This window comes from Equus asinus, chromosome 22 (genome assembly GCF_041296235.1).
Source record: "Equus asinus isolate D_3611 breed Donkey chromosome 22, EquAss-T2T_v2, whole genome shotgun sequence".
Classification (NCBI taxonomy): Eukaryota; Metazoa; Chordata; class Mammalia; order Perissodactyla; family Equidae; genus Equus; species Equus asinus.
The window spans coordinates 14,685,508-15,111,630 of record NC_091811.1 but is presented as its reverse complement, the minus strand read 5'-3'; the positions used below and the strand labels follow the sequence as shown (position 1 = coordinate 15,111,630).

Genomic DNA, 426,123 nt, shown 5'->3' with positions numbered 1-426,123 from the left:
AAATCCCAGCTTCCACTTCCTGACTGCCTAACCTTGAGCAAGTCACTTAAAAGCAATCTCTCCTTCACTTGCTGTTAGGAAGGTGCAAACCCTTAATCAGCTTAAAATTTGTATATCCCCAACAATCTCAAAATGGTATTTGGCATATACCCGCCACAAAGTGTCTATATCTGGATCAGTGGGGATTTAGAGAAAGAAATTGGAAAGAAGTCAGCAAAGTAGTTACTGAAGAGGAAAAGCAGAAGGAGAGCTTTGTGCCAAACTTCGAAAGTTCTCAGCTTGGCCTCTGAGGAGGGGAGACTGCACAGAGAAGCAGATCCCTTTGATACGGAGAGCGTTTACGCAGTCACGGACGCTCAGCAGACTCGGTCTGAACCTCTGATTGCTACCCGATTACTTCCAAGACGGGATTGCTAGCATGCCAGCTGGCAAACACGTCTTCCCTCCAATGTGGGTGGTTGTCTAATTTTCACTCCCTTTATTCTCCACTATCTCTTGTACCCACATTATCCCTATAGAAATAGAAGCATTTTCCTGAAAAGATGAGAAAGCTTTTCTTGCTGTACGAAAAAATGCTTTCTCCTTAATGCCAGCACTCTCCAGGAATTTGGGGGCCAGCTCCCAACTATCTCGCCCAGCATCGGGCAAACTCCGGGGAGCCTCCTGCACAGTCATCACCTACTCCCCACCCATCCGAGAGCCCTGGGTGAGGAGCCGGCGGACCCAGGTGCAGGATGAGAGCTGCAACTGAGTAACAGGTGACATGAGTTAGGGATGTTTCTGAGCCTCCGTTTTCATCTATGAAGAGAATGTCTACAGTGCAGTGCAAACCTCAAGCAAGACGGTGGATTTGAACGTGCTTCGTAAACTAAAAAGTGCCATAACGAGTCAGGGGTGGCAGTATTGTTGTTGTTATAGATGTTCATGCTTCAACCGCTGTGCCTCTATGCTTGATTCCAGATCCAACCATGTATCAGTTAGAATTAAGTTTGGCTGCTAATTACAAAAAAACTAGAAATAAAAGTGACTTAAAGAAGATAGTTTATTTCTCTGTCATATAAAATCTGTCCAGAGCTGTTATGGTGCTCCAAAGACTCAAAATCCTTTTATCTTGTCGCTTTACCATGGGTAACTCCCATTCCTAAGGTCATCTCACGGTCCAAAATGGCTGTAGAAAATCCAGCCATTACACCACAATCCAGTCAACTGAAAAGAAGGGGTGAAGACGAGCATGCCGCCTCCCTTTTAGCGCACTTCTGGAGATTGTAGTTCTGCTTACCTCCACTGGCCATACCTAGCCACATGGCCACATCTAGCTGCAAGGGAAACAAGGAAATATAGTTTCTCTTCTGACTGACCATATGCCCAGCTAAAAATGGAGGGGTACTATTACTCAAGAAGAAGCGGAAGCTAGGGAGTGTCCACCACAAATGGTCATTTCTCCATCCTCATCTTAACCCACCCGCCAGTAACCTTTCACCGCTCCCCATGGAAACTTCTTCTCTGTAAGAAATACTTTATTCTCTGAGAATAAAACCACACTCTCTTGGCTTTCCTCCTCCCCTCTTCTAGCCTTAAATGCTGGAATGACTCAGGGCAGTCCTGAGGACACGTCTCTCTTCTCCATCCATACTTTTTTCCTAAGTAATTCATCTAGTCCCAAGAACCTAAATGCCAACCCAGGGGCCAATGCATCCCAATCCAGCCCTGGCCTCTCGCCTTCATTCCAGAATCATATTTGCAGCTGCTACTTGACATCTCCACTTGGATGTCTAATAGCTATCTCAACCTTGACTCTTGATCTCCACCCACAAACTTGCTCGTTCCCAAGTTTTTCCCATCACAGTAAATGGCACCAGTGACTTAAACCAGGAAATTTGGAGTTAATCTTAATTCCTCACTTTCCCATATGCCTTACACCCAAGCCATCAGGAAGCCACAGTGACTATCTTCAAAATGTATCTCAAGGTCCTCCACGTTCTTTCATCTCCACCACTGCACCCTCGTCCAGAGCACCACCTCTCACCCGGGCCTTTGCAGTAACCTCTTACTAGGGCCTCCCTGCCTCCACTCCTGCCTCAAATTACCCATCTTCACACACCTGTCAGAGCAACAGTTTAAATAAGGCACAGGACAAAGGTGGAGGATGCAACATATACAGGTACTTTGTTCCCTCTAGAAACCCTTCTAAGATGGCCACAAAGGGATTTTTTAAGGTGTAAATCCTAAAGGACAAAGAGAATAGGACAGGAGACAATAGTAAAAAAATTCAGAAGCTGAGAAACAGAAGGATGGGTGCCAACTGACCTAGCAGATCCAAGAAAGCTGAACCCGAACCCAGAGAAAGTTAAAAACGAACGTGATTTCTACCATCCAACTCCCCAAAAGTCAAGAATTGATGGCACAGGAATCTCTGGAAATGGAGGTAAACAGGAGGACTGCTCAAATTCAGTTCAAGAAGAGACAGACCCCCAAATCCTCTCCTTGACCCCCTGTGTCTCCTGGGGACCGCCCCTCCTCCTCAGACAGAAGCACAGAGTTCTCTCCCTGGGAGAGGGTAACGTCATGTTTCTGGGCTGGGGCAGCTGGTCCAGTGGAACACAAGATCACCACGCAGGGATGGATGGAAGCGTCCATACCAAATGCTGAGATGTCCCTGGCACCTTTCTCCGACTTGGTTCCCAGAATACTGGACAGTTCTCTCCAGCAAGAAATTGGAGGAACCCTTCCCATAGAACCTGATTGGGCCAGAAGAAATAACCTACAGAAATCCACTTCCTAACATCAGACCCCCCAGACGGCCACCGAGTGCGGCCGAGCCTCCCACGGGCTTTCCCCGCCCCTCTTAAGTAGAAGCCGACAGTCGAGGATTACCGGGCTTCTGAGAAAGGCTCCAACAGGAGCATCAAAGACCAAAACAAACCAAGAGAAGAGCAACCGGGAGGAAACAGATCAGGTTGGGAGGGGAACCTCGCTCCTGAAACCATCACTGTCAACAGGAAAATCAATGCAGATCCGGCCCCCAGGAAACAGGGACAGGATGTTACTGCAGCTGCACTCGGTCCCTCCCGCCACCTGAACACGTCCAGCTCTTTCCCGCTGGAAACAGCGCTTCCCTTCCCTGGGTCGTCAGGTGGTTGGCTCCTGTTGTCGCCTCAGAGAGGCCTTCGATGACCGCCCACTCGGAAGAAGGCCCTCCCCAGCCACTCCGGAACACGGGAGTTGGCACTGTCTCTGAGATGAGCCAGAGAGTATTTCAGCACTGAGAGCCACGTGTGGTCTCTGTCGCCACCACTCCACTCTGCACTGCAGCGCGAAAGCAGCCAGCGACAACACATAAACCAGCGGCTGCGGCTGTGATCTGATAACCCCCATTTACGGACACTGACACTTGGAGAGCATTCTCACAGGGCACAAGGGTTATCCTCTTTTCAATATTTTTTCAATCATTTAAAATGTAAAAACCATTCTTAGCTCCTGGGCTATCCAAAAACAGGCAATGGGCCGACACGGCCAAACCCTGGTCTAATACATCATCCTGTTTTATTTTCGTCAAAGCACTAACCGCTTCCTGCTACTTTCTCGGTCATTGACCCTTTTCTCGTTGCTTGTTTATTACCAGTCTCTCTATAGGCTGGAAGTTCCACGAGGGCAAGGACCTTTCATCCTCCCCTGGTGCCCCCAGCACCTAGAAGAGTGCTTGGCATATAGTAGGTGCTCCGCAGATGTCCACTATAACCAGAATGCCTGCTGTGACACACCAGGCGCCCTGCGCCTCTGATCACTGCTGGCAGTGCCTGAAAGGACAGCCCTGGGGGACAGTGATGGCACCCCAACCTGCTCTTCCCTCTCCCTTTCTCTCATTTTCCAGTTCCTTTTCCCTTTCCTTCCTCCCCTCCACCCCAAGCTGTAAGCCCGTCTGTGATGCCCAGGGCTACCCACACACCTGGGAGCCCAGGAAAACTCAGTCTGAAGCCACCTGCCCTCTGTGTTCCCAGACCTAAGGTGAGGGCGTGTCAGGTGGCTGGTCCCGGCCCAGATGGAGACTGACCAGCAGGTGCTGTCATCCAGGCAAGGCTCCTGCTCACCACTCAGGGGAGAAGTGGGGGGGGGGGGGAATGGGGCTTCAGAACTATCCCCCTCAGCAACCAAAACCAGTAGGAAGGAGTGTAGTCCAGCAGCTACAGATGCTCAGTTGTGTTTGAGGAATGCAGGCCAACCAAATATCGTACCCTGTTCAGAAGCATTGTAACTTTTCAGCGTGATGTCATGGGACTCGTGGTGACAAAAAAGGAGCCATCTGTACCCAATGTCCAGGAAAAAGGATTCTTTGATTCTTGGATGGGAGAACTCAGGTCCCAAGGTGGGTGGGGACACCAGGCTCTGCACATTGCCGGCACACAGCCCCCCCCCAGCTCGCCCAGCTCCCTCCTTGAACATATGCACAAGCTGCCATGGGCAGGGCCCTGGGTTCCTGGCAGAGGAGACAGGCCAAGCAGCCCAAGTATTCCTGCCTCCGGCAGGGTGCTGCTCCCTATGCATTAACGGAGGGGCCCTTGGACTTATCAATCACACTGTTCTGATTTCGGTTAGCAGGCCCATCATGTGGGCCTGCTTGCTCCTGGCTCAAAGGCTAGAATCAAATTCCTAGGAAGCCAGGCCAAGGACCACGTCCTCCCAGCCCTTGCCTGCCCCTATCACTTGGACCACCCTTCACATCCATTGTTGTTTAGTGGTACCTAACGCTATGCTTCTAGAACTGCAGTGCTCACGGAAGCCGGGGCCAGGACTCCCTCACTGAGGAGCTGGTAAGGCTTTACGTAACCCGATGGCAGCCACGGCACTGTTCTCTGACAGTCCAGTGACCCTGGCTGAACTTTACCCGTGTATGCAGGCAGCCCGGTGCTTTCCACTCTCCTAGGGAGGACCTGGGCTGGCGGGGCGGGCAGCTCACGGCTCTGAGTCCTGCTTCCCCCCAGCTTTTTCAGTTCAGGGTGGCTCCATGGCTCTGCTCTGCTCTGCTGCTGCTTTTGGGCTCCGTTGACAGATGTGGGACTCTCATTTCCATAGAAAGAAAGCACTCACACAAAGGCGTCTGTGTGTGGCAGACTTTACTGAAGGTCAGGAGAGAAAGAGGGGGTTTTACATAGCAAAATTACAAAAACTTAAATTGAATATTAGACATCCATGAGCTTAGAAAGACCCTTAGCCGTCTCCACCAAACAGGCTCCAGCCTTCCGCGAAGGCACCTGGCCCCCTTCCCACCCGCCGTCCTCTCTCAGGAAGTAAACAAAAACCGAATTCTGCACAGCTTCTTATTCAGAGCAGCTTAGCCCTCCATTTGTTCTGTTCTTCCTTTCGAGACCCTTCCCTGGGGCCTCTTTCTCACCCTAATGAGCCACAAAGTTATTTCCCTGTTCCCGACACGAGCGCGAGGGTGGAAGTCCGCAGGCGCCGTCTCTGTGCCGGAGGTTCTGGCCACAGTGAGAGCCTGCATGCCTCCTCCTCGCCGGCCCCCAGGGACGTTAGGGTAGAGCTTTCTTTCCTCTAAAAACAAGAGCCGGGGGAAGCGTCTACACACCTCACTAGGAACAGTCTCTGGGTACTCACTGCAGGGGCGGCGCGAGCTGCTGCTTCATACAGACACACACAGCAGCTTCTCCCTCCCAACAGCGACCTGCAGTCAGCGCCACTTGATGCCCGTTTCACAAATGGGCTTACAAAGGTTCCACGAGGGTAAGGCATTTGCTCAAGATCACACGACTTGTAAGCAGCCACTTTGGCCCTAGATCAGCCTGGCTCTAGGTTTAAGTTCTTAACAACAGCTTACAGAGGTCAAACTCTTTGGGGAAAGCTTCTCGTTGTCATTCTTGGAGCTGCCATAACAGATAATGTAAGAAGGGGTCACACACAGTGGCCCCTGGGTACACCTCCCCTGAGGTGGAATCACACACATTACTGCTCTCCCTCACATTCCTCCTCTGGGCAGGAGTGGCACAGGTGACACTGGTGGCCCCACAGCTCCCTGCACCAGGCACAGCCCTGCCAGTTGTCAGGAGCTCCCTGCTGTCACTACCCCTGCTTACCAGGAGCGCCTACCCTATCTCCAGCCCCTCACCACCCTGCCTGCTGTCCACTGAGCCCCACAGCCAGGGAGAGGGAGCAGTGGCAGACCAAGCGCACACAATGTGAAGGAGGCCTGGGCAAGGCCACGCCAGGGCAGCCCCTACTCCTCACTCCCCAGGCTTCAGTCCTGAAAGCCTGCGTCCACACACATGCATACATGCACGCACACCCCAGACTCCTTCTGTGTGGGCTTCTCTCCTGTTAGGATGACCATCCCTCTCACGGACGTACACTGGTGCCCACTGGGCACAGTCTGCTGGGTCACCATAAGACCCCATGAGACGGGGGTCTGTTTCCACGTCCCTGTCTCAATGACGCCACCTGCTGGCCCTGGATGGGGTCGTGAGGGGGAGGGCTCCATCCCCTTCCTCACCCCCCAGGCCCGAACAGCAGGGATCACACGGCCTCATACACGTGCACTCATTTATCAGACGTTTACCCAGCACCTGCTCTGTTCCTGACATGGTGTTCAGTTGCCAGAAAGTAACAGACCAGGAAATCTAGTCTCCACCCACAGAACTGGAGTCTAGGAGAAAAGACCGACTCAGAGGCAGACGGTTACACATGCTTCTCTGTGGCCCACGGCAGCCTGGGGTTACCTTCTGAGAATCAGATCAAAAAGACTGGCTTCCTGACTCAGGAGACTGCCAGGAGCTCCCTCCACACGGGGTCACATCGCAGCCCTTGCCCAGCACGGCCAGCCCAGGGCCAGCCCAGCGGCTGCTCCACACCTCAGCCCTGCTCCTCCCACTCGCATTCCTGACACACCCGCCTCTCTGTACTGGGACACACTGCCGCCTTCTCCCTCTACTCAGGCCTTCGTTCCCCTCCTGGGCCTCTGCGAGGCTCAGTGACCCGGCCCTCTCCTCCCCTCTCCTCTCCTTGCGACACTCACCCCAGGCTGCACGTCCCGCTGACCTGCCCACTCAGTTTTCTCCCTCAGTGACACGTAAGCTCCTCAAGGACCTCATCTGCTTGGTCACCCACACACTCCCAGTGCCTGGCACAAAGCAGAAGTTAAATAACTATGTGCACATGAACGAATAAATGCACTAACACTCCAAGCTGACCTTCCATCCCCCCATCCTCATCTTTGGAACGGAGGCAGCATGGTACCTATGGGGTGAGGACTGGAAGTGACGGTGGAGGCCGGTGTTCTGGGACCAGTGACAGGGACTGAAACGGGTGATGAGCGGAAGGGCAGGAGTGACCAACCCTTCTGCACGTGAAGCGGTGACTCCACACTGGCTCCTGAAGAGGAGAGGGGATGGGCACTCCTGGCCAGAAACATGCAGTGGCAGGGCGGAAGGCAGGGAGGCCATGCTGCGAGGGGTGAGCGACTCAGAGGGTGCGGAGGGTGTCAGACGAGGCTGCAGGAGAGGGACCAGGTCAGGTCTCTCGTTTGCCCCAAGGCTTGTGGTCTGCACGACCCTGGGGGAGAGGAGCCTACATCTGCATTCTCCATGGCTGACTGGTTGGGAAGTGACACCTCTAAGCAGATGACTCCCCATTAGGCCACTGAGATCAGTTCACAGACGGAAGGGAAACTCACAGACAACACCCGGCCCCACCAACATCCGCACTGCCTGCTTCCACCCATGACACAAAAGACCACCTCCTCCACATGTGCATTTGCCCCACAGCCAAGAGGCTGCTCACACGTCCTCCATGAGCACTTCTCTGAAGGTTCATAGTCAGGCTGGAAGGGCAGGCATCATGAGCTCCCGATTCAAACAGCCCCAGGAATCAGGGTGGAGGGGGGAGAGGGCAGAGGGCTGTGACGCTGACTGTGGGCAGGGGCGGGGGGCTGCAGAGCCTCACAGAACAGAAACCCACACAAGGAACGAGAGCACATGCCACCTGCTGGGGCCTGGGACCCCATGCCATATCACATCACCTTTCGACGGAGCCGGGCCCCCACACAGGAGTTCTGCCTCTGGCATGAGGCCTAGTGGCGGCCCAGACGTGTTTGCTGAAGTTGCTTTCTAATGAAGACGGGGAGTTGCCGGCCTGCAGAGGACAGAGGGAGGGTGCCGGCCGGCTTCTCCTCCCACCTGGAATGCTGGCCAGCCCTGCTCCTCCCGCCTGCTTTTATCTAAACATTGCCCATCCTTAAGGGGCAGCCCCTCTCAATTGTGACTTCTTCCCTGAATCTTGCACACCCTGCTCTCTCCCATCTCTGAACTCCAGTCGCTCTGAGGATCAGCCCATCCCACTCAAGAATTTTCCAATCTGACTCCTTAGCCTGCAAGCTCCTCCTCCTACTAATAATGTATATTTATCGAACACATTTATGTGCTCGGCACTATGCTAGGCACTCTACATATACGAGGTAGGTACTGTTATTATACCCATTTTACAGATGGGGAAACTGAGGCACAGTGAAATTAAGTAACTTGCCCCAAGGTCACACAGCTGGTGAGTAGCTATGCACCAGGACTCCAATCCTAGCTGTCTGACCCCAGGGCCCGCACTCCCAGCCACTCGGTAAGCCCTCTGAGATGCTGTCTTACTCACACTCATATGCCCACACATCTCCCTGAGCGCTGGGCACACAGAAAACCCCTGTAGGTAGAATCTTTGTTCCCCTTCTGCTCCAGGCTCCTGGAGCTGGGGTTCCCTATCAGGGAAGATGATACCAAAGAGCCACTGGACGGCAGCAAAGAGCCAGCCCCAGGCTTCCCTGGGGGAGGGGAGCAACAAGCTAATCAGAAGTGTGTTCGGTGCCTCTGCACCAGGCACTTTGCTGGCCTTCCCTCTCCTCACCACTCAGGCCTTCTAAGGTGGGCGCTACTGCCTTCCCCCTTTAGACAGGAAAGGGACAGGCTCAAGACAGGTGGAGAACTTTGCCCGAGCTCAGGCAGCTAGGAATACCAGGCCTGAAGCCAGGACTGTGGAACCAAGCCTGTGTCAATTCGCAGGAGAAATAAATAAACCAGCGAACCCCTAGGCCCAGAGTGGGTTCCACTCCCCTCCTCCATCTCCGGGGAGCACAGAAGCTACTGTTTGGGGAGGGAGCGGATGGCCTAGCTCTGAGATAGTCACCACCCAAGAGGCATCCTGGCTGGGAGCGAGTTGAGGTAAGACTCAGAATGTCAGAACTAGATGGTCTCAGAGACCACTGGTCCACCACAGACCTCTGACCAACTTTCTTGGTCTTCACCACCAAAAAGGATGCTGCATGAGCCCCGCCTCACCACCTAGACCCTGCAGGCTGGCTCCCACACTGCCACTCCTGCCCTCCCTGTCTCGGGCTCCTCTGATCTGGGGCCAGTCCCCCCACGCAGCCAGCACGGCCACGGAATCCACGTCCACCAGAGACAGATGAAAACTATCTAAAGACTTCTGACTGTGTCCCCTCCCAACCATTCCAATAATCCAACCCCGGGCCGGCCCAGGCCTCCCTGTGACTGTCCTGGGGCCGTGGCAGCAGAGGTGGCAGGGAGCGCAGGGGTGTCACGCACATGTGGCTGCGAGTGCACACATGGGCACTCATGGAACAGAGAACCCACACGCCTATCCTCAGGCCTCCCAGTGCGGCCAGCAGCAGAGTGCAGGGGCTCAAGTGGCAGCAGAGGGACAATCCCATCTTGAGCTTCAGCATCTGGTGACGTTCCTGGCTGAGTCCCTTGGGGCGATGGCTTCAGAACTGCCCGAGCTGCATCCCTGGGGCTGCTTCCAGCCTGCCCCCCTTCTCCCACAGTCCCTCCCGAGGCTTATACAGCCAGAGTCGGTCCTCTGCAAATATGTATCTGGGGTTTATTTTGGGTTGTATTGCAGGGTCAGGCACAGTTTGTTCCTGGGTAGGAAGAGTCATGACCTCTCAGCTCTTGGCACTTCAGGGAGCTGCCCCTGCAGGTCCCCTCCCCATGTCCCTGCACACACGATGTTGTCTCTTCCCCCCTCCCTGCTCCCCAAGTCTCTTATTCTTTCACCAGTCGGTAGATATGGTGTTGAGCCCCGTGCTCGCTTGCTGACACCTCAAAGACATATGCAATGCACAGCAAGGTCTCCTGCGTGTCTCTGTTGGTGACCACCTGCAGGGGAGAGAAGATGAGGGTTAAGGCCCCAGAAGAGGGCATGCCAGTTGCTCTCCCCACCGAGCCACTCCCGTCCCACACCTGCAGGATGGTGAAGTTCTCCAGCACGCTGTTCATCATGTACTTCTCGGGCAGGTGCTTCAGCTTGTGGATGAAGTTGATCATGTACTCACAGAGCGGGGACCGGTGGATGCGGTATGAGTAGTGGCCATTCTCATAGCGGGCATACTCTGTCTGCAGGACCCAGGGACAGCAGGGGCTTAGAATTTCTTTGGACCACCTCCAGCCCAGGCCCAACTCCAAGAGGGAGCTCCACAACCCACTCACTCTTAAGAGGGAAGAAAAGACAGGAGGCCTGGAGGCCCTTGAGAACAGAGCCTCCCCCCTCCCTCAGGGGCAGGCAGAAGCTGGGCGATGGAGGAAGGAGCTCAGACCTAAGAGTAGTGGTAACAGGTGAGAAGAGATAGAGGGACCACTCAATCTTGGCTGCACACTAGAATAACATAGCGGAAGGCGCACAGGGATCCTTGTGTTCATAGAACCATCATGTATTTGTACCTGCAGATACAGACACACACACACACACACACACACACACCCACACACGAGTGCATGGAAAGCACTGGAACCTGAATCGGATTGGCGGGTTGCATCAATTTCCTGGTTGCCAACATTATACTCCAGATACGCAAGATGTTGCCATTAGGGGAAGTGGGTGAGGGGTACATGGGATTACAATTGCATGTGGAACCACAATTATCTCAAGATAGAAAATTAATCAAAAATAACTTGAGCAGCTTTTCAAAAACTGCTATTGTCCGGACTCCACCCGAGGGTCCCGGGTGAAGTGCTGTGGAGCGGAGCACAGGCGCTGGTGTGTTTCAAACCCCAGGGTGAGGTCAGGTGCAGCCAGGTTTGAGAACCCCAGGGATGGGGAGGGCCTCTTCCCTGGTCCCAGCCTGGCATCAGTTATGTTTGACATGAGGTGGGTTATCAATAACTGAGAGACTGTGAGGATGACAAATTCAGACAAATTTGGGGAAAGAGAAGAGGTTAGGGATGAAGACCAGCCTGAAACAGTGAAAAGGTCTGTTTACCAAGTGTGCTGGGCAGTCTCCTACCTCCACTTTCTCTACCACCTGCTTGCCAAAAGAGCAGACCTTGGTGGAACAGGTGATTATCATGTTCTCGGGACTCTCGTACTGGCTGGAGACCCCGTAGAAGGAGCTGCCTTCATCCTCGATGTTGGTGTTGAGGTCTGCCTGGAGGGAGACATGGGAAGCCAAGAAGCGGACAGGTAAGTCAGCAGGGCCCTCTCGGGGGCAGAGTCATGGAGTCCTCGTCCAGCTCTAGGACCAGGAAGCACTCAGCAGGCTTAAAAAGAACTCGGGCAGTGGGAGCTTGGAAAGCTCCCACTTTTCTCCATATCCAAGCCAGGTACACAATCAGGTCAAGTTGCCTACATGACGGGAGAGAGAACACTGCGACCTGAGTTAGTTTCAGGCCAGGGCTGCCCACTCAGGTACCGACACATCCAGTGGGGGGGGGAGGGGGCACAAATTTGCCTTTAGGACTTCAAGACCCTGACAATGCTCTTTCCGAAATGGCTCTAGGGGCTGGCCTCCCACCCATCTGTACGGCACGGCTGAGTCCAGACACCCTTGACCTTGTCACATCTGGGTCAGCCTCCAGACCAGACTGCCCAACACCAGTCTTCTCCCCCTTGGTTCACTCTCCGGCTGCCTGCGAGCTCTTAAAAACACAAGTCTGACTGCATCACTCTAGTTAAAACCCTCTCACGGAGCCCCTCTGCCACAGGGAACGTGGTCTCACTCCCAGCCCGGCTTACGAGCCCCTGTTCCCCTGCATCAGCTTCTCGCCAGTCCACAAATTGGCCTCTCGTCCTTGCCCTGCAGAAAAGTAGAGCTTTAACTGCCTCCTGCTGGATGCTGTGTTGATTCGAAACTTTCCTCCTAGAAAGGTGGAGTGAGCCTCAATCTCACACACACTCCCGGCCCCGAGGAACAGGCAGGATCTCTCTCAGTTTGATCAGCAGGCTCCCTGACTAGGCCTTGCCCCAGGCCCCAGAGCTGATAAGTGAGAAGCCTGGGGGCTCCAACTCCAGTGCTCGTCCCAACCCAGCAGGGGGCCACAGGAAAGGGAGGGAGGGGCTGGATGAGACAATTCGGTGTCTTGGTGACTCTGAGGAAGGAGCCGTATTTCTGAAGCCCTAAGCCCCTTAGGAGTCCCCATCCCCAGAAGAGAGGCCCCACATCAAATCACCCCATCTGAGTCAGGCATGCTAAAAGAGCAACTGAGGACTCAGAAGAAATGTAGACAGATTACAAAAGGCTTATTCTTAAGGCAAAGCCTCTCCCCCCACGTGGCCCCACGAATGCAGTGGGAGCTCCAGGCCTTGACAAAGATTCCGACACCAGGGACTCTTCTGCACCGTGATGGGAGGGTCCCCCCAACCCCAGGAAGTTTCCGGCGTGATTCAGAGCCTGGCACAGGCAGTTCTGGTACTGGCCGTTAGGGGGTGCTCAGTCATTATTTTTCTCTCCTCTGGGGCAAGACGTTTTCCAAGAGCAAGTCCGCTCCCCAGACCGGCAAGGCGGTGCTAAATGTCTTATGGCACAATAGAAATATTATGTAGCTACAAAAAATGTTGAGAAGGACCTATATTTACTATTGTGAATTGACTACAACTCTTAACTACATTACAACTAATTGGACTACATTACTGAGAGGGAAAAAAACCCAAGTTATGGAACAGAATGAGTATGTGTTACTTCTACGATGAGGAAAAAAAGGCTGTTTTCATGCTGAAACAGAATGGCATATGTTTTAGTGTGCTCTGTGATGCCTTAATGAGGGCATTAGGAAAAAGAAAAAAGAAGAATTGGAGCTGCATTCAAGACAGTGTTCAGTCTCTGACATAAGAGCAATGCTGCAAACACCCTCCGCTTCCTCCGCCCCGGCCTGTCTCCCCACTCTGCTGGGAGCGGAGCCCGGCGGGCAGGGCGCCCAGGAGTCCCGGCAGAGGTGGACCAGGCCTTCAGTGGGCTGGGAATTAATGGCAGCTGAGACTGGGGCAAGGCCTTACAGTGAAATATAAGGCGAACTGGGACCAAAACCTGGCTCGCGTCTCCTCTTTTCTCTCCCGGTAAGTCACACGCTCCTGCTCGGAGACCAAGTTTGTCAGACCTCCCTAAAAGGGGCTGAGGGACAGTTTGTGTGCTCAAGATACACTACAGCTAGAAGCACATGGGGCAAACGGGGACCACGACTGAAAAAAGGCTGGCAGGAAGGCCAGCTGCCGAGAAGGGCAGGCACCTGAACGTGGGGGGACATGGCGGGTCGAGGGGGATGGCCAAGGGGCCAGGCCGGAGCATAAAATGATGTCTTTCAGACTTTAGCCACTGCCGGCCTCCTTCTGATTAATGCCACACTCATGTGCCACCTTCCACAAGTCCTACTATGCCCCTACTGGTTTCTTTTAAATCGACTTACTCTTATTCCTTAACTCCATTCTAAGCAATATATCCAGGAAATCAGGGGTTCTATTTTTCTAACATATATGAAAGTAATTACATAACTATTAAAGGAGAAATATTTATGCATGTGCCACCTAAAAGAACACTATGCTCCACCCCAGCACCTCGCAGCCATCTGGACGTGCCCTTCCTTGCCCTGTGCTGGCAGATCTGTTCAGACGGCCTTGCCCCTCCCAGAGGGTAAGCTCCCTGGAGGCAAGAACCAAGCTCTCCCCATGGCTTGGGCAGTGCTCAAGGTTCAGGGTGGGCCTTCAATAAAGGTCACATGTGGCTGTTCAACCTCTCACCTCTGGGTGGCGATGGGTGAGAAGAGAGGTCCCTTGGTCATGAGGATGGACCTGCCATCTCCTGCTTACCAGGGAGTCCTCTGAGCCCAGCTCCACTCCCATGTCAAGTACATTCCAGGGTCTTCTGTCATCACCTTCCTCTCACCTGGTCCTTCTAATCACTCCATACCCATTGATCCTGCCCCAGCCCAGAACAGCAGGGGCAGTGGGGGCCCAAGGAGGCTGGAACATTGTCCCTGCTCTCAAGGAATTTATAACTTGTGGGAGAGCAAGTAGAATAAGTGAGCTGGTGGTTGAGTAGGAGAGAGCGAGAGAGAAGAGGGTAGGGGGCGACATGTAGCCCAAAGTGACGATTCAAAGTGTCCCCAGAACCTGCCCTGTGGTTAGTTATGCTGCACAGACCCACGAGACGCAGGCCAGTGACGCAGACAACGCACCCCAGAGCGCCTCCCTTGTCCTCAGTGCCCCATCCTTCTCGTCACAACCCCACCCCCTTCTCCCGCAGCTATGCTCAGGCATTTCCTGTCTGCCCTTGTATCCCCCACTCTAAGCATCTCCCCCAAACGAGCTTGCTTCTCTGCTTTCTCAGCCCAAGAGGAAAGCTGCCCCCCATATTACGCTGACAGGTGCCCCCCACCACTTGCCCTCCTGCCCTCTGAATGCCCCCTTGCTTCCCTCCCTCCACCCTATTCATAGCCGTGGTGCGGGTGGGCAGCTCACAGGCTGTGCCTGGAACAGGTGTGTGGGATCGGGTGACTGACAGATGAGCCGGGACAGCCGCAGTCCGGGTGTGGGGGCTGGAGAGGCCCAGATTCATTGTCATGTGCTGGTATGTGCCTGGGAGAAATGTCAGGGCCCAAAAGGGAACGGCAGGCTGGGATGGGAGGGCAGTCTGGGGTACTCTCCTCCCTCCATGGCCTTAGCTCAGCGCTGCCCAGTGTGTTCACTTTGCAGACTGATGTTAATGGCCAGCAGTGTTCAAGAGCGTCCCCCACCTCTCCCTGGCCCCAAGGACAGGGGTACCTCTGCTGCTAAGGTTCTGGGGGAGGCTGGTGGGCTTCAGCTTCTCAGGCCCTGCACGAGACCTCGCAAAATGCATCCACATCTGAGACAGCACACCCTCACAAGTCAACCCCGCACTCAGGGGCCATTTCCAGCTGCAAACGATTTGTCCTGGTGGTCTGTGAGCCTAGGAATTACTGCAATCCCATCAGTAAGGACAGGAACTTCAGTGGGAGGGGGACTTAGGAGGTTGGGTTGGGGACATCAAAGTCCTCCTCCCACTCCAAGTGGGCCCTCGATCAACACCTCAGCACGTGTGTTCAAGGCCTGGGTGCCGGCTGAGAAACCTGCTGGGCAGGAAAAGAAAGGAAGGCTGGGGGAGGTGGCACTGTTTCCCAGCCTGGGCAGCTCGCCTTCCTAATTGTGTGTGGTCACTCTCACACCAGCCTAGGCAGGGGAGGGCGTGGCCAGGCCAGGACGCAGGAGAAGAGGGTTCCAGTGGCTGAGGATGCTGGAGCTGCCAGGGAGGAGCCCACGGACGACCAAGTCTCCTGGTTAGCAAACAAGAGCACTTCTGTTCCCCACATCACAGATTTGTTCTTTCCTGGTGTCTCTGCCCTCCCACACAGGAGGAGGACAGACCAGATGACTGCCAAGGCCGCCTGGCCACAACACGCCCCATCTCTGGTTTCACCCGTCCTCGCTGCCTCAGCCTGTGGCCTTCAGAGAGGGCTGGCTCATGGGGCTCAGGGAAGGGGTGGGGAGGAGGCAGGGACACAGCCTCCCTTCACTGCCAGCTGACCCCACACACGGGGGCTCAGAGACACAGCCCTCTGCAGACCCTCAACAACACACTGCTGCTTTTCAGACAGAAAAGATGAGCTTTGCTCAGGACACAGTTTCGAGTGGCAGAATCAAGCCGAGAACCCCCACCTCCCAGCTGGGGCCCACTGCCGCCGTCGCTCGCCCTGACGCTCGCTCGCCCGATGCACTACGAGGGCCTCGCCTGCAGCCCACCACCCTCCCTTGCACAGTGGTTACTGCCCCAGGACCCCGGATCCATTCTGGATTCTCCCACTTGGAACATGAGCTCCTGGAAGACAAGGCCACGCAGGGGCTGGGTCCACATGGCACAGGCTGTGGGCACAGTCCATGGCCGGAGCACAAAGGCCGTGTGGGCTCTACAAAACCCAAGAAGCCCAACTGCCCGACTCCCAGTGCCTGCACAGAGTCATGACTGCCCTCTCTGTGCTCCCGCTGTCTGCCGTTCCTTGGGGGCCTGGGCTCCTCTGTGAGAAACCAGTCCTTCCTCCGGCAGGACCGGGGGGGCACCCAGGTACTCTGCAAGGAAGGACAGCTTGTGTGATGGTTCCAAGCACACCCCCTGGAGACAGCCTGCCTGGTCTGAAGCCTGCTTCTGCCACTGTGACCTGGGTGACCCTGGCACCTCTCTGTGCCTGTCTCCCCTCTATGGGATGAGCCTGCCAACTGCATCTGCCCCTGGGGATAGCAAGGATGAAGCCTGCTAACATGTGTGAAGTGATGAACAGGGCCTGCTATGAGGTATGATCTTCCACCTCCAGCATGCATGGAGCAAGAACGAGCACAGGAAAGAGGCTCACCCTGGCTTGGTGTCTCAAAGCCACGCCCTTACTTACTCCATGCCTCAGTTTCCCCCAATTTGTGAAATGAGGGGCCTAGGATGGTCCTCATCTGGATGGTGTCTAGAAGAATACAGAATATTATCTCCAACTAAAAGAAGGCAGGAGGTGGTGAAAAGGGCCCCAAAGATGCCACCTCCCCGCTTCAGGGGGAGACAAATGCCTCCTGCCAACCAGGCCTCCCTTCTGACTCTAAAATGCACCCTCGGGGTAGCTGAGCCAGGGCTGGGAGAGCCACAGACCACCTCACCCAAGCTCCTTCTTCCAGGTCAGGGCTAAGCCTGGACGGGTTTGGGGAGCACGGAAGCAGCACTCCAGAGGGCGGAGGCTTCCACAGAGGAAAGGCCCGCAGCCTCCCAGACACACAGCAGGAAACAGGAGCTGCCACTGCTGCCTGTGCAGTGACAGCGCTAAGTGGCTGCCCACAGCAAAGCCTCTTGGCTCCAATTCCCACGTCCAGGGCTGGAAGGGAGAGTAGGGAGATGAGAAAGGGAGGTGAGATGGTTTAAGCCCTTCCTGAAAAACAGGAGAATGGCATCCTGCCGTGCATCACACTTGAAAGCCAGCCCCGCCGGCCAGGTCCTGAAGAGGCTGGCGCCCGCCTCCTACTCAGCCTGCATCATGGCCGTTCCCCACTGGCTGCCTCACCCGACTATGCACAGCTCTGGCCATGTCATGCCCTGTTCAAAAAATATTCCCCACTACCTACAGAGAAGGGATGGCACATGTGCAGTAAGCGTGCCATTATCGTCCCCGGCTACACCTGTGGCAGACATTCCCAGTCAATCCAGCACTTTCTCCCTCTAGATCCTTCTCAACCCAGCAGTCCAAACAACGACTACCAATCCCCGGAGGGACACACAGGTTAAAGCCTATGTTCCTGGACATCTGGTTAAAATGGGAGCCTGACCATACAAGTTAATTTTTCCCCTTCCAGAAAGCCAGCTAGAATGACAGCAAACAACTTTCAAGATGTGCTGCACCACAAAGGTAAAGGAAACGGAGGAAAGACCAAAATGACAAGAGAGTTCAATAAATTCAGGGCGACTGCAGACTGAACAGAGCTGGGAGGGATTCTGTGGGGCGAAGGAAGCAAAAGGAATTGCAACCTAAAAGTACGTTCGGAGAGCTGCAGAGCAGACGCGTCTGATGGACTTGAGAAGCCCTGCACAGCTCGAGACTAGAGGGACCAGGACGGTGGGCCGGGGAGGCTCCAGATATGACACAAGGAACTGACCGAAAGACGGTACGTTGTGGTCAGCCTCCAGGCCGACCTCTCCCACCTTCGGCAAAGGGGCAAGGGATTATCTTCCCCAGAAATTAAACAGGAGGGCGTCGGGGTTCAGGGACACCCGGCATGTTTGAAGAGGGCTACGAGACAGGGGTGAAAACAGGGGAATTCGGTGAAACTCGCCTAAGAAATGGCTGGATGGCTTCACCCTCTCCTAGAATGCTAGTGACCAGGCACAAACCCTCCAGGAGGAAATGAGGCGTCTTCTCTAGAGAAACTGAACCACCTCAGAAAAAAAGGTCTAGTAAACACAACATTTATCGGTTTTCCCAGTAAAACAGGTGGTTCCCACCCCAATCACCCGACAGTGAAGCCCACCAGGGTGTGAGTCCCACACTGTGCACAGAGCTCCCGGTCACTATGAAACACGGACAAATGGCACAAACAACAAAGGAAAGAAGAGACTGGACTTCATCAAAATGAAAAACTTGTACTTCAAACAACACTATCAAGAATGTGAAAAGAGAGCTGACAGAATGGGAGACAATATCTGCAAATCATATATCTGACTTCTATTCATAATACATAAGAACTCACAAGTCAGTAAAAACACAACCCAATTTAAAAATGGGAAAGCGGGGGGTCGGGGTGGGCACAAAGGGTGAAGGGGTGCACCTACAACATGACTGACAGACAATAATGTACAACCGAAATTTCACAAGGTTGTAAACTATCATAATCTTAATAAAAAGTAAAAAAAGAAAAAAAAAACTGGGCAAGGGCGCTGAAGAGACATGTCTCCAAAGAAGGTACATGAATGACCAATAAGCACATGAAAAGATGCTCAAGATCACTAATCGTCATGGAAATGCAGAGCCAAACCACAACGAGCTGTCGCCTCACACCCAGGAGGACGGCCATAACTACAGAGAAGACCAGTGCTGGTGAGGACGTGGAGAAACTGGGACCTTGTATGCCGCTGGTGGAAATGTAAAACGGGGCAGCCACTTTGGAACACGGTCCGGCAGTTCCTCAAAAAGGTAAACAAAGAGTTACCATACTTTCCAGCAATTCCGCACCTGAGCATATACACAAGAGAAATGAAAACATATGTCCACACCAAAATTTGTACAGGAATGTTCATAGCAGCATTATTCATAATAGCCGAAGCTGGAAACCACCCAAATGCCCATGAACTGCTGAACGGATAAACAAAATGTGGTATATAAGTACAATGGAGTAATATTCAGCCAGAAAAAGGAAGGAACTACTGATACACGCCACTATAGGGCCGAACCTTGAAAACATTACGTTAAGTGAAAGAAGCCAGACACAACAGACCACATGTTGTATAACTCCTTTTATATAGGATACCCAGAAAAGGCAAATCTACAGGGACAGAATGTAGACTAGTGGTTGCCTATGGCTGGGGGAGGAGAGGTAGGGGCGAGGGCTAAAGGGTTTATTTTGGGGGTGATAAAAATGCTCAAAAATTAATTGGTTGCACAACTCTGCAAATACACTAAAAAACTGAATTTTACACTTCAAGCAGATGAATTGTATGTAAGTGAACTATATGGCAATAAAGCTATTAAAAAAACACAGACTAAAAAAATATGGCCAAGTACTATAGATATTTGAGAAAACCTTCCAACTTAAAAGAAAGAGACCAAAACAGACAGAAAAAAAGGATTAAAAGGAAATAAAAACAAAGAAGGGAGAAGAAAACTTAAAAAATAACTCTTAGTCCATATCCCCAGAAAGATAAGAGAAAAACTGTAGTCATAAAACAAGATCAGGATGCAATCAAAGAACAAGCAGAAGCTCTTAAAAATTAAAAGTTTCACAGTCAAAATTAAATATTTGATAGAAGGTGGGGGCAAAGAATGCCACCACATTCCATTAATCTAATTCACCATTAACTGTACAATGTACCAAGGTTTTATGAACCACTAAGAAAGAAAAATGCCGTCAACTGAATTCTGACACAGCAGCAACTGAAAGTCTTGTCCATCTGCTATAGTAATAGAACCCTGATTCTGTTCAGAATGGCAATTTACTCAACTAAAAGTGTACATTTTCCTGGCTCCTTTGCAGCCAGGTGCAACCATCCAACTAATTAAGTGTTGTGTGGGACTTCCAGGAAGGTTCCTTATAGGGAGCTAAGTTGGTTTCTTCCTTCCTGATGCCAGGAATATGGATATGATGGCTGGAACTCCAGCAGCCATGACCATGAGGACAAAAGCCACACACTGAGCATGGCAAATAGTCAGAGAGGGGTCAGGTCCCTGGTGAGTTCACGGAGCTGCTGGACCAGCCCTGGGCAGTCTACCTCCAGACTGACTTTACGTGAAGGAAAAACAAACTATTTATTTATGCCACTACTGCTTTGGATTTTACATAGTATGCACTCAGATACACTCTTAACTAATTCAGAAGAATTAGAAGATAAAGCTAAGGAAATCTCCAAGAAAATGAACTGGGAAATAAACAGGGAAATGGGAAAAATCATAGAGGATAAGTCCTGGAGATCCAACATCAGACTAAGAGGGGTTCCTGGAAAAGAACACAGAGAAAACAGAGGGAAAGAAATTATCAAAGAAATAACACAAGTAAATTTCCCCAAATTGAGAGTTACTAATCTCACGATTAAAAGTGCCTACGAAGTGCCTGGCTCAAAAATAGGAAGTGGAAAACCACATACCCCAGAGCTCATCCACGTGAAATTTAAGAACACGGGGATAGAGAGGAAATACAAAACTCTGAGAGACAAAAAACACACCAAGTCACGTAACAAAGGAGAAGCAATTAGAACGTATCAGTCTACTAGCGTTGGCAGACAACGGAGCAACGCATTAAAGAATGAGTCTTAAAAATCACTTCTGGGAAAATCATTTGTGATCTAGACTCTATGCCCAGGCAAACTATCAATCAAGTACAAAAAAAGAGAAATTTCAAAACGGCAAAGACTTAGAACATTTATCTACCATGCATCTTTTCTTAGGAAGGTACTAGAGAATGTGTTCCCTTTGAATGAGGGGGGACACCAAAACAGAGGGAAACATGAGATCCAGGGAACTGTAGATTCACTTCAGGAGAGCAGTAGAAGGGAGTCTCCTAATGACCCCTGAGAACAGGCCTGGAGGAAAACCAGTTCAGACTGGAGCAGAACAGGGGCATCCAGGAGGAACAGCTCCAGGAGAAAGGGGAACTGATAAATTATCTGATAGGCTTGAGCATTTGGAGAAAAACAATTTTTTAAAATTTTGTGTGGTGGTTATAACAGAGTAATCTGTAAAATTTTAATAACGTGCAAGAGAGGTTTATTTAAAAATATGCAAATGAGAAAGCCATTTATTTGTAGGAAAAACAAAAAGTTGTACAAGAAATGAAATGTAACTATAATATTCTTCTTGGCTTTTTGGGGTCAATCTACATTGTCAAAAGATTTTATTGCTTTGACTAAATTATATAACTTACTGGATATGACAATACTGGGATGATGAGGAGAAAAGTGGTATAACATAGCTAATTTTTTTCTACCATAATGGAATATACATAATGTCTTAGTTGTGATATGAAGGTATAGCAGTACAAGCATATTATTTGGAACCAAGGAGATAAAGCCCAGAATAAACAGTGAAAAGTCACAGCAAGTGCCTCTGGGGATCGGGATTGGGGATGAGGAGCAGTGGGACAAGAATCTGATGCTTTTCACTATAAGCCTCTTAGTAATAATTAATAATTAACTATAAGCATGCACTGATTTAAAAATGAGATAAACTAAAAAAAAACTATTACTTATTTTTCATCCCAGCATAGATTAAAACCCAGACTTTTGTATGATCAGGACCTTCTAGGACCTAATTGACCTTTGCAGTTTTATTTTCTATTATTCCCTCTCACATACCTTTACCCATGACTCTCCCTCTGGAGCCCACTTCCTCATGCTTTCCCCAGGCTGTAACTGCCTTTCTCCGTCTCTGCCTACTAGATTTTGCCCATCCCTAAAGCCCAGGTCCAACTTCCATCCCACTTGCCCACCCAGCTGTCTTGCAGAGAGCAGATACTAAGCATCTTCCAGATCAGGGTCCTGAGTTTTCAGTTCCGGCTCTTGCCTCTTCGGGAGAGAGCCGGCCCCATGGGTTTGGCTGTGGATGACAGCTAGGCTAGGAGTTCCTAAGCAGGGGCCTGTAAGCCACCTGGAATTCTATACAAGCTTTTGGGTGAATATGCCTATTTCTAGGAAAACTAAGGCTTCCAGATAATCAAACTGGTCTGGGAGCAAATAAAGGGTAAGCTCTCTGAGCTGTCTCCTGGGCATTACCAGAACTGCCAGGCACTGGGAAGAGGACTGTGGGCAGGGTCCCTCGGGCCCAGTGTCCATGCTCTGAAATTATTCAAAGGTTCCCATCACCCAGCTAGAAGGATTTCCTGCACTTCCTCACCCTTCGGACTGTCTTCCCTGCATCCCTTTCCTGTGCGCACTGGGCCCCAGGAAGGTAAGCTCCCAGAGAGGAACCAGGCCTCCTGGTCTTGGAGGAGACGTTTTGAAAGGAGGGGCTCTGCCCACATAGCACCTGTCGGGGGGGTGAGGTGGGGAGGGCAGCCAAAGCCAAGTCTATGGGCTGAGCTGTTGGAGAAGTTGGGTAGATGTTTCTTTTGGAGTGACCTATCCTAACCCTACAGTCCACTTCTCCAAGCCCGGTCCTTGGAAGTAAGTTTTTGAGGACCGGCTACCCTGGCTCCAGGCCCCACAACCAATTCAGGACTTGCCACTCAAAGACTCGGGGGCCTAGGGGGTTCATGTTGGATCGTCAGCTATCCTCAGTGTCTCCTGCACATCCTTTTCCAGTACTATATATAGCCCCCTTAAGGCCGAAGTTCTCACCCAGGCATGGCTGTCATTACCTGTCAGAAAAGTGCCTCCTTCTATTAGCCCAGCTCTAAGGCCCCACGGGCCCCACTCCTTGTCTCAGCTCCCAACACTGTTGGGCCACTTTGTGCTCGCTCCTCCCCTTCTCGCTCGTCCTGCCCTCCCCAGGCTTCTACCCATGGCAAGGGCACCTTACACCCACTCTCCCCCCGTCTCTCCTCACTGTCGTCGACGTACTAGCGGGGAAGGGAGAGTTCGTCGAAGGGCTTACCCAGAACTTCACCAGAAAAAAGGCATTGGAAGGTCCCCGTTCAAAGAGCTCCTTGAGTCCGCCCTTTTTCTCTGGGAACTTGTCATAGATCTGGCGGATGTCCACAGCTTCGAGGTAGGGGTCACTGTAGCTTGGGCTTGACTGGCCGATGTGCACGAAAAGGTGTTTGTTGTACTGTGGAGAGAAGGCTGGTCTGAGGGACGCAGGAGGCAGGGAGGCGGGTGGACAGACAGACCAGAGCGTAGATCCCAGCCTCATGACCTGGAGCAAGTCACTTCACCTGGCTCTGGGCCTCAGTTTCCCCACTGGTAAAAATGGAGACAGTGAAAGGATGGAATGTAAAGCAAAATTAATGGGTATAAAGCCCCTGGTCAGGGCATGGCTCCCAGCAGGTACCCAACAAATCAGGTTGTCATCTGTGTTACTCAGTCCTGGCCGTGCCAGTGAATGTCTCTGGGCCTCTGTTATCTCAAGGGTGATGGAAGACCACTGACCGAGATGTCCACATCGTGCTCCACCCTTGGAGACAGGAGACGGGGGGGGCCTCTGTGCCCCTCACACGCACCTCGCTAAATCAAAGGAAGTCTGCTTCTGTGGTTGTACACTGGGCTTCTGAGTAAGAGCCTGTCTGACTCATGGGTTCCTCAGCTCAAAATCAAGTCTGCAAATGTCCAAGTGAACTGGTCTGTGAAGTCCTCCCGCCTCCGGCATCCTGTCAGCCCAGCTTCCTCAGGTGCTACTCTGACCTTTGCAGGTGACACTGGTCACCCGGGACGTGGGACATTGAAGGGGTCAGGGTGGGGTGGAGCTGCGGCTCTCTGCTGGTGACCCAGAGGATGTGGATCAGACACGGGAGGCTGCTCAGAGCCACGGGGGAAGGATAGAACGGCCAGGGTGGGGCTGGGAGGAGCGACTCTGGACCGAGAGGTGCCTGGGCCAGCAGGGAAGGGAACATGGAGGGAGAACGCAGGTCAGGGAGGGAGTGGGCCTGAGACCTGAGATGGGAGCAATAAACCGCACCAGCAAGAGAGGGAAGGTGAAGAGAGGAGAGAAGAGGGAGGTGGAGGAAGGAATGAAAGGACAAGCTGAGGGAGGGCCAATGAAAGGGAAGACTGTGAACAGGGAACCTAGATTAAGCTCTAAAGTGGAGTGGGGCAGGGGGCAAGGTGAGAAAGCCAGAGGCAGGGGGAAAAGGACCGGAGCCTCCGGGAATGAGAGGGCAGGTGAGCCGGCCAGGCAGGCCAGGACCTACCGTATCAGGGTCTTGCTGCTGCTCCAGGAAGGCAGAGAACTCCAACATCCAGAGTTTGGAGCTGGCCACGCTGCGGCCCTGCCACGGGGGAGCAGGGGGTGCTGAGGGCGATGGGGCAGGTCCTGCAGGAGACTCAAACCCTGCACATAGCAGCGGGAGAGGCACATGGGAGCCTGTGCACACACAGCCACCCTGCCAACACCCTCTGCCAGGCCCCAGGCCCACCAGTGAGACCCTGTGCTGGCTAGGGGGTCTCCTATCTCCCTTGAACGGGCCTCCCAGCAGGGGTGGTCAAGGGGAGTGCAAAGCACTGGTGTGTCCAGGAGCCCCCGGTGGGGAGGGCTTAGCTGGGGACGACTCAGTCCCCTCAGGCCCCCACACAGAACCATACTCAAGGGAGATGGGAGGCCTGCTGGACCGAGGGCTCCCAGAGCAGGCACTGCTAGGTTCTTGCCCTCTAGGAGCCTCTGGTCCAGTGGGAAGACAACCAGACAATCAATTATTAGGATGACATAAGCCCCATGGGAGCAGGAAATTCTCTGTTTGGGTCCCAGCTGTGTTTGCAGACCCCAGAACAGGCTCTTGGTACAGATTCACTAACATGATGCAGTGAACATGATAAAAATGGATAAGGCACGGAAGAGGGGCTCTAAGCCCACCTCTGTGGTGGTCAGGAAAGGTCTCCCAAGAAGGTGATGCTTGAAAGAAGTGACGAAGTTCAAGCAGGAGGCAGCAGGTGAGGACGGGGAAGGGGTGCTCCAAGCAGAGGGCACAGCAGGGGCAAAGGTGTGGGGGCCATGGAAGCACAGTGGGTGTGCAAGTTCCCTCTTCGGTGGAACTGGAGAGAAGGGGGGGTTGTGCCAGGGACGGGGGACAAGACTAAAGAGACTGAGAGTTTCAGCCTGAGGGTTCCAAGGGACTGGAGGATTTTCAGCAGGCACTGAAATCCGACCTGCGTTTCTGAAAGGTCCTGTTCCAGCATGGAGGAAGGACCGGGCAGGGTCAAGGAGACGGGAGCCACTGGGAGGGCTTTCCTGGTGGAAAACTGAAGAAGGCCTGAACCTAAGCCGTGCAGTGAAGCGGGGACACAGGAGGCACAGGCAGGGAGACAAGGGTGTGAGAGAGCCGCGCGGCAGGCGACGCCACGCTGGGAGCTGGGTGAACGGAGGCCCCGTGTGCTGAGGCAGGTCACTCAGGAGCACGCAGAGGAAAGGGACGGAGGAGACACGGTCAGAGGGGCAGGGGCAGGACCACGCGGGACGCACCAGGTGAGCGGCTCATGCACGTGTTCCAGCACCGCTTACTGAGAAGTGCTGCAGAGCGGATGCGGTCCAACACACGGAAGACACAGACATCAGTCAGACACAGCCCCACACACAGACGAGGACACTCCTGCCCAGGGCCAGACAGAGATGCCCAGAGCTCTGGGGAGGGCCCAAAGCAGGGCGCCTAACCCGAGTGGTGGGGGATGGAGGGAGGAAGGGAGAGGAGAGAAAGCTGAGGTTACCAGGAGGGACCACACGCCAGACTACCACAGAGACTGTATCCTGAAGGCACCAGGGAGCCAAGAAAGGATTTTATGCCTAGAGGCAGCACAGCAAGACGGATCCTTTCAAGAGATCACTTGTGTGAATTACAGGGCGGAAGTGAGGGAAACCAGGCTGGAGACGGGCTGGTTAAGAGCCTGCTGTTGTCACCAGGCAAGAGCGGGAGGGCAGAGACAGTGGGGACAGTGAGAGGAGGAGACAGATGAGGGGTGACTGCACGGGGCTGGGGGGGCAGCCATCAGCAACCCAGGAGGCGAGCAGGGCTGCTCTGAGAGCAGGAGACGCCAGTTCAGGATGCAGGCAGGGAGCCATTCCCAAGCTAGCTAAGGTGGTTAAGGTGAGGCTCCTGTCTTGCCCTGCAGAATGGAAGGTGGTGGGGGATCCTAAGGAGAAAGAGGCAAGGACAGCTGGTCACCAGGGCAGTGAGAGGGTGGGGCTCCCGTGCTGGCCGCGCGGACCAAACCTCATCTGCCCCCGCCAGCTCGAGGCCACTTCCCAGGAGGGTCCCCTCTGCTAGGGAGGGGATCCAGGCTGGAAAGCCGTGCTCTCCTCAGACCTCCCAACTTGATGGAGAGGATTATAACACCACTAAGACGGAGGCAGCAAAGCAGCCCAAGTGCACAGGCACACACACACAGCATAGGCCCTGCCCTTTGACCTGTGTGCAACCCTGAGTGCCAGCCCTGAGTGCTGGGGAGAAGAGGCGCTCCAAGGGCATGCCAGGGGGAGGAGAACGGTGGAGCCAAGAGACCGGCTGTCCATCTGAGCACACGACGGGATGGCCTCTGAGAAGGGGCAAGAGCTGAGAGGTACGAGGGAGCCCTGCACTGCTGACCCACCTGGCAGAGGCAGAGAAGGCTGGACAGGGTAGGTCTGTTGAGAGAAAGGCTTCACACTGTGGGAGACAGGAGGGAGGAGGTGTAAGCCTTGGGGCAGGCTGCAGCCCCAGAACCTTCAGTGATGGCCAAGGCTCTCTGTGCTGGAGGCCCTGGTGGTCTGGCCATCAGTGGCCTTTGGCCTCTCACTCCTTCCCCTGCCGACTCCCTCAGGTTTTGTGGCTGATCCACAGAAGCAGCATATCTGTTGAGAAAATCCCCCCTCTCCCTTTCCCCCCTCCAAGGCCAGCGAGAGGTCTGGTTCCCAGCCTCGTTCCCTTGAGTCAAGCTCTGGCCCTGAGACACCCTGGACAGACTGGAGTTTCAGCAAATGCCACCCCAGGGTGCCCACACGGCAGACTGAGCTGATCCCGAGAGCAAGAGAGCCCGATCCCTAAGCGCGAGGCCATCCTGAAAGGCTGACCTCAGACTGTGCCTCTCCCACCTCGGGGGCCAGGCTCAACCGCATGAGTTCATGGCTCAAGTTCAGTTCAGGGAGCATAAGGTAGCAGAAACCAGGCCGTACTCACTCGTGGGATGTTCCAGCTTGGCCCGGCAAAGCTCCTTGCCAAAACTGAGGAAGCAAAAGGCACAGAGTCAGCACAGCCTGTGTGCACGTGGGCCCGTGCTGTGGGGAAGGGCAGAGCAGGGCCTCCACTGGAAGGCGAGGGTGAGCATGGACCCAGTGGCTGGCAGGGAGAAAGGTAACACTACTGTCTCCACAGGCCTGAGCAGCGCCCCAGGGCATGTCTCAAGGAACTCTAGTCTCCGGATGCTCTGTCGACAATGTGCCCCACGGGAGAAACAGCAGGTGTGGTAAACACAGTTCATCCTATTCCTCCCTTAGAGATCCACAGGGCACAGCAGCACGTAAGCTCCCAACAGTCCCTGAGTCAAGAAACCCACTCAGTTCTAAGGGTCCCAAACTCACTTATGCATAGAATCACTATGTGTCACATCTATTCAACATCCAGATGGACTAGTGGTCTCTGGAACACACTTTGAAAAATGCTGGACAAGCGGCTCACCAAGCACAGAGCCTGTCACTGCCCCTTCCCCACGTTTCAAGACAGTGCAGGAGGTACATCCTGAAGATCCATTCAGTCCCTACAGCCAGGAAAACCCTGTGAGGACACAGCCCTGAAGAGGAGGAGCCCTTCTGGACCATTCTGAGAGTATGACTAACCTGGCCATGGCCCAGAGCCCAGTTCTCAGGCTGAGAAATTTTAAATTCGAACAAGAGTTTGTTCCTGGAGGTCAGCCCTCACCCTGGAAGGAGAGCGGTGCTGAGCCTGAGGGAGGAGCAGGAACGAGGCCGGGTGGCGGAGGACGACTCGGGGACATGCTGGTGCTGCACCAGAGCCTCGGCTCCAGCCCCCACCCTGGGACTTCAGCCTCCTCATCTGCAAATTGGGCCACCTCTGTGGAGCTAAGGTCGGTCAGCCGATAGGGCAGCTCTGCCCCTCATGAAAGGCCTGCTGTGCTACTGCCAAAGCCCCCAGGAAGGTGCTCCAGTACTGGCTGAGCCGTGATTCAGCATGGCCCCTGGGTCCTTGGTCCCTCCTTCCCCCTGGCTCCCCTGGCCTGAGAGGACCCAAGGGAGAGAAAGTTGGTGTGGCCAGTGCTTGCTTCTGGCTCTTCAGAAGGGGGAGGAGTGAGAAGGAGAGGGCTGGTGTGGCCCCTGGCTCCAGGCAGCCCCACTTACCCCTGAGACTGCTGGGTAGCCTGGGCCCCGTGTGAGGGCCATTTTACTGTGGAAGGCTGTGGCGGAGATGATCTGGGCGGACGACATGGTAGCCATGCTCTGCAGGGCCTTGTCCTTAGCTGCCTGATCCTGGGGGAAGACATCGGAAGGGAGGACCTCAGCAGTGGTCACTATGGCACACTTAGGCGAGGCGGGGTCTGTGCTTGTGGTCAGGGAAGCTGTCCCACTGCCAGTGGCCAGAGACCTGGACCAGGTTTCCATCCTTGCAGCAGTTTCACCTGTTTTGTGACTTTGAGCAAGTCCCTTGGTTTCTCTGACCAGTCCCTCATCTGTCACAGGCGCATGAACATTCGCCCCGCCTATTTTATTGGAGCGTCAGGAGATCTGGAGACCATCCGCCAGACCCTATCTCGGTGCACAAACCACGGGGACACCTTGGGAACAGGGATCTTTAGTCCTCGCTCACCTCCACATGGCACCTGGCTCATGGCAGATGACGCATGAGTATCTGTTGGGTCCTTCCTCGAACGGGCGGGAGGAGTCGTCCTCGGGCAAGGGACTGTGTGGAGGCACGGAGGGTCTCCTGTAGCCCCCCGTCTCCATCCTGCCCTCTGGGTCTCCCCCTGCACTGAGGACACCCAGGGCACCCCTACCTTCTACCTGTCACAATGTAAATTCCAGCTGCTGCCCTCTGTGGTTACAAAGACCCCGACGGGTTCACCCTGCACAGGCTGTGAACGAAGAGGCATTCAGGACACTGATAATATTAATTTCTATAGTTGTATGAGCCGCTGGCTCCCATCTTGAGGTCCCTAATCCCAAAGGTCTTCAAACTGATGAGACAACATTTCTATAGTTCAAAAAACCTCCTGGGAATTGTGTCTTTGTCCAAAATAAGACCACATATACAGACTGGAACAGCAAGTATTATTCTGTGTGTAGCTTTATTGGGGCTAAAAGGTTGGACTATGTCAACCAGGAGCTCTGATTAGAAATTCTGTATCTTTATGACGAATATTTTTAAATGGAAAAACACATTAACCATTATTTACTAGTTGACTTGGTGGATCAGACCTGTCCTGAATGGTGGGCAGGCTGAGAAGTGACACGGGTCCCTGCAGCTCCCAGGCACTTCTACACACGGATTTCACTCGGCCCCCTGGCAGCCCAGAGGGAGGGGTCACCGAGGGGTCAGGTTCTGAAGGGTTCAGGTGTCCACCAGCTATGTGGTTGTAGAGCCAGGACCCAACTGGGCCTCTCAGGGGCCATTTACACTCATGTGGCATGAGACAGTCCACAGAAGGTAAAGAACACCATGTCACTTTGATGCTGAATATCATGGTACTCTGTGAGGGTGGCAGGACCACAGGATCCCCCTTTTAAGACGAAGAAACTGCGGCTCAGAGAATTTACGTGACTAGGGTGCTGACAGTCACCAGTGACGGTTGGCCCTTCGAGCTTGGTCCAGGTTGGCAGACCGACTCTTCACTGGGCCTCTGCAGGCCCAGGGGGGCCGAGCAAACCAGGGAGTGGGGTTACGTCGGGATCAGACAGCACCCAGCATACACCACAGAGGGCATGGGAGAACATCCTGAGTGGTGGGGTCATCCTCAACCTGCTGTCCTTTGGGGGCCAAACTCAGTCGGGCCTTGCTCTCAAAGGCTCTCTGATGACCAGGGGGAGCTGATCGGCATTAGGTGTGCCTCTCCCCAAGGACACCTGCAGTTTCAGGAGGGAAAAGCCCAACTCGCCCAGGCCCTCTCCCTCCAGGAGGAGAGGAACGGTGTAGCAGGCCGTACCCCCAGAAAGCCTGCAGACCCCTGGGATGAGCACTGCGCTACGAGGCGGGAGAGCTCCATCCGCTCAGTGTCGGCAACTTGCGTCCCTTCCCAGAAAACCGATCTAAACAAACAACCAGAGCTCAGGAAACCACGTCCTCAGCGGGTTGGGACAGGAACCAGGGGGAGTGGGAGCGACATTATGGGGAGTTACATCAGCGCCAGGCTACAGAGCCAGGGAGTCACTGAATTTTGGAGTTGAAGGGGACCTCAGATACCACCTTGCTTAATTCTGTCCTTTTACAAATGGGGAAAGAGAATGGAGGTTGAGGAGCATTAATGACTGGCCCAAGTTCCCACAGCACAAGGGCAGACCAGGCTAGACCAAGCCCCGAGACCCCGAGGGCTGCTACCTTATCTTGCCATCCACCAGGGAGCTTAATTACACTGGGCCCCAGACCCCTCTGGGAATATGACAAAACCCTCAGACCAATCTCCCCAGGAAAGTGCACAGACATGGAAATGTGCATAGTATTTATGGGGCTCACGGCTCCCCTTAATGTCTGTCCAGCGGTCCACTGAAGGCTGTCCCAGGCCCCAAGGTAGAGCCTGTGGACAGGACAGGTGCAATCCCTTGCAGCAAATGTGGGCTGGACAGCTGGGCCTCCGGGGAATTCAAAGTTCCCCTAGAGGGTTCTAAACAGAACACAGTCCCCTGCTGGGGTCCCACTGAGTCAGAGGCAGCCCAGAAAGGGGAAACAAAGAACAAGCTGGACTCCAGGACCTGGGTGTCCGGGGGTATATTTGCCAACCTGAGAGGGAGGGATCAACAGCTGAGGCCTAGCCAGCTGGCCCAGGGACAAAGGAGCTAGGTGCTGGGCCACAGCTGTGAGGGGCATGGGACAGCTGGGCTGATGGCAAGAGGAATGGAGCTGAGTGGGCAGTGGGGAGTGGCTTCCTGCCTGTTTCCACCCACTCGTTCAGAGCCTCCAGTGTCAAGAGCATGGACTACTGGGGCCAGACAGGGCCTTGGAGGTCATCGAGTCCAGGGCTTTTAAACTGCGTTCTGAGGTACTTCTGGGTTCCAGAGCCATGGAGCATGAGAGGTGAAGAGGAGGACAGTGTCTCTGGAACGTTCCTCACCAACCTAGATCTGCCCAGAGTAGCTCCTTTGATAACATACTAGGTTAATATTTTGTTTGGGAAAATAATAAAAGGAGATTCTGCTACCTTAAAAAAACTTTGTAAACTGCTGGTCTTAGTCTAATGCCCCTAAATGTTAGCTCTTCCTACCAAGTAACTGGGCAGGCTCTGCTATGAACACCTCCGCGAGGGGGCGCTCGCTCTCTCCTAGGTTTCACCGAGAGGCACCAGGGCACAAGAGGCCTGAGTGCTGTGGGGAGCAGTGCCACCCCCAGGGGAATCCTGTCAGCAGCTGGCCCTGCACAGAGCAGTCACCTGTCAGCAGACAACCCTGCAAGGTGGGGCTGATCCAGGGAGGGGAAGGAACCGCCAGTCCCAGAGAGCAGGGCGTGTGAGAGAATTCCACCAGCTCCAGCAACAGCATCCAGCCCCACCCCACAGCAGTGCCTCCCACGCCCAGCCAGCCCACAGGCTCTGGCTGATGGCACTAAGGGGTTGGTGGGGCTCCAGAGAGGGCCAGCAGCTCAAGGAGATCCTTGAGGAATGGGGTCTGGAGGGCGATCCCACTATGATCTGGGCAGGGCACTGCCCCTGGAGGATGAGGCACAACAGGAGACTGACCCGTGGCCCTCAGGATGCTGTGGAGCCTGGTGGTCCACACATGGCTCTGAGGTCAAGTGTTCTTCCCCATGCAGACGGGAGAGGTTACAGGCTGAACCCCAGTCGCCTCAACACCAAGCGGCGTGCTGACCCGCACACAAGCAGCCAGCCCCTAAACCCAAAGGGAAGACTTTTCCTGCTGGAAAAAAAGCCCTCACTTCTGGGAAGCTGGCCCCACCTGGACCCTAGGTCCTCCCTCCCACTGCTACCATCAGCCTTACCTTTAGCTTGGCCTGGATCTCGCGGGCTTTGCGACGAGCCAGCACCTGGATGTGGCTGGAGACCTGTGGCAGGAAGAGAGGGCTCTTGTCCCTACCTCCCAGACAGCCTGTGCTCCCCATCCTGGCCTGACCCCCAGCCCTCCCCATCCGTGGACTGATTGACTGACTGAATGAATGAGAGGGTCGGTAACGACGGGCCCTCAGTGCTGCCTTCTCCAGCTAATCCAGAGTTTGGCAATAAATAAAGAGCAGCATTGGGGCGTTGCTCTCTGTTCTTCCGGTGTCCTGGAGAAGGATGGGGAGGGGGCTGCTGACTCCCCAGTATGGTGAAGCATTTCCTCCCAGGTGGTGGCAGCAGGGACCACAGGGAAATTAAACTGTCGGTGGCACACCAAAAAGAGACAACCGCTGGCCCCAGTGAGCGGAGGGCCTGGCCCACCTCAGGAACAGGCTGGTGCTGGGTACCTGCGCCTGGGACCCAGGCCTATCTCCCAGGGCCCACCTGCTTCCTGGTGCGGGTCTTCCCTGTCCGGAGCTTGATGTAGCGTGCGATCAGCTCATTGCGACCTGCAGAGACACCGACAGCCTCAGTGGGAGAGAGCAACAAACGGCAGGCAGATGGGAGGGTCTGAGTGGTCCCTTCCCTTCCCCTCGGCCCACCCTGAGTAGGCACTTGGGGGTGAGGGTTCTGCAGGTTCCCTCCTGCCCTCCTTGGATCCCAGGCATGTCCCAGCAGCAAGAGGAAGCTGAGGCCTCACTGGGGGACTGGTAATCTGAGAACTAGGAAGTGACAGGGCCATGGGCCTCCAGCCTATGCATAGCCCGGGGAAGCTTCCGAACCTCCCTCTTCGCCTCATGCTGGCCACCTCATCTCCGCCCCCCAGCAGCCTGACAACAGCCTCTCTGCTCCCACCTTCTCCTGGGGCCTCTGCACACGTGGGAGGCTGCAGGGAAAGGCCTGGACCGCGGCCTCCCCTCCCCTCCATAAATGAGCAGGACCAGACAAGATGTCTTATCCTGTCTGTGGGCAGCAGTGGGCATGGGGGATGTAACGGCCGAGACACTGAGGGTCCCCAGAGAGGATTCCTGAGCTCCTTGACTCAGATAGAGAAAACCCAGGCGACCACATCTCCAGCTTCACGGCTCTGACTAGATGGTCAATAGATAACGCTGAGGGCTCCCCACGGGCCAGCCTCCTAGAGGCTGATGCTGCATCTGAAAGATGCTGGAAAACTATATGGAGCCACCCATGTCCCCTATTACTGTAAATGAGATTATGAAAAGAGGTTGCCTGTTTTCAAAGAGCTCACCACCTAAGTGAGGAGAGGCGTGTGCCCACAGAATGGCCCCAGCGCCTGCCAAGGACAGGGAACATGCAGTGTGCTCAGGGGATGGGGGGTCAGTCCAGACTGTGTGGTCAGTGAGCCCTCAGATAGATCTTGACAACTGGGTGGCATCAGACCATAAAAAAGGGCACTGGGTTGGGGAGAGAGAGGGCGAGAGGGTTTGAGTGGGACCTGTCACTTCTTCGCTCCCCTCTGGGGCCAGAGGGCACAGCCACCAGCCTGCCCTGTCCTGCTGGGCCTTGCTGAGCCCAGAGGGCTGTGGCTCTGAGTGAGGAAGCTGCTGATACACGGGGGAGGCGAGCCGTGTGGGATGTCTGTCACCGGGGTTGTAACCAGAGAGCATAGCAAGGCCAAGCTGGCCCCCCAGCTGACCTTTCCCTGCTGCCAAGGCTGAATTAAAGAGGCCACCCTCAAGAGGTGTCGTCTGCTAGAAAGACTCGCTGGCCTGGGAGCACTGGCCTGGCTGTGTCAGGGGAAGGAAGGAGGGAGGATTCGACCCTGAGGACAACATCTATGGGCTGGTCTGAACCTAAAAGCGCAATCCAGCTGGAAGTCTCTTCTCAAAGCTTTCCAGGGAAAGGCACTCCACAGGCTCCTTTGGCAGTCCAATGAACGCTCTACAGTCCTACCCTATGTCTAACTAGAGGCACTCATGCTGCAGCTACGAAAGGCTGTTTTCACTGTCAAGAGAGTCTAAGTCATCACAGTGGTGACTGAAAACGGGTCACAGAACTGAGAGTTGGGGAGCCAGGCCCTAGCCCAGCAGCTCCACAAACGAGCTATAAGATCCTGGCAAGTCACTTTCCTTTAAGGACCCTCACCCAACCTTCTCCTCTTAAATTTAGGCCCTTTTAAGGTTTTTCATTCACATTTTTCCAACCAAGTTTTAACAGTCTTTGGAAACAGACCTTACCTTTGACTCAATGCCAGCTTGCTGTGGCTCAGCTTCTTTTCTATGAATGAACACATTCCAGGCCCATGTAAGTGGTCTAGTTCAGAGACCAGGCTGGGGCAAGGAGCAGGGTGAGGGAGGAGGGGAGGTTCCTCAGGGCCAGGAGGCTGACTACAGTGCTGGTGGATGCGGTAGTGAGAAGGATGAGTTGGAGAGTCTCGGGGTTGGTGGTGGGAAAGCTGGGGAGTGTGGAAGGCAGGGGACACGAGTCTGGAGGGGCCTCAGAGACCACCTGGGAGAGGGTTCTGGTGCTGCTCCTCTAGCCTACACCGCGCACACAGGTAGCAGCTCCTCGTTCTGCATCTTTTCCTGTTAGATCCTCAGCATCTCAGAGGAACGGCCCACCTCTCTATTCAGGTCTGCATCTCTAGTCCCTGGCACCTATTTGTCATGAATGAATGAGTCTGTCTGCAAAAGCCGATGACTCTACCTTCAAACTACACTGGAATCCAGCCACTTCTCACTACCTTGCCCTCCGTGGTCCAAGCTTCCATCCTCTCTGGCCTGGATTATGACAAGGGCCGTCTACCTGGATTCCCTGTTCCCGTCTGTTCTCAACACAGCAGCCACAGTGATCCTGCTGAAACTCAAATACCCTCCAACCCCTCAGCCTGAAAGTGTCCAAGTTCCTAGAATGGTCTGGAAGCCCCCAGAGCATCTGTCCACCGCAGCCCCGGCTCGGCCCCTCTCTGATCTCGTACCACCTGCCATCGGGTCTCTAGCTGTTCCTGGAACGTGTCCACATCAGGGCCCCTGTGCATCCTGTTCTCTGCCCCAGAGACCCGCGCAGCCCACTCCCTCACCTTCACACCCTGATGGCCTCTCTGCTCAGATGCCATTTTCGGGGATGTCTTCCCTGAACACGCCACTGAAAGCTGAGGTCACCTACCCACCTGGACTGCTGTACCTCTGTCTTCTCCACAGCACCTTCCAACACACCACGTGATCTACTCCCTTACCTCGAGCACCGTCCTTCCCCCACCTCCCATCAAGAGGAAAGTTCCTGAGAACACGGAGTTTCGTCGGATTACTCACTTATGTATCCCTAACACCTAGAAACTCCCTGACACAGCAGCCTCCAGACGAAGATTTGTTAAACAAATGACAAGGGAACGATGCTAAGAAGCTGTCAGCTGTCCCATAAAGTGCTCTCACTTCAGAGGGAGGGTGCAAGTTAAACAAAGGCAAATGGCCTTCTACGTTTGATTAGTCCAACCTAAATTTCAAAGTGCTTCTTTCTCTGGTCTCACGTGAGCCTCCCTATACAGAAGCAAATCCAGATTTCTGTGGAGCCTAAAGCATCTAAAAATGGAGACGCTTTCTTTGAGAAAAAGAATTAAAAATACAAATACACAATTAGGTGAAAATCATTTTCAGTTAAGATGGCTATGTTCGCTCTCTCGAAGGTGGTGATGGCTTCACAGGTGTAGACGTGTCAGAACTTACCAAACTGTCCACTTCAAATCTGTAGAGTTTATTGTATGGTGACTGGATTTCAATAAAATTATTTTACAAATTTAAATTAGAAATAAAAAGTTTAGGGACTTTGCAGGGGCCCACGCAAGCAAGGGGTCCAAATGCGTACGCCTCATTACCTTCCCAGTAAAGCCACTTCCTCGCTGCGAAAAGGCAGGCAGTTATACCTATCTGCCAGAGGAGGAGCTGAGGCCAGAAAATCCCATCCAGACTGTCCACCGGCAGACCAAGGACTAACTGCCCGGGTTTGAGTCCCGGCTCAGCCACTTGCAAGTGGCATGGTGTCTGGCACAGAAAAGATGCTCAGCTAATGGGAACCCCACTCCTGGACCAGCAGCTTCCCAGCTCCCAGCACTTCCTCTGCAGCACACGTTAAGCAGCAGCTGAGGAGGCCCCCGCCCACCACTGGCTGAGACCCTTATTCGAGACATCACAGATGACCTGCTTCCTATGCAAGGAGCCCCAAGTCATGAAGACAGAGCCCCCATCTTGAAGTTGTCATGAAGACAGCTACCCCTACCCTCCACTACAGGGTTCAGGAGCTTTGCTACCAAACAGGCCATGTTGGCCCTGGGCAAGAGGCCCAGCACTGGGGGCCACGGGAGCCACACCGAGGGGTCTAAGGCTGGCTTGGCTGTCTTTGTATTTTTTCACATTGTGCATCTTCCTCTCTCTTTCTCTGGAGCTGCATCCTCCTCTCTCTTGCTGGCTCATCTCAGACCGTTATTCCATCAGCTTCATTCTGCTTGTCAGAGGTAATGCCAGGAGTTGAGAATTCCCTCTGGGTGGGAGTGAAGTGCTGGGTTTCTGTGGGTGTGCTGAGCCAAGAGGGACCAAAGAACTACCTTCCTGCCACCAGAGGTCCTCCAGGGGTTAACCCAGCCATCCTACTGCCTCCAGGCCAGCTGGCATCTAATCCAGGCTTTATATACACACAGACAACTGTTGTAGTTCCTTTCACTCTTGTAATAACAGGAACAATAATGAACATTTATTGGGCACTTTCATGTGCCAGGTACCTGTGCAAGCAGAGAATGAATGCTGTGCCAGCTCTATTCGCACTCATCAATCCTCACACCAGCGCCCTGGGGCGGGCGCTGACATCTCCACTCCACAGACAGGGAAACAAGGCAGAGAGGTACAGAAACCTGTTCAGGGTCACAAGGCAGCACGTGGCTGGGATCCAAACCCATGGGGTCTGGTTCCAGAGCATATCTCTTAACTACTGCACAGCATTACTCCTATTTAACGTAGGACTGAGGGCCATCTCGCTCAGAAGCAGGGGCTGGACCAGGTGACCCTAGAGGTCCTGTCTAGCCTAAAAAAGAAGAAACTGAGGCCCAGAGAGGAGAGGTGATTTATTCAGTCACAGGTTGTTAGCATCCAGGTGCCACGAGAACACCTGTTTCTAAGGCTTCACGACTATTACACAGGGGCTGCTTTTTCCCATGGATGCTCTCCCCTTTCAGTTTCCTCTGCAAGACACCATTCTGCTCCTCCCCTCCGAATCGGTCCCCCCGGTTCTCTGCATGAAGGAAGTCCTTCATGATGTCTGACTATCCCTTGCCCTGCCCCAGGTCCTGGAGGGAGAGCTGACCACTTGCACCCAAGAGCCTGCCCACCTGTTTTCACTCTCGCATGCACAGTTGTACCCAGAACCCTGGAAGCCAAGGTGCCCTGGGTGATGCAGACATCAGAAGGCCCAGCGAGTCAGGGTGGAAGCAGAGAGAAGTAGGAAGTGTGCACTCAGAGGCAGAGCCCGAAGCCACAGTGAAGGCCAGCAAAGAAAGAGCAGCAGCAGAAAATCCAGAGAGTCACTGGGGGGAGAGAACTGTATCCTTGTCCCAGCTCTGCCACCAGCCGCATAACCCCACCCGGGCCTTCTCCCCTCCGTGCTTGAGATCACATGCCGGGGAAACAGGAGGCCAGCCCGGACCTCGGTGGAGGCCAGGCAGGCAGCTGGGCATTGCAGTGTGGCAGGTGGCCTTGGCCAACCCCAGAGAGGGCCCCGGGTGGGGCTGGAAAGGACGCCCCCCACCAGACTGTGGCCCATCTGTCAGAGGACATGTGTCCAGCCGCCCCCAGCTCACACGGCTCACAGCCACGGCCCCACCCCGCAATGGGCAAAGACTGGGAGAAGAATGGGCCAAGGGAGAAAGGGGAGCCTCGGCCTACCCACAGACTGAAGAGGGGCATTCCCGATGCAGGCTCCACCCAGGGCCACCATTGCTTTCCCCGACCCCACCCCCAGCAGCACGCACACCTGCCAGCCACCGCAGGCTTTTCCTCAGTCACACATGACTACTAAAACTGTTAGCCCATCTGCAAACTCCTGCCATTTCTGTAGCTCATCTCCCCTCTCTGGACTGACTCCCCTCTTTGCACCAGCCTCCAGCTGGGCCATAAGCACATTAAACGACATAAAGTCAGTAAAGCACTTGCCACTTAGCAGAAAGTCCGTAAAGTCAGATTTATTGTTAATATCATTAGTAAGGCCCTGTGATAAGTAACACTATTAATTTCCAAAATTGGAAACGGCTGAGAACCAGAGGGCACGAGCCTCCCTACCCAAAAGGAGGCAGATCTGCACATGTGGACCTTTGGTCCACCAGAGGCCTCTCCTGGGAGTGAGCCCTTACTGCAAGCTTGCCATTTCACCCTGCAGGCTGGGGCCCAAGGGAGGAGGCCACTGTCCTCCACAGCCAGCCCTAGTCCTGATGGCCTGGCCCCTCTCTGTGCAGGGATCAGCGGGAGCTATAAACACCTGCAGCTGGAGGAGGCAGCTATTTGTGGAGAAGAAACTTCTGCCTGAAGCCCAGAAGGCAGTGATTAGGCCTGACATCCAGCCATCACCACTGCTGTCCCTGGAGGGCTCTGAGGCTTCTGGTGAAATCCCATCCAGTCTTCCAGGCCACCGCCCCAAGAAGCGATCCCACCCGGTGGGTGTGCCTGCTCCTGCCTCCAGGCCTCTGTGCCTCTCTCATGGTCCTTGGCTAAAGTCATTTGAGCCCTTGTCTTACTCCCTCACTAAAACGTGAGCTCCTCGAGAGCAGGGAGCACGTGTCACTCAGCTCTACACTCCAGTGCTGTTCCCTGGGCACCTCTTCTGTGCTCTCATCCCTGCAGCAACACTAAAAGGTAGCATCTTCTTCCAACAAGCACTCGGAACGACGCTCAGCATCATTAGAGAAATGCAAATCAAAACCATGAGCTACCACGACTAAGTCAAAGCCCACCGAACAATGGGCAGAGGATCTGAACAGGCATTTTTCCAAAGAAGGTACACTGATGGCCAACAGACACATGAAAGGATGTTTGACATCACTAATTATAAGGAAATGCAAAGGAAAACTACGAGATATCACCTCACACCTGTCAGAATGGCTATAATCAACAAGACAAGCAATAACAAGTGTTGGAGAGGGTGTGGAGAAAAGGGAACCACTGGTGATGGGAATGCAAACTGGTGCAGCCACTATGGAAAATAGTACGGACATTTCTCAAAAAACCAAAAATAGAGATAACATATGACCCAGCTATCCTACTACCAGGTATGTATCCAAAGAACATGAAATCAACAATTCAAAGAGATCTATGCACCCCTATGTTCATTGCAGCACTATTCACAAAAGCCAAGACATGGAAGCAACCTAAGTGCCCATCAACTGATGACTGGATACAGAAGATATGGTGTATATATACACAATGGAATACTAGTCAGCCATAAAAAAGACAAAATTGTCCCATTTGCAACAACATGTATGAACCCTGAGGTTATTATGTTAAGAGAAATAAGCCAGACAGAGAAAGATAAACACCATACAATTTCACTCATATGTGGAAGATAATAAACACACAAATAAAGGGAACAGATTATGGTTACCAGAGGGGAAGGGGGTCGGGGGGTGGACAAAAGGTGTAAAGGGCAATGCATGTATGGTGATGTATAAAAACTAGACTATTGGTGGTAAGCACAATGCAGTCTACACAGAAACAGATATATAATAATGTACACCTGAAATTACACAGTTATAAACTAATATGATCTCAATAAAATAATTGAAAAAAAAGAAAAATGTTACAACACTAAAAAATAAAATAAAATAATGAAAAATAACAAGAGTTGGCAAGAATGTGAAGAAACTAGAGCCCTCGTGCACTGCTGGTAGAGTACAAAATGGTGCAGCCACAGTGGGAGACAGTTTGATGGTTCTTCAACATGTTAAATATACGGCCGACCTGGTGTCACAGTGGTTAAGCTTGTGCACTCTGCTTCAGCGGCCTGGGGTTCATGGGTTCAGATCCCAGGTGTGGACCTATGCACCACTTTTCAAGCCATGCTGTGGCAGGCATCTCACATATAAAGTAGAGGAAGATGGGCACAGATGTTAGCTCAGGGCCAGTCTTCCTCAGCAAAAAAGAGGAGGATTGGCAGTGGATGTTAGCTCAGGGCTAACCTTGCTCAAAAAAAAAAAAAAAAGTTAAATATAGAATTACCATATGATCCAGCAATTCCATCTCTAGGTATATACCCAAAAGAATTGAAAGTAGGGACTAAAATCCCTGTACACGCATGTTCATTGCAGCTATCCACAATAGCCAAAAGGTGGAAACACCCAAGTATCCATCAATAGACAAATGGGTAAACAAAATGTGGTATATCCATACAATGGACTATTATTCAGCTATAAAAAAGAAAGGAGTTCTGACACATACTACCACACGATGAACCTTGAAGACATTATGCTAAGTGAAATAAGCCAGATACAAAAGGACAAATATTGTACGATTCCACTTATATGAAGCATCTAAAACAGGCAAATTCAGAGACAGAAAATAGAATAGAGGTTACCAGGGGCTCGGGGGAGGAGGGAATGGGGAGTTCCTGTTTAATGGATATGGAGTTTCTGTCTGGGAGGATGAAAAAGTTCTTGGACACAGATAGTGATGACACCACAACAATGTAATTGTATTTAATGCCACTGAACTGTATGCTTAAAAATGGTTAAAATGATAAATTTTATGTAATGTTTTACCAAAATAAAATAAATATAACCAAAACCAAAAAAAGGGTATTAATACTATTATCATCCCCCTTTAGCCAAAGAAGAAACTGAAGCTGAGAAATGTTCAACAGCATGCCCAAGGTCACACCGGCTGCTGGGACTGACAGTGGACGGGAACCTCGCCTCAGGCCTCCGGAAGCGAGGAAGGAGCTGGAAACCACAAGGCAAGAAAGCAAAGGGCAGCAGAGGATCCAGGGAACCTGGTGAGGAGGCAGGGGGCAGGAGGACCTCGCATGAGGCTCCCTGACCTCTGTCCCACCACCTCAGTGACAAGAGGCCCGACCCGGGTCCAGTCCCTACTCTGCCTCCCAGCAGCTGTGTGACTCATCCAACAGGAGGATCCCTTCACCCCCGACAGCCCGTTACTGAAATGCCTTGCCCAGACCCCCACTGGAGTCCCCCAAACCACCATGCAGAGTCCTGCCTCTAGGCCAATGCTCTCTCTTTCTCCTTGACTGAGCACCTCCCTCCTCCACCCAGCTCAAGCTCCACTTCCTTCCAGAAAACTTCCAAGAGAATCTGGCCCTCTGGTTTGCTGGCTGCGAAGAACGTAAGTGCCATTAGTTAGTTTACTTTCCGAAGACGTTTCTCCGGCTTCTGCCCTTAGAGCACGACATGATAGAGAATGGAGACCACAGCCCTCCGCCTGGGCCTGGTGCCGAGCGGTGGGCCCTTGGTCAGACTGCCTGACTGCTCACGGGAACGGGCAGCCTAGGCCACAAGCTACCCCATGAGACAAAGGAGAAAGCAGGGAGAGGAGAAGCAGAGAGACACGGTGAGAGAAAAGAGGCAGATGACTTGGGAGATTCAGGAGCACCCTCCAGAGGGCGGGAGGCACACAGGGCAGAAAGGAAGGAACGCAGAGGAAGGCAGGGCCTCCAGCCATCTGGCAGGCCGAGGAGAAAGAAGCCAGCCTCGGCGGGGCTGAGCTATGAGTAGCAGCAATGGCAGAGCATGCGCGGGCAGACGAGGGAGAGAAGCTGTCCCACGCTCACCTCCCCACCACCTGCCCACGGGGCCAGAGGCCAGGCTGGCCAAAGCAGGTCAGAGTGACCAGCGTGGCAGTGCCAGGGCGAGGGTCACACAGTGACGGGGCAAAAATGAAAGCAGTCGTGAGCAGGAGAGGGCCAGCAGCCCTGGCTCAGGAGCCAGTCCACGAGCATGGGAGGCTTGCTCAGAAATAACAGGCGCTAATCTGCCCTGCGGCTCTGCATGTCATCTGCATGTCTGCCTGGCCCTCAGAGTGCGTCCTGCTCGGGGAGGGTCGGGACAGGAGCCGGGCTGGGAGCAGGCCTAATCTCTGTCCTCAGAGTCTCCAGGGCGAGAATCCTCCAATGGGCACCATGGAGTCAGTTTGCTCTTCCTCCCGCCTGAGGCCTGCTACCCACCTGCTTGTTCTCAGCTCCCACTCTGTGCCCCGGTGGGCTGGCCCACCTGGCAAACAACTGATGGCCCCTGGATGCAGGGAAGTGGGGGACCGTAAAGATCAGGGCTCTGGGGGAGCTCAGGATGGGGCTGGAGCTCAGGAGGATGGCAAGAGTGGGTCCCCGAGGGAAGATGAGAAGACAGAGCAGAGTAGCCAGAGTGAGACAAGGTCTGAGTCAGCTTGGCAGCTTGTCCCTCTTCCTCTGCCTCCCTGGGGGCCCATCCCACACACTGGCTGAGGTCAGAGCTATATATACCTCCCAGCTGGGCAGGTCAGCTCTGCTGAGAGCCCCTCCATCAACTCCCTGCGTGGTCCTGCCTTGGCTCAGACCCCGTGCCTGGTAAGAAGAGATGGGGATAAGGCAGCGTCTGGATCCCAGCAGGATCTGTACTCGTGGAGGACAGGTGCTGTGGGGGCTGGGCGAGTCATCAGATACCACGGAGCAGCCTCCAGTCCCCCTGCCCAGAGCCTGACCCACCTGGAGCCCGGGCCAAGCAGAAGGCGGGGCAGGGGGAAGGCAGGGCAGGGGGAAGGCGGTGAGCAGGCGGGGCTGGCTTCACAGAGCTCACAGAGGCCATTCAGGGTGATGGGGGAGCACTGTGCTTGGAAGCTGGAGAACTGGGTTCTAGCCCCAGCTCTCCCACTGACTGCCTGAGAGACTCTGGGAGAAGCTCTTGGCTTCTCTGCGCATCTGCAGGCAGAGGTCATAATTCCTCCCTCCCCTCCCTTGAAAAGACTGATGAGATAATGGATGTCAAAGACCACTGGGAGCTCACAATTAAGAGGTTCCTGGCCTCGGCCCCTTTCCTCTCTCTTCCTCCTGAGTCCTCTGTGTGGTCCCCCACCCTGCCCCCTCCCAGTCTCTATGCAAAGGGGAAGGAGAGCCACAAACGGGACACCACCAGGCCAGATTAGTTTGTCAAACACCATTTTCATGCTGCTTCCCCCTCCCACCAACAGCTCCCCTCCTGCCAAACAGAATTCCCACCCAAGGCCTGCTGAAGTCTGCACCCTCACAGTTCCCAAACCCCAGCTCACTCACAATCATCTGGTGACCAAAGGTAAGTCTCTTAACCCAATACCTTTATATGTGAAGCGGGGATAGAAATATCCACCTACAAGGACTAAATAAAACTAAGCATCCACCCAAACGTCCATCGACGGGTGAATGGATAAGCAAAATGTGGTCCATCCACATGACGGAACGTAATCCAGTCTAAAAAGGAAGGGAATTCTGACACACGCTACACATGGAGGAACCTTGAGGACATTGCGCTAAGTGACATCAGCCAGTCACAGAAAGACAAATACTGTGTGATTCCACTTACATAAGGTACCAAGAGCAGTCATACCCACAAAGACAGAAAGAAGAATGGCGGTTGTCAGGGGCTGGGGGAGGAGGAAATAGGGAGTCAGTGTCTAACGGGCACAGAGTTTCAGTGTAGGAAGATGAAAACGTTCTGGGGATGGATGGTGGAACAACAATGTGAGTGTACTTTATGTCACCGAATCCAAACTTAAAAAATGGTTAAAATCATAAAATTTACATTATATATTTTACCACACACACAAAAAGAAACAACTCAGCATCCCAAGTTTGGTCCACGGCGGCACTCCAGTAAAAGGGAGTCAGCTGATACTGCCCCTCCGGCCATCTCTACAGGCCTTCCCAGACACCGGCAGCACCTCAGCTCTCCCCGTTTGCGAGCGCCTTTGCACACAGGCATGTCCTGTTGTGTCCTGGGCACACATCACAGCTTCCCAGCCAGGGACCCTGAAAGCTCTCCAGCTAAGCAACACTCCTAAAGAAGCTGTCCCCTGCACACCCTGGTCCCTTCCCACCCTCACCCCTCTCTCATGCTCAATACCCATCCCACGCTCCACCAAAGCAGTGGAAAGAGCCTGGGGTCCCAGAGGCTCAGCGTCCTCACCAGCTCCTTGGAGATGACCTGTCTAAAGCACCCAGTCCCACACCTGGCACCCAAGAGGTGCTCCCCGCACATCAGCTGTCTCCTCCAGGAAGCTTCCCTGGGGGCCAAACCATTCGAGCAGGAGGTGGTCAGAGCAGGGGCAGTAAGGAGGGCCGACCCAGGGCATGGGTGCCCACAGAAGCAAGAGAGACTCTGTGAGAACCAAGCAAAGCCACAGAGGGGGCACCAAAAAGGAGAGATGAGCAGTTCTAACTGGTCATGAGGAGTAGACCGGGGTCCACCTTGAAAGGACCTTGCTTCCCCAACAAGCTGAAGAAAGCGCAGGAATCACTTTGGCCTGTAGGGAAGGTTGTAGGTAAAGGAAAAAGCACAAGGAGGGGCCGTGAGAGCCCAACTACTCCCTGGGCCAGCGATAAACCGGGTTTGAGTTTATTCAGTTGAACTGAGTTGAAAAATGTCCCTCCTAAAATTCCTATTGACCCAGAACCTCAGAATGTGACCTTATTTGGAAACAGGGTCTTTACAGATGTAATTAGCTAAGATGAGGTCATCCTGGATTAACGTGGGCTCTAAACCCAAAGACTGGTGTCCCTGTAAGAAGAGAGGACACACAGAAACACACAAGAAGGAAGGCCACGTGACAACAGTCAAAGACTGGAGTTACGCAGCCACAAGGCAGGGAGCACCAAGCACCGCCACAGCCACCAGAAACCAGGAGAGAGGCTGGAGCAGACCCGTCCTCAGAGCGTCCAGAAGGATCCAGCCTGCCGCCACCTGGATTTCAGACTCCCAGCCCTCTGAACTGGGAGAGAATAAATTTCTGCTGTTTTACGCCACCCTGTGTGGGGTAATTTGTTACAGCAGCCTAGGAAATGAATACAGTCAGCCCCCACAAGCCCCTCACACAGTGTCCTTTAAACAGCTGACACAGCATCTGTGCTGGCCGGAGGGATGCCAGTGTTGGATGGGGAGAGAGAACTGGAGAGGAAACCCTGGGGGTGGGCAATTGGCCTGGGGCATCTTGTTGGGAGCCAGGGCGGGGCCCTCTGCTGTCAGCGACTCCAGCCAGTTAGAGACCCTCTCAGCACCTGCCCAAGACCAAGTGTTGCAAGCTGCAGATCCCAGGGGACTTTCAATGGGAGTGGAGGCCTGACCTGTCCTTCCAACAGCTGTCCAGTTTTCAGTTTAGTTTTACTTTTCCAGATACCTCCTCTTCTACCCAAAAGCCAACCAGCTCCAAGCAGACTGCTTGGCCCTTCCCACAGGGCTGCTGCACACACTGCTTCCGTGACATTCTGCATCCTCAGCTACTCGGGAAGATCAGCCTTTCTGATCACTCTTCCCGGAGGGAACCTTTCCTGAGAGGGGTAACTGCCTCTGCTTGACTCTCTCCCAGGACGCTCTCCAGCCTGCCAGTCATGTGTGTACCGACCTGCGAGCAGGGGCTGGACCTGCCCCACCCACAGCTGGCTCACAGAAGATGAATGAGTGAAGGAGAGTCCAGAGACTACCTCCCTACCCACCCTTCACAGCCAAGGTGGAAGCCCGGAGAAGATCAGGCATTTCCCTGGGGATGACTTGTGGGATTTTCCCAGTCTGCTCTGCAGGATGTTCCACCCCTGCCCAACTACCACAGCTTTTCCCCATTCTCCACACCCACTGAAAGGCCTCTCCTCAGATGCCCTCCCATCCCTTGGGAACCAAGGACAGAAGAAAGTAGTGTCCACCTGGTAGAAGTCCCAAGAGGTCATTTCTCCTCCGTTCCTTGGAGGGAACTGAGGTTACTGCACCTAGCCCCCTATCTAGGCTCTATTTCCAGGGCTGGATCATGGGTTCAGGGGCCTGCTGCCCAGCCCCAACAGACTCCTTACCATACATCTTGCCCTCGTCTGACAAGATGATCTTGCGCCGGCCGCAGGGCGGGTAGATGGCCAGGGCCTCCTGGAAGCTCTGCTCAATGTCCGGGCTCCACACACCCTCTGCGTCATTGTCGATGGGCTTGTCCAACGCCTGACTGCCCCCAGAGACGTTGCTCCCCTCGGGGGAGTTAGGAGAGCTCCACTCGTTGGAGGTAATGGTGCCGGCCTTGCCCTCCAAGGCTCCGCTTGGAGGAGCGCCCGTTGGACCTGTTTGGGCAGAAACCACGTCATTGGTGGAAGAACCGTGGACTGTGGGACACGGGCATCCCAGGGAGTGCAAAGCTCTAGAACCAGCTGTTCCTCCCCTCCTGGCCACTCACAGCACAGGGGCTTGGAGGGAAAAGTCCAGGGATTCCGGGGATGGAGAGGGCAGTGAAAGGTCTCGGAGGATCAGGGGGCCTGGGATCCAGGGCAGGGCATCGCCCCACTGTATGTCTCGGCTCCCCACCCTGTCAAATAAGCACACGACCGAGGCACTCTCTGACTGTAGCTCTAAGAGCCCAGACGGAGCTGAGAAGCAGGAGATACGGACCAAGTGCCAGTGGATGTTCTGGCATTAAACCAAGAAGGGGCCAAACGGGGGCTGCCCGTGGCCGAGTGGTTAAGTTCGTCTGCTCCACTTCAGCAGCCTGGGGTTTTGCCGGTTTGGATCCTGGGCAGGGACCTAGCACTGCTCATCAAGCCATGCTGAGGAGGCGTCCCACATGCCACAACCAGAAGGATCTGCAACTAGAATATACAACTATGTACTGGGGGGCTTTGGGAGAAGAAGAAAAAAAAAGAAGATTGGCAACAGATGTTAGCTCAAGTGCCAATCTTTAAAAAAAAGAAAGAAAGGGCAAAATGGAGGCAAAATATTGTGCACTGTTGGTAGGAATGTAAAATGGTATAACCACTATGGAAAACCGTATGGAGGTTCCTCAAAAAATTAAACACAGAACTAACATATGATCCAGTAATTCCACTTCTGGATATATCTCCAAGAGAATTGAAAGCAGGGTCCTGAAGAGATATCTGTCCACCATGTTCACAGCGGCCCTGTTCACAACAGCCAAGAGGTGGAAGCAACCAGTGTCTGTGGATGGATGAACGGATAAACCAGACATGGTCTATACATACAATGGAATATTATTTAGCCTTAAAAAGGAAAAAAACTCTGTCACATGCTACAATGTAAATAAACCTTGAGGCCGTTATGCTAAGTGAAACAAGCCAGCCACAAAAAGACAAATACCGTATGACTTCACTTATATGACGTGTCTAAAGCAGTCAGTCATAGAGACAGAAAGTAGAATGGTGGTTACCAGCGGCTGGTGGGAGGAGGAAATGGGGAGTTGTTTAATTGGGTATAGAGTTTCAGTTTTGCAAGATGGAACAGTTCTGGAGCTCTGTTGCACAACAATGTGAAAATACTTTTAACAGTACTGAACTAGACACTTAAAAATGGCTAAGATGATGGATTTTATGTTTTTTTACCACAATTAAAAATTTAAATTAAAAAAAATGCAAAATAAAATGCAGGTCACCATTCTCCTATTCCATCCCCAGCCTGGGCTCTTCTTAAAGGAAAATTTCAGCCCTGGCAGATTCTCACATGTTGGAGCTGTGGCAAGGCTGACTTGCTGGTGCCTCCAGAAGCTGACTACACAACCCTGCCCTTGCACTAAAATGAGACAAATCCAGTGACTTCTTGGCTCCAGCTATCCAAGCTGTAAATTTCTGGACACAATTCTCAGGGGTTTGGGAAGGAGCAGGACATACTAGCAATCTTAAGGCAGTTTTTGGATTACGAGTACCACATGGGTGCCATTTACCTCCATGGCCCTCCCCATGTCCCCAGGTTCCCTGTTTCCAGCCACTGGGCACATCCACAAAGGAGAACCTCTCCCCATCACACACATCACCTCCTTCCTTCTACTCCACTAGCTGTGAGGAGTAGTGTAGTCCAGCAGCCCACATCCAGGGCTAGGAGTCTAAACACCTCGGTTCCCACCCACTTCCATCCAGGACCCTTTGAGATAAGACCTTCTCTCCCTTCCCTCCCTTCATCCCCCAGCCAGGCCTCTGTGTTAGATGGACACAGTTCTTCACAGAGAGGTGAGTATGAGGGTAAGCGTGGTCAATGTCCACAGTGAAGCAAAGGGAGGAGCTGAATGTGGGGCTGCACATCCTGGGAGGAGTGGAGGTTCCAAGGAGCTGGGCCAAGCAGCTGGCACAGACATGCAGCTGGAAGAAGGTCACAACCACTGAAATTTAAAGCAGGAACCCTAGAGGAAACCTAACCCTATGGCCTCAGCTTGCTGATGAGGACACTGAGGCCCAGAGAGGCTGAAGGACTTGCCCAAGGTCATACAGCAAGTTAATAGTGCAGCTGCGTCTCTCTCTGCCCTCCAGAGTCCCAGGCCTTTTAGCATAACAAATGGTGGCTTCTTCTCTGTGGCTAATAAAGTAAGTTTTCCTCAAAGAGGGTCTGAGATCACTGGATCTGGAAGATACTGGCTTATTCTCCACCAGAAATTCTGGTCTTGCTTCTAGTGTGAACTTTGAAACATTTTCCTGTACCTTCCAAAACAAACTTCTTAAAAGAGTTGTTAACTTTAATTTCTGGCAATAAATAGAAAAGATGATTTAAAAACTCTCACTATAGGGGCTGGCCGGGTGGTGTAGTGGTTAAGTTTGCATGCTCTGCTTCGACAGCCCAGGGTTCATGGCTTTGGATCCGGGTGTGGACCTACACACCACTCATCAGCCACACTATGGTGGCGTCCCATATAAAAAGTTGAGAAAGACTGGCATAGATGTCAGCTCAACAATCTTCCTCAAGCAAAAAGGGGAAGACTGGCAAGATTGTAGCTCAGGGCCAATCTTCTTCACCAGAACAAACAATCAAAAAACTCTCACTCTATACAAGAAATGTAGAAATGAATTTAAATACCTCCATAACAAATACACTTTAAATGCACAGCTGAAATGCACAGCTTTCACACGAAATTACCCCTTGGAAGCCCAAATTGAGAGAACTCAGGTATAGTAACAAGCAAAGCAGCCATAAGAGGCAGCGGGTAAAGCTGATCATAGTCATGAAGCGACTGGGTTTTAATGGCCGCTCAGAGATGAAACCTTAGACCTAGGAGACACAGGGAGGTTGAGACTGGGAACCATACCTCAATCCTCAGAGAAAAGGTAGAATACTGACAAAATATGTCAAGGAAGGTTGTCTGTCTAGCCTAAGCCCAAGGTATAAAAAAATGTCTTTCCTAAGAATTTGTAACCAAGGGCCTGCCCCCAAGTGGATTTGAGATTTGAATTTCATATTACTCAGGAACTACTGGCCAATTCATAAAAATAAACAGTGGTCCCAAGCTGAAAAATCTCTGAAAAGATGATCTTAACCTAGACCACAGAGAATTCCCAAAGATAAGGCCTCACTAAAGAGGACCTCAAAATCCAAAATTATAACATATAGGAGGAAACAATCTACCAGGATCAAGATTCAATGGGCTTAGATACCCTAGAACTACAGATAATTGAACTATCAGATAAAAACTATTATACGGTTGTGTTTAAAATAATTATTGACTTGAACAAGGAATTGGAAACATGAGAAAGAATTAGATACCATCAAAAAATACAAAGCAGACTGGAAAAAGAACCAAATAAAACATTTAGAAATAAACATTCTAGCCAATGAAGTTAAAAACCCAATGGTTGAGATTAATAGCAAATTAGACACAGCGAGAAAAAGAATTAACAACCTGGAACATAGATCTGAGGACATTACTCAGAAAAACATTAAAAAAGAATGACAATAACGAGCAAGGAGAACAGAATAAGGCAGTTCAACATACCTCCAATTAGCATTCCAGAAAGAGGGAAGATAGAAAACGAAGTAGAACAACATTTGAAAAGATAATGGCAGGGAATTTCCCAGAATTAATGAAATACAGGTATCCTCCAATTCAGGACCACACCAAATCCTAACCAGGATAAATTCAAATAAAATAAGCACACAGTGTAGGGACACTGCAGCATACCGAAACAAAGAGTAGCTCTTAAAAGCACCCAAAGTGAAAAAGGACAGGTTACCCACAAGGGAAGGAGTGTTACAGTGATCGTGTATACCTACAGTGGACTGCTCCTCAGTAACACTGGAAGACCCAAGATAACATCTCCAAATTGTGGAGAGAAAAATACCCATCAGCCTAGAATTTAAAACCCAACCAAAATATTGTTTAAGAGTAAACAATAAATAAAGGCATTTTCAGACAAAGATGGAGAGAATTTAGTAGTAACAGACCTCACTGAAAAAAAAAAACAGTAAAGGAGGTCTCTAAAAATAAAAAAAGGAACTTATATGAAAAGAAGGCATTACACACATGGAAAGTGTGAGCAAAGTAACTGGTAAAAATAGGAGTTAATCTAAACAATATTAACTATATGACAACAATAACAACAATGATGACTAAGTTTGGCCATACCATATACACACACACACGCAGAAAAACCATGTTTCTGAATCATAAGTTCAGAAGATGCATTTGATAAAATTCAAGACCCATTCACAATACAAACTCTTAGCAAACTACTAGAAACAAAAGGAACTTCCTTAGTCTGACAAAAGGTATCTTTCAAAAATCTACTGTGAAATTGTGATTTATAATAAGGAATATATATTTGGTCTTCCTCTTGTTTCTGGCACAGAGCTCCTAAAATCCTTGTAATTTCCTAAGTGATGAGAGTAATAAAAGTGTCTTTTAAAAGTTATATGAATGAGATGACTTTTGGAAAGCATCTAAGGATGGGAGCTGGTGGACAGGAGAACCAACCATGTGATTCCAGGGCTGGAACTTTCAGTCCCACCCCCATCCGGGGAGGGGAGAGGGGCTGGAGTTTGAATTTGATCTCCAATGGCCAATGATTTAATCAAGCATGCCTATGTAACAAAGCCTCCATAAAAACCCAAAAGGAGGGGCCAGCCCTGTGGCCAAGTGGTTAAGTTCGCGCATTCCGCTTCAGCAGCCCAGGATTTCACTGGTTCAGATCCCTGGGCGCAGACATGGCACTGCTCATCAGGCCATGTTGAGGCGGCATCCCACATGCCACAACTAGAAGGACCCACAACTAAAATATACACCTATGCACTGGGGGGCTTTGGGGAGAAAAAGCAAAAAGAACAAAAAAAGAAGATTGGCAATAGTTGTTAGCCCAGGTGCCAACCTTCAAAACAAAAACCCAAAAGGAGAGTGTTCAGAGAGCTTCCGAGTTGGTGAACAAGTGGAGAGTTGGGGAAAGGGCATATATACTCCGTGCTCTTTCCCCATACCTTGCCCTATGCATTTCCTCCATCTGGCTGTTCCTGAGTTACATCCTTTTATAATAAACCAGTAATCCAGTAAGTAAAATGTTTCTCTGAGTTCTGCGAGCCGCTCTAGCAAATTAATCGAACGCAAGGAGGCGGTTGTTGGAACCTCCCGGTGATAGCCTGGGTTTGTGACTGGTGTCTGACGTGGGGGTAGAAGGCTGGGGGGGCAGCCTTGTGGGACTGAGCCCTTAATCTGTGGGATCTGACACTATCTCCGGGTAGACGGTGTCAGAATTAAGTTGAATTATAGGACACCCAGCTGGTATTGGAGTCTTGCTGGTTGGTGTGGGGGGAAAGCTCCACCTACACACTGGAATTGGTGACCAGAACTTTTACCTACACACCTACAGATTAAACACTAGAAGTATTACCTTTAAAGTCAGGAATAAGATAAATGCTCACTTTCAACATTCATACTCACACTGTAACAGAAGTCCTAGCCAACACAATAGGACAAAAAAAGGAGCCCTGAAGATTGGAAAGGAAGAAGTAAATCTGTCATTACTCTAAGGAATTATGATGGAAGATTGAAAAGATTCTACAAACAAATTATTAAAAATTTCTAAGAGAGTTCAGCAAGATCAATATATCAAAATCAGTTACATTCTTTTATGCGAGAAATAAGGTATGAGACAATGTAAGTCTTTAAAATATTCCATTTAGAAACCAAAACCGTGATTTATCTAGTGGTGAATATACCAAAAGATGGAATCTTTAGAGAGAATTGTAATTGTTTTGAAAGACATAAAATACCTAAATAAATGGGGAGGGAATTGTGTGTTCATGGATGGGAAAACAGTATCATAAAAATGTTGAATCTCTCCAAATAAACCATAATTCAATGAAATTATGATTAAAAATTCCACAAGATTTCCCACAAAACTTAACAAGTTGATTCTAAAATACATGGAAGAACCAAGACTATTCTCAAGTTGTCTAACTCACTGTCTTCACTGTTCCTGTCTTCCCCTCAGCTTTATATTTTGCCAAACCCATTCCTCAAATGCTTTCTCAGGGTTCTGACCTGACCTCTCCTTTTTTTTTTTTTTAAGATTTTTATTTTTTTCCCTTTTTCTCCCCAAAGCCCCCCCGATACATAGTTGTGTATTCTTCGTTGTGGGTCCTTCTAGTTGTGGCATGTGGGACGCTGCCTCAGCGTGGTTTGATGAGCAGTGCCATGTCCGCGCCCAGGATCCGAACTGACGAAACACTGGGCCGCCTGCAGCGGAGCGCGCGAACTTAACCACTCGGCCACAGGGCCAGCCCCCTGACCTCTCCTTTTTAAACCCTATCCATACCCCCGGAAAGGTCCCTGCCCACGGCTCACACTTCCACTATATGTTTTGATTCCCACATCTGTGTATCTTTCCTGAGTTTACACCTACTTAGCAACTGCCTACCAACCACCTCTAACCAAAGCTCCTCACACTCAACATGTCCAAAATCAAATTTTCGGCTTGCCACTGAATCCTGCTCCTCCTCCTCCTGTCTCTGTCGGGAAATGACACCACCACCCACCCAGATGCCAGAAACCCAGCAGTGTATTTTGACTTTTCCCTCTTATCTCCCATAAATAATTAATGACCACATCCCATCTTTCTATCTCCTAAATGTCTCCTTAAACCCACTTGTCTTTCTACCTCAGAGCCCTAATCCAAAGCGTCCATCAGTGCTCACCTGGTTGACTGTGCCGACCCCATCCAGACTCCATCATCTTTTTGCTGCAGCCAGAGTGATTTTTCTACAACACAGATCTGATCACATGACTCCTTTACTTAAAATCTTTCAACGGCTTTCTCATGCTCTTAGACAAAACAACATAGTCCATAATGGGATTTTATAGGGCCCTTCAGCAGCTGATTCTCGCTCTCCTGCCATACCTTCCATGCATCTATATACTCCCTTCTTTGCACTCACCCCCAATCTCCAAACTCAATTATCCAAGTGACATACCCAACATGCTAAGCTCTTGCTCCACACCTAGAAGTGCCTGCCTGTAACTTTCCTCCCCATCTCTCTTTCACCTGACCGACTCCTACTCATCCTTAATGTCCAGCCAACATGTTAGTTTCTCTAGGAGGACGACCCCAACCCCAAGTCTGGATTAGGTGCTCTCCTATACACTCCACCAGATCTCCACGCTGTGCGTATCCTAGTCCGCATCTCCCAGGAACAACTGGTCTTCACCACACTTTAGACACCATGAGAGCAGGGATGGCTGTCTTTCTCTAAGTCCTCCCCACATTCCACAATGCTGGGGAACAAAAGAATGAATGAATGAATGGATGTTTGGTAACTGTTCTTTGTGAAATAATGATTTCTATGTGAGAGGGATGAACTGTTTTGTGTTTAGTGTCAGGAAACAAAAGAAAATCCCGGAAAATGTCTGGACTTGGCACACCAGAGGGAGAGCTTAAGTTGTATGTAAATCCCTTTGGGGTTGATTTTGGAAGCTTGTAAAATGAAAGAATGATGTCTAGGAATCAACAGACTGGTGTTGGTTCCAGTTCTCTAAGCCTCTGCGTGCCCACGGTCAAATCCCCCCATTTCTCCAAGTCTCAGTTTGCTCATCTGTAAACTAAGACAAGGGGCTGCTCCTGTTGGCATCTAAGGTCCCTTCTGTCCCAGTGGTGTCTGCGGCTCACACTCTCTGCCCAGACCCCCCACTCCCTCGGGGAGCTCTCCCAGTGGCCTCCAGACACACCCTGCAGACTTTCACCTGTGGCTTTGCTCACTGAAGGCTGGGGAACTGATCTGCCGTGGAAAGATGTCGCACGTGATGGTCAGTAAGATGAGATGTTAACTAGCACGGGGCCTGACAGAGTCAATGCTCAGTAAGACCTATTTGTCATCATCATCATTACAAATAATGCCTCAAGTGGAAGGTCTAAAACCCTAAATGGATCTGCAGATACAAACACCTTAAGCTCTAATACCTAGTATTAATTAATGCTAATTAATTAATAGTATTAATGCCCAAAGCCATGTATGTCTTGGTTTTAAACCTAGATTTTCTTCTGAGACCTGACACTAAACACAGATGAATACTCCGAGCCAGGCGGAGGGGGCTGTGGAGGCCAGAAAGTTAGGAGAAAGGAAAGGAAGGAGACCCAACTTCCTGAGCCTACAGGACCCTTCTGAGAGCCAGAGGCGGTGGCCTCCGGGCCCTGCCTTCACCGGAGTGAAGTGAGCAGCTTCGGTCCCTGCAGAAGTCGGGCCCGAGGCAGCGCAGCGGAACACCAGACCCAGGGAGACATGGAGACTCAGGCCAGATGCTGCCCCATGAGTGAGGTTTTCTGAGGACCTGCACTCCATGTCCCCAAGACTGCGTCTGTCCCAGGGAAAGCAGGGCAGCGGGTCACCCAAGGCCCTGGGCCATGGGATTCATTACCGAAATGGAGTTGCTCCCGGCCCCATGGGGCCCTGCCGCTCCCAGTCCACACAGCCTCTCCCACCCTCACAGCCCATGGCCCCAGGCCCGGCAGCTGCCTCCCCCCGAGGCGAATCTCCGGTGTGGCCTCTGGCCCACGGCTGTAGAATGGGAGTACACCAACAGCAGCCCACAGAAGGAGACCCGCTCCCTCCTCCCACCCCAAGTGCTCCACAGTGACCCCCGTGGGCCTGCCAGGATGAGAGCTGGAGGGGAGACAGACAGCATTGTTAAGCTTAGGCCATGTGCCATGAACAGAGGAATAAAAATAATCCTTGACCTGGCTCCCAGGGCCTGGCCTGGAGGCCTCCTGCTCTGCCCCCAGCCCCCACAAAAGTCCACGAGATGGCCCACCCAATGCAAACTCCAGGCCCAAACAACTCTCAGCTCCACCCTAGGGACCACAGATGCCGGTTACTCAGGAATTTTCAGAAGAATCAGGAACTTACAGACTTTTATTAAGATCTTTCTAATAATGAGAACAATAAGCTCGGCAAAAACACTTTCAGGACAGGAATCACGATGCCCAGGTTATATGTGGAGAAGCCAAAGCTCAGGGAGGGCAGATAACTGCCCTGAGAAAGTGGCAAAGCCACCGCAGACCCTGAAGTCCTGTCCCCCCAGCTGCACCACGAGCTCCTTGAGAACACGATTATTTCTCACACGTTGGCATCCCCCACCACTCCTGGCTCGGTGCTGGGAATGCACGTAGATGTTATCCTTAAGGAGCTGATTCTTCTACTGATCCTCTCTTCTCGGTCAAGGACAAATCTATCCCTCATTTCCTTTCATCACAGTATCTCTAACTCGTTGGGGGTCAACATATAGTATAACCTCCTCCTCATGCTTCCTGACCCCGAACTGGAAGTGATGGAGACTGAAACTCAGAAAATTTATGAGACTTGCTTGGTATGATCCAGAAGGTTAGGGAGAGACCTTCGGGAGAGGGCCTGAGTCCCCCTCCCGACATGCAGATAGATAGTTCTCTCTGCCCCTCTTCTCCCCACTCAGATTCCAAGAGCTCTGGGGTCCAGGCTGAGGGTTCCAGCCACATCAGGATCTTCATGACCTGTGGGCTCTGCCGTCCTACCCACAGATGCCTCAGCTCTTACTTCGCTGCTTCTCTCCTGGGCACTTTGAAAGAACTATTTCCTTCATCCCAAAGACTCCTGTAACTGAGAAGCTGGGAGGAAAACTAAAACCTGGAGCTTCCTTCCTGGAGACCCATCCTAATCTTCCAGATACATGAGTCTCAGAGCTATAAGGGTGTAGGAGACAGGGGGAATGACTAAAGTAATCCAGGGTGGGAGTGGGTCCCCTTCTGCCTCAATCCCAGAACAGGAATCTTTCCTTATTCAGGCTGGTGGACTTATCTGCAAGGCTTGGTTATCAAGGCCAGTGGAGTCACGTCTCTGAATCCCAGGTACTTTGCCCAATCAAACAGAGCTGTGGTAAGAGAACATCTACACTGGATGGAATGCACATCCTCCCCATCCAATACACTTCAGAGCAGAGACAAAAATCGTCCCTCCCATCATTACCCTGGCTACTCCCACCCGACTAGACTCTGGAGATTGGGCCCAACTGTACAAGTGCCAAAAGGTGGTGCACATACTGAAGCAGAAAGACAAGGTACAGACCTCTGGGCAAACTCCCTGATTTTTGGGGGGTGGCAAGGGTGGGGGGTCTCTGAGCCTTCACTGCCCTGACCTCATTTCTTAAATAAGAACAGGAGGGGAAACCAGGAATAGTGGACGCCAGCCTTCTTCCAGACTCATGCCCACTCTTACCTCCTGTCCTCTTGGTCTCCTGAACTCCGAGTTTACTCACAGTGCTTTCCTGCTTAGGGTGGGCCCCAGACTTACTTAATTCCTGACACCAGTCCATCAACAAACATCTATTGAGGGGTGGGGGAAATAGGGAGAGGTCAGTAAAAGGGTACACACCTTCAGTTATGAGATGAATGAGGTCTGAGGAACTAACACAAAAGACGCTGGCCACAGAGGCTAACACCGTACTGTGTGACTGAAGTCAGCTAAGAGAACTTGAAATGTCCTCACCAAAAAAAAAAGATTAAGAAGTGAGGTGACAGATGTGTTAATTAACCACATGGAGGGAACACTTTCACAATGTCCACATATAAGAAATTACCAGAGGTACACTTAATGTAGCTTACAATTTTAAATTCAATTACACCAGAATAAAGCTGAAATTTAAAAAATAACACAAAACATATTTTTTTTAAAAAAAAATCTATTGAGTGCTTATCCTTGGACTAAACTCTGGAGAAACAGGTTCGGACCCTCAGAGGGCTTAGACTTTAGATGGGGGCAGGGACGCTGGTATAGACACACAAAATCATAAGTGCTACGAAGACAGAGTGGCTTCAGTGGAAGGACGTACAAGGCCCACGCTCAAGCCAAGGCTCACCTCTGCCCTGGAGAATTCCCGGGCCCTGCCCACAAAGGCCTCAGGTTAAACGGGGCCTAGTTAAAATGGGGACTAGAACTAAACCTCAGCCCCGTGCTTCTCTGTGACACAATGACCACAGCCAGGACCATCATTTGGATGCCTCTCGATGACGAGAAGAGAGAGGTGGTTTCTAGGAAGGAGAGGAGCAGGTGACCCACATATGTGGGTAAGCAGGTTCCCCAGCCAGAAATACCGCTCCCTGCTTATTTGCATGCCTAACGCCTCACCATCAGCGCCATAGCCCTTTGAGTCTTTCATTCGTTCACTCAAAATTGTACACTGAGCACCTGCAACATGCCAGGCATTGGAAACAAAGTCACAAATGACATGGTCTTGCCCCCAATGTTCTCCAATCTAGTGGGGGACATGGGGCCAGAGTTCCCCCTGATGATACAAGTACAGTCGATCCTTAAGAATCACAGAATATTCAGATTTCACATTTGCAAATTCGCCTACTCTCTGAAATTCATAACACCAAAATCAACATTTGTGGTGCTTTCGTGGTCATCAGCAGAATGTACATGCCCTGAGCAGCCGAAAACATGAGCTGTCCATCGCACACGCTCCCAGCTGAGGTCGAACGAGGCTGCACTCTGCCTTCTCGTTACAGCTCTCACATGGTAAAAACAAGTGTCCTTTCCACGGATGGTTTATTTTTGTTACTGATTTCGCCATTTCAAACGGTCCCCAAGTGTAGTGCTGAAGCGCAGTCTAGCATTCCTAACTGCAGGAAGCTGGGGTGCGCCCTACGGGATATATCTGGTTCAGATAAGCTTGTTCAGGCGTGAGTGATGCTGTTGTCGGCTGGGAGTTCAACGGTAATGAATCAACACTACATGTTAAATAAAATACCTGTGAACAGAAACATACATGTGGCCAGCCCCGTGGCTGAGTGTCTGAGTTCATGTGCTCCGCATCGGCAGCCCAGGGTTTCACCAGTTTGGATCCTGGGCGCAGACGTGGCGCCGCTTGTCAAGCCATGCTGAGGTGGCATCCCATGTGCCACAACCAGAGGATCCACAAGTAAAAAATATACAACTGGGGCTGGCCCCGTGGCCGAGTGGTTAAGTTCGCGCACTCCGCAGCAGGCGGCCCAGTGTTTCGTTAGTTCGAATCCTGGGCGCGGACATGGCACTGCTCATCAGACCACGCTGAGGCAGCGTCCCACGTGCCACAACTAGAAGAACCCACAACGAAGAATACACAACTATGCACCAGGGGGCTTTGGGGAGAAAAAGGAAAAAATAAAAAAATCTTTAAAAAAAAAAAAAAAAAAAAATATACAACTATGTACTGGGGGATTTTGGGGAAAAGAAGGAAAAAATAAATAAACAAAATCTTAAAAAAAGAAACACATGAAACAATGGTTATGAAGTAATCAGTTGATGAAATCACGTGCCAGAGGCTCGGAGGGACCTAACCCTGTATCTTCCCTAGAAGCAGTGGCTCAGTATCTGCTAATTCAGGGTTCTTGGCGACGTCATAGAACATAATTACCACAAACACCAAGAATCAAGTGCACCCAGAGAGGGAAACACGTTAAACCACTATCAGTAAACATCTTGTGGGGGGGGACTCTAACAGATGCTGAGCCCAAGGCCCTGGGAATACCACATCTGATGGAGACAGAAACGTCAAAGGCACCAAGACACCAAAACGTAGAATCAACCCAAATGTCCATCAACAGATAAACGGATAAACAAAATGTGGTATATCCATACAACGAACTATTACTGAGCCTTAAAAAAGGAATGAAATTCTGATTCTTTGTACAACGTGGATGAACCTGGAAAACATTATACTAAGTGAAATAAGCCAGAGGCAAAAGGACAAATACCGTATGATTCTATTTATATGAAGTACCTAAAATAGGCAAATTCAGAAACAGAAAATAAAATATAGGTTATCAGGGGCTGGGGGAAGAGGAAATGGGGAGTTATTGATTAATGGGGACAGAATTTCTATTTGGGATGATAAAAAGTTCTGAAGATGGATGGTGATGGTAGCACGACAACGTCAATGTACTTAATGCTGCCGAACTGTGCACTTAAAAAATGGCTAAAAAATAAGGGGCTGGCCCCGTGGCCGAGTGGTTAAGTTCGCGCGCTCCGCTGCAGGCGGCCCAGTGTTTCGTTGGTTCGAATCCTGGGCGCGGACATGGCACTGCTCATCAAACCACGCTGAGGCAGCGTCCCACATGCCACAACTAGAAGGACCCACAACGAAGAATATACAACTATGTACCGGGGGGCTTTGGGGAGAAAAAGGAAAAAAATAAAATCTTAAAAAAAAAATGGCTAAAATGGTAAATTTTACGTATACTTTACCACTTGTTTTTAAAGAGCCCCAGGAGATAGAAGGGGAAAAGATGTGGGCAGAGAAAGGGAGAACTAGGCACTTCAGGGGACCTGGGCCCAAAATACAAGAGACAAAGGAAAATGGCCTACTCGTAGCTAGATATGAAGAGAGACAAGTCAGGAGAGTTCCCAGGTTACTGGCGGGTGAGTTCCTAGGGATGCCAAGAAGGAGAGGGAGCGGAGGAAAAAAAAACACAACCCAGCAGGGAAATGGATTGGATTAGGCTGGGCTGGGCCATGAACTCAGCTGGAAAAAACTGACCCCTGCGTGACTTTGGAAGGCTGGCCAGGGCTTGTCAAAGGCTAGAAAAAGGACATTCTCAAAAAATAGTAAAACCGCACAAAACCTAGGTGCCACAATGCCTGAACTCCCCAACAGAGCGCGCTCCCTTGGCGGTAAGCAGTGCCTCCTCCTCTGCCAACACGCACAGAGCTCTGGAGGAAAGCATGCCTAAGTCTGGCCCCTGTGAGGAAGCTTCAGAGTTGGACGACCTGAATTAAGATGTGCCTCTTACAGCTATGCAGCTGATCAGCAATTTACTTAAGCTCCCCAAAGCTTCTGTCTCCTCGTGTCTCAGAGAGAAGACTTGCCTTGCAGAGAGACTAAGGATTAAGTGAAATAAAACAGGTGAAGAACCTGGAACGTGGGGCAATGCATCTGTACCACCCACCACCCCTCACCAACCTTTCAGTGTGAAGACATTTATCACATCTTACTTGCTGATAGGATGGGAATGGGAAGGGGGTGAAAGGAAACAAAGCAAAAAGAGGACCCCACAATCCTACCAGGTATGCGCATGTGTCAGAACCAACGTCACAGAGAGCTGCCCCACCAGGCTTGCCTAGCCAGGAGAGAGGTGTGCTAGGGGCAGAGATCCATGCTTTGCTGGAGGCAGAGGTCTGGGCTCAGATCCTGGCTGGGCCTCACACTGGCCTGGTATCCCTGGGCAAGCTACTGGACCTCTCTGAGCCTGTGTCCTCCCAAATTTACTCCAGAGGCAATAATGTTATCTCCTCACGGGACTGTGGTGAGGATTAAGTTCGATCATGGCCATAAGACACAACAGAGAGGCTGGCTTTCGAAGGGCTCCTCGAACGTTCGTGGTTATTGGAGGGATGATGGCAGGGGGCGAGAACCAGTGAGGAATGATTCCCTCTGGGCCACAGTGGAGAGGAGAGGAGTAGGAGGGATGAGGGGCAAAAAGAGGAAAGACAAGTCAAGAAGTGGAGAGGGAAGCAGGTCAGCGGGAGGAGGCTCAGTGGAGAGGGGCAGGGGGTGGCTCAGAGACGAAGAGAAAAGGAAGGAGATAAGATTCCTGAGTCGATACAGGCCCCAAGCTCCTGGCCCCATGGGGCAGTAGAGAGTCTTGCTCACTCCCCAGATCCCGACGCCCAGGAGGCAGCAGGGTAAATGAGGACAGGGATCCAGCATCCCATCCCCTCAGCTCTCCAGGGACTGGGACCCGAGATGCTGCCCCCAGCTACCCCTTCCAAGCAGCCAAGGACGTGGGTCTCTGTGGGCCCAGCCCTAACACATCCAGGAACTGGGTCATAGCACGTCGGTGTCCCTGGCCCTCCACTCCCCACCCCACCCGGTGGCCTGCCCTGGAGTAACTAAAGGGGCTGATGAAGCTGTGAGGAAACAGGCTTTAGGCCCCAGCACAGTGCCTGGCACAGAAGCCCCTCCAAATAGGTAGACTCTGGGAGCAAGGCAAACCAGGCTCCGAGCTCGGCCTCATCACAGATTTGGGGTACCTTCTGAGCCAGTATGTCCCCACTCCAGACCTCAGTGCCCCACTTGCAAAAAGAAAAGTTCTCGTGGAATATCATGTAGCGATAAAAAGAAATACGCTATCAAGTCATGAAAAGACAATGAGGAAACTTAAAGGCATATTGCTCACTGAAAACAATCTGAAAAGGCTACACACTGTATGACTGCAACCGTATGACATTCTAGAAAAGGCAACGCTATGGTCACAGGAAAAAGACCAGTGGAGGGATGGACAGGTGGAGCACAGGCGACTTTAGGGCAGTGAAAGGACTCTGTTTTGATATTGTAATGCTGGATACATGTCATTATACGTTGGACAGCACAAAGAGTGGACCCTCCGGTAAACTATGGACTTTAGTTCATAATAACATATCAATAATGGCTCATCAATGTAACTAGTACGCCACACTAGTGCAAGATGTCAACCACGGGAGCAAGCAGGGGAGAAGGGAGGGAACTCTCTACACTTTCTGCTCAATTTTTCTGTAAACCCAAAACTGCTCAAAAAAATACATAAATAAAGGCTATTAAAAAAAAAAGGTGGAGAGAATAAGCCTTGCATTTTTTCTCCTCAGGGCCTTTCTTCAGGATCCTAAAATAAAGTAGAAGTCACGAAAGTCCTAAAGAGGCAACAGCCCTGACCGGACTAGCTGGCTCACTTGAACAGGCCTGTCCTACGAAGTCTCAGGTCTCAAAACAGGTAATGGAGCCGGGGAGTCTTTGCCACTGAATCCCGTCAAATGGCGATCTCCCCGGGGAGTAGGAGAACCAGACACAAGGCCAGGGTGCTGCTCACCAATGCTTATTTCCCCAGCCTTGGGTGGGGTTTGCCCAATCAGCTGCTCTGCCAAAGGGAGACCTGACCAAGCCCCACCCTGCCAGGACCAGAGGGTGTGCCCACACCAGGTGCCCATGCAGCACAAACCACGCTAGCTGGGGTCTCTGCATCCTGAGCCCTGCCCAGGCAGGAGCTCTCAGCCCTGGGGAGCATCAGGGAGCCACGAGGAACCCACAGGGCCCTACAGACAGCCACCACTAGCAGCTCCAGGAAAGCAGGACTCGAGTTCCATCTTCAGCTCTGCCCCACTCCCCAGCTCTAGGCCATAATCATCTCTGGAAAAGGCCTGTCCCTGAGAAGAACGAAGACTCCAGCATCTGGACAGTGCCATAGCTCCCAGGACATGGAGTAGGAAAGGCTGGACTGAGCTTGGACAAGAGGCAGGAGGCAGCACCTACCCTATCCTTGGTCATTTCTCATAGAAAAGTTCTGCTCAGAGCCACCCTCCCTGGACAGAGAGAGAGATATGGATCAAGAAGCTCAAGAAATTCTAATGGCCCAAAGCCCTTAGACTCTAGGGCTAAGACCCTAGGGCACAGAAGACCCATCCTGACCCAGAAAACGCACCCCACTGATTCTTTCTTGCACCAGCCACATACCCACCCAGCAGCTTACCTCTGCAGGCCTGACAATCACCCCACCTTCCGTTCCAGAATGTGTGGTCATCCAGTTTGGAAACAAGGCCATGTGAGTGGTTGACACCCAGGCTGGGAACAAGCATTTGTTGTTCTGGATGGGGCTGGCCCAGCCTGACCCAGCCGGCCATGAGGAGCAGACCAGGCGCAGCCAGCCAGTCAGGGAAGGTGCCCAGCAAACCAAGAGACCACCTGTGCCTCCTATTCGCAAGCAGGCTCTATGGCAGGTGCTAAACCAGGAACAGACCTTCATAGAGGCTCTGTTCCCTCCTTATCTTTGTCATAGGTCATTCTCTAGGCGTTCCCTCCCCCCACCTCACCCTGGTCCCACCTTTGCCCCTGAAAAAAGGCGAAGGTTCAGAACACCAAACTCTGACCTTGCTCTCAGAGTCCTTCACACCCACCAACTTCTTTTGCAGATTTTCTCCTTAAAGGAGTTTTCTCCAAAAATTTGTAAATCACACATCTGACAAAGGACTTCTATCCATAATATTAAAGAGCTCTCAAAACAAAACAATCAAAAACAGGCAAAAGATTTAGACAGACATTTCACCAAAGAAGTTGTATGAATGGCAATTAAGCACAGGAAAAGACGTTCAACATCATTCGCCATTAAGGAAATGCAAATTAAAACCACCATGAGATTCCACTACACACCTATTCGAACAGCAAAAACAAAACAAAAAGAAACCTGACAAAACCGAGCGCTGTTGAAGACACAGACCAATGAACTCTCACCCTTTGCTGGGAGGAATGCAAAATGGTACACTCCGGCAAATAGTTTGGCAGTTTCTTAAAACATTAAACATACACATACCATACAAGCCAACAATTCCACTCCTAGGTATTTATCCAAGAGAAATGAAAGCCTGTGCTTACACAAAAACCTGTACACAAATGTTGGCAGCAGCTTTATCCATAATCAACAAAGGCTGGAAACAACCCACAAACCCTTTAACCAGTGAACGGATAGACACTGTGGTACGCCCGTAGATTGGAATACTACTCAGCAATAAAGAGGAATAAACTATTGATATACACAACTTGGATGGATCTCAAGGCGTTATGCTGAGTGAAAGAAGCAGACCCAAAAGCTTCCTCTCTCTTCTTTCTTCCTCTCTCCCTCTGCCCTTTTTACACACACACACACACACACACACACGCGCGCGTGCTTGAGCGCACATAGGTATCAAAACCCTACCCATCCTTCAAAGCCAGCTCCAGTGCCTCCTCCTCTGTGAAGCCTTCCCTGACCTCTCCCAGCTCCATCAAAATGAATCACCTTCACCAGGCACCCCCTTGGTACTTGTCTGTGCCTCTAATTAGCCCTTCTCTCATCTTGCAGGTCATCGGTGTTTGCTATCTAGTTTGTCTCTCCTGCTGGACCACAAGCTCCTTGAGGTCTTCCGCTCAACATACCCCCACTGCACCGGGCCCCATACCAGGCACACAGTGGGTGCTCTGTGACTACTGTGGACTGGCTGAGGGCAGGTGCACACAAAGGGGGCTGATGTTAGGAGAGGAGAGCTGGCAGGGCTGGAGCTGGCAGAGTTCTGAGGAGGGGATCAGAAGCCACTGATACAGCTTCACTTCTTCTCTTGCATAAGCAGCATGACTGTTGCTTAAGGCTCCAAGCACTGCAAGTGAGCTCCCCTCCCATTCCAACATGTGGTCATGCAATTTAAGATGGAAATTTCTGAGGATGCTTTGCTTCCTCCGCACCACCCAGCACAGTTCCAAGCCCTGGGCAGACACATGCTCAGAACACACCTGTTGAAGGATTGGAACCAGTCGTGTCATCAGGGTGCTGCCATTTCTCACTTCCAGAAGGCAGGCCCTCTGCAGCAAGAGCAGATTAGGTCTACCTGATCTGAAGTCAGTTTCCTTATGCAGAACTACCAGGTACAGACACCACCTAGTTAACACCTAGGTCGCCTCTAGCACTGGGTTTTTCCAGGGGCATCACCAGCCTCCCCCTCTCACAAACTCTAGCTTATCTAGGGTCTAAGGATCAGTTACAGGTCATTCATCTGATAAACGCTTACACAGGGTTTAGTATCTGCCAGGGAAAAACTAAGCACTTTACAAATATTAACTAATTTAATCTTCACAGCAACCATACCAAGTTGATTCTATTAATATTATTTTCCCCATTTTGCAGAGGGATTCAGATCAGATGGACTTGATCTGCTATGGCTGCAAAGACGGTCTACCTTGTGCAAGTGAGAACTGACAGCAGCGTGATGAGGGGACAGGTCCCCCTCCCTCACCAACCTCTGCCAAGATGGTCACAGTATCAACAAGCTCAGTGCTTAACAACTCAGAGCGTAGCCACCCTCCAAAACCAGACATGGCTCCCAACGTGGCCGCAGCATCACAGAGCCTAGCGGACTAAGGCTTTCCTCGACGCCACCAGGCTCAGGGTTTAATGGGGCAGCGGGAAGAGACAGATCAAATTCCATCCCCCCATTAATCTCCGTGTAATTTTTGTCCTCTTCTGTAAATAGAGGTTAAAAACAAAACAAAACAAAAACAAACAAGCAAACCCTCTCTCCCAGGGCAGCCGAGAGGATTAAAGGAGACAATGGAGGCAGAAACATCTAGAGCATGCCTGGCTCCTAGTAGGCACTTAGCAAATGCTCCTTTCCCGTCCCCATCCTTAGTCAACCAAAAGCGCCAACCAAAACACCCACGTTTTTTTCCATGAGAATTGATAGTAAATTCCCATTCTATACTTACATAATTGATGTTATGAACTTAAATGCAGGATCGTACATTTAAATCTATTAGATTTCATCTGGAGATAAGTATACATCTTTAACATTGCTCAGTGTCAAGTAAATTTTAATGACTAAAAATTGAAAGCAAATTTTAAAAGTCCAGTAGAGCACAGTTAAATATATTAAGGTGTATTCAGAAAATGTAATATTATTCAGATCCTTAGAATTACAGTTTTAAATCATTTTTTATGACAGGAGATATTACTCACTATATAGTATTCAGTAGGGAAAAAAACAGGATAGAGCATAATTGCAATTATGTTAAAATATATAGATTTGCACAAACACAAATCTGGAAGGACATACACCAAAACATTAACTGTGCTCATCCCTGAGTTGTGGTACTATATACCATTTTGTTTTCTCCTTTAATTTATAAAGGTTTTCTACAATGAGTATGTATTAATTTTAACAGAAAAATGTTTATTTCATATTTCTGCTTAATCTCAGCATTCTAGTTAGTTAAGATGACTCTGAACGCTGGTTCCGTCATCCACTATGCTTGCTGTCCTAAACACCCACAGAACTGACAGAGCGCAAAGCCAGGGAGGGCTCCGTGGCACATCACTAGAGGCTCCCCCCAGGGCGAGGTGAGCTCAGCACCAGTACCCAGGGCAGTCTTTCAACCAGCTACAAATCCATCTAACTGTTCTATCAGCCGGATCATATTTATTTCTCTTGAACCCAAGAAAATCTTTAGACTCCAAGTCCTTACTGAACATTCCTCAACACAAATTAGATCATTTTCCCAAGACCTGGTAGTGACCATGATGGCTACTAGTTATCTCAACTTGGTTTCTGGAGTCCCCGCAGATTTTGTTCAGATATCCGACCTGGAATTTGGCAAGGGATCACTAAGAAGCTCACCAGCCTGCCATTGCCAGGATCCCTGCCTTGCCACACTGAAGAAACACATCAGGGCAGCATCTGTGATTCTGCCACCTTCCCTCTCTCCTCCCAGACCCTAGAGGGATTCTGTGGTCACTCTTCAAGCTTCTCTCAGAGCCCCGAAACCTGATCTGTAAGAACTGGCAAGCTAACTCACGAAAAGCACCTCAGTGTGGTCTGACTCTCACTGCTCCCGGTGGCCTCCGTGGCCCTCTCACCGAGTCTGCTCCACACTTACAAAGATGAAGGCAAGACAAGAGTGCTCTGCCCCCCAGAACATCCCACTACTTGCTTCAAGCAGGACTCAACCCCTGCCTGTCCTGGTCATCTTGCTCTCTGACTGTGGCTACAAAACTCACTTTACATTGTCCAGCTGACACTGGCCTGCTGCCTCCCCACCCAGAGCTCCGCCCACCACCATAGTGCCTCCCTGGTCAACTACTACTCAAGGCTCAACGCCCACACGGAGGTCAGCCAGGAAGAAACAAAACTGGCCTTTTATCTTGGCCAGGACGGTTCGCGCAGACATCGCAGGGGCTTGAAGGGAAGGGGAAGACATGGTTCTGGCAGGGGTGAGCTGGGCATGAGCCCAGGCTGGCAGACACCACACCTTTGCTAGTAAGACACAAAGCAGACTGCTCGGCCAAATAATGGGCTCTAAGCAGCTCAGGTTTCACTCTGAGTCAACAGCCCCCTTCAGAGGAGGCCCACCCTATGTGTCATCAGCCCCTCCCCAGTGCCCTTTGCACTGCCCCCAACACCCTGCCTTTCCTTTAGGCCGGATATGCAATCCCATCCCCCAGGAGGGTCACCCTGCCTTAGTGCAGCTCCCATTTCCTGCCCCGGGTGACTCCTCTGAAGTCTATTGTTCCCATGCAGTTTGGGTCAAAGGAAGCTGAGTCCCCACCCATGACGGCCCGCCTACCCTCAGCACCGCCAGGGAGCCGGCCCACACTGCAGGGAGCTGGGCCCATCCTCAGGCCTTTCCAGGAGCCTGCCGGTATTAGGTATTAAAGGCAGGAGGACGTGGGCAGGGATCTCGGGGACTGGAGTTCTAGCGGAAATGCTCCCAAACATTCAATCGCTACCAGCTGAAGCCTGGAGGACCACATCACACAGGAGGTGATCAGAATCCCCCTAATATCTAAATGGAAAAACCAAAGCAAGGGAAGAATTGTCATCTCAGAAGAGGTCAAGGCAAGGCTGTATAATTAGAATATAGGAGCCGGAGACTGCGCTGCCCGGCGACAAAGCCCTGCCCCCACCTCCACCTGGGCCCCTGAGCTGGTTAAACCCCTGGGGCAGTGGAGGGGGGAGGCCTGGAGAGCAGCTGTTCAGCTCCAATTTCAGAGCTTTAAAGGGAGCTGCCGTCCCAACCCCTGCCAGCAAAGGGTCATGGGGGGCAAAGGAAGAGAGGTGAGGTAAAGGGACCCTCACAGCCCTAAATTTCCCACTGCCCCAGGCCTGACCCCAGCTACAGGAGAGCAACTAGGGAGGAGAGGAGCTTCAGGTTAGGCACCAGGTACTGCTCGGTGACAATCACCAGCACAAGACTACAGAATGGAAGCAAAGGAGGGGACATTTGTGTCCCAGGAATCTAGAAAGATAGGGAGACCCTTCTCTCCCTGGCTGAGTAACACTATGACCAGCGAGGAGAAAGGAGGGTGTACTTAAAGACCTCTTGAGGGCCCCTTCCAGAGATGGCATTCTCAGATTCTACCGTCTGTGCTTTGCGCTGGGAGGGAAGGGAGTATTTCTGCCTCCTAACAACCTTATCTGAGCCACGAGACGGGAGACACTGCCCAAGCTGAACTTTTCCAGCCACCAGGCCTGTTAGATGAAGGTGGGTAGGGGGTCTGGGCATTGGGAACCACAGAGCAGGAGACAGGGTGCAAAGTGAAAACAGAGTGGACTGTCATCCCAGCTCTGTGACTCACTGGTTCTGCAATCTTAAGCAAGTGACTGCCCCTCCAAGGGCCTCAGTTTCCCCTTCTTTAAAATGAAGGCGTTAGATGCTGACATTAGCATGTCTGATAATGTTCAGCAAGTTCACTCTGGGGTCAAAGAAAAACCGGAATTAGAACATATGAGTTGGAGACCATGTGCTCCTGGGTGACAAAGCCCTGCCCGCACCTCCACCTGGGCCACTAGCCACCCTGGTTCCTAAGGATCAAGAACATGGTGCAAGGCCTGGCCCACAGTAAATGCTCAATTCATGTTTGCTACATAAACATGAACGAACAGACCAGGGTTTATCAAAGGGTGTGCAGAGAAGTCTCTAGAGAAAAAGAAGCTCCGTGCTGAAAGCAGCTTAGGAAACACTGGCTACTGGGTCTCCAGGATGGGCTGTGCACTGTGCAAACATCGAATTTTCACAAGAAACTTTTTATATGGATATTAATTAACCCCTCTTCCATATTACTCGTCAGGAAACTGAACCTGAGAGCCTTAAAAGCAGCGAGAAACTGTCAGGATTTGTACCCACATATGTCTGACCCCAAACCTGGGCCTCTTCTACTCTATCAATGCTGTCTTTAGACCAAATTCCCTCAAAGCCCCAGCTGCACACCAGACCTAAGCAAGTGAGGGCTGAGGGGGCTCCCACCAGAACATCTGCATCCTCAGGGTGCATGGAGGAGCAGGGGCAAGTCTCCAGCCCTCTGAGAGTGACTTGTTCCTCCCTTCCAAGAAGTCCTAAACATTACGCCTATGTCATCATGTTGTCGGAAGGAAGAAAGAACTCTGAAGCCCAGTCTACCTGTGTCCTCCCACCGCCACCCCCATATGCCATGTCACTTCTGACAGTCTCACAGACAGCGTGGCTCCCTCCCGACCCAGTCCACTCTTATATAATGTTCCAAATGTAGAACCCCAAATAGAGAGAAAACAGAAAGCAAAGCAGAAAAAAAGATGGGGAAACTGAGACACCCAGAAGGGTCTCCCCACAGGTCAACTAGCAAGTCAGAGGCAGCCCCTCTCTCCCAGGCTGGCACTACAGCATCCACGCAATGAGCGCCTCATGCCCCTTCCCACCGGAAAGTGTCAAGTGCTCTAGCAAGTTGTAAAGGATTCTTCCATTTGATTGGCTGGCAGTATGAAGGAGAGCTGGACCAGTAGAAATGAGTTCAGGCTGGTATAGAACGATTCCTCTTTGTCCTCGAGGCCAACTTTAAAAGCACTGTCTACACAAGTCTCAAGATTCAAAATGGTCTTGTCTTTCTAGGGGGTCCACCCCCACAAAGATTCCCAACTCTCACTATCAACAACCTGTCTCACTACCAAAGGGCAAAGCTCTCAACTTTATTTAGCTTCTACCAGCTGGTTCTCTACACCGCTCCAGGCAAGGCCAGAACCCACTCTCCCCCAGGAAGACAGCTGCCGGAAGAGGCAGGTGTAGGCAGCTTCCTTCCAGCTCTGCCCAGTCCAAGGCTAATGGAGCCTTAGGGCCACACTCTCCAACCCGCGGTCACACTGCCCCTGCACACACACAACCAGAGGCAGGGTCTCTTGCCCACGGTATGCAGAAAGGAAAAGCAGTCACGTCCAGAAGCGACATCCTCCCAGAGAAACACACACTTAGAGACCATGGCACAGGCACTCAGAGGCTTTCAGACAGCTCTCTTCTCCCGTGGAAACACACTCACGTTCAACACAAACACACGCCTACTGGGAGCCGAGGTGAGTCATTTGCGGACAGATGTCACCCTCACATACACCCAGAGCTAAGGAGACGGGACGGTCAGACGGCCACGTGAACTCTTCAGATAACACTTGGTCTGACCGGATACCCTTTACACACATGTGCACCGAGGCTGTGTTCCCGGGAAAGGTGCACTTTGGGGTTTGGGAGTTCTGCTCGCTATATCCCCTCGTCCCCATCACGAAACACAACTCGCTTCTCAACCCCTGGGGAGCAGGAACCTTACGGTAGGGGTCCCCTCCACTTTCACAAAGCCTTAGCACTTAAAACAGCCCACACACCTACCTCCAGGGCTGTCTCTTCCAAGGCAGAAAAGAGCCCAGCAGAAAAGGCACGAGCGCTGGGTCTCTTCGAGCGATCGCCGGGGTTCTCGGTTCCGCTCTGTCCTTTCAGCTCCCCAGGCTCCCTTTCCCCCCAAGCCCCTCGGATCCCGCCCCCGGCCCTGCGGTCCGCAGCGCCTCCACGTGCCCCGCTCTCTCCCCGGCTCGGCCCCGGTGAGAGCTCCTCGCGCTGCACCCCAGATGCCTGCCCCCGGCGAGGCCCGCCGCGCTCCCGCGCCCCCCGCGCCGCCGCCTTACCGGTCCCAGGGTGCGGGGAGGCGCGGTGGGTGCGCTGCGCCGGTTCCGCGGAGTCCGCCCCGCGCGCCAACTCTTCAGCCGCGGCTCCGCTCAGGGCCGGAGGCCGGCGACGGCACTGCAGGGACGACAGGGGGTCAGCGAGCAGCGCCCCGGGCTCCGGGCCGAGCAGCTGGGCGGGGAGGCAGGCGGGGCCGCGGGACGGAGCCGAGCCCGCGCCGGGCCGACCCCGGAGAACGCAGTTCGCCGCCGCAGGGTGCGCGGGGCGCGGACGGCGCGGAGGGAGGAGTTTTCCCAGAATGGGACTGACGGGAAGCCACGGGAGAGCCCTATTCCTGGAGGCGTGAGTCAACGGGAGAGGAAGGGAGCCCGGGACCGCACCGGGCGCGGGAGAGGGCGGAAGGGAGGGGAGCGGCGAGGGGAAGCGAGGGAGGAGGCCGCAGCGCGCGGAGCGGTGCCGGCGGGACAGCGAGGGCGGGCGGGCGCCACTCACCTGCGGGGACGCGCGCGGGCGGCGGAGCGGGGCGCTGCGGCGCTCCCGCCCCCGGCCTGGAGTTTGAAAGGAGGGCGCCTGGAATGCGCGGAATGACGGCTGGTATGAGATGCGCGCAGCTGAGGGAGGGCGCGGGAGGGAGTGGCGGCCGGGCCACCGGCCCCTCCGGGAGGAGACGGGGCCGCGGGCGGCTGGGCGGGGCGGGGCGGGGCGGGGCCGGGGCGGCCGGGGGCGCCGACCCCTCAACTCTGAGCGCGGGGCTGGCGGGGCCTCGCCGCTCCTCGCGCGCGGACTTTCCCTTTGATCCTCGCCGCGACTCTTCTGCCCTCCCCACCCCGCTTCCTTCCTCTCTCCCGGGAGCAGAAAACCTTCCTCTTAGCCGGGGCGGGGGCGTCCCGTGGGCCGACCCTGCGGCCCCCGCTGCCGGCCGCCGTCCGTCCTCGCAGGTCCGAGGAAGACCGGGGAGGGGCGGCGCCGGCGCGCGGGAAGGCCGCTCCTGCCCCTGCTCCCGCCGCGGGCTTCGGTCCCGGGAACCAGGAAGCGGGAACTCCGGGCTTGTTCCCGCTCCGCCGCCCGTGCCCCGCGCGCGCCCTCCCGCAGTGGTCCTTTCAGTCGCTCCCTCTGTCCCTTGCGGATCTGCGGAGCTGTGACTGCACGAGTAAAGCAGATGGGGAAAGGAAAGGATGCCCGATGTGAAGTCCGTGTGGCGCGGCGTGAGACACCTTTTGGGCTCAGTAACTCAGTGAATATTTATCCAACATGTATTATGTGTCTACAGATGCTGTGAAAACAAAAACGACCTCAGCACCTGCGCTCAAAGAGCCTGCCGTCGCTGGGAAGACTCGATGTATAGAAGAGCATTGCCACACAGTGCGAGTCTGGGTTTTCAACAGACATGCCAGGTGAGTTCAGTCTCTTGTTGGGGGAGAGGGAAACGCAATGGGCTGGTTTGGAAGTCTCCAGAACACGTTTGCTTAAGGCAGGGTGTTAACCACGCTCCTCTGTCAAGCACCTTGGGAGGTTGAAGCCAAAGGACTTCTGGCTTTTTCCAAAAACCAAATCCAACCTCTGGAGCATTCCCGCTTACCTTTGTGTCGCAGTGCTTGTCCAGATCTTATCTCCCGTACCAAACAGAAACTTCCTTGAAGACAGAGTAAATGTCTGATTTATCTTATCTGTCACCCAGCACCAGCTGGGTGCCCAGGATAGATAAGTACGTAATAGATGTTAAATAAATGAAAAAGATTGCTCCCACAGAGAATATTGAAAAGAAAGTGCTGTAAATGCCAAAGTTATTTCCCAGAGAGGTGTTGCAAAGGTGTTGAGCAATGAGAGCATTGCTGGACGAAGTATCCAGTCTCAGAAGGTAAGACTTTGAAGGCAGCAGCTCTCATTTGGATATATAGTTTCTGGTATGCTTGTTAAATAGTGACTCGCATCAAGCCTTGGTCACACCTCATACACGTGAAAAGTCTACACTATAGGACAGTCTGTAGGCACCGAATGAAGTGCAAACTGTCAGCACCAGCTATTGAAGGTAACAATCATTTGTTGAGTGTCTGTTGACTTTGACCACCTTGCTAAGTGCCAGAATAGGTCCTTGCCCTCAAGAAGTTCACGGCCTATGTGGGAAGACACACAATGACACAAAGTTCAGTGGGAATCCAAGGGAAGGAACAATGGAATCCAAGTTACAGAGGTGACATTTGATCTAGCTCTTGAAGGATAAATGAGAGTTTGCCAAATGGAGACTGGAAGACCCATGAAGATAAGGGAGCCTGTACACAAGGGTGTTTAGGAAAAGTCTTGAAAACTGATGTGGCTAGGGAAGAGGAGATGAGGAGAACAGATTACAGTAAGTGGGTGCCAGGGTATGAAGATCATCATATCCTGTCCTGAAGAGTTTGGGCATCGGAAAGGCCCTTTAGATGCAGGTGTGAAATAACCAGTATCGCCATCAGAAAGACCCCTCTGGCAATAGCACTGGGACTAGATTGGAGAGTCAGGATGCCCTAGACTCAGGCAGTGGTCCTGAGGTGGAGGATAAAGGAAAGGATGTAGGCAATAGGCCAGAGGCAAAATGAAGAAGAATTGGTGACTAGGTTGGCTTTGAGAGTGAGAAGAAACAAAAATCAGTAAACTTTGACAACCCAACAATTGGTGGTACCGTTAACTGAGATAAGAATTCAAACGAAAAGAGGAATAGGTTGAGTTGGAAGGTGAGTCCAGACAGGTTCAGAGGATTGAGAGAAAGGCAGGACAGAGTCCAGAGTCTAGAGGCAGCCTTGGGGTGTCACATTCAGCACAGACGCTGACAGGAAATTTGGAGATCACACTGGCTTATTCCCTCCAGGTCTTAACTACCCAGACGATAAATGATCCAGGCTGGAATGGTGTGCCATCAGGACTTCAGCCTCCTGGTCCATACCCTTACAGGCTTCTGGAGAGCTCTGTGCCTTCAGGAATCCCACGTTCCCAAGTTGTTGAGGTCCTTCTGGGTAAAGGAAAATTCTTAGACATAGAGATTCTGAAGGGTTAAAGACTGACAGTGATCTCACACACATGCCCTGCCCTTACCAGGGGTGTTTACATTTCTTAAGGGCGAGGACTCTCATTGATTGGCCCTCAGGAATGTATCTGTTGGTGGAAGTATTTCGTCTGTCTCGATCGAGCTGTAAGAGATGCATATGGCTCCACTCAAATTACACCATAGGATCCACAACTCATCTGACTTCCCAGTGGTCCAGACCACTCTGCCTCGTCCTGCTAATGGACCCTCACCCAAGCTTGATGATGACTGGTACAGAGAGGAGGGCAGGGGTGGTCAGAGCCGGTTTTAATCTGGGGAGGGTATTTGTGTTGTCTGTACTCCAAAATCACACTAAAAAATCATATTAATTATTTTTATTATATGTTGTTTGGTATTATTTTGACTCCTTTAATAAATTTTGTTTTTCCAACCCACATGGTCATAGTTAAGCAAATTATCTGTATAATACTGTATTAAACAAATTCAACCACATCTTGTGCTAGAATCCTTTACAGCTATTAATAACAAGATGTTTCTTAATAAACCAGACAAATGTTAATGATATAAGTGGAAAAGCAGATTCTAAAAACAGTATATATAGTATGATCCTGTTTTTGAAAAATAAATTGAAAAATATTTTGGAATGATTATCTCTGACAGGTGGAAGATTAAGGGGATTTCTTTATTTTCTCATTTTTATTCTTATTTTCTATAAGAAACTTGTGTTTCTTTTATAATCAGAGGAGAAGCATGTGACTAGAACCTTTCACTAATTTCTCCACATTTTTTTTTAAAAAACACGCACAACTGGATTTAATGGCCCAATAAGAAGTTGACAAGGGCAGAGTCAAGGAAAGATTGTTTCCTAGCCTTTAGGGAAAAGGCAAATACAGTCACGCGTCGCTTACGGGATATGTTCTGAGAAATGCATTTTTAGGCAATTGCATTGTTAGGCGATTTTGTACTTGTGTAAACATCATAGACTGTACTTATACAAACCTAGATGGTACAGCTGATCTTATGGGACCACCGTCATGTGTCCGGTCTGTCATTGACCAAAACATTGCTATACGACGCATACTTGTATACTGCTTTCAAGACGTCCCTGAAGCACGTACCTGCCCCATCTTTGACAGTATTACATAGCTGATTCCTACTGTGGTTGTGGTCAACTGTGACTCAGGTTTCTTCTCTTTTTTAACCTCCCCATACTATATTTCCATTTGCTTTTCCTGAAGAACACTCTTTGCTCCATACCAACTGAACTGCATCTTGTGTTTTGAAGGACAAAATAGACCTTTATCAAAGTTGTTTGGAGTCTTTTTTGCTCTATAGAGTAAAAAGCAGTCTGTAGTTCAGCGTAACATTAGTTCTGTTATCTCTCATCAAAGAGAAACATGAAAGAGAACTGACCCCAGGACTAGGGAACAGTGTATGCTATGCGCTGAATGGCATGTTCCCCCAGTTCATAGGTTGCAGTCCTCATCCCCAGGACCTCAGAATGTGACTGGATTTGGAGATAACGTCTTTCAAGAGGGGATTCAGTTGGAAGAGGTCTTTAGGGTGGGCCCTAAGCCACTCTGACTGGTGTCCCTATAAGAGGAGGAGATTAGGACACAGATAACTCACAGAGGAAGGGCCATGGGAGGACCCAGTGAGAAGGCGGCCACCTACAAGCCCAGGAGAAAGGCCTCAGAAGAAATCAACCCTGCCAACACCTTGATCATGGACTTCCAGCCTCCAGAACTGCAAGAAATAAATTTCTGTTTGAGCCACCCAGTCTGTGTATTTTGTTATGGCAGCCCCAGCAGAGTAAAATAAAACCACTGGTTTCTGGAGCCCACCTCCACACAATACTCAAGGGACTTTCTCTGAGGTTCCCAGGGGATCTTTAGGATCAGAGATCCAGGATCTTCCTGAAAGAAAAATCAAAAGGGAGGAAAGGCTTCCTCCGGCCTTATTCAGTTAAAATTTTCATTTTCAGTAACTCTGCCACAGTATTTTGAAATGAAAGTTAAAATAAGTCAGGTATTATGACCTCACTGGGGAGTTAAACAATCTGGGTTCAAATAACAGCTTCGCCACATACTAATTGTGACCTTGGGCACACTGTTATGAGCCTCAGTTTCCTCATCACTCGTGTGTTCATTACACAGTTATGGAACATGTATGACATCCTTGGTACAGTGCGGGGTGGCACCAAGGATAAACAGAAGAGGCACAATCCCAGCCCCTGAAGATACTAACGGTCTAATGGGTGAGCTAGACAAGGAACAACTTCTCCATAGGAGAAGCGTTGGTATGAAGCTGGACAGTTAAATCTGGAAACCTGAAGTAGAGATTTCTGTGGACCAATGCTCTCCAACAGAATTTTCTGCAATGACGAAAGGTTCTTTATCTCCACCGTCTGATATGGTAGTCACTAGCCACATGTGGCAATTGAGAGCTTGAAATGCAGCTAGTCTGACTAAAGAACTGAATTTTATTTTGATTAAATTTAAATAGCTACTTGTGACTGGTGGCTAGGGTGTTGGACAGCACAGCTGTGGACCATCCAAAAAGAGATGTCCAGCAGGCAGTTAGAGAACACTTGCAGAGCTAAGGGAAGAATTCAGGACTGTGGGAGACATCAAGAGTAAAGGTGTAACGTGGGAGTTACTGACTATGAAAAGTGAAAAATAAGAGGATTAACATACGTAACACGGGTCCCTGGAACACGATATACTCAAAACACGTTGATAAAATTTCTTACTGTGCACACTGTCTGTGTGGAGGGGACTAGTTAAAACCCTTATTGGACTTCCCACAGTGACATGCTGTGGAGCATAAGCAAGCATGAGGAAGGACTGTATTTGTTGATACAGGAGTATCTCTGGGATACATTAAACAGAGAAAGCAAGCGTCTGAACCAAGTAAAAAGTACGCTACCTTTTATGCACAAATGGTAGGAAATTGCAAACACATTTTTATTTTTGCATAAAGATACACAGGAAAGAAATGAGAAGTGGTTAACTCTGAGGAGGGCAGGGTGAGGGGGACAGCTGTGGGAGGAGGCTTTAATTGTGTAGTTACAAAATTGTTTAAAAACCATATGAAATTACCATTTAAAATTTCTATCTATAAACCTGATACAGAACACCATAAAACTGACCAAAGGCAAAATCAGCACATTTTTAAGGTCATATTTCTATCTTATACAGATGTAGTTTGTTCTGAGCATGCATTAGTACCCTAAAAATTGCATTTAGACCCCACTTTTAAAATCTTGATCTAATTCCTAGACCCCCTCTGCCTGTCACCCTCTTTTCCTCTCAGACCATTCTTCCTTCCTAACCTTCCTGCCCCCAGACTACAGAAGAAAGAACCATCGGATTATTACTCTTGGAATCCTTGAAAATCATAGTAAGAGACAATCTGGGTAGATAGTACTTAACTAGATGTTAAAACTCTGAGGCTTAAGAACCAAAACGTGTAATAAAAGGTGGTAACAGACAGGAAAGATGTAATTTTCATTAACATCAGGGCTACTTTTTTGCCTAGGCTCTTCCTTCAAGTAGAAATGGAGAGATGGGTACAGAGTAAGGAATGCGAGGTAGGATAGGACTGAGACTAGAAACTGGATGTTTAGGTACGCAGTTAAACCTTGCTGTTTTTCTTTCCTCATTATAGTCCCTGGAAAACCATCTAAAATTTCTTTGAGCATTTATAAACCATTTTGTGTAACTGCATAGCTAAAAAAGTCAACTGAAATGCATTGTTCCATTTTAAAAGACCATTAATGAGAATGATAATATTGATATTTGCCACTTTCGTATACCGAGGGCTTAATCTGTGGCAGATCCCCGGCATTTTACCCAAAATACCTCAACTGGTTTGTAAACTCCAAAAATATTACTGTTCTCAAACATTTGGAAGAGTCGTGCCATAGCACAAGGGTGTTAGTACATAATGATAATGTGGTCCAGGTGTTGAAGCCATTCTGAGCCCCTGGTGACTTCCTGATCTCAATTACAGAATCTGTGCTCTTCATTCATTTTCATGTATGTGCAGTGTGCATCCTTGGTCAGTAGGTGGTGCCATGAAACTGTCTGTGGCTTAATTAGGGCTTGCCTAAAGCTCTGACAGCACCAACGGCAAACCCATCATTTATTGTTGCATCCCTAGGTGTTTGTGGATGAGAGAAGAGTCTGTGTTGGTTGATAGAGGAGACTGTGAGACTTTTAAAGAATATGCTCTGACTACGGTAACTAGAAGACCAAAGCAGGGAGAGGAGGCGAAAGAATCCAATACGCAGCTTGTCAAGAAACGTGTCTGGGCAGTGGGACAGAATCCGGCAAGTTCTTGGAAAGCCCCTAGCTTGGGTCCACATGGGGAAGTTTAAAAGAGGACTGTGGACTGGAGACAAGCAGCTATCAGACATGTCATGAGTACACGGACAGGAGCCATTCTCTCTCGAGTGGGAGCTGGAGGCCGAGGAGGAGGACAGCTTCCAACAGCCCAAGGTTTTCTCCGGAAGAAACATGTCCCCACTGGCTGGAAAGAGCAGCCTTGAGGTCTTCTACTTCCTCAGTACAAGATCCTCTCTCCCACGTGGCACACTCCCACCAGTCCAGAATCTCCCCTCTCTAGTTCCTTAGCTTAAGCATCCATGGTCTTTTCCTGAGGTCTCTGTCACTTCTCCTCCCAGCAGCATGTTCAGCATGAAGCTGTCCTGGAGGTAACCAGAGAGCTCAAGTCGAACACATTTAGGAGAATTCCAGATGGTTGCCAGCATGACTGAGGGGAATCATGGAATTCAAGAATTGAAGAAGATCATGGAGTTCTAAACCTTCTCAATCTATAGATGAGGAAAGAGGCCCATGGCAAATCACTGGCAGAAAAGGGGCCAGAATCCTGGGATTTTTTCTCAAAAAGTTGCTTTATTTCTGTACCTATAATGCTATCTAAAGAAAATTATTAGGGGGCCGGCCCCATGGTCGAGTGGTTAAGTTCACATGCTCTGCTTCAGCAGCCCAGGGTTTCGCCAGTTCGAATCCTGGACGTGGACATGGCACTGCTCGTCGGGCCATGCTGAGGCGGCATCCCACATGCCACAATTAGAAGGACCCACAACTAAAAATATACAACCATGTACCGGGGGGCTTTGGGAGGAAAAGGAAAAATAAAGTCAAAAAAAAAAGAGGGGGCTGGCCCCGTGGCAGAGTAGTTAAGTTCGCGTGCTCCGCTGCAGGCGGCCCAGTGTTTCGTTGGTTCGAATCCTGGGTGTGGACATGGCACTGCTCATCAAACCATGCTGAGGTGGCGTCCCACATGCCACAACTAGAAGGACCCACAACAAAGAATATACAACTATGTACTGGGGGCTTTGGGGAGAAAAAGGAAAAAAAATAAAATCTTAAAAAAAAAATAATTCATTCCTTTTATGATCTATTAAACTTCTGATCAAAAAGAGCCTTTTGCAGGCTTGTTTTAGATTTTGAAGTAACACTTGCTGATCGTCTTTCATGTCAATAACCATTCATGATATTCCTGGTCACTGAAAAGTGTATAAAACTGTGTCTCAAATAATGTTTGGCCAGCCATGCATCTTAGCCAAAAAGAATCATGTGAAAAAGCAAACCAAGCTGTAAGAATTGACTCCAGCTCTCAGCCTGGTTTCCAGGCACTTCCTGCTTCTCTCCATGCAACATTATCACTATGATACTGCTAAGAGCAGGGAAGCCTGGGAAAGACTTGAGAACACGTACTTCTTTTCAACTTGTTTCTATAAAGGAGCTATAAAACGTGGACACTGAGAGGCGAGTGATAGGGTCGATTTCACTATTAGATATTTAATTTGTCGTGCTGCTGCATCATAAGCAGTACCAACAAAGATGACCCAGGGGGCTGACCAGTGCAGGCGTCCAGAACATAAATTCTACCTTTCTGTGCACCCTCTGTGCTCAGCTCTGGGCTCCGTCATCTATTCAGAAAATTCTTGGTGTCCAATGTATGATGAGTCTAACAGTCTCCGGAACACAGACTTCTCAGTCTGCAGACTCCTGCTCTACCCTGGGATGAAAGCTTATGGTGATATTTACTGAGTTTACTGCGGCCAAGTGATGGGAATTATTATTACGGAACATGACAGTAGGAACTCTGTGAGGGGTGAGACTTTGCAAAGAAGAATGGCGACACATTTTTATATAAATTATCTTTTATTTCTGTGGCATACAAAAGGTATAAATATGATTTATGTAAAACCAATGGCCTGCACACTCGAGCAGAAAGTACATGGAGCTGGTACACATGTCTTTGAGCCGAGCGAGCAGGAGGAAGCAGGATTAGATCCGGTCGTCCCATGGGGCTCCCCTTCCCCAGCCGCTGTCATATTGCAACTGGAGATAAACGAGCAGCTTTCCGTTTTCAGCAAGGGCGACCTATCAGCCAGTTCATCGGACGGCGGTGCCGGAGGTGTGAAGGGCTGAGGGCACTTGCAGGAACGAGGCACTTGACGGGAAGCACGCCTGAGATGGACACCAACCATGTCAAACAAAAGCAGGGAGGACTTGCCAGTGGGGGATGAGCAGAGGGACTTTTCCTCTCCCAGATCTCTTTCCTTCACACTGCCATTGGATGTGGAGCAAGGAACGACAGGAAGCAGGGACAAAGGAAGTCCACAGAAGGGAAATATACGGAGCCACTGATTCCTTGCCCCATGCTGGCAAACAGCTCAGTGCACACGGCTTAGGAGGTGAATAATGCTGGATGTAGAGCTCACAGTTCTTGGATTATCAAGATTCAGATACACTCTGAGACTGCTGAACTGGTAGCGGAGTCACATGATTTGTTGGGAGGAGCTGATAATCTGAAAGATTTAGCAAAAATCTTATGATCTGTGAGGAAAAGTGACAGGAGCATTATCTGTACTAATGAACGAGGCTTTAGGGAGCTGGTAATATTTACGTCAAGAAGAAAGGCCCAAAGCTCTGCCCAGCAAGGTGTGCAGAGCTCACGAGTCAGCTAGCTGGTCCTCACCAAAGCCTCCGCTGACACCTCTCTTGATAATGACAATGACAAGTTTCGATATATAGTGTTTTCTTACCTCTTACACTGTCTACAGGTGTGAGTGTCCCTCTATATTAATGGCTCCACGGTAATTAACATAGCTGTGGGAGGCACTCCTGGGTTGAAAGTGAAGGCAACTGTCAAATTACTCTCAGTCTTAACTAGACTAAGTTCTCTCTAGAGTTTATGTTTTCAGCATAAACTGAAATTAAGACAATTATATAAAATTCTCACATCATTGATCACAAATTTGGCCATAACCACTCTGACAGAGATTGGTGACAGCCAGCCTGCTCCCAGGAAGAAAGGGAAGAGGGAGACTGTGACATCACTACCCTCCCAGCCCCAGGGGAAACAAGCTGGCTCTAAGAAGCAAATACCACGCTCCCTGTGACAAAGACAACACAATGCTAGATGTGTTTCCTAGTGAGCAGAAGTTCTTCTCTTAGGGGGGGTAAAGTAGCTGACAACGCCTTCTCCCATGGGTTAAGTTGGGTAGGACAGTGGAACTAAACCACCTGTGTGCACTCAACATGGTCACTGACTGGGTTTCCCAGTTCTGATGGTAAATGATACTCTAGAAACCAGCGTCACCAAAACAAGGTAAAGGCCGTGTAACAGTGGGTGCAGCCAAGTACCTCTTCAGATCCAGTCTGTAGGACTGCTGCTTCCTAGATATCCATTTCCCACTCACACGATCTCACGACCACAGGCCCACTTTGGAACATGCCCAAGCCCGTAATCATAGAGCTATACCTGAAACAGAGGTCAGCAAACCACAGCCCACAGGCCGCATCTGGCTTGCTGCCTGTTTTTGTAAATAAAATTTCACTGGAATACAGCCACACTCATTCATTTATGAAATGGCTATGGCTGCTTCTGCACTACAATGGCAGAGTGAGTAGCTGTCAAAGAGACTATCTGGCAGTTTACAGAAGTCGTCTGCAGACCTGGAGACTAAAGGCAATTCAGGGAACTGTCCCTCTCTGAAAAAGTCTTCAAAAAGAGACCCAAGTATTTAATCATTAGGACTTGATTCCAGCTGCAAGTTTCCAAGCACCGGAAATCTGACTCCAGAGGCAGAGAATCTGTTGAACGATAACCTCAGGAGTCACCAGTGTGCTCTGAACAAGAACCTCTCTGTGCTTTGAACAACCTCTCACCCATGTTAAGCTGTAATCCCTGATCCGGTCTGTGAAACCCAGAGAAGTAGGTGTGTGTGTGTACACACATATATATGTATACATACACACGTGTACACACACATATATATGTATACATACACACGTGTACACACACATATATATGTATACATACACACGTGTACACACACATATATATGTATACATACACACGTGTACACACACACACATACAGGGATTATTCCAAAAGGGGCGGACTGTTGCTCTTCATGTCCTGGGGCAAGAGCAAGGGAGGCCACTATCTGCTCCTGAGAGCTCTGCAGTGAGGAAGCCCAGTGCCTGCTTCCCTCTCATTCACACGCCAGCTTGCTGTCAAAGCTAGAAAGCCCAATGGCGAAGGCCTGCAGCGCACACAGTGGGTAGTTGTAGTCCAGTGTGAACACGTCATCTGCCACACGTCCAAATTGCATGACGATATAGTCAGCTGGCAACAGAAAGAAATTAGGATGTTAGACGATGGTGTGGTTTTACTGGGGAAAAACCTATTGAAGATACAGAAAAAATCCTCCAAATAACTCAGTTAATCACCAGGTCTCTTTAAAATGGGACACTTTAGAAGGATGGAAAGAGGCACTAACAAGAGTGTCTGCTAAGCATGAGCCAAGTTTCTTTCATGACTCCTCTCAAGTGCAGAGGACGGGAGACAACTGCTGACGGGCAGGAAGGGCAGGAGGAGAGAAAAGGCATGAGCGGTTTGCTGGGAGCAGCATATGCTCCGGGGACTGGAGTTGCCAAGGAACCCTTCCGGAGCGAAGGTCATTTGCTTCTGCTTCTGCTTCCCAAACATCCTCACCTGAGACTTCTCTGCTTTGCCACAGGAAATCTCTCCCTCCTCCGCCCTCCTCAACACAGTGGTTCTGAAGTTGGACTGTCAAACTGTAGTTCTGTCTTTTCAAAGAAATCATTTCTTTCTTAAATAATTCTCTCCTGAATCTAACTTCCCATCACTGATAGGAAATGCTCATTTCCCCTTCTTGTAAGAACATGTTTCCTCCTATCCCCCCCACATCCAGCCCTTCCCGTGGGCTTACGGTCATTGTCGTGGACTATCTGAAAGTTCTTCACGGACGCCTGAGTGACCCGGCCGTGGAAGTTCAGGACATAGGACTGAGTGTCGTCGTTCCAGACTGGCGCCTTGTTGTGCAGTTCAATCAAGTTCTCCATAGTTTTGTTTTGCCATTTTGAAAGCAAGCTCTCATGGTCCTGTTGGAAAGGAAAATCACTACTTTGTACTGAAAAGTGTAAGAAATCACTCATTCTCAACTCTGTGAGGTAGAAGGTAGAGTAGGGGAATATTTTCTCCATTTCAGAAAACGTAAAATAGAAACAAAGAAAACCGAGAATTAAGCCAGGTTTGTTTGACTTATAGATTATCCAGCATTTCTCTTTGCAGACTAAGTGGTTTCATGTCAACCACTTCAGCAACGGCTCTGCAGGCGCACTTAGTCTGAGGTTCTGGAGCGACGGCTCTCCTGAAGGAGAGTATAGACATGGTCCAGTTTGGGGTTCTGGAAGAATCATCAATTTTGGTACTGATCTCTTCTGTATTGCATTCTTGTCTTTTAGAGTCCTTGGCTGATTAAATGTGCTCTTACTTACATTTCGTGGCCGAAATGGGATCCGCTCATGATTCATATTCATCCCTGGAATGATCACAGACATTTTCCGAGGGCCTTTAAATCCAAGCACATTTGTTTCCTGGAAGATCGGAAAATAAGACAGAACTTGGCAACAGAAAGGAAAAAGAGACCATATTCTCGACACAAGACTTTCTTGGCATGTCGAGAGCACTAAGAACTACTCTTGTGCTTTACTGCAGCTCAACAAAGACAGGGGGTCCAGGACAGGAAAGGACACAGCACCTCTTTTAAGTCTAAGCTGAACACTTGAATTTAAAATAGAGTCTGTTGGCTTGAAACTTTACTCTTACTCTTTAGTCTTAAGTGAAATTTGAGACAACTGTGACCAAACTGTCCAATTTTGTCATCAACAATAAATATTTATTTCCCAATGAAGGCATGGCACTATATGATATACAGTGAGAATTATAGTTTAAATTAAATAGGGCCTGTACCAGGAGGTAAAAAACTCAAATGCTTGTTGACCCAGGTAGATTATATATGAATAAAATAAGTACATTAAATAGGTGGATACATATGTTTGTATGCGTGTGTTTTCATATACATACACATGCACACACATATATGAAAGTCACACATAATTAAAATATTTAATTGATTCTGAGGCTGAGAAAAAATACCATATATCATATAGTGTCAAGTCAAATGGTTCTCAGTCACTTAGATAAAATCTCATGGGAATCAAATGATGAGATTAATTCCAACTTAAGAAACACTGGGACTTTGGGATCAAGGCAACAACTGAGTTGGGTTAATTCCTTCTTGCTTTCTTTTACTCAACAACTCTTCGAATGCTTACTATGTGCCAGGCCCCATGTTAGTGTGGATAGAGCAGTGAGTAAGAGTTTACAAACTGGTGGAGAAGGTTCATGATGAAGAGGCAATAATAAGTATAACATGTGGGTTACAAGAGGATGCCCAGGGTGCCGTGGGGACACACACAAAGGAATGTCAATCACATCAAGTGGTCAGGAAAGACTTCTCTGATGACATCAGTCGATCGGGCAAAGGGCAAGGAGCGGGGAAGGGAAGACTCTCAGGTGAGGGAAGATCCTACAGTGGAGCAAAGGGACGGCAGGAAGGCCCTTGTGGCTGGCCTGGTGGGGACGGGAGGGGAGAGTGCCACTAGAAGAGCCTGAAAGGAAGGCCTTTACTCTGTATGCAGTGGGTAGTCATTAAAAGACTGGAAGCAGGAGAACAACAGGATCACCTGGTGCTCTGTTTTAGGAAGATTTGTCTGGCAGCAGTATAGAAAGAAGTAGCAGGAAAAGACTAAAAGCACAGAGGTCAATGTCTAATTTATTGTACCCAATGGGTTTGAGGTGATGAAGGTCTGAGTTAATACAATGGCATTAGGAAAAGAGAAGAGAAGAGAAGGCAAGACATGTTAAAACAGTAAAAAGTCACTGAACTTGGCAATTCATAAATAATTAAAACTTGAATATACAAAGAAAATGATACCAGCAACGGAAAAGGGGATCATAAAACCAGAAACCACCTTGAGAGGGAAAATTACGAGTTCCGTGTTGGCTACGTTAAGTCTGAAGTACCAGCAGGACATGCAGGAGATTAAGGCAAAGAGCACACTCCGAGGGCGGCACTTACGTAACAGACGGCTGCCAGCTCCTGCCGGGTGTAGGCCTTTTCTACCAGACCTTGGGCCTTGGTTGGGCTGACACCATGGTCATAAACTGTAAACTTGGTCCCCATGAGGTTGGATCTACAGTCAAGAGAAAAAGTCACCATAATGACCTATATTTTTTCTCTTAAACACAGTCTAGGAGAGGTATGCACCAGAATGGAAGCCTATGTGCCTGTTCTCCAAACGTCTCAATGTTCATCATCATTCGTACAAAGATCTCTCATTAAAACAAGGAAGGAACTTAGATTTTCTTTTAACTTTTTTTTATTACAACATCAATACATGCTCATTGGAAAAAAGATATGGGTTGTTTCGAAACTACACGAATCAAAGTATCAGAAAGCACAGGACAGTGACAGAGGCTGCTCTCACCTGAGTTTGCCAATATAACTTTCCCCTTCACGAGACAAATCTGTTGGGTCAGTGGAGATAAGGTAGTTGGATGTTTTGCTCTTTTTCCGTTTTCTACCTGCAAGAAGAAATATCTGGACAAAGGAAAAATGTCAGTCAAAAATGAGGTGAAGAGAACCACCACAGTTTGTTCCACGTATTCACTTAGCAAATGTTTAGCAAGTGCCTATCATGTACAAGCAGTCAATCTTTGAGTCTTTTTTTAAATTCACCTTAATTTTTCTTGTATAAAAACTGTGTGCTGGCCACAGCTGGAGCCTGGGTCTTCTGCACGGAAACTCTAGATGGGCCTTTACAAAATGGCCAGTGAATTCCTGATCGGGGACTTGGTGAACACGGTCTCTTTCCAGGGGTTGGGGGTGAGACAGCCGTAGGTCTTAGAAATGGCATCAAAGGTGGCCTTGGCAAAGCTGCCCAGGTAGCAGTGCAGCCCTGGCCGAGGTGTAACAGGTGTCAATGCCAGTCAGCAGCAGTAGCTTCTCGGGCACAGGGCTGCGATGACACCAGTGCCCCGGGGGCGGGGCTGAGGTGCGCCTGCACAGAACCACATCAGCCAGTCGCCTTGCAAGGGATGGTGTGGAGCTTGCTGATCTTGTTTCCCCAGCAGCCTCACTGCACTGGGACTAGAGAGAGCTTAGCCAGAAGAACGGCCCCACAAATGGCAGTGGCTACCGCCTTGGAGCACTTAACCCCCATACTGACACGTCCCTTGTAATCCCCAATGGCGACAAATGCCCTGATCCTGTTCTGCTGGTCAGCACGGATGGGTCTTGCTTTTGCATGAGCATAATCTTCAAAACTTCGTCCTTGAGGGACACCTCCAGAAAAAAGTCACTGATCTCAGATTCCTTGATTGGCAGGCAGAAGAGACAGATCTCCTCCAGGGACTTGCTCTTCATGTCCTTGACCAGGTGACCCAACTTGGTGAGGGGCAGCCACTCCTTGGCCTTGGCCTTGCCTACTCTGGCTCCCTAGACCCCCTCCTGGGAAGCCTCTGACAAAGCTTCAGCAGATGGCAGGAGGCCTCCCATTCCAGGGCTCCCAGGGCCTCTGCCCTGGCCCTCGCCCCTCCCCCCAGCAACAGTGTCATCTACCATTTGGTGTTTTCTCAGAGAAGACCAGTTTGGGAGTCTTTATCCCTTTTTCTAAACCTCATAATGCTTCTCAGAATTCACCATCAGGGTTTCCTTACTGTACAACTTTTCTAAGTTCACCAGTTTGATTCTCCATATAACTATTTACAACTTGATCCCTAAAACCTCCAGTGACTTTTTTTAAAAAGGTTCATGCAATTCCATGAATGAGAGTCTTTCCACCTTTACGAGAAACAGGATCCTGAATACCCACCCTTCCCATTCTTTACTGCAGCTGCTTCCTAATACTCCTTTTTGTATTTTGTTGTTTTACACCCCTGTGACTTCCGTAATATGAATACTGTTACATGCACGCCCTTCCTACACCCTAGTAGCCCTGGACAACAGGGAGGCAGGAGAGCAGCAGTAGCTAAGGAGGGGGCTGTGGAATCGGACAGACATGGGTTGGAATCTGGCTCAGCATTTATTAGTGTGTTTTGAGGCAAGTACATCATTCCCTAAGTCCCACGACCTCATCCATAAAGCAGGGATGAGAAATCCCATCTTATGAGGATGTTATAGGGACTATCGGTGATAATACATATAAAGCATTTAGCACACGCCTGATCCACTGTAAACAATAAACACTGGTTATATAATTACATCTACTATCATCATGTCATTGCTAGGCTCTTAAAATCACCCACTTAGACCTGGTATTAATACAAAATACACTTTCCATTAGCAAGTACTAAACTGCCTCAGATTTATGGATAAAGTAAATTAGAATTTCTAGGGCAAGAAACAAGTCATTTCACTTACACGTTCTTTTGTATTTCCAATTCCTCCTACTCCCTAAATAAACAAATTCCCTTGCTCTCTTTCTTTCACAATGTCACGTTCCACCTTAATAAAAATAAAAACCAGAGAGCACACAGTAACACTCCCTACACCCCCAAAATTATTTGCAGGTGAAAATAATTACATTCAAATATTCTCTTCCATTTTCTTACATTCTGTATACAAATCTTTCTCTTTGGGTTGGGGGTAGATTTTGCCTATTAGACTACGAGATCTTTGAAGACAGCGAGAACACAGCTCCTGGGAACTGATAAATACCGTCCACTTCCAGCTGACCGGTCTAATACCAGTGCTATTCCCCTCTCAAAAGGCCCGCTAACAATCTAGTCCCACGACATTCCTCCCTCTATCTTGAGATTTATCTTAAGAATCAATTCTCATACCTTCCTGTTTTCATCCTTTTCCAAGTGCATATAGTAAGTGGGGAAGAGACCCCGATCCATTCCTTTTTTGTCCCTGGTTATCCGACACTTGACTGTGATACCTCGGGGGGCAGGACTGTAAGCAAAGTCCTCTAGATTCTCCACTTCTCCCAGCTGGTTATCAACTTGTTGGGCTGCAGTACCAGAAGCTCCTGTATCCTGAAAGCATAGCTGTGCGTGAGCAATAGGTGGTTGCGTCAGAAAACCTCACATTCTCTTCGAGAAATACTGAATGGACAAAATAACTTACTGATTTACCCCTATCTCTTCAGTCATCTGACAAAATAAGGGGAAACTCTGAGAAGTTAAACAAGTATATGAATACTGGGAATACAAAGGAGCTAAGTAAGAAAATGGGAAAAGAAGCTAAGTACAAGAGCTGGCTTGGGACACAAGAAATTAGAGAACTCATGAACTTTTAAGTCTAAATTTGAGCTTAAATCTTTAAAGGACCCTGATTCCTCAGCAGTGGTAGCGGTATTTAAATACTGAAGACATGTGTGGGAAACAGTTAAATTAGCTCCAAAGGAAGACGTTTCAGAACTACGTACTGTGGTGGACTTCTGGCTGGATGCAGAACTGGGTCTCTCTGCCTCTGAATATGGTGAATGAGATCTTAATTTTCTTCCCTCTTCTTCCTCCCCATCAGACTCCTCCTCATCAAAGTTCAAACTACCTGAGATACCTAGTGGAAAAGCAAGAAGTGTCAACACCTGCCAACACTGGCTTAAAAAAGAAAATTTTGAACCGAAGATAATTTTAATTTTCTTGTTAAAACATTACAAGCTATTCTGACCTTAAACATGGCTATTTTATCCAAATTTTGACAATTCTTTCTTCATATTCTCACTCAGATCCATCTTTTGTTTTCCCTTCCCACTGTTGCCACCCTAATTTAGTTCTTCAAAACATTACGTCTATGGGAAAAAAAATTTGCAAATCATATTTATGATAAATGATTAATATCCAGAATATAAAAAGAACAACTCAACAACAACCCAATTCAAAAATGGGTAAAGGACTTGAGCAGACATTTCTCCAAAGAAGATACATAAATGACCAATAAATACATGAAAAGATGCTCACATCACTAGTCATTAGGGAAATGCAAATCAAAACCACAATGAGATACCACTTCACAAGCACTGGGATGGCTATTGTAAAAAAAACAAAAAATAAGTGTTGGCCAGAATGTGGAGAGAGTGGAACCATCGTGAACTGCTGGTGGCAATGTAAAATTGTGCAACCACTATGGAAAACAGTAGAGTGGTTCCTAGAAAAATGAAATATAGAATTACCATATGATCCAACAATTCCACTTCTGGATACATACCCAAAAAGAAGTGAAAATAGAGACTCAAACAGATACTTGTACACCAATGTTCACAGCATCATTATTCACAATATCCAAAAGGTGAAAACAATCCAAATATCCATCAACTGATGAATATATAAACAAAGTGTGGTATAAACATCCAATGGAATATTACTCAGCCTTAAAAAGGAAGGAAACCTGCCACAACCTGGATTAATCTTGAAGACATCTTGCTAAGTGAAACAAGCCAGACAGAAAAAAGGACACACACTGTAGGATTCCACTTATGTGAGGTACCTGCAACAGTCAAATTCATAGAGACAGAAAGGAGAACGGTGGTTGCCAGGGGCTGGTGGGAGAGGAAAATGGAGTTACTGTTCAATGGGTAAGGAGTTTTATTTTGGGAAGATGAAAAAGTTCTGGAGATGGACAGTGGTGATGGTTGTACAACAATGTGAATGTACTTAGTGCCAGTGAACTACCCACTTAAAAATGGCTAAAACGGTAAATTTTTTTTTTTTTTGAGGAAGATTAGTCCTAAGCTACCATCTGCTGCCAGTCCTCCTCTTTTTGCTGAGGAAGACTGGCCCTGAGCTAACATCCGTGCCCATCTTCCTCTACTTTATACGTGGGATGCCTACCACAGCATGGCTTGCCAAGCGGTGCCATGTCCACACCCGGGACCAGAACCGGTGAATCCCAGGCTGCTGAAGCAGAATGTGCGAACTTAACCGCTGCCCCACCAGGCCAGCCCCTAAAATGGTAAATTTTATATAATGTACATTCTACTACAATAAAAAAAAAATTCAATGATCCATTGCTTTCTATATCAGTTACTTTTTTGGTTTCCTGCATTTTGTTCATCTCTAGTCCAGTTAATTATTTTGAGTTGGGAATGTCTGAAATACTACTACCTGGGATTTATGAAGCACCTTTTAGAGAAAATTAAAAACTATTTTTTCATTTTATCCTCACATTTATATGAGTTTGAGGAGGAGATACTGGTAATCTTATTTTTTGTTTTGTTTCCTGTGTCTATGGAACATATGTGGAGAGGAACACAGGTATAAAATAAACTGTGGTGTGTGTTATAAAACAAGTATGGTGCTCAAATGTACACGTGAGTGTGAGGCTCAGGGAGAACCATCCGCCCAAAAGAAAAAGACAGAGCTAAACTGAAACTAAATTCCCTTTTTTCTTTACTCTCTAAGGTGAAGTTACCCCTCACATAATAGTTGAAATAGCCCCCAACTCATGGATTGACAAGTAGACTAACAACAAGCAGCGTGGCGTTCATTTCCTGCCCACAGCCAACCATCTCAGAGGAGGGACGACTATCGTCTACTTTTTACACATTCCCACATAAATTGGTATTAGCTTTTCTCAAGGACACCCAAGGATAAGACACAGGCCAGTTAAAAAATTAATCTCAAGTGAAAACATATGTCCACACAAAGACTTATGCGTGAATGTTCACAGCAACATTATTCATAATAGCCAGAAGTGGAAACAACCCAAATGTCCACCACTGGTGAAGAGATAAAACAAAATGTGGTATATCCATACAATGGAATGTTATTTGATAAAAAGGAACGAAGTACCCATGCGTGCTACAACATGGATGCACCTTGAAAACATTATGATAGGTGAGAGAAGCCAGTCATAATAGACCTGATAGTATATGATTCTATTTACATGAAATATCCTGAATAGCCAAATCCACAGAGACGGAAAGCAAGTAGACTGGCAGTCTCCTAGGGCTGGAGGAGCTGGAGGGAAATGGGAAGTGATTAGTAACGGGCAGGAGGTTTCTTTTGCAGGTCATGAAAATGTTCTAAAATTGATTGTGGTGATGGTTGCAGACCTCTGTGAATACACTAAAAACCAATGATTTATTCACTTTAAATGAGTGAACTGTATGGTATGTGAATTATATCTCAATACAGCTATTATAAAATAAATTCTGTGGTTTGTGAAGGACATTTTTTCTTTGTTTTCTCAAATGTTAACCTTTTTTTTTGGTAGCAAAAAGGCATAAGACTCTGGGATCTCACTGTGATATGGATACCTTCACTTAATACTATGTTTTCAAATGCCATTTTTATACCAAGAACTGTTTATGTGAATGTATATCTTAAAACGGAGATAAAGATTTCTCCCAAACCTGTAAGACAACGAAATTGGATCCACGTAAGGGACAGAATCTGCCAAACTGACACTTCTTAGATCTTAATCAAGAGAGCACTTAACAGGTTTTATGGTCAAGACGCAACTTGTTGAGACGTGAAAAGGCATTAATCCATCTGGCACTGAAAGGCCAATTCTGAGAAAGAACACAGCAGTCACACAAGGGGACAACATGGTATTTACAGTCAGGGATAAAGAACTAGACTGAGAATCAGAATCTAGGTCTGCCACTATTCAGCTAGATGACTTGGGGTAAGTAATTTAGCTTTTGGTTAAACTGAAAGTTCTCTTTGCTTGACTCCTCCACATCTTTCACTTTCTTTTGTTGTAGTAACAGTGGTAGTAAAGTAATAGAGAAGTACCATAATCACATTCATACTACAGAGAAACTGAGGCCGAGAAAAGTTAAGCTGGTTTACCCCTTTCCCAGCCAGATGTGGAAGAGTTGAAATTCAAAACCAAGCAAGCTTGCTCCAGAGCTATGCTCCAATCCATTTCACTACACTGCCTTTGCCACACCCTGCACACTAGTCGTCTGTCCCAGGTGCACAAATATATCATGTTTTTACATCTGATGCCTTTGCTCACATTATTTCTTCTGGCCAAGTTTGCCACCTAAGTAGCAGTGTGATCCAGGACAAATTACTTAGCATCTCTGAGAATCAATTTTCTTTTATGTAAAGTGGAGAGACTAATATGTATAAACCCCTCAGAGTACTGTTACAAATATTAAATTAATTGAGATAACGTATGTCAAGTGCCTCACATACAAAAGACATTCAAAACGTCAGTCTCCAGTTGTTTCCATAGATGACACCAGTGCGTTATACGCCACATTATAACTCTAGGTCAGGCCACCAGCCAAACCATCTCCTAATTAAATGTTCCTGCTTCCAGACTTGCCCCCCTCCAATTCATTCTTTATGGTGCAGAGTGGTTTTTCTACAGCCCAAATCTGATGCTATATTATTCCTCAGCTTAAAATTCCTCATAGGTTCCTATTATTCTTCAGAGAAAGTCCAAATTCCTAATATAGCCTATAATGTCCTAAATAATGAGGGCCAACTTACCTCTCCAGGTTCATCTCTCTACATTCCCTTTCCCACCATACTGCCCCATACTCTGAGCTCCAGGCATTCTGGACTGGCCAGCTCCCCTTCCTGCATCAGGATCCAGCTTAGACATCACTTTCTCTGGGAAGCTTTCCAAACCTCCAACTCTGTTTTAGGCATCCCTCTTGGTGTTCTCTTGGCTATTTAAGTGCATGAAGCCTCACTTAGAATAAATGTCCCAGAGGGCATGCACCTTGTTTATACTACTTTATCCTAAGTGCTAGAACAATGCCTGATATATAGTATATACTCAATACGTATTTCCTAAATGAATGAATGTATGAATGTTTGAATGCACATCTATTCTGCCATTCTTTTTTTTTTAAAAGATTTTATTTTTCCCTTTTCTCCCCAAAGCCCCCCCAGTACATAGTTGTGTATCTTTTAGTTGTGGCTTCTGGTTGTGGCATGTGGGACACTGCCTCAGCATGACTTGATGAGCAGTGCCATGTCTGCACCCAGATTCAAACCAGTGAAACCCTGGGCCGCCGAAGTGGAGCATGCAAACTTAACCACTCGGCCACGGGGCCAGCCCCTCTACCATTCTGAGCTAGAATCTCTTGATCCATATATCCCAGGATCTAGCAATGCCTAGCTATTATTAAATAGGCACCACACATAAATATTTATTCAGTATTGGGCTTCAGTCTTCTAATCTGAAAAGGGGATGCTTAATTTCTTCTCTTATAAAATTATTTTTCTAAGAAGGAAAGAAGACTACAAGGGACCTCTGAAATGTACAGGAACATTTATGGAAAAGATAACTCCAACTGGCAGAAAGTAGGCTCTTTGTGGAAAAAGTATTAGCTGAAGCATGTTTTGACCCAATTTGTGTTTCCATTCACCGGGCTGTTTATCTTTCCCCTTATCACTAGATCAGTATGAACTGTGCAATGAGGCAGAGTAGGCCTGTTGAGGGGCAACTTTGACAAAGGAAGAGGGTGGGAACTAAAAATCTCAAAAAGAAAGAAATAGCTATATATCGTGGCTAATGCTGCTCACATTTTACATTTGATTTAAATACCTTTTCTCAGGCAATCGGATAAACACTATTATTGTTGACAATGACCAATTCTCAGATGTCAAAGAAGCCTAATATCACCTCTGTAAAGCCCTAAGCCACATTACAATCAATTCTGAATCATCTAGATTGTTAACCAACAATGGAAGAAAGTAAAGTAAAAGCTTATAAATGACTTTGCCATCATTGCCAATCCTCACCATGTTTTTGGAGGATCTCCTGAAGATCCGGTTTGGAAGCAGTATCCAAAGTGCTCTCCCCGTCGACACTTCCTTCGGCATCCTCCTCCAAAGCCGCAGAACCCACTGAGAGAACACGAAGTCTGGTTTCCAAATCTTGAGCATCTGGCTTCAGGAAGGCAGCTGGGCCATCAATGCCTAGGGGCCAAAAGAAGAGACAAGAGGAAAGTATTATCCACTATTTAGCTGGGTGGTTTTGGTGTATGTGTCAGAATTAAGAACCACCAAACCATTTTACTTCTCCTCCCTCCTTAACATCCACAAGGACATTTGTTAACAGAGTAATTCAGGACTGGTGTTCATTTTATTAACAGCTCTCACTGTTACTCTGAATGTACTTGATTTGCGCTTGAGAAACTTAAGAATGAGACCATGAATACAAAGTAGGTCCTCCAAAGGGCAGATCCTGTCCAAGCCAACAGCTCAGGGGGCTTGATTTACAGGCTCTTAATCCTCTTCTTCCCCTCACCATCTCAGGTGATCCTGAGTCCTCTCTATTGGAAGAATGGATGCTCTCTCTACCTTCTCCTGGCTTCATGGTTAACTCTGCGATGATGTAACAATCAAGACTATAAGCTCCTCAAATAGGCCATTTTGGATTAATTCATTTGGCACTGACAACAACAATTCTGGGATGGATATGAATTTTAAAGTGTCTTCCACTGATTAGGTCATTCCTTTTATTCCAACTCAAAGACCCAGCACGTGACTATAATGATGTACGAAGCCACCCAGTAATGATGCTAATGTTGCCCTTTGGTCTGTCTGAGAATCCTCCTGCCTTCTCCTAGGTTTGTGAAAACCGTACCCCAGCAGGAAGAGATGCTGCCTAGATACACACCATGCAGGATGACATCATTATGTGGGGTACGCGGTTCCACTAAAGGAGTTTGCTCCTCACTACCTCTTGGCTTTGACCGACGGAGCCTGGCTTCTGGATTTGGCTGTACCATGAGTGGCTCAAGGCGCTTTTTTCTCTGCTTCTTCTCCAGGAGTGCTCTCTAGGAAAAAATTGTGATATGATAGCCAGGAGACTTATGACAAAACCTCACTACTTTGAACATTTAGTTTTTCAATCACAAAACTGCTTGTAAATTAATTTTTCCCACTTAAGAAATGGGAAGATTGAGGCAAAGAGAGGGGTAAGGATTCATTCATTTCATTTAATAAATATTTACTAAACACTTATAAAGATCTATTTAAAATGATACGAATTCATTTCTGGCCAAGCTGAGGCCGTGATCCAAGTCTACTTAAAATATATATAGCAGGGACTGGCCCCAGGGTGTAGTGGTTAAGTTTGGCACGCTCAGCTTCAGCAGCCTGGGTTCGCAGGTTTGGATCCTGGGTGTGGACCTCCACCACTTGTAAGCCATGCTGTGGTGGCGACCCACATATAAAGTAGAGGAAGACTGGCACAGATGTTAGCTCAGAGCCAATTTTCCTCAGAAAAAAAATATACATATAGCAATTATATTATTATCAAAGCATGACCACAAGTTTAAAATATATAAACACATATGCATAGGGGAAAAGAGGAAGGAACACAGTGATGGTGATTTCTTTGGGTGATAGAAGATGAATAATTATTTTCCTTTATCTAGTTTTTCTATTTTCTAACTTTTGTAATTGGAGGAAAAAATAAAACTTATTCTCTAAACCCGAAATTATTTTCATGTTTTAATCAGCTAAAGAGCAATAAATTTTGCTTTCTTGCTCATTTTTACATATTTAGAAATCAAACAAATTAGGGCCAAGGGTAAGAAGGAAAAAAAATGGCAGTTGGAATACCCCAAATAGACTCTCTGGATAAAGAGCAGGATGAAGAGCATGGCGGCAAGAGAAGCCAGGGAAAGTGTGAGGGATCCAAGAGACAACGCAACAACACGGACAGGAAGGCACCACTAGCACATAGACTACTAGGCTTTGGCAAGAAGAGCTTGTGATACACAGAAGTCCTGATGGCCCTGGGATACCACAGAATAGGAAAGTGCCAAGCCTCAAGCTAAGAAATTAAGTCATGATTTAAAAGCAAAGACATTATAACCTACTTTATAGTTTCTTAGGCAAAAAGCCACCTATTCACTTTTTTTCACCGATATTGCTTTTAAAAAGTGCCACTAGGAAGGAGAGTTCCTTCAAGGGGGTGAGACTGTCAGTAGGAAAGGAAGTGTGTTTTCCTGAGCTGGCCTGAAACCTTGTAGATAAATTCTGAAGACACGGAAGAAATAGAACTATTCTTTTTTATCCAACTTTGTATATAAGAAAAAAGACTGAGGAGCTAAGATAATATGCCAAAATGGACTATGCCATCAAGAAGGAATAGAGAGCTTAGAGCAGGTTGGGAAGGAATGATTGGGGTTTTTGAGATTATTTTGAGGTTCATAAGTTAATATGAATAGATGGACCTTAATGCACCGGGAACACGAAATACAGAGGAGGTCACAACGAGGTCCTCCCCACAGAACTTGCTGATAAGGTTCTTCTAGCAGCTACGAAGTCTTGTATAAGACTTGGATGGATAAGAAGTAACCTGCCTAAAGAGATGACAAATATGAAGGAGAAAGACATGAGAAACTGCCCCATCTTATCACCGTGGCCACAGCTGTACGCGTCTCATAACTGTGAAACAAAACACAAGCTAGAGCTAGGCCATTTTACTAACATGTGAAGAAAAAATGTTCTATAGCGCAGTGTTATTCTGCCTGCAGTCTAGAAAAGGGAGGTCAAAGAGCTAGAATTTGATAGTTTATCTAGCCCGTCCAAGAAAGAGAAGCTGAACTGGCAGACAAGGGTAGTCTGTTTGCCAGGAGAGTGCACTCTACTGGAGGACAGGAAGCCACAGAAGGCCTCTCCACGGCCTTGAGGAAGCAGCCCTGAGGGCTCGGTAATTCTGTTTCCTCTCATTCCTTGCTACCAACGAGCCTCCTAATCTTCCATTTAACTTCTTAGGTATCGTATTCCCAGGAACAGAGTCATGAACAGAGATGAATGCACACTGAGGAGTTAGAGCTCTCGCTGTAAATGAATAAATTGGTGTCTGGTTTCCTAACTGACTGTTGTGAGTTTGACTAGTCTGAGTTTGTGCCGAAGGACCTGGTTACATCTAGGTTCGCTGACAAACAAGTTCCTAGACTCGTCAAGGACACACTGGACTCGGCCACGGTGACCCTCCCAAGGCATCCGGTGAAGCCCTCCTCCAGCAGCTTCAGCACCAGTCAGACTAGCCTACATCAACAACTTGAGAAAACCCACAACTGGACAGTCAGACTGTGAACTGCAGGACCACAGCTACTACATGACAGCACTGAATATATCTGACTACTGTCCAAGTTTACAAATAAGAAGAAATCATAAAATATCGACATGCGGGCAAACCACCATCTTGGTGAAAACCGTCACCTGATTTAGCATTCGAATCACCCTCATATGTTTAGTTGGGGGGAGAAGAGAGGTGCTAGTTGAGTTTCAACATAATGACGTCAACTCCTGCTTCATTTGTGTTTTGCCTTCCCTGAAAAGCTAGGAGTGCTTTAAGGAGGCTGCATAACAAAGGACTCCTTACAAAGTCAGGGCATGGTCAGGGGAGTCAGGAAGACAGCCAGAGGGGAGTGTTTGATGCCCTAAATGCAATTAAAACACGTTGCCGTCACAAGTGTCACAGAAATTTTAATTTCCCAATTCCCTTGGAAACTAAACAATAGTTCAAAGAATCCACCTTCTCCAGAATCTGGCGGTAGGTCCAACTACCATTCCCTGAGGGCAAAATACTGAAGGACACCACCAAAATAAATGAGGAAATAAAGGAGACTGCAGACCATAGAAAGTGTAAACTCTGAGAAGAAAACATAGGAGCAAGTCTTCATAACCTACGGCAGGCAATGGTTTCTTAAATATAATATCAAAAGTACAAGCAAGGGGGGCTGGCCCCGTGGCCGAGTGGTTAAGTTTGCGCGCTCCGCTGCAGGCGGCCCAGTGTTTCCTTGGTTCGAATCCTGGACGCGGACATGGCACTGCTCATCAAACCACGCTGAGGCAGCGTCCCACATGCCACAACTAGAAGGACCCACAACGAAGAATATGCAACTATGTACTGGGGGCTTTGGGGAGAAAAAGGAAAAAAATAAAATCTTTAACAAAAAGAAAGTACAAGCAAGGGAGGCCAGTCTCATGGCCTAATGGTTAAGTTCAGAACACTCTACTTGGGTGACCTGGGTTCAGATCTTGGGCGCAGACCTACACTCTACACCACTCGTTAGCCATGCTGTGGCAGTGACCCACATGTGAAATAGAGGAAGATGGCACAGATGTTAGCTCAGGGCTAATCTCTCTCAGCAAAACAAAACAAAACAAAAAAGGAGAGGCAACAGAAGAAAAAATAGACAAATTAAAACTTTTGTGCTGAAAATGATACCATCAAGAAAGTAAAAAGACAACCCAAAGAATTGGAGAAAACATTTATAAATAATATTTCTGATAAGGAACTTGGATCTAGACTATACAAAGAACCCTTACAACTCAACAACAAAAAGACAATAACTCAATTTCAAAATGGGCAAAGGATTTGGATAGACATTTCTCCAAAGAGGACATACAAATAGCCAGTAAGTACACTTAAAAAAATGCTCAACATCATTAGTCATTAGGGAAATGCAAATCAAGACTACAATGAGATACCACTCCATACCCACTAAATGACTATAATCAAAGACAGACAATAATAAGCATCAACAAGGAGATGGAGAAACTGGAAGCCTCGTACATTGCTGGTGGGAGTGTAAAATGGTTCAGTGACTTTGGAAAACAGTCTGGCAGTTCCTTAAAATGTTAAACAAAGACTTACCACATGACCCAGCAATTCTACTCCTACTACCTAAGGTGTAGTAGGTGCACCTTGGTATTCCTATAGGCATATCACCCGAGAGAAAGGAAAACGTCTACACAAACACTTGTACACAAATGTTCAGAGCAGCATTATCTGTAACAGCCAAAAGTAGAAATAACCCAAGTGCCCGCTAGCTGATGAATGGATAAACAAAATGTGGTGTATCTACAAAATGGAACATTACTCAACAGCACAAAGAATGAAGTACTGATATGTGATACAACATGGATGACCCTTTCACTAAGTCTCAGAAACCAGACACAAAAGACTATACATTGTCTGATTCCATTTATACAAGATCTAAAAATCATTTGTACACTTTAACTGGGTATATATTTATAGTATGTGAATTCTATCTCAATAAAGCTGTTCAAAAATCTATATACGACAAAAATAGCCATGTGTAAATTACCTGAGAATCTGGGTTTTGTTTTGTTTTGTTTTTTGAGGAAGATTAGCCCTGAGCTAACATCTGCTGCCAATCCTCCTCTTTTTTGCTGAGGAAGACTGGCCATGAGCTAACATCCGTGCCCATCTTCCTCTACTTTATATGTGGGACACCTGCCACAGCATGGCTTCATAAGTGGCACGTGCATCAGCATCCAGGATCCGAACCAGCGAACCCCAGGCAGCTGAAGCAGTGCACGTAAACTTAACTGCTGCGCCACTGAGCTGGCCCCTGAAAATCTAGGATTTTTAGACATTCAATTCTAAGACTATACTATCAGGAAAACAGGATAGACACGACAGAAACTAATCTGATCAATAATACCGTAACCTGGATGATGAAAGAATGAGTTAAGAGAAGGGAAATGGGCTATGTGGAAATAAGGTAAGGCAGGACTAAAGAGCCAGATTTACCTTGTGGCTCTAGGACTGTCCAAGGCAGGAGCGTCCTGGGCAGACACTCACACGTCCCATTCTGTTGGCAGGTTTATCCGTTTAGTAGAGGTGAATTAACTGTTCCATCACACGATGATAGTTCCCATAAAGAACAGTTTACAAACTCCACTTATCTGATTTCAAACTCACCAGGCCACTTTCTGATTGCAAACAGACTTTTCTAACGGAAACGTGATGACCAGCTGATTCTGGCATACAGTTTACTAGAAATTAATAAATTAACCCTCTGATTTAGATTCACCTCCTACGATATTGGTTAGTATGAACCAATCCTCAAGAGACTGATTAACTTTGTTTGCTCTTAGCAAACTACTTCTCATCCTACAAAGCTCACAACCAGTGACTCTCAAGCATGGGGACATTCCCATAGCAGAATTCCTGAGAGGTTAATGTCCTGTGCACCTCAGGCAGGGGTGGGAGGAGAGAGGTGACCAGCCTCTCCTGCGTCCACTGACTGTCAGAGGACTGTGAACCCCCCACCAAGATACGGCCAGCCTAGGAGGCCCAGACTGAGCAGCAGCAGCCTAGCTTTCTTCAATATCTCCCTCTCAGCTCTAACTTCCACGCGCTAAGATCCTTTCCAACATTCTATTATTTTATCCGATCCGACCACACTTTACAGATGAAATAACTGGGGCCCACAGAGTTTGAGGATCTTACCTAAAATCACACAGCTAACTCACGGCAGAGCTAGAGCCAGAACCAAAGCCTTCTGCTTCCCAGCCCACTGTTTTGTTCATTATGTGGCACTGCCTTTCTAGCTACAGGCCATCTGAGTGCTCAGCCTGCATTTGTGGGAAGCCCCTTGCCCCTGCTGAGCAGCCTCCTTCCTATGCATAGGGTAGCATTTCAGGGCTCTAACACTATTCTCATACACCATTTAACACCAACATTTATACTCAAGTCCAAAGAGATTTTTTTCGAATTTAAAAAAATTCCTATAGGAGCTGGCCCAGTAGCACCTTCCGCTTCAGCGGCCTGGGGTTAGGCGGTTCGGATCCCGGCTGTGGACATGGCACCGCTTGGCAAGCCATGCTGTGGCAGGCATCCCACATATAAAGTAGAGGAAGATAGGCATGGATGTTAGCTTAGGGCTAATCTTCCTCAAGCCAAAAAGAGAAAGATTGGCAGCAGATGTTAGCTCAGGGCAAATCTTCCTCAACAAAAAGAAAGAAAGAATGTACTATAAAAAGGCTTACAAAATCTAAACATTTATACCACAAACATACAACATGCAGCGTTCTCACTGAAAAGAATACAAGTCACAAAATGTTTGGGCCATCTTTTAAAAAATCCAGGAAAATATCTATATACAAAACTCAAAAACTACATAAAGTTCAAAAACTTATGTCTTATATCATTACTTGGTAGATGATCATAGACTTCACCTAATGTTAGCAAAGGATGTACCATTTAGCCTTATAAATGTAAATCAAAGATCTAAAATTCTAAATACAGTTTGCTAGGCAATGGAATGTAGAAAATAAAGGGCTCATTCCAAATATCCTGATCTTGTGGGGGAGGGAAAATAAATATATAATCGGAATTTTCCCCATGATCCCAGGAAGATTCGTTTCTTGCCTAGTTTTATTTACTTTCTCAGTATTAGAAAGAATTGTTTACTTTACACCCCTCAGGGACAACTTCACAAACAACGGACGGACGCAGAAGGCCGGCCGGGTCTCTGCTTACAGGCAGCTGCCCCGGGAGGGAGGCCCGAGGCAGTCATCTGTAAGGGCTCAGAGGTTTGTTGCCGGCGTCCTCCTCTGTTAGGCAAAACTAGGTTTGCTTACAATGTCCCCAGTCCCTTTAAAGGCAGGAGGCAGGAGGGAGGCCGCGGGGATGTCGGCCCCAGCGGGGCTTCAAGGCCGCTAGCTAGCACAGCCGCTCCCCCAGGCCACGTGGCCCGCAGGGGCCCCAAGCTGCGGGCGAGCGCGCAGGGCGGCCGAAGCCCGGAAGTGGGCTTCACTGACCGGTCTCGAGCGGCACACGCGTGCGGACGCCGGGGCCAGCGCTGCGGGGGCGGGCTGTGTGGGCATGGCCGCGGCCGGAGGCGGCCAGGGTCTGCGCCCGGCGGGAGGGAGCCCGACCGGGGCCCACGGGGTCCTCGCCAGGCTGGAGCCACAGCTCCTCGAGGCGCCGCGCAGGCGGCCCGTCAGGAGAGGGCGAGGGAGCGGGCGATGGCGCGGCCGGCCAGCAGGTCACCCCTGCCCCTGCGAGGGCGGCGCGGGCTTGCACACGGGGCACTCCTGAAGGCCGCGGGGCCACGCTCCGCTTCGCGCACGGACCCCGCCATCGGCCGCCGGAGGGGCAGGGCAGGCCGGCGACAGCCCCCGCGGAAGCGCCATGCCACCAAGGCTGGGAAGGCGGCTGCTGCGCCCCGCCCTGGAGCGGCCCGTGCTGCTCCTCGGCTTCGGCCCGCCGCGCCGTCCTGCACGCTCCCCGGAGACGCTTTCCTAGATTCTAATGATTCCACTTTAAAGGAATTTATTACGCTGCAAGTCCCGTTATTAATTCCAACAGTAATATAAAGAAGCAAGACACAACTTTAGCGGTATTTTTAGTCACCTATGGAGTCTAGAAGCTTTGATCGCTAATGATCCTACAGAGGTAGACAAGAGCTATAGAATTTCCTGAATTAGAAAACATTCACATGAAAAAGGAAATATGAAAGCAATATATGTTGGGTATAGGTTCTAAACTGACTAATCATGATATCATAGCATATAACACCACAAAACTGTTCCTTTGTTCCTTCCTGCCTTCAAATATTTAATAAAGGATTATTATGCACCCAGCCCTATGCTAGGAACTTCTGATATAATGGTCATAATAAACAGCCTTGGTTGCTGTTCTCATGGAGCTTACTCTAGGGGAGGAGAGAAACAAATCAATCATTGCCAAAAAACCAGAAAGAAACGGGTAACTGAAAATCGGGACCAGTGCTCTGAAGAAAATTATTCTGTAGGCAATGGAGGTTTTTAAGTGGCACAGCAGCATGTTGGGATCTGCATTTTAGGACAAGGAAAAAATCTTGTAGCTCCATGCAATTACAGTGTAGAGAGGTATCTGACCGCAGCAGGACCAAATTACTACATAGAAATACAATGTTAACATTCTTCTAATTCTTAGGAAAGGTGCCAAGGAATTTTCAGTGATTATAAATCCAAGGCCAGTTTTATTGCTGACGGCCTGAAAGCACTTTGGTCCAACCATAGCAGAGGGCCTCAGTTCAGCACATACTAACTCCAGACACTGCTGAGTTAACATCAGAGCCCTTTCCTTTCCAGTCTTCCTTCCATGGCCCTGCCAAGACTTCAGAGTCCAGACCATCAGTATCACAGTCAGTACAGCTGTCCACTTACTTCAAAAGAGGAGACTCTGCTCACCTGATTATCTAGTTTCAGCTGGCGAAGCTTCATGGTCTCATCTTCAAAGGCACTGTTTTTAAAAAAATGAAAAGAAAGCATGTAAAGAGAAAATCCTTTTAAACCACGTCAACTTCATCTTTTGGTGTATCTACTCCTGTGGGCTATTTGGAACCAATTAATTCCACCTTCGGAAAAGAATCAGTTTCTAGACGCTATCCCCACTGACTGCAGGCGGACTTTCCACCCTCAATGCCACAATTATTCCACAGAGGACCTGAGGAGACTGAGACACCCAAAGGATAAGGAAAAGATGTAGAAAACAGACTCCATGCATGCAGGGGTTTTTGTTCTTTAAAACCATATATTGAGTGCTTATTCCGGTCACAGTGCTAAGTATTCCACATGCATTATTTTATTTACTTCTCAAAACAACCCTATGAATTAAGTACTATTATTTTCTACACTTTGAAGATGAAGAAACAGACTTTGAAAGCTGTGCGTAAGATTAAACAGCAGAAACAGACGTTAATCCTGGTCTCTTCAAGTCTAAATTCCACTTAAAAATCAAACGCATTTTACTACTTTTTTGGATCTGGTTTAGGAGAGGGAGAATTAGACCATATCCAGCATCTTACTATAGCCCACTGACTTCCCTAAGGTCTACCAAGTCATTTAACTTCTCTTCAGGTTTGCCAGTAATAAAACATTATGCCAATCATCAAAGGAGACTCTAAGTGTAGACGAACAGACGGGATTTAATAGCACTAGAAGACAGATTTGTTTGATGGAATAAAACAACAAAAAAAATGGAATCAAATTACTGTCTTCAATTGATAAAACAAACCCTTTCGAATTTTTTTTTCTTTTAAAAGATTGGCACCTGATGGGGCCAGCCCGGTGGCGCAGCGGTTAAGTTTGCACGTTCCACTTTGGTGGCCTGGGGTTGGCCAGTTTGGATCCTGGGTGTGGACATGGCACCGCCTAGCAAGCCATGCTGTGGCAGGCGTCCCACGTATAAAGTAGAGGAAGATAGGTACAGATGTTAGCTCAGGACCAGTCTTCCTCAGCAAAAAGAGGAGGATTGGCAGCAGATGTTAGCTCAGGGCTAATCTTCCTCAAAAAAAAAAAAAAAGATTGGCACCTAAAAAAGGATAAAGGGGCACATATGTTATGGCGATGGATAAATATTGGACTACTGGGGGTAAGCACATGAAGTGTATTCAGGAATTGATAAACAATAATGTACACCTGAAATTACACAATGTTATAAACCATTATCAAATCAAATTACTTGAAAAATAAATAAATAAAGATTGGCACCTGAGCTAACATCTGTTGCCAATCCCTTTTTTTTCCCCCTTCTTCTCCCCAAAGCCCCCTAGTACATAGTTGTATATTCTAGTTGTGAGTGCCTCCGGCTCTGCTATGTGGGATGCCGCCTCAGCATGGCCTGATAAGCGGTGCCATGTCCGTGCCCAGGAACTGAACTGGCGAAACCCTGGGCCGCCAAAGCAGAGCGCGAGAACTTAACCACTCGGCCACAGGGCCGGCCCCTGAACTATTTTTTTTTTCACTCTGTGAAGCCTTTTCTATTTTTCACAATTTCCTAATCTAAGATTTTATTTTGTGACTCAGCTTTCTTGGAACGGGTAAAGTATGAAAGAAGGCAGAAATGGTTCTCAGTTATTTATATTATAAATTTTTACTTGGAGCTTACTGTCAGAAAAAAATGCAAATACAAGGTCCCACTGAAGAAGACAAAGCCCATGGCTACAAAGGGAAGCCCAGCTCTGCCTGCATTTGGGGTAAATACACCAAAGCATCTGTCCATAGTTTAATGGTTGACTACTGCATTCCTACATTTTACAAGGTTTTATGCATTTTAATAATACACAGCAACTTGGAATTTGCATACCATCTCCAAGATCCTTCCTGCCTACTAACCTATAAGCAAATTTAACAACCCCTTAGATATTCTCTGACAGTCGCCTCTATTAATTCTCTTACAACCTTTACGTTAAAACAAAGCAAAAACAACTTCCAGCCAGGCCTGTGTGGCCCTACATGTCTCCTCGATGTGTTCATGTTTTACTTGTTCTTAATCCTCATTCACATATTTTTAAATCCTAGCTTTATGTATACATTGCTAGAATATTATTAGTATTCAGTGGATATTAGTATAAATTTGAAAAAGTTCTACATAAAATGACAAAAACATTAGGAACATTATATAGGAAAGTCTAAGTGTAAAAAAATTCACTGTCATGGACTAGCATTTTCAACAGCTACTGTTATGAATCTGCTTATCCTCCAACTCACTCTGCCCTAATCACTAAACGAGAATTACAAAACCCTCTAGCCATGGAAAAAAATCACACTACCCACCCAGCACCCCCACCAACGCCAAAACCTCCTCAATAAGGCTAAATTCTGATACACAACTAAAGGCTTCAAACGTTTCTCTTAAGGCCTCTAACAGGAAAGAAAACAGGTGTGTCTTCAATGCCCCATCTTGACACGGCTTAATTGCTTTCATCAAGCCTGGGCAAGCTGAACAGACATTTTAAATAAACAGGGTATAATCAACGCATTTTGACCTCAACAGAGAGGCACTAAAGAGACGCTATATAATCATAACATTTAGATACCTCCTATACATCAAAAGCTACACTTTCTCTGAGCTCTGGTTTTAAATTACAACTCAACAGAAATAATAAAAATATTTTATAAACTTACCTTAAATCTGAACTAGAATTTCCAGTCTAAACTGGAATACGATTTTACTAAATTTGCATTTTTTTCCTTTAATACTCTCTTTCCTTCATTTCAAACTCAGTTGTTGAATACAAGCCTAACCAAGCCTGGTTAGTAAATCTATACGAAACAGAAAAAATTCCTACAGAGTAAAAGAAATGCAATTACTATTTTCCTCCCTTTTTTCTCATAGGAAATTTCCTGTTTACTTGGTACAAACAGGGAAAACCCTAAACATACATCTTGGAGAAACAAAGATCTGTCGCTCCTGTGGCTCAGTTTAACACCCACAGAACACCATTCTCTTGAACTACTTTCCAGCTACCTTCCAGCCAAAGTCTAAACTGAAGATGCACATAAAGCTTTACCACTGCAGGAGACACACAAGGATTTTTCTGAGAATGTGTCCCAACTACCCATCTTTGTTTACAGACACCAAAAAGTTTCCAATTCCTCTATCACTTATTCACCTAACAAATATTTGGCAAAAGTCTGCTAAAAGACGTGTCTCCTCATCTACTCCTATATTCATACTTTTAAGAATCACAAGATAAACTGAAAACAAATGAATAATACAACAGAATGTTACACATCAATGAAAATGAATGAACTTCACCCTACTATAAATCCATGAATTGACTGTAAACACAATGTTAAACAAAAGAGGAAACATACAAAACAATACATTTCTTAAGCTTCTTTTTGTATAAAGTTCAAAAACATGATAAACTAGATTGCATACAGAATACACACATAGGACAAAATTATAATAAAGAAAATGAATATCTCAAAAGTCAGAGCAGACTCATACATCTATGGCCAATCGATTTTTGACAAGGGTGCCAAGATCATTCAATGAGGAAAGAAGAGTCTCTTCAACAAGTGGTGCCTGACAACTAGACATCCACAGGCAAAAGAATGAAGTAGGACCTCTGTTTCACACCACTTACAAAAAATTAACTCAAAATGGATCAAAGACCTAAATGTAAGAGCTAAAACTATAAAACTCTTCGAAGAAAACACAAGAATAAATCTTCATAACATTGGATTTGGCAATTGATTCCTAGATATGACACCAAAAGCATGAGCAACAAAAGATAAATTAGACTCCATAAAATTAAAAACTATTGTCATCTAAGGACATTATCAAGAAAATGAAAAGATAGCCCACGGAATGTGAGAAAACATTTGCAAATCATATACCTGATAAGGGTCTAGTGTTCGGAATATAGAAAGAACTCTTGCGGCTCAACAACCAAAAGACAAGCAACCAATTGTCTTAAATGTGCAAAAGATCTGAACAGACATTTCTCCATAGTAGATACACAAATGGCCAATAAGCAAATGAAAAGATTCTGGACACCATTAGTCACCAGGGAAATGTAAATCAAAACCACAATGAGGGGCCGGCCCTGTGGCCGAGTGGTTAAGTTTGCGTGCTCTGCTTCCTCGATCCCGCATTTCACTGGTTCAGATCCTGGGCGCAGACATGGCACCGCTGATTAGGCCACGCTGAGGCGGCGTCCCACATGCCACAACTGGAAGGACCCATAGCTAAAATGTACAACTATGTGCCGAGGGGGTTTGGGGAGAAGAAGCAGGGAAAGAAAAAAAGAAGAAGAAGAAAATTGGCAACAGTTGTTAGCTCAGGTACCAATCTGAAAAAAAAAAACCCAAAACACAATGAGATACCACTTCATACGCACTAGGATGGCTATTAATAAAAAAGACGTAATAACAAGTATTGGTGAGGATATAGAGAAACCAGAATCCTCATATACGGCTGGTGAGAAGGTAAAATGGTGCAGACATTTCGAAAACAGTCTGGTAGTTTTTCAAATGATTAAACATAAAGTTACCATACGACCCAGAATTCCACTCCTAAGTATATATCCAAGAGAAATGAAATGAAAAAATATACACTCACAGAAAAACTTGTACACATTTTTTTCTTTATAGCATTTCTTCAACAGAAAGAATTTTTGAAATAGTATATGTGTTATAAGAAGACTGCTGGTGCCAAACCCTTTTTTTTTTTTTCGCTGAGGAAGGTTAGTCCTGAGCTAACATCTAAGCCAGTCTTCCTCTATTTTATACGTGGCTCACTGCCACAGCATGGGGTGCACTGATGATATCTGACTATGAACTGCACATTACATGACTATTACATGAATGTGAAATGTCGCACATGTGATAACAGTATTGTGGTCATGTAGGAGCACGCCTTTGTGAGTAGGAACGGGGCAGAAATAACGAGGGAATGGGAACAGGTAAGAAGTATGGAGGAGCCACACTTCTCTGAGCATCCATGAGTCCATAAAGATACGAATGAAAAATGACTGAATAAAGGGAGGAGAGGGGACAGCTCTTCCTTACAGAAAAAATATCCAATTAATACAGATTAAAGGAATGAAGGAAATAGAAAATCACCATTAGGCAAACATCATAGTAATAACTGTTGCAGAAGCAAGAAGCATCAATGGATTCTAAAATTAGTAGGTGACAGTATAACAAGAAACAGGATATCTGTCCACGAGATAATTACTGATTACAAAGGGAAAAACAAGAACTTTATAGTGGAGAAACCTGGGAAGCGCTGGCCTGGTGGCGCAGCAGTTAAGTGCGCACATTCTGCTTCTCGGTGGCCCAGGGCTCGCCAGTTCGGATCCTGGGTATGGACACGGCACCGCTTGGCAAAAGCCATGCTGTGGTAGGCATCCCACATATAAAGTAGAGGAAGATGGGCACGGATGTTAGCTTAGGGCCAGTCTTCCTCAGCAAAAAGAGGAGGATTGGCAGTAATTAGATCAGGGCTAATCTTCCTCAAAACAAAAGGAAAGAAAGAAAGAAAGAAACCTGGGAGACAGCACCTTAACAAAGTGATTAAAATTAACATCCCCACCAGTAACTAGACACAGCAACATCATATTCCTCCTGATACGATGCACTGAGAAGGGCACAACAGCAGGTCTGTGGTATTTTTGCCCAAAATGCATAATCTTATTTTAATCATGAGGAAACACCAGATAAACCCAAACTGAGGAACATTCTACAAAATAACTGGCCAGGCCAGTACTCTTCAAAAGTGTCAAGGCAAAGAAAGACTAAGAAACTATGCAGGTTGGAGAAGACTAGAGGGACATGAGAATGAAATACAGCACAGGATCCTGTATTTGGATCCTGGATCAGAAAAGGGACCTTAGCGGGAAAACTGGCAAAATTCAAATAAGGCCTGTGGATTGGTTAATGGTACCACATCAGTATGAATGTCTTGGTTTTGACAACTGTACTACGGTTATGTATGATATAAACATTAAGGACAACTTGTTGAAGGGCATACAGGAATTCTCTTATATTTTCACAACTTTTCTGTAAATCTAAAAAGATTTTTTAAAGTGAGATACTAAAAAATAAATGTTCAGCGATGAATCTAGGTGAAGGGGCTAGGTTATCAATTGTACTTTTCTTGCAACTTTCCAGCATATTTCAGTTTTTTTGAAATAAAAGGGAAAAAAGGAAATAGATATTTTGCTAAATGTCTATTTCACAATCAAGGACTGAGTACACTTAAAAATCCACACGCCCTTTAATCTAGCACCTAAACTACACACGCTGTATTTCTAAGGAGTGGAGTTGGCACGAAACAATAAAGAAATGCGCCCAAGACCAAATATCTGAGAACGTGGAGTCCACCTTAGAACACGGCTCACTCTATTGCTAGTCTAGGGCTGTCCCTGCCCAACCATGCCCAACGGTCTGAAGCATTCAATGACACATGAATGACCTGCGGGATTCTAGGATTACTCTACACTCTCAGCATTCCTGTCAGGTTCTCTAAGCCTGCAAAAGCCAATAAATTTTCCTAGCTGCCAGTAACACAAAATCCATTGCTGCTACACAGTCAGGGTGTCCTTCTTGCTGCCTCCTACACTGTGCTGGATAATAAGGATGCTGTCATCAGCACTCAGCTGCAATTTGGCCAATGATGCAGGAGGCTAAACAGGCTCCTTCTGTGGTGCTAGAGGGAGTAAACACCGTCCCTGCCAGGACGGCAGCAGGATGAGACTTGCAAACATGAAGGCTATGTGCAGCCTGTGACTTTTCGAATAGTAACCTGAGTGAACACTTCCTTTACTGACTATCACATTGTTTCACAATATCATAAATGATACTTTCCAGCCTCAGAAATTAGTTGTAGTTAGAAACAAACGAGAAGGGAAGGCTTAGACTACTTTATTAAATAAATGCAATAAATTTCAAGGTGGATTGATGAAGAGACAATTTAGAAGGTAATTTATTCATTTCAGCTAGAAGAATTCATAACGGTAAATCTTTAGTAATTAGCTGCCTGGATGAAGTTAAAATAAACACAATTTATAAAAATTTGGTTCAACCCAACCTATCAGAAATAAATGTACTATGTGTGACAAAGAATCATTAGAAAAACGATATTGTGGGGGATCAGAATTTGCCACCCCAAAATGTGTCTGTTTAGCGTCATTATTTTTATTTTTATTTTTTTTAAAGATTTTATTTTTTCCTTTTTCTCTCCAATGCCCCCCGGTACATAGTTGTGTATTCTTCGTTGTGGGTTCTTCTAGTTGTGGCATGTGGGACGCTGCCTCAGCGTGGTCTGATGAGCAGTGCTATGTCCGCGCCCAGGATTCGAACCAACGAAACACTGGGCTGCCTGCAGCGGAGCGCGCGAACTTAACCACTCGGCCACGGGGCCAGCCCCTAGCGTCATTATTTTTAAAAGCAAAAGACTCAGAAAGAAACTCTGACCTCCTCCCTAACTGCCTAAAGGAATTTAAGGTAGAAGCCCTGTTCCAGGAAGGAGCTATCAACATTAGATAACAATAGAAGAACATGAACTGGGTGTGGTAGACAGGGAGGAACCTAGCAAGGCCCATTTGACCAAAGTCTTCCTCATGTCACACTGTCTTTGCAAGGCATGGCAAACACTTTTCTACCTAAGGTTTGCCTTTTCATTTCCATGTCAATTGCCTTCCTCCCCTTTAAATTTCAAAACCACTACCCCAACATCCTCCTCCGTCTTTAGCTGAAGATGATATTTAAAGTAGTGGCTTCAGCCATTTTGGTGAGTTACTCAGTTTTCCTGGGTTTCTCCCATGTAATAAATTATACACTCTTAAATGTTTGATTTTCTCCTGTTATTCTGTCTCATGTCAATTTCATTCTTAGACCAGCCAGAAGAACCCAGAGGGTAGAGAAATCCTCTTCCTCCCCTACAACTGACCATACCAAACACTGGTGAGGATATAGAGCAACTCACACTGCTGGGCAGCCAGGAGTTGTACATAAAATGTACCACCACTCTGGAAAACAGTCCATTTCTTTAAAAGGTCAAACATATACCTACCACTTGATCCAGCCACGCCACTCCTAGATATTTATCTGTGAAATGAAAGTATATGTCCACAAAGAAACCTATATGTGAATGTTCACAGTAGCTTTATTTTTTTTTTAAAGATTGGCACCTGAGCTAACAACTGTTGCCAATCTTTGTTTTCTTTCTGCCTTTTCTCCCCAAATCCCCCCAGTACACAGCTGCATATTCTAGTTGTGGGTCCCGCTAGCTGTGTAGTTGTGGCATGTGAGATGCCACCTCACCATGGCCTGACAAGCAGTGTCACCTCCGCGCCCAGGATCCAAACCAGCAAAACCCTGGGCCACCGAAGCGGAGCACGAGAACTTAACCACTCGGCCATGGGGCTGGGCCCCAGCAGCTTTATTTTTAATAGCCCAAAACTGAAAACAACCCCAGTGTCCATCAGCAGGTGAATGGATAAACAAATTTTATGTAGTATACTATCCAGCAATAGAAAGGAAAAAGTTACTGATACACACAACAAAATGGATCAATCTCACCATCATTCTGCTAAGTACAAAAAAAAGACAACATACTGTAAGATTACATTTATATAAAATTCTAGAAAATACAAACTAATCAATAGTGACGAAAAAGGAGATCAGTGGGTATCTGAGAGATGGACTGCAAAAGTACAGGAGGAAACGACGGGAGTGTGTTCATTATCTTGACGACAGTTAAGAGTTTCACAGGTGTACACACATCATTTACATGTACAGTTTAAATGCAAAGTTTGATGTACGCCAAGTATACTTCAATAAAGCTATCTTTAAAAGTTACATACAAAGGGAGTCAAATAATTCAGAATGAGTGTTAACGTTAAATCTATGCAAACTATATATTTTATTAATTTTTAAGTTCTTTTCAGAATTTGTAGTTTTCTCTTTTTATTGCAGTAACATTGGTTTATAACATTATATAAATTTTGGGTGTACATCATTATATTTCAATTTCTGTGTAGATTACATCATGTTCACCACCCAAAGACTAATTACAATCCATCACCACCATGTGTCTAATCACCCCTTTCGCCCTCCTCCCTCCTCCCTTCCCCTCTGATGACCACCAATCCAACCTCTGTCTCTAGGTGACTGTTTGTCCTTGTTTTTATCTTCTACTTATGAGTGAGATCATATAGCATTTGACTTTCTCCCTCTGACTTATTTCACTTAGCATAATACACTCAAGGTCCATCCACATTGTCACAAATGGCCAGACTTCGTCGTTTCTTATGGCTGAGTAGTATTCCATTGTGTATACAGACCACATCTTATTTATCCACTCATCCCTTGATGGGCACCTAGGTTGCTTCCCAGTCTTGGCTATTGTGAGTAATGCTGCAATGAACACAGGGATGCATATATCTTTACATATTCGTGTTTTCGTGTTCCTTGCATAAGTACCCAGAAGTGGAATAGCTGGATTGTATGGTAGTTCTATTAGTAATTTTTGGAGGACTTTCCATACTGTTTTCCATAGTGACTGCACCAGTTTGCACTCCCACTACCAGTGTATGCAAGTTCTCTTTTCTCTACATCCTCTCCAACACTTGTTATTTCCTGTCTTGTTAATTATAGCCATTATGAGAAGCATGAGGTGATATCTCATTGTAGTTTTGATTTGCATTTCCCTGATAATTACTGATGTTGAACATCTTTTCATGTGCCTGTTGGTCATCTGTTATATATAATGTTATATAATGTTCTTTGGGGAAATGTCTGTTCATATCTTTTGCCCATCTTTTGATTAGGTTGTTAGTTTCTTTGTTGTTGAGACACATGAGTTCTTTATATATTTTAGCTATTAATCCCTCATCAGATATATAGTTTGCAAATATCTTCTCCCAATTTTTAGGCTACCTTTTCATTTTGTTGATGGTTTCCTTTGCTGTGCAGCAGCTTTTTAGTTTGATGTAGTCCCATTTGTTTATTTTTTCTATTGTTTCCCTTGCCCAGTCAGACATGGTACTTGAAAATATGCTGCTAAGACTAATGTCAAAGAGCATACTGCCTGTGTTTTCTTCTAGAATTTTCATGGTTTCAGGTCTTACATTCAAGTCTTTATTCCATTTTGAGTTAATTTTTGTGTATGGTGTAAGATAATGGTCTACTTTCATTCTTTTGCATGTGGCTGTCCAGTTTTCCCAGCATCATTTACTGAAGTGACTTTTCTTTCTCCATTGTATGTTCCTGGCTCCCTTGTCAAAAATTAGCTGTCCACACCACAGATCTGTAGGTTTATTTCTGGGCTCTTGATTCTGTTCCACTGATCTGTGTGTGTTAGTACTGTTTTTGTATAATTAACATGCTGTTTTGATTACTAGAGCTTTGCAGTATATTTTGAAATCAGAGAGTATGATACCTCCGGCTTTCTTCTTTTTTCTCAGGATTCCTTTGGCTATTTGTGGTCTTATGTTTTTCTACATAAATTTTAGTATTCTTTGTTCTGTTTCTGTGAAAAATGTCATTGGAACTTTGAGAGGGATTGCACTGAATCTGTAGATTGCTTTAGGAAGTTTGGATGTTTTAATTATGTTAATTCTTCCAATCTAAGAGCATGGAATATCTTTCCATTTCTCTGTGTTGTCTATTTCTTTCAATGCCTTATAGTTTTCAGTGTACAGGTCTTTCACCTCTTTGGTGAAGTTTTATTCTTTATCCTAGGCATTTTATGCTTTTTGTTGCAATAACAAATGGGATTGTATTCTTTTTTTTTTTTTCCAGTGAGGAAGATTGTCCCTGAGCTAACATCTGTGCCCATCTTCCTCTATTTTCTATGTGGGATGCTGCCACAGCATGGCTTCAGTGGTGCATAGGTCTGCACCCAGGATCCAAAGCTGCAAACCCCAGGCTGCTGAAGCGGAGCGTGCAAACTTAACCACTATGCCACTGGGCCAGCCCTGGGATTGTGTTCTTAATTTCTCTTTCTGCTACTTCATTGTTAGTGTATAGAAATGCAACTGATTTTTGTATGCTGATTTTGTATTCTGTGACTTGACCATATTCATTTATTATTTCTAAAAGTTTTTTGGTGGGTTCTTTAGGGTTTTCTATGTATAAAATTATGTCATCTGCAAACAGTGACAGTTTCACTTCTTCCTTTCCAATTTGGATCCCTTTTCTTTCTTTTTCTTGCCTGACTGCTCTGGCTAGGACTTCTAGTACTATGTTATAAGACTGGTAGTAATGGGCATCCTTGTCTGGTTCTTGTTCTTAGAGGGATAGCTTTCAGTTTTTCTCCATTGAGAATATTAGCTGTGGGTTTGTCATAATTTATGCCTTCATTATGTTGAGGAACTTTCTTTCTATACCCATTTTATTCAAAGTTTTTATCATAAATAGATGCTGTATCTTGTCAAATGCTTTCACTGCATCTGCTGAGATAATCATGTGACTTTTTTTCTTCATTTTGCGAATGTGCTGTATCACGTTGATTGATTTGCAGATGTTGAACCATCCCTGCATCCCTTGAATAAATCCCACTTGATCATGGTGTATGATCTTTTTAATGTATCGTTCTATTCAATTTGCTGGTATCTTATTGATGATTTCTGCATCTATGTTCACCAGTGATACTGGCCTGTAATTTTCTTTTTGTCTTGTCCTTGTCTGGTTTTGGTATCAGGGTAATGTTGGCTTCATAGAATATGCTAGGGAGCTTCCCTTCCTCTTCAGTTTTTTGAAAGAGTTTGAGAAGAATAGGAGTTTTCTTTTTATTTGGGGGGGGGTGGTGGTGAAGAAGATTAGCCCTGAGCTAACATCTATGCCGGTCTTCCTCCACTTTGTATGTGGGATGTCTCCACAGCATGGCTGATGAGTGGAGCAGGTCCACACTCTGAACCCAAACTTGCAAACCAGGGCCACCAAAGCAGAGTGCACTGGACTTAACCACTTCACCACAGGGCCGGCCCCAAGGACAGGTACTAAGTCTTCTTTGACTGTTTGGTAGAATTCACCAGGGAAGCAGTCTGGTTCTGGAATTTTATTTTTTAGCAGGTTTTTGATTATTGTTTCGATCTCTTTACTCGTGATTGGTTTATTCAGATTTTCTATTTCTTCTTGATTCACTTTTAGAATGTCATATGATTCTAAGAATTTACCCATTTCTTCTAGATTATCCAGTTTTTCGGTGTATAGCTTTTCATAGTATTCTCATAATCTGTTGTAGTTCTGTGGTGTCCACTGTAATTTTTCCTCTTTCATTTCTGATTTTATTTATTTGAGCCTTGTCTCTTTTTTTCTTGGTGAGTCTAGCTAAAAGTTTGTCAATCTTATCTTTTGAAAGAACGAGCTCTTGGTTTCATTGATTTTTTTTTTTTTTAGTGTCTATTCCATGTATTTCTGCTCTGATTTTTATTGCCTTCCTTCTACTGATTTTGGGCTTTGTTTGTTCTTCTTTTTCCAGTTCACTTAGGTGCACTGTTAGGTTGTTTAGTTGAGATTTTTCTTGTTTGTTGAGGTAGGCCTGTATAGCTATAAACTTCCTTCTTAGAAGTGCTTTTGCTGTATGCCATAGATTTTGGCATGTTGTGTCTTTATTTTCACTTGTCTTCAGGTATTTTTTTTATTTCTCCTTTGATTCCTTTGTTGACCCAATCGTTGTTCAGTAGCATTTTGTTTAATCTCCACACATTTGTGGATTTTCTGATTTTCTTCCTGTAGTTGATTTCTAACTATTAATTTCATAACACTGTGGTCAGGAATGATGCTTGGTATCATTTCAAGTTTCTTAAGTTTATCGAGACTTCTTATGTGGCCTAATATGTGATCTATCCTGGAGAATGTTCCATGTGCATTTGAAAAGAATGTGTAGCCTGTGGTTTTTGGATGAAATGTTCTGTATATATCCACTAAGTCCATCTGGTCTAATGTGTCATTTAAAGCCAGTGTTTCCTTATAAATATCTATGCACCCAATACAGGTGCACCTAAATATATAAAGCAATTATTAACAGACATAAAAGGAGGAACAGACAGTAACACAATAATAGTAGGGGATTTTAACACTCCACTTACACCAATAGATCATCCAAAGAAAAGATCAATAAGTGTTATATCCTCTTGTTGGTTTGTTCCCTTTATCATTATGTAGTGCCCTTCTTTGTCTCTCATTACAGTTTTTGTTTTAAAGTGTGTTTTGTCTGACATAAGTATTGCTACCTCAGTTTTCTTTTCATTGCCATTTGCATGGAGTATCTTTTCCCACCCCTTCACTTGCAGTTTATTTGTAGTCTGAAGTGTGTCTCTTGTATGCAGCATATATATGGGTCTTGTTTTTTTATCCAATTGGCCACGCTATGCCTTTTGATTGAAGCATTTAGTCTACTGACATTTAAAGTACTGTTAATAAGAATGTACTTATTGCCATTTTGTTACTTTTTTCCTGGATGTTTTAGTCATTCTTCTCTGTTCCTTTTTTCTTCTCTTGCTCTCTTCCCTGTGGATTGATGGCTTTCTTTAGTATTACATTTAGCTTCCTTTCTCTTAATTTTTTTGTGTATTTACTACAGGTTACTGGTTTGTGATTACCATGAGGTTCATATATAATAACTTGCATATACAGCAATCTATATGAAGTTCATGATCTCTTCAGTTTGACCTCTTGCTAAAAAGCTCTACTCTTTTACTCGCCTCCTCCCACATTTTATGTTTTCGACATCATATCTAAGCTCTTTTTTTGTGCATGTGTATCAGTTACCCTCTTATCATGGAAATAGATAATTTTAGAAGTTTTGTCTTTTGACCTTCATATTAGCTTCATAGGTGGTTGATCTGCTACCTTTACTGTATATTTACATTTACCAGGGATTTTACTGCTTTTTGGGGGGGGGGTAATTTTCTTATTATTATTAGTGGTCTTCTCTTTTCCACTTAAATAAGTCCCTTTGGCATTTCCTGTAAGGCTGGTTTCTTGGTGATAAACTCCTTTGGTTTTTGCTTGTCTGGGAAACTATCTCTCCATCCATTCTGAACAATAACCTTCCCAGGTAGAGTATCCTTGGCTGGAGGTTTCTTCCTTTTGGCACTTTAAATATATCATGCCATTCCCTTCTAGCCTGTGATGATTATGCTGAGAAGTCAGCTGATAACCTTATGGGGTTTCCTTTGTATGTAACTTGTTGCCTTTCTCTTGTGGCTTTTAGGATTCTCTCTGTAATTCCTGACATTCTAATTACAACGTGTCTTCGTGTGGGCCTCTTTGGGTTTATCTTGTTTGGTGCTCTCTGTGCTTCCTGTATCTAGATGTCTGTTTCCTTCTGGGACATCTATAATATGTAAGTGCACCTGATGTTGTCTCAGAGGTCCCTTAGACTATCTCATTCTTTTCAATTCTTCTTTCTTTTATCTATTCAGCTTGGGTGATTTCTTCTAGTCTTTAGTCCAGCTTGCTGATGCATTCTTCTGTATCATCTACTCTCCTATTGAGTCCCTATAGTGAATTTTTCATTTCCAGTATTGTATTATTCATTTCTGATTGGTTCTTTTCAATATTTTCCAGTTCTTTGTTGAAGTTCTCACTGAGTTCATCCAGTCTTCTCCCAAGATCAGTGAGCATCCTTATGACTCTTAGTTTGTACTCTTTGTCAGGTAGATTGTTTATCTCTGTTTTGTTTAGCTCTTTTTCTGGGGTTTTGTCCTCTTCTCTTATTTGTAACGTATTCCTTTGTCTCCTCATTTTGCCTCTTTCTCTGTGATTATATCTATGTATTAGGTAGGTCAGCTATGTCTCCCAATCTTGGAGAGGTGGCCTTATCTAAGAGATGCCTTATGAGGCCCAGCAGTGTGGTTCCCTCTTGTCACCAGTTCCAAATGTTCAAGGAGTGTTCCCTGTGTGGGCTATGTGTGTCCTTCTGTTATGACAGGGTTGCTCTTGCTGCAGGTGCCTGGGGAGGCTAGGCTGTCCCCCTGGTTGGCTGGTTGTAATGCTCAGCTGCATGTGGCTGCTATGGACCCTTCACTCACTTTATCAGGCATGGGGAGCCCCAGCACAGTTGGCTGCAAGGCCTAAAAGAACATTCCTGTTGCAGTTTTTCTGTTAAGTAAGTAGGCTCCCAGCATGGCTGGTTGGTAGGCTCAGGAACTTAAGATTGCTACAGGTCCCAAGCCCGAGAGGCTGTTGTCTCCTCTCGCAGGGTTGCAGCTGAGTGGGGCCAGCCCCAGGCATACAGCCACCCAGCTGTTTCACACTTTGGAAAGTGTGGCTGATGCCCTATGTGGCTGTTTGAGAATCACAAGTCTGCTGCAGCTGACAAGCTCCATCGCCCTCAGGGCCAAACACCCCATGAACACAGTCCTGCCCCATGCATGTACCCTGACTCAGTGAAGTAGATCCAGTCGCCCCACTGCAGAGGCCCCACACAGTCCACCAGCGCCCTACACACTCTACCACTGCAGGACTGCCTCTCACACATGCCCTGCCCAGCAGAGGCAGGCCTACTCACCATGCTGTAAGGGTTCCAGGCACCCCACTTATGCAAGCCCACAAATTTGAAGGCTTGCTGTTGGGTCAGTGCCTATGGTGAGCTGCCTGCCCTGGCTGTGCTGGATTAAATTGGTGCTCCAGCAGGTAGGGCAGAAGCCTGCACTAACAGGCCAGGGAAAGAACTCTGATGACGTCTGCCAGCATCTATGTCAGTATGTCAATACTAGGTCAGAATAATGGCTGCCGCCAATGTCTCAGTGACTGAGGAGGTGGTCCCAGCATGAGGAGGTCTCACCTCTAAATGAGATGCACCCAGAGCCTATCAAGTGAGCCTCTTTTCAGCAAAGAACTGTGCACCTTTCTTTCTGGTGATTTTAGGTTGCTTTCCAAAATGCGTGAATTTGTGTGTGGGCCCTTTAAGAGCAGGCTTTTTTCCCCCCTTACGTCTGATGGCTTTTCTGGGGGTATTCCCCATTGTAGTTAATAGCTAGTAAAGCCAGATATTATGATACTTGTCTCAGCTGTGCTGAGTCTAAAAGCTGCTTACTGAAGTAACGCTCCCCCACTCAGATCCCCTGCTCCTCCAGGGAAGGCTGTGTACCTCAGGATTGCTCCTGGCCTGCCCTGAAGTGCCACGGGTCCAAGGTGGCTTTTTTCTCTCCAGAAAGCAATTTCTGCCTCTTCCGCCTCAGTAAGCACTGTCCCTTGTTGTGAGGGTTCTGTTTATCCAGTTTTAAGTTCTCCCTCAAGCGTAATTCTTCCAAGAGTAGCTGTAAATTTATTGTATCTGTGGGAGGAGGTGAGTTCTGAGTCCTCCTGCACCGCCATCTTGACACTGTCTCCCAAAATATATATTTCAAACTTTTGAAAACTATAATTGTTGAAAAATCTCCAACATCAAAAATATATTAAACGTGCTCCCATGCACATACTTCAGACCTTTTATAAATATTCATAAATAGAGACGATCTAAGATCAGGCCTGCCACAAAAATATCCAAAATAAGCAAGCATGTAAATTGGAGAATGAAACATAACGTGAATTAGGTTTCAGCCACTGTTATTCCTCTCCCAAGAGAGGGGAATACAAAGCTCTCCTGAGGTGAGGTTCACAATTTGAGAAGCAAATGTGTGTCACCACTCCCATCTTACTCACAAAAACACACACTCTCTCCCTCTCTTCCTATCAAAGTGAAAGACAGTCCTCTTCCACGAAGTGAACTCTGGCACGGGTGCACTGATTCTGGCCCCTCTTTCCCCAGAATTACAATGAATATTGTTCCTGTATCTTCCACCTCTCCATCTCCAGTAGCTTCCTTCCTCAGCTCACAATCATTCTTAATAAGATACCTTCCTAGATCTTATCTATCTATAAAGCTATGAATCCATCTCCAGTTCCCATCATCATTAAACAACTTAAGGATAATCAGCACTCACTGTCACCATTTTAACCATGATTCACTTCTCAGCTCACTGCAGTCTGGCTTTATTCCCTCACTGTTCTCCTGAAACATTCAAGATAGGCACCAAAGATTTTCTAATTGCCAAAAATAACAGCTTGTTTTCATTCTTCATTCCTGTTTGACTTCTCTGAAGTATGTGACAAGAATAACCACTAGCTCCTTATTGAAACACTCTCCTCTCTTGGTTTCTTGAAAATTCCTTGGTTCTACTCTCACCTAACTGCTGCTCATCCTTTCATTAAATTCACTCAGCAAATATTAAGCATGTCCTACACACCAGGCACTGAGTTAGGCAATAAGGGTACAGGAATTAACAAGAAATCAGTCTCAGCCTTCACAATACTTACATTCCTTTACTTTTCCTCCTTCTCCACTCACCATTATTGTAGTCAGGATTACACGCTGACCTACAGTCCCTTCCTATGTTATCTAGTCTCTTTCTATGACTGATAACCCCCAAATCTCTACCTCTAGTATCTAGACTAGGAACCTCAAAATCAACCTGAGGAGATTCCACTTATAGTAGTCACCACAATAGTGGAGAAGATCCTATCGAACCAACTCTCCCACAAAAAATAACTAGAAACCCTAGACAAAATAAAAAAAAAACAATTATCTGAAGGCACTGAAGAGCAACCAAAAACAAGCAGATGCTAGAGTGGGGCTCAACACTTGGAAGAAGACAACAGTATTGGGCAAGTCTCCCTATTTTTTTTTTAGCCCTTGAGTATGCCTGAGTCTGAACCAAGCGAGGAGCCAAAAACCTAGATAGAAACCCACAGTCTTCCTGCCTAAAGAACCAGAAGACAGAGGCTGGGGCAATCACCATAACTGGAGAGTGAAGGGGGAACTCCCAGAAAGGAGAAAAATCTGGGAGGGAGAGCTCCAAATTCTGTGTATCAACTAACTCTGCCCAAATATCTGGCATACCCCTGAACCAAGCATGTACCAGGAAGACTCCACGCAGCCTGATAAGACGAAAATAACCAGGGGCCGGCTCAGTGGTGCAGCGGTTGAGTTCACACGTTCTGCTTTGGCAGCCTGGGGTTCACCAGTTCAGATCCTGGGTGCGGACCTAGGCACTGCTTGTCAAGCCATGCTGTGGCAGGCGTCCCACATATAAAGTAGAGGAAGATGGGCGTGGATGTTAGCTCAAGGCCAGTCTTCCTCAGCAAAAAGAGGAGGATTGACAGCAGATGTCAGCTCAGGGCTAATCTTCCTCAAAAGAAAAAAAAAAGACTAAAAGAACCAAACTGAGATTTCAGCTGCTGCCTTCCAACTGAGTTTGCAGTTAAAGAGTTAGGACAGGTGATCTATTTAAATTTTTTAAAAACTCAACACTCTTCACAAGAAAATAACAGAACCTAGAGTCTTCACAATGTATCATGCATAATGTCCAGAATGCAACTGAAAATTACTCACATACAAAGAAACAGGAAAAATATGATATAGCAATAGAAATTACCTGATCTGAAGAACAGAGAGAAAAACTATTTTTTAAAAAATGAAGAGATTCAAGGACCTGTGAGACAATACCAAAAAGTTTAAAACACATGTAATTGAAATAATCACTTGAAATCTCCCCAAGTTTGGCAAAAGACATAAATTCACTGATTCAAAAGCTCAGTAAACCCCAAGCAGGATAATGCACGCAAACACACACACACACGCACACACACACACACACGCTCTCCTGAATTCAATTATCACTTTCTTTATGAAGAGGTTCTCAATCTCACCATAATAATTTCCTCTGTTCTACCTCAAAAGTGCTTTGACCATTTCTAAATTGTAATACTTATCCTGAATGTCCCATGTTATGTTTATATCAGTTTCCTACCCATAAGAGCAGTCACAAACATTTTTGACAATGAAACAGTGAGAAATTGTGATCAAGTGAATACACACACACTACAAATATTCACACACACATATAGCGGATCTTTTAAAAAGCATTAAGAGAAAAAACTTTACAGAAAAAAATCCCAGTATGCTACAAACTCTACCATCACAATGAACTAATTTCTGATCTCTGTCAGTGTATATTCATATATGTTTATCTTTTTCGAGTTTGTTTTTATTAATTTTTTATTTGTCATACAGTAAAACTGACTTTTTTTAATGTGACATGAAGTTTAACACAGATTCACTGTGAACACTGCAAACACTCATTTTGATCTATTTCTTTCGATTATTTTTTATATATACATCTCCTTTTATTAACAAAATTCTTATACCTATCATGTTTTAATAAACTTTTCTATCCCAATCATAAAACATATACTCTCCTCTCATTTCCCTCTATTAAACGTGGAACTTTTTTTTCTTTTTTTTTTGTTATTACAGAACTGCAATGAGTGAGACTCTCAAGTCAGAAGTTATAAACTACACTATTATGGCTCTTTACATATAATTCTGCCAGATGCTTTTTCCCCAAAATAGTACTTTACAAATTTACATTGCTACCAGCAGGTTAATAACCTCTTTCTCTATGCTGTTGCCAATTTGGGATGTTATTTCTGGTAGGTTAATGGTGTTACAGTAATTTAAGGCTGTTTAATTTGCATATTTTTAATTACCAAGGAAGAGCAGTATTGTACTATATAATGAATAGCTATTTCACCTGATACATGTAATTAATCTACAACTGGGAAAAGCCTGGAATCCAAATCCAAAACGTCACATAAGCAAAGACACAGAACAAGTTCAACCTGACTACCCTCCTCTGCCCACATCACAGAAGCCTAAGATATCTAAATACAATGATCCTCATTTATACTTTTAAAGTATATTTTTTCTAATTAGAAAACTAATTTACTCTCATAATAGAAAAATTAAAAGTAAAGAAAAATATGCTATACAATAATTATGCATTCTTTTTTCCATGTTATATATCATAAACTTTTTCTTCATTTACCATTTTATAAGCACAATTTTTAACGGCTGTGTAATATTTAATCCATACCACATTAATCTATTCCCATTGTTGGATATTTACATTGTTGCTAATTTTTTAATAACAAAGTGTTGCAGATATTTACCCAAGATAAACCACTATACATGTCCACAAAAAGACTTGTATAAGAATATTTATAACAGCTGTATTCCTAATAGCCCAAAACTGGAATCACGTGTCTATATGAGAACAGGTAAACAAATGGTGGTACATTCGTTCAATGGAATATTGCTTAGCAATAAAAGAGAACAAACTCCCAATAGACACAACATGACTGAATCTCCAAAACATGCTGCTTGAAAACAGCCTTACACAAAAGAGTACATAATGCATGGTTTCGCTTATACTAAGATCAAGAACAGGCAAAAGCAATCTATGGTGACAGAAGTCAGAAGAGCGGTTACCTCTGGGGAGGGGTGGCTATAACTGCAAAGGGGCATGAGAGAACTTTACGGGTAATGGAAATGTTCTATATGATAGGGACATGCGTCATGTAAAATAGTCATTGAGCTGTACACTCAAAACTCTATTTTACTGTATATAAATTATATCTCAATAATAAATAAATAAATTTAAATAAAATTTATATCTGCATTTCAAAGTTTTTCCTTGAGACAGATTCCCACAAATAAGATTACTGGTTATAGGGCGGGCCTAAATCTTTTTCAGAACAAGACTGGTCAAGGGCATCAACAGTTTTATTGCCAGACGGCTTTCTGAACAAACTCATCAATTCACACTCCCACCAGTAGTGCACTGCTGATGAGACATAAAGTGAAACTTACCTTTCTTGGGAGCCCACATTTAGATAATCTGTTCAACGGCGTAAAAAGTTAGTGTCTCTCTTTTGATAATTTAAAATATCACAGTCTCTCTTTTGACAATTTAAATCCCTATTTGACATACTGCATTCATCATCTTCAGAATAAATTCTCATAATTTAGTTATCCCTTGGCCATATCTATTCTGGCACAGATAATTTAACTTTGCCTTTAAAAATATTTTTTAATTTATTTAACCATTTTGTTCTCTAATTTGACTACAGGTTTCTTCATATTTTCCTTAAAATAAAAGTTTAAAAAACTGTCTATAATATTAGTATGAACTCAACCAATGTCAAGTATAACAAAAGTCTAACAACAAAATAATACAATAATAATGGACACGTCACAGGGGTAAAGGCAAAGAGAAAGGTTCTACTATGTGCTAGGGAGAGTGCTAAGGGCTTTACAAAAATAAATCTTATTTACTCTTCATATGAACCATGTAAGGTTGGTATTACTTCCTTTATTTTATACATGAAAAAGCATAGCTCCAAGAGATTAAGTAACTCATTGAGCCAAGCTTAAGGTCACATGAACTAGAAAAAACAAAGCTAAATTTTCATACTAATATGTCTGATATCATAGTCTATGTTTTTTCCCTTTATGTCACCCAGCTTCTCAAAAAGTAACAGGCACTTATCAATAAAATGAAGGGAAAAAACCACGTGATCATCTCAACTGATGCAGAAAAAGCATTTGACAAAATGCAACAAACACTCTTTCATGATAACAACACTCAGCAAAGGAGGAATAGAAAGAAACTACCTCCAAATAAAAGCCATATGAAAAACCAACAGCAAACCTAATACTCAACGGCGAAAGAATGAAAGCAATTCCTCTAAGAACAGGAACAAGGCAAGGATGCTCGCTTTCACCACTTTTATTCAGCACAGTACTTGAAGTTCTAGCCAGAGCAGTTAGGCAAGAAAAATAAATAAAAGGCATCCAAATTGAAAGGAAGAAGCAAATTATCTCTGTTTGTAGATGATATATATCATCTTACACAGAGAAAATCCTAAAGACTTCACAAGTGTGCAGTCAGAGATTGGGACAATAAGATTGAATAAACTATTATATAACTTGGTGGGGGTCCATGTAGACTTGTTAGAAGAGGTGACAGTTCAGCCGTGCTCCAAACAGCAGGAAGGATTTACCACAGAGTTTAAAAGGGCAGTCCTTGGGGCTGGCCTGGGGCACAGTAATTGAGTTTGTGTGTTCCACTCTGGCAGTCCAGGGTTCGCCAGTTCAGACCCTGGGCGCAGACCTACACACCGCTCATCAAACCATGCTACAGCGGCATCCCACATACATAACAGAGGAAGACTGGTACAGATGTTAGCTCAGGGCTCATCTTCCTCAAGCAAACAAACAACGGCAGTCCAGGGTTAAGCAACAACAGGATAACAAGAAAAAACATTAATTATAAAAAACATACCAGACTAAGGCAAGATGTTAATGACAAGGGAAACTGTGGGGAAGTGAGGGAGGTACATGGGAACCCTCTGTGCTTTCCATTCATTTTTCTATAAACCTAAAACTGCTTTAAAAAATAAAATCTATTAATTAAAAAAGTTAAGTGTCAATTCTGTACTTCAAAGCACGTTCTGGGGTTTGTGCCTGGCCCAAGATAATCCCCTCTCTCTGACAAGACCGGACCTCTGGATCACATCTATACAGCTTATTTATTCCGTACAGCCTTGCCTCCACAGCCATAACTCAAAGACCAGGGTAGACACCTGACCCAAGCTGGAGTAATCAGACTCTCCAGGGATTTTTAAGTTGGATCTGAGAGATCTAAGATCTGAGTTTACCATAGGCCGTTTAGTTGAAGTAAAGTAATTCAACCTGTATCTCTATTTTACAGTTGAGGAAACTGAGGCATAGCTACGTTAAGTTACATGGTCCCACAATCAGTAAATGACAGCGCCAAGATCCAACCCAGGCCGGGGAGTTCCAAAGCCTGTGCTCTCAACTACTGTGTCAAAGGATGCTGTACTTTACAGCTGATTTGTAACCAATACTAAGACCCATTTTCAGGGGACAGATTTGAGACTCATTCTCCCACTTCCTCATTTGGCTGCCTCGTGATTAAACCCTCTCTCTGCTGCAATCTCGTCATCTCGGTGTTTGGCTTTCTGGACAACGGGCAAAAACAAACCTGGTTCGCTAACACTTTATTTTAAAATTTTTCCTTTAGAATGCTGTCTTCTGAAATGCCTAAATTTTCCATATGCCTTCAACCTAATACACTTGACATTTTAATACGCTTATTCCCAAATACCTGTCCTGATATTTGTCACATTGTGACATCCTGCACTTGCTCATTTCCCACTGCCAAGGAATTCCGGCATATGTACTTTTGAGATTACATACAGTATGTGTAACAAAGAAATGAGAATCATTTTCAAAGCTACATACAAACTAGTTCCATTATTTTACATGCATATGAAAAACACTCATAAATGTGACTACGGGTGTGAACTGACAAACTGCTAAAAAGGTGCAGATGAATCAGAAACTAGAAATCCAGTGCGAAGGGAACAGAGAGGCATTCCCCACATCTTCGCCAAGCCTCAGTGTGCCCACATCCCTGCAGCTGCTCAGAAAGATTTGCTTTAATAAATATCAGATCTCTGCCAACAACAATGATGAGAGTCCTCTTTTTCCGCAAATACAATCCCCAGTCTGTTTCTCGAGGCTTCCTTCTGCTTTTTCCTGACCAATTCTTTCAATTAGCAATATCACTCTGAATTTCACACCTTTCTATGGGGAGTCATATAACAAAATACCAAAGAAAAAGGGCATTTCAAGACTGCAATATATTTATAAGAATCCTGAGGAGTTGGCCCCATGGCCGAGTGGTTAAGTTCGCGCGCTCTGCTGCAGGTGGCTCAGTGTTTTGTTGGTTCGAATCCTGGGCGCGGACATGGCACTGCTCATCAAACCATGCTGAGGCAGCGTCCCACATGCCACAACTAGAAGGACCCACAACGAAGGATATACAACTATGTCCTGGGGGGCTTTGGGGAGAAAAAGGAAAAAAAATTTTTTAAAAATCTTAAAAAAAAATAAAAAAATAAAAAGAATCCTGAGACTGAATTTAAAAAACAATGGAAGGCCACAAGTGAAGCAGAGCATAGTGGTCATGACTCCTAGAAAGTCTCCTCTCAAGTTGACATGGAAACACAAACACAGACAATTCCCTCTCTACAGAGCAGAATGAATAAATCAGGATTCTTGTCTCCTGCTCCCTCAACTCCATTATATTTTTAAACAACATACCCTTCCTTGTGAAATGCTTTGTTAGCGTAAAGATAAAAAAGCAACTAAGTTGACAGCTAAAATCAATAGAAAGGACTGGAACAATGGCCGTCTTAACCACAGCCAAATCAGTGACTGCTCAAGGCCATGCTATTCAACGTCCAGGAGAGGGAAAACGTGGCTATCTTCTTCCCCCAAGGATCTTCACCTACCAACACTCTTCAACTGAGAGCATTAGGCCTTCCTAAGCATGCTGATACTCAGCAAGCCATTTTACTTTTCTGCATTTTCCTTCTCTAATAAAAGGGATAATAATAATGACCACACAAACCATCTGAGAGTAAAAGAAAAGTCAATCAACTTTATAGAGGAATAATTACGAGTGTAAGCTCTGGATCCAGACTACCTGGCTTTCTAACATCATGGCTCCTTTACTTACAACCTCGACAAGTTACTTAACTTCTGCCCGCCTCATGCACAACATGAGGATAAAATAATGTTATCTCACTGACTATATAAGATTCAAACAAGTTAATAAATATAAGATGCTTAGAACAGTGTCAGGCTCATACAAAACACTCATTAAATTGTATTATTATTTTCTGAATCCGTATTTGCCAATACGTTATTTAAGAATTAAAGTTACTGTTCAAAATAGCTTACATTTAATTAATGGCACTAACATTAATAAAAGTTAAAGAAAATCTTTGTGTCAAAATAGTCTACCAATTATAAAATAATAATGAGCCCTCGATATAATTCAAACAGCTACAAATAAACTATGTAACCTACATTAGTGTAATTTATCAAGGAGGGCGTGATTTTACCCTGAAACTTCCACAAAGAGTTATCATTAACATTGTCAATGAAGTAAGAAAAGTAAAAATAACAAACACAAGTCCCACTTTCTCTCTCTCTCCACTCCAACCTTCTAATGGTTCCCAGAGGTTCATTATTTCTTTATCCTCAATAAATAAAAACCCGAATTATATATAATGATTCCATACTTGCTCTTTTTAACATTAGTTTTTGAAATACTAAAAATATGTTGCCATGAAATACAAAATTTCTGATCACTCATGAATGATGAGTGACTACACTCTTAGAGAAACTCATCTTGAGGCAAATTTACAGGATTGTTGTTTTTATGCTCCTTAGTAACTTACTACTTCCCAACTTTAGCCAACTGCTCAGTATGATTCTAAATTAAGCATCACCTGACTTTGCAGCTATTAGGTTTGTCACAGCAAAAGAGAGCATGCTCTACTGGTCATCAACAGGGGACAGGTTAAATAGGCAGACCACACCACACAAGGGAACACCATACGGCTGTTAAAAAAAATGAAGCAGTGACAGGAATAAAATACAGAAGTACGTAAGTACTCATCTGGAATGATTTCCAAGATGTTTTATTAATTGGGAAAAGGCAAGGTGCAGAACACTGGGGAGGAGTATTTACTACCATTTACGGAAGGAAAAAAAGCACACACATATATTTCCTTTGAAATGCAGAGAGTATCTTTGGAAGGATACACAGTAAGCCTGTATCAGCGCCGCCTGCAGGGAGGAAAAGGAAGACGAAATAGGTAGAGGATGGGAAGCAGTCTCACTTTTCTTACATACCCTTTTGATCCTTTTGAATTTTGCACCATGTAAAGGCGTTTTTAAAAATATATGAAAAGTCAACTTTTTAGCCCATTAAGTGTGCCTAAGAATAAAACAACTTGAAACTATAAATGGTTGAAATCAATATAGGAGCCGGCAATGTTCCGCTAGGTATCAATCAACCCAGCGTCTGAGTTACGAGCACGTGCATCCAAGCTCTGCCTACGGCTGCACATGCTCGCTCAAAACATGCCTGAAGGCTCCAAATGGCTGCATTTTAAAATGAAAAAAATGACTAAATTTTGTTGATTATTTTTAAACTAGAGATCAAAAACACGCCGTTATCAGAGTTGGCAACATGAACTCCCAGAACACGCTCGGGAGCAGCTTGCCCGGTTTGGGGAAGACAGCTGACGCTGCAACAGGGATGCGCTGAGGCCACGCCCAGGCTCGGCGCAAGCGGTGGGTAAGGAGCCAGAGCCACGCCGGCCACGCTGCACAGGGCGCACGCCACGGCGGGGTCGGCGGCGCACTCTGCACGTCTCTGGGAATCCTCTCGTTTTTACAACAGAGCGACTGCTAAAACGACGTCTCTGCTAAGCTCCTAAGTGACGTACACAGTAACTTCTTTTATGACTTTAGAAACAATGCTTCTAACACTCAAAAGAAAAGCAAAATTACAAAAGAAACTTACAAAAATTAGTACTTTTTAACATTACTCAACATTACTAACAGTACACAATGCCTAAAAAGTGGAGGATGTCAAATAAATGTTTGTCAAATAAGTGAATTTTAGGGGCCAGCCAATGGCGCAGCGGTTAAGTGCGCACGTTCTGCTTCTCAGCGGCACCGGGCTCGCTGGTTGGGATCCCGGGTGCAGACATGGCAACGCTTGTCAAGCCATGCTGTGGTAGGCGTCCCACATAGAAAGTAGAGGAAGATGGGCAGCAGATGTTAGCTGAGGGCTAATCTTCCTCAAAAAAAAAAAAAAAGTAAATTTTAAAGTTACACGAAAAAAATTCCTTACTTATGCCCTAAAGAAATACTCTAATTCATCATCCCTTGCTTTGACTTTGCAAAATAGGTAAAAGATATTACCACTCTCATCTCAAAGTTGAGGGCTATGGAAAATAATTAAGAAAATGATAACGGATCACCTGGTTACGGTCCCTAATAATGAGAAATAATTTCAACAGAGATTACTGTAAGACTAAAATCTTTTTTAAAGAAAACAAAAAAAACTTTTACTGCTTTTTTAGTTTTAAACCTCAGACGAACCTCTCACAGATTTAGTAAAATAGTACCTACGCTATTGGCTGTACACATCACCACAGCCTACTATTAGAAAAGTAAATCTCTCAGAGGTGCAACCAACCCAGTTGTTGAGATGAGAGAAGCTTCTACTCTATTCTTCGGTTTTCTCATTTTTTTCCTCTGTCAGGTATGTGCTTAATTGGGACAACGTTTCAAACGATACTGTAGTAGCAGTTATATCACATAACAGACCTTTAGTTTTCTTGGCCAGGAATAGCCAGTCTGAGATTCTTATTCTATATCAGAAAAGCTGGCAGGAGTGATTTTTAAACACATTATTAAATTTGAACTCACTGAACTGCTAATTCTCTACAAAGAACATAAGAATGTTATCAAAACAATCTTGGCTACCATTGTCTCTACCTTCATATATAAATCTGCTGTTAGTTGTTGAATTTTGCTTTATTTGGCTTCATATCTTTTGTCTCACCTGATCAGCTTAAATTGATTCTGACCCAAATTGCAGACAACCCCTCCGTTTTACACGCATCTTTGTCACCTGTAAATATTCACTGAGTGCCCACCATAGACTCATTATGCACATACAAGGGACTGAGCAACAAGAAGGAATGATGCTTGCTCCACTTCAACATGGGCAGACGTACTTGGTTAAAGAAAAAGTTTATACCCTTTTTGGAGGGAAATTCTGCAACTTGTACCAAAATTTAAACTCTGCATCCTCAAACATACAAGGTTTACAAAATACTAGGCCAAACATACAAAGATACATGTAACAAGGACGTTACTGTTTCATTGTTTTCAACAGAAAAAAACTGAACATGTTAATGTCTGTCCATAGGTGAGCAATTAATAATATACATTTATGAAAAATACTACTTTGTGGTCATTAAAAAGAATAAGGTAAATCCAGAAGTACTAAACTGTAAAGTACTCTATGGCATTTTAGTTTGAAAAATAGACTCAGAATAGTTTTCTCAACAAATGGTTCTAGGGTAACTGGATATCCACATGCGAAAGGATGAATTCGGACCCCAAGCTCCCAGCACACACAAAAATTAACTAAAAATGGATCAAAGACCTACATATAAGAGCTAAAATTTTAAAACCCTTAGAAGAAAACATAGGAGTACATCTTTGTCAGCTTGTGCCAGGCAATGATTTTTCAGATACAACACCAAAAGCAAAAGGGAGAAAAAGAAAAATTAACAAATTGGACTACATCAAAATAAAAATTGCCTGCACTTCAAATGACACCATGAAGAATGTGACAAGACAATCCACAGAATGAAAGGTACTATCTGCAAATCATTTATCTGATAGGGACTTGTATCCAGAATATATAAAGAACTCTTACAACTAAGTAATAAAAAGACAAATAATTTAAAAATGGGCAAAGTAAATGAACAGACATTTCTCTAAAGATACAAGGATGACCAATAAGCACATGAAAAAATCCTTAACATTATTCATCATTAGGGAAACGCAAATCAAAACCACAATCAGATGCTGTATCACATCCACCGGGATGGGATAATTAAAAAGATGGACAATAACAAGTGTTGGTGAGGATGCAGAGAAATCTGAACCCTTATACATTGCTGGTGGGAATCTAAAACGTTGCATTTTGGAAACAGTCTGATAGTTTCTCAAATTGTAAAACAGAGTTAGCATATGACCCAACAACTTCACTTGGGTATATAAACAAGAGAAATGAAAATATATGTCCACACAAAGACCTGGACACTCATGTTCACAGCAGCATTGTTCATAATAGCCAAAAGTCGAAACAACTCAAAAGTTCATCCATTAATGAATGGATAAACAAAACGTAGCATGGCCATACAAGAGAATACTATTCAGCAATAAAAAGGAATGAAGTACTGATATATGCAATATATAACAACATGAATGAACTTCAAAAACACTTTGCTAAGTCAAAAAAGCCAGTCACAAAAGACCACGTATCTTATGATTCCCTTTACATGAAATGTCCGGAATAGGCAACTCTATAGAGGCAGAAAGTAAATTAGTGGTCGTTTGGGGTCAGGAGTGAGGGAAGGGGGAGAGGGAATGGCTGTAAGTGAGCAGGTTTCTTTGGGGAGGGGATGTGATGGAAATGTTCTAAGATAAGATTTTGCTAATAGTTGCAAAACTCTGCAAATATGCTATGAACTACTGCACACTTAAAATGGGTGAATTTTCTGGTATGTAAATTACACCTCAATATAGCTATTAAAAAAATAAGGTTCAGAGCCAGCTCCGGTGGCCGAGTGGTTAAGTTTGGCACACTGCACTTCAGCAGCCCAGGTTTGGTTCCCAGGCGTGGACCTACACCACTCGTCTATCAGTGGCCAAGCTGTGACAGAGGATCACATACAAAATAGAGGAAGACTGGCAACAGATGTTAGCTCAGGGCAACTCTTCCTCAACGAAAAAAAATAATGAGATTCAGTGTACATACTGTATTTCAGCATATAAATATTACATATATTTTTGTAAGTGGGGAAAAAAGATGTCTACAGGCATAGAAGAATTCCAGATGATATACACAAACTGCTAACAATAGTTACTTGCAAGGCAGGGTGTCAAAAAAACTTATCCAAACCAGACATTTTTTGAGAGTAAAAAAGAGTATTAATAATTATACATTTATAATTTAAATGTAATTAGTAATTACAACAGCAGTTGTAAACCAGAGAGACGAGGAGAGCACAACAGGAACTCTTCCCATATCCCATGTTTTGCTTTTGTGATTTTGTAGAACCAATCACCAATCATTATTTCCCTCCAGCTGATGGACTTATAAACAGCTTTTAAATTCTAATTTTGTACCTAATAATCTCTTATTGGCAGCCTGATGTTTATGTGGCTTAGTGCAGGCAATATTTCCATCAAGTGCCTCTAATAGCCGAAGAGAATGATTTCATGCTCAAATGAAACTGGGGAGAAAGGAGGGAGGTATAGACCAAAGAGATCATTACAGAACAACGTCTTTAGAACCGCAAGTTTCATCCCCAAAATTAATTTAATTTTGCATTCTACTCAATACTGTAACTGACTCTATTTCAATATAAAACCCCCAGGAATAACTATGACCTTCCAGGAAGAAACATTCTTATCTTGTGGCTCAGCACAGGGATCGCAAACTAGGACCTGTGTGCCAAATTTGCTGCCTATTTTTTGTACTGCCTGGTGCTAAGAATGGTTTTTCATTTAAGAAGTTAAAAAAACAGAAGAATATCTTGTGATATGTAAAAGTTATATGAAATTCAAATTTCAGTGTCTATAAATACAGTTATTGAAACAGCCACGCTCACTCATTTATGGCTCATTCCTTTATGTATTATCCACAGCTGCTTTTGCCTCACAACAGGGAAGTTGAGTAGCTGTTATCAGAAACCGTATGGCCCACGAAATCTAAAATATCTAGCATCTGGATTGGGGTCAAACTCCCCATTTAGAGAAGCATGGGTGCATGATCAGAGCACGTTCCAACACAACTCAGCCTCACAGAGCCTCACGTTTCCTCATCTACAAAATGAGGATGACACTTAATTCATAAAGTTACTGTGAGCATTAAATCACAAGGTTATTGTGAGCGTTAAATGAGATTTGGCCCACAGTAAGCACTCAATAAATGCAACTACTGCTATTGTATAAGAATTTTGCACTACAACATTTTAAACACTACAAACAAATGTATTTCCTTATCTCCTCTTCGTTGACAAGACTAATAACTTCACCATAATATTATCACCTTTAAAAAACTTCTTTGTAAACAAAAAGTAACAAATGTTGGAGAGGTTGTGGAGAAAAAGGAACCCTCATACACTGTTGGTGGGAATGCAAACCTGTACAGCCACTATGGAAAACAGTATGGAGATTTCTCAAAAAGTTAAAAACAGAAATACCATATGACCCAGCCATCCCATTACTGGGTATCTATCCTAAGAACCTGAAATCAGAAATCCCAAGAGTCCCTTGCACCCCTATGTTCATCGCAGCATTATTTACAATAGCCAAGACGTGGAACCAACCTACATGCCCAGAAACTGATGATTAGATAAAGAAGATATGGTATATATACACAATGGAATACTACTCAGCCATAAAAAAAGACAAAATTGGCCCATTCGCAGCAACGTGGATGGACCTCGAGGGTATTATGTTAAGAGAAATAAGCCAGTCAGAGAAAGACGAACTCTATATGACTCCACTCATAGGTGGAAGTTAACATATTGACAAGGAGATCTGATCGGTGGTTACCAGGGAAAGGGGGGGTGGGGGGAGGGCACAAAGGGGGAAGTGGTGTACCCACAACATGACTAACAATAATGTACAACTGAAATCTCACAAGGTTGTAATCTAGCATAACATTAATAAAAAACAAACAAACAAACAAACTTCTTTGTAAACAGAAAGTAACAAATGTTGGAGAGGTTGTGGAGAAAAAGGAATCCTCATACACTGCTGGTGGGAAGGCAAACTGGTGCAGCTACTATGGAAAACAGTATGGAGATTTCTCAAAAAACTAAAAATAGAAATACTATATAACCCAGCCATCCCACTACTGGGTATCTATCCAAAGAACTTGAAGTCAACAATTCAAAGAAACTTATGCACCCCTGTGTTCATTGCAGCATTATTTACAATAGCCAAGACGTGGAAGCAACCTAAGTGCCCATCAACTGATGACTGGATAAAGATATGGTATATATATATATACACAATGGAATACTACTCAGCCATAAAAAGGATACAATCGTCCCATTCACAACAACATGGATGGACCTTGAAGGTATTATGTTAAGTGAAATCAGCCAGATAGAGGAAGACAATCTCTGTATGACTCCACTCACATGAGGAAGTTAAACATGTAGACAAAGAGAACAGATTAGTGGCTACCAGGGGAAAGCGGGGGTGGGGGTGGGCACAAAGGGTGAAGTGGTGCACCTACAACATGACTGACAAACAATAATGTACAAGTGAAATTTCACAAGATTGTAAACTTTCATAATCTCAATAAAAAGTTAAAAAAAAACTTCTTTGTGGCCCTTCTAATGTTGGAAACCTAGACATTTCTAGAATTCTCTTTGTATTAAATAAATCTTCAAAAACCTGAATTTTTACTGATATTGAAACATTGATGGGGCCGGCCCATGGCAGACTGGTTAAGTTCGCACACCTCACTTCGGTGGCCTAAGGTTTCACTGGTTCAGACCCTGGTGTGGACACGGCACCACTCATCAGGCCATGCTGAGGCGGCGTCCCACATAGCACAACCAGAAGGACCCACAACTGGAATATACAACTATGTACTGGGGGGCTTTGGGGAGAAGAAGAAGGAGGGAAAAAAGAAGAGCAGGAACAGATCTTAGCTCAGGTGCCAATCTTTAAAAAAAAAAAAGATGTCACGTTGCCAGGTACAGTACAGTTCCACTTAGTAAATCAACTACTGTGTGCCAGAAACTACATTAAATCCTTTACACATTTTCTCATCTAACTCACACTTTTTAACCTACAATCCCACTTTACAGAGGCATCTGAAACTCAGAGATGAAGCTCCTCGCTCAAGGTCAGACAGCTGTTGGTGAAAGGGCTGGGGCTCCCCCACAAGTCTCACCACCAACTATCGCAGCAGCTAACCTGCGCCGCCGACCACACATATTCACATGGTCAGCAGAGTCTGGAATTTCATTATTATGGTATTTCAGTAAGTCTGCCAAGAATCTTTTCAGTCAAAACGCCAGTTCATCTGCTATTTTACGTAGCAGAATTTTCAAGCCAGTGAATGGACTGTGAAGAGGCCCTTAGGAGGAACTGCCTATAGTGTCCATAGTGAAAAAGAACCACCAGATTTCACTGTCTGAACGATCAGTGATGGGTAGTTGGGTCAATAGCTATCAATAAAACAATTTTCTCTAAGTCAACTGACAAGTAGATTCACCTTGTCCAAATCCTAAATGTCAACATTAGCAAGCCATATTTTCCCATGTACTGAGCATCCAAGAACACATTTGGCTAGAACAAAACATTGTTTCTGGGAAAAGGCACAGAAAGATCAAATTAGAACTGCCAGAAAGGACTCCTTTGAAATCTACCCTTCCTCATCTGAGCAGAAATGTTAGTATTCTAGGCTCAGCTGTCTTCTGTTTGAATGCCTGCCACAATCTGGAACTAATTTAATTGAAGCTAGGGAATGAAAATCCATTTCCTACGAGGTCCATTTAGTAGAGACAATCAGAAAGAAGGGAGCATTGCTTGGGGGGAGAGAGAGAATCAGAAGGAAAAGTTGGCAACTGATTAGATCATTCATTTGATCTAAAGAATGCTCCAAAGAAGGAAGCAAGGGAAATTACTTGAGAGTGAACCCCTGTTCATTTCACATGCCCCACATAGCAAAAGCAACAGCATTCTTCTAAGTGAACCAAACAAAATTATTTAAAATGTATGATTTGATCCCAAAGTTAAAGAATCCATTTATTCTTGTTATTTTTTCTGCCTTTTCTCCCCAAATCCCCCCAGTACACAGCTGTACATTCTAGCTGTGGATCCTTCTAGTTGTGGTATATGGGACGTCGCCTCAACGTGGCCTGAAGAGCGGTGCCGTGTCCGTGCCCAGGATCCAAACCAGCGAAACCCTAGGCCACCAAAGTGGAGCACATGAACTTAAGCAGTTGGCCACGGGGCTGGCCCCCCATTTATTCTTTACAGATTTTAAAAGGCACATTACTCAGAATCTAAACTCATTCTACCTTTTGCCTGATTCTCCCTTCCTAAGGGGTTGCATTTTCTCTCTTCAGGAATGTTACTTATTTCTCTCTTTTTTGTGTAAAGATGAAGGTACATTCTTTTGCCTAACAATACCAAATATTTCCACTCCCTTTGCACTGAATGAAATTAATACTAATTAGTACTTTGCTAAAAATCTCTGATTTCTTCAACTGCTTGCCCTAAAAATAATTCAAATGTAATCAGTATCAGTTGTTATCATTATATGCACAAATGGCATCCAGAACATCTGTAACAGGTATTTTGATAATAGGGGAGAAAAAGAAAAGAGACTAGAAATCAAAAGCCTGGATTTTACTTCTGGAGATATCATTTACTTGTCATGTGACCTTAGGTCTATCACACCCTTTCTGAGCCTAAATTTCCCCATCGATAAAATGAAGATAATGACAACAGCCCTGCTTTCTTCAGTTAAGAAGCTCAAAAGAGCTCAGGTATGTGAAAGCACTATGAACTCTGCAAGGGATACACAAAAGTAAGCCATTATTATTGATCATTCTATCTCGACAGATTGTTCCTTTTTAAGCTTATGAACTTCACTCAGTCACAACACTCCTCTCTACTTTGCCTCTAACTTATGTGACATGTCAAATTGATATAACAAAAGCGCACTATGGGGGGCCCGGTGGCACAGTGGTTAGGTTCACATGTTCTGCTTCGGTGGCCCGGGGGTTCGCCGGTTTGGATCCTGGGTGCAGACATGGCACCGCTTGGCACGCCATGCTGTGGTGGGCATCCCACATATAAAGTACAGAAAGGTGGGCACGGATGTTAGCTCAGGGCCAGTCTTCCTCAGCAAAAGGAGGAGGATTGGTGGCAGATGTTAGCTCAAGGCTAATCTTCCTCAAAAAAAAAAATCACATTATGTTTTACTAGGGAAACAAGTCAATCCTCTATTAAATGTGTTTCTTTCTAAAACCTAAAATCAAAGGCAAACTATAGATTTATTGAAGTTTCTTCCTGCAAAGCTAAATAGCAATGATTCATTTTTCAGGAAGCTTGTCTGAAAAATAATTCTTGTTTTCTTCTTACAGTCTTATTTCCTATACATTATCACAGAACAAAACTAAAACTTGAAGCAACTATGGTTCATACGCTAAAAATACATACTGCCCATGATAAAAGTAGATATCAGAGTTTAGATCATCATACTCTATCCTAAAACTCAAAATCACCCAATTTTAAGAGTGAGAAAGGAACATTAAGAGAATATTTAATACAGAGAGAATATCATGGAAGACCCCTTTAAGAAACCTACCAACGAACGACCTAGGTGACATGGAGACAATGAGAAAAGAAGACACTTTTCCCTGAATGTCATTTGTACCTTTTGAAATTCAAGCCACGTGCAGTTTAAAAATGTATGTTATTTTATTAATTCGTTATAAATCATTGAGGGAATCCAAAGCCCTCATTTTCTAGAAGAGAAAACTGAAGCCGAAGAAGAAGATGAGCTACTCAGTATCACACTGCTGGAGAGTGAAAAGGCCGGGCCTAGAACTCAGGGACCCAGTGGAAGCTTCCAGTGTTTTCCCCCTCACCACAATACCATGTGGTAAAACAGGAAACGTCATCTTATAAACAATGAAAGCATTACTACAATCCTTTTCAGAACTGTGGTCTTCCCAAGTCCTGGTGACTCATATGATTACAATGCTAATCAGGAACATTTTTGTAGAAGTTCTATGGCCAAGGGACAGAGACGACAACCCTCGCTATCAAGACTCACACCAAGCATTAAGTGAGTTAATAAAGACAGCGTGTGGGGCAGCGTGTGGATAGTGTGTCTTTTCTCAGGCATAAGTGGATTCAAGCTTTAACCAGACTAGAAAAATGTTGCAGCTTTCATTATTACTAACAGTAAGGCTGTGTGATGAGGCAGAAGAGATTTAATAGTTACAAAGAGCTTATTCCTGGTGAAGCGACTCAGAGGATATTACGCAAAAGAAGACTAGGTGAAATTCTAGTTTGAAAGAAGCCTTACCAATTCCGCCGTGGAGCTACTCTCAAACAGGAGAACTAAGGGAATCATCAAGGCCCCTCTGAGTCCCCAAATCCTCAAATACAGAGAAGCAAGGCAGCTTCCGCTCCTCTAAGCAATCCAAGCATACTTTCCCTCTTGGTAAGAAGAAATATTAACTTTTTCTTGTAAAGGGCACAAATGCAAGGAAAACAGCCGAGTCTCCACAGGAAAGGATAAGAGAAGCCAAAAATGAAACTATTCCAAAAAATATCTGAGCCTGCCTGCTTGGAACAGAAGGATCTTGGAAGAAAGGAAATGTATTACAGGGAGTGTTCCTTCTCTCCTCGGTCTGTACACAGCCTTACATTTGGAGAAACACACACATGTTGGCTGTAATCAGCCCTTTACTGTAGCTTTTAATATTTGCCAAACATACGGTGGTCATATACTAGTTAATCTAAGTATTTTTAAGCGCTGGTAAGTCTGTTTGCCAACAATTAACTGATCTGATGAAACATTTAAAAAAGAGAACACAAGAGATGATAACAAGCCTGGCCAAGACATAACTTTCAGCCACTGCTGTTCATATTTCTAAAGAGAAATCATGGCATATGGATAAACCACAGACTAGGACTTTCTTAGTCAACTCTGAGTCACAAGGTTACACCACACTGAAAGAGGTCTCTCTCACCACACCTTCAATTTTCTATCAGGAACAAAAGGCCAGGGGGAGCCCAAGTTCTAGTCCTAGCAAACCACTGTCACCTCCAGGGAACCTCTAATCCCAAACGCCTACCCACAACAAAGGTCCTGAGAGCGTTCTTTCAAATTCCTTCTCCAATTTCCACTGAATATTTCAGATATAGGACAAATATTTGGAGTTTATTTGTTAATATTTTCTACAGTAGTCCCCCCTTATCCACGGGGGATACCTTCCAAAACCCCCAGTGGATGCCTGAAACTGCAGACAGTACCAAACCCTATAGACACTACTTTTCCCTCACTAACGGGCTAACAGGCCCGCAAGTATACACAGTGGATGCCTGGACAAAGGGATGATTCACGTCCTGGGTGGGACAGAGCTGGACTCCTCCAGGTTTCAGCACTCAGAATGGCGTGCAATTTAAAACTTATGAGTTGTTTATTTCTGGAATTTTCCACTTAATATTTACCCACCACGGTTAACTGAAACCAGAGAAAAGGAAACCATGGATAAGGGGTGACCACTGTACTTCATTGAAAATAAATCTGCCTCATGGTGAAAGATCACATAACTAAAAGAAGAAAAGAAGTTCACAAGAAACTTAGAAGTCAGATGTTATCTTTCACATTGAAAGGTATGAATACCAAAAACTCTACCAATGTATTTCATCAAAACCATTAAAGCCAGAAAAGCAAGAGCTATTCCTCTCTCTCTCAGCAACAAATGAGTTCAGCAGCGCCAGAAGCTGCACTATTATCACCTGCAGCAGGAGAAACACTTGGTGACTCACACATTCCCCTTGGATGTCAATTTTAAAATTAAAGAGCTCGTTTCTTTGGGAAGAAAAAAAGCAGACAAACTTTTAAATTATCCCTTTAAACTTCAGGTCCGATAAATTAAAAACCATGTTGCCTTTTGGTCTCAATTTCAAAGTCAATTCCATTTCTTTTTTCCAAAATCATGAGTCATATCAAACGCCTTGTACCCATGAAATTTACTCCCTGAAATTCATTCAATTAAGATTTATTGAGTGACCACAACTGAACAAACGCCATCTGAATTCAACGAAGATGCTGAATTTTAACTTTATCTCCTCCTACCACTTCCATATTTATACTTGTAAACCTAGAATATTTTTCTCTCGACTTAAAAAAAAAGAGCAGCTAACAAATTTCACAGAGCGCAGCTCTTATGTAGAAACCGAATGAAAGAGAAAAACGGGTGTTCTCTACCCCGACGCCTCCTTCGTGACACTGCTTTTAAATGGTTTAGAATTGTTTACATATCGACCGGTCTAAATATCAGACTAAGTCTTCACACGCTAAATGTTTATTTGCTATGGTAATGGAATAAAAAGTAGGGAATACAGTTAGCGTGCATGATTTACATCCTCAGACAAAGCCAAAGTTTTAAGCCAATGATTTCACACCGCTCCCCATTCACTAGCTAACGAGAAATTGACAGGCTGAGATTTCGGATCGTTTTATTTCCCAGGCTCTCCCTCCGGCGGAGGCAGGAGAAAAGGGGCAGGGCGGAGAAAGAGGAGCACCAACAAGGGGCATGGTACGCTGCAAATACGACAGACAATCCTGAATGAGAGAGAATTACTATGAAGCAGACAGCAAAAGAAGACTAGCTTTGCATTTTCAGCCGTCGGACTTTGCCGCAGAACTCAGCACTGCCTGCCAACGCAACGGCATCAGAGCAAATTATTAAACGCCACCCACAACCTTCCGCTCCAACCCCCGGGAAAGACTTGGTCCACCTCCGTGATGACACTGCTCGGCAGCGCGAGGGGCAGGGTAGCGCATGTCGAGCGAGCGAGGCCCACCGAGCGCAGGACGAGCCCTCGAAAGCTCCACGAGTTTCCCAAGCAGGGGTCCGAGCACGAAGCGCCCACCCGGCGCAGGCCGCACAGCCGCCGCTCCCCCGCACAGGGGTCCTCCGCCGCGGGACGCTCCCCGAGCGAGCCCACCGCCCTCTGGCTCCAGAGCTCCCGAGGGACCGCCGCGGTCTCCGTGCCTGCGCCCCGCTCGAGACGAGACCAGCCGCCACCCCTCTCTGACCTGTCCCCGCGGGATCCCAGCCGGCAGCGCGACGCCTCCATCCCCGCCGCTGCGGCGGAGGCAGCCACCGCCCGGCCCGCGACGCCGCCGCTAGGGTGGCAAGCCTGGCCGGCAGCCGGCCCCGCCCCTGGCAACGCACCCCGCACTGTCGCCGCCGCCCATTGGCCCACGTGCCGCCGCCCCCTCCCATTGGCTCCGGCCGCCCGGCGCCGCGGGGGGGTTGCTAAGGGCGGAGGCGCGGCGGTGGGAGGTGCCCGCGCTGAGCTGGGCTGGCGCGGGGCGCGGCGCTGGGAGTGGGCCGAGGCCGGGAGCGTCTCCGCAGCTGGGCGGCCGGTCCGTCCGACCAGCCGCCCGTCCCCGCGCCTCTGCCGCCTGTACCCGGAGCCCACCCGGAGCGCTGCAACGTCGGGACTGTCGCAGCTCTGCCGGCTGCCTCGCAAACCCGTCCCTTCCCTGACACCAGGGCCTTGCTGGAGAGCCCCGCTTGTCCCCTCTCCAGCGGCCACTCCCAGTTGAATGCATCTTTCCTATTGTTACCTGGCCTTGACTCAACGGAACAAAACTCCTTCAGCCTCCCGACTCCAGCCCAAGCTTTTAGAGCATTCCAGACCTTCTCTACGGACTCTCCTGACAATCTTTTCCGTTACCTCTCTCTACAGCCTGTGGACTGTCAGCAAACATCCACGTCCCACCTGGAGATCCGCTACGTAAATCTTGTCGCCAGCCATCACTTCCTTCCTCACCACCGACTTACACAAAGCGTTACGGTCCCCACAAAACATCCCGAGTTACCGCACACTGACTTCAGGCTACAGCATCCCGAGGTCAAAGTTGTTTCCACGTTGGTTTTGAATTCCTAAGAGGCATAGAACTTGGCACAAGCGAGGAGAGCAGAGCCCGGCCCCGCTGGGTCAGCCCCACCCACTGTGTAACCCCGGGCACGGGTCATTATCTGTGCTTCAAATTCCCGTCTGTAAAATAAACAGAATCCCCCCCCCCCCCATTCATTAAAGCTGAATGAATGGAGTTGAATGAGATGCTATTGGTATTGGGGAAAGGACAATGGAAACATGCTGTTGACCGGCAGTCCTGCATTAATTACAAGGAGTATTCTCTGAAACGTTTCCACATTTATTTACGTACATTCCAAACAGTTACTACAAGAAATCATTTTCCCACCCTATTTAATATTTAGAGATTTCTTCTGTTGGAAGTAAAAGAACACAGCAAACGGAAGTAACACACCTCTGACCCTCCAGCGCCCCTGAGCCACCGTATTCACTGCCACAGGCCTGCTGCCCCCTCCTCCTCTTGGCCTCTCAGCAGATGAGCCAGGTTGCAGAGGCCGCGGCGCAGCTACACAAAGTCACAGAATTTGTTTTGATTTTTTCCATCCATCAGGTCATAGAGGAAGCTGCCACTGAGCCTGACACAGAGTTAGTCCTCAGAAATGTGGCATGAATTAGTTTGAATGAGGTGACTAAAGGATTAACGAGGAGTGGTTAAAGGAAACGATTAAGAAAGGCCTGTGGAGGGGCAGTCAGAAGTAGGGTTCTCTAAAAGCTTTCTGTAACCACTTACTTACATACATTTTAAACAGTTCCCACAAGATATTTTAAAATTTTAAACAGTTAATACAAGAAAAACATGAAGTGAACGGTTTATGACTAAAAACTGTTTATGATATATAAAAAAGCAAATCTGGGAATTGAATTCCCTATGACTCCAGGCCTCTAGTTAAAATATCTTTATGTATTGACGTTATTGGTATTATTTCCATTTTATTCTATTGATGTGCTGTCTTGTGAGCCAGAAAAGTGACTTTAGCAACTCTGAAAACCAGCAATCAATTCCTTGAGATTACTGTTATTTGAGAAATCCAGTTAGTTTTGCACAAGGAACTGGCTTTTGCTCAGCTTCCCTCTCTCCCTGAGGTAAGTGAACAGGTGCCGCCGTCTCCTCCACGTGACCTTTATCCCGTACTTCTCCTCAGGGGTGTCTTGCACCAGAACAGGCCCAGGTTCCGGGCTCATGGGGGTCCTAGGGTGAGGGGAACAGCCTGGAAGGCTGTTTCCTCCCTGATCTGGGTCAATGGGCCGCTCCTTCACAGAAGATGACTCTGGGGTCAGGATATCAGGTGGAATGAACACAAACGGCAAGTTTTGAAGTTCATGTGCTGACAGCTCCCCCCAGCTCTGGGGACTAAGCATTGGAACTAAGGGTCTTCTGGAAGGGTCCTTTCCTGATTGATTGGGGCACTCTCTGGTTAAGGGGATCCCAAGTGCGGCTGAACTGGAAGAAGACTGTGGACTCTCAAATGTTAGATGTGGAAACTTGGAGGTGGTTGGTTTTCGACTTGAATGTCTTGCCTGGTCTCGGTGATGACGTTTCCACTTGGCTGGGAACCAGCTTTCTGCTGTTGCATCAAACTGAGGTGATACCTAAAGACCAAAAAAAAAAGGTGAGGGGAACCAACAACCAAGTACAAACCCGAGGAAGGCAATTACTCCAATGGCCAGAATCCTAAATGGGGGCCCACTATGGTAATGGACACCAAACAAAAACATCTGTCTAATGGGATATTGATGGAAAGAGATATGAGCTTTGGGCCAGTCATTCAATCTGTCTGGCTTTCACTTTCCTCATGTGTAAGGAAGGGGACAATGCCTCTTCACTTTATCACACCGGACGGCTGCAACTTGTTTAAGTACCTTTAAACTGACGGCAGAGATCAGCAGTCCTACTCCCCACCGATCCCCAGCACCCAGCAGAGTGCCGGGCCCCAGGGAAGGCCCCTGGCAAAGAATGAATGGCCGAATGCAAGAATACTGAGCAAGACCACGTTTGGAAAGCAACTAGCATAGGGCCTGGCACATGATGAGTTCTCAAGAAACGTTCGTTTCTCCTCTCATCCCGAGGATTCTAACATTTAAGTTTCTTCTATGATCGTGAAGCGAGTATCACGGTTCTTCCAAGCCATCCCGAACAAGTTAGTTTATGAAGGACTCTACTCAGAGTTTCTGCTTTTTTCTGGCCCTTTTGCTGTCCTACTTCCCTGACATACAGCAGCCATATTCTCTCCCCAGGGCTTTTAAACTGTCCAAACATGACATATGCCATCCCTGTGGCTGTTCTTCAAGCTCAGTCCATTACACACTATGCAGAGCACTGCGCCAACCGCCTCTCACATGAAGCTCAGGGAACAGCCTCATTTGCACTCGTTCTGCCAGCTCCTGAGTAGTGAAACTCTTATAGTGATCTCTCTCTGAGGAATGGGGGGAAAGACTCCGATCCAACCACACCATGCCTCAGTTTGAACTAAGAAAAGAAGATACGCCGGAGAAGATGGCTGATGATGGACCAAAGAGTACCTTACCTCCCTGTCCCTGCCCCCATGAATCTTCTTATTCTTTGCAGGCCCTGGCTCAAGGGGCAGAAGGGTCAGCATTGTGAGAAGCCTAACAGAGTAGAAGTCAAAGTAAGAATCCATGGCCTACCCAGGAAGTGATGGCGTTGTGGTCAATGGGCTTGCTGGGCACCTGTCTAGTGTGCGTGAGTGGAAGCTGGGGAGATCCATAGTGGTGTTTGGGGCCCTCCAGTGGTTGATGGTGGAATAGCAGCTGGGCTTTCTGGCAACTTTGGCGGCGTTTTCTTCTGGGAGGCATCAAGTGGTGAATAAAGAGCAGTTAGTAACCACATCGTGTTGGTTGTAGTCAGGTCAAGGGAATGGCTCCAATTCCAACCCATGCCTGCAGAGAAGAAACAAACGGTGGGAGAAAGTAATTCTGATGATTCCCCAGCTTTTCCTCATCCCCTGCCAGCCAGTTCTACTCTCAGCTACCACCCCTACCTCGTGACTGTGGGTGCACAGCTTCCTGTACACACCATCAAGTAAAAACATGTGGTTCACATTCAATGACATTTGCTCAGTGGGCATTTATTGAGCAAGTGTTCAGCACCATGCTGGGCGGTGGGAATTTAAAGATGAATAACCATTTATTCTATGATCGTTTATTGAGTGCCAACCACTTGCAGAAACACAAAGGTCAGACTGTCCCTGCCTTCAAAGAGCTGAGAGTCTAGCAGAGGGAGACAGACAATTAGAACAATGGGAAGAATACTTCCACTCCTCCCAGGGGAGGCTTTCCAGAGAGGGTGATACCTGACCCGGGTGTGAGGGCTAGGGAAAGCCAAAGGCAGGGCGGGCACCGAGGAGCAGCACGTACAAAGGCAGACGCACGAAGGAGCACTGTGGATTCAGGAAATCACGGACTCCATATAGCTGGACACGGCGTACGGAAGATGAATGGCAAGAATTGAGGCTCGACGGGGAGTCAGGGTCGGGTCAGAAAACCACAGGCTATATGGTTTGGGCGTTAGCCCAGGTGGTCATTGAAGACTTTCAAGCAGAAGGGTATGATCACACTTGGATTTTTTTTTAACTTTTTACCCTGGATAATTTTGAACACACACCAAAGTAGCGTGAATACTACAGTCAGCCCCATGTAGCCACCACCTAGCTCCAACCACCATCAACCCATGGCCAATCCTGACCCATCCAGACCCCTATCTACTTCCCTACCCCTGCACTGTTTTGAATAAAATATTATATTCCTAGTTATTATGTCATTCCCATTAACACAACTAATATACATACATACATATATCTTAATATTATCAAATATCCAGAAGGGTTCAAATTTTCAACTGTCTCATAAATGTCATAATTGGTTTTCTGTTTGTGTTTGTCTTTTAGACAGATCATCCTGGCGACAGTGTGAAAGGAGAGACCACGTACCCTGGAAGTAGGGGGACCAGTTTCAGGAGGTTACTGCGTTACCTAAGTGAGAATGATGGGGCCTGAACCCGGGTTGTCAGGGGAGATGGGAGGCTGGAGACAGAGGCAGGGTCAATAGGACCCGCAAAGTAATAAAAAGTCTGAAAAAGTGGCCATTGAACCTAGTAACCAGATCAACTTTAGTAAGAGCTTTGACAAGGGAATGGTGGGACAGAGGTCTGAATGCAATTCGCAGGGAGGTAAACAGGAGGTGCAGCTGAGCATCCTGGAAAGTCACACAACAGGGCAGATTGGCTCCACTATACATTCATAATTCATTCAATCAGTCAACAACAAAAAAGTAACATACTCTGACTGAGGTTACTAAGCAGTGGAGATACAAGTAAAGAAAAAAAGAAGAACAAACTCTCCACCCTTGGGGAACTAAATTTTTAGGGAGAACACAGGTAATAAATACATCTGTTTGTTCATTTATTCATTCAACAAATATTTATTGAGTGCCTACTGTGTGCTAGGCACTGTTCCAGGTGCTGGAAATATCCACCAGAGAACAAAATTAAATCCTTGTTTTCATGGCGCTCACATCCTAGTTGGAAAGTGATAAAAGGAACAGAGAAAAATCAAACAGGATAAGGCATTGAGCTGGGTGCTGTTTCAGACAGAGTTGTCAGGGAAGCCCATGTGAAAAAGTGATACTTGAGCAAAGACCTGAATGAAGAAAGGAGAACAAGCAAACAATAGAAAGATGTGAGTGAAGAATATTCCAGGCGAGGAGAATAGTCAGTGCAAAGACCACAAGGTGGGAAGACATCTGACTGGTTCAAGAAACAGTAAGATCAGCATGGCTGAGCCGGAAAGTGGTGGGAGATGAGAACCAGCTCAAATGACACAGGGCTTTACAGGCAAGGTTAAGGACTCTCGACTTAATTATTCTTAGCGTGATAGGAAGCCACTGAAAGGTTCTGGACAAGGAAGTGACATAATCTGATTTATACTTTCAAAAGGTAAGTCTAGGTGCTTTATGAGAAAAGGTGGGTTGGGGAGAGGCGGATGGAGAAAGGAAGCAGGGAGCCCAGTTAGAGGGCTGCTGTAGGAGTCCCTGGAGAGATGACAGTGGCAGCAACGGCTACAGTGAGAATGTTGAAATTAACCAGCCTCAAAGGACACACGTTGTTCAGCAATCTGACCATGTTTCCTCGATCAACTCGGTTTCCACAAAGATTATCTTAAAACTTTTCCACTTTCTTAAAAAAAACTTCCTAAAACTCCCCTTCTCGATAAATGACCTTACTTCTCACTTCACAAAGAATAAAGGAGACATCAAAGGAAATTCTCTCGTTTTCCAGAAATCAAACATACAAACCCACACAGCCCTGCACCCACCCTCTTTCTCTCTGCTGTAACTAGAGGTCAGTCCCTTTTGCTGTCTAAGGTGCTCTCCTCTCGCTGTGCTTTGGGGCCGTCCTCACTCTGTATACCTTTCTTAGGCAATCATCTGCTCACATCTCAATAGCCACCTAGAAGTAGACGACGTAAGTATTTATATATTCAGCTTAAAATTCTCCATACCCAGGACCCATATATCCCACTGCCTACTTGACAACAGCTAGATGTCTCAAGTGCACCTCAAATTCAATACGTTTAAAACTGACTTCATGAACATTTCCCCTGCACCCCCTCCACAAAAGTGATCATCTTCCAGGGCCCTTGAATGGTATCATCATTCGTCCAGCTATGCAGCCAGAAAGCTTGACATTGGCCTTCCCCTCTCCAACCCAACACCAAGTCCTGTCAATACTCCCTCTTGAATGTCTTCAATAATGCCCCTTTCTCCCCTCTCTCTCTACCTCTCCCCACCCTCCTTCCCTGCCACTCTTCAAGTTCCAACAATTCTGGCCAGGAGAATTGCAGTAACCTAACTGGTCTACCCTAATCCACTCTGGCACCCCCTGCAGAGGGACCTTTTAAAAATGCAAATCTGATCTTGACTCACTACTACGGAAAATGTTTGATTTTTGGATAAGGACAGAACCCCTCAGTTATGGCTAAGGTCCTGCTTCCTCTGGCTCCAGCTTCGTCTCACACCACACTCCGTTGAGGTCTCTTAGCTCAAACCCCTCAGCTATCCTTCAGCCTTTGTCCACAACACGCTTCCTCCTGCCACACAGCGTTTGCACACATTATTCCCTCCGCTTTGAGGGTTTCCCTCCCTTCTTTGCATAAAGGCGTCCGATCTCAGACCAAGCTTTAGTTCATCAGAAAAGTCTTTCCCGACCTATCAAAGTCATCACTGACCTCTAACTTATCACTTCACAACTGTAGTTCTCTATTTGCTTATTTGATTCTTTGAAACGTCTGTGCTCCTCTCCTCCCATCAGGCAAGCTCAGGACAAAGGCTCTCCTCGCCACCGCGTCCTAGCGGGGCCTGGCACACAGTAGGTGCTAGACAAAATCTGCTGGGTAAGTTAATGAATACAGTGCTGCCTTATATAACAGACTGGCTGCGGCGAGGAGACAGATCAGTAGGTGAAGACTCGGAGCGGAGGTGGGGCGTAGGGAGTGGTGTAATTGTTTAAGATGGAGGGAACTCGAGCAAGATTACAAGCTGTCCTCAAAGAACTCTCCGTCCAGTCGGGGGACCAGACGACCGCAGTCGGGGGGAAACGGAGAACAATCTCTCCAATGAGGAAGCCGCCCAGGGTGGACTCGAGGGAGGTGGGGAGATGCCGAGGGGGGCGGAGAGCAGTGTCGCCGGGGTCACCCGGAGGCGACTGGGGGCGCAGGAGGGAGCAGACCGAGGGCCGGCCCCGCATCCCCAGCCGCCCCCGCCGCCCCGCCGGCCCGGGCCCCGACCGCGTCGCCCCTCGAGCGGGCAGCCGCCCGGCCTTACCCGCCTGTGCGCCGCGCCGCTCCTCCCGGCCGCGCAGCGTTCGAGCCCCGAACGCGGAGACAGGGGCCGGCGCCGATTGGCGGCGCGCCGTCACGTGACCGCAACGCTCCGCCGGCGCCAATTTCAAACAGCGGAACAAACTGAAAGCTCCGGTGCCGACCCCACCCCCGGCCCCCGGCCCGCACCCCCTCCCCTCCCGGGATCCCCCGGGGTTCCCCACCCCTCCCGCACCGCTGGGGACCCGGCGGGCCAGGCGCGAGTCCTGCCCGGGGACCCGGCTCGGCCCCAGCTTGGAGGAGCCCGGACCCGCCCTAGGAGCCATAGCCCAGCGGCGGCTGCAGTCGGGAGGTGAGCGGGCCGGAGGCGTGGAGTCCAGGCCGGGCCTTGGCAGAGGCAGGAAGCAAGGTCTCGGGCGCCGAGGTCAGGGGGTCTAGCACCAGGGCGCAGGCAGGAGTGGAGGTCTGGGACCGCACGGGAAGGAGGTCTGAGCGGGGGTGCAAATTTTTTCTACATCCAGCCTCCTAGCCTTATCCTCACTTCTTTCCCAAAGCACCCCTTGGCTGGCCTTCCCTGGAAGTTTGACCTCTGCACCGTGCCCGCTGTCTTGGGAGGGCCAGCGTGGCAGACTGTGGCTGGGATGAAGATTGAGCTCATTCTGCATTAAATCAAAGACAAACCTGCCCACACACTCCCCTGCTCCCAGGTGCTCTCACCACTCTGCAACACTACCTCCACTCCACCCTTTTACAGAGCTCTTTTCCTGGTTCTTGAGATCCCGCTGAAGTTCCCCTGATCGGGATGGGGATGGGGTCAGAGGAGTCACTCTGGAAGTCTCCTGGGCTAGATAAAGTGTTCGCAATGATAGGAAAGAGGCTGGTCAGAGAGTGGAGAGGAAAATTAAGCCTTGGACCAGGAAGATATCTTTTGGGGGTGGGGAGGGAATAATAGTATCTACTGACTGATGGGGGGAGGGAGGGAGGCCTGAAGAGATAGGAGGTGGAAGTAAAACTGAGATTTGAAGGTAGAGGAAACCTAGATATAAAGGAAAGGGAGGGTGGGGAGGGCCTGTGAACTCTGAGCAGACGGCAAGTGTCATATGAGTGTGACAGTCACTTTTAGGGAGATAGCAGATGTCCTAAAAAAGAGACAGCCCATTCCTCTGTCAAAGTACCTCTAAATGGCATTACACAATTTTACATAATGGTTGAGTATTCCATGTATCTATTAAAATCAACAAAGCACAATTTTTTTACAGCTAAAACTTTTCCTTAACATTACAATACCACTGTAGCATACTGGTGATAGCACATTCATCAGTCAGGAGATAGGGATTATGGTCTTGGTTCTGGAAGAGAAATTAAGTAATACAGTAACTAACGTGCTTAGAAAGTTAAATTATGAATAAGCACATGCAAGTACTAAAATGTCACTATATAAATATTTTGCAGATTGTGAAAGAAAAATGTACTTTTTTAAATCAATGCCAGGATAATAGCGAAACGTGAACTGAATGGCGCTGCTTAGCACTACGCAGTGCACAACCTGCACGACTTTACTTGGGCCTTGAATAGAGCGGTTTCCCTTTTATCTGAGATCTTGTGAACTGAGAGATGATTTCTTCAGCGATGGGGCAACAGTGCAGTAGTACAATCTGCCTTTCTCCTGTGATTCTACTCACACTGACTCTTATTTGTAAACTAAGATGATATAAAAATATGAGGGCTCTGTTCTAGAATGGATTATGGGATCAGAGTCTTGTCAGGACTCCTAATTGCCAAACGTCCTCCTGTTCCAGATTGCTAGCCAGTCACGGCAAGTGATCTGTGTTATAGCAGGCGGGAGGCGGGAATAGAGATTCCCACATTTTTATAACTGTCCCACTTGTTTCTGTAGCCAAACATTCTTAAGAGTCCAGAAGACCTTTGGCTGTGTTGACCTACATTCAACCCAACCCCGCTTTCCCCCTTTGAATTGCTTGTTTGCTTCAATTTTAGCTTTCTTTTGTCAGTAGAACTCATCTCCTTATTGTCTGAGGTGTCTCAGGGGGCCGGTGGGCTCGTGCTTCTGGTCCTAGGTAGAGGAACGCGTCTCTCTCTAACAGAACCTCCTTCTCAGCCTAACAAATCTCTGACATTCTGCTCCTCCTTGTACTTCCCAGAGTCCATGTTTGTGGTTCTCAATGGAGAGTGAAAGCACAGATTCATAATGAGAACCAGCCCCCGTCGGCCACTGATTCTCAAAAGACGGAGGCCGCCCCTTCCTGTGCAAAATGCCCCGCGTGAAACATCAGAAGAGGAGCCCAGGAAGCCCCCTGCCCAACAAGAGCCTGGTCAAGCGCAGGCCTCCAAGGAGGTGGCAGAGCCCAACTCTTGCAAGTTTCCAGCTGGGATCAAGATTATTAATCACCCTACCATGCCCAATACCCAAGTGGTGGCCATCCCCAATAATGCCGATATCCAGAGCATCATCACAGCATTGACCGCCAAAGGAAAAGAGAGTGGCAGCAGTGGGCCGAATAAATTCATCCTCATCAGCTGTGGGGGAGCCCCTACTCACCCTCCAGGACCCCAGCCTCAAACCCAAACCAGCAATGATCCCAAAAGGACAAAAGTGATCACCGAGACCCTGGGACCAAAGCCTGCAGCTAGGGATGTCAATCCTCCTAGACCACCTGGAGCGCTTCCTGGGCAGAGATGGGACAGCGGTGGTATGTGGTCTGGAGGTCAAAGGGGTGAGGACCCCAGGCTTTCCCCTCTGGTGGCAAGGACTGCTGTCCATAATGTTGATACTTACAACAGACAGGTGTCTAGCCCAGACCAGGGGACAGTCTTGTCTTTCTTCATCCTGAAACCCTGACCCAAATCCTTTGGGCACTGTCAAAAGTGTTGCAGTTATAATTTAGCGTATCTTTTGCCTTGTTTATATTGGAAAAGGATTTGTTTATTGTTTCTGTTTATCCTTCCCATTGACCAAATAAGGAAGTAAGAATCTTTCTTCATCTTGATAAAGCAGAAAACTGAAGCATGAGGCGGAAAAGCGAATTTCTTTGTGCAGATGATAACTCTTCTGTGAGGTTGCCTTGACTGATCTCTAAGGCTCAGTCTGGCTCAGATTGAAAGGCAACTTGATCTATGCTCCTGAATTTTTCCTGAATTTCATAATGGGGGAGAATACCTGAGGGCTGCAACCGATTCTGCATGTGTTCCTTGTCCCTAAGGGTGGGGGTCTTGGAGAGGTGACCCCTAACCACCAATATTGATGGGCCTGTTGGGCATCAGATCAGGCAGCTAAGTGGCATCTTGGATTGTTTCCCCTCTAGCTGGCGGTGAGGCAGCAGGCTGCACTCTCGACAGCAGCTTGACCAACATCCAGTGGCTTGGGAAGATGAGTTCTGATGGGCTGGGCTCCTGCAGCATCAAGCAAGAGGAGAAGGAGAATTGCCACTTGGAGCAAAGTCAGATTAAGGTGAGCTCTTCTGTGACGCACTAGGGACATCCTCTGGTGCAGGGAATTTCTAAGACAGGGAATGGACTAAGTGGCCTGTGGAGCAGAATTTCTAGGTTCTGGTGTTAGCACTTATGCACTAATTCTGTGTAACTTTTGAGCTACCTTTCTGTCTGGGATCTTTCTCCCCACATCTGTGAAATTTCCTTGAGGGCAGATTCCTCTTGCTCTCTGTATTCTGTCAGCACTGACTTTAGTACTCTGCCATAGGTAGGTACTTAGTAGGTATTCAGGAAAACGTGAAGAAGTCTTAGTTTGGAAAGCAACTTGAACTTTAAAGAGGCATTCCACAGTATGAAAGGAATACAGCATTTTTAACAGGATAGTTTTATTAGAAGATATATTAATATCAAATAAAGTGAGTTAGATGTGAATTTTAAATACTTTCCCAGCAATCAGAATTGATTTGACCCAATCGTGTGGCCTGGCTTGTTTTTCACAGTTGCCACACACCTAGATTCTACTGTATATACCTTTTAATCATTCATTCAACAGCCTTTAAAAGTGAGTTACATGGACATGTACATAAGTAAAAATCAAGCTGTTCTTAAAACTTGTGCACTTTATAAAGTTACAGCTCAATTTTTTTAAATGTGAATGATCAGATCTTTGCCTAAGACTTAGCCAGACGTGTGCTTTGCAGACATTTGTGTCTTACTCTTGGGAATAGTTCTCTCATACAAATGTTGAAAGGAGTTGGGTTTATGCACATGTGCATCAGGAGTAGGAATCAGACTAAGACCCAGGTGTGAAAAATGGGTATGGTTTTCATATAAAATCAGTGCTTTAAGAATCATAATATATACCCAAAGTTTTCTGAGAGGTTTCAGTTTGCAAAGACTGGACTTCTGCTTATTATTGGGCAGTATCTTCAAGAAAATGAATGATAGAGCAGTGGTTCCACATTGTCTAGGGACTGGACTAGATCATCTCTAAGACCCTTCCTAATCCTTAAATTTTATTTTATGGCATAGTGGTCTCGATGAGTTTGTTTTTAGCATGATTCCATGGGATAAAAGGTTTCTCTAGGGGATGTTGTTCAAGGTGGGGCCAGGGGAAGTCTCATGAACTCTTCCATGTCATTCCCTTGTCTCTTTCCCTTTGGCTTCTCCTAACCCTCAGGTTGAGGAGTCGCCGGGAGCATCAGCATCCTGGCAGGACTCCATGTCTGAGCGGCCGCCATACTCTTACATGGCCATGATACAATTCGCCATCAACAGTACCGAGAGGAAGCGCATGACCTTGAAAGACATCTACACTTGGATTGAGGACCACTTCCCTTATTTTAAGCACATTGCCAAGCCAGGCTGGAAGGTACTATGTTCTTTAACAAGCAGTCGAGGTCGCTGTGGCCCGCCAGTTTGTCTGCACTGGCTTGCGGCGGTCTATGTGCGGTGCTCTGAGGGAGCGGTTAAATGCAAAGGATGCTAGAACTATAACAATGGTATCTTTTGGATTGTGACTCAATCCTGCTGAATCCAGGTAAAATCATCCGAAAGAGCGCTGCCACCACTTCATCCGTCGTTACCCAAGGTTTATGGAGATTCTTCAGCGTAGCACTAAGCCCACTTGTGCCACATTGAACAGCAGCTGGAGTGACTAAGTAGCTTTATGAAAAAATCTTAATGAAAAAGAAACGCTGTCTGTGAGCCTCATGACCCAAGATTCGCCTCCTGTAATGTCACACATCATCTCTAGAAGGCAGGGATTCTCTCTTCCTTTTATTCCCGGGGACACTGAGATACTGGGAGTCATCGTAGCTCACACTACAATGTCAGAGCCACACTTAGGTCTTCTGACAGACACTCAATTCCAAGCCAAGGTTTTTCTGTTTTGTTTTCCCCACAGTAGAACTCTTAACTTCACACACATACCTCAACTAAATTTCCTAGTTTCTTGATTTCTTAACCCACCGCTCTTGCTATTGATTATTGCTTTACAGTCTCACTCCAATTTCCTAGCCCCTGACAGCTATCTAGGTCTTTTCTTTATCACCAACCTGAGAAATGGCACCCGTCCTTATCCTCATTGGATAGATGGGTTTGTGGCTCCGGGTGCCGGCTCTGCAGTGTGGAGTGTCAGGAAGAAAGTTGCCAATAGGCAAGGTTGAAACACCAAAGGTGATGTTTCTGAAGCTAAAGTACCTGACAACCGGTTGTCTTTCTCTCCTTTCAGAATTCCATTCGCCACAACCTTTCTCTCCATGACATGTTTGTTCGGGAGACATCTGCCAATGGCAAGGTCTCCTTTTGGACCATTCACCCCAGTGCCAATCGCTACTTGACATTGGACCAGGTGTTTAAGGTGAGCGTCCTGGTCTCATCTCAAGAGGGCCGGAGCTGGAGGTCATAATATCCATCTCAGAGGGAAACAAATCCTCCTGTGATGATCTTACATGATCAGGGCAGAGAGAGAAGCCAGCCAGCCTAGGTGATTTGCATAAAACTCGCTGAATTAGGTATAGTTGACAGACTCCAAATGGCACACTGACGGGCCATGCCAGGCCATGGAGAGCACAGCTCTGGTCCAAATAGAGGACTTCCCGGGGCAGTGCTTCCCTAACTGCCTTGTGGATAAGAATTGCCTGGGATGCTTGTTGAAATACAGCCCCCTAGGCCCTCTCTTGGGGCTTCTGATCCAGTGGGTCTGGGATGACCCAGCAATAAGTATTTTTAAGAAGTGTCTCAGCTGATTCTTGCAGAAAGTGTCTGGAAAAGCTTGTTCTAAAAAAACCCTGTGTTAGGCTGGAGACCAGAAACTGAGCCACCAGAGCGTCTGTTCAGAATGATTGTTTGGGGATTTCAGAGTGCCCACAGGCTGCTGGTAGCCACAGCCGCTCTCCTGGGAGGGACATTTGTCCAGGGCGACCCTCAGCATCAGTCAGGAATAGGTATTTTTCCCAGGTCAGATTTCTGGTCAGACTGACCACGCTGGTGGTAACTTCATCTCATTTCTCTCCCACAATGCCTGACCGCCACCAGCCACTGGACCCAGGGTCTCCACAATCGCCCGAGCACTTGGAATCAGTAAGGTTCTTTCCCTCTGGCTCGGGGCTTGGCCTTGTCTTCCTTTCACTGCTCAGCATGGCTTTAGTGGACAGGGATAAGGCAGGAAGCAGGGGAAGGGAGCCTGTGGCCTCTGCCAGCCCTAAACACGGGGCAGCCCGAGCTGCTGGGAGTGAGCAGTTTGTGACCGCACCTCACCTCCCCAGGAGCAGGGCTCACACCCACTTCTCCCCCTGCCACGGGCATCGTGAAGGTGCCCTGAGCAGAGGAGGGCGTGGCGGGGACACGCCCTGGGCTTGGTGCTGCGAGACAGCAACCACGAATGCATGGCACAGGCCTCGCAGGCGGCAGTCTCTCCTCTCACTTTTCTACCTGGTTTTCTTTGCCACTCATAGAGCCACATGCTTTAGCATCCCCTGGGGGTGGTGAGGACACATGGATGAGGCGGTAGGGCCGTCCTGCCATCGTACGTCTGAGTGCCGGCCACCTTTTCCCACTAACAAGGCTCTGGAGACAGTGCTCACCTGCATCCACACCCCAAACCGGCTTTTTCTTTCTGGGCTGTCAGTTAGCTCAGTGCCCAGTACCAGAGCGGCTGGTGGGTTCTCCTGCCTCCTCCCCTGCCTTATTAACCCAGGTTTCTTTCTCTCCCCACCTGCACAAGCAGCAGCAGAAACGACCCAATCCTGAGCTCCGCCGGAACATGACCATCAAAACTGAACTCCCACTGGGCGCACGTTAGTATGGGAGAGCGGGCCTCAGGCCTCGTCCTTGTTCTGGGGGCATGGCTTTAGGGAGTCAGACTCCGGGATTCTGGCCCAGCTCAAAGGGATCTGAGCCCAGAAAAGGAGAGCAAAGCTCCTGGGATTGAGAAGGGGCGTGTCCCCGGACCCCTGCTCCTCATCTCTCCCGTTTCTTCCCAGGGCGGAAGATGAAGCCACTGCTACCACGAGTCAGCTCATACCTGGTGCCCATCCAGTTCCCGGTGAACCAGTCACTGGTGCTGCAGCCCTCGGTAAAGGTGCCATTGCCCCTGGCAGCTTCACTCATGAGCTCAGAGCTTGCCCGCCATAGCAAGCGAGTCCGCATTGCCCCCAAGGTAAGTGGCCTCTGTTTTTCTCTGAGGATTAAAAGTGTTGGATCTACAACGTGCAGAGTACTCTGCTAAGTGTTCCTTGAGAAGCTTATAAATCTAGTTGGCTAGACAAGGCATAAATACATAGGAAAATTTAAGAGCATTTTAAGAGCTAAAAAGGAATTTGCATTACAACGTAAGTGGTGTCAGATGGCCCATAAATACCTGATGAGTTTGTAAGAATTCGGATGAGGGTGATTCCAGTAGATGGGCTGGGTTGGTTAAAGAAGAGTTCACAAGGGAAGTGGGTTTTAGAAAGAAGTAGGTTTGGGTAAGCAAACAGGTGTGGAGAGAGCATTCTCACGCTGATACCACTGAGGCAGGAAATGCCAGTTTGTACCATAACAGTAGAGTGATTGGCCCAGGCTAACTTGGGTTTCTCAGCCTCCAAACTATTGACATTTAGGGCAGGCTAACTCTTCGGGGGTGGGGGGCATGGGGGCTGCTGTCCTGTGCACTGAAGGCTATCTAGCAGCATCCCTCGTCTCTCCCCGCCAAATGCCAGGAGCACGCCACCATGGTGACAATGAAAACGTCTCCAGATGTGGCCAAATGTCTCCTGGGGGAGGGGGGGAATCATCCCTGGGTGAGCATCAGTGGTCTACCTGGAGGGGAAGGTGTGGAGGGTAAGTTAAGACCATATGGTGATGGGCTTGACCCTGCAGAGAAGAGTTTGTGAGCAGCAGCTGACCTGTAACAAAGTAGAGGATAGGACCCCCTGGCCCCCTCAGTGAGATGGAAGTACCTGGGCTCTGGAGTTTAGAAAGACATGAGTTTGCTTTTATTTTCTTTATTTAAAAAACATATTTTAAATATACATACCACCATATATAATTTTACATAAATGCGTGGATGTGACTGTAGCGTGTGTACTATTTTGTTTTAATGCAGTCTTTTTTTCCCCCTTTTCTTCTTTTTTGCCTCCCTTCCCCTCACCTTCACCCAGTCCCCCCTGCTCCCCATGATAACCCATGTTGACAGTTCAGTATGCATTCTCCGTATTTTATCCACGCTCTTAGTGTAATATACATATGTACATAGTCATAGCCATTTTATATACACATGCAACGCACAGACCATGGAAAGTGGCATCGTATTACACACACTTTTCTGCCTCATAGAAGTTCTTCCAAGTCACTTGGCAGAGCTCTCGGTCATTGTTTTTTAATAGCCACATGATATTCTGTGGTGTGGCTATGCCGTAAATTTTCCAACCATTCCACTTTTATAGGCACATTTTGTTTCTAGTTTTTTTGCCCTATGAACAACATTGCAATAAATATCTTTGCAAGTATCTTTCTTAATAGTGCTTTTGCTTCTATGAGATAGAGTCCCAGACATGAGATTGCTGAGTGGAAAGGTATTTTAAATCTTACTAAATATTGCTAGATTGGTTTCCAAAAAATCTGTGATAATTCACATTTCTACCAGCAATATGTGGTAAGACCTATATCTTTGCCGGGAATTGGTATTATTAGTCTTTTAAATATTTGCCCATCTACTGTATATAAATGATTTCTCCTTGTTTCATTTTATCATTCTTTGCTTATCAATAAGTGAGCACCCTCTCATTATGTTTGGTCACTTGGAATTTATGAGATGCTTATTTATGGACATTGCCCATCTTTCTATAAGGTTTTGTTAATAATTTGTGAGTTTGTTATTAAAATATTAACCTCTGTCTTTTATGCCAAAGATATTTTTTTACTTCTGTTGTTTGTTTCTTAACTTCGTTGATGGTATCTCTTGCCACAGTGAGATTTTAAATTTTTATATAGTCAAATATGTCTCTCTTCTCTTTTACAGCTTCTGGGTTTCCAGTCTTGGTTAAGAAGGTCACCCCCACCCTCAGATTGTACATGTAGTCTCCTAGATTCTCTTTCAGGATTCGTATGGTTTTAATTTTTCTGTTTACATCTTTGTATATGGTATAAAATAGACAATTTTATTTTCTCTGTCTTTTACCCCTGGAATTGAACTACCATCTTCATCATATATTCTCATATTAAATAGTTTTTAAGGCTTAAAAAAGACAAAAAAGAGGATCAGTACCAGCATGTCACTTATCTTTGTCATGCTCTTGTGCCCCGCCTGTGACTGGGTTCACTCGCAAGGCCGTGAGAGCTCCCTTTCACCTCATCCCTGCTTCCCTTTCAGGTGCTGCTGGCTGACGAGGGGGTAGCCCCTCTGCCCACCGCAGGACCAGTGAAAGAGGAGGGACTCCTGCTGGGAGAAGGGCTGTCTCCTCTGCTTCCGGTTCAGTCCATCAAGGAGGAAGAAATCCAGCCTGGGGAGGAAACACTGCACTTAGGGAGACCCATCAAAGTAGAGAGCCCGCCCCTGGAAGAGTGGCCCTCGCCGTGCCCATCTGTCAAAGAGGAACTGTCTCACTCCTGGGAAGATTCGTCCCACTCTCCCACCCCAAGGGCCAAGAAGTCCTACAGTGGGCTCAAGTCCCCAGCCCGGTGTGTCTCTGAAATGCTGGTGATTAAGCGAAGGGAGAGGAGGGAGATGAGCCGGTCCCGAAGGAAACAGCATCTACTGCCTCCCTGTCCGGACGAGCCCGAGCTGCTCTTCTCCGAGGGCCCCGGGACTTCCCGACAAGCCCCAGAGTCTGCTCTCCCGGCAGAGTCCTCCGAGCCTGCCTCTCAGCTGGGCTACTCCCAGGAGGAGGGAGGACCTTTTAAGACACCCAGTAAGGAGACGCTGCCCATCTCCTCCACCCCGAGCAAGTCTGTCCTCCCCATGACCCCCGAATCCTGGAGGCTCACACCCCCAGCCAAAGTGCGGGGGCTAGATTTCAGCCCAGTCCGGACCCCCCAGAGTGCCTTTGGCCCCCTGCCTGACTCCCTGGGGCTGACAGATCTCAGCACCACCCCACTGAAAAGTATCCCTCTCTTTGACTCACCCCGAGAGCTCCTCAATTCTGAGCCCTTTGACCTCACCTCTGACCCCTTCTGCAGCTGCTCCCCCTCACATATGGAAGTCCCCAAGCCAGGCTCTCCTGAGCCACAGGTTGCCAGCCTTTCAGCCAACCGTTCTCTGACAGAAGGCCTGGTTCTAGATACAATGAATGACAGCCTCAGTAAGATCCTGCTGGACATCAGCTTCCCTGGCCTGGAGGAGGACCCACTGGGCCCTGACGGTGTCAGCTGGGCTCAGTTCATTCCCGAGCTGCGGTAGAGACGTGACCTTGCCCCCGCTGCTTAAGCTGTCCACTCTGGTGCTCGTGTGGCTGGGCTGTCCGAGTCCTCTGAGTGGGAACAGCAGGCAGGGGCCGTCCACTCCACTGGCCCCATTGTGCCTGGTTATGCCGAGGCAGATGCCACGCCATAGCTGCCACTGGGCACTCTGCGAGCAGCGAGGTCCTGGTGACCAATCTGTGCCACCCTATGCTCCCCGAGAGAATCTGACCCCTCACGCTCCCTGCTAGGAACTGAAGGGTGGGAACAGCAAAGACAAGGGTGAAAAGAGATTAGGAGCTCCCCAAACTGCTTGCATCTGTGCTTAGCAGTCTCCCACCTTCCCTGCTTCTTGTAGGGTGGCCCTTGTAAATAGTGTATATTCTCCAAATTATCCTCTAATTATAAATGTAAGCTTATTTCCTTAGATCATTATTTAGAGACTGCCAGAAGGTGGGTAGGATGACAAGGGGTTTCAGTTTGCTTCTGTTCCTTGCTTTGAGTTCCTAGAGAAGGGAGGACCTGCAGTGCATGGTTTCTTCCAGGCCCAAGGTACCCGCCTCAAGAGTTCTTTACTCTAGGCACCCAGACAAGTGGGTCTGCTTCCAGGGTCCCTCTTAGGACCCCTCCTACCCACCTCCCCGTGTTTCCAAGTCAGCTTTCCTGCAAGAAGAAATCCTGGTGAAAAGGGCTCTTGTAATGGGTCAAGAGTTGAATTTGGGGTGGGGGAACGGGTGCATCTGAAGCAGAGTGTGGGTCCCAGATGTATGCCCATGAGATGTTTCTCTGATAACGTCCCTAATCATGCCAGAGAGACTAGCATTGATGAGAACTTGGCCCGAGGCTTGAGGAGGCTGGAAGGGCCCTGATCTGCCTGGCTTCCTTAGCTTGCACCTCAGCTTTGCAAAGAGCCACCTAGGCCCCAGCTGACTGCATGCGTGTGAGTCAGCTCCAGAACACTACTGTAGCTACCTACTCAATAAAGTCCAGGGTGGACATGCTGGTGTCTGTCATGTGTTGCTGTTTGGTCCCTAAGGCATAAGGAGGGGTTGGAAAAGAAAGTGGGTGATGATGAAGATGGTGGTAATGAGGGAAAGGCAGGGCACTTGAAAGAGAGTGCGAAGGGCTTTAGCTTGGTCCCACCTGCAGAGACACACATCCTTTCTGACACAGACAGTGGCAGTTTTTCCAATGCTGGTTCTGCACAACTGACCTCTTTTTGGGACCTCTGCACCTGCTGGTTACCTTAGGCCTTTTAGAGCTCCCCAATAAGGGAAGGCCGACACGGGTAGACCTCCCCCACCACCCCTGAACTTTGGGGAAGGATGAGTCCAGTTACAGGGGCCTCATGACCACCTCCGTGCCCACCCCAAGGCCGGGAAGCCAGTCTACGCTGCTTTGCTCCCCCTGCCTCTTAGGCAAGTCCCTCTCCAGAAGCAGCTCCCATTACCATCTTTTGCAGTCACAACTTAGGAGTCCTATTCCCTGCCTGCCTCACCTGAAAGATGGCTGGGGCCCAAGGGACTAATGAGCCCTCCCAGAGAGAGGTAAGGGCCTTCTCCCTGCGTCACCACCCAGGAAGCATCACCATAGCAACCCCAGCAGCAAACAATGCTGCCTGGAAGATCTCCCCTACAAAGCTGCCCCTCCTGGCAATCAGGCCCAAAAGAAGAATGGCCAGTAACCTGAGATCAGCCAGAGGGTGCAGTAATCCATCCCACGTCCGAGAGCCCTTCCTGCAGGTAGGGGGTGGGGCCCTATAGGCACAACCTACCTTTCTGCACCCTATTGGGCTAGGGGTTGTCCCCCTGTGGTGGTTTATGTTTTCTCCCCAGCAGCAGAGCTGGCCCGTGAGCTTTCCGCGGTCCTCCTCTCTTAGTCCTGTGATACTGTGAACACAGAGGTCAGAACAGAGGGGAGGAGATGCCTGGTTATTACATTGCCCAGACCTACCCTCTGGGGGATCATGTAGAAATAACTTAGGTGAATGGGCCCCAGAAACAGGTGAGGTTTTGGAATCAGAGAAGTCCTAGGGGTGGTTAGGAGGGAGAGGCATTTTGAAGAACATAGTATCATGAGTAGTGCAGACAGATGGCTCATGTCCCAGCTCTGCCACTCATTCACTTGGCACCTTGGGTAGATGACTAACCTTTATTGTGTCTTAGATTTTGTTCCTTTGGGATGGGGACAGTAACACCTGCTCCTAGGGCTGTGAGGGTTAAATGAGATGTGGATAAGGATTTAGCACAGTAACGCATATTTGCTGCTGTTTATTTCATGGGAGATGGGGTGCAGAAATGGGAGGGAACCAACATTCTAGATGCTTCTATATTTGCTTATATTTTAATGAGAAGTGGGGGGAATGCACTGATGATGGAGAAACAAGGAACAGGAGGAGTCTGGGATAGAAAAGCACCCGGCCCCACTCTCTGGAGAACGATTACCCCTCTACCCTTGGTTCAGTAAGGGGCATTCTCCCTCAAAATTCCCTCAGGCCTGCTGTGCCCTCTTGTGCGGGGGCACCAAGATGGAAAGGAGGAGAGAAGAATGGGAAACTCTAAGTTGAGGAAAGAAGGTGGGCGATCAAAACCTGATAGATGGAAAGAGAGCAAAAGAGAAATCCATGAGAATAATACAGAGCAGTCATAACTTCTGATAGGCAGGCAGGAACAGAGAAGTGGTTCCCTGCCTGGCTATCAGTATCCTAATGAGCATCCTGGGTCTGAAGGAGGCTAGCAGCTTGTTTTCCCTGCAACTCCTCCTGGGAAGGGGAGGCAGGGTGCCCCTCAGGCTCCCTTTTGTCTCTCCCTAGATGGTCCATGCCCATGAGTCTCCCTCGACCTACCAAACGTGGGCTCAACGTGAGTTCCTTCTCCCCAGTGAATCCTGGGAATTGCCTGGCTTCACCAGCCAAGCCTACCACCAGCTCGCCCTGAAGCTGCCGCCCTGTACAGAAATGAAGTCCAAGGTGCGTCACCGACTCATCCAGCCTTGGAAGCCTGCTGCCCCACACACCTGGGGCTTCCACACGTGGCTCGATGTGGGGCGTTTGCCGGCCACCTTTCCCACCAGCTCCAACAGGCCATACGATAGCAATGTCTGGCGCTGGCTGACGGACTCCAGGGCCCACTGCCGCCCCCCAGCAGAGCCTCCCGTCCCCCCTCCCTCCTGGATGGGTCAAAAGAGCTTTCTGACCTTCATCTACTCTACTCCTATCTTCTTGGACCCAAATAGGAAGAACCAAGTGATTTTCAGGACGGTGAAGGAACTAAGAGAAGTGGAGAAACTCAAGCTGAGGAGTGAGGCAAGGGCACCTCCACTGGATGCCAATGGCAACATCCTGCCCCCAAAGAACTTCAAGAAGTAAGAGGAGCTCCATCCTCAGTGAGCTCACCCAACCTACCCGCGTTCAGGTGACCCCTCCCGCTCTCTCATGTCTAACTTGGTACTCCAACCTTCACATGTCTGGCCATCTGCAAACCAAACTCTTTTCTGAGTGTAGCTGGAGGGAAAGGATGCAAGCAAAGGAAGGACAGCCAGGGAAAGGGCTTAAAATTTAGGGCGTACAGCTATGTACTTAACACCTGCTAGGCCCTGGGGATACAGAGAAATGTCCTTCAGTCCCTTCCCCCAAGGAGCTTACGACAGGCAGACATGTACATACATGCGTGGAAAGACAGCTACCAACACAAGCGCACATGCACTCAGTGCCCAAAGTGTGAGACAGACGGGGGTGTGTAAGGATGTCAACTGTTAATGGAAAGACCTGAGAGCTGGAGTCAGAGGCTTGGATTAAAGTCCACACTGTGCATTTTGGCAAATTGCTTAGTTTTTTCAGACTCGGTTCCACCATTGATAAAATAGGGATGGTAAATACCATGCCTCCGTCAATGGGTGAAGATAAAATGGGTTAATGAATTATGAAAGTACTATACCAAAAAATAGATGTTATTACAGAAATCCAGGAGAGGGCGGGATTGCCGTGGGCTGGAGCGTCCCCCAGGGGCTTCGTGAGGAAATCAGATGGAGGCTGGAAGGGTAAGAAGCCTTTGGAAAGGCGGAAAGGAGGAGCTGGAGGGTTGACTGGTGGGAACAGAGACAGGAATGTGAACAGAGCTACGTGAGCACCCGCACTTCTCCCCTGCCTGCCCGTGGTGAGAACTCACAGGTCTCTCCATCCTGTGTCGAGTCTAGGCGCTGGGCACGAGTGGCAAGAAAGCGGGAGAGGAATCAGGAGAGAATGTCTCAAATTCCAGTCCCAAGGGCGTTGAGGGGCTGGAGACGGGGGCTGTGGAGATTTTTAAGCTTTAAAAAGAAATGCCAACAGTCAGTGCTTTTGAGGGGAGATTACTCAGGACCTTGGCTTCTCTCTGCTGTCCTTGCAATGAGGATTATTGATTGCTAACATGTGCAAACACTAGGCATCCAAAGGTGAGTGAGACTTAGATCTCTCCTCAGAAGAACTCACAAATGGCAGTGCCAGATGTTGTTGTAGTCACTTCAGCTATATTACTGAATCCTCCCACTACCCTCTGAATAGAAATTGTTATTATCACCCCATTTTACAGATGGGGCATCTGAAACACAGAGAGGCCAAGTCTCTTGCCCAAGTTCACAGAGCCAGCAAGTAAGGCAGAGGTAGGATTGAACCCCAGGGAGGTCAGCTCCACAGCTGCGTTCTTTTTTTTTTTTTGATGAGGAAGATTAGCCTTGAGCTAACATCTGTGCCAATCTTCCTTTATTTTGTATGTGGGATGCCGCCACAGCATGGCTTAATGAGCAGTGTGTAGGTCTGCACCTGGGATCCGGACCCACAGACCCTGAGCCGCTGAAGCAGAGTGTATGAACCTAACCACCAATCCACCAGACCACCCTGGTGCTGCTCCACCGGAGCTGCATTCTTTTTTGTTTTTTTAAAGATTTCATTTTTTTCCTTTTTCTCCCCAAAGCCCCCTGGTACATAGTTGTATATTCTTCCTTGTGGGTCCTTCTAGTTGTGGCATGTGGGACGCTGCCTCAGCGTGGTTTGATGAGCAGTGCCATGTCTGCGCCCAGGATTCAAACCAACGAAACACTGGGCCGCTTGCAGTGGAGCGGTTGAACTTAACCACCCGGCCACGGGGCCAGCCCCCCGGAGCTGCATTCTTAACCACTATATGCCACTTCCCTTCTTGTCTGACCAGGGAATCAGACAAGTTCACAGCTATTTCTAATATAATATAATGTTCTATAAAGGCAGTACAAGAAAAATACACTTATTCATATAAAGAGCTGAGCACAGTGCTTGGCGTACAGTAAGTGTGTGTGTGCAGAAGCAGCGTGGCCTCCGGAGGCAAACAGATCTAGGCTGGGATCTACCTGAGTCCGTCACAAGCTTGCCGCACCGCCGTAACCACCTCAGATTCTCTGAGCCTCACTTTCCTCAAGAGCGTATTGGAGATGTGCTTGGTGCCTTGCGGGGTGGTTAGAGATTGAAGGCACAATGCTCGGCACATAGACAGGCTCCAGGCTCTGTAAACCGGGTCACTATTCCTGCAGTGTCTCCACGAGAGAAGCATCCTTGTTGCGCGTGTTGCTGCTGTCGGCCCAGCCCCTGGAGCCAGGAGACAGGAGTGAGTCTCAGGCAAGGTTTTGCTGTTCACAGAGAAGGGAGTATTTGAGCTGGACCTTGAAGGATGTGTCCAAGTTCACCAGGTGGGAACAAGGAACAGTGGTGGGAGGAAAGGCTCCTCCAATCCTGCTGTTCCTTTTGAGCAGCTCCATCAGGGGTGAAAATAAATTGTTAAAAATTACTCAAGATCAGTGAGAGAGCACATTCTGAGCATGAGAGACCCAGAGGACTTCAGACAAGGTCTAAGCTTCAAGATGCTCACCATCATGTTGGGAAACAGAACATTTATCTGCAAACCCAGCTGTTCTCAACTCTGGTAGCACGTTAGAATCACCTGGGCTTCTTTACAAAATGCTGAGGTTTGAGCCCCACCCAGAAGATTCTAACTTACGTGGCCCAGGGGCAGCCTGGGCCCTGGTTGTTTTATTTTCTGAGGAAGATTCGCCCTGAGCTAACATCCGCGCCAATCTTATTCTACTTTGTATGTGGGTTGCCGTCACAGCATGGCCACCGATGGGTGGTATAGGTCCATGCCCAGGAACCAAACCTGGGCCACTGAAGCAGAGTGTGCTGATCTTAACCACTAGGCCACAGGGCCGGCCCCCCTGGTATTTTTTAAAAGCTCCCCAGGGTGATTCTAATGTACATCCAAGCCTGAGAACCTCTGATGTAAACCAAAGACAGCAAATAGGGGGAATCTGCTGAACCAGGTGCAAAGCATGTTGAACCATAGGAAATTTGCCACTATCCAACTATGTTTTTAAAAAGCCAACTTCCCACTGTTGAACCTCATGCTACAGGCCTGTAGAAGAGGGATCCATCAGACCAGGTGTGGGCTGGCAGCAGGTCAGAGCAGGAAGGGCTTGTGGATATCATCGCATGCACCAGTGACAAGAAGGGGCCCTTGCGCTGAGCTCGCCCTTCCCGCTGGCACTGCGTCAGTGGAGGAGGTAGAACTTGAAGGATTGTTAGAATCTGGTTGTTACACACTGTGTGTCCAAAGGATGGAGGCTTGACCATCTATACAACATTATTTCACCAGCCTAATGCCAACACACACACACGCATGCACGCACATGCACACATGTACACACACACAGGGCAGGCCATCGGTACAGACAGATATGCAGTTAGGAAGAGAGATGGTGGGCGTTCCCTCTGGTCTGATGGCTCACTAGCTGGTGGAGGGCAGCACCACACTTCCCCTTCTCAGTCCTTCCACCGTGCCTGGATCTCTCCTTTGACCTCTCTGTTCTCTCCACACCCCTCCCCACAACAGGTACCGGCACATCTCAGCTGGTGGAAGGTTTGAACCCCGCGGCCTCCAGCTCATGCCCAATCCACTTCCAAATGACTTAGCCAGGAGCTGGCCCTGCCCAAACCCTCAGCCTCATTACCAGGAGAAGGCACTGAAGCTGGCCTTGCTGCCCAGTGCGCCCCTGAGCCAGGACCTTGTGAAGAAGTACCAAACCCTGATAGAGGACCGGGTTGCCTTGCCCCTCCACCATCTCTCCAAGGCACAACCTGGCAAAGCCTCAGTGAGAAAGAGAACGAGAAGACCTGGATACATCTAGAGGAGCCTCCAGATGGGTGGGGATCACGGTGAGCACACAGACTTCCAGGCTCCAGTGTTCTCAGCCAATGCACCTTCAGCAAGGGGCCTTTGGGGTGGCTGAAGGACTCTGCTGCAGAACAGAGCCTCTCCACCATCCCCCCAACTTCAAGCCACCTCTGTACCCCAGGCTCCTAGACACTCTACTGAAACTCTCAATTGTTATCTGTCTTCCTTGGAGGACTCTCTCATAGCAGGTGCGAGGACTGGTGGGGGAATAGAGCAGAGAGGGATCCAGTTCCTAGGGACAGACAAGGAGTGGGGAGGAACAAGGCTGTGTGTGTGTGTGTGTGTGTTGGGGCAGGGGAAGAGGTGCTGTAAGAAATATGGGTAATAAGAAGTTACCTCCATTCCCATAACCCATTTGGAACAAGACTGGGATTGGTCAGGGTATGGGAAGCTTCTCAGGCAAAAATAACCTCAATTCCACCTCTCCCTGGACCATCTGATGTCTGGACAAAGAACAGAAGAAACTCTGCTGGGCTGCAGTTCCCCCGCCGGGATTGGGGGAGAGGAGGTCAGGCCAAGGCTGGTGCTAGAGAATGGAAGAGTCAGGTCTGGGGAAGGCTGACCAGGCCTCCATGGAGGGACAGTAGAACAAAGTAGACAGTCAAGCTGAAAGTCAGAGCGGTCACCCCAGAGCATTACTTTAGGGCCTTGGCCTGTGTTGCAGTTGACCCCAGACGCTTTTACGATGGAGGGGCCAGAGACAAGTGACCTAAAGTGGAGGCAGGCAAAGTGCATTGGTCAGAAAGGTGCTGACCCTGGCAGGGTGGAGACCCGGTGGGAGAGGGCCTGCGGGAGGTCTGGTGGAGAAGGCAGCTGGGAGGTGGCTGGAGAGGGAGCCACCTGCCTCCTCTTGCCCCATCACACCCCAAGTTGGTGATCTTCCCTAGCTGGGCTTCTCTTGGCTTTCTGCCCACTGCCGTCTTACCCTCCTTTTTGCAAGCCCTGTGGGCACCTGGGAATCAAAACACCAGCAGAAGGGGCAGCCCCGTGGTTGAGTGGTTAAATTCGCGCGCTCCACTGCAGCATCCCAGGGTTTCACAGGTTCGGATCCTGGTCGCGGACATGGCACTGCTCATCATGCCACGCTGAGGCGACGTCCCACATGCCACGACTAGAAGGACTCACAACTGAAAATATACAACTACGTACTGGGGGGCTTTGGGGAGAAAAAGGAAAACAAACTAAAACAAAACAAAACGCCAGCAGGGTTCCAGCCCTGGTTTAACCACTAACTGGCCATGTGACCTTCGGAAGGTCATTATTCCCCTCAGGCTTTCAGTTTCCTCATCCGCACAATGGGAGCCCCTAGGGGATAAATAAGTGAAATAAATAAAATAACGTAAGTAAAGAATGTGCAAAGTGTCTGACACATTGTAGGCCCTCCAGAAATGAAGCTATCAACTATTATTCACAGAATAACAGTAATAAATGGGTAGAAAACGATTCAGCCATAAAGAGGAGCGAAGGACTGATACATGCTACAATGTGGATGAACCTTGAAAACGTCATGCTGAGCAGAAGCAGCCAGACACATAAGGCCACCTATTGTGTGATTCCATTTATATGAAATATCCAGCATAGGCAAATCCATAGAGACAGAAGGTAAATTGGTGGTTACCAGGTGCTGGGGGAGGGGGGAACGGGACTGATTACTTAATGGATACAGGCTTTTCTTTTGGGGTGATGAAAATATTTTGGAACTAGATAGAAGTGGTGGTTGCAGAACATTGAGAGTGAAAGAAATGCCACTGAGCTGTACACTTTATTTATTTATTATTATTTTTTTTTGGAGGAAGGTTAGCCCTGAGCTAACATCTGCCACCAATCCTCCTCTTTTTGCTGAGGAAGACTGGCCCTGAGCTAACATCCATGCCCATCTTCCTCCACTTTATATGTGGGACGCCTACCACAGCATGGCTTGCCAAGCGGTGCCATGTCCGCACCCAGGATCCAAACCAGCGAATCCCGGGCCTCCAAAGTGGAACATGTGCACTTAACCGCTGTGCCACCAGGCGGCCCCGAACTGTACACGTTAAAATGACAAATTTTATGTTATGTGAATTTCACCTCAATTAAAAATAGTTATAATAAATAGGGTGTATATGGAGAGTTTCCAAATTTCCCTCCAGTTCCAAATCTGTAATTTTATTCCACATTCCTTCTCCATGCTACCTCTCCCCATGGAATGTTCCCGTGGATGGGGAGGACCAGAGTTGAAGGGTCAAGGAGCATTTCCAGAGTTCTCCAGTGGATTGCTGGGGCTCTGGGAACGTACCCATTCTCCCCACTCTGGATCAGGAATGATGGTGGAAAGGCAGAAGTCCCTTTACTTAGGCCCCTAACACATCAGAGCTGGGCAGGCCCTTAGGAAACAAGTCGAACCCTCTCAGTGTTCAGATGGTAAACAAAGGCCCTTCGGAGTGGCTTGCTCCAGGCCACAAAGTCTGGCAGTCCCTGCCCTCCTGCTGGTAGAACAGGAGGCACCGGGCTGGGAGCTAGGACTCCAGGGCCTGTGTTGTCATCCTGCTTCTCAGGCTACTTGCCCATGATGTCACACCTCCACAAGGAGAGCCCTGGGGGTACTTAGAGGGTTAATATGAAGATCTGGGGGGTAGAAGGATGAAGGCCATTTCTTCAGAGGAAGCTGCTTACTCTTTGGCACGGAGCTAGGGCAGAGCAGGAAGGTAACCTGCCCTCACCCAGACTCCTGCCTTAGCAGACCCAGACCACCTGAGGCTGCTGGCCTCACGTCAAAAAGACTTCCACCTCACCCACCACCTTCCTGCTCTGCCCTCTGGACAGCAGCCTCCTTCCTGCTGGGGCGGGGGGGGATTATAACATTATCAGGGGCTCCGTGTCCATGGGCCAGCCAGAGATACAGAAACCAGACTGAACTCCAGGAAGCCATGGAGATCTGAGGGACAAAAATAGCATCCATACGTCCTCCTGGGCCTGGGGCTTTTCTAAGGCAATCCCCAGCTCAGCCTGCCAGCAACCATGAACACCACCCCCTCCCCGCTCCCTCTCACATACACTGATGAATATGGAGTTCTTGAAAACCTTTGGTGGGGTAGAGTGGGGGTGGTCCCTGTAACCTGGGCCTGCCTTAAAGACCTACTCTTTCACCACTACTTTTGAGAGTTGATCTGAGAGGGAAGCAGGGATGGACGCCCCTCCCCCGACATACCCAGCACCACACCCCCCAGAACACCCTGTGCTCTGCTGAATGCCACTATCTTCATGGACACTAATTAATCCCAGCACAGAGGCCTTCAAAGCCACTTCTGGGTCAACACCTCCCCTCCCGCAACCTCCCTCTCCCTAAGCCTGGTATTGGTGTCAGGAGCTGGGTTGCCGAGGCCAGTTCAGGTTCCTGAGTTGCTCGGGGCCTGAGGAATGGTGGCGGGGGGTCAGCGAGCACTGGAAGCTGTGGGAGCTGGGAAGTCCTAGGGGAGACGCAGGCCCGGCCACATGCCAATCATGATCTTCAGTCTTCATTCTTCAGCTGGCTGTCTGCCAGGGTTGTTGTCCTAATTGCCATGCCACATTGCTGCTCCCTGAGATGACAAAGCAGAGCCGAGATCCTCTCTCCCTGCTCTAGACTCGCTCCCCACCTTCGCTGGGACTCTGCCTCTCGTTTCTACTCAGCGCTGACTCACTTGCGCCAAGCCCTTTGTCTTCTTGCTGCTCTTCCACCTCTGAGCCCTGTTGTAGTCGTACTGTCCCCTGAGCCACATACATTTACCCCTCTTCTGACACAACGTAAATAATTACTTCTGCCTATTTATCATTATATTTGGTGGTTTCTGTGGCTGTTCACATAGCTGTCCATCTCATGTTAGTCTCAAGCCAACACACTCTCTGCAGGTCCCAGGCCAGAACCTCAGAAACGCCTGCATGCTTTGAAGATAATGCTGCTGCATCTTGCCATCATTCAAACTCCAAAGTAGCAGTTTTGACATGTGGCTTCCCACCATCGTTTTCACTGGATGTTTGCTGAACACTGACACTAGGTGTCATGACCTGGTTACTAGGTAATGGTCAGTGACTCCTTTAGCACCTCTTTAGGTCATGTCCAGGGGTGCAAGCACAGGCCCAAAGCTTAGGCAAAGAGGAAGGAAAAAATGAAGGGAAATGGAAGCAGGAAAGAAAGTAGATAAACACAAAAGGGAGGAAGAGAAATGCCGAAGCCAGAGGAAAGCCAGGAGTCTCTGTTGGAGCTCAGAGGTTCAGAATGTTTGGAAGGAGCTGGACAACTTTGCCAGATTCTCTGAGGGCACTTGCAGGATCAAGACTGGGGCACAGAGCCCAGGGGACGAGAAGAGCCGGCAAATGAGTCCCAGGGTGCAAGAGAAAGGGAGTGACAGAAAGGGGTCTTGTGTGATTGCCTGTGGCATCAGTCGGATGCTGTGACTGAAAAGACCAGCTGGGGAGCTCAGTCGGCTGTCCTAGTGTCTCGTCACCTGAGTAGTTGGGGTAATAACAGCATGTTTCCTCCTGGTCCTCTGGAGTCCTGCTCAACAATTCATTCCACAAATTTTGTGTAAGAAGAAGGAGAGGGGACAAAAAAAAAAGACCCTGTCCTTCTAAAGCCCAGGATCTAGCGGGAAGATGGCTAAGTAAACAATTAAAAATAGTGTGATAAATAATGTGATAGGTACCTGGTCCAGTTGTACCATGAGAACAAAGGGGAGAGGCATTGAAGTCAGAGTGCGCACGTGTGTGCGAGCACAGGCAGACGTGTGTGCATGCACAGCCCCAAACGACAGCAAACATCTACTCAGCACTTACTTGTGTTAGGCAATGCTTCGAGAGCTTTGCTTGAATCAGCCCATTTAATCCTCACAACACTCTGAGGTGGGTCCCATTATGATCTCCATTTTAGAGATGAGTAAACTGAGGCACAGAGAGCTCTTAACCATTTTTGCTATTCTGCCTCTCATTTAAACTTCATGGTAATTCTGCAGATGACATCTTATTTCAATTTCACAGATGGGGAAATAGGTTCCAAAAGATTAAGCACTTCACCCAAAGCCACCCAGTTAGTAAGTGACTGAGTTGGAATACTTGACCAAGCTTGTCTGAGTTCAGCATCCCAAGTTCAGTCTGCTTTCATCAATAGAGACAAACGCTTGACCTTTCTGCGCCTTGGTGTTGCCATCCATAAAACAGGAGGAAATCATCCTAGTGTCAAATATTAAAAGTCCTAGCCTGGTAGTCTTCGGAAGATCTACCTTTTTGGGGTGGAGGTAGGGAGATAAATTCCAACACTGGCCAGCCCTCCTGGGACCCTTGCTGGACAGAATTCTGGAAAACAGCTTCATTCCTGTCTTCAGCAAGTCTGACCGGGCCAGAGGAGAAAGCCTGAAATAGAACTGGCTGCCCCTAACCCTCCACGGGCTCAAGGAAACTGTTCATCTAGCTCTGAACAACCCATTCTACGAAGACTATTCTGGGAACTTCCTTATGTGGCAGGGCATTGGCCTGCTTGACTTTGCTGCACCACATGAGCTCTCCTCCTCCTCCCCACCGTGAGAGACAAGAACTGACACTATTCAGCCTTGAGGAATGAAGTTAAAAAGAAAAAGTGTCAAGATACTTAAAAGCATGAAAGGCTATCACAAGGAAAGTAGGAACCGGTTCATCGTCATCTCTCCTGAGGCCTGGACAAGAGGGCAGGGATTTAGAATAGCTGCAAAGAAGAACTTTCTGATGCTGGAGTAGATTATGTCAGGTTCAAGAAAATGAGCTGGGAATCGATTTAGACCAGTGCAGTCCAACAGAACTGTGATGGAGCCATATACATAACTAAACTTTTTAGTTGCCCTATTAAAAAAATAAAAAAACAGGTGAAGTTAATTTTTATAATGTATTTTATTTAGCCCAATAGATCTAAAATATTATCAATATAAAATAATGTAATCAATGTAAAAATAATCAATGGGATATTTCACATTGTTTTCAAAACCAGTATGCATTTTACACTTAAAGCACACCTCAATTCAGGCTAGCCACATCTCAAATGCTCAATAACCATATCAGCTAGTGGCTACTGTATTGGTCAGCACAAGGCTAGAATTGCTAATGACTGTCTGACTCTCCGTGGCAAATACAAAGGGTAGTCTGGTTTTATCCAAAGGCAGAAAGTTCTCCAGAAGACCTGAGGGCCCATGAGGGTGAAGGCCAAGAAAACCTTACTTTCTGGAGCCCTTCTCAGCCTTCTTCCTTGCTAGAAATACGAAGACCCATTGCCCTCCAGCAATTCTTAGAACCTACTCGGCAGTGTTCTGTGTTGTCTCTCAGTAGAGGGAACCCTGACTCCCTTAGGTCGGTCAGATTCAGGGTTTGGTGGCTTGTTAACCCAGGTGGGAAGGGCACTGCCCAGGAGAGCAAGGAAAAGGCTTCCAGCCTCGGGTGGGCGAGGTAGTTCTATTCTCTCCCTAGCAGGAGAGGATGCTCTTCACCCCGGCCAGTCGGCCAGTCCATCATCTTGCTGGCATGACCTGCTGGTCACAGGAGGAGCCAGGCCAGACAGAGGGGACGGAGAGGCACAAACCTACCCCTTGTCTGAGGTGCGGGGTGGTGACGGAAGCACTGCCCCAGCCCAGTCCCTCTTACCTGCACTACTCCTCGCTCTCTGTTCGGGCACCCCTCCTCCAGGTCATCTGCACCGCCTCTCCCTCCTCTGTCCTCGGCTCTGAGAGAGCCACCCCACCCCACCCCTGTCACTCTCTCTCCTCTCACTCTGTTTTATTTTTCTTCAGCACTTACCATTACCTGAAATTATAAATGTAGTTGTTTAGTGTCTGCCTTCCTCATGAGAATGTGAACTCCACGAGGGCAGGGACCTCATCTGCTTCACCACTGTACGCCCAGGGCCTAGCTCAGTGTCTGACACAGAGTAGGTGCTCAATTAATATTGATTGACTGAAGAGAGGAAATTTGTTACAATTCGGAGAACGAATGCAGTCAGCCACATCTCACACTTCCATTTTTTTCTCCAAAACTTCTGGATTTGGATCCATTTACTTCGACATCTATGTGAACCACAAGATGAAATAAATGAGAGAAATTCCAGATATTTTTCAAGTGTCTTGGGAAGGAAAACCTCCACTCTTTCTATTCCTAACAATCCAAAATGGTTTAACCCTTCTGAGCAGTGCACCTGAAACTTATCTCCTGCTATGCCTCACCATTAGAGCGCAACGTAGTTATTCCTTGTGAATGAACTGGTTTGTTGAATTCTACAACTGTTAGGTTAAAAAATGATAGGCGCAGGGAAGCGAGGTGAGTTATTGGCAAAGACAGAGTCAACCCAACTGAGGGTACAAACTGGCTTCAGCACATTCTCTGGCACTCTCCTCCATCACATGAAAGGGATTTCTTTAGCCCCTGAGAAAGAAGAGCTTAGAGCCTTGTTATTGGCAGAACATTCTCATTCTCCCTGTAATGTGGGGAAAGAACAAATTTACAAACGAAGAAACCAAGGAACAGAAAAAGGCAAAAGAGAGTCTCCCTACCCAAGATCACCCAACGCGGTGAGACAGATAGCAAAGGAGACAGTGTAAGTTTGGGTCACAGAACACAGGGATCAACTCGACTCCTTTCGAGCAGCTACATCCCAGAGAATGGCATTTCCTGAGCACAGTGGTTCTCAGGGCCAGGCAACAAAGGTCTCATCACACTGTCTGGAAAAGAGGAGCTGCTGTCCCCAACCTCGCCCCATCCAAATTGTAAACTCCAAAGTCTCCATTCTATGCCACAGGTACGTTTACTCTTTCCTGGGTGCAGCCTACAAACCTAAGTGCACCCGAGAGTCCTGAGACATCCCATCCACGTTGTCAGCCTGGCCCAAGACAACTTTACCGAGTGCCCTAGAGTCATCTCATTCTTGTTCACTGATAGCATTACTGCTTCAAAGAATGAATTAATAGAGGACTCTTGAAGACGTTGAAGAATTTTCAAACCTAACAAATGAATTGCTAAGAATAAAGTTGAAGGAGATACCTTTCAGCGTTGGGGCCCGCCCAGCATCACAGTATGTTGGTTCACTCACGGATCTGTCGATGTATACGATTAATGCTCTTGAAACCACCACAGGAACCCAGCACATGTCAGTGGATCCTCTTCAACCTCTATCCCAGACAAAAGTATGATGGTAATGGATGTCAAGGCATGGGAGGGAGCTGAAATATTCCAACACCAATATATGAAGCCAGGATCTGGGTGGGCCAGAGCTTGGTAAATGAATCATACTGTAGTCTGGTTTTCATTCCACATTTATCATCTCCATCAGTATTCTCCTTCTGGCATAGTGGAAATTGAGCAGGACTTGGGACACAGAACACAAGGGTTTGATTCTTTTTTTTTTTTTTTTTAAAGATTGGCACCTGAGCTAACAACTGTGGCCAATCTTTTTTTTTTTTTCCTTAAAGATTGGTACCTGAGCTAACAATTGTGGCCAATCTTTTTTTTTTTTCCCTGCTGTATCTCCCCAAATCCCCCCGGTACATAGTTGTATATCTTAGTTGCAGGTCCTTCTAGTTGTGGCATATGGGACACCGCCTCAACGTGGCCTGACGAGCGGTGCCATGTCCGCGCCCAGGATCCGAACCCTGGGCCACTGCAGCGGAGCGCACGAACATAACCACTAGGCCACGGGGCCGGGCCAGGGTTTGATTCTTGACTCTGCCATACATTAACTGAATCTTGGGGAAGGTTTCTAAGTCTTAGGGTATTAGTTTTGTGGGGCTGCCATAACAAAGTACCACAAACTGGGGGACTTAAACAATAGAAATGTATTGTCTCACAGTTCTAGAGGCTGGAAGTCCAAGATCAAGAGGTGAGCAGGGATGGTTGCTCCTAAGGGCTGTGAGGAACGATCTGTTCCATGCCTCTCTCCTACCTTCTGGTAGTTTTCTAGTTATCTTTGACATTCCTCGGCTTGTGGACACGTCACTCCATTCACTCAGGTTCACGTGGTGTTCTTCCTGTTTGCATCTCTGTGTCTAAATTTCCCCTTTAATAAGGACACAGGCATATCGGATTAGGGCCCACTCTAATGACCTCATCTTAACTTGATTATCTCTGTAAAGACCCTATTTCCAGATAAGGTCACATTCTGAGGTGCTGGGGGTTGGGACTCACATACATAATGCTTAGCTAGTTTCCTCATCTGTAAATGGGGATCATAACACAATTCTTCCTCATATAATTGTAGTGGTTGTGAAAGTGCCTCCAAGAGGCTTGGGCCACAGAAGGCCAGTGGATACCTGGTTTCTCTGAATGTGCATGAGCCTTGGTGCTGTCTGGATCAGACTGCGCCGCCCTGGAGCAGGGCTCAGGGGGGGCTCTCATCCTGTGAGTGTCCAACACTTGAAAGCAAGTGCTTGGCCAATGCATTTTGATGACAGTGAAGATGAAAGGCTGGAGAGAAAAATCTGATGACAGATGAGCCAGGGCTATAAAAAGTCTGATACCAACTGTTGGCAAGGAAGTGGGGCCCGAGGACCCCCACACACTGCTGACTGGAGTGCACGTGGTACAAATACTTAGGACTGCAATTTGGCATTATGCCAAAATAACAAAGATTTATATCTGACATCCCAGCAATTCCACTCCTAGGTATATACTCTAGAAAAATGCTTATACATGTACCCCAGGGGATACATGCAAAAATGTTCATAGCAGCACTGTTTGTAAGAACAAAAAAGGAAAACCTAAATTTCCTAAATGTGATGTATTCATATAGTGGAATACTATACAACTATTAAAGTGAATTAACTACATCTAAGCCTATCTCATGGATGAATCTCATTAATAAAATATTGAACAAAAAATAGAAAGTTGCAGAAGAATATACAGTGTCCAACTTACAATGGTTTGACCCACGATTTTTCAACTTTACACTGATGCGATAGCAATATGCATTCAGTAGAAACCATACTTTGAATTTTGAATTTTGATCTTTTCCTGGGCTAGCGATCTGCAGTACATACTTTCTTGGGATGCCGGGCAGCAGCAGCAGCCACAGCTCCCAGTCAGCCACGCGATCATGAGGATAAACAACCGATGCAATTACAACCATTCTGTACCCGGACAGCCATTCTGTTTGTCACTTTCAATACAGTAGACAATCAATTGCATGAGGTATTCAACAGTTTATTATAAAATGAGCTTTGTGATAGAGGACTTTGCCCAACTGTAGGCTAATTTAAGTGTTCCGAGCATGTTTAAGGTAGGCTAGGCTAAGCTATGACGTTCAGTAGGTTAGGTGTATTAAACGCATTTTGGACTTGCGATATTTTCAACTCACAATGGTTTTATTGGGACGTAACCCCCTCGTAGAGATCAATCTGTATACAATGGGTAGGGCAAAACTAAATGATATATTGCTTAGGATACATACACACATATATGCATAAAGAGTGTAAAGAGAAAGGAGAAGGATGGGAATGACAGACACCAAATTCAGGAGGGCATGTCAACCAGGAAGACGGAGAGGTGCCCAGGGAAGTTCAGCTATATCTCTAACAGTTTATTTTTTAGACGAGGTGGCGAGTAAAGGGTACTGGTTATTCTTCATACCTTTCTGCATGTTTGAATTATAACTTTTATTAAAAGAGCAAGGACCCAAGGAGTCTTACATAAAGGAGAGGGAAAAGCTGGGGCCCTACTTGTGAGAGGATTCAGAGCTGTTCTTGCCACTGCCTGCAACCCAGAACCCAGAGTAAAGTAGCTAAAGACTGACATCTGCCACGCTGAAAGGTGGAGCCCTGAGAGGCGAAGCCTCCTGCCAAGGGGAGGAGAGGAGGGCAGCACATTTTGAAGCTGCCCCTCTCTGCTGTGAACCTAGGTGTTGGCACGAACCCCAGCCCCTGGGCCGCAGAGAAGCCCAGCCGAAGCAGTGGGGCAGCCCAGGAGGAGACTGGGATGGTACATGTACATGAACGCACACGCCTGCATCCCACATGCACACCAAGCATGCAGGCTGACACCCCCACACCGCCACACACTGCTTTTCAAACAACCTGGCACGGACACTCCGACAGTTCACCACACAGTTACAGCCCCTGTGCTCTTACGCACACACACACAGACACACACACACCCCTTCCACCGCCCACTCCGACCAGGACCCCAGCGGTGGAGACACTGCAGAGCCTGCCAGCTGCAGGCTCTGCCAACCCTCCCTCTCTTCTAGTGCTGGGTTTTTCCAGCCGGAGCCTCACTCCCTCTACTGCAATCTCTGGAAACTGGTGTCTGACGCGGCTGCTCTGCACATTATTTATTTATTTCCTTCTCGCCTCCCGCTGAGACCCTCCTGTCAGGAGAGCTGCAGCCTGGGAAGGGAGACAGGCGGGAAGCTGCGGGGACACAAGAGGCAGAGAGGACGGACAGGAGGACCACTCAGAAGCCCCATCCCGCTCACCAAGCTCATCAAGCCCCGCAGGGGCCATGAGCACCAGGCAGGAGGCCAGGAGAGAGGAGGGAGACGCCAGCAGGAGGGGACAGGAGGGAGAGCTTCGGGACCGAGCCCACCTGAGCCAGCAGCGCCGGCTCAGACAGGCTACCCAGTTCCTGCACAAAGACTCCGCTGACCTGCTGCCCCTGGACAGCCTCAAGAGGCTCGGCACCTCCAAGGACTTGGTGAGGCGGCCCTCTCCCCTCCCCACCCCACGGAAGGCCCCTGGCCCTTTCTCTCTACTTCCCCACTTTCTGAAGGAGGGGGGTACCCTACAGTGCAGATCCTAAGCCTTCAGACTCCCTTCCATTGCTGAGAAGGGGAGAGGTCATCCCACCAGCTGAAGGGCTTGGCTTTGATGGCTCTCAGGCTCTTCACTGGGGATGTTCCCGAGGCTTCGCAGCTCTGAGAGACCCTATTCTGACTGCTCAGCTTCCCCCAAACAGTCTAAGGCTTACCTTGCCGGGGTGAGGAGCTGTGCTGTCCAGGAGTAGAGGCTTACAGGCGCACAGGAACCTTCTGGAGCAGTCATTTATGGCTGGGAGGGCCTGGAGGACCAGCCAGTTTAGGGTTGTGAGTTCTCCCCTCTCCCTAAGCCAGACACTCCCCATACCAGGTCAGGCCATGCATTTGCCTTTTCCCCTCAGAATGAAAGCATTTAAGGCTTCTGTCTTTGCCAGCGCATCAGGGACTCACAGGGCTCCTGTTGGCCACCTGGCCTCCTTGAGTGCCCCTTGCTCTCTGCTAGGTACAAGGCCCTTCCAGGCTCCTCTCCTCCAGCCCCTGCAGCAGCTTTGGTTTCCAGAGGGAATGAGGTGGGGGAGTGACAATGAGGAGGTGAGCTGGTCAGGGGTCAACTGCATGTACGGGTCCCTCTCTGAGAGAGCGGTTCAGAGCTCGAGATTTGGAGCCACGTGGCTTGGGTTCTGATCTGGGCTCTGCCACTCACTAGCTTGGGCAAGTTACTGTATGTCTCTGTGTCATAGTTTCTTCACCTGTTAACTGAGGATAAAATTAACAGTATCCACCTCATAGGGTTGATTAGAACAGTGCCTGATAATAGAAGGCACCATCTACAAGCTAATGATTATTGATCCTCTAGCTACTGTCCGTTTAGCCTGAGAGAGAACACAAGCTCTGTAGGGTCCAGAGAACATGGAGCCATACCTGGCCTCTGGCTCACAGCAGAAAGGCAGACTGTGTAGAAAGGCTTGGGAACGCTCTGTTCTCTCTCCCATCTCCTCGTCAGAGGGTCTGAGAGGAGGGTCCTCCTGCAACAAAGTCACTTCCGCAGCCCTTTCTCCCTGGGAACCTGGAGGCAAATGCAGCCCCTCACTGCCTTTCCTGACCTAGTCCCACCTTTCTATGTTCCTCCCAGCCAAATGTTTCCCCTCCAGGAACCCAGCCCAGAGGCCAGGCATCTCCCAGCCATCTCAGCAGTCCCCAAAGAGGCAAAGTGACCAGACTGAGATTTCACTTCAGAGAGCGTCCAGGGGCCTGTTCCTTCTGCAAACTCAGCAAGCACAGCTGAGAAACAGGGATGGAGCAGGGAGCAGGTTCTTGGCTCCCAGTGGCTAGGACAGCACAGCCTTTCCCCTTTGGGGACCACCTACATAGATCTGGCCCTGGAGAAGATGCTCTATTAAAACTGCCATCCCAGAGTGGCAGGTCCTGCTTTTTTTTTTTTTTTTTTTTGAGGAAGATCAGCCCTGACCTAACTGCTGCCAATCCTCCTCTTTTTGCTGAGGAAGACTGGCCCTGAGCTAACATCCATGCCCATCTTCCTCTACTTTATATGTGGGACACCTGTCACAGCCTGGCTTGCCAAGCAGTGCCATGTCCACACCAGGGATCCGAACTGGCAAACCCCGGGCTGCTGAGAAGCGGGACGTGCGAACTTAACCGCTCCGCCACTGTGCCAGCCCCAGGTCCAGCTTTCTGGATGAGAAAGTCCTGGGCTTTTCACCTCTCCCTTCTGCCTCAGGACCTCCTGCATTGATCTTGAACAGTTACCTTGTGTGGCTTTGGGAATGAAGACACAACAGCTGGGAGGATATCATTGTATTCCTCCCTGGGATAGCTCTGGAGCAAACCATACAGCAGCGGTGGGCCTGAAGCCTGTATCCACCGTGGGAAAGGTGGGAGGAGAGCTGGGAACCGCAGAGCCTGTTTCCGGCCAGCTCCAGAGCCGGCTGCCCTTTTCCCAGAGCCGAGTCTCCTGCTGGCAGCCTTGTGGTGGGAGCAGCCCCAAGGGCCGCATTAAGCCAAGGGTAGAAAAACAATCCCAGGCTCCCAAGGAGAGAGGGCAGGTGGAGAAGCATGTGCAGAGCCTGGAGGAGCAGCCATTCTTCAGCAAGCATTTATTGAGTGCCTACTATATACTGAGCTAAGCCTTGAGATATAAAGATGAGCGAGATACAGACCTGACCCTGAGGGCTCTCCAGGCTAATGGGGGAGTGAAATCCACAAATAACAACTGTGAGAAGCATGACAAAGGGAGCTAAGAGACGGGACGCTGCCTCAGCCTGTGTGGAGGGAAGAGTACACAGAGGTCAGAGAGGGCTTCCTGGAGGAGGTAAACCCTGCACTAATTACGGAATGCACATGGAATCCCAGACTTCAGATACAAACCTCTCTCCCGAATGAAGAGCAGTTCCTGAACAAAGTGTGTTGAGCCAGTCATCCAGCTTGGCCTAGAGAATAGTGGGAAAGAGGGGCTTTGGGAAGAGGAGAAGGCAGGAGCAAAGGCATGGAGGCGAAAAACAGCCTGGTCCAAGCAGTCCAAGCAGGCTCGCTGGGGCAGATGTTTGGAGACGGGGAGACGAGGCTGAAGATTCAGGCAGTGGCCAAGTCATCTGGGCTGTCACCTTAAAAAGCTTGGGCTCTATCATGTAAGCAATGGGGGAAGGCTTTAATGGACGTTAAACAGGGGAGTACCAGGGGAGTTAGTTTTATGTTTTACTTTGGTGCTTCTCAAACTTTAACGTGCAAACGAATCATCTGGGCATCTTGGCTTCATTCAGTAGGTCGTGATTCTGCATTTCCAACAGGCTTCCAAGTGATGTTAAAGCTGCTGATCTGAGGACCACGCTTTGAGTAGCAAGAGTTTTAGATAATCAATGGCTTTGAGCAGGTGTATTTGAGAGGCAAGAGCACTGGAGGCAGGTTCTTATGAACTTAGGGAGGCATTCCAGTGATCCGGGGAGCTGTGGGGAGGCCTCAGTTAAGGCAAGAATAGAAAGGAGGGATGGACTGTAAACACAGGAGGCGAAACGGGTAGAATTTCGGAAGTGACTGGACAGGGTGAGGTGGTCGCAGGTGAAGGAGAGTTCAAGGATGATTCCCAGTATCCTGGTTTTGAAGATTTTGACTTTTTTGTTTGCTTTTTTTTACTTTGATTTCTTTTCATCACACCATCAACCCTGGGATCTGCAACCCATTGAAGGATGAAGTCAGAGGGGAGTAAAAAAACTGTCCCCCCAAAAATGTGTTGTAGACTTGAGACAGAATTTCTCCCAAGCATAATACTAGTTCCTGAAACATCCCATCAGCCTATAGGTCAATCTAACCTACAATGAACCATTCTCCTCTTCCTATTTTTTCATTGCTGAGCAATCTATTGGGGTTCCAGAAAAACGGCATGATTTGATACTGAGGTTCGCTCTGCTATAATGAGCTGACTCCTGGGATCCTTGGGTAAGCTCCTGCCCCTTTCTCACTCCTGTGAAACTCAGGACTGGAGTGGGCTGGGGAGAACATCCTAGGATACCTAAGGCGGGAGGCCTGAGCAGCTTGGATACTTGGTTTAGATCCGTCTACTTTCATTGTTTTGTGATGGAGCCAGCAGCCGCACAGCGTGATCCAAAGACGTCTGGTGGAGGGAAACCAGAGTCGGCTTCAGGGGGAGTCTCCCCGGGTGCAGGCCCTGATTCATGGCCAGGAGAGCAGGAAGAAGACCAGCAAGGCAGAGATTCCAGCTCTTCTGGTCAACTGCAAGGTGAGAGGCCTCCCAGGACACTGACCTTCATTAATTCTGCCTGTGACTGGCTCACTTCACTCCCTCTCCTTTCTGCTCTGGGTGGTGAGGGAAGGAGAGGAGAAACAGCACCTCTCCCCCGAGCCTGGGCCTAAAAATGGGATCCTCTATCTTCTTTACTCTCTGCCTCACCCATCTTCCCCCTGCAATTCCATTGGTCACCACCATTACTCCCTTTCCTCTATTAAAGGATAATCTTTAAATGTGAATACACAAACGCTCTTCAGTGTACTCTACGTATACGGATGGTGTGTATGCGTATGGACAATGAAACCCTCCTGGAAAGACCTCATGTGTTCCAAAGTGACAGCCTTGTCATCTCTGGAACCATTTAACTATCCAACCAATATTGAACCATTCCTAACAAATGCCCACTGCTCTTCTGCCACTGTCTTTGCTCAGCATTTCCTCTTCCTGCTCTCCAACCATTCTATGTCCACATTCTACAATCTTTTAAGGCCTCAAATGTTACCTCCTCCTTGAAACTTTTTCTGATTTCCCCAGTGATAAATACCTTTCCTCCCTCTCAACATTTAAGGCACTTTACTCACGATACTTTCATAGCCCTTAAACTCTCCAGCACACCATGATTACACTTCACTCCCCTTACGCTCCAAAACAACAGCACTCACTGCCACACCTCCCAGCAACACACCCACGCGTAGCAGGTAGCCAATGATGTTTGGAATGAGAAAATGAAATGTTTGTGCTATCCAGGTGTAACCCAGAATGTCTGTGTGTATCCAAAAGAAAGTGAACTTGTCTTCCTTTGTTTCCAGTGGCGACCCTCTTGGTCATGCACATCTGAATTTCCTGACAGGGCGTCCCAGTCTTCCCTTGCTCCTAATGAGATTTCTCTAACAGGGAGGCCCTCAGCCTCCAGGAAGTCCTCTAACTGAAAAGATCCCCATTTCTGGTCGAATTGTTCCCAAACGTATGGACTCACCACGTGCAGCTCTACCTCCTTTTTAAATTCCTTTATCAGAGCCAGTTTTGACTCAATTCCATGAGTCCCATAAAAATCACCCGTTCTCTCCCTTCACTCATTTCTGAAAGGGAATCACCGAAGGGTTGGGGAAGGTGAGGGATCCTTCTCCCGAGGACTCACTGAATCCCCACAACCCTATTTCTCAGTGCCAGGACCAGGTGCTGAGGGTGGCCGTGGACACAGGCACCCACTCCAATCAGATCTCTGCTGGATGCCTCAGCCGCCTGGGGTAAGAGGGCGGCCTGAAGAGGGTTGGGGCACGGGGCTTCTTTTGGGAGTGAAGAAAAGAGTCTGAAATTAGATAGGAGTGATGGTTGCATATCTCGGGGACTACACCAAAAACTACTGAAGTGTCCACGTTAAAAGGGTGACTTTTATGGTATATAAACTTTACCTCAATAAAGCTGTTCTTTAACAAAAAGAGTTGATGGGGGCTTGGGCAGAGAAGACAAGGATTTAGACCCCAGGTAGGGCCAGGGATGGGATAAGAACCCAAAGTGTGGTGCGGAGGGGCATTAGCTGACTAATGGGTGGGGGTGGGGGCTGTGGTGGCCGTAACCCTTGCTTCCCAACCACAGGTTAGGGAAGAGGGTCCTAAAAGCCCCAGGGGAGGACCTGGCACCTGGGCCCCCAACCCAGGTGGAGCAGCTGGAGCTACAGCTGGGCCAGGAGACGGTGGTGTGCGAGGCCCAGGTGGTGGGTAAGTCCTCCCTCCATCAACGGTCCAGCTTCTCACTTTTACCTTCCTCTCCTGGGTGGGCAGAAGCAGAGACTTTCAGCCCCTGCCAGCACCACACAAAGTATCCCCAAAGATGCTCTGATCGTCCCCAGTCTCTGTGCCAATATCCTCAAACCTGGCGGGGGTGGAGCGGGCAGAGAAGGGGTGAGTGCTGACAGGAGGGCAGCAGTGACTGCTGGGGACCCTCCAGCCTCTTCTGTTTTCAAACGATTCCTGCAGACGTTGAGAGTCCTGAATTCTCTCTTGGACTGCAAACGCTGCTTTCTCTCAAGGTAAGGAGGACGCTAGCACTTGTGCTCACGCTTGGGGCCTGCTCCCAGGGCTGGGAAAGGAGGTAGGAGGCGCCAGTGTGGAAGCAGGGGTCGGGTCTGATGAGAGGGACCCGGAGATGTGCAATCTCACCTTTGCCTCCCTGAGGTTCCTTATTCGCCCACAAGTGAAAAATATGGAGAACTGGTTTCCTCCCTGCCAGGGGTCCAGGTGAATGGAAACAGGGGGCAGAACAAGGAGCAGTGGGGAGCTGGGGGAAGTGGGAGGGGGAATACAGAAGAGTGGGCTGGAAGAGGTCACCTGTGGCGGTGAGCTCACCCCCCCTCCACACCTGCAGTGCTGTATCGACCTGGAGCACGGAGTGCTGCGGCTGAAGGCCCCCCTCCCAGAGCTGCCCTTCCTGCCCTGGTACCAAGAGCCCGGCCAGTGACGGGGTCCCAGTCAGTCCTCGGGGGAAAGAGCCGTGTGGGGTTCAGGGGCATTACTAGAGCCATAGCTGGGGACTACTGTCTATTCCTTTTATCACCATTCTGACCCCGCCGTCCCGGTTCCCTCAGTCAGCCACATCCGTCTCTGCTTCTCAGCAACTGCCCCATCCCCTGGAGGAGTTTTCACAAGAGAAGGCTCACAATCTCGGGGTTCTGGTTTCCCTATTCTCTCTCATCCACCCCCAAGTTGAGCAAAGCCAAGTCAGGACTGCAGAAAAGGACCTCAGCAAAATGGGGTTCCAGGCTGGGCCCTCAGCACAGTAAGAAGAGGCCTGAGTCAAAGGCTGCAGATACTGCTGTCCTGCACCCGTCCCTCGACTCCACCCCAGACACCCCTTGACTGCCCTCACCCCCACGTCTCTCCCTCCACCTCTAGGGCTTGTCATCTCCCTCAACTAGACTGCCAACTTCCCCAACCTGGGTCCCTGGCCCAGCTAGCGCCTGCCTTTCTGATTCTACACGTCTGCTCACAGTTGAGTGGGGGGGAGAAATAGTAAACAGAGCATTTTAATACAACAAGGAAGGTGAGTTAGCAGAGGAATGTGTGGCTCACAAGGCTGGGAGCTCTTTCAGTTACCCTTTCTGGAGCTGCAAACGCCTGAAGCCAGTTATTATTATTATACCCTGTGCAAAGCCTTGGCTATACCTCTGATATTTACTCCAGATCTTTATCCTTCTCCACTTGCTTTTTCACCTACTGGGCCCTGAACTTTGGGGGCTGTGTGGAAAGCCTTGGAGAGAACTCCCCCAAGGTGGACAGGATGGTGGGGTTGTCAGTACTCAGACTTAACCTGACCAGGATTCCTTGTTTCTAGAACTATCCAACTCATTAGACCTCTTCCCACCCCTCTTCTCTGGCCTCCTGAGCTTGAGCTTGTCTGGTTTTGGAATCAGTGGTTTCCTAACCCCCGCCAGGCTCTGAGCCAAAGCAAAGAGACAAGGAGGTTCTGCTGACGTCACTGTGAAGACAGGAACCCAAACCTTAAGGAGCCAGAGCCCTGAGTGTCTTTCTGGCTGGCCTGAGTCTCTCAAATCATGGATTAGGGGGAGAGGAAGATAGTGGGATAATAACCGGAACTAGGGAACGAGGATCCTTGGGCTGGAAACAAAATCCTGAGCCTGCGGTAGATTAGAGAACCAGCATGCAAGGAGCTGCCGTGTGACAGCTGGCCTTCCCTTCTCCGCTGAGTCCTCTGCCCTCAAGGGGAGGAGAGGGCTCTCTATGTCACATGTAATCGTACGCTGATCCCCACAGCCTCGCTCCGTGACCTCTGCTTTCCTGGGTGTCCCCGTTCCTTTCCCTTCTGCCTCCTGCTGCTTCTGTAATTGCAGACCCCAGGCCCACTGGCAGGCCCTCAGCTCAGCTGCTTCTCCATTTGAATAAACACCTGTTTCTCTACGCTGACGTCCTCCTCTGGTCTTCCTCCACGCCCATCAGAGGCTGAACGATAACTCTGCCCTCATTCCCCGACAGAAAGGAAATGTGAATGTGGACCTTTCCCAGGCTGACCCATCTGGCTGGGATCAGTATAACTGAGAGGATTGGCTTTCAAACTCCTTTGAACACACTTCACAGCAAGAAATATATTTTACACTGCACTCAGAATACACATGTGCATGTACACATACAATTATAACAAAACACTACTTCTCTATACTGTGAGCAATATACTCTGATATTTTCCATTCTATTCTATTCTATTTCACTTATTCCAAAAATGCTGACCACAACCCACCAAAAGATTGCAACCTACAATTTGAAAACACTGATTTATAACACACACAACCAACAGCACAAAGGAAATAAATGGCCCAACATACAATTCTGATTGTGGTCTGGATCATAAATCTGCATCAGATTTTAAACGTCTACTGTCTTATAGACAAGAAGGCATTTTGGGGGGAAACAGAGGCAAAGCCTATGAAGCTGTGGAATACTTGAAGAACATGGCAAAGGAGAAAGTGCTGGCCCAGTTTCTTTGGTAAATAGAGGAAAATCATTTCAGGGTTTGCTGGGAACACAGTAAGACCAGACTGTAAAATGCCCTGAAAGACCCTTCAAAAACAAAACAAATAGTCTGTCATTCCCGTAACAATTACTAATGTCAACGACTTGGCATTGTGCCACAGCAGACGGAGCTTGGGAGGGGTGAAGCCCTTACCTCATCACTCCACTGACCCCAAAGCCTGGTTTCCCTGCAAGTGTTGAGGCCGTGCAAAAGATTTGTGCTCCCTCCTCACAAACAAGTCTGTTTTCCACACAAGAGTGGGGAGCTCTTGGGAAGGGGAAGTCCCAGATGATGTGGAATAAGGTCAGGGTCCTACAACCCTGCCGATATGATGGGTGAGGTACACAAGAAAATGGGCAGAGGGTCAACTTGTCTCTTCTTTCACCAAAAAGACCATGAAGTCTAGAGTTCACAGTCACCCTACGGTTGACACCATCTGTCCATGCTCGTCTGTAGTGTGTATTCCCTATCCTGCCAATGCCATGGATACCTTAGGGGGGGAGGTTCAGAAGGATCCTTCTTCAGCTAAGAGGGCAAGTCTAGCTAGGTGGGATCCTGGAGGGTTGCGGGAGCACACTGTGGTGACTGGTCCGGATGGTAGAGGGTTTGGTGAAGCAGGGCACTGGCGGCTGGGAGGTTGTCAGGATCTGAGGGCAAGAAAGGGGCTGATAAGAGGCTGTGGATCTCCTCCCTGGGCCCCCGGGCGTCTTCGCCCTGCAGCCTTCCTGGGACTCACCCACGCCCAGCTCCTGCAGCAGGCACCGGAACTCTGGCTCAGCCTCCAGCAGCTTGAGCAGATTGGTGGACTCCATCCGCTCCAGCTGCACCTCCCAGTACACATAGATCTTCTGGTTGAACGTCACGTACACGAGGCAGGGGCTGTTGCGGCCCTCTTTGCAGGCATACAGGCCTGGGAGGTGTGGGTGGTGAGAAAAAGGGCAGAAGTTCCAGTCCCAGCAGTGGGAGGGCAGAGAACAAGATGCAGGCATCAGAGTCAGCAGTTTTGACCCTCCCACAGATGTCAAGCAGAAAGCTAAAGGCCCTCTATTTGTTCTCTGTTGAGAACTCGGTAAAATATCTGGCCTATTCCAGATATAGAAAAACCATAGGAACAAAACCTAGGCAGAATAGCATCTATAAAGGTGATATTTATTGATTTTACCATCTGTTTTTTTTAAGATTGTCACCCTAGCTAACAACTGTTGCCAATCTTTTTTTTTTTTCCTTTCTGCTTTTTCTCCAAATCCCCTCAGTACGTAGTTGTGTATTTTAGTCGTGGATCCTTCTAGTTGTGGCATGTGGGACGCTGCCTCAGCATGGCCTGATGAGCGGTGCCATGTCCACGCCCAGGATCTGAACCAGAGAAACCCTGGGCCACGGAAGCAGAGAGCGCGAACTTAACCACTCGGCCAGGAGGCCGGCCCCTGATTTTCCCATCTTGGTGATAGCCCTGAAGTAATGAGTCTTGCTAGTCTAAGGGATAGATCAGCAAAACGTGATTGGAACCTGAGGCTTCTCTTGGGTGGAAAGCCCTCTTCAAAGGCATATTAACCTTTCAGGCCACTGGAGTCTGCACGCTAGAGCACTACTCAGTTTCCATCATTTCAGGAACCAAAGATATCCCACATCACCCAGAAGAGTCTGTGGTGGTTTTCAAGGCCCCCAATTTAGAACTAATAAGAATGCTCTGGATGAATGTTCTTCACAGAGTTGTGACATAGTTAGAAAGGAAAGAACTTTCTGATGTCTTCATGCATCCCAGCCAGACAGATGATGAGAACTCGCCCCATCCTTTAAAACATTCAGAGATGGAGGAAACACATTGAGAGTGGACATGAGGGGCAGACAAGCGTGCTTAGAGAGGGGCCATGGGGCAGGGTCCCACCTGCACAGAAGGCTCGGATATTCTCGTCCACTTGGAAGCGGACGACAGTGCGCTTGTGATCAATGATGTATGTCTGTCCATCCCAGGCACAGGCAACCACCTCCTCATGCCCATTGCCCTGAAAAAGGCCAGAAACAGGATGGAGTTAGATCCGTCTAAAGAGAGACTTAAGAGTAAAGTTGAGAGTTAATTGTGAAGTGAGGATGGCCTGATTTAAATCTCATCTCTCCATGTGAAGAAGGTAAGAATGTTCCTCTCCCCAGGTTTTCTACTCACTGTGACATCCAATTTCTCTAGGGCAAAAAGCTGGTGATCCACCTGCACTGACCACAGCAGCTTATCTGCTTCCTCCATAAGCTTCAGTGTCCCTGCAGGAGGACAGGCAGGCCTGGGGTGGGTGGGACAGGACGCCTGAGCACACCCCACAGGCACACAACTTCCTACCCCGGCACAGGACTGAAGCTGACCAGGGGAACTCACCATCCAGGGTGCAGAGGGCAAAGAGGCCAGAGCCACCACTCTCAGGATCGTGGCCTGTGGGTGGGGTGGAAGGGCCAGAAGAAGAAAACGTGAGGGGCGAGGCAAGATCAGAGCATCTGAGGCGAGGGGACAGAGAGGAAGGGACAGGACTCGAGACGTCTCCTCTCTCCCAGAACCCACGTTTCCCCTCAGCTCTCTCCCGCACTCCCACCCCACCTTCACCACGTTTGATGTTGCCAATGAGGTGAGTGGAGACATTCTTGTTATGGATGCGACCGGACGTCTGGTGCAGCACGACATCTCGGGCGGCCGGGGTCTCCCTGTGGGCAGGAGGGTCGGGGGCTAAGTGGCAGATCAAATGAGCTTAGTTCTTCGGGACCTTTGTGGTCCCATCTCTGTAAGAGTTTTCAAGGTGTGAAGCAGCTTGGAAGCCTATCGCTGACCCCGTCTGGCCCATGTGGCAAGTAGGAAAGAGAGGGATGGAGCTGCCAGGTTAAAGTCTTAGAACCTCTTCCAGGTGCTACAAGGTTAGAGCCAGGATTCCCCAGGTCCCAAGACAATCTTCCTTAATGGGGCAAAGGCATTTGTGCCAGGACCTAGCTGAAGCAGCTTTGCCAACTGCAGACCCTTCCATGCCGTCTGCACCCAGGAGTCCCTCTCACTTCTACGCACCCCACCATCCACAAGCCTATACCCCTTACCTACTGCCCTCCGTGGCCTCCTCAGGGGTCGGGGGGCGCCCAGTGTCTTTGTTCCAGGTACATAGTAGAATCGCATAAGCACAGCCCGGCTGAGACACCATCAGTTCAGGAACACCCTGGGGCCCTGGAGTCACCGAGAGGCTGTCAACCTGTATCAGGGAACAGGGGCTTAAGGGGCTGGGGAGAGAAGGTAGTGGGGCCCTGAAGAAAAAAGGGGAGAGAGGTGGGGCAGGGGCTCTAGGAACAGTTCCTCAGACTTCGAGGGTAGCAGTGGAGGTAGAATCCTAGCGCTCACAGGGCTCCTGCCTGGTGCCATCCTCTCCACATGGACCATCTGCTTTCCACTGTGCCCGCCTGAGCTAGGTCCAGATCCTGATATAGACCACGTCATACCCACCTTCACACTCCTACTTCTTAACCCTGATTTGAAATTACCTTCTTTGGATCTCTTTCAATAAGATGACTCTCCCTTCTTCTCACCCTGTACCCTGGCCTGCAACTGCTCTCCCAGAACCCCCCTCCAGGAGGCCTTCCTCCCTGCTCCCCGGGCTCCAGGACACCCAGCCTCTCACCTGACCCTCCAGCATCCATTTCTTGAGTGACACCAGCTGCCCTGTCAGATGTTCTGTGCCCTCACCCAGATCTTCCCAGCGGAAAGCCCGCACCACACGGTCTGTGTAACCTACTACCAGTTCACAACACCCATCTCCATCTGCGGATTCAGATAATAAGACGAGTTTGGAGCCAAATCTGTGCTCATCAGCTTGAATCCTACAAGCACGCCCTCCCCACTCCTCTGCTAACACCCCCACCACTGGCACTTTTACCGGGTGTGACTTCTCGCCCACTCCGCTGTGCAAGCCGCCTCACACACTCCGAGTCTGGTACCTGCACCCCTGCCTTCCTTGTGCTTAGAACACTGTCCCCACCCATCTGTTCCTCAGGTTCCCATCACTTTTTCCCTCCTACTTCTCCTCTCAGATGCATACCTCGAGAGTCCTGATTCATCCCATATACCTACCACAACATTCAAGACAACTTCTGGCCCAAATATCAGCCCCGTATCTGTACGGCTCACTCCCTTGCTACCTTCAACTTCTGATCAAATGTCACTTCCTCAGCAAGGACTTCCCTGAGAACTCTATTTACAATTGCTCCCTCTACCTTGACACTCTCTAGCCCCTTTCCATGATTTATTTTCCCCATGGCACTTACTACCTTCTAAATACTACTTAATTTTCTTACAACATTTACATTATTTTCTGTCCCTTCCTAGTAAAGGTCCAAGAGGGCAGCACTTTTTGTCTGTGTTCATTATTGCAATTCCAGTGCCTAGAATGTGGCCTGGTCTATTGCAGGAGCTCAGTAACTAACATTAAATGCATAGTAAATATACAAATGAATACTGACTGCCCCGGCCCTGCCCCCAGCCAATCCCTTGGGATCTGCTCCATTACCCACTGACTCCTATTCCCCCAGCTGCCTGTAAAGACAGCCATGCCCACCTATGTCGCTGATCAGCATGACCTTGGTGTTGGCAGGGATGTGCTGCTTGAAGACGGGCCGTTGCTCTTCTCCCATTAGGGTTTCGTGGTGCCCAGAAGCATCCAGGGCCTTGGCAGGCGTCAGGTCACACAAATGAAACCAGCCTTCAGCACTCACCGCCACCACGAGGTTCTGGGAGAGACAGAGGTCCAAGACACAGGGACTGGGGAGGGGAGTTTGGGCACAAGCCTGACTGTTCAAGCACAGAGGTCGGGGCTGAAGCCTTTAACTCCCAGCTTATTTCCACTTTGAGACAGGAATCAACATAAGGCCTTGGAGTTCTACCAAAGTCCCAAGGTCCCCCAGAGTGCCTACCTTTCCTTTATTACATACGTCTCCGACCCCAACACAGGTCAGCTGCAAAAGAAGGAAGGGAGGCTCAGGGAGACAGTGAGGGAGCCCAGTGCCCCCTAATCTCTGTAATGCAAGAAGGAGTATGTTTTTCTAATTACCATCATTCACTGAAAACTTGTACCATGTGACCTACACTGATCGTCTGCATTAATCAAGTTATTGTGCTATAGGTTCAGTTCACCCAGACGGCAACATGAAGACCTGAAGTAGTTAAGACAATCTGAGCCTAAAAAAACAAAAGAAAAACTCTACATCTAATATAGCCAGACTATCATATTTCTAGACTTATTCAAGCTATTGCCCCTATTTTCTACTAAACTTTATAAGATCAGACAACCTGGGCAGTTTCCATAAAGTACTAAGGGAGTCATGCCACAACATAAAATAAAAAACCCTGCCTTGTGTATGTGTGTAACAGACGGGGGAGCACTGCCTGGGGAATTTCGACCCTGAATCAGATGCACCGAGAACCAGTGGCTGGGCTGAGTAGAGTAGCTGCTGAGTCAGGACACACTGGTGAGCTCCCGTGTGGGACTCACCCTCGCCAGTCCCTGGACAGAACGGTCCCTCCTTCCCCACTAGAGCCCCAGGGAGTTGAATACTGACCATTCCCTGGCAGGAACAGGTGAGCCATGGCCGGCTGTCATCATTCTTATACACGGACAGCTTTCCACTTGTGTCTCCCACCACGAGTTCATTTAACTTCAAATGGAGAGAGAAGGGAGTGTTAGGATGGGGTCCTGCTGAGCCACCACACGCTCTTCTCTCCTGGGCCCATCCTGGGCGATTCACAAGACCTTGACTTGTATCTTCATCAGCTTTATTAAAAATCTTTTGTGACCAACACAGCCAGTTTCTTTATTTCCGTTTAGGGGTGTGTGTGTGTGTGTGTGTGTGTACTGGGGGCAGGGGAAGTTAGAAGAACGGGGCAATCGATGACCCGTGCCAGAAGAGTCTAACATCTGAACGAAAAGCTCAATGCCCCACACGCCTGACTTTGGCTCTTCTTATTTGTCCGTTAAAAATGGGATACGTTTTGAAAACAATCCAAAAGACTTAAATTTTGGAGAATTTAACTTCAGACCTTGTATTTAATCAGGGGCCCAATAAAAAGGCAATGTAAGCTCTGGGTACCCCCTTCTGCTAGTAAGACCTTGTGATCTTGGTGTACACGAGTGAACACACAGGGGATGGAGGTGCGGGAGGGGGCAGCATAAGGGGTTGCTGGATGACAGCATCCACGCTCTGGGCTTCTGGTGCCCTCAAGTGGTGGCTAAGCTCTCAAAGAAAAATCAGAATGAAAGAGAATGACCACTCAGCCCTTGAGTTTTCAGGGAAAGCTGGACAACCAGTTAGGGCACAGAGATAAAGGCCACAGGCTCCCTGCTGAGAAGGACCTCACAGTTTAACAGGGGCACAGACACAGGAATAAAATGGTAAAACAGTGTGGCAAGTGCAGTGAGCAAGCAAAGGCGGCTCAGCCCAGCAGAGAGCGGGGCTGCGTCCAGCGTCCCGGAGGAGGCCAGTTCCGTGGCGGCCCATCTGCTCTGCGGCAGCTCTAACGCTTCCCAGCAGGTCTGCTGCCCTGTGGTTGATCCTGGGTCTGGCCTCTGGAGGACACTCAGTAACACTAAAGAACTCCAGCTGGAGAGGACACCAGAAATGCTGAAGGAAAAAGAAGGTGCGATCTTTCTGTAATCTGCTCAGCCTTCTAGAGACTTTCCCTCTCCTGGTGTCGCCAGGCTTTGCTGGGCAGTCCCAGAGAGTGTGTATTCTATTGCTGGTTTCTCCCTCTGACTTAGCAGGAAATAAAGTAGTTTCAAAGAACTTTAGGCTAATGGTTTATTAGGATGAAATAAGTCTTTTTCCTGCCTCGAATCTCCACATGTGGCCTGGAGAAACAGTAACAAACTTTCTATGCGCACACATGCAGGCTGAGTATACCACACGCCTGATCACCAGCCAGCCATCTCAAATATCTGCTCTTCTTTCAATTACATTTATTAATAACAGGCAAAGCCCTTTAAATTGCTTTGAGACACATAATCACATTTGCTTTTCATAACAATCCTCATTGATTCAACATTTATTGAGTGCCTACAATGTGCCAAGCACTATTATAAGTGTCAAGAATACAGCAGTGAAAAAATAGATAGAAAATTCCTATCATTATGGAGCTTACAAAAATGGAGCTTACAACCTAGGTAAAAACAAAAACAGGTAGTATAATGTACCTGCTACTGCAGAACTGAGTAACAGTGCAATTCACTTAGAAAAATACAAAAGCTTTTTTTTCCCAAAAAAGCTGGTGCTATGAAGCTATGAAAAAAAGGCATGTATGTTTCTTCTAAACGAAGCCAATCAGATAAAATAGAAAATAATGCACATCTAAAGTCATTTTGTTAATTTACCATTTTAAATGCCTCCCTTGATTTTCTCATAAAATTGTACTGCTTGGCATATGAAGAAATGTGAAAGCTCAGAAGACATAACACAAATTTATAAGAATAACTTTTTTCTCTCTAGAGGGAGCAGAGCAAAAGAAGCCTCATAAAATACCTTCTCCATCACAGCACAAAGGAGGCTGGGAGGAGAAGGATGTTTTAGCCTTGTTTTTTTCCAGGGAAAAGAGAGCACAGAACAGGTAGGGAAGTGAGGATGCGAACTAGGGAGGCAGAGTAGGGAGATGGGACAGCGGGTAGGAGAGGAGGGCAATAAGGTGCTTTGTATTAAAAATATGAAATAGATAATGAATGAAACGATAAAGTCTGGAAAAAAGAGGGCGTCACACCATCAACAGCCTCCATTCCTTTTGATGCTCCACCTCAGAACCTTTTACATGTTTTAATCAATGTACCTCATTCCATTTTGTTATTCTTGTGACCATCACGCCACCTGATTACGAGCTACCTGAGGGCTGGGACTGTCTTGTTCATTTCTGGATTCCCAGAAAGTGGCGGAATCCTTGGCGCATAACGGGCAGTTCAATAAATATTTGCAGAAAAATAGAATCAAATGCTAACAACAACAACGCTATCACTTCCTGAACGTTAACTGTGTGCTGGGCATTGCTCTACCGTATTCATTCATTTAAACAACGAGAAAAGGAAGGACTGTTGAGGGAAGAAAAGGTAGATGGTAATTCAACCAAGGTGTAGCGCTTTAAAGGGGGCAGACACCTGCGTGTACTACAGACAGGCACTACGGAAACCCGACTTTCTTAGGGTCGGGGTGGCAGCGGCGTCGCTGCCCCGGCCGGAGGAGCTGAGTCCGCCAGTCCGGAGGCAAGGCAGAGCAGTGGAGCAACGCAGGCCCGCGCGAGGGGCCAAGCGGGAGAGAAGCAGAGGTGCGTCTGAAGCCTATATTGAGGCCTGAAAGGTAAAGTCATTTCAGAGGTAAAGTGACGCCCGTGCGGGAGGCAGAACGATGGAGTGAACCAGAAAATTTGGCCACCGGCGTTTACTAGGCTCCGACCGTGAACAAATTACTGAACTTGGCAGAGGTTCAGTTATCCACGCCCCTAAGAGAATACCAGCTCAGGGAACCAGACGAGCGCAGCCACAACTTGCGGGCACTGCAGCTATTTACAAAGGCCTCGCCGAAGCCCCAGCCCCCGCGCATGCGCGGCGCCCACGCCGCACGCCCCGGGGACGCCTCACTTCCCGCCCCGCCCCGGCCTGCGCGGACGGGCCGCGTCTCTCGCAGTGCGCATGCACCGACCGTGTCATTATCCACGTCTCCGAGGCAGATCGCGTGCGGGAAGAGGCTCCCGCTAAACTCCAGCGCCACGCGCTGCACGTAGCTCACCGACCTCATCGCGCTTTCCAGGGCTTAGGCGCCGGGGAGCCCCACTAAATGTCCCTCGAGCCCCTCCCGACAGCCGCCGAGCGGAAGGCAACTCAAAGCGGGAAGCTACGTCACCTCCCGAGCCTCCCATCCCGGCCTTCCTCGCTTGACCCAGGCGAGGAGGCGGGTCTTCCGAGCCCTCTGGGCGTGGGCCGGGCTTGCCAGCTACTGATGAGTGACACGGGCACGGGCCACTCTTTTCCTCCGGAGGGCTGGCGCGCAGGTCTGCCAACCCGACGCGGGGGGGGGGGGGGGGGGCGCCGATCTGTTCCCTTGGCAACAGGGCCCCTAGGACTTGACCTATTAACCTTGACCTCTTCGTTTGTTGCCCTCGCAATAAAGATGCCCAGCCGTCAGATGATCCCTGAGAATCATAATAATCATAAAAACTGACAATTGTGTGGTTTCCAACAGTGTTTTTTAAAAAGACTATGTAGGGGGGCTGGCCCCGTGGCCGAGTGGTTAGGTTCGCGCGCTCCGCTGCAGGCGGACCAGTGTTTCGTCAGTTCGAATCCTGGGCGCGGACGTGGCACTGCTCATCAGACCACGCTGAGGCGGCGTCCCGCATGCCACAACTAGAAGAACCCACAACGAAGAATACACAACTATGTACCCGGGGGCTTTGGGGAGAAAAAGGAAAAAATAAAAAAAAAAATCTTAAAAAAAAAAAAAAAGGACTATGTAGGGACCGCCCCCGTGGCCCAGTGGTTAAGTTCGCGCGTTCTGCTTCGGCGGCCTAGGGTTCGGATCCTGGGCGCGGACATGGCGCCGCTCGTCAGGCCACATTGAGGCGGCATCCCACATCCCACAACTAGAGGGACGTGCAACTAAGATATACAACTGTGTACGGGGGGGGGGGCGGGGGGGGGTTGGGGAGATAAAGCAGGGAAAAAAAAAAAGATTGGCAGCAGTTGTTAGCTCAGGTGCCAATCTTTAAAGAAAAAAAAAAAAGACTATGTAGCTACTCGTTAGGGGTTGTGAAAACAATGTAGTGAATTGAACCAGCATTTTAAAAAAACGAAACAGGATAGAATAGAAAATACCAGTGACTGTCGAGTGGTAAGGTGAGTATTGTTTTTGTGAAACCTTTGTTTCAACTGTGCATATTTATATGTGTATATACTAGCTTATCATGTAAAAACTTTTTTTTTTAATGGTGTGTGTGCTTTATGGCCAATAGTTTGAGAACCAGTTGCTGCAAAGCACCTTTCACATATATTTCATGTCATTAGCACAACCCTGTGAGCTTGAATTATTATTCCAGTTTTTTAGGTGAGGAAAACAGGTTCAGCAAGATTAGGTAACAAGGCAGAAAGTGGCAGAGGTGAGACTCAAACCAGGATTGTTTGATCCCAAACCCTACAGCCTTTGTCATTTACTGCCATGGTTCCTAGGAAAGTCCGCAGGCTAGAAGTCAGGATTGCTGAACTTCTGGACCTGCTCTGCCCTCTTGCTCCCCCCGGGATAAAGCTCTTGTCTCCCTCCCTCAGTGTCCTCACTCTGCAGTGTAAATGGGACATCACCATCATGGCTGGCCTCTTCGGGAAACTTCATGTTGAATGAGTCCAGCCTTTTTTTGCGGTGTCTCAGCAATCAGGGCATCAAAAGTATTATTTGTGAAATTCTGCAGTGCTCAATACCTTTTAAGGTTTAAATCTGCAGGCGCAGGCTGATTTACACTTTGGTCTTTCAGGAGTCAACATTGTGAAAATAAGGGTATCTACCTCACCTGGGGCTGTTGGACCAGGGGCTGGTCCTGCTTTCTATGTCTGAACATAACGGGAGAAGGCGTTGGAGGGCAAAGCCTTTTTGCGTGGGGGAAGGGGAGGGCGCATTTTGTCCTCCATGTCCCTGTGGATCTGATGGCCAGTTAAGATGAGAACAACGAGCAGTAAGTCAGAACAGCAAACAGGAGGCAGTTTCAACAAATCCTGGGGGCTGCCGATACATTCAAGTTTCTGTTTCGGGTGGTGTACTGTGGGGTTGGCCAAGTCCAGTCAAAGGCTCTGGGTCACACAGGTGTAGCTGGTGCTTTAAATACATTGTCTCATTTATGGAGGGTTGCATGCTACCCTATCCTGCTCCACCACATCTCTATTCTCTCATCCTAGCTCAAACTCTAAGCTTCATATTAGATTTCAAGGGCTGGAAAAACAAAAGCCAAGTTTAAAATGTTTACCTCTAAATGTAAAGTTCAATAGTTGTGAATTGTTTCTTTTCACTGTATTATTTCTCCGTTGTTTTCTTTTTCCAGCCCTTTGAAAGAAATTTTAAATAAATTAGTAAGTAACCGAGGACAAAATAGATGAAGATAACCCTGCTTCTGTCACCAAATGCTCTGGCCTGACCCAGTTCTCTGAAGTCATACCCTGACCTAGCACTCCACAATGCCTTAGTTTTATCTTCCTCATCACTTGTGCTTCTTGTTCTTGACCTTTCTGTGCCAGGAGGCGACTGTTTTTGTTCGTTCTGTGTTTGCCGTGAAGATCATGTCATTATGATCACAACGTTTTGACTTTTGTCAAGAGAACCAAATAAAATGAGAGGAAGGACAGGTCTCCAAGAAATACGGCATGGATCAGGTCTTCCACTCCTACGCCCCTCCCCACCTCGCATCAGTTCCTTTACCTGCGGTGAGTTGCGTGCACAGTAAATAGAACACAGGCTGGGCATCGCAGAGCCATGTGGACAGATCCGGCTCCACAAGGAACACCCCTGTTCTTGGTCCTTTCTAGTGGGATGGTTGGTGGGTCTCCACTGGTACCACCCGGAGCCAGTCTTGTTTAAGCCAAGTACTCTCTCAGCATAGGTTTTGGCTTACTCCCCAGAACCAGGCCATCTTCCTGGTTAGATGACATGGTTACAGTTGTGTGGGTGGCATATTCTTTACAAACCAGCCAAAAAAAGTTTCAATAGAAACCTGCTATAGGAGGAATGGGAGGGAAGTGGCGTTAAGTGGGAAGCATTTCTAGGGGGATTTCTTGTCCACTTCTTCCTCCAGGAGTGGACAGAGGGGTCGGGTCCTATCCAAGTTCTGTCTGCCTGGGATGCCCAGGTAGGAAACGGGACCTGTAAAGCTCTTTCTACACATGAGGCCCAGAGCCAGTCACCATCCTGGGGGTAGTGTCTAGGGCTTCCTCATTCCCCTTCCCTCTCCAATTCACAGTGTGCCTTAGCATACTAAAGGTTCTGAGAAGTCATGAAGTACAGAAACCTTTCTCTCAAACTTGACTTAGAAATTAGGTAGAACAACAGCGTGGGCAGCCCTGAGTGAAATGCTGTTACCTGGAGCTCTACTTAGAGTCCCACCCCTTCCTCACAGTTCTGCCCCTATCAGAAAGGACCACCGACCCTGGAAAGCTTTGATCCTGGAACCTGTCAAGGTTGTTGTCTGATCAAAACTCTACTGGCCATTAATCGAAAGGTGAAGAGTAGTTCTTCATTGTCATTGAAGTCCAAACGTGAGGAAATGGGCTTAAAACACAAAGGATGACAAAAATGTGTTAGAACTAGAGGCGGTGGTTGTGCAACATTGTAATTGGACTAAATACCACCGAATTGTTCACTTTAAACTGGTTAATTTTATGTTATGTGAATTTCACATCAATAAAAAAAAGTACAAATGGAACCATTTATGTGTGAAGCCCCTTTTTCTTTTTTTAAAGATTTTTTTCCTTTTTCTCCCCAAATCTCCCCAGTACATAGTTGTGTATTTTTAGTTGTGGGTCCTTCTAGTTGTGGCATGTGGGACGCCTCCCCAGCATGGTTTGACGAGCAGTGCCATGTCCATGCCAGGATTCAAACTGGCAAAACCCTGGGCCGCTGAAGTGGAGCGTGCGAACTTAACCACTCCGCCAAGGGGCTGGCCCCTGTGAGGCACTTCTAACAGTGGAACAGGAGACTAGAAATCCTAAGAACACACATGTCCTGGGCATGGGGATAGAATATGGCTGGTCCCCTCTTCTACCAAAGCACTCTCGAAGGTCATAAAGGCATTGCTCTTTCTTGATTGTTCCTCCTCGGAACCATGTGAATCTTTCATTCTTACTTTGCCTCCCAAATTGGTGTATTTAATGTTGTTTATTACATGCTAAATAGTTTTATTATGATTCTCAGCTTTTATAATTGAGACTAGTTGGTGCTTACATTATCTGAGGTTGGCAAGCAGCTGGGAACCATAGCCAAAAAGCCCGCAATAAGGATTTCCTCAAAGAGGACAAGTTTTCCTTGTGCTTAGACAGTCTTCACTCTTACATTGACTTATTCAGCACTGCTCGGCCCACTGTCACTTCAACTTAAGGGTTACAGGGCTCTGAGGCGGTCTGCATTTGGAGAGGGAAGATTGTTCATTGAGACAGAAGAGAGGAGTTATTATGGCGGGAAAGGTTCCACTGTTTAATTCTTCATTTTCCAGTAATAGTTTTCTTAAAAGGTACTACTGCTTCCTAGTCCTGCCTAAAATGTCTTTCACATACTATTTCTCCAATTGAAATGATACATCATTCGCCCCCAGCTTTTACTCTTAGGACGGTGTGGCTGGTGCAGAGTGAGGGGCCTCCACTGCACTCATGCTGGTAGGGCAGGCTGGGCCCGGCCATGCAGGGTTTTTTGGGCCACAGTGGATTCTGATCTTCAACTTAAATGGGATGAAAGTCAAGGACGGGGGTTTCAGCAGTTGGAAGGATACAATTTGGGTGCAGTGCAGAGCGTGGTGCAGGCGGGTCAAGAGGTGCCGTGAGATAGGAGCCCTGTGCAGGTAGGGAGTGCATGGTGACGTTGGCAAGGGGCTGCTAGATGGAGACTGGAAATACTTAGGAGAGAACGTGATGTTTGGACCAGCACTAGGACAAGAAAAATCCTATTTTAGTTTTTCTGGAGATCACCTGCAAATCTGCAGCAACAGCTAACAGTACTGCTTGCTACTAGTTTTCCTTATTCAAGCACATTCTCTCTGTATGGAAAGATTTGTGTTGGTGAAGAAAGTGCACCTGACTGGGAAATGAACTTGAGTATTGACCCAGAGTAGAGTGGAGTTATGTGGTGGGTTTATTTTTAACCTTAAAGACCTATAGTCGCTTTAATAAAACACTCTCACAAGACAGTTTTAATGTTACATAAACCAAGGCTCGTCTAGCTCCAGGGTTCTACAGAAGTGCGTTTATTTTAAAGTCTGGGATGGGAATCCTACTGAAGCATTCAGAGTGGGAAGGAACCTTAGGAGTGCTTTTTGCCCATCTCCTTGTTTGCAGATGAGGAACAGGGCTCAACCTGCCCAAGGTCACGTGAACCTCGTGGCAGTTGGGATTTGTTCCAGAGATCTCACATTCCAGGCAGACCTTCTTTCCATTTAACTCCCGCCCCTTGGAGTCCTCATCTGTAAGATGGGTGACACTCAACCTGCACGTGGCTCTTGGCTCAGTGCTGGCTTACACAGTAAGTGTTTAATGAGGGTTAGCGATCATCACTGGCTGCAGGAGCAAATCTAATCTTGAAATACCAAAGACCCAGACACAAACCCCAAGGACAACTATGGTGTGAACCCAGCAAGTGAGCAAGCAGGGACACTGGGAGACTACAACACCCAAATTTTAGTTCTGGCTCCAGTACCAGCCATGCTGTATGACTTGGTGAAACTTTTCACACAGAAATTAATCTTCCACAGTAAAAGTATGGAGAAATTTCTTCTGGAGGAACTATATTTACAGTAATGTAATGTATGTATATATAATGTAACGTATACATAATGTAATACATATACAGTAATGTGGGTAGGCACAGCCCAAACGGGAGAAGAGAGACAAGGGCATAGATTAGGTTCTGGCCCGCTGCCAGGATCATCTGGAGGCAGCTCAGCATGACTAACTTGTGCCCCTTGGCCTCTCCCAGGGCCCCAAAATGCTACAGGAGTCAAGGGTCAGAGCAGTTAGAAAAAACCATGAGCTTTTTCGTGTTCTGAGGAAGCTGGAGAGTGGGCCTGAGGGAGTGCCAGTGTTCCTTGGCTGGGCGACTGTTTTTCCTTCTCACCTTAATTGCGGAAAAGGTGTCTGACAGGTGTTAGCGACACCAAGGATTTTTCCTGCAGAAACCAGGAGAGCGTGTGCTTTCTACTGCATCAGCCAGGCAGAAGTCAGTCAGCCTAACTTCAAAGCAAACACGAGTGGTCCCACTATTTTAGATGTTTATACTTTCCTGTTCTTAAGTGTTAGAGAAGAAAACCAGAACTACTAAAAACTGCCAGGCTGCTGGGGGCAGGGGTGTGCTGGGACCCAGGGCCAGGCCTCACACACAGGCTGGGCTGCAGCCTGCGCAAGGCCCAGGATGCCCTGCAAGGCAGCGCTGCTCCCTGCTCAACCACTGCTGCTCTCTTAGCTGTGCATTTTGAGCTGGACTGGGGACCAGGTGGTGACTCCCTGAATTCTGAGCCCTGCTCTTTGTGTACCCACCCACGCCGACCGTCTGAGGTCAAAGAGAAAGGGCTGCCCAACACCCAGGTTTTACTGTTTCCACTTTATTGCTCAAGCACGGAACTTGAGGATGGCCTGGGCCTTCAGCAACGTGCAGAGAAGAGGCTGAGGGGGTGGGGACATGACCTGGCTGAGAAGGGAGACCGACAGGAGGGGAAATACTGAAAGGGGGTGCAGAGGGTGGTCACCATGACACCAGAAGACATCATTAGCCACACCATCTAGGGTGAGGAGGGGACAGAGACGTCATGGGCACAGCAGTGGTTCTTCCCACGCCCCTAGCACCCACATGGAGGCCACATGTTTGGAAATGGACTGGGAGGAGGAGAGGAAGAGGAAAACGGCTGCCCAGGGAGTGTCCCTCTCCACCCTGGTTTCACATCAGACCCCATACCCTACCACTCACCCCGTTCTACCAGCTCAAAAACAGACACAGCAAACAGAGGAAGCAAAATAAATTAAACATTCTGATGAGTGTGCATGTGGATGGACATTCGTTCAGCGTAACGGGGGAAGGGGAAAGGGAAGAGGTGGTGACACCACCTAAAATGATCCCCCACCTCAAGCCCCCAGCCTACTCCTTTCCCCCTTCCCCCAAAGCCACCATCCAACCAGATAGAAAAATAAAGGTCTAATTCGCTCAAAATTCTTCAGTTTTTACAAAACTAACAGGGTGGAGTAGGGCAGGGAGCAGGGGAGGCAGGCGGGGGGCACAGGAGCAGGGCTAGGGGAGGCTATGCTTCCGTCTCCACCTGAGACTGGCTCCCTGCCACACCGTTCTTCTGCTCTTCCTTCACCTCCGTGTCTGCGTGATGGTCTCCTGCAGCTCCTGCTGCCTTGGCCTGCGACAGGGAGAGGGGAAGGAAGGGGATGAATTCCAGCCTCACTGCGCCCAGCCCCTCTGATGAGAAAGGCGACTCTTACTCCATACCCCACGCTTGCCTGCCTGTACCCAATGGACCTGGTGACACACCTGTATCACCCAGCACCCCGACACCACGTATGGTCTGAACTCACAAAGAGTCATCCCCCAAGTCAAAACCATACATGTGAACTCCTAACAGAATTACACGGACACAGCAATGCCCTTTCTAGATATGTCCTAAAGATATCCCTGCACATATACAAAATTATGAATTCCTAAGATCATTTATTGCAATACTATTTAGAACTGTACTTGTCCAACATGGTAGCTACCACCATGTGTGGCTACTGAGCACTTTAAATATGGCTAGTTCAGGGGCCCGCCCAGTGGCACAGTGGTCAAGTGCGCACGTTCCACTTCTCAGCGGCCCAGGGTTCGCCAGTTCGGATCCCGGGTGCAGACATGGCACCGCCTTGCAGGCAGTGCTGTGGCAGGCATCCCACGTATAAAATAAAGGAAGATAGGCACAGATGTTACCTCAGGGCCAGGCTTCCTCAGCAAAAAGAGGAGGACTGGCAGTAGTCAGCTCAGGGCTAATCTTCCTCAAAAAAACCCCCAAAAACCAAAAAAAAGAGGCTAGTTCAAATTGATGTGTTTTAAGTATAAAATACACATTGGATTTTGAAGACTTAGTCTGAAAAAAAAAACAAACGCACTTTTTACAAGTTATATGTTGCAATATTTAGATAACTTGGGTCAACTAAGTATTATCAAAATTAATCTTACCTGTTTCTTTTTACCTTTAACATAGCTACTAAAAAATTTCAAATTACACACGTGGTTTGCATTGTATTCCTATTAGACAATGCTGGTTTAGAACACTGAACAACTATTAGGAGACTGGCAAATCAGCTATGACGTAGCCATACAACGGCTTCTATAGAAGCATAAGGAAGAACATGAAAGCTCTTGTATTTATGTGCTGACGTAACATAAGCTTCCCGTACAGTATGAAGAAAGTGTGGGCGAGAGGAACAGGCAGAACGTGTTGCCTTTTATTAGGGAAAACGGAGAAGACACGAACGTGTCTGTCTGTGAGTGTACAGTGTACTGGAATGATAGCAGGACTGGTAACATCAGTTGCTTCTGGGTGGGAGGGAGACTTCTTACTTCTCTTCCATGCAGTTTGAATTTAACTATGTAAATATATTACCTATTTAAACACAGGCTTTTAAAACCCATGTTTCAAAAAGACACAGAGGGGGCCGGCCCCATGGCCGAGTGGATAAGTTCAGCGGCCCAAGGTTTCGCCGGTTTGGATCCTGGGCGCGGACATGGCACCGCTCATCAAGCCATGGTGAAGCAGCGTCCCACATGCCACAATTAGAAGGACCCACAACTAAAAATACACAACTATGTACTGAGGGGATTTGGGGAGAAAAAGGAAAAATAAAATTTTTAAAGAAAAAAAAAAAAAAGGCACAGAGAACATATGTTGGGAAGCACTCAGAGCAACCAGCTCCTGACCCCCAGGGCTTCCAGCCCGGACACAGCAGAACTCCGGCTGCGTCAGGAGGGGTTTTACTGAGGGAACACACATGCTACTGCTCCAGGGACAAGGGCAACTTCTGGTTTCTGGGGTTGGCACAGACAATCACAGCACACCAGCTGGGCTGGGCAGAGGGACAGGGTAATGCCTCTTTTTCTGTCCATTCCAACTGTTCCCTGTCCTGATGCTCACCTTGCTCTCCTCCTCAGCCAGCCTCTCGAACATGTTGGCATACAGCTTCTTCTCCCGTGCAAGCTGCTTGCGGATCCGCTGCTGGCAGATAGCCAGCTGGGCTTTGGCAGCTTTGTTGCTGGGGTAGAGCTGCAGGACCTTCTGGAAGTCAGCCCGTGCCAAGTCAAAGTCATTCACCGCCAGGTGGGCCTCTCCCCGGCGGAAAAGGCCCTTCTCATTGTTGCTGTCCAGTTCCAGGGCCTAAGGGTGCAGGGAGCAAGCAACAGCGAGACCTCAGCTCCTACAGCTTCTCTGGCCCAGACTGGGTTCCAAAGGTAGCCCTCAGCAGGATGAGGCAGAATGGAAATGGGTGGCTCTACCCCAGAAAGAATGAGTCTTGGGGCATTAAATGGAAAGGACCAAGGTCTGGGAAGGAACCTCATGTAGGCCACAGGCAGAGAAGGAAGACAGGTCTTTATAGGAAAGAGAAGAACCTGTGACGACATAGCCATTTTCTTTAGAACAAAGCAAGTACGTTAAGAGGAACAGGCTAAGAACCAAGGGGGAGAAAAAGCTGAAGCAGTCCTTCCATCCAGTGTTTCCTTGTACCTGTGTCAGCTGCCTCCTACCACTAAGGCCAAGTCGCTCGCTGCTCCCATCCCTTGCCTCTGGGCCCTTAATCTCAGAGCCCCCACTAGCCCAGAGTCACTGAGGGCAACTTTCAGACACACTGGCAGCTCACCCAACCTTGCCTGTGAATGGGGTTCCCGTGCCCTCCTTAAAGGGGCCTCACCTTGTTACAGCTTTCAATGGCAGCTGAGAAGGCCTGTAGTTTCAGATGACACATAGCCAGGTTGAGGTGGGAGGCCAGCCGAAGGGCCTGTGCTTTCTGAACATCCTCATTAGAGAAACTCGACTCGTATTCCAGCCAGGACACGATCTTCTTGTACTGCAGTAAAGCTTGCTTGTATTTGCCTTCCTAGAATGAGCGGGAGGCTCAAGCACCCTGCACAGGCTGTCACCCCCCGTAGACAGCAGTGACCCTTGGGCACGAGAGAGCCCTGCCTCCCTTGCACACCCCCAGGTAAGACCAGCTAGCTCAGATAAACCAGGTGAAGACTGCAGGTACCAACCTGTCCATTCCCTGACAGAAAATGACCTCATCAAGGTGAAGGAGGGGCCCAGAAGAACCCTCCCTGGGAGTGTCCTCAGGACCACGGCTGCTGGCTCACCTTGAAGTACACAGTGCCCCGCTCTTTCACTATTGTGCTCTGTTCCAGCTTCTCCTCTGAATTCATCTCCCAAGACTCCTTGGCCTGCCGTACCCCAAGGGAGAAACAAAGTTGTCAGCTACCCGCCCCCAGAGTCACCTATAGGGTGGCACCTGACTTCAGGATAGGGAAGAACTTGACCAAACGCACCTTCTCAAAACTCTTGAGGTGGACTTCATATTTCAGCTCAGCATTTGGTGGGATTTGGAACTTTTCCTTCCCAGCACTGCCAAAAGCATAGCTGTGGGGCAAAAAAGCAGCGCTTAGCCTGCTCCACACCGAAAGGCTTCTTGACTGTTTCCTGGAAAGCACCTCCCCATCCCTTGAGACCTGGTTCAAATGTTTCCTGTTTGGCAAAATCTTCCCTGACCTCTTCACACAATTAGCTGGTCTCTTAGCATCTTCCATATCCTCACACTACGCGCTGGGGTGATTACTAATTTAAATGGTATCTCACTGAACAGCAGGCAACTAGAAGGCCGGACCATCTTTTGGAATTTTCAGCATTGTGTCTGGCACAGAGTACGTATGTTTCAATAAATGTCATTAACAACTGGATGAATTAATGGGAGATGAAAATCTTGATGTCGGTAGAAGAGGCAGCAACCATGACTGAAAAGATGAGGCTTTGATCCAAGTAGATGTGGACAGCGGGAGCCACGCTCTTAAATACAATGGAGAGCCCACCGTGGCCTGTCTCTGGTGTGCCCAGAGGCACGGTGAACTCTACTGAGGCTGCGGTGGAGCGAACACACACAAGGCAAAGGATACAAATGGCCAGTTCTATCACTCGCCGTGGATATGTAGATCTCTGACCTTGGTTCATCCACCCACTTCTCACCTGGGCTTGAGGTACACAATGGAATGCTCTCCTTTTTCCATGCGCTGAATGGCTTTCTCCAGCCCACAAGGCAGATCCAGATTCTCCCCCTCACCGACTTCAAAGTGGACCTCCCGCCGGTCAAAGAGCTGGTCCTTATAGTAGCCTTCAAGTGCAACTGGCATGAAAGTACCAGGGGTGTGAGCGGGCAGGATGCCCTCAGCCTCCCTCTATCACCTCCTCACTTCCTGCCCCCAAGATGCCCTTGTTGTGTTCTCAGACCTGGAGAGATGTTAAGACTATGGTCCAATCCCTCATTTTACAGACAAGAAAATAGGATCACAGAAGGGAAATGACTTTCCCAAGGTCACCCAGGACCTAAGTCTCAGAATCTGAATTGAAACCGCAGACTGTACGTCTCACCTTCCACAAGAGCACCATCGTTGGGCCTGGCATAGCCTTCGCCCCGCGCCCGTATTCTCCGGATGATTCCACCATCTTCTTCTTCTGTCAGGTCCTCTCCCCTAAACTCAAACAACTCCACCTGTGGGACAAAGCGTCAAGCGACACAACTCCTCTCAGCACCAACTTACCAACAGTGAGATACAACTTTTTTCTTCCTCAGCAGAGTCCCTCGTAACTGCCAGACCAGGTCTGACCACGAGGGCAGCCACACTAGGAGCGGACAAAGCGGCACTTTTGCGAAGTTTTTGGGAGCTGCCCTAGTCTCAACTGGGACAGAGGTGGGCAGGCCACATGGGTTTCAGTTTATCTCAAGAGATCAATCTACTTACCACCTGCTCCACATAGCAAGGGCATGTTCCAGACAATCCCAATTCAGCTACTTGAAAAGCCCAAGCCGGTGGGCACTGGAAACAACCTGGCCTCTTTCAGTAGCCTTCTGAACACTGTCCCAGTGGCCACTGATTAGGGCTTAACCATTTTAGACTGAACAGTGTCAAGTTCAACCTCCTCAGCAAAGGCTTTCCTCACCCCTTTGACGCTTGGGGGAGCATTTCTCCCCTCCTCTGATCTCGAGAGCACCAATATTCTATACCACCATTTATAATTACACAGATTCTGACTTCTTGACTCCTTTCGGTTAAAATTACGACCCATTTCTTCTGGTCATGGCTCCTGAGATAAACATGCCTCCAGCCCTGCTTCGAGTCTGAGGAGAGCTTCATGGCTGCCTCTTCCCACCTGAAACCTCCACCGTCAGCCCCGTCCTGGCAGCAGCAGGCTATGTGCACAGCAGAGCCAGCTGCCCTCTCCATTTCTCTTCCTGCCCTACGGCCAGGCCCTCAGCCTTGGCTACATTGTCTCCAAGCGGCAGGAAGGGCTGGAGGGCGGCCAGGCCCTGGGCTGAGATAAGGCTGGCTCTTTGCCTTGCTCTCTGTGGCTGGACACTCACCTCAAACACAAGCGTGGCATTGGGGGGTATCTTTGGAGGGCTGCCTGCCGAACCGTACGCATATTCAGGTTTGCAGGTGATGTGGCACACTTCCCCCACCTTCATGGTTGCTACGGCAATGTCCCAGGCTTTGATGACCTCCCCTGTAGGTGCAGAAAGCCAACAGGTCCTCCTTGGCAGGGATCTGACTCTGGGCTTAAACAGTAGCCCTGGAGAAACTTATTGTACCATGCCCAAGGGGAAGCTGGACACTCTTTAGAAACAGGACCAGGAAGGTAGAAAACATGGTTGCAGTAAGTGCTGTCAGGTCTCAGGAAAAAAAAAAAAAATCACTCAACTCTAGAACAAAGGAGTTCAAGAAACAAGGCAGTCCACCTCTGAGGAGGAAGTGAGGAGTTCAGGGAAAGGAGAAAGAGAAACCAACACAGTTAAAAGACAGTGGAAGAAAAAGGAGCAACAGAAAAAAATAGACTGGAATAAATCATTCCTCCTTAAGCTTCTGAGAATATGGTTTCTGCTTTGACAGCTCATACCCTCCTTGAAGCCTATCCTACCACCTACTAACCACGCCTACCTTTTCCCAGGTCAAAGGAGAACTTGTCCTTGCGGTCCACACTGGAGTCGAACTTGGTGCCATCTAACAGCCAGCCAGTGTAGTGGACAAAGACTCGGTCCCCAATCATGGGCATCTCCGTGCCCGTGCCCTCTCGCTTGATGACCTAAAAGAAGGGGAGAAGGTGAGTATCCAGGGATGGGGGCAGAAAAAGGCACCGAAACTGCCTGCGTGCCACTGATGGGAACACAGAGGGACTCTTCTGCCTCCTCGTAAGTAGGTTCAAGGGACCAATCTTCAAATGATTCTGACCTCCTTCTCTTTGAAGTGCAACATGACTTGGTTTGAAAGACCGGAGACAAAAGACCCGAGTTTCAGTTTTTGCTGTATGATCTTGGGTAAGTCACTTCAACTCTCTAGACCTCATTTGTAAAGGAGCGATGATAATCCCTATCAGAGTTGTTGGAAGATTAAATCAGTAAAAGGTTGAATAAAACACTATCAGCAGCAAAGGAAGAAGTGTTTATGCATTGTTTCCTCATTCTTCCTAAATGCCAGTGGTCATCAGATCGGGATCTGGTTTGGAGGTAAGAGGAGGAGAAGAATAAGAGCAATAAAGAAAATAGGAGCAGTGTGAAAGAGGTAAAAGAAAATACCAGGTTACACATGAGCACAGGGGCTCTCAATCAGGCCGCCAACTCTGACTTGCAACATGAGCATTCCTGACTGGTAGGCTAGTCAAGTCCTTTATTTCAAGGCTAGAGTATTTCCCAGGAACGTATAAGCCTCTGCTTCTCTTCTTTAGCATTTATAAAAGAGGACTCCACGGGCCACCTGGTAGGTGTGTGGTTACCCTCTAAAGGAAAGCTTCCATGATAGAATGGACCAAGACTTGAGAAGTAGAAAAGTAGAGGGGAAGGAGTGAAGGATAAAAGGGGAAATGACCCTTCCAGAAATAATAATCTCAGAAATCCCCAGGACGCTGGAGAGAGGGGAAGCTGCATGCCCACTGGGACAGCAGCATGAGATTCCAAGATCTGGGGCAAAGCCAGCTGCATTTCTGGACCAGGTAAGGGCTCCCCGAAGTCTTCAGCTTTGCCCAGATCTCACACACTCACACACGTGTGGAGCTGAGCAGTGGGAAGCCAGGACAAGGAGAAACATTGGATGAGGAGAAAGCAAGAAATCCTGCCTCGGGTTTCTCCATCCTGGACTCCACACAACCTGCTCTGGACCACCGCTGGTTGTCCTGACTCAGGTCAAGATGCCCTGCCCCCTGAGTCCTGGACCCCCTTCTTTGCTCCTGTGGCTAATTGTAGTCAGGCGGTTACACTGCAGCAGGCTCCGAAGTAAAGCACCTCCCCCTGGCCCCACAGCCCACACCCCGAAGCCCCAACTCAGGAGGCCCCGGGGGGGGGGGGGGGGGCCGGCGCAAGATGGGCGGGGAACTACAGATCCCGGCATGCACCACTCCCTGGTTTTCCCTGCGCTGGGCGGGGGGAGGCGGGGGACAGCATGGCTAAGCGGGTGACCTAGCTGGGTCCCAGCCTCTAGAAAGGGGGTAACGAGAGGGCGGAGGCCGCCAGAACCTTTCTCACGGCCAGGCACGGGCGCCAAGTCGCACAAAGGCTTGTGGGCCAGGAAATCACTCTTGTGACCCGCTCCACGTCCTAGCTAATATTTAACTGCCAGGGGTAGGCGCGCTCTCGCACCACCACCGACGAAGGCCGCCCAGGGACTTCCCGGCTGCGGCTGGCAGGGAAGGAGCTGGCAACTTGGCGGGGCCGCGGGGTCGGGGCGAGGTGAGGTGAGGGGGGCGGTGTCGGGGCACGCCGCCCGGGCCCCTGGCCGCAGCTCGCGTGCCCCGCTGGGCCCCGCCCCTCTCGGGCGCACCGCGCACGCCGGATTTGAGGCTGCAGTCCCGGCCCCCTTCCCGGGCCCGCAGAGCTGGGGCGCCGGGGGGCTTCAGCCCAGACCGTGGGCTTCCCAGGGGGCCGGGAAAACGACCATGTGGAGGCCGGCGCACCTAGGCACCCGTCTTAGGAGCGTGTGGCTGCCCTCCCACTCCCGAACAACGCAGCCTGGTCCAGGAAGGCGATGCGACCGGCCGCCGGCTGCGCGACCTAGCCAACTACTGACCTGGAGGCTGCAGAGGCGGCCGTCTCCGCCCCGTCTCCCGGCCGGGGTGCCCCCATGCTCGGCGGAAGGACGGCTGCGATGGGCAGCCGGAGCTCGGCCGCCCCAGCAGGCCCAGGGCTCCCGGCCCGCCCCCGCCCCTTACCTTAAGCACGCCTTCGTCTTGCTTGGGGCTGACATCCACTCCCTCGAGGGGCAGCGGCGCCGACTGCGCCCCGCTCTCGGCCGCCTTCATCTCCTCGGCGGTCATCGCCGCTCGGTGCGCCGTTTACTCGGGAGCTGGGCACCGGGCACGAGCCAAGCTCTCTCGGCCGCCGGGCCTATCTGCACGGGGTGCGGGCGGGACGGCGCTGGCGCGGCGGCCGCCGAGCTGCAAACCGGCCGAAAGCTCGAGCACCTCTGCCTCCCGGCGCGCTCGCGGCCCGCGGCGGAGTCGGGCGCGGGAGCGGGAGTAGGTGGGTAATGCGCGGCCGGGGGGAGCGATTGGTCCCACCCCGCCGCGGAGGGAGGGGCTGGGAGGAGCTGGAGCAGGAGCGAGGGACGGAGGGGGTGGGGGTGGAGAACTTTCTAGAGACGGCGGCGGCTAAGCCGGTTCGGGTTCTAGTGCTAAGGGCGCTTATAAGAAAAAAAATTTTTTCTGGTTCATTCCTCATGCTGGCTGCCTGGCTCCTCTTCCCCCGACTCGTAGGACCCTCGGACTCTAAGGAACCCCCCCCCCCCCGCCCCGCGCGCTCTCCCCGGGCCCTCCCCCGTCCGTTTCCCGGACTAACCGGATTCTACCAGATCCTTCTCGATCCCCCCCATCACTCCAACACTGAGCCTGCCAACTGCCCCAGATCCGCCCTTTATATTGCAGCCCGCAGCGTGGTTTGCTCAGAGCCCTGTGGCCGGATGTGAGCGGCAGCGCGTCCGTCTCCTCGGGACCGGAGACGCGCATTTTTATAAAAGCCGACCGTAAACACAGATGGCATGGCCTCCTTGCCTTTACTGCGCGCGTACATTTAACCAACGGGGGGAGAAAAGGGGGATAGGAATTCGGGCAGTGGCGGGGTCGGGGGGAGTGAGTCTAATAGCAGTTATCCCAGTGCACAGAATTGGGGGAAAGCACCCTTGATTTCCCTAGTTCAGGGAACATGTGGCGCCTTCAGCTCTTTAGAATGCTCGGAGTAGCCGATTTGCAAGAAATGACCCGCTGAGCTAAGGACTCTTAAATGGGGCACGTATTAAAAGGACCTTCCTTTAATACAATTAATAAAACTGCCGTTTCGGTTAATACTTATTCGGTTAGTACCAATTTTTAATTGGTTCAACTCGCGAAAACAGCCGTTCCATTTCGCTAAAGGCCCACGGGAAGGAATGTTTTCTTCTTACTGTTTGGTTGCCAAGTGTTAATGGGCTGCTTGTGGAGCGCAGAGCACCTGTGCGGTAGTTTGAAGGTCTGCGCAGCTAGCTATCCAAACAAAAGCCTCTGACAAAAAGACCCTTTCAGAGAGAGTCTTGGTTTTGCTCATCACTTAACCCCAGTTTAGCATAGTGCCTGGTGAGTGGTACCAAATAGTTATTGGCTGCATGAATTTGTATTCCAACAATAAACTTTCTTTGGAGCCCTCACGTTGTACTTGGCGCTATGCTGCTGTACGCAAACTGTCCCGATGGCGGGGGGGGGGGGGAGGGGTAATTCAAAGGGCTGTTAGAGATGAAATTTCAATAGCATAACATAATTTGATAGTTTATTGTAGTCCTTTTTGATGGAACTTGACTGGAAGGGGATGCAGAAGAAATAAAACCGTTAATTCCAGCATTTTACAGTAAATGAGTTTAGCCACAAGTAAGATGTTTCTAAGTCCTGAGACTTAAGGTCGCTAAGATGATGGCGGATACCCTCAGAGGAGATGGACGATTCACTCACTAGGGTTAAATCTATTTCTTTTCTCCACTTCCCTTAGTAGGGTAAGAGGTAGCAGTGCTAAGGCTCTCCAAAGCTCCAGCAGACAGGGATGGTGGGTAAGATTCTGGCTTGCTGTTGTGGCAGTTATCTTGCTGCTTATTCTACATGGATGCTAGTTTCTTTCGGTGCTGGGGCCATTGGCTATTATCTAGCAGAACAAGTTGGGATAGAAAAGAAAAGTTCAGGGGCCGCCCCGTGGCCGAGTGGTTAAGTTCGTGTGCTCCACTGTGGCGGCCCAGGGTTTCACGGGTTCAGATCCTGGGCGCAGACATGGCACCGCTCCTCAGGCCACATTGAGGTGGCGTCCCACATGCCACAACTAGAAGGACCTGCAACTAAGATATACAACTATGTACCGGGCGGGGGGGGGGGGTTTGAGGAGATAAAGCAGAAAAAAAAAGATTGGCCACAGTTGTTAGCTCAGGTGCCAATCTTTAAAAACAAAAGAAAAGAGAAGTTCACCTTTAGAGTAATGCTTTTCTGCATTTTTTTTCCTTATTGAAAGCAAACTGTGTAGGTCTATGTCTTTTTTTTTTTTTTGAGGAAGATTAGCCCTCAGCTAACATCTGCTGCTAATCCTCCTCTTTTTGCTGAGGAAGCCTGGCCCTGAGCTAACATCCGTGCCCATCTTCCTCTACTTTATACGTGGGATGCCTGCCACAGCATGGCTTGACAGGTGGTGCTAGGTCCACACCTGCGATCCGAACCAGCAAACCCTGGGCCACCGAAGCAGAACGTGCGAACGTAACTGCTGTGCTGCTGGCCCAGCCCATAGGTCTATCTCTTTTAATTCTTGTCAGCACATATTAATTGGGCACTTAGGATGTGCCTGCCATTGCATAAACACACAACTTAATAACAGTAGAAAGAGCAAATGCTATGGAGTAAGCAAGGATTTGGGTTGCCCACGTACTAACTTTGATTTGGGGCGGGTTATAACATTGTCAATCAGTGTAGCTGTGATGGTTAAAAAAGTGGCAAGGTATGTCAGGTTCTAGCGCAGTGCCCGCCTTCAAGCAGGTGGTTAATGAATATTGGTCATTAGTCTACTGTGATAAGTGCTGTGGTGGAGACAGGGACAAAGTGCTGAGAATACAGAGGTCTGTAAGAGAGGGAAAAGAGTGGGTGTAAGGGGAGAGGGAGGGACGAGAGGGAAAGGTTTGCCTGCATTCAGTGGATGAGTAGATGAGGAGGCTGGGGGAGGAGGGGACAGTAGGCAGTGGGTTCTTGAATCTCAGCAGGAACTTATTGTTTCTAGAAGTTTTTCTGGTTATTTACATTATATTCTCCTCATAGTAAAACTTGCACATACTAAATGTAGAAAGTGCCCAGATGCTTTGTTCTTTCCCTCCTCTTCCTTACCCCTTTCCCAGCCCATTTAAATTAGAATTCCCCTTAAAGGCATTTAACAAGGTAATTATTTTCACTGGTATCGGTTAGTCATTCAAAATCCTTCTGAAATTTTCCCCCTTTGCTAGAGGAAGAGAGTGCACTTTTTTTAGTCATCCACCTGGCTCTGTAGATGATTCCTGCTGTGGTTAGAAGCTTTAGTATTGCCAAAATGAGCCTCCAGAGCTCGTCTGGTTCACCTCTCAAATGCGAGGCCCATCCCTCAGACGCGAAGACCCCTTTGTTTTTCAAAGTTGCCATTTTGACTTAGACTGCCAATGCTCTTAAACATTTGAAAAATTATATAATATGAGTCATTCCAGTGAATGAGATGAGTGTGTGTCTATACATGTACACACACACACACGCACACACACATTACGTAACATGCAAACATAGTGAACCTTGGGAATATACCAGCAAACCTAAGAATTAGAACACTGCCAATGTGATTTGTGTCAAAAATGTAATAACAAAAATGTTAAGGACCCTTACGTAATTTTTTGCTACTTTTGGTGTCTATTAACTGAGAAAACACAAATTATACTACTGACCAAAATAGCTACTACACATTTCATAAAACATTTATTTTAGTGATTACAGCTCCATTTTCATACATTTGAAAAACAGTAGCCCTCTGTGAGGTCTGCATGTAATGGAGATCTGCATAGTGTAAAGGGCTCTGGGCTCTGGACTGGGTTTACGTGGGTTCAGATCTCAGCTGCATCATTGAACACACCATGGGTCCTTGGGCAAGTTTTCTCCACGTCTAAAATGGGAGGGGCTGGCCCCATGGCTGAGTGGTTAAGTTCTCGAGCTCCCACTGCAGGCGGCCCGGTGTTTCGTTGGTTCGAATCCTGGGCACGGACATGGCACTGCTCATCAAGCCATGCTGAGGTGGCATCCCACATGCCACAACTAGAAGGACCCATAACTAAAAATATGCAAATATGTACCCGGGGGCTTTGGGAGAAAAAGGAAAAATAAAATCTTTAAACAAATAATAATAAAATAAAATCTAATTTCATGCTTTTCAGCTAAATATACATTTTTGTTTTGCTCTTAGGGGTGATAAAAAGTAGCTAGTCATTATTCCATATCTAAGGATACACTGAAATTTGGCTTTGGCCTTGTTCTTCAGAGGGTCACATAGCAAAATGCCTATTTCAGCATTATTTCCAGCTTCCCCAAACTTGTGTGTGATCAAAGGTCACGTGTTTCTCTAGGTTACTGTCCTATCTAATTAGCATAACTAGAATGAGGATTGTCATTTGGGAAAAATAAAATCTTGCCGTCCGTCATCCTCAGTTGAAAGTAAATGTGTGTTTAATATCATAGATATCCACTGTAGTGACCGCAGGAGCACCCCAACAGCTGTCCTTGCTGAGAAATTAGCAATCGTTGTTCCTTGTGTAATGTCAAACTTCCATAATTGATCTACTAACATTTTAAAATGTTTAAATTGTATTAATAGTACATTTATATGAAGGTTTGGGTTTCTTCTTTTATCTCAGAAGTTCGTTCTGTGAGTTAATAGTCAGCTGTCGTCTAGTCAGATATTGACTTTAATATTTATCCTTTCAGCATTTGGCCAAGATGTGTATCCAGAGCATTTCTGAGTTTAACCCTTCTCGTGGCTCTGCAGGTGGTTTTTAAGTAGCTCTGTCCACAGCTCACTTCCTCCAGGGGAATTATTCTGGCATTTCCTTGGGCTTACTTCCTCAGGTTTCATTTCCTCCTGGGTTCCTGGGAGCCCTGGAGCGGGTGGTTCCCACAGATTCCTGGATAGACCAGACAGAGAGAGCCTCATACACCTACGGGGAGAAGGGGCATTAATTTTTTTTTTAAAGGGCCTCTTGGTTTGCCAGGGGCTTCACTGATCAATTACTTGACACCCCAACTCTTCTGTCTTTCTTTCCCATGGGATAGGATAGAGGGACGGAGAACATCCCTCCGCCCCTGTGCTCAAGACCGTGCCTGCTGATACTTGCTGCCACCACTTTCTACAAATGGCCAGTAAATGGTGTCAAGATATTTTTTGAGCACCTTCTAGGTTCCCGGGTCAGCACTAGGGACTGTGGGGTGCCGAGAGGCCACGACAGAATTACCCTCCCCTTAAGGCGCCGACACAGGGGAGTTAGAGCAAAGCTAAGGGCTAGCTGTGTGGCACTGTTTCAAAGAGCACAATGGCTGAACCTGTTCAGAGGAAAAGTATTCTGGGAAGGCCTCGCAAAGAGCTAGAACTTGGAAAAGATCTTGAAAGATGGATAATAATATTTATTTACTTTTAAAAAAGATATAACCAATAAATGTTTGGCTTGATAAATTTTTACATATGTGTATACCGGCCTACCACCCAGATCAAGATAGAGAACATTCCAGCACTTCAACAGATTCCTTCATGTGCCCTCCCAGGCAATAATCATCCCCAAGAGTAGCCACTGTTCAGACCTCTATCACAATAGAGTAGTTTTGTCTGGTTTCGAACATCATTCGAAAGAAATCCTACAGTGTATACTTTCTTCGACTGGGTTTTTTTGTTCCACATTATGTCTGTGAAATTCATCCATTTGTTGCATATAGGAGTAGTTCGTTACCTTTCATTGCTATATAATATCCCATTGTGTGAATATACTGCAATTTACTTATTCAGTCTCTTGTTGACGATATTGGGACTGTTTCCAGTTTTGGGCTATTATGAATAAAGCTTCTACGAACATTCTTATTTGTGACTTTTGGTGGACATAAATGCTCATTTCAGTTTGGTATATACCTAAGAAATGGAATTGCTGGGTTATGGGTTTCTGTTATATTTAGCTTTAGTAGATACTGCCAATTTTCCAAAGTCGTGGTATCAAGTTACACTCCCACCAAGAGTGTGCAAGAGTTCTAGTTGCCTCACATCCTCAGCAAAACGTGGTATTGTCAGGCCTTTTAATTTTAGCCCATTTGAGGGATGTAGTGCTATGTAATTTGTATTTCCTTGATAATTAATGAAGTCAGACCCCTATTAATACACTTATTGGCCACCTGGATAGCCTCTTTTGTGAAGTACCCGTTCAAGTCTTTGTCCTGTTTTAAAAGATTGCATTGTGCGACTTTTTGTTTTTTGTTTTTTTTTAAAGATTTTACTTTTTCCTTTTTCTCCCCAAAGCCCCCCGGTACATAGTTGTATATTCTTCGTTGTGGGTCCTTCTAGTTGTGGCATGTGGGATGCTGCCTCAGCGTAGTCTGATGAGCAGTGCCATGTCTGCACCCAGGATTTGAACCAACGAAACACTGGGCCGCCTGCAGTGGAGTGCACGAACCCAACCACTCGGCCACGGGGCCAGCCCCGACTTTTTGTTTTTAATTTGTGGAATTTCTTTCTATATTATAGGTAAGATTTGAAAGATATATATAATAATCTTTTGGTCTATGGTATGCCGTTTCACGCATTTTTTTGATGAACAGATTTTTAGTTTTAATGAAGTCCAATTTATTAATCCATTTTTTATGATTAGTGATTTTCTTTATTATTATTATTTTTTTTGAGGAAGATTAGCCCTGAGCTAACTGCGGCCAATCCTCCTCTTTTTCTGCTGAGGAAGACTGGCCCTGAGCTAACATCCATGCCCATCTTCCTCTACTTTATATGTGGGATGCCTACCACAGCATGGCATGCCAAGTGGTGCCATGTCCGCACCCGGTCTGCCGAGAAGCAGAACGTGGGAACTTAACCGCTGTGATTTTCTTTAATAGACTTTATTTTTTAGAGAAGTTTTACGTTCAAAGCAAAATGCAGCAGAAGGCACAGAGATTTTCCATAGACCCCCTGCTCCCATACTTGCACAGCCTCCCCCATTATTAGCATCCCTCACCAGAGTGGTACATTTGTTACAATTGGTGAACCTACATTAACACATCATTATCACTCAAAGTCCATAGTTTACATTAGGATTTACTCTTGGTGTTGTATACTGTATGGGTTTGGGCAAATTTATAATGACCTGTATCTACCGTTATAGTATCATACAGAGTAGTTTCCTGTCCTAAAAATCCTGTGTTCTGCCTGTTCATCCCTCCCTCCCTGGCAACTTCAGACAAGCACTAACCTTTTTACTGTCACCACAGTTTTGCCTCTTCCGGAATGTCATGTGGTTAATCATACAGTGTGTAGCCTTTTCAGACTGGCTTCTTTCACTTAGTAATATGAATTTAAGGTTCCTCAATGTCTTTTCACATCTTGATAGCTCATTTCTTTTTAGTGCTGAATAATATTTCATTGTCTGGATGTACCACAGTTTACTGCTGAATGACATCTTGGTCACTTTCAACTTTTGGCAATTAGGAATAAAGCTGCTATAAACGTCCGTGTGCAGGTTTTTGTGTTGACATGTTTTCGACTCCTTTGGGTAAATACCAAGGATTCCGATTGCTGATTGTTGGATCATATGATAAGAGTATGTTTAGTTTTGTAAGAAACCACCAAACTGTCTTGTCAGGTGGGTGTTTCAAATTCCCCACCAGCAATTAACGAGCGTTCCTATTCCTTCACGTCCTCACTAGCAGTAGCTATTGTCAGTGTTCTGGATTTTGGTCATTCTAATACGTGTGTACTGGTATCTCATTGTTTTAATTTGCATTTGCCTGATGGCATATGATGTGGACCGTTTTTTCATATGCTTATTTGCCATCTGTATATCTTTTTTGGTGAGGTGTCTGTTAAGGTCTTTGGCCCAATTTTTAATCAGATTGCTTGTTTTCTTATTGCTGAGTTTTAAGAGTTCTTTTTGTATTTTGGCTAACAATCCCTTATCAGATATAGCTTTTAAAGATATTTTCTCCCAGTCTGTGGCTTGTCTTTTTATTCTCTTGACAGTGTCTTTTTCAGAGCAAAAATTTTTAATTTTAGTGAAATCTGGCATATCAGTTCTTTCTTTCATGGATTGTACCTTTGGTGTTGTATCTAAAAAGTCATTTCCAATCCCAGGGTCATCTAGATTTTTCTCCTATCTAGGAGTTTCATAGTTTTGGCTTTTACGTTTAGGTCTGTGATTCATTTTGAGTTGGTTTTTGTGAAGGGTGTAAGATCTATGTCTAAATTCATTTTTTTTGCTTGTGGATGTTCAGTTGTTCCAGCATCATTTGTTGAAAAGAGTATCTTTGTTCCATGTATTGCCTTTGCTCCTTTGTCAAACACCCGTTGGCTATATTTATGTGAGTCTGTTTCTGGTCTCTCTTTTCTGTTCCATTGATCTATCTGTCAATTATTTCACCAATACCACTTTGTCATTTTTTTTTTCCTTTGAGGAAGATTAGCCCTGAGCTAACATCCATGCCCATCGTCCTCTACTTTATACGTGGGATGCCTTCCACAGCATGGCTTGACAGGCGGTGCCAGGTCCGCACCTGGGTTCTGGGCTGCTGAACCCTGGACCACTGAAGCGGAACGTGTGAACTTAACCGCTGTGCCACTGGGCTGGCCCCAGCCTGCCTTGATGACTGTTGCCTTATAGTAAGTCTTGCAGTTGGGTACTGTCAGTCCTCTGACTTTGTTCTTCTCTTTCAATATTATGTTGGCTATTCTGGGTCTTTTGCCTCTCGGTATAAACTTTAGAATCAGTTTGTTGATATCCACAAAATAACTTGCTGGGCTTTAGATTAGGGCTGCATTGAACCTATAGATCAAGTTGGCAAAAACTGACATCCTGACAATACTGAGTCTTTCTATCCATGAACATGAAATATCTCTCCATTTATTTAGTTCTTTGATTTCTTTCATTAGAGTTTTATAGTTTTTCTCATACAGATCTTGTATATATTTTGTTAGATTTAAACGTATTTCATTTTTGGGGGTGTTAATGTAAATTGGTATTGTGTTTTTAATTTCAAATTCCACTTGTCCACTGCTGGTAAATAGGATTGAATTTTGTATATAAAACTGTGTCCTATAACGTTGCTATAATCTCTAGTTCCACTAGTTTTTTTTTTTTAAAGATTGGCACCTGAGCTAACAACTGTGGCCAATCTTTTTTTTTTTTTTTTCTTTTCTGCTTTATCTCCCCAAATCCCCCCTGGTACATAGTTGTATATCTTGGTTGCAGGTCCTTCTAGTTGTGGCATATGAGACGCCACCTCAACGTGGCCTGACGAGCGGCGCCACATCCACGCCCAGGATCCGAACCCGTGAAACCCTGGGCCGCCACAGTGGAGCACACAAACTTAACCACTCGGCCACGGGGCCGGCCCCTCACTAGTTTTTTTGTTGATTCTTTCAGATTTTCTACATAGATGATCATGTCATCTGCGAACAGAAAATTTTCTTTCTTTCTTCCTAATCTTGGTTAGTGATTTTTTTGTGTGTCTCGTTTAAGACATCTTTGCCTAGCCCATGGTCATGAAGATAGTCTCCTTTTTGTTTTTGTTTTTTTAAATCCTAGAAGATTTTATTTTCTCTTTCACATTTAGGTCTATGATCCATCTCAAATTAATTTTTACATCTAGAGTGGGGTAGGGAGCCAAGTTTTGCTTTTTGCACAGGATGTACAATTGAGCCAGCACTAGTTATTGAAGGGCCACCCTTTCCCCACTGAACTGTGTGGCTCTTTTGTCGTCTGTCAGGCGTGAGCGTGCATTTATGTCCGTTTTGGACTCTATTTTGTTCCCTTGGTCTGTTAATCTGTTCTGTGCCAATACCTTAGTGTGTTAGTTGCTGTAGCTTTAAGATAAGCTTTGATGTCTGGGAGTGCAAGCCCTGCGGCTTTGTTCTTCTGTTTCAGATTGCCTTGGCTTTTCTTAGTTCTTTGATTGTTCCGTATACATTTTAGAATCATCTTGTCAATGTCTAAAAATAAAATGCTGGGATTCTGATTGGGATTCCATTGAATTTATACATCAAATTAGGGAGATTTGACATCTTAAAATACTGTCTTCCAATCCATGAACATAAAATATGCTTCTATTTATTTACGTATTCTTTAATTTTTTTCAGCACTGTTTAATGTTTTATATTTTTTAGTATAGAGGTCTTGCACATCTTTTATTAGATTTATTCATAGGTATTTTTTTGTTTTTGTGCTATTGCAAATGCTAGTTTCACAAGTTTCCTTTCTAATTGTTTGTTGCCAATGTATAGAATGCAATTGATTTTTTGTTTTTATTTTTTAGTTTTAATTGTGGTAAAATACACATAACATAAATTTTACCATTTTAACCATTTTTGGGTGTATAGTGTAGTGGCACTAAATACATTCACATTATTGCACAAACATGCAATTGATTTTTTTGGTAAGAGCTTTATTGAGATAGAATTCAGACACCATATAATTCACCCATTTAAAGTGTACAATTCAGTGACTTTTAGCATATTGGTGGACTTGTGCCACTGTTACCACAATCAGTGTTGGCACATTTTCATGACCCCATAAGGAAACCTTGTACCCTTCCCAACCTCCCCCAGCCCCCAGCCCCTGGCAAATGCTAATCTACTTTCTGTCCATCTGTTCCCCTCTTAGTTCACAGGTATTTATTTACGAGGTTTGACAGAATGACTGGAGCTTCATCTTTATGCACGGATAATGCTTTAAGAATTCCTGCAGATGTTTTACCCGCTCTTGGACGTCGTGGGTCTTTTAGACACTTGCATTCTATTGTTTATTTATCCGCCTGGTCCTTAGCTTTCTTTTTCTTTCTTTCTTCTTTTCTGCCTCTTACTCGTGAAAGAAAAAGGTGCGTTTCTGGTATCTGTCACCCTTCCTCCATGAACATTGAGGCAAACACACCCTCTCCTCCTCGGTGGTGGCTCTTCCAGCCCTGAATCACCGTGTCCTTCTCTAGGCCGTGCCTTTCCCTAGTTCATTCAGCTGCTACTTGGAAGCATTTATCTTTCTCCATTTCTGTTCTCCGATTTTTCTTTCCTCACGCAATTGATTCTTAAAATCAGCTTTATTGAGGTCTAATTTACACGTGCTGAAATTCACCAATTTTAAGTGAATAGTTCAGTGAGTTTTGATAAATGTATGGAGACATGCAACCACTACAGCAATCAAGATATAGAACTTTTCTATCATCCCCAAAAGTTTGCTTATGCCCCTTTACACCTAGTCCCTAGCAGCCCCCTCCCTGGCCCCTGGCATCCACTGATCTGCTTTCTCTTACTGTAGTTTTGCCTTTTCTAGGATTTCCTATAAAAGAATTATACAGCATATATCTTTTGTATCTGGATTCTTTCACTTAGCATAATGCATGTGAAATTAACCCATGTTGTTGTGTGTATCAGTAATTTGTTCTTTTTTTAAAAAATTACTGAATAGTATTCCATTGTCTGGATATACCACAGTTTGTTTATCTATTCACCAATTGAAGGACATTTGGGTTGTTTCCAGTGTTTGGCTACTAGGAATGAAGCTTCTGGAACATTCTTGTACAAATCTTTGTTTGGAAATATGTTTTCATTTCTCTTGTATATACGCCTAGGAGCAGGCCTGCTAGATCATATGGTAAGTACATGTTTGACTTTATAAAGAACTGCTAAACTTTTTAAAAAGTGGCTGTACCAATTTGTATTCCCACCGGTAATGTGTGAGAGTTACATTTGCTCTGCATCCTTGCCAACACTGATTAGTCTTTTAACCATTCTGGTGGGTATGCAGTAGAATATCATTGTGGTTTTAATTTGCATTTCCCTAACGAATAATGATGTTGAGCATCTTTTTGTGTACTTATTTGCCATGTTGTGTATCTTCTTTGGTGAAGCATCTGTTCATATCTTTTACTCATTTAAAACAATCAGATCATTTTCTTATTGATTTGTAAGAGGTATATGTGTGTATGCATATGATGTGTGTATGACACTGTGGTGAGCTGAATAATGGTCCTCCACGTTCTAAACCCCAGCATCTGTGAATAGGTTACCTTGGGTCTTGAGAGGGAGAGATTATCCTGGCGAATCCAATGTTATCACAAGGGTCTTTATAAGAGGGAGGTAGGAGGGTCAGCATCAGAGATGGAGCTGTGACAGTGGAAGCAGAAGTTGGTATGCTGTGGGTTCATAAGCCCAGGAATATGAGCAGCCTCTAGAAGCTGGAAAAGGTAAGGAAACAAATTCTCCCTAGAGCCTCTGGAAGGAATGCGGCCCTGCTGACATCTTGATTTTAGCCTGGTGAGACTGATTTTGGACTTCTGGCCTCCATAACCGTAAGATAATAAATTTGTATTCTTTTAAGCCACCATGTTATAGCAGGGGTACTCAGGCGCTCAGTGTTTGTCGAATGATTTGAAGCTAGCTTTCCTGCCTCTAAATCCAGTGCTGCTTTGTTTCTCCCATATTGTTCTGAGTGGAGGGAGCAGGGTATTTCAGGGGGTGGAAAAGTACGAGAAAGCAGCCCCAAGGTGGACATGAGCATCTACAGCAGAGAGTAGACAAGTCTTAGATGGAGTAGTGTGGGTTGGAGGGATGGGAGATGAGATTATTAGGTGGAGAACGCTAGATTTTGGAAGCAGAGGAATTTGGGCTTGAGACGGTGAGAAAGCACTTAGATGCTGGAGCATTTAGGAGGTTTGTTAGAAGTGTGGGGTGGCTGGACTGAGAAGAAACAAACTTTGGGGAAAATGAGTCTTTCTAGTCTCCTTCACTCAGCTCTGATGGGAAGGCAAACCTGGCGTGTTGTTTGTTATTATTTTCTAACAGTGTTACACAGTTCTGCAAACCAAATTGATTGTGTTAATGGGGGTAGGGAGGCTGGGAGGTGAAGGCCGTCTCATCCCTTTGGGATCCTCTGGCTCACTGGAGTGCCCAGCCTGGCCCTCCCCTCAATCTCCTCCCAACTGGTGCTGGCCTCACTGATGACATTCTAAGATGGCACCGTCAGCCTGGTCAGCACTTCACTCTCATCTGCCTGCACATCACTGTATCACTCTGCATGGGCGTGGGGTTCTTTGGCGTGAAAAGGCATGGAGTTTGTTGGAGAGGGGCCTTCTGCAAACGAGACCAGAGCATACTGTTGTCTGGAAGCTGGCAAGATAGGCAGTTGTGTTCTCTGCTGCCCCTGCCCCGGCGGCACAGCTCTCAATAGTGAGAATGTGGGCTGGCTGGCTGACTGTCTGCTTCACACCCGTTCTCCCCACCGCTGGAGTTGTGACTGAGATCTCTGTCCTTGGGACTCAAGATGCCTCCAGACCCCTGGACAATGAATTTTCTGTTCTCTTTCCTACTTCACCCTCGCCTAGGGCAGTTCAAACCCAGCCACCTTCAGGAAGCTTTTCCTGATAGCTCTACCCAACTGAAAACACATTTTCTATGCTGCATGTTTTCAGTACCCATCGATTGTCACTTTACTATTTCACTATTCATTACATGGTTGTCTAATCATTCTGGAGAAGCAAGTACAAGACAGATGCCTTGTCTCCAGTGAGATTACAAGCCTCTTGAGGACAGGGAGCAGTCTCTTCATTTGTGCCGGGTCTCAGCAAATATGTTGTACACCACTGGAGGCCGGGTATCATTTTACATGAAGACATTTGTGGCGCCCTTCCGATGCTTGTTCAGTAGTCTTCAGGGAAAGGATGAGTGGACAGGAACTAAATAAGAGACGAGGAGGACTTCTTGGGAAGCCCAGGAGGGGTCATTTGTTAGTTGAGAAAGTCGTTTCCTTTCTAGTGAGGTAGACTCCTAAATTTAGGGCAAACCTAACAGGAAGCTCTAAGTTTTAACACTATAAAAAGATGGGCCTCTGGTCTCTAGTCCCGTTTTCTTTTTTTTGTGTACTCTCCTTTCAGTCTTTCAATAGACATCAGATGTTTGCTGAGTATCTTGTGTGATAAACATTAAGGACCCAAGGTGAATGAATATAAGGTGATGTTTCTCTGCAGGGGGCTATCTGAGCTGCTCTGTCTTTATCTCAGTGCATGTCATTCACAGACCTCTATCTCCTGTCCCAAGTTCCCTCCCCAAATCTGTTTCCTATCTTAGGTGTTAAACAATTTTCCATGTGTCAAAATACAGCCAATTAGACCCGCAGCCCCAGGAGGAGCGGGGGTAATGCTTCTCCTCGCCAGGAGGGGGCGCACGATGCCACATGCCTTGCTGAAGCCGTGGGAAAGGATGGGGGGGCGGGGTCTCAACTAGTACTTGGATTTGGGCACAAAGCTGAGAAACCCAGAACATCGGAGACAACTTCCTGCCAAGAGGAAGCTGAGTTACAATCAAGAGAAGCTAGTGGTCAAATTCAGAGTAGTTTTATACACAAGAACAAAACGCATGCTTTAAAATGGAGGAAAAAATTAGTGATCACCTACTGAAATAAAGGAAAGCAGCAATAGTTGTGATGACAACAGCGACAAGGACATGCCTCCTTTTGAAGCGCTGCCCTGGCTTCTGCACCCTAGCTGCGCCCTAGACACGGACATGAGAACAATGTGGGGCTGACAAAGATGTCCCACCAACGCCTCAATCCAATGTTTCTTTGGACAGCTCACTGATTCCCCCATTCTCCTCAGCTCCTTTTCCTACCAACCCTTCCTCCACTTTTTTTTTTTTTTTTTTTGTCAAAGGAGGGCTACGGAACGTGTCTGTGGTTAGGACGATGCCTCACATTGCCAGGAGAGGGCAGCAGTTCACGTCTCCTGTCACGCAGGTGCAGCCTCAGCGCTATCTAGGATTCCTGTCATTTTTTCAGTAGTTACTGCGTGCCCACTATGTGCCAGGCTCTGTGCTGCGCACTGGCGGTGTAAAGCTGACTAAGATATGGGTCCCCGCCCTGGAGGAGGCTGTGGTCTAAAAGAGTGAGACAGCCATGGAAACAGACAAAATGCCAAGCAGTGGCGTGAGGTGCTAAGGCAGAAGGCTAGTTAGGGGACTGCCGACTCCCAAGGAGGGGTGGGGAGAGGAGGGGCATCAAAAGAAGCCTCATAGAAGGAGATGCCTGAACGGAGTCTTGAGAGGTAGTAGGTTTTCTGCAGTGTGCGGGATCAGGAAGAGCATCCCAGCAGGGGTACCAGGGTGAGTGTGACACTACACGGTGGGCTCAGCTTGAACAAAGGGACTGGAGAGGGGGTAGAAAGACTCGGAAAGTTGGTGGATCATGGAGGACTCTGCTTGTCTGCCATGCTGAGGAGCCTGGACTCGAACCATGAAGGAAAGAGGAAGCCGTCAGAGGGGCTTAATTAGGAGAATAACACAGATTTGCACTTTTTAAAAGTTTCCTCTTCTAGCTGTGTAGAGGATAGATACAGTAGGGATGTAGGAAGGGAAGACCTGAAGACTGATGACCAGTTAAGGTTTGCTTGAACCAGGTCGAGTGAGAGATGACGGTAGTCTGAACTAAGATGGTAACAGTGGGCATGGAAAGGAGGGCTGGGCTTGAGGTTGAAACGACAGGTTTCGGTCTCCGATTAGATGGAGTGGGATGAGGGTGGAGGTCTCCCAGGTGTCTGGCTTCGGTGTCTGGGGTGAATACTGGTGGCAGCTGATGAGATGGAGAACAGACAAGAGGAGGAGAGATCTGGGGAGAAAGATGATGAGTCACTGACAGATATGAGGCACCATGTCCAGCTCTCCATTTCATCCCCACCATATCCCCTAGTCTAGATTCTCACTACTTCCCACTGGTTCTGTGACGGCAGCTTCCTGTTGGGTCTCCCAATGTTTAGTCTCTCTCCCTGTTGGAATAGCTTCTGAATTCTCTCATTTAATATGTATCTACTGACAGCTCATTACGTGCAGGCACTGTGATAAGTTCCTTCCCCCACAGAGCTTATAGCCTAGTGCAGGGGGATGGGGATGAAGGAAGAGACAGATAACTAAGACAATACTGGCAATACTATGGATGGAAAATGCTCTCCTAAGTGAACAACAGGATACCATGAGAACATTCCAGGAGGGGCTCATAACCTTGACTTAGAGTTCCAAGGAGAGTTTCCTAGAAGGATGACCTCTAGGCTTATCTGGGTGAGTAGAGAGTGGTTTGCCCAGTGAGGGAATGGGTGGCACTGGGCGGGGGATGGGGAGAACGGGTTTAAACAAGACTGAAAGTGATGGGGGTGCAGTCCCTGACCCTGGAGTGCGCAGGACAGGAGAAACAAGCAGCCTCCACTGAGAGCACACAGGAGAAACCATGTCCTCAGGTTTCCATCAAGGAAAGGAGATAAAGAGGGCTTTCGATGAAGAGTGGGGATAGAGAGAAGTTTGCAGAGTGGGGAGGCCTTCCAAAGGGCCTCTGGAGAGGTTTCAGAGGGGCAGAGGCAGAGGGGTAGGTCAGGGGAGGAAGCACAGAGCAAGTATGGCAATCATTCATTCACTCATTCATTCACTCATTCATTTTATTTAATAAGTATGTACCAACTACCTACTCCAGGCCAGAAATACAGTAGTGAACAAGACTGACAAGTTTCCAATCTCATGGAACTTACGTTTCAGTGGGAAGAGACATACAATAAACAAATAAGATAATTTCACATAGTGGTAAGTACTATGAAGAATGGAAAACAGGGGAATGCAATAGAGTGCCTAGGGAAGAGCTGCTTTAGGTCGGGACCAGGGAAAGCCTCTTTGAGGAGGTGACATTGACATGTGAACTGAGTAGGAGGTGAGCATCCCTTCTAGGGAGAGGAGACAGTAAGAGCAAGGTAAAGAGGGTGTTGGAGAGTGGACACCTGGAGGGGCTTGTCTCCTGGGTGGTAAAGGAGGGTAGCAGCAGGGAGTGGAGGCGTTTAGCTCTCACGAGGTTGGGCACCAGTCCTCCACTGGGTGGATGGACCGCCGGGCCTGGAGGGATTTCACTTCTGAAGGAGGCTTCTTAGTCACTGACACAGATGAGGCTTGGGTTTCTGGAAGACGTTGGAGCTGGTCTGTGTCTGGATTCGTCACTTGGGCTCTGGGAAGAGGCTCCAAACTCCAGGTCAGGTGTTGGTAAACTATGGCCCGAGGGCCGAGTCCTATATTATTAGAACACAGCCGAGCTTCTTCATCGATATAGTGTTGATGGTTTCTTTAGCAAGTTGAATAGCTGCCACAGAGACCATATGGCCTGCAAAGCCTGGAACTTTTACCATCTGACCCTTTATGGAAAAAGTTTGCTGAGTTCTGCTCTTGTCTGTGGCAGGCAGATTTCTCAGAGGTGGTTCGGGCCTAGTCTGTATGGGCTGAAAAGGTAGGACTGGATTTTGAAGCTGCATCTCCAAAAGCCACAGTCTGTCTCAGGTGCTGTCAGTCTGTTCACCGTCATGCTTGTCCGCATGTACACAGTAGTGTGCCACGAGTTTGGGGATGTATCTAGGCTTGGATTCATCTTCCAGGACTGGCCTGTGGGCTCTGCCACTTGCTGCAAGAGGATCTTCCTAAATTGCAGTCCTAAGCATGTCATCCCCTGCTCAGTAACATTAAGTGGCTCTTTTTCGCTACCTAGTAAAATTCAGATGCCTTAACCTGACCTTCAGAGTTCTCCACATGTGGCTCTAGTGGGTCATTCCAGCCTTAGTTTCCATCTTTATTCAAATACCTATTATCTGCTTTGGTCACACGTTACTACTCACCACTCCAAAAACATACTTTCTCCACTGAGTCATTTTGGGACCAATTACCACATTCAGCTTCCTGTTCTTGATTATTTGGGTTCTTGTCTCACGTGCTCTATCAGTTTTAGATGACGGAAGGGTAAGTACCATGTCTCCATTCAGTTTTAGATGCTCAGTAGGGCTGGCTTTTGGGAGGGAATTAATGTTTACTGAGTTATGTATCAGTCATGTCTTGGTAGCAGATGTTTAGCACTGTTTCTTGAATTCATTTGGCGCTCAAAAATAGTCACTTAGTGATGCTTTCAACCAATCAAGTGTCCACTGTATTAATACTTGTGTCCTCAGCACCCAATATCTGGCACATGATAAATGAATGAAAAGCAATGAATAATCTCAAGCATTTCTACAAAGTGAGAAGAAAGTATCATATTAACTAGTAGCAGTAGGGAGGCACTTGGGATTGTTGACTCTGCTGTTGCGTGATTTGTTTGGGAGTCTGAAGATTGGCGTTTCCTAATGCTAACCTTGAAGTTTCAATAAATTACTACCATGTGGGCAAAGTCACGTGGGCCATGGCTCTTGTTCTAAATAATGTACTCCTTTAAGGTGTGACTAATTGAATGGTAATATAAAAATTAAAAGCAATGTTGGAGAGCTGTCCGTCAGCCACGGTGATAAGCACTCTGTATACATTATTTAATACTCAATACAAGCCCATGAAGTGGATTTTTAGAAACACTTTCTTTTATGGAAAATTTTAAACATATGCAGAAGTCAACAGAACAGCATAATGAGCCTTCCTATACCTATCACCAAACACGCTGTTTATTAACTCATGACCAATCTTGTTTCACACATACTCCCACCCACTTCTCCCCCTCCCTTATTGTTTTGAAGGAAATCCCAGACATCATGCAATTTCATCCAAAAATATTTCAGTGTGTATCTGTAAAAGATGAGGATTCTTTTGATTTGTCTCTTAGCTTTTTTGGATGTATAGGTTTCTTCTTTCATCTCTTTTTTTCTCCCTTGCAATTTATTTATCAAAGAAACTAGGTTGTTTTGCCATATTTTGGGCTTTGCTAATTATACCCTCATGAAGTTGTTTAACATGCCTCTGTTCCCTGTATTTACTGTGAATTAGTAATTTGATCTAAAGGCCTGATCAGCTTAGGCCTAGGTAGCGGGGACGGCAAAGATGATTCTAGGTTCTTCCATCAGGAGGTAGGTAATGTCTGGCCGCCTTTTTTTTGGTGATGTTAGCAGCTGTTAATCAATTATGGATTGAAGAATGGTGGTATTATTGTATCATTCCCTCTTCATTTATTAGCTGGCATGCCTCTATAAAGAGATACTGCCCCTTGTAAACTATTTTGTTACCTAATGGTACAATTTATATGTAAAAGGCTGGATAATTGCTTGATTTGTTGTTTTCATTTACCATTTTTCAAAATAAAGGGTTGTTTCATATCCTTCAATGGTGACCACTTTTTCTTTCTTAAGAACTATTATGAACTCAGGGACTTAAACATGTTTGATGTATTTCAATCCGTCTTAATTATATCTTTATTAATACACAGAATGTCCTGTCTTTGGACAGAAGGAGTCCTTTCAGATTGACTCTTGAGACTTGCTGACATCATCCGAATAATCTTTGATCAGATTCTTTACTGTCAGAGTGGCAATATGTTCCCTGCTCATCTTATACATTTCTGGCCTCAGACCTGGAATTAACAATTCCTCCAAGAAATCCTGATTTCTTTTAGTGGGAAATGGTATTTGGAGACCACAATCTTGGTGCTAGGGGTAGATGTTATCATTTTAAAACTTTAAGAATAATTGATGGGGCCAGCCCAGTGGGGTCGTGGTTAAGTTCACTTGCTCTGCTTCGGTGGCCCAGGGTTGGCAGGTTCAGATCCTGGGCACGTGATACTGACTCTGATATCAGCTTCCCTACATTAAACCCAGCATATGTGGGGTTAAAACCAAAACACTCATTCCCAGCTTACTCCCTGGCTTCCTGGCTCCAGAATCCACTATCCTCCATGGAGACAGACACTGCCAAGGACAAGCACCTGGATTCGTTATCTCCTCCCTGCAAAGAGATACAGGCTGATGGGAAAGCTGCTGACCAGCAAGGTCACAGGCTCCCTCCTCTCTGCATAGCCTCAAGGCCAAAGACAGGCTGGTGGGAAAGCTCTGACCAGCAAGGCCATATGATCCACCTCCCGTACCTAAAACCCCAAAGAAAAACCCTTCCTTTTAGCTTTTCGGGGAGTTTGGGGTTTCAGTGTTAGCTGCCCTCTCTCCTTGCTCAGCGCTGAGCAAAAATAAAATTCCTACTTTCTTCCATCAGACCCGGTGTCAGAGATTGGCTTGCTGCACAACGGGTGAGCGAACTCACTTCCGGTTCGGTAACAATTTGGCGACCCAGATGGGACAGTGTCCCAGGTGGACGTCCTGCTAGTGGCACACCGGCTTCTGGCTAAAGGCCTCTCTTGGAAGCTGGCCTGCAGCTGCCTGAGCCTCTTGTCTCAGGGACAGCCCCAAGTGACTGGCTGCTAGCCAGACGTTGTTGGCCCATGGTGCTTTTGCTTTGGTGGTGGAAGAAACTAGGTTTAGGACGTAGGAAGACATCTCTTGTAAGCAGCTGGTAGTTTTTGTCTTTGTCTTTGTGTTAACCTTAAAACAGGACCGGCAGGAAATAATGGGTACCTTGGCAGCCCTCTGGGCTCTGTTTGTTTTGAAGTCACGCCACCCCGGCCAAATTTTGGTAAGTCCCCCAGGTGTGTACAACTGAGGTCCCTTGTCCTTGCCCATTTGGGAAGATCTGCATAGCAGATCTTCATTTGTTGGGCGCCCACCAAGTGTAGGACATGGACTAAGCTGGGACTGGAAGCACTTTGGCTTTTGGTTTTGGTCTTTGTTTTGGCTTCCATTTGTGGCTGAGGGTTTTTGGGAAAGTGTGCTTGTTTGGTATTTTCGGTTGTTTGTCTTTCCTTTTTTTTTTTTATTGAGTTATTGATAGGTTACAATCTTGTGAAATTTCAATTGTACATTAATGTTTGTCAGTCATGTTGTAGCTGCACCACTTCACCCTTTGTGCCCACCCCCCACCCCACCTTTCCCCTGGTATCCACTAAACTGTTCTTGGTCCATAGTTTTAAATTCCTCATATGAGTGGAGTCATACACAGATTATCTTTCTCTCGCTGGCTTATTTCACTTAACATAATTCTCTCAAGGTCCATCCATGTCATTGCAAATGGAATGATTTTGTTCTGTTTTGCAGCTGAGTAGTATTCCATTGTATATATGTACCACATCTTCTTTATCCATTCGTCTGTTGATGGGCACTTAGGTTGCTTCCACGTCTTGGCTATTGTAAACAGTGCTGCAATAAACATAGGGGTGCAGAGGACTTTTGGGATTGCTGACTTCAGGCTCTTTGGATAAATACCCAGTAGTGGGATGGCTGGATCGTATGGTAGTTCTATTTTTAGTTTTTTGAGGAAATCTCCATACTGTTTTCCATAGTGGCTGCACCAGTTTGCATTCCCACCAGCAGTGTATGAGGGTTCCTTTTTCTCCGCAACCTCTCCAACATTTGTTGCTATTAGTTTTACATATTTTTGTCATTCTAATGGGTGTAAGGTGATATCTTAGTGTAGTTTTGATTTGCATTTCCCTGTTGATCAGCGATGATGAGCATCTTTTCATGTGCCTATTGGCCATCAGTATATCTTCTTTGGAGAAATGTCTGTTCATGTCTCCAGCCCATTTTTTGATTGGGTTGTTTGATGTTTTGTGATTGAGTTGCAAGAGTTCTTTATATATTAAGGATATTAAGCCTTTGTCAGATATATGACTTGCAAATATTTTTTCCCAGTTAGTGGGTTGTTTTTTTGTTTCAATCCTGTTTTCATTTGCCTTGAAAAAGCTCTTTAATCTGATGAAGTCCCATTTGTTTATTCTTTCTATTGTTTCCCTTCTCTGAGAAGGCATGGTGTCCGAAAAGATCCTTTTAATACTGATGTCAAAGAGTGTACTGCCTACGTTTTCTTCTAGAAGGCTTATGGTTTCAGGTCTCACCTTTAGGTCTTTGATCGATTTTGAGTTTATTTTGGTGAATGGTGAAAAAGAATGGTCAATTTTCATTCTTTTACATGTGGCTTTCCAGTTTTCCCAGCACCATTTGTTGAAAAGACTTTCTTTTCTCCATTGTATGCCCTCAGCTCCTTTGTCAAAGATAAGCTGTCCATAGATGTGTGGTTTTATTTCTGGGCTTTCAATTTTGTTCCATTGATCTGTGCAGCTGTTTTTGTACCAGTACCATGCTGTTTTGATTACTGTAGCTTTGTAGTATGTTGAAAGCCTCCCGTTTTGTTCTTTTTTCTCAGGATTGCTTGAGCAATTCGGGGTCTTTTGTTGCCCCATATGAATTTTAGGATTCTTGGTTCTAATTCTGTAAAGAATGTCATTGGGATTCTGATTGGGATGGCGTTGAATCTGTAGATTGCTTTAGGTAGAATGGACATTTTAACTATGTTTATTCTTCCAATCCATGTACATGGAATGTCTTTCCATCTCCTTATGTCATCATCCAATTCTCTCAGAAAGGCCTTGTAATTTTCATTATATAGGTCCTTCACTTCCTTAGTTAAATTTACCCCAAGGTATTTTATTCTTTTTGTTGCGATTGTGAATGGTATTGTATTCTTGAGTTCTTTTTCTGTTGGTTCATTACTGCAGTATAGAAATGCTACTGATTTATGCAAATTGATTTTATACCCTGCAACTTTGCTGTAGTTGTTGATTACTTCTAAGAGTTTTCCAATGGATTCCTTGGGGTTTTCTATATATAAGATCATGTCGTCTGCAAACAGCGAGAGTTTCACTTCTTCCCTCCCTATTTGGATTCCTTTTTCTTGCCTGATTGCTCTGGCCAGGACCTCCAGTACTATGTTAAATAAGAGTGGTGATAGAGGGCATCCTTGTCTTGTTCCTGTTTTCAGGGGGATGCGGTTAAGTTTTTGCCCATTGAGTATGATGTTGTCTATGGGTTTGTCGTATATGGCCTTTATTATGTTAAGGTAGTTTCCTTCTATGCCCATTTTGTTCAGAGTTTTTATCATAAATGTCTGTTGGATCTTGTCAAATGCCTTCTCTGCATCTATTGAGATGATCATGTGGTTTTTATTCCTCAGTTTGTTGATGTGGTGTATCACGTTGATTGATTTGTGGATGTTGAACCATTCCTGTGTCCCTGGTATGAATCCCACCTGATCCTGATGTATGATTCTTTTCATGAATTGCTGAATTCTGGTTGCCAAAATTTTGTTTAGAATTTTTGCATCTATGTTCATCAGTGATATTGGCCTCTAGTTCTCTTTTTTCGTGGTGTCCTTGTCAGGTTTTGGTATCAGCGTGATGTTGGCCTCATAGAATGTGTTAGGAAGTGTTCCATCTTCCCTAATTTTTTGGAATAGCTTGAAAAGGATAGGTATTAAATCCTCTCTGAAAGTTTGGTAGAATTCCCCAGGAAAGCCATCTGGTCCTGGGGTTTTATTCTTTGGGATGTTTTTGATGGCTGTTTCAATCTCTTTCCTTGTGATTGGTCTGTTCAAATTGTCTGCCTCTTCTTGAGTGAGCTTTGGGAGACTGTAGGAGTCCAGGAATTTATCCATTTCCTCTAGGTTATCCATTCTGTTGGCATATAGTTTTTTGTAGTATTCTCTTATAATCTGTTGTATTTCTGCAGAGTCTGTTGTTATTTCTCCTCTTTCATTTCTGATTTTGTTTATTTGAGCTTTCTCCCTTTTTTTCTTTGTAAGTCTGGCTAGTGGTTTGCCAATTTTATTTATCTTCTCAAAAAACCAGCTCTTTGTCTCACTGATCCTTTCTACTGCCTTTTTTGTTTCAATAGTATTTATTTCTGCTCTGATTTTTATTATTTCTCTCCTGCTGACTTTGGGCTTCATTTGTTCTTTTTTCTCTAGTTCAGTTAGGTGTGCTTTAAGGTTGCTTATTTGGGATTTTTCTTGTTTGTTAAGATGTGCCTGTATTGCGATGAATTTTCCTCTTAATACAGCTTTTGCTGTATCCCATATGAGTTGGTATGGCATGTTATCATTTTCATTCGTTTCCAGGTAGTTTTTGATTTCTTCTTTAATTTCTTCAATGATCCATTGCTTGTTCAGTAGTGTGTTGTTTAGTCTCCACATCTTTGTGCCTTTCTCAGCTTTTTTCTTGTAATTAATTTCTAGCCTTATAGCACTATGATCTGAGAAGATGCTTGTTATTATTTCAATTTTTTTGAATTTGTAGAAGCTTGCCTTGTTTCCCAACATATGGTCTATCCTAGAGAATGTTCCACATGCACTTGAGAAGAATGTGTATTCAGCTCCTTCAGGGTGGAGTGATCTATATATGTCTATTAAGTCCAATTGTTTTAGTTTTTCACTCAGCTCCACTATTTCCTTGTTGATTTTCTGTCTGGATGATCTGTCCATTGATGTGAGTGGGGTGTTGAGGTCCCCTACTATTATTGTGTTGTTTTTAACATCTTCCTTTAGGTCTGTTAATAGTTGCTTTATGAATCTTGGTGCTCCTGTGTTGGGTGCATAGATATTTATAAGCGTTATTTCTTCTTGATGAAGTGTCCCTTTGATCATTATATATTGTCCCTCTGTGTCTCTCTTTACCTGTCTTATTTTGAAATCCACTTGGTCTGATATGAGAATTGCAACACCTGCCTTTTTTTCCTTGCTATTTGCTTGAAGTATTGTCCTCCACCCCTTCACCCTGAGTCTGTGTTTGTCCTTGGGGCTGAGGTGTGTTTCCTGGAGGCAACAAATTGTTGGATCTTGTTCTTTAATCCATTTTGCCACTCTGTGTCTTTTTATTGGAGAGTTCAATCCGTTCACATTGAGAGTGATTATTGATGCATGTGGACTTAATGCTGTCAGTCTGTCGCTCATTATCTTGTTTTCCTGTGTTTCTTTTCCTGTGTGCTTTAGACTACCCATTTAATACTGCAATTTCTTATGCTGGGTTTCTTAGATTTTTCCTTATCTATGATTTGTGACTCTGTTCTGTACTTTATTTTTGTGTCTACCTTGAAGTTTGTATTTAGAATCTTGTGTATAATATAGTCTATTCTCTGGTGGTCTCTTACTTACTCGACCAATACTGATTTAGACCCTTTGCTCTTCCCCTCCTAAATAATTATTTTCATTTTTTATTCCAACTCGTCTTATTAATTTGTAGTTAGAGTGCTAAGATCGTCCTTGTTTTGGTAGTTTCCTTATTTTTACGCTAATGCTATAGTTGAATATTTGCTATCCTGTTCTGGTTCTATCCATCGGTCTCCCTAGTCTGTGGATTGTGTCCCCTTTCTCCCTTTTTTCTTTTTTCAAGTATGAGAGCCTTCTTGAGGATTTCTTGTAATGGAGGGCTTTTAGTTACAAATTCCCTTAACTTTTGTTTGTCTGGAAAAGATTTAATTTCTCCCTCATATCTGAAGGAAATTCTTGCTGGATATTCTTTTTTTTTTTTTTTAAAGATTTTATTTTTTCCTTTTTCTCCCCAATGCCCCCCGGTACATAGTTGTGTATTCTTCGTTGTGGGTTCTTCTAGTTGTGGCATGTGGGACGCTGCCTCAGCGTGGTCTGATGAGCAGTGCCATGTCCGCGCCCAGGATTCGAACCAACGAAACACTGGGCCGCCTGCAGCGGAGCGCGCGAACTTAACCACTCGGCCACGGGGCCAGCCCCTGGATAGAGTATTCTTGGCTGAAGGTTTTTATCCTTTAAAGCTTTGAATATATCACTCCATTCTCTCCTAGCTTGTAGGGTTTCTGTAGAGAAATCCACTGACAGTCTGATAGGGGCTCCTTTATAGGTTATTCTATTTTTTTTTTCTTACTTCCCTGAGTATTCTTTCCTTATCATTCCTATTTGCCAACTTTACTATTATGTGCCTTGCAGTGGGTCTTTTTACATTGACAAATCTAGGAGATCTAAAACTCTCCTCTACACACATTTCTCCATTGATCCCTAGATTTGGGACGTTCTCTTCAATAATTTTGTTAAGCACACTTTCTGCTCCATTTTCCTTTTCCATATTCTCGGGAATTCCTATGATCCTTATGTTCTTCTTCCTCATTGAATCCATTAATCTCTCGGAGATTTTCCTCATTTTTTTAAATTCTTAGTTCTTTTTCTTCCTCTGTCTGGCAGCATTCAGCCTGTCTGTCCTCGATTTTGCTGATTTGCTCTTCTAGGTTGTCTACACGGGCATTCAGGGAATCCGTATTCTGTTTTATCTGGTCCATTGTGTTTTTCATCTCAAGTAATTCTGTTTGATTCTTCTTTATGATTTCAATCTCTTTTGTGAAGTAACTCCAGAACTCGGCTTCATTCTCTCTACCTCATTGAGTTTTTTGCTTATAGCTGCTCTGAACTCATTATCACTTAGTTTACCTAATTCCAAGTCCTCAGGACTTAATTCTGTGTTTTTATTGTTTTCCTTCTGGTCTGGGGCTTTTATAAATTGCTGGATGGTAGAGGAGCGGTTTTTTCTCATGGTGGTAGAATTCAGTTGCAGTTACAGCCTGTCGCCACTAGATGGGGGTCGAGAGCGGCGTGTTAGCTCTCCGCCTTGGGGCAAGATGTCTGCGCCCACTGGCTTTGTTAGGGGGGAGGGGCTGTTACTCACACGCACCGGTCTGGGTTCAGATCAGTTCTGTTCTGTGGTCTCCCAAGGCCCTTGATTTATGGGGTCCACACGGACGGAAGCTTTGCCCCCTTCAGCGGGTCTCCACTGAATCAGCGGCAGGAGTCCTGGATGATCCCCTGGTCGCGCGGCCCCTCCCCCGCTCCTTCCCGACCCGCGCCGCAGCGATCGCAGACTCTGGGGGAGGGAGCGATGTTCTCTCCTACCGTTCCAGCGCCTCTGAGGGTGTAAAGCAGGGTTTATGATCTCCGCCTTCTTGGTATTGTAGGTCTCTAACGAGCTGGCATTATGTTTATTCTCTGAAATTCAGTTCTTCTAATCTTTTGTTGTATTTTGGAGGGGAGAGAATCCCGGGTCTGCTCACCCCGCCATTTTGCTCCGCCCACTGGGTTTGTTCATTTTAAGCAGCATCTCTTTAGTTCTCTCTCCCTTCCCCTCTCTCTCCCCACCTCTGGATACACTTCCTTCCCAGTTGTTGTTTTTGGTTATCTCATTTGCACCCATACTCCTGATCTGATCCAGAATCTTGTCTTAAAGTGGCAATGAACAGCTCCTTTCCTATGGAGATGTGGGGATGCTGTGGATCCAAGTGGCATGCCAACAGTTTCTAATTGAGAATAATAGTAATAATAATCATAATGATGATGATGATGATAATAAACAATATTTATTGATTTCTTACTGTATGCCAGGCACTGTTCCACATATATTGTCTGATGTAATGCTTCTAACAACTCTATGAGGTAAACGATACTACTACTATTACTGTGAGGACCATTTTATAAATGAGTAAAATAAGGCATGTTAAATAATATCTTTAAGAAAGATAAACCAGAACATTTACATAAATAAATAAATTATCCTTGCTGGTAGTAGATAAACTGAGCCCAGACTACATCAATTTCCTGTTGTTGCTGTTGTTGTGGTTGTGGTTGTGGTTGTTTTTCTATCACTGTTAATCAAGGGTATATGTGACTGGAATGTAAGTTTGTAGTTTATAGTAATCAATTTTTCACAGTCCTGTGGATAAGCCTCCCCTACCCCCATCCAGCTCTCAACCACAGAAGGCACTTTGTGATCTCAAGGGAAAAGACGTGATTCAAAGGGCAGGCTGAGATCCTGAAATTTGATATCTAATAGCACATATCTAATCTCTTGATTCTCATGTTAATTTTTATTATGCTTATTTTTCATATGAAGAAGTAGCGTCTCGATGAGTTAAGTGAATTGCCTAAGGACGTATTGCTAGTGAGGGGCGGAGTCTGAGTCAAGAGGCAAACTTGTGTCTTCTGACTCTTTGCTTGTTTTTATCATACTATGACACCTACCTCTGAGGAAATACCCACCTCCGGTAAGAGAGGAACAGCTCTCCTTCCTCACTCTCTTTATTTCTTACAGAGATGTTTATAGTTATGGTAGGTTCCTCAGAGACCACTGAAAGGGACATCTCAGGAAGGAACATCAAGAACTTTAAGGAGGAACTCCAAGTTGCTGGTCAGGTGAGGACATCTCAGACATCTTTCTGGTTCCAGCCAGTGTAGGACCACCTCCATCAAGGTGGCTGGTTGGGCGCGTACCCATTGTGCCAGGAGAGTGGGAGGAATTTCTAGTCAGCAGAGCATACTTGGTCCAGTCCACTTATAGCCCAGGTCTGGTTCCCACGTCCCTAGTCTGACCCATGCCTTCTCCACACCCTCAACCTCTTTAATTGTTGTTGAGAACCAAGCTGTCAGTCTGGATGTTATTCCTTTGTAGGTAATTTGTATTTTATTCTAATGGCTCTAGAATTTTAATTTTTGTCTTTGATGTTCTGAAGTTTCAGGTCTGGCTTTAATCCTCTCCCTAGATTCACTCCTCGTCTTCCTTTCTCTATCAGGAATTGTTATTCTCTTTGCTATCTCCATCCTTCAACCTTTCTCGCTTCTTGAGTCCATCTCTCCTATAGTTGTCAGCAGATAATGTCTTACAAACCCTCAAGTTGCTGGAAGTTAAAATCCTAAATAACAAGATGGCAAGTCCACTATGCCAGAATGTGACAGGTATCATCGTGGACTACCTGAGGACAATGGTGAGGAGCCCATGCCTCTGGGTTGGGGCTGTAGGAGAAAAATGATCCCCGGTCTGAGCCCAAGAGTTTCTTTCTGATGGATAATGACATTTGGAAACTAAGTGGGATCTGGGATATGAGTACCTCAAGCTTCTAAACAGTTTGCTAAAGCTCATATCTTGTACCTTAAGCATGTCTCAAGACTGTGACCTAGAAGAATTGAAGATACAGTAATGAAGTGAAGGGCTGAGGTGGGAGAAGTGAGATGGAAAGAGGAGAAGCATTTGGCCTACTGACCTCAAAGTCTGTCTGGGGTCCTCAGATTGTGTCCTAAATCTCCTCCTAGCATACCTTAGGCAGTCACCTTTGTTATTGCATCTCAACTAGTCATCTTAATCTATTTACTAACCTATTTAAATCCACCCACCTGTCTGCTAGTCCACCTTTAGACTGAACATTCAGACATATACCTATCTGTCTATCTAGCCACATCCTCTTGTACTTACTTTCGTGACAGTGGGTTAATCTGGTTTCTTATTTCCCTGGTTGACTACCTACCTATAAGGTGTCTTTCTTCCACTTTACCTGCCTTCCTTGGCATGTCTGTCTTCTGATCAAACCCTCTGACCTACCAGGGAGTTTCCAAAGTTGCTTCCACAATCTACCCACCTTCCTGATGTTTCACTTGCTGCTGTAGGGGAAGCTCTGTGCTCTGGAAACCCCAATCCCCATTTCCACCCCAACACACAAGCCAGAGACTTTCCAGACTTCTTGTCTTCCTGTCCTCTTGCACACTCTAGGAAGCTCTTGCTCTCCATCACTGGGAAGGTGCATGTTGGATGGAGTGGTAGGGTAAGGTAGAGGAGTTCCTGCCCTCTAGACAGCAGAAAATCACTTATTTACCAAAGCTGATTCTCAGGAGCTGTGGACTCATCATGGGGATTAGCCTTGGAACAGTCAGTCTTTCTCTTTCCAGAAGCCAGAGGGAGAAGTGGAGGAGAGATGTACTGCGGTCCTAGTGGCTGTGGGGTCCCAGTTCCCAGGAATGGTCATTGTCAAGCTGTGGGACAGATTGCATCTGCACAACATGCCCCCAAGAAGCCTTCTGGTTGCAGTAGGAAAACTCAGCAGCTGCCAGGGTATGAACCTCTGTGGTGGAAGAGTTAGCCTGAGGACAGAGGCAGCAGGGCATGGGGGCGCTATATGGACTCTAGACTAGCATTATCCTCCTGACTCCTCTCACTGGACATCTCCACTTAGTTCAGTCATGGGTGTATGTAGTGGGGAGAGGGACATACCAGGATATCTGCGGGGTTGGTGGGAACTCAGGATGGAGGTCCTGGAGATAAAGGATGGGCATATTAGAACATGGTGGCTCTCTTTCCCATTCTACTCCCCTGCCTCAATCACAAAGTGTGAAAAAAAATCAAGTCAATGGGCAAATGACAGTACTTACCCTTTCTTTAACACTTGGAGCTGGGACCAAAGAGAGGCTAGGGGAGGTCAGCTGGCCTTCTGGGCATTAGGTTCAAAATGACAAGGCATGTGGGTTGGGCTGCACAGCAAGCCCAGAGGACACAGTGATAGAAGCTGGAAATGTGTCTCCTGGTCTAATCGGGGCAAATGGTCTCACAATCAACCTCAGACAGCACAGCTCTTTGTTTCCTTAACAGTCCTTAGAAGGGAGCATGCATGTGTAGGCTGTGGCAATACCTTACATTTGTATGCTGTATTGACACCCGTTATTAAGCGTAATCTTCCCAGAAGCCCTGTGAAGTGGTCACATGAGGAACTGTGGTCCTATTAAACAGTTGAGGAAGCTGAAACTCAGATAAATTAAGTAACTTGCTCTGGTTGACCAGACTCTTTGGAGGCAGAGTAAGATCAGAACCTGGGCCTCCTAGCCCCTAATTGATAAGGTTTCCTACACTAAGGCTGGGAGGCTCCCCTCCATTGGATAGGGATGTCTTTCTTGTACTCTCCCTCCCAGGTACAGCCTCCCACATTAGTGCCACATGGGAACATATCCTGCACCTTCTGAGGATGATCCATGAAGAGGATGACATGTTGGTGATATGTCATGGTGAGGGTCACAAAGGGTCTGGGCAAGGCTCTGTTGGAATTGGAGAGGGAGGAAAGAAGGGCAAGAAGAGACTGGGTTCCTCTGAATGTGGATCCCGGAAGGCTGAGAAAGGGGCAGGAGATGACAGAGCAGGCCAGGCATGTGCAGATACTCTTCTCCATCTGATCTTTCTTGGCCTGGTTTGGGGCAAGGACTAAGCTTGATAGGGATGCTGTGGGTATTGACAGCCTCATCCACTTTCCCTGGCCCTGCTGGGTGGACCTTGCAGTCTGAAAGGAAAGATAGTTGGGGAGTGGGTGAATGGGTTGGTCTTTCCCAGCACAGGACCCCAGAGGCCCTTTTAGAGTTGGAGATGAAAGGAATATGCCCACATGTGTGTATGTTTCCCTTTGTGGGAAGGGAAAGGTGATGGGCAGCTCCAACTCCCTGCTCCCCTCACAGTGCTCAACGGATTGGTCATCAATGCTCGGAAGCATCTGGATCTGGGTGCTAATGATGATGAAGTGATGGACATCACACAAGAGGGAGTGTCCATCAAGGCCTACAATACCTTCCGGGTTCTCTTCAGCCATTGGTCCCTGAAGAGCAAGAACAAGTAGGAGTGGGAGATATAGCAGGGGTTGGGTGGATGGACTGAAGGAGTGAGGCTTGATCCAAAGGCGGGGCAGGGTAGAGTCTGTCCACTTGCTGGTGGAAGACTGACTCACCAGGGTCCTCCAGGAGAGCAGGGTGACTCTCCTCAGGCTCTTCTTCCCATTCTCCAGAAAAGGGTACAGTCGGAAAATCCTCCACTGTCTATGCACTTATTTTGTTAAGCATGCAATTTACACTTGTTGATTACTTTCATTTGCCAGGCACTGTGCTAGGCCTTGGGAATAGAAAGAGGAATAAGGAAAAGCCCCTGAGGGCCTGTTCTGCCTTCATCCCTGAGCTGAGGCAAGTTTGTTGTGTCTCTTTGAACATAGGTGACAGAGCAAGTTCTGGAGATAATTGGCCACCTCTTCTTTCTCATGCCACCAGGCAAACTCAGAAACCAAGTGAACGAGTTAATCCGATGGTTAATGACTTTGATATCTGCAAAAGTGAAGCCTTGCTACATCTCTCAGGTGATTGGGGTGGGAGTGAGAAGGAAATTTAACTAATTCATGCACTCTATTTTTATTGAGTAGTTAATGCTGGAGTTGGCAAAGCATGGCCTATGGGCCAAATCCAGCCTGAAGCTTGTTTTTGTAAATAAGGTTTTACTGGAACTCACCCATGCTCATTCTTTGAACCCATCTCATGCTTTGAATCTCTCTGACTTCCCAGTCTCTGACCTCCAGACCCAGATTTAAAGGGCTCACGAGATTAGATCAAGCCCATCTGGATAATCTCCCTGTTTTAAGGTCAACTGGTGTGGGACCTTAATTACATCTGCAAAATCCTTTCACATCAACATCTAGATAAGTGTTTGACTGAATAATTGGGAGAAGATATGTGCGTACCAGGGGCCTGGAATTTTGGGGCCCATCTCAGAATTCTGCCTACCATACAAATATTACACCAATATTAAATATTTTTATGAGCAGAGGATCTAGAACCAGAAACCCAAATTTTTTATTGTTGTTTCAGTCCTCTGTCCATTTCAGTGGCATTTCTCAAACCAAGTTTCCCCTAAATTTTTTTTTAAAGATTTTTTTCCCCCTTTTTCTCCCCAAAGCCCCCTGGTACATAGCTGTGTATTTTTAGTTGTGGGTCCTTCTATTTGTGGCATGTGGGATGCTGCCTCAGCATGGCTTGATGAGTGGTGCCGTGTCTGTGCCCAGGATCCGAACTGGCGAAATCCTGGGCCGCCAAAGTGGAGCACGTGAACTTAACCATGGCCATGGGGCCGGCCCCTCCCCCAGCTTTTAATGAGTATTCCATAAAAAAGTCGTGTTATTGGATAAAATGGATGGGAAACACTGAGTTAAAATTAAACAAATTTCTTACCTCTAGACTTCTCAGAGCCTTCAATATGTGGGTTAGTCTGATCCTCCAAATAGCAAATACCAAGATGAGATTAGAAGTGAGGGAGATTTATTAGAGGAACACCTGTGAGGGAAAACAGGGAAGGAGCTGGGAGGCTGAGAGCCATCAGCCTGTAATGTAGGTCTGACGCTCGATAAGGAGAAGGAGAAGGAGAAGGAAGGAAGGAAGGAAGGAAGAGAAGGAAAGGAGAAGAGAGAAAGGTCTTAGATTACAGTGTAGTTCTAAGGGAGTTTCAGCAAGGCCAATGGGGAGTCATCAAGCCAAAGTTACCGACCCAAAAATTTCCATATCTTTCAGGAACACTCTTGCCTTAGGGGACCTGCCATATTCAGTTATTGCCTGGGAGAAACTCATGGGAATCTGGCCTCAGTTTTAACACAGTGATGGGTTTTAGAGCACAGCAACTTGAGATGTTGGTCAATTATGCCCTTCAGAGTAGGCATCTGAGAGGCACATTTTTCAGGGTTGCTAAATATGCTAATATGCATTTATAAATTTCCAAGAGGAAGATTTTTTTTTTTGAGTGCAACATTCATTAGTACCAACTTTTCAATGACCACAGTTTGTGGTCTGCCATTGCGCTACCCCCTCAAATGCACTTTCCTTGGTATATGAATAGTTGACCTTTCTCACATATGTGCTCTGAGTTTTTCCCATTAGTGGATCAGCCAAAGTCTCTTATTTACTCTCCCTCCTGGCACATGTTGCCTAAGGGTAAGGTCTATGAATTTGGAACGGAGGTTTGCTCTGTGTAGCCAGTTAGCCAGTGGGAGGATGAAATTTGTATCCCAACTGCTTGTCAGCAGATCGGTCAGGTAGAGATTCTACCCCATGTCTTGGCTGACAGAGGGAATGTTTTGGCTACTCCCTTTCTCCTTTTCCCTTCTCTTCCTCTCTCACTCCAGGGGATGGTGATTAAGAATCAAGATATTTATCATACCATAGTGTAATTTTGTTTGGACAGCTCTACTTAGGGAGGGTGGTCCATTGGCGGTCCATCAGGCAGAGCAAAGAGGAGGAAATGCTAAATACTCAAAATCCAGTGGAGAAATTTCTGCTTCTGGCAAAGATGGAGTAACTAGGGCCAGATTTACCCTGTTGCCTGAAACGACTAAAATACTGGACAAAATACATGAAATAATGGTTCTCAAGACATTGGACATCAGGCAACAAAGAAACATGATCCCTGAGAGGCAGGAAAGAAATGAAATGAGTTATTTATTGCCCCAGCTTACTTCCTTAAGAAAATTTCAAGGAAGTGACGTAGGAAAAGAAAACCTAGGAAGAGTCTAGTAGACTTCCTGAGTTGAGAAGATGGCAATGAAAGTCCAGGGAGACCAAGGCACCTAGAGTTTACAGGGCAGAATACTAAATAGTGCATGTGTGTGAAGAAACGTCTCAGGTGAGGAAAAGAACCAAGACTTGAAAGAACAGTAGCCAGGACTCACACAGGGCCAGGAATAGTGCCTGTTTCCACCAACCAGCCTGAAAACCTCTTAATTCACATGGCATTGGGTAGAGTACTTAAAAATGGGGACAAAATCAACAGTAGGCTGAATGCTATTCTGGTCCTGTCTAACAAATCTTAAAAGCAAGACTCAAAAGGATCAAACTATTTCCAATAACTTAACTGTATCCCAGAAAAAACTCAAGAATAGTTATAGGAATATAAAAATATTTAGCATCCAATAAGGTGAATTCACAATGTGTGGCATAAAAAAAAAAAAAGCATCAGGAATGCAAAGAAGCAGGAAAATATGACCTATAATAATGAGAAAAATCAATTAAAACTGACCCAGAACTCACACAGATGGTATAAGTTGCAGACAACGACATTAAAACAGATATTATAACTGTATTCTATGGGTTTAAAAGCTAGAGGAAAGCTTAAGTAAGTTAAGTAGAAATAAGGAAGATACATTTTTTTAAAAGACCAAAATTGAACTTTGAGAGCTAAAAACTAGAATATTTGTGATGAAAAAACACTGGATGGGCTTAATGACAGATTAGACATTGCAAAAGAAAAGATTGGTTAACTTAAAGACATAGCAATAGAGATTATACGAAATGAAACATACAGAGAAAAAAAGACAAAAAAACATGGAGAAGAAGAAGAAGAAAGCATCAATGAGGCATGAGACAACTTCAAGCAGCCTAATTTCTGTGTAATTAGACTCCTCCACAAAAAGAGAGAGACAGGAAAAATATCTGAAGAAGTACTGGTTGAAAAGTTTCCAAATATGAAGAAAAATATAAACCCACAGATCTAAGGTAGTAAATGAACCCTAAACATGAGACATCATAATCAGTTTTCTCAAAACCAGTGAAAAAGAGAAAAATCTTAAATGCAGCAAATAAAAAAAAGAACCCCAAACCAAATAAAACCAAACAACAACAAAAACATGTTTCATACAGAGGAATAAAGATAAGAATAATAGTGGATGTCAGCATCATGGTGGAATGAGTTGTTCCCTTTGTCTCTCCCCTCTAAGTTAGAACTAAATGGAAATTCATTAACCAACAGAGGATTCCCTACACAGCATATGGGGACACCTGAGAGATCCATGCAGTCATACATCTGAAGTTGGGTGGACTGGATCCCTGGGAAGTGATGGAACTAGGCCAGACCTCTCCCCATCTCTGGCTGCAGCAATCTAGGTTGCAGGTCCTCACACAGTGGCTGGCATGACTGTAAGAGGAGTCAAGGGCAATCCAGGGTGCAAAAGAAAGTGCCTCTCCCCTCCTGCTTAGTGCAGCAGCTCCACCAGTCCCGTGCTGAGTGCAACATCCCTGCCTATGAGAGCAACCTGCTGGCAGAGCACAGAGGCCCAGTCTGTGCATGTGTGCACGATCTCCAAGTGGCTGAGGCTGAAAATTCTGAGCAGCTCTACCAGCACAACTTGCAGCAGACAGGGAAGTATAAGAAAACACAGTTCCTGCCCTGCACAGTGGTGGCAGGTGGAATCTGAGACCTGATACTACCACAAATGCACTGGAAAAGGATCAATTCATCAAACATGGTGAAGAACTACAGTAACACTTAAAATCAGAAGGAAAATGACAAGTCTCCAGAAACAATCCTGAAGTCACAGAAATTTACAATTTAAATGATAGAGAATTCAAAATAGTTGTCATAAAGAAACTCAACAAGTTACAAGAAAACTCAGAAAGATAGTTCAATGAGCTCAGGAATAAAATTAATGAGCAAGGAGAATTCTTCACTAAAGAGATTGAAGCTCTAAAAAAAAAAACCAAACAAATTCTTTATATGAAGATATAGTATTACAATTAATCTCACAATTAATGAGATAAAAAAAAACCTAAAAACCATAAGAAATAGAGCTGATTTATGGAGAACAGACTTAGTGATTTAGAGGATAGAAATATAGAAATGCTTCAGGTGGAGGAGGAGAGAGAACTAAGACTTACAGAAAAATGAAGAAATTCTCTCAAGAAATATCTGACTCAATTAGGAAAATCAACATAAGGATTATAGGTATTCAAGAGGGAGAAGGGAGGGAGAAAGGAGCAGAGAGTTTCTTCAAAGAAATAATAGCTGAGAACTTCCAAAACTTGGGGAAGTAACTGGACTTACAAATGCATGAATCCAAAAGAACTCCTAATTATATCAGTGCAAAAAGACCTTCTCCAAGGCACATCATATTAAAACTGTCAAAAGTTAATGACAAAGGAAAAATATTAAGGGCAGCAAGGCAGAAAAAGCAACCTACAAAGGAACCCCTATCAGGCTTTCAGTGGATTTCTCAGCAGAAAGCTTACAGGCTAGGAAAGAATGGAATGATATATTCAAAATACTGAAAGACAAAAACTGTCAGCCAAGAATACTCTATCCAGTGAAACTGTCATTCAGATATGATGGAGAAATAAAAACTTTCCCAGATAAACAAAAGCTGAGAGAGTTCATTGCCACTAGACCTCCCTTATAAGAAATGATGAAGGAAGCCCTCATACCTGAAACAAAAAGGCAAAGGTCTACAAAACTGTGAGCAAGGAGATAAGTAGACAGACAAAATCACAAAACTGCAACTCTCTATCAGAATAGGCTAGCAAATACTTAATTGTAACATAAAAGATAAAGAGGAGGAGAGCATCAAAAATAACAATAAACACTTAAGTTTAGTCACAAACTCACAACAGAAAACAGAATAATTTGTGACAACAATAACTCAGAAGGGGAAGAGGTAAGGGATGGAACCTGTTGAGGCTAATGGAGATAAGAAGCTATCAGAAAATGGTTGAACGCATCTGTGAGATCTTTTATAGAAACCTCATAGTAACCACTAAACAAGAAATCAGAGCATAGCCATAATTCATAAATAGAAAACTGAGAAAACCATCACAGAAAACTACCAAACTGAAATGGCAGTCAGAAGTACAAGGGAAGAGAAACAATGGAAATATAGAACAATCAGAAAAAAAGTGATAAAATGGAAGTATTAAACCCTCATGTATCAATAATCACTCTAAATGTAAATGAATTGAATTCTCCAATAAAAGACACAGAGTATGAATGGATTAAAAAACAAGACACAACAATATGCTGCTTCCAGGAAACACATCTCAGCTCTAAAGACCAACATAAGCTCAGAGTGAAGGGATGGAAGGTGATACTCAAAGCAAATGGCAAACAAAAGAAAGCAGATGTTGCCATGCTTATATCTGACAAAGGAGACTTCAAGATAAACAAGACAATGAGATACAAACAGGGGCAGTATACAATGATAAAAGGGGCATTCCACCAACAGGACATAAAACTTATGAATATATATTCGTCTAACACAGGAGCACCAAAGTATATAAAGCAACTATTAACAGAACTAAAGGGAGAAATTAGCAGCAACACAATAATAGTAGGGGACCTCAACACCCCACTTACATCAATGGATAGATCATCCAGACAGAAAGTCAACAAGGAAATAGTGGATTTAAATGAAACACTAGATCAGATGGACTTAACAGATATATATAGAAGATTCCATCCCCAAACAGCAGAATACACGTGCTTCTCAAGTGCACATGGAAGATTCTCAAGGATAGACCATCCTTGAGTTGGGAAACAAGGCAAGCCTCAACAAATTTAAGAAGATTGAAATCATATCAAGCATCTTTTCTGACCACAATGCTATGAAACTAGAAGTCAACTACAGGAAAAAAGCTGGGAAAGTCACAAATATGTGGAGACTAAACAACATGCTACTGAACGACCATTGGATCAATGAAGAAATCAAAGGAGAAATTTGAAAATATGTGGAGACAAATGAAAATGAAAATACAGCATACCAACTCTTAGGGGATGCAGCAAAAGCACTTCTAAAAGGGACGTTCATAGCAATGCAGGCCCACGTCAACAAACAAGAAAAATCTCAAACAATCTTAAACTACACCTAACTGAACTAGAGAAAGAAAAACAAAGCCCTAAGTCAGCAGAAGGAGGGAAATTATAAAAATTAGAGCTGAAACAAATGAAATAGAGAGTAAAAAAACAGTAGAAAGGATCAATGAAACAAAGAGGTGGTTCTTTGAGAAGATAAACAAACTTGACAAACCCTTAGCCAGAGTCACTAGGAAAAAAAAAGAGAAGAGGCTCAAATAAACAAAATTAAAAATGAAAGAGGAGAAATCACAATGGATACCACAGAAATACAAATGATTGTAAGAGAATACTATGAAAAATGATATGCCAACAAATTGGACAATCTAGAAGAAACGGATAAATTCTTAGACTCATACAACCTCTCAAAACTGAATCAAGAAGAAATAGAGAATCTGAATAGACCAATCACAACTAAAGAGATTGAAACAGTAGTCAAAAACCTCCCAAAAAACAAAAGTCCAGGACCAGATGCCTTCTCTGGAGAATTCTACCAAACATTCAAAGAAGAATTAATGCCTGTTCTTCTCAAACTACTCCAAAAAATTGAAGAAGATGGAACACTTCCTAACTCATCCTATGAGGCCAACATTACCCTGATACCAAAACCAGTCAAGGACAATGCAAAGAAGGAAAATTATAGGCCAACATCGCTGATGAACATAGATGCAAAAATCCTCAACAAAATATTGGCAAACAGAATATGGCAATACATTAAAAAGATCGTACGCCATGATCAAGTGGTATTTATTCCAGGGACACAGGGATGGTTCAACATCTGCAAATCAATCACTGTGATACACCACATCAACAAAATGAGGAATAAAAACCACATGATCATCTCAATAGACGCAGAGAAAGCATTTGACAAGATCCAACATCCATCTATGATAAAAACTCTCAATAAAATGCATATAGAAGGAAAGTACCACAACCTAATAAAGGCAATATTGACAAACCCACAGCCAACATCATACTTAATGGTGAAAAACTGAAAGCCACCCCTCTGAGAACAGGAATAAGACAAGGGTGCCCACTCCTATTCAACACAGTACTAGAGGTTTTGGCCAGAGCAATAAGGCAAGAAAAAGAAATAAAAGATATACAAGTTGGAAAGGAAGAAGTGAAACTCTCACTGTTTCCAGATGACACGATTCTATATATAGAAAACCCTAGAGAATCCACCAGAAAACTATTAGAAACAATCAAAAACTACAGCAAAGTTGCAAGGTGCAAAGTCAACTTACAAAAAAGTTTGCATTTCTCTACACTAATAACGAAATAGCATAAAGAGATGTCAAGAATACACTCCTATTTAGGATCACAAAAAAGAGAATAAAATATCTAGGAATAAATTTAACCAAGGAGGTAGAAGACCTATACACTGAAAGCTATAAGACATTGTTGAAAGAAATTGAAGAAGACATAAATAAATGGAAAGATATTCCATGCTCGTGGATTAGAGGAACAAACATAGTTAAAATGTTCATATTACCTAGAGCAATCTACAGATTCAATGCAATCCCAATTAGAATCCCAATGACATTCTTCACAGAAATAGAACAAAGAATCCTAAAACTTATATGGAACAACAAAAGACCCCAAGTAGCCAAAGAAATCCTGAGAAAAATGAACAAAGCCAGAGGCATCACAATCCCTGACTTCAAAATATACTAGAAAGCTATAGTAATCAAAACAGCATGGTACTGGCACAAAAACAGACACACAGAGCAATAGAACAGAATTGAAAGCCAAGAAATAAAACCACACATTTATGGACAGCTAATGTTTGATAAAGGAGCCAAGAACAGACAATGGAGAAATGAAAGTCTCTTCAATAAATGGTGCTGGGAAAACTGGACAGCTGCATGCAAAAGACTGAAACTAGACCATTATCTTACACCATACACAAAAATTACCTCAAAATGGATTAAAGACTTGAATATAATACCTGAAACCATAATACTCCTAGAAGAAAACATAAGCAGTACACTCTTTGACATCAGTCTTAGCAGCATCCCATGTCTACTTAGGCAAGAAAAACAAAAGAAAAATAAACAAATGGGATTACATCAGACTTAAAAGATTCTGCAAGGCAAAGGAAACCATGAACAAAATGAAAAGACAACCCACCAAATGGGAGAAAATATTTGCAAATCATATATCCAACAAGGGGTTAATCTCCATAACATATAAGGAACTCACACAACTCAACAACAAAAAACCTGATAAAAAAATGGGCAGAGGATATAAGCAGACATCTTTCCAAATAAGATATACAGATGGCCAACATGCACATGAAAAGATGTTCAACATCACTAATATTAGGGAAATGTAAATCAAAACTACAATGAGGTAGCACCTTACACCTGTCAGAATGGCTATAGTTAACATGACAAAAAATAACAAATGTTGGAGAGGATGTGGAGAAAGGGGAACCCTCATGCACTGCTGTTGGGAAGGCAAACTGGTGCAGCCACTATGGAAAACAGTATAGCGGTTTATCCAAAAATTTAAAATAGAAATACCATGGGGCCAGACCCGTGGTTGGGTGGTTAAGTTCATGCACTCTGCTTTGGCAGCCCAGGGTTTCACTGGTTTGGATCCTGGTCATGGACCTAGCACCACTCATAAAGCCATGCTGAGGTGCCATTCCACATTGCACAACTGGAAGGACCTACAACTAGAATATACAACTATGTACTGGGGGGGCTTTGGGGAGAAGAAGAAGAAGAAAAAGATTGGCGACATGTTAGCTCAGGTGCCACTCTTTAAAAAAAGAAAAAGAAATACCATACGATCCAGCTATCCCACTACTGGGTATTTATCCAAGGAATGTGAAATCAACAATTCAAAGAGATTTATGCACCTGTATGTTCATTGCAGCATTATTCACAGTAGCTAAGATGTGGAAGCAACCCGAGTGCCCATCAACTGATAATTGGATAAAGAAGATGTGGTATATATATATAATGGAATGCTACTCAGCCATAAAAAAATACAAAATTGTCCCATTTGCAACAAGATGGATGGAACTTTCACTTATTATGTTGAGTGAAATAAGCCAGACAGAGAAAAACAAACACTGTATGATTTCACTCATATGTGGAAGATAAAAAAACACATGGATAAAGAGAACAGATGAGTGGTTACCAGAGGGGAGGGGCGTGGGAGGGTGGGCAAAAGGGGTAAATGGGCACATATGTACAGTGACGGATAAAAACTAGACTATTGGTGGTGAGCATGATGCAGTCGACACAGAAACTGATATAATGTACACCTGAAATTGCATAACGTTATAAACCAATATGACCTCAATAAAATAATTTAAAAAGTAGATAAGGATAATAGCAGCTTTCTCACTGGAAACAATGCAAATGAGAAGATAGTGGAATAATACCTTCAAAGTACTGAAAGCAAAACACTTTCTCCTGGACTTCTATACCAAGTAAAAATATCTTTCGGAAATGAATGGAAAATAAAAATGTTTTCACATACAAGAAGTGAAAGAATTCTTCACCAGTAAACACACACTATAACAAATGTTAAAGAAAGTCCTTGAGGCAGAAGGAAAATGATACTAGATGGAAATATGGATTTATGCGAAGGAATGAAGAGAACTGGAAATGGTAGCTATGCAGGTGAATATATATTTTTCTTATTTAAAAATCTGTTTAAAAGACAACTGACTATTTAAACAAAAATTATAACAGTATAGAGTTTATAACATGTAGAAATAAAATGGATGAGAACAATACACAAAGTGTAGTATACTTATACTTACTGTACGTAAAGTAGTAATAATATCACTTCAAGGGTGACTGGAATAATTTAAAGATGTATTCCGTAACCCTATAGCAACCACTAAAATAACAAAGGGGTATAGCTAACAAGCCAACAAAGAATATAAAATGGAATTATAAAAAACATTCAATTAATTCAAAAGAAGGCAGAAAGAGAGGGAAAGGGGAACAAAGAGTTGGGAGTAATAGAAAACAAATAGAAAGATGATAGACTTAAGCCTAACCATATGAATAATCACATTATATATAAACGGTCTAAATACCCCAATTGAAAGGCAGAGATTGTCAGATGGATTAAAAAAGGAAGACCCACTTATATACTACCTAAGGAAATGCACTTCAAAGATAAAGATACAAGTAGGTTAAAAATAAAAGGATAAAAAAGGTATACCATGTGAAATTTATCAACAAAAAGGCTGCGTTGTCTATATTAATATCAGGCAAAGTAGATTTCAGAGCAAAGAATATCATCGGGTGTAAAGAACATCATTTCATATGATAAAGCAGTCAATTCATCAAGAGCACACAACAATTCTAAATGTTTATGTACCTAATAACAGAGCCTCAAAATATAAAAAGCAAAAACTAATAGAACTGCAAGGAGAAATACACAAATCCCTAATTACAATCAGAGATTTTAATGCCTCTCTTTCAATAATTGATAGAACAAGTAGATGATCACTAAGTAGATAAAAGATTTGAATACTATCAAACAACTTGACCTAACTGGCATACAGATTGGAAAGGAAGTACAATTGTCTTTCCTCACAAGCAACATGATCATCTATATAAAAGCATGAAATACTTAGGAATAAATATGAAGAAAAGATAGGTAAGACTTGCAAACTGGAAACTACTAATCATTGCTGAGAGAAACTAAAGAAGACCTAAATAAATGGAAATATATGTAGTATTCATGGATCAGAAGATTCAATACTGATAAGATATTAATTCTTCTCAAGTTGATCTGTAGATTCAATGCAATCCTAATAATAATCCCAGCAGGCTTTTTAAAAATAGGAATTGACAAGCTGATTCTAAAATTCACATGGAAATGCAAAAGATCCAATATAGCTAAAACAGTTCAGAAAAAGAATGACTTATAAAACTCCAGTGATGAAGAAAGTGTGGTATTGGCATCGAGATAGACAAATTGACCGATGGAACTGAATAGAAAATCCAGAAATACATCTACACATATACTGTCAATTGATTTTTAGCAAAGTTGAAAAGACAATTCTCTGCAGAAAGGATAGTCTCTTCAACAAATGGTGCTGGGACATTTGGATATCCATATGCAAAAAGATCCACTTCACACCATGTGCAAAAATCAACTCAAAATGGGTCATACTTAAATGTAAACCCTAAAAGTATCAAAGTTCTAGATGAAAATATAGGAGAAATTTGTGTGAACTTGGGTTAGGCAAAGATATCTTAGCTACAACACCAGAAACATGATCCATAAAAAAAAAAATAGGATAAATTGGACTTCATCAAAGTGAATAACTTCTGTTCTTTGAAAGACACGGTTAAGAGAATGAAAAGACAAACCTGAGACTGGGAGAAAATATTTGCAGATCACATATATATCTAGAATACATAAAAAATGCTCATAACTCAATAAAAATAGTTTAAAAAATGGGCAAAAAAATTGAACAGATGCTTCACCAAAGAAGATATAGAGGGATGGCAAATTAGCATAGGAAAAGTTGCTCATCATCATTTAGACATTAGGGAATTTAAAATCACAGTGAGATGCCACCACACATCTGTTAGAATGTAAATTGGCACTACTTTGAAAACAGTTTGGCAGTTTCTTAAAAAGTGAGTGACAGATCTATAGTGACAGAAAGGAGATGAGTGGTTGCCAGGGGAAAGGAGAAGTGCTGCGAGGGGAGGGCAGGAGGGATCACAAAGAGACAAGAGGAAACTTGAGGGCGCTGTGGATGCGTTCATTATCTTAATTGTGATGATGGTTTCGTGGGTGTATACACTTATCGAAACATTATATTGTATACTTTAAGTATGGGCAGTTTATTATATATCAATTAGACATCAATAAAGTTGTTTTTTAAAAATCAAACGGAATGTTTACACACGTGGAACTAAGGCTATTTGTAGAGCTCTCACACCAGTGATAAGAACAAATCACAAAACAATAGAATCTGCTAGGTGGAGGGTAGATATTTAGGCTTTTAGACTTGGTTTTCAGAAGTTTGAAAGTCAGAGAACAATAGAACCAGTTCTTTCTTTGGCCACGATTAATTTATCCTGCTTCTTTGAGGTCAGCCAACACTTGCAATGTTGAATTGCCCTCAAAATTTCTGTGGAATAATGAGATTATTTGAAAATAAGTGTAGCTTCTTCGGTGGAAGGGCAGGTAGTGGCTGTGTTGGACTATGGAACAACTAGTCCCTGAGCCTTTCTGTAAAGTTCCAAGAAGGCGGTGTGAAACTCGGATGGCTTGGGCCATCCTTGAAGAGATGTGAGGACAGGTTTTCCCTTGAGTCTGTGGAGAGGGCTGAGCTGACGTGCTGACTCTGTCCTCATGCACACAGTGTGTTTGCCAGTTGGTGGATGCTCTGGCTCTCAGCCGCTGCGGAGGTGCAAACTTGCAATCCCAGCTGGAAAATATTATAGGCGTGCTGTTCGTGCAGGTGAGTGCTGTGGGGCTCGGAGCATCCTGGGCTTGCTCTTTGTCTCTTCTTTGGAGATGATAGCTACCCCAGTCCAGGCCACAACGTCCACGCAGCCTGGGGACATGTACATGGTGACCTTAACCATACATCCGTCAGGCTTCCCTGGAACAGGTCAATGCCTGGATTCTGGGCATTGAGTGGGATATTCTCCACGAGGAAAACTGGACACATTCTGTATGTTTCTTGGGGGGACAGGTCTTTGTTGCTTCCCCTAAACTCTGAAGGTTCAAATGGCAGAAGGTTCAAACCACTCCATCATGCCTGTAGGAAATGTCAGGCCTTCTGTGCTGCTAGAGTGGGAAGAGGACAATTGAACATTTTGCAAAAGGTGTTACCTTCCATATATTTAATTTGTTGGCCACTGTCTTCTTCCCTTTGGGGCTGGGAATGTGGATTCCTGGGTTCTATTTTCCTGTTCTCTTTATGGCCCAGCACCACACTTTTCATGGCTGCATGCCTCAGTTTCCCCATCCACACCCAGGGCCCCTGGTTCCAGTCCTCCCAGGTCTGATGGCCTTGCTTTCCCCACAGCTGAGTGAAAATGTCAACAACTCAGATCCTTACTCCATACAGAACCACAGCCCCGCCCTGAGGACTTTCTACTTCCTGAGTGAGTTAACACGTTTCCCTGGTGCCAGCTATGTGTGCGTGTGGGTACTCAAGACTACCTTTGTCTCCCCCTGGACTGGACTGGGGGCCTACGTTCCCATGAGGGGCTTCCATCCTGATGGACATGTTGTGAAGTAATCCACGTGGGCTTGGCCTGAAATTCAGTGAACTGGCAAGGGCATAGACATTGCTCCACTCCTACCCTTTTTTCCCATTCCCTTCACCTGGTGTTGGCTTCTCTTTCTTCTTTGGTGTCCCCAGCTCAGAAAGGTGATAATGCAATCACAGTGCTGATGAGTATGAGAGGTGTTCTCACCCCTGGGAGGGCACATGGTAGCGCAGGGGAGGGACAAGGCCTAGCTCAGGAAAAGCATCAGGCCCCGCGCTTAGCACATGGTAAATGCTGGACAAACACTGGCTCTCTCTCTTCTTCCTTCCTTTCTCCAACCTAATGGACCCTATTTTATCCTGCCCCTGGCATCAGTGGTTTTCTGTGAGCATGATTTACTCCTACTTACCACCTGCCACTCAAACATACTCTTGATTCCCTTGTATTCACGCCCTTCTGATAGCCAAGTTATACAGTGATCAGGTGGTATTCCTAATACGAAAGACCATGGAATCCAACGATCCAATCAAGATAGTACCAGCCCTTCAAGTCTTCATGGATGTGTTCCAGGATGGTGAGTGGGAATCGGGCCCGGTCCTAGGGATCTTCTTTCCTATGAGATGTTCTTTCTCTGGGAGACAGTCCTGCATAGTAGTTAAAAGCATAGCTTAAAACTCAATGTAATTCAAAGTCAATGGGTTCAAATCTTGCCGCTTTTCCTCCTATTAGCTGTGCAAACTTGGGCAGATTACTTTTAGTCTGTGCTCTATTCCTCGTCTGAAAAATGGAGATAAAATTAACACCTACCTCTAGGGTATTTTACTGAGGATTAAATGAGAAAACATATGTGAGGTGCTTAGATGATTGCCTACTATGCAGTTTTGTGTTGCTTTAGTCTATAATTAGTATCTCGGAGAGTAGGCTTCAGCTCCAATCTAGCGTTTGTTAAACTGTCGCTGGGTGTGTGGCACAGTGCTGGCCACTGCAAATACACATGGTCCCTGCTCTCAATGAGCTCACTGAGTAGGGAAGATGAGGCTGTGCACACAGCGAAACGACGCAAGATAGTTTGCATTAAGTTGCTTAAGTGTGAGCATGGCAATGTGCAGCAGGAATGTAGAGAAGGGACCAGTCGAGGGGAGGGGATGGGCTCTGGGCAGGAGATGAACCGAGAGCAGGGGAGGAGATTGTGATGGTGGGTTAGGAGGCATTCATGTGGAAGAGCAGTGGTCGCAATTCTAAAGGTTGAGATGTACAGAGGGGAGGGGAGGACAGCTCAGCTGGAGTGGTGGATTTGTGTGAGCAGTCATGGGAGACTGACAAGGGCTGGGGTTCAAATGTCAGCCTGATGACAGTACTGTTTTAGGTCACTCTTCAGTCTGGTTTGAATCAGAGGAATGGTGGAGATAACCTCTGGGGACTCCACCTGGCTTTTGAAGACCAGGATTATACCTAGAATGCCTCCTACCTGTCTGTCTTCTTATGCCTCTCAAAGCAACAGAGGAAGAGGGAGAAAACTGAGCCCCAGCTGTATGTCTCTTTTCTCTAGTGTCCCAGACAGAGAATCTGAAGAGTGAGGTGATGCACTCAGTCGTTGCCGTGATTCAGGAGGATCTCAAACCAGTGAGCAGAAAGGCGGAATGTTTGGGTTGGGAGGGCCATTGCTTTCTTGAGACCTTGAGGTCACGGAAAATGGAAAAGGAGAGGCTGTTGGGGGATGAGGAGAGAGATAAGGCACACTTCACAAGCCAGTTCTGGCCTCAGACCACTGCCCATGGGTTACATTTGGGCTCTTCGAAGCCTGAGAAGGGTTTGGGAAGTAGGCAGGTGGTTCCTCCCTACTTTCAGAGTCTTTTCTGTGGGCGGCACTGTCTTATGCCTGGTGGGGACATGGAGCTCTAAGAGATACTAATTCTGCCTCCTGAGAATTCACGACTTGCTTGCAGAGAGAAGATCTCAAAGATCCTCTCTGCATGGGGTCTGAGAAGCCATGTCTTTAACGAGCTCTGCAGGCAGGGTTGGAGGCAGCAGAGACTGCTTCCAGCTTTGGATTGTGCAGGACAGGGGAGCAAGGGGGCAGTGGTTTGGGGTGCTGATTGGATGACATCATCCCTGAAAACAAAGTCCTAAATCCTCAGAGGGTCAACGGAGAGTCTGGGATCTTGAGGACTGGGCCCTCAGGGCTTGTGGGGTTCATTCCTAGCTTTCCCTATGAAGGCCGGAACATGAGACCTTTCCTGGTTTTAGATTCTCCTCCTACCCAACCCTCCTGCCAGTTTTCATATCTCTGAGGAAATAAGGTGTAGGCAAGCTAGATGCTTAGACTTCTCCAGGACGGTTGTAGGAGCTCAAGTGAGTTGGAACTTCAGGGTGGAGTACAGAAGTGGTCAGGTTCAGCGACTGGTGATCTGTCATCACCCAGAGCCCACTGAAGAGTCACATTGGGCTTGGAGTCAGGAAATCTGAGTCCTTTGAAGACACTCGTCCCCTGCTTTGGTTCTCTGTGTCCTCACCTGGAACATGAGGGGTCATACTGGTGGTCCCTGACATGACTTCCTGTCTTGCCATGTGATGGTCTGTGACCCCACAGGTGCGGAAGGCCCTCCTGAACTTCACTGAGATGCTGGGCCAGAGGAATTACTTGGCCCTGCCCCAGGGGAACATCATCATCAACTATGTCATCAAGCTCAGCAAGTCTGACAGCTCACTAAGCAAGACCCAGGCAGGGAGGGGACAGAGATGGGAGCAGACCTCAGGGGAGAGAACAAAAACAGGGCAGCGTTGGGAGCAGAGGGAAAGAAGAGGAGGGTATGGCCAGCATGATGGGAGGGGCTTTGAGCTGTGAGCCAGGGGAGGCCTGGAACCAGGAGTCTCAGTAGCATTGGTTTCAGATGTAAATCTTCCCTTTTATTATGCTAGGATGAAGAGGACATCCAACTAATGTGTTCCAAAATCCTACAGAAGGTACAAACAGCTGGGGTCAAAGAGGCCTCTCTGTTTCCTCCTCCCCTGGCACCCCAGATCACTACCCTGCCCCCGAGTCTGCATTCTCCCACCCCCTCTGTCTAACCCCTGTACTGTCTCTCTCACCCCTCCCTACCTTCACTTGTTCCCAATCCTTTGCCTGGGCCCCTTTGAGATACTCAGTGGAACAGAAGATGGTCACTGCATGGTGAATCTGGAGGCCTCCACTTGAGTCCTGCTCGCCCAGTTTCTAGCTGTAAAATCTTGAGTAAACTGTTCTGGCTGCAGTTTCTCCTTCTGTAAAAAAGCAGTTGATGATGTGCCCTGCCTGGTCACAGCAACCTCTAAGGATTCTTGGAGGCTCATGGAGATTCTTGGAAGCTGATGTGTGGGTCAGAGTTGAGTGAAAGGCTGTGGGAGGAAGAGGACAGCTGTGACTTCCTCTCCTTCCCAGAATCGCAGTGACCCTCCCTCCCAGCAGTCTCTGCCTCTTGACCTTTAGCTGCCCCTGGCATGTTCCCCAGTGAAGGCCATCATGAATCACACAATGCCAAAGTTCAAGAAGCCCCTCTATCTGATGAAATTCTTCTGCTGTAATTTTAATCAGGACCTTGGTTATGTTTTACCAATATGGAGTGGGAGAAGAGAGAGACAGAGAAGGAAAGAGAGAGAAAAAGGGATGATAGAGAATATCGCTGGGGGGAGGCGTGCATATAGGTCTCAAATACCCCTCCAGGAAAGGAAGACAAAGTCATAGGGTTGGAGAACTTGTGACTGGGGCCGACTGGGGCCTGGCATTGAAGGCTTTGCCACATCTCCTGCCAGGTGTCCTTGCCCAAACTGATCACCTTGGCATGTCAGCCCAGCAACATCTTGGCCTTTGTGCCCCTGAGTGAGACAGCCACAGAAATGGCTCTGAGGGCCCAGTCCCTGGGCCAGTTCCCCTACCTCAGCAGTTTTCACCTCAGGCGTAAGTGTAAGTACAAGAGTCATGCAGCCTGTGGAGAGGTGCCCACTGTGAAAGCTCAGGCTGCTACGGGCTGAGACTCTATAGGGGTGATGGGTATAGGGGAGAAGATGTGGATCTGTGGGGTTGGGGGGGGTGACTGTAGGCCATGAGCCTGGGACAAGGTGGGAGGAGGAGGGCAAAGGGTTAGGGCGGCAGCTTAAGCCCATTTGGCTCCTTACATGGATGAAAAGGGTACAACTCCAGACATGGTTCCATCTGGCCATTAGTCCTCATTTTAAAACACTGGAGTCAAGCTGTAAAAATGTTGTTGTTAATTACAAAGTCATGAATACACAGACATTCCTGCCCCTTAGTTCTTCCTTTGCCCCAGCTCTGAGCCTCACTCTAGACTCACCCCATCCCTGACCTCTAATCCCAAGGGAGTCAGGGTTGGGGTGAGGATGTCCATTTAGCACATTACTTGGTGTATTATTGTTGTTGTTGTTTTCAGCTGAAAATATAATGGTTTGTTTTTTAGGCTGAGTCAAAGTGTCTCAAGCTCCCATGGCTTTGGCACCAATGCTCCTTCCCCACTTAGCTCATTTTCCTCCTCTGAAGTACTGACGGTGTTAGCCCACCCCCAATGGGGGCTGGAGGTCAGACATCCTGGAACACGCACTGACTCTGTCCTCTTCTTTTATCCTTTCTCTAACTTAGCCATGCAGTTCATCTCCCCACAGAAACTCCTGACCCATTTGTGGTAAGTGATACTGGGATGAATACCACATCTCCATCCATCCATCCATCCATCCATCCATCCATCCATCCATCCAGTCATTACACAAATAGTTGAGTACAACGATATTCCAGGCATTATGCTGCACATGGAATAAAGAGGTAGGGCCAAGAATCATGGAGGCTCTGGGGAGAGGTATTCTAGGCCAAAGAGCTTAGAAAAAGGAACTGGGAGCATAGTGGCAGGGCCTGGAGGTGGGGAAGGAGTTGGGGATGGGGAAGGCCGGGCTTGTCTCCTGTGTGGCCTTGTCATAGCTTCTCTCTGTTGACCTTGGACAAGTCTACATGCCTTTATGGATCTCATTTTCTCAGCAAGTATGTTTTGAGTTTCTCTATTTTCCCAAACATTGTGTGTAAGACATTACGAACACTTGGAAAGACAAGGTATAGACCTGTTCTTGGGGTGTTCACAGTCTTAGTGGGAAGACAAGCCTGGGAATAACCACCCATAATTCAGTGTGATAACCGTACTCATGAAGGAATACACAGGGTGCAATGGGATCTTAGAAGCGGAATGAGCTGACTTGGTCTCCAAGAGTCAAGGAAGACATCACAGAGGAGGTGACGTTTCGAGAGCATCTTGAAGAACATGTAGGAGTTCAACAGGAGGAAAAGAATGGGGAGAGTCTAAGTGTCAGCTTTGCCATTCTATGAGTTTGTTCTAATTTTCTTCTCTTCCTTTAAATCCTGTCTCTGCCTTCTGCTTGCTTCTCCTGTTTCTCAGATGTTATCGCTGAAGCCCTACAGAGAGAAGCAGGTTGGTGTAAGCTCCCTAAAGCTTCTCTACGCCCTGCATCCGATCACCTCCCTGCACCCTGTTATCAACTCTGACATGGGCCAGCTGTGGAAGAAGATGATCCCTCAGATGTTGAACATACTAGCTGGTGAGGGGTTGGCTGGGAGTGGGGAGGAATGGAGCTGGGGCAGTGGGGCAGACTCCAGAAGAGATGGAGTCTGAGGTGCAGGATGGACCTTTCTCAGTGTGAGGAGGACTGGGGCCAGCCTCTCTGTCCCTCTGAGATGCCGTTTGGATGAGTCTGCTTATTTGGACCGTGATCTGCACTGAGCAGGTATGTGGTCCAGAGTTCTGTGGCTCCAGAGTTCCCAGAACAACTCCTGCCGTTTCTTGTGGGCGGAGGATCAGGGAAGAGTGTGGGCTTTGGAACCAGACAAACCCAGGTTTGTATCTTTGCTCTGACACTGACCAGCTGTGTATCTTTGACCTTTGGAAAGTCATTCATCTCCTGGAGCCTCTGTAAAGTGGCAGAGCAGTTGTCTTGTAGGATCATGGTGAGAACAAAATGAGATGATGGACATATAGCCCCTGGCATAGTGTTCAATGTTGGTTCTTTTGCCCTGGCTGGGTCCTTCTGGTCGGCTGGGTCCCATGCTCTCTCCTTTCCTAGGTCACACTAAGGAGGACCTTAATCAGAAGGAGTGGGAAGACAGGCTGCTCCAGGTGAGCACTCCCAGGGAGGTGCCTCCGTCCACACGTGCCTTGTTTCCCCTCTTCAGGACTCACCTTCCACGCCCTCAAGGCCCTGTCGTCAAGGGGAGTAAGGGAAAGGGCCAAGCTGTGTGCCCTTCGGCAAGTTCTTTAGGCTTTACAGGCCTCAGCTGCTTCATCTGTAAAATATGAATGCCTATCTCCCAGAATTAAATAGGATAGAGTCTCATAAACTGGAGAGGGCTTCACACATGTAGTTGGCATTACCATCATTGTCATTGTATTGTCATTCTTCAGTTCTGACAAACCCCCTTCCGTGTATTTCAGTTCCTCCCCATTCCTTGAGCTCTTTTTCCATATTTTCAAACCATGCCCCTTGTCTCTTGCTTCCTTCTGATCCCACTTCCGTGGGACAGAAAAGTCCTATCACTGTTCTTCCTGGTTCTCTTCTCCTTTCCTCTTATTTAGTTTTCAAGTCGGTCACTAGTAGCCATCAATGATGACAACTGGCTAGAGCAACTCATGGAAGTCATCTTGGAGAGGATAAACGATTTCAGCAATGACGACGAGGAGAAGGTGTGTCTCTGTGTGTGTGTGGCTGAGGTTTGTGGTTGCAAGGGGGGAAATTGGGGGGGAGGAACCTGGTAGGGAAGGGCTGTAGAAATGCACATGAAGTTCAGGCCTTTAGGGAAGAGCCCATGGATGGGTGTTCCGGGTCCTGGGGCATCAGGATGGGGATGATCAAGAGCTGGTGGTCACCCAGGAGCAGCAAAAATATCGAAGTGTCTAACATTTGAATAGTGTTTCAGGCTTTATCAAGAACTTTGCCATCTGTTGTCTTAATTGAACTTCCCAGCTGTTCTGAACAGAATGGAGCTGGTGTTTAGGTGCAGTGGAAAGATTATTGACCTTGGAGTCAGATTTAAGCAAGTTAATTCAAGTAATCTTTGAGAGCATACCGTGGGTTAGGAACTGTGCTTGGTGTTGGGAACATGATGCTGAGGAAGAAAGACGGGCTCCTTTCCTCAAGGAGCTCAAGCTGGTGGTGGTGAAGGCCTGGGGCCCTGCCCTGGCCTCTCCGTGCACCCCTGGTGTAATTTGGTTCGAGGGTCCTAGCCTCCCTGAGATTTCAGTGCCTCACGTGGGAAGTGGCAAAAGTAACTTCTACACCACAGGAGAGCAGACGAGGAGCAAACGAGGATACCTGTGAAGGGGCTTTGTAAAGTCAAAAGGCTAACTCACCGGACAGCTGACATTACCCCTCCCTTGCCGATGAGGCAACCCCACCCTGATGGTTTCAGTCTTCAACAAATTATTGGCAAAACTGGCACTTGAATCCAGGTTTCTCGGTTTCTCGTCTTGTTTTTCTGTCACTGAGCAACACTTTATTTGGGCTTTGAGGAGTCTCCAGAAAAGAGGCCTTATTTCCAAGACTGATCGTTTGCTCTCTAATTATGAACACATATTTATGAAGCACCTATTATGTGTAGATGGGAGATAGGGGTGAAAAATGAAGCAAGCAGGACTCTGATGGCATTGGTTCAGTTATTAAACTGTGCACTAAATGCCCGCAGCACGACAGGCGCTGCCTGGGTGCAGGTGCTCACAGATGAGATGCGGGCTGCCTTTGGGAAACCATTGTCTGTGGGAGTGAATAGACAAGAAAATGGGCAATTATAATAAGTGTGCTAAGTGGCAGGATCACTATCTGCTCTGTATGCTTGGGAGCCCAGAGGAGGACTCATGTGGCCTGTGGGGGCTGCACAGAGAAGCTTTCTCAGAGGGGACCCACCATCTCAGTTTGCTCCAGACTTCCAAGGGTTAGCACTGAAAGTCCAGCACCCCGGAAAACACCTCAGTCCTGGGAAAACTGGGAGGATTAGTCACCCTACAGAGGAGTGAGTAGGTCTGGAAAGATGAGTGGTTGTTTGCCAGCCAAGCAGAGAAGTGGGCACCTTAGGTCAGGGTTCATGGAAGCGGAGCCCGAGGCGGGGTTCTTGCCACATGGTTTAGCCAGGGAGCGCTGCCCGCAGAAGCTGTGACAGAGCCGAAGGAAGCAGGATAGGAGGGGGAGAGGCTGAGCAAGGATGTGGTCTGAGCCCATGGGGAGCCCTGGATGGAAACTGCACTGCAGAGTCTGTCCTGCCTGGAGACAAGTGAGGGGGGCTTTTGTACCTATGCCCCCCACCTGTCTGTCATTGACTCCAGGCTTCCATGGTTGGTATGGGCCAAGGAGGGGTGAGGGAAGAATGTAATTCCCAGGCGCCACCAGGCAAGGAGGCCCCAGTTACCCCAGGACAATTCTCCCAAGAAGGCTGCAGGTGGGAACTGTTTCCAACAGTGCCTGCAGCCAGTCACAGGCAAGGAGCCCTGGGGTCTGGACAAGGCGCCAAGAGCATCTGCTGGAGGGAGAAAATGTGCCCATAGAGAGGGGGTTCTAAGGGGGTGAGTGGAAACCAGGTAAGACATTCATCAAACAACTGGTATGTCCTGTTTGCCTCCTGTGTCAGGCACTGTGTTAGCACTGGTAGAGCCATGAACCAGACAGACCCTGCTCCTGACCTTGATTCTGGTTAGAGATGTGGGGTTGGGGTGAGTTAGGAACTAACCAAACAAATGCATGAGGAGATATCTAGTGATTGTGCTGAAGCTCTGAAGGAAAGAAACAGGATGGTGAGCTGAGGAACAGGGAACAGGGTAGGCTCACTGAGCCAGGATCTGAGAGACGAGAACGGGCCGGAAGGGTGTTCCGGATAGAGATAGGGAATGCAGAGTCGGATGCAGGGAAGCGGGTGAATGTGTAAATACGGGTGTTACAAGGTAGACAGGGCGATGCATAGCGTGCGGGGACAAAGGCCCCTGAAGTTCAGAGAAGGGAGAGAGAAATGGTTTATAAAAGTACTTTTTCAATTACGCAATTTTGATTTGAAAACTGCAAATTTAAGGAACTGTTTTTATTTCTTAGCTGGAAAGTAGGAAGAGCGTGGGTCAGGGAAAGTTTCTAAAGGACAAGCCCTACCCTAAGTGGCTGAGAAATTAGAGATGCAGCTTTCTCTTCCCTCTGGCTGAGCCCCTGCTCTGTACAATCACTGCCTTGCCCAGATGCCCCCAGAGAGCAAGAGGGCCAATGTGGAGGATGGGACGGTGGGCAAAGTTACAAAGCTAGTCTCAGAAATGGCTGTTCCCCAGGCCGCCCTAAACTCATTCCAAGCTGTGCATGACCCTCCCCTTCCACCTCCCCTAGGCTTTCCTATATAAATTCTTCGGCTGCACCCTGCTGACCTCGAGGGATGTGACACTGGTCAAGAAGATGCTCTCCTCCGCCCACAAACTGCCCACGAGGAGCTGCAGGAGAGGGAGGTGAGGTGGAGGGCACTGGCAAAGAGGGACCATTTTTAGTTTAAGAGGCAGGATGGCAAGGTGGCTAAAAGCTGGGGCCTGACAAGCCGGACCACCTGGATGGGAACCCCAGCTCTGCCACTTACTAGCTGTGTGCCCTTGGGCAAGTTGCTGAACCTCTGTGTGCCTCAGAGTTTCCTATTCTGTAAGATGAGGCTATGGTACCTTCCTCACAGGACATTTTCTAAAAAGTTTTTTAGTCTGAAATAACCCCACACAAAGAAAAGTTGCAAAAAATTCCCAAAGAATTTCTGTATACTCTCCTTCCAGATTCCCAAAATCTTAACATTTTCCCATGTTTACTTTATCATTCTCTCTCTCTCTCTCATTCTCTCTTTCTCTCTCTCTCTATAAAATTTATTTATTATTATTTTATTTTCTGAATCATTTCATGAAGTTGCAGTCATGATGCTCATTTTACCCTAAATGGTGCAGTGTGTATTACCGAAAAATAAAGACATTCTCTTACATAACCACAGTACAATGATTAAAATCCGGAAATTAACATTGCTACAATGCTATTTTCTAATTTATAGACCTGATTTGAAAATTGTTAGTTGTCCCACTAATGTTTTTTAGAGCAAAAGAAAAGCATTTTTATTTGTCTGGTCTGTGATCTAATTCAGAGTCAAATAGTGCATTTAGTTGTCATTTATTTACTTAATTTTTTAAGTTTATTGAGATCACATTGGTTTATAACACTATGTAAATTTCAGGTGTACATCATTATATTTTGGCTTCTGTATAGACAACATTGTGTTCACCACCAAAAGTCTGGTTTCTGTCCACCACCTTACATATGTGCCCTTTTCCCCCTTTTGCCTTCCCCCCTCCCTGTTGTCTTTTTTTTTTTTTTTTGAGGAAGATTTGCCCTGAGCTAACACCTGCTGCCAATCCTCCTCTTTTTGCTGAGGAAGACTGGCCCTGAGCTAACATCCGTGCCCGTCTTCCTCTACTTTTTATGTGGGACCCCTACCACAGCATGGCTTGCCAAGAGGTGTCACCTCTGCACCCAGGATCCAAATAGACCAACCCCGGGCCACTGAAGTGGAATGTGCGCACTTAACTGCTGAGCCACCGGGCCGGCCACTGTTGTCACTTATTTTTAATAGTCTTTAATCTGGAACAGTTCCTCAGTCTTTATCTTCTATGATCTTGACATTTTAAAAATGTACAGATCATTTATTTTGTAGAAGGTCCCTCATTTTTGGTTTGTCTCATATTTCCTCATGATTAGATTCAGACTGTGTATTTTTAGTGAGAATACCACGGCAGTGATGTGTGTCACAGGATGGTTTTGAGGATTAAAGATGTGACAGCACTTAGAACAATGCCTGGCACATGAGCACTCTTTAAGCGTTGATTCCTGGCAGAGTTGGTGTCCTTGCTCTCGGGCCTGCCCTCCCCAGTGCCCTTCCCCAGCCAGATTCTCAGAGCACCCATCACCATCATGGCTATCATCAGGCATTTGCCAAGCCCAAGTTGCAGACAGTATCACTGGGGAGGCAAGACATGTCCGGGAAGAAAACAGCTGACTACACAGAATAGCCTTACTCGAGGTTACGTGAGCGGTCACAGAGACATATAGTAGCTATGTAGGAGGATGGTTGGGACTTGGGCTGGTTGGCGCTGGTTTAGGAGAAGGAGGGAAGCAGGTATTTCCACTTGATATAATATTCTGAGTCAAGACTCAGGAACTTTTAGAGGCATGTCTAGAGAATAGTCAGTGGTCTGGTGGGATGCGAGTACACAGTTCTTTGACAGGGAAGTAAAAGCGATCCCTCTGACAGCACTAGGGGACAGATTGGATACAGAAGATGAAGATAAGAGGGAAGAGGACGTCCGGGATGGTTCCTGGGTTTCTGGCATGCTCAATTGGGAGGATAATAATGGTATCCTTCACTGAGAACAGGAACCCAGGACAAAATGGGGAGGAAGAGGATGCATTCAGCTTTTGACTGGGAGGGGTTGGGGAGCCTCAGGATAGCCAGGTGGAAAGATCCAGTAGCCATGTAGATCTGGAACTAAGATCTGGGCTGGATGTCTAGATTTGGGAAACATTATATTTTCCCTGTCTGTAAAACAGGGGTGATAATATTGACCTGAAAATTTTAGTGTGAGGATCAATGAGATCATATGTGTAAGGCTGGTACAAACTAAAGCACTAATATTCTGATGAAGTCAATGATGATGATGATGACGACTATGATGAGTGGAAGCCATGGCTAAGGGAGGTCATGAGAAGAGGAACAGAAAAGAACCCCCTTCTGATGCTCAACTAGTCCCTGCTTTCTACCTACCCAGAATTTTCCCTTCATGTACATGGAGGCCAAAGGTCTGCCAGTCCCACTAATACTTCATCCCTTCTTGAGGATCTGTGTCCTGGAGCAACTGTCACTGTCCCCGGGGTCCCATCCACTCTACCACTCTCTGCTGCAAAGTCTTAGTGGGGGGCCTTCCTGCGCAAATGAGTCAGTTCATAAACAGCTGGCACTTGCATCTCTGGGTTAGGCATTCTTTTAGCTCCATGCCAGGATATCCTGTTGAGTAAGCTCTGGGAAGAGACTGGGCTGACATTTAAGTCAAAATGGCCTACTATGAGATGGAGGAATTTAAATTAAATATTGTTACTGGCAGGAAGTGTAGAACCCCCAAGCCTTCTGTGCTCATGACTCTCACTAGGTTGTCGATTCCCAAATCCACACTTATAGCCCAGCTGTCAGACCCACCGGTCGCTGACATCATTTTCACTCAATTGTCCTGCACTATGTCCCACACAACACATCTAGGAACTCACTCCTTCCTCTCTCCCAAGGCCTAGACAGGCCCCCTTTTCCACCTGCCCATTTTGGTCAGAGTTACTGCTGTTTCCTGTTTTCCTGGACTAGGAATATTGGTGTTGCAGGTCTTCCCGCTCCTCTGTCTCCTCTCTGATTAGCCATCCCATCCTGCTGATAATATGCCTCCGATTTGTTCTTCCTCTCCATTCCCTCTTCAGAAAAACTCTTCTCCGAATTCCTAGTGCAAATAAGTATGTTCTATTTTGCAATGTCAGATTTGACAATCCCAAGATTTTGTAAATCTGTGACTAACGTTTCATAATCTGGGATAATTTGCTTCTTAAATTACTTCCTGCAAAGATGTTTGGTTCTCCATCTGGATTTTAAACAGTTCAAGTCCAGGGAACCAAATTTCCCTTCCATTTCTGTTCTTTCCCTCTCCTCTGCCTTCCTCTCTCTAAATCCCTGGTTCTGGGGGAGCATGCGGGTGCTTGGCTTCCCCTGAGCTGTGGCATGAGGCTGAGCCTAGCTCTGTTCCAGGGCATTGCTGTGGCGCTCAGTATCATGTCCACGAAACACCTGGAGCCAGCCCTGGATGAGCTGCAGGTGTATAGTGCTCTACTCACTGACAAGGACTCATCGTCCATCCTCAAGCTGATGAAGGTGATGGCATTCCCGGGGCCTCTGCCAGCCTCCCACACAAAGCCTGCCAAGGCATCCCCATCAGCCCAGCCTCCCCACTTTTCTGAGGCCTTGTGACTCACCTCTAAATGCTTCTCTTTCCCTCTGACCAATAGTGGGGAAGTTTCATCCTCCCCTCCCTTTCCCTCGCTCCCTCACACCCATGCTTCAGGCCCTGGGATCACCAGCTGCACCTCCCAGCTCTTCACCATTCCACAGCCCCATCTTTCCTTCCGTGCCCTCTGGGCGATCTTTTCCTCTCTGATCCTCCGTTTCTACTGCAGACAAGGGGGATAAGGAGAGGAGAAGGCAAGTTTTCCCCTTCCCCTACAGGAGCATCAGCAAAGGGAATGGGGGCTCATCTGTAACACCATCTACTTAAGCTATGGCAAGATTATTTTAGAGAGTGAGGGAGCTGTCAAGCATTTAGATGCCATTCTCGCTTTGGTCCTGCAACACTACTGCAACTGTATTGTGGAAAAGGTACTTCCTGCTTATTCTTTCTCTCCCACACCCCATCCCTGCCTTCTCTCTTCCCCTCCAAGGACAAGATGCCTGGCCTTGAATGGGACTCAGTGTGGGGCTAGTGCAGTGACTTCCTTGACCACATTTCAATGCTTTTACTTAATACTGCTACTCTGAAACTCTAACCAGCCCAAGGAAGAGCCTACAGAAATTTTAGGGCTGTTGAAAAGTGTCACCTCCCCTGCTGGCATGCTATGTAACATGCCTTTGGGCTCTTCACTGCCCTCTCCAAGGGACGAGGAGGAACAGATGAGTAATACCTAAATTCCCTAACACATTCATGGGAAGAAGTGTTCAGGGGAGGTAGAGGGAGCCACAAGGAAACGTCTTGCCTTTGTTATTTGTCCTGAACATCTGTCCCTAGGGCAGGGAGAAGAAGCCCTTCTCATTCCCTGTCCATCTGCCACCCAACTAGACACCCTTCGGGAGAACTCCTTGTGTGAAGACAGCATCCTAAGAGATAAGGAAGTTAGACCTGTCCTAATTTAGGAGTTGTATGAGGGACTCTGGAAGTAGGTTGGTGAGAGGAGTGGCCCTTTTCCCCTTTTGGGATGTGCAGGCTTTCCCTTCCTGAGCTGCCCTCAGAGGGAAGATGCAGGGCTTCGGCTAGGGGAGGCTATGGCAGGCTGAGCTCCTCATCCCCCAGGTTCTGTGTAGGCAGTTTTGCCTGGCCCCAGGATCATGCCTACCTTGGAGCTCTCTAAGCATACTGGTTGGTTCAGGGTATGAACCTGAAGCTGGATTATCTGAACGCCCTGACCAAGCTGACAAACATCCTGAGCAGCCAGCCCCTGGCCTTTCAATTCAAGTTCCCTCAGAAACTGGAAATTGTAACCTTCATGGTGGTAAGTACCGCTCAGGAGGATGGAGGTGGAAATGCAGAGAGCAGGGAGGATGGGTCCTCATGGAAACCATTGGCAGTGCTCCTAGGCTAGGCCTGGAGGGTAGAAGTCCAGATTTTCCAGTGTTCTCGTCCTACCTCAGTGTTCCCTTTCCCATCCTCAAGGCAGGGGGAGCACTGTGGGGAAGACGTGGTTGGGAGTAGGAGAGAGGTACTGTTCTTCAGAGTCTTTGCAAGTCCCTGAAGATTCCACCTTCTGCCTCTTGTGAATATGGCCTGGAATGGGAGGAGGGGAGGAACGCAAGAAAAATATGTTCATGATCCTCTTGGTCTCTGGGGGTATGTGTGGGTGTCTCAGGAGCTAATCAAGGAGGAGCCGTTGAACTCCATCTCCAGCCCCATTAGGCAGAAGGCAATGAACATCATCACTGACTTCAGGTAACAACATGCCATCCACTCTCTCTTCCTTGTCCTGTCTATATTTCAGCTCTTTATTCCCGAGTCTGTCCTCATCTCTTATTTTCTACTTCTGCTTTTAGCATAAGAGGCCCCAGGCAATAGTAGACATTTACTAGACAACGTCTGCCACTTCCTTTTGCCAAGAGTTTTTGGGTGGGATTTTCGAAACACCTGGCAGAGACTGCCTCTCCCCTCTCCACAGGCACTTGCTGTTGCTTCTTGCCCAGGCTTCCTTCTGCTTTCAGGGCTGTCCCTGACTAGGCACTTCTGTCTCTCTCACTGATCCCCCATTCCCTTAAGACATCTGGGGAACCAAAGAGTAATATATCATCCCCAAGATATCAGTACCCTTTCCTGTACTAGTCATGCCTCCTCTCTTTCCCTTAGTTCCTTTCTTTCCATCTTCCTGGCTCTTTTCACCTTTTCTTACTGTTTCCTCCTTTTCCTCTTTCATTACCTTTTTTTCTAGTATCTCCCTCTCTCTTGCTCCTCTTAGCCCTCCATCTCCACCTTGGCCCTCTGTGCCTCCCTCAGCTGTTATTCCCAGCCAGCACTCTCTGGTTCACTTCTGCTGCTCCCTGGATCTTAGGAATCTCAGGCCCCTCTTAGAGGTGGAAGGAAGAGCCGAGCTACTCTCTACCTGCTATAAGAGCGTATTCTGCCTGCCCGCTGTGGAGGCTCTGCAGAAGGAAGCTTCCAGTCCCAAGGAGGCCCAGGCCAATGTGGTAATTAACTCTCTAATGTTTCTCTCTTTGTTTTTGTTCTTATTTTTTTGAGAGGATGAGAAGTATAGGTTTGGCAGTTTTATGTAAGGATCATCTGCCTTCTTTAATAAAAATAAAGTCATTGGAAGGTAGACTTCCTGTGAGGAAGGAGTTGCTAGGTCATGCAGCCTGAACTCTACTCATGACCTGCTTCCTTCTAGGGGCACTCACTGATGACCACTGCCACCACTTTAATATTCTGGCCCAAAGGTCAACACTCGAGCCTTCCCTTTATAACTGTTGTACAATTGAAACCAGATTGGAAGTTCAAACATGACTTTACTAAAGGCCCACTTCAGGCTTCCCTGAAGGTAAACACATTCAGGGAGCCCCTGGAGCAAGAGATCTGAGTCCACTTCCTACAGGGCCGACGGTTTTTCTTTGAGGGAGGGAAGAGGGATGCAGTTTTCCAATTTGCATTCATATGTTTAATTCCTTGGATCTCTTTCATGTTCTCTGATTACTCCTTTATCTTGACTGGTTGTTCTTGTTTTATTGATGCCATAATCTTTTGAAATTTTTGAGGGAATCACTAAGAATTTTTAAAAATAAAGGTTTCTACTATTTATTGAATTAGTTTGGTTTTCTTTACGATCATTTGGTCTGTTTGGTTATCTTGGGCTTTCTTTTCGTCGGATACCTGGTGATCTTCTTTGTCAGTTCATATTTATTTATGTTATGAAGCAAGAACCGGGCCTTAGAGAGAGGGCTAAGGTGGGTTTCCTCTGGTTGTGTCCCCATGGGGTCTTCATCAGTGTAGCTCTGGTTAGGGTAGGGATGGTGTTTTGACAGGCTTTCCCCTGTTTGGGACAGGCTGGGAATTCCAAGTGCCCTAGAAAGGATAGCTTTACTCTGGAGGTAGCTTTCTCTTGAGTACTTTTTTCGGGGAGAGGAGAGCTGCCTTTCTTTTCCTTTGCCCCTCCTGGTCTGTTTTGGTGGTCCAGAACTGTCACAAATGTTGCTTTGGTTTTCCCAGCAGGCCCCTACCTTTAGGAGCCCTCCTAGGCAGATTACCTACTTTCTTTATAAGGTTTATAAGGTTTGGGGTGGGGCCACCTAGTTCACTAAAGAATGAGAGGGAGAAGTCTACTGCCCTGGCTTTTGTGAATTGGTTACCCTGCAGACTGCCGGGCCAGTCCTCTTCCTTCCCTGGAGCCAGCCAGCCTCTCAGTCATGGCTGCTGACTGAAGCTGACCCACTGGGAGCCGAGCCCCAGAATGAGCTCAGGTCAGGGGTGGGTTGGAGGGGCAGGGTAGCTATGTTGTTAGGGAACTCCCTGTCCACTAGGACAAACAGCACATCTGGCAGACATTTGTGCTCTGGTGAAAACAACAAGGAAATTCATTCAAGTTAATAGCTGGCAAGTCACGCTTGAAATGTAGGGGAAAACTTGTGGGGCAGAATTTCTTAAGGAAGGTTTCCTGGGAAAGCCAGAGTGCTGAGTGGAGTTTAGAAGGAGGGATGGGGCTGAGAGTTTGGCAATTCTTTGAGCCCCTCCTCTCCCTTCAGGAGCTGTTCAGGGAGACCCTGCAATCCCTCCGAAGACTATTGGAGACTCTTGTCGTTGAGAAGCCCACTTGGACCTGGTACTGGTTGGAGGTTGGTGAGAAGGAGCCCCTGAGAGTTGGTGTATTAGTTTCCTAGAGCTGCCATAACAAAGTACCACAACTGAGTGACTTCAAACAACAGAAATATGTTATTTAACAGTTGTAAAGACTAGAAATCCAAAATCAAGGTATCTGCAGGGTTGGTTCCTCCTGGAGGCTCCAAAGGAGAATCTGTTCCATGCCTCTCTCCTAGCTTCTGGTGATTCCTGGTGACCAGAGTGTCCCTTGGCTTAAAGACGTATCATTCCAATCTCTGTCTCTATTTTCACAGGGCCTTCTTCCCTCTGTGGTGTGTGTATGTCTGTGTCTCTGTTTTCTTTTCTTAATAAGGAGAGCAGTCCTTGGTTTAGGGCTCACTTAAATCCAGTATGAACTCATCTTAATTTGAATTCATCCACAAAGACCCTATTTTCCAAACAAGGCCACATTCTGAGGTTCTGGGTGAACATCAATGTTGGGGAGGACACCATCAAGCCAGTACAGCCAGGAACAGACCCACGGAACAGTTGGGGGCAAAATAAGAGGTAGAATTGAGGATGAAGGTTCAGTGCAGAGCTTTTAAGGAAAGGATAATCAGGGCTAGGATCCAAATAACCTTGGTCTTCCTTTGGAGGAGAAATTTTCCTTCTTCCTTCTTCCCCTTCAGCCACTGCTGTGGTCATCTCTTCTTTCTGCTCCCCTCTTCTCCTTCACAGTAGTTAAACCTTCTGGCCTTCCACCCTCTGCAGTTCCAGATTCTGGCTCTTCTGTTAGCTGTGTGGCCTTGAGAAATTATTTAACTTTTGTCTGCCTCAGTTTTCTCCTGGAAAATAGGATGATAATAGTACCTAGTTAATATAGTCATTTTGATAATTAAGTGAGATAATATTTATAAAGTTCCTGGCTCAACGGAGTAAAGCAGGTTCGAATAATTTGCTCATTTTAAAATTGTTTGTCTTTCTATTGATTTGATTTCCTTTATGCTAATGTCATTGTGATGCTCTGGCCTGCTCCTGAATATCCTGTTCCCCAGTTACCACATGAAGTTTAAGATGCCTTTGCAGTTCTTTTTGTTGTCAGAATATCAATCGCTAAGAAGTATAGTCAGAATATTGTATTCAAAAGTGACTTGAAATAACTATTTTCCTTATGATTATGTTATCAATGATATAATTTGGACTTCTTTGTGTTAAAGTTTAGGATTTCCTTTTATTTACTTGAAGAGTTTGATTATGTAAATATTTACATAATTAAAAACTTAAAACTCTATAAAATTTTTCTCAGAGAATTCTTGCTCCCATCCCGATCTTCTTAACCTCATTCCCACTCACACACTAGAGATAACCATTCTCATTAGCTTCTGGTTTGTTCTTCCTGTTTTCTTATTGTAAAAATAAATGAGTCTGTGTTTACGGTATATTCTTCTTTCCCTTTCTTTCTTACACAGTAGGTAGCACGTTCTATCCAGTGCTCTGGACCTGGCGTTTTTCACTTATCCACATCAGTTCACAGATGTATTCCTTATTTTTATGGTTTCATACATTGTGTGGATGAACTATAGTCTGTTCCATCAGTCCCCCTGTGGATGGGCATTGGGCTGTTGCCAATCACTTTGCTGCTAGTTTTCTTCTTTTTATTTTGAAATGATTGTAGATTCATAGGAAGTTGCAAAAATGGTACCTAGAGTCCCTTGAATGCTCCACCCAACTTCCCCTAATGGTGACATCTTATATAACAGCAGTACACTATCAAAACCGGGAGCTGACACTGGCACACTCTTGTCAGACTACAGACTCTACACGGTTTTCACCAATTTTTACATGCACTTGTGTGTGTGTGTGTTATATGCAATTTGATCTAACGTATAGAGTTGTGAAACCACCACCATCATGATGTAGGATGTTCCCTCACCGAGAGACACTCTCTTGTATTACCGCTAGATAGTCACATCTCCTCCTACCTCATACCTGTTCCCTGGCAACCACTAATCTGTTCTCTGACTCTCTAGTTTCGTCATTTTGAGGGTGTCATATACAACCTTTAATGGGATTGGCTTCTTTCACTAAGCTTAAGGCTCTTAAGATCCTCAAAGTTGTGTGTGTCAATGGTTCCTTTTATTACTGAGTAGTATTCTATGGTATGGATCCTAGAGTTTGTTTAATTATTTACCCAGTGAAGGACATTTATTTGGGTAGCTTTCAGTTTTGACTATTATGAAAAAAGCTCCTGTGAACATTCATATACAGGTTTTTGTGTGAACATGAGTTTTCATTCTTTGGGATAAAAACTTGAGAGTAATTGCTGAGTCATATGGTAAGTATATGTTTAATTTTATAGGAAACTACCAAACTGTTTTCCAGAGCGGCTGAACCATTTTACGTTTGCACCACAATATATGAGATGTCCAGTTTCCCTGCATCCTTGCTAGCATTTGGTATTACTTTTAAGTTTTATCTCATTGTGGTTTTAATTTGCATTTGCCTAATGGCTAATGATGTTGAATACATTTTCATGTGCCTATCTGTTATCTATATTCTTTCTTTGGTGAAATGTCTGTTCATGTCTTTTGCCCATTTTTAAATGGGATTGTTTTCTTTAATGTTGAGTTTTGAGAGTTCTTTATATATTTTAATCACAAGTCCTTTGTCAGATCTATGTTTTGCAAATGTTTTCACCCAGTCTGTACTTGCCTTTTCATTCTCTTGACAGGGTCCTTCAGAAAGCAGAAGTTTTAAATTTTGATGAAGTCCATTTTATAATTTTTTCTTTTACAAATGATGACTTTGATGTCATGTCTAAGAACTAGGTCCTGAATATTTTCCCCTATGTTTTCTCCTAAAAGCTTTTTAGTTTTACATTTTATGTTTAAATCTGTGGTCCATTTTGAATTAATTTTTGTATAAGGTATGAGCTTTGGGTTGAGGTTCAATTTTTTGCATATGAAAGTACAATTGTTCCAACACTATCCTTTATCTGTTGAATTGCCTTTACAACTTGGGCAGATTCAATTTGCCGTATTTATATAGATCTATTTCTGGACTCTGTGTTCTGTTCCATTGGGCTCTGTGCCTGTTTCTTCACTTATACTCACTATCTTGATTATTCTAGCTTTAGAGTAAGTCTTAAAATTCTGTAGTATAATCCCTCCAACTTTCCTCTTCTTTTTATCTTTGCATATAAATTTAGAATCAACTTGTCTACATCTGCAAAACATCCTGCTGGGATTTTTATGGAGTAGCCTTAAATCTTCAGATTCATTTGGGAAGGATTGAAATCTGTATTACGTTTAGTCTTCTAATGAACATGTTATGTCTCTTTATTTATTACATTTTCTTTGATCTTGTTCATCAGCATTTTGTAGTTTTCAGCATACAAATCCTGTGTACATTTAAGTATTTCCTTTTTTGGAGATATTTTAAATGCGATTGTTTACAAATTTTGCTCTCCAGTGACTCAGTGTTATCATATAGAAATTCAATTGAGTTTTGCATGTCGATCTTATATTACTTCTAGTACTTTTGTGTGTGTGGATTCCTTGGAATTTTGCATGTATCTTGTTTGCAAATAGAAACAATTTTCTATCTTCCTTCTAGTCTTATACCTTTTATTTCGCTTTCATACCTTACTGCACTGGCTAGGACTTCCAGTATGACGTTGAATAGGAGTGGTAAGAGTAGACATCCTTGCCTTGTTCTCCATCTTAGGGGAGAAGTCATTCAGTCTTGTACCACTAACTATGGTGTTTACTGTAGGCTGTTTGTAGGTGCCATTTATCAGGTTAGGAAGCTTGTTTCTGTTCCTAGTTTGCTGAGAATTTTTAATATGAATAGATGTTGAATTATGTAAAATGCTTTTTTCTGCATTAATTGATATGGTCATGTTGATTTTCTTCTTTAGACTTGTAATATGGCAAATTACACTGATTGATTTTCAAGTGCTGAAGCAATTTTGTGTTCCTAGGATAAACCTCACTTGACTGTAATGTATTATTCATTTTATATATTGCTGGATTTAATTTCCTAGTATTTCATTGAGGATTTCTGTCTATGTTCATGAGGGATATTGACTTACAGTTTGCTTTTTTGTGTGTTGTCTTTGTCTGATATTGATATCAGCTTATTATTGGCATCATAAGTAAGTTGAGAAGTGCTCTCTCTTCTTCTGTCTCATGGAAGAGAGTGAGTAAAATTGATGTTATTTCTTCTTTAAATGTTTACTAGAATTCATCACTGAAACCATCTTGACCTGGAAATTTCTTTTTTTGGAAGGTTTTTTATCTATACATTCAATTAAAAAATAGTTATAAGACTATTCAGGCTATCTATTTCATCCTAGGTGAGTTTTGGTTTTTGAAAAATTGGTCTGTTTCCATTTCATCTAAATTGTTGAATTTATGTGAGTTAGGAGTTGTTTGTAGTATTCCCTTATTATGCTTTTAATGTTTGCATAAACTCTTTTTCAGTCTTGTATCTTTTCTCTTTTTTCTTTGTCAAAAACTAGAAGTTTTTATTGATTTTATTGATCTTTCAAAGAACCAAATTTTTGTTTCATTTTTTCTCTGTTTATTCTTTTCATATTTTTTCTCTATGTTTTTGTTTTCAATTTTATTGATTTTTTCTATTATCTGTAGTATTTTCTTCCTTCTGCTTGCTTTGGGTTTATTTTACTTTTTCTAGTTTGTTTTTTTCTGTTTTGTTTTGTGTTTTTTTGCTTTTGTTTGAGGAAGATTAGCCCTGAGCCAACATCTGCCACCAATCCTTCTCTTTTTGCCGAGGAAGACTGGCTCTGAGCTAACATCCATGCCCATCTTCCTCTACTTTATATGTGGGATGCCTGTCACAGCCTGGCTTGATGAGCAGTGTGTAGGTCCGCACCTGGGATCCGAACCAGAGAACCCCAGGCCAATGAAGTGGAACGTGTGAACTTAATCACTGCACCACCGGGCTGGCCCCTCTAGTTTGTTTTTTAAGGTGGAAACAGATTATTGATTTGAGACTTTCTCCTTTTCTAACATAAACATTTAGTGCTATAAATTTCCCTCTAAGCACTTCTTTAGTTGCATCCCATACCTTACAATATGTTGTATTTTCATTATCATTCAGTTCAAAATATTGTATAATTTCTCTTGAGAGTTCCTCTTTGGCCAATAGATTATTTAGAAGTGTGTTGTTTAATTTCCAGATGTTTGTAGAATTTTCTGTTATCTTTCAGTTATTGATTTCTAGTCTAATTCCATTATGGTCAGAGAACATACTTATGATTTCCATTTTTAAAAATTTAAGGTTTTATTTTATGAAACAAGATATTGCCTATTTGCTTTTGTTGGATGGAGTGTGCTAAAATGCCAATTGATGTCAATTGTTCAGTTCTGCTATATCCTTGCTGATTTTCTATTTACTAGTTGTATCCACTGCTGAGAGAAGAATATTGAAATCTCCAAATATACTGAAGATTTGCCTATTTTTCCTTTCACTTCTGTCAGTTTTAGCTTCATATATTTTGAAGCTCTGTTGTTAAGTGCATATACAATTAGGATTTTTATATCTTCCTGGTAATTTTTCTTTTTATCATTATGAAAAATCCTCTTTATTTCGGATAATTGTCTTTGCTCTGAAGTCTTCTTTTTCTGTTATTAATATAGCCACCCTTATTTTCTTTTTATTGGTGTTTGCATGATATGTCTTTATGCATCCTTTTACTTTTAACACACCAATATTATTATATTTGAAGTGAGTTTCTTGTAGATAGCATACAGTTGGCCATTTAAAAAATCCATTCAGTAGGCTCATTTGAAAAATTTCTTTCTGACACTGTGTCTTTTAATTGGTGTGTTTAGACTATTCACATTTAATGCAATTATTGGTATGGTTTTAGGCTTCTCACTTCATTGCTCATGTCCTACTGGTTCCCTCTGATTTTTATTCCTCCGTTTCCTCTTTCTTACTTTCTTTGGGTTATTTTCACATTATTAGTATTATGTGTTAGTTTATCTGTTCTGTTTTGATGATGTCTCTCTGTGTAGTTTTTATAGCAGTTCCTCTAGGGATTACAATATACATACTTATCTTTTCACAGCCTGTTTAGAATTAATATTGCACCACTTCAAGAGGAATGTAGAAACTTTATCACCATGTAGACCCCTTTATTCTCTCCCTTCTTTATGTTGTAGTTGTCTTACATATTACAATTACATACATTAAAACCCCATCAGACAATTTTATAATATGCGCTTTGAGATATTCAACATATTTTACAGATCTCGATAAAAGAATAGTCTATTCTATTTACCCAGATATTTATCTTTTCTGTTCAATCCTGATGTCCCAAGTTTCCTTTTGTTATCATTTCTCTTCCTTTAACAATTCTTTTAGAACAAGTCTGTTGGCAATGAATTCTCTTAGTTTTCCTTCACCTGATAATGTCTTTATTTCACCTTCATTTCTGAAGAGTTTTTTCCCACTGGACATAGAATTCTGGGTTAACAGTATTTCAATTTCAGCACTTAAAAATATTATTCTACTTCTTTATTTCTGATGAGAAATACACAGGCGTTCAAATCATTGTTTTCCTATAGGTAATGTCTCATTTCTCTCTAGTTGCCTTCAAGATTTTTTTCTCTGTCTTTGGCTTTCAGAAATTTTGTTATGATGTGTCTGCATATGGATTTCTTAGGATTTAGTCTGTTTGGGATTCACTGAGCTTCTTGAATCTCTAAAATTATGTCTTTCACCAAATTTGGGAAGTTTGCAACCATCATTTATTCCATTTTTTTTCAGTACTGCACTTTCCAATTTCCTGCTGGGATGCCAATGACATGAATATTGGACATTTTGGTATTATCCCACAGGTTCCTGAGATTCTGTTTATTTTCAATATTTTTTCCCTTTTTCTTGTTCAGCCTGGATGATTTTTACTGGGCTATCTTCAAGTTCACCGACTCTTTCCCCTGACATTGCCATTTTTCTATTAAGCCTACCCAGTGAAATTTTAATTTCAGTTACAGTACTTTTCAGTTCTAAAATTTTCTTTTATTTTTCCTTTGTATCTTCTGTTTCTTTGCTGAGACTTTCTCATGTGAGTTGAGATTTTCCTTGTTCTTTATATGTGGAGTAAATTTTGGATTGTATCCTGGACATTATGAATATTATGAGATTCTGGGTCTTATCTAAATATACAGAATATGTTGATATTTTCATTTTAGCAGGCAGCTGATGCAGTTCAGATCAAGCCATAATGTCTGATCAGCGTTCTGTGGGTTGTAGTTCCAGTATCAGTTCATTTTTCAAGGTCTTTGCAGTACTAGTCAGATGTGTCCCAAATATGTACTACACGTATGTGTCCCACTTTGGGACTAGGGTGGTAAACTATTCCTGTAGTTCAGTTCTCAAAGTCTGTATGTTTTTAGGATTAGATTTGTACATGTGAACCTTGATGGTGAGCCCATGAGTTCATAAACAACTTTAAGGTGTTTATTTTCCAAACTCTTCCCTCTCTGCAGTCTCCCTAATATTTTCTGCCTCTATAGGGCTCCCCTTTTTGGTCCTCCAGCCAGAAATCTGAGGCTTTAGTGACCCTGCCCTCTCAAGCATTTCCACCACTGTATCTGCATCTGGGGCCAAGCAATGGGGGGACAGAGAATAAAGAAAACGTCCAGAGTTCACCTCACACTTTTGGGACCACAGGTCCTCTGATCAGCATAAAGTTCCCTTCTCTCAGAGGTTTGGCTCCTGCAGCTTCCTCTTGCCACCACTGCTGTCACAAGTTTGCTTAGGGGCTGGGGCATGAGACAATTGGGGAAAGGGGGAAGAAAGAGCAAACAGAAAAATGGAGGATTCCCCCATGCTGAGGATTAGGAGTTCCCTTTCCTGCTCCTTGAGCTAGAATTAGAGCACTTCTCTGGGAGCTTTTCTCTTTGCAACCTGGTACCCAGGTTTTGGACTGTATTGAGTTCAAGCCAGAAGAAACTCGAGGGAAAAAATGGTAAACTCTCCACTGATTCAGTGTTGCTTTGAATTCTGGTCTTCTTCCCTAATACACCTGCTACTATTACATTTTGGAGTCCTCAAATGGCTGCTCCATGTATTCCATCCAGTTTTTAAAAAATTTTTATTTTATTAAGATCATAATAGTTTATAAGATTGTGAAATTTCAATTGTATGTTATTATTAGTCAGTCACCATATGTATGTGCCTCTTTACCCCTTTTGCCCACTCCCCAATCCCCTTCCCCTCTGGTAACCACCGAACTGTTCTCTTCATCCGTATGTTAGTTGATCTTCCACATATGAGAGAAATTATGCAGTGTTTGTCTTTCTCTGTCTGGCTTAGTTTGCTTAACATAATACCCTCAAGGTGCATCCATGTTGTTGCAAATGGGACAATTTTGTCTTTTTTATGGCTGAGTAGTATTCCATTGTGTGTGTATGTGTGTGTGTGTGTGTGTGTGTGTGTGTGTATACACCACATTTTCTTTATCCAGTCATCAGTTGATGGGCACTTGGGTTGCTTCCATGTCTTGGCTATTGTGAATAATGCTGCAGTGAACACAGGGGTGCATAAGTCTCTTTGAATTGTTGATTTCAAGTTATTTGGATAAATATCCAGTAGTGGGATAGCTGGGTCATATGATATTGCTATTTTTAATTTTTTGAGAAATCTCCATACTGTTTTCCATAGTGGCTGCACTAATTTGCATTCCCACCAGCAGTGTATGAGGGTTCCCTTTTCTCCACATCCTCTCCAACATTTGTTATTTTTTGCCTTGGTGATTACAGCCGTTCTATTGGGTGCAAGGTGATATCTTAGTGTAGTTTTGATTTGCATTTCTCTGATGGTTAGTGATGTTGGGCATCTTTTCATGTGCCTATTGGCCATCTGTGTATCTTCTGTAGAAAAATGTCTGTTCAGTTCCTCTGCCCATTTTTTTTGATTGTTTGCTTTTTATTGTTGTGTTGTGTGAGTTATTTATATATTTTGGAGAGTAACCCCTGGTTGGATATATGATTTGCAAATATTTCCTCCCAGTTTGTGGGTTGTCTTTTCATTTTGTTCCTGGTTTCCTTTGCCTTGCAGAAGCTCTTTAGCCTGATGAAGTCCCACTTGTTTATTTTTTCTTTTTTATTGTATATCCTTTATTATATGTCCTTTCTTTTTAATTTTTTCATGTCTGAGTAGACATGTTATTCAGAAAGATTATTCTAAGACCCATGTCAAAGAGTATACTGTCTATATTTTCTTCTAGGAGTTTTATGGTTTCAGGTCTTACCTTCAAGTCTTTGATCCATTTTCAGCTAATTTTTGTGTATGGTGAAAGATAGTGGTCTATTTTCACTCTTTTGTATGTGGCTGTCCAGTTTTCCCAACACCATTTATTGAAGAGATCTTCCTTACTTCATTGTATGTTCTTAGCTCCTTTGTCAAAGATCAGCTGTTCGTAGATGTGTGGGTTTATTTCTGGGCCTTCAATTCTGTTTCATTGATCTATGTGTCTGTTTTTGTGCCATTACCATGCTGTTTTGATTACCATAGCTTTGTAGTATATTTTCAAGTCCAGCATTGTGGTGGCTCTTGCTTTGTTCTTTTTTCTCAGGATTGCTTTAACTATTTGGTTCTTTTGTTGCCCCATATGAATTTTAGGATTCTTGCTCTATTTCTGTGAAGAATGTCATTGAGATTCTAATTGGGATTGCATTGAATCTATAGATTGCTTTAGGTAGTATGGACATTTTAGCTATATTTATTCTTCCAATCCATATGCATGGAATATCTTTCCATTTCTTTATGTCATCATCAATTTCTTTCAATAATGTCTTATAGTTTTCATTGTATAGGTCTTTCACCTCCTTGGTTAAATTTATTCCTAGATATTTTATTCTTTTTGTTGCAATTGCAAATGGGATTGTAGTCTTGAGTTCCCTTTCTTTTAGTTCATTATGAGAGTACAGAAATGCGACTGATTTTTGTAAGTTGATTTTCTACCCTGCAATTTTGCTGTAGTTGTTGATTATTTCTAGTAGTTTTCCAATGGATTCTTTAGGGTTTTCTATATAATAAAATCATGTCATCTGAAACAGTGAGAGTTTCACTTCTTCATTGCCTATTTGGATTCCTTTTATTTCTTTCTCTTGCCTAATTGCTCTGGCCAAAACCTCCAGTACTATGTTGAATAAGAGTGGCAAGAGTGGGTACCCTTGCCTTGTTCCTGTTTTCAGAGGGGTGGCTTTCAGGTTTTCACCATTAAGTATGATGTTGGCAGTGGGTTTGTCATATATGGCCTTTATTAGGTTGCAGTACTTTCCTTCTATATGCATTTTATTGAGAGTTTTTATCATAGATGGATGTTGGATCTTGTCAAATGCTCTCTCTGCATTTATTGAGATGATTGTGTGGTTTTTATTCCTCATTTTGTTAATGTGGTGTATAACATTGATTGATTTGTGCATGTTGAACCATCCCTGCATCCCCAGTATAAATCCCACTTGATCATGGTGTATGATCTTATTCATGTATTGCTGTATTCAGTTTGCCAATATTTTGTTGAGGATTTTTGCGTCTATGTTCATCAGCGATATTGGCCTGTAATTTTCCTTTTTTTGTTCTCCTTGTCTGGCTTTGGGATCAGGGTGATGTTGGCCTTGTAAAATGTGGTAGGAAGTGTTCTGTCTTCTTCAACTGCTTGTAATAGTTGAGAAGAATAGGTATTAAATCTTCTTCGAATGTTTGTATAATTCTCCTGAGAAGCCATCTAGTCCTGGACTTTTATTTTTTGGGAGGTTTTTGATTATTGTTTCAATCTCTTTACTAGTGATTGGTCTATTCAGATTCTCTATTTCTTCTGATTCAATTTTGGGAAGTTATATGAGTCTAAGAATTTATCCATTTCTTCCAGATTGTCCAATTTGTTGGCGTATAGTTTTTCATAATATTCTCTTACAATCATTTGTATTTCTGGGGTATCTGTTGTAATTTCTCCTCTTTCATTTTATATTTCATTTATTTGAGCCTTCTCTCTTTTTTTCTTAATGAGTATAGCTAAGGATTTGTCAATGTTGCTTATCTTCTAAAAGAAGCAGCTCCTTGTTTCTTTGATCCTTTCTACTGTTGTGTTTTTTTGTTGTTTCAATTTCATTTAGTTCTGCTCTAGTTTTTATTATTTCCCTCCTACTGACTTTGGGCTTTGTTTGTTCTTCCTCTTCTAGTTCTGTTAGGTGTAGTTTAATATTGCTTATTTGAGATTGTTCTTGTTTGTTAAGATGGGCCTTTATTGCTATGAATTTCCCTCTTAGGACAGCTTTTGCTGCATCCCATACTAGTGGTATCATGTATTTTCATTTCTCTCCAGATATTTTTTTGATTTCTCCTTTAATTTCTTCAATGATCTATTGGTTTTTCAGTAGCCTGTTGTTTAGTCTCCACATATTTGTGACTTTCCCAGCTTTTTTCTTGTAGTTGACTTCTAGTTTCATAGCATTGTGGTCAGAAAAGATGCTTGATATGATTTCAGTCTTCTAAATTTATTGAGATTTCCCAACATATGTTCTATCCTTGAGAATGCTCCATGTGCACTTGAGAAGAATGTGTAATCTGCTGTTTTTGAATGGAGTGTTCTATATATATCTATTAAGTCCATCTGGTCTAGTTTTTCATATAAATCTACTATTTCCTTGTTGACTTTCTGTCTGGATGATCTATCCATTGATTTAAGTGGGGTGTTAAGGTCCCCTACTATTATTGTGTTCTTGTTAATACCCCCTATTAGGTTTATTAGTAGTTGCTTTATGTACTTTGGTGCTCCTGTGTTGGGTGCATATATATTTATAAGTGTTATGTCCTCTTGGTGGAGTGTCCCTTTTATCATTAAATACTGCCCCTCTTTGTCTCTCATACCTGTTTTATCTTGAAGTCTACTTTGTCTGATATAAGTATGGCAGCACCTGCTTTCTTTTGTTTGCCATTAACTTGGAGTATCATCTTCCGCCCCTTCACTCCGAGCCTGTGTTTGTCTTTAGAGCTGTGTTTCCTGGAGGCAGCATATTGTTGGGTCTTGTTTTTTAATCCATCCCTCCACTCTGTGTCTTTTTATTGGAGAATTCAATCCATTTATATTTAGAGTGATTATTGATATATGAGGGCTTAATGCTGCCATTTTATTGCTCATTTTCCAGTTGTTCTGTATTTACCTTGTTTCTTGGCCAGTGTATTTTAGACTACAAATTCAGTTTGGTAGTTCACTATGATGTTTTTCTCATTATTTATCATTTGTGTCTCTGTTCTGATTATTTGTTTAGTGGTTACCATGAGGTTTGTATAAAAAAAAAATCTCATAAATGAGATACTCCATTTTCTGATAGCCTCTTATTTCCTTAGTCTAAGCTGATTCCATCTCTTTTCTCCTCCCCTTCTAAGTTATTGTTGTTAGAACTTATTCCATCTTGTATTGTGGGTTTGTTGTTAAAATGATGAGATTATATTTATTTTTGATGTTTCCTTCTCTTTATCTTTAAGGTTATAATTAAGTATTTGCTAACCTGTTCTGATAGAGAGCTGCAATTTTCTGATTTTGCCTGCCTATCTATCTCCTTGCTCAAGGCTTTTTAAACCTTTTTTTTTTTTTTCAGGTATGAGGGCCTTCTTGATCATTTCTTGTAGGTGGGGTCTTGTGTCAATGAATTCCCTTAGCTTTTGTTTATCTGGGAAAGTTTTTGTTTCTCCACCATATCAGAAGGATAGTTTTGCTGGATAGAGTATTCTTGGCTGAAAGTTTTTGTCTTTCAGAATTTTGAATATATCATTCCACTCTCTCCTAGCCTGTAAGTTTTCTGCTGAGAAATCCACTGAAATCCTGATAGGAGTTCCTTTGTAAATGATTTTCTTCTGTCTTGCTGCCCTTAATATTTTTTCTTTGTCATTGACTTTTGCTAGTTTACTACTATATGCTTCAGAGAAGGTCTTTTTATGTTGATATATTTAGAAGTTCTATTAGCTTCTTTTACTTGTATTTCCAACTCCTTCCCCAGGTGTGGGAAATTCTCAGTTATCATTTCTTTGAACAGCTTTCTGCTCCATTCTCCCTCACTTCTCCCTCTGGAATACCTATAATTGCATTTCCTAATTGAGTTGGATATTTCTCAGAGAATTTCTTCATTTCCTTTTAGTCTTAGTTCTCTCTACTCCTCCATCTGAAGCATTTCTGTATTTCTGTCCTCCAGACTGCTAATTCTCTCCTCCATAATATCAGCTTTGTTATTCAGGAAGTCCAGATTTTTCTTTATCTCATCCATTGTGTTTTTTGTCTCCAACATTTCTGATTGGTTTTTCTTTACAGTTTCAATCTCTTTTGTGAAGAATTCCCTCTGTTCATTAATTTGTTCCAGATTTCATTGAACTGTCTGTCTTTTCTTGTAACTCACTGAGATTTTTTATGATAGCTATTTTGAATTCTCTGTCATTTAGATTGTAAATTTCTGTGCCTTCAGGATTGATTTCTGGGCGCTTGTCCTTTTCTTTCTGGTTCGGAGTATTAATATATTTCTTCATACTGTTTGATGGTGTGTATTTATGCCTTTGCGTAGTGATAGTATCTGGTCACAGATTCCAACTGCTACCATTTGGTGTTGGGAGGTTCAGGAGCTGTGTAATCTGAGCTCCCTGCGATTCCTGCCATCTGTGCCTGTCCTTAGAATCTATGCTGACAGGGCTTGCCTGCGATTGCCAGCTAGCTCGCTCACAGCTCCTGTTTTTCTAACCTATGAACAGGTGCTCTGGCCAACTGGTTGAGCTGGAGTGCTAGGCAGGGGGAGGGGCACTTTCTTTCACATGCACGATCCCAGGGGCTTTCTTGCTCTGCCCTCACTGTGTGCTCTCCTGGTGTGCTGGCTTGATGGAGACACACCCCCGCAATAGCTTAGCCACCTCTGTGTGGGGCTTTCCCATAGGCTATGAGGGAACTTGGAGAGCAAAGGTGTTCCTGTGGAGCATTGACCCTTCCCCCTCTCCTCTCAGAGCTGCACCTGGTCCTGCCCCCTGAGTCGCTGCTGTTTGGGAGGGAGAGAATATTCCCTTACCTCTTTCCACTTCCTCTCAGGGGTTCTGGCACCTCCACCTTCAGATGTATGACTGTGTGGATCTCTCAGACGTCTTTTGTGTTGTGTGAATGTCCTCTGTTGGTTTATGAATGTCCTTTTCATTGTGTCTTAGGGGGCAGAATCTAAAGGAAGAGCTCACTCTGCCATGATGCTGACGTTCCCTCTCTCTGTCTAGTTTTTATAGCTGTATTAACAGAGAGACAGGGTGGGTGGTGCTTATTTCATCTTACCCAGAACCAAGACCCCTACTTTTATTATTCCCAATTTCCATTCTAGTTTTCTTAATTTTTTATTATAGAAAATCTCAAGCATCTACAAAAGTAGGGAGAATAGCACAATGATCCCTTGTACCATTACCCAGCTCCAATGATTAGTCATGACCAGCCTTGTTTTATCTATACCCTATACACTCCCCAGCCTCCTCCCCTCTATATTATTTTGAAACAAATTCCATACCATTTTATCCATAAATATTTCAGTATGTTTCTCTAAGAGATAAGTATTCTTTTAAAAAAATATATAACCGTGCTATCATTATTACATTTAAAAATTAACATTAATTTCATTTTTAAAATATCATTAAATATTCAGACATTCCAATTGGTTAGTTTGTCTCTTAAGTCTCTTAATCTATAGATTCTCCTTCCATTGTTTTTTTCCTTAAAATTTATTTGTTGAAGAAACCAAGTCATTTGTTCTGTAAATTTTCCACATTCTGGTTTGTGCTGATTACATCCTTTGGGGTGACTTAACAAGTTCCTCTGTTCAAATCCTTCCTATAAATTAATTGTTAGATCTAGAGGCTTGATCACGAGTCTGAGCAATTTTTGGCAAGGATTACTTCATAAGTAGTCTTGTCTTCTTCCACCAAGAGGCACATAATGCTGGTTGTCTCTCTTTTTGAGGCGTTTACAGCTTTTGATGATCACTACTTAGATTCATTAATTCATTAGTGGTTAAAAATTGGTGATACTCTTTTTTTTAAGACCTTGTGATTGGGATATCACTTGCTACAATAAAGTATGCAAATCTTAAGTGTACACTTAGACACATTTTTACGTATGTATACATCTGTGTAAATACCAGTCAGAACAGAATATAGAACATTTCCAATACCCCAAAAGGTTCCCCATGTTCCCTCTCCCAGTGAATAACCCACACCAGTGATAGCCACTATGTTGCCTTCTAGCACCATATATTAGTGTAGCTTGTTCTTGAGCGTCACATAAATGAAGTTGTATAATATGCACTTTTTTGTGTCTGTATTATTTCACTTCAACATTGTGTTTGTGAGATTCATCCATGTTGTTACATGTAGCACTAGATTATTCTTTTTTATTGCTATGTAATATTCCATTGAATGAATATACTTCTATTTATTTTTGCAAAAGGATGATGCAATTCTATCATTCCTCATTCATTTTTAGCTGTAATTCTAATATAAAGTGAAACCACCTTTAAAGACTATGTGATTACCTTGAGGAATAGCTTTTCATATAGAAAAGACAAGATAAATGCTGGATCCTTTCCCTTTAACAGTTTACAAAGTAATTAATTGTTTCCTAGTATTCTCCAAAAGTGACCAGTGATGTTATTTCTCTAGTATCCTTGAATTTAAAATGAATTTTAAAATGTTTTATGTGTTTTAATCAATTACAACTATTATTCTTATTTATGCTTAAATTCTTCCATCTTTGATCAAAGGGGGCCTCTTCAGATTGGCTCCTGAATCCCTCTACATGACTCCAATAGTCTTCAATAGCTTCCTTGCTCTTCAATACAATATCTTGTATATTTTCTGTCTCAGTCCTGGAATCAACTGTTTTTCCAAGGAGTTCTGATTCCTCTTATTGAAAAATGGCATTTAGAGACCACAGTCTTAGCACTGGGATATTTCATCAGAGTTTGGCTGCAAGGAAGACTTGCAGAGCTCCCAGGAGAACTCCTCATATCTTCATGAAGAGTGTTTTTTGTTATTAGTGTAGCGTCAGTATTCTCTTGATTTGGTTGTGGATTTTTCATCTGCTGCTTTTCCCCTTTTCAATTATAAATTGCTGTTTGTTTGGCTGCATCATTGTCAGATTGATTGCTGTAGACTGACACGTAGCAATGCGTCTTTGGATCAGTGGCATTTTGGGCCCATAATTTACTAATGGTGAGAAACTTATACATTGTGTTTCAAGTAGGAATCATCCATAATTATATTTCTCAAGCAGATTTATACATAATTCACCCTTGAATCTGTGAATACTGCGATGCTTCTGTGTTATCACTAAGTTCTCTTTCTACTGAAGAATGGGAAGCAGTGGGTAGGGAGACACTGGGGTATGTTGACCCTTTGACGTGAATCACAGTCAATATAATTTGAGAGCCATGGCTTTAACCTGAAAGACGGAGGTACTAATTGAGCAGATTTCTAGCACCTAGATAAGGGCAAGATTGGGGCCTAGAGGAATGAAGTCTTCTGGTGCCAGACCCACACATATAATCTGCCTCTAGGCAAATAAAGTCCTGTTCTCAGAAGTCTTGCCCTGATACTTTGCAAAAGCCAGGTTTAAGGTTACACTTCTACCCTCTGGGTTGCAGCTAAACAAGACTCTCCTTTCATTCTTTTCTCCTTCCAGCTTCTGGACACATGGCTGAATTCCCAGAAGGACAATGAACGGGAACGGGCCATGTGGTGCACTGCCTGTATCCTTGGTTTTACTGCAAAAATGAACAACTTTGAAGTGAGTGGGAGCCTGCCCTAGAGCCTGGGCCGGCCCTGCTGCCCCCTCTGGTCACCCTTATCCCTACCTTTATCCCAAACTTTATCACATGTATTACCTAACCTTAATAATTCATCCTTATCCTCCATCTCCTTGACTCCATCCTCTGTTTTCTCTTGTGCATCCCATCTTGTTCTCTCCTTTCTCCCTTCTGACATCTTCTGCTTGGTCTTTTTCTCCATCCACCAATTCCATTCCACTTGGTTCAGTTTGATTCCATTCATCTTAACAGGAAGTTACTGAATACTCACCTTGTGCCAGGCACTGTGCTAGGTGTTACACTGGATACATAGAGGACCAAGACAGTTCCCTAGCTTCATGGATCTTACAGTCCACTGGGGAGAGAGGCATGCATAGAACACATTTAAATAGAGGGTAATAATGAATGTACAAATCAAATGTAGTGGGAATAAAAGATTAAAACACAAATGATTCCAAGTCGGGGTATCAAGGAAAACCTCACAGAGGAGGAGGCATTTGAGCGAGGCTTGAAGGATGAATGGAGTGTCCAGAGGCAAAGAAGAGGGACAATATAGAGTCATTCCAAAACTGTGATTCCTGTGTCCTTTGTAGCCACAATTCACCCACCTAATTCCTTTCCCATTAACCTCACCTAGTCTCACCTCTCATGTCTCTGGCACATGCATCCCCTCTTCCTAGTTCTTTTCCTGTCATTCCTCCCAGCCGAAGGGGGTGGCTGGGATAACCTGTGACTCTCAGCTCTCCTCCTCAGACGGAAATCAAGTTCACTAGCCTGGGGCGCTTGGTAAGGCTGCTGGCCGTGTGCTGCCAGGACCCAGTAGACGACATCTGCTTCCTGTCTTCCCAGGCCGTCTACAACCTCTACTGTATCCTCCTGCTACAAAAGCATATGGCGAACTTTCTCTTGTCCCTCCTGCTCTGGCCTCCCACTTAGGCCTGGCCATCCCCACATACTCTGTCCCAGGAGAGAGAGAGTCAAGAAGTTACTTGAGCACCTCATTTCCACTGAGGAACCTGCCATCAAACATCTACAGATACCCTCTTGGGACAAAATATCTATTCAGGAAGCAGAGTTTGTGAATTAGTTTCTCTCCCTCTGGCTGAACCCTGTACTCTTGCCCAATTCTGTCTCTGCTCTGAGGCAGGCAATGCGGGTTCCTTTGACATTAGCTCGCACCGTTCCTGGTCTTAATGCCCATTCCTCTGCTCTCAGCTCCATGGGATATACATCTCCCTAAGCTGACTTAGTTCAGTAGGTGGGAGGCAGGAGGGAAACGGGGGAGCCCAAGATGGCTTCTGAGTGTTTGAGGGGTGGGGTCGGGTGTCTTTGTTTCAGAGACGGGAAGGGAGAAACAGGGTCTGTGGGAAGAAGAGGGCAAGAGCGAAGTCTAGAGTGCCAACGTGTTCTACAACAACATCTGTGAGATTGCCAAGGTGAGGGGGCAGGCTAGGGACAGAGTGGGGAGAGCCTGAGCCTCTCATTTATACAGTATCAGAGACTCCTGGGCTGGGACTCTTTTATCCCATCTCCCTTCCCCTTCCATTACTGGATGTGACCTTTTTCTTTGGGGAAATTTTCCTGCCACATGCTCCCCCTTGAGCATCATGGGTCCTAATCCTTCTTTTTTACTCCTCCCCCGGAAGTATTTGCTTCATGCTAAAGATGCTTTGTGAGCAATGTGTAGACTCAACCCATGCTTCAAAGAGATGTCATTAAGGATCTTAGCCCCTGCCCTTCTCTCCCAGTGCTCTGCCTCTGCAACCTCTGACCTCTGAGCCCCATATTGTACCGAAGGTCAGGGTTTTCTCCCTCCCATCTCCAAAGACTGTCCACAGTGAAAGAGTCTTCTAGGAGCTAGGCAGACAGCACAGGCCTAGGACAAAAGCACATTATGTTCCGAAGAGAAGCTCTTCCTCCTACCCTAACTAGGAAGAATGGCACAGGCTATCTCGGGCAGGGGACCCAGGTGTGTCCAGCCTGATTCCACTCTGTTGCAGGCATTTGCAGAGTATTTCACCCAGATCCAGCTCACCTCCTTGGTGCTGACAGCCATGGAGGACCTGACTGACAGCAGAGCCAAGGTATCTCTGGCTGCAGCCCAGCTGATGAGTGCTGTCATGAAGGAGGGGGCAGAGACATGATAAAGGTAGTATGGTGCTGTGGCAAGAGCTCTGCCCTGCAAGTCAGGAGCCCTGGGCTCTTGCCTGGCTCTATTACTAACCAGCTGAAAGGCCTTGGGCAAGTCCCTCTCCTCTGTAGGCCTTAGTTCACTCACCTCTAAAATGTGGGCTTGGACTAGATTTTCTCTGCGGTCCCACTGAGCTCTGACATGTGTATCCTGAGCTCATAAGTGCAGTGCCTCCCCTCTGGGGGGCTGGTTGCTCAGTTAAGGACGATTGCTTACAGTTTAGGCAGCTGGAGGGCCTAGCAGGCAGAGCACAGGAAGCTTTGTTAGAGAAACTCATCCCGATTCCCTGGGGTGTCAGGGAGCTTAGACCCCGTGAAGGATAAGGCTGTGGACTGCAAACCAGCAAGCTCATGGAATGACTCTGACCTTTGGATAAATTTTCTCTTAGGTTAACATATAAAAACAAGAAGCTTTTGCATAAAATCCACATTTCTCACTTCACTGAAAAAACAAACCTTTAAAATGGGGTTACAAAGGCAACTCTCTGGGTGCCGCCATCCTTTATATGGGTGCAGGTGCTAGCTAGGCCCTCCTCTGTCTGAATCCTCTGACACCTGTTGCCTCCACTCATTTAGGTGACTTTCCTGGCTTAGGTACCAGAAATGGAAGGATCCCTCTGAGGGTGTCTTTGAGGCATTACAGTGAACTGGCTTCCCAGAGGCCCACATATTAAGGATCTGAGGGTCAGATGAGAGTCCTGTGGTCCCCCTGCTTCCAATGCCGTCTGTCCCTGCACTTTCATGTGTTGAAGTTGACCTCAGCTGGGAGGGGAACCTCGCAGTGTCTCCGGTCTTCTGCCATCCTTCCTGGAAGGTCTTGTGCCCCCTGAGTAACCCAGGAGCTCCCCTCTGGACACTGCGGCTATGGGCAGGCATTTGCTATAAGGGCCTTGGCATAAGCTTCTAGGGTTCCTTCGTGGCCCCTGCTGGTCTGGCCTCTGGCACTCCAGAACTCTGCCTTGAGAAGAGAGTCACTGGCAGGATTGCCACCAAGTCCCTTGAGTTTAGGGAATTGGTAGAGAGGGAGGAGGAGGGAAAGAAGCAAAGAAAGAATTACTGAGACTCTTCTGGCTCTGCCTCGTAGATTGAGGAAGTTGTGGAGGGCATCCTGGAATGGCTCAACTTGCCGCTGGAGCCCAGCACGAAGGAGGAGACCCTACGTGCTCACTGGCAGGCACCAACACCCACATGGTCGTGCCCATGCTGCTCAACAAGCCCCTGCCTTGGGATAGGTACCTCTCCACTGCTGGGGGGGGGGGCACATCCTCCAGCCCAATGACCCCTCCCCTGCCCCAGTCCAAGCCCAGCATAGCAATCACTGCACAGGGACGCTTTCTCTTTGATGTCAATCAAACTTCATCTCCATGTCCTCTGGCCCAGTCCTCTTTGGTCTCACTCCCTATAGACCCTAAGAGCTGGCCCTTCATACGTCCAAGGCCAGACTAGTCCTAGAAGCATGGTCGCTAGGGCTCATGACATGCTGTCCCTGGGTCCTGCAGAACCAATCTGGCCCTGTGGAAGGCGTTCGGCACCCAGCGAGAGACCACAATCAACGTCCTGCAGCTGCTCATAGACATCCTGGAAAAGCTCCACTCCAGAAGGGAAACGAGGAAGATGGCCTTCCAGACTGTGGTGGTCAGCATGAGGGAAGAGAGGGAGCCTAGGAATTACTGTTTGGGGCCTTGGGGGCAGAGCTGAAGATCAAGGGACAGCTGCAGGATGGAAGCCAATCTTAGGGAGGAGCAAAGAGGAGAGGTTAACACTGGAATCACTAATACCCTACATTCGATGAGCACTTTACCCACCTTTTTGCACCTATATGTCTAAGAGCTGCATGATGTAGAAAGAGCAGAGATCAATCCCATTTTCTGGACAGGAAATTGACATTCAGAGTTAATCATCTTTTCTATCTCCTGATTCTGGGGCTGGCACTCATTTTTTCAGGGCCTGGAGTGTGGCATGGGAGTTGGGGATGGGAGGAGCTTTGGTTGCCTGAAACTGGGGTGGCCAAAGTATGTCCGAAATCATTTTCTGCTGAAAATTTGGAGTTTGTTCCCATTTTGTTTTTAATGCCAGGGAAGTTGCATGTGTGTGGCCCCCTCTTTTCCCTAGGGATGAGCGGTGGGCTTTCACTCTTTGGGTGCTTCTTACAAGCCTGAGTGAGAGTGAGCTGCACCCTTTGGGCAGTGACAGGGAGGGAAGGGTGAGACTCAGTGTGTGGGACTGTGGACCATTTTATGCCTTCACTCACGCCTGGTCAATTCTGCTTCCCTCCTTCCATCGTGTCCTCTCCCAGGTAGCATGTGCCTTGTGTGAAATGCTATCAGGGTCCTTATGCCAGGAGGCCATCCAAGAACTCTGTCCTCGGCTGTGCTGGCTGTGCTATGTCATCTCTACTGGGTGACTGAGCAAAATGTTCCCACAAAGATAGTGGTCTACAGCAAAGAGGGGGGCCCAGGAGGCAAGAGGAAGCCCTTTGACCCCACTAGGTAAGCCTAACCCCTGTGTGATGGAGGAATGAGACTAGTTAATTCCTGAGGGCCCTGGACAACTGGATGCTGATCCCCTAGGAATGCTGAGAAAGAGAAAGCAGAAGAGTGGAAGAATATCTAGCATCATGTGCTAGAATATTCTTGCATATTCTCAAGTCTCTCATTAATCTTTTTCTTGCCTGCACTCTTCTACTGATTCACTCAGTGGTTCATATCCATGGTCATAACTCTGCACATGAGGAGATTCAATTAGGTGGTAAATGACCGGACAAGACCATGTCTGTGTCATTCTCTCCATGCAGTTGTGGCCATTTGAATCAGGTTGACTGCTGGCTTGGCTTTGTCACTAGCTGTGCCATTTTGTGCAAGTCACTACTAGAATTCAGTTTTCTCACCTGTAAAATGGGAGTTGGACTCCTAAATCAGTGGTTGTCATACTTTTTTTCTTTAAACCTCAGGACATTCTAGTCAAATGAAATTGTATATGAAAATGAAAACCAATAAAACCAGTAAGCAGAGACATTCTGATTAGGTGGGTATGGAGGTGAAGAGATAGCCTAACCCTCCTTCTGTGCCATGGAGAGCAGAATTTGAAAACCATGGCACTAAAACGTCCCTAGGGTCTCTTTCATGGGACTCTGTGGTTGGATGAGTGCCAGGGTTGAAGGGGTACGTGGATGGACAATTGGAATGGGTTTCATAGAGCCATGGATTTTCACCTGCAGGGCAGCAGAATCCAGCTACCAGATTAGGGAACTGTTGCCAGCACAGGGGTGCAAACTAGGGCGTAATGCTTTGTCCATCCTTCTGTCCCTTTCTTTTCACAAACCCAGTGATGGTGGCTTTCAGTTGTGCCCTGGAGGTAGTGAAGCTGGTGCTATTGTCAGCTGCGTATGATGGAGTGGTGGTCTATGCAGATCAGCATCGCTGCTGGGACTTCCTGTCCTGCCCCCAATTTTTCTACATAGGGATCATGGACCTGACAAGATGGGATGATTTCCCCAGTGCCCTCTGTACCACTCTAGCCCCTGGACCGCAATGTCCTATCTCCCAGCCTTCTCGTCTCCTGTGCTCTCTCAGGCCTCATGTCTTCCCTGTTCTGTGTACCCTGGTTCCTTGCCAACACCCTCCAGCAACTCTTGGCTTCCTGTGTCCCACCCTAGTGGCATTGTGAAGGACTGTGAACCTGACATTCTGCACCGAATTCTGAAGCCTGTCAGGAAGCTCCTCTACAGCGTCGATGATCATTGGAGGATCCTGGCCAGGGCCTTCACTGCGCAGGTGAAAGCCCGGGGAGAGGTCCTTAGCCCAGCCTTTCATTTGCTGTAGCGGAGGAACATCTAACAGAAATGTTAAATAACTTGCCCCAGAAAGAGAAAAGAATAGAATGGAGCCATCTAAAGTGTAGTTCCCTTCCCGGCCAGTTCAGGGGCCTGGTTAAAGGAGGCAGGGAAAGCCTGAGGAGGGGTCAGCAGCTCTAGTCCTCCTAGAATGATCCATGGATCCCAGCATCTGGCTTGAGATTCAAACCTTCTCAGCATCATCCCCTACCTGTCACTTTAGTCTCCACCCATGTGTACCAGTCTGCCCCTGCTCTCAACTGGACATAGTCCTTACCTGAGTATGGGGCCTGAGGGAGGGCTGAGGGGGGTACTTGGTTCCCATGACCTGTTCTCCATCCATAGCTGTAGTCTCCTCACACCCACAGCTCCTCTGGCACCGATCAGTGGCTCAGACTCTGGGGCAAGACTTTTTGGGCAATCTAATCAAGTGGATCAAGGAGCCCAACCTCGTCATGAAAGAAATTGGGCTCCGTGGAATCAGTAACCTGACACTGCACCCAGGACAAGTAAGGGTGGGGGGCACCAAGTGGGAATTGAAGGTTAGTCCCTGAAGCATTTAATTTACCTCCCTTGAGCCTCTTAGTTATCCAGGGCTTAGTATATCCCCCAACTCCTCATCCTAGGGCAGCACAACATTCAGTTTGTAGACTTACGTAGACTGGCCGTCAGGCCTCCTGAATCTCCTGAGCGCCAGCCTTCCACTTCCTCGGCGTGTCCAGCCCCCAGATTCCCCATGTCTGTTTCTCTTAGGCATCATCTCTTTTCTCAAAGCCCTGTCCCCAAAGTGTTGCATGATCCCCAGGTGATGAGTGATCTCTGCCTTCTCCCAAATAGTCAGAGTCTCTGAAGAGCCTGGTTCCCGTCTTGCGAGACTTCCTTCTTGCGAGACTTCCTTCTTGCGAGACCTCCTGAAGAATGAGGTACGAGTGACAGTGCAGGCAGTGAAGTGCCTGCGGAACATCATCTGCCATGGGCAGGGAGAGGACATCAAGGTGGTCTTTTGCAGCATCTCCAAGCAGCTGTGTCCGCTCATCAATCATGTATGGGCCTGCGTCCTTAGAATCAGTTGGGAATAGTATGGGCTGGGGCTGAAGACGAACCCTGGAAGCTGAACGGAGGGGACTGGGGCAAGGCTGTGGGACTGTGGTGGAGGCTGAAGTCACTGAGGGGCAGAAAAAGGAGATGTGGCTACTTGAAGCAGTGTGTAGGACATGAGCCAAATGCATTCCTATTACCTGCAGGCGTAGCACACGCTCATCCACTTACTTTCTCACCAGAAGTTTCCTGAAGGAGCCACTGAAGGGAAAAAAGTGGCATACTAACATGAAATTGGTTCTGACTCCAAAGATCTTCTGCAGACTCCACTCACGAAGTGAAGAGTAGGGAGAGAACACATGACTCTACCCTCCTCCCAAACAACACAGGGACCCTAGAATGCTGGGAACCTTGTCACAAGAACCCACAGGCTCAGAAACCTGAACTTCCCAAACCAATACCAATCTACTCCATGTCTCATCCCCCTTAAAGAGCATAGAATTTTAGAGCTGAAAGGAACTTGACATCAGAGATGCATGCTCACAGTGCTCCCGTTCTGGCATCTATAACTTTGAAATTTGTGAACCTTGGATTTGAATTACTTTTGTACCGGTCTCATCTCCTCTGTGAGCCTGGACACTCCATGGTGACAGAGTCAATGTCTGATTCATCCATCTTTCAGTTACTTTTAAAATTCAATGTGTATGCTTGACTTAACAAGGCACAATAAAATCTTTGTCCTCCATCCAAACAATATAAGGACTTTAGAATGCTTTAACTCTGATCACACCCTCTCATTTTATATATTAATATTGCCTAGTATTTTAGTTTCACATTCTTTTAAAATCCCCAAATTTGGTCTTTATTTATATTTTTATTTTTATTGAGTTGATAGGTTACAATCTTGTGAAATTTCAGTTGTACATTATCGTTTGTCAGTCATGTTGTAGGTGCACCACTTCACCCTTTGTGCCCACCCCCCACCCCACCTTTCCCCTGGTAGCCACTAATCTGTTCTCTTTGTCTGCATGTTTAAATTCCTCATATGAGTGGAGTCATACAGAGATTAACCTTCTGTAACTGGCTTATTTCACTTAACATAATTCCCTCAAGGTCCATCCATGTTATTGCAAATGGAATGATTTTGTTCTGTTTTGCAGCTGAGTAGTATTCCATTGTATATATGTACCACATCTTCTTTATCCATTCATCTGTTGATGGGCACTTAGGTTGCTTCCCCGTCTTGGCTATTGTGAATAATGCTGCACTGAACATTGGGGTACATGGGACTTTTGGAATTGCTGACTTCAAGCTCTTTGGATAGATACCCAGCACTGGAATGGCTGGGTCGTATGGTAGTTCTATTTTTAATCTTTTGAGGAATCTCCATACTGTTTTCCGTCGTGGCTACACGAGTTTGCATTCCCACCAGCAGTGCATGAGGGTTCCTTTTTCTCCACAACCTCTCCAACATTTGTTACTATTAGTTTTAGATATTTTTGTCATTCTAATGGGTGTAAGGTGATAGCGTAGTTTTGATTTGCATTTCCCTGATGATCAGCAATGATGAACATCTTTTCATGTGCCTATTGGCCATCCGTATATCTTCTTTGGAGAAATGTCTGTTCATGTCTCCAGCCCATTTTTTGATTGGGTTGTTTGATTTTTTTGTTGTTGAGTTGTGAGAGTTCTTTATATATTATGGATATTAAGCCTTTGTCAGATACATAACTTGCAAATATTTTTTCCCAGTTAGTGGGTTGTTTTTTTTGTTTCAATCCTGTTTTCATTTGCCTTGAAGAAGCTCTTTAGTCTGATGAAGTCCCATTTGTTTATTCTTTCTATTGTTTCCCTTGTTTGAGAAGACATGGTGTCCGAAAAGATCCTTTTAATACTGATGTCAAAGAGTGTACTGCCTACGTTTTCTTCTAGAAGGCTTATGGTTTCAGGTCTCACCTTTAGGTCTTTGATCGATTTTGAGTTTATTTTGGTGAATGGTGAAAAAGAATGGTCAATTTTCATTCTTTTACATGTGGCTTTCCAGTTTTCCCAGCACCATATGTTGAAGAGACTTTCTTTTCTCCAGTTTGCCCTCAGCTCCTTTGTTGAAGATAAGCTGTCCATAGATGTGTGGTTTTATTTCTGGGCTTTCAATTCTGTTCCATTGATCTGTGCACTGGTTTTTGTACCAGTACCATGCTGTTTTGATTACTGTAGCTTTGTAGTATGTTTTGAAGTCAGGGATTGTGATGCCTCCCGTTTTGTTCTTTTTTCTCAGGATTGCTTGAGCAATTCGGGGTCTTTTGTTGCCCCACATGAATTTTAGGATTCTTGGTTCTAATTCTGTAAAGAATGTCATTGGGATTCTGATTGGAATGGCGTTGAATCTGTAGATTGCTTTAGGTAGAACGGACATTTTAACTATGTTTATTATTCCAATCCATGTACATGGAATGTCTTTCCATCTCCTTATGTCGTCATCCAATTCTCTCAGGAAGGCCTTGTAATTTTCATTATATAGGTCCTTCACTTCCTTAGTTAAATTTACCCCAAGGTATTTTATTCTTTTTGTTGCGATTGTGAATGGTATTGTGTTCTTGAGTTCTTTTTCTGTTAGCTCGTTGTTAGAATATAGAAATGCTACTGATTTATGTAAATTGATTTTATACCCTGCAACTTTGCTGTAGTTGTTGATTACTTCTAACAGTTTTCCAATGGATTCTTTGGGGTTTTCTCTATATAAGATCATGTCATCTGCAAACAGCGAGAGTTTCACTTCTTCCCTCCCTATTTGGATTCCTTTTATTCCTTTTTCTTGCCTGATTGCTCTGGCCAGGACCTCCAGTACTATGTTAAATAAGAGTGGTGATAGAGGGCATCCTTGTCTCATTCCTGTTTTCAGGGGGATGGCGTTCAGTTTTTGCCCATTGAGTATGATGTTGGCTATGGGTTTGTCATATATGGCCTTTATTATGTTGAGATAGTTTCCTTCTATGCCCATTTTGTTCAGAGTTTTTATCATAAATGGCTGCTGGATCTTGTCAAATGCTTTCTCTGCATCTATTGAGATGATCATATGGTTTTTATTCCTCAATTTGTTGATGTGGTGTATCACGTTGATTGATTTGTGGATGTTGAACCATCCCTGTGTCCCTGGTATGAATCCCACCTGATCATGATGTAGGATCCTTTTGATGAATTGCTGAATTCTGGTTGCCAAAATTTTGTTTAGAATTTTTGCATCTATGTTCATCAGTGATATTGGCCTCTAGTTCTCTTTTTTCGTGGTGTCCCTGTCAGGCTTTGGTATCAGAGTGATGTTGGCCTCATAGAATGTGTTAGGAAATGTTACATCCTCCCTAATTTTTTGGAATAGCTTGAAAAGGATAGGTATTAAATCCTCTATGAAAATTTGGTAGAATTCCCCAGGAAAGCCATCTGGTCCTGGGGTTTTATTCTTTGGGATGTTTTTGATGGCTGTTTCAATCTCTTTCCTTGTGATTGGTCTGTTCAAATTGTCTGCTTCTTCTTGAGTGAGCTTTGGGAGATTGTAGGAGTCCAAGAATTTATCCATTTCCTCTAGGTTATCCATTTTGTTGGCATATAGTTTTTCGTAGTATTCTCTTATAATTCGTTGTATTTATGCAGAGTCTGTTGTTATTTCTCCTCTTTCATTTCTGATTTTGTTTATTTGAGCTTTCTCCCTTCTTTTCTTTGTAAGTCTGGCTAGGGGTTTGTCAATTTTATTTATCTTCTCAAAGAACCAGCTCTTTGTTCATTGATCCTTTCTACCGCCTTTTTCGTTCAATAGCATTTATTTCTGCTCTGATTTTTATTATTTCTCTCCTTCTGCCGACTTTGGGCTTTATTTGTTCTTCTTTCTCTAGTTCAGTTAGGTGTAGTTTAAGATTGCTTATTTGGGATTTTTCTTGTTTGTTAAGATGTGCCTGTATTGCAATGAATTTTCCTCTTAATACAGCTTTTGCTGTATCCCATATGAGTTGGTATGGCATGTTATCATTTTCATTCGTTTCCAGGTAGTTTTTGATTTCTTCTTTAATTTCTTCAATGATCCATTGCTTGTTCAGTAGTGTATTGTTTAGTCTCCACAACCTTGTGCCTTTCTCAGCTTTTTTCTTGTAATTAATTTCCAGCCTTATAGCATTATGATCGGAGAAGATGCTTGTTATTATTTCAATTTTTTTAAATTTGTAGAGGCTTGCCTTGTTTCCCAGCATATGGTCTATCCTTGAGAATGTTCCACGTGCACTTGAGAAGAATGTGTATTCTGTTGTTTTTGGTTGAAGTGTTCTATATATGTCTATTAAGTCCTATTGTTTTAGTTTTTTGTTTAGCTCGACTATTTCCTTGTTGATTTTCTGTCTGGATGATCTGTCCATTGATGTGAGCGGGGTGTTGAGGTCCCTTACTATTATTGTGTTGTTTTTAACATCTTCCTTTAGGTCTGTTAATAGTTGCTTTATGAACTTTGGTGCTCCTATGTTGGGCGCATAGATATTTATAAGCGTTATTTCTTCTTGATGAAGTGTCCCTTTGATCATTATATATTGTCCCTCTGTGTCTCTCTTTACCTGTCTTATTTTGAAATCTGTTTTGTCTTATATAAGAATTGCAACACCTGCTTTCTTTTGCTTGCTATTAGCTTGAAGTATTGTCCTCCACCCCTTCACTCTGAGCCTGTGTTTGTCCTTGGGGCTGAGGTGTGTTTTCTGGAGGCAACAAATTGTTGGATCTTGTTCTTTAATCCATTTTGCCACTCTGTGTCTTTTTATTGGAGAGTTCAATCCGTTTACATTGAGGGTGATTATTGATGCATGTGGACTTAATGCTGTCAATCTGTCTCTCATTATCTGGTTTTCCTGCCTTACCTTTTTTTCTCGTCCTGTGTGCTTTAGCCTACCCATTGACTACTGCAATTTCTTATGCTGGGTTTCTTAGATTTTTCCTTATTTATGTTTTGTGGCTATGTTCTGTTTTTTAGTTTAGTGGCTACCCTGAAGTTTGTGTTTAGAATTTCATGTATAATATAGTCTATTCTCTGGTGGTCTCTTACTTACTTGGCCTAGACTGATTTAGTCCCTTTGCTCTTCCCCTCCTAAATTATTATTTCCATTTCTTATTCTAACTCATGTTATGAGTTTGTAGTTAGAGTGATAAGATCGTCTTTGCTTTGGTAGTTTCCTTACCTTTATCCTAATGCTATAGTTGAATATTTGCTATCCTATTCTGGTTCTATCTGTCTCCCTACTCTGTGGTTTGTGACCCCTTTCTCCCTTTTTTCTTTTTTCAGGTATGAGAGCCTTCTTGAGGACTTCTTGTGGTGGAGGACTTTTGGTTACAAATTCCCTTAACTTTTATTTGTCTGGAAAAGATTTAATTTCTCCCTCATATCTGAAGGATATTTTTGCTACATAGAGTATTCTTGGCTGAAGATTTTTATCTTTTAAAGTTTTGAATACGTCACTCCATTCTCTCCTAGCTTGTAAGGTTTCTGTAGAGAAATCCGCTGAAAGTCTGATAGGAGTTCCTTTGTAGGTTATTTTCTTCTGCCTTGCTGCCCTGAGTATCCTTTCTTTGTCTTTCATTTTTGCCATTTGTACTACTGTATGCCTTGCAGTAGGTCTTTTTGCATTGACAAATCTAGGATATCTGAAAGCTTCCTCTACACACATTTCTCCCTCAATCCCTAGATTTGGGAAGTTCTCTTCTATAATTTCATTAAGCACACTTTCTGCTCCATTTTCCTTTTCCACGTTCTCGGGAATTCCTATGATCCTTAAATTCTTTCTCCTCATTGAATCTGCTATCTCTCGGAGATTTTCCTCATTCTTTTTAATTCTTAGTTCTCTTTCTTCCTCTGTCTGGAGCCATTCAGCCTGTCTATCTTCGATTATGCTAATTTTCTCCTCTATGATGTCTACACGGGCATTCAGGGAATCCATATTCTGTTTTATCTGGTCCATTGTGTTTTGCATCTCTAGTAATTCTGTTTGATTCTTCTTTATAATTTCAATCTCTTTTGTGAAGTAATTCCAGAACTCGTTGGCTTGTTTTTCTATCTTTCTCTCTACCTCATTGAGTTTTTTTATGATAGCTACTCTGAACTCATTTTCACTTAGTTTACCTATTTCCAAGTCCTCAGGACTTAATTCTGTGTTTTTATTGTTTTCCTTCTGGTCTGGTGCTTTTATAAATTGCTGGATGGTAGAGGAGCAGTTTTTGCACATGATGGTAGAATTTGGTTGCACTTACAGCCTGTCGCCACTAGATGGGGGTCGAGAGCTGTGCATTCTGAGCTCTCCGCCTTCGGGCAAGATGGCGGTGCCCAGCGCAGTTTGCCGGGGGGAGGGGCAGTTTCTCTTGCGCACCAACCTGGATTCAGATCAGCTCTGTTCTCTGGTCTTCTGAGGCCCTCACCTGATGGGGTCCCCGCACATGGAAGCTTTCCCCTCTCAGCGGGTTTCCACTGTACCGGCGGTGGGAGTCAAGGACGATCCCTTGGTCGTGTGGTCCCTCCACCGCTCCTTTCCGCACCTGCGGCAGCGATCCCAGTCTCTAGGGGAGGGAGCAAAGTTCTCTCCTACCCCTTTCCAGCCCCTCCAAGGGCAGCTCCAGCCTCTCTGTTCTCTGTCTTCTTACTCTGTAGGTCTCTGACAGTCTCAGCATTAGGGGTCATTGGTTGAAATTCAGTTTTTCCGTTTTTTTGGTTTTATTTTGGAGGGGAGAGAGTCCCAGGTCAGCTCACCCCGCCATTTTGCTCCGCCTCCCCCCCAAATTTGGTCTTTATATCATCATCATCATTATTGTTGCTATTTTATACAGTCATTACTTATTTAGATTTACCCATGTTTACAAATTTCTTTTTCACCTTTCCTTCTTGCAACTCTCTCCTCCTTTCTAGACTGATTTTTTTTTCTCCCTTGGTGGTTTCTTCAGTGAATCTGTTAATAGTAAAAGTTTTCAGTCTTTGTCTGAAAATGTCTTTATTTTGTCTCACATTTGTCTTTAGTTTTCAGCAGTTTAGGATGAGTCTTGGAATGAATTTATTTGGGTTTAGCCTCTCTAGGGTTCATTGAATTTCTTGAAATCTCTATATTTATGTCTTTCACTAAATTTGGAAAGTTTTTAGCCATTATTTCTTCAAAATTTTTTCAGCACCACACTCTTTCTTCTCCTCTCCTATTGGGAATCTGATGACACAAATGTTAGACCTTTTGTTATTGTCCCATAGATCCCAAGATTCTGTTCATTTTCAATCATTTTTCTCTTTGTTGTTCAGGTTAGATAATTTTTATTGATCTATCTTCAAGTTCATTGACTCTTTCCTTTGATATCTCTGTTTTGTTAGTAAGTCTACCCAATTTTGTATTTCTCAGTTCTAAAATTTCCCATCGTTCTTCTTTGTATCTTCTTTTCCTTTGCTGAAACTTTTCATTTCTGTATTCACTTCAAGAGTGTTCACTGTTGCTTTTGGGAACCTTTGGTATAATAACTGCTTTAAAGTTTTTATCAGATAATTCCAACATCTGTTTCCTCTTGACTTTAGCATATCAATTGTCTCTTCCCATTGAGTTGAGATATTCCTGGCTCTTTGCATGCTGAGTAATTTTGGATTGTGTCATGGACATTATGAATATTAAGTTATGTGACTCTGGGTCTCATTTAAATCCTATGGAAATAGGATATTGATATTGATATCAATATTGGATATGGATATTGATATCAATATTGGATATTGATATTATCCCTTTAGCAGGCAATTGACACATTTAACTTCAGGCTGCGAGTTCTGACTAGCCTTCTGAGTGTGGGTTGTGATTTCAATGGTCAGTTCTGAATTCATAGCCTTTGCTATTCTGAGTTCACACCACCCAGTGTCCAGTCTGGGACCTGGAGCATTGTCTGTCCTGTAGTTCAGTTCTCAAAGTCTATAGTATGTGGTTTAGGATCAGATCTATGCATAGGGTGAGCTCAGGAATTCATAAACGACTTTATAGGGTCACTTTCCCTCTCTGTGACCTTCCTAGTTTTACATTTCCCTAGGGCTCCACTTTTTCCAGTCATCTGGCAAGAAAGCTGGGGTTTTAGTTCCCCCACAATGCCAGACATTTCTGTGACTGTGCCCACAACTGGGCCATGGGGTGTTAGAGCAGAGAGAGGAAATAAAGCAATGGTGGTTTGTCAACCTTCTTGGGGCCAAAGCTCCTTCAAATGGAGGGTAAACTTCCCCTCCCTCAGAGTTTTGGCTCCTATAGGCTCCCACTGGGACTTGTTTGGGGGGTGTAGCATGAGAGAATAGAGGGGATAAAAAGAAATGAGGGATTTCTTTGAGCATTTTGAGTGTCCTTTCTGGTTCTTTGAGCATTAACTAGAGGGCTTCTCTGGGAGCCCTCTGCCTGCCCATGGTGCTTGCTTCCCAGTTTCTGGCTACCTTGCAAGCAGGCTGGGGAGACCAGTAGGTATGACAAGGCATGCCCCTAGGTTATCGAAACCAGAGAAGTCCTCCTCCTGCAACAGCAGCTGGAGTGTCAGCAACCTCTTCATCTTTGGTCCCTGGGAATGTCTCTTATTTTCTTGAAAGCTCAGCTATGCTTTAAAAATATTTTTTGTGTATTTTATCTAGCATTCAAAGGTGTTTATAGTGGGAAAGTTGTCCAGCTATTTTTTTCTTCTATATGGCTGGAATAGGCAGTTGAGATTTATGGTCTAATAGTAAATGGTCATCATCTACAGAATGGGAACCTGGCAGAATGAAAGGAACACTCCCCTGAGGGTCATAAGATCTGGACTCTGGGTGCTGCTTTACCATTCACCTAGTCATATGAACCCACTTAGGTGAAGCTCAGTAGTTTCATCATTTGTAAAATTTTCTTCTATTATTTTGCTGGTATGTGCTCTTTTCTTTCTTCTTTCTATTCTAGTCTTTGGAATTTCTTTGAATTTATTTTCCATGTTTCTTAACTTTTCTTTTATATTTCCCATCTCTTTGTCCATTTTGGAAGAACTACTTGGCTGATTCTCCTCTTAATTCACTCTTTAGCTGTGGTTATTCTGCTATTTATACCCATCTACTGAATTTTATTTAAATTTTTTTTTTTTAATGAAGCAGGTTCTCTTTCTCTTTCTCTTTCTCTTCTGGTTGATGGTGTGATATCTGAATAACTATTACATTATTCTATGGAGATACTGCCTTACTTTTGCCTATATCTATTTATTTCCTTATTTACTTATAATTTCAAAGTTTGGATTTCCAAGCACTTTAAAAAATGTCCTCAATATCCTTTTTTTACAAAATCTTTCTAAGGATTCAATTATACTTTCTCTAAAGTTTTGTTCAGACTGTATTATTTGGATGATGGGGGTTTTGTTTGTTTCTCTTGTGGTGTTGGTTTTCCTAACTGTTTGGTGAGACCTGGAAATTTTGCACTACTAATTCTTGGCTGGCCCTCTGTGAGAGCAGTACCTAGCACTGCAGTCTAACTTTAGTAATTGTGGGGGAGCACCCAGGGACATGTGGACAGCTGGATGCCAGTAGCCAGTCTTTTGATTACGGGGTTCCGTGCTCTTCCTGGGTGTTACTGGATTCCTGCACTGTCCTATTTCTCTGGTCCAGATACACACTCCCTGCTCTGTTGGGGTGACTTTGTGCTCCTTGTGCTTGCTGTTTAGTAAGGGGGATAATGAGAGGGCAGGGTGGAGAGAGAAACTGGATTGGATGGCTGAACTACAGCACCCCAAACGACCACCCTGTCAGTTGCCCAGTGTCCTGTTCTGCTCCATGTACGCACAGCCTGTAAGCTTAGAGCATCCCAGAACACACCCACTTCCTGCAGCAATCTGCTCTTGCCCTCACTTTGGGCTGTGGTTTCAACTTTCATTTCAATCCTGTCTGCTGTTTATCTCTTTCACTGATGCTCTAGTCCTCTGCAGGGGAAACATTTAATATTTCAGAGCCATTATGAATTTAAAAAGTATATCTCTACTATTTCTCTCAGGGATTTAGGGCAGGAAGGGATGATTGGAGCAATGCTCAGTCACTCATCTTGAGCTAATCTGCATGAGATACTTTTTCTCTTTGTTTTTTAAATTAAAGTACTAACATTGAATCTTCTCTCTGTTTTGGCCATTATGTTCACTGGGCAAAAATTAATAACATGTACATCCAATTTGCTAAATTGTCTGTTGCCCATATCCTACAATTTCAGGGACTATCTGTCTTGTCCACTATGTCGCTATTATTTGGCACTGTGCCTGGCTCATGATAAATGCTCAATAATTATTTGTTCAATTTATATATATAATATACTCTTGAAAGTGTACAGAGTTTAGCTGTTTGTGATCATTGTTAATTAATATAAGCTAATATAGATTTAAAAATTTTTATTCACAGCATAATGAGGATAACCATACGTATTTTTTAAAATTTGGTATTCTTGAGCTAAATCCTTGGAAGAGTATAAAGTTACTAGCTGTGGATATGGTCCATGGCAGAACTGAAACTATGATCTTGGTTTCCCTTGTGCTGTGCCTTAACAAACTGACTTATTCGTTCTAGGGCTCTAAAGAGAATTACTCAGATACACAAACCGTGTTGTCTTTACATTGTGTAAACACAATGCCATCAGTGTATTTGGGACATGGAAAATGAGATGTGGGAGTATGGAAGCCAGGCCAGGCAGGGCCAGAGGGAAACCATGACCTTCCTCATCTCTATTTTGCTCTTCAGGGCAGGAGAGGGACGAGGTGAGGATTTCAGCCACCTCTGCCCTGGGCCACATGGTACATCGAGTTCACAAATTCAAGCCTGGATCCGCCCTCCAAAAAGAGATCTACACTTTTCTAGTCCCACTGCTGCTCAGCATTCAGGACAACACCACCGAGGTAGTCAAGGTACTGATGACCTCTATCCTGCCAGCCTCACCTGGTTTACCCCGTTTCTGCTAGAGCACAACCCCTTCCCTATGGCTCTTTTTCATGAGGCCAGCCTTCGCTGTATTTTCTATATCCATCTCTTCAGTATCATCCTCTGGGCTGGCTCTGAGCTCTTTTACCCTCTTTTGGATACCATCGGTCTATCCTGATATGGTTCTGCTCCCTGAAGCTATTGATGTCCCTTGTTATGAGCCAGGTCCCATGTTTTATCTGATCCCGGCTACCAACCCCCAACCAAGCCCTTTGGGGCCCAGCTTTGTAGTCTTCCACTTAGTCTCCTGGCCTGGCTCTGCAATTATAGGAGTGAGGCTTTGGGGATTCCCTTCTTTCCATGCCATAGGCCTGTGGAGGGGCCCTGACCGAGTGGACTAATGTGATTGGTTGGTTGTCACTAACACAGACATTCCGGCTTACCACCCTCAGTGATCACATCCAGGTATTGGAAGAAACATGCAAGTACCTGGTGAGTGAAAGTCTCTGAGGAAGCCGGGTCACAATATTCATGCTAAGGACTCAAGGGCAGGCTAGGTGGGTGAAGAGGGGAGGGCTGACAGATGATACATTCTTTCTGTTCCTTGATTCTCATTCTCTATCATCAGCAAACTCTGAGAACCCACATTTGGGATACCAGTCCCTGGTTCTCCATATTTGATCCTCCTGGCGTCCCAATCTCTGCCTTCAGAGGCTAGGGAGGTCATGCAAGGGTAGGAGATGGCAATGGGACGGAGGCCTTCTGGTTAGAGTTGTAGGAAGAGAGGTAGGCAGGAGTCATCTGGGCTTTAGGTCAATGGTCATGGTGTTAAGGGTCTGTGGCTCCTAAGAAGTCAAGAACAGGGCAGAGATCAGGAATCCTTGTTGAAAAGTAAACACTTAAGGGCTAAGCAAGTAGGTTAGAAATTAACATTAGCAATTCTAATATTATGAATTTTGGCGCTTATTGCCTTCCATAGGTAGAGCACTTTACAGTTTACAAAGCACTTTTACATCCATTATCCCATTGGAGCCTTACAATCATGTGAGGGAGCTTGGGCAGGTTTTATTTCAGCTCTTACAGATGAGAAAATTGAAGCCAGTGTGTGTCAGGGCCAGTTTTCAAACCTGGTCTCCTGGCTCCATGTCAGTTGTTTTCTCTCTTGTCATGTTGGTACCAAGGAGCAAACTTCTCTTTATGAACTTCCTGCTGAGTCTGCACTGTTGCTGGGGGTGGGACTGTCTGAGTCTATAGTTAGTTAGGCAGTTAAGCTGGCTGAGGACAGAATGATGCTGCTTGTGGACAGGGTGGGAGGGCCATGGCCGCAAGAAGGTCTTTAGTGGACTTCCCAGCAGCCCCCCTCTCCTGGTCAGCTTACCCCTCTTTGGCTCCACAGGTGGGCTCAAGCAAAACACAGTTTGTAGGGGAGTTACTGTCCCAGAGCTTTGGCTTCCTGAAGAGCCCTCAGCCCTTCCTAAGGGCAGCTGTAGTCAGTTTCATGGGTAAGATGCTCCCTCCTGGAGACTCCTGCCCCCTCTCTTCAAAGGGGAGCCCTCTTTGACCTTCTGCTTAAAGGGCTGAGCCAGAACCATCAACAATGAAGCAGGTCACCTCCTTTCCTAGCCTGACCTGACTAAAGAGGGTGTCGGGTGACCGTGCTCACGTCCTGTGTTAGAAAGGCTCAGGGAGGAAGGGGAGGTCTGTGTGGGTCCACCCACACTGTCTGCACTCTGCTTTTTAGGCAAGGGGACCATGCTCATTTGAAAGGGAAAAACCTATTATTTCCACTGGAACTGCATGGATTTTCCAAAATATTTTTGTTTTGAACTATAATAGTAAGATATGTTAATGTTAGAAACCCTGAAACATTCAGATTGGCAAAAAAGATGAAAATAATGCCAGAAATTCCACCATTCGGATTTAACCACTGCTAACATTTTAGGGTTTTTCCCCAAGCATATACTATACACACACTTGCACATGCTCATACATAGCACTTTTTAAAACGTCCAAGTTTAGTACTCCATTTTTTCCCTTGCTGTATCACAAATACATACCTTTACATACTCTCCAACATTATTTTTAATCACCGCATAATATTAATTCCATTTTATGGGTGGGTTTCTGAAATTATTTAGCTAGTCCCTATTTTTGAATGTTGAGACTATGTCGTCTTTTGTTTTTCTGAGCAGGGACTCTGGTTGAATCTCTGCATGCCATCATGATTATTTTGTTAATGTAAATTTCTTAATGAGCAGAATTTCTGGGCCCAAAGGGTATGCAAAATTTTAAGGATTTTGGTGCTTTAACTGCCCTCTAAAAAGCTTGAGTCACTTCTATTCTCACCAGTACTGTATGCGAGTATCCATTTCTCCAGACATTTGCCAGCCCTGGGTAATATTTTAAAATCATTACCAATTTGATAGGTGAAAAAAATACCTTGCTGTTGTTTTGATTAATATTTTTTGTAGCAGGTTGAATATTTTTTCCTATGTTTATTGGCAATGCATATTTTATTTTTGCAAATTAATTGCCTTGTACCCTTCGTCCATTTTTTTATTGGTGTAGGAACCTCGTGGAGTTTAACATCCTGGGCTCATGTTCTACTTGTCACCTGCCGACAATATTTTTCTGGGTCACAGCTGCTCTGAGGGTTGGTCTTCTATTAGGACACTGACATCTAGGCTGCAAGGCACCTCTTAGATGCATTCTTTGCTAGAAATGGTTTACAAGTTTGCTTGTTCACTACTCAACCTGGGGAAAGGGGTGGCCCAAAGGACCAGAAATTCTGGACAGACTTTCAATCTGTCCTATCTTTGAGGGTTAACAATTAAGCGGATAAGCATGAATCACATACATGAGAATGACATGCAGCAGTTACAGAGTGGTGAGCCTGAGACTTGTGCCGGGCTTCTGGGTTACACAAGGGGTGGGGCAAGGTGGAAAGGAGGATGGGGAAATTCTTAAGGACATGTCTCATTATTTTAAATAAAGTTTATTTTTACCGTTGTAATGTTATGTATAAAAGAAGAAAACGGAGAGAAGTAGGAGGAAGAAAACAAATTATCCATTGTCATACTAGTTAGGTAAAAACACTACTGGCAAGAATGTTCTGGTCACTGAACATTTACCATGTGCCCTGGGCGCTGGTGCTGCAGTGGTGTTCAGGCAGACACAGTCCCTGCTCCCGAAAGAACTTGCAGTTTTGTGGGTTTTTTAGTTGCATTCAAATATTTTAAAATTAATTTATATTTATAGAATAAATACATGAATATAGTCTCTTTGCAAAAAAATAGAAAAATTGTTGAGAAGGGTAAATTTCTATTAACCCGCAAGTCTTGCTCCTCTCCCCTCTTCCCCTGCCTGTTTGCTATATAGTCCCGTGTTCTTTTTCTGTGTGTGTAATACGTATAACACATATATTACATATATTATATATATATACGTACAGTTTTTGCAACTTGCCTTTTTCCCGCTTAGTATGTTGGTGTGTACAGATCTACTGCATTCCTATAACCCTTGATAGTATAATATTTGTTTCAAATTTTTGCCAGTCAAACAATGCTACTGTGAAATTCTTCTATATGCCTCCTTATATACAGGTGTAATTTTTCTCCAGGCTAGATACCAAAAAGTAGACATTTATTATGCATACTGAGTTTAAAGTAAAACCACACGGTAAACTTAGCTCCTGTGTTGGCATGAGTTCCAGTCCCCACCCCTCCCAACTTACAGGCTTTTGTTAGCCAAGATTTCAGTTCTCTTTTTTTAACCTAGAATTTGGATGTTATGATTATTGTTGTTATTTTATACAAACTGTTTAGATTTATGTACAGTATTACATGCTCACCATTCCTTTCTGCGTCTCTTACCATCCTTCGGGGGTCATTTTCTTCATCCTGAAGTACACCTTTCTGAAGTTTCTTTAGTGCTGGCATCCTGATGGTATGTTCTCTTGGTTTTTGTTTGTTTGTAATGATTTTTTTCTTACCCACATTCTTGCAAGATAACTTTACTAGTGACACAATTCTAGGCCAACAATGATTTTCTCCCAGCACTCTGAAGTTATTGTACTGTTGTTTTCTGGCTTCGTTGCCAATAAGAAGCCTGCTGTTGGGGGCCGCCGGGTGGCGCAGCAGCTAAGTGCACATGTTCTGCTTTGGTGGCCTGGGTTCACTGGTTCAGATCCCACGTGCGGACATGGCACTGCTTGGCAATCCATGCTGTGGCAGGCGTCCCACATATAAAGTAGAGGAAGATGGGCACAGATGTTGGCTCGGGGCCAATCTTCTGCTGTCATTCTAATTTTTGTTCCTTTGTAGGTAATCTATCCTTTTCCTCTGGCTGTTTTAAGATTTTTCTTTTTGTTTTTAGTGTTCTTTAAAAGTATAGAGAATAGTATCATAACCTCCCCCCCCCCCCCATGCCCATCTCCCAGCTTCAACAAATATCAACTCATGGCCACCCCTGTCTTTCTATTTCCCTACCTATTCCTTCTCCCTGTCAGAATTATTCTGAATCAAATCCCAGACTTCATATTATTTCATCTATAAATATTTTAGTACCTATGTCTAAGTGATACTCTTTTAAAAATCAAAACATTTAAAAAGTTATAATGGACATATTAAGGAGTAGAATGTAAATTATGCATGAATTTTTAAGATAAAAGAGGTTCCAAGAATTTGTAGAATATACAGGACTTGAGGCAACTCATCCAGACCCCTGTCAACCTTAAAAATAAAACAGCCAATTATTTTACCAGCAAACGAGTTCATTCAGGAATAGCCAAAGAATTGCAATTCAGGATGTGCCTGCTGCAGTGGACCATAGGCAAATCCAACAAATAAGAGAGAGGAACATTATTTTAGAGAGAAAGGGGAGGAAATTGGGAGGGGTTGTTTTGAACAAAAGTCCAGTGGAGAAAAGCAAGAGTTCAGGGTGCTGATGATTTCTCATTAGCTGAGTTGCGGGGGTAGTCAATTTCTGTTTGGGATGCAATGTATATTTCTTCCTGTAATTGAAGATTCTTTCCTGTTGATGACTCCTTTCTGTTGGGGTCTGTAATTGAGTATCTCCCTGTTGATGACTCCTTTCTGTTGGGATCTGTAGTTGACTGTCTTTCCTGTAATTGACCTTGAGTTGTACTGTTTGGGAGAACCTCCTTCCGGCCTCCTGACTCTATTTTAAATGAAGTTTCCCTTTATTAATTTTCTCATTTTCCCCTTTTGATTAAGATCTTTCTCCAAAAGCATTGCTGTATCAGGTTCTCTGCACCTAGTGGTTTTGTCCCTCAGTGCAGGAAGGACCGTTCCTGGTTGTCATGTACCACACTGAAGGGGAAGGGTATAGTGGCTGGAAACCATTTAGGCCACATTTAAATAACAAGGAAGGTTAGGAGGGAGAACTCTCAGGAAGCTCTTATTCAAAGTCTATAGTTCTCTGAGTTGTCATAAGTATTGGAAATCATTTCATGTTGTTGAGTTAACATCATCTTATTAAGTACATCATGTTTACAAAGTTTCGACAGGCAATAGGTAGAGTTAACAAGAAGTAACAAAGCAGGATTAATTAAGAACAATACAGTAAGCCCAGTTTGTGTGATAGTTCTAAACCAGGAGCCCAGACCTCAGGGTAACCAGCTGAATAAATCAAAAGACGGTGGACTATTGGGTGAAATTTGTTGCAGTCAATGTGCTTGCTCTCTAATTCTATATAACTGGGTCTCTACTTCCCCAGAGGTGTTTATCCATGAGCAACAGGAGGTGTTTGTTACTGCACAGACACCTCCTTGCTCAGCAAGTACCTAAAACTACCCTGGCCAATGAGTAAAGAGACTGTTGTTGGGTTGCAACTGCTTTGGCTCTGAAATTGGCCGACTCTTTTAGTGTTAGGGAGAGATTCCTGATCATCTATTTGTTGAGATTCACTCTGATCCTTAAGAAAAAAGCTCTTCTCATGGAGGCAAACTCAGAGTCACTCATGCCTCCTAGAAGTTCTCCTTTGAGGTGATTATAGGAATTTAGTGGAACTTACCAATGAGAGGCTTCTGACTGGTTATGCAGGGAGCACAGGGTGGTGAATACGGCAAGGGCACCATCCTCATGCTCTCCAGCTGTCAAGGCAATGAGATGCCCAAGCATAAAGGCTGTTGTCGGAGCCTTCACGTATGAAAATGTAACTAGAGGGTGTACATAAGGATTCTGTATAAGTAACAGTATCTATGGACTCATTCATGGGCATAGAGGCATTACCACCATTTAACAAAGGCTCAGACACTGTGTTATTACATATTGAGAGGTTGCCTAAATATATGGGCATATCAGCAAGTATTGAAATGATTCAATTTACATTGGCCATCTTACAGAATTTATCATACAAATATTCATAAGATCTTGTCTTTCCCTCCCAAGGTTGGGTTAAATTAAAGCAAGGGATGAAATTAGGTGGGCTTAGTACCCTGACTTTATAACATGGGCCTGCAGAACAATTTAAACATACAATGGTATCCAGAATTCCAGTGAAATGACTTATACAGTGAACTAAGGGGTTATTATTGTCCTGAACAGACTGAGGTTTCTGATGACAAATCCAGCAATCAGAGAGGTTTCCCCCTTTTGCAAGGGACTGGGAAATATGGACAAGGGCATTATCCTTCCAAAGAAGGGAGAGAGGAAACAAAGTGAGAGATAGCGGAGAAAGAAAAGAACAGAGGCCCGGTCCAAACATCTAGGGAAAGCTGTCTGCCTCAGATGCCAGCTGCTTCTCTTCCTAGTCAGTTTGGTTTGGAGGTCTCCAGCGTTTGTTCAGGACCAGGTGTCAGGTGGAGCCTACTTTAGCTGTGAGACGTGTACGCAAGGCTCGAATTCTGAAGTTTGGCTGCCATCTGGGTAGTGAGGAAAGCCTAGAATAGTCTCTTCCAAGGGCAGTAAAAATGGAAAACTTTAGTTTGGAGTATCGTAGTCACACATTTAAGGAAACAGAAGGATTTAGGATCCAGTCCAGCTTACAGGTATATAACAAAACCTTAAAGACAATTGTCTTTAGAACTAGATTTTACTATCTATAGGACTAATATCTAATATTTAATATCTAATAGGACTAGAATTTAATATCTACAAAGGTGCAAACATAATTTCTCTCTCCACAATTACCCTCATTTTTATTAAAGGTAATCATAGTAAAACTAAATTTGTTTGTATTAAACTTGGCCTGATTATTTATATAAATGCAGCAAAAATAGTGTTTGACCACATTAGCTCTTTTTTAAGGTTACTTTGCTGAAACCTTGTAAGCAAGGTAGTAGGCCATTTTTTCCAAGCAGTTCCCTAAAGCTGTCTGGTCATTTCTGAGTCTATGTACAGCTTTCTTGAATACGACATTCTAGTCAAAGCCTTGGTAATGTAGCCAATATTTCCAACTGTGTCCTGTTACAAGGAGAACAGACCTTCACTGAACCCGTGCAAATACATATATCATCATGCAAAGAATACTTGAGTTTGCGAATTCTGGAGGGATCAGGTAGAGAGAAGAAAGGTAAATGTTTCCACCCCTTGTGGCAAGGATACACTTTAAACTGTAAGTTATAGGTAGCTTAAAGGAGAGGAGACAAAGGAGTCCTTTACATCTGGGAAACAAAACATCAGAGCAATCGGTCCTCCACTTGAGTTCCAGAAACTCTCACCCAGTTCAGAGTTACGATCTTAAAGTTATCAAAACCTGTATTCCAAAATACTTGTCAAAGTTTTTTCCATGAATCTCTTTGAAAATGAAACATGCTTATCCAAAAGCATCAGAGGAAAACAATAACTGTCTGTAACTGACAAAAGACTTTTTAAAAAGGGCAATGCATAAATGCAGTTGACAAAGAAATTTGGATATTTTTGTGACATACATTTTAGTAACTAGAATTACAAGTAATAATATTGTATTAGGACATATCAGATATTTAGGAATTTTATACAATTTCTAGACACTTTTTGCTAACTTTCGCCCATACAATATAACCTAAAAAGGTTTATTATTGCTTATTCAACCATGCTTCTCATTGTAATCTGACATACCAAACAAGACTAATTACTATAATGTCTCTTTTTATAAGCAAAGGGAACAAATCTTTTGAGATGTCCCGGGGGCCTCTTGAAAAATCCCGAAGTTACATCCAGGTCAAAAAGACTTTATTTAGTATTCGAATATTTGGGGAAGCTTGTAAGAAATATCAAAAGGTTTGGACACTTGACCAAATAGGATCACAGATCATTACAAAATAATACTTAAGTATCTATTTGACCAAAGTAAAAATAAAACGTTTCAAAGGCAAATATGAAGATTACATGGTTGTAAGCAAAACTCAACTCCTTTAATACTAAGAAGACTCAGTTCTCTTGATTAAAGACCTGATGGAAACAACACAGGAAATTGTTTCATTAAAACACAAAATCTCTGTTTTCTAGGCATATTACTTAAAAATAAAGAAGTTTTCACAATCTCTTATCAAAAGCAGGCCAATAGCCCAGGAAAACGTTGTCCTTTCAACAAAAAGAAAACCAAATTTTAATTTTGCTTTAGCTTATTTTGGTATTAAAACTCATTTTAATCTTACTCAGCTTGATCACGCATTAAAATTCCTTTCCTGGGGCTGGCCCGGTGGCGCAGCGGTTAAGTTCACATGTTCTGCTTCGGCAGCCCAGGGTTCGCCAGTTCGGATCCTGGGTGCAGACCTACACACCGCTTGTCAAGCCATGGTGTGGCAGGCATCCCACGTAAAAAGTAGAGGAAGATGGGCATGGATGTTAGCGCAGGGCCAGTCTTCAGAGGAAGATGGGCATGGATGTTAGCTCAGGGCCAGTCTTCCTCAGCAAAAAGAGAAGGATTGGCAGCAGATGTTAGCCCAGGGCTGATCTTCCTCAAAAATAAATAAATAAATAAATAAATAAAATTCCTTTCCCAAGATTCCTTTCCATAAACATTCTACACTTCCTTTTACATTTAGATTTTGTGCTATGTTTTCCTCTTTCCCAGTTCCTAAACAACCAGCCTCTCTTTAGGACAAAATTACCTTCTTTTCCCTCAATAAAATGCATTTCCATTCCTTACACCTTCTTTCATCAAAACACACATCCTATTGTCCCTGTATATGGAGATGTTTCCCTTATTACTACATATGTTCATTAGAATGCTTAACACTTAGAATCCTTAATTTCTAGTGAAAAACTAAGAAGTAAGCAATTGTGAACTATATTAGCATTTTATGGCTAGGTGAACTTACCTTTTATAAGTTTCTAGAAATGTGCCTTTTTTCATAGAAAATTTCTCAGCATGGCATAAAACATGTTCACTAATAGACTCAAATATCTTTCATTTCTCTACAGTAGGAAGCCAGAAGTAGATAAACCTATGTTCAGTAATTAATGTTCACATTATTTGGAAGTGATTTCAGTATTCAATGACCATCCATTATTTACTTTAACTTAGTATAAATTTTGATCTTGTTTACATTTATTTAAATTAATTGCTTTTAACAATCATGCTTGGATTTGACATTAAATAGCCAAGCATCATCTTAAGTTACTTTCTTGGGGACAAATTTTGTAACAGAGATAACATGAGCTTAATAAACCCAGGTAGAATGAAAGTTGTATGTCTGTATTATATTCAGCATTGATAACTCTAAAAACATGCCTGTTTCAAGTAAACCAAAACCTTAAGCTGACTTTTATTTACTGAAGATTAATCCTAGCTCCCATAAACTTGAAAACACTTGGCTTAGTTTCTGTTCTATTTCTGAGGTTTAAGAATCCTTAATTTATAAGTGCTTAATTTCAAGCCGATTAAATACAGCTCTTTTACGAATCCATCTCAGTAATACCACCCAGAGGTAGAAAAATATCACATCTCTATAATATACATTCATAGACACACAAAGAGACATAAACAGAGATCTCACAGCTTTCATTTTAAAACGTTAGTTGCCTCTCAGGTACAATAATATAAAACTCAGAAAAATAGTTGGATCAAATTATTTTTCTGGTAATGGACTAAGTTCAGCTTACCTGCTTAGATGGTCAAAGTTTCATTGCTAGAGGTAGTGCAGAAGGAAAGGAGGAAGATGGTATCAGATGTGGGGCTTGAGCATAAGACAAAGAAAACGGGAAAGGAAAGACAAGCCTCAGACGTCATATTGTCTTCCCTCAGTGTTTTAGTTGTTTTGGCTAATTTAGGTAAGCATCTTGTACCGAGGTGATTTTAGTGTTTTGTGCATGTTTGGAAGTATCCACGTACCAATTAAAATAAACATACATTCATTTTGCTTAATTTTAGAGCCACAGTCTTCCAACTTGTTTAAAAAAAAAAAAAAAGTTTAGGGAGATCTGAAGTTCCCTATAACGGCCATTGTAATTCCAGACTACTCTCAGTCAGTTTGTCCCACTTGGTTAAAAATGTGCATGAAGGACCCAAAGTTCTCAAACAGAAACCCAGCTGGCATCTCTGAAGGAGGGTTTCCCTCAGAACATTTACATGACTGGGATTCCATTTCTGAAATTTCCTCTGAAAACCCAAGAAAGTTGCTAGAGTCCTAGCCCTGATCCCTGAAGGAATCTAAAAACAAAAGAAAGTAGCTGGATTCCCAGCCCTGATTCCAAAAGTAATCTGAAAATCAAAGAAAAATTGGATTTTCAGCAAGCCTAAGCCTCAAAAAGAACTGTGCTACCTTCACAGAACAACTGAGTCCTCACCAAGGACAAAGCCTTGTGCCCCTGACAGAGCCTTGAACAGGGAGGACAAAATCCGTCCTCCAAGAGGACAAAGCTTCTTCGAATCCCAAATAAAAATAAAGTCAGGGAGCTCAAAATGCAAAGGACGTGGAGCTTGGAATCCCAGCAGAGACTCACCAAACCGAAAGTGGGCGGCAACTCTCAGAAGTGAGGAGCGCATGGAGCTCTGCGTGGGTACCTTGCTTGATTTCCGGGGCTGTCATGTCTTGGAGGTCGCCTCCTTCAGATCCCACTTCAGACACCATATGTGTCAACCTTAAAAATAAAACATCCAGTTGTTTTCCCAGCAAAATGAGTTTATTTGGGAATAGCCAAAGAACTGCAATTTGGGATGTGTATGCTATGGTGGACCACAGGCAAATCCAACAAATGAGGGAGAGGAATATAATTTTATGGAAAAAAAGGAGGAAATTGGGAGAAGTTGTTTTGAACAAAAGTCCATTGGAGAAAAGCAAAAGTTCAGGGTGCTGATGGCTTCTCTTTGGCTGAGTTGCTGGGGTAGTCAATTTCTGTTTGGGATGCAATGTACATTTCTTCCTGTAATTGATGATTCTTTCCCACTGACAACTTTTTTCTTTTGGGGTCTGTAATTGACTGTCTTTCCTGTAGTTGACCTCAAGTAGTACTGTGTGGGAGCTCCCCCTTCTGGCCTCCTGACTCCATTTTAGACGAAGTTTCCCTTTATTAATTTTTACACCCTTGAGGCCAGCAATTTATTCTCTTATGCCTCTGAAGTTAGGGACCCTTCAGAGAAGCGTTTACTAGTCCAAATATAAAACCCTTCTAATTTCAGAGGCTGAATCATTTGCCCAAGGTCACAGAAGTGAATTACTGGGAGAACCAGAACGAGAATTTCCAACTCAAGGATCTGTCCACTGACTCGTGCTTGCTCCATTGTTCTTGAATCTTACCAAAGTCCAGAAGAAGAGGTAGGGAATGGAGGTTGGGAGAGTGGAGAAAGAAGAGCTGCTATTCCCGATGTATATCAGAAGAGAAACTTTACCTCATCTTTCGAAACTCTTTGGTCCCTCTAATCGCCAAACAACGTTAACTATGTTTTATATAGAATATACTTCTGCCAACTCCCTGCCCTTGCTCTCTATTGATTAAATTAGTTTCTTAATTGTTGAAACCCTACTGTACACCAGGCACTCTTCGAAGCACTGGGATACTGCAGTAGACAAAGTTGATGTCCCTGCCCTCACACAGCTCACCTTCTGCGGGGAGGAATAGGCCCTAAACAGGTACCTGTTAGATAAGCCCTGTGGAGAGAGTGAAGCAAGGGAAGGGGATGAGAGGGGTCGGAGGGCGGGGCAGGGGTGCCCCTCCGGTAAGGCGAGTTTAAGCAAGACCCGGAGGAAGTGAGGGAGCGAGCCATATGACTGTCTGAGGGGAGAGCCCTTGACACGTTCAAGGAAGAACAAGAAGTCAATGTGACTGGCATGGAGTGAGCAAAGGAAGGGCAGGAGGAGATGAGATCAGAGGACAGTAGTGGGGCCAGAATCGCACCAGGCCTTTTAGCTATTGTAAAGATTTAGGGTTTTACTTCGAATGGTAGGGATGCTCCATTCAACACAATTCTTGACTCCTCTGAGGGGGGTGGGAGGGTTTCGAGGGCTTGTGATGGGTGGTGGAGTTCAACTCATTCCAGTGCCAAATGGAAATGATTTTTGAATTACTTCTTCACTATTTTCCATGCCACAGTTTCCTCCCTTTGATGCACAGACAGCATGAAGAGAATATTTGCTTTATAGCTCTTGCTCCTCTGTCTCAGTCCTGTTGGACTTCAGAACATGTGTGTACGTCTCAGTGTCCTGACATGAATGCCACAGCTGTGCTGTGCTTGCTCTTCTAGAGGTGCGGGAGCCTGTCCTCAGGGGCTTGGAGTTTCCCGTGCCTGCTTCGAGGTAATATCTTGCATATACTGCTTTTGAGGGAATGGAGGAATCATACCTCAGAGGAAATGCCTAGCAGACAACTGGAGATGGACTAGTCTTTGTTTCCTTTACGATTCATTCATAGCTCTTTATACGGAGGATCAAATGGTGGACTAAATGATTTTTAAGGGTGCTTTCTTTCCTCAAAGTCAGCGGTGTATGGAAAACATAGGCTCCAGCGGCAGCCAGATCAGTTTCAAATACCAGCTCTCTTGATAACGATCCATGTGACCTAGGGCAAGTTACTTTGTCTCTGTGCCTCAGTTTCTTCATCTGTGTCATAAGGATAATAGTGCTGATCTTAAACATTGTTTTAAGTATTGAGTACAAATGCATGGAGAGCACTGAGCTTTGCTTGGCACATAGATGTTCCAGAAAACGTTGGTGTTGAATTGACTCATGCTTCTGGGCTGGGGGTTGGTATTGAGAGTGGCAGGTAGGGAGTATACTTAGAGCTGTGGTCAAGGAAAAATCAATTTGTTAGTTGCTTCTCAGAGGATAGCCGTGCTGCGTCTAGCACACTAATGACTAGGCAGCAGCATCTGTCCCCTTAGGGCTCGAGGCCTGGTTTCAGTTCTGACCCTGACATTTTGTACCTCTGCTGCCTTCTCCTAGATCTTACAACTGAGGTGTCTATCTGAGGTGACCCCTATTTCCAGCCACCACTGAGGAATTTCAGAGAAAGTATATCCAGAATGGAAATCCTAGACTCCTCAGTATACCAGAGAATACACCTCGCCTTCCTCCTCCCACTCGGCCTCCAAGAAAGGCTGCCTCAGTCACCTAGACAGGAGGAAGTTTTTCCCAAGGAGAGGAATTTAGTTACACTTCCACCTGTATCTAGAGCTTAACAAACCTTGTGGTCAAGAAATGGTTCTTCAAAGGATTTACATCTTTTCTGTATAGCTTAAGCCAAGCTCTTTTTTTCTGCTCTAAGTATCAATGAGGGCCACACGAAGTTGTGGCCTTTGATGAGCTTGAAGGGCCTTTTAGTTCTGTTGAGCCAAAATTCTTCTTGTCCTCTTTATCCTTTGCCTGCTAAGCAATTTCCCATCTCCATCCCCTCGGTTCCCACCTGAATCTAAGCCCCCGCCTACAATTCCCTAACTGGACCACTTTAACAACCACCAACACCCTCCTCCTCTTCTCTACACTACTCTCCACACAGCAGCCAGATTCTCTGCAAAACATACATTGGGTCATGTTACTCCCCTTGCTTAAAACCCTTCAGTGGCTTTTCACTGCTCTTTTGGTCAAATTCTGTTCCCTTGCCCTCAGCCACAAGGCTTGACTGCTCTGGCTTCTGACTGTCTCTCCACCCTTAGCCTTCATCATTTCACCCCTCACCAGAAGCTGTAGCCACACTGTCTGCTTTCTACACTGTGAAGAGACCACCCCTGCCCCACACTGGGAATGCTTCTGGCCTTGCTCTTCATGTGGCTGGGTCTTGGGCTGGATCTCATTCTTTGGACCTTAGTTTAAATGTCACTTCTCAGAGAGGCATTCTCTGACTGGCCTATCTAACAGGGTCCTTCCCAGCTATTCGCTCTAATTACTCTGTTAAATTTCCTTCTTTGGGCTTAATTTATGTTTTTCTGTTTATTTGGTCTTTCCTCCACTAGAATGTTAAGTTCTTGAGGTTGAGGAATCTGTCTTTCTTGCTCACCACTGCATCCCCAGCACCCAGCACAGAGCCTGGAGATAGCGGGTGCTCAATAGATAGTTGTTGAATGGATTAGTGGTTATTGTTTACAACAGTGAAAAATCGCAAACAACTTAATTATTCACTTATCGGGGTTCATCAAGGAAATTATGATAGAAGCATGTGATTGAATATTACGTTATATGAAGGAATATTTTATGGGAATAAAAATGTTAATCCTATTTTTGTAAAAACAAAAAGTGTCTATATTAGATATTTTAAAAGGTACTGCAAGGATTAAGTATGAAAATATTAACAGCGTTATATCTAGGGGTGAGTGATTTTTCTTCCTTTCAGCTTAAAAAAATTGTATTTAAACATTTGTCTGCAATAAAACAAGTATCACTTTTACAGTGACAAAAATTATTCTAAATGAAGTTATATACTAATAACCTGGCATGTGGGGTAGAAAATAATAGGGTTTGAGTAGACAGTCTTTGTAGATCGGGAGTCTGAGTTGACCTCCTTTCTGGTTTCAGCTCTTGGAAGTCTAAGGAACGATCCTGTGGAAGATGTCCAGTCTTTGGTCCACACTATCCTGAAGAGAACTGATGAAAATGTTAACCTCCCGCCTGTCTCTCCTTCCAAGATGAGCCGCTTCAGCAGCAGCCTCTTTAAATTCTCTGGCATGAAAGCCCCAGAAAGAAAGCAGCAACTGTTTAAGATTGTCAGACAGGAAAGAGAGGATGACGACAATCGGAAAAAGAAGGCCTGGCGTTGGCTCCCGGGCCCTCTAACTGTACTGCGCAACCGGTGCAACAGCGGGGTGAAAAATGCCCCACGTCGCATAGGCGATTTAGGTGAAAAATCAACATAGTCACAAACACCAAAGTCGAAGTGCACCGGAAGAAGCTGGGTCTGTCGAGGAATCAGTTGTTCGCCAGTCACTGTGAATATTTAGAATGGGGACCACAGCCTTTCCCATTGTCTGCTCAGAGGTCAGCACTTCGCTCCACAGCGGCCTCTCCCGCCTCTGGTCTAGTGGCGTGAGCTGCTTTGGAACAAAGCTGAGGAGGCAGTTTTGGTCTTAGTAGACACAGTATGTTTCTTGTCCTTTATCACCCAGGGGATTGTTGCCTATTAGCACATACACTTGTTAATAAAATTTATTTTCTCGTCCTAAGACAAGATGGCTTCCACGCTAGTTTTTGTGGATTGGGGATAAACCCGAGTGACAGGAACAGCTCTGGAAGCGTCTCCTTCAGCCTTCCGGTAAAGTTTCAAATGACAAAAAGGGAGGAGTAGGGTGGCAGAGCAGCTTAGTGCCTAGTTTTCAATCTGTTTTTCCTACCTCCGCACATGTTGGATGAAATTCACGTGCCTGACGCACCTCCGTGGTGTATTCAGATCTCAGGTTAGAGCGTGAAAAGGTGTTCCAGGGTTGTGTGCAGTGGAGCAGCAATGCCTCCAGCCCTCTTTCCCTCAGGAAAGCACGTGAGATTGCCACCGAGTAAGTGACATTATTGTGGGGATAACTTTGGTCCATTCTCATCTATTTTAAAAACTCATTCTAAAATTTGGGTTTGAATTCTTGCTCCCACTACCACATAACAGTTATTACACACTAGTTCTTTTATGCTCCTTCCAAGCTCTGTGGTTCACTTCCTTCGTGCCTGATTTCTCATCTACAAAGTGCTATTTATAATACCTCCTGTGGTATGGTCTCCCAATATCCATTCTCCCCTTCTTCCTTTTTTTAACCACGCATTTGGTTGCCTGGAATAAAGAATATGTTTCCCATCCTCTCTTGCAGCTAAGTGTGACCATGTCACTAAGTTCTGACCAAGTGGGTGTAAGGGGAAATGGCCCATGCGACTTCCCAGAAGTGCTCTTAAAGGGCAGAGCACATCCATTTCTGTCCTGCCTATCTTCCTGGTGACTAGACTGTGAACGCGATGGTTGGAACTAAACTGCGAGAGGAAGTGATATATTGGAGATGGCAGAGCCGAAAGATAGAAAGAACCTAGATCAGTTATGATAGCAGAGCTGTTTACCGGTTTGCATATCTTACCTTCAGACTTTGTTTATCTAGGGAGGGGGGACAAATACAATTTTATCTGTTTTAACGAATGTTATTTGAGTTTTCTGTCACAGGCAAACCCAATCCTGATGGATTTACTTAATCTTTCAACATTGCTGTAAGGATTAAAGGAGATAATGAATACAAAGTATTTAGTAGTTTGTCTGGCATGAAGTAAGAAGGCAATAATTTTTTTTCAAAAGTTATGAAACATTTAGGCTGTTGGAACTTGGTTCTGAGAACTTTCAAAGATATGGGAAGACCAGAGAATCAGTTCTTACTTTGGTCACATTGACTCATTTTACTTCTTTGAAGTTAGCAGTGATCAGCATGGTTTTGATTGCTTCTAAATTTTACGAACTTTTGGATAAAGTCTTTTGAAACTGGTTTCCTCATATTTAAAAATGAGAATATTTAAATGTACTTTATAGGCCCTACAGAATTAAATGAAATAGTGCTGTGTACTTGGTATATAAATGGCTGTAAATGGCACTTAATAAATGGCTGTAATTAGTCTCTAGGTGTGATGGTTAATTTATGTGTTAACTTGGCTGAGCCGTGGTGCCCAGATATTTGGTCAACATTATTCTGGATGTTTCTGTGAGGGTGTTTTTGGATGACATTGACATTTAAATTGTAAATAAGTAGAGCAGATTGCCCTCTATAATGTGGGTGGGCCTCATCCAATCAGTTGAAGGCCTGAATAAAACAAAAGACTAACCACCTCAGAGCAAGAAGGAATTCTGCCAGCAGATGGCCTTTGGACTTGAACTCTGCAACATCAACTCTTCCCTGTGTCCTCAGCTTGATGGCTCACCCTGCAGATTTTGGACTTGCCAGGCTCCATAATCATGTGAGCCAATTCCTTAAAAGAAATCTCCCGCTCTCTCCCGCTCTCTCTCTCTCGCTCTCTCTATGTACACACACACATCCTATTGGTTCTGTTTCTCTGGAGAATCCTGACTAGTACACAGGTGTGAGACATTGTCCTCTGACTCGATAGAGATCTGTCCACTCTTTAGGATGACAGAGTGTAGTTGGTGGGGGTTGGTGCGATAGCTGAACTTTAGAGGAGAAACACCACTCTGATTTTAGCTCCTGAACCCAAGAGCTGAGACTTCCAGTGCTTTATGCATGGGCATTTGCCCCCTTGGCCTTCAGCCTGGCTTTATACTCTATCTTTGGCTTTTTGATTTGCACCTCGATTTGCTTCAACCTTGGACTTCTCGGGGTACCCCCAACCCTGTCATGATCTCTGGCTCTTGCCACTGCTCCCTATACAGTATACTAAGACTGCTGCCCCCACCCCATCCAAGATTTCATGGGGCCCCTAATCTTGTATCTTTTGGCATCTTGTCCAAGTCAGGCTCCCTGGAGAGGAAAATGGTCAAAGGCAGAGGGAGAAGTTGCCCTCTGACTTAGTCCTTGGGCCAGTATCTTCAGAGTCTTCCTTGCACAGTCTCCTTTTCTTCTGCCTCCAAGCACGCATCCTTCTGTTGTTTCTCTCCTCCTCTCTAGACTTCTTGAATGGATGGTGTACTTCTGCTCTACCAACCTTCTCATTATTTAGATTTTTCTTAACCCTTGGAAAGTGATTTTGTTCAAACTACTGTATTGAAGTCCATTGAACTCCACCCTGAAGTTGCCAAGGGATTTTTTTCTGGTTATTCCCCTCCTTGACCTTGGTGTATCTGACATTGTTGATCGTTTTCTCTTTTGGCTCCATTACGGCCCTAATTTGCCTTCTATTCCTTGAATTAATCATTCTTTCACCTTCCTTTCCCCCAAATGTGGCCATTTCTTAAAGGTTATTCCCTACTTTTTCCCTCCTTTAAAAAAAATTGTGTTAAAATAGGCATAACATAAAGTTTATCATATTAATCCTTTTTAAGTGCACAGTTGAGTAGTGGTAAGTACATCCCCATTGTCGTGTGCCCATTCCCTGGAACTCTCTTCCTCTTACAAAACTGAAACTCTATGCCCGTTAAATCACAACTCCCAATTTCCCACTCAGCTCAACCCCGGCACCCACCATTCTACTTCCTGTCTATATGTCCTCTATGAATTTGACTACTCCAGGTACTCACGTAAGTGGAATCATACAGTATTTGCCTTTTTTTGTGACTGGCTTATTTCACTTAGCATAATGTGGTGGTTAATTTTATGTGTCAACTTGGCTGGGCCACAGTGCCAAAATATTTGGTCAAACATTATTCTGGGTGTTTCTGTGAAGGTGTTTTATAGATGAGATTAACATTTAAATCAGTGGACTTTGAGTAGAGCAGATTCTTCTCCATAATGTGGGTGGGCCTCATCCAATCAGGTGAAGACCTAATAGAACAAAGACTGACCTCCCCAGAGCTAGAAGAGATTCTGCCAGCACACAGCCTTTATATTGAACTTCAACTCTTCTCTGAGTCTCCAGCCTGCCGGCCTACCCCATTAAATTTTGGACTTGCCAAACCTCCAAAATCACATGAGCCAATTTCTTAAAATAAATCTATATATACACATCCTGTTGGTTCTTTTTCTCTGGAGAACCCTGACTAATACATATAATGTCCTCAAGGTTCATCCATGTTGTAGAATGCATAGAATTTTCTTTCATTTTAAGGCTGAATAATCTTCCATTATATGTGGATACCACATTTTGTTTATTCATTCATCAGTTGAACTCTTGGGTGGCAAACACTTTTTGGCTATTATGAATTTTGTGCCTATAAACATGGGTGTACAAATATCTGTTTGAATCCTGCTTTCACTTCTTTTGGGTATATACCCAGAAGTGGGATTGCCATACTGTTTTCCATAGTGGCTGCACCATTTTACATTCTCACCAGCAGTGCACAAGAGTTCCATTTTCCCCATGTCCTTGCTAACCTTTGTTATTTTCCATTTGTTTTTAAGTAGCAGCCATCCTAATGAGTGTGAGGTAGTGCCTCAGTGTGGTTTTGACTGCACTTCTCTAATGCTTAGCGATGTTGAGCATCATTGCATGTGCTTCTTGGCCATTTCTATATCTTCTTTGGAGAAATGTATATTCAAGTCCATTGCCCATACTTTAATTGTTTTTTTGTTTTGTTTTTGAGTTATAGAAGTTCTTTATATATTATAGATATTAGCCCTTTATCAGATATATGATTTGCAAATATTTTCTTCTATTCCGTAGGTTGCCTTTTCACTTCACTGATTGTATCTTTTGGTGCACAGAAGTTTTAAATTTTGTTGTAGTCCAGTTTATCTCTTTTTACTTTTGTTACCTGTGCTTTTGGTGTCATATCCAAGAAACCACTGCCAAATCCAACGTCATGAAATTTTTCCCCTATGTTTCCTTCCAAGAGTTTTATAGTTTTAATTCTTATGTTTAAATCCATTTTGAGTTAATTTTTATATATAGCGTAAGGTAAGGGTCTACCTTCATTCTTTTGCATGTGGATGCCTCCCTCCGTTTTTTTTTTTCTTATAACTATTCACTTCTTCAGAAAGTTTACCACTTACCATTGCTTTAGTGCCTTAACCCAGGGGTGATCAAATCCATATATGCAGCTCCTGCCTCTTTCCTGAACTCTAATCCCCCATTTCAAACACAACTGAATCTCTCACAGAGACAGTGAGATTGGGGCAGCCTGAAAATTCAGTTTGACTAATTAGATCAACCCATTACGTGAGGAAACAGAAGGTATGCCACTAGAGTGTGGCTTAGTGAGCGAAAGTAATATACACACTGGACACAGTAATCAAAGAAACTAACATTCAGAGATACAAATATTATTAGAGTGCATATTGCACTGTTCCAGAGAGAGGCACATGAGGTCTTGGGGATGGGAGCAATCTGGTCTCTAGAGAGGTGTTTTCTCTTTGGGGGCAGGCATATTTACTGGGACTTCCCCAGTGCCTAGGTAACGTTTCTCACTCAAATTCCTATGTTTTCCTTGTTCTGATTCTAAGCTCACCAAGCAATCTTCCAAATCACATTGTCTTCCCAAATAGGAAGAGATAAATGAGCTTATGCTCACTGGCAATGGCTCCTCTCTGAAGTAGTCCATTGGCACACATGTAAATTTAGTGATCACGGGTTTGTAGTGAGCCCGATAATTTCTGAGTTTACTAAGCTAATTCAGCTTCTGGACTGGTGCTCGGTCAATATTTATTGAATGAATGAATGCCAAAGCGAGGATACACCCTGGATAAGATGCCTTTGAGAGGCTCTGATCCTGCCTGTAACATGGATGACCTCCTCCCCCCCAACCTACACATTAATGTGTACTCCATCAAACTGCATAAATTTAAATATCACAAAAACAAAATTCACATTCCTCCTCAAAATGCACTATTAGTCTTGACCTCCTTATTTCTGCTCTTCCAATTGCCAAAGATCTAAATCTCCAAATTTGGTTCACAGTTAGTCAGGAGCGAACTTCACTTACTATTAGATTTTATTTATTTATTGTTAGGTTTATATCATAGCTATTTCTAAAGAGGACGTAAGGAAACATAATAAAAGCATAGGGACACTAAAACCAAACCCAATTAACAATAATAGTAATTATTAATAGCTAATAATAGCTAATAATTAATACTAATACTAAACTTCGTTGAGCTTTTATAATGTGGTATGCAAGGTGCTAAGCCCTTTATGTTACCAAGATTATCTCATTTATCCCACAAGAATCCTTTAAGGTAAATCCTGCTATTGTCTCCATTTTATAAGTGCGAAAACGGAGGTTCAAAGCTTACACACCTGCCAAAGTGACCCAGGTAATTAATAGTGGAGTGGGGATCTGAATCCGGGCAGTCTGACTTTACTAGGCATGTACTTAAAATTAGCAAGAAATAATGAGAAAGGGGAAAAAAAGAAAGTATCAAAAAATACTGGCCATTGAAAAACTAACACAATGCACAGCATTTAGCTCCGAGATTACTAGCGGCAAGGAAGAGTGCGTGATGGGTTAAATACTCTGACTGTCCAGGTACGGAAAGCATATCTGTACATAAGGAGAAAAATTTTTCCCCCTGGCCTTGAGTCTTAAGAGGAGTTTGTTAAGAAGGACTTTGAGTTAATTCAATGAATGGCATCATCTAAGGCTCTTTAGTAAGAAATGCAGAGGTGGTCCACATAAGGCTAACTTCTGATTTTACCTTTGGGACAAAGCCCAGAGTCTTACGTTGGGAGTGTTACTCTCTAAATATAACCCTTGGGTTGAGGATGAGGGAAGAGAGAGGTCCATGATCCAGGTTTACAGCCTGGTCTATTAACTGCTTCCATCCTCTCCGTTCCTATTGACACTCTTGAGGTCCAAGTCCCTATTGCATTGTCTGGTTTACTGCATAACCCAGCTTGTTTGCTTGATTCTGATCTCTCTGCCCTCCACACTGTCCTTCACGCTGCTGCTGGCTTAATATTCCCAAGGCATTGCTTTTCCAATTTCACTCTGCTGTTCAAAACGTTTTAGTGTCTTGCAAATGGCTTACAGTATGAAATCTAAACATCCTTTCTTGTTGTTTAAGGTCTTCTACAACCAGACCCCGACTTACCTTCGTGTCTTACCATCTTCTGTTCCTCCAATGCTGCTGCTTTTTTGTGAGGAAGATTGGCCCTGAGCTAACATCTGTGCCAGTCTTCCTCGATTTTGTATGTGGGATGCCGCCACAGCATGGCTGATGAGTGGAGTAGGTCTGCACCTGGGATCCAAATCCATGACCCCGGGCCACCAAAGCAGAGCATGTGGAACTTTAACCACTTGGCCACAGGGCTGGCCCCCCTCCAATGGTGCTTCTTAAACTAGAGGACTCATACCCTATGAGTGTGTGTGTGGAGGACGGAGGGGAGGACTTTGAAGTAACAGGCCCAAACCTAGTGTATCTTCTTGAAGTTCAAGTTTACCAGATGACAATTACTCTAATACATTTTTTATGCTACAACAAACATAGATGTTATGGAGTAGAATGCAACATGAATTTTAAAGTTAAAACTGAGGCATCAGAGACCTTGTCAGGATTTTGGTGGGCCACATTCCAAGACCCTGATGGGTATTAGTTGCCACCGTCTCCCCACGGTCCAGCCAGTGGTAGCTGGAAGTGCTAACTCTGGAATCAGCTTTTGTAAGTTTCCACCCCCAAGCTTTCACACAGCTTGAGACACTGGCTCCTCTCCCTGAAAGCCTTTCCTTCAAGTCCCAGCAACTGTCCCTAACATTCCTTGATCCTGCTGGGAAGTCACACAATTATCAATGTCATTCTGGGGGAGCACTTAGCATAAAATGCCCCCATTATCACTTCATAGAGCCATACTGTGATATTGTGGTGATAAAGGTGATTTTTGGAAAGTCCCTGGGTAACCTAAGGATGGGGCTCGTTGCCAGGGGAACAAACCCAGTGATTAGAGAGTTGGAATTTTTAGTCCTACCCCAAGACCTCCTGGGAGGGGAGGGGGGCTGGAGATTGAGTTCAAGCACCAATGGCCAATGAGTTAATCAATCATGCCTATGTAATGAAGCCTCCATAAAAACCCAAAAGGACTGGGTTCAGAAAGCTTCTAGGTTGGTGAACCTGTAGAAGTGCTGGGAGAATGGTGTGCCCAGAAGGCATGGGAGCTGTGCGCTTCTTCCCACATCCTTTGCCTCATGCATCTCTTTCATCTGGCTGTTCCTGAGTTATTGCCTTCTATAGTAAACTGGTGATCCAGTAAGTAAAATGTTTTCCTGAGTTCTGTGAGCCTCTCTAGCAAATTAATCGAACCCAAGGAGGGCATCATGGGAAACTCCCATCTATAGCTGTTAGGTGAAAAGCACAGGTGACAACCTGGACTTGCGATTGGCCTTGGAAGTCTCAGTCTTGTAGGACTGAGCCCTTAACCTGGGCTACAAGTTCTACAGTCAGTAATACAAGATCGAGCCCTTAATGTGGGATCTGATGCTGTTTCCAGAGTGTCCAAATTGAGTTGACTGCTTGGTGGTGTTGGAAAAAATACACATTGGACATACTCTGAGAAAAGCTCGTAGAGGTCATGTAGCCAATCCCCTCCATCGAACAAAGAACCCAAGTCTAGGGGATGTTAAGGTGATGTGTTTTGTCCTCCCAACTAGAAGGTGAGCTCCCTTAAGGCAAGGCTGGTGCTTTATCTTCTTTGTCCCCAAGGGTCGTGCCTGGCACAGAGTAGGAACAATTCACAAAGCTGCTTGTCTTCCAAAGTTCTTTCATTTTCATGATCTGAAGACAGGGAAGATCCTGCACAGCCCTGTTGAGGTGGGCAGGGCAGGTACCTTCCATTTTGGAAGTAAAATAACTTAGGTTCACACATATTAAGGCCTGACAAGAGCCGGGACTAGAACGCAGGTTTCCTGATTCTCGGCTACAGCATCTAGTTCCTCGCGTGTTTGGTAAATAATGGCGAATTTGATCAAGTCAAGCCAACTGTTGAGCACTTTTGAGTACATCTGGCGCTAGTTGACGAAGGCTCCATCACACATCCCTGTACCTGCATGGAAGGAAGAAGAAGGTACGGCGCTAAGCCCAGAGGCTGTGGTCAGGATACCTGACCACAAGGTCCGACCCTGGCAGGGCTCTTAACGCCAGAAAAAAAAAGAGACCCGCCCAGAGCCCGCCGCGCAAGCGCAGTGGCGTAAAAGGAGGAAACCACGCCCCTCCCAGGCTCTGGGTGCACACGCGCAGCGTCGTGGGGGCGTGGCAGCGCAGCACGCTCCGCCCTGGGCCGACGTTGACGGAGAGGAGCGCGGTTTCAAATTCAGCCACGTTCCACTGTGATTCCTCTGGGGCCGGGCCTCGGCGAGGCAGTCCTGCTGGCGAAGAGGGTGAGCGAAGTACTGCGTGGTGACACAGCTGCGGACGAAGAGGAGCGAGATGAGAAAGGGCAGACTCCGCTGGAAACGCAAATAGGGCGGAGGGGGCGGTGCTGTGTGGAAAGGGGCGGGGCGAGTCTTGAGCGGGAAAACTTTCCAGGGCTTGGGGGCGGGGCAAGCATTTGATTGACAGGCAAGGAACCAATGCAGGGGGATGGGGAGGCCGGCGGGGGCGGGACCTGCAGGTGAACTGGAGCGGTGCTTGGAGGAGTAGCTGGCACGCAGGAGGGGCTCTCAGGGCGCCCGGCTATGCTGTGCGCTCCTCATGGAGTGTCTGACGTACTGCTCACTACCGTGCTGTGAGTGTTCGCTGTTACCCAGCTCTCTTCTACAGATGAGGAAACTGAGGCCTAGGGATATTAACTTAAGGAAGAATACAGCTGGGATCCCAAACTGGGCAGTCTGAGCCCCTACTGCTGGCGGCCCTGCCCTGCCGCCCTTCGGGGAACCAGGGCGGAGCAGGGTCCAGTCAGGAGCGCCGGGTTGTTGGAGGAAGAGTCATGAAAGTGGCAGTAAAGGCCGGGACATGGCGGGCTTTTCCTGCGCAGTGCGGCGCTGGGGGCGGAGGCGGGGGTCCCGGCCGGGCCTCTGCTGTGTGAGCCTAAGGCCTTTGCGGAGCCTGCCGGCAGGAGAAATCTACGACAGCGGTGTCGGTCTGCACAGACTGACCGAGAAGCTTGATTTCTCAGTTTCAGCAGCCGGGACCAGGGTGCCGGCCTGCCTGGCGGGGGCGCCTGCTTGCTGTGTCCTCACGTGGCCGAGCTCGCTCCCGTGTATCAGGGCGCCGGTCCTTATAAAGATGAGGCCCCATCTAATGACTGCGTTCACTCTTTTCCTCTGTAGTTAGTTTAGTCTTTCCTGAAAGCCCTGTCTCCACCCGCGGGCCCACCCCGCCCCGCCCATTAGGCTTTAACGCGTGGACTCGGGGAGGGCGACCCAGTCCAGTCTGCAGCAAAAGTTACACCCGAGTAAATAACGAGTGGTAGTTGGAGAGTGGAGGAAGCGAACGCTTCGTCCCGCTGCGGCCCTGCGGCTTCCGCGGCGCCCCCGCCGTCGGGGCGCTGGAGTGGCCGTGCGGCGGGTGCCTCGGCGCTGCGGGAGCCCGGGGAGGGCTGTGCGGGGCGCGTGGTCGTCCTCCACACGGCCGAGCTGGAGGAGCAGACACACCGACGTCCTTAGCAGCGCTGAGTGCATCCGTTATTCATGGCTCATCTAACCCTTCTTCAAGTTACGGCTTAGCTTGTGCTGCTTCTAGGGTAGTGAGATCCACAGGGAAGGGAAATAACGATTGCTTTTGTTCTGTCTCCTTTCGAGTTGTCATGCTAAAGTTTGGCAACCGGTCTTTTCGCCCTCGTTGGCCTGATGGGAGGAAGCGGGCTGAAAGACAGAGCTCAGGGGCTTGGAGGTCTGGCAGGTGTGTGTTCAGACCTTGCTGGACCTCCTCTCCCTACACCTTTGAAGAACAGAAACCCCCTGCAGCCCGTGTCAAGCTGGCTATTCATTCATTCATCCGACTTTTGTTGCATACCTTCTAGGTGCCAAAGCACCTGTCCTGAGTGCTAGGGGCAGTGAAGAACAAGCCAGGCAAGGTTCCTCCTTTTTGCAGCTTATATTCCAGTGAGGGAGGACAGTAAGTAAAATAAGTTCAGATAGTGCTAAGAGCTATGAAGAAATTGAGTACAGGGTAGGGAGATAAAAGAGTGAGTTAAAGCAGAGTGGCGTGTATGTGTGTGTGTTTGAGCGGGGGCATGCGGGTGGTATGTGACCACTATAGGGTGGCGGATAGAGAGAGAGAGGCTTCTCTGAGGAGGTGAGCTGCATCCTAAGTATTGAGGACTCGTCATTCCCCAGGCAGGAGGGGGACAGCACGTGCAAGGCCCGAGCTGATTAGATTAGGCTGAGCCCCTCAGCAGACCGTCTGAAGGCTGACCAGTGCTCTTTCTTGAGGAGATGCTGATGAGATTTTTCTCTTGGGATTTACAACGAGGAAACATGAAAAGAATTTTCCTTTGGCGCTAGGAGCTGAAGCTAAAAGGTAGAGGTGGCTGAAGAGGCCATGTGCCGGCTGAAGTTTGGGTAATGAGAGGCTGAGAGTAAGGAAGCAGAGCAAGTACTGGCTCCATCCGGCACGTGACTGGGGAGGAGAATGGAAATCCATGGGTATTGACTTGCTGGCGAGGTTCCTGGAGCTGTCTTGAAATCTGAACTACTTTGTACTTCTAGTCTGCAAGACGTCCCGCTCTGTCACCAGCTTCGGTTCTTGGTTTTTCTAGATCGTCTCAATTCGTAATCTCTCAATATGTATCTTTTCAGTAAATCTCTCTTCGACTTATGCTAGTTATCTCCTGCAGCCAGGTGAATTTGACTAAAACAGAGCCATGTGGACCTGGGTTTGGATCCCTGGTTCTCCTCTTACTAGCTGAGACTTTGAACAATTCTTTAATTTCTGTAAGCATCAGTAGCCAATAACCGTATCCTTACAGCGTCATACAGATGAAATGAGGTGATAAAAGGGCCTGGAGAGTGTAGAATGCATAGGAGGTGCGCGGAATTGGTTACTTCTTCTTCCCCGCAGGTTTTAATGGTTTTCGATCACCTGCCTCCCTCTCAGTGTTGAATTGTCCTCGTTCTTGTAAGTCACCCCCCCTTACAGTTACCCCTCCACCTCGCCTGTCATTTTAACTGGAACTGAGGAACATCGTGGCAGCTACCTTCGCCTCCTAAGTGATTGACACTGTCACAAGTCTTATCGAGGCCAGTTACATAGCAAAGATGTAACTGGGTTTTAGATTTATTAATATTTGTACTTAGAAGAGATGGGCCTGCTAAACAGCTTGAAGCAGTGACTTCCAATGAGAGAGTGTGGGAACCAGGATGGGAGAGTCAGTCCTCCAAATGGTGATTAGAGGAGAAAGGGTATGCAAAAGCTCTCAGAGAAGTTAGGTTCAGAAGAGGAGAGAAAAGATGAGACGACGCAGCAGAGCAGTTTCTCTTAGACCTTGGCCTGGCAGGGAAGAGAAACGCTGAGGGCTCAGTATTGGGAAGCTCTTCCCGCCAGGGCTGGGTCCCTGTCAAGGGAGCTCTCCCAGTCTGGAGCCAGACAGGAAGCTCTAATTTCTTGAGGCTGAAAAAGTTTTAGGAGGCAGCTCTGGTTTGTACTGGAAATGGAGGCGAGGGTGAACTAAGAAGCCAGCTAAAGCTGTCTGTAAAAGTGGGATGTATGCGTTCAACTGTGCCATGTGGAAAAGCAGTCCTTGGACTTCTCTGCCTCTGTGTTGTGACTTTGCAGGCCTTCACAATAGGGTAAAGTGAAGCAGTTTTGTCCTGCAAAGGCTACATTGTGAGATGTGAGGAAAGAATGCTGCAGAAGTAATTACAAGCAACAACTTCAGTCCCGGAGCACAGGTCTTGGAGAGGAAAGCTCCAAAGCTCTCTAGAGGCCTTAGGAAGGTGTCCAGGCAGCAAAGGCATCCCGGGTCAAGTGGCAGGGGGTTTCTGTCTGGGAGCTTTCCCGGGCTGCATTCTGCTACAGCCGTCTTTTTTTTCCCTCCTAGGACCATGGCTAATAAAACCCCGGAAGTTGGTGACATCCATTTCCCTTTTCCCTTCACACCGTATTCCATCCAGAAGGACTTTATGGCAGAGCTATACCAGGTGTTGGAGGCTGGCAAGATTGGGATATTTGAGAGTCCAACCGGCACTGTAAGTATGAATCGTCGGGCCCAAGAAGGGTCTTGGGAGCCCTGATTACAACAAATTAGGGGCAGCTTAGCATGCTTGTTTGCTTGTGCAGAGATTTTCATGGTGTGACGTTGGGCAAAGTAGTTCTGTCAGTTTATCTTTCTGAGTGCTAGGCACTTCGCTCTATTAAGTTGTTAAACACAGCCCCAGGGTCTGAGAAGAGTTAGGTAAATGCAAATGAGAATTTGAGTGACAGTGGAAACCATGACCCATAGCACTGAAACTTCTCAGATTTCTCAGGCACACAATTACTGCCATATTGAGCAACATAGAAATTACTTTGGTTTATTCAAAGATTAAACATACTGGTTTGGTCTCCAGGAATTAGGTTACTGAGTGCTGGAGGGGTCCAATCAAGGGCCTCTAATTCCTTCCTGGCCTGGAATGAGGGAGGATTTACTACAGGCCGGCCATTGAGGATTATTCTGGCTGTGCTGACCCGTTTCCACTTCTCTTGTGCACTTTATTACCTTTTCTAGCAAGTACTGTGTGAGAGTGAAATACGCATGTTGACATGAAGGTACCGCAGCAAAGCTGGGCCTCCTGGAGGATAAGGACCTTGTGCTCCTCACCTCTGTCCCTGTCATTTAGCAGAGCTTGGCAGGTTTAGCCCAGAGGAAGCTCTTAATATGCGTGTGTTGAGTGAGTGAATAAAAGAAAGTGACTCGTCCCTATTCTCTCACTTGCCGATGGAAGCGTGTCACTCTCTCTGAAGATGACACGGTCTCGTGGGACAGAAGAGTGCAGACTGGAGTACTCCGTTGTCCCGTTTTGTTCTTTCATATACAGTGAGTGGGAGGGAATAAGTCCTGCCAGTTAACAAAATGTGGGTGATGAATATAACATGCAGAGTATTTTGTGCTTTAAATAGTATTCTACTAGCCTTCTTACCTTCCATTTAAACCCAGGGCAACATGACTTCTTCCCCTACCAACCCACTGAAATATTTTTGAGGGTCAGTAATGACTTCCCAGTTAACAGATTCTGATATTTCGGGTCCTTACCCGACCACTCTGTAACTTGTGCTCTTGTTGAACATATCCTCCTCCTTTGTTTAAAGTAATATACGAATTTTCTTTTTGAAACTTTACTCTTTTTTTTGTTTTAAGATTTTATTTTTCCTTCTTCTCCCCAAAGCCCCCCGGTGCATAGTTGTATATATTTTTAGTTATGGGTCCCTCCAGTTGTGGCATGTGGGACGCTGCCTCAGCATGGCCTGATGAGTGGTGCCATGCCTGCACCCAGGATCCGAACCTGCGAAACCCTGGGCTGCTGAAGCAGAGCGTGTGAACTTAACACTCGGCCACGGGGCCAGCCTCACAAAATTTAATCAAAGAATAATGCTTGTTATTTAAAAAGTCTAATTTATCAAACTTGGTTCCTTGGGAAGCACTTTTAATTCTTTTAACTGTTTCTTAAGAAATATGCTTGTATAGCATGTTTTGAAATTATAAGCTTATGTTGCTATTTCTTGGTTTATTGATTTTAATCACTGGTACCTTTCCCTATTGGTAGATAAGATACAGCTTTCCTACCATCTCTTTTCTCACCCTCTCCCCATCCTCCCAATATATATATTAAAAGTTTTAGTCTCTGCTAAGTCAGTATGCTATGATTATTTTTTTTTTGAACAATTTTTTTGTTTTTCTAGAATTATTAATTGCCTCTTAAAAGTTTTAGTTTTTACTATACCTGTGCCAGTTCCTCTCACACCATCCGGTGGTCTCCCGATACGATATTCCATACATAAAATTACTGCCTTGGGCTGCCATAACAAAATATCATAGACTGGGTGGCTTAAACGACAGGAATTTATTTTCTCACAGTTCTGGAGGCCGGGAAGTCCAAGATCAAGTTTTCAGCAGGCTCTGGTTTCTGGTGAGGACTCTTCTTGGCTTGCAGATGGCTGCCTTCTCTCTGTGTCCTCACGTGGCGGGGAGAAAGAGATCTTTGATGTGTCTGCTCTTTTTATAAGGATGCCGGTTCTAGCAGAATCAGCGCTCCCTGTTATGACCTCATTTAACTTAATCACATCTTAAAGGCCCTTTCTCCAGTACAGTCACATGGTGGGTGGGTTAGGGTTTCAACATATGAATTTTGCGGAGACACAGTTCAGTCCATAGTGATTATCAATTCCATTTTACCCCGGAGACTTCCTTCTTGAAGTCCTCCATCCTTTTGCTCTAATCTGAATGAGTCGCTCCTTAGACCTACTTCACAGCTATTGTCGTGGATTTCCCTTCTCTCCTTTAAAAAAATAGCTTTATTAAGTATAATTGATGTATAATAAAATGTACCCCTTTAAGTCTACAAGTTCAATGTTTTGACGTAAGGAAACACTCATGACCACCACCACAATCAAGATGCAAAACATTTCCATTGCCCCAAACAGTTCCTTGTGCCTCTTGGCAGTGGGTCCTTGCTGCTGTTCCCCCACTGCCACCCCACCTCACTCCAGTCCCTGGCAGTCATTGATCCACTTTCTGTTCCTGTAGATTCATTTTATCTGTCTAGAATTTCCTGGTACTCTTTTGTGTCTGGCTTCTTTTGCTCAGCCAGCCTAATATTTTTAGGATTCATCCATGTTGTTATGTGTATTCTTTCCTCATTTTTTCTGTGTTGGATTCTCTGTTTCCTGGATTCCGTATCTTCTTGGTTCACTTCCTTGTTTTGGTAGAGAATGTTCCTGAGAAGAGTTGTGTAGGAGGTAAGTATTTGAGACTTTACTGGTCTGAAAAGATATTGATTCTACCTTTTCACTTGATTGATATTGATGGTTTGGTTGGGTATATAATTCTAGCTTCAAAACAATCTTCCTTCACGATTGCCCCTCTAGTTTCATTGATGCTATTGAGAAGTCCAGCGGCAGTTTGCAGTTAGTCCTTCGTGAGCTGACCCCACCCCACCCTCCAGAGAGCCCAGAACCTTGTCTTTGCTCCTTGTGTTCTGAAGTCTCGTGTCGATGGGCCTGGTGTGCGTGTGGTTAATTCCTTGTGCCGGCCTTTCCATCTGGGCTGCCACCTTTCAGTTCTGAGACATTTTCTTGTATTTGATAGTAATCTTCCTGTGCTCCCATTCATTGGGTTTTGGACTCCCTGGTTAATCCTGTAATTATGTTTTCTTCTAATTGCCCATCTCTTTGGGCACCCTGGTTTGTTTTTTATTTTAAATTCTACTTTCTTGAGATTTCTTTTAACTTTATTGCCCAGTCTTTCTATTCAGTTTATTTCTGCTATCATATCTTTAATATTTAAGAACTTGTTCTTATTCTCTGATTTCTTTCAAGATTTTAATTTCTTTAATGATTTTTTATTGAGGTATAATTTACATATAACATTATATAAGTTTCAGATGTACAACAGAATGATTCAATATTTGTATACATTGTGAAATGATCACACCAGTAAGTCTAGTTAATATCCATCACTGTATAGTTACAAATTTTTTTTCGTTGTATGAGAACTTTTCAGATTTACTCTCTTAGTAACTTTCAAATATGCAATACAGTGTTATTAACTGTAGTCACCAGGCTGTACATTACACCACCAGGACTTATTTATTTTATAACTAGAAGTTTGTACCTTTTGACCACCTCACCCAATTTGCCCTCCCCTCAACTCGGCAACTATCAATCTGTTCTCTGTATCTGTGAGCTCGCTTTTTTTTAGATTCCACGTATAATTGAGATCATATGGTATTTGTCTTTCTTCGTCTGACTTAGTTCACTTAGCGTAATGCCCTCACGATCCATCCATGTTGTCGCAAAAAGCGAGATTTCCTTCTTTTTTTTTTTTCTCTGACTTTTAAAAATAGCATCCTGTTTTTGTTTCATGGAAATAACTGTCTGAGACTATCAATTATAGTAGTATTTTGAAGCTTTTTCCCAGGGTTGTGTGTTTTGTTGGAAGCTTTTCCTTGGATGTCTGGCTGTCTTCTGTTGGGGTTCAAGAAAAAGCCACTACAAGAATGAGTGAAAGGCCTGTGGTGCAGCCTGGCTTGGGGACTGAGGGGCTGGGCCTCTCTTGGGGCCTCCAGTTGTCAGTGTCAGTAGGATTTTCCTGGAACCATTCAGTGTTTCCAGAGAGGGCTCCATTAAACTCTTGCCTCATGGATCCAAGCCTGACAGCCAGTGTTCCTGAGGGTGTCCTGGGGAGGTGGCCTCAGCTGTAGTCTTTCACTTAATGCCCTGCTCTCAGCCCGGCCCTCTCTCCCCTCTTCACTTGACCTGTTCTCTCTGGGGCTCTCCTGGCTCACCTCCCCCAGAGAATAAACTTTCTGTCTTCTTTGAGGAGTGGGATGCAACCTGGGGATCTAATCATTCTTTAAAAGAATTTCAGTTAATCCCTTGGTTTGCAGCACCATGCCGCAGCCCTGCAGGTTTTGGGGTGTTTCTGTGGGGGAACTGGGAGATCTCCGAGGGCCGCTAGGCTCAGTGTCCTTTACTCTGCTAAGTCTGTTCCATTTCTCTGCTTTCCGTTACTATCACTTCTTCCGCTTTCTTTATGGCTGTAAGCCTCTTTATTCCTTTAGTGTAATTTTAGCGTTTTTGGAAGAGGACAGACGAGCACGTGTTCTTTCTACCTCGTTTACCTGAAGGCGCGTCTCCTCCCTCCTCTCTTTTTCCGTCTCAGCCCTCTGCCCATCCCGTGCATCCTCTTCCTCTGCTCAGCCCTTCATGGTTGGCCTCTTCTCCTTGTTGTGTGCCTCAGTTACCCTTCACACTCTGATGTCTTCTAAGTCCCACCCCAATAGAGCTCTTTATTTGTTGTTGGATGCTCTGCGATCCCCCCTAGGTTAAGCAGGCTCGGAGAGCTCACTGCCTGGACCAGAGGTGTTGTCCCCTCCAGAGACTCACCGGAGCTGAATCGCCCTTTGGACACCAGCAGCAACTGCCCTGTGAACCTCACTGTGGGAGCTTCTCTAGAAGGACTGTGTTAATCTGCTTGGGCTGCCATAACAGAGTCCCACAACAGAAATTCATTCTCTCAGTGTCACCTTCTGAGACACTGGGGTTTAGGACTTTGAATTTTTGTGGGGGACAGTTCAACCCATAACAAGGACCCACAGGGAAAATTCTAGTCTTTAAGTCAAGAATTGTGTTCTCCAGGGTGATGGGTTTGCTTTACAAGATTTTGAACGCTGGGAGTCACAGGACTGATGGTGTTCTTTCTGCACACTGGCTGCATTGAAGTGTAGAGCCAAATGTGGCTTTCTCTCAGCAGGTAGACAGGATTTTATGTATGCGTCACTTGGCCTTAATTCTTTTTTGGGGCTATTATTTAATTTCTCACCTTCTTCTAATTATGTTAACTTGTAGTACTTATATGTAACCTGATGAGCCACTGTAAATACTTTTAGGAACGGTGTGCTGTGTAATTAAATACATAGCTTCATTATCTTCTCCCTTTTTCCTATTTTTCCTGGCTACTCTCTCGCTAATTCCTCCCTTTCTTTCCCAGGCTGGTCTTCAAGCACACTTTCCTATAGAAAGTCAGACCTTCCTTGTAGGCTTTATTAAAATGGGAAAGCTTGTTTGGGAAGCTTTGTTTTCTGTTCTGTATTTCTGAAAACGTTTTCCTTCCTATAGGGAAAATCCCTAAGTCTTATTTGTGGGGCCCTTTCCTGGCTCCGTGACTTTGAAGAGAAGAAACGTCAACAGGAGGCTCGTCTCCTTGAAACGGGAACTCTTCTCTTAAATGTCGGGAAGGACCAGCCCTCGTCTCTCTCATCCTCCTGCCAAGAGACCCCAGATATCCTGAGGCCTGCTGGGGAACCTGACTGGGTTGCTCAGTTCGTGCAGAAGAAGGAAGAAAGGGACTTGGTGGACCGCCTCCAGGTAGGATCCGGGGGGAATGATTATGATTTGGGGTTGATGCTGAGATTGACGTGTCATATGTGCTCTGCCTTTGCTCTTCTGTTGGCTTTCTTGAATCAGTGGTGCACACTTGCTTTTTCTTTCTTTCTTCCTCCCTTCCTCCCTACCTCCCTCCCTCCCTCTTTCCTTCCTTCCTTTCTTCCCTCCCTCCCTCCCTCCCTCTCCCCCGCACCGATCTAACATCTGCGCCAGTGGTCCTCTACTTTGTCTGTGGGATGCCACCACAGTGTGGCTTGACGAGCTGTGTGTGGGTCTGTGCCCAGGATCCAAACCTGAGAATCCCGGGCTGCCAAAGGGGAGCGCATGAACTTAACCACTAAGCCACCAGGCCAGCACCCCTTACTGTCTTTTTTAAGCTGATGTCAACAGGCCTTCTCTAGACAAGGGGTTGGTCAAGGTTCCCATTCATTACCCATCTGGGAAAGGAACCTCACTGTTGCTATTGGCAACATGGTTCAGCAGCTGGAAGCTCAGTTAAGGAATGAATTTGATTGAGGGTGTGTGGCTTTGGGAGGGAGAACACAGACTTCCTGCAGTGAGTGGCGAGGCTAGGACCTGTCGAGCTTCAGGGCCTGGTGATGAGATGCTTTAGCACCCTGAGTGTGGGCCTGGAGATGGAGAACTGCCCTGTGTGAAGAGGCCCTGGGCTGAGCGCCCCAGACTCTTGAAGAAAGGCCCGGTTTGGGGCTTCCTACAGGAGTTTCCTTTATGGCCACTTCCTCTTTAGGAGGAGCGGGTTAGGAGGAGAAAGCGAGAAGAACGCCTGCGGCAGATCCGCCACAATGCACAGCTCAAGCATGCAGCCAAGCGCGTGGTGAGTGTCCTCTCCTGGAGTGGCCGGGATGTTGTCCAGGCAGTGTCATGTGGCTTGGTCCTCGTAGTGTCTCTTCTTTGGGGAGTGGCCCAGACCTCAGTGTCCTCTCCCTGACCCCCACTGGCTAAATTCTCCACCACTCTGAGGCTGCCTCCAGCAAGGAGGTGGGGGCACCAGTACTGAGATATCTTTGCTTTTCCCATCTGCAATGCTTCCCCATCTGCAATGCTGTATACAGAGACAAGAAGAAGAAGAAACTGAGCGCCTCCTCCGCCTCAGCCGAGAGATGCTGGCAGGGGGACCAGGGGCGGAGCAGCTAGAGCAGCTAACTGGGGAGGAGGAGCTGGTCCTCGCAGAGTACGAGAGTGATGAGGAGAAAGGAACAGCTAGTGGGTAAGACAGCACTTCCTCACCCACTGCCCTGCCCAGGTCTGCATGGGGGCTCCCAGGGAGGCAGCTCCTTCCCTTGTGCCCAGAGAGGGGCAGGCTTCTTTGTCACTCTGAGGCATCTGAAGGGATGGAATGCTGGCCACCTGCCCCTTTCTCTCAGCCAGGCTCCTCCTTAAGGTGCATAAATGATGATGACGGTGAAAGCCAGCCTCCTCTCTATGCGGGGCACTTCACAAGTATCAACTCTGTTATCCTCATCAATGATATTTGTGTCTCCACTGTACGCTCAAGGAAACCGCGGCCCAGAAAGATGCTCTGCCTTGGCCGAGGCCATGAGGCCAGGAAGGGGAGCTGAGACTTGAACCCAACTGGTTTGCCTCTAGATCTCATGCTCTCAGCCACTAAACCAAATGGTGTAAAGTTTATGACATAAACCATCAAGGTATCCTTAGCCAAGTTTTTCTTTTCATCTTAAGGCTTCTGTTGGCCCAGATGTCTAGGTTTTTAATTTATGGGCCATAACCTCCTGGGTGGGCTAGAAAACCCGGGAGAGAACAGCTAGGATCCCTGGACCACACTGCCCATCATGAGGGCCTCCTTTTTCATTCACGCTGTAGTTTCACAAATGCCCTTGGGTGTCTGCTCCAGGTGTGGCACATTGCCAGAGGCTGTGGGTATCGAGCTGAATAAGACAGACATGAGCCCTGCCCTCAGAGAGCTTGCATTTAGTGGAGGGAGCAGACAGTAAGCGTGAAGACAGATAGCCTTATTGGAATTAGCACATTTACCTATGAGGGAAATAAAACAGGATAAAGTGGGTAGAGTAGGGGCTGCACCTCCAGGTAGAGAAGTCAGGAGGGACCCTCCGAGGAGGTGACATTTGAGCCAAGACCTGAAGGATGAGAAGGAGCCATCATGAAAGACCTGGGAGAAGAGAGTTCTAGTCAGAGGCCTGCGAGTGTGGTGGTCTGGAAACAGAAGCGGGTTTGGTGTGTTTGAAGGACAGAAAGAAGGCCTAGGTGCCAAGCAGAGTGGATGAGGAAGAGAGAGAAAGAAGAGGCCGAAGATGAGGCAGCTGTCAGTTTCTTTGGACCTCATGGGCCACCCAGGGGTTTGGCTGCTGGTCTCAGGGAGGCTGTGGGAAGTTTCATGCAGGGGAGTGATGTGATCTGATTTGGGCATTAAAAGCTCATTACAGCCTTGAAGTTCAGTGGTTCTTCCCCAAAGGCATGAGTGCTCCTACAGATCATCCCTCTCAGGCCGCCAGTTTGGAATAAGTCTTTCTGGCTCCTCAAAAGATGACTCCAGGTCCCATGTGTCCCATGTTCTCGTTGACACCCTGTGTGTCTGGAGTGTAACTCCAAGGCCTGAAACCCTCCGTCAGCTGTCTCCTGAAGGATGAATCCACACTCCTTCAGTCTGTCTGCCAAGCACCTTCGAACTTGGCTGCCACCTCTAACTTCACACCCAGCGTCCCAGCTTTATTGAGATATAATTGACATACAACATTGCATAAGTTTAAGGTGTACAACGTGATGATTTGATATATGTATACGTTGCAGAATGATCACCACTATAAAGTTAGTTAATACATCCATCACCTTAGTTACCATTTGTGTGCACGTGTGCACGCATGCGTGTGTGTGTGTCTGGTGAGAACTTTTGAGATCTACTCTTAGCAACTTTCAAGTACACAGTAGACTGCTGGTAATTATAGTGGTCGTACTGCACATTGTACATTAGACCCCCAGAACTTATTCATCCTATAGCTGCAAGTTTTTACCCTTTGACCACTTCCACTCATTCCCCCTCGCCACCTCAGCCTCCACCAATCTACTCTGTTTCTACAAGTTTGGGTTTTTAGATTCCACACATGAGATCATACAGCGTTTGTCTTTCTCTGACTTATTTCACTTAGCGTAATGCCCTCAAGGTTCATCTATATTGTCGCAAATGTCAGGATTTCCTTCTTTTTTATGACTGAATGATATTCCACTGTTTGTGTATGTGTGTGTATATATATATATCTGCATATACACACACGTAGATACCACATTTTGTTTATCTGTTCATCTGTCATTGGACACTTAGGTTGTTTCCATGTCTTGGCTATTGTGAATAATGCTGCAATGAACATGGGGACTCACCTGTCTCTTTGAGAGAGTGATTTCGTTTCCTTCGCATAAATACCCAGAAATGGGATTGCTGGATCATATGGTAGTTCTACTTTTAATTTTTTGAGGAACCTCCATACTAGTTTCCATAGTGGCTGCACCAGTTTGTTCCCACCAAGAGTGCACCAGGGTTCCCTTTTCTCCACATCCTTGCCAGCATTTATTAGCTCTTATCTTTTTGTGTGTGTGTGTGACGAAGATTGGCCCTGAGCTAACGTCTATTGCCAATCTTCCTCTTTTTTTGCTTGAGTAAGATTAGCACTAAGCTAACATCTGTGCCAATCTTCCTCTATTTTGTATGTGTAATGCTGCCACAACATGGCTTAAGGAGTGGTGTCTAGGTCCACACCTGGGATCCGAACCCATGAACCCTGGGCCGCCTAAGCGGAGGGTGTGAACTTAACCACTGCACCACTGGGCTGGCCCCTCTTGTCTTTTTGATAATAACCATCCTAACAGGTGTGAGGTGATTTCTCATTGTGCTTTTGATTTGCGTTTCCCTGGATGGTTAGTGATGTTGAGCATCTTTCCATGAACCTGTTGGCCATTTGTGTCTTCTTTGGAAAAATGTCCATTTGAGTCCTTTGTCCATTTTTTTAATTGGATTATTTGATATTTTGCTGTTGAGTTGTAGGAGTTCTTTATATGTTTTATATTAACCCCATATCATATCTGTTGTTTGCAAATATTTTCTCCCATTCCGTAGGTTGCCTTTTCATTTTGTTGGTTTCTTTGCTGTGTAGAAGCTTTTTAGTTTGATTTAGTCCCACTTGTTTATTTTTGCTTTTGTTGCTTGTATTTTTAGTGTCATATCCAAAAAAAGCACTGCGAAGATCAGTGTCAAAGAGCTTTTTCCTTATGTTTTATTCTGGGAGTTTTATGGTTTCAGGTCTTAGATTTAAGTCTTTAACCCATTTGTAGTTAACTTTTGTGAATGGTATAGGTATCCACTTTCATTCTTTTGCATGTGACTATCCCATTTTCCCAGCACCATTTATTGAAGAGACTGTCTTTTCCCCATTGAGTATTCTTGGCTGCCTTGAAACATTAGTTGATCATATATGCATGGGTTTATTTCTGGGCTCTCAATTCTGTTCCATTGGTCTATGTGTCTGTTTTTATGCTAGAACCATACTGTTTTGATTAGTATAGCTTTGAGATCCAGCTTTGTTCTTCTTTCTCAAGATTTCTTTGGCTATTCAATCTTTGGTGGTTTAATTTCATTTTTAGGATTGTTTCTTCTACTTCTATAAAAAATACCATTGGAATCTTGATAGAGATTTTATTGAATATAGATGGCTTTGGGTAGTATGGACTCTTTTGGCAATATTAATTCTTTCAATCTAAGAACATAGGATATCTTTCCATTTATTTGTATCTTCTTTCTTCAGTTTCTTTCATCAGTATCTTATAGTTTTCAGCGTACAGATCTTTCATCTCCTTGGTTAAATTTACCCCTAAGTATTTTATTGTTCTTGATGCTAAAATAAATGGGATTGTTTTCTTTATTTCTTTTTCAGATAGTCCATTGTTACTATATAGAAATGCAACTGATTTTTATACGTTGATTTTGTATCCTGCAACTTTACTGAGTTTGCTTATTAGTTCTAACAGTTTTTTGGTGAAATCTTTAGGGTTTTCTATATGTGAAATCATGTCATGAACACACAATTTTACTTCTTTCTTTCTGATTCAGATGTTTTCTATTTCTTTTTCTTTCCTGATTGCTCTGGCTAGGACTTCTCGTACTATGTTGAGTGGAGTGGTGAGAGTAGGCATCCTTGTCTTGTTCCTGATCTTAGAGGAAATTCCCTCAGCATTTCACCATTGAGTATGATGTTAGCTGTGGGCTTGTCGTATGTGGCCTTTATCGTGTTGAGGTACATTTCTTCAATACCCAATATGTGGAGAGTTTTTATCATGAGAGGATGTGAATTTTATCAAATGCTTTTTCTGTGTCTGTTGAGATGGTCATATGGTTTTTGTTTCATTCTGTTAATGTGGTATCTCACATTTGTTGATTTGCATACGTTGAACCATCCTTGCATCCCAGGGATAAATCCACCTGATCGTGGTGTATGATCCTTTTAATGTGATGTTGAATTCAGTTTGCTAGTATTTCTTTGAGGATTTTTGTGTCTATATTCATCAGGGACATTGGCCTGTAGTTTCCTTTTCTTATAGTGTTCTTATCTGGCTCTGATATCAGAGTAATGCTAGCCTTGTGAAATGTGTTTGGGAGTGTTCCCTTCTCTTCAGTTTTCTGGAAGAATTTGAGAAAGATTGGCGTATTTCTTTAAATATTAGTAGAATTCACCAGTGAAACCATCTGTCCCTGGGCTTTTCTTTGTTGGTGTTCAGTGCCTGCCCTTAAGCACAGATTTCAGGACCTGGCAAAACTAAAACTTTTGACTGCGCCCAGGGCTGAGATGTCCGGACTGCTCCATGCATTCTGCCCTGTGAAGACAGGGCTTTCCCACCTGCCTCCAAGAGTGCTTGCCTGCTCTTCCGCTTCTGTTCTAGAGTCCCTTGGGGACAAGATAAAGAGCGTGAGTGGAGTTGGTGAATATTAGAGAAACAGAGTGCTCCTTTGGGTCTGGGAGGAGCCATTAATCCTGCAGAGGAGCCTCTACAGCGTCCGATGCCCTGGCATTTCAAGAGAGACACAAGCCCCTCTGAGGGCACAACCAATTAGGAATACGAAATTTCTGCTTTTCATTTCTTCTCACATCTAGCTCCTCACCTAGATCCCGCTCAGTTTGTTTGCCATGTGGCACGTGATCTAAACCCAGGCCTCTCAGACACAGCTGACCGAGCAATTCCTTATTGGCCAGGAAGCCACCCCTATAAATAATTCCTCTTCTCATAGCCTAAGGTGATTAATTGCATTTCTGTTTTTTAAAAAAAAAAATTGAATTGCTAGCTGAACAAAAACGATCCATATTTTGGCCCTGTAGGTAGAGTGTATCTGTAAAAGAATTTTGTGTTTTCTAAGGAGCCAAGGCTAGTAAGGTTGATAAACATTCAGCCGTGTAATGCAGAGTTGGCCTTCCTCCCAGCCCCCCCGTGCTGATGGGCTCTGAATTCGTTTCTAGAAAGGGCAGACTGAGGCACTGAGAAGAGGTTTGTTTGGTCCTGAGCGCCAGCATCTTTTATTCACTCAGTCCACTCCAGGTGGGAGCCCTGGTGCTCCACAGAAACAAGACACACCCGGTCCTGCCTGTGGACTTGACAGTCTGCAGGGGGAGACAGACCAAGAATAAGTGATTTGGAATGAGATGGGTATTACAAAGAACAGGTGCCGGGGCTGTGGCCGTGTGTCACAGGGCAGCTGAGCCTACCAAGGGAGGGCGAGGAAGGATGCCCAGAGAGGGTGATGCTCATGTGGAGATCTCAAGGTTGACTAGGAGTTGGCTAGGTCAAGGGAGATGAGGGGAGGGGGCATTCCGGCAAGGAGAAGCGTGTGTCCGAGGCTCTGAGGTGGTAAAGAGCCAAGCTCTCTGGGAACTGAGAGAAGTCCACTTTGCTGGAGGGTGGACAGTGAGGGGAGAGCAGCCTTCGGAGACAGACAGTGGAACAGAGCCTGGGCTTTGGGGATGTGGTGCGCCTTTCTCCTCTCTCTGCTGCGGGCAGTGGGCGGGGTTGGTGTTAGCATGGGCGACTGACCGAGCGGGCAAGCGAGCACCTGCTGCTGTGCTGGAACCTCGTTGCTGGGATGCTTGTCTGTTTCCTTCTGGCTCAGAGCTCAGACCTCACTTCTGTTGGCCTCTGAGGAAAAGGAGGGCTAGTTGCTGGTGTGTGGTAGATGCTCAGTAAACGTGTTTTCAGTTGCTGCGTTTGCTGAGAGGACTGTTTCTTCTGTCTTTTTTTTTTTGCTTCTTCAGAGTAGATAAGGATGAGGATGACCTGGAGGAAGAACATGTAACTAAGGTAAGACGCTGTGTCCTGGGATTCTCTTGTGATTTGTCCCGAGTCCAGGGCTCCATCCCTGGGAGAATGCAAGAGTCCCTCTGGCTGCTTCTCATCCTCTCGTCGATGAAGAGCCTCCAACTCACTGACTCTGTGGCTCTGCAGACCCAGACCTTGCTGTCAGGTGCTCACTTGGCGGGTTGGGCTGGGCCCCCGGGAGACCTCTCTGGGGGGCGATGCCTGGGCTTATGCGCCCCAGGGCATCGAGGAGCAGCCATTCTGGGCCAAGGACTGATGGTTTCTCCTCCACTGGGGCGTGGAAGGTGAGGGGCAGGCCAGAGCAGGAGCACTCTGCCCTCTGGACCTCTGATGGCATGTCCCTGTCTTCCTTTGCCTGTGTTTTCACTTTTTGGAGTGCTGTGAGGTACCTGTGGTTCTGGCACCTCTCACATTTAAAAACATTTGGTTTCATTTATGTAAGACTTTTGTTCTCTCTGTTGAAATTAAGATTCCCCCCTCCATTTGTTTCTTTTCCCCTCCTCTTGTAAACTGTAGAGGGGTACAGAGAGACAGAGAGTTCAGCTAGACGCCTCCCGCCCCACTACCCGCCCGTCTTCCATGTCTTTGGGAGACGTGTGTGGAACCCCCCTGCCCCCGCACGCTCCTTAGAGTGTTGAGAATCTTTTCCATCTCAAGAGTCACCGCTGAGGGGAAGCGCCTTTCCTGAGATGATCGAGCCCTCCCTGCAGGGGGGTTAGAGGCTGAGGGTGCCTCTGGGGAGGAGCCCCATCTTGTGGGTGTTCTCCTGCACGTCTGGTGCTGAGGGTGGGGCAGGGACTCCCTTGGCCCTGCATTGGCTGAGATCTGCTATGGGATGGAGCCACCTTGCTTTAGGTTTGAGTATTTGTGGCCACTCTCCCTGTTCTGAGCCCCTAGGCCCTGGCGTTTCTTGCCTTGCAGAGAGTATTTGGAGATGCTACAGTCTCCTGAGATCCCTCTTGTCCTCTGAGCAGATTTATTACTGTAGTCGGACGCACTCCCAGCTGGCCCAGTTTGTGCACGAGGTGCAGAAGAGCCCCTTTGGTAAGGACACCCGGCTCGTCTCCCTCGGCTCTCGGCAGGTAAACGGGGTGTGTCAGCCCAGGTGTGTGCTGCTCCCTTCCCTCGGCCTCTGCCTTCCTCCTGCAGGCACAGGGACATGATGGGAGGTCAGCCCCTTCCCTGGCCTTGCCGGTCCTTGGAAGGGAACAAAGAGGAGGGCTGAGCTGGGCAGGCCTGGGGGCTCACTGTATGGCATTTAGCCAGCACTGTTTCTTTGCCTTTTTACCTCCTCTGTCTTGTAGAACCTTTGTGTAAACGAAGACGTGAGACACCTGGGCTCTGTGCAGCTCATCAACGACCGTTGCGTGGAGATGCAGAGAAACAAGCACGGTAGCACCCACCCTGAGCTGTGGAGAGCCTTGGGGACCGTTGCGTAGCCTCGGGCAGTGCTGGGAAAGAGTGGGTGGCAGGGACACAGGAACTAAAGACATGTCTTCAGTGGAAATGAAGGCAGAGCAGACCCCTGGTTCCTGCCGAAAGACGCCCTCCTGGGCAAAGGTGTCTTGTTTCCTGGGTCACTGTCTTGTCCAAAACCCTGGCTTTGAGATGATTTTTTAGGCTTTTTCTAGAGGACACAAAGTGAAATACCAGCATGTTGTGATGAGACCCTAATAAGCAGTACTTGGAAAGGTTTTGCAGCCCCCGGCCCATGGAGTCTTGACATTACACACCTGCTCCTGGCCCCATAGACAGTTACCATTCTCTCTGCCTTTGCTGCCTCCCCGCCCCGCCCCGCTTGTGCCCCCTCAGAGAGGAAGAGCGAAGCTGAGGAAGAGAAGCCCAAGAAGAGAAGGCAGGAGCCACGGGCCACTTGCCCCTTCTACAACTACGAGCAGCTGCAGCTCCTCCGGGACGAGGTGCTGGTGGAGGTGAAGGACATTGAGCAGTTGGTGACCCTGGGGAAGGAGGCTCACGCCTGTCCCTATTACGGGAGCCGGTTCGCCATTCCAGCAGCCCAGGTGAAGACCTGGAGGGTTGGGCAGTAGCTCTTGGCTCTGACTGCAGACTGGGCCACAGGGAATTCGTCGCTCCTCTTTCAATTCAGGAGGATGCCATCAGCTGTGGTTGGACTGACCGACACACGTCGTGCAGATGACACGTAACCACTCTCCTAGTACAGAGGGTGGGAGGAAGCTCCAGGTCCCTGGCCCTGGGCTGCAGGGACAGTTGGCATTATTGAGGGACAGCAGATTAGAGCCAGGAAGGAACGTGCATTCCTAGTGAAACCACGGGAGGGGATGCCAGGGCAGAAACTGAGGAATGCAGTAAGGGAGCTACAGGACGTGGCTCTGTTTCCAAATGGCCTCTCAGAGTGACTGTCCAGCCGCACCTACCTGCGGCGTACGAGAATACCATCTTCTCTAGACTTCCCATATTGAGTGCTATCTTGAAACAGAAAGAAAAACTGCTAATTTGACAGGTCAAAAATGGTATCATTGTTATTTGGTGGGTATGATTTCACTGTTTGCTCGCTACTTCCTTAATTTGAGTGACTTTTGGAAGTAGAATATCATTCGTGGAGAATTCTGTATAATCAAGAAAAGATTTAAGTAGATTTTAAAAGGTGCAGGGAACTATGTTAGTAATAACATTTACACGGCATTAAATGCTCGTCAGTCTGTTACCTTGAACCCTGTGGGGGTGCTCCCAGGGGAACTCCGGAGCCCTCCCAGTCTCGCCGCCATCTCACGCCCTTCCCCGGTCTGCTTGCCACAGTGCCAGATCAGTGCTGCCGACACTTGTGTGCAGATATAGGAGATATCCTGGAATTCTTATGATCTTGACTCTGTGAGGCACTTTCACCTCATTTTTGCTCTTAGGGGATCCCGCTGAAATAGCTAAGGCGGGGATTCTCCGTATTTTACATGCGGGGACCCTGGGGCCCTGAAAGGGGACATGATTTATCTGTTTTCTCACAGCAAGTGAGTGACGGAGCCAGTATGAAAACCTGGGCCTGAAGGTTCCACTTTTCTGGATTTTCACTTCATCAGTATTTTAACTGGAAAATTGTCTTAACAATGTAGCACCTAAAAAATTTACAGTGCTTTTATTTTTGTTACCCTGACCTCCACTCCTTAACCCTCATTTGAGATAGAGTTTATCAAGCCCATTTTGCAGATGAGGAAACCAAGGCTCAGAGTGGTTAAGTGACTTTCTCAGAGTCATACAGCTGGGAAGTGGCAGTTCCAGGGCTGCTTTCTGGTATGCCAGTGGTTTTCACAGTGTTTTGAGGAAGCTTGGGTGGCTCAGGGGCTACCTTGGGGGCATGGGTGAGGCTCAGCAGCAGGGCTTCCACTCTCATCCCCACTCCCACCCTTGGTTCAGTCAGAAGTCAGATTGGCTCCTCTTTTGTCTGTTTCATATATTTGATGTTCCACAGTAAACTGAGGGAAGGGTCTCTTGCTAAAAGCACATTGCTGTGTTACAGCTTCTCTCTTGAAGGTCCCTACACGTGTTCTGGGCAGGAAGTGAAACTGTTCACACCAGAAACTTAGAGTAGGCTGGGCAAGCCTGCTGCGGGAGGGAGTCCTGGCCCTGCTCAGGCGGCTGCCATCTCCTCTTGCCAGCTGGTGGTGCTGCCCTACCAGATGCTGTTGCACGCGGCCACCCGGCAGGCCGCAGGGATCCAGCTGCAGGGACAGGTGGTGGTCATCGACGAGGCACACAACCTGATCGACACCATCACAGGCATCCACAGTGCGGAGGTCAGCGGCTCGCAGGTGGGTCGGCCTCTTCCTATCTGGGCCAGGGCCTGTCATGGGGCAGAGAGACCCAGAATTCCCCCAGAGGTGGGGCTGGGTAGAGGATGCACCGAGTCAAGGCAGTGGCCTCGTCAGAGGCTGACGCTGGCTTTCCAGCAGATCTTAGAACTATGGGGACCCAGCTTAGGCAAGGTGGCATGTTTCTTTGCTCTTCACTAGCCTGTGTCTTCTTGAGTCCCTCCAGCCCAGGATGCTACCAGTTAGTTCTCCATAACCCAGGATGATGGGATGAGAGAAGCAGGGGTCCTCATGTGGTTGGATGTTGTTATTAATATTGTCTTGAGGGATGCTCAAGATTTCTGAAAGCACTATTTTATTACCTATTATGTGCCATCCACCACACGAGGCATCTCTAATCTTCATGCTGACTCTACATTGGGCTGCTGTTTCTGTTTTACATTGAGAACTCAGAGATTCAGAGAGATCTAAGCAGAATGCCTAAGGGCACACAGCTACTAAGTGTGGAGCTGGAATTTGACATTGATTTCTGACCCTGCAGCTCACATGATATCCGATCACTTCAACTGACCAACACCTGGGTTGACCTTAGGCCAGGATGTGATGGTTACTTTGAACCATCACTCTTCATAGAGAACACATCTTTTCCTAGCCCAGTAAAAACGAGCAGAGAGATTCATCTTGCTTTTTCCCCTGACCCACAGAGGACACTGTAGCAGAACTTACTTTCCCCTGTCTCAGCTCCCACCAGCCTAAGGGGCTTTGAACACATACCTTTTGTCTGTACCCAGCCCCACTTTTCACCTTGATTGCCTCCTGTGTGTCCTGGGTTGGCATTTTCTAGGCATAATATAAGATGTCTCTGGCATAGCCCTAGGCTGCTTGCCCAGAGCCTGGTCTACCTTCACACCCATTCTCTGTTCTCTCCCCAGCTCTGCCAGGCCCATTCCCAGTTGCTCCAATATATGGAACGATACGGGTGAGAGCCTGCCTCCTGAGAGGGAAGGGGAAATCCCACTCTGCCTTGGTGCCCTGAGTCAGCCTCCGAGCGGACACACTTGGGTTGCCGCCTCTGACCAGGCTCGGTGCAGGGCTGACCAATGCGCTCTCCACCTTCTGGTTCATCGTGGCATGTACCTGCCGTGGGCTGAGGATGCTTGGGACAGGACAGCCGGCTGTGAAGGCCTGGGGCAATAGCCAGCCTTTTCTGTGGGTCTCGTGACCCAGTTTGAGAGACATCAGACAGAAAGGCCTCAGCTTGGGGCACTCGGAAGGGAAGTTGCTGTTGGCATCCCACCACTTGCCATCTGTTGGTTTTTCCTCAGGAGGCGTTTGAAGGCCAAGAACCTGATGTACATCAAGCAGATCCTGTATCTGCTGGAGAAGTTTGTGACCGTGCTGGGTGGTGAGCACCGTCCTGCCTGGAGCCCCGGCCTGCTGAGCCTACCCCTCGGGGCACCTGGGTTTCCTGTGTCTCAGGAATTGTCTTGGCCATTGATCTAGAAAATTCTTCTTAGGGCTTAGTTGAATTGTCTGACCTTAGATCTTTTTTTTAGAATCCTAGTTTATTTACCACTGTTCTGAATCCTTTTTATTTTGCCAGATGCTACTGCACAGGTGGTGGTAGTAATAGTAGTAGGAATGTGTGACATTTTATCTAGCAGCGCAGTCCTCTGGTGTGCTCCTCTGAGGATGGCAGCACTCATTGATAGACCAGTCAGCTAAAGCTTGGAGCAGAGACCTGACCTGCCTGTGGTTCATGAGCCACAAGAGGGACTAGACTCTTCCAGCTCCGGACCCCATACTTTGCATTATCCTGTGCCACATACCCTTTCCTTTACCGTACAGCAGTCCCTTTAAAGCTTTCATAGAAGCTGAAGTTCCAGGAGGCCAGCAGGGAATTTTTCTGGAGGAATTTTGTCTCACATTGGTCCTCTTCACTTCCATCTCTGCCTTGCCACTGGTCACCATACAACCTGGGCATGTCCTGCCTGCACCTGCATAAAGTGGGGTGGTCACTGCCCTGCCTCCTTAGAGGATGTATGAGAAGAATGAAATCACAAGGCTGTAGGCTCCACATGCAAACCTGTGGGTTAGATTTTGGGGCTCCCTGAATTTCCTGTCCTCCCACTGGGTTCTTTGGCAAAGATCTATTCAAAGGTGAATGCTCTTATTTGATGAGTACAGTGTGGAGTGTGAGAAGGTGGTGGTTCTCTAGGGGACCACCATCCTGACCTGTTTGAATTCTCTTTTTTAGGGAACATTAAGCAAAATCCCCACAGCCAGCGCCTCTCGCGGACAGGTGAGAGGGCTGCCTTCAGAAGCCCAGAGCTGGCTTGAGCCGGTTCTGAGCTTCCCTTGGGGACCTGCATGCCATGGTCTTCATAGCAAGGACTCCAGCCTTTCGTTTGTGTACCCTTAGGGACAGAGCTGAAGACCATCAATGACTTTCTCTTTCTGAGCCAGATCGACAACATCAACCTGTTCAAGGTAGAGGTTTTCACCTTTCTCTGTTAGCCATCACGTTCCCTTCTGATCACCACCTGCGGACAGATGCTATGTCAAGACTAGGGAAGGAATAAAAAGTAATTCCTCCTGTCCTCAGACAGTCTAGAGGTCCCGGGATCCACAGCATGGATGTATGTAGTTATTTCACCTTTAAACACAGCAACGTGTCAGCAAGAAAAAAGTAGTCCGTCTAGGTTGAAGGGTCGTAGGAATTGGGGAGAGAAGGTCCCTTTCTTTGTACCCAACAAGTACAGATAGAGACCCCCCAGGTCCTCCTCAAGACTCCATCTCTGCCGGCACAGTCTTCCCCCTGGGCTTGTGGACAGAGCAGGAAGTTGGTTTTGTGAGCATGACCCTGCTGTGAGGCTGAGGTGGGCCCTTCTCATGACTGCAGCCTTAGCTCTTTGCTTGCTCCAGGCCTATGTATTCGGTGCTTTCCCAGATGGGGGACAGCCACTGTGGCTTGACTCAACCCTAGTGAATCTAGTTTACTAATGATACTGAGCGCTCATTGTGTTCAAGGCAGTGCGGCAGGTTCTGTGACTAAGGTAGGATGTCCCGTCACCATTCTAAAGCGAAGGAGCCCGCGGCTCGGCGAGGTCACCTCAGGAAGACGATGCACACAGGCCACACACGAGGGGGCCAGCGTGTGCACCCAGCTGTGGGGACTGGAGACCTGCTTTCTTTCCATCCTGCCCTGCCTTTTTTCTTCAAACCAGCTTGCCCCAATTCACTCCTCTTGATCCCGTCACTGCCATTCCGTATGAGATGTGCTCGCAGTCTGAGTTGTCTGATTCCTCTCCCCCTCTGTATCCTGCATGCATGCAGTGGCCAGGCCCACAGCCTGACAGAGCTCTTGAATTCACCCCCCGTTAGTTCCCACAGCTCCTACTTCACTGCAGGCTTCACTACTTTTTCCTCTTGCCTCCTTTCTGGTGTCCTGATTTCATTCTTTTTCGCTTCTAATGTCTTTTATGAACTACACTCTAGCGAGTCTTAATTGAAGGATATCACTCTTTTCAGAAATCTTTAAAGTCTCCAAACTCATTGTCTTGCATATGAAGCTCTGCAGGTTGTGCACACTAACTAAACTACTCCAGATGACCCCGAACGAGCCCCGAGCTTTACCTCCATTGTGCTTTGCTCATAGGACTTTTTTAAACGAATTCTTAATCCTTCAAGGTCCAGTTTAGGTGCTGTCACATTGAAGGAAAGCAGAGGGGACGTAACCGTCACCTTTAGAGAGGGTCAGAGCCATGCACACATGGTTATGAGGAGGCCGTGTCCATGTGGCTTGGCAGAGTCCATCTCGTAGGAGAAGCACCGTGTTGTGCGTGGGGACAGTGGGAGAAGAGTGACCTCAGGAAGGAGGTTGACATGGTTGTCCACAAGGAGGCTTTGGGCTCCTCAGGATGTGGCGGTGAATCACGCTTCTTGGGGTTTTGGAAGGGGGTTGTCTTTTTTTCCAGCTTGATTAATGTTTACGAGTGCCCGCAGCCGGGTTTGGTTTTGCAGGTGCAGCGCTACTGTGAGAAGAGCATGGTCAGCAGAAAGGTACCTACTCCCCTTTCGGAGCCTGGGAGGAATCCAGCAGCCCTGCTTGCTGCCCTCACAGTGCCTTTCTCTCTCCTGCCCTTTGGAAATTCCAGAGTCACCTTTGTTTCCATTCTCCTTATAGTTGAGCAGCTTTGCTGGGGTGGGGAGGGAGTGCCAGGATGCCTGGTGGTGGGGGTAAGCTGTGGGCTGTCTGGGGTCCGGCTTTAGACTAGAAGCCTCTAGTCCATCGTACCCTCCCTCTCGCTGCTGCTGCCCTCATTCCTCTCCATTGCTCTCTCATCTCTGTCCCAGCTCTTTGGCTTCACAGAAAAGTATGGAGCAGTCCTCGCACCCTCCAGGGAGCAACCCAGACTGGCTGGGTTCCAACAGTTCCTGCAGAGCCTGCAGCCTGAAGTGACAAAGAGTGAGTCAGGAGGGTGAGAGACTGGGCTGCAGGCCCTGGGCGAGAACATTCCTTCCTCACACATGGACTCATCTCCCTGCAGAATGGCTTTAGTGCAACTGCGGGGAGGCCCTCCCCCTCGTCCGTGGTCTCAGACCCTCTTCGTCCTTCTGTTCTGTGCAGCTCCTGCAGCCCCTGTAGAGGAGGGGGAGGCCAGGGTACTGCGGCCTTCTTCCCCACTGATGCACATCGAAGGCTTCCTTGCAGCTCTCACCACTGCCAACCAGGACGGCAGGGTCATCCTGAGCCGCCAAGGTAACCCAGGAAGGAGCCGGCCTGGAGCCGGGGAGCCAGAGTGGGAAAGGTTCTTTACTTCTATCCTGGCACCTCTCTGGGTTAGGATGAAGAAGCAGGGTGGTGATAACTGGCCTTCTGTGACCTGGGCGGGAGCCGGAGGTGGCAAGGACGGATGCGGGTCGTCTTGGGCAAGGTTACAAGAGAAGCCATGTAGCTGGTGGTTGAGGCTAAGTGGGGTTTGGTTTGAGTCTTGGTTCTATCACCTGCAAGCTACATGACTTGGACCAGTTTTATCTCTCTGAACCTCAGACTCCTTGTGTGAAAAGGAAGATAATAGTGCTGTCTACCTCAGGGTGGTCCTAGAGGACATTGTCCTGGGATCTGATTTAAAGAGAAAGTGATATCTCTTATGCCTTCTGATGGTCCCAGCTGGAGATCCCCTTTGCCTCAGACTGATAGAAGTCTTTGTTGGGCCAGCATCTGCCCCCTTCTCATGTAACCATCTCTTCTCTGTCTTTTTTTCAGGCAGCCTCAGTCAGAGCAGCCTCAAATTCTTGCTCCTGAATCCAGCTGTGCCGTTTGCCCAGGTGGTGAAGGAATGCCGGGCCGTGGTCATTGCAGGAGGCACCATGCAGCCGGTAAGGTGCCAGACCCAGCCTCTTGCTCCCCAGGTACTGGGATGGGACAGGGACGGGGGATGCAGCGTCAGGCTTCTTCCCCATTCCTTGGGTCCCCAAGCCAGAAAGAGGTCGGCTTGAGTGGGCCAAGCAGCAGCCACTAGGTGGCATTGCTCTACTGTCTCACTGCCCAGGCCCTTTGGCCCGGGTCGGGGCGGTCAGAGGTCACTGCTGCTGCTCTGGCATTTCTGTAGCCACAGGAGCACACTGCTCCCTTAGAAAGCCATTCTGGAATTTCAGACCCTCATTTCGGTGCCTCAGTGCCCTTTCCTTCCTGTACCCACCATAGATACAACCTTCTCTCTCTTTTATAAATTTAAGTTTTAATATATTGTGTTTAGAAAAGTATTATATTTTCATTGTAGAAAGCAGAGACAGGCAAAAACGGGAAAAACAAAAGATCAGAATTCTGCCAACAAAAGATTGATTTTGGTGTATATTATAATAGTCTTTGTATGCATAATTTTTACAAATATACATGCCATATTTTTAAATTTTATTTATTTATTTATTTTTAAAGATTGGCACCTGAGCTAACATCTGTTGCCAGTCTTCTTTTTTCCCCCTTCTTCTTCTCCCCAAAGCCCCCCAGTACATAGTTATATATTCTAGCTGAAGGTCCTTCTAGTTGTGGCATGTGGGACGCCACCTCAGTGTGGCCTGATGAGCTGTGCCATGTCCGCGCCCAGGATCCGAACCCGCGAAACCCTGGACCACTGAAGTGGAGTGCACAAACTTAATCCCTCAGCTACAGGGCCAGGCCCACATGCTGTATTTTAAAAACAAAAATGTGGTACTGTGTCTACATGCTGCTGTTATAATTTGCTTTTCTCACTCAGCAACAACACGATGTAAACATTTTTCCTCATCAGCAAATACGCATCTATTCCGCCATACTCTGGCTGTACTTGGTTGCATTACATGAATATATTGTATTTTAAATAACCACTCTTCTTCGGTTAGATATTTAGGCGATTTCCAGTTTTTTTGTTTTAAACAATAGAGTGGTAGCTACAGCTACATCTCAGCACGGTGGTTATTTCTTTGGGATGCATCCTAGAACAGGACTTACTGGACAAAAAGCTCTTCAACGTCCTCACGCAGGCAGTGGTTCCCAACCTCAGCTGCCTGTTAGAGTTGCCCCTGTAGCTTTATTATTTTTCCATTTTTCTTTCTTGTGTATAGACTCATAGATTTCTCTTCATTTGTGTATTAAAATCAATTATAGTCATTGTTGCCTTTGACACTCACATTGTCTCAAACTTCCTTTTGCCATGGCCCATTAGTCTTGGAATGCTTTCTTGCGTTCTGGAACAACAGAGTTTCCCAGGTTCGCCTGAAACTTCCCTTGCCCCAGGTCTGGACTCGTTCATTTCTCTGAGGTGCCCTGGTTTCTTTGAATGGGGATTAGGATTTAGAAACCAACATCTGGGTGCTGGGGTGTTGATGGTGCTCCTCGGTTATCATTATTTAGAGGCTGTTGCAGTAGACAGACCTAGGAAATACGTTTTCAAAGATCCTGAGTCCATATTGATATTTCTGAATCAAAACCAATCAGTAAATTTATTTGACCTTATATTGTATCTCTTTTCTCTTAAGCTGGACATTTGGTTTCTTATTATGTTAACATAATTGCTTATTTTCTCTATCCCACAGTATACTTAAAATAGTTTAAAAATTATAATACCAATATGTGTTACTTCTAACAGTAAAACTACTGATTGAAGTTTCATTTCTTTGCATGTATCTTTTGCCCTTAAAGGCTGTCCCACTGAGGATGAATGGTCACTCAGCATATGAAGTCACTTGAAGTCAAGCTTTTCTCTGTGAGCTAATGTTGTGGATTTGACAGATGGCTAGGCTTTCTTTGTTTCAGCTGTGAATTTTAGAGTTTGTCTTTATTTTCGTCTTAATTATATTTTTTAAAAATGTAAACATCTATATGGTTCAAAAGTCGCAACTGTATAAAACGATATATTCAGCAGTTCTCACTTCCATCCCTCTCCAACCTGTTCCCTATCCTCATAGGTAATCATTTTTATTAGCTACTGGTCTGTGCTTCCAGTGTTTTGTTTTATTCTTTTGCAAAAATAAATATATGAACTTATCTTTTTTATTTTTCTTTTGACTTACATAAAGGTACCACAGTCAGTTTTATATATCAGTATGTTCTGGTGGTGGCGCCCCATCAGTACACAGGGACAGTGTGCATCCTTTTGCTGGCTGCATCCTCCATTGGGCGGAGGCAGCATAGCTCCCTCAACCAGTCCCCTCATGAAAGGCAGCCTTGCTGTCACAAGTGACTTCACGAGAACTGTCCTCATGCATGTTATTTGGCGTGTGGAACTGTGTCTTCAGGGGAGATGCCTAGATATGGGATTGCCTGGTTAAAAAGTGAAAACATACCTAATTTGTTAAACATTGTCAAATTCCAGCTGGAGTTGTACCATCCTGTGTCCCCCAGCAATGCGTGGGAACCTGTTTCTCCCGAGTGGTCAGACTTTGGGATTTTTGCCAATTTGATAGGTGAAAAACGTGGAGCTCTTTAAAAATACAATTACATATGTCTTCCCCCTAGAGATTCTTATTCAATAGTTTGGGCTGGGGCCTAGCCATGTGTCTTTTAAAAAATATTCCTATTGGTGGTTTTGTTGCATAGCCAGGATTGAGAACTACTGTGCCAAATTTGCCAAAGTTACTGTGCTATTCCAAGTAGTTTAAATGAGACTGCCAACCCTGGGTATCATTAAATTGTTTTTTCTCTTTTTGCTTTCCTTTTCACCTCTTTTTTCTGTTTTTACGTGCTCGCTGCCTCAAAACCCAGACTTCTGTCTTCTCCAGATGGTTTCCTCCTCCCTCCCTGCTCAGGCCTGAGGTCCCTGTCCTGGGCCTCAGGAAGATCACGGAGCCTTGATGTTGTGGTCTGCAGGTGTCCGACTTTCGGGAGCAGCTGCTGGCATGTGCTGGGGTGGACGCTGAGCGAGTGGTGGAGTTTTCCTGTGGTGAGGATTCATGACCAGGGTGGAATGGGCCACGTAGTCACATTATGGCTCCTTGTTGTCATGGTTTAAGCATACCTGTTATCAGGCCCAGGAGGCTGAGGAGACCACAAGGATCGCTTCATCCTTTGCAGGCTTTTTCATGAGTGCACTGTCCCCATGCTCTCATGCTCTGTGTCCCCTCTGTCTACCTGGGAGAGGTCTGCGCATCGCCCAGTTTTATTGTGGGAACGGGATGAGTGGGTGAGTGTTAGGCATTGCTGGTCCTCGTCTGGAAGACAAAGGTTGAGGAATGCTCTTTCTGGACTCTGCCTTGCAGAACAGTCTGCACCTCCAGTTTTCAGCCCTCTCTGCATCTCACCAGGTCACGTGATCCCTCCAGACAATATCCTCCCCCTTGTCGTCTGCAGCGGGCCTTCCAACCAGCAGCTGGAATTCACCTACCAGCAGAGAGAGCTGCCTCAGATGGTCAGTACCAGCCAGTTTGCCTTACCACAGCCTTTGCTAGGGCAGGAGAGAGGTCTCTGGGGTGAGGGGCACTCTGGCCAATCCAGAGTGTTCAGGCCTTGGGGACATTAGTGCTGGGAAATTATCAAGGAAGATCTGAGCTTCCCCCACCCCTTACCCCTTAGGCTGCTAAATAAGTTTTCTCAAAACCTCCCGTCATCCCTTTGAGATGAGACTGTTGAGAAAGCTGCTCATTTCCTTTGGTTCTCTTGCCATTTGGTTATAGTGGCTCCTGCCTTGGGCAGGGATGCAGGTGTTGGGGGCACATTGCTAGTGGCATACCTGGGGTTTTCAGTGCCCAGTTTGTCACAGATGGTGCTTAATCCCCAGTTGCCCACCTGGACATTGGGAGTTGGAGAAGGGCAGACTCTGGCATACCAAAGCAGGTCTTAGCTCTGGTGTGCCCGCGCCGTGACGTGTGTCCTGGTGCTGCCAGTTAACGGGAGCGGTGGTTGGGTGTGTTGGGTAGGGAGAGCGGCACATTCCAGGCTCTGGTTCCCACTTGGAGGAGCCACCCGGCCATAGTCTCCTCCCTGACTGCTCTCACCTGGCGGTCTCTGTACTTGCTTTCTGAGTCCCAAGGTTAGGAAGCCTTTCTTCGGTGTGGCTTCAGGAGTGGCTCCATGGAGGACTCCTTGTCTTCCTTCCTTAGATGACTGAAACAGGTCGCATTCTCTGTAACCTGTGCAACGTGGTCCCTGGAGGGGTGGTCTGTTTCTTCCCCTCCTATGAGTACCAACGCCAGGTCCATGCCCACTGGGACAAGAGTGGCCTGCTGGCCCGCCTGGCTGTCAGGAAAAAGGTGAGTGACCCCTCAGCTGATCCTCTCACTTGTGAGGACAGTGGCACTGAGTTCCTCCTAGGACTTCCTCTGCACTTCAAACCAGACGGTTAGGCCTCACCTCCGGGGCTTCTGCTAGCTCCTTACCCCGCCACTGCCAATCCCTGATCACTGCCCAGAGCACTCCCCATAGCCCCTGACCCGTAGGGTTCTCCAGTCCCAGGCTGGACCTGAGACCCAGGCATTCTGGGATCCTTTTCTGGGAGACATTATCTGTTTACCTTCAGATATTTCAAGAACCCAAGAGAGCAAACCAGGTGGAGCAGGTGCTGCTGGAGTATTCCAAGTGCATTCAGGTATGAGGTGTCACTGAGGCCTAGGGTCCAGAGAACATGTGGGGCTGGCGGTATCCTGGCTTCGGCTCTACAACTCAAGCTGGTATGTCCCACAGTGCTGTGGCCAGGTGGGAGGCACCATGACAGGGGCCCTGCTTCTCTCTGTGGTCGGAGGAAAGATGAGTGAAGGCATCAACTTCTCTGACAACCTTGGCCGGTAAGTAGTGGGCCTCTCATCTCCGGGGGCTCTGACACCTGACCACTCCTCACTCCAGGCAGCTGGGCCCCTACCTGCAGCCCAGTGCCACTGGGTCTGCACCCAGGCTGACTGCCCAGGCCAGCCAGCTGCATGGGGAAGTGTTTGGGCAACTCTGGACTTGGCTCTTTGAGACCAGGTGCAAAATTGGGCAGACTGTAACTTTATCAGGACTCAATTCATTGGTGTGGACTGGATCTCTTAGCTGAAAAAGCCCTCTCCAGGTCATAGGTTTAGGGTAGGCAGGGGGAGGTAGAGCCACCCAGCACAGCTTGAGGGGGCTGAAGGAGCAGTAGACATAGCAGTTGATGACATGGGTAAAGTCCGGATCCTTCCCCTGGCTCTTGAGAACCCGCTGAGGGCCTGACCGCCCACAGGCCATCGGCTCATGTGTGCCCCCACCCTAGGTGTGTGGTTATGGTGGGCATGCCCTACCCCAACATCAAGTCTCCAGAACTACAGGAGAAGATGGCCTACCTGGATCAGACTCTTGTGAGTACCTCCAGTATTGGAGAGGATGGGGAGGAAGAGTTCTGTCGCCCCTAGGGCTGCGACACCAAGGCTGGTCAGCTATGACTTCCCCACTGCCCCTTGATGTGTGCCGATGTTTCCTGTTTGCTCCAGAGGGATGGGATGCACCTCCATACCCTCCTGTGCTTCTTCATGACATCATCCATTATGTCAGCTGCTGGCATTGTGCCCATGAAGCCTATTGGTCTTTCTCCAAAGCCTGGCTGTGTCATTTTCTCAGAGGGAAGACTAGGCAGGAGGCGAGAAAATATTCTGATAGGTCATTTCCTTTGTTCTTCCCAGCCCAGAACCCCAGGTCAGGTGCCCCCAGGGAAGGCTTTGGTGGAGAATCTGTGTATGAAGGCTGTCAACCAGTCTATAGGTAAGCCTGGGACTGTTCCTGCTATCAAGGCAGATAGCTGGGGATGGATGATTGGAGAATGAGGTGACAGGAACGAGGTATGTTACCTGCCGTCTCTCCAGTCTGAGGAAGAGGAGGGGACACAGTAGAAATGTACTGTGGGGGAGGCAGGTTGAACTCAGAGCCCCAGCCTCTCTTCCAATCCAGGCAGGGCCATCAGGCACCAGAAGGACTTTGCCAGCATAGTGCTCCTGGACCAGCGGTATGCCCGCCCACCTATCCTGGCAAAGCTGCCAGCCTGGATCCGAGACCGTGTGGAGATCAAAACCACCTTTGGCCCCGCCATTGCTGCTATGCGGAAGGTCAGTCCCGCCGTTCTCGTCCCCTGAGGGCCCTCCGCCCCTGAGAGCTAGTGTCTCACTGTCTTTCCCTGTCTCCCCAGTTTCATCGAGAGAGGTCTGGCCCTTCCTGATGGATGGCTGCACCGCTGCCTGGTTGCCGGGCTCACTCTTCACCCTGCCCATTTGAAATGTTTGTCTTGGGCCTGACCTTGCTTAAGGAGGTGAAACCCAGGTGGAGAATGTCGAGTCTAGACCAGCCCTTTCTGGAATCAGTGTGCTGCCAGGACCCCGGCACAGGTGGAAAAGCCAATAGGAGAAAACAGTGGGTCCTGCTGTCCTTGGGCCCATCCCAGGGCAGTTCCCCACCCCTGGAACGGAATCTTCCCATTCAGCATGGCCAAGTCGAGCTCCCTGCCCTGTTTCCTGACCAGCCTTTGTGGGCAGCGTGGAAGGTGTGGCCTTCCATGGCAGCATCCACTTTCTTAGAGGTGAGGTGGAACAGGCCCATCCTGCCTCTCCCATTTCCCCTCCTCCCTTTCCAGCTAAAAGTAGCTGTTTTAGGCCTTTCACTCTCTCCTCGAAAGTAAGGACGTTCCCCATTTCCAGCTCCCTGCTGTCCATAGGGCGCTCTGCCCAGAGGTTTCTGGTCACCTCCCCTACCTGTTTTCTCTACGTCGTCAAGAGCTGGGAAAGAGCCCCGTGCCCTGCGGCCACACCTGCAGGCCTCACTGCTGCAGCGCTGGCCCCAAACTGCCCACAGCATTTTTCTCTCCCTGCCATGGCTTCAGGTCCTCCACGTCGGTGGCACCTCCCTCCCTCTCAACCACGTGAGCAGACTCCAAGACACCTCCTCCCTTGACATCCGCAGTTGTGCCAAGGGCCATTAGGCTCTCAGCATGACTATTTTTAGAGACTTCGTGTCTGTCAGTGAGACATTTCTCCTCTGTGAAAGTATCCCTCCCTCCATCTGCAATAGCTGCCCCTGCTGACTGCACCGCTCTGCTCGCCCTGACCCCAGAGAAAGGGGCCTTGGTCCACTGGTCCTCTGCCCCCACTGCCTGCAGCCAGCAGGAATGGGAGAACAGGCTGGCTCGGAGGCAGTGTCTGCGTTCTGCACAGCTGCCGTTCCGTAATGACAAGTGCACTGTTGGTTCACCCTCAGTTCTTGCGTTATGCTTCTTTATTGATTCATGGATTGTTTATCTCAGCGTCTCTTTAGAGGAGAAGAGAGCATGCTGGTGAGGGGGTGGGTAGAGCACAGGCAGAGAGCAAGGGCTCCCCCCGGCCCCTCCCAGCGTGTGGCCTCGGAAGCAGGCCTCCCCGCTTCCTGAAGAAGGTCCAGGCACAGTCTTGGGACAGTCCTCCACATCCCCATCCCTCCAAGGGCAGCAGGGACTGAGAGCTGCCGGCCGAGGAGCCCATCCCGCTGTTTCCGCGTGAGGGCAATAGCTAAGCCTGAGTTCTGGGGAGGAAGCAGCAGCTGAGGCCTAGGATTCCCAGTCATCCTCGTCCTCCTCTCCTGGTGGCTGCTGTGGGGGAGGCAGAGGCGGGATGGAGTCTGACATTCGGGCAAAGGCTCCACCTGGCCCGTCGCTGGCCCCGGGCGCCGGTCCTTTCCCGGAGATACCTGGGAGGGCAGGGGTGGAGGGTGAGGGACTTGGTTTGGGGCACCAGTTCACCCAGCCCCTAGAGGGAGAAAAGGTAAAATGCACAGGACACAAAATACCCCAAGACCCCAGCCCTGGCAGGCAGCTGGTGCTCTGCCTCCTACCTTTGCGCCTCATGACCAGCTTGTTAAAGAGATCTGCCATCAGGTCCCCACCTTGGCCCGTTGCTCTCACTGCAGTGGGAAAGCCACGAGTGAGGGACCAAATATGAGATCTGCCCCTGGGGCGACAGCCTCAGGATTCAGTCGCATTTGTCCTCTTGCTGACAACCAACAGACCCCAGCCCTCTCCACAGCCACCATTCACTGCCAGCTCTTGGAGCTTGTCTATCAATCAGTGGATCCAGCTTTGGGGCACTAATGAGAAAATGGTGACATTTGAGTCCCATTGTCACAACCGCCCTGTGAGACCAAGGGGCAAATATGAGCAGCCTCACTGCACAGATGAAGAAACTGGCCCAAGGAGGCTGGGCAGTTGACCTGAGGTCAAGTGGAAAGCCCAGAAGCAGGGCTGCACTCACACTTAGGACTGAGGACTCCAGGGCACTGCTGCTTCATGCCCAGGGTTACAGTGATGCCGGCCTTCAGGATTCATAGCCGACGGGATCTGTAGCCTCAAGAGGCTTACAGGAGCGGGACTGAGCCAGCCCTCCAGGTCCCCTGTCTCTAAGTGGGTCTCAGTCCTGACCACTTCCTTGGACAGCTCCTGGCAGAGTCTAAGCAGGTTCTCTCTCGCACTTCAAGCTGGGTGGGGCTCCGTCTCCTCCCAGCTTAGAGAAGGAAGTTCCACTAAGGAGGCTTCAAACCAGGAAGGAACCATGGCCCAGGCAGGGGAGATAGCCACCCAGGGCTTCCAGCAAATGCCCTTGGGAAAGCCGGGGGGCAGGCTGGCTGGGTGCTGGCCTTCTGACACTTGGGGTGGGCAGAGGGCACCCTGCTGGAGTCTGGGATCAGAAGAGAAGGTGGCCCTTTTCTTCAAGCCCTCCCCTGGAGTGGGTCGGGGGTCCCCTCACCTTGTTCCTGTTCCTTCTGTTTCTTCTTCTCCAGCTTGCGCTCCTTGACACTGCGGAGCTTGGCCTTGCCAATGCCCCCAGCCTGGCGGATAGACTCCAGCAGAGTGGCCCGGCCACTGGAGGGCTCAACCACTTCCCTGGGAGCTTCCGGGACTAGAGCTGGGGGTGGAGAAGGGTGTGAGGGAGAAAAGCTGCCCAGGCAGGAGCCTGGCCCAGCCTAAGGGTCTCGGGGGTCCAGGGGCTTCCCCTCAAAAGCCTGGCTGTGAGGAAGGGCTCTTCTTGAAAGAGGAGGCCAGTTGGAGAAGCCAGGCCTTCAGAGACTGTATGGGGCCTGGATGCTGACCACCCACCTGAGCTCAGGAAGCAGTGTGTGCAGGCGCCCCTGGTTCCTCTCCAACCCCACCCTGCAAAGGTGCACCCTGGGAGTTTATCCAGGTGCTGACAATGATGAACTTGACACTTGAGCCAACGGGATTTTTGTGCCACCCAGGGCTTATCTAGGTGCAGGAGACAGACTTGGAAATATAATATCAACACTGAAATTCTGCAGTTTAAGGGACACACGGATGTTTTGTTGCTGTAGGTTTCCATTCTTTTAGTAGCCCTCTTCCATTGGTTTAAGTGGGAGTGGGGACCACAGCTCCACCTGTCCAGGCCCCTCCACCCCGGAGATCAGAATTCCAGGGCTCTACAGACAGTTTGAAAACCACTATTGTCTGCACCCAGTGGAGCAAGATTTTGAAATTAGGACTATCCTGAAAATTTATGACCACTTAACAAACCTACGGAAAATTCTTTAGGGATCCAGAAGTTAGAGGCCCCCTCTAAGAGAGCACACCCCAGCCCCCATGCACCAGGTGCTGCTCCTACCTGAGGAACGGACACCACCTCTGCTCTCATCCTCCCTCGTACCTTGGCCCGGAGAGGCCGTGCTCAGGGGTGGGGGTGGGGGTGGGGGTGCACTGACCAGCACTGCTGGGGCTGGAGGAGGCGGTGGCGGCGGTGGTGGCGGTGGGGGTGCTATTAGCACCCCATCTTCTCGGTCTGGAGCAGAAGTGTGAGAAAGTATGAGGTGCCTAGGGAAGCAAGTGGCCGAGCAGGGGAGTTCCCACTCAACTCCCACTCCCAGCTCTCAGCTCACCTGGCTTGAAAGGCTCGGCAACCTCTGTGTGGAAGGTGGGCAGCTCTGGAATGGTACCAGGGGCAGAGGGGGCAATGCCAGGGCCCAGGTCGGCACTGTACATGAGGTCATCAGCGATGCCTGGCAGGTCAGGCAGGTAGGACGGGACATCGATCTCGGGCACTTGGCCCAGGTCGGGCACGTAAAAGTAGTTCTCTGGAATCTGAAGGATTAGGTAGGGGTATGTGAGCAGACGCTGTAGGGAGCCTCATGCATACCCGGGTGGGAAGAGGGGCAACCCCCTCACCTAGAGAAGACCGGCAAGGCCACACTTCCCCATTCCCCGTTCCCCCCCCCACCCCACCCAAAGCAGCATGTGTCTCTACCTGTTGCTCCAGCTGCTCTCTCTTGCTGATGGACAAAGGGGCATCAAACAGCTTCTCCTCCGTCTCTGCCCCCAGCATCACGTGGGTCTTTGTTACAGCTCCAGCCAGGGGGTCCAGGAAGACATATTTTTTGTACCTACAGAGGTGGGGTGGAGGTCAGGCAATCATCTGTTCTAGGGCCATGGTCCTGACCCACCTTTCCCACCACCAGGAGGCACGATTAGTTTGTTGTGTGGACTCCCAGGCCTTACAAGACAAACGAATCTGTCAGCTCCTGGCTCCCCAGGCTGCAGAATTCTGCTGTACCTGATTCTGATGCCCCCTGTTCCCCCACTAAGCCAGGCCAGGCCTCCCACCCACCCCTCCACAGCCCTGCCTTCTGGCCATACAGGTTCTCAGTGGTGTTGAAGAGCAGCAAGGAGCTGACGGAGCTGATGTTGCTGGGAAGACCCCCGAGCCCCTCCTCAGCCTCATCCTCAGGCTCCAGCTTCGTGTTCACACACACAGGGAAGTATTTCAGCTTCTCCTGAGGGGGAGAGTGAGGGGTGGGAGGAGGTGACAGAGGGATGGTGGGTTTCAGCACGAGGCCAAAGTGACCTCCACCCCATCCTGGTCAGAATCCTCTTGGGGGACAGAAGACTATGGTGGGCCCTCAGTTCCTCCCCAACATCCAGGGCCACCACTGGTCACTCCCTGCAAGTGTGCACTGTGTGTGTCCATCAGACCTGCAGGGCCCGCTCATCCAGGGGGCGGTGCTTGCTCTGGATCCTGTAGCGGGGGCGTCTCTGCAGGCCAGGGTCTTGGGCCCCTGTGAAGATGGACCCATACTCCTGTAGGCGCTCTGGAGCTGGGTACTTGGCACTGGAGAACACCTGTTAACACAGGGAGGGTCTGAGATCACTTCTTCAGGGGCCTGAGAAGCTCCAGAGAGCTAGGGTTGGGGCTGGGGGGATCCTGGGCAGGAGGAAAGTTTGAGGTGTGGCTGGATAGCAGAGGCAGGGACCTGAGAGTGGAGAGATGGTAGGGAATGGGATTTCTGGGACTACCCACAGCCATGGGGACACAGGGCCACATGTGCTACCTTGATGGCCTTCTTGCTGCCCTTGATCTTCTCAATCTTGGCCTGGGCCAAAGAGACCCTCTCCCCAATGGCCTGCAGCTGGCTCCGGCTGAGCTCTACTCGCTGGGAGATCCTGCCACAGAAAAAGATCACAGGGGCTGGGGGCTTCTCCCCGAGCCCTGCAGCCTCCTGTACCCCTCCTGCTTCTCACAGCAAACCTGCAGAGCCAGGGGTTTGGGCAAGGGCTCTAAAAACACAGTGTTACCTGCTTGTCAGGACCAATCTTGGAACTGCCCAGGTGACCTCTAGAAGGATCACCTACCCTGAAGGGTCTAGGAATGAATGGTATGAAGTTCCTTAGAGCGCTGGGTAGGGATGGGCAATACCCTGGCCCCAAGTTAGTGCCTGTACATGCCACCTGAAGGACCTGGTTCCTGCCTCCAGGATTTTGTTTACAGCCTCAAGCAGGGGCAAGCAGAGACAGACTCCTCATGACTTACACGTACGTATTGACTATGTATTGACCTATTGACAGATGAGGATACCAGAGTTCACCAAGGCTGAGTGACAGGCAAGGATGAGTCCAAATTCAAGTCTTAGACCTGCTCACGAGGAATTGCCCTGAGACATAATAAATGGTTTGTGTGGGTAAATCCCAAGTCCTCACCATGGTTCTCATGCTTGTGGTCTGGCTGCTTACAAGCTGACACTCCCTCCAGCCTGGATCAGGGTGCTCCAGCGACACCAGCACCTTGCTATTCCCTGAACATGCCAAACCCATCCTTGTCGCATGGCCTTTGCATCAAATGGAGTGCCATCCCCACATATCCCCATGGCTGCCCCCTTCACTCCCTGTGCCCCTCCTCGCTGGTGGAACCCAGGATTGCACCTGTCCCTCCCCAACCCCCTTCCACACAGAGCCACTGGAGATTATGCGTCCAGGCCTCTGTGTGCCCAGGGGTGAGGGCTTTGCCTTCTTCCCTGCTGGACTCCCAGCATCTGGGACAGCGCCTGGCACTGTCAGAGGCTCCCTCTGTGGTTCCTGAATGACTGACACACATGTGCCCTGAATGTAAATGCATGTGAGCCTTACACTTTCCCCACAGTATTCAGCAGCAGCAAGGGTCTTCTCACCACAGAGGGGACTCAGGCTCAAATGTGCCAGGGCATCCTTCTCCCAGTCGCTCCCCTACCTCCAAGAACACCAGCTCCCGCCTGTGACCACCAAGTTCCACATGCAGAGCGGTCACATCTCTGCATTCACCCGGCAGGAGTGAGCGCACAAGTGAGGCACGAGAAACAACGAGGCAGGGTTGCAAGTTCAGTTCATGGGGATGGGTAGGAGGATACAGTGGGTGGCAGAGGGGCCCACTGTCTGTGGGGTCAGAGACTACGAGGGCAGGGAACTCTGGGATTTCCTTAAAGGCTGAAATGAACAGTCAAGACCGGTTCAACCTTCCTAAACTACCCCCACCAACTCTAGAAGGTTTTGGCCCCCAGAGAAGCCACCAATCAGCCAATTTCACAATCCAGGGGTCTCCATCCCCACTGAAGTCTCCCTGATTACTCCCAGCTCCTCATGGCAGAGGGCTCAGTGAGCTGGGGGTCTGGGTACAAGCAGGCACCCAGAGCAGCTCAGTGGTCCTTCACAGACTGGTCTAAGTGGGATCGCAATGCAGATAGAGAACAAGAGGACACCGTTTCCTCCCAGTGAGAAAAGGCAGAACCACTTGCACGAGCTCCATCTTTGCTGCCAGGGAGAAAGGTCTTCATTCACTGGGAAGGGAACCTGAGCGAAAGCTGCTTCCTCCAGTTCCCAGCTCAGCCACTTTCTGCCCTGGGGTGCTGAAGCAACCTCAGTGGTTACGTAACCACTCCACTGGAAGTCAACATGGAGAGTGGGAGGGACAGCAGAAACAGAGATGGACAAAGGCTGCTCTGTTCTGGTTCTTCCATCAAGGAGAGAAGGGCTGATTTCTCAAAGTTGCAAACATCAAGCTTAACAATGAACCCTGGCAAATTTCCAGAATGGATTATTAAATTGAAGGTCTGTAAACACTTTGAAAAGGAAGAGGTGGATCCCAGGGGCCAGCATTGTTCTAAATTCACAGCATTTCTTTCTTTGACAGGGTTATTAGACTGGTGTATCAAGGGAAAACCTTAAACACAGTGTATCTTGAGTCAGCAAGGATTTTGACGGCTTCTCACAAAATCCTGTGGACAAGATGGCGCTATGGGGGTTGGAGGAGACTGCATCAGAGCCAGATAAACAACAGCACCAAAGGGCACTGCTGAAGAGGGCACTGCAGAAGAACGGAATGATTCAGCCTGGCACAGTGGTCTCTGCAGAGCCCCGCCCCACTCATTCAACACTTGACTATAAGTTGGGGATAGCAAATGGAGGAGGGTCAAAGTGGGCTGCGTGACGGAATCAAGACTGAAATAATCAAGACTCCTAAGAGGCCAGAAGGATGGACTGCAATCAACAAAATGAAATTGACAAGAAATGAATGTGAAGCCCAGGCTTTAGGTTTAAAAAGTCAAGTGTTCAAATACAGATGGAGGTTTAGCAGTAGTTCAGGTGAAGCAAGACCTGACGTTTTGGTTAACTATAAGCTCAGTATGAGCTAAAAGCATGCTAAGCCTCTTTAAAAAGAAAGGCGATCTTAGAGCATACAGCTCCTTGTCTGTCTCCTGCCTTTCAATAAACAACATCCACTCTCTTGGAGGCACTACAGGGCAAATAGAGCCCTGGATTAATGAGCTAGTCTAGTCCAGGCACCAATCTCATCCACAGCTGTGTCCCCTTTAAACTGGATCCGCATTTTCAGAGGACTCTGGATTCCCTTCTAGACTATAGGGACTGTCTTATTCCCTGCGGCATCTCTAGCACCTGGGACAGTGCCTGACCTGTAACCAATACTGGCTGAATAAAAAGTGACAAGTTAACGAACGTCCAAAGGAGGGTGATGAGGCTGGTGATGAGTGAGAACTCCTGTCATACAAAGATAACTGAAGGATGTTCTGGTTACAGATAAGATGACTTACAGAATATGATAATTCCGTTCAAATATCAAAAATATCATGTGCTGTTGGGTGGAAAAGCAATTAGACGTATTCTCTGTCACCCCAGAGGGCTCCCTTAGAACCAGTGGGTGCAGTTACAAGGAAGCAGATCTCAGTTCTACATAAGGAGAACTTTCTAGTAAACAGCTGCATAGCTTTGCAAAGCAATCAGATTCCAGCTGGATGACCACCTGTCAGGAATGCTCCGAGGGAAGATTCCTGTGCGGGGCAGGGGAATGGAAGGCATGATTTCCAGGGTTCTTTTATTATCCAAGAGCCTATAAGTCTAAGTAATGGCTTGCTTGTTGACAAAGCCCCCAGATAGTGCAATCTCTTATAGTCATAGTCATATGCCACGATGCTGAGGAGAGCACCGACCGTGGATGAGAGAGAGCTTTCAATTCCCCTGCCACCTCCACCGGAGGACTGGCAGGCTGTGTTAGGAAGGACTGTTAGGCCACACTAGGGCTGGACTGATTAGCAATGTCCACCTTGAGGGCAGGGGGACAGTGGCAAAAAGGCAATTTGTTTGTCATTCTTGACCTGGACCCCCTGGCTTGGTGGCCTGCTGTAAGGGAGGTCGGTTTCGAAGCTCATCCCTGAAGCCACGCCCCTGTAACATGTTTGCCCAGACACCAGCAGAGGGGGGCTGCCTCTCTCGGCGTCAGAGATGGGACTGGCTCACTCAGTCTCCTCAGAGGTGGGACAGAGAGGAATCCCATAACACACGTCTGCCCTCAGGGAGATTCCAGTCCACCAGGGAGACAAGTAACTACGACGTCCCACAGACCTGGCCTTAACATCTATTAGTAGCAGTGTGACCTTGGGCAAGTCACTTAATTGGCCTATGCCTCAGTGTCTTCAGCTGAGAAACAGGAATAGTAACTTCTATATTATGGAATTATTGTAAAGGTTAACATGAGCGAACGTATGGCTAGTGTTCCTGTACTAGCTGACATGTCCTGAGTGCTCAGTTAACATCTGTTATTACTGCCCGTAAGACTGGGAGGGAGGAGGGGCCGCAGGCACTCAGAGGAAAGCAAGAAGAGGCAGTGTGGAGCAGACACAGACCAGGAGGCTCCAGGCTGAGGGAACAGGACTTTGCAAGAGAACACTATGGAGGCAGAGTACAGAGCAACAGGAAGCGGCTCCCCTGGCTGGGGTGGGAGGCGATCAAGGAGGCACCAGAGAGGCCACTCTCTTCCTGGCGTGGGAGATGGAAGGGGATGGGGTGGCCAGGAGTGCCTGGGCCCACCACCTCCAAAGCTACCCCTATTCCCTTAGGGGAAGATTTCCTATGAAGCCAGGCAGGCCCACAGCCCCTGCAAGGCCACCATGGCCCCTCAGGATCAGCATGCCAGTCCTCCAGAGAGGCTGCTGGGGAGGAGGGAGCCCCCTTCTGACCCATAATTGCTGCTGCTCCTCCCTTGCCTGTCCCATGCCCTCACAGCAGACCCTGCACCAGAGCTCTTGCCTTCACCCTTCTCTTCTCCACTCTCTGGGATAATTAGGAATGATCTGCTAATTATGTGAGCAGCTGACTGAGTGCTTCCTAACCCTGGGAGTTACCAGGTGCCAATCAGTAGAGAGAAAGCGGGGAGAAAGGAAGGATGGAGGAAGGGTGATAGAGAGGAAGGAGGAAGTGAGGAAAAGGGGAAAGTGTGGGGTAGGTGAAAAGAAGGGAGGAGAAGGAGGAGGAAAAGCAGGAAGAGGAGAAGGGAAGAGGGAGGAAGTGGAAAGAAAAAGAGATAAGGAAAAGGCCTGGCAGAGCAAACCCTCCCCATGAAGAGGAAGCTGAACAGGCTGCGACTGATGAGTCCCAACTTCTACACCCAGAATTTGTCCAGCTCCTCTCCCTGGACCACTGCCACCCCCTCGGCCTCCTCATCTAAGTCGTGTGAAGCAGCTGACATCTCTAGGCAGATATTTCGGGGCCTGGCTTCTCCCAGGTGAAGAGGGGGATGGGTGAGGGCTGGGGAGGTCTGCTAGGCAGGAAGAGGGGCCAGGGAGGGGGTTGGAAGGAGGGGGTGGAAGGGAGCCTGAGAGGTACTTGTCATTGTTTCTAGTCTCTGTGCGGCTCCTGCCATGGCAGAGCAGGAGGAAGGACCCCCAGCTTGGAATGCTAATTTCCCAGGTGCTCACCTACTTATGGAACAGGGCACAGGCTCTAGGGGGGCCTGAAATGGGGGGAGCAGTGGAAAGGAGAGATAGCAAGTGTCTCTTCTCTACCCACCTGTCTCTTTGCAAGAGGTTTCTAAGCAGGAGGAGTGCATTTAAGGGGGGAGATTCCAAGCTGGGGTCACATCCCCAACTCAAAAGCCCATGAAACATGAAAAGCCTCCAGCTTGATGACTGCTGCAGGACAGGGGGCAGGTGAATGAGGCGAGGTCTCAGCACTCCCCACCCCGACTCCCAATCATCCCTGACACCTCCCTTTCCTTCATCCTCTTCCCAATCTGTCATTGTGTCCTGTCATTGTTCCCTTTGAAATGTCTCTTATCCAGCCCTCCCTGCCTGCAACTCCCCTGGACTGCAGCCTCATCCCTTCCATGCCCTGACTACAGGAACAGCCCCCAGCGTGTCCCTGGAGTCCACTCTCTCCCCCACCTTGTCCACTCTGTGCTGGCTGCCTGGCACATCTTCCCCAAACTCTTCTGTCCCATCACTTCCCTGCTCGACAACCTATCACACCTCCTTAAAACTCCTGAATCCAGCTCAGAGTTCCGTCCTGTTAGGAGAAGCCTCCATGGGCCCTAACTTACTGATCCCAACTTTTCACTCACCCTGCCCCCTCCCTCCCACTCCTGCCCTGGAGCATTCCCACAGCACTGTGGAGGCATGAAGAAGCGAGAGGCCGACTCCCAAGAGCGCACACTCAGAGGGGGAAGCAAGGCCCACAGACACACGGAAAGCTGACTTTTCACACCCTGTTCTCCTGTGAAGGAGCCAAATGTATGGGACAGGCAGCAATGTCTGTACCCCAGTACAGAAGCACCCCGTTCAGGCCAGCCTTCCTCCAGGAGTCCGTGATACACCATGCTCCACATCCGGGCCTCTGAGCCTGTGGCACCCGTTTCTAGACCCCACCAGATGACCTGCGCACCCCTCTTCCTAACCCTGCCTCACCATAACCCATCCCTGCAATGGCCTAGCTCATGCCCCTCTCCTTCAGGAGGCCTTCCCTGCCCATGGGGAGCAGGCGTGTGGTTTTCCTCTCAAGCATCTACTTCCTCCTTATGCAAGTAAGGGCTCCCATTTCCTTTGGGGGCTCCATCGCTCCCCCAGGCTCAGTCTCTGCATTTCAGGTGGGCCTAACCCAGGGCTTAGGGGTGATGCATGTGACCAGGGTCTAAGCCAGTCAGCGTGTCATGCCCCCTGGCCCCAGCAGTCAGCTCTGGGATAGACCTGAGAACCAAGCCAGGCCAAGGGGCAAGTGGGACTTCGGAGGAAATGCTGACACGGAGGAAAGCATTCTTTCCTGCTGGACCTGAACCTGAGTACATGAGCTCAGGCCTGCTGGTTACTTTGCCACCACAAGAGCAAGGCCTGTCTGGGCATGGAGACAGCCTAGCAGCAGCAGCTGGGGTGGAATGAAAGATAAAATCAGGTCCTGAAGACATCATTTAAACCCTGTGACTCCAAAGCCTTCTCTACCAATTGGTTACTTTTTGCTTGCGTTGATTTGTGGACTTCTGATTGATAAATGTGCCACCAATTCTTACTTATTTCTCTCTTCCCTAGACCCCCAGAAGCCCACAGTTCATGCTATGCAATTAAGAACCAACCTAGGCCTACTGCTTTCCCATTCTAGACTATAAGATCCTTGAGGACAGGAACCATGTCGTTCACATCTTCAGCACCCTTCGGGTCCAGCATATTGGGCACATGGTGGGAGGTCAATGGGGTGACCTGGACCTGGTTGTAATGGGAGCCTGGACGCAGGTACAGGGCTCTTGAGAGGCATCCTGCCCTCCCTGAGCCAAGCCTAGCCACTTGGAGGGCCCATACCCATGCTCAACTCACACCACTCCCTCCCCAGGAGGTGGCCTTCTTGCCCTTTCCTCATCCCATCCATGGGCGGGGGGACACGAAACTGTCCACAGTTGCCAAATACTAGCAAGGGAAAGGGAAGGATGCTAAAAACCCAATGCTCCCTTAGACAAAGGCAAGCAGCAGTCACAATCCTGGTGAGGAAACATAAGTATTTCCGATGGATTGTTTTTGGCATCCATCTCAATCACTGGGTATGGGGTAGCCATAATCTGGGACTGATGGCTCTTAAAGGCCTGTGACCTCTTCCTTAGGCATTCTTTGGGCATATTTAGCACAAGAAGGGCGCCTAACACTTTCTATAACTATTGATAGCAGGTTAATGGAGGGCCACCTTAGGCAGCCAATGAGCAGAGATGGTATCAACAGGTAATAAGAGCAAATGCTTACTGAATGCTTACTTGATACCAGGCACTTTAATTCCCCTGAAAGTTTTAATACACTGAATCTTTACAACAATCCTACGAGGGAGGCACCATTATTATCACCATTTTATAGATAAGAACACTGAGGCTTAGAGAGGTTAAGTAACTGGCCCAAGGTTACAGAGCCAGCAAATGGGGACGCCAGACTGGGCCCAGGCAGGCTGCTCCAGAGTCACCCCTTAACCACTTGAGGGCACTGCCCCTTGGGTACATTTACTTTCTGCATAGGCTTGGGGCAGACAGGTGCGTAGGGACAGGCCAGAGGCAGAAGAGTAAGAGATGTGGTGTTTGTACCGAGTTCAAGTGGAGACAATGACCCCCCCTTCTGCCCCCACTGGGAAAGGCTTCCAGGAAGAGGTGGACTAACACCTGGTGAAGGAGGAGACTGCGTGGTGAAGCACGCCTGATCTAGGGCACAAGCAGGGGAAGGGGAGGGGACCTGGACCACACACGAGAGGGACCTCGGGCAGGCAGTCAAATGCTTCACGCTGGGTGGGGTCGAAGGTCCCTGGTGAGGCACGGTTTGGGCCCCCAGCAAGGAGACGCCCTGAGCCCCATCTCAGGTTGCTTATGGAGCCATACACAGGACGAAACCTGGGCCCTCGGCAAGGAAACAGCAACGCCATTCATTCATGTTAAATAAACATGGGATGAAAAATCATTATAGCCCAAGGACAGTGCTAGATCAGTGCCGGTGAGGCAAAGCGCTGCCACTCTGCGCTCAAAGCCGGCGACGACCTCTAAGGTCCACCTCACCAGCCTCTCACACCCTCAGCCCCTCCTCGCTCCAGCCACCTGGCTTCCATTCAGGGCCTTCCCATCTCAGGGCTGTCTTTCTTTCTGGAACGTTCTTCTTCCCAACCTACCCACTCACAGTAACTCCCACTCACCCTTCAGATTTTAACATACATGTTTTTCTCCACATATACCTTCCTTGATCCCCCCAGACTAGGTCAGGGGTCCCGTTAACAACTCTCCTCCACAGCGAGTCTGAAGCCACAACACCCGGGTGTGACCCCTGCCTCTGCCACTTGCACTGGTCTCTTAGCCTTTCTGTGCCTCAGTTTCCTCATCTATAAAATGGAGATAACAACAGCACCTCCTCACAAAGTGGTGTGAGTGTTAAACGAGTTAATGCACTCCGATCAGTGGTGGTACACGGTCAATACTACGTAAATATTAGTTATTACAAAATTATTATAAATCGGTCTTATCACAACTGTAATTAAATGACTAACGCACAATTGATTCGTTAGAGTCTGTGTCTCCTGCCAGGGTCTATCCTCTAGTTGGACAGGGACGCGGCCGTATTCATTGCTGTAACTACAGAGAGTAGCACAGTGCCTGGCACATGAGAGGTGCTGAATAAATATTTGCTGGCAGCAGGAATAAGTGAAGGAACAGGGCCCCCAGTGGGAGGAAGAGACTGAGCTGGGAGAGGAGTACCCCCACTGGGGCCTGGGAATTCACAGGCAACCCAGGGGGCTAAGTGGGCAGTAGTAGTGAGCTCTTACGAGAAGAAGTTCTAAGCTGGGTCCCTAGCTTGGGCCCCTTGGGCACAGGGAAGCCAGCTGGGTCCCCCCAGGACCAAGAATCACCCATGCTCCTAGAGAGTGCATTCCTGGGAATGGAGAGATGACTGCCCGGATGAGGGTGGCCCCCTGATTGGTGAGGGTGGGTGGAAGCACCCACCTGCTAAAGATGTCTCCGGAGACCTTCTGTAGGTACTGCAGGGCATCTGCCACCTGCTGGATGGCCTCCTCTCGCCGCAGGTCTGGCTGGATGAGGGGCACCGTGTAGGTCTGCCCTGCCAATGAGTGCTGGGTCCTCGTGGGAGTCATGGTGCCTGTGGGTGGGAACCGGAGCGTCAGGACAGCTCACACTCACCCACACCCACCCACCACAGGGAAAGGTACCGGGAGAAGACAGCACAGCCCCCCACCACAACTGTCTGCCACGGGTTCAGCCCGTGCAGGGGAAGTGGGGGACAGAGCACTGGGTGGGAGGCTCATAGTCTATCGGTGCTTGTTGGGTGAATGAGGGAGGGAAACGCATAGGGACAGCAGAGACTGATGAGAAGCGCGTTCAGAGAAGGTGCAACATTGACTAACTGCTATAAGGTGCTTGGTACCCTTTCCATACATTATCTCATTTCAACTTCCCACGCCGGGTGAGCAAGAAAGAAACCCTGGCTGCAGAGTAAATGAGGCTGGAAGCAGAGAGATGGATATGGGGAAAAAATTCCCTGCATCAACTTCCAAATGGTACGTGGGTCTGGAAAAGCACAGAAAATGTTGACTCCTGGGTTCTTCTTACTGTGGCCTGTTCCTGAGATAGAATAGGCCATGGCTGGTGACTCCAGGTATGGGAGTGTCCGGCTCTGCTCACCCAGGCTAGAGCTAAGCAGAGCCGGGAGGAAGGAGGGACATGTGGGGGGCAGAGGACAGGAAGAAAAAACACTCCTTTGAATTGCACGATGAGGGCAGAGTCTATTTATACTGGGTTTAATTAACTCCGCTCCCTGGTGCCACTAAAGCAGCAATCACACTGCAGACGGCCCTGATTTGATTGGCAAGAGACACACCAGGCAGAATATTAAGGCACCAGGCCCCTATAAATAGGCCTAATCACAGCCCCTCAGTAGAAGACAGCAAGAAAGACATTAATCAGGCCTGGCGCTGTGCCCCAGACCTGTTCTCCTAGGCACCATGTTGGGGCCCCTGGTGGCAGACGTGTGAGTGGGTCTGGTTAAGTGTGGCAAAGGAGGGCTTAGGAGTTTTCATTTGGGCTTAAAGTGCTGTGTGACCTTGGGTAAGTTGCTTGTCTTCTCTGAATCTCTGATTCTTTTCATTTCCCATTCTACAGTCTGAGAGTGGCGCCGCTAAGAAGTGGTTACTGCCAATGTGTCACACCAGTATCTTCACCAAGCTGAGGCTTATTCCTTTGCTCCTCCTGCTGGTTTCCCCTCGCCCTTCCTTCTACCCTACTTGTTCTCTCCTACCCTTCCCAGGCCAGCACTTTTCCTCATGTGACAGTTCTGCTGTTCAACTTTTTCTCCAGCAGTGATACCCTCAGCTTTCCAGACCTGAAGCTCCTTGGAGTCCTCATCAGGGCCAAGAAGGAACTCCTCCCCTCTCCAGTTCTCCTCCCTGCCATCAATGACCAAAGTGGGCCAGCTGATACCTACCCATGTGAGGAGCCTGACCCTCGGAGACCACGCACTCCTTTCAAGAATGCTCCCCTGCTTTGTATTTCCACTGAGGCACATTTGCTGGCCATCCTACCGTAGTTCTGTGCCTCAGTTTCCCATCCGTAAGACAGACGGGGGTAAGAGGTAGAAGATACTCTTCTGTGCACACCTTGAGAAGCATTCTTCATGGTTAGTTACCACGTCTGTGTGTGTACATGCAAAAGGGGGTCGAACAGGCACACATCTAGACAAGAAAGCAGCAGTCCTTCGAAGATGAAGAGACTGAGCACAGCTGCTTAGTGGTTTGCTAATTCTGTCTGCAAACAGCTACTCATCAATTACGAGGTGCTGGCCACGATCACAGCAAAGATAAAAGGACACTGTACTGGCGTGGAGACAGCCTCGGAAACAAACGCCCTGTGATGAGTGCCCTAACCCGCGTGACTACAGCGCGGCGGGGGAACACTGCGGAGGGCACTGCGGAGGGCACTGCGGAGGGCGGGAAATCCTCTGGGGTTAGGGAGTCAGGAAAAGCCTCTCCGCACAAGCTGTGCCTCCCTGCGAGGCTCAGGGAGAGAGCAGGGAGACGCTCCGGGTAGAAGGAACAGCCTGAACCACGGCTTGCCGGGAAATGGCAAGTGCTTTTCAGTGGTGAGGGTATAACCATCCCTGGGCAAGTGGCAGGAAAAAGAAAGATAATGAGGCCAGTTTGTGAAAAACCCCGATACCATGGCAAGGAGTTTGGACTTAGGCCTGCCGGCCAGGAATGAAATCCTTAGACCTACGCCATCCAATATGGCAGCCACTAGGGACTTGTGGCTATTGAGCACTTGAAATGAGGACAGTTTCAATTGGGATGCAGTCTAAGTGTAAAATATACAGTGAATTTCAAAGACTTAGTACGAAAAAACCCCATAAAATATCTCATTAAAATGTTTTATATTGATTACATGCTGAAATGACCATATTTAGACATATTGGGTTAAACAGAATATAGTACTAAATTAATTTCACCAGTTTCTTTTTACTTGCACGTGTGTATGAGGAAGAGCGGCCCTGAGCTAACACCTGTTGCGAATCTTCCTCTTTTTGCTTGAGGAAGACTGTCGCTGAGCTCACATCTGTGCCAATCTTCCTCCACTTTGTATATGAGACACCCCACAGCATGGCTTGATGAGCGGTGTGTAGGTCTGGGGCCTGGAAGCAGAGCGCAGGAACTCAGTCACTACGCCACAGGGCCGTCCCTGTTTTTTTACTTTTAAAATCACACACGTGACTCACATAATATTTCTATTGCACGGCGCCACTTTAGAGAGTCTGGTAAAAACTGTGGACTCTTCCAGGAAAAATGAACACACGTCATACCCTCTCTTACGATGCTGATTCTAATTTCGGAAGCGCACGACATCCTTCCTGCACCGCATCCGCGAGACCCCGCTCCCAGGGTCTAGACCCCAGGTTGAAACCGCTGCGGGGGGCAGGCAGGAACCCAGCACGGTTAAAGCAGTGTGGGGTGACCGGGGAGGGACGGCAGCTGCAGAAGCGGGGCTGGAGGCTTCACTTCCGCCCTGTTCCCGGGGCCCAGGGCGCAGAGGGCCTCGGTCACGTGAGGGTCACGGGGCCGCCGGCCGACAGCGGAAGCGGAGCGCGGGCGGCCCGAGGCCGCTCTCCCAGCAGGGCCCCCCTGCGCCCGGGCGGCCGCGCTGCGGGGAAGGCGCACGGCGAGGAGCCGCGAGCTGGGGCCGAGGCGTCTCCCCGGCCGGCAGAGGCCCGCGCCGCTTCCCGGCCGCGGTGAGGCCCGGCGCAGGCTCTGCCGGTCCCCCGCCCCGCGCGCTCGCCGCCCCCCGGGCCCGCCCCCGCCGCTGCCTCTCCGGCCGCCGCCTCTCCGGCCGCGCTCGCCCCTCGCCCGAGCCCAGGCCCGCGGGGGCCCGCGGGGGCCCGCGCCGCCCTCACCTGCTGGCTGCCGTGGCTGTGGCCGCCGCCGCCGCGCTGCCGCCCCGCCCGCCGCCCGGCCCTGGCGCCGCCGGCCCCGCCTCCCGGCGCTGCTGGCCTCCTGGCGCTGCGGGTCCCCCACAGCCGGCGCTGCGGGTCCCCCACTCCCGGCGCTGCGGGCCTCCGGGTGCTGCGGGCCCCCCACTCCCGGCGCTGCGGGGCGGCGCCGACCCTCGTACCCCGAGCGCCCGCCCGCGCCTCTGTGCCCTCACTGCTGTTCCCTCAGGCTCTCCAGGGACGCCGCAGCCCCGGCCCAGTGGGTACCGGGAACGACCCCCGCACGCATCCGGAAGCCCCCTCCCCTCTGGCCCTACAGATGGAGATGAACTAGCAAGTCTTCCAACACACCGTTATTTTCCTGTCCTGACCTCTGTAGGCGGTTGTCCCCGCAGTCCACTTAGTTCCCTCCCCCCTCTTTAAAATTAAATGTATAAGCCAGACGCAAACGACTAATGCTGTCTGCCACCACGTCAGTCCGGAAGGTGCCCGGAATAGTCGTCCACGGAGACAGGGATCGGAAGGGGATTCGGGGAGGGGTCGGGGCGGGGGAGTCCCCGTGGGATGGGTGCAGAGTGCGGCCAGGCCTCGGGGGACCTCCTCCCGGCTAGGCCTCACCTGTGTCCTGGAGCTTTAGCGGGAATCCCGTTAAGTGGGACTGGCCCCCTCGTCTGTATCAGATCCCCCCCACATCTGACGGAACTCCTGGTCCCTGCCTCTCCCCATGACAGCCCCGCCTTCCGCAGGCATCCTCTTAGGGCAGTTCAGCAGAGAATTACACACCCTCTTAGTGATTTTCTGTCCACGGACATCCTCGCCCCCCTCCCCCCCGCTTCTTCTTGGCTAGAAATCCTCAGTTGTCCATGCTGTATTCGGAATTGACCCCAATTCTATACTGAGGTCTCTTTTCCTCTGTTGCAAAGTCCCAAATAAGATCAGTTTTAACCCCTTTAACTACTGTCCAGCTCTGGTTTTCTTTGACATGTCGGCTTGGAGTGATGAAATTTCCCGAGATTGGCAGTGATGGTTGCACAACAATATGAATGGACTGAAGGCCATGAACTGTACACTTAAAAATGGCTAAAATGGTAGATTTTACGTTAGGTATATGTTACCACGGAAAAGAAGCTAGATAGTTAAAAAAAAAAGACTAAAAAAAGTTAAATATATAAAGGAAGCATTATTTCAGAGATCCTTTAGTTGGCCCTCCTGGAATCCATTGCTTGCTTTAGAGTTCTTGGCCGCTCTCTTTTGGGGTTGCCAGAGAAAAATACAGGATGCCAAGTTAATGTGAATTTCAGATAAAAAGCAAAGATAGATAGATAGATATAGTATAAGTATGTCCCAAACTAAGCGTGGGACATACTTATACTAAAAAATTATTTATTGTTCATTTTGAATTCAAAATTAACTAGTTGTTTGGTATTTTTATTTGCTGAATCTGGCAACCCTCCTCTCTTCCTAATACTCTCTGAGTTTTGTCCTCCTTCCCTGCCCCTCCTTCTGGGGAAGTTAGGTCAAATTGTCTTTTTTGACAAGAGCATTTTGCTATCTCACTGGCTGCAGCGAATGGTCCCCACTGGTGGGGAAAGAACGGGTTTCCACCTGTAGTATAGACTGAATGTCTGTGTCCCCTAAAACTTACTTGTTGACGCCCTCCCCTTCCCTTGGATGGTATTTGGAGATGGGGCTTCTGGGAGGTAACTAGGGTGAGATGTCATAAGGGTGGATGGAAATATGGGATTAGTGCTCTTATAAGAAGACACACCAGAGAGCTTGCTTGCTCTTCCTCTTCACCATGTGAGGACACAGCGAGAAGGCAGGCCAGGAAGAGACTTCTCACCCGGAATCAAAAGGCTGGCACCTTGATGGTGGACTCCCAGCCTCCAGAACCATGAGAAATAATTATTTATGGTGTTTTAGCCACTCAGGCTATGGTGTTTTGTTTTTAACTAACATAACCTGCAAACATATTTACCCCTCACTCCATGTGAGCAATGACTGCACTGTTTAAGGTATCCAGGACACATCAGAGAAGGCAAGATCTACCGTGCACACAGGAGAGGACGGCAGGCTTCGGGGACCTTTCGGGGACCTTGGGCAGGTCCTCTAAGGGGGCCTCGGATGCCCCATGTATAAATGGGAGTTGATGCTCGCCCTGCCTCCTTTTGAGAGCCGCAGAGAAAGGATGGCGAAGTGCTTTGTGATCTATAAAGTTTATTCCAATAAGAAAGGAAATTTGTAAGCGCTCCAGGATGTCTGTCTATACGCAGATACACACACACCACATCACATATCAAACCTGGCTGTGTGTTCTCACAACAGTGCTGCTCGACAGCACCCCTGGGCCCAGACCCCCAGTTCACCCTCCAGACAGTTCATCCTCCACTTCACACAAGTTGTGTCCCTAAGCTACTGTTCCTCTAGGAGAGGCTCCTCCCAGACCTAATTTTAAAGATTTCCTAGGAGCTGGACTGCAAAGATATTTAACCTTATCTTTTGCCACTTGAGCTGCAATGGGAATCCTTGACCTCACTGGATAAAGAAAAGCTGAATGTCATTCTAACATGCGGACAGTGAGGCCCTACCTGCCTTCGCTGGTCCACTGTTTCATTCCACTTACATGAAATATCCAGGTAAATCCACAGAGACAGAATGCAGATGGGTGATTTCCAGGAGCTGGGGGAGGGGAGTATGGGAAATGGCTGCTTAGTGGGTGCAACATTTTATTTTGGGGCAATGACAACGTTTTGTAAGTACCTAGAAGTAGTGGGTGCACATCACTGTGAATATACTAAACTGAATCGTCCACTCTAAAATGGTTAGTTTTGTTGACTTTCACCTCACCTAACACAGCGACGCTGGGGCGTCAGAGGGCTGCCTGAGCACTAGCTGTTATCCCGGATGTGCTCCTTGACTCCAACAACAGGAGGGCCTGGCTCTTAGCCTTTTGTACCCTTGGTGTGCAGAGTGCACTGGATGCGAGGTGGAATCAGAGAATGCGGGGACTTGAAAAGACTTCAGAGGTCATAGAGCCGATGCTCCACTGACAGAGGAGTGAGGGGACAAGGCGGCCACTCCCTGGCTGAGGGCCTTTTCTGTGTGTCCTTCAGGGATACCTTTTTCTTTCTTCAGAACGAGCATGAGGAAGACAGAACCGTGCCCCTTGTCACTGAGCAGATGATTGCCGGAGTGTGATGGGCTGTAGCAGAGGCCTTGGAGGGGCACACAGGGCGCTCAGGAGCACAGCAGGGGCACGCATTCAGTTAGGATTGTTTCCAGTTGTGCCAAATAGAAACCTCACTACAGGCCTTGAGCACTGGGAGTTTCTATCCTCCACGTTACAGGAGAACTAGAGATGGGCAGAACAGGGCAGGTGTGGTGGCTCTATGGTGCCTTGAGGGACCTGGAATCTTCTGTCTACTCTGTCTCAGCACGTGGCTCTCAGCCATATGGTTGTAATGTGTGTGCTCCATTCTTGGCATTGCATCTGAGTTCTAGGTGGGAAGAAAGGAAGCATAAAAAAAAAAAGGTAAAAGGCAGATATGAGCCCAATCTATTCCTTTTTCAAAAAGCTTCCCTAAGAATCTCCATCTGGCACCTTCCTCTTACATCTTATTGGCCAAGACTGGATCACATGACTGCTGCTAGCTACAGGGTAGTCTTGGGAAATGGGTACTTTTAACTGCCCTGAACAAAACTGGGATTCTGTTAGGAAGAAGAGGAGAATGGACAGAGAGAAGTCAACTGTGCAGAGTCTGCTGGAGACACCTAACCCTCAGTAGAGGAGCTGGGGTTACCCAGAGAAGGATTTCTGGAGGGTGTGAAGCCAGAGATGAAGCTTAAAGGATAAGCAGGAGTTACCCCAGGGAAGGAGGGGCGTTTACAGGAGTTCCAGTGACATGAGATAGCAGAAGTGTATTAATTAAGGTAAGGCTAGCTACTGCAGCAAACAAAGAGCATATAACAGCTTAAATGCAAGGGAAGTTATTTCTCACTAATGGATTATCCCAATCAGTGGACAGCTCTCTTTCATGCTGTAATTCAGGGTCCTGGGTTCTTCCATCTATGGCTCTGCCATCTTCAACATGGAGCTTCCAAGGCTGGAAGAGGAAAGAGAATGAAGAGCATGCAGAGGTTGATGGAACAGACCTGGATGCACATATATCACTCGTGTTCATATTCCACTGCCTAGATCTTGCTCAAACGGCCACATCAGGGGAGGCTGGGAAATATAGTCTGTCTACATTCCCAGGAGGAAGAGCTAGCCAGTTTCTGCTACAATGATTAGGAAGTGAGAAAATGTAGTGTAAGGTATGAGACATGACCATAAGCAGTTTAGTGTTGCTGAAGGTCAAGGCAGAGAGGAGTGGGGATGAGATTAGAGAAGCAGGAGGAACCAAAGCACAATACTAGGGACCATTTTTGGAGGTCCTGCTCTGCGCTAGGCAATACACTTGGAACTTGACACATATAATCTCAATTATGATAATGCACCTGACGTTTGGAAGAGCAGAGGTGGGAGATCTATGTTTATTTGTGTTACGTAATAATTCTATTCCCTAACAAGTGTAAAGAGCTTCACTGTGTGCAAAATGCATGCACATATGCAACATTTAATACTTGTAAGAATTTGGTGAGGATAATGTTCCCATCAGTCCTACATAGAGTTGGAGAAAAATGAGGCTTTGAGAGGTGTAAGAACTTCAGATAGGTCCACCTCTTAATAAGCACATTCTCCACTATCTTACCTCTCAGAGAGGGTCATGTGTCATAGGGAGGAGTCTAGACTCGAGCCAGAATGTGTTGAAACCCTGGGATTATGGCCAGTGGGTTGGGAAGAAGCCGTCCCTTTCTGATGCCAAAATTGGGCTCCCTCAGATTTGCTTGGACTTATCTGTAATCAGCCTCAGGGGGCAGAAAGGACTTCATGAAACCGTGAATGCGTCCTTCTTCGGGCAGCACCTGGCTCTCCCAGGTGAGGAAGGTCTCCCTTTTCAGAGGAAGGGGACGGGGAACTTCAGTGCCCCGCTCTGAGCCCAAAATGGCCTCCTCGAGGACCTTGCAGCTCTCCTACCCCTCCACTGCTGGCCTCCGCTGTGGCCTCGGAGGACTAACACCGGGAAAAGAGGGGGGAGCGCAAGCGGGGCTGACATCCATTAGGCACAGTAACAGAACACTTTTAAAGGCCCACAAAATATTTTAATTAAAATCAGAAGAAAAAATAATGAGATCGAAGAAGATATTTTAATATATAATATTATATTAATCTATATACCAACATAGTCACAAAATATAATTTTCAATGTTTTTTAATGGAGTAAGTTCCCCACAAAGGCAAAAGTGCTTAGTCTATGAAATTCATTATGAGGGTGGTGTGTGAAAGTGAGGGGAAGAGAAGAGGGGTGTGTGTGTGTGTGCGTGCGGGCGAGCGCACGCCCGCGGTCTCTCAAAGCAGAGATTGAGGACCCAGGACTTGCGGCTCTCAACTCTCCGGCCCTTAGACTTAGGGTCCTCTTTAGGGTCGCAAGCTCCCAGCGTCCATCTCGCTGAACTCCACGCACCGTGACATGCACTAAGGAACCTGGAACCTGGAGCCAGGCGCCCACGGCCCGCGTGGATCTGCCGCACGCGAGCCGCGCCCCTCTCTTTCTGGCACAGCGCCCGCAGGGCTCAAATCCCCCTGTGCGGGAGCCGGGCGCAGGGCAGCAGGACTAATCCTCGAAACAGCTCCGGGAGGATTACCCTGGCCTCTCAGCGGCGGCGGCAGGGCTCGCCCCCGGGGAGGGGAGGCCAGAGCCTGGAGGCCGCCCAAGGCTGGAAGTCTGCGGCAGGTGAAGGCCAGGCACAGCTTCCCAGCGGGGCAAGGCTAGGAGGAGGTCCTAAGGGGCGGGGCTAAATCAGAGGAGGGACTATGCAAATCACGCGAATTCCAGCCACTGAGCTGAAGCTTGAAAAAACGCAGCCTGGGGGAAAGAATTTAAATCATAAAAATTTAAAAGTATGAAATGTGGAATAATCCCTTAAGGTGCTTATTTAACAACCAAATCATTCTGACACAATGAACCATATGTGCAATGTCCTCCCCCCCACGAATACCCCCACAGGTACCTTCTTTTTTAGTTGCCCTATCACCTATTTTTTAATCTCTCAGTTGTTTTTCTTACAATTTGAATAAACTAAATAAGCAGTGAAGTTGTTCTCCAGTGGGTGACAGAAACACAAAACCTAGTCTTCTGGGTATCCATACTGTGGCTGGGGAAAATGTCTGATCCTAAAGACGGGTGGGTTTGAGCAGAGAAGTAAGCAGTATGCAAATAGGCTTTCTGGTATGCTACCGTTTATGCAAAGAGACATAATTTAGATAAGAGGGCCTGGTGTACTGTGGGCCAGGAGACGCGGCATGAGTATGGGTCATGAATGGAACAGCAGGATCTGGGTAAATCTGTAACTAGAGAGAGCTGGAACTGAGTGGCGGATCCGAGCCCACACACAAGAGGCCACTGCTCTGACAGCCGCTCCTCACATGTGGGTGTCAAATGTGGTTTGTGCGCGCAGCTGAGAAACTGAACTGTTAATGTGCTTAATTTTAAGTAATTTAAAAATAAATTTAGAAATTGATAACCCATTCCGTTATTGGAAAACAGGTATGTGTGAGACAACTTGAGTGTATGAATTTAATTTTTCAATGTAAATTTTGTGAACCCTAAATATAGACCACGTATTTCCAATAAAGGCTTAGCATCCAAATTGAAATGTGCTGTAAGTGTAAATACACAATAAACTTCTAGGACTTAGTATGAAAAAAGAATTTTTCAAGCAACTCATTAATAATTCTTTATATGATTACGTGTTGAAATGATATTTTTTGGTACATTGAGTTAAGTAAATATATGATTAAAATTAATTTTACTTTTTTTTACTTTTAAAAATGTGGCTACTAGAAATTTAAAAATCACACGCATTGCTCACATTATATTCCTATAGGGCAGCTCTTCTCTAGATGTAAAGCTGCTAAGAGGGACCTAACTCTGGCTTCAGGTGGAAAAGAATTAGCAGGTGGGGCAGAAGGCTCTCCAGGGCAGAGCCGAAGGTGGGTGGGTGGGGGGCACTGGCTGGAAGGGGAGTGGGGGTGGGGGTAGAGACAACTCCATCTGGCAATGTTAAACACGTGTTTCACGGGGCAGGCCATGTCTGTTATTTGTATCATGAGGCTTAGGTATCTTAGATACCCCTAGGTCTGTATCCCTGAATACCAATGTCTCTTAAAATGGCCTATGTAGCAACTGTCTCTAAGGTGACCCCCATGATCCCTACGCCTGGTGTTCACACCCTTCGTAACTTCCTCCCCTTGCGCGTGGGCAGAACCTGTGATTTGCTTTTAACTAGAAGACAGCAAAGGCGACAGGAGGGATGTGATCGCGTGTGCAGGGACACGATTACATTACAGAGGATGGTAAAGCTACGATACCATCATGCCGGGGCAAGCCCTGCTGCCTTTGAAGAAACGGGCTGCCATGTTGTGAGCCGCCACATGGAGAGGACCATGCAGCAAGGAGCCAAGGAGGCCTCCAGTCAGCGTCGGAGAACGGAGGCCTTCCGTCTGGCAGCCTGCAAGGAACCCGCTGCCACCGCGTGCGCTCGGAAGCAGATCCCTCCCTAGTCAGAGCCGGGACGAGAACCCAGCCCTGCCCAACACGGTTCTGTTTTTAATTGAGATGTAATTCACATACCACAAAATCTGCCCTTTTAAAGTGTACAATTCAATGGTTTTTAGTATATTCACAAAGCTGGGCAACCATCACCACTATCTAATTCCAAAATATTTTCATCACACAGAAAAGAAACCCCATTCCCATTAGCAGTCATTCCCCATTCTCCCCTTGCCTGGCCCCTGGAAACCACTAACCTGCTTTGTCTCTATGGACAGCTTCATTGCTGCCTTACAGAGGACCCAGTTCATTCGTGCCCACACTGCCGCCCTACAGAAACTGTGAGATGATAAATGTGTGGGGTTTTAAGCCTCTAAGTTTTTGGTAAAATTATTACACAGCAATAGACAACTAATATAGATTTTGGTACTGGAAATGGGGTGCTGCTGTAACAAATACAATCACAAGTTGCTTAACGAGGGGATGAGCTTCTGAGAATGCGTCGTTAGGCGATTTTGTCGTGTGAACACCACTGAGTCCACTTACACAAACGTGGATGGTCTAGCCTGCCACACACCTAGGCTGTATGCTACTAATCTTATGAGACCCCCATCAGACGTGCGGTCCATCGTTGACCAAAAGGTTGTTATTCAGGTGCATGACTGTACCTGAAAATGTGGCAGTGGCTCTGGAACTGTGCAGCGGGCAGAGGCTGGGAGAATTTTGAGGAGTGTGAGAGAGAAAGCCTGGACTGGCTTGATGAGACTCATAGTTGAAATGTGGCCTGGAGGACTCGCCAGTGAGCTTTCAAAGGAGGTGAGGATTTTATTAGCAGCTAGAAGAAGGAGACCCTCGTTAAGTAACAGCAGAAAGCTTAGAAAAATTGTCTCCTGCAGTTATGTGGAAAACGGAACATGTAAGTGATAAATTGGTTAATATAACTGAGGAGATTCCCAAGAAAAATGTTGAGGTGCTGCCTGGTTTCTTCTTGCTGCTCATAGCAAAATATGAGAGGAGAGAGAAAAATTGAGGGAAACACTGGTTTAAAAACTACGGGGAAGGAATCAGGACTTGACGACTTTGAAAATTCTCAGCCTCCCCACATAGCAAAAGATGCTGAAATTAAGAAATGGCCTCCAAGCACATGGAATAGAGATAAACCCTGGTCTTGAGAAAAAGCAGAAAGTGTGACTATACAATCTTTTGTTAAAACATCATGAAGATCAAAGCATCAGAGCAGGATTGAGTCACAGAAAGGGCACTTTCAGAAATTAAGAATGTGCCTCACAGAACCTCTTAATCCAACAATGGGGCCTCAAGGAAACCAAGTGAGTTGTCTGTCGGCCATCTCAGCAGGAGCTGGGGAGAAAAAGGTTTATCTCACAAAGATCTGGGTGTGACTTTTGCCTAATGGAAAGAGCCTCATAGAAAACCACGGAAGACACAAAATTTTTGAGAAAGCTATTTCAGCAAGTGCACTGCCAGCTTGGACTGTAAGGGTCAGAGAGAATACAAAATGAAAGGAGGCTGTAAGATCCACAAAATTCTACTGGCAGGAAGAAAGCTGATAAAACTACTCAGCCGCAATCACATGCGACGTTTCATGAAAAAAGAAGAATGACCCAGAGAGGAGAAGCCCGGAGCAAAGCCAAGAGACATGGAATTAGTCTCAGGTCTTAAAACCTAATCAGGGAGTGACGTCAGCATCATGGCAGAGTGAGCTGTTCCCTTAGTCTCTCCCAACTAAGATACAACCAAAAGGACGTTCATTAACCAACAGAGGACACCCACATAGCACAAAGGAAAGTCGCAGCTCTGTAGCGGACCAGGTTAGCAAACACTTATTACAACATTAAAGATAAAGGGAAGGGAAGCATCAAAAATAACTATAATTTTATGCATTTATTTTTCCATCTTTAGTTTCATTTATTTTTTGAACTGAAAAGGGAAGATCTAGGTCCAAGCTAAATGGGTTTAGTAATTTGTCTGAAGTTGTTAGATCTTCTCCTTTTTTTTATTGCAGTAACATTGGTTTATAACATTATGTAAATTTCAGGTGTACAGCATTATATTTTGATTTCTGTGTAGACTGCATCATGCTCACCACTCAAAGAATAATTACAATCCATTACCACACACATGTGCCCAACCACCCCTTTCACCCTCCTCCTCCGCCCTTCGCCTCTGGTAACCGCCAATCCAATCTCTGTCTCTATGCGACTGTTTGTTGTCGTTGTTTTTATCTTCTACTTATGAGTGAGATCACACTGTATTTGATTTTCTCTCTCTGACTTATTTCACTTAGGATAATACACTCAAGGTCCATCCATGTTGTCACAAATGGCCAGATTTCATTGTTTCTTATGGCCGAGTAGTATTCTATTGTGTATATATATCACATCTTCTTTATCCACTCGTCCCTTGATGGGTACCTAGGTTGTTTCCAAGTCTTGGCTATTGTGAATAATGCTGCAATGAACATAGGGGGCATGTATCTTTACTCATTCATGTTATCATGTTCTTTGGATAAATACCTAGCAGTGGAATAGCGATATCATATGGTAGTTCTATTCTTAATTTTTTGAGGAATCTCCATACTGTTTTCCATAGTGGCTGCACCAGTTTGCACTCCCACCAACAGTGTATGAGAGTTCCCTTCTCTCCACATCCTCTCTAACACTTGTTATTTCCTGTCTTGTTAATTATAGCCATTCTGATGAGAGTGAGGTGATATCTCATTGTAGTTTTGGTTTGCATTTCCCTGATAGTTAATGAGGTTGAACATCTTTTCATGTGCCTGCTGGCCATCTGTATATCTTCTTTGGAAAAGTGTCTCTTCATATCCTCTGCCCATTTTTTAATTGGTTGCTAGTTTTTTTGTTGTTGAGATGTATGAGTTCTTTATATGTTTTGGATATTAGCCCCATATCAGATATATGGTTCGCTAATATCTTCTCTCATTTGTTAGGTTGTCTTTTCCTTTTGTTGATGGTTTCCTTTGCTGTGCAGAAGCTTTTTAGTTTGATGTAGTCCCATTTGTTTATTTTTTCTATTGCTTCCTTGCCTGGTCAGACATGGTATTCAAAAAGATCCTGCTAAGACTGAGGTCAAAGAGTGTACTTCCTATATTTTCTGCTAGGATTTTAATGGTTTCAGGTCTTACCTTCAAGTCTTTAATACATTTTGAGTTAATTTTTGTGTATAGTATAAGATAATGGTCTACTTTCATTCTTTTGCGTGTGGCTGTCCAGTTTTCCCAACACCATTTATTGAAGAGACTTTCCTTTCTCCAGTGTATGTTCTTGGCTCCTTTGTTGAAAATTAGCTGTCTATAGATGTGTGGGTTTATTTCTGGGCTTTCAGTTCTGTTCCATTGATCTGTGTGTCTGTTTTTGTATCACTGCCATGCTGTTTTGATTACTATAGCTTTGTAGTATATTTTGAAGTCAGAGATTGTGATGCCTCCAGCTTTTTTCTCTTTTTCTCTGGATTGCTTTGGCTATGCTGGGTCTTTTGCTGTTCCATGTAAATTTTACAATTCTTTGTTCTATTTCTGTGAAAAATGTTGCTGGAACTTTGTTAGAGATTGCATTGAATCTGTAGATTGCTTTAGGAAGTATGGACATTTTAACTATGTCAATTCTTCCAATCCAAGAGTATGGGATATCTTTCCATTTCTTGTGTCTTCTTCAGTTTCACCAGGGAAGCATCTGGTCTGGACTTTTACTTTTTGGGAGGTCTTTGATTACTTTTTCTGTCTCCTTACTGATGGTTGGCCTATTGAAATTCTATATTTCTTCTTGATTCAGTTTTGGAGTTTTATAAAAATTTATCCATTTATTCTAGATTATCCAATTTTTTGGCATGTACCTTTTGTGGTATTCTCTTATAATCTTCTGTATTTCTGAGGTGTCCATGGTAACTTCTCCTCTTTCATTTCTGATTTTGTTTATTTGAGCCTTCTCTCTTTTTTTCTTGGTGAGTCTAGCTAAAGGTTTGTCAATTTTGTTTATCTTTTCAAAGAACCAGCTCTTGGTTTCATTGATTTTTTCTATTGTTTTAAAATTCTCTCTTTCATTGATTTCTGCTCTGATTTTTATTACTTCCTTCCTTCTACTGAGTTTGGGGTTTGTTTGTTCTTCTTTTTCCAGTTCCTTTAGGTGCACTGTTAGATTGTTTATTTGAAGTTTTTCTTGTTTCTGTATTAGGGCTTTACTGCTATAAACATCCCTCTTAGAACTGCTTTTGCTGTATCCCATAAATTTTGGGATGTTGTATTTTCATTTTCGTTTTCATTTGTCTCCAGGTTTTTTGGATTTCCCCTTTGATTTCTTCATTGACTCAATAATTGTTCAATAGCATTTTGTTTAATCTCCACATATTTGTGGCTTTTCTTATTTTCTTCCTGTAGTTGATTTCTAGTTTCATTCCTTTGTGGTCAGAAAAGATGTTTGGTATTATTTCAATCTTCTTAAATTTATTGAGACTTGCTTTGTGGCATAATATGTGATCAATCCAGGAGAATGTTCCATGTGCATTTGCAAAGAATATGTGTTCTCCAGTTCTTGGATGCGATGTTCTGTAAATATCTACTATGTCTGTCTGGTCTAATGTGTTGTTTAAGGCCAATGTTTCCTTATTGATCTTCTGTTTGGATGATCTATCCATTGGAGTAAATGGAGTGTTCAAGTCCCCTACTATTATTGTGTTACTGCCTATTTCTCTTTTTATGTTTGTTAATAATTGCTTTATATATTCTGGTGCTCTTATGTTGGGTGCATAGATATTTACAAGTGTTATATCCTCTTGTTGGATTGTTCCATTTATCATTATGTAGTGCCCTTCTTTGTCTCTTGTTACAGTTTTTGTTTTAAAGTCTGTTTTGTCTGATATAAGTATTGCTACCCCGGCTTTCTTTTCATTGCCATTTGCATGGAGCATCTTTTTCCATCCCGTTACTTTCAGTTTCTGAGTGTCTTTAGGTCTGAAGTGTAACCACTTCATTTTAATCACAAACTCACAACACAAAACAGAATAATTTGTGACAAGAATAACTTAGATGGGGAAGAAGAAAGGGATGAAACCTGCTTAGGCTAATGGAGATAAGAAGCCATCAGAAAATGGACTATCTCATCTATGAGATATTTTATACAAACTACATGGTAACCACTAAACAAATAATCGGAACAGAGACACAAATGATAAATATAGAGAAACCTGAGAAAACCATCATAGAAAATCACCAAACTGAAATGGCAGTCAGACATACACTGGAAGGGAAACAAAGGAAATATAAAACAATCAGAAAACAAGAGATAAAATGGTAGTATTAAGCCCTCATATATCAATAATCACTCTAAATGTAAATAGATTGAATTCTCTAATCAAAAGACATAGAGTGGCTGGATGGATTAAAAAGCAAGACCCAAAAATATGCTGCCTCCAGGAAACACATCTCAGCTCTAAAGACAAACACAGGCTCAGAGTGAAGGGATGGAAGACAATACTCCAAGCAAATGATAAACAAAAGAAAGCAGGTGTTGTCATACTTCTATCAGACAAAGTAGACTTCAAGATAAAAAAGGCAAAGAGAGACAAAGAGGGGCAGTACATAATGATAAAAGGGATATTCCACCAAGAGGACATAACACTTATGAAAATATATGCACCTAACACAGAAGTATCAAAGTATATAAGGCATCTATTAACAGACCTAAAGGAGAAATTGACAGCAACACAATAATAGTAGGGGGACCTCAACACCCCACTTACATCAATGGATAGGTTGTTCAGACAAAGTCAACAAGGAAACAGTGGTCTTAAATGAAATACTAGACCAGATGGACTTAATAGATAGATAGATAGATAGACCATTCCATCCACAAACAGCAGAATACATATTCTTCTCAAGTGAACATGGAACATTCTCAAGGATAGACCATACGTTGGGAAACAAGGAAAGCCTCAATAAATTTAAGAAGATTGAAATCATATCAAGCATCTTTTCCAACCACAATGCTATGAAACTAGAAATCAACCACAAGAAAAAGGCTAAGAAAGTGACAAATATGTGGAGACTAAACACCATGCTACTAAACAACAATTGGACCAATGAAGAAATCAAAGGGGAAATCAAAAATTATCTGGAGACAAATGAAAATGAAAGTGTATCATACCAACTCTTATGGGATGCAGCAAAAGCAGTTCTAAATGGTAAGTTCATAGCAATACAGGCACTTCAACAAACAAGAAAAATCTCAAATAAGTAATCTTAAACTAACAGAACTAGAAAAAGAAGAACAAACAAAGCCCTAAGTCAGCAGAAGGAGGGAAATAATAAAAATTAGAGCAGAAATAAATGAAATCGAAACCAAATAAAGAGTAGAAAGGATCAATGAAACTAAGAGCTAGTTCTTTGAGAAGATAAATAAAATTGAAAAACCCTTAGCCAGACTCACTAAGAAAAAAAGAGAGAAGCCTCCAATAAATAAAATTAGAAATGAAAGAGGAGAATTTACAATAGCTACCACAGAAATACAAAAGATTATAAGAGAATGATATGAAAAACTATATGCCCACCAATTGGATAATCTAGAAGAAATGGATACGTTCTTAGACTCATACAACCTCCCAAAACTGAATCAAGAAGAAATAGAGAATCTGAATAGATCAATCACAAGTAAAGAGATTGAAACAGTAATCTAAAACAACTCGTAAAAAACAAAAGTCTGGGACCAGATGGCTTCTCTGCAGAATTTGATAAAACATTCAAAGAAGAGTTAATACCTATCTTTCTCAAACTATTCCCCAAAATTGAAGAAGGTAAAATGCTTCCTAACTCATTCTATGAGGCCAACATCACCCCAATCCCAAAACCAGACAAGGACAACACAAAGAAGGAAAATGATAGGCCACCATCACTGATGAACATAGATGCAAAAATCCTCAACAAAATATTGGCAAACTGAATACAGCAATACATTAAAAGGATCATACACCATGATCAAGTGGGATTTATACTAAGGAAGCAGGGATGGTTCGACATCTGTAAATCAATGTGATACACCACATTAACAAAATGAGGAATAAAAATCACATGCTCATCTCAATAGATGCAGACAAAGCATTTGACAAGATCCAACATCTATTTATGATAAAACTCTCAGTAGAGGCTGGCCCTGTGGGCTAATGGTTAAGTTTGGTGCTCTCTGCTTCAGGGGCCAGGGTTCAGTTCCTGGGCACAGACCTACACCACTTGTGTAGCCATGCTGTGGCAGCAACCCACGTGCAAAATAGAGGAAGACTGGCACAGATGTTTGCTCAGGGTGAATCTTCCTCAGACAAAAAGAGGAGGATTAGCAACAGATGTTAGCTCTGGCCAAATCTTCCTCAGCAAAAAACTCCCCCCAAAACCAAAAACTTCTCAATAAAATGGGTATAGAAGGAAACTGTCTCAAGCTAATAAGGCCCTATATGACGAATTCACAGCCAACATTATACTCAATAGTGAGAAACTGAAAGCCATCCATCTGAGAACAGGAATAAGACAAGGGTATCCACTCTTGCCACTCCTATTTAACATAGTTCTGGAGGTCCTGGCCAGAGCAATCAGGCAAGAAAAAGGAATAAAAGGATCCAAATTGGAAAGGAAGAAGTGAAACTCTCACTGTTGGCAGATGACATGATTCTACATATAGAAAACCCTAAAGAATCCATTGGAAAACCATAAGAAATAATCAACAACTACAGCAAAGTTTCAGGGTACAAAATCAACTTACAGAAATTCAGTTGCATTTCTATACTCTAATAACAAACTAACAGAAGGAGAACTTAAGAATACAATCTAATTTACAATCACAACAAAAAGAATAAAGTATCCAGGAATAAATTCAATCAAGGATATGAAAAACCTATACACTGAAAACTATAAGACATTATTGAAAGAAATTGAAGATGACACAAAGAAATGGAAAGATATTCCATGCACATGGATTGGAAGACTAAACATAGTTAAAATGTCCATTCTACCTAAAGCAATCTACAGATTCAATGAAATCTCTAACAAAGTTCCAGCAACATTTTTCACAGAAATAGAACAAAGAATTGTAAAATTTACATGGAACAACAAAAGACCCAGCATAGCCAAAGCAATCCAGAGAAAAAGAGAAAAAAGCTGGAGGCATCACAATCTCTGACTTCAAAATATACTACAAAGCTATAGTAATCAAAACAGCATGGCAGTGATACAAAAACAGACACACAGATCAATGGAACAGAACTGAAAGCCCAGAAATAAACCCACACATCTATAGACAGCTAATTTTCAACAAAGGAGCCAAGAACATACACTGGAGAAAGGAAAGTCTCTTCAATAAATGGTGTTGGGAAAACTGGACAGCCACACGCAAAAGAATGAAAGTAGACCATTATCTTATACTATACACAAAAATTAACTCAAAATGTATTAAAGACTTGAAGGTAAGACCTGAAACCATTAAAATCCTAGCAGAAAATATAGGAAGTACACTCTTTGACCTCAGTCTTAGCAGGATCTTTTTGAATACCATGTCTACTCAGGCATGGGAAACAAAAAAAATAAATAAACAAATAGGAGTACATCAGACTAAAGAGCTGCTGCAAGGCAAAGGAAACCATCAACAAAACGAAAAGACAACCCACCAACTGGGAGAAAATATTTGCAAATCATATATCTGACAAGGGGTTAATCTGCAAAATATATAAAGAATTTACACAACTCAACAACAACAAAACAAACAACCCGATCAAAAAATGGGCAGAGGATATCAACAGACATTTTTCCAAAGAAGATATACAGATGGGCAATAGGCACGTGAAAGGATATTCAATCTCATTAACTATCAGGGAAATGCAAACCAAAACTGCAATGAGATATCACCTCACTCTCATCAGAATGGCTATAATTAACAAGACAAGAAACAACAAATGTTGGAAAGGATGTGGAGAAGGGGAACCCTCATACACTGCTGGTGGGAATGCAAACTGGTGCAGCCACTATGGAAAACAGTATGGAGATTCCTCAAAAAATTAAAAATAGAAATACCATATGATCTAGCTATCCCACTAATGGGTATTTATTCAAAGAACTTGAAATCAGCAACTCAAAGAGACTTATGCACCCCTATGTTCATTGCAGCATTATTCACAACAGCCAAGATGTGGAAGCAACTCAAATGCCCATCGACTGATGATTGGATAAAGAAGATGTGGTATATATATATACACAATTGAACACTACTCAGCCATAAAAAAGACAAAATTGTCCCATTCACAACAACATGGATGGACTTTGAGGGTATTATGTTAAGTGAAATAAGCTAGACAGAGAAAGACAAACACTGTATCATTTCACTCACACGTGGAAGGTAAACAAACACATGGACAAAGAGAACAGATTAGTAGTTACCAGAGGGGAAGCCAGTTGCGGGGTGGGTGAAAGGGGTAAAGGGGCACGTATATATGGTGACAGATAAAAATTAGATGGTGGTGAGGTGGTGGTGAGCACAATGCAGTCTATACAGAAACTGATAAATAATAATTTACACCTGAAATTAACAATGTTATAAGCCATTATGACCTCAATAAAATAGTTTTTTTTTTAAAAAAAAACCCTAATCTGGGAACACCCAACATTTGCCCAGCTGAATTTCAGAATTGCTACGGACCAGCGATTCCTTTCTACCTCTGATGTTACCTGTTCTTGAACAGGAATGTCTATAACAGCTATAGCTGTTATCCCACCATGGTATGTTGTGTGTGTGTGTGTACACAGATACCTTGTATCTTTGGCTTTACAGATCAAATAAGAGGAACACCTAAAGGAAACTCATCTATACCTAAAACTGATTTAGATGAGATTCTGGACTTTGAGCTTTAGGGGATCTTGGGAGGGAGGTGAATGTGTTTTGCAAGTGCAATGAACATGAGTCACTGAGGGACAGAGGACAGAGTAGACAGACTCTAAGGTGACCCCCATCATCCCCACCTCATGGTATTCACACCATTGCGTATCCTCTTCCCTTGCCTGTGGGCAGAACCTGTGCCTTGCTTCTGGTCAACAGAGCACAGCAAAGGTGACAGTATATATGTGATTATGCATCCATGATTATGTTACATAAGACTGTAACACCTGGCTTGCTAGGGCACTGTCTTCCCTGCTGGCTTTGAAGAACCGGGCTGTCATGTTGCCATATGGAGAGCGCCATGCAGCAAGGAGCCAGAGACACCTCCAGTGGACATCCAACAAGAACTGAGGCTTTCATCCAGCAGCCTGCAAGGAACTGTATGCTGCCTTGTAAGCCTGGAAGCAGATCTTTCCCCAGTCGAGCCCTAGATGAAAACCATGCTCTGGCCAACACCATGTCTGCAGCCTTACAGAGGACCCAGTTAAGCTGTGCCCAGACTCCTGATTTTCAGAAATTATGAGATAGTGGGTGTTTGAAGCTGCTAAGTTTTTGGTAATTTGTTACCCAGCAACAGAGAACTGCTACAGCATACAAGGCCTTCCTCAATCTGAGCGTCACCTCCATCTCTCTGACCTCATCTCCTGCCACTCTGCCGCTGGCTCACTCCACCGTAACCACACTGACCCTTCGCTGATCTTCGAAACCAAGTGAGCACCTGTCTGGAATGCTCTTCCTGCGCATAAATCACAACTCACTCCCTTGGCTCCTTCAGTTTATTGCTAAAATTTTGCCATCAGTGAGGCCTTACCTGGTCACCCTTTAAAATTGCAGCCTACCCCTCCCTGGACTCCCAGCACTCCCTATCCTTCTTCCTTCTTTATTTTTCTGCAAGGCTTTTATCATCATTTTTGCTTGTTTTTTTTACTGTTGCATCCCCAGATCATGGGAGATGCTCATTAAGCGCTAGCAGAGAAAATAAATGAACCATGGAGATTTGTGGATGTTGGAGATGGTTAGGATAATGAAGAGGAAGAGACTGTAAGGCTGGAGGACATTTTCTGGCTGGCAGATTTCTATAGAGTCCAACTTCTAACCTACTTTTCCTGGACGCACTTCTTATTACAGGGAATATGATCGTGCAGATGGGAACGGCTTGTGGGTCTATGCCTATGCTCTCTAAAATAGCAATGACCATAGACATCTAGTTACTCGAGGTATGTAGAGGGATTAACACATAGTATACCTAGTAAGTGGTCAGTAGTGATGGATGATCCTCATTATACACAGGGACATCCAGATCTAGAGAAGTCAGTAAACTTGACCAAGTTCACTCAGTTATTTCATTTGTGATCTAGAAACCAGGAAAAAAGGTCTCCTGTCTCACAAGCCACAGCTGGAGAAAGTGGAGCAGTCGCCCCCTGGAGTGGGAGGCAGGAGCTGTGGGTTCAAATCCAGCTCTGCCACCAAAGGGCCACATATCCAGGGTAAGCATTCTCCACCTGGGGGAGGAGCTGATGTCACCCACCGAGCTGAACGCCGGTTACTTCCTGACCAGACAGAGAAGATGAGGGAGCTGCCATTTGCCCAATGCTAGAGGCCCCTGGGTGACACACAAAAGGAAGGGCCAGAAGCCCTGAGCTGAGAGGTGCAAGGCCCTCTGGGAGCTGGCCAGGCGGAGCCGACTGCGGAAACCACTGTGGCCTCAGCAGGCCTTTCTCTGCCCTGTCTTCCGGTACACTTCCTTCTCTCCCGTTCCTTCCTTCTCCTGCCTTACTTCCTCCTCTGTTCTCTGTCCTCCCTTCTTCCTCTTTTTTTTCTCTCTCTCCTCTCTTCCTTGTCTTCATCTCTCTGGGTTTCTCAGTCCTTCCGTTTTCTGTATTTCCTGTCTCCCTCTTGCTCCCTCTGCTCCTCCCTTCTTCCTGCCTCTCTCAGCCTCTCCTCCAGGCTCAGGTTCTACCAGGGCAGCACGTCCCAGAGCCGGTGGGGATCCTTGGGGAGCTTCAACTGACTGTGGAGAATGCTTGCATGGACTGGGGCAATTCCTGTGTGTGCAGAGCACTTTGCTCAGAATTTTCTCTGGTGGAGGCAGTGATTGAGGAGTCTGCAGTGGCATCCACACTCCAGAGAGCAGGCACAGCCAGAAGTCAGGACTGTTTGTGGGAAAACCGATTGACCTGTTCTCTTCCACTGTTCTACTCCTAAACTAGCTGGGCAACCTTGGGGAAATCACCTCACTTCTCTGAGCCCCACTTTCCTTATTTGCAAAATCGAAATAGTAATACCCACCTCCTAGGGTCATTTGAGGATTCAGTCCAATTGAATAAGTATTTCCCTAGGGATTCCAATTTGCCAGGCACTGTGTTAGTTGCAGCGGGAAACAAAGATGGATTAGATATAGGCTCAAAACTCAAGGCAGCTGGGAGAACTGACATTTGAATTAACCTTTATACAAGCAGAATGAAAATGTTAATGAGAAGTATATGAAAATGCACTGTGGGAATTGGGAGGAATATGTGATGAGCTCTGACTGGGGAGAACGTTGAGATTTTTCAGAAGTGTGTTGTCAGAATTGCAATAGACAAAAGAGAATGGGAAGACAAAGATGGAGGGAGTGACGTGAGCGAAGCTGTGTATGCGTGAGAGCGGCCGGTGTTTGGAGGGAGGGTCTGGTGTGCATGTATGCTGAGAGGCGAGCAAAGTAACTGACGTCCTAGCTCAGCAAGATTCTTTAGGCTTTCAAGCCCTTTTGGCTGTGATCCACAGCAAGAAGGACATGGCATACCTAAATAAACACACAGACGTATTAAATAGGTAGACCTAACCGAGCCAAAAGATCATCTTTAACCCTATCGCATGTGTTGCACTCTGTTTTCTTCTCTATTCTGTTCTATTTCATATTTTTAATGACCCATTACATTGATTTTATGACCCACTACTGCCTGCACTTTGCCAAGCACTGTTCAGACAGTGGGGAACCCCTGCAGGTTTCTTGAAGAGGGCAGTGAAACCCGCTTCCTCTGGGAAGCCCCTCTTGTGGCGGTGAGGGGAGAGCTTGGAAGTGGGGTGGGAGGGGAGGCAGTGAGCCATCGTGAGGCTGTGGTACCAGTCCCAGGGAGACAGCAGATCAAGAGGGTTGGGATTAATCAGGGAGCCCTAGGCTAGGGAAGAGCTGTGAGTATGCTTGCCCTCAGTAAAGACTTCGAGTGGGAAAGGATCAAGAGCTAAGGCAGTGTCGGGATCCCTGGCGGATCAGGGCAGGGTATGACTTTTCCTCTGGAGCAGATCTCACTGTGGCTCTCTGGGTGTCTAGTGATCCAGGCAGAACCCCCAGCCCTGGCCTGTCCTCTTGCTAGGGCTCCCTGCCAGCACAGTGAGGGCTGGAGGAAAGAATATGGCTGGCTGAGGGCGAAGCCATCATCGCAGGATCCCCACACCCTCCGTTCTATGCACCTCATATACAATGCATATTCATGGGCATCTTCATATACAAAGAACAGCATGGTTTTTCAGATCCAGGTCCAAACCTCATGGTCACTACCTTTCTTCCTCAAAGAATGGGAGCTGGGGTCCTACTCCTTGCTTGGTGATTATGCTCAGCCATGGGTCCAGGCCTGGTTGATAGGAGGGACTGAAAAGAACATGAGCCTTGACACCAGATGACTCTAGGTTCAAGCCCCAGCTTTCCTACTTAGTAGCTGTGTGATCCTGGAGAAGTCACTTCACTACTCTGAGCCTCATTTTTCTCACATGTAAGATGGGGATAACAACCCCTCTTACCTGTTGGAAGATCAGCAGCCCTGGTTCTCTTCTCTTCTCGCTCTAGCCTCTTCACTTAGTGAATATTGTCCACACTCATGGCTTCAATTAAAAAAAAATTTATTAAAGTGTAAGTTACGTGCAGTAAAGTTCACACAGTTTCGTGTACAGTTCTGTGAGTTTTGACATGCGTATAGTCCTGTAACTACCACCACAATCAAGATATGGGACAGTTCCATCAGCCCCAAGGACCTGCGCCCCCGCCCCAACTCCTCTGCCGTCAGCCCACCCCATCTCTGCTCCCTGCAACCACAGCTCCCATTTCTATCGCTCAGACTGGTTTTGCCTGTCCTAGAATGTCAGGTAATTTGAATCACACATCTATACTCTTTCACACCTGACTTCTTTCACTAAGCACGGTACTTCTGAGATTCATCCGTGTTGTCACGCGTCCCTGTAGTTTGTTTCTTTTTGCTGACAAGCAGCATTCCCTTGTGCGGCTCTTCCACAGTTGTTCGCCCCTTCGCAATTGATCCACATTATTTTGGGTTGTTTTCATTTGGGAGTTGTGATGACGAAGCAGTGATGAACACTATCTTGCAAGTCTTTGTGTGAACAAATGTTCTTATCTCTCTAGGGTAAATATCTAGACTGCAAGAGCTGGGTTGTGTGGTAAGTATATGTTTAACTTTTGAAGAAAGTGCCTGATTCAATGACAGCAAACTGGTTGCACAATTTTACACCTCCACCAGTAACGCATGCGAGTTCTGCTTGTTCCACATCCTGGCCAACATCTAGGTTTGTCAGTCTTTTAAAATTTTAGCCATTCTAGCGAGGTGGTATCTCCTTGTGGTTTGAATTTTGCTTTTCTTTAATGACTAACGATACTGAGTACTTTTTATGTACTTATTGGCCATTTGGATAATCAGTTTTGTGAAGTGCCTATTGGAGCTTTTGCATGTCTGCAATTTTTACTAGCCAGTTTTATTAGCTCACTTCTGGGCTCTGGATGAATATACCAGAATAGCAAGAACGGCCTTCTTGATGCCTCTGCTCGGATGTCTCAAAGGGAACCCAACTGAGCATAAAGGTAAACTCGTAAGCTTCTCGCTCACTCTCCCTCCATCCTCCAACCTCAGCCTCGAGCACTGACGCACGTGTTAGTAAACGACCTCACTATCCACGCAGTGCCACAGACCAGAAACTTGGACGTCATTCCTGATGCCTCTTCTCTATTCTTCCACTTCCATCCACGCCATGACTTTTCCTCCGACCTATCTCTTAAATCCGTTCAGTTCCCTCCATCCCCATCATAGCCTCATCTGGATTACTGCAATAGCCTCCTTTCTAATTAGTCTTGCTCCCTTCAGACTATTCTAACATGTAACAGCCAGTATCAGACCTTTTTAAAGCACAGATTCGATCACATTACTCTCCTGTTTAGATTCTTAATGGCTTTCTATAGCTTTTAGAATAAAGATCAATTCCTTGATGTGATTTATAAGCCTGGGCCATGTCCCAGCCAGGTGGTTCTCTTCTAGTTGTAATGCCAGTCTTTCTCTTGTCTCAGGGCCTTTGCATATGCTCTCCTCTCTGTCTGGAACACTCATTCCCTTTTCTGTCTTTCTTTTTATTTATTTTCTTTTTTTGTTGAGGAAGATTCACCCTGAGCTAACATCTGTGCCAATCTTCCTCTATTTTGTATGTGGGTCACTGCCACAGCATGGCTGCCAACAAGTGGTGTAGGTCTGTACCTGGGAACAAAACCCGGGCCACCAAAGTGGAGCATGCCGAACGTAACCACTAGGCCACGGGACGGGCCCCTCATTCCCTTTTCTTTACTTTGCTAACACCTGCTTATTCTTCACGTCTCAGTTCAATCATCTTCCTCAGGGAAGTCTGCCCTGACCCCAAGGCTAGATTACGTCCTACTACTATATACCTGGACAGAGCCCTGTCCTTTTCTTCCTTAGCATGTATCAGCTTATAATTGTATATTCCTAGGATCATTCAGCTAACGTGTGTTTCTCTTTCTAGACTAGGAGGCTCCATGAGGACAGGACAGTACATTGTTCATCATGTGTCCTGGGACCTCACCCCAGGGCCAGCTACACAATGTGTGCGACTGAGTGCAAAAGGAAAAAGCAGTGCCCCTGGCAAAAGGCAGGGAAAAGTGCCATTAAAGGTTTTAAAATATACAGCTTTTTCCTTTCCTCTGTTCTCTCTCTCTCAACTTATGGTATTTTTATTTGCTATTTAATATAATTCTAAGTTAAAAAATAAATTTAAATTCTTAGCATGAATTTTACCATTTATGTTTATATTGTGTGATGCAAATTTTAAATGGAAATCTGAGCATTTAACTCATGTGTGGAATCGCCCAAATCACACAACTCCTGTTTCGTAGCTCATCCATATATGTATTCCTTTCTTAACAGCAGAGCAGAAATGCTGCTCAAAACTAACTCGAATGTCATTATTTCACTTCTGGACACACGCACACTCCACCACACACTCTGCTTCGGGTTACTCACCAGTAAGTCAGGACCGACAGGAGCAGGAGCTGTGGGTGACTCTGTCCTTCCCTCTCCTTCGTGTCACCATTTTCAGCATAAGTGCTGGTCAACACAGGGATGTGACAACAGCAGGAGAAGATATGATAGATTCCTTGGTTATTTGTGTTTCTTCAAACGTCATTGCCTTCTTTCTGCGTGCAGAGTAAGTTCTGCCCTGAATGGAAAGCGCAGTCTCTCAGCTCCTGAGCGCCCTGCTCTCTCCATCACAGACTTAACACCCTTCCCCCGAACTCGATCTGGGTCTCTCTGCACCCTGTAGTGGGGGTCCACCAGAGCTCTGCGCTCGAGGGTGTTGAGAAGGCCGCGTGTGAACAGGCGGCAAGGACAGGGGACACTCACGTGAAGTGTTTCTCCTCCGTTAGTGCGCAGGCTCTATTGTCCCACGGGACTTCACTTACAAAACACAAGTGTGCAGATGCAATTGTTAATAATTTCAGGATGGTGAGAGCAGAGCCTTAAACCAAGGCGGGGCCCTTCTGAGCACCGTGCAGGTCACATGCTCGGGAAGGTGGCCCCTCCTGACACGCATGGTAGATATTCAATAAATGTATGTTAAATGAGTGAATGAAGGGTTGTCACAGATGGAAGATAAATAGTTCATTTGGTTTGGATAAAAACTAAAGACCCCCTCCTCTGTCACTTTGGAGATTTGATGTGAACGTGAGAGGGGTGCCACTGCCTGGAGGTGCCTGTCCTGGGGAGAGAAACATCCTCTAATGTTTCAGAGGGAGAGTGAGATAGAAGGGGGCGACGGGCGGAGAGAGCCTGGTTAATCACTGCCCTTTGCATATAGCACCTTGGAGCCCGTGCTCTCAGGACTCGGCCTAAGCCGGTCAAGCTTCCTGGCTCACTGCCTCCAGGCACTTCCTCCTCAGCTTTTCAACCTCCATCTTCTGCTCCCAGAGAGAGCTACTACTAAATTAGCAGAGGCCCTCTGGGACCCATCCTGGAGGTGACGAGGAGCAGCTCAGGCAAGGTCAGCCCCACCACCTCTGGGGGATGCTCAAAGTCCTGGTCTCCAGCCTTGACTTCTGGTCCACAGTTGGGTGCGTGCAGAAAGATCTCTGAGAACTGCAAAGGCCGAGAATCAGGAGGTCTCAGCTCAAGCTCTGGCTTCACTGTACGTACTTCATTGTGTGACCTTAGGCAAGTGAGGTCCCCTCTCTGGGCCTCATTTGATCCTCTTTCAAATGAGAAAATGAACTAGATAAGTGGCTTAAAAGCAAACCTCCATTGTCTGATTGGAGGAAGAGAGTCTCCCCAACTTCAGCTAGTGGTAATAATAATAATATTAATAACAGCAGACACTCACAGAGCACCGCTGCTCCAGATGTTAAGTGCTTTATGTGCATCAACTCACTCAGAAGTTCCAATAGCTGTGTAAGAGGGGCTTTAACTACTAAGCCTATTTCCAGATGATGAAACTGAGGAGCTGAACGGCTAAGTGACTTGCTCAGGGTCACACCGCTAGTAAAGGACAGAGCAAGGATTTGACCTTCGAGGTCTGGCTTGAGAGTACATCTGCTTAACTACAGTATTCCTGTTTTATCTACCTACCTGCCTACCCATCCACCCACCCACCCATCCACCCATCCCTCCATCCATCCATCCAAGTTCTGTGTAAGAGTTTATCTGATAAAAGGATTCTTCTAAAAAAATTATAAAAAATAATAAAAATTTGAAAACTACTGAATATTGCCATTCAAACTGGAGAAGCCCTAGGGGATGGGGTGCCGTGACTGTTTCCCACTTCCCACTTCCGGGTCATTCTTAGAGCAGTTTCTGTGGGTGGGGGTGAGGAAGAGTTGGCAGCAATCAGAGAAGAGAATATTTTAAAACAACTTGTCAAACATGACACCCACAGCTTGTGAGCAGATGGATGCTGTGTAAGAAAGCTCAGGCAGTTTGGATCTGGCTTCCCCCCTCCCTCCCTCTTTCTTATCTCCCCTATCCCCCCAGGAAGGCAGAGGTAGAAGTGGTTTAGGGCTTGACTGGTATAATGAGACTTCAGAGGGCTGAACTCCGGCCAGTGGGAGAAGCGTAAGGGAAGGCGGATCACAGCCCAATATGAGAACAATCTCCCTAGCCATTTTGTCATCCTAAAATCAGGTAACCTTCCTGTGATGCAGGGTTTGTCCAGGGACATTTGGGGCAGAGCCTGGTGACCAGGGAGGATATGGCGGGGATGCTTGCGTTTAGGTGGCAGGGTGTCCTGGAGTAGGTGAGCTCCCAGGTCCCTCTTTTTCCTAGATCGAGTGATTCCACCCCAGCCCCTGACTCCACTGTGGAGCTCCTGAGGCCCAGGGAAGGGCAGACCTTGGCCCCCGCTCACGCAGCTTGTTGAAGGCCGAGAGGACAGATGAGAACCAGCAACCAGGGTTCTCAGCCCTGTGGCTCAGCTCGAAGCTTTCTCATTGAGATGTCACCCCACAGCACCCCCTTTATAGAAGCAGGACAATTCTCTCCATGCCCTTCCCAATACAGGGCTTTCAGGATTGCCTCAGTGTGTCTGTCATGGGGCTTCATGACCTTCTCCACATTCGAGGCCGGCCGTTTACTGGGGCTGTTGATGGGGGAACTGCGAGAGAGGTATTCCCACCTTCAGCTTGGCCCGCAGCTTCTGTTGGGCCTGGGCTTACTCGCCAACAATTTGTTCACCCCTTTTCTGTTCATTTAGAACATTCACAGATGCGAGCTCAGAGGACACCAATACTGACCTATTTCATGACGAGGATGGGGAAGCTCAGAGAGGAGGTGACTCACCCAGGCACCTTGACCGCGGCCGTGAACTCAGTCTTCTGACTCCAGGGAAGCCATCACCACTCCCACCAAATGCTAAAAACAGCGACGCATTTACTCTATGCCAGATACTGTGCTACTGTAACAACCGCAAGATGCCCATCACAGAGGAGGAAGCTGAGATAAAGAGAAGTCACTCCTCCAGGAGTCACATAGTTGGGAAGGGGCCGAGTGAGGGTTCAAACCCATGTCTGCCTTTTCCAGAACCATGTTCTTTTTTAAAAAAAAAAATTTTATTGAGTTAATGATAGGTTACAATCTTGTGAAATTTCAGTTGTACATTATCGTTTGTCAGTTGTGTTGTAGGTTCACCCCTTCACACTTTGTGCCCACCCCCCACCCCACCTTTCCTCTGGTAGCCACTAATCTGTTCTCTTTGTCTACATTTTTAAATTCCTCATATGAGTGGAGTCATACAGAGATTGTCCTTCTCTATCTGGCTTATTCCACTTAACATAATTCCCTCAAGGTCCATCCATGTTGTTGCAAATGGGACGATTTTGTTCTTTTTTACGGCTGAGTAGTATTCCATTGTGTATATATATATACCACATCTTCTTTATCCAATCCTCTGTTGATGGGCACTTAGGTTGCTTCCACATCTCGGTGACTGTAAACAGTGCTGCAATAAACACTGGGGTGCATAGGACTTTTGGGATTGCTGACTTCACGCTCTCTGGATAGATACCCAGTAGTGGAATAGCTGGATCATATGGTAGTTCTATTTTTAATTTTTTGAGGAATCTCCATACTGTTTTCCATAGTGGCTGCACCAGTTTGCATTCCCACCAGCAGTGTATGAGGGTTCCTTTTTCTCCACAACCTCTCCAACATTTGTTACTATTTGTTTTAGTTATTTTTGTCATTCTAATGGGTGTAAGGTGATATCTTAGTGTAGTGTTGATTTGCATTTCCCCGATGATCAGCAATGATGAACATCTTTTCATGTGCCTGCTGGCCATCCGTATATCTTCTTTGGAGAAATGTCTGTTCATGTCTCCAGCCTATTTTTTGATCGGGTTGTCTAATTTTTTGTTGTTGAATTGTGTGAGTTCTTTATATATTATGGAGATTAAGCCTTTGTCGATGTATTACTTGCAAATATTTTTTTCCCAGTTAGTGGGTTGTTTTTTTGTTTCAATCCTGTTTTCCCTTGCCTTGAAGAAGCTCTTTAATCTGATGAAGTCCCATTTGTTTATTCTTTCTATTGTTTCCCTTGTCTGAGAAGACATGGTGTCCGAAAAGATCCTTTTATAAATACTGATGTCAAAGAGTGTACAGCCTACATTTTCTTCTAGAAGCTTTATGGTTTCAGGTCTCAGCTTTAGGTCTTTGATCGATTTTGAGTTTATTTTGGTGAATGGTGAAAAAGAATGGTCAATTTTCATTCTTTTACATGTGGCTTTCCAGTTTTCCCAGCACCATTTGTTGAAGAGACTTTCTTTTCTCCATTGTATGCCCTCAGCTCCTTTGTCGAAGATAAGCTGTCCATAGATGTGTGGTTTTATTTCTGGGCTTTCAATTCTGTTCCATTGATCTGTGCACTGGTTTTTGTACCAGTACCATGCTGTTTTGATTACTGTAGCTTTGTAGTATGTTTTGAAGTCAGGGATTGTGCTGCCTCCAGCTGTGTTCTTTTTTCTCAGGATCGCTTTAGCAATTCGGGGTCTTTTGTTGCCCCATATGAATTTTAGGATTCTTTGTTCTATTTCTGTAAAGAATGTCATTGGGATTCTGATTGGGATAGTGTTGAATCTGTAGATTGCTTTAGGTAGAATGGACATTTTAGCTATGTTTATTCTTCCAATCCATGCGCGTGGAATGTCTTTCCATCTCTTTATGTCATCATCCATTTATTTCAGAAAAGCCTTGTAGTTTTCATTGTATAGGTCTTTCACTTCCTTAGCTAAATTCACCCCAAAGTATTTTATTCTTTTTGTTGTGATTGTGAATGGTATAGTGTTCTTGAGTTCTTTTTCTGTTAGTTCGTTATGAGAGTATAGAAATGCTACTGATTTATGTAAATTGATTTTATACCCTGCAACTTTGCTGTAGCTGTTGATTACTTCTAAAAGTTTTCCAATGGCTTCTTTGGGGTTTTCTATATATAAAATCATGTCGTCTGCAAACAGTGAGAGTTTCACTTCTTCTCCCCCTATCTGGATTCCTTTTATTCCTTTTTCTTGCCTGATTGCTCTGGCCAGGACCTCCAGAACTATGTTAAATAAGAATGGTGATAGAGGGCATCCTTGTCTCGTTCCTGTTCTCAGGGGGATGGCGCTCAGTTTTTGCCCATTGAGAATGATGTCAGCTGTGGGTTTGTCATATATGGCCTTTATTATGTTGAGGTAGTTTCCTTCTATGCCCATTTTGTTCAGAGTTTTTTTTATCATAAATGGCTGTTGGATCTTGTCAAATGCTTTCTCTGCATCTATTGAGATGATCATGTGGTTTTTATTCCTCAGTTTGTTAATGTGGTGTATCACGTTGATTGATTCGTGGATGTTGAACCATCCCTGTGTCCCTGGTATGAATCCCACTTGATCATGATGTATGATCCTTTTGATGAATTGCTGTATTCAGGTTGCCAAAATTTTGTTGAGAATTGTTGCATCTATGTTCATCAGCGATATTGGCCTGTAGTTCTCCTTTTTCATGCTGTCCTTGTCAGGTTTTGGTATCAGCGTGATGTTGGCCTCATAGAATGTGTTAGGAAGTGTTCCATCATCCCTAAGTTTTTGGAATAGCTTGAAAAGGATAGGTATTAAATCCCCTATGAGAGCTTGGTAGAATTCCCCAGGAAAGCCATCTGGTCCTGGGGTTTTATTCTTTGGGATGCTTTTGATAGCTGTTTCAATCTCTTTCCTTGTGATTGGTCTATTCAAATTGTCTGCTTCTTCTTGAGTGAGCTTTGGGAGATTGTAGGAGTCCAAGAATTTATCCATTTCCTCTAGGTTATCCATTCTGTTGGCATATAGTTTTTTGTAGTATTCTCTTATAATCCATTGTATTTCTGTGGAATCTGTTGTTAATTCTCCTCTTTCATTTCTGATTTTGTTTATTTGAGCTTTCTCTCTTTTTTTCTTTGTAAGTCTGGCTAGGGGTTTGTCAATTTTATTTATCTTCTCAAAATCAGCTCTTTGTTTCATTGATCCTTTCTACTGCCTTTTTTGTTTCAATAGCATTTATTTCTGCTCTGATTTTTATTATTTCTCTCCTTCTGCTGACTTTGGGCTTTATTTGTTCTTCTTTCTCTAGTTCAGTTAGGTGTAGTTTAAGATTGCTTATTTGGGATTTTTCTTGTTTGTTAAGATGTGCCTGAATTGTGATGAATTTTCCTCTTAATACAGCTTTTGCCGCATCCCATATGAGTTGGTATGGCATGTTATCATTTTCATTTGCCTCCAGGTATTTTTTGATTTCTTATTCAATTTCTTCAATGATCCATTGCTTGTTCAATAGTGTATTGTTTAGTCTCCACATCCTTGTGCCTTTCTCAGCTTTTTTCTTGTAATTAATTTCTAGCTTTACAGCATTATGATCGGAGAAGATGCTTGTTATTATTTCCATTTTTTAAAATTTGTAGATGCTTGCCTTGTTTCCCAGCATATGGTCTATCCTTGAGAATGTTCCATGCACACTTGAGAAGAATGTGTATTCTGCTGTTTTTGGATGAAGTGTTCTATATATGTCTATTAAGTCCAACTGTTTTAGCTTTTCGTTTAGCTCCACTGTTTCTCTGTTGATTTTCTGTCTGGATGATCTGTCCATTGATGTGAGTGGGATGTTGAGGTCACCTACTATTATTGTGTTATTTTTGATATCTTCTTTTAGGTTTGTTAATAGCTGCTGTATGAACTTTGGTGCTCCTGTGTTGGGTGCATAGATATTTATAAGCGTTATTTCTTCTTGATGAAGTGTCCCTTTGATCATTATATATTGTCCCTCTGTGTCTCTCTTTACCTGCCTTATCTTGAAGTCTGTTTTGTCTGATATAAGTATTGTGACACCTACTTTCTTTTGTTTGCTATTAGCTTGGAGTATTGTCTTCCACCCCTTCACTCTGAGCCTGTGTTTGTCCTTGGAGGTGAATTGTGTTTCCTGGAGGCAACAAATTGTTGGATCTTGTTCTTTAATCCATTTTGCCACTCTGTGTCTTTTTATTGGAGAGTTCAATCCGTTTACATTGAGGGTGAGTATTGATGCATGAGGGCTTAATGCTGTCATTCTCTTGCTTGTTTTCCGGTTTTCCTGTGTTTCCTTTGTTTCTCGTCCTGTGTGTTTTAGCCTACCCATTGACTTCTGCAATTTCTTATGCTGGGTTTCTTAGACTTTTCCTTATTTATGTTTTGTGTCTCTGTTCTGTTTTTTAGTTTAGTGGCTACCCTGAAGTTTGTATTCAGAATCTCGTGTATAACATAGTCCATTTTCTGGTGGTCTCTTACTTACTTAGCCTAGAGTGTTTCAGTCCCTTTCCTCCTCCCCTCCTAAATTATTGTTTGTTTGTTTGTTTGTTTGTTTTTGGAGGAAGATTAGCCCTCAGCTAACTACTGCCAGTCCTCCTCTTTTTGCTGAGGAAGCCTGGCTCTGAGCTAACATCCGTGCTCATCTTCCTCTAGTTTATACATGGGACGCCTACCACAGCATGGCTGCCAAGCAGTGCCATGTCCGCACCCGGGATCCGAACCAGCGAACCCCGGGCCGCCGAGAAGCGGAACGTGCGAACTTAACCGCTGCGCCACCGGGCCGGCCCCTCCCCTCCTAAATTATTGTTTTTATCTCTTATTCCAACTTGTGTTGTGAGTTTGTGGTTAGACTGATAAGATTGTCTCTGCTTTTGTGATTTCCTTCCCTTTATCCTAATGCTATAGTTGAATATTTGCTATCCTTTTCAGATTCTATATATTTGTCTCCCTACTCTGTGTTTTGTGATGCCTTACTCCCTTTTCTTTCTTTTTTCAGGTATGAGAGCCTTCTTGAGGATATCTTGTAGTGGAGGTCGTGTGACTACAAAGTCCCTCAGCTTTTGTTTGTCTGGAAAAGATTTAATTTCTCCCTCATATCTGAAGGATATTTTTGCTGCATAGAGTATTCTTGGCTGAAGATTTTTATCCTTTAAAGTTTTGAATATGTCACTCCAATCTCTCCTAGCTTGTAAGGTTTCTGTAGAGAAATCCACTGAAAGTCTGATGGGGGTTCCTTTGTAGGTTATTTTCTTCTGCCTTGCTGCCCTGAGTATCCTTTCTTTGTCCTTCATTTTTGCCATTTTTACTACTATATGCCTTGCAGTAGGTCTTTTTACATTGACAAATCTAGGAGATCTGAAAGCTTCCTCCACACACATTTCTCTCTCAATCCCTAGATTTGGGAAGTTCTCTTCTATTATTTCGTTGAGCACACTTTCTGCTCCATTTTCCTTTTCCACGCCCTCAGGAATTCCAATGATTCCTAAGGTGCATTTTCTCATTGAGTCAGCTATTTCTCTGAGATTTTCTTCAGTTTTTTAAATTCTTAGTTCTCTTTCTTCCTCTGTCTGGAGCCATTCAGCCTGTCTATCTTCGATTATGCTAATTTGCTCTTCTATGATGTCTACACGGGCATTCAGGGAATCCGTATTCTGTTTTATCTGATCAATTGTATTTTTCATCTCTAGTATTTCTAATTGATTCTTCTTTATAATTTCAATCTCTTTTGTGAAGTAACTCCAGAACTCGTTGACTTGTTTCTCTATATTTCCCTTTACCTCATTGAATATTTTGAGGATAGCTATTTTGAGCTCCTCTTCACTTAGTTTACCCATTTCCAAGCCCTCAGGACCTACTTCTGTGTTTTTATTGTTTTCCTTCTGATCTGGGGCTTTTATAATTTGCTGGATGGTAGAGGAGCTGTTTTTGCGCATGCTGCTATTATTCGGCTGCAATTACAGCCTGTCGCCACTAGATGGGGGTTGAGAGCCGCATTCTGAGCCCTGCAAGTTCAGCCAAGATGGCAGCGCCCAGTGTGGGTTGGGGGAGGAGGGGCACTTTCACTCACGCCCACCGTATTGGATCAGCTCTCACTTTCTGGGCTCCTGGGGCCCTGGCTTGCTGGGGTGCCCCCATGTGAAAGCTTTCCCCTGTTAGAGGGTTTCCACTGCAGGGTAGGTGGGAGTCCTGGACGATCCCCGATGCGTGGCCCCTGCCCCACTCCTTTCTGCTCCCCACAGCAGTGATCCCCGTCTCTAGTGGCAGGAACAAAGTTCCCTACTACCAGGTTCCAGCTCCTCTGAGGCCAGCAGCAGCCTCTTCACCTTCCGTAGTTTGGCTGCTGTGGGTCTCTGATGATTTCTGTTATTAGGATTGTTTTTTTGGTTGGAAAGCAGTTGCTCTTTTTGGTTGTACTTTGGAGGTGAGAGAGTCCCCGGTGAGCTCATGCTGCCATGTTGCTGATGTCACTCCAAGAACCATGTTCTTTTTTCACGACTCCACTCCATTCGTAAATCCAGAGGAGCCCCAAGGAAATGGTATCTTGGGAGAAGGGGTGTGAGGACTTCAAGCCAGAAAGCTTGGGATGCCTTCAGAATGTCCTAGAACCTGGCAGGAGTGGCTGGATCCATCAGGTGGGCAACTGGGGGTGAATAGGGCTTCCCCAGCCCAGAATCCACCTACAGGACAGCCTTAGAGCATCCTTCTGAGGCCCAGGCTGTGAACTGCACCCCCTAACTGACCTTTGCCATGTGCCATGTGGGAAAGTCACCTCCTTGGCTGCATTTAAGAGAAGCCCTGGGGGGCTGGCCCTGTGGCCGAGTGGTTAAGTTCTCGTGCTCCACTTCGGTGGCCCAGGGTTTACACTGGTTTGGATCCTGGGCGTGGACATGGCACTGCTTGTCAAGCCATGCTGAGGCGGCGTCCCACATACCACAACCAGAGGCGCTCACAACTACAGTGTACAACTATGTGCTGGGGGGCTTTGGGGAGAAGAAGGAACAAAAAAAGAAAAAGAAAAGAAAGAAAGATTGGCAACAGTTGTTAGCTCAGGTGCCCATCTTTAAAAAAAGAAAAGAGAAGTCCTGGCTGAGAAAAGCTAGAGCAGCCTGGGCTGAGCAAGATCTCTAGCTCTGTTATTTACTGGCCTCAGGCAAGTCACTTTATTTCTGTGTCCCTGTCCCCTTTCTGTAAAAAGGGGTTAATGAAAATACTCCATGGGCCTTTTGTGGGGACTAAACAAGATCGTGTATCTGTGAGAGTATTTCATACATAGCACAGGATTAACCACCCAGTAACAGAGCTGATTTTCACTGGACGCAGGCTCTGTGCCACACATTGTTCTAAGTGCTTCACAGGCTTTATGTCATTTAACCACACACACGAGTATAAAGTCACTGTTGACTGCCCCCCAACCCTGCCCAAACTACTGTCTCCATGTTAGAGGTCCTAACGTGGGGTGCAGAGGAAAAAGGGTAGGGGATTAGAATAGGGCTGGTCCTGGTTCTGCCTTTATTGGCTGTGTAACTTCAAGAAAGCTACCCACCCTCTCAGCCTCATCTGCTACATCTGAAAAACATACGTGTTGCTTACCACTCAATGAGAATCGAATAAAATGAATACGTGTTATTGAACATCACACGCATTATTTATTTATCCTTACAATGATGTGGATTCAGTTATTTTTCCCACTTTACAGTTGAGGAAACCAAGGCCCAGAGATATTTAAAATCACAAAGTGAAATACAAATCCTGGCTAGGATTATCATCACTGTTACCATACAACAATAAGGGAAATGCTCGTGGAAACTGATGCAAAAGGTCACAAGGAGAGGCCATATTTGCTTTACTTCCCTGTAGGCTGATAGCCTGATTTATTTCCAGTCCAGGCAACAGAAGACATAAGACCACGTGTGAGCCAGGAGAAGTTCTGGCTGTGTGTGGGGCTTCACTGCTGTTCTGCCCAGAGGCAGAGGGTTGGACGAAATGATCCTTAACGTCCTCTCTAGTTGTCTAGCATCCATCAAATCTTCTGGGCAGGAGCAGACGCTGCCACTGTTTCTTCTCCAGCCCAAACCTGCTCGTGTGGAGAAGTGTCCAACCAGAGCCAGGTGTGAAGTGTGCGAGCCTTCAGTGCTGAGGTGAGAGAATTCTGCCCCAGGGTGACGCTGCTTGTGGCGGAGGTGGCAGCACCTTCTGTTCTTGTCAGGTAGTTGGGGGAGAAGAGAGGCGCTGGTTTAGTATCCTGGACCAGAAAAACTGAATGTCTTGCTGTTCCTGAGGTGGTTGTTGGGCATCAAAGCCCTCATCAGTGTCCCTTCTGACCTCATCAATTTACCCTGGATGTGTGATTTTACAAATGTATATGCCATAGCTAAAAGGAAATCTAGAAATGACTCTGTTCTACATTCACAATTTTGAAACTTTTATCGTTGGTTATAAATACATGTAGAAAAGCACACACACACACACAATTTAACCAAATGTCTCACCATGTCATTTGAAAAGAGAGACATCTGAGGCCTAAAGGGGTAAAGCGTCATTTTCTGTGGCTGACTTCTTCCCTACAGCTAAGCACAATTGCTCATTGTCCTCTCCCCCCCCCCCCACTACTTTATTCTTTTATTGGACACATATTATTTGAACCCCTATTGAGGCCAAGGTGCTGGGATTAGTGCAGGTTGGGGTGGAGTGCGTGCCCAGAGTTACAAGGCACTAATTCTGGCCCCCAAGGAGTTTGTAGTCTAGGAGGAGAAGACATCTACACAGACAACTACATAACAAAGAGAGCGGTGAATGCCAGAGAGAGAGAGAGATTCTCAAGGAGCTATGAGAATCTAAAGAAAGAAGAGAAAATGGAAGATATTCACGGCCTAAGTGGCATGTATACTGAGCCTTGATGGGACAGGATTTGGACATGCAGGGATTCAGGGTAAGGAAGAGCACTTCAGACAGAATAGAAAATACCAGAAAGACAGAGAAGCGTGGCTGGATCTGAGGAGGAGTAAATGGTCCAATTTGGTTGGAACCTAACATCCATTAGGAGGAGTGAGGGACTTGTGCTGGAGGGGAGGCTGGAACACAGCGGCAGAGAAAGGCAGACACAGCCTGAGCAAAGCCCCAGCATGGCTCGGGGAAGAGTACTCCCAAGCTCACCCTTAGGCCTGAGTTCCAGGGCTCTTTGCTTCTCATAATACGCAGGAGATGAGTTTGTGCATTAGGGTCTGAAGACTAGAAATCCAGCTCTAGCAGTCCAACCCATCGACCATCCTGCTCTGGGAAAGTCACAACTTCCTTGGGTTTCAAATTTTGTGTCTTAAGAGGGGAATAATAGTCCCTTCCCTGCCTTCCTCAGAGGGCGGATGTGAGGACTAAACGATATGAATACGAAGCTGTCCCACAAACTGGAAAGCACTCTACAAATGTAAGCCTTCCTCTCTCTGCCCCTCTAGCCCAGGCTGCATCAGCATCACCTGCGGTGTTCGTTAAAATTCAGTTTTTGGCATCTGGCCATGAAAACTTTCTAGAAGCCAAAAGTCGGGACTGCCTGTGCCCTCCTACCATCAACAGAAAATTACGTTCCAATATACTCATATATTTAAACACCAGCGTTCAGACATTGGAAAACTAGCAGCACAGGACTATGATTCCCAAGAAAATCCACAAGTGACTTAACTATCTGCAAAAACAAAACCTAACACTTTCTAAGGGAAAACAACAAAATTCAGCACTCAACAAAGTCACGTTCAAAATGTTCAGCATAGAACAAAAAAATTACTAGACGTGAAAAAGCTGGAAAACGAGACCCCAAACAAGGACAAAACGTAAACACAGTGAGGTAAGAAATGGAAGATATAAAAAAGAGCTAAATGGAAATTCTAGAGGCGAAACTCTCCAAACTGAAGCAGAGAGAGAAAAAAGACTGAAAAAAGAATAGATGGAGACTTGACGGCCCATGGGGCGAGATTACTCAGTTTGTTTCTGTTGCTATATCTGTAAGTTTACTGATTTTTAAAATTCTGCAGTGTATATCTGCTGTTAATCCTACCCAGTAAATCTTTCATTTTAGATGCTGTATTTTCACCATTCCATTTAGTTCTTTTTTATATCTTCTATTTCTCATGTGTTCATGCATTTCTTTATATCCTTAAACATATTGATGACAGCTTTTCAAAATTTTTCTGCTTTCAAAATCTTCTCTGCTAATTCCACCCCCTGTCATTTCACATTTTGTTTCGATTGATTATTTTCCTCCTCATTTTAGATCACAACAACGTTAAGAATTATCACAGACTTCTTGCCAGAAAATGCAAGCCAGAAGTCATTGGAACAATATCTTTAAGTGCTGAAAGAAAATAAAAGTCAACCAAGAATTCCATATCCAGAAAAAAGAAATTTCAGCAATTAAGGAGAAATAAGTACTTTTTTCAGACAAAGAAAAACTGACAGAATTTGTCACCAACAGACCTGATGATAAGAAATGTTAAAGAAAGTTCTTCAGGGAGAAGGATAGTGATACCAAATGGTATCTTGGAACTACAAAGAAATGAAAGTGGCAGAATGGTATATATGTTGGTAAATATAAAAGATGTTTTTAAAAAATTTAAATTTCTTGAAAATATAATTGACTTTTTAAGGCAAAAAGTATAACAATGAATTGTGGGGCTTAAATATGTAGAAGTTAATCTACGACAATAATAGCCCCAAGGATGGGGGGATGGAAATAAACGGTTGTAAGGTTTTTCTATTATATGTGAAATATTATAATATTTGAAAGTAAACAATGAAAATTCAATAACAGATATTGTGAACCCTAGAGCAACTGCTAAATAAATAAATGAACAGGCAGTATCAATAAACCAGTAGCAGAGAAGAATTGGAGTACCAGAAAACAGTCAGTCTAAAAAGAAGGCAGGCAAAGGTGAAAAAGAACAAAGAACAAATGAGACAAATAATAACACAGCAAGATGGTAGATTTAAATCCAACCCTAATGATAATTGAATTAAATTAAATTAAATATAAATTATCTAAACACTCCAATGAAAAGACAGATAGTCAGGCTGGATTTTTAAAAAGCCAGATCCAACTAATTTTATGTTAAGTGTTAAGAAAAAATACTTTAAATTTAAAGACACAGGTAGGTTAAAAATAAAAAGATGAGAAAAAATTGTAACGTGCTGTATTAGTCTTCTGTGGCTGCTGTAACAAATTATCACAAATGCAGTGGCCTAAGCCATTCAAATTTATTATCTTCCAGTTCTGTAAGTTAAAAATCCAGTGTGGGTCTCACTAGGCTAAAATCAAGGATCAGCAGGGCTACATTCCTTTCTGAAAGTTCTAAGGGAGAATCAATTACCTTACCTTTTCCATCTTCTAGAGACTATCCACATTCCTTGGCTCATGGCCCCTTCCTTCATCTTCAAAGCAAACAAAGTTGGTCCAGTCCTTCTCACATCACACTCCTCTGACCGTCCCTTTTATAGCCATGTATCCCTGTGACCACAACCAGGAAAGGTTCTTCATCTTTAAGGAATCATGTTATTAGGTTGGGTGCACCTAAATAATCCAGGACAATCTCCCCATTTCAAGGTCCTTAATTTTAATGGCATCTGCAAAGTCCCTTTTGCCATGTAAGGTAACATATTCACAGGTTCCCAGGATACGATATGGACATATCTGGGAGCTATTATTCTGCCTACCACACATGCAAACATTAATAATGAGAAAGCTGGAGTAGCTATCAGACAATTACACATGGGACATTCATCAAAAGAGACCGTACATTGGACCATATAAAAGTTCCAATAAATTTTAAAATATTGAACTCATATGGCGTATGTCCTCTGACCACAAAAGAATTAAATTAGAAATCAATAAGAGAAAGATTTGGAAGCAAGAAGAGAAATTATAAAATATTTTGCACTGAATGAAAATGAAAACAAAACTTGCAGGATGCAACTAAAACAGTGCTTAGTGAGAACTTCAGAGCTTTAAGTGCTTGTATTAAAAGAGAAGAAAGGTCTAAAGTCAATTATGGAAGCTTTATTCTTAAGCTGGTAAAAGAAGAGCAAATGGAAACAAAAGTAGGTAGAAAAAGGAAAAAATAAAGGCAAGAGAGGAAATCAATGAAATAGAAAATAAACAATAGAGAAAAATCAATGACATCAAAACTGGTTGTTTGAAAATATCTTAAAAATAAATAAATCTCTAGCCAGACTGATTAAAGAAAAAAAAATACCTAAATTACCAATATTGGGAATAAAAGAGGAGACATCACTACACAGCCTACAGACATTAAAAGATTGGTAGGAAAATATTATAAACAACTTCATGCCAACAATTTGGACAACTCAGATGAAACAGATACATTCCTGAAAGACACATGTATTCATTTCCTATTGCTGCTGTTTAATTACCACAAACATAATGACTTAAAACACAAATTTGTTATCTTACAGTTCTGGAAGTCAGAAGTCCAAAATTCGTTTCACCTGGCTGAAATCAAGGTATTGGCAGGATTGCATTCCTTCTGGAGGCTCTGGAGAAGAATCGGTTTCCCCTTTTCCATCTTCTATAGGCCACCTGCATTCCCTTGGCTTCTGGTTCCCAGATAGCAATTGCTTCACTCTGACCTCTGCTTCTGTTGTCACAATCTCCTCTCTGACACTCTCAGCTCCCTCTTATAAAGACTCTTGTGATTACATTGAACTCATCCAGATAATCCAGGATAATCTACCCATTTCAAGATTTTTAATTTAATCACACGTTTAAAGTCGCTTTTGCTATGTAAGGTAACACCTTCACAGGTTTTGGAGATTAAGACATAGACATCTTTGGGATGTCATTCTGCCTACCAGAGGGACAAATTACTGAAATGGATACACAAAGAAATAGAATATTTGAGTAGCCCCATATCTATTAAAGAACTTGAATTTGTAGTTAAAAATCTTCCCACAAAGAAACCTCCAGGCTGGGATGGCTTCAATGGTGAATGCTGTCAAAGATTTAAGGAAGAAATGAACTTTGACTCTTCATACCAAACACAAAAATTAACCCCAAATGGACCATAGACCTAAACATAAAAGGAAAAGTGATAAAACTTCTAGAATAAAATGTAGGAGAATATGTTTTTGGCTTTGGGAATAGAGAAAGAATTTTTAGATAGGACACAAAAAGCATTAATTATAAAAGAAAAAAAATGAATGTTTTTCTTTATCAAAATAAAAACCTTTGCTCTTCAAAAGACAATGTTAAGAAAATGAAAAGGCAAGCCATTGACTGGAGAAAATATTTGCAATACATACATCTGAACAAGGCTGTTTTCCAGAATAAATAAAGAGCTCTTACAACTCAATAATAAGAAGACAAACAATTCAACAGAAACAGTGAGCAAAGAAGATATACAAATAGCCATAAGCGCACGAGAAGATGCCCAACAGCATCTGTCATCAGGGAAATACTTATTAAAGCCATCTTGATATACTACTAACTCACTCAAATTGAAAAAATCAAAAGAGGCTAAAAATAGCAAGTGTCAGCAAGGATAGGAAACACTTGAATGTCTCATACATTGCTGATGAGAATAAAAAATAGTACAAAGACTCTGGAAAACAATTTGGCAGTTTCTTACTAAGTTAATTAATACTTAGAACATGACTCAGCAATTCCAATTCTAGCTTTTTCTTCCAGATAAAACATATGAAACATAAAATATGTGAAAACCTACATGCACACAAAACATATGAAAAAAACATGAGAACATATGTCCAAGCAAAAACTTGTCCATTAATGATCATGGCAGCTTCATTCAAAATACCTCAAACCTGGGAACAACCGTAACATCCACGAACAGGTGAGTAGATAAATTATGGCATTCCCATACCATTGAATACTACTCAGAAATGAAAAGGAACAAACTATTGATACCTATAGCAGGATAGATGAACATCAAAAGCATTATGCTGGGCAAAAAGAAAGACACAAAAGAGTATATACACTGTATCATTGCCGTTTATGTGAAATTCTAGAACAGGCAAAACTAATTTATCTTGACAGAAAGTAGATCAGTGGTTGACTGGGGTGAGGAAGAGAGGAATTGACTGCAAAAGGGCATGAGGTTACTTTTTGCAGTGATGGAAATTTTGATTACATGGGTGTAGGCATTTGTTAAAATTCATTGAACTGTGCACTCAAAGTGGGTGCATATTATTACATGTAAATTGTAGCTCAATAAAGTTGATTTTTTTAAATAAAAGAAAAAGTTAAAAAATGAAAACACTTGGGCCCAATTCCTAGTGATTTCAACACAGCAGGACTAATATGGGGCCCAAAAATCTGCATTTTAAACAAGCCCCATGGTGCTTATGCCACAGGCTATTTTACTCATAGAAATAGTATTGGTCTCTATCAACACCCAACTCTTGGACAACAAGTCAACTAGGCAAGCAGAGACAATTCAGAAGAAAAGTGTTTGAGTTTTCGTGTGCCTTCATTCCATCCCACACCTCTCTTCTTTAGCAGGAAAACCGATCACCACCAAAGTATGCTCCTGGGTGCCCTGTCCTCCCAACTGTTGGCTCAGCTGTGGCTAAACCTCCTTCACTCATGCTTTACCAAAGGAAGTCTGCTAGGAAAACAAATGTGAGAAAAGCAAAATAAAAACACATTACAAGTGCAGAGAAACCAATATATTTGCAGAGCACAGATCCCTTCGCATAAGGTCATTCACGTCTGGTACCAGATGGGCTGGGCTTTTCTAGCTCACTGGACACACTCACAGATATGTCTACCTTGGGACAACAGCAAGTAGACAGGGGGCCTGAGAGTCCACCTGTGTGGAGAATGGAACAGAACAACAACAGATATGCTAAGAGCACTTATAGCCCAGAGGCAAAGGTCATTTCCCTGAATTAAACTAAAGTGCTCTATTTCCATTCCGAAGTCTTTTCCCGCTGTCTGACACATCTTTCCCATCTTGTGGTCCCCTGTTCTGTCCACCTGTTGAAATCCTCCCCATCCTTCATGGCCCACCTTGAATAAAACCTCCTTCTTATCCGATCACCATAATTAAACACAACATCCCCCTCCCCCAAATTGCTTTGGCACTCGGCTTGACGAGCTCTTACAGTCATTTTGATTTGTATTTTAGTTATTCATGTGCATGCTATATCTACTCTACCAGGTTGTAATCTCTTTGACTATAGAAATTATAACTTATTATCTATGCAACGTGTAGCCTGCATCGTTCCTAGCACATTACTTAGCGCTTAGTGAGTGTTTTATGTACATTTATTGTAGAAATTAATAACTGATTCAGTCCATGCTGATTCATTATCTCTGAGCTTTTGCTTATGCTGTTTCCTCTTTCTGGAAAATCCTTCCCACTTCAAGTGTTATTTCCTCCAATAAGCCTTCCCAGATCACGAAGCTGTGGGACTCCTATAGCGCATTGGGCATATCTCTATCTTATCGCTTACAATCACCACTGTATATTGAAATTAAATATTTATTACCTGTTTCACCTACTTAGTGATAAACTTCAAGAAGCCAAAGTTTCCATCCTAGTCATCCTTATCTTACCACCACCTAGGCCAGTGTTTGGGAGTAGTATGCATTTCATAAATGTTTTTCAAGCAGAATGATCACTTCAGAAGTTTCTGGAAGCATTAGCCCATGACACAGAGGGCTTGGTTTATTTAGTTTGTGTTCCTATTAGAGTGGCCAAAACTGTCCTGAGGTCCCATTCCCAGAGAAAACCCAGCATAAACAGCCTTCCCACCCTAAGCTTCCTCCTGGCTGAAGGAAGGAGTAGGGCCGGATGTTCTCTAGGGTCCCTTAGAGGC

At 46.2% G+C, this 426,123-nt stretch overlaps 13 protein-coding genes, 1 long non-coding RNA gene and 1 pseudogene across 36 annotated transcripts; 8 read left to right on the top strand and 7 right to left on the bottom strand.

Moving 5' to 3' along the window:
• Positions 1-9,865: 9,865 nt before the first annotated feature.
• TEAD4 (TEA domain transcription factor 4) lies at positions 9,866-71,800 on the bottom strand. Of its 5 annotated transcripts, none has more exons than XM_070494850.1 (12): positions 71,650-71,800; positions 71,160-71,274; positions 32,735-32,799; positions 32,233-32,295; positions 28,431-28,559; positions 27,256-27,299; positions 26,690-26,745; positions 24,304-24,443; positions 23,052-23,225; positions 11,288-11,428; positions 10,248-10,400; positions 9,866-10,163 (listed from the first exon to the last, which is right to left on the bottom strand). In XM_070494850.1, the coding sequence occupies exons 5-12, from the start codon at positions 28,524-28,526 to the stop codon at positions 10,050-10,052; spliced, it is 918 nt and encodes a 305-aa protein (XP_070350951.1). In that variant the 5' UTR covers positions 28,527-28,559; positions 32,233-32,295; positions 32,735-32,799; positions 71,160-71,274; positions 71,650-71,800; the 3' UTR covers positions 9,866-10,049. The 5 variants fall into 5 exon arrangements, with proteins under 5 accessions (XP_070350951.1, XP_070350947.1, XP_070350949.1 ...); XM_070494846.1 differs by lacking the exon at positions 71,650-71,800 and adding an exon at positions 46,301-46,555 and having other exon boundaries at positions 71,160-71,457; XM_070494848.1 differs by lacking the exons at positions 71,160-71,274; positions 71,650-71,800 and adding exons at positions 46,301-46,555; positions 70,867-70,958.
• Positions 71,335-74,613, top strand: LOC106831509 (uncharacterized). Of its 2 annotated transcripts, none has more exons than XR_011497085.1 (3): positions 71,335-71,499; positions 72,428-72,551; positions 74,250-74,613. It is a non-coding gene; the product is annotated as an uncharacterized lncRNA (long non-coding RNA). The 2 variants fall into 2 exon arrangements; XR_011497086.1 differs by lacking the exon at positions 71,335-71,499 and adding an exon at positions 71,613-71,751.
• Positions 74,614-80,357: 5,744 nt separating this feature from the next.
• Positions 80,358-142,129, bottom strand: TULP3 (TUB like protein 3). 2 transcript variants are annotated; one of them, XM_014841770.3, is made up of 11 exons: positions 141,985-142,129; positions 103,529-103,580; positions 95,193-95,352; positions 94,313-94,489; positions 89,029-89,162; positions 88,439-88,636; positions 86,083-86,195; positions 85,674-85,788; positions 84,028-84,126; positions 83,460-83,631; positions 80,358-82,852 (listed from the first exon to the last, which is right to left on the bottom strand). In XM_014841770.3, exons 1-11 carry the CDS (start codon positions 142,023-142,025, stop codon positions 82,719-82,721), a joined length of 1,395 nt encoding a protein of 464 aa, XP_014697256.3. In that variant the 5' UTR covers positions 142,026-142,129; the 3' UTR covers positions 80,358-82,718. The 2 variants fall into 2 exon arrangements, with proteins under 2 accessions (XP_014697256.3, XP_070350946.1); XM_070494845.1 differs by lacking the exon at positions 103,529-103,580 and having other exon boundaries at positions 141,985-142,088.
• On the bottom strand, positions 86,202-87,477 carry LOC106831435 (small ribosomal subunit protein uS5 pseudogene; annotated as a pseudogene).
• A 973-nt stretch (positions 142,130-143,102) lies between the features above and the next one.
• RHNO1 (RAD9-HUS1-RAD1 interacting nuclear orphan 1) lies at positions 143,103-149,757 on the bottom strand. The gene is made up of 3 exons (XM_044755877.2): positions 149,673-149,757; positions 145,482-145,733; positions 143,103-144,425 (listed from the first exon to the last, which is right to left on the bottom strand). Exons 2-3 carry the CDS (start codon positions 145,647-145,649, stop codon positions 143,868-143,870), a joined length of 726 nt encoding a protein of 241 aa, XP_044611812.1. The 5' UTR covers positions 145,650-145,733; positions 149,673-149,757; the 3' UTR covers positions 143,103-143,867.
• Positions 149,758-149,782: 25 nt separating this feature from the next.
• FOXM1 (forkhead box M1) lies at positions 149,783-161,504 on the top strand. 6 transcript variants are annotated; one of them, XM_044755870.2, is made up of 9 exons: positions 149,783-150,020; positions 151,831-152,379; positions 152,992-153,137; positions 154,299-154,490; positions 155,352-155,480; positions 156,158-156,202; positions 156,849-156,918; positions 157,105-157,280; positions 159,474-161,504. In XM_044755870.2, the coding sequence occupies exons 2-9, from the start codon at positions 151,878-151,880 to the stop codon at positions 160,497-160,499; spliced, it is 2,286 nt and encodes a 761-aa protein (XP_044611805.1). In that variant the 5' UTR covers positions 149,783-150,020; positions 151,831-151,877; the 3' UTR covers positions 160,500-161,504. The 6 variants fall into 6 exon arrangements, with proteins under 6 accessions (XP_044611805.1, XP_044611803.1, XP_044611804.1 ...); XM_044755868.2 differs by having other exon boundaries at positions 151,831-152,403; XM_044755869.2 differs by having other exon boundaries at positions 149,883-150,020; positions 156,846-156,918.
• A 627-nt stretch (positions 161,505-162,131) lies between these two features.
• On the top strand, positions 162,132-169,991 carry TEX52 (testis expressed 52). Its single transcript, XM_014841782.3, has 3 exons — positions 162,132-162,240; positions 163,311-163,861; positions 167,389-169,991. The coding sequence occupies exons 1-3, from the start codon at positions 162,172-162,174 to the stop codon at positions 167,681-167,683; spliced, it is 915 nt and encodes a 304-aa protein (XP_014697268.1). The 5' UTR covers positions 162,132-162,171; the 3' UTR covers positions 167,684-169,991.
• Positions 169,992-178,610: 8,619 nt separating this feature from the next.
• NRIP2 (nuclear receptor interacting protein 2) lies at positions 178,611-187,184 on the top strand. 2 transcript variants are annotated; one of them, XM_014841785.3, is made up of 6 exons: positions 178,611-179,379; positions 183,039-183,191; positions 184,365-184,447; positions 184,797-184,918; positions 185,177-185,229; positions 185,565-186,222. In XM_014841785.3, exons 1-6 carry the CDS (start codon positions 179,188-179,190, stop codon positions 185,655-185,657), a joined length of 696 nt encoding a protein of 231 aa, XP_014697271.1. In that variant the 5' UTR covers positions 178,611-179,187; the 3' UTR covers positions 185,658-186,222. The 2 variants fall into 2 exon arrangements, with proteins under 2 accessions (XP_014697271.1, XP_014697272.1); XM_014841786.3 differs by lacking the exon at positions 185,565-186,222 and adding an exon at positions 187,048-187,184 and having other exon boundaries at positions 178,752-179,379.
• A 350-nt stretch (positions 187,185-187,534) lies between these two features.
• ITFG2 (integrin alpha FG-GAP repeat containing 2) lies at positions 187,535-197,159 on the bottom strand. Its single transcript, XM_014841784.3, has 12 exons — positions 196,410-197,159; positions 193,296-193,391; positions 192,651-192,692; positions 192,296-192,467; positions 191,363-191,502; positions 190,791-190,939; positions 190,306-190,409; positions 190,090-190,143; positions 189,886-189,977; positions 189,610-189,727; positions 188,461-188,634; positions 187,535-188,371 (listed from the first exon to the last, which is right to left on the bottom strand). Exons 1-12 carry the CDS (start codon positions 196,503-196,505, stop codon positions 188,268-188,270), a joined length of 1,341 nt encoding a protein of 446 aa, XP_014697270.1. The 5' UTR covers positions 196,506-197,159; the 3' UTR covers positions 187,535-188,267.
• A 6,456-nt stretch (positions 197,160-203,615) lies between these two features.
• Positions 203,616-212,659, bottom strand: FKBP4 (FKBP prolyl isomerase 4). Its single transcript, XM_014841787.3, has 10 exons — positions 211,924-212,659; positions 209,664-209,808; positions 209,090-209,232; positions 208,099-208,219; positions 207,697-207,853; positions 207,006-207,096; positions 206,817-206,900; positions 206,378-206,563; positions 205,606-205,845; positions 203,616-203,841 (listed from the first exon to the last, which is right to left on the bottom strand). Exons 1-10 carry the CDS (start codon positions 212,026-212,028, stop codon positions 203,734-203,736), a joined length of 1,380 nt encoding a protein of 459 aa, XP_014697273.1. The 5' UTR covers positions 212,029-212,659; the 3' UTR covers positions 203,616-203,733.
• On the top strand, positions 212,041-326,043 carry LOC139039734 (uncharacterized). The gene is made up of 8 exons (XM_070494778.1): positions 212,041-212,233; positions 261,726-261,768; positions 262,528-262,687; positions 263,210-263,262; positions 263,719-263,826; positions 266,495-266,610; positions 308,924-309,087; positions 323,991-326,043. Exons 3-8 carry the CDS (start codon positions 262,528-262,530, stop codon positions 324,326-324,328), a joined length of 939 nt encoding a protein of 312 aa, XP_070350879.1. The 5' UTR covers positions 212,041-212,233; positions 261,726-261,768; the 3' UTR covers positions 324,329-326,043.
• On the top strand, positions 221,222-261,719 carry LOC139041595 (maestro heat-like repeat-containing protein family member 1). Of its 5 annotated transcripts, XM_070494782.1 has the most exons (9): positions 221,222-239,842; positions 241,367-241,529; positions 242,381-242,473; positions 242,915-243,068; positions 243,439-243,579; positions 256,237-256,987; positions 257,559-257,669; positions 258,645-258,718; positions 259,686-261,719. In XM_070494782.1, the coding sequence occupies exons 6-9, from the start codon at positions 256,765-256,767 to the stop codon at positions 259,938-259,940; spliced, it is 663 nt and encodes a 220-aa protein (XP_070350883.1). In that variant the 5' UTR covers positions 221,222-239,842; positions 241,367-241,529; positions 242,381-242,473; positions 242,915-243,068; positions 243,439-243,579; positions 256,237-256,764; the 3' UTR covers positions 259,941-261,719. The 5 variants fall into 5 exon arrangements, with proteins under 5 accessions (XP_070350883.1, XP_070350884.1, XP_070350880.1 ...); XM_070494783.1 differs by having other exon boundaries at positions 256,909-256,987; positions 258,645-261,719; XM_070494779.1 differs by having other exon boundaries at positions 258,645-261,719.
• On the top strand, positions 270,408-294,931 carry LOC106831517 (maestro heat-like repeat-containing protein family member 7). The gene is made up of 9 exons (XM_044756117.2): positions 270,408-270,593; positions 271,358-271,480; positions 271,835-271,914; positions 272,525-272,660; positions 274,209-274,298; positions 290,993-291,097; positions 292,455-292,552; positions 294,391-294,538; positions 294,806-294,931. The coding sequence occupies exons 2-8, from the start codon at positions 271,361-271,363 to the stop codon at positions 294,536-294,538; spliced, it is 777 nt and encodes a 258-aa protein (XP_044612052.2). The 5' UTR covers positions 270,408-270,593; positions 271,358-271,360; the 3' UTR covers positions 294,806-294,931.
• Positions 326,044-333,196: 7,153 nt separating the features above from the next.
• Positions 333,197-366,786, top strand: DDX11 (DEAD/H-box helicase 11). 3 transcript variants are annotated; one of them, XM_070494015.1, is made up of 27 exons: positions 333,197-333,342; positions 336,945-337,092; positions 342,719-342,967; positions 343,734-343,820; positions 344,059-344,213; positions 350,269-350,314; positions 351,307-351,414; positions 351,637-351,724; positions 352,145-352,353; positions 353,962-354,114; positions 355,047-355,093; positions 355,440-355,519; positions 356,372-356,416; positions 356,537-356,604; positions 358,138-358,176; positions 358,471-358,582; positions 358,745-358,876; positions 359,384-359,496; positions 362,465-362,537; positions 362,899-363,002; positions 363,694-363,843; positions 364,110-364,178; positions 364,274-364,374; positions 364,821-364,905; positions 365,227-365,305; positions 365,492-365,646; positions 365,727-366,786. In XM_070494015.1, exons 2-27 carry the CDS (start codon positions 336,949-336,951, stop codon positions 365,754-365,756), a joined length of 2,721 nt encoding a protein of 906 aa, XP_070350116.1. In that variant the 5' UTR covers positions 333,197-333,342; positions 336,945-336,948; the 3' UTR covers positions 365,757-366,786. The 3 variants fall into 3 exon arrangements, with proteins under 3 accessions (XP_070350116.1, XP_014697275.3, XP_044611732.2); XM_014841789.3 differs by lacking the exon at positions 333,197-333,342 and adding an exon at positions 333,555-333,689; XM_044755797.2 differs by lacking the exon at positions 333,197-333,342 and adding an exon at positions 333,555-333,689 and having other exon boundaries at positions 358,120-358,176.
• Position 366,787: 1 nt separating this feature from the next.
• On the bottom strand, positions 366,788-384,351 carry WASHC1 (WASH complex subunit 1). Of its 5 annotated transcripts, XM_070494018.1 has the most exons (12): positions 383,555-383,614; positions 382,670-382,798; positions 380,104-380,257; positions 370,892-371,003; positions 370,536-370,682; positions 370,200-370,336; positions 369,811-369,946; positions 369,446-369,647; positions 369,175-369,348; positions 368,305-368,463; positions 367,397-367,465; positions 366,788-367,252 (listed from the first exon to the last, which is right to left on the bottom strand). In XM_070494018.1, the coding sequence occupies exons 3-12, from the start codon at positions 380,250-380,252 to the stop codon at positions 367,113-367,115; spliced, it is 1,425 nt and encodes a 474-aa protein (XP_070350119.1). In that variant the 5' UTR covers positions 380,253-380,257; positions 382,670-382,798; positions 383,555-383,614; the 3' UTR covers positions 366,788-367,112. The 5 variants fall into 5 exon arrangements, with proteins under 5 accessions (XP_070350119.1, XP_070350120.1, XP_070350118.1 ...); XM_070494019.1 differs by lacking the exons at positions 382,670-382,798; positions 383,555-383,614 and adding an exon at positions 384,209-384,351; XM_070494017.1 differs by lacking the exon at positions 382,670-382,798 and having other exon boundaries at positions 383,555-383,684.
• Positions 384,352-426,123: the final 41,772 nt, after the last annotated feature.

Coding starts and splice junctions, on each gene's coding strand:
- TEAD4 (XM_070494846.1), bottom strand. Junction 32,296..32,734: donor AGACCCGCACCAGGAAGCAG/GTGGGCCCTGGG, acceptor TTCCTGCCACAG/GTCTCCAGCCACATCCAGGT. Junction 24,444..26,689: donor GCCTTCTCTGCCTCTGCCAG/GTGGGTCAGCAG, acceptor TGCTATGTGCAG/GGTTTGAGTCTCCTGCAGGA.
- TULP3 (XM_014841770.3), bottom strand. CDS start 142,025: ATGGAGGCGTCGCGCTGCCGGCTGGGATCCCGCGGGGACAG. Junction 94,490..95,192: donor TAATGATGTCATCCTGCATG/GTGTGTATCTAG, acceptor TTTGGCCCCTAG/GCATTGATGGCCCAGCTGCC. Junction 82,853..83,459: donor GATAGTCCACGACAATGACC/GTAAGCCCACGG, acceptor TTCTGTTGCCAG/CTGACTATATCGTCATGCAA.
- RHNO1 (XM_044755877.2), bottom strand. CDS start 145,649: ATGCCTCCCAGAAGAAAACGCCGCCAAAGTTGCCAGAAAGCCCAGCTG. Junction 144,426..145,481: donor ACAACGCCATCACTTCCTGG/GTAGGCCATGGA, acceptor TTTGGTCTTTAG/GTATCACCTCAGTTTGATGC.
- FOXM1 (XM_044755867.2), top strand. CDS start 151,878: ATGAGAACCAGCCCCCGTCGGCCACTGATTCTCAAAAGACGGAGGCCG. Junction 152,404..152,991: donor GTGGTCTGGAGGTCAAAGGG/GTGAGGACCCCA, acceptor TTTCCCCTCTAG/CTGGCGGTGAGGCAGCAGGC. Junction 155,481..156,157: donor CATTGGACCAGGTGTTTAAG/GTGAGCGTCCTG, acceptor GACCGCCACCAG/CCACTGGACCCAGGGTCTCC.
- TEX52 (XM_014841782.3), top strand. CDS start 162,172: ATGGCCAGTAACCTGAGATCAGCCAGAGGGTGCAGTAATCCATCCCAC. Junction 162,241..163,310: donor TCCGAGAGCCCTTCCTGCAG/GTAGGGGGTGGG, acceptor GTCTCTCCCTAG/ATGGTCCATGCCCATGAGTC. Junction 163,862..167,388: donor CCCCCAAAGAACTTCAAGAA/GTAAGAGGAGCT, acceptor TCCCCACAACAG/GTACCGGCACATCTCAGCTG.
- NRIP2 (XM_014841785.3), top strand. CDS start 179,188: ATGAGCACCAGGCAGGAGGCCAGGAGAGAGGAGGGAGACGCCAGCAGG. Junction 184,919..185,176: donor GTGCGAGGCCCAGGTGGTGG/GTAAGTCCTCCC, acceptor CGATTCCTGCAG/ACGTTGAGAGTCCTGAATTC. Junction 185,230..185,564: donor AAACGCTGCTTTCTCTCAAG/GTAAGGAGGACG, acceptor CCACACCTGCAG/TGCTGTATCGACCTGGAGCA.
- ITFG2 (XM_014841784.3), bottom strand. CDS start 196,505: ATGAGGTCGGTGAGCTACGTGCAGCGCGTGGCGCTGGAGTTTAGCGGG. Junction 190,410..190,790: donor GAGGCCACGGAGGGCAGTAG/GTAAGGGGTATA, acceptor TCCTGCCCACAG/GGAGACCCCGGCCGCCCGAG. Junction 188,372..188,460: donor GCTGCAGGAGCTGGGCGTGG/GTGAGTCCCAGG, acceptor TCTTGCCCTCAG/ATCCTGACAACCTCCCAGCC.
- FKBP4 (XM_014841787.3), bottom strand. CDS start 212,028: ATGACCGCCGAGGAGATGAAGGCGGCCGAGAGCGGGGCGCAGTCGGCG. Junction 209,233..209,663: donor CTCCTTTGACCTGGGAAAAG/GTAGGCGTGGTT, acceptor CTGCACCTACAG/GGGAGGTCATCAAAGCCTGG. Junction 205,846..206,377: donor CCATTGAAAGCTGTAACAAG/GTGAGGCCCCTT, acceptor CTGCACCCTTAG/GCCCTGGAACTGGACAGCAA.
- LOC139041595 (XM_070494779.1), top strand. CDS start 256,765: ATGTGGATTCCTGGGTTCTATTTTCCTGTTCTCTTTATGGCCCAGCAC. Junction 256,988..257,558: donor GAGGACTTTCTACTTCCTGA/GTGAGTTAACAC, acceptor CCCTTCTGATAG/CCAAGTTATACAGTGATCAG. Junction 257,670..258,644: donor CATGGATGTGTTCCAGGATG/GTGAGTGGGAAT, acceptor TCTTTTCTCTAG/TGTCCCAGACAGAGAATCTG.
- LOC139039734 (XM_070494778.1), top strand. CDS start 262,528: ATGTTATCGCTGAAGCCCTACAGAGAGAAGCAGGTTGGTGTAAGCTCC. Junction 263,827..266,494: donor GCAATGACGACGAGGAGAAG/GTGTGTCTCTGT, acceptor CACCTCCCCTAG/GCTTTCCTATATAAATTCTT. Junction 266,611..308,923: donor AGGAGCTGCAGGAGAGGGAG/GTGAGGTGGAGG, acceptor TTTGCTCTTCAG/GGCAGGAGAGGGACGAGGTG.
- LOC106831517 (XM_044756117.2), top strand. CDS start 271,361: ATGAACCTGAAGCTGGATTATCTGAACGCCCTGACCAAGCTGACAAAC. Junction 274,299..290,992: donor GGACCTGGTACTGGTTGGAG/GTTGGTGAGAAG, acceptor TTCTCCTTCCAG/CTTCTGGACACATGGCTGAA. Junction 291,098..292,454: donor CAAAAATGAACAACTTTGAA/GTGAGTGGGAGC, acceptor TCTTTGTTTCAG/AGACGGGAAGGGAGAAACAG.
- DDX11 (XM_044755797.2), top strand. CDS start 333,640: ATGCTGTGCGCTCCTCATGGAGTGTCTGACGTACTGCTCACTACCGTG. Junction 358,877..359,383: donor GGTCATCCTGAGCCGCCAAG/GTAACCCAGGAA, acceptor TCTTTTTTTCAG/GCAGCCTCAGTCAGAGCAGC. Junction 362,538..362,898: donor AGTGGTGGAGTTTTCCTGTG/GTGAGGATTCAT, acceptor GCATCTCACCAG/GTCACGTGATCCCTCCAGAC.
- WASHC1 (XM_070494016.1), bottom strand. CDS start 383,009: ATGTCGTGCGCTTCCGAAATTAGAATCAGCATCGTAAGAGAGGGTATG. Junction 371,004..380,103: donor TCCGGAGACATCTTTAGCAG/GTGGGTGCTTCC, acceptor TTTCTGTGGCAG/GATCTCCCAGCGAGTAGAGC. Junction 369,947..370,199: donor TTCAACACCACTGAGAACCT/GTATGGCCAGAA, acceptor CCACCTCTGTAG/GTACAAAAAATATGTCTTCC.